The sequence below is a fragment of the Eumetopias jubatus genome, unplaced genomic scaffold, assembly GCF_037043125.1.
Source record: "Eumetopias jubatus isolate StellerSeaLion01/CBP00866 unplaced genomic scaffold, mEumJub1_p1.0 scaffold_1, whole genome shotgun sequence".
Taxonomy (NCBI): Eukaryota; Metazoa; Chordata; class Mammalia; order Carnivora; family Otariidae; genus Eumetopias; species Eumetopias jubatus.
The window spans coordinates 177,833,002-178,387,368 of record NW_028274807.1 but is presented as its reverse complement, the minus strand read 5'-3'; the positions used below and the strand labels follow the sequence as shown (position 1 = coordinate 178,387,368).

Sequence of the window (554,367 nt, the reverse complement as noted above, 5' to 3'; positions counted from 1 at the left end):
CAGTTTTCTTTTGCCATTAATTTTGGGTGGCGATGTCCTCCATAGCCGTAATAGCTGGGATGGTTGCTATGAGAGTTAAATAAGATATTGTATGCAATGGCTTAATTGTTTTAAGATTTTTAAAAAAATTTGTTTGACAGAGAGAGTGAGCGAGCACAAGCAGGGGGAACAGTAGAGGGAGGGGGAGAAGCAGGCTCCCCGCCAAGCAGGGAGCCCGATGCGGGGCTCCATCCCAGGACCCTGGGATCATGACCTGAGCCAACGGCAGACACTTAACCTACTGAGCCGCCCAGACGCCCCAAATTGTTACATCCACCATCATAGGGGGAAAGTCTGGCATGGACAAGCATGTAAAGGTGTAGTAGGTATGTAAGGGGTGTTTGTAAAATCCTGCTCTCAATTAGAGAAGACACAGGAAATAGGTATAAAAATGGACCATTACCATGTCATCAAATAAGTCTCAACACATCTAAAATTACTGCTATCCTAGCTCACTGCTGTTCAACACACATACTGAGTGTTGCTGCAGCCCAAGCGCCCAACATACAGCAGTGAACTGAGGGGAGCAGAGTCTCGCCGTCTTCGTTCCGGAGGGAGAGACGGACAATAAGCACAAATTGTGGAAAACACCTGGTATGTCCTGTGGTGATAACTTTTTTATGGAGGCAAAAACAGAGCAGAGCAGAGCAGACAGGGAAGTGCTAGGGGAGGCTGTCATTATATATGGGGTGGTCTGGACAGGCCTCTCAGAGGGGACACTGAGTAGACGTAGGCAGGAAGCAAAGGAGCGAGTCTTGCAGGTATCTGCAGAAGAGCATCCTCGGAGGAGGGGGTTCAGCCCGTGCAAAGGCCCGGAGACAGGAGCGGCCAGATGTGGGAGCGCGAGGAGGCCAGTGTGGCCAGAGTGGAGGCCGACCAGCTCCTTGAGCAATTAATAATTAAAAAGAATGGAAATGCCCTCAAGTGTTTGGAAATGTTGAACTATTTCTTGAGTAACTTAGGGGTCAACAAATAAATCATAATGGAAATTTAAGGTGCTTAGCGCAATGCTTGGCTTGATCCAGAGCAAATCAGCATATAAACTGAGGGGCCGAGTGGGTGGCGGCCGGTGGAGGCTAAGGGCCCCCCAGCAGCCCCATAAGAGACCGGCTCCAGGCCCCTGAGGCTTGAGGAGGCAGGCAAAACACAGGATGCCCAGTTCAACTTGAATTTCAGATACACAGTAACTTTTTATTTTTTATTTTTAGAAAAGATTTTATTTATTCATTTGTCAGAGAGAGAGAGAGAGAGAGCACAAGCAGGGGGAGTGGCAGGCAGAGGGAACAGCAGGCTCCCCGCTGAGCAGGGAGCCCGACGTGGGACTCGATCCCAGGACCCCAGGATCATGACCTGAGCTGAAGGCAGACGCTTAACGACTGAGCCACCCGGGCATCCCAGTAAGTAACTTTTTAGTATACATATGTCCCATGAATTTGTAGGGGCCAAGGGGAGGCCGCCCCAAAGTGTGCAGCTTTGGCAGACTGATGATAAACCTGGCGTCCACCTTGTCAGCATGAACGGTACAGGTCACCTCAACCGCGGGCGCGGCGGACCAGCTCAGGAACACATAGGTGCAGGCTCGAGGGGCAGGGATACTTTCTTATCTTCCCAAGGAGTCTGTAGGACACGTGGTTAACCAGCACCACCCTGGAGACAGAATCACCAGATGTACCTAAAAAGAATAAAGACAGTTTTCAGAGCTCAAGTCTCTTGAGGTGGAGAAGACAATGGGGGGTATGGGGGGCAGACGGAGCAGCACGGGAACGCCTACTAGCATGGCCCTGGGGGCCTCCCACCAACAGCCTCCACCTTCCCAGGAGACCCCGCCCCAAATTTTGCCCTTCAAAACCCTCACGGGCAAGTCATCTGGGAGTTGGGGACTTTTTGAGCATCAGCACCCATGGTCCTGGGTGGCGCTACACCAGTACAGAGCCTATGTCTCTTCACTGCAAAAGCTCAGGGTCTGTTTTTACTGACCTGCTGTGCATCAGGTGGGCAAATTCTTCCTTGGTTTGGTTCCAATTATTGTTTTTTAAAGATTTTATTTATTTATTCATGAGAGACAGAGAGAGAGAGAGAGAGAGAAAGAAGCAGAGGGAGAAGCAGGCTCCCCGCTGAGCAGGGAGCCCAATGCGGGACTCGATCCCAAGACTCTGGGATCATGACCTGCGCCGAAGGCAGACGCTTAACCATCTGAGCCACCCAGGTGCCCTGGTTCCAATTATTTTACACAAAAGTTTCTTAGGAGACAACCGGTGCAAGAAGGACCCTCAGCTCCTCCTCCGTCCCCTGAAAGCAGAAAGTACATCCTCCACGTGAAAAGTACCGCCTCTGCCCCAACAGGTAAAGAGACATCCTGATAATGAGATGGGACATTTAGAGCCCAGAAGGCTGTAGAAACAACTCTTGTGACTTTTTACTAATATACGACCCCAGTCCAAATTGTTTAGAATTCCCTATGAATTGAAGCTCCCAAAGTTAAGTTTTCTTTGTTCTAGCCATTCCTCACAGATTTATTGTCTTTTTGTCCAAAATGTGTAAAAACTACCTGCCTTGGTCATTTCTTTAGGTCTCAATCTCATTTCTAGGCTTCCATGCACAGGGACTAAAACTTTGTTGTTTTTTTCCCTCCTGTTAATCTGTTTCATGTCAATTTAATTCTTAGGCCAGCTGGAGGACCTTGATGGGTAATGGAAGAATTTCTCCTTCTCTATGCAATATTTGTGATACACTTACACTAAAGAAAAAATTCGTTGTGTATTTGAAATTCAAATTGAGCCTGTGTGTGTGTGTAATTTCAATCTGGTCATCCTAGCAGGACACTGTAGGGGTGGTGTGAGGGAAGGTAGAGCAGAATCACATCTGCCCCTAGGCAGCCTCTACGGTCTGTGGAGAGTGGGCTGTTTCTGGGACCTTCCTCTCAGCCTTGCCCTGTTTCCCAGCTCTCAAGGAGGTGCACCTGGGGAGCAGAAGGAACTCACCTTCCCAGCAGTCTGAGGGGCCGGCCTTCGTGGCATGCTCCACACCAGGACTGGGGACCCGTGACAGCCTCCTGCCTGGATCCCTGGGACCTCACAGCCTCCCGCCATCCAGCCCCTCAGCCTGGGTCAGCTTGTAGCTGCTCCCACTGACAGAACCCGGAGCCCAGACTGTGGGGATGGCTCCGGATGGTGTCTCTGGAGCGTGGTGAAGCGGGGAGGACCGTGGATCTGGAACTAGGTCCACCTGGGGCTGAAATCCCACCTTGCATTTTGGAAAACAAGCAAAAGGCAGTGCAGCCTGGAATCTTTGAATGGAGAAAAGCCGAGCACGGCTACCCTGACCTCGGGTAAAGTGCATAATTTTCTGACTGTGGTTTCCCCGTCTGTACAATGGGGATAACTACCATCTCATGGATTCATCATGAGAATAAAGTGAACACCTGTGTGTGGGAAGTGAGACTATGCCTGGGGCCCAATAAATGGCATCTTTCTGGGGTTTTAGGGGCTCTCTGGGGAGAGGTAGTTCTGGAAACTCTGTTGCACTTCGCACAGGCTAGAAGATGTCATTCTTAAAGAACGGCGGTGGGGTGAGTTGCTCATGAAGATTTTGGGAGCCCCCAACTTTGGTTCTGCCACCTTTGTTAGTACTGAACACCTTTCTGGGCCTCTGTTTTCTCATGTGAAGTAAAAAATACTTCCTCACAGGAGCCAAGTAAGAATGCACCCAAGGGTTGCTTTTGGTACATCCTGTCTCAGAGCAGGTACCTGCCGAAGAAGCTGTTCCTGATGCTGTCAGAGTCACCACTGATGTGTCTCGGTGTCTCCAGGTGCCCTGGGGAGTCCTGCGAACTTCCAAAAGTGCAGAGACAGAGCATATGGAAGTGAGCATGGGAAGGGCTTTTTTCCTCTAGAAATTTCATTCTGGGGCAAGAAGTCCAGAGGAGGGAGCTCGAGGAATTCTTTGATCAGAGAAGTCACTTACAGAGTGTTCTAGAGAGTTCCAGAGGGAACTGGTGGGCAATTGCTGTTGTGGCTGCCAATTGTCTTCTCAAGTCTTTTCCTATTTAACTACTGGGGATTCAAAATTTTTCTTAAACACTCGAACAAGCTCTTGATATGGCTCCTGATACAAGCTCTTGAAAGGCCCTCAGCCTTTCCCCACATTTCACGCAAATCCCTTCCCCTTGCTTTTTCCTCTTTCTATTCTAGTGTTTATTCTATCATGTTTTAAATTACATCATACGTAAATCCAGTAGTTACCTAAACAGGCTGTGCCTTAGATTCACCTGGAAGGATGTGTCTCAAAAAGTGACGACTGTTGAGCCGTCTGAAGGTGAAGGGACTGTGTCATTCATCAAGCTGAAGAGGGTGGAGGCATAATTCTGATGGGCAACCAAGTCTGTGAACCACTGGTCCAGTTCTACTTTGCTGTTTGTAATTTCTTTGCCTAGAATGGAGTAATTCACCATAAGATCATAGAGCAGCTGTTTCCAGTGTGAGGCTCTGTGGTCTTGGGACCATCAGCATCACCTGGTACCTTGTTAGAAATGCAAATGCTCAGGTCCCACCGCAGTCCTACCGAATCAGAAACTCTAGGGCTGGGACCCCACATTGGTGTTTTAACAAGACCTTCAGATGTTTCTGATGCTCCCTGAAGTTTGAGAACCGTTGTGACAGACTGAATATTTGGTTCTTTAAATTGAGTTCTTTGATTCACCTGGAGTTGGATTTGTGGCATGGTTCGAAACCCTACATTACCCCCCAGTCGTTAGGAATCAATCCCCGAATCATTAAGTGTTTCTTCTATTTATGAGCTTTGGAAACAGTTATCAAGCACCTGTTGTAGCTGATGCTCCTTCCTGGTCTTGGAAATGCTCAAAATCTAGGATGAGAGGAGAGATGAGACCCTTATGTCGATGCCAAAATATACACCATGAGTGCCAAAGAAAACTCACAAAAAAAAGCTTTATGGGGAGAATAAAGTGGGAGGGATGGTACCTCATTATGGAAAACAGGGAAAGGCTTCATGGGGGGGGCGGGCTGTGGGATCACCTGACATGGGAAGGGCTGGATTTTCTTCTCCTTTACGGAAGGAACGACATCTAGAGTAGAAAGAAAATGTGCCCCCCCCTTCCCCCCGCCCCATCGTCTTACCCCCTTCAAAAAGCCAACGTCAACTATTTGGAGTGTATCCTTCTCTTGTTCATACAAACAGGTTACAAACCCAGATGCCCACTTCTATCTTACCACACACTGTGCCCTGCACAGAACTCCACAGCTTTTCTAGTTCCACAGTATACACACCATCCCTCCAGGGCAATGGACCTGGTTTACACTTGTTCTCATGGTGTATACGATCCCCTAGTGTGGAACCCATGATTTATTCACCTGTTTTCTCTTTGATGGGATTCGGCATAGTGTCGGTTTGGGCCATTTATAATGACCAGGAGGTCATTTTGATAGGTTGGGACGATGGGGAGATGGAAGGAGTCTAGCTCGTTCAGAGCAGGGTGAGAAAGTTAGGCATTTTTCCACTTTAGCAGCAGAAAACACTTGTATCCAGAAAGTGGGAAGATACTGGTTTTTCTTTGGGAAATGCCTACAATTAAAAAAAAAAGTTAAGAGGAATGAACTTGATGAGGTTTCTCCAGTGATAGGATACCCCCTCCCCACCGTACCCTGATACTCAGATGATCTGGGCTCTATTCTTGGAGCCCAGGCAAACATCCTACAGTTGCCCACTGTCTTAGGCTTGGCAGGACCCAGCTCCAAGGTCTGCCCCAAACCTTGCTTTCTCGTATTCCTCCTGCCCCCAGTTCTGGGTGGATTTCCTGGGAAATCACCTCCACATATTTCCATAAATTTGCACCAGAGTCATCAAAGGGGATTGCATAAGAAATGTTGGCAGCCCACTGAGGCTTTGAGCGCTTTAGATCTGGTCTTCTTGGCAACAGGAAGCCCTTTCTTGTGCGGCATAAACAAACCCCAGGACTCCCCCCCACGTCCCCTTCCCCTCAAGGTTCAAGTTTGCTTTGAAATCCACAGCAAAGGATTCAAGGTGTGGCCTCATCTTGGCAAAAGCCTTAATTCCCATTATCTTAAGAGACTGTACCCATTACCCTCTCCCTCCCACACGTAATTTAATAAAAGTCATGTGGGAGAGGGAATTATCCTTCATCCAACTGGAGTGAAAGGTCATCTCGAAGTCCCAAAGGCCACTTCTCCTGTGGTGCCTGGGAGCAGGCCCTGGGGACGGGGATGGTGTGAATGCTGGTATTGCAGTTTGAATAATGACCACCAGAGAGCGCACTATCCTTGGGAACTACCTGGTTCCTCCTCTCCATTCTAGAAAAAGAGGCCTGTTCCTAATAAAGGAGAACCAACCTTGTGTGATGTAGGAGTTGTCATCTCCCCTCCATCCGGGGAACGGCTAATGAGATAAAGCGAGAGGCTTCTTGCTGGGAATTGGAGAATTCAAGGGGAGACATGTCCAGTAATGCAAATATTAAATTCTGCCAATAATTAATACCACTGTTACCTCATGAGTGTAGACCAGCTTGGCTGTAATCATTGGCACTTACAGCTCTGAGGGGACAGTGCACACAGGCTTATTTCCTGCCTTCATGAGGAAGTCAGAACCTGCCTTGGGAGGCCCTGGTCATTGTTAAAAACTGATCTTTGAGCAAGGTGGTAAACGGGTGACGATCATGTTTGGGTTCCCAGAACCTGTTGGATAACTAGCTTCAGCTGTCTTCTGCAGCGCTGGAGAGACCCTGTACCTGGTCCAGGTGAAATTATGGGCTTGAAAGCCCAGGGAACAGCTGAAGGTGGTAACAGAGGGCCTGACAGAGCTGGATTTCCTCTAGAAAGACTTCTCTAGTCCGCCTACCCTGCCCTGGACGCTTGCTGTGGTGTGGGCGCTGGGCTTCGTGATGATCTTCATGGATATCATCTTGCTCATCTTCCTGGTACTTTAGGGAGGTGGGAGGCTTTATCACACCCACCGAGAAAATAAGAACTGGCTCAGAATAGTTAAATACTGGGGCGCCTGGGTGGCTCAGTCGTTAAGCCTCTGCCTTCGGCTCAGGTCATGATCCCAGGGTCCTGGGATCGAGCCCCACATCGGGCTCCCTGCTCCGCGGGAAGCCTGCTTCTCCCTCTCCTTCTGCCACTCCCTCTGCTCGTGTTCCCTCTCTCGCTGTCTCTTTCTCTGTCAAATAAATAACATCTTAAAAAAAAAACACACAAAAAAAGACTAACCATTTACCCCGGGTCTTATAGGGGCAGAGCTGGAATCTGAACCCAGTTCGGTATGACTGACATACATACATTCATTCATTCATTTATCAGACATAGATTTTGTGCTCTTTGTTCAAGGCTGTGTGCTAGGCGATTGGGATACAGTCGGGGAGAAGCACGATGAGTTCCCTGCCCTGACAGAGCTTACATTCTAATAAGGGATGGCAGACTCTAAACCTATAAAAAACAGGATACTCTTGATGGGTACTGGACAGAAAATAAAAGGAGATTTTGCGGTGATGAGGGTACACGAGAGACAGAGTGCTTGGGGAAGGCTTCCTGGAGAGGGGGCTCAGGAGGGCGTGATGAGACGTCTCCATCCATGGCAGGATCCGGGGAGGAACGTTCTGGAAGGAGGGCCCAGCCAATGCAGGAGCTTTGACAGGGGACAGGCTCAGCAGCGTAAGAGACAGGAGGCCAGCGAGGCTGGAGCTCAGTGAGAGAGGATGAGAGACACGGGGCACAGGGGAGGCGACGGGGCTGGACCGGAGGACCCTGCACCCCTCATCATCACACCACGGCTCCCCTCAGCGGTCTCTGCATGAGAGTCCAGCTCCCAGACATATGCGTCGCTGTCAGATGCAAGATGAGCCTGTGGCTGGGTTCCAGCTCATTTCACCTTTTTTTTTTTTTTTAAACACTTAATTCATCCTTACTGGCCTCCCTGATTCCCAGAGGAAGACCCAGCTGCCAATTCCCTCTTTATTTTAATATCTCTCCAGGTCCCTCCATCTGCTTTGGATCAGGTTGGAAACTGTCATCGTCACGCCTGCCAAATGAAGCCCTACATCTCTGTTAACCTAACTGGTAGTGAGACACCAACCCTTCAGATCAAGGGCAAGCCAGGCCTTTGGGCTGACCAGAGGGTGCCGGCAAAGACAACCCAGTCGAGTCTGCAGGAAACCTCTAGGGTGCTGTGTGCGTCAGGATGGTCACCGTGGTTTGCCCACCAGCGTAGGAAAATGGAAACAAGTTAGCTGTCCATCCCCAGAAGCCGGTTAACTAAAATTTGATCTCTTCATATCATGGAATACCAGGCGGCCATTAAAATAAAGACCTAGAGCCATGTTCATGACCTAAAATGATGGACATTTGAGGTAGACCCCCGGGTATGAAGAGAAAAAAGCAGACTGGAAAACAGACTGTGGTCTGGCTCCACATTTGAAGAGGTTATATATATAGCTCCATGCTTATGATGACGGGTGCCAGGAACAGGTTTTGGAGGATTCACAGCAAAATCTTAACTGTTGTCCTGTCTGGATGGTGGGATTTGGGTGGTTGTCTATTTTCACTGTCTTGCTTAAAACCTTTCAGTGGTGCCCACTGTTCTAAGGGTGAAGATTTCCACACTTCTCAGGGGACACGCTCACTCACGAGGCCATCTGCTGTCTGACTTGTCCCCACCTTGGCAACCTGATCTGCTTGCTTTTTCTTAGAGCCCGTGGGCCGTCTCTCCTCTTCTTCCAATAATTCTTGTCCCTTCTCTTGAGGCCTTGGCTCAGGCTTTTCCCTTGTCGGGAATCCACTTTGCTTTTGCTGCTTCTCCTTCCCCTGCGGGTTCAATCTTCACTTCCTGGGGAGATTCCCCCACCCCCGACTGCAGGGGGCTGCCAGGCTGCCCTGCCCCTGGACGGCTCTGCTAGGGCCCTCCCCTCCCTGTACCCCAACTGAGAGAAGTGCCCCTTCATTCCTCCGCCAGAATATCAATTCCAAGGAGGCGGGTGTGGCGTCCACCTCATTCCTGGGCCTGCTATGTGTCCCAGGCACGTCACCGCTGCTCAGAGCTCTGTTGAATGAATGACACAAGTGCTTTCCTGTACTGCCTGCCTTTTTCTAACTAGCATTTAGGCTTCCTTTGAGAAAAAAATAATAAAAAATGAAAATATTTTCCTGACGATACGTGATCATGGCAAGAGTGTAAAATAATTCAGAGAATGTTAAATTACTTCTGTGCCATCATTTTTGGAATCAGAACACTAGAGCTATTCTCATGGGAGAAAAAGGGTCAAAGCAGAAGTAAGACATTTCCCAGATCTCGTCCTTCCTCGAAGGCTGTGGTATGGTTGAGTGTGGGCTTTAGAGTCAGACTGCCTAAAATCTACCCCTGCCCGGCACCAGTCTTGACCAGCTCTGTGACCTTGGGCAAGTGGTTATACTTCTCTGATTCTCCAGTCACATTTTTTTTTTTAAGATTTATTTATTTGACAGAGAGAGGGAGAGCACAAGTAGGCAGGGCATCAGGCAGAGGGAGAAGCACGCTCCCCACTGAGCAAGAAGTCTGACGCGGGGCTTGATCCCAGGACCCCAGGATCATGACCCGAGCCGAAGGCAGACGCTTAACCAACTGAGCCACCCAGGCGCCCCTTTGAGTCACAAAGTAGTAACTTCTACGTATGGTGAGGGCTAAATAAGATCATGAGTGTAAAGTGCTCGGCACAGGGTCAATAGTGAAGACTCACCATTCCTTGTCTATCATCTCTTTCCCTCCCTGCCATCTTCTGAGTCCCGGGTAGCACCTCACTCATAGCAGAGGTTCAGTATATCTTGAGTGAATGTGAAGAATTTCTTGAGCCTCCTGAGATGCTTTGTCAGCAGTCCTCATTTCTCTTAGGCTACAGAGCTGGGGAAAATCCCTCTTGCTTCTTTTCTCAGCTTATTTTGGAAGCAGCAATCCTCAGAAGTCAAAACCTGTGCAGGTAGAAAGGGATGCTTTGGCCTTCGGGCCTGGGGAAGCAACAGCCCTCAGTGATGAGACTATGAATGGTCCTGGGTTGGTGGCCCGAAATGATGTGGTTCTGTCTGGCTCCTTGAGATGGAGCCTTGTTTGGCTGGAGCTTTTCTTCTTCGTCTCTTCATTGCTCATAGTCAAGGGGCCACACTTGCTGCCATATCATGGCCAGATTCTGGAAGTTCATTTGATGGCATTGGCTGTGGGCAAAATTCAAGGATGCCCCTTGTCTCATTCTCTTTGGTTTGATGAATTAGATTCAAGACCTTTATTGAAAATCTTTGCTCTTAATTTCTTGTCTTTTGCCTCTGTTTATGCACTGGGGGAGACCATTCCAAAGAGAACCTTTATCCAGAGGACTATTACGGAAAACAAGAAGGGGCACATCGGTGAAGGGCTTCAACCAGAATTGAACTAAAACAGTAAACCTAGTTTAAAAATGAAAGAATTTTGGTTTTATACCTAACAGCCTTTGTAAGTAAATTCACTGGGTCTGTTTTTCTGGTACTGAGGAAAAAACAGATTTTTGGAACTCCTTGGAGCCTGGGGATATTTATGAGAATTAGTTCTGGCATGTCCCAAGAATGTCCTCTGTTTTATCTTGGAGAAATGTTTGCCAATTTGGTCTCAGCTGGCCTGGTGAGCCCGCGCCCCAGCCCGCCCTGGGCCTGCAGACAGACAGATGAAGATGGACGTGCCAGGCCAGCTGAGGCCCCCCCTCTCCCCCGCCCCAGGCAGCACGGCCCTGCTCCGGTTTGTGCTTTGGGGAGCATCCACATACCTTGAAGGAGAGGACACCCTGACCCCGACCGGGCTGGGACACCCTGAACACGTGTGATGACTTACACACATGCAAACTCGCCTGTGCAAGCCCTTGAAATCCCAATTTCAATGCAACTACTTCATTTTCACTTGAAGGGTTTCGATTGAGATTAACTCAGTGTTGCTAAGAATAAGGCTTGTTTTAAATTCTCGACATATGCTACTGGTCCTCAAACGGTACCACCTCAACACCCAGATTGCTAGGCTTGCCCCTCGAGCTGCTGCTTCAGGGACTCAGGGGTGGGGCCTGGGAATGTGCATTTCTCTCAAGTGTCCAGGTGCTGCCGCCACCAGTGGTCCATAGACCACACTTTGAGAATCAGTGATGGAAGAGCTTCTTGGTGTGAGTCCCTTGGTTTAAACTCCCAGCTATGCCACTAAAAAGTATATTTGTGGGAAACTCACATAGTATAAAATGAACCAGTTGAAAGTGAATAATTCAGTGGCATTTAGTTTATTCATAGTGGTTTGCAAACTTTGTCTCTATCTAGTTTCAGATCATTTACATCATTTTGAAGCAAAACCTCATCCCCACTAAGTTTCTCTCCATTCCCTCCTTTCTCTCCTATTGGAGTTCTGTCTCTGGATTTATCCGTTCTGGATATTTCATATAAATAGAATCATTGTACACGTGATTTCTCATTTATTTTATTTTTTTCCCCACTTAGCATATTTTTGGGGTTGACCCATGTTGTCAAATATAGCAATACTCCTTTTTATGGCTGAATATTCCATTGTGTGTAGATATCTACAATCTGTTTATCCATTCATCCGTTGAGGTCTGCCGCTTTTTAGCTGTGTGTTATTGCTCAAGTTACTTAACCTCTCTGAGTCCCAGCTTTTTATCGGACCATAATAACAGTCTTTTCTTTTTCGTGGACTTGTGAAAGTGAGCGGGGACACACGGGTAAGCTCCCTGGCACAATTCCAGGTACGTATTTAATGCCTCAGTAAGTGGAAGCTGTTACAAATATTTTTCAACTTAATTTAGAATTTCTCGGAAGTAGGTCCTGTGATAAGGCTTTGAGTCCCAAGTAGCTTATTTGGGAGGTAATCTTAAGAACCATATTGAGGGGAATTGAGAGGGGAGACAGGACATGGAAAGAGCCAGACTAGATTGTGTCATCAAGCCAGCTATCATAGCCCGCACCTAGGGCGATGTCTTTCTACTTTTTAATTTTTAAAAATCTTTCACCCCCTTCCCCTCCCCTCCCATGAACCCCGTGGTTCATGCAGCTAAATCTTGCTGGAAACTCTAGGAAATGGTGTAGAGCTCATTCCCTAGGGTTGTCCTACCAGGAGGTGGGGGTCGGGGGGGTGATATTTATATACTGCTCCTGCCCGCCACCCGGGGAAGATTGATCCAGGTGTGAATTCTGCAGCGCTCGGGGCTAGAGAGAGAGGTGCGGTAGAGAAGGCCCCAGGGAAGCAGATGCAGGTGGTGGCTATTGGCAGTCCCACTGTGTGCCCTGAAGCGGCAGGATGAGAGGAGGTGGTGGGCTGGTACCAGTAGCATCCACTATGGCCTTCCACCTGGACAGGTCTGTCTTTGTGCCGGCGCGTAGCACGTCTATTGTTCAAGCCCATCTGTGTTTGCTCCATCCCTGCCGTGAGATAAGTGGGCTTGAATGATAGCTAGTTGGCTGTTTGGAGGCTCTACATTTGATCTGATTCTCTCCCGAAGCCTAGCCTGGTGCTGGTTCTGTAGAAGCTCTCACCATCGACCCCTGGGCAGCCGATGATGGGTATCCTCAGTGAAGTCCTCTCGGTGAGGCTGTTGGTTTGCCTTGCTCACCCCCTGCCCCAGGCACTTCTCTGTGGCTGACTGAGCTGACCGCACACCGAGCGGACCGAGTTAGCTCCCAAACCTCTTCGCGTTAGTTGTGTTGTAATTTAGAATACATTCAATTAAACGGATTAAATAGTAAATAAATTGAATATCGGGTAATCCAATTGGATAAAAGCACAACATTTAACATTTCTATGAAAACTAAGACTATGCTTTGGAAGCATAATTTGCTGAAAAAATTGCTATTGAATTAGGGGCAAGAAATAGTGAAAAGTAGTTGTTTAAATGTGGAAGAATTCTTCATTCATATGGCTTTGGAATGGTTCTAGGTTCTTTCTGCTTTGGCAGACACTGTTTTTTTTAAAAATTTTTTTATTGTTATGTTAATCACCATATATTACATAATTTGTTTTGGTGTAGTGTTCCATGATTCATTGTTTGTTCATAACACCCAGTGCTCCATGCAGAATGTGCCCTCCTCAATACCCATCACCAGGCTAACCCATCCCCCCACCCCCCTCCCCTCCAGAACCCTCAGTTTGTTTTTCAGAGTCCATCATCTCTCCTGGTTCGTCTCCCCCTCTGACTTACTCCCCTTCATTCTTCCCCTCCTGCTATCTTCTTCTTTTTCTTTTTTCTTAAAATATGTTGCGTTATTTGTTTCAGAAGTACAGATCTGTGATTCAACAGTCTTACACAATTCACAGCGCTCACCATAGCACATACCCTCCCCAATGTCCATCACCCAGCCACCCCATCCCTCCCACCCCCCACCACTCCAGCAACCCTCAGTTTGTTCCTGAGATTAAGAATTCCTCATATCAGTGAGGTCATATGATACATGTCTTTCTCTGATTGACTTATTTCACTCAGCATAACACCCTCCAGTTCCATCCACGTCGTTGCAAATGGCAAGATCTCATTCCTTTTGATGGTGGCAGACACTGTTGACTGGGTAACTCAGTGCCTGTTTCGATCCCCTTTCTTCCCGGTCTGCCTCCGTTACAGAGGCTAGAAGCCAAGTCCCTGAATTTCCAGCTTTCTTTGGATCCCGGTGTGTCAGTGACCCAGTTCTGACTAATGAATACATGAAGGTGTGCTGGGGGAGGGCATGGTTCTGGGAAACATTGCTTTCCTGAAATCAGGAACAGGTGTGTTAACTCACCAACTACCAGCCTTCCAAGTAAGACGTGGGAGACGTGTTTCTAGTGCACTTGGGGTGCTCACTTATGCCCCTTGCCTTGGTGATATGGAAAAAGAAATACTTTGCACACAGCTTCTCTCTTCCTTTTTAGTCTACATCTCATAGCTACCTTACCATAAAGCCGCTCGGGCCTTTAAAAGTTTTGTTTTAAAAAAACTTATTTAAGGGCACCTGGGTGGCTCAGTCCGTTAAGCCTCTGCCTTTGGCTCGGGTCCTGATCTCAGCCCTGGGATCGAGCCCCGGGTCAGGCTCCCTGCTCGGTGGGGAGCCTGCTTCTCCCTCTGCCTCTGCTCCCCTCCTTACTCTCGCTTTCTCTCTCTCTCTCTCAAATAAATCTTTAAAAAAGTATTTAAAATTTAAATTTGTATTTACTTTTTTTTTTAAATTATTCTCATTATAGCCTCTCTTTTTTTTTTGAGGATTTTATTTATTTATTTGAGAGAGAGAGAATGAGAGATAGAGAGCATGAGAGGGAAGAGGGTCAGAGGGAGAAGCAGACTCCCCGCTGAGCAGGGAGCCCGATGTGGGACTCGATCCCAGGACTCCAGGATCATGACCTGAGCCGAAGGCAGTTGCTTAACCAACTGAGCCACCCAGGCGCCCAATTTGTATTTACTTTTGAATTTAATCTATTTTCACTATTTTACTTGTAATCTAATTATTTTTACTAATCTAATTTTGTCTTCAATTTGATTTTTATATTTTATTATTTTATTGTATCATGCTGGGCAAGTAGACCAATATGGTGGTGAGAAGTGGTTTAGGGATTGGCACTGGGTTTGGGACTTCACTGGTGTGTTCCCGGGTGTGATGCCCTGTCTTTTCGCTGGGGGTGCTAAGCTGGTGGATGTTCCCCTGGGGACATCTGTGCCACCGTCAGCCCAGAGGCCTGCTTGGCAATGACCCTGGAGGCAAGCAGAACTCACACTTAGAGACCAGACTTCCTGACCTTGTTTGAGCTCCTGGGATCCAGCCGTGTTCTTATCCCTGGACTTTTCCATTTAAGAGCCAGTAAATGTCCTTGTTCTCTTTTTAAAGCCACATGGAGTTGGATTTCTGTCTCTGTCACTTAGAGCCATAGGATTTTTGTTGAAGCAGTAGATGTCTCTGCTCTTGTGATTTTCAGTTGAGTCCTTTCCCTCTGCCTCCCACGGTCCTTCGCGTGAAGCTAGACACTGCCTGGTCTTGCCCGGGAGTCCTGACGATCCTGGGCTAACTTCCTTGCTCGGCCCGCTCTTAACTGCACGAATTACAACCAGGGCGAATTCCCTGACTTCTAAGAGCCTCCGTTTCCTTGTTCGTAAAGTGGGAACGTAAGCCCTGCCTGTGAGTCTTATTTAGATAATGAAATGAGGACATGCCTGTGAAGCATTAACCGAGTTCCATTTTAAATAATCAAATGTTAGTGATTTGGTCCCCTTTTATGAGTGAGTGGCCAGGTTATCACGGGCAGCAACTCTATCTTATTTAATCTTTGTATCTTCCACAACGCCCAGACTACAGTTGGAGGTTGAAAAATTTTTTTAAAAGATTAAGGATCTCTGTGCTGGTTTCTCAGAAGAGCAAGCTGAGTAAGATACAGTCTGTCCCGGTCCTTCAAGGCTTGTGAGAGCCATGCCTTGGTCAAAGGCCAATCGAGAGCAAAAAAAGAACATACCTGAAATAACAAAAAATCAGTTGATAAATGCAAGACAGATATTCTGAGCACCTACTTCATGGCAGGCGCTGTGTTAGTGGAGGGGCTGTGAATAAAGTCAGGTAAGCTCTTCTCATTAGGAGGTAATGAGATGGGTAAACAGCCTGCCCATATGATTTTAGGAACAGGGCAAGGGGTATTATACAAATGGACCCATCCCTGTTTGAAGGCCATTTGTCCAGAAAGGATCTAAGTTTTATAGATATTGGATGGATGGCACAAAAGAAAAGGTTTCCCAAAGAACTGCAGGGGCCAATGGCCTCTTTCAGGCAGGTAGCTGCTACTTTTAAATAAAAAAAAAAAAAAGAGAGACTTGGAATTAAAGAAAAATTAATAAAAGAAGTAGCAAGACTATATTAGCACTAAAATAAATGTGTGGTTCAGATCACACACACACACACACACACACACACACACACTCACAAACTGGACTTGAAATAGTCATTATTTGAAAATAATTATTTTCAGGACGCCTGGGTGGCTCAGCAGGTTAAGTGTCTGCCTTTGGTTCAGGTCATGATCCTGGAGTCCTGGAATGGAGCCCTGAGTCAGGTGCCCTGCTCAGCGGGGAGTCTGCTTCTCCCTCTGCCTGATGTTCCCCCTCCTTGTACTCTTCTCTCTGTGTCAAATAATAAATAAAATCTTTGAAAAAAAATAATTATTTTAATAGTATATGATTTTGTAAAAAAAAAAACAACACAACAACCAAGATTTGTCTCTCTTGCTCTTAATTGTCGAACTTGCCTAAAAAAAGGTAGATTTCCTCTTTTCTCTGTTTTTTATAAAACAAAATTAAGCCGAATGTAAGGCATTTCAGAATTGCAGACATGCAAAATCTTTATGAGGAACATTTGACCTGATTTGTTTTACTAATTAACAAAGCACCCTCCCCTGAATGGCATGTCTCACCCGACAGCACATTTTTAATCAAGGCATAAATTGTAGCAAACCAAGGTTTCTAAGAAAACCATGAAGCACCACCTCAATGGAAAGAATGTATTTGTGTTGCAGCACTAACACAGCGGGAACATGGATGAAGGGAGTGGGGAGTTAATTTGCAGGGGAATGAAGGGTCCCAAGAAATGACAACTTCCTGCCCATGACAAATGGCCACGAGCAGATGGCCATGGGGTATCCTCCGTGGCAGTTCATGGGAAGGTCCAGGTGCCATCACAGGACTGATGGCATCCAGTGGCCTAAAAAGCAATTAAAGGAGAAATCATTTGGAGGAAAAAATGTCAAGAAGGACATGTCCATGTGAGCAATAATGTCTGGGCCAAGTACCCTGCCCGTCGTCTCATTCGAGACTGAGGAGTTAGAAGTGCCAGGGTCAGAGGCAGAGGGAGCCCTGTGGTCCTGGTCCCCGGGGAACTGAAGGGCTCAGATCTGAGCTCAGAGGGGCCTGTCCTGGGGGCCAAGCCGACAAACCTCAGTGATGGAGAAAGGAAAGGCTTCTGCCGGGAGCCAATTCCCTGGGCGTTTAGGGAGACAGATGCTGCATCTGGCTTTAGGGCTGTTTATATTTGGGGGCATTGCTGTGTTTCATTTCCAACTTTAAAAGTTAGCCTTTGATAGCCCTAGTTTATGCAGGTAGTTGAGAATATCCTTCTAGGGCTCAAAGTGCTTAGGATTCTGCATTTAAAGGGAGCTCTGTCTCCATCTCCTCTCCCCCTTTCTCCCGCTCTTTCTGAGAGGGGTCCTCAGTGGAATTCTTAATTCTAAATGACAGCTAAAATTTTTTTGAAGTAGATTAAAAAAACCTTAAAAGACATCCTGTTTTTATAAAAATTCAGTCATGGAACTACATAGCCTCTAAAACTGTCTCTCATGGTCCCATTTCCCAAGGGTGATGACTTTGCATGGTTGGGTGTATATTCATCCAAATTGGTTTATTTTTATTTTTATCTAAAAAAATTTTTTAGAGAGGGGGATGGTGGGTAGAGAGAGAGGGAGAGAGTCTTAAGCAGGCTCCATGCCCAACATGGAACCCGATCTGGGGCTCGATCCCACAACCCCGAGATCATGACCTGAGCCGAAATCAAGAGTTGGACGCTTCATCAACTGAACCACCCAGGCGCCCCTCTTCCAAATTTATTTTTAATGTACAAACTAACATATTTTTTTTTTTAACAGAAATGGAGCTGTTCATACATCTTGACTTAGCTCCCTTTTGGTGGATATTTGTTTTTGTGGTTGTCCAGTATCTGTGGACACCTTTGTTACATTGTGACAGTTTTCCATGTAGGTCTGCTTTGTTTGCTTAATGATCTGTCATGGAGATTTTTCCATATTGGGACTTAGAGACCCACAGCTTCCCTGTTTCCTTTGTTTAATGACCGTGGCTATGTGGTATCCCATTATATGGATATATCACCATTTTTTTTCATCTATTTCTCACTGATGGACTGGAGCAGAACATACAAATTTGGAAACTCAGCCTCTCTGTCTACCTCTTTCTACACACACACACACACACACACACACACACATATTTATGGCACTTCTCTGTAGGGTCAAGGAAGAGAAAAGTATATATACACATACACGCTGGATCTTTATAGCCATGCATGTATTCAGTGGCAGTGGAATTGCTCTGTGTATGAATTACTTATATATGATGGTATATATTGCATGGGTTGTGAAGCAGCTGTGCTGGTAAGGATGATGCAGACCTATTCTTTCTAAAAAGCCTTGATAAATAAGAAAGAGACTGTTGAGTGCAGTCACACTTTGAGCTTTGCAGGTGTAGATGTGCAAAGAATAATGCAACACCCCTGCTTGGATAAGAAAAAGAGTAGCCACGAGATCCTGATACTAAAGTCCAGTGTATAGAGATGGGAGATGTTAATAAATGATGTTTCAACCAAGACCGTGTCCCAGGAACTTGAGGTGGCAGGAAGAAGGGTGCTAGGAAAGTATGTTCAAAGGGAAGTTGGAGAGAGATGGAAAGTAAAAAATAGGCTGGAAGTTGAAAGCATCAGGGTTGGGGTGCCCTGCTGGCTTAGTCAGAGGAGCATGTGACTCTTGATCTTGGAGTCATGAGTTCGAGCCCCATGTTGGGTGTAGAGATTACTTAATAAAACTTTAAAGAGTGCAGCAAAGTTGATGCAGTCTTGCCTAGGATTTTGGGGTCAAATTAATAAGCATGTAGGCTCTTAGGGTAAATTTCCTGTCCTTTGCCCATGGTGGAGATTACTAATCCATACCACATCGTTTTCCCTTTGAACCCGAGGCAGCTTCTCAAATCTTCTCTCAACATTGGTTTAGGCCAATTGGAATGAGTCAGGGCTGACCAGCACGATGAAATCTGTTTGCAATCCCCAGTCTGTAGGGACCTGCTCTACATGAGGGGCTGGGTTTCTGGGTGGTGGAGCTTAGCATTGTCCTTGATGGATTCCCCTGTGCTTTCCAAACCTTCACCATCCCAGAATGAAAAACTCACACACACCCAAACAAAAAACAAAACCAAACCGAAAAAGCCAGCTTGGGATGGTGGGAGAAGGAAGGACTTTTGATTCATCCAGAGTGGAAGTGAAGCTACTTGTTCATCTGGAACCTTGGATAAGTTAACTAATTTACGTTGGACTCAATTTCCTCATTTGTCAAGTAAGGAAAAGAATACCCCACACGAGAGCGCAAGAGGCATTAAAAAGTGAATGGCCTGCTATTGGAAATAATGCAAGTGCTAGATAAACATTATTTCCACATTTCTTTTTCATCTTCATGCTTCCCTGTCTCATTACATTTCTCAGGTGAGGCTGACTGGCAGAACCCAGTTTATATGCACACCCTTAGCTGCAAGGCAGTCTGGGAAGTGTGACACCTCTAAGGGGAAGCGACCCAGTGGGTGGGCAGAATGGGTGTCAAGCAACAACCCTGTCTATCCAGCACACTTTTACAATGCCCGTTGGAGCAGCTTGCTGTGCTCACTCAGCTGCTCCTCCTTCATAACCTAAACTTGTAAATGGCCTTGGCTTGTCATTCCTTCATGCGCAGCATTCACAGCTCACTGCTTCAGTCTCCCCGTGCTTCCCAAATCGAATGGGTATACACGAGAGCCCAGCTTGCTCTGCTCACTTTCAGGTGCTAGGCCATGACTCTGGTCACTGGACAACTCTTAGGCTGATTGGCTGTCCTTGGGTCCAGCTGCCCTTCTCCATCCAGTCCGCTTGGTCCAAGAAAGGTGGGGTTGGGGAGCAGGTTGCCAGTTACACAGGGTGACTGCCTGGGCTCTAGTGGTTGGGGTGGCGGATTATGCAAGAAGGTGTGAATGTGACAGACAGTCACTGACAATTCTGGCATATTTTACATTCGTGATTCAGACCAAATCTAGCTCCCGTGGCATCACCCGGAACCCTACAGCTAATATGGGTGGTTTCTTTCCCTGGCTCCTGAGTATCACATGGCAGTTTCCCTAGCCCTGGGTCTATCCTTCTTCTAGGGCCTTTAGCACCTCTGTTCTGTGTCCCGGAACTACTCTGTGGGCCAAATAAAAGATAAGCATACCTCAGACTACTGGTCTCTTGGGCTGGAGAATTTGTGACCTTTGACAAAAGCAAATGGGCAGCCGAAGATTTGTGGGTGATCCAGAAGCCTCCTTTTTTCCCTGTGGCTTTTCCACTTTAAAGGAATCACTCACCAAAAGGACAAGTAACAAAAGAAAAATGGAATAAATCAGACATCATGAAAACTAAACAATTTGTGGGTCAAAGGATACCAGCAAGAAAGTGAAAAGGTTGTTCACAGAATGGGGGGAAATATTTGCAAATCATTTATCTGCTACAGGAGTAGTATCCAGAATGCATAAAAAACTGTCATAATTCAACAATAAAAAGACAATCCAATTAATAAATGAGCAAAAGATTTGAGTAAACATTTCTCCAAAAGACATGCACATGGCCAAAAGGCACATGAAAGATGCTTAACAAATCAAAACCACACTAAATTCTCACTTCACATCTCCTAGGATGACTACAATAAAGACAAACAATAACGAGTGTTGGTAAGAATGTAGAGAAATTTGAGCTCTCACCCGCTGCTAGTGGGGATATAAAATGGTGCAGACACGCTGGCAAATAGCCTGTCGGTGCCTCAGAAAGTTAAACATAAGCGTTATCTTATGACCCAGATTTCTCCTAGGTAAATACCCAAGAGAACTGAAAACCTACATGCACACAAAGCTTGTACGTGAGTTTTTATAGCGGCGTGATTCATAGTGGCCAAAACACGGAAATAGGCCAAATGTTCATCAACGGTTGAACAGGTGAACGAAATGTGCTCAATCGTACAATGGAATATTATTCTGCCATAAAAAAGATAAAATACTGATACATGCTGCAACATGGATGCATCTTAAAAACATGATACCGAGTGAAAGAAACCAGACACGGAGGCCACATATTGAATGATTCCATTTATGTGAAATGTCCAGAACAAGCAAGCCCCTATGGACAGAATATAGATGGGTGGTTGCCAGGGGCTGGGGGTGGAGGGCGTGGGGACTGAGAGTGTTGTCTCTGCTTTTACCTGCCTTTACCTGGTGAAGTGCTAAAACAAAAGGAAACCATCATGTATTTTATTTTATTTTATTTTTTTATTTTGTATTTTGAAAGGAAGCCATTTCTAACTCGGCTGACACTGTCACCTGCAGCCCCATAGCCCATCAATCCTTGGCTATGATGACTTACTTTCTTTGACTAATGGCCTTTAAGAAGGAGTAAACTCCTGCGGGATGTTGACAAATTGTGGGATGGACGGAAGCCACAAAACATGTTATCTCCTGGGGCTTCAGTGAGGTTAGAACCCAGGTCTCTAGAAATGAAAAATTACTTCTTTAACCCACTTCTCAAGGAGCCTTCCCTTAATCCAATTCCAGCGTGGCCTAATGCAAGCTGACCGTATAGCAACCGCCGCATTGACGATTAATCACAATGCCTGCAAATGTGGGGGTGTGGCTCTATGCTGCCGCAAAGACTCAGTTGGCCCAGCTGTGGCGTGTCAATAAGCCATGTGATCAATGAAGGAATGGCCATAAAACATCCTATTGAAACCTTGGACATTTACAATAGTGAAGTGGGATGTCGGGTATCAAAGGATCGGTCACTGCAGCCCTTGGAATAAAGGTTCAGGGATTTATGGCAGCTCTTTAGCTATTTGCCCCAATTGTTAAGGGATGATATTTGCCATATGGCCTTTCCTGTTGTGAAAACTCCCAGGTCAAATGTTACAAATTCTGTCTTCTGCCAGGGGAAAGGATAAAGCAAGGGACTTCCTTACCCGAGCAAGGAATTAATAATAGGCAGTATGTATTGAGAAGTTAGGTTTTAAATTAACACTGTTATCTAGAATAGGCACTGTTCTATTTTTTTTTTTTTAAGATTTTATTTAGTTTTCAACAGAGAGAGAGACAGCGAGAGAGGGAACACAAGCGGGTGGAGTGGGAGAGGGAGAAGCAGGCTTCCCGCTGAGCAGGGAGCCCGATGTGGGACTCGATCCCAGGACCCTGGGATCATGACCTGAGCCGAAGGCAGATGCTTAACGACTGAGCCACCCAGGCGCCCCTAAAATAGGCACTGTTCTAAATGCTTTACTGACAAATTCATTAAGTCTGCACAACAATCCTATTAGATGGGTGCTATTATTATTCCCATTTTACAGATGAGGACACTGAGGCACAGAGAGGTTAAGTGACCTACCCAAGGTCACACAGGCAATGGGTGGTACAGCCAGGATACAAACAGAGCCTGCACTTTAATTCTGCTATTCTGACTCTGAGTGACCTACTGGGTTAATCCCACTTCAACAGCTCTCTCGACTCAGGGCTTCCAGAACTTTTAATATGGTAATCAGCATTATGAATCTTTACTGTCCGGATAGAGGATACGACATTTTTCAAATTAATTGTCTCCAATCAGGACATTTGTAATTTTGCAGAAGAGCTGAATTCAAATCCACACACTCTGGTTCCAGGATCCAAATATTAACCATTTTGTCTCACTGCCTCTCAGTGTGGCCCATTTTCCCAAAGCTGTTTTTCCCTCGAATGATCAAAACGGCAATTGTGGATTTTAAGTCTATGTTAGAAGCTGATCAGAACTGTGATGTTAGTAATACAACCTGTTTGTCTTGGCACAGGACATCTGCTGTTTTTGCTAGGCTAGCATAGCGTCTGTTCTCCTTTCTTTTTATTGCCTTCCAGTTTTCCTTGGGGGGGTCCCACACACTCTCATCGCATGCAGTCAAGGCGTCCAAGCTAAGTCAAGCAGACGCTTTCCTGGAATTTGAATCTTTCATATTTGAGCCAAAACACCTCCAGCACAAAACATGATGGAAGCCGCTGAATTTTTCCAGGGGAACCCTGATGCCCCTGAGCTGCCTCCATCTCTGGAGCTCCCTTGGTTGTATCTTTTCTGACACTTGGCTGCTGTATCAGTTACCAATGGCTATGATAATGCTGCATGACAAACGGCCACAGAACTTTCAGTGACATTCAAACATAAGCCTCAGTTGCATGTTTGGGGTCAGCTGGCATTTGGTTCTGCCACGTTGCGGGGTTGCTCACATGATCAGGGAACGGCTGGGGGTCGGTGCATCTGGGACGACCTTGGCTGGGGCAGCTGCCTTGGCTCCATGTGTCTCTTGCCTTCCGGCAGGCTAATCGTGGCATGTTTTCATGGCCGTGGCAGAGGCACGAGAAAGCACAAATACACAAGCCCGTTAAAAAAGTGAAATTCCAACTTTTCCCCTTGAAACAACTTATCTTGACTTGATTATAGATTCATGTGGAGTTGTAAGAAAGACAGCAAGATCCTGTGTACCCTTTTGGGAATTTCCCTCAACACTGAGATCTTGTAAAACTATATAGTGCAGTATTACACCCAGGATATTGACATTGAGACAAACCACTGATCTTGTTCAGATTTTCTCAGTTGACTTGTAATCACTTGGGGGCAGGTATGTATTTAGTTCTGTGCAGTTTTACCACAAGGGTAGATTTGTGTATCTGTTACAGTCAAGATATGGTGCAACTCCAATACCACAGAGATAACTTTGCATAACCATGCCCACCTTTCAAAAAAAAAAAAAAAAAACCATGCCCACCTTTCTCTAGTCCCCTGCCTCCTACCCCAGGAAATCACCAATCTTTTGTCCATTTCTTTTTTTTTCCCAAGATTTATTTGTTAGAGAGAGAATAATGGTGTGTAATTCTTTTTTTTACATTGTTAAGATTCTATTGGTAATATTTTGTTAAGGAATTTTACATCCAGGTAGCATGAGAGATAATGGTCTATAGTTTTCTTTCTTTTTTTTTTCTTTTTTAGTACAGTTTTTCTGTTTTTGGTATCAGGGTAACACTGACATCATAAAATGAATTGACAAACATTCCCTCCTCCTCCGTTTTCTGGAAGAAGAGATTTTGTGAAGTTGGTGTTAATTATTCTTTAAATTTTGGTTAAATTCTTTAGCGAAACCATCTGGTCTGGAGAATTTCTTTTGTAGGTGTCATTTAAATATTTAATTTCTTTGATGATTATCATATTCACGTTATCCATTCTATTGTAGTTTTCTTGGTTGGGGTCCATAAGAAATTGTCCATTTCCTCTAAGTTGCTGGATTTATTAGCGTAAAGTTGTTTTTAGTACATATTCCTTTACTCTCTTTCTTTTTATGGCTTCAGGATCTGTAGTCATATCTCCTGTTCCCTTCCTGACAATGGTGATTTGTGTCTTCTCTCTTTTTACTTTTGTCAGTCTTGCTAGAGGTTTATTAATTTTATTGATTCCTCCCAACCCCCCAAAACAGTTTTGGTTTCATTGATTTTCTCCATTTTCAATTTCATTGACTTCTGTGATTATTATAATTACTGCTATTGCTATTATTTCCTTTTTCCTGCTTTGTATTTTTATTTTCTTTTTGTTTTTTTTTTTTTGATGTAGAAACTTAGGTTATTGATTTAAGATCTTTTCTCTCTCTCTTTTAAAAGATTTATTTATTTGAGAGAGCAAGAGAGGGAGAGAGAGCATAAGCAGGGGAAGGGGTGGAGGAAGAAGAACAAGCAAACTCTCCTTGAGCAGGGAGCCTGACTTGGGGCTCGATCCCAGGATCCTGAGATCATGATCTGAGCTGAAGTCCGACACTTAACTGACTGAGCCACTTAGGTGCCCCAAATCTTTTCTCTTTCCTAATGTAAGCAGTTGGTTTTATAGATTTCAGTCTCAGCATTGCTGAGCCACATATTTTTATTTTATGTATGTTTTTTTTATTTTTTAAAGGAGTTTACTTGCTTTATTATTTTTTTAAAAAAGATTTATTTATTTGAGAGAGAGAGAGCACAGCAGGAGGGGGAGAGGAAGAGAGAATCTCAAGCAGAAGCCCCACTGAGCATGGAGGTAGATGTTGGGCTCCATCCCAGGACCCTGAGATCATGACCTGAGTAGAGATCAAGAGTAGGCTATTCGACAAACTGCGTTACCCAGGCACCCTTGTGTCACATATGTTCAAACACTATATTTTCATTTTCATTCAGTTGTATGTACTTTAAAAATTTCTTTTGAGGCTTTCCCTTTGACCCATGAATTGTTTAAAAGTGTATCATTTAATTTCCAAGTGTTTGAAGATTTTCCTTTGTCTCTCTGTTACTGAGTTTGGTTGTTTGGTTCCTTTTTGGTTGGAAAAAAATTCTGAAGCTTTAATTTTTAAAAATTTGTTGAGGTTTGTTTTCAGATCCTAGATATGGTTTATCTTGGTGAAAGTTCTATGGACACTTGAACACAGCGTGTATTCTGCTGTTGTTTAATGTTATGTGAATATTGTTGGTTCCTTCTGGTTGATGGGATTATTCAACTATTGCATAGTCCTGTTTTCTTTCTAGTAGACGTATCTGTTGCTGAGAGTCCCCAGTGATAATTGTAAATGTATCCATATCTTCTTTCAGCTTTATTGGTTTTTGTTTCATGTGTCTTGAAGCTCTGTGGTTTGGTATATACACACCCGGGATCGCTATAATTTCTTGGTGAATTGTTTTACAGTTACGCAGTGTCCTTCTCATGTCCCTTGTAATTTTCATTGCTCTGAGGTCTACTTTATTTGGATATAGCCATTCGTGCTTTTAAAAACTATTAATCTTAGCATGATAAGTCCTTTTCCATTCATTTACTTTCAAATGTTGTCATTGTGTTTGAAGTGGGTTTCTTGTGGACAGTGTATGGTTGAGCCATGTGTCTATCCACGCTGTCCTTTAGTTGGTGTATTTAGACTTCTTACATTTACAGTGGCTATTGATAGGTTAGGGCTTAGGTCTACCATTTTATTATTTATTTTCTGTTTGTTTCCTCTGTTTCTCATTTCCTTGCTCCACTTTTCTTGCCTTCCTGTGGTTATTTGAGTATTTTTAAGGAATCTATCTTTTATTTGTACTATTTTTAGTATATCTTTTATTATTTCTTGAATTGTATTTATATGGTTTTTTTGTTTTAGCGTTTGCCCTAGGTTTTACAATACATGTACATAATTTATCACAGCCTACTTGTATTGATGCTTTAGTCCATTTAATGGAATATTAAAATCTTCTATTTAGGTTCCTTTATCCTCTCTACTGTTTAAATGTGATTGTTTCAAGTGTTTCCTCATTATGCATTAAGTACCACGACAAACGATGTTACAATTTTTGCTGCAACCATAAAATATGATTTAAACGACTCAGGATGATAAAGAGAGTCTATTTTTTTTTTAACTTCTATTGTTACCTATCTCACTGTTGTTCTTCCCATTGTGAAGTTATGCTACTTCTGTTCCCATTCTCATGGTCGTCTGAGAGCTTCCTTCAGCCATTCTCTAAGGGGAGGTCTCCTGGCAACAAATTCTCTTAGTTTTCTTTCATCTGGAAATGTCTTTATTTCTCCTCTATTCCTGAACAATCCTTTCATTAGATACAGAACTCATGTTTGACAGTTAATTTTTTTTCATCACTTGAAAAATTGTTGTGCCTCTTTCTTCTGGCCTCCATGGTTTCCGATGAAAAAGAACTCATTTGAAATGGCGATCCCTGGTAACTACTAGTAAGTAACCAGTTTCTATCTGTTGCTTCTTAAGATTTTTCTTCATCTTTAGTTTTTGGGAGTTTAGTTATGATGTGCCTTTGCATTGATTACTTAGGTTTATCCTATATGGGGTTTGTACAGCTTCTTGAATCTGTAGGTTTATGTTTTATGTCAAATTTAGGAGATTTTCAGTCACGATTTCTTTGAATATTTTTTCAGCTGTCTCTTTTCCTCAGGGACTCCAAAGATACAAATATGTATTGGCCCACAGGTCCCTGAGTGGCAGTTCATTTTTTTCAGTCTGTTTTTCTCTTTTGTTCAGATTGAGCAAATTCTGATCTGTCCTCAAGTTTACTGACTCTCCTGTCATTTCCACTCTACTCTTGAGCTTATCTGCTGAATTTTCTTCAGTAACTGTATTTTCAGTTCTATAATTTCCAGTTTTTAATGTTTTACTTATTTGCCAAAGTTTTGTGTCTTTTAATTTGCTCAAGAGAATAATTACTTGTTGAAATAATTTTATGACAACTGCTTTAACATTTTTGTCAGATAGTTCAACATCTGATTTATTTCAGTGTTGGTATCAGGTGACTGTCTTTTCTTGTTCAAGTTGATATTTTCCTAGTTCTTGATCCTATTTAATCTTTTTAATTTTAGCAGGAAGTCACTCTGTTTGGTTTAGTGTGTAGGTTCTGGCCTACTTTTGTGGACTGTAATTCCAATGGCAATTGAGTTTTTTGAGCCCTTCCAGTGTTATTCTGCTCTTTGTTCTTCTGGCTCCCTGGGGCCTTTGCCAGATCCTTCCTGGTGTTGCCCAGAGTTTGGGGGATTTGAGAATGGGCACTTTCCTGTGCACCTGGTATTGTTAGGTGGGACCTGATGGTTTCTGGTCCTGTAGGACAGAGTCTATTTCTCCTGGTCTGTTTTTCAGCCGCCTGGTGCAGGTGGGCTTCTCACTCTCTGGTGCCTCGGGGGAAGGAAATTGCTTAACTATACCACTTTCTGTAGCTGAGCAGAGGACCAAGAGTCATAGGTTCTGGTAGTTCTCTGCCACTGGGTGGGGAATCAGGAGACCCTGGGCCTTGTTTTCCTTCTCTGGCTGGGTGGGGAGCTGGGGTTGCCAGACCTTGGTTGCTTTTTGGGTGGAGGGTCCAGAGATGCAGGTTGTGCTGGTGCAACCAGGTGTGGAATGTGGGATGATTCCACCTGCTCAGGTTTCTCTTTTGTTGGTGCTGTGGGAAGATTAGAATGGGTTGTTCCCTGGAGCTCAGGTGCCAGTGCTGTAAGTGGACCAGGCTACTACTGATACTGGGTTTTGGGTCTCCCTGCTATGTCCCTGACGGGGACTTTGGCCAGAACAGGACTTTTTTTTCTTTTAATGCCTCTTGGTGTTTCTGGGTTGAAGGCTTTTTGATATCCAGTGTGGCATATATGTGAGTTAAAAAGAAGACCCAGGGAACTTACCATGGTTTTGTTCTTCAAGTCCGAGGTCCCTAGCCAGTCCTCTTGCTCTCTCCACCTTTTATGGTGGCTGGATTATTTCCAGGGCATTTCGTTATACTTAGTGGGCAGATACTGAGAAAAATGAGTCTACACCCCCTTGGTACCCCCAAGTCCATTTGTAGCCTCTGCTAATGTTGCCCTGCTAACATTCCATTGGCTAAAGCAAATCACACAGTTGAGCCTTGTATCAAAGGGAGGGGTGAATCAGTCCAGCCACGCTGGGTGGGCACTGCCTGCTTACATGCAAAGGTTCTGGAGATGGGGAGGGGTGAGAAATTTTGGTCTTCTTTGCAAATAACGACAACTGTCCTTCTAATTACATCCTCTTTTTCCTTAGTTGGAGTTGGTTTCTCTTGCTTACAAGCAAAGAACCTAGATGATGCAGTTTTGTAACCCATACTTAAGGAACAACTTGATCTGTCTGTGGGTTTTGAGTCTCATGGGGGTTGGGACCATGTGCCTCCAGTTAGTTGCTATGTCTTCAATGTCCAGGGAAGACAATTCATCAAAATGTGTTGAATGGAACAGCATCGACAGGGGGGCATCTATCATCGCTTTTAGGACACATAGTCACCATGATGTAGATTTGGTCTTCTTCACCATAGCGTTCTGGTTGGGGGTCTCCAAGCCCTCACTTGGAGCCAGATATCCCATGCAGCCCTATTTCAGTGACCATGAAGTAATTGTGATCTGGATTTATATTTTTATACTACATATTATGGTTGAGTGAGTTGCAAGCAGCCCTTGAACCTTCTATTAAGATGGCTACAACAGACCCCAAACCTCAGTGCTGAGAAGTCTGGAAAGAACTTCTGAGTGTGAGAAGCTGGGCTGGTACACATGGAGCTCTCCATTTCTCTGAGTTCATTTGGACCCAGACCGAAGAAGGCTATGAGAGTTGACTCTGTGCCATCTCCCCAGTACCTTAGAGTTTTTACCGCTCTCTCTCGGCGGAGCATAGAAGGAAGACAGAACAGGACCATGATACAGTCTCCCAACCCACCGTGACCCTCCTAAAGTGGGCTGTGTCTTTGGAAGGAGAATGTAGATGGAGGACATTACACCATGTATTTGGGCCAGGCACATAGAAGCGCAGCGTGTATTGGCGTCTTTTATTATTTTATTCCCCGCATGTTAAATTTTTCTAGTAATGAAGATAATATGGATATGAGTAATACTAATGTCAGCTTATATTTACTTACTCATTCATGCGACAAATATTTATATAACCTTACAGCATCCTAATAACCACCCTAAGAAGTGGTGCTGTGACCATTCCCAGCTTACTGTTGAGGCACAGAGAATTTAACTTGAATACTGGCTCATCGCTAGTGAGGCATGCAGGCTGAAAAATGCCCCCCATCCTTCCCTGCTGCTCTGCAGAACCATGGTCTCTGGAGAGGAGAATATAACAGGCATCGGAATTCTCTGATTGGCCCTGGGGACTCAGGCGGATCCTATGCTCAACATCTTGTCTTCTCTAGCGGTTTTGCCATATCAGAGCCTGGCCTCTGATTTATCGGATATATCTTAACGCCAATTTAGAGCTGCATATTAATTTCCTCATATTTTTTGCTTTTAGCACAAGGCTTTTATCACATACTCTGAGAGCCCAGGCTGTCCCCTATAAGTCACTGTCAGCCACCTGTCCCTTCAGTCAGCTCTGTACTCAGTCCTAATAGGGCAGGGGAAGGAGTCACAGAGCAGCTACGCTGCCCCTGTTGGGAGTGCCGAAGAAATTAATTGAGAATCAAATATTTACCTACTCCAGAGTGATTTATCACAATTAAAAGGAATGATTATTTGCCCTTTGGGTCGTATCAGAGATTTCGAGGGTTTGACTGCTGTAACACGTCCATAAATCAAGCTAGAGAAGCGTCTTCTTGGGTTTCAATTTGGCACAGCACCACAATTTTCCAGTTGGGAAGCCAGTAGGTGCTCAGCAGAGTGGATTCCTACACCAGGAAAGGTTTTAAAGGCAGGGCATCAGGAGCACATGGAGGGCAGCCAAATATTTCTTGAGAATCTTGTGGAGAGGCCCCTTTCTGGAAACTAAGATCCCATCTGTCAGTAAGTTCAACATAGTTAACGCTCCCCCGCCCCCGCTCAAGTGGGAGTTCTTCATGGTTTCTTCAGTTGAGCCCCAGATGTGGTTCGGAGTGAGTTTGGGCTGAGAGTTAACTGTGGGGACAGCTGAGTCATATTTCCCATCTCCGTTCTCTGTAGGACACGTGCTCAGCAAGTGCGTGGAGGGCAGAGTCGTTTGCACTATTTCAATTATTTCCCTTTCCCCATTCCTTCCCCCCACCCTCCCCTGGCCGGTGCATGTGACTGAATTTGCAAAAATCAAACCTACCATGATACAGCTGTACTCTGGTGAGATACCAAAAAGCCGTGACTTCTCAGAGTTAGAAAGCACTTGGGTGGCAGTTCTGGAAAATTCTGTCCTAGAACCATTATGACAGCTGGGATTGATTACCTTTCACTAATGATTCCATGAAGCCCAGGGCTGGACCATGTGATCAAAGCAGATGGAAGAGTTAAGTAATAGTGTATTGGTTGTATAGGCCTTTCTTTGGTAAGGCTCTCGCGATCAACTTTTAGGGACATTATCTTTTAGAAACATCGCATTGTGTTGAAGCTTTTTCATTGACAAGGAGGTTTTCCTCCATGCTTGCTCTATTAGATGTAAAGGTGCCCAAAAGAAACTGTTCAGAGGGGAGAGCTTGCTGCTCCAGGAGATCACAGGCTTTTGCAGAGTGGAGAAAGTTTTTGTGATTCCAAAGAAAGTGGGTGGTGTCCACAGCAGTCTGCCAATCTGACTCCATGCAGGCCTGCCCGAGCTGTGGCGGAGTCTCCTAATTAACTTGACACAAACAACCTTTACCTGCCTTCAGGCTCTCAAGGCTTTTGCCATCCCAGTCACCCGAAACCCTGCCACTTCTCCTCCCCAGGGACCACTGGCTAGCCACTTGGCATCCACACAGGAGAAAGGGAACTGCCCTGGGACGCCCTAAGCCACACAGGGTCACCGTTCTGTCATTTTCCTCTGGGCTTGCTCCGTTTTCTGCTTTAATGACCAAGGCTACCTTTTGGCTCACTACTTCCCAGGACTGCCTGTAATGGAGACTCAAATAGTAAAATATACATAACTGGCCGTTTTACAGAGTCATCATTTATGAATACAGCTCGATTAATTTGTTTAGTCAGATGTAGAGGGGCAATAAAACGTGATTGACGAAAAACAATTAAAACAGTAAAAGTAAATTGTTTGTGTCCATTAAAACCTGCTGAGGCCGTCAGTTGAAAATTGTAGGCCTCCATGTGAAAATTAAAACTATTGATTTCCCCCCATGCATGTGAATATCAGAGTTCTAATTTGTTTTGTTTTTACTGGCTTGAAAGCCCCTGAGGTCAAAATGAAGGTATGCTTTCAATAAGCTCTTTTGGTGGAGTTAATAAAGATTTGGAAAGACAAATATGGGGGGGAAAACAGCCGAGATGTTTTAGGGGAGAATTATGTGTCTGATGAGCACCCAAGGTGCCCTGCTGCATGCTAATACTTTGTGATTTATTGCATTTTGGGGGTGAAAAGGGAAAATCAACGGCAGAATATATGATATTCATAGGTTGAGTTTTTAGGGCTTTGTGTTAATTTATGTGAGTAAGATAGATATTTTTTTATTGTCATTTTATTTTTTTATGTGCCACACTAAATCTTGTATTCCATGAACTATTATTTTTTAGTGTTCAATTAAAATAGTGACATAAAAGAAATTTTACATGGCTAGATCTTGACTCCTAAGAGGAGAACTTGGGGGAAAAACCCTCTGGATCAGATGGGGAGGTTTTCAATCAAGAGATATGATGGCATTAAACCTTAGAAGGCTGTAAAATCAGAGTAGCATGTTTGGAATTCCAAGTATTAGGCGGTCATTGTATCAGGTTGGGCATGAGTTAATATTAGGCTTACAGACTTAATAAATCACACATTGAGAATGCAAAGTGTTGTATTTGGTGATTAAGTGAATGATCAAATAAACAAGTCAGACTTTCTTTTCATCTCTAAGGCATGTTTTTTGAAGAAGTTTTAATAAAGTTGGAGAGTCAGCCCTTCGAATACGGCATTTAAAAAGCTATTACAGGGGCACCTGGGTAGCTCAGTCATTAGGCGTTTGCCTTCGGCTCGGGTCATGATCCCAGGGTCCTGGGATCGAGCCCCGCATCGGGCTCCCTGCTCTGCGGGAAGCCTGCTTCTCCCTCTCCCACTCCCCCTGCTTGTGTTCCCTCTCTCGCTGTGTCTCTCTCTGTCAAATAAATAAATAAAATATTAAAAAAAAGCTATTACAGTTGTGGTGTTACCTGAATTTGACTCTCATGTACTGATTTTTCAGGGGAAAAAGAGTCAAACAAATAGCTAATTTTTCCTTCTTGGGGAGTTTTTGTTTCATTCGCTCCTACCCGATCCTGAGAGTTCTCTAGAGAAAGAATATAAATTTTTTTTTTTTTAAAGATTTTATTTATTTATTTGACAGAGAGAGACACAGCGAGAGAGGGAACATAAGCAGGGGGATTGGGGGAGGGAGAAGCAGGCTTCCTGCGGAGCGGGGAGCCCAATGCAGGGCTCGATCCCAGGACCCTGGGACCATGACCTGAACCCAAGGCAGATGCTTAACGACAGAGCCACCCAGGTGCCCCGAGAGAATATAAATTCTTTACCTGCAGGAAATGCTGTGGCTTTTTTTTCCTTTAATTTTATTTTTTAATAGCATTATTGAGGTGTACTTGAGAAGTAAAATTGTAAAATTTGTATATATTTAAGGTGTGCAGTGTGATGGTTTGATGGCCATGTGCATCGTGCAATGAATACCACAATCATGCTGATTAACACAGCTTTCACTCACCTAGTTACTGTTTTTATGTGTGTGGTGGTAACAGTTAAGCTTTACTCTCAGCCAATTTCAAGCGTGGAATAGAGTAGTCACTGTCCTGTACATTAGATTTCCAGAACCTAATCATCCCGAATAACCAACCTTTGTGCACTTTGATCCTCATTTCTCCACCCACCCCCCACCCCCACTTCGGGCTCGGCCCCGGCAGGCACCCTTCTACTCTCTGCATCTATCAGTTGGGCTTTTTTCATATTCCACATATAAACAAGATCATACAGTATTTATCTTTCTGTGTCTGGCTTCTTTCACTTAGCGTAATGTCCTCAAGCTTCATCCTTGTCTCAAGTGGACGAACCACCTCCTTTTTTAAAATCAAATACTATTCCATTGTATGTATATATCACATTTTCTTTATCCCTTCATCTGGTGACAGACACTTAGGACTGTTTTCCTCCTGAGTTCATTGCAGCATTCTTCACAATAGCCCGGATAAGGATGTGAAGATTTCTTATATCATTGACTCTCAAATGTGAGCAAGCTGGAGTCATGTTTGTTCCAGCGGTAGCTTCCTAGGCATGACTGCAGACATTCTGATGCAAGAGGTTGGCAGACTTTAGAAATAGGCGTTTTTAAAAAGTGTTCCTGGTGGCCCTAATATGGGAGGCCTTAGGACCGCACATTGAAATACATACTCCAGAACAGTGATGCTTTAATTTTGGGGGGTCAGAAATGTCCTTTAGAATCTTCTCAGAACAATAAATATATATTTATATAATACACACACACACACACACACACACACACACACACACATATTTGGCTGAAGGTGCCTGGATTTTATGGCTATATATATATAGTGTGTGTGTGTGTATGGGGTGGGTAAACATTTTCACCTGGAAGAAGAATTAAGTAGAGAAATGCCCATGTGGTTCCTGTACAAGACCTTTTTTTTTTTTTAAAGATTTTATTTATTTTGAGAGAGAGACAGAGAGACAGAGGGAGAGGGAGAAGCAGGCTCCCCGTCGAGCAGGGAGCCTGATGCGGAGCTCTAACCCAGGACCCTGAAATCACGATCTGAGCTGAAAGCAGATGCTTAACTGACTGAGCCACCCAGGTACCCCTGTGCAAGATATTTTTATGGTTCTCCAGGGTTTATGCAGCCTCTGAGCCGAGGGTTTTTGTGATTAGTTGGTGGCTTTTGGCTGGTATCTGGTTGTGAGAGATGCCAGGTAAGGGGCCAGGTGTGTGGGCTGTGGTGTTCTGATTGGCCCTTTTCCTTACTGTGCGGGTGTTTTGATTTGGCTATAGCTCTGAAGGTATTTAGGAAAACTAAATCCTGTGCAGCTGAAGCTGGTGGACGGTGAGTAGGGGCAGGTGCATGCTTGGGATGGAGGGATTTCTGCCATGCCCAGCAGGGAGACTGGATCACATGACCCGCCCCACCTCCCTGGTGGTGCCCGAAAGGGGGACCCACAGGAGGGCTGGGCTGGCCTTGCTGAGTCACAGGTTCCTGTGGGGCTGAGATCAGCCTTTGCTACAGACTGACTGCAGACTTCGCAACACTCAATGTAATCTTTTCTTAAAAGTAAAAGTGAAGTGAGTATTTTAGGTGGGCAATACCATTGCATGGCTTACAACTGGAAAAGCATAAAAGACTCCAGGGAAAGCCCTCCCCATCAGGCCTCTAGTTACTCGACTAACTTGGGAGAAATCTTATGGAAAGGAAAGCGATATGTATGTATATGCCATTATCCTTTTTATTTTAACACAGTTGGTGGTGTACGAAACACATGGTTTTTTTTTGGAAGTTTTAACATTTACATTTGTATTCTTCTCTGGAGCAGAATTTAGAAAAGGAATGTGATACCGTGTGTGTAAATTTTATTGGTTCTTCTCTTATATTTGAACATTGTGTGTAATCCTAAACAGATGTCAGCAGGTTTCCTGAGGACTGAGTCTTAGGATTTGGAGCCACACTCTGGGGTGAGGCCAGAGACATTGACCGGCTGGTACACGCACACATCAGAGAGGCTGTGGGTTGGTTCCAGACCACCGCAATGAAGTGAATATTGCCATAAGGCAAGTCAAATGAATTTTTTGGTTTCCCAGTGCATATAAAGCTTATATTAATACTAGAGAGTAGGCTATTAAGTGTGCATTAGTATTAAGTCCAAAAGGACAATGTACGTACCTTAATTAAAAAATACTTTATTACTAAAAAATGCGAACCATCTTCTGAGCTTTCAGTGAGTCCTAATCTTTTGCAGGTGGAGGGTTTTGCCTTGGTGGTGGTGGCACTGACGGATCATGGTGGTGACTGCAGGAATTTAGGGTGGCTGTGGCAATTTAAAAAAATGGGACAACAGTGAAGTTTGCCTTATTGATTGACTCTGCTTTTCACTTGAACACTTAGAGGCCATTGTAGGGTTAGTAACTGGCCTAATTCCAATGTCATTGCATCTCAGGGAGTAGGGAGGCCTGATGAGAAGGAGACAGAGATAAGAAAGGCTGGCTGGTGGAGAGCAGTAAGAATACACACACACACACACACTCTCAACCTTTATTAAGTCACTGTCATATAAGGGCATGGTTTGTGGTGGCCCAAACAATTATAATAGTAACATCAAAGATCACAGATCACCATCACAGATGTAATAATGATGAAAAGGTCTGACATGAGGTGAAAATGACCAAAATGTGATACAGAGACCCATGTAAGCAAATGCTGTTGGAAAAATGGCGCCAGTAAACTTGCTTAATGCAGGGTTGCCACAAACCCCTAATTTGTAAAAAACATGGTATCTGTGAAGCTGCGCTTTAAGTATCCAAAAACTCAGTTGGAGGTTATAAAGAATAAAACAAAGGAGTGGGATTTGATTCGTGATTGGTGCAAAGTCCCCTCAAGCTGGTGCTTCTGCTTTAATGGTTTTCAGCAAGGCCCAGGGGCAGAGGTGGTTTCCTGGGTGGTTAACGCATCTGCCAGTTGAGCACTCCTCTGGGGATCTGGGCTGGGGACTGTGGGCATGTCACTTTTTCTCATCTGGAAGATGAAACTTTGTGGTTCTCAAACCCAGTGATCACCAAAACTACATTGGGCTTCTAAAAAAGCCATGAACTCCGGTAGTCCTGCTTTGGGGGAGGGGGGAGGTCTAAGAAAGTGCATGGTTAACAAGCCTTCAGGTGAGTCTGATGCTGGCAGTCCACCCATGGCCCAGAGGTTTTCTAAAGTCTTGCCAACTGGAAATTGAAATGGTTTCATCAATGTCTCTAAGAGCTGTCTTACCTTGACCACTAAGAGTTAACACCTTCAGGCTGAATCTATAACAGATAAAATGTCATCTTAGATTACACAGAACTCCTGAAACCATGAACCAGAGAGCCCCAAAATTTCCCACCAATTAAGTATACCAGCTGTGATTCAGACACCTGTCTTGTTCTCATCAGGAACAGGTCTATTCTGAATGAGACACCTTATTAACCCGCTCCCTGCCCTGGGAATCCCACATTGCTTACAGCTTTGCTGTACAACTTAACACACACCTACATGTGCGTGTGCGTATGTGTGATGTACTTAGGAGCAGACAAGGTTTACTTCTTGTCCACTTTCTTCCTGATAGTACTGATGTTCCTTCTTCCAGCTCATAGGGACCAGCATTTCCTTTTTTTTTTTTTTAAAGGATTTATGTATGTATGTATTTATTTGAAATAGAGATTGTGCGAGCAGAGGGAGGAGGAGGGAGACGGAGGGGGAAAGAATCTCAAGCAGACTCTGCATGGAGCCCAATACAAGGCTCAGTCTCACAACCCTGAAATCATGACCTGAGCTGAAACCAAGAGTTGGTCGCCTAACTGACTGAGCCACCCAGGCGTCCCGGGACCAGCATTTCTAATGTCAGCATCATTTTCCTTGATTTCATGGGATGATGGTTAAACTGTGCAGTGTGTATTACAGTGTATTTTGGGACCAACCATCTGCATCAGAATCACCCGGTGAGCTTTTAAAACATGTAGGTTTTCGAGTGTCTGGTCGCAAGGCCATGGAATCCGACTTTTAACATGTTCCTCAAGGTGATAATCACAACACCAACACCAACATCTCACTGATGGCTTATCCACATTTGATCCCGTTTAACTGTGATAAGCCAGTGAATGGGGGCAGTTTCCTATTTTAATCAAGGGCTTCTTCCAAACCAGATCAATAGTCATTTCTAACTATGGAACTTGTTGCTGCTGAAACTTTTTCTTTTTTTCTTTATTTTTTCTTCATTTTTAAAATTTAAATTCAATTAATTAATATATAATGTATTATTCGTTTCTGAGGTAGAGGTCAGTGATCCATCAGTCTTATATAATACCCAGTGCTCATTATATCATGTGTCCTCCTTACTGTCCAGCACCCAGCCACCCCATCCCCCCACCTACCTCCTGTCCAACAACCCTCAGTTTATGAAAATTTTTCTTTGTGACCCATCTTCTAGCACAATATTCCTCAAACTTCAGTGGGCTTATGAATCCCTTGGTCATCTTGTTAAAATGCAGATTCTGATTCAGGGGGTCTGGGGCGGGGCCTGAGACTCTCCACGGCTGCCAGATGATGCTGACCCTGCTGGTCCAGGGACCACACTTTGAGTAGCTCTATTAGGCAGGTTAATCTCTGCCTCTCTCTGTCAGTGGAGCTAAGGTCTGTCACACGGATCTGCCTGCCCAAGGTTGAGTGTCATAATACTGACTCAAGACTCCTCTGATTTGATTTGATTTTTGTAGGTGAAGGAAGCCTGAAACCCCTGGGAGTGAGGCCTGGCTCTGTGGTGGAGGAAGGCAGTCAATTACATCACTAGCCAAAGGGCCTATTGATCTGGTGCAATGGGGTTTGTATTGAGTGGGAAACAGCCAACTTCCCACAATTCAGGGGGAGCCTCAGGAGAGCAGAGACCACCTATGCTTTATTTTGTAATTAAGGGGAAAAGAGTCCGTCCTAAAATGTTGCTTATGGGTCCTGCTTTTTGAATTTATGTCAGTGAGTCGCCTATGAATCAAGCCACCCACTTTGAAGATGTCAGTTCTGATATTGGTTTTCCTACTCAGTGGCTTTATGCAAATGTTTTAACTTCTCCCAGTATGAAACTTAGTGGGGATCCAGATCCAGTTGGCCTGAAGCAGGGATGTGCTTCCTTGGTTATGCACTCATGTCTGGTCATGGAGCTCTTCCTCCTTCATTTCCTCAGCCTGGGAAATGGAGGTGATGTCCATTTTGTCAGAGACCTCTTGACAGGAATGGACTTCAGAGTTCTTGCAAGTGTGAAGACCCATCGGTGGAGGGAGAAATGAGCATATGTATGCACTTTGTTGCCCTGGAATCCAGTTTAAGGAGACTTTCCAGATGAACTTGCTTGGTGACTCTGGGCCTAGTGAAGCCTCTTTACTATCCAGAGCTTGACCTGGATACCTCACCTTGGGGAATCCCTCTCAGGCCACTCAGGAGGAGTGTATCTGGGCCGCTTGTCTCTGCTCTTAGGACCCCCGTGCTGACCTTTGTAGCTGCGTAACGTTGAGATAGAAGCTTGGGGAGGGGCAGGCCTAGGTCTCTTGTGGTTCCTAGTCGTGCCCAGTGCTGGGCCTGTGCCTGGTACTTTAGGAGCACTCAATACATATTTGGATGGATGTGCATGCTACTGGCAGACACATGCTTTTCATATAATTTTAATGGGCATTGCTCCAAAGATAAAGGAAGATGAAACTTTAAAACGCCTATTGATTGGCTTCACAAAGAATTTTCTACTTTTACCAGCAGAATAAGCTATCAAGACCAAAATGACAATCCTGCATATTTGTTTCAATTCAGTTGATGCATGGAGTACCAAGCTTTGTTAGCCCCATTGTCCTCACATCCACTAAGTTAATCATATGCCCGTGACTGAAAATGCTAGATATTTCTCTGAAGTGTTTCTTCCCTTATCACTTAGCAGTAGAGTCTCCAGTTTTTACGTGGACACATGGCAACCTCTAATAAAGACTCCATTTCCCAGTTTCCCTTGCACCTAGGCATGATCATATGATGGATGCAAATGGAGGCACTTGTGATTCCCAGGAACTATTGTATTACTGTCTTCCTTCTGAGGGACTATGGATGTGATGACTGGAGTTCAACAGCCATCTTAGGCTGTGAAGATGGTAGCACAGCAAGAAGAGGGACCCTGGGTAGTTTTCTAAAGCTGCTTTACCAGCCCTGCACTGCTCACCTCTGGACTTCATTTATGTGAATTAGCCACTGTTATTTTGGATTTGATCTCTCAGCTAAACCGAATCCCACCTAATACAAGAACAGGAGAATTATAATTCTCAGAAAGGAACATTTCAAGGCCAATCTTGGAAAACATGCTTCAGTTCAAGTTACAGGTGAGGGTTTGCATGGGACAAGGTTTTGGGTAATATAGTGTGAGCATTAAAAGCATGAGCTTGGAAGTGTGTTGGGTCTGAGTTGCCATGAGTTCTTGGACAGTCTCCTTAAAGTTTTAAGCTTCCACCTCCCTGTCTGTAAAAGGGGTAATCATACAGTGCCTGGTTCCCACTCTTCCTCCTCTTGGTACTTTGAATCATGGAAACTCCATACAGCTAATTCTCTAAGGGCCAAAGCAATTCAGTTCAGTAAAATATCTCTTGTACAGTTTTTCTTTTTTTCTTTTTAAATCAACAAAGTGAAATATTCATAAAAATATAACTAGTTAAAGCATGTAAAATTGTTAGTTCCTTTCTGTGATAGTAAGTCAATTATAGACAGCTTTTACCATCTAAATGGCAATTCATTTAGGCCTTCTTAATTTGACACTTACCAAGTACTAGGCATTTTCTTAAGACCTGGGTACAAAAACCAAACATCAACAACAAATTGTTAAGACATAATCACACCGTTACAGAATGTAAAGCAATTGGATGCATGCCCTTCTCTTTACAAAGCAATTGTATGATATGCAAATAACATGTTCTTTGGGGGTAGAAATGTGGATATTCTGACTGTGATTTTTTGTTTGGTCTCATTTATATAAGGATAGGTAAACTGATTCCAAGTTAGTGGGGCCATTGTATGTGCCAATCCAGAAGTTGACCGCACGATCCTTGGCCCTGTGAGCTTGACCTGGACCCTGAACTTCTCAGTCTTCTGAGAGTCCAGAGACAAAGATTCCCTCTTCCCTAGACTTCCTGGCTTTCTCACTGCTTCCCTCTGTTCTGCACTCCTGTTTTCCAAGAGTGCTTCTTTGGTTTACATGTGAGTGTATTTCGTCTTTCCAACTGATTGTAAGGAATTGGAGATCAGGGACTTTGGCTACTTGTAGGATCTGCGCACAGGTCTTAGGCCCGTGTTTTATGTGCAATCCCTTCACAGCTGGACTGATTCCTGGGGCCAGCTAGGATTCTCAGAGCACATGACTTCCGTCCCTCCTTATTGAGTGAGAGACCTGGAAATGGGCTGCTCCAAAGTCATTCAGCTGCACCAAGGGCCCTGAGTTCTACTCGGAAACTTCAGTGGGGTGGATTTCCTACAGTAGAGAACTTGCCCCGTGTTTAAAGGTCAGTACCTTTATTTGCTCCTTCTCCTTTGCCTTCTCCATTTTATTGGGCCTAATAAAATGCAGTGCTTATTTTACTATTTAATAATTTCTAAGATCAAAGGAAATGAAGTAGTCATTTCTGCTTTTATTAATTAGTCTTTTCTTTTTCAAATTAGTTTTCCGTTGATGTTCTCAACGGATAAATGTAATACCATTTATTCCTCTCCATGAAGGCCATTGAAAATCTTAGTGGATTTAGCTTTTTAATTTATTCTTGAATTCTTAAGTAGGAAAAAAAATGAGAGTGTGAGTTAGAACGGATATGTTTAAAAAAAACACATAAGCTGCTTTTCGCCCGTTGGTTCTCCTCTCCGTTGCCGGAGCGTGCCATATGGGCACCCAAGAATCCTGAGCTTCTATGTACCATCCACAGTAGGGGAAACATTAAGTCTAATGATTTTCTAATCTCCCTGGCAGATGCTCCAGTGGTGTTTTTATTCTACTAAATAGTACTTTATCCCAGAATTTTTTTTGGGCATGCTTAAACTTTGGAATTTTAGGTGTTTTCATTATGACAGGAGGCATCTCCTGCTGTGCAAAAAGATCTGTGCAGTTTCGTGTAAATGTCACGCTCCCGAGTGGGGACTGGGGCATCCGGCAATTCCAATTCTGGCGAGAATGATGGCATGGCACTGCTCTAGCAAAGAATCTGAATTGTGTTATGTATGAGTACAGTGATGTTCCTAAGGATGTTTACGGGCAATGCCATGCTGGTTACCTTCATCAAAGCACGAGGAAATGTTATCTACGGTTTAGGAAAAAAACGATTGTTTACTTTGCTTTCCTGAAAACGAGGCTGGTGGGGGAAGACCCATCTATCAAAGGGAAGGTGGTTCATGTGGCTTTTTAATCTTACCAGATTGCTTGCTAATTAGAAATTAAGAGACCTGGAACAACCTTGAAAATTAATAAGTAAACCTCTGAGGTCAGGGTGGAAAAGTTGATATACTGTATGTTACATGAAAGTTGTCTTGGGTTGTGTGGAGTTTGATGTTTCTGTAGTGAAAACAACCCTTGAAAAAATGGAGAACATTCAATGATACCAACATGCAAATATTTGTAGGGAAACAGCAACAGACCATATCTTCAAGGACTTGAAAGGATGCTTGGCTGGTGGTGCCTTCCCAGAAGCTAAAGGCTTAGAGCCAACCAAGGCAGAACCTCCTAGTCTGAGACACCAACTCCTCTTGGAAAATGCACACAGCAACAAATATATCCAGACCCTTATTTTCCCTTTGATTTTTTTTTTTAACTGCAGTTTTGATTAATGACAAACATATTGATGTTTGGCTTGTGGGGGTGGGTGCTCCTCTGCTCTTTCTCAGTGAAAGCTGGACCAGGGTAGCAAACAAAATCTAATTAGTTCTTTTGAAGTAGGTTCCCCTACCCCCTCCACTGTGCTATTTGTTTCCAAGCTCCTCCTTTTGATGGTCTGACATTGTGTGGTCTGTGGGCTCTTCTGGCATGTAAAATTTTTAATATATTTATGTATATATTTATGTATCCAAAAGCAGTCTACATGCTACGCATGTGGAGATATTTAGGGGAAAATGTAATCGTATCTGCCACTTACTTTGAAATGCATAAAATAAGGTGGATTGATGGATGGGTGGAACAGTGGATAGATACATGATAAAGCAAGATAGTACAATATTAATTATAGATTCTTCATGGTGGGCATGTAGAAATTCCCTGTAAAACTCAACTTCTGTCATGTATGAAAATTTTTATAATAAAATATTGTTTTATTATAATATATTATAGGAGGGGAAATATAACATACATATAGGAGGGGAAAAGGAGAGGATTCTATCATGTAGGATTCTTACTCAGATGAAGCTGAGTCTCTAGGAATAAAATAATTTTTAGCACAAAAGTCCTAATTTATAGGCAAACTTGGGTTGTTTATTGCCTCGGCACAATAAAGGTGAGGTGGGGCATCTTTCCATACTGTTACTTGTGGAATGGCTTCTGTGTCTTCTTCTTTTTTTTAAATTTTATTTTATTATGTTAATCATCATACATTACATCATTAGTTTTTGATGTAGTGTTCCATGATTCATTGTTTGTGTATAACACCCAGTGCTCCATGCAGTACGTGCCCTCCTCAATACCCATCATCAGGCTAACCCATCCCTCCACCCCCTCCCCTCTAGAACCCCCCCAGTTTGTTTCTCAGAGTCCATAGTCTCTCATGATTCATCTCCCCCTCCGATTCCCCCCCTTCATTTTTCCCTTCCTACTACCTTCTTTTTTTTTTTTTAAACATATAATGTATTATTTGTTTCAGAGGTACAGGTCTGTGATTCATCAGTCTTACACAATTCACAGCATTCACCATAGCACATACCCTCCCCAATGTCTATCACCCAGCCACCCCATCCCGCCTACCACCCCACCACTCCAGCAACCCTCAGTTTGTTTCCTGAGATTAAGAATTCCTCATATCAGTGAGGTCATATGATACATGTCTTTCTCTGATTGACTTATTTTGCTTAGCATAATACCCTGTAGTTCCAACCACGTCATTGCAAATGGCAAGATTTCATTTTTTGATGGCTGCATAATATTCCATTGTGTGTGTGTGTGTGTGTGTGTGTGTGTGTGTGTGTGTGTGTGTGTGTATACCACATCTTCTTTATCGATTCATCTGTCGATGGACATCTTGGCTATTTCCATAGTTCGGCTATGGTGGACATTACTGCTATAAACATTGGGGTACACATACACTTTGGATCCCTACATTTGTGTCTTTGGGGTAAATACCCAGTAGTGCAATTGCTGGGTCATATGGTAGCTCTATTTTCAACTTTTTGAGGAACATCCATACTGTTTTCCAGAGTGGCCGCACCAGCTTGCATTCCCACCAACAGTGTAGGAGGGTTCCCCTTTTTCCACATCCCCACCAACATCTGTCATTTCGTGACTTGTTAATTTTAGCCATTTTGACTGGTGTGAGGTGGTATCTCATTGAGGTTTTGATTTGGATTTCCCTGATGCCGAGTGATGTTGAGCACTTTTTCATGTGTCTGTTGGCCATTTGGATGTCTTCTTTGGAAAAATGTCTGTTCATGTCTTCTGCCCATTTCTTGATTGGATTATTTGTTATTTGGGTGTTGAGTTTGATTAAGTTCTTTATAATTTTGGATACTAGCCCTTTATCTGATATGTCATTTGCAAATATCTTCTCCCATTCTGTCGGTTGTCTTTTGGTTTTGTTGACTGTTTCCTCTGGTGTGCAAAAGCTTTTTATCTTGATGAAGTCCCAATAGTTCATTTTTGCCCTTGCTTCCCTTGCCTTTGGCGATGTTTCTAGGAAGAAGTTGCTGCGGCTGAGGTCGAAGAGGTTGCTGCCTGTGTTTTCTAGGATTTTGATGGACTCCTATCTCACATTTAGGTCTTTCATCCATTTGGAGTCTATTTTTGTGTGTGGTGTAAGGAAATGGTCCAGTTTCATTCTTCTGCATGTGGCTGTCCAATTTTCCCAACACCATTTGTTGAAGAGACTGTCTTTTTTCCACTGGACATTCTTTCCTGCTTTGTCGAAGATGAGTTGACCATAGAGTTGAGGGTCCATTTCTGGGCTCTCTATTCTGTTCCATTGATCTATGTGTCTGTTTTTGTGCCAGTACCATACTGTCTTGATGATGACAGCTTTGTAATAGAGCTGGAAGTCTGGAATTGTGATGCCGCCAGTTTTGCTTTTCTTTTTCAATATTCCTCTGGCTATTCGGCGTCTTTTCTGGTTCCATACAAATTTTAGGATTATTTGTTCCATTTCTTTGAAAAAAGTGGATGGTATTTTGATAGGGATTGCATTAAATGTGTAGATTGCTCTAGGTAGCATTGACATCTTCACAATATTTGTTCTTCCAATCTATGTGCATGGAACGTTTCTCCATTTCTTTGTGTCTTCCTCAATTTCTTTCATGAGTATTTTATAGTTTTCTGAGTACAGATTCTTTGCCTATTTCATTAGATTTATTCCTAGGTATTTTATGGTTTTGGGTGCAATTGTAAATGGGATTGACTCCTTAATTTCTCTTTCTTCTGTCTTGTGATTGGTGTACAGAAATGAAACTGATTTCTGTGCATTGATTTTATATCCTGCCACTTTACTGAATTCCTGTATGAGTTCTAGCAGTTTTGGGGTGGAGTCTTTTGGGTTTTCCACATAAAGTGTTATATCATCTGCAAAGAGTGAGAGTTTGACTTCTTTGCTGATTCGGATGCCTTTTATTTCTTTTTGTTGTCTGATTGCTGTGGCTAGGACTTCTAGTACTATGTTGAATAGCAGTGGTGATAGTGGACATCCTGCTGTGTTCCTGACCTTAGTGGGAAAGCTCTGTTTTTCCCCACTGAGAATGATATTTGCTGTGGGTTTTCCATAGATGGCTTTTATGATATTGAGGTAGGTACCCTGTATCCCTATACTCTGAAGAGTTTTGATCAAGAAAGGATGCTGTACTTTGTCAAATGCTTTTTCCGCATCTGTTGAAAGGATCATATGATTCTTGTTCTTTCTTTTATTAATGTATTGTATCATCTTGATTGATTTGTGGATGTTGAACCTACCTTGCAGCCCAGAAATAAATCTCACTTGGTTGTGGTGAATAATCCTTTTAATGTACTGTTGGATCCTATTGGTTAGTATTTTGGTGAGAATTGTTGCATCCATGTTCATCAGGGATATTGGTCTATAGTTCTCCTTTTTGATGGGGTCTTTGTCTGGTTTTGGGATCAAGGTAATGCTGGCCTCATAAAATGAGTTTGGAAGTTTTCCTTCCATTTCTATTTTTTTGGAACAGTTTCAGAGACTAGGTATTAATTCTTCTTTAAATGTTTGGTAGAATTCCCCTGGGAAGTCATCTGGCCCTGGGCTCTTGTTTGTTGGGAGATTTTTGATGACTGCTTCAATTTCCTTAGTGGTTATAGGTCTGTTCATGTTTTCTATTTCTTCTATTTCTTTGGTTCACTTTTGGTAGTTGATACATCTCTAGGAATGCATCCATTTCTTCCAGATTATCTAATTTGCTGGCATATAGTTGCTCATAATATGTTCTTATAATTGTTTGTCTTTCTTTGGTGTTGGTTGTGATCTCTCCTCTTTCATTCATGATTTTATTTATTTGGGTTATTTCTCTTTTCTTTTTGGTAAGTCTGGTCAGGGGCTTATCAATCTTATTAATTCTTTCAAAGAACCAACTCCTAGTTTCATTGATCTGTTCTACTGTTCTTTTGGTTTCTATTTCATTGATTTCTGCTCTGATCTTTATGATTTCTCTTCTCCTGCTGGGTTTAGACTTTATTTGCTGTTCTTTCTCCAGCTCCTTTAGCTGTAGGGTTAGGTTATGTATTTGAGACCTTTCTTGTTTCTTGAGAAGGGCTTGTATTGCTATATACTTTCCTCTTGGGACTGCCTTTGCTTCATCTCAAAGATTTTGAACAGTTGTGTTTTCATTTTCATTTGTTTCCATGAATTTTTTAAATTCTTCTTTAATTTCCTGGTTGACCCATTCATTCCTTAGTAGGATGCTCTTTAGCCTCCATGTATTTAAGTTCTTTCCGACTTTCCTCTTGGGATTGAGTTCTAGTTTCAAAGCATCGTGGTCTGAAAATATGCAGGGAATGATCCCAATCTTTTGGTACTGGTTGAGACCTGATTTGTGACCTAGGATGTGATCTATTCTGGAGAATGTTCCGTGGGCATTAGAGAAGAATGTGTATTCTGTTGCTTTGGGTTGGAATGTTCTGAAAATATCTGTGCAGTCCCTTTGGTCCAGTGTGTCATTTAAAGTCTTTATTTCCTTGTTGATCTTTTGCTTAGATGATCTGTCCATTTCGGTGAGGGGGGTGTTAAAGTCCCCCACTATTATTGTATTGTTGTCAATGTGTTTCTTTGATTTTGTTATTAACTGGCTTATATAACTGGCTGCTCCCATGTTAGGGGCATAGATATTTACAATTGTTAGATCTTCTTGTTGGATAGACCCTTTAAGTAGGATATAGTGTCCTTCCTCACCTCTTATTCTAGTCTTTGGTTTAAAATCTAATTTGTCTGATATAAGGATTCCCACCCCAGCTTTCTTTTGATGTCCATTAGCATGGTAAATTGTTTTGCACCCCCTCACTTTCAATCTGGAGGTGTCTTTGGGTCTAAAATGAGTCTCTTGCAGACAGCATATTGATGGGTCTTGTTATTTTATCCAATCTGATACCCTGTGTCTTTTGATTGGGGCATTTAGCCCATTTGCATTCAGGGTAACTATTGAAAGATATGAATTTATTGCCACTGTATTGCCTGTAAGGTGACTGTTATTGTATATTGTTTCTGTTCCCTTCTGGTCTATGTTACTTTTAGGTTCTCACTTTGCTTAGAGGATCCCTTCCAGTATTTCTTGTAGGGCAGGTTTTGTGTTTGCAAATTCTTTTAGTTTTCATTTGTCCTGGAAGATTTTTATCTCTCCTTCTATTTTCAATGACAGCCTAGCTGGGTATAATATTCTTGGCTGCATATTTTTCTCATTTAGTGCTCTGAATATATCATGCAGGTCCTTCTGGTCTGCCAGGTCTCTGTGGATAGGTCTGTTGCCAATATAATGTTTCTACCATTGTAGGTTACAGACCACTTGTCTGGAGCTGCTTTCAGGATTTTCTCTTTGTCTCTGAGACTTGTAAGTTTTACTATTAGATGTCGGGGTGTTGACACATTTTTATTGATTTTGAGGGGGGTTCTCTGTGCCTCCTGGATTTTGATGTCTGTTTCCTTCCCCAAATTAGGGAAGTTCTCTGCTATAATTTGCTCCATATACCTTCTGCTTCTCTTTCTCTTCTTGTTCTGGGATCCCAATTATTCCAATATTGTTTCATCTTATTGTATCACTTATCTCTTGAATTCTGCCCTCGTGATCCAGTAGTTGTTTATCTCTCTTTTTCTCAGCTTCTTTATTTTCCATCATTTGGTCTTCTATATAACTAATTCTCTCTTCTGCCTCATTTATCCTAGCAGTTAAAGCCTCCATTTTTTATTGCACCTCATTAATAGCCTTTTTGATTTGGACTTGGTTAGATTTTAGTTCTTTTATTTCTCCAGAAAGAGTTTCTCTAGTATCTTCCATGCTTTTTTTTTAAACCCAGCTAGTATCTTTATAATCATCATTCTGAACTCTAGTTCTGACATCTTACTAATGTCTGTATTGATTAGGTCCCTGGCAGTCAGTACTGCCTCTTGTTCTTTTTTTTTTTTTGAGGTGGTTTTTTCTGTCTTGTCATTTTGTCCAGAGGAGAATAGATGCATGAGAGAACAAAATGCTAACAGGGTAACAACGACCCCAGAAAAATATACACTAAACAAATCAGAAGCGACCTGAAACTGGGGGAAAAGAAAGGGAAAAAAAGAAATGAGAGAGAGAAAAAAAGAATATGATCAAATATGATCAGGCAGGTGAATAGATCAGTGCCACACACTAGATTTTGGGTGTATTTTGGTCTGTTAGAAGAAACTGCCTCCCAAAATTTTAAAGAAAACTCATATAAGTACAAGAATAAGAGTAAATACGATGAAGGGATGAAAGATGAAAATTATAAAAGATTTTATAAAAGGAGGGCACCTGGGTGGCTCAGTCGTTAAACGTCTGCCTTCAGCTCGGGTCATGATCGCAGGGTCCTGGGATCGAGCCCCGCATCGGGCTCCCTGCTCAGCGGGAAGCCTGCTTCTCCCTCTCTCGCTGTGTCTCTCTCTGTCAAGTAAATAAATAAAATCTTTAAAAAAAAAATTTTATAAAAGGAATCGATAAGAAGTTGGTTGAAAAAAGACAGAAGAGGATTTAAAAAAAAAAAGGGAGAGAATGTGATCAGGCAGGAGACTAGAACAAAGCCATACACTAGAGATTTAGGGTATATTTTGGTCTGTTAGAAGAAACTGTATCCCAAAATTTTAAAGAGAGAACAACTTATATGTATACAAAAAATAAGGTTAACTACAATGAAGGGATTGAATATGACTCTAAAAATGAAAAATAAAAAAGATTTTTAAAAAAGGGATTGATAAGATGTTGGTTGAAAAAGGGAAAAAGAAAAATTAAAAAAAAATAGAAAAAGAAAAAAAATTAAAAAAATTAACTTTGAAAGACTAAAGAATCATGGGAAAAAAGCCATGAATTCTATGTGCAGTATTCCCCTAGGGCTGGAGTCCTGCCATTCTCATTGACCGGTAAACTTGGTCTTGGCTGGCTGTTCTTGCTGATCTTCTGGGGGAGGGGCCTGTTGCCGTGGTTCCCAAATGTCTTTGCGGGAAGCGGAATTGCCGTGCCCTTGCCAGTCTGGGCTAAGTAATCTGCTTGGGTTTGATCTCATGAGCTTTTGTTCCCTGCAAGCTTTCTGTTTGGTTTTGGAGGACGAGAGTGAAAATGGCGGCCTCCCAATCTCCCCCCGGAGGAGCCGAGAACTTGGGGCCCTACTCCTCAGTGCACCCCCAGAGAAAAGCATTCAATCACTCCTGTCTCCCTGGTCTCCGGCCACACTCCGTGCTTACCCGGCCTGTGACTGAGCGTTTCTATCTCTGGCGCACAACCCCGTGTGTAGTCTCCAAACCCAGCAGATCCCTGTGGTGTGCTCCCGTGCCACTCCTCCCAGGGGAGGAAGGAAAGTCTCCCCGGATCTGCTGCTTGTTGGGTCCCTACTTCCAGAAAGTGGTCACTTTTCTGTTCAGAGAGTTGCTGCTATTCTTTTCTTCGATCTCCTGTTGAGTTTGTAGGTGTTCAGAATGGTTTGATCCCTATCTAGCTGAATTCCTGGAACCACACAAAATTTCGGTCTCCTACTCCTCCGCCATCTTGCTCCTCCCCTAGTGATTGCTTCTTTAACTGGGTTTAGTCCCCACATAGACTGTTTGGATGGTCTCGACAGCACATTGCTTTCTCAAGGCTGCATCCTTGAAAAACCGGCTTCTGTGTCTTCTTAAAGGCTCTACGGTACTCCATTTGGGTGAATATGCTATAATTTATGAAACCAAGTTTTGATTGGTATTTTAGTTGGGCAGGTATTACCTGCTGGGGCTATCACAACAAAATACTATGGACTGGGTGGTTAAACAGCAGACATTTATTTTCTCAGAGTTCTGGAACCCCAAGATCAAGGGACCACCAGACTGAGTTTCTGGTGAGGATTCTCCTCCTGGCTTGTGAACGACTGCCTTCTTGGGGTCCTCTGGTGGCCTTCCCTCTGTGCTTAGGTGGATGAAGAGATCTCTGGCATCTCTTTATCTCCCTCTAAGGACTCCAGCCTGTAGGACTGACCTCTTATGCCCACATTTTGACCTCACTTAACCTTTATTACCTTTTGGTTTATAAATGCGACAACTCCTTGGCCTCCATCTTACCTCCTCCCCTTTGGTTGTATGGCTTTCTCCTTCTTAAAAGAACACCTGGAAGCAGTGCCTACTTAGGGCTGGCTGAGGGCTCGGCTCATCCACCTCTTGAGGTGCCTGCCTCTCCCTCTTTCATGGGCTTGGTGTTCAATAGTGTATATTTGTTTTCCCAGATATGGGGCACATGCCTCAAGGGACATGGTCCTCAACACATTCCTAACTCCTGGGGCTCTGTATAAGGAGTTGGGAGAAGGAGGAGGAACAGGAAATGGGAACTTAGCTAACACAGGGGTTGAGGCTGGCTCTGGATGAGGTGCTACTGGCTGCCCAGCCTTCTGCCACCATTCCTGAGATTAGAGCCCCTGTTCCCATGGAAACGCATCTCCTCCTCCACCCCTCCCTGGGCCCCCAGGTGTGATGTCTGTTCAAAGGTACTTGTACTTTCCCTTTGTAAACTACATTTGACAGGAATTAAATCAATATCCACAAACAAACAAAAACAAAAACCCATGGGAGAGGGGGAGAGGCTCTGTCTCTAAATAGTCACATGAGGCATTAAGCTCCAGCATGTTAACTTATGGGGGGAGGACACAATTTAGTCCATAACAATAAATATTTAAGTTGTTTCAAATTTGGGTTGACTATAAGCAATTCTGCAATGAATTTATATGTACACCAGACGTGGAATTGCTGGCTAATAGACTGTACACATTTAACAATGGGTAATGCCGATTCATCTGTTTGAACCAAGTTGTGTGATCATCTCTGTGTTTTCTGCATATCGTCCATAATCCTGCCATACAGACCAGTCTTTTTAATACATGTCAGTCTGAGAAGTAAAATACTTTGTATGAATTAGTTTTTCTTTAATAATCGTGATTATGCACTATTATATTTGTCTTTTGTGTTCTTCTGTGTTTGCCTGTTCATATCTTTTAGCATTTTCTTACAAGGTCATTTGGCCTTTTAATTGGTTTCAAAGTCTCTTACCACATGAAAGAGTGCAGACTTTGTTGATCATAGAGCTTGCAAGCATTGCTTTCTGAGCTGGTTTTTGCCTTTTAATCTTGGTTTTTGTTTTTATGGTTTCTTATCATACTGAGGCTTACTGATTTTCTACCGGCGACTTTAGTATATTTATCAGAATACTTTTCTCTATTTTATTTTATTTTATTTATTATTATTATTTTTTTAAATTTTATTTTGTTATGTTAGTCACCATATATTACCTCATTAGTTTTTGACTTTTCTCTATTTTAAATCGGCACTGTCCATTTGTCTAACTGCCCCTCCCCCTTGTCCCGTTATGGGCTGAATTGTGTGGACCCCCAATTCCTTTTTGGAAGCCCGAACACCCAGGACCTCAGAATGTGGTTGTATTTGGAGAGAGGGCTTTTAAAGAGATAATTCAGGGGCCCCTGGGTGGCTCAGTTGTTAAGTGTCTGCCTTCGGCTCAGTTCATGATCCCAGGGTCCTGGGATCGAGCCCTGCATTGAGCCCTGCAACGGGCTCCCTGCTCAGTGGGAAGCCTGCTTTTCTTCTCCTTCTCCCACTCCCCCTGCTTGTGTTCCCTCTTGCTGTGTCTCTCTGTCAAATAAATAAGTAAAATCTTAAAAAAACAAATAAGGAGATAATTCAAGTAAAATGAGGTCATTAGGGTGGGCTTCATCCCTGATGAGTGGGACCCTTAAAAGAAGATGAAATTAGATGCCACACAGACCCAGCGGTGAAGGTGGGAGGGCACAGTGAGAAGGTATCTATCTGCAAACCGATGAGGGAGGCTTCCGAAGAAATCAGCATGGATGACACTTTGATCTTGAATTCCAGCCTTCGGGACTATGGGGATTTTCTGTTGTTTAAGCATCCCAGTCTGTGGTGTTTGTTATGGCGGCCCTGGCTGACTTAAGCCCACCCTACCCGGCAAACTATTTCCTACCTTGGGGCAAGGATTCCTATTCTCTCCCTCTCCCCACAGCCAGCTGCCTCTTTCTCTTTCTCTCTGCTCCCAACTACCTAGAACAAGGTTTGACCCATAGTAGACACCCAGATACCTGCTAAATGAATGAAGAGGATCTGAGCGATTTTATTTTGGTTTTAATTTGAGAATGTCTACTAGGCTGTGCTTAAGTTATTGTATCAAAGAGGCCTAACCAGGATAAAGTTTGTCTTTCAAGGGGGCAGTCTCTGGATGTCTCAAGGCAAGTAGGGAGGCTCCATCACACTTAATATACTCTTCCGTCTATGATTCAGAATGGCTGCTCTTGTTCCTGCCATCTCATTGGCATCCTAACCAACAGGAAGAAGGAAATAACTATGAAAGCTTCATTCATGTATTTTAAAAATCTGATTTGCATTGGCATACATAATTTCCCTTCACATTCGACAGAAAGTCACATGACTACATAAAACTGCAAGAGATGCTGGGAAATAATAGTCTTGGGGCAGGTGGCCATATGGTGAGCTAAAATGATCGCAGGAAGGAGGGGAGAATGGATATTGGACAGGTAGTTACTCTGCCACAGGAAATATAGGAAAATATGTTTTGAGTGCCTAAATGCTGCCTTTTAAATATTTTACTTTAAAAATCACAAGAAAGGATAACTAAGTTACTTTCTTGTGTGCCTTTAAATTTTAAGTGCTGAGAGAATTTTACTCATATTCCAGAAATGGTATTCTTAAAAAAATTTAAGGACATGTTCTGTTTGAATATGTGGATTTCTTTTTATGCCTCAAGATGAGGAAAAAAAGGCTATATAAAGGGAATGAAGAAAAATTAGCAAATTATGTGGTAGTTATTACTAGAAGAACTAGAAATAAAATGGTTTCAAATGGTTGCCTTTGGGAGTAAAGGAGATGTGACATAAAAGTATTCCTTTTATTAGATGCCCTTCTGTACTATGACTTTTTTTTATCATGTGCCTGAACTGTTTTAATGCAAATTAGAGTGTTTAAAGAATAGGATTTTATAAAAATAAAGATCAAATGTATAAGTTAAAATAAGGCAATGAGACGAATACTTAAAATCAATAAGATGGCAAATTCAGAAGGTACGTTTTTCGATTTTTCTAACTTTGCCTTGATGATAAGAACCAAGAGCATACAGGCAGCTCTGTGATCCAGAGCTTGCTTGCTTGCTTGCTTTATTTATTTATTTATTTATTTATTTATTTATTTATTTATTTATTTATGATTTTATTTATTTAATTGACAGAGCGAGAGAGAGAGAGAGAGAGAGACAGTGAGAGAGGGAACACAAGCAGGGGGAGTGGGAGACGGAGAAGCAGGCTTCCCGCCGAGCAGGAAGCTTGATGTGGGACTCGATCCCAGGACCCTGGGATCATGACCTGAGCTGAAGGCAGTCACTTAACCAACTGAGCCACCCAGGTGCCCTGATCCAGAGCTTTTTAATAAAAGATGTGCTGTAGGGACTAAGAATATAATGTCAACTGCTTCCTCCCTGTGGTGGTTAAGCAAAGATGGACTTCTCTGGGAGCGAGGATCTACTTCTGTTCATAGCAACTTTCAAGACATTTCTGTCCACTCCATTCCTCTGTTTTAAGAGTCATGCATGGAAAAGTAAATCATTGTGTGACATTCTCCTTTTGGACAGAGTGGTGAGATTTAAGCAAGGGATTCCAAATCAAAGCACTGGGTCTTGGTCGTTAAGTTGCAAGTGGTGGTAGTAGGAAGACTAAGATTTATGTAATTCTTTCATTTCTGAGCTTGTCTGCTGCAGGGTGACTGAGAGGCCTACGGGAGGCATTCCTGTAGACATCTTTCCCCGCTGACCCAAGTCAGTTCCTTCCACCTCTAAAGTCATGGCTCTTGGGTTGTAGTGGGACCTGCTACAAGGTGGCTAGCAGTGTGCTGGTGAGTGTGAAGGTGTCAGCCCAGGGTCAGCTGGTTGTCTTCAGAACCACAGGAGGCTCCCCCCCATCCCCACCCTGGGCAGTCACCCTAGGGAAGAAAAGCCTGGTGCAAATCCCATATTTACATTTTACTTGCTAAGCCAACTGGGGCAACTATAACCCCTCTGGCTCTGGGATCATACCTGTACAATGAAGACCATCCTAGGGCGGCTGGAAGCTCAGGTAAGAAAATGCCTAGTCTAGCACGGTGTCTGGCAGGTGACAGGTGGTCAGTGAGTTGTTGTGTTAAATGCTGAGTTTTTATCCCAGCTGCCTGTGACCTTGGGATCTTTGAAGAAAGCTCCCTGTCCAACCTCAGACTCATCAAACAGAAAACTCTGGAGGTTGGGGAAGTTGAGGGGCAATAGTATTAAAAACAAACAAGAAGGAAACATGCATATACAACTCTTTCCAGGTGATTCCCAGGAGCTGGGTTGAGAAACACTGCCATAGAAGATAAAATACCGCTGTGTCTATGGGACCTGGAGTGGGGGAGTGGATCAGGAGACACAAATCAACCAGAATTCCAAAGTAGTCAACTATTCACCTAGGGTTCAAACTGAAGCGGTCTCAGCAGGTTCCTGCTCATTTCACCACATGGTTGAGACTCCATGACTGAGCTCTACCGAGAAAACCACTCTTAGGTTCTACCTTATTTCCTGAAGTCCCCAGTAAAAAGATCACAGTGCCTATATAGTTACCCCATGAACATACCAGTCCTGTTTTTTTTCGGGGGTCTGTTAGCTTCTGGGAAGAAAAACCTGGACTTGTGACCTGACCTAAGTCAGCTTGACTGATGATGGCTCTTCTGACAAATATTGGAGCCCCCAGGGATCATAAGTAGGTAGGTGTTACATGTCTCTTCCTCCCAATCTCACCCAAGATGATATGTTACCCTGAAATCTAACACATGAGAGTAAGAAGGCACAAAAGTGGGTGGTCACAAACCCATTCCTATACACTGGGTAAAATGTGCCACCTTCACTTGGGCGCTCTAATGAACACTTTACTTTACCGGCTGGCTCCGAGGTCAATGTAGTGATAATCCAAGGGTGAGACCACAGTTTGGTCAGGCAACAGAGCACCCATTAAGTGTGTTTTGGGGGAGGCACAGGAACCTGTGGTTTTAGACCCTAAGAGTGACTCCAAGCTGTTAGGCTGCTGTACCTATGATATTCTTCTCATTCTCATCAAGTTTGAGACCCCATAAAAATATTTCTAGCCAATCACCTAACTGACCTCTAACTCCTTTCTCCATTGGTAAATTAGTTCCAACAGCACCTATTTTTCATTGGTGAAATGAGTGATGTTTGAGAAATACAGATGGGTTAGGAATATTCCGTAGGCACTTCTGCTTCACATGACAGGGTCACAAACTTTTTATGCAAAGGGTCAGATAAAAATGTTTTAGGATTTTAAGGCCATATAGTTGATATTCCAACTATTCAGCTCAGCTATGGTGGCATGAAAGTCACCACAGACCGTATATCTAAATGGCTTTGTTGTAATAGCATTTTAGTTATGTGTGTAAGAATCTAGCAAGTTCAGGATCTTTTTTCTTCTGGAACAGAGGAGGCCCCTGATTCTTCTATCCCTGTGCATTGCCTTAAGCAGGGGATTCTGTCCGGATCTCAGACACCTCGAAGGAGAGCTGCTAGAACATTGTTGGATTTTCCTAGGGGGTACCTCCTGTGTGAGGACAGAGAGCTGGGACCTCACTGAGCAACCCAAGTATCTGTCTGATGGATGGGTAGAGAAGAAATGGTGTATATATGCAGTGGAATATTACTCAGCCATTAAAACAATAAAATACTGCCATTTCCAATAACACAGATGGATCTAGAAGGTATAATGTTAAGTGAAATAAGTCAAAGAAAAATACTATACAATTTCACTCATGTGGAATTTAAGAAACAAAACAAACAAAGAAAAATGACCACTGACAAATGAACAGATAAAATGTGGTCTGTACACACAATGGAATATTATTCAGCCCTAAAAAGGAAATACTGATGCAGGCCATGATATGGACCAACTGGAGACATTATACCAAGTAAAATAGCCATTGTAGGATGGTGGTAATGGCTGTTGGTCCTTGTAACACACCATGTAATGGCAGGGAAATGGTGAGGACCCCCATAGCCTTCTCCTCCTTTTAATCTGAGACTGCCACTGTTTGCCAAAAAGAACACGGTGATCATCAGTGACCCGGTGGGCTTAAGTCAGTTCATAGCTGTCACAGAGATGAAATTTCCAAAGCGAGCTGGCCTGGCCTACCACATGGCTTTCAGTTCATCTTGACCCTGGAAGCTGGCCTCTCTGCATTGGTCCTACGTGGATTACAACAATGAAAACTTTTTTTCTCTCTTTCTATATAACCTGTATTGTGTGTGTATATGTACATAGCATAAAAGTAACCATTTTAACCACTGTTTGTTTTTAATTGTGGTAAAATAGACACAACATAGAATTTACCATAGTAACCATTTTAAGTGTACAGTGTGGTCGTTTTAAGTATATTCACGCTGTCATGAAGCCAGTCTTCAGAACGGTCTTGCAGAACTGAAATTCTATGCCCATAAATACTAACTCCTATCTCTCCCTTACTCCCAAATCCTGGCAATCACCATTTCACTTACTGTCTCTGTGAATTTGATTATTCTAGCTACCTCATATAAGTGGAATTATATAGGATTTGTCTTTTTTTACTGTCTTATTTCACTTGGTATAATGTCTCCAGGTTGGTCCATATCATGCCCTGCATCAGTATTTCATTTTTATGGCTGAATAATATTTCATTGTGTGTACAGACCACATTTTGTTTATCTGTTCATGTGTCAGTGGTCATTTTTCTTTGTTCATTTGTTTTGTTTCTTAAATTCCACATGAGTGAAATTGTATGGTATTTTCCTCTGACTTATTTCACTTAATATTATACCTTCTAGATCCATCTATGTCATTGGAAATGACAAGATTTTATTGTTTTAATGGCTGAGTAATATTCGCCTGTATATATATACCATTTCTTCTCTATCCATCCATCTATAAAGGGATACTTGGGTGGCTTCCATAATTTGGCTATTGTAATTAATGCTGTTATAAACATAGGGGCCTATATATCCTTTCAAATTAGTGTTTTTGATTTTTTTGGGGTAAATACCCTGTAGTAGAATTACTGGATCATATGGTAATTCTATTTTTAATTTTGTGAGGAATGTCCATACTCTTTTCCATAATGGCTACACCAGGTTGCATTCCCACCAGCAGTGCACAAGGGTTCCACATCCTTGTTATTTCTTATGTTTTTGATGTTAGCCATCCTGGCAGGTATGAGGTGATATCTCACTGTGGTTTTGATTTGCATTTCCCTGATGATGAGTGATGTTGAACATCTTTTCATGTGTCTGTTGACCATCTGTCTGTCTTCTTTGGAAAAATGTCTGTTCATGTCTTATTTTTTAATTGGGTTATTTGTTAGTGATGTCTCCTTTAAAAAATACATTAGAGCAGATTCAAAGTTATCTCTGATCCTTTACTTTCAATCACTTGCGTTCTTCTTGAAAGGAGTAAAACAGTACTTTCCTGAGGGGTATGATACCAATTCCATGTAATCCACAGTCTAATGTCTCTGTACCGTAGGAACCAATTGATACTGTTGGACAGTTTACATTTTGTGGCAGTTGCTGTTTATTGCAGTGATTTATTTCTTCTTGCTATTTCTTGAGTTCTGTCAAAATCTGATTAGACTTCAAGTATTTTAGAAGAAAAAGAGATGATCCTATTTACCAGTGGTTCTCAACAGGGGACAGTACTTTTTCCAGCCCTGAGGATGTTTGGAATGAGAATGAGAGTTGGGAATGTCCTGACTCCTCTGGGTGCTACTGTCCTGCATTGCATAGGACTGTTCCACACAAAGAGAATTGTCCAAAGCCAAATGTCCTCATTACACTGTTGGTCATCAAAGCACAAACTTCAGCACTGTGTGTGGTACCTCATCACATCGATGTCATGCTGACTGTGTTTTCAGTGAAACACACACCCCCTCTACTTCTGTACCCTGCTCTTCTCCAGCATGTGATAACTTCTCGTGCAAATGAACCTTCATCTGTTGTTTCCGCTATCTGGAATGCTGTTCTATCCTTGACTAGTTAAAATCTTCCTTTGGAGCATTCATTGTTCTGCAAAGCCATCTCTGACCATTTCTGCTCAGAGGGAGAATTAGCTGTTCTGTCCCCTGTGTTTCACAGCACCCAGCAGACCTCTGGTATCACCGGGGATATTTCTTCTCGGGGAATATGGTAGGATTCTATTTCTCTGCCTCTCCTTACATTAAGCACAGTCAAATGACTTGCTAATGAAGTATGAGCAGAATTGATTTGCCTAAATTCCAGGTGGAAGCTTTAAGAGGTAGTCACGTTCTGCCAATTTCTCTTTCTTTCTGCTGTGGCAGCCAGGAGCAAGGTGGACAGTCGCTGCTCTGACCCTAGGTCCTGGAAGAAGGATGACAAGAAGCAGAGCTCTTTGCCAGTCACAGTTGATATGTAACATGAACAAAACATAAGCTTTGGGGTTCTAAAGCTCTGAAATGTGTAGGTTGTTGGTTACTACAGTATGGCCATGCTCAGACTGACTGAATGACCCCTCCCCCTCTATTCTAACATTTATCCTGTGGTATTTTTATTGTTGGTTTTACCCAACTGAATCTCCTCCGTAGGCTGTGGGCTTCTTCCTGGTAGACTGAGTTGTTTTTGCTCCTGTGTTGCCACAACTTTGCAGAGAAACAAGTTACAGTACTTACCTATTGCTGCATAACAAATTACCTCAAAAGGTAGTGGCTTAGAACAACAATAAGTATTTTTAATCCTCATGGTTCTGCAGGTCAGGAATTTGGGGGCCATTTGGCTGGGTAGTTCTGGCTCAGAGTCATTTATGTGGTCACAGTCAAGATGTCAGCTGGAGCTCCAGTCATCTGAAGGCTTGCCTGGGCCTGAAGGATCCACGTCCAAGGTTGCTTACATCTGGAAAGTTGGTGGGAGGTCTTTGTGAGAGGCCTCAGCTCTTCTCCACGTGGCCTCACAACATGGCGGTGATGCCAGTGATCCAAGAGGGAATAAGACGGAAGGATAATGTCTTTTATGACAGCCTCGAAAGTCACTTCTGCGGAATTCTCTGTGTTGTAAGTTCCTCACCAAGTGTGGCACACATTCACAAGAATTAGATTTTACCTCCTTTTAAAGAAAGAGGTGTTGCTAGGTTCTGAACATTTGGGTAAACCCTGATTCATATGTTGAAGTCCTAACCCCCAGATAATGGTAATAGTAGGTGAGGCCTCTGGGAGGTGCTTAGGTCACCAGCCTGGGGGCTCTCACGAATGGGATTAGTGCTGTCATAACAGAGACCTGCAGGGCTCCCTTCCCCCTTCCATCATGTGAGGACACAGTGAGAGGGGTCAGCTATGAATCAGGAAGTGGGCTTTGCCCGGAATGTGTGTGACCGCGACGTCACTTTGATCTGGGACTTCCAGTCTCCAGAACTGGGAGACATAAATTTCTAAAGTGTGCAGCCTGTGGCATGTTGTTATCATAGCTTGAATACATAAGACAAGCATCAAGAATATCCGTGGCCATGCTTTAAAACTACCTCACGGTCACATAGTGGGCCCTCAGTAAACACATCCTGAAGGAAGGACCCACTGTTTTCATTCAGTCTGCTGGGAAGGTCCTCAGCTGCCTTCCTCATTTACTTCAAATTCAAGTTTTCTCCCCCTTCAATTAGCCTTTATTTCAAGAAACTAAGCTCCATCCCTTAGTTTCTTCAGTTTATTTCTGCTCCAGAGAATGAATTATGTATAACCAGTCCCAGACAATTTTTTTTTGAGTGTGCCTGAGGAGCTTAAAATAGCAAGAAAGCTAAGTCTCACCAACCTTGTAAATTAGACGCCTCAAAAATTGTCATAGGAAAGTAATTTGAAACTTTGTCCTTTCCACACATTGACAAAATCACCTTTATCTTGTTATTAGAGGATTTTTCCAAACTGGCGGTGAGATTTGGGATTCCATCAGCACCCCTTGTAACTGGGAAGAGGATTGTTTTCCTCATCCATGGTGTTTTGGGACAAAGCCCTGGCTGTCTCCTTAGCCAAGTCAGGCTGTCAGTCTTAAGCTTCTGTGAGATTCAGGGTAGCGATTCTGTTAGCTGCACTGATGGGTTGACCAGAGCTAACAGGAATATAACTTTGTATTTCTCACAGGAGCAATGGTTCGGTATTCACTAACTCCATGTTCTGTTTATAGAACATAACTACCACAAATAATCAGAAGTGATTGTATCTCCTTCTTGAGGCCCCCTTTTTGATAATGTTCCTTTGCAATTATTTAAGAACCTCAGGGCCAGGACCAGCTACATAATTTGTGGGGCTCAGTGCAAAATGAAAATGCAGGACCTCTTGTTCAAGATGTAAGATTTCTGGGGCACCTGGGTGGCTCGGATAGCCAATGGTGTCATAGTTGAAGGTCGGGCTGCATGGTTCAGGGGCGCTGCTCGTCTACTACTGTGTGATGGCCTTGCTCGTCGAGTCCCTGCCCAGGCTGCCATATTCCTAGAGTTCCTGTTATGTGATTCGTTACCATCCCTGTAGCACAAACATGATGGGAGGGTAGCCAGCTCTTGGGAGAGTGTGGCATGCCAGCCCAGGTTTCTCCTACCTTTTTGAAGCTCCCTTTCAGAACTTAGTTGGCAGAACTCACCTAGCCTGTCCCAGTCTACCCTGATGGGTTTCTACAACTTCCAGTTTTGGGGGAGTAGACGTCCCTAATATTTGCACCCCGGAAGTTCCTAGATCTTGACGCTAATTTTCCTTTTCTCATCCCAGAGGTCTACATGGTAAGGGGGTGGGCCCGCTTTGCTAACCTAAAGGACCAATAAATTCCTGCCTTCAAAGTGTGAAAGCGTAGTGACCTTGGGTGAATATGAAGAGGCTGCTTAGGTGCCCCTCCACAGAGCAGTGACAGGTGCTCCATGGGTCTTTCTTTCTGGGTTGGCCTTTGGACTAGCAGTGAAGAATTCAAGCATAAAGGCCATGTATATTTATGTCCTTATTTGGTTTGGCCTCACAAATGATTATTATTATTTTTTAAATTTCAAACTAGTTGCCAACATTCAAATCAGGAAATTTCCCAAACAAGTCCAAATTTAGGCTCTCTGGGAAAAACCAATGTATCTGAAACACTGGGCTTACATTCCCACATCTGCTATCAGCAGAGAGGCTAGCATTTTCCCCCAGACACGAAGCACTAGCTTTCATCTCGCACTGCCCCTGCGTGCCCACTCCTTCCCTCACCTGCCCGGTCTGTGTGGGCAGGACTGGCGGGGACTGCGCAGAACCTACCGGTGCCCAGCTGGGACCAGGTGTTAAATATTTCGACTCTCACCCTTGCCTGGAGCCATTTGAGTTGCTAACCCTGCTCAGGAGAGAAGCAGCTGTCAGCTTCTTGCTAAAAATCAAATTTAAATTCTGACTCCAGGGTCACTCTGTTACACTGATGAATCTGTTAGATTGTCAGGATCCTCCGCTATTTCATTTATTGGGAGCAGAGCTTCGAGATGAAATCTAAGAGGGATTCAGAACTGTCTGGCTGTGTCTATACTGATGGAGTGGGGGCCCTGGGAAGCCAATTTGCATGAAGGCGGAGGCCCCTCCTGGAGGACAATTCATCCTGATGAAATGAGAAGCCAGGTACTGGAACCTGACCTTGTTAGAGGAACTCACTTTTCAGATAATGGCATGAAGTCTGACATCCCAATTTCTTTCTGCGTCTAACCTTCACCTGCTCTTCTCTGGAGCCATAGAGAGCAGAGCAACAAGTAAAAAGATGCAACAGTGTTTCTCTCCAAACTCTTGGAGATAGCACAGAAAGGGGACGGCATTCTCCCATCTCTTCCCCAGGGCAATTTCTCCTCTCTTCACACACCTGTAGTTTATTGGCAGGGCCCTGCAGACCCTTTAGTGCTCTGCAGGAGAAGACATGTTAGGGCCCATCTTGGCGGTTTGGGGTCCTAACTAATCACTCCCACCCCCTTCCAGGTCCTTAAAGTGTTGCAAACAGACATAAGGAGAAAAATGGGTTCAAATCCAGAAACTGAGATCATGGCAGGGTAGTTACATTGCTTGTAATGTTTTCCAAATATTTGAGGGTAGATAGTGGTGTCTGTGCATGTGTGTGTTAAATCTAATATATACCCTAGGAGCTGTTGGCCAACATTTCAAGAATTCTTAGTCTGGTTACCTGTTGCTGCAATAACTCACCTCACAATGTAGTGGGTTAGAAAGTGACATATTGCTATTTCCCCTGGTTCTGTGGTTGGATGGCTCAGCTGGCAGTTCCCACCTGGAGTCTTTGATAGGGTTGCAGCCTGATGACAGCTGGGACCACAGGCATCTGAGTCGTCAGCAGGGCTGGATGTCCAGGGTGGTATCTTTCCTCATGTGGCTGGCACCTGGGCCGGGTCGGCTGTCACAGCTGAGGCCTCGCTGGGCATCTCCGACTCGATGTGGTCTCTCCACCTGGATAGCTGGGGCTTCCTCACAGCATGGCAATCTCAGGGCAGCCAAACTTCCCAGAGAGCATGGTGAGGCTGCAAGGGTTCTTACCACTGAGCCTGGGAAGCCACGCTCCACCACTTCTCCTGTCACCAAGGTTGACTGGGATGGTTAATTTTAAGTGTCAACATAGCTAGGCCTTGGTAACCAGATATTTGCTCAACTATTATTCTAGATGTTTCTATGAAGGTATTTTTTAGATGATTGTAACATTTAAATCAATAGACTTCGAGGAAAGCAGAGTGCCCTTCCCAGTGTGGGTGGGCCTCATGCATTCAGCTGAAGGTCTTACTAGAAAAAGACTGACCTCCCCTAAAGAAGAGGGAATTCTGTTAGCAAATGGTCTTTGGACTCATCCACCATCAGCTCTTCCCTGGGTATCCAGCCTGATGGTCTACCTTGCAGATTATGGATTGGCCAGCCATGACAGAAAGAAAGAAAAAAATGAAAATTTTGAGCCAGTTCCCTGAAACCTCTGTAGCTCTGTTTCTCTTTACTTTTCCTTTTCATCCTTGACTAAGGGTGTACCAGTTTCAGAGGCAGGGGGCTTAAAATCACAATGGGAGGGGCATCCAAGAAAATGTCCAGTCATCTTTAATTCATCACAGTTCTCATCTGAAATTCTCACTCTGGGATTGGTTCGTTGTGTAGAAGTCACAATTTCTCATTGGTTGAATGAGTGGTGTTAAAGATATTTGGTTGGCTAGAAACACTCTACAGGCACCATACTCCTTGAGCTGAGAAGATTTAAAAACCTGACAGGCCTAATATGACAGTACCCGCTCTTGGTCTGGAAAGTTATTTATCCCTGTGTTCCCCACTTATCAGAGCACCTGTTGCTTGATCTAAACAGAGGGATTGAAATTTTCTGTTAAGCTGCTTGTTGTAAAGTTCAAGGGTAGTGAACCAAATGTCCCTGAGCTCACAGGATAGGTTGTATGATTACTTTGAACCAGCCTACTTTAAGAAGTAATTCGACCTTGGCCACAGCAACTTCTTGCAAGACACGCCTCTAAAAGCAAGGGAAACAAAAGCAAAAATGAACTATTAGGACCTCCTGGGCAAGGGAAACAGTCAACAAAACTAAAAGGCAACCTACAGAATGGGAGAAGAGATTTGCAAATGACATAACAGGTAAAGGGCTGGTATCCAAGATCTATAAAGAACTTCTCAAACTCAACACCCAAAAAGCAAATAATCCAGTCAAGAAATGGGCAGAAGACATGAACAGATACTTCTTCAAAGAAGACATACAAATGGCCAATAGACACATGAAAAAATGCTCCACATCACTTGCCATCAGGGAAATACAAATCAAAACCACAGTGAGATACCACCTTACACCAGTTAGAATGGCTAAAATTAACAAGACAGGAAACAAGTATTGGCAAGGATCTGGAGAGAGGGGAACCCTCTTGCGCTGTCAGTGGGAATGCAAGCTGGTACAGCCACTCTGGAAAACAGTATGGAGGTTCCTCAGGAAGTTAAAAATAGAGCTACCCTATGACCCAGCAATTGCACTACTGGGTTTTTACCCCAAAGATACAGATGTAATGAAAAGAAGGGTCACCTACACCCCAATGTTCATAGCAGCAATGCCCACAAGAGCCAAACTATCGAAGGAGCTGAGATGTCCTTCAACAGATGAATGGATAAAGAAGATGTGGTCCATATATACAATGGAATATTATTCAGCCATCAGAAAGGATGAATACCTACCACTTACATCGACATAGTTGGAACTGGAGGATATTATGCTAAGTAAATTAAGTCAATCAGAGAAAGACAATTATCATATGGTTTCACTCATATGTGGAATATAAAAGTAGCGCAGAGGATCACAGGGGAAGGGAGGGAAAACCGAATGGGAAGAAATCAGAGAGGGAGCCAAACCATGAGAGACACTTGACTCTGGGGAAGAAAACTGGGGGTTGTGGAAAGGGAGGTGGGTGGGAAGATGGGGTAACTTGGTGATAGACATTAAGGAGGGGACACGGTGTGATGAGCACTGGGTGTTATATGCAACTAATGAATCATTGAACACTATACCAAAAACTAATGATGTACTATAGGTTGGCTAATTGAATTTAAATAATAAAAAAAAGAAGTGATTATACAAATGGAAAAATTTGGTCCAAGCCTTACTTTTGTTATAACATGCCATGCAGCAGTGAACCTTGGAAGAGCTGCATAGCTCCCACCTACCTCTGTTGGCTGTGGCCAGTACTGGCTCCCCCATGTCTGTCCGTGTTGAATGGCTAAATGGGCTTAGGTCAGTTTGCCCCATGAACTTTTTCTCTCCCTCTCTAAACAAGGACACTGGGATTCATGTGACTTTGGTTTGCCTATTTAGTTGCAGGCTAAAGAACTAAGAAATTGCAAACCTGGCCAGGCTGGCAAGCACCTGACCCTGCTTCATCAGCTTACTGGAAGGAGCGAGTGACACAAGCAATCATGCTTTCAAAGGGCTGTGGCTCTCTCTGTCCTTGTTCAGTGCCCTACCCCAAGGCACAGGTGGCCCCCTGGGTGTCAGCTGGCCCCATCTCACCAATCATATTCATGACTCCTCATTCCAAGGCCAGGAGCTAGAGAGGACTACAAAGCTTACTCTACTATAGTCCCTTTCAGGGAACAAGGGAAAAGTCTTCTTGTGGAAATAAACATGGAGAAAGCGATATCCCAACCCAGGTATTGAAGACGACTCCTGCTAATCCCAGACACCACTACAGAAAGAGTGCTGGGGTCCCGTATGAACAGTGTGGCCATCAGCCACTGACGTTGATGTTGTTATTGGGACACCATCCTCAAGCTGGTGATGGTTGGCGAGAGCCTTATTTTATCCATGTGCATTAGTTGTCTCCCTAAGCAGACATGAGGTTCATGCCCTATTTCTTATGAACTGCCCTTTCTTCAGCCACTTAACACCAGGACAGTGCTCTGTACTGTATTTGTTGTCAACCACAGTATTTGTTGAATTATGGAGTTCAGCAATAGGAGCCCAGGGTCACTGTGGTAGGTCTGGCATGAACATTTGGAAGGTTCCAGTGCATCATTTTTAAACTTTAATAATGTACTGATAGGCAAGGTCCTTACATGTTTAATTATTTATAAAATAAAATTAAGCATATTTAAGGTATATAACATGATGTGACAGAGACACACACATAGTAAAATGAATACTGTAGTCAAGCCAATTAACATATCTTCTCACATATTTTTTTGTGCATGATGAGTGCACCTACAATCTCTCCTAGCAAATGTCTAGTATGGAGCAGAGTATGAACTGTACTCATCATGCTGTACATGACATCTCAGATTTATCTATCCTACATAACTCGAACTTTGTGCCCTTTGACCAACATCTCTCAATTTGCCCCCACGTCCCCATCCCTCAGCCCTGGGTCACTACCATTCTACTCCCTGCTTCTGTGGATTCGACTTTTATAGATTCTACCTCTAGGAGATCATGCAGGTTTTTTTCTTCCTGTGTCTGGCTTATTTCACTTAGCATAATGTTTTCCAGGTTCATCCAGGTTGTGTGCAACATGGAGGTAGCGCCTTTTAAGTGAAAGGTAACTTACGGACTTCTGGAGTTGATTTAACATTTTTATTATGTTTTTAAATTCTTGGCATTAGAGAACTAGGTGTGGTGGATGTTCCCTGTGTGCATATGCTGCATTCCTTCTCTCCACCCCGTCTGTATCCTGTGGGGCTGACCTATCTGAGCCACAGCAGTGGTCTCCTTACTTACAGCCTCTGGTTGGGTTCAGCCCATGAGGAGCGCTGGCAGGAAAGTCAGGCTTCTTACTTCTGACTGTGCCTTGTACCTGCGGCTCTCAGCTTCTGACAGGGCACCCTCTCTGCGGGCTTTGTGCACCCCCTGCCTCTCTCCCTCTCTCTGTGTCTCCCCTGCTGACCCCACAGTGTGCTCCTCCCCTACTTTGCCCCATTAGGCCCTAGGTAATGGCCTTCCTCTACCCCTCTCCACACCTTTGAGAATAGTTTGCATGTTCAGCTCTCCTGACATTCATTACTCATTGTCTCATCTCTTTCCTGCCTGGACCCTGACTCATACTTTGGGCCAGTGGTTCTCATTTGGGGACTATTTTTTTTGTCTCTCAGGGGACATTTGGGAATGTGTGGAGACCTTTCTGGTTGTCACAAATTGGGGGAGGGGTTGCTATTGCTATGTAGCGGGTAGAGGCCAGGGAGGCCACCAAATGGCCTGCAATGCCCAGGACAGCCTCACAACAGACGTAGCAGGTCCCAGATGTCAGCAGTGGTGAGGCTGGGAGATGCTCTCTGGGGTAACGCTTGTGTCTGCTCTACAACTATAAATGCAACACAAATTCATAAACCACATATGAAAACTATAGAACCAATGAAATTTTAATTAACAACGTTAATTGAAAGTTAAGGATGCAGTTGTTTAGCTGAAATGAACTGCTGCTCACAATATGATATGGTCCCGACTGCCTAGGTCCTGTATGGGGGTGCGTCTGGGCGCCTAAGCCCGTAACTCCCACCCCCTCAGTATGTCTCTCTGCTCAGGCTACTAGGGGACCTTTGCTCTTAGGGCACACATTGGGGTCTTGTTCGCTTTTGTTTGGCACCAGTATAATTTTCATCTGAAGTCTACCATTATCATTTCTCTCATAAACCTGTGTCAACTGATGCTTTGCTAATTGCTGCAGTATGGTCATAAACGTAATTGCAAAGGAGAACCCTATAGCAATACTCAGTCCTTCAGATACGCTTTTTTAAAAAAATTTATTTGAGAAGGAGAGAGTGTGTGAGCTAGCATGGGGGAGGAGGGGCAGAGGGAGAGGGAGAGAGAGAGTCCCAAGCAGACTCCATACTGAGCCTGGAGCCAGTCGTGGGCCTCAACCTCACCAGCCAAGGTCATGACCCAAGATCACGACCTGAGCCAGAACCAATAGTCAGACACTTAACTGTGTCACCCAGGTGCCCTGGCCTTCAGTTATTTTTAAGGATTTCATATAGATTAAGGCAGGAGACTAAAATAAAATGTTTCACAGAGAACTCATAGGACCTTGGCACTCTATCCTTGCCGTCCTGTGAGGGGACGCTCTTCTGGTATTGGATGGAAAATGCTAATAGACCTCAATTCCTTCCTTGATGATGGAAATGCTGTAAGCTTCCACTGAGGGCAGAAGGTTTTGTGAAAAGACACACAGCTTTCTCCTTGGCTCTTTCTGTGATGCCTCAAAGATAAAGAAAGGCCTTTCTAATAAAACCTTATCCCCAAGTTACACAGTGGGAGGTTCTCATACTTTCCAATCAACATGTTTTGCTTTCTCAGCTCTGGCTTTCTAAATGAAATTCCCCTGTGACATGAGGATAGCAACTTGAGGTTTTTCTCTTCATGAAAGAGATTTGTTAGATTTCCTCCCTTTCCCCCTGGCTGGGGAAGTGTGCTGGCTTCTGAGGGCTATCGAATAGCATGCGGTACAGCCCAGCTTTGTGGAGGGCTTGTATTCTAAATTCCGCCTGGAAAATGCAAACCTTATTTCTGTACCTAATAACCTCTCCGGCTGACCATATCAATCATAGAATCTTGTGTTGCTCTTTATTTTGTTCACGTGTTAGCACCTTTTGCAAATCTAAAACAATTATGAAACCATTTAAAAACAACAATGCTTAAATACAAACACTTAAATGTTATTAAACTGTTAGCATCTTGCTGAATTATTTCCTTGTGGTTAATTACTTTATTTCTTTATAGCTAGCCATGATGGATTGCTGGTTAGTGTGGTTTCCACTCTGTAAGAAAATATAGTTGCGTGCTCTGAAACTGTTAAGGGTGCCCACCACCACTTTCAAAACTGTTTAAAAGCATTTGGCGGGGGGGTGGGGTGGGAGGGTGGGGTGGGGGTGGGGGTGGGGTGGGGTGCTCGGGAATTCTTTATTTTAATTTAGTTTTTATTTTTAAATAAATATTTAGCTACAGTGATTTTGATGAAAAGCCCTTTACTGGCTTAATGAAGGATTTTTATGGGTCTATATAACATCAGTGTCTTAATTACTACAAATGGATAATAAACCCTTTCTCATATGTGAGAATGGGGAAACACACAGAGTGAGCACCATTAGGAACAATTGGATTTTCACTTGATAATTCAGTAAAAAAAAAAAAAAATGTAAATACTGCAAATAACAGCCTGAGGGGTAGACTCTGCAGCTCCACCAGAAACCATAGAGCATAACTAATTTTTACAGAGATTTTCTCTGTGTTTTTTGGGCTGTGACAAAAGCAAAATATATATTTATGCAGGGAATGAAATCATTGTTCATTTGGTGAGCACTAATTAATTCCTCTCTGTATGCTGGAGACATTTAATTCCTCATCATAAAAGGTACTTGAATTTAGGACGTTGCCCAGAGAGGAATGTATGACTCCATGCAAGTGGACTGTAATGTACCAGGAGGAGTGGTCTGGAGTCTCATAATGTGTGTGTGGATTTAAGATATTCAGTTGGTTTTAGAAACTCACAGATTGCTATTACAGATTGGCCTTTGCCAATTTAGCAAAAGGCCAGTCAGAAAACAATTTCAGAGAGGTAGTAGTTTCAGTACTTCAAGTAAGAAAATGAAGAGCCATTGAGTAGGTCTTGAATGAACTACTGAATCATCACACTCTTAATTTCCTAATCAGAGGGTTTCAAACCAGACTGTGTCCAAGAACCACCTGGGAAACTAGATAAAATGAAGATTTGGGGGCTGTACTCTAAGACAGTGATTCAGCAGGTTTGTCTAGAGTCCAGAGACTTTTTTATTGAAAAGGACTACATGTACGGCCCATGTTTTGAAAACCTTGGTTTCTTTGGGTAGTTTAAAAACATGTCCCTTGAAATTGTTCCTTTTACTTTTATTTTCTTCCCCCTTTACATTTAGAGTATTTAATTTTACTCACTCCTAATCAAATGGGCCCAAATTTCAAATTAAAAATCTTAAAGCCTGCTCATACACAGAAGAGAAATGATCTTTATACAGAGATCATTCTAGAAAATGGCAATTATTTTCAAAAAGTGGCACATGATTACATAACTCTATCTCTACCTTTCTGTATAGCTCTGGTTCGAATAAATGTAGGGCCCTGGAGAATCCAGTCTAAATCTGCAGAAAGAGTGTATCTCCAGCTCCAAAAACATATTTTATAGACTTCTTATAATGAGATCTTGGTTGGATCTGTCTGTACAATGATATTTGATTAAAGATTTATTGCTTTGATTGAGATAATAGCATTTATTTACGATAGCGTAAAACATTTCCTGTTCCCTATACTTTGTTCCCCTTTGGAACAATATTCTCAATATTCCATAATGTTTTATTTTTGAATGATCTGGGTATAAAACTAAAACATTTTCTTCTTCTACTTCAATTCAAGGATCTATGAAACTGCCTCATTTTTCTTATCAAAAGAATGAGCCCACCATTTCTAATCCAAGAGGCCACTGGGGTCCTATGCAATTCTTTCTTTTTAAACTAAAATTACTTAATTTTATGAAAGTATAATTGACATACAATATCCTATTAGTTTCAAGCGTACATCATAGTGATTCAATATTTTTATATATTACAAAATGATCTCCAAGGTAAGTCTAGTTACTATCACCATACAAAGTTATTACAATGTTATTGGCTATGTTCCCTATGCTGTACATTCCATCCCCATGACTTATTTTTTTTATGATTGAGAGTTTGTACTTCTTAATCCCCTTCACCTATTTCTCCCATCCTCTCAATTCCTCCCTCCCCTCTGCTCACCAACTCTTTATTTCCTGTAACTGACTTTGTTTCTGTTTTCTTTTTTTTGGGATTCCACGTATGAGTGAAATCATACAATATTTGTCTTTTTCTGACTTATTTCACTTAGCATATATCCTTGAGGCCCATCCACATTGTTGCAAATGGCAAGATCTCATTTTTTTCATGGCTGAATAACATTCCATTGTGCGTGTGTACGTGCATGTGTGTGCGTATTTACCACATCTTTTTAATCCATTGAACTAGTGATGGACATTTACATTGTTTCCTTATCTTGGCTATTGTAAACAATGATGTAATAAACATAGAGGTACACATCTCTTTGAATTGGTGTTTTTGTTTTCTTTGCATAAATACCCAGAAGTGAGATTGCTGGATCATATGGTAGTTCTGTTTTGAATTTTTTGGGGGAAACGCCACACTTTTTATTGTAGCTGCACCAGTTTACAGTCCTCCCAATAGTGCATGAGGGTTTCCTTTCTTGCCAACACTTGTTATTTTTTTCCTTTTGATAATAGCTAACTACTAAGTGTGAGGCGATATCCCATTGTAGTTTTGATTTGCATTTCCCTGACAATGAGTGATGCTGAGCATCTTTTCATGTGCCTGTTGCTCATCTGTATGTCTTCCTTGGAAAAAAGTCTTTTCAAGTCTCCTACCCATTTTAAAAAAGTCATGTTGTTTATTTTTTTATATAAAATTGTTTAAGTTCTTTATATCTTTGGGATATTAACCCCTTATCAGATGCATGATTTGCAAATATCTTTTCCCATTCAGTGGGTTCCTTTTTCTTTTTTCTTTTTTTTTTTAAGATTTTATTTATTTATTTGAGAGAGAGAATGAGAGATAGAGAGCATGAGAGGGAAGAGGGTCAGAGGGAGAAGCAGACTCCCTGCCGAACAGGGAGTCCGATATGGGGCTCGATCCCGGGACTCCCAGGATCATGACCTGAGCCGAAGGCAGTCACTTAAACTGACTGAGCCACCCAGGCGCCCTCAGTGGGTTCCTTTTTCATTTTGTTGGTTTCCTTTGCTGTGCAAAAGCTTTTTACTTGGATGTAGTCCCATTTGTTTATTTTAACTTTTCTTGCCCTTGTCTCTGGACCCTGGATCAAAAAAATATTCCTAAGATCCTAAGACTGATGTCAAAGAGCTTACTACTCATTTTTTCTTCCAGGAGATTTAGGGTTTCAGGTCTTAGATTCACGTCTTTAATTCATTTTGAATTTGTTTTTGTATATGGTATAAGATAGTGGTCTAGTTTCATTCTTTTGCATGTAGCTGTCTTGTTCTCCTAGCACCATTTATTGAAAAGACTGTCTTTTCCCCATTGTATACTGTTGCCTCCTTTGTCATAGATTGACTATGTATGTGTGGGTTTACTTCTATTCTATTGATCTATGTGTCTGTTTTCATGCCACTACCACACTGTTTTGATCACTTTAGCTCTGTGTTATAGTTTGAAATCATGGAGTGTGATGCCTCCAGCTTTGTTCTTTCTCGAGGCTGCTTTGGCTATTTGGGATCTTTTGTGGTTCCGCACAAATTTTAGGATTCTTTGTTCTAGTTCTTTGAAAAATGCCATTGGTATTTTAATGGGGATTGCTTTGAATCTGTAGATAGCTTTGGATCGTATGGACATTTTAACAGTATTCTTTTATTCCATGAACACAGAATATCTTTCTATTTATTTGTGTTGTTTTTAATTTCTTTCATCATTGTCTTATAGTTTGCAGGATACAGATCGTTTACCTCCTTGGTTAAATATATTTCTAGGTGGTTTATTCTTTTAAATGCACTTGTAAATGGGATATTTTCTTAATTTCTCTTTCTAATAGTTTGTTATTTGTGTATAGAAGCATGACCAATTTCTGTATATTAATTTTGTATCCTGCGACTTTACCGAATTCATTTGTTCTAATAGTGTTTTGGTGGAGTCATTAGGGTTTTTCCTATATAGTATCATGTCATCTGTGCATAGTGACAGTTTTACATCTTCCTTTCCAATTAGGATATAATTTACTTCTTTTTCTGTTTTAACCTGATTGCCAGGGCTAGGATTTCCAATACTATGTTGGAATAAAAGTGGTGAGAGTGGGCATCCTTACCTTGTTCTTGATCTTAGACAAAAAGCTTTTAGCTTTTCACCATTGACTATGATGTTAGCTGTGGGTTTGTCACAGCCTTTTATTCTGGCCTTTATTTTGTTGAGAGTTTTTAATCATAAATAGATGTTAAATTTTGTGAGATGCTTTTTCTACATCTATTGAGATGATCATATCATTTTTATACTTGGTTTTGTTGATGTGGTGTATCACATTGATTGTTTTATGGATGTTGAATCATTCTTGCACCCCTGTAATAAATCCTACTTGATAGTGGTGTTTGATCCTTTTTAATGTATTGTTGAATTCAATTTGATAACATTTTGTTCAGTATTTTTGCATTCATATTCATCAGGGATATTGGAGTTTCATTTTTTTTTTTCTTTTTGTGGTGTCTTTGGTTTTGGTATCAGGGTAATGAGGGCCTTATAAAATGAATTTAGACACATTCATCCTTCTTCAGTTTTTTGGAACAATTTGAGAAGAATAGGTACTAATTCTTTAAATATTTGGTAGAATTCAACTATGAAGACATCTGTCCTGGAATATATATATTTTTTTGAGGGGGGTAGTTTTTAAGTTACTGATTGAATTTCATAACTTGTAATTGCCCTAGAAAATATTCAGATTTTCTTTTCCTTTGTGATTCAGTCTCAGAAGGTTGTGTGTTTCTAGGAATTTACCCATTTCTTCTAGGTTTCCCAATCTGTTGACTATTCATAGTAATTTCTTAGGATCCTTTGTCTTTCTGTGGTGTCAGTTGTAACTTCTCTTTCATTTACGATTTTATTTATTTGGAACTTCTCTCTTTTTCTTGATGAGTCTGGCTAGAGGTGTAATGATTTTGTTCATCTTCTTTTGAAGAACCAGCTTTTAGTTTCATTGATTTTTTAGTCTCTTTTTCATTTATATTCATTCTGATCTTTTATTATTTCCTTCCATGAACTTTGGGCTTTGTTTTTATAATTTCCTTAGGTATAAAGTTAGATTGTTTATTTGGGATTTTTCTTGTTTCTTGAGGTAGACCTTTATTGCTATGAACCTCTCTCTTAAAACTGCTTTTGCTGCATCCTATAGATTTTGGAAAGTTGTGTTTCCCTTCTCATTTGCCTCAGGGTGTCTTTTTTTATTTTCCTCTCTGATTTCTTTTTTACCTCATTGGTTGTTTAGTCTACGTGTTTGTGTTTTTTTTCCTAGTTTTCTTCTTGTAATTGATTTCTAGTTTCATACAGTTGTAGTTGGAAAAGGTGCACGATATGATTTCAGTCTTCTTAAATTTATTGAGACCTGTTTTGTGGCTTAGCACCTATCCCAGAGAATGTTCCAGGTATATTTGAGAAGAATGTGTATTCGACAGTTTTTGGATGGGAAGTTCTGTATATGTCTTTTAAGTCCATTTGGTCTAATGTGTTGCTTAAGACCAACGTTTCCTTAATGATTTTCTGTCCGATGATCTATTCATTCATGTCAGTGGGGTGTTAAAGTCACTTGCTAGTATTGTACTGCTGTCAACTTCTTCTTTTATATCTTTTAATATTTGCCTTATATATTTAGGTGTTTTTATGTTGGGTCATGAATATTTAATGAATGTTATATCCTCTTCTTGGATTCACCTCTTTATCATTATATAATGCCCTTCTTTGTCTTCTGTTATAGTCTTTGTTTCAGAGTGTATTTTGTCTGATAGGAGTATTGCTACCAGCTTTCTTTTCAATTTGCATGGAATATCTCTTTCTGTCCTTTCACTTTCAGTCTGTGTGTGTGTTTAGATCTGAAGTGAGTCTTTTATAAGCAGCATGTAGTTGGGTCTTGTTTTTTCATCCATTCAGCAACCCTCTGTCTTTTGACTGGAGCATGAATCCATTTACATTTAAAGTACTCATCAGGGGTGCCTGGGTGGCTCAGTCGTTAAGCCTTTGCCTTCGGCCAGGGTCTTGGGATAGAGCCCCACATCGGGCTCCCTGCTCCGCGGGAAGCTTTCTTCTCCCTCTCCCACTCCCCCTGCTTGTGTTCCCTCTCACGCTGTGTCCCTCTCTGTCAAATAAATAAATAAATCTTAAAAAAAAAATAAAGTACTCATTGATGGGTATGTACTTACTGCTATTTTATAGTTTCCTGGTTGTTTTTATAGTTCTTCTCTGTTCCTTTCTTCTTCTCTTGGTCTTGTGGTTTGATGGTTTTCTTTTTCTTCTTTTTTAAAAAAGATTTTATTTATTTGAGAGAGAGAGAGAGAGAGAGACAGTGAGCATGAGTGGGGGTGGAGGGAGAAGCAGACTCCCTGGGGAGTCTGACATGGAGCTCAGTCCCAGGACCCCTATATCATGACCTGAGCCGAAAGCAGATGCTTAACTGACTGAGTCACCCAGGTGCCCCGGTTTTATTTTCTTTTTAAACATTTTATTTATTTATTTGAGAGAGAGAGAGAGAGCAGGAGAAGCAGACTCCCTGCTGAGTGGGTAGCCCAAAGTGGGGCTCTATTCCAGGACCCCAAGATCATGACCTGAGCTGAAGGCAGATGCTTAACTGACTGAGCCACCCAGGCGCCCCTGGTTCGATGGTTCTCTTAGTGTTATGTTTGGGTTCCTTTTCTTATTATTTTTGTGTGTCTATTATTAGGTTTTTGGTTTGTGATTACCATGAGGTTCATATAATCAACCTATATATATGGCAATCTGTTTCAAGCTGGTAGTTGCTTCAGTTTGAATACATTCTGAATGTACTATGTTTGTACTCCTCCATCCCATGTTTTATTATTTTGACATCGTATTGCATTCTTCAGCTCTCAGTCGTTCTTTTCTTAGATTTTCTGACAATTTGTTGAAGCTCTCATTGTGTTCCTCCATTCTTCTCCCAAGTTTGATGAACATCTTTATGATCAATACTTTGGACTCTTTTTTGTGTTAATTACTTACTTCTAATTCATTAGAGTTTTTTCCCCTGGAGTTTTATCTTATTCTTTTGTGAAATATATTCTTCTGTCCTCTAATTTTGTTTGATTTTCTGTGTTTGTGTCTGTGAATTCAGTAGAACATCTACCTCTCCCTGAAGTAATGGCCTTGTGTAGGAGCAGCTGATGTGGACTGAATATTCCTGACAGCTTTGGCAGACCAGCTGGAGCTAGAACAGATTTGGGCCAGGCAGGTCCCAAGGCCTGTCACGTCAGGGCCACCCTGGCTGGATGCTGGAGTTGCAGTGGGCATGGACTGGGGGTCTCAGGGTGTATTTCACCTGGGCCACCTTGGTGGGGTTGTTGGAACTGAAGCGGGCATGGGCCCCAGTCTGTCTGACTGGCTAGGGTGCCTGAACCCTGCTTCCATTTATGCCATCACAGTGGAGGTGGAACAGGGAAAATGGCACTCACCAGTGCCTCTTACCCCAGAGAAATTTCCAGCAGTTCCCTGTCCATTTGGCAGTTGATCTAGGGTTAGTAAATGGATTTCCTTCACTTATGGTCTAGCTGCTTTTTAAACCACTATTTATTTGCTTTGCCCCAGGGCAGGTGGGTCTGCACATGAACTACTTAGTTATAGCCCTCCTTAACATGGGTTGTCTTATGGGGGTTGGGTTTCTCATCATTTCCATGTCTCCATCTGTCCTACCCTTATCTGAGAGGTCTCTATATCGTTTGTTGTGCAGAAGCTATTTAATCAGCCCTCAGTTCTTCAGGAGGAATTGCTCTCTATGTAAGCATGGATGTGGTGTGTCTATGGGAGGAGGTGATTTCAGGGTCTTCCTATGCTGCCGTCTTGAACCACCTTCCCAGTTATCCTACATACTTATATTTTACTTCTCAGTTTAAAATTTAAGGCTTAAGTTTCGATTCAAAAAGTAATACATTTTCGTAATATATGGTGATTAACATAACAATAAAAAAATTAAAAAAGTAATACATTTTCAATTCTTGAAAGATTAGATTAGTACAAAGGAGAAAATGAAAATTGCTCATTTCTGCTACTCTGACATAATTCTGTTAATATTTTGGCACAGTTGACTTTCCATCTTCCAAGTCTAGATTATGTTAAAAAGGTTTTACAGTACTTCCTCTTAGGAAGTTATTAAGAACATCTAGTTTATATGACCACATTTTGTCTTTCTTTGGGACCAGCTCCTAGGAGGAGAAAGCACTGTGTGGTTGTTGGGGGCGCCTCAGAGTCTTTGTAGCAATTCTGTTGTCAGCTCCTTTCCAAACTTCTTGTCCTCCTAATCATTAAGAAATTTTTTGCGATTCAATTTGGGGACCAGTGAAAGAAATTTCTTCCTTCTTCCTTCCTTCTTGTCCTCTATCTACCTTCCTTCCATTCTTCCTCCTCCTGCTCTCTCTCTCTGCTCTTCTCATTTCTTTCCTCAGCTGGCCCTTGATGGGTAAAAACACAGGCCTTCCCAGGGGGATCTCACTAATCAATACCCACACGACACACTAGAGATGTAGATTTTTCTCAGTTGTGACTGCTGTAATTTGATATTTGCCATGCCAATAGCCACCACATGTTTCTTTTAGTTAAATGACATTTATTTGACATCCTTTGTCACATGAGTAATCTTTATTCCATGCAGTCCATTTATCTTCTTTCAGTCTTTCAGCGACAATCTTTGTCCAAATAATAATAGTACCATGTATCCATCAGTTACTGAGCATTACAGTGTGCCAGGTGCTTGGTGTGAATGCTTTAAGTATATTTACTCACCTAATCCTTGCACACCCCTTAGAGGTCAATGGTGGCATCATGATTTGACAGGTGAGGAGGCAGTGAAGCTCAGAGGGTTAAGGAATTTGCCTTAACATGGCAGAGCTGATAAATGGTGGAGCTGGGATTCCAATCCTAGTTTCTTGGATGCTAAAGTCAGTGAATTAATCAAATGTTCCCCCAATAATTGAAGGAACTTTATAGAATGGCATTAAGATGTCTGCCAGATGAGTGACCTCATAGAACGGAATAGGTTTATTTCCCTAGGAAGTTCAGTGAAATGAAAAGAATCCTGTGAACTCTCTCAAGGCCCAAGCTCTAATGGACTTGTTCTCAAATCCTTCTCACCAAGTCTCTCAAGTCAGGGAATTCCAAACTTGAGGTTTACTCCTGAGGCTCTGTCTGCATTTGGTGATGCCCAAGGCTCTAGTTTGGCATTTTGAACAAAGCCCTTGGAGGACTCAGACAGTGATGGGCTTCATGTCACATCCATAGGAAGTCTTACCAGGAACTGTTGTCTAACTGAGTTAGTCATAAAGCAGACAAAACATGGTCGGTTATGAAAACACTCTGTTTGCTTAGCCGGGGTGGGTCGTGGAATGAGTGCTGGTGAAATGAGATCTGATCTCTCTCATGTAAAGATGGTAAATCTTTAGGCAAAGGGAAGGAGGAGATCTGGTGTGAGTCTGGGAAGTCCGTCCTAGAAGAAAGGATGTAGATACCAATGGGACCTCAGAATAAGCTCCATTAGGCAATCCTGAAATGCCGAGAAACCTGAATTTGCTTTAAGCAAATTTAGGAGATAGTTTCTTGAGAAAAAGAAATCAAGAATCCAAGCTCTTGATCTTTTTTTTTTTGAAACTGATGGTAGAGGGAAATAAAGTTTTCCTTTTCAATAAAGACTTAGCTGTAGTAGCCACCTGCTATATCTGAGACGTCCTTTCTCTATACAACAGAATGATTTTCAGTAACAATTATGAAATAAAACAAGTAATAGTAATAGAAAAGAGATGCAGACAGTCCAAATGTTTTTTTTTTTTTTTTTTTAAGAGAGGGAGAGAGGAGTAGGGAAGAGGAGAGGGAGAGAGAGAATTTTAAGCAGGCTCCATGCCCAGCACAGAACCTGACATGGGGCTCCCTATCATGACCCTGAGAACTTGACCTGAGCCTAAATCAAGAGTCAGACGCTTAACCAACTGAGCCACCCAGGTGCCCCCAAATGTTCTTTTTTCACTTAATGTATAATGATGCCCTTGAAAAATAAAACAAAATATTACTGCATCAAAAAGGAAAAAAAAAACAATGGGTTAAAACTTCAAATCATGTTGTGTTTTTTGACAAAAAAAGAGAATCCTTATATTCCTTTGCAACAATAAATACAGTTTTTGTTTTCAAGGCTCCTACAAATTTGACAATGACTTTAATGAAGTTGATCTTCACGGCTTTGGGGTCAGTAGATGGTAGAGCCAGTTTTGCCAATTTAGCTTTACTCACAGTTGATCAGAGAATGTTTTCTATTTTAATTTTAAAACATTTCTTTCATGTGAAGCAACAGATTCTCAAATAGTTGGGAGAAATCTTAAACATAAGGCTAAATTTCACGGGGATCCATACAATTTTTATATCACAGCTTCCAGAAAGTCACAACATCACCCATGTCTGTTTTTATTCAGGTTGTATTCTGGTAGCTTTCAAATATCTTTGCAGTTGAAAAAATTTAAACACAGACACCCAAGGGGTCATACCAAATGACAGTTGGAGTAACTCAAATTCTTTCTTGTTCTTTGCATCTGTTATGTTGTCTTTATTGAATCTGAAGCTCCTGTTCAAACACAGAATTTTGTTGCACCACAAGGGGTTGGAAATAGAAACTGTGCACAAGCTCAAACCATTAGGAACTTGATCTTGAAACCAACACATGCAATCCCGAGTTCCAGTTTGTTGGGAATGACTGTATAATTAATTCTCAGAATTTACTTTCACATAGAGTATGATTATGAAAATATAAGTAGCAAAATCATGCTAATTTGAAGCTTACATACATATTACTAAAAGTGAATTGAATAACTGGTTACTCAGTTCAGTTTAGTAAACCCGTTAGTTTAGCAATTTTTTCGGACTTAGACCAATGGAAATGATGTTTTTTTAGTGTTTTTAAGGGAAGAGTATTTTTTTCATCGATATTCTTTAGAAGTGCTAGCTTATGGTGATAGTAAAATGAAGACTAGGCAGTTCTACTGTTTTTTTTTTAAAGATTTATTTATTTTAGAGAGAGAGAGAAAGAGCACACATGCAGGGGGAGGGACAGAGAGAGAGAGGGAGACAAGCAGGCTTCCTACTGAGCGGGGAGCCTGATGAAGTCGCAGGGCTCCATCCCAGGACCCTGAGATTGTGACCTGAGCCAAAATCAAGAGTCAGATGCTTAACTGACTTGAGCCTCCCAGGTGCCCCTGTTGTTTCAAAATTCTCTACAGTCAGTGCACTTTCTTATTGCCTGAGCTTGGGGAGGATCACCCCCTGCCACCCCTCCCTTTGGGCTTGGGCATATTCCTGCTTAAAGGACTGCTTTGGATTCAGGGGTTTTCAGCTATTTCTGATATATTTCTCAAATGAAGGATCCTGGAGGGCAACCTGGGTGAGGGTTGGGATTCTTTGGTGATGGAGCCTGATGAAGGACATCCCCAATCTGAGCCTATGAGCCCACTGCCCCACCATCATGAAAATAGGAGCTTGGTGTTACTCCCCAGGGGGGAGTGAGTTTGCCTCAGCCATTGGCACACTCACTCCCAGTCCCCAGGGAAATCACTGCTCAGGTGTCTCACCACAGTCAGAACGCCTTGTGACCCTGGTAAATGGATTGGAAAGAGCTTGGATGTCTTTCTAACTTGAGTTCTTTAGGGGGTGCTCCAGCATACCAACCCTTTCTACCAGAGGCAGAAGTAGTGCCAACCTAGCTCTCTAGGCTATGCCAGCAAGTTGTTCTTACTAGCTCTGTTTAGTCCCTTTCCCAGTTGCGTTTTCTTCTAAAGTGGCTGCTTAACAGCACCCTGTAATCTTGATCAGCTAATCCCATTAGGAGATGATCCCTTTGCTGGACAATCTCATCAGAAATTCCCCTGGAGAAAAAAACTAGTATTAAATTTGGCAGAGGGCATCCTAATTCCATTCAATACATCCTCTCTAAAACATATCCCTCTCCCAATGAGACCAGAAAGATCTATGCATTCATTATTATCTTGCTAGTGCTCACTTCTTAGAGATTTTATTTTTACTATAGAAATGATAAATACAGCAAGCGTATTCCATTTGGTTTTCATTGTGAGGTAAAATACTTACTGAAATGAGCAACATTGGGAGCCTCTGAGAATAATAAGTCCATAGAACATCTGGATAAGAGGTAAAGAAAATGTTTTTGCAGGTTTTTTTGGGGAAACAAATGGGCCTTGGCTTGCTGGAGGTAGGGGTCTGAGAGTATTTTGTCTCATATGAAAGATGAAACATGTTTAGGCCAGGAGGCCAAGGAGACATGAATCATGGAAACCAAAGCCTGTTAGGCATAACATTATGTGTGAAGGTTTGTTTGCCAGTCCTGGGTCTATTGTCTGGGATCCACCCTGGGGCAGGAGGGCTGGCCGCTGCGGGCTGCATTTCTCAAGTTTCTGAATCACCTGGCTGGATTGGGCCAATGGGATTTGTGGATGGGAGGTCAAAGGGCAGAAGGAGGGACAAACCAGGTAATTCTTCCTCCCATCCCTACCTTTTTGTCTTGAATCATGTCTCCCTCAGTTGCTGTGGTTCCTCTGTAGCCTCAGGCATGCAATGATTCTAGCTTTGGTGGTGGCCCCAGCTCCTGGGCTGGGACAAGGCCACTTTTTGTCTCTGTTTATTCAGGGTGGTAATAGTTTCCTGCTATTGCAGCTCTCTGGGACTGCCTCTCTGTCCTACATTGGCTTCTCAGCTCTTTTCTCCCTTAGGTAACCAATTGCCTGATTTAAATTCCCTCTGCTTTCGTGACAGAGAAGTTTCCATTTTTTCTGATAGGCTTATGAAGGATACTTTCTGGATATTTCTGTTTTTAGAAGTGGCCCGATGAAAACTATATATGAGGCCGACGTCTGGTTTATTATTCACTTACTAATGTTCTTGTCCTTCCCGTCTTCCTTCTGGCATTCTGTTAAGGACCAGACCTAAATTGTTCTAGACTGGTATCTCTGCTGACATGAGCATCATTTGAAAAGAATACTGGTTTCATACATCTAAGGTGAATTGATTGGATGGATTTGGGGGGCTCAGTAAATTGACTGAATGCTGGAGCCTCAGGGTTGGGATTAGGTAGGAAGCCAGGCACCTTCATGGTCATAAGAATGTTCTTATTGCCCCCACCATCGCTGACTTCTAACCTGACCTTCCATCCTCATGAGGTCCAAGATTTTGAGTACTGGCAGAGAAAATGCCATTGGCAAAGCATAAGTCACGTGGCTCCCTCTGCCTATACTAGAGGATATGGGAATGGGGAAGGAGGAGCTCTATACTTCACCTAGCATAATGGATATGAGTCTCTGCAGTAAGCACCCTTCTAAGACCACACACACAGTGTAGAAGAGGTGGTTCCCCAGAGGGAATTGGGTCACTGTTGGGAAGGGAATATGGAGGCTGGGCAGCCACAGAGCAACAAATATTCACCACATGTTCAATGAATGGTAGTCCTTCTTGGTTACCATTCCTAATCCAGCCTCTCTGGTGAAGGTCTGATAGTAACTACTCTTTTTTGACACTCACTTAAGAGCATCTTCTCATTTAAGTCCATTTACGGATGAGAAAACCGTGGCCCAAGATGCTAAAGTAAATGCCAGAGGTCACATTCCTGGAAATGGAGCACAGCTGGGTTTTGATTCAGGTGTGTCTGCCTCCAAGGCCTAGAACGGCAACCATGATGTCAGGAAGCCTTTTTCTGGAGGACCTACTTTTGTTCACCATTCATCCTTCCCAGAGGACCATCTTATGTCTGGGTTGATTCAGGCACCAAGTCACTTGCTCAAGGACATACATGGTGGGAAATAGTGTTAGGGGCTGTATTCCAGATCGTGCAGTTCCAAAGACTTTCCTTTATTTTCTTACTCCCTGAGGTGTTTCACTGAGCACTCTGGTCTTGTGAGGCAAAAAAGAGACAAACAAAAAAACCAGTGGTTGGATTGGAAAAAACTATGTAGGATTATCTCCCTTCAGGAACCCACAGTATACAGTGTATTCAAGGCTCTGAAAAGCCCTAAAATAATAAGCCCTGTAGAACTTTTGGGCTTTGTTTCACTCAAAATTTATGCACCTAATTTGACCTTGGAACATGGAATCCTCATTAACAATTTATATTAGGCAGGGTTCTCCAGAAAAACAGACCCAATAGGATACATATTCTAAGCGGGAGACTCAGGAAAGCCAGTGATGTAATTCTAGTATGAGTCCCAGAGCCTGAGAACCAGGGAGCTGGAAGCGTAGGTCTCAGTCCAGGTGCAGGAGAAGATAATAGGAGATGTCTCAGCTCCAGCAGGCCAGAAGAAAAAGGAGTGAATACCTTCTTCCTTGTCTTTTGTTCTGTTCAGGCCCTTAACAGATGGGATGATGCCCACTCACGCTGGATTTTATTGAGTTGAGTAATTCAAATGCTAATCTCATCTGGAAACACCCTTGCAGACACACCCAAAAATAACGTCTAGTCTGGACACTCTGTGGCCAGTCAAGTTCACACATGAAATGAACCACCACAACAGATCATCTGATGAACATCAATTAGGGAACTTTTACTATCCTATTATCTTCCCATCTAGGTAAACTGATGAGGATGTGGCCTCATGGCCAAGGCTGTAGCTGCTTTGAGGGACGGAGGAAAATATGCTGGTAGCTCCGGTGTGCCACACCACACTGGTGGGGTCTCTGCCATGTAGTTTTGGTACCAGTCCAGAAATCCTGGACCTTCTTCACACCTGCCCACATTGCAAGACACAGCTTATGCTTATGAGTGACTTTCCCTTTCTTTTTCTCCCCAAATACACAGGCACACCACCTTGGTATGTCACTTTCTAGAAACATTAACATGGATTTAAATAGATTTGGGACTGTTATGACACTAGTTATAGTAACTAGAGATCTCCTAGGTCTTTAAAAACTGTGTTTGGGGTCAGCACTAATTTCAGTGTTCAGTTAACTAACTCATGGATTATTATATCCTGGGTTTAGAGGCAAACTCCTGATGCCATTTAGTCTTTTCCTGACAAAGGCACAGAGAGAAGAGAATTCTACAATGTAATGGAAACATTCTCAATTAAAAAAGCAATCCTACCTCAAATCTTTTATACCTGACCTTGTTTTAGAAATGAACAACACAGCAATCTTTCCAAATGGAATTTTCTGGGTTTTGCGTGGGCGTGTGTGTTAATGGTGGTGGCAGTGGTGGCTATTTCATGGTATCCTCATTAGAGACCTAAATAATAAGGTCTCTGTAGAATTACAGTGACTATATTTGAACTGTCAGCCATCTTCCCATGATGCACTGCAGCTTGCATCTTTTGGCTGCAAAGCTGTGATGTTATAAATCTGGAAAGAGACAGGCAAATTACAAATTAGGCATATTGTGCTATTAGCTGCAGATTTCATGATAAATTCTGCACATAAAAACTTCCCAGTAATGGTTCTATCTATGAGAATTTGTACATATTCTGTATATATCTTTTGAAATGAAGGCCATTGAATAATGGTTTGGTCGAGGAATAAATACATAATGAAGCATCACCTTTGATCTTTCTTGCTTTCTATGAGGTCAAAGTTGGGATGGGTTATAAATCATGATTTATGCCTTTAAGTCTGTATTTTTTTTTTTTTTTTTAAACAGCCTGTTCCCCTGCCTTGGTTTGATTTGAGTTGTTTAATTATTCATCAACCTGCCATACTTCCACTTCTTCAGTGTTAGCAGTGTATTTGTTTAATTTTGGGTACAGTTTGATTTTCAAGACTTGACTTTGTTTTTCACCTCCATGCATTGTCTTTGTGTTTATTGTGTTATATGACTATAATATGAAGATTCAGTTGCGGTGAATAAAAACCTAAAATACCTATGTGTATCCATGTGATGAGATGCAATTGCAATCAGGGATTTTTAAGTAGAATTTTCAGGCATTTTCTTCACTTGATACATCTTTTTTATTTTTTCTGAAAACTCAGATTTCTAAATGCTCATAGGAGCTGTGGGGCCTCAAAAACACGACACGTTTCATGCACAATTACAATGAATTTTTGAATACAGCTTGACTTGGTAGTGTAGGCATCTGATGAGAAAGAGTTTTAAAAAAATGACATTTCTTAATAAGATAATTGGTTAATAGAGAAAACTTGAACTGATTTTGCAGTCCCAGGGAGGCAACCTGCTCCCCTCAAACTAGAGAGACAGCAGGCAAATTCCTTTTTATCTTAGTGGTTGGTTTTAAATTTGGGGGTTGATGGATGGACAAGACTCTGTAACACACACAGCGCCTAAAACCCATGCTATTCAGTGTTAAAATACATCACTCAACCTTTTAGCATAATGTGATGTTATATATAACTGGATACCAGCGAAAGTTTATTTCATACATTACTTCTGTTAATTTGTTTTTATGCCCCTGTTAAATATCCCTGCCACTTCGTACCTCCTGCGGAAGAAAGAGTCGGCAACATACTTGAGACGAACCCCGGAGGGCCTCACATACGGGGTAAAATACCTCTTTTCTCCCCATATTGTCTTCCTACCTGGAGAGTTCTCTTAACTCCAAGCTTGTTGAAAGAGCACGGAATATTTTAGCTAAACTAGTGTCACCTCATTAAGCCTCCTTTGCAAGGGTTGAATGTGGCCATGTGGCCACTCTAGTGAATATAGTCCCGGCACTAAAAAACATTTATCGCCATCATTAAAAAAAGAACTTTTAAAATGAGTTTGAAAGAAAGTCATTACCTCCTTAACTACCAAATAAACTCAGTGGTCTATGTAGATTATGATGAAATATCTCTGGTGCTTCCCTCTTCCTCTCTTTGTTCCGTAAGCTGTAATTCATGCCCATCTATGCTGACAGCTCTCTTTCCAGGTCCCTCCCCACTCCTGTCTGCTGCCTTCTCTCAATCAGTTTTGCCTTGTTTGCTTTCTGCTCTTGTTTTCATCCCAGAATAAACTTTATTCCTTACCGTCTTTTAAAGTGTGTGTGTGCGTGCGCGCGCGCGTGTGTGTGTGTATGTGTGTAGTCTAAAGTATAGAAACTCTAAATAAAACTTGGCTGCTTTTGGGAACTATTAGAGCAAGTTTTCTTTTGGATTTCTGTTAGTGTTTTTTGCAAACATGGTAATTCACTGATGAGTAGAGGTTGTAATCTATTCAGGGAAGCTTAAATGAGTTGATTTAGATCATCAGGGATAGAGAAATGCCCAGAGTCCCTACCTTCCACCTGTCCAAAGTCTAAATTCTCAGTGTCTGGAAAGCTCCACAAATCCTAAGAGGACATACTCAGCACTTTTTCATTTGGGGAGGGCAGGTCACAAAAGTCTTCCCTTCTTCCTGTTTTCTCCTGCCTGCTCTGTAGTGCATTCTACATGTGGCTCTGCCCTGTCTTTCAAAGCAAAAATAGGAGTGGGGTTTGGCAAAGTCATTTGCAGGAGCCAAAAATCACCAAGGGTTAGTACCTTTGTGTTAGTCAGCCGTTTTCTTGGCCTCACATTTCCACAGCAATATCCACAGGGCTTTGGGCAAGAATTAGCTAAGTCTCCCTTTTCAGCCAGGTCAGAGTTTTAAAATTCATGGCAAATCACTGGTACCATTTTGTGACTGGAGGTTTCCTAAAATTAAATGCAGGTATTCCAGTGAAAAGGGGCTTGGCAACAAACAAACAAGAACCACACCAACATGTGTGAATGCTGTGAATATTCATGTTTATGTGAAGCTAACAATATCTCTAGTGGGGTTGAGGCCCCAAGCTATCTGTGTTGATTTATGTCCCCTTCCATTAGTTCTGGGCCTGGCAAGCAGGAAAAGGGATGAAGGCTTCATGGCTGCAGAATGATATCCAGAGGTAGGCAAACAGTTGGGAGACCTGGTTCTAACTCGGCCCGCCCTGCCTGGATGTGACCTTACATACCCTCAGAGCTTCACTTCGATTAGGAGAAGGCACGGTTCTGAAACCAGACCAAATAATGGACATGAAAGCACTTGTTAAGAACACAAATTTGTTACAATTGCTGTTTGGCTTGATTTGTGGCAGGACCAGTATCATGGGAGTGTGATCTGTGCAACCACATGGGCCCTGAGCTCCGAAGGGCCCTGTGCTTGGTGTAATGTTTTATTGTTGCCATCTTGAAATTCTTAATAATTTCCAAATAAGGGGCCTCACATTTTCATCCTGAACTGGGTCCCCCAGTTGGGTAGCCCATCCTGATGGTGGACCTGCGGTTGGTTTGGATGGCTGGATTGGTTCACTTAGCAAGTATGACAGGGCCCTGGCACCAGGGGAGTGTGATTGTTTTGTCCTGGGTCTGTCTGGAGCCTCACACAGTTCCAGTTGCAGGTAGAGGTTCTCACTCCTGGAGCTCTCTCCTGTGAAAGGCAGAGGCACCTGGGAAGCCACTCCTACCAAAGCCACAGGGACCCTCCTTTATAGGTCCACCTTCAAGACTTGGAGAAATGTTGAAATTATATTTATGCCAAATTTTATGACGTTCTGCTTCACCTTTGGATCTACCTCTGCTGTTAGGGAGTGCTGTTTGGAAAGGGATGGCAGTGTTGATGGTTGTCATAATCATTGGAACGGGGTGGGGGGGCAACGCTGGCCCTTGTTGACATTCCTTGAGGAAGCTAGATTTCCTGCCACAAATGGACAGCCCCAAGTTGTAGGTACTTTCTTGCATTCCACATGACATCCCACGTGCCGTTCACATGACCTAATCAGTCATTCTTGTAGTGAAAACTGGTTTCCATTTATGGAAGGTAGGAACTTAATGCCATTTTCCAGACAAGTACACTCTACTTTTTACATGGTTTAATTTTTTTAAAAAGATTTTATTTATTTATTTGTCAGAGAGAGAAAGAGAGAGAGCGCGTGCGCATAAGCAGGGGGAGTGGCGGGCAGAGGGAGAAGCAGACTTCCCACTGACCAGGGAGCCCAATGCAGGACTCGATCCTGGGACCCTGGGATCATGACCTGAGCCGAAGGCAGACACTTAACCAACTGAGCCACCCAGGTGCCCCTTTATACGGTTTTAATATACCCTGAATCATGCAGCAGTGCAACTGCGGTCAAAAGAAAGGAGGTTATAGTTTTTTCATCCAGAACTTGACTGTGAACTATTTATTCAGTATTTTTGGAATGTTGTCAGCGAGGACAAAAGTGTGGGTGGTACTTGACCCCTGCCAAAGCACGCTGGCTGTAGTGTCTACACTGGATGTGCCATTCAGGGTGGTTCAATGCACATAGACACACGACTATACTTAATTAGGTCTTGTTTGACATACGAAGTCCAAACTTCATTATAAGTAGGTCTAGGCATCTGACATCTGCTTTAAGGTCTACTTTAGTGCAGGGGTCAGCAAATGAGGGCCAAATCTGTCCTGTGGTCTCTTTCTGTATTGCTCACAAGCCTCACCAATTTTGGGGTTGTAAAAAAGAAAAAAAAGAATATGCAACAGAGACCATCTGTGGCCCACAAAGCCTAAAATATTGACTAAATGACCCTTCACAGAAAAAAATGTGCTGACTGCTGATCTACTGTAGTACTACTTAAGTGGCTATGTATCAAAATACATAATTCATTATAAATTATTTTCTTTTTCATATCTCCTTTATATAAAGGTAAGGGCATCCTATGGATTAAGGCCATTTGTCTGTTGGTTGGATATTTGTTGCTTTCTCTCAGAATAGTAAAAGGAGATGACCATTTGTTATGTCGAGGCTGGTGTGTGGAGAACTTCTGGTCACTCTTTGGGAAGGGTGCTTTGGGTTGAAGGTCCACAAGCGCTGGCCTCCCCACTGTTGGAGATGTGCCTTCTGTTTGCGCTCCCATGGCCTTTTAGCTCCTGGTTTCCTCAGAGCACACCCACCCTCACACCCTGTCTCTCCTTCTCCTCTCACTTCAAGGCCCAGCGACCAACAGTGGCTATACTAGAGATAGCGAGGGGCTATCTACTCGGCTATCTACTACTACGAGCAGCAGGTTCCTGTTTTCCCTCTGCTGGCACTGGTCTCGGCCCAGCCCCACGCAACCTGGCTCCCAAGCCTGCCTTCTGGCCCTGAGCTTCCTTCCTGATCCCGGCTGTCCTGTACAGCCTCCTCTCTCTCCATGTCCGTTCTCCCCTTTTGTTGTCTGGTTCTCTCTCAGTTTCTCAAACATGCTACATTCACATTTCCCTTTTGGTCTTGGTACATGTTTCATCTCCCCGTTGCTTGGCCTTCCCCAACTCAGCCTTCCCGCCATGGTGCTGCCTCCCTGGCTAGCCTCTACCTCCATGAGAACAGGTCTCCCTCATGCACCTTGCTTCTCCATTGCCTTCTCCAGGCCTGTGCCGAGATGAGGCTCAGTCACTATTTGTATGCAACAAGCTCACCCTTCAGACTCTGTAATTTCTCCCGTGTGACGTGTATGTGAAAAAAATAAAAAAATTAGGCGTGATGTTTTAATACTATGTTGGCTTGTTTTTATAAGTAAGACCTTTAGAAACGTATGTGTGAGTTTTCAGTACACACTGGTTGGTCAGAAAGATGAAGTCTTCCAGCCATTCCATTTGGAAGAGTGAGGAACCATGATGAGGAGTCATTGGAAAGCTTGGAATTAGGGTTAGGGGATTGAAGGAGCATGGAGATATCACTCTTTGGGAGGAGTAGGCCTGTGCAGCTTACCCTGACACCTTTTCTCTAAAAACCACCTTCCTGCTTAGCAACTAGGTCTTTACCACACAACCCTGTCTCCAGCCATATCTAATGAGATCTGTGGAGATATTGGGCTTTTCCTCTTTGTCTTAGTCACTATCCACACTAGTGACTAGTAATAAGTATTGTCATCAGTTCACTTTAGAGTTTTTACAGTAATTTTCTGACTTCAAGGCTGAAACTATTAAACTGGTAGGGAACAAAAATAAGAGAGAAGCTCTCTTCTCTGTAATCCTCAAATGTCCCTTGCAACGTCTCCTTTGGTGCAACTGGAGTTGCCGTGTCTGCATTAGGATCCCTTCACAAAACGGAATTTATTGGGTCACATAACTTCTGGCTTAACTGGTTGCAGTTGTTCAAATGATCTTGTCAAGGATTTCTCCATCTCTTCTCTCAGGGGGCCTTCACTCTCAAGCTGGTTTTTCTTCATGGAGGCAGGGAACTCCTACCCCCCATCTCATTTTTCATGGGGAGAAGGAGCAACATCCATTGATATTTGGAAGAAGGAACTGGGCCCGTGCAACTCAGCAGCCTTTTGTTTTTTGGAATGAGGGTCTTCAGGATGCTCCTATTATTGGTCCTGTGTGTGGTAAGCTTTACCAGGACAGGACCTACCTGGGAGAGGCCAATGTCCACAGTTCCCAGAGGTTACCTTAGAGAGTATAATTGTGACTTGAAGTCAAGCTTCGCTCTCCAGCATAAAGCTGATTTGTTTTTCTCTGTCATTCTGACTCCTCTGTCAGTCTCTCTTAATTAGGCTTGTATACAGGAGTTGAGAAAGATTGGTATTTAAATGTCAACCTCCAAACCCCATCTGTGACCACAATTTGTGTTTTTCATCTGAGGAGTTTAGCAATCCCAAAGAAAAGTTTCTTTTCTTCGTACTGTGTTAGCAGAAGTTTCCATATGACCCTCATGGGTTAGGCCTGAGTCACATGCCTAATCTTGAGCTGTGTCTCTTACTGATTGGCCACACCGAGGGTCACAAAGCACCCTCAGGTCTACAGGCCACACAGACTGAAAGGAGGAAGGGTGGATGTCTGTAGACAGTGCTTCTCAAACTGTAATGTATGTACCAATTACCTGGGGATATTGATAAATGTAGATTCAGATTCACTAGGCTCCAGGGTGGGACCCGAGACTCTGCATTTCTAACGAGCTCTCAGGTGATGCTGATGCAGCTGGTCTGGGCACCACATTTTGAGTAACAAGGTCTGAAGGAACATTTGGATATGGTTACTCGAGGGGCAATGATGCCGGGCAGGGAAAGAAACCAGAGAGGGACGCCATGATCCCCTTCTGTCAAACCATTTTTCATCACTTCTACTCAGTGAACACAAGCCCTAAATTTCCCATGAAACTTACCTCAACAACTACAATTCACAGTGACCTGTGAATTGAATTCCTTAACATTTACTGCATGAAATTAATCAAATTGTTGATGACAGTGAGACTTCCTGGCATGAAAAAATTCTTGAGGCTAAATTCATTCTTGAAAAAAAACTAAAAGGTGGGACGCCTGGGTGGCTCACTTGGTTAAGCATCTGCCTTCAGCTCAGGTCGTGATTCCCGGGTCCTGGGATCGAGTCCCGCATCGGGCTCCTTGCTCAGTGAGGAGCCTGCTTCTCCCTCTCACTCTGCCTACTTGTGTTCTCTCTCTGTGTCAAATAAATAAATAAAATCTTAAAAAAACAAAACTAAGAGGAAGGAAGAAAGCTTTCTCCCATGTGGGAGCACTGTTTTGTAGAGCTCCTGCTGTAGGGCCATCCACTCTGCAGGGAGACTGATATTGAGTGGGGTTCTGTGGTCTGGCTCACCAAGATAACTTGCTTCGTTGGAGGAAATTGGTTCTACCTTCTGAACTGATAACTTATAAAACCAGTCAGCTGGAACAAAAACTACTTGGTTGAACAAATTTTTTCTTTGCTTGAGAATAAGTGAGAAGGCCATTAATATTTGAGAGTACTGTATGCCAACGTGGTAACAGTGGTTTATCTGGAGTTGATGAGGTGGTTCAGGTTATCTAATGCCGTATTAGACGCCCCGCCCCCAAACCGCCTTTTATTTGACTCATAAATATGTAATCTGGTCAGGGTTTGATGGGGCAAAGCCCATCTCAGTTCTACTTGGTGTTAGTTGGGTGGGTAAAAGTCTGGAATCATCTGCAGGGTCACTCATACATCTGGTTCCCTGAGCTAGGGAGACTCATACAGCTGGGGGCTGGCACAGCTGGACTTTAGGTATCTCTCCTCTAGTTTCTCTGTGTGATCTCTCCAGCATGGACACTTCCTTCATGTTAATGCAGGGCTCCCAAAGCACATGTTGAAAGAGCCGGGGCGGGTGGTGGTGGTGAGGGGAAAAGAGAGAAGGGGAGAGACAGGGTTGGCGGGTGGAGGGGGGAGGAGCAAGCTGAAGCCACATATCCTTTTATGACCTGTCCTTGGAAATCACATAGCATCACTTCCATTGAATTCTCATCGGTCAGTGCAGTTACAAAGACCTACAAAGTTTCAAGGGGAGGGAACATGGACTCTTCCTGTGAAGTGTCAGTATTTCAGTGTAAGAGGAACCTGAGGGATGGGGTGTGTGTGTGTGTGTGTGTGTGTGTGTGTGTGTGTGTAGCCATCTTTAGAAACTATAAACTGCCACAGAGACTACGGGTGACATGCTAGCCTTGTAAAAATACATACCTTTCTGATGTTTTCAAGGAGAATATATAGCTTTAATATCCCCCCCAAAAAATGCAACAAAGTGACTTTGATAGAAAGGACTTTGTATAGGATCTTAGCACAAAAACCTTGGCCAATATGTGGTGTGCTTGTCTGCCCTAATCTCCTAGCCACTCCAATCACCGATTATGACCGAATGAAGCCCCTTCAACACAGAACGAGGCTTTGGTAATTGAGCCGGCCAAATGACAAACAAATTGATTTCTTCTGAATTCTTCTTGATATTACAGGCCAGCAGTAAGTGAAAAGCTCAGGATTTCCTAAGTCAAAGGGGTAGAGAAAACCTCTTTGAAACAACAGCCAGTCCTTTCTGTTCAGCCAAACTGTGTAATTGTGAAGCCTGGCTTTGGGCTCGAACAGCAATATCCTAGCTGCAGGGCATGGCGGCAGATGGAGTATGGCGTCTAATAAGTTCCAACTCCCATTGCAGCCTGGCCACATAAGGAGAACAGTAATAACACTCCAAGAATGAAAACATCCATCAAAGCCTGACAAACCTCTGACATAGATTTTCTTTATGTTCCTAAAAGAGCTAGTTAAATGTGATGGAACTGTTAATAAAAATTCTTTGGTGGTCCTAATGAAACAGCTTTGTACACCCAATCTCCTTCCTTGTTAGGCAAAAAAGAAAGCTGTGTTAGAATTTTTGGTGGCTAACATTGATTGTGGTCTGGTGGAACAAAGTGTAACCAGATCAAAGCAGCTCAACTCACTTGTCTTTTGGAGTTGGAGACAACACAGGGATAAGTTGTTTTAATGGTAGTCCTTACCACAGAGAGATCAACTTTGTCATTGTCATCAAAGAGCAGATGCTCGGAGGATCGGGGATGAGAGGGCGGGGTTTGCTTTTCCCTTGGTGGGTCTGAGATGTTGTTTTTTTCTTTCATCGTCCATGGTCCCTCAGGCCAGTGAGGTATTTCTTCTGGACTCAAGGGAGGGTGACATGTTCCATGCCGGAGTCAACACTGGCTGCGGAGGAGTTCGTAAGGCACTTTAGCTGTGGCATAGTGCCTTTGTCATTCGTAGGTTGTGTCCCCCTCTCACCTGAACTGCACTGACCATAACTAGAGTTATCTGGAGTGATGCGGTGTTTCATTTGTCCACCCTGATTACTTCCTGTTTCCTAGTGTACATTGTTAGAACTCTTGGTTCTGTTGGTTTCCTTGCTTCCCTGCCATTTAAGGGGGTGGTGGCATCTTTTTTTTTTTTTAAAGATTTTATTTATTTATTTGAGAGAGAGAGAATGAGAGACAGAGAGCACGAGAGGGAAGAGGGTCAGAGGGAGAAGCAGACTCCCCGCTGAGCGGGGAGCCCAACGCGGGACTCGATCCCAGGACTCCAGGACCATGACCTGAGCCAAAGGCAGCTGCTTAACCAACTGAGCCACCCAGGCGCCCTCCCCTTTTTTTTTTAAGAGCAGAAGATTCAGGGGAAGGGGCAGAGGGAGAGGGAGAGAGAATCTGAAGCAGGATCCATGCCCAGCACGGGCGTGGGGCTGGATCTTACCACCCTGAGATCATGACCTGAGCTGAAATCGAGAGTCAGACACTTAACTGTCTGAGGCACCCAGGCGCCCCGAAGGGGTGGCATCTTTGACCAAGCCAGGAGTCCTGAGGTCTGTGGTCTCTTGTCCTCTCATGCTCTACACAGCCATTCCCTCTGAGATCTGGCCAATCTCCCAGGGCACCATCATGAAGCAGGTTCTATGCTAAGACTATTCCTGGGACCCAAAGCAACCTTGTCCCCTTTCCAGTCTGGGGGAATTTCTCTTACTTTCTCTCCTTTCTTTCTGAAGCTCTTTCCTTCCCTGTCCCATCTAGGATTCTGGCTTTCATGAATGTGGGCCTTTACACAACCCAGGGAAGGTGGGGACATCAGCCTGCCTCTGCTTCCAGGACGGGAAGACAGAGAGGAAGAAACCTATAAATATATTTTGCAAAAACATAACTGATGGGGTTTTGGAATATGGGTGAGGTTCAGTGGGGGTAGAGTCCAGAGCTGACGACCAAGAAAGAATTCTTTGGACAGCTTTGGTGCAAAACGGTGGTTTATGAAATCCCGGGGACAGGACCCGCGGGCAGAAGGAGCTGCCGCCCCGGTTTGTGAGCAGTGGCTGGTTATATACTATGGGGTTGGGGGAGGTAAAGAAAAAAGGAGGTGTCCCAAAGAACTTTCATATGCTAACGAAGACTCACAGATATCGAAGGCCTTGCCATTGTCAAGTTAAGGTTGTTTGCCCCTCTCTTAAGGCATTAACATTAAGATAGTTGGGAACTTCCTGGAGGAACATTACACTCTGTCCACTTCAAGTATCTGATGATGGGTTGCAGGTTATAAAGACATTTAATTGTATTTACATTCCCTTCTGGAAGCTATTGCTAAGGCTTTTGTAAGTAAACTGAGGGAGACTCCTGTCTTGTAGGACTGTGATCTCTATAAGTTACCTATTTGTTTTTTCTTAAGGGCAGCCAGGAGTGCCTGAGGAATGTCACATAGATCCCATGAGGGGGGGTTGTGGGGTGTCAGCTTCTGCTTTGTCCTCAGCTTGCCCTCTGTTCCCTCATCAATAACCTTGTGTGTTGAGGATTCTGATGTATCTTGTTGATTTTATAGATGAGGAAACCAAGGCCTAGGGAGATGAAGGGGTTTGGATAAAATCACACTATTAGGAAGCTGAGCCAGGCCTATGTTCCGCGAGTCCAAGCCCCGCAAGTCTGGACACCTCTCCATTGGCCGGAGCCAGCAGAGAGGTTCATCCAGTAGGACCTGTTCAGATAGACAATGCACTTCTGAATATTTGTTGTCAGAGCAGCCACTGACTTCTAATGTTCTCTGGGCAGAGCCGTGGACTTCGAGCATCTGGGAATTCTGGGCTTCAAACTGCCACGGTTGTATGATCTTAGACAAGTCATTTGACCTCCTGTGACCTCAAATTTTCAAAATCTAAAATACTGGCTCAGTCAACCTCACAAATATGGATCGGAGAAAAATGTTGGCAGCCTTTAGTGAATTTGAAGCACCACACGGGTACAGCAAAAACAGTCCTGATCCTGTGGCCTTGACTTGCTTCCAACTCCAGGAGGTCATGTTCTTCACCTCCTCCAGTCCTGAAAGTCTCCCCAGACAGTCCCGGAATCACTATAGGGACATCGGAGGCATTGATTTGCTTATTATTTTTGTGTGTGTTAGCCGGGACTGTCTCTTGCCTTCTTGGGACTTGACACTCCTACCCAGAAGTTTGGGATGCCGTCATGTTGACAGAAGTCACTGAACAATTAACCTGTATCATTAATAGTTTGTTAGCAACCTCCTTGCTTTCCTGATGTGTGGCCCTGGGCATCTCAATTAACCATTGTTCCTCCCTAGTGTATTATGAAAGGGGTTGACTGTGTTCTGTGACAGTTCTGTCCTGAAGGAAGAAGTTCTCCTGATTGAAAATAAAAGACTCCTCTCACATCTGCTTTGCAAACACAGCCTTTGCTCAAGATCTGTAGGTCTTAGGTGCCAAGTAGAGCAGAATGCTGCTTTTGTAGCGCTCTGTTACCGTCTGCATAATGGGAATCCTTGTTCAGGGAACCGATTGTTTCCTTTACCAGGCTGAGTCGCCAGGGATCAGCCCCCCCAGCCCCCCAGTTCTGGCTGGTATCACCAGCACCATCTAGAAAGGTATTTTGTGTAATTACCCAGTAAAGTTTGTTTGAATTGAATTTTACTACTGACTTGACTTCTCCAGAAAGAATGGCTAGTGGACTTGTGAGAAGCTGTTGTTACTCATACAGCAAGTTTATTTTGCAGATAAATTGGTCGTTTAGCTGCAGAGGGTGAATATAAAGAACACTCTTTATGCCATGTGCTATTATATCAAAGAGTATGCCATAGTAGGCAAGACGATGGCATCCACAGCTCAAGATGGCTTACTACGACCTCTGCCAAAATGCCTCTAACGTTATTTTGGACGTTGCCTTGGAAATAAGCTTATTATCAGGCTCAGAACGTGAGAGGGTCACGAACCAGAATGGACGTATGAGGGGAATATTTAAAAATACATGTTTTGGGGCGCCTGAGTAGCTCAGTCAGTTAAGCGTCCACCTTCTGCTCAGGTCATGATCCCAGCGTCCTGGGATGGAGTCCCGCATCGGGCTCCCTCCTACGCGGGGAGCCTGCTTCTCCCTCTGCCTGCGGCTCCTCCTGCTTGTGCTTGCTCTCTGTCTCCCTCTCTCTCTGACAAATAAATAAATAAAATCTTTAAAAAAATAAATAAAAATAAAAATACATGTTTCTAGGCTCTCCCCTCAGAGATCAGTAGTCACTGTGTTTGAGGGGAGGCCCAGGAATCTGCATATTTAACAAACAACTCCAGTTGTTTCAATAAAGGTGCATCCTCAGAATGCAATTTGAGAAACACAGATATTTTATCCTAATTTATGAACAAAACACTGAACAGTACAGTTACTGGCAGCAATCTGATTTCTGAAGTCCTGAAAAGTTGCGTGACTCCAAATTTCAGAGAAGGGTAAAAACCTTAGAATTCAGCTTAGGAATTCGGGTAAAGTTTAAATAGGGAAAGTTAATGTTCCAGTGACCTACTACTGTGTAGAAAAGGACCCAGTTTGTAGCTGAAAAGAACCATTTAATTTTGCTTTTGACTTTTGGGGTCAGGAGTTTGGGAAGGACTTGGTGGGGGCAGTGGGAGTCTGACCTGCAGGCCACCAGCTGCGTCTATGGAGGACCCACTTCCAGGATGGCCTTTTTAATTATACGTCTGCTGCCAACAATGCTCCTTAGCCTTTCTGTCTACACCCTCCTAGGCCTCTCCATATGGCTTGGCTACTCACAGCCTGGTGGTGTCTGTGTAATTGTACTTTTTTATGGCAGCTAACTTTCAAGAGGCAGGAACCGGAAGCCACGGGCTCACTTAAAGGCTGCGTGGGCACTTGGCCAAGTGTCACTTCTGCTGTATAACCCTGGTCTGTGCATTCCTGGGGCTTGCCCAGATTCAAGGGGACATAGAAACAGATTCTACCACCCGCTAGGGTATTGCATGGTTTCACTGCAAAAAGTACATGTGGGATGAGGCATGTTGGGGAAACCATACTTGGAAAACAAAATTTGCCACATGTATATCACTCAGGTGGAAGCAAAAGAAGGTCTCCCAGAGAATGTATGCCTATGTAGAGGGTCCTATTATATGCAGAATTTAGAAACAAATGCATTTATTGGGAATGAAAGTGTTGGTGGTAGAATTTTATAGCCCATGCTTAATAATTTCTGTGTTTACAGAATGTTCGTTTCGTTGTATATTTTCACAGCATCGTTGAGAAAAGTGAACTCACTTTCTCAAGGGCTGTCTCCTTGTCCTACACATCTTCTTCAAGAGCAAGTCTCCACATAAGATGGGCCTCCAACGTATTGCATGGCCTTAGAATGTTCACGTGTCCTCATGGGTCAGGTTTAAATGTAGCTGTCCTCTGACTTTCCTTGAGTTTTAAAAAATTCATACACTCATGTCTTCGCTCCTCAGTGGTATTTCCTCTTTTCCAGTAATACTTTAAGATCTAATTTCGTTGTTCCATTAGATGTGGTTCTTCCATTTTGACTTCTGCTTTTTCACTCTTTTGCAATTGGGGCTATCATATCAGTGATAACTAACTAGTGGTTTTACTACACCAGAGCATAAACGAATTGCATTTCTTCTATATTTATAAATGTCGTATCCACATTCAGGCTGTGCACAGATTTCACTGAAATGCCTTGAACTTGTTAGTTGATCCACAAATAGCTCCTCTATATATTTATGGTAATACTTTATGCTGAACAACAATTTCACACTTAGAACTGTCCCTACTGGTTTGTATTTTTTAAATGTCATCTGCTCATATTTATAAATGTGGAATGAGCTCACTTAAATTGGATTTCTTGGGTCCAAGACACTTCTGATTTTCCTAATGACCAAATAACCAAAAAGCAGAACAGATTAAGAAAAAAAAAAAAAGAAATCTCAGGCATACACAATTTTCAAGCAGTCAGGGTTTGTTTAAAGCTGCTTTGTTTGGCAGGAATGGTTAATAAAAGAAACATTTCCCCAAAGAATTGTTGTGGTCTTTAATTAAACTCCTTTCCCATAGGTTTGTAATGTAGCATTGAACAATATTTGGTCACTTTCTCTGACTGGCTTTCTTAGTCACAGGCTGGACTTTATTGGATCTCAGGTCCTAAGGGAACATTAGGAGCAGAGAGAAGCAGGCTGCATCAAATGAAAAGTTAATTGTGTTTGAGCTGTCTTGGAAACCAGCCTCCAGTGTGCCTTAGCTGAGAGCCACTCTCAGCCATCGGGTACCTGGCTGTCAAGCTGGGTCCATGGCCAAGAGTCTACCTGACCCAGAGAAAGTGCATCCACACAAAGACTAGTGACTGCAGGAAAGGCTAATCCAGGTCCTCCCTGCTTGGCTGTCATGGGCTCAGGGACAATGGACAATGAGGTGATTCACTCTGCTGGTGGGGCTGGAAGTTGGGGTTTGCTCTGAGGAAGGAGGGCGGTGGTCAGTAGTTCCTCCCTCTAGTTCATTAAGACTCAGAACTGTCTTGTGGAAAAGCTGTGATAAATTGCTCTAAATGATCTGGGAGCTAAGCACTGTGGGAGTTGTTGAAATATTTTGTCTGGCTCTCTTTTCCTGTCCTTGAGTTGAGAATTGCTCTGTCAGAGCAGACACCTGCACAGTGTGCCTGGTGTAGCTAAAGTGGGTCATTTTGAAAAGGAAATGCCCCCTTCTCGTCTGTCTGCAGCTCGGGGAGGGGGGCACTCCCATCTCCTTCACCCCCCGGCATGTCCCTAGACACACAACGCTGGGAAGGGAAACTTGGAGGTCTTCCAGGGCAACCGTGAATATTCCATCTCCTCATCTAGATGGCAGTGCCATACCTGTTCATTTTATGATTATTTAGCAGCTCTCATCTTTTACTTGCATTAGCGTATGAGTTAGCATGTGAAATGGCTAGTAGTTGGCCATTTTTCAACATACAGAAACGGCAATTTTGTAAGGTTTGGTATACTTTACACAAGGAAATTATAAAATAAGGTAGTGTAAATACCATCAAATAGATCAGTAGTCACAAGATGTACTTAAGCCAGAAAGAAGCAGTTCTGTAATCCAGGTGTTGGTGATAGGACTAGTAACATTTCCACTGAATAGTGGTCTTCATTTTCTTTTGCTTTGAGAGACAGTGCAGTGTGGTGGTTAGTGCTTGGCCTCCATGGCCAGACGCTTGGGTTTGATCCTCTGCTTGACCATGTATCAGCTGGTTGGCCTTGGAAAAAGATCTGAAAATGAGGCTGATTATAGTAGCTACTGTTTGGGACTGCTGAGCAGTTCACAATGGATAATATCTACCTTGCCAGATGCATCTCCCACCACACCCCTTTGCAACTTACTCTGCATGCTCTGGACTTCTTTTTACTTTGGGTGTTCTGGGATACCTTCTGCCACTGCGTCTCTGCATGTGCTGTTTTTCCCACTCTTCAGAATGTTTTTCTCCCATGCTTTTTCCTATGGGGTTCCTCCTTGTTTGAGATCGCTACTCATTTCTTGTTTTCTTAGCCACTCTCGGCATCTCGGACTAGGTCATAATTGTTGACTACACTCTAATGGAACCCCGTAACTTCCTATTTTAATAGTGATCACAGCTGTGATTTCAGAGTGAGGTATGCATTGTTTTGATCCATCGATCACCCTCATTTGACTGTGAGCTCCTATGGGCAGGAAATGAGATGTTTTTTGCTCATTGTTGCACACTGGAGGAGCTGACTCATGGTTGCTGCTCTGGAAATATTTAATGAATGAAGTGGTTTGCATTCTAGAAGTTCTTCCATTTTAAGTGTTTGGGGAGAGTCCCTGTATTTCTGTAAAAAAAAAAGAGAGTAAATTTCTGTCATTTAAGCCACCCAGTTTGTGGCACCTAGCTTGTGGTTTGCTTCAGCAGCCCTCGCCAACAAATACACTCAATTAGCCAGTTTAATACACAGTGAGACCATATATTAAACAATCCAAAAATATCAGTCACTCACAGTAGAAAACATTTATTTTTCTTGCCCATGGGCCTTTGGGTTGGTTGCAGTTCACCCAGATGCAAGGCCAATTGGGTTCAGATCTACTCCTTGTGTCTACATCATTCTGGCACTGGCATGTTCTCCTGGAAGAAGGCAGAAGAAGAGCCCAGGGCAAACGATGCAAGTCCACTGAAGTCCTCTCATGGCATCATGCTTTTTAGCAAAGCACGTCACCGGGCCAAGCCTACTTCAAACAGAAACATATATGTCTACTGTACCAGAAAGCATTGAAAATCACATGGAAAAGGGAGAGTGAAAATAACCCAATTGATCACAATAGTTTTTTAAAATTTTATTTGAGAGAGAGCGAGAGAACAAGCAGGGGGAGGGGCTGAGGGAGAGGGAGAAGCAGGCTCCCTGCTGATCAGGAAGCCCAACCCAGGGCTCGGTCCCAGGACCTTGAGATCATGACCTGAGCCGAAGGCAGATGCTTAACCAACTGAGCCACCCAGGTGCCCCTTGAGCACAATATCTATACATAATGGGGTTTTCTTTACTAAATCAGATTCTGCACTTGAAGCTTTGAGCGCAGGGCCTGGCACCTAGTTGGGGCTCGATAAATGGCTGTTGCTATTATTGTTGTTGCTTTTATTCTTGAACAAATTCTAGTGTTCATCTTCAATTGTGACTCTACACAGACTTTTTCCTTTCAAACAAGTAGAATTAGCTGAATAAATTGCATTAATATTTGGTTAAGTGAAAGTCTCTGTAGGCTGCATTATCACAGCTGTGATTAATTCTTTTAAATTCTTTTAAATTGCATGTCTGCTTCAGTGGATTGGAACACATATGATTTCAAGCTTATGTTTCTCGTTAGGACGTTGAGGCCACAATTAAACGTGCTTTTTCTTCTTCTTTGAAAAAAATCAAAGGCTCTTAAAATGGATTGTTGTGAAAGGACACATAAATAGGTTTTAATCAATAGCTGAATTCTCCAAAGCATCATCAAGACAAAGTGGTAAATGTACGGATTAAATCTGTGATTGGTTAAGCTAGCAATCCATACAGTTGCATGTCACACAGTATTTAATAAATGGCATGTAGAATATCTTTAATTGTACCCATTTATTACTTCCCCCTGTTTCTAGATGCATAAAGTTATCAAAATCTGGAAACATAAACATTTTTATTTCCATTTCCTTGGTTTGGCTTTGTTCTCTGTCTTTCTTGGTGTATTGGGTCTGATTTTGAGCTAAATATTTCTGACACAACCTTCATGACTCATTTACATTTAAATAGTAACAGGAAATCTCTTTGCCAAGAAGGCTATTGGAATCAAATTTTACACCAGATCTTTTTTTTTTAAAGATGTTATTATTGATTTTTTTCTGTACATCAAAGTACTTTTTTGCTTTTTAAAAAAAAATCTAAGTACTATAGGCAGTGTACAAGTTTTTCATTTTTCATCTTGGGTGCTTATTATTGCTTCTGATGATCATAATTTATACCAGTTGCTATAATGTTAAAAATTAGAAATGAACTTCTGAGGTGTTCATTGCCTTTGCTATTGAAATTTCATTAAAGGGAGTTTGAAGTATAAATGCATGCCCTTGGACTTGTTGTCACATGTTGAATGAGATCTACTTACAGGATAGGGAGGATATAATTATAGAAAAGGTGATGAAATCCAATAGATTCCTAATCAGCAAAATGAGGTGTGATTTATAAACATCTAAATGATGAGAAGATTTAATGGGAGTTGAAGCAAATGGAAGATGATCAAGGGTGAACCTCTCTGGCTGGGAAAACCAGCATCTGATAGAGGATCACAGAATACGAACTCCCAGGCACCCAGATGGATTTCACCCACCACACTACCTCATAGTCCTAGGAATTTTTTAAAGAAGGTATTAGAATCACAAGAAGGCTTCCCAGCTTGTAAAGCAAAGTCAGCTGCATCCGTGTACTTAGACATTGTTATTCTAGATGTCTGTGGGAAGAAGAAATTCACTGTGTGCTGAGATCTTGTTGTAATTCTCCCTGAACTGGATTTAAGGAAAGGCTCGGTGAAACTTGTTTAATAATAACTTACACGGTATTGAGTGTTTATTCGGTACCGCACACTGAGAGTCTTACATAGATTAGTTCATTTTATTCCTTCCAAAAATCTTTTGAGGTTGGTCATATTATTCCCATTTTCAGAAGATAAAACTGAGGCCTGAGGAGGCTGGGCAGCAGACCAAGTGTTGGAACTGGGAGCCATGTCTTGGCAGCCACCCTGGGGCACCCACAGTCTTAATTCACACATTTGTGTTCCAAATCTCTTCTCTGTCCATCTTTTGGCATCTCCTTCTTTCCCTCTGCTGTTTGGGTAGACACCCTGTACTCTGAGCTCTGTTTATGCACCAGGGATATGGTATGTTTCCAGCAGAAAAAGCTGCCTGTCTTCAAGGAATTGATAGTCCACTCAGGAAAACAGACAAGTACTCCTACAAACATATAAATGTAATTGCAGCTTGAGCGAAGTGCATTAAACGTAAAGCTGAGTAAGGGGCTACAAGGCTGGGAGAAGACGTGATGTCTTAGAGATGTTGATGTTTGAGAGTTTTCAGCAACGAATATCAAGGTGTTCTAAAATTCACTGAGCGACTGGCTGGCAAAGCGAGTAAGCGTGCTCTACCAGAGTGGGCTAACGTCACGACTGAAATGTGGTGTGCAGATGATGAGTATTCATGTATGCGATGGGGGTAGGTGGGGAAGGGCAACAGAGATGGGGCAGCCAGCTGGGACCGACTAGACTTGAATAGGCTTCTTTCAGTTCAAGTCACACTGGCACTCCTTCTGTCCTTCTCCCTGCCACCAGCTCTTTGCAGGGCACTTGCCAGCCTGTTCCGTCTGCCCCTTTTCCACCCCCTTCACCTGGAATTTTTAATCTTTCAGAGCTCCGCTCATTTATCACATTCTCAAAAAAGCCTTCCTTGATTCCCTGCACAACGCTATATTCTTTGTTATCGCTTCTCCTGGAATGCTGTTCACTTCTTTTGAGCGTACATCCCTGGCGAATGAGATTATTTTTTTTGGCAGGTTGTGTGAGTGCTGTCTTCCTTGCCCTGTTGAACTATAGGCTCTTTGTGGACAGGGTCCGTGTCTGTTTTAGCTCATCAGTTGTCCCCAGAACTTACCAGAATATAGAACTCGTTAAATCTTCTGTGGTTTATTAAAAATGCAGGAATATCGACAATTTGATATATCTCTCCATGTGGGCATAAGTCAACTTTAAATTGTACTTTAGGACTAGTTAACATTTGGATTAATCAGGGACCCATTTTCCAGGGCTTCCATCAGATATCCCTGTCTGTTAATTAACATAAGGGATGTTAGAAATAAGTGTTATTGGTGAAATAAATGGTGTTCAAGATATCCATTGGTTAGAATCTGTCCTTGCACAAACGGGGTTGTTAAAGAAAAAATGATTTATGACACTGGTTAAAGATGGTAAGGCAGACTTTATTCAGGACCATCCTGATCGGCGTAGAGGACACTGCAATTGGATTTTACACTGCGGGGAAAGAGAGGTTGGACCCAACTCCGAATATAGCGCGGACAAGTGGGAATTTATAGCAAAGGATGAGGATGAGGGTTAGTGGGTAGAAAATTACTAAGAGGGAACATAGCGGTAAGAGGGGGTTCTGGTTAAACCAATCTAATAGGATTCTTACTGAAGATAGGCCAGGTGATTAGACACTGAGGGATGAAGAACCTGATGAGATGCCAAGAATGACTAGTTGTCAAATGTAGAGGGGTTCTGATTAAACTGACTTATCAGGGTTCTTGTTGAAACCAGATTTTGTGAGGACGTGCACAGATGGGCCTAGGAGAAGGTTCAGGAGCCTGACTAAAGTTTGGCCAAGCAAAGAATCTTTGCCAGGGTTTAAGAATAAGGTCAATATAGGTCTAGAACTCTGAAGGGTCCTAGTGTCTGTGTTCTGGGGGAGACTCTGTTGCCTAAATTGACTAAATGAGAGGTGAACCTGGCTTCGGAACACTGTTGTATTTACCTCAGGGTGAAACTTCCATGCAACGCGCTTTATAAAATACCTAAAAACCTGAGAACAGAGGCTTGGCGGGGACGAGGCCCGGGTGGTTTGATTCTCTAGGACCTGTTTGCTCATAACTCTTTGTAGGTGTGGTGACCTTCAGTTTGAGACTTGCTTACTTGTGACATACTGCTCAGGTGGGAAGGGGGTTGAGGAGAAACATGGCTCTACATTACCTCTAAGCATTGGAGGTTCTCCAGATTCAGTAAGAAAGCTTAGCAACTGTGAATGGCCAAATTGGCTTTGGTCATCTTACAAGAGAGCAAAAGACCATTGTTGAATGGAAGAGGCGGTGGTGGGTTAGAGAATCCCAAGATAGAGTCAATACATCTTGATGACTGATTTATGTGGATGTGAGGGAAGAAGCGAGGATGACTGAGGTGTTGGTCCTGGGAGCAAGTGTGGGTTGGTGGAAGGAGGCTTATGACTCCAACTTGTAAACTGGGCTGATCCCTGACTCTATTAAGAAGCAGACAATATTGGTCTTTGGTAACCTCTCACCTCTTTCATTGTGCCCATTGTGAAATACTTCTCACCCAGTGCTCTGCCAAGTAACCTCCTGTCTGCTGATGTGCTGTGACTGAAGGTCTCACAGTCTTTGTTTTCCAGAAAAGGCACTTTGGAGTCATCTATTTACGCAACCTGTATTGTGATGATTATGGCTGGAAATCCATGGGACTCCAGCCCATGTAAATAAATCTGTGCATTTTGGAAAGGCTTTTATTTTGAATTCATTTTAGATGTACTGAAAAGTTGCAAAAGTAATATAGATAACTCTCTCTCTCTCTTTTTTTTTTAGATTTTATTTATTTATTTGACAGAGAGAAGGAGATCACAAGTAGGCAGGGAGGCAGGCAGAGAGAGAGGGGGAAGCAGGCTCCCCACTGAGCAGAGAGCCCAGTGTGGGGTTCGCCTCCAAGACCCTGAGATCATGACCTGAGCCGAAGGCAGACACTTAACTGACTGAGTCACCCAGGCACCCCTAGATAACTCTCTTATATCTCTTTCTCTGCTTGCCCCAATCATGACACTGCACACAACCATGATGTAATTATCAAGAATAAGAAATTGCTATTGGTACAGTGTTCTTAACTAAACTGCAGACCTTATTTGAAATTCACCAGTTTTTCTCTAATGCCCTTTTTCTGCTCCAGGATCCTGTTCAGGCTCCCACACTGCATTTTGTTGTTATTTTTTCCTTCCTCTTTTCCAATCTGGACAGTTCCTCTGATGTTCTTCGTCTTCATGACCTTAACACTTTGGAAGAGTACTGGTCAGTTATTATTTTATAAACGGACCTCAGTTTGGATTTGTCCAGTGTTTTCTCATGATTGGGCCGAGGTTATGCATTTTCAGCTTGAATTCTACAAAACTGCTGTGTCTTTCTCAGTGATTGATAGGCAGGGGTTCATGATGATGTTGGTATGTCTTATTGTAGGTGATGTTTTCTGTGATCACAACTTGGTAAATTGATGTTTGCCAAGTTCCTCCTGTGTAAAGTAACTATCTTTCCCTTTGTAGTTGATAAGCAAATCTGTGATTTTAAACCTGGAAACAAGCCAAATGAGGGCAATGAAATTTTGGGCAAAAAACCCCACCCCTGTTCCCCTCCTACCAGCCTCCATTGAAAAAGTATTCATTTGAGGGGTGCCTGGGTGGCTCAGTCGGGGAAGCATCTGCCTTCGGCCCAGGTCATGATCTCAGGGTCCTGGGATTGAGTCCAGAGTCGCATTGGGCTCCCTGCTCAGCGGGGAGTCTGCTTCTCTCTCTCCCTTTGCTCCTCCCCACTTGTGCTCACTCTCTCGCTCATTCTCTCTCAAATAAATAAAATTAAATAAATAAATAAATAAATAAATAAAATCTTTAAAAAAATTTTTTTGGAAAGTATTCATTTGAACACTGTGTTTTGTCCTGGAAAACTTAAACAGAAGGGTTGATGTAGCTAAAATAAAGCCATCTTTTTCATCTTTACGAAGATGTAAAGATGAAAAGAGTGATAATTCCGGTCTCCATACTGCTGTGATCGTAAAACCTATCTTTGATCATTTTACTTTCCTGATTAAAAATGTTTGTTGGGTTCTGAATGACTATAGGAAAATGTCCTGACTTCCCAATGTGCTCCCCAGGACCCTGCACGGCGAGACAGTGGTGTACTTTTCCACTTCCGTTCTCCCTTTATCTTTCATCTGCCCTCTGCTCTCACGAATCCCATGCGTCCACCACGTTCACCCAACAACTGTTCCCTGGGTCTCTGTTTTTGCTTATGCTGTTCTCTCAGCCAGAACACTCCTTCCTTTCTCACCTCTATCTTTTAAAACCCTTGTTCCCTATGGATAAACATAATGATCTCATCAGTAATGAAGCTATTGTCTCTCAGCTACCAAATCTCCTTTCTCTGCTCTGCTTTGTGATGCTGAGGCTGGGCCACTACAAACCACGTTTCTGCTTATGCCAACTGCTTCCTGGAAGGCTCTGTCAGGATGAGGGACTAGAGGATCCTGGGAGATGTTTCGTTGCTGGGAGCATCACCCCAGTAATGCTACTCCATCCCAGCATGGCGGCTCCTTCTCATAGCAGCTCTGGAATTCGTCTGCTGTTTGGCCGGCACTGGCAGACCTGGCCACCTTCTGCCTGCTCAGACACCAGGACTGGAGGCTGGTGGCCTCTCCTCAGAGGGCTGGGTCCTGCCCCCAGGGGAGTCCCTCCTCTAAGCTCTGAGCTAACGGCAGCAGCCTGGCAGCACCCCATTCTCAGACATCTGAGTTTCAGCTCTGCAGAGAATGTTCTCCAAGATTCTGAGTTCTAATCATTCCAACCTCTGCCCTTGGTTCCTGCATTCCTGGCAGCGGTAGCTGTCTCCCTATGTGATAGCTTAGTGTTCTCTTTTTGCTTTCTATAAAGTTAACAGTCTTATCCCTAGCGAACACTTATTTTTATCACATTCTCTCTGTTTCAAACAAACTAACAAAACACTGGTATTGTTCCTATCTCCTGCCTGGACCCTGAATGATGTGGAAGTCGGCACCAGGAGCATTGCTAGGAAACTGGTACTCTAGGATGGGTTTGAGGATTTGCTAATGGGATCCTCAGACTTGAGCACAGTGTTGAGTCTTGCTAATGGAAAATGCGCTGCTGGTAATCATGGCGTCCTATGGCCTCATGTGTGGTGACACCTCTACTGAGGCAAGGACTGAGGGGGCCAAGTGACTTCTGTCCTTGACTGTGATGGCAGTAACGATGACTCTTAGGACTGTGGCATGAGGTGGATTTCCTCGAGGACACGGGGGCTCTCACAGAGATGGAGTGACAAGCTCAGGTCTTTAAACTCTCAGCTCACATCCATGGGCAGAGGACCAGAGAGCTTCCCTGGCAACCTTAAAAGACTTTCTTACCGAAGCCACAGTTGGGAATGATGGTGGTGGTGTTGTCATCATCACCATTGTCTCCCTGGTTTGAGAGAGAGAGAATATGAATCAACCCAGTTTGGTTCAGAAGTCTTCCCAAGTCCGACTGGCTATAGCCAAGCAGGAACCCCACAGGGGGCACATGGCTGCTGCCTGTGGGAGGCTTTCCCCCAGAAGAGCACAGAGCTGATACCCGTCTTTTGATAACTGCATGGGAGTGCAGACCATGGCTTGGGGAGGAAGTCTAGTGCTTGGTCACCCTGGAGGTGGGAAGAAGACAGAAGAATTCTTTTCTACAATCTCCACAACGAAGTCTGAACTTGAAACTGAGACTGCTTCTGGTAGCTCTCTGAAGTTGCTTTTCTCTTTTCTTTTCTTTTTTCTTTTCTTTTCTTTTCTTTCTTTCTTTCTTTCTTTCTTTCTTTCTTTCTTTCTTTCTTTCTTTCTTTCTTTCAAGATTTTATTTATTTGAGAGAGTGAGCGAGAGAAAGCACAAGGAAGGGGGAGTGGCAGAAGGAGAAACAGGCTCCTTGCAGGGAGCCCAATGCGGGGCTCGATCCCAGGACCCCAGGATCATGACCTGAGCCAAAGGCAGACGTCTAACTGACTGAGCCACCTAGGCATCCCTGAAGTTGTTTTTCTGAGGGACTTTTAAGATTCAGGACACGATGTTGGCTGTTCTGTGCCTTGGTTAATAGAACAAGACTCAGAGTTTGGGAAGGAGACATGTTTTCCTTTTCCGCTTGGAACCCACCGTGGCTTTGGAGCCAGGACTGAGGGAGCTCAGTGCTGTGTGGCCCCTTGAGGGGCTTGCATCTTCCGGCATCCTAAGGAGGCTGTCCAGCAGGCAGAGGAACAGCCTTCTTGAGGAGGGTTCGGGCTGCTGGGGCGGGGGGTTGTCATGCGTGGTGGGGCTCCTGCCTCCTGAGGACACCAGCCAGGATGCCAAAATGGAAAAATACATCAAAAGGATTCCCCTGAATAGTGAGAGCTTTGGAAATGAGGGGTGCAGAGCCCATGTAATTCAGATATAAATGGAATTTCATTTGTACTCTCATGCTGCAGAGGCTGGGGATTGCTCAGTTTACATTAAAACCTGCCTAAACAACTTTTTTTCTCCCTTTTTAAGCAACATTGTTATTCCGCACCATTAGCCTATGGCAAGCTCCCCGCTTTCTGAAAACTTAGGCATTTGAAACTCAGGCCAAGAGAATAACAAAAGGAGCCCTGGACATTAAGGCCCTGGTTTTCCCTTACATGGGTTTTTTTTGTTTCTGTTTTTGTTTTTTGTTTTTTGTTTTTTCAGTGACACTTCTCAGGGTTTCCAGAAGAATGAAGCTAACTGGCAAGGGGCTTTCAAGAGTATCAACTCCCCAGAGGCATTTTGGGGTTTGTCGTTAACAGACTTGGCCAAGCACACATCGAAATAACTCATTACTCGTTCTACCTGTTGTTTTAAAAAGGCAGCATTGAAACTCTTTGACTATTTTGCTGTGGGGGTTTTGGCAGAACATATTTCAGAAGGGGTGAGGGATAAACCGTGGGGGAAGAGCACATGAATTTCCTGTGAAGGATGGCTAGTTAGGACACATGTGTATGTTGCTGGTGGATGTAAATTAGAATATTTGGAGACCCTGTGGTATTATTTCTGAAGCCCTTTACTTATTATTCATGGTTTCATTATGGCCCCTTTTATTCACCCACACACATCTAAGGGTGATGTAGGGGAGGGGGCAGGTGCTGGGCTTGGCCTTAAAAAAACAAACATAAAACTCACCATATATTTTAGAGTTATAGGTGCATGCATTTTTTTTCCTCCCATCAAATCTTACTTTTCCATTTTAGCCACATAAATGGTTGTCATGGTGACATTTGCTTCCAGCCTCCATAGCTTTGATACAGAGCAGAGAGCTCGGGCAGTACCTGGTGACCGTAAGTTCAGCTCTAACTGTCTCCTTAGCTCGCTGAAACTCATCGCAAACGAGGTCTGCCACGGAACTGCTCCTGTTCTCACAGAGCAAGTGGAAATTACACTGAAATTAGGCTACAATGGCCCCTTTGTCTGAGTTTTTCAGAGTGGTGGTGTTCATTTTTAAGGAAAAGTTTTGCTTATTCAGCATTTTAAAGGGCATTTAGCCAGTAAAAGTCATGGTATCCGCAATCCAGCAGTAAAGTAGGACGTTTCATCCCTTCTAACAATCTCTGCATATCTTGGGTCTGGAGTTGTGTCTTAAAAGTGAGATGGTCCACAGGATAACGTTTATTTTTATTTTTTTTTTAAAGATTTTATTTATTTATTTTTGAGAGAGAGAATGAGAGACAGAGAGCACGAGAGGGAAGAGGGTCAGAGGGAGAAGCAGACTCCCTGCTGAGCGGGGAGCCTGATGTGGGACTCGATCCCGGGACTCCAGGATCATGACCTGAGCCGAAGGCAGTCGCTTAACCAACTGAGCCACCCAGGCACCCCACAGGATAACGTTTAAAAATGTGTTCTAGCTGACCTCATCGTGTCCTCTTTGGTAATATTTTGCTAATGTTATTTCATAAAACTTTTGTATATATTAAGATCTAGCATCATCTCTAAGGCTACTTCCTTCTGGATTTTTTTTTTAATCAAAAGGTAAAACTATAATCCAAAGGCAGAGAGTTGGGGAGAATCTCAGCATTTGAAGGTTCTAATTTAGTTATTGCCAAGACTGGAAGACCACAGAGGTACAACAAATTAACGAGAGGACGTGGGAAAGCAAATCCCCCATCCTAGCTCAGGATGGGAGTCTGTGAAGGATCGGGTATTGCCACCAACTCTCCCTGGCAGTCCTGTGGGCCTTCAGCTGTGGCCAGTCTAACATCCAACAGAGCATGGTATAGGCAGCTTCCATCAGTGGCACAAAACATGGAAAAAAACAAAAAAGGGTGAAGATAACACAGCATAATAACTCTTTTGGGCTGCTTTTAGATGCAAGAAATAAAATGACACCCAAGAGTGGTTTCCTTAGTTTGGACTTAATTTTCTTCTCCTAATAAGACGTTGGGAGGTAGGGAATTCCAGAGTTGGTTCTCTGCTGGCCAGAATGCCATGGCTCTGGGTGATAGTCTCTGCAAGTGTCTGGCCCTTCCCCTCCTGGTTTGAACATGGCCACCGTCACCCCAAGTTCACATCCTAAGTCCGCACCATACAGAGTTGGAAGGAGGGAGAAGACGAACATGCCTTACTTGCTCATCCATCTCCCATGCTCTCTCTCCCTCTCTCTCTTTTTGAACTCCAGATCCTGCTTGGTCCCTGCAATGTCCACTTACGTTTCATTGGTGGAACTATATCACACAGCCATCCCTAGGTGCAAGGAAGGCTGGGGAAGTGAGTGTCTGGCATTTTCTATCTCTATTGGGGTGGGGTGGAATCTGCTGATAGAGTAGAAGAAAGAGGGTGGCAATCAAGAAGTGTCAGCCATAGATAAAGTTTTAGAAATGAAATGATTGAATGACATTGTTTTATCCCCCCAGTCTTATTTATGCAGAAACTGGCACCAGAGGAGCTTGGTGTCAGATCAGAAATCTGAGTCTAGATTTTCTGATTCCCAATGTAGAATTTGAGGTTGACAGTGACTTAACATCTGAGTTGCATATTCCACCTGGTGCAGTAAGGGCTTTGTTTAGCATGTATTAGTTTGCTTAATTTTTTGCCTTTGGCCCTGGGGGGGGAGGGGATGCTGCAGCCTTCTCAGAGCAGAGGGCACATATGCTATAGCTTCCCGCTTCTGCTGGGAAGTGGCAAATCATTTCTTCCTAATTAAAGATCAAACATTATTTCAGATGGTCCCCTTCCTAAGATGTCATGGGAGATGTTCCTCGTATCTGTCAGTGGTACTGATCATGTTGTCATTTTTGGCAACTAATTCCTTGGAATGAATAATAAAATTATAATAATCTTGCACCAGAGGGAGGATGGCCAATTTGTAAAGTCCATTAAGAACTGAGCAAAGGATTGTCCTCTAATGAGATGGAGCACGTCAGGGAGACTGTACATCAAGCTGCTCAGTCACAGATACACAAAGGGACCTGGAGGGAGGGGCTACTGTAATGCTGGCAGACAGGGCGGGTTGTCTTGGATGCACATTTACATATTGTCATTGATCAGCTGCCAGAGAAGAGGATGACAAGCAGAACACCAGGGTTCTCCATTGTGAGGCTCGGGGTGTGTTTCTGCCACCATTGATTCATTCCCCATGGGGGAAGGAGCATTACTCACCATTTCCTCGTGTGCCAGAAAGAGAAATGGAATCAACGAGCATATCATCTCCTTGTTGGAAAATGACAGCTCCCTGATTATAAATCCCCAATAAATTGATGGAAGAGCTGTTCAAACTTCGTAGATATAAATGTTTTCTGGGATTAATGGGAAGTTATTCCTAGAAATGACTTACAGTTCAGGAACCAATCTTTGAACTGAGCTATTGGTTTTTGTTTTTGTTTTCCTTCAGATGTCACAAGCCCCTCAAAGCATCCCTGAGTGTGGATGGCCAAGGTTGTCCATCCAGCCCAGCCCTGTACCCTACCACCTTCCTCATTTTCTGTTGCCACACATTTATAGATTTAGAAAAGCTAAATTATCCCTGCCTTCTGGAGGAACCTTCTTTTTTTTGAAAGTCCTTTATAGGAGAACTTAAAATTTGAAGATCTACCTGTGACCCCTGGGGAGACATAACCGCTCCCTTGTTGGACAGAAGCCAAAATACTGCTTGTTATTGTGTCTTTTAGAATTAAACAAAACTTTATTCAATAGCTATCTTAATATTTTTGTTTTCAGTGTCCTTGTAAACTAGGATATTGAGCCACTTGACTGTCACTTTGGAAGGGAATTGTGCCAACAATGGTTTAGATTCTGAAACATCAGGATTCTTCTCCATTGTGACATCTAATGGTCATCAGGAGATGGTCACTTGGTATTTGTATTAATGTTGATACTCTTATTGAATGAGTGCTGTTATAAGTGGGACTGGGTCTTTTGTCCAGCACAAGGAGCATGTGGGCACTTAATAAGTACCAATCAATACCTTTTGCCGGTGGTAGAATATAGACCCATCCACTTCCCAGATGGCTCTATAGGGAAAGATGCACTTACAGCTTGTGTTTTATTCTAAAGAATCTATGAAGGGCTGCGTGCTCTATTCCCTTTGTTTGAATCTGTGCTGGGTGTGACATTTACCCAGGCAATGCCACTTCTGTCTGCTGGTTGCTGGGGAGCCAGAACTATACTTCTACTTCCACTTGATTTTCTATAATTCTAATTTACCCTATCAGTGGGCTGGGTGAAGAGTGGGGGTGTTGGCTCTAAGCCTCCTGACCTTCTAAATTGCCTTGAGCCCATACCTCAGCCTCTTCCTTAGATTTTGAAGAAGTTAGAGACTGAGGCTTGAGTTCTTCTGCCATTTGACCCTTCCCCTAACTTTTCCAAAGGAGGCAGAATTCTGATAACTCCTATCTTGCTGTTTGTACATGAATTGATTCATTCCACCTCCTTCTTCATCCCCCAAAGTCCCCCTACCAGGTGGATGTTGAACATTTTCCATAATTGGAGGATAATGGATGGGGAGAAGGGCATAGGGAACACATTAAGAATTAGACAGGATTTTTTTTTTTTTAAACAATGCCTTAGTTTCCCTCACCATGGGGAATCCTCACTGGTCTTGCCCTCTCAGGTTCTGACTGCTGCGAAGCCCTTCTGCCCTCCTGTTTGCTTAGTAGATCAACAAATATGATTGAGCATGTGCTGTGCGCCAGGTGTGAGCCTACATGCTTGGGTGCAGAGCACTAGATGATAACAGAGAGCAGCCCTGATGTGATGGGGCTTTTAGTCTAGGATGGAGGGGGAGAGAAAGGAGGAGAGATTAAACACACGACACACACATGTATTCCAGCACGACTGTGAGAAACCCCGAGAAGGAGGAGAGCAGGGTTCTGTGAGCAAGGTCTTCCCTGCTTCTTTTGTATTTTTGCAAGCCTCCCTCTTTTTCAGGTTGCCTATGAAATCCCCAGGTCCTCCCTTCCTCCCTCCCTTTCTTCCTTCTTTCTGTTGACTCTTTATGTTTGGATGGCCTCATTCCAGACCTGTCCCAAGTTTGGGATCCTCATCTCTCTTACCCAAGGGGTCATCAAGGTACTTCCTTAAAGAAAGTGCTATCTCCCCTCATAGGAAGTATGCCACCACTCTCCTATGGGAAGACATCTGGGATTTGGTGGTATTTTAAGTTGCAATTACTTCCTTCCTGAAATACTGTCTCAGTGTTGTGTTTCAAACTATGAGATGTCCCAAGTGATGGGTGAAAGTTGTGTTTAAATGGTCTCCAGGAGAATATTAGTTAACACACATCTCATGGAGATATAGACATTTTCTTCTTCTTCTTTTTTTTTTGGAGATATAATTGATATATAATATCATATTAGTTACAGGTGTGCAACATGATTCAATATTTGTATTTATTGCAAAATGATTACCACAATAAATTTAGTTAACATCCATCACTGCCCAGCTAAATTTTGCACGTGCGCACACACACACACACGCGACACCTATAATTTCTTTTTCTTTTTACCTCTCCCTTCTCTCTCTCTCCTTACTTTCCACATTCACTCAGTGGTGACGCCTGACACCAATCAGTTACACATGTATGTGACAACAAACACTTCTATAATACTTGTTATATTCCAGGCACTGTCCTAAGAACCCATTACAAATAGATACTTTTTTTTAAATTGAAACATATTTGACACACAATGTTACTTTAGTTGCAGGTGTACAGCATTGTGATTGGACAGATTTGTATGTTATGCCGAGCTCACCACAAGTGTAGCTGCCCTCTGTCACATACAGCCCTAGTCTGACACCATTGACTATATTCCCTATGCTGTACCTTCTTTCATCCTCATGACTGATTCATTCTATAACCAGAAGCCTATATTTCTCACTCTCCTTCGCCTGTTTTGCCCATGCAACCACCAGATTGTTTTTGGTATTTATGTGTCTCTACTTTTTTTGTTCGCTTATTGGTTTGTTTTTTTTTTTAGATTCCACATATTAGTGAGATCAAAAAGTATTTGTCTTTCTCTGTCTGACTTATTTAACTTGGCATGATCCCCTCTGGGTCCATCTGTGTCATTGCAAATGGCGAGATCTCCTTTTTTACAGCTGAGTAATATTCCCTTGTGTATATTTACCACATCTTCCTCATCCATTCATCTATTGAAGGACACTTGAGTTGCTTTCCATATCTTGGCTCTTGTAAACAAATTGATAATCTTAACTGGGTCCAGGAGAATATCTCAGCTTTATGCTGGCATGACATGATTAGTCTCCTCTCTGAACCCATAGTGAGCAGCCCTTGGCTCAGAAGCTCCAACATCTTGTTAGAGTTCTAGAACTCTGTTGTGTTTCATTTTGCTATCTATCTATTTCATTTTTAAGGTTATTTCTTACTTATAGCAACCATTTCAGTTTCTTTTGAAAATAACATTTTTAACGTATATACTATATATAATTATGTAAGGGTTGATTGTGCCTGGAAGTAGAACAATCACGTGGTTAGCTGAAGCCACTAAGGCTTGGATGTCCTGCTACCATATGTGTGAGCAGACAATGCGGTAGGCAAGCTGATGTTGCATAGTGCGGTTGGGGAGAGAGCGCTGGGGTAGTCAGAAGACCTGGTATGAATCCAGGTTTTGCCACATCTCCACATGGCCTTGGGCAAATCTGTCTTCTCTTTCAGTCTTGATTTTCTCTCCTTCCAAATAATGATGAATACCAGACTGCTGTAAAGATTAAATGAGAAAAAGCTTGAGAAAATGTTTGGCATGGCATCTGGCAAGTAGTTGGTGTAGAAAAATTTTTGTTTTTAAGTGGGAGTTGCAACATTTTATTGAATTAGCAAGTGACTATTAAAATAAAAAGACATCATTATGAACAGCTGCTGTGTGTTCCCGGCCCTGGATTTTCAGTGATGACCAAGACAGCCTGGGCCCTCTGCTCACAGAGTCTCTATGTGGAGAGACAGACGAGACACATTTTATGCAGATTCCTAGAGTGAGGGCTGTGATCAGAGGGAGGAAGAGAGTGCTATGGGAGCATCTGACAAGCAGGTCTCGCATTCACTGGGGAATGAAAAACGTTTAGCAGAACACCCGCAACAAGAGATTGCTTAAACTGAGACCCCAAAACCGTGTAGGTGCCAGCTAGGCAAAGAGGAGTGGGAGAGAACAACATTCTAGACGGTAGACACTTCCACCTGAGAACTTGACATCCACCTTTGTACACAGAGCAGATAAACTCATCCAACAAGCAAGCTCAGTTTATGGCCTCCATAAAAGGGTTTCATCCATCCCCAGTTCTCAAGGCAGTCCCTTTATAGTGGTGATCTTTCTTCCTGTTTTATATTACAACTGAAGTTGTTCCTTTTCCAAATTGCCTGGCAGCCGGAGGAGTTTTATGCATACTTGGGTCTCTAGAAACAAGCCATTGTTCCAAGTCCTCAATTTCTCCCTCTCCACTGGCCTATTACATACCATGCCCTTCTCTCCTACGGGCACTTCATTGTCCTTAAAATGAGAATCTCATTCTGTGATTGCTGTTTCTGTTGTGTGTTTTTTTTTTTTTTTTTTTTTTTTTTCCTGAGAGTCTTCTTTGATGAGGACAAGAAGATCAGATCAAATGCAATATTAGACAGCATCTCCCTCTCTATTTTTGGTTCACTTTGAAAGGAAGGTCTATGTCACCATTCACCATGTTGTGCCATGTAAAGAGAAGAACATTTCAGAAGCCAGATGTGAAGGTGGATGGGTGGGGGGAAGGTGTTAAAATGTTGCTATTTATTGGCTTTTTAAAAAATTACTATGTAAAGGTAACTTGACCATTAAGGGACATTTTCGCTAGGATTGTGCTTCTCATGGGTTTCCAAGCCAGGGACTCTTTGGTTCTGCAAGTTTGCATTTCTGTTTTCATAGCTTTGGACGTAGCTCCAGTTTTGTGTGGTCTAATGTCATCTCTTGCTGGCATACTAGGCGTGAGGTATACCATGAGTTTTTTTTTTTTTTAAGATTTATTTGTTTATTTTAGAGAGAGAAAGAGAGCATGAAGGGGGAGGAGCAGAGGCAGAGAGAGAGGGAGAATCTCAAGCAGACTCCCTGCTAAGAGCAGAGCCTGACACAGGGCTTGATCTCACGACCTTGAGATCATGACCTGAGCTGAAATCAAGAGTCAGATGCCTAACCAACTGAGCCCCCCAGCCGCCCCCATGAGTTTCTTGAATAGTTCTTGTCCCCACTCACCCCTTGGATTGGCTAATGAAGCACCTGCTTTGTAAAATGCTCTTCTGCCTGGAACACTGACCACCACTTCCTATTTACCTGGATAGCTCATTATGGTCTCCGCTGACACATTACCTCTGGGAAGCTCTCTCTGAAAGTGCAAGATGAGTTTGGAGCTCCTCTCCTCCACACGTGTTCCTATAAGACTTGATAATTCTACCATCAGGGTACTTATTGAAACTGATTATATTTGTCTGATTACTTGTTAGGTTGTTCCCCACTCTACTGAGGTTGCGGGTGAGCTGCCATGTTCACAGCTGTACGCCCTGTGTCTAGTAAAATCCCCATACCTAGTGGGTGTTCAATAAATATTTAAATGAATAAGCAAATGAAGTAATGAGTGAATAATGTGAGCGATAATATGTGGGCTTGGTTTTGAATTCAAAATCATTGACAGTATTTTCCCAGTCTCTTGGTATGTTTATTTTCACCTAAGACATATCCCTTTTAAATATAGGTTAAAGATAAAATATTAGCTTGGGTTTCAGATCATCTCCATTGCTCAGGGCAATCCTTTTAGAATAATAACTTTGTTCCCATTTTTTTTTTAAAGATGTTATTTATTTGACAGAGAGAGACACAAGGGAACACAAGCAGGGGGAGTGGGAGAGGGAGAAGCAGGCTCCCAGCTGAGCAGGGAGCCCGATGCGGGGCTCGATCCGAGGACCCTGGGATCATGACCAGAGCTGAAGGCAGATGCTTAATGACTGAGCCACCTAGGTGCCGCTCTTTGTTCCCATTTTATACTGCATCTAACCTACCTCAAAATAGTACCACAGGAATGGTTTTCTTTTTTTTTTTTAAGATTTTTTTTTTTATTCATTTGAGACACAGAGATACAGAGAGAGAGAGAGAGCATGAGCAGGGGGAGAGGGAGAAGCAGGCTCCCCACTGAGCTAGGAGCCCGATGTGGGGCTGGATCCCAGGACCCAGGGATCATGACCTGAGCTGAAGGCAGATGCTTAACCATCTGAGCCACCCAGATGCTCCATGGAATGGTTTTCTAACAGAAGGACTCCGAGCAAATAATTCAGTAGCTGGGGCAGGAATGTGGAGGGTAGAGTAAAATTATTTGAATCCTGACTTACCTCTGGCCAAGGGGCTTAGCCCTTGAATTCTCATCTGTAAAATGGGGATAGTCATACTCATTCAACTTCATAGAGTTGGTGTGAATAAATGCTGTATATATCTATTTTTAAAGATTTTATTTATATATTAGAGAGAGAGAGAGAGAGAAAGCACAAGCAAGTGGAGGGACAGAGGGAGAGGGAGAAGTGGGCTTCCCTCTTAGTTGGGAGCCCAATGCGGGGCTTGATCCTAGGACCCTGAGATTATAACCTGAGCTGAAGGCAGACGGTTAATGACTGAGCCACCCAGGTGCCCCTAAATTCTATATATTTGAATGTAGCATCAATAAGATAGACAAAGGTGACTGTAAAATGATCCTTAGAGCAGTGGCCTTTGTCAGCAGCATGGGTTAAATAGAAAATAAAAGTTCAGACTAATTTTCACAGCCATGATGTAATGCCAGGCCCTGGCTGAGTACTCAGTAAATGCTAGCTGCTCTGATGGTGCTCATTCCTATTAATTTATGAGTACACTTGTCTGCTTGCCTCATCTTGAGGCACCAGGGAAAATGAAGGCATATTCTAAACTTCTGGGAGTGACAGCAAATGCAGTAGTGCTAGCCATACCTCCGCCATCTTGAGAACTCCTTGTCAAAGGATATTTCAAGCATCTCTCACATCAACCTCCCCTTTACCACCCTCTCTTTCGTTCTCGCTCATGGCAACTCCAGTGACAAAACTTCACCCTGTAACAGGGAGGTTGGTGACAGGTGGCACATGACTGTGAAGAAAAACTCTTGGGTAGAGGTTGTAGATGAACACGTGCTTTACAAATTTCCCTGGAGGCTCTCTTCAGAGAGTTTCAGCCAACTGACATTATTCATGATATAGCGTGAAAAATTGGTACTGAGGCCACTTTCAGCTTTGAAGTTAATTTGAGCTTTTTATTTTCTTCTGCGCATTTAAGATATTGGACCACATTGGAGGTGTTGCTGTACTATGGGGCTAACCTCTCTCACCCCCGAAGCAGTATTCCTTGCCAATCAGATTGTTGCAGATAATTAAATACTGTTGACATCTTTTTGGAAATCACCTTGAGACTTAATAACATGCTTTTATGCTTAATTTTTGTGGAACTGGGTTCACATTAGCATTTGATTCTTCTGTTCAGTATGCTTTTCTGCCTGGAAGTAGAAGACAGTGTACCTGGAATGTCCTCTCTACCTCTGTAGATGAGAGTATACCTAGAATTTCTGGGATTTTACCAGAATTGGATTAATAGTAACTCTGGAGTTTATATAGCTTAATTAGAACAATCACAGTGATGGGGTAAGAAAGGAAGAAGAATGCTGTTTTTGTGTGCCTGTTTGTACATGTACCTACATATGAACATATATATGTTCTGACATATATGTGTCCAGTGCCTTAAAACAGTTGTCACTTGTCAAGATATATAAATGACATATAGCAACACTTTCAACTTAGAAATTATGCTTGGGAATGATAGTAATGTGAATGTAATCAGCCGTTTTTACCTGTTCCCTTCTGCTCCACTTGATGGATCAGTCTATCATGACATCACCCGTGAGACATTCATAGCCTTACAAATCATTCTATCACTACACGCTGTGTGTTATTTGCAGCAGCTTGATTTTGAAATTGAATTGTATTGGCAGGACTTCCAGGTATGGCTGAGTAAGGAGGTCAGCAAATCTTTTCCCCAAAATGCATCTATAAAGCTGGACAAAATGGACAAAAGCAACCATTTCAACATCCTGACAATTAGTCAATGGCATAAAACAATCTGAGAAGCATTTGTGCTTGAAAAACTGCTGGAATTTGGGAACCACTGGGAGTCTGTGGTGTTTTAGTCTGAAGCTGCTCTCCTTCCCAGCTCAGGTTGGGTAGATTGTACAGCCACAGTAGAAGGGGGTTTGCGTGAATTTGGTGTAGGGTTGTTATTAATGAAAGTGATGATCTTGGTAACCAGGAAGAAGAAAGGTCCACTAGCCTGAGTTTTCAGTCATGTTTCTGGTAAATGTGTTCCTGGCTGAGGCTTTGCAGGTGCACAGCAGAGACTAGAGAGAGCCTCAGCTATTCATACACTCCTGGCCAACCCTAAAACTTTCCACATCGCCATTGAATACATGGAAGGGCCAAGCAGTGAGCAAAAGCCGGGACAGACTTGAGAATAGCCTGACCTTTTAATGTCTACTCCTACCCTCTACCATCAGCAAAGGATAGTACGCTTACTGGTTCAGGTATTTGAGTACAACCTTTTCCCAGTCATTAGCTGACTACTGAGCTATGCTGATACATGGGCAGCCTACAAGAAGCCATACTTAAAAAATAAAATCAAGGGGCACCTAGGTGGCTCAGATGGTTAAGAGTCTGCCGTTGGCTCAGGTCATGATTCCAGGCTCCTGGGATCAAGCCTTGTGTCGGGCTCCCTACTCAGTGGGGAACCTGTTTCCTCCCTCTCCCTCTGCTGCTCCCCCTGCTCCTGTGCTCTCTCTCTTTTGTGCACTCTCTCTCAAATAAGTAAAATCTTAAAAAAAAAAAATCAAGAATTAAAGAAAAAAGCCTGAACTGAAACATGAGCAGCCACACACTCTGCAGGAGACAGGTTTCAAAGTTTAGCCAGTGAAAGTTTCTGAATAAATAGAACCAACAAAATAGCATCAGCAGCCACCAGAGGGGGAAAATCAGAATTCAGAGTGCTACAATATATTATCTAAAATGTTCAGTGTTCAACCAAAAATATGAGACATACAGGAAGTCTGACCTATAATTGGAAGAAACCACAGTTAATAGGATTGTCTTTGAATGTCCCCAGATGTTGGATTTAGCAGACAAAGATTTCAAAACAGCTACTATAAATATATTCAAGGAACTATAGGAAACCATGCTTAAAGAATTAAAGGAAGGTATATTAGGGTTCTTTAGAGAAACAGAACCAATAGGATAATATATATATTCCTATTATATATTAACTAGTTTACATGATTATGGAGGCCAAGAAGTCCCATGACTTGCCATCTGCAAGCTGGAGAACCAGGAAAGCTGGTGGTATAATTCAGTCCAAGTCTGAAGCATGAGAACTGGGGACAGGAGGTGCTGATGTTCTAAGTCCTGGTCACAGTCTGAAGGTCCCAGAACCAGGAGTACTGATGGCTGGGTGCAGGAAAAGACAGATGTCCTAGCTCAGATGGAGCACATTTACCATTTCTTTGCTTTTTTATTCTATTTGGACTATGAAAGGATTGAATGATGCTTCCCCACATTGAGGTGGGCCATCTGTTTACTCGGTTCACCAACCAAATGCTAATCTTGTCCAGAAATACTCTTACAGACACCCCAGAAACAATGTATTATTACTAGCTATCTGCGTATCCCTTAGCCCAGTCGAGCGGACACATAAAACTAAGCATTACAGGAAGTATGAAAATAATAATAACTGAGTCTCAATAAGGAGATAGAAATTATGAAAAAAACCCACAGGGAAATTCTCAAGCTGAATACAGTAACTGACAGGAAAAACTCACTAAAGGGATTCAAGATAGCTGAAGAAAGCATCAGTGAACATGAAGATAGATCAATAGAAATTATCTATTCAGAGAGGAAAAAAAAGAATAAAAATAAGAATAGATCCTCAGAAAACATGGGGCATCAAGTATACCAACAGAAATAATGGGAGTTCTAAAAGAAAGAAGGCAAAGAAGGGAGTGGAAAAGCTCTTTGAAGAAGCAGTGGCTGAAAACTTGCCACATTTAGTGGAAAACACACATCTACCAAAGTCAACACCCCCCAAGTAGGGTAGAGCCAAAGAGATTATCATTTAGACCCATTACAGCCCGAATCTTGAAAGTGAAATGCAGAGAAAGTATTGAGAGTGCTAAGAGAAAAACAGCTTTTTACAGACAGGGAAGTATCAGTATGATTAATGATCGACTGACTTCTCATATGAAACAATGGCGGTCAGGAGGCAGTGGATGATGTAGTCAAAGTGCTAAAAGAAGAAAACCAGGGGCGCCTGGGTGTCTCAGTCGGTTAAGCATCCGCCTTCGGCTCAGGTCATGATCCCAGGGTCCTGGAATGGAGACCTGTGTCAGGCTCCCTGCTCAGCGGGGAGTCTGTTTCTCTCTCTAGCCCCTCCCCCTGCTTGTGCTTGCTCTCCCAAATAAATAAATTAAAATCTTTTTTTTTAAAGAAGAAAACCAAAACCATATACTAAAAATATTGTATCCAGAAAAAACATCCTTATAAATGAAGGAAAATAAAGACATTCCAAGATAAGCAAAAGTTGAGAAATTGATTGCTGGCCAACCTACCAAGAAATTCTTAAGAAATCCTTCAGGCCAGAAGGACAGGGCATTAGATATAACCTGCATCCATAAAAGAAGACAAAAAGCACCAGAAATGATAAATATAGATTAATATAAGAAACTCTGTAAATATATCTTTCTGATATCCTCTCTAATATTTCTAAAAGACAGATGAAGTGCTAATTATAGTGCCGTATTTTTTATATATATACATGTTATAGAAACAAAAGAGCAGGGAATGGAGCCATGCTGAAGCAGAGTTTCTATATCTTATCAGAATTATGTTAGTATTAATCTGAAGTAGGTTGCAATAAATTGACACATGTTTTAATTCCCAGCACAGTCACTAAGAAAATAATAAAAAATTAAAATATTTCTTAGAGGAATTAAAATGTTACACTAAAAAGTAGTTATTTAATGCAAGAGAAGGCAATCAAGAAACAGAAACAAAAAAGGAAATGCAGAGAAAATAAATAAAATGGAAAATGTAAATCCAACCGTATCAGTAATTTCATTAACTGGGAATGATCTAAATACCCTTAATCAAAGGCAGAGATTGTCAAACTAGATTTTTCGAAAAGCAAGGCAGTCTCTTACCTACAACACAAAGAGCATGATTCATAAGAGAGAAAAAAATCTATATATTTGTTGAATCAACCTGAAAAACTTTTGTGCTTCAAAGGATACCATTACGAAAACAAAAAGACACAGACTGGGAGAAAATATTCACAAATCGTGTATCTGGTGTAGGACTATATCCAAAGTATATTTGAAAAACTCTTATAATTCAATAATAAGGACTCACCTTTTAAATATTGGCAAAAGATTTGGATAGGTATCTCACCAGAAATACATAGATGGATAACAAATGTATAAAAAAGATGTTCACCATGATTAATCATTACAGGAAATCCAACAAAAACTGGGATGAGGTACCACTACATATCCAGTAGAATGGCTATAATCAAAAAGACAAACAGTATCAAATGTTGGCAGTACATGGAGAAACTTAAGTAGCATGGTGTCCTGATAGGAGTATAAAATGGTACAGCCTCTTGGGAAAACAGTTTCGCAGTGTCTTAAAAAGTTAAAAATAGGGGCGCCTGGGTGGCTCAGTTGGTGAAGCATCTGCCTTCAGCTCAGGTCATGATCCCAGGATCCAGGGTCCTGGGATCAAGCCCAGTGTCTGGCCCCTTGCACAGCGGGGAGTCTGCTTCTCCCTCCCCTCTGCCCCCCCACCCCCCTGCTCATACTTGTGCATGCTCTCTCTCTCTCTCATTCTCAAATAAATAAATAAAATCTTTTAAAAAAACGTTAAAAATAACTTAACAATGTGACCTAGAAATTCTACTTCTAGGTGTCTACCCCAAAGAAATAAAAACACAAATTCACACAAAGACATGTACACATAACAGCATTATTTTAACAGCCCAAAACTGGAGATAGTCCCAATGTCCATCAACTGGTGAATGGATAAACAAAATGTGGTGTATCTATGCAATGGAATCCCATTCAGAAATAAAAAGGAATCCATACATGTATACCATGGATGATCTCAGAAACATTGTAAGTAGAAGAAGCCAGATGCAAAAGACTACCTGTTGTATCATTCCATTTATAGGAAGTGACCAGAAAAGACAAACGTAATAGAACTAAAAAGCAGAACAGTGGTTGCCTTGGACGGGGAAAGCAAGTGAGGATTAAGTGGAAGTGGACATGGTAGAATTTTGGGGGGTAATGGCTAAGTCTTATGGTATATAAATTATACCTCAATAAAACTGTTTAAAAAATTAATTCATAAAATGTTGAATTACAATTAGAAAATTTTATTAAACAATTCAGATAAATTATTCCAGTATTCAGATTTCTGAACAAATGATCTTCTACCCTATGGTCAGATATGAGAAGAACTATTTGAAATGAATATTTGTAACACACAATTTAACTTTGCACCTGTGGTTTACACATATGCAGAATTATGCTGTGAAGCTACTGCTTTCCCAATGAATGAATAAGGACCTTCCTTTAAGGATAAACCCTGTTACCTGCCAACTAGCTCAGGTTTTTTTTATAATGCTACTTTATGGCAAAATATCTTCAACATAGCTTTCCTTCCTAGTACATTTTATGATATAAATACATTCTACTCTATAGGCAGCATGCTACATCACACTTCTCACCCACTAGTGTTTGGCAGGCCATGGTGTATAATTGTTGCTGGTGAGTGTCACTGTGTGTATCATACAGTAAGATCTTTGGCCAATGAGTGTTTGCCATGTTATTTTGAGTCCAGCGTGGAGTTTACTTCTCTGCAGTCTCTCCTTCCTCCATTGTTGTGTAGAGTACAAGAAGAGTCATGGCTCCCAGTGATGCCAAAGGCACTCGAGTGATAGTACAGGGGCTGTTCTGGAGAAGCAGTGGAAGAGCCGCCCAGTTAGATGGAGATGTAAGACTTGTATCTGGAGAGCATGGCAAATGCACTTGCAGGGAAATGCTTGAGGAAATGCAGGCAACATCATCAGGCAGGAGGGGACTGGTAGAAGTCCTTTGGCTTTGTGTTGGGCAAACCTTGCCCACTGAGATGAGTGACCCATATTTGCCTGAGGGATTGCAAAAGAAAAAAAGCCCAAAGCTGTCCCATCTTCAAGGACTGAAGAACATGGAAATGATCGCATGATTCAGGAACTTCTCAGGGCAAGGGTTTTCTGCAACACATTCCTACCGCACAGATTCAGGCAGTAGCCCTATTTCTAACCAAGCCTTCCCATACCACTGCTGCTTCACGGCTGAGGGGTGGGGTAATATGCTTTTCTCGTAAAAACATAAGCAATCCAGTCTTTCCGTCCTCAGTGATACGACTCTGGCTTTTTGTATCAAGTCTTGTTCCCCACTACAAGGGTGCACCACACTGCAAATGGAGTGATGTTTTTGAATGAACACTCAGATAGTGTCCCTTCTCTGCTTTAAACCTATTAAAGGCTAACCATTACCCTCAAAATTAATATGGATTACAGTGCGCTACCCGCCCATCCTGCCTCGTCCTTCACTGCTCTCTGTTTCCCCCAGTCTTGCCTTTATACACGTGGTTCCCCCGGTTTGGACGATTTTGTTACCTCACAGCCATCTACTGCTCATATACCCCCTTCCCTGTTGGTAACTCTTCCTCATTTTCAAGTCTCCGTTTCCGTGTCTGGGAGACTCCCCTCTCCCATAAGAGCTTGAAAATAGTTTCTGTGCTTCTCCCAAGTGTTTCCTTAGTGTTTCTTGCGGTTACCACCCTTACGGCAGATAGGGTACTAATCACCTCCCCAATGACCATTATACCTTTCTTCCTTATTAAGAGAATTCTGTTTTTACTTAGAGTAACCACGTGCCCAGTTAAAAATACTTGCCTTCCCAGACTCCCCTGCGGCTGTGTGCAGTCATGTGACCCGGTTATAGCCAATAAGGTGTAAGGAACTGTCTCCTGGGTGCAATTTCCAGATAATCATTTCCATTTAAGAGAGTCTAACTGCTGTTTACATTGCTTTGCTCTTGTCCTTTGCTCTGTCTCCTCTGTGTGGCATTCAGATTTGAGAAGCAGCTATCTTGGGGGAACAGAAAGGAGGCCAAACATGAAGGATGGCGAGCAGGAGAGCGGAAGTTGTCTGTGGCCTTTGTGGCATAGGGAATAGCCTTGCGTGTCTGGGACTGCCTACCCTTGTATTTGTTTCTACATGAAAACAGACCTGGTTAAGTCAAATCCCTATTTGATTAAAATATTAAGCATGCAGCCGAACTCATTCCTAACTGATAGCACCTTTTTTTTTTTAAATTGGATATTTGCTTAACTGACTTCATTTCTTTTTTCTTTTTCTTTTTTTAAGATTTTATTTATTTGTATGACAGAGAGAGACACAGCGAGAGAGGGAACACAAGCAGGGGGAGTGGGAGACGGAGAAGCAGGCTTCCCGCCAAGCAGGAAGCTTGATGTGGGACTCGATCCCAGGACCCTGGGATCATGACCTGAGCCGGAGGTAGACGCTTAACGACTGAGCCACCCAGGCGCCCTAACTGACTTGATTTCTAATGACTACCTGTTGCAGAAAGTAGGGTCTCTGGCCTCTTCACTTCGGGAGTCCCTGTGACTGCAATGACGCTTGGCATCGAGTGGATGTTTAGAAGTGTGTTGAATAAATAATTGGTTCAGTGAATGAATTAAGGTGAAATTGCGTGGATTTCCCCATGATTTTTGTTTAGCCTTCCTGGGTGTATTCCCATATGGAGCTGGGTCTCAATATTCCATCGGGATTTTTGGTCTACTCTGTAGAACAGGATTTCTCAGCCTTGGCTCAGTTGACATTTAGGTCAGATGACTTTCCATGTGGGGAAGTGTCCTGAGCATTGTAGGAGGTTTAACAGCACTCTTGGCCTCTATTCTCTAGCTCCTTCAGCACCCAAACCTTCCAGTTGTGGTGAACATCACTGAGTCCAGATGTTGCTAGATGTCCTCCGCAGGGCAAAATAGCCCCTGGTTGAGAACCACTGCTGGAGAGAATGGATTCTGATGTTGAGTTCTACAAGCTACTGGGTGGGATGTGCATGTGTGAACCCCTTAAATAGCATGCAAAATTTGTTTCGTGTGTGTTCATTGCTTTGGGGAGAGTGCCTACAACTCTCAAACGGCAAGAGAGCCAATGGCCCAGCAAAATCAAGAACTATTCCTCTACAATTTTCAAGCTGTTTTAAAACTTTTCACCATGATTTCCTTTAGCCTCCTGTACACCGTTGAACTTAATAGGTAGAGAGGCCAAGACCACTGCTTAATGACTATGTGAGTTCTAATCGAGTGTTCAAGCCCAATAAACTAGTAGTGCTTATGAGGCTCACAAAACAAGCCATTTGAAATCTTTTGGAGAGCCATGAGGCCCACAAAACCAGCCATTTGAAATGTTTTGGAGAGCTGTTGTAAATATGGAAATTGAGAACTGTACTCTCCTGCCTTCTAACCTAATGGTCAATCCACTTAACAAAGGAGAGTCACACTGCAGTTCTCAAACTCCGAGTGCAGGAGTAATTGAGTGAAAAGTAAGAAGGGAAACTCTCATAAACAGATTACTTAAAAATAGTCTCAGGTGAACATACACCAGCAGGAAAATTTAAATTATAAAAAAGAAATAAGACGGATGTAAGCCTGACTGAACTGAATTTAATGGTTAATGTTCTCACTTACTTAATCACATAATGCCACTACTTGGGATTCTATTACTGAAGCAAATCATTTGTTGCATCCAAAGGGAGCCATGATAATGCAAAATGTGCCATGAAATACCCAATTAAATTATTTTAACACATTGGAGATAGTGGCCTGGTACACTTATCCTAGTCTTCTCTGCAGTCTGGAGGGGATGATATGTATTTAATATCTGGTTTTATTTCTCCACTCTGGCCTGTGTGTGTGTGTGTGTGTGTGTGTGTGTGTGTGTGTGTATGTACATGCGTTCACCACTCTGCTCTAGCTGTGAAAATATTTGAGCACAGCACTGCCAGGAATATAAAGAATAAAAATAATCTGTAAATCAGCCAGTCACCTCCTAGAGCATTCCTAGGGGAAGCTGGGAACGTGACATACCAGGAACTTGGACATGAGGTTTCCTAAACTTCAAACCATGGCTGAAGTTTATTGCAGTGAATCTGCCAGGGGCATGTACCTTGCTAACTGATAAAATAGAGTTGTTTCCTGGAAACACACGCTTCACTTGCTTGCTTTGCTTTTGGGGAGCAGCGGGGAGAGAATGTGGGAAAATACCCTTTTCACCTGTAAAGTCTTTTCATAAATGTACTTTTAATCATCCTTGTTATTTTCGACTATAAGGTTGGAGATGAACCATGTATGGTTTAGCTATATATAGTATATTGTGAGTATTAAAGTTACATGCATTCATTATAGGAAAATATAAGAAAATAAGAAATTTCCACAATATTACCACCAAAGACAACCACTCACTATATTTTCTTTTCCTCTGTTTTAAAATCTAAATTTTTTTTAAGAACTCTTCTCATTAATACAGAAAGCTGTGGACGTAGCCTGTAATAATATTTGGGCTCAGGGATAGGAATTGTTCATTTTTGTATATAAATGTTTGAGTTTCTTCCATCCAGAGCCTTGCACCCAAACATATACATAGATGGAATGTCGTCCACCAAATTCTCTATTGTTTCTCTCTCTATCGATAGGCAGAGCCACGGTGCACACAAAGCTTTATTGCTTTTATACAAGAACGCATGTTCTGGGGGATAGGATGAGAAGGGCTCTGTAGAAGAGTTCAGAAAAGAGAATGATAGCCTCCCAAGCCCACCATCCTTATATAACTTAACATGGATAGACACTTACAAACATAAATGTCCATTTTTTTGAATTTACACAAATGGGATCCTAACTCTCCCAGAGAACCAGGTTTCATTTCCATTGTGCTTTTGTGTAAATTACAAAAGGTACCCCCTCCCCCTTCCGGGTGGACACAATTCCCATTTATCCCCTGGGGTTTGTGGAGGGCTAGATGTCCTATGACAACTGCATCAACATCCCCCCACAAGAGGAAACACTGAATATAGTGCTTACTATCAGACACTGTTTGGGGGGTTGTGTAAATATCATCCTATTTAGTCCTTCAACACCTCTGTAGTAGCACTATTACTTTCTCATTTTGTCGATGAGAAGATGGAGGCCTAGAGACATGAAGCTGTTTGTCCAGTGTGCCCACCCCCCCCCCCCCGCCCCCGCCCGCTCGTGAATGGCAGGGATGGGATTTAAATCCTGGGAGGTTGCTCCCAGAGTCTGTGCTCTTACTCGTTCTGCCATTCTAACTAATCTCTTGTTGGCAATTTCTTCTTTCATTCCTATTAAAATCATGTTTTAGTGAACATTTTAATCTGCTTGTATCCTTAGGATAATTTTCTATTTAGTTTTTATTTAATGCACTATTAAAGAACACTAAATAGCCTGGCACTATGTGGAACGTTTTACAAAAATTAACTCATTAATCTTTCTACCAACCCAAGGAGTCAGGATATTGCAGAGGAGGCAGAGAGAGATTAACTAGAATAAATGCCAGAGCTGAGCTTCCAACCCAGGCAATCTGGATCCAGAGCCTGTTTCTGTAACCATCAGTTATAGAGCTTCTTCCTCTCTTCAGGAAGCAAGAAAGCATCACAGACCACATTTGGGTATAAAACTACCAGATTGCCCTGAAGAAAGAGTGTCCCCGTGGATGATTCCCATGTTAGGGAATTTTGTTCTAGCCGTCTTTTTCTATGCATATCAAAATATAATTTAGATCATGCTGTACATCCAAATTTATCCAATTTCTTTATTAAAATAATTTAGAAAACAAAAAATATACAGAAAAAAATGACATTTGCCAATAAGAAACCATCCATAGATAATCACCGATGTGTGCTTTAGGCTTCACAGTATTTTTTTCATGGGAGTATAAATAATATATGCACATTATAAATTGCTATCTTTTTTGCAATGAAAATTATTTTTGCCATTAGTCTTTATTTTTTTAAGAACTTATTTGAGAGAGAGAGAGAGAGAGAGAGAGAGAGAATGAGTGGGGGGAGGGGCAGAGGGAGAAGCAGACTCCCTGTGGAGCAGGGAGCCCGACATGGGACTGGATCCCAGGACTCTGGGATCATGATCTGAGCCAAAGGCTTAACTGACTGAACCACCCAGGAGCCCTCCATTAGTCTTTAAAACTAGTTTTTATTGCTTGTATAACAACGAATTTTAAAAATTTAGCATGTATTTAACAAATCTATTACTGAAAGAGGTTCCATCCAATTTTTGTTTTTTGATGGAAAAAATAACACAAATGATGAACATTGTTATGCATTATTCTTGGTGTTATTTTCTGTTTCTTTAAGGTATATTCCAGGAAAAAGAAAAGGCTATGAATATCTTAGGGTTTTATAGATACACTTTTATTTAGTTTGTAACAGATATTTTTCTAAGTTATAAAAAACCATTCACGAGGACCCTTTTACTCTCTGAATAATATGCAATTATATATGACTAGACCATATCTTAATCATTTCACTCTTGTTTTATGACTTCTATTGAGAGTGGTGTTCCTTGATCTTTTAAAGTTAGTGTCCTTTTGATAAACATTAATACCTCACACCTCATTTAATGTAATTTTTTGACAGTATTTGAATCATTAACAATTTTAGGAATAAAACATTTTGTTTTGATTTTGAAAAATTATCTCCCTTTAGCCTAAAAAATCTTCCTTTAGCATTTCTAGGAGTTAAGGTCTGAGGGCAACAAATTCTCTTACTTTTCTTTCTTTTTTTTAGAGAGGGAAGGAGAGAGGGTAGGAGGGAGGGCCAGAGGGGGGGAGAGAGAGAGAGAGAGAGAGAATCTTAAGCAGGCTCCAGGCCCAGGGTGGAGCCAGACGTGGGCCTTGATCTCACAACTGTAAGATCATGACCTGAGCCGAAATCAAGTTGGATGCTTAACCTACTGAGCAACCCAGGTGCCCCAGTTTTCTTTGATTTAAAAATGTTTTTATTTTGAAGAATGTGGTGCCTGGGTGGTTCAGTTGGTCAAGTGTCTGCTTTCGGCTCAGGCCATGATCCCAGGGTCCTGGAATTGAGCCCACATTGTTCCGCAGGGATTCTGCGTCTCCCTCTCCCTCTGACCCTCCCCCAGCTCCTGTGCTCACTTGCATGCACGCTCTCTCTCTCAAACTAATAAATAAAAACTCTTTAAAAAAATGTTTTTATTTTGACTTAATTCTGAAAGATATTTTAGCATGCAATAAAAAATACTTTTTATTTTTTTAAGTAATCTCTACACCCAGTGTGGGGCTTAAACTCACAACCCCGGGATTAAGAGTTGCATGCTCTACCAACTGAGCCAGCCAGGCACCCCTGGAGGATATTTTAGTTAAATAAAGAATTCTCTTGACAGGGTTTTCTTCAGGATTTTACAGATGTTGTTCCACTATCTTCTCATCTCCATAGTTTCTGATGAGAAATCTGTGATAATTTAAATGTTTATTCCCCTGTATGTAATGTGTTGTTTTTCTCTAGCTGCTTTTAACATTTTCTGTTCAGTTTTGGCTTTCAGTGCTTTGACTATGATGTGCTAGGCTTTGTTTTCTTTGTATTTATCCTACTTGAGGTTTGCTTAGCTTTGTAAACCTATAAGTGTATGATTTTAACCAAATTAAGGAAACTTTGGATGTTTTATATTCAAGTATTTTTTTCTGTTTCTGTTTATCTTCCTTCTAGGATTGCAATTATCTAAAAACTAGTCCACATGGTATCAAACCAAAATCCCATGAGGCTCTGTATATTTTCCATAATCCTTTTTCTCTATGTGCTTTAGATTTGGTCATTTCTTTTGATTTAACTGCAGTTTCACTAATTCTTTCCTCTGCCATCTCCATTTTTCCAGTAAGCCCATCCACTGACTTAAATTTCACATATTTTAATTTTCAATTTGAGAATTTCCATTGGAATCTCTTTTTTTTTATAGTTTCCATTTCTCATTCACTGTGAGAAAATTTGTTCTTTATTGAACATAGAATAGTTTTTCAAGTTCCAACACCTGGGTCATCTCAGGATTGGCCTCTATTTATTGTCTCTACTCTGGTGGTTAGCTCACAGACCTGGTTCCTTGCACACTGAGTAATTTTGGATTATATCCTATGTTGTGATATTACCTCATAGAAACTCTGTATTCCATTATATTCTTCTGTAGAGTTTTGGTGTTTTTGTTTTACCAGGCAATTAACTGGGTAGAACTTGAATGGTAACTCTTACTTCTGAGCAGTAGGTCAAATCTCAGTTGTGTTTTTTTATCTTTAGCTGGCCTGCTTTGAAATCTGCTCTGTGCATGTTTAGTTCAGGTCAGCCAGACACTTGGACAAAGACTATATGTAGAAACTGGACTTCTCCCTCTCTGGCTTTCTCTTCACTAGGCTTCTCCTTACTTTCCAGTGGCTGTGCTAGTTCCAAACTCTGTCCTCCTGTGCTTTGGGTCCAAAAGAGTGGTATTTTTCTTTTCTTTCTTTCTTTTTTTTTTTCAAAGATTTTATTTATTTGTCAGAGAGAGAGAGAGAGAAAGAGAGAGGGAGAGCACAAGCAGGGGGAGCAGTAGAGGGAGAGGGAGAAGCAGGCTCCCCACTGAGCAAGGAGCCTGATGTGGGGCTCGATCCCAGGACCCTGGGATCATGATCTGAGCCAAAGCAGACACTTAACCGACTGATCCACCCAGGTGCCCCCAAAAGAGTGGTATTTTTCTTTCAGAGTCATAGCTGCCCCATGTGCTAACTTCAGCCTGTCTTCAGGATGCAAGCTGTAGAGACAAGTAACTGATTTTATGCTCTTCCAAGCTTTGATGACCCTCCAGAATGTCTGCTTTTGTTCACGCTTCATACCTTGAGGTCTTTGTTCTTTTGTGTGTGTGTATGTAGGCGTGTGTTGTCCAGAGTTTATAGTTATTATGTGCTGGACCCCTGGGTTCCATAGGCACCTCTTTATACCAGAAGCTGGGCTTCTCTGTGTTCTAAAAATGTCAGATAATTTACATTTTGACAGTTAAACCTCAGAGGCACTTACGCCCACCTCCAACTCAAATAACACTTCTTTGGATAGCATTTATTACATAGGTTATTAAACATTGATTGGTATACTTATTTAATGTTTTCTTTCCCATGAGAGCCCCTGTGATCCCAGCCCATAAGCCTGGGACACAGTAGCATCTTCTCAAATATTTGAATAAACAAATACAGCCAGGAGATGAAGAGGGACTAAACCACCGCAAGGCACCAACGCTAGGGAGTATAGGCTATATTAAAAAGAAATGTTAGAGAGAGCTTTGAGGGAATTTGCTTATTGGCTAGATGGGTGGGGAATTGTGGAAGATGGAGGATGGTAGGAAAGCCTCCAGGATTCTAGCCGGAGCTACTTGGTGTGTGGTTAGAGAGGGCAGGGCAAGACAGCTTTGCTTTGAGGAAGACTGGATCTCTGAGTGTGGAGAAAAATGACTCTAGTCTTTCCAGGCCAGTGGTCACTCCTAATTTTTGATTAGCATTCTCCTGCCCTCAGCTCATCCTTGATGGGAACTGAGATTAAAGGAGCAATAACCATATTTCTAATTCCTCGGTCATGATCAGGTGCCGCTGGTTCTTCTGAGAGAGAAACAAGTAAGTCTAGGATCCAGGGCAGCTATTGAGGAAGGGTGTTCCTCTATGATAAGAAGCTGAGTGTTGAAATTTAATCCTCCAAACTCCTGACTCCCCAGGACTCCATTAAATTGTTCCTATTAGTGCGATTGCTCCAAGATACCACAAGAGCAGGGGAAATATTAGAAAGCCTGAAAACGAGGGGAGAGATATTGGAAGCTGTGCTTCAGTCATGATTTAGGAGCCTCACTAAATTCGTAAGCACAAATGTCTGACAGCCTCGGAACCTGAAATCTTTCATCTTCCTGGTGGATTATGAGTTCGCGTGTGCAGTCAAATGAAAACCGGTGGTGAGCGCTGCAGTAAAGTTCATGTTCCCTTAGTAGCAGGACTGGGATGAGAGCACAATCACATGTAGAAATGCTGCCTTGGGCCTCCTTTCCTGTAAGTGGCCACGATAAAGACGGCATCTATTCCCGGATCCCAGAGCAACCCGTACCATCTAGTCTTTTCTTATTAGCATCTTTGATTTCCTCTGGAGTCACAGGCTTTCAGCTAATCCTTCCGTGGAAGGCAGTTGTTCCTCGCCTCAGTCAAGGCACTGAGCACCAGGAATGCCTCTCCTGATGGAGTCCCCGTGCAATTAAGGAAAACAGGTTTCCATAGGGCCGGGCGGGGCAACTTGCAGAGAGCTGTGTCTTTCAGTGGGGGTTTCTGTTGCTATTTCTCTTTGGAGGCAGGTCTCACCAGGATGCCTGGTTCTCAGCCACTCCCACAGGCCCTGCACCAGGGGACTGATTGCTTGCCATCGGGGGAGTTTTATGCATTTCTTTCATGCAATGGTTAGAAGTGGAGATGGGGGTATGCTGTGGTGAAGAAGGACACCTAGCAATCGGACGGGGTCGCAGAGGAATGCAGGCTTGAGTGCCTTTGGAGGATTTTGCACAACAGAACACCACTGCTAACCAAATGTCATTGACCCTCACCTGTCAGCTCCCTAAGCTGTTCATTCTGGGAGACCCCGGGGTGGGAGGGCGGCTGGTGGGTGCTCAAAGTGTCTCTGTGCTGTTCCGGGCCAGCCTCCTCACCACCTTCCACTGCCCTTCAGCTGCAGGGCGGGTGGTCCAGCCTCACCAGGTGCTGCCGTGACTCCGGCTGCTTTTCTATGCACCAAAGTCTCTCTCCTGCTTCCCTGCACTTTCGTTCCCTATTGCTGCCTCCATCTACATGGTCCCAAGGCTGGGGTGGGGTAGGGACCAAAGGGCTCCTTCTACAGTTCCTTGCGAATGACCTTGTGAGTAACCTAGTGTGCACCCAGAGCTTCGAGCAGTTGTTCCAGAAAACAGCCCCTGCATTTCTACCCTGATGCCCCTCCCTCTGAAGTTACGGTTCAATGCTGTGGCTGCACAGTGAAGTCACACGTGTGGCCTTTCATAGATAATGATGTCTGGATCCCAGCCTAGAGCATTGAAGTTAGGATCCTGTGGGGGCAGGGACTGGCATTGTGGTTTGTAAGCTTCCCAGGTGACACTGATGGGCTGCCTGGCCTGAGACCTGAGACCGGCAGCTCCGTAGGGAGCAGGGAGGAACCTGACCTCCATCTGGGCTGAGCAGAGGATTGCCACCCGCATCCTGCCTCCCCGCCCCCAGCACCTCCTACAGATGCCTGCAGGCCTCTAGCCTTCTACACAAATGGATGTCTGTCCTTAGACTACACTGGCAGTGGCCCATGAGTTTGGCTGGAAGCCAGAATTTGGGTGCCCATTCACTCTAAAGCATTTTAAAGTAGCTATTTCAAGTACGACTTTTGCTTAGCTCAGGTGAGTCCCATCACTAGATAGCGTGGGATAGATGGGGTAAAAATGTGGGGTGGAAAGCCTAAAGTAGACACAGAATTAATTTAGGGCTGTTGCGACCTTCCGTAAGTTACTCAAGCTATCTGAATCTCGGTTTCCCTACCTGTGAAATGGGAACAGAATCTACTCTGTGGCGTTGCTACAATGTACAAATGAGGCGACATAGGTGAAGGCAATTTGTAAGAGTGTAGCATCGTGGAAAAGCAACCCCTTGCTTGGTGGCTGTTATCTGGCCGTCTTGCAGATCTAGGGCTTGAGTTTCACCTGGGGAGTGGGAGTAACGCGCTGGGAATTCATTACCACTACTGGAAAAGCCATTCTGGGCATATGTTCTGGGGGTGAAAACTCGATGTTTTGTTTTTGTAAATGGGGAGCAGCATTATCATTATTGTTGAACTCTGTAATCCTCTGCTATAGTGTTACTTCTTATGGCAGAATTACTAATTTCCCCCAGTACTAGGAATTTTGGCTTTGGAATATTTTCACATTTTTAAAATGTTATCTTTTAGGCCCGAGTTTCTCCAACGTCTAAGGCCTCAGAATCACCTGAAAGGCTTGTTAAAACAGACTGCGAGGCTCCACCCCCAGAGTTTCTGATTCAGCAGGTCTGGGGTGGGGTGCAAGAAGGTGCATTTCTAAAACGTTCCCAGGTAATACCAATACTTCTTGTTCAGAGAGTGCGCGTGGAGAGCCACCATGTAGACTTTTTCTACAATGTCACAGCATTTCACGGAGGGCAGTGGTTCTTATCCTTAGCTACACCTTAGAATTACCTGGGGAGCTTTTTTTTTTTAAAGATTTTATTTATTTATTTGTCAGAGAGAGAGAGTGAACACAAGCCAGGGGAGTGGCAGGCAGAGGGAGAAGCAAACTCCCCGCTGCGCAGGGAGCCCGATGCGGGGCTCCATCCCAGGACCCTGGGATCATGACCTGAGCCGAAGGCAGATGCTTAACCGACTGAGCCACTCAGGCATCCCAGCCCTGGGGAGCATTAAATAATATTGATGCCCCACAGTGGCCAAATTAGTTTCCGTGGGTGGGGCCAGGGTATCACTATTTTTAAAATGTTTCATGAGGGATTCTAATGTGCAGCCAGAGGTGAGAACCACGGTGTAAATCCCATTTCCCTGCTTCTGGTCTTAGGCCCTGGAACACAGTCTCCACCCAGAAGCTGAGTCTGAAAAATACCAATCAGATGATCTCATGGCATTTCTCCCCTTAACACCCCTCATTTACCTTCCGATGTGTTTAGGGTAAAGTCTGAACTCTGTGCCACACTCCAAAGTCCAGCCAGTCCTCCTTCCCTCTCACTCCTCATTCTATCCTAGTACCTCACCTACACACCAGCTCTTGGGATTCTCTTCTGTTCTTCCAACAGGTCACACCCTTCCCTGTGCCAGGGCCTCGCTCTTGTCCTCTCTGGCTGGGATGCTCGCCCCTAACCCCAGCACTGCTGTCTCGTTCTGTCCCTCAAGCCTTAGCTCAAATATCCCTTCCTGGGCCATGCTGTCAAATATGGCGGCCACTACTTAGATCCGTGCCTGTTAAGGACCACACAACTCTAGGGACCACTTTACTTTATGGTCATCAGGGATTTGTATATACCTGTTGTGACAGTTTTCTAGCAGAGTGTTAAATGTGCAGAGTAAGGGGGGGCCCTTTCTGATTCTAAACAAAGCCACCATATTTTCCATTGGCGGGGGAACTACTCTAATAGGCCCCTTTCTACACCCATTAAGCTCTCATATTTGCCTGTCTACCATCTTCATAGCCCTGATCAGATTCTAATATCTTGTTTATTTAGTTGATTACTTGTATGTCATCTGACTGTTGGATAGAAATCATCTTCCTGAGGGCAGGGACCTTGCCTACCTTGCTCACTGCTGCTCCAGGGGCCTGCGAGGTAGAATGTACATAAATAGATTTATTGAATGAATGTATAAATAAATGAACCCTTCAAATTATGAGCTACAGGTACCCCCTCTGTTCTGTGACTATTACTGCAAGGCACCGGCAGCCCAGACAAGTCCCAGAATAGACTCTTCTTAATGGTTAGGCTACATTTGGCCACATTGGAGGCCACGTGCCAATCATCTCCTCTCTTGAGCCCGGTGGACTTCTTACTCACTGCCCATCATAGTTTAGGTCAGACAATGGTGGGAGGGGCCAGAGCAGACCAGCACCTGCTTTTCACAGGGAAATATGACCAGGGTGATTAAGTGGCTCTGTGGTCCTTTACACCATTGCCTTACCAAGGGGTGGGGCTGTGGAAGTGTCAGTAATCGATAATTGCCCATTTTATATGGAAGGTTTATAGGCTAATCTCCAGAGTAATTGTTTCTGAAAGAGTAGTAAAATTAGGCAAAGAGGCCATCGGAGATGATGGCCTGTGAGGGGTGGCTGCACAGAGAGGCTATTAGCATCACAGAGGTCAGACCTGTCTCGAAGTGAAGGGCATCGTGTGTCCAGAACGAGGCATCCTAGCTTCAAGTGTAACCTTCCAGAGAGTTTAAATAGTACCTGGAAGTTTCGGCTTCTTGAGAAAGAAAAGTCTGTGCTCTGGAGCAGGGAGATAGAGTCAGGAAGGGTCAGGTAGAAAATCTAGTGATGGGAGGCAAGCAGGCGCTCTTTCCAAAGTTGTTTTCTTCCTTAGGCATGAAGAAGTTTTCCATAATCAATACGACTCCCTAATCTCCTTGCAGTTGCAATATTTTCTCCTATTCATACAAAGCAGTGCACAGTACACATTTCCATGTGAAATTGAAGTTGAAATGCAGTTGTGTATCTCAAATAATCATCCTTGAATTTCAGGATAATTGGCAAGATTGTCCCAAATGTAACCACTTTTACTTACAAGGTCGGTGAGAGGGTGTTGGGCCGATATGTGTATTTATCATTTAAAAACTGTTTATGGTATATAGTAGAATCTCTGTAAGTAGACCTGTGTATTTTCTTTCGTATAGTGGTATAAAGTCTCTCATGCAAACAGATTTAGGTTAAAAAGTCAAATTGATTTTAAAGACAACTCTTAAGGAACTATCAGGAGAAAGTAAAGAGACAGGAGAATTGAGAAATCCCTCAAACCAGGACTGGGGCATCCAGACCTAAGCAAACGATTAAGCAAGTGCTTTCTTTGTTTAATGGTTGGAAATGTGAGTAAGATTGCTTTTGCTCAACATCCTCAGCATAAAAATTTGAAGAGAGAAACAAGATTAATCTGCACTTAGACCACCTCTTTATTCTTTGCTGAGTTGGAAGTTGCCCACATGGGCCCATAGAGCAGAAGAGGAAAGGGAGGAGATGCTACATAACCAGCTGGATTAGCTAAATTGCTGTTGACTTCCTGATCGATGGAAGAGCAATGCTGCCATCAGATGATGCTCACGTCCTCAGAAGACCTTCCCTGGCTCTGGACACACAGAACTCAATAAATCTTCTCTAGCAGCCCTTGGCCCCAGTAGGAGGACAAAGTGGGGCAAGGCTTGTCAAACTTGGATCTGTTCCTAACTCAATAACTAGAGAGGGAACAATTTGTACTTGCTGGCTACACGACAACACCAACAGTTGCCTGTCTTGTAGGAATGCCCCAATGCAAAGAATTTAACACGGGAGTATTTTTAGATGGTTAAAATGTGGGTCTTCACTGTCAACAACGGCTAATAGTTTTGAACACATCAGTACTTGCTGACAACTGCTCTTAGCCCATTTCTCTTGATGATTTTACTATCATGGAAAAGAGACTTGGGTGGAAATTTCTAAATAGACACTTCTTTATTGTAGATCTATACCATCCAATATGGTAAGCACTTGCCACTGGGGCCATTTAAATATAATTTAATTAAAATTAGAAAAAACTTAAAGTTCACTTTAAATGTAAAATATTAAGTTCAGCTTAAAATTCTCCTTTGGACTAACCACATTCTATATGCTAAATAGCATCCTGTGGCTATTAATACTGGATATTATATTTGATAGCACAGGGATTGAATATTCAGGGCAGAAATTTCTTTGGACAGTGTTGTATGAATGAATCCCTTCTGAAACTTTGGACCAAATCAGCCTATTTTCAGGGAAGATCATCCTATCCTAGGGGATTCGGGTGTGTGTGTTTGTAGGGCGGGGGGGCGGGGAGGCCTTCAGCAATTAGTAACATTTTTCAGTTCTTCAATTCCTAGCTATTTTTTAGTATACTTGCTTCACCCCAGGATATGCCTCTTGTCGGCATCTCTACTCCATCTGAGGTTGATTGGCTTCTCCACATGAACGTGTTGTCTTTTCTGGGTTTTCTAATTCAAAGGAACTTTTGCCATTTCTGATGAGAGGTAATAGACAATGAATCACAAGGAAAAGTCACAAATAAATCTATTCTTAAGATTTTCACTCACTGATGATCTTCCCCTTGAGGCAGGGAAATAGCCCATGGACAGCACTTGCTTGCTCTGTCTGGTAGAGAGTATGTTTAAAAGAATAAAAAAAAAGAGGTGATTTAGAGGTGGAAGGAGATTTATTTTCGAATTTTTCTAGATAGAGTCAGGACATTGAGCTGGAAAAGCCAGAACTGGCTCCTGCACACTCTGGGTGTTTGTTATCGAATGGGTCTGTGCCTCAAACGCACAGATTGACCACTGCCCTATGACTGATGGCAGAAGAAACATCGATTGAGCCTCTGCTAAGAAAACAAGTATCTCCGCTCGATTCAAGAAAATACAATGTGTCACACACTTAGTGAAAATCAATAACGCAGGGAAAATTTACTGGCTGCTATTCAGATCTCAGTTCCTCTAATTATAGGAGCTGGTGAAGTCACTGGGTTTTTTTGAGGTTTAGCAGTTAGGCAGGAGGTACCAGGCACTAGCTCTCTGGTAAACCTGAAAAGGGCCCCACTGGGTTGTTTTCTGTGAGAACAAGATGGGAATCAAGTGGAGAAAGCCAATTGCAAAACAGATGGGAAGCTCTTGTGCTGAAAGGAACTCCTGGGACTTTGGGGTCTGCTCTGCAGAAGAGAATGATGAAGAGGTGCCTGGAGCAGGGTTTCTCAAAACAAGAATCCTCACCTGGTTTGCTTCACCCGTAGAAGTTGTCCACCTGATACTGGCATCTAGGATTTGAGTTTATGACCCTGCTTTCAGGAAAGCTAGACATTGTTTATCAATAGACCGATTTGAATAGAGAAGAAAAGGAGAGCCCAAAGGAGCCCTGGAATGGAGGTATTGCCTGTTGTGGTCAGAACTGGAGGCAAAAGTTGCTTATTATGCTCTATCCCCTCCTGCCCTCACCACGTGCCCCCCCCCCCCAAGGACTTTAGAAAGAGAATGGGAAGATTGTCGAACAAAGGGAGGGCAGGAGAGAGCTGGAGGATGTGGGTACCGCAGGACTGATGAGCTACTGTAACTGAGTATTGAACTCTGGGCAGTAATATGGTGAATTACAGCCCAGCCCTTGAATGATGGCTGGAAGTCATCAAGTCTCTCGATTTTACTAAGTTGTCATTCACATGTTATATTAGCTGAAACTGTAACTACCGCTTCCCTCCCAGAAGGGAAAATGGCTCTCCATGCTAGGTTACCGCCTCCATGGTATTGATTTTGTGTGGGTGGGCAGTGATTCATGGGACACCCCTTCCCTTTTATTTCTAGCTCCAGAGTTTCAAGGGTCTTGTGTGAATTGCGCTGGTTTTGCAACAACCCAGCAGGCTCCCTCATTGTGTTTGCAAATGATGACTCTGGATTTGGGAGAGAGAGGAAGGCTGGCGAGAGAATCACCAAATATAAAGTGAAATAAATAAGATAAGGAGGAAGACGATGTTTGTGGGTCTGTCAGGGATTGAAAGAAAGAGTTCTGAGTGTGGCACTCTTACCCTTTAACTCAGTGGCATCCCTGGGGATGAAGAGAGGGGAAAGTAGAAATTTAGACTGTTGCTATTTTTAGTTTCTATTAACAGTTTTCCAAGCCACTCTGACTCGTTTTTGCTGAAAAATGTGCCCAAAGCTCTGCTGCAGAGAAAGGAACAATTAAGTGTTTATGAAGACATTAGGCTGAGTGGTTCTTAGTGAGACAGAGCTAATTTTGTCCATCATTAGATACTGAGGTGCTGAGGGTGCTTCTCTGACTCTGTTCTCAGTTGGGAATTGGGATCGGAACCAGACTTCTGCTGACTATCAGTGTTCTTCCAGACACTGCCCTGGTGCTTCGATTCCCCCCCACTTCACAACCTCCTGCCAAACTTGGCTCATGTCCAAAGGTGATGTTTGTAAGAATATTGACATCTGGAGGTGTTTTTCCATGAGGGATGCCTTGACCTTGATTGTGACCTGGGAATCCACCGCCTTATTCTTAGTATATTTTCACTGTAATTTTATTCTGTTTTACTCTATTCTAACTCCTTAATTTTAGACAACATATTTAGCAGGTAGTTCTCATTTGAGATGTGATATAATATTAACAATATATAAGGGCGCCTGGGTGGCTCCGTCAGTTAAGCATCTGCCTTCAGCTCAGGTCATGATCCCAGGGTCCTGGGATGGAGCCCCGTGCACCAGGTTCCCTGCTCAGTAGGGAGTCTGCTTTCCCTCCACCTCTGCCCCTCCCCCTGTTTGGCTCTCTCTCTGTCTCTCTCTCTCAAATACATAAAATCTTTGAAAAAAATATAAAATAATAAGAATCATTGTTATTGTTATACTTTTAGTAATATATTACATAGTAATTCTATTAACATATACTAATTATTATGATTGTATTTTGTGTCACTGTTGATGTAATAATTCTTTTGTCACTGCTAACAGTTATTAAACTCTTACTATAAGCCGAATGCTGTGCTAAGCACTTTTCATGTATTACCTCATTTAATCATTGCAAAACCCTATAGGTGAGTTTTAATCATTTTACTCCTTCTACAGATGGGGAAAGTGGCACGTACAGAGTTTAAGGCAACTGTCCTAGGACATAAAGCAAGATGATGGCAGAGCTAGGCATTCTACCTCCGTGGTCCTCATTTGTCACCCCTGTAAACACTGCTCTGTGATTTGGTGTGCTGTGACAGGTGCCTCCAGGCCCAGGTGTCTGGCCCTCCTTCAAGCCTTCTGTTCTCAGGATGATGGAGAAGCCGGTTTCAGCCTCCAGGAAGATGTCATTTTCCAGTGAACTGATGATGGCCCCAAGCCCCATTAGTTGGCTGACGCTCTGGGTTTTAGGGGGGCTGTTTAATGGATCGTGGAGCCAGTTCATTCCTGGGTCACCCCATCCCTGCTGACCCCTAGCGATGCATTGACAGATAGGGTCCGGAGCTCTGTCCAGCAGTGGGTGCATTCTACAGGGTGCCACCCCCGAGGGCAGTGCAGCAAATCCGATCTGCAGATTAGCAGAAACTCTGCCCCCACTGTCGGCTGTCTCCTCTAAATAATGTGTGAGGAATTGTGCAGGGAGCCATGTGATGATGAATTATGACTGGCGCTGGGGCTGGGAAGTGGGCAAAATCGACCCAGTCTTGTCTTTGTTCTCATTGACAAGAATAACAACGAATCCCAGTTGCTGAAAGTGGAACCTTCCACCACCATCCCATGAAATCAAAAGGGCCTGAGTTTGTCTTATTCATTCTGCTCTGGGGTATCTGAATCAGCCCGCAGTGCTAGTTTGGGCTGTCACATGCTGGTATATATTTTGAGAGCACCAAGAAGCAAGCATCTATAATTTGTCGTGTAACACCTACCTGGGAATTTACAACAGTGTTGTCCTTCTAGCCCACTCTGGAGAACAAGATCACAGAGAAGCTACATTTCCTAGGGGCAGCGGGTTGCCTGGGACAGATGCAGTGTGTGCCTCTTGTCCTGAAATAATTATTAGCTTCCTTTTCACCCTCAAAAGTGTCCTCCTGAAATAGAAATTATATAGTCATTTTATGACCCAGTAAAGAATAAAGGTGCTGTGGTCTACAGCTTAAGTGTGACTTGGGTTTTCCTGTTCATAGCCCTGTGATCTTGAACAGTTAGCTTCCTGAACTCTGGCTTCCTCATCTCTAAAATGGGAAGAATAGTGGCAACTGTTTGTGAGGGTTGTTTTGTGGATTAAACAGGATCCTAACGCAAAGGGCTTCGTAGGAAGGGCTTACATGTTAAGCGCTGCATGAAAATTGAGTCTATGTGCAGTGCGGGGGTGCACCTTATACATTCTAGAGTGCAAGAAAGGAAAACTGGCTGGCTTTCTAGACCTCAATCATATTTCTGGCTTGGGCCCTCCCTTTTCTGAGGCTGGCAACAGGGAAGCAGTCTGAAAGCCTCTGCTTGAATTTTAGCCCTGCCAAATTAAGAGCTGTGCTACCTATGTGGGTAATTTTGCAGTTCCTCATTCAGTATCCTCTGCTGAAAGTTGGGCTGATGATTACAGCTTAAAGTTTGAGACTCTGGATTCTGGATCCAATTGTCTGCTTCCACATCCTGGCTCATCTACCCCATCCCTGTGTGACCTCGGGGACTTCCTTCGCCTCTTTATTACAATATCCCAGCTGGGGATAGAATTTACCCGATAGTGTGTCCTGAGGATTAGAGGTGTGAACACATCTAGGCCTCTGAACTGCACCCCACACGTAGTGAGAATCAGTGATGGTGAGACACAGGTACAGTGCTAGTTTTCAGGGAAATAGGAAGAAATTTAAATAACTGTTCACGAGTCCAGCATCCAGAGATAGCCACTGTTAATATTTAAGTGTATTTTCTTTCCTTTATATTTGTACCTGTATTTTGAAAACAGTGTAATGATATATAGACATGTTGCTATCTTTTTTCTTCTTCTTTACTTAGATCAGTCATTTCCTCTATGTTACCGGTTTTTAGAAATTCAGTTTTTACTAGTAGCATTATATTCCATCATACGATGAAATCTATTTTTTATTCCCCTGATATTGTATATTTACATGATTTCTAGCTTTTTTCTATGAAAAGTAATTGTTCAGTAAGTATTTCTGGATGAAAAACATAAATTTTGGGAGCACTTCTTTGGTTACCTCCTTTGGATAGAGTCCTTTGTGCCGAAAGACTGGGCTAACAAATAAGACTGTTTTTAAGGCTCTTGATACATATTGTCAGGTTATACTCTAGAAATGTATCAAATTTACCGTTTTAGCCACAGAGTAGAATGCTGCTCATTTCATCACACCTTCACTGGCATTGAGCGTCCTTATTTTTTCCTACTCACTGACTTGTGTACACAACCTACTCTGTTATTTTTAGACCAGTGCTATCCAGTCAAACCTTCTGCAATGATGGAAATGCTATGTTTCAGCACCAATATGGTAGCCACTAATTACTTGGGGTTATCGGGCTCTTGAAATGTGGCTAGAGCAACCAAGGAAATGAATTTTTAATTTAATTTAGATTAATTTGAATTTAAGAATTTTTTTAATTACTTTTTTTGGGGAAAGATTTTGTTTATCTATTTGACAGAGAGAGGCACAGCGAGAGAGGGAACACCAGCAGGGGGAGTGGGAGAGGGAGAAGCAGGCTTCCCGCCGAGCAGGGAGCCTGATGCAGGGGTCGATCCCAGGACCCTGGGATCCTGACCTGAGCCCAAGGCAGACGCTTAACAACTGAGCCACCCCGGCGCCCCTAAAATTACTTCTTATTAAGTGATTTTTTATTTTTAAATTATTCCCATTTAAAGTAATTTTTATTTTAATTCCGGTGTAGTTAACATCCACTGTTACACGAGTTTCAGGTGTACAAGACAGTGATTCAGCCATTCTGTACATTACTCAGTGCTCATCTCCATCACCTATTGCATCCATTCCCCACCCGCTCCCCGCTGGCAGCCATCTGTTCTCTATAGTTAAGAGTCTGTGTTTTGGTTTGTCTCTTTCCCCCCACTTTGTTCTTTTGTTTCTTAAATTCCACATACGTGTGAGATCATGTGGTATTTATCTTTTTCTGACTGACTGATTTCACTTAGCCTTACACTTTCTAGGTCCCTCCCTGTGGCTGCAAGATTACTTTGCGGTTAAGTAGCCACGCGTGGCCAGTGGCTGCGGTGCTGGGCAGAGCAGGCTTGCGCTCTGCTTCCCACGAACACGGCGGGACGGCCCCCGGCGTTCCCATCCAGGAGCTCACCTAGTGTTCTTTCCCCGGCCCGCTCTAGGTGGGACGAGGTAGTAGCAATCACTGCCAGGGATGATTTTGGGCAACACTCCCACTGTTTCTCCTGCATTCACTCAGCAGCCTTCCCAGAAGGCCACCCGCCCAGAGAGCTGATGGCACTTCTTCCGTTAGAGGAGATTGAAGTGTGTGCCCCATCTTTGCTGTTTTCTTTGCTCTGTCGTCCGAGGTTTCTGCCCCTCTTACCCTGTTACTGGTAGGCCCTTTTCCAGGGTGAGAGGCAAACCCCCAAAAAACCGTCTCTCCCTGCTGCTTCGCGCCCTGTCTCATGTTGGTGGGGAAGGTGGCGGGTTGGTTCTCCGCTTTCCTCCGCTCCCTCAGCCGTGGACGCTGGCCATGGCTCAGCAGCCAGGGTTTTCACTGCGCACTCCTGCAGTGCTCGGTTTGTGATGTCTTTTGTTGCTGTGTATCATGGTCATGTGACAAGTCACACGGCGCGGTTGGCAGCAGGCCCGAGCTCAGTTCCTCTGTGATGGAGAGCCAGCCGGGCCCTCTGTGACGTGTGACTCTATCTACTTGGCCCTGACCAGTGGGCCAGAGCCCAGCAAGGCCAAACCACCTGAGGAAACAGCTGCCCACTGGTTCTTGGCAGCCGAGGGGTTGCCCTATGGCCTACTCCGGACCACATCAGAAAGGAAATTAATGTCACACCATATAATCTAGTTTCTTAATTCTTGGCAAGCTCGAGTGATAGATAATCTCATTTGTAAATAAATGGAATCATTTCAGAACCCTAACAGAAATAGGCTGCAAAAAGTGGTAAAATGAAGTCTGCTTTCACGTAACACGCGTTTCTCCCTCTGTTCGGGTGAGAGTTAACTTACGTGGGGTCTGATTTTGCCTTTGATTTCTTAATCAACTTTTAATCCCACAATTGGAAGGAGTGGCCAGGAACTGACACCTGTCAACTATCACGTATGAATTCTTTCCAGGGCAAATTCTTTCCAAAGTGGCTGTGACAGCAGTGAGAGACAGGCCCTCCTATATTGTACCTCCGTGTTTGCTGGGTGCTGGGCCCTGTGCTAAATGCTTCTCGGGGTTATTTCACGTAATCTGTACATCATCCTCCTAGAGCCTGTGACATTTGTCTTCGCATTTGCAGATGAAGAGAGGTAAGGGTAAAGAAGGCAAATGGCTTGCCTCATGTTATCCATTTAGTAGCTGGTAAAGCTGGGATTGCAGTGCAAGCAAATGGCCTCCAGCAGCTACATCCCTACCCGCTGCACCAATTCCACGCCAAAGAAATAAATAATTTTTTATTTTTAAATTATTCCCATTTAAAGTAATTTTTATTTTAATTCCAGTGTAGTTAACATCCACTGTTACATGAGTTTCAGGTGTACAAGACAGTGATTCAACAATTATGTACATTACTCAGTGCTCATCTCCATCACCTATTTAGCACAATGAACATATATATGTGCTGGATACTCTATGAGGCTCTTTACGTGCAGTCCTCTTGTTTGTTTTTGTTGTCGGTGGTGGTGTTTTTGTTTTTTTGTTTGTTTGTTTGTTTTTGTAAATTCTCACAATAGCCTTACAGGCAGTGGGCACAACTCTTACTCCCAATTTGCAGACAAGCGAACCAAGGGTTAAGACTTAGCGGTGTTGACCAAGGTCACGTAGCGAGGAATATGGTGGCAACAGGAAGGGCCATCGTTGGACCCTTCCACAGCTCAGGTTCTAAGCTACCAGGCTGTAGTCCCTCCCTACCAGTGAGAAGGTTTGTCCTGGGAGTTGCTAAAGTGTTATTACTGAGAGATTTCCAACCAATAATTAATATAGTTTATGCTTTTAAGTTAAATTGTGAATTGGGGCACTGCCGCGGGTCTGTGGTGATGCCACGAGAGAGATTTCGTGGTATAGGTCAGTGCTCCTCAAACGAGGAGCCAGAGTGAAGGACCAGGTTTTTTGTTGTTGTTGTTGCTGTTTTCCAAGTTTCCAGCTCATTGTGGTCCCACTGTGTTTGGATAATGATGAAGCTTGTGGCACAGGCCTGACTAGGGAGTGGGCAAGACCCCAAATTCAGAGACAAGACCACAGACCTCTGCTTCCGTATCAGCAATGTCCACCTGCTATAAGACTTGCTAAATGCTTTCACTTGATTTCTGTGTGGATCTCATCACAGACCGCGATGAGAATATGGACCAGGGCCGGCTGTGCACCGCACTTCGAGAGTCATTACCAGAAATGAGATTTCCAGCTCATAATTCAGGAAACACTCATTCTAGCTCCTGCTTTGAGCTTGCTGTGTGGCCCCAGGGAAGTTTCTTCCTCTCTCTGAGTTTAGCTTCTTCATTTAGTGGCTAGGTTTGGAGCAGATAAATACAAGATCCCTGCCAGTTCCAAGCCTCTATCATTCCATGTTGATTTTAAGGAGGGTCTGCCCTCCAGAGGCCAGTGGCCAGAAGCAAAAGAACAACATACATTTAGAATATGCTGAAAATAGTCTGTTTCTTGACAAAGGCTGGCACGGGCGACTCACTAGCTTAATAAGGGACTCTTGTGATTTCAGTCTGTAGCATCCTTGTGTTTGACAGATGAATTTCAAGGGCACCAAAGTAGGTTGAGGCCTCTAAAAATCAAAGCACACCCAATGTGCCAAAGCAAGTTGTGTGTGGCAAATCTTTTGAACTTAATTATAGTGATAGTTAAAATAACAGGAAATATAATGAGGTTTGTTAAGTGCAATCCCCTTGTTGGTTTTTAAGTGTGGGTTCTTTCAACATCAGTCAGGAAGCTGGAGCCGAAGTCCTGGGTTTCTGTATCAAAAGCGTTGAAGAGAGTGATTCAAGGGCCTCCACGTACATTGTAGCTTCAGAGAGATCCATTATTCTGTGATTGTTAAATGCTTGCCACGTAAAGTGTAGTTCATGGACCAGCGGCCTCAGCATCTCTTAGGAGCCCGTTAGAAATGCAGAGTCTCAGGTCCCGCCCCAGACTGAATGAATCAGAAAGTGCATTTTAACAAGGTTCCCAAGTGAACCCTACGCATTAGGGCATGACGAGTACAGCTCGAGGCCGCTGGGAATTGCTCTCGGAAAGGGGAAAATGAAAGACTCAGTCATTCAATAAGTAACACTCTCGGTAGTTGTCTGGCAGGTGGTGTACTGGGCACTGGACTGGGGTTTGAAGGTGACATATTTGGCCCCCTTCTGATAGAAATAGGACCATGCAGTCGTGTATGTCACGTGGGACTCCGTGCTCTGACAGAGCAGGTGAGTGGCACCAGAGGTTCACAGGGGAGGGACACCTTCCCTGCCCCGAGGAGGTCAGGGAGGTCTTCCCAGGCATATGGCTTTTAAGCCAAGACACAAACGGGTGATCAGACAGAATGGGAAAGTGCAGTGGTTTCTAGTGGAGGCTAGGGGCACAGGCGCTTGCTTGGCTTTCTGTTCCAGAAAGAGTTAAAGGCAGATTCAGTTAGAACGGTGGCTGGCAAACTGTGGCCCATGGGACCTAATGTAGCCTACTATTTATTTTTGTAAATAAAGTTTTATTGGAGCAGAGCCACGCTCATTTATTTACATATCGTCTCTGGCTGCATTCATGATCCAGCAGCAGAACCGAGTGGTTGCAACAGAGACTTGAAGGTCTGCAAAGTGAAAAATATTTACCATCTGGCTTTTTACATAAAAAGTTGGTAGGCTCCTTTTCTAGAGCAGTGGTTCTCAAAGTGTGGATCCCAGCTCAGCTGCATCGGTGTCATCTGGGAATGTTTTAGACATGACAATTCCCAGGCCCCACTCCAGACCCACTGAATTAAACTTTCTGGGGCGAGGCCTACTTCCGCGTGTTGAACGAGCCCTCCAGATGCTCTGATGCACATACAGTTTGAGAAACACTGCCTTTGAACCAACTCCTCTGTGCTCTGGGGACTTCACATAGTCCCATATTCTCCCTGGACTGGGAGATCCTTCAGAAAGACATGCCTTGAGCACCCCATGTAAAGGTGACTCCTTGGCCCGTCTGTCTCATCTCTTCTCTGTTTAGTGGCACGTGTGCCATTTCTGCCACTTAACTACCCCCTCCCCGCTTTTTGCTATCTGCAAAGTAATTGATTCTCTCTTTGCTTTAGTTCCTCATCTATAAAATGGGGAGGATAATAGTACTGGTGTTATCTGGTTATTGTGGGGAATAAATAAGTCACTATATGTTAAGTGCTTATCCCAGGCCCATGGAGGTGTTAGCCTAAGAAGTGATACAGTGCTCTAGAAGTTTCCTGGGCTTTATGGGCAGGAGTCATTGCCAGAGGGAATGAACTGAAGTGGCTTTGATTTGGGACCCAAATCTCTTGAGTTCTAAGCAGAAGTTATTTTCACTGGGTCTCCTTGGCTCTTGTTCCAGTAACTGGACCAATTGGATATTGGAGCTACAGAGTTGAAGATCATCTGCTCTAACCGTCTTGTTTATAGGACAAGGAGCCCCCCCCCGCGCCCCTCTCCTCTGTTGTTGTGGAATGCTTCCTAAGGCTTCACACCTCTTGTCTCCTTGGTAGTCACAACATTCCTCCTTATCCCTAAGTTTAGGTGAAATACCCATGGGTCAGAGAGTTTCACTGACTTGGATACTGCCACACAGCTGGAAAATGGCGGAGTGGTGGCTCACCCCCACAGGTCTGCGTTTTTGACAGATTACTGAAACTTGTCCTAAGGTGTCCCAAGTGAGCATGATTTCAACCTGTGCTGTCTTCTTTTTGAGGACATATTCTTCTGGAAGGGTAGGATCTCACCTCCCAACATCAGGGTAAAGCTCATAGATGTTCTTACCACTCTCTGCTGATGTGGTGTTGATGGCCTTCTCTTCTCCCATGGACACACGAATCAGCAAAATCTGGCTAGAGTACATGCCACACAGATAGGTTAGGCTCGTATCCCTCGGATGCTTAGCTTCTTTCATTATGTTTGAAACTGACTCCGAACTTGGCATTGCGAGAATAGCCTTTATCAGCCAATTAGCTTCAGATCTGGGTAGAGGGGCCGGAGTACAAAACAAAAACAAAAACAAGCAAACAAAAAAACAAAAACCCCTACACTATATGGGAAAGTGAATCCTTAGGGTAACTAACAAAGGTAAGGCCAGTAAAATATCCACTTACCTGCAGATCCCCTAAGATGCCTATGGAAAAATATTAATATGTAATAAAGAATTGCTAGCAAAACCAAATAATTTCTTCGAGTCTATGTTTTGAGGGTGAGGCCTCTTTTGAAATAAGAAAAGTATGAGATTGATGGTTACATGAAGCCAGGTCCCCCTTGTTCAAAGATTTAAGCAATAATAAGGGATGCCGGCTCTCACAGGCAGTTCAGCTCAGGACTTTGTAATTACTTTCATCTTGATAACATCCCAGGCTGGGGTATTTTTATTGCTTGCGAAGAAGAACTGCCCTCAAGTTATCTACGAAAAACCAGTCAAAGGCACGTTTATAAAGGTATTGACCTTAAGATAATAATAAAGTGTGTGGTTGAAGGGGAAGGCATATTGGGTTTGTGCAGGATTCTGAGGGAAGGGGGCTGTCGCTGGGGAGCAGAAGGGTGGAAGAAGAATGGGAAAACTGGAACCTAGCCAATGATTGAAATGCATTTGGATTCTTTTATTTTTTGTCCTGACTTGGAGAAGCCACAAGTATTTACAAAACATAGAGGACCACCGTGCCCAGGGCTTGTAAGGCTTTCCTTGAGGATGCTTCAGTGTTTTTGGAAAGTGCCAGGGGGGAGGGGCAGCGCGGGGCGGGGAGGAAAGGGATTTTAGATAAAAATACTAGTTTAGTGCAAAATCTTAGTTTGCCACAGAAAAGTTCCATACTCAGAGCTTCTCAGGGGGGCTTCAGTCCTCAGACCTGAAGTACAGCCCTATGTTGGAGAATCACTCCGGGATGAGCAAAGCCTCTTTCCTCCCTCTCTGAAATAAATGCCATGAAAATCAAGCCAGTTCTGGTCCTTAAGTGTAGACACGAGCCTCTGTTGTTGGATTCAAGGGAGGAAAGTAGCTTAGAGCACTCAAAACATCTCTCAAATATTTGCTCCAGTTCCCTGCTCAGCAGGGAGTCTGCTTCTTCCTCTGCCCCTCACCCCACTCTCTTGCTTGCTCGCTCTCTCTTAAATAAATAAATAAATAAATAAATAAATAAATAAATAAAATCTTAAAAAAAACCGAAATACTTGCTCCAAGGTCAAAACCCAAGACGGCAGGTGGTTTTCTTTTCTTTCTTTTTTCCCTTTCAGTGTTACTGAGATATAATTGACATATAACAGTGCATAAGTTTCAGGTGGACAACATAATGACGTGATATATGTATATATTGTGAAATGATCACCACCCCAAGTTGGTTCACATCCATTACTTCACAGTTACACATTTTTTTTCTTGTGATGAGGACTTTTAAGATCTAGTGTCTCAGCAACTTTCAAACGTACAATACGGTGTTGTTAACCGCAGTCACCATGCTGTGCCTGGTGACTTCACCCAGTTCCCTCACCTCCAACCCCTGCCTCTAGCAACCACCGATGTGTTCTCTGTTCCTGTGAGTTTTTGCTGTTGTTTTATTTTGTTGTGTGTGTGTGTGTCTTTTTAGATTCCACTTGTAAGTGAGATCATACAGTATTTGTCTGTCTCTGTCTGATGTATTTTACTAGGTGGCTTGCCTTCTTTGAATAACTCTAATGTATTGGTAGTAGATGCCCGAAGTGCTGTGTGGAGCAGGGTTCAGAGGTCATACTTGGCCTCAGCAAGAAGGCATGCAGCAGTTGGTTAGCCATGACCGCTGTGCAGATGAAAGGAGAGTGTGGTTCCATGCGTACCCAGCTGTGGACGTCACCATGTTCACGCTTGGCTAAGATGCTGTCCCTGAAAAGCACTGTGCTGTGCAAATCTACTACATAAGTGAGGCAAGAGTCATATTATTTTTTTCTTAATTTTTTTTCTCACCGTATTAGCTCCACAGCAAAATGGAGAAGAAAGTATGGAAGTTTTCCACAATCCTCCTGCCCTCACACATGCGTAGCCTCTTGATACAACATCCCCCATGAGAGTGGTATAGTTGTTACAATTACAGATTCCGTGTTGACCTCCAATATCATCCAAAGTCCAGGGTTGACATTGGGGTTCACCCTTGGTGTTTTGCATTCTGTGGGCTTGGACAAATGTACAATGGCACATATCCATCCATATATCCATTTTAATACCGTACTGAGTATTTTTACTGCCCTAAAAATCCTCGGTGCTCTGCCTGTGCATCTTTCCCCCACCAAGCCCTGACAATCACTGAAATTTCTACTGTCGCCATAGTCTGATTTTTTCCAGAATGCCCTATGGTTGGAATCATACAGTTTGTAGCTTTTTTCAGATTGAATAACCACATTCTTCATGAGTGACTTGGAGACGTTCCATAGACAGAGAGGCTTATTGACTTCAGTTCTGCAGGTGGGTATGTGTCTAGTTTTGAAGGCTAAGGGACACTGTAAAGCAAGAGTTGACCAGCTTTTTCTATAAAGGGACAGATAGTGAATCTTTTAGGCTTTGTGGGTCAAGAGACAAAAATCAAGGTATTTAGATAACCATTTAAAATATAAGTGTTTAAAAATCTAAAAATTGTTCTTAGTTCATGGGCCATACCCAAACAGGCGGCGTGCCAGATTTGGCGCACAGGCTAGAGTTTGCGGCCCTCTGACAGTGGATTTAGACACGGACTTCACCATGGAGATGGCATTTCATCTTCTGTTTCCCACAGACGATGCTCCTCCCATAAACTGGCTGCTTCCTTTATTTACCTCACCTGTCTGAGTTTAGGTAATTAAGTGTGCAACCACTGGGCTAGAGGAATGAGCTCTAAAGCATGAAATCATCCTTCCGATTCTTTATATGTCATGTCTTGCAAAGTTGGTGTCAGCGTTAGGCATGAAGGAGACTAAGAGGGGAAGTTGAGGGTGGAGAAGCAGTAGGAACCAAGAGAACGCAGGCTTGTGGGCTCCGGTAGATGGTGCGCTGGGGTTGGAGTAATGCATTATAACACAGGCCAGCCCTGAATCTGCCATTTACAAGCCATGTGACCTTGGACCAGCCAGCTTTCCAAATCTCAGTGTTCTCATCCATACGATGGGGGTGCCAGTACCTGTCTACTGGCTGAATAGGCTTGTCATAAGACTTAGGTTGTATTGCTTTTATTATGTGAATCTGTTGGAAAGCATAGTGGTTAGTGTTTTTGGATCATGAAAGATTGAATGAAGGGAAGTGTGAAGTGTGGTTTGATAGGCATGGGCTGAGAGCCCCAAACTGGAGAACTCCCCTGGACTCCTGAATGAGTTCATTTTAGAAATGAGAGGAGGAAATGTCACTATCTCCCAGCTCCAGTCAGGCAGGCAGGAATTCCTTCTTACTTTTGAGAAGGTCAGGCTTTTTGTTCTATTTGGGCCTTCATTGCCTGGGATGGAGTCACCCACTTTGGGGAGGGTAATTTGCTTTACTCTGTCTACTGATTCAAGTGTAATGTCATCCAGAAGACACCCTCACAACACACTCAGAATAATGTTTAACCAAGTATCTGGGCACCTCATGGCCCGGTCAGGTTCACACATACAATCAACCATCACAAAGACTGCTTTAGAAATGCCCTTTCTGATATATTAGGAGCATTTCCCCATTTCATTATATAGTCTTTCAAAACAACTTTTAAATTATACCATCTTTTACTTTATTTTATTTTAAAAGATTTTATTTATTTGAGAGAGAGAGAGAGAGACAGAGCACAAGCAGGGGAGGGGCAGAAGGAGAAGCAGATTGAGCAGAGAGCCCCATGCGGGGCTCGAACCCAGGACCCTGGGATCATGATGCGCTGAAGGCAGCTGCTTAACTGACTGAGCCACCGAGGCACCCCTAAATTATACCATAATTTAATTATTTCACCACTGTGGGACATTGACGTGGTCATTCCTAGGTCTTGATGTGGTTCCAGAAAACATTTTCTGTCCTCCCAAGACAACTTTAGTTTTGTTGCCTGGAACCCCTTTATGTAGATGTGATGATTGACAACACTCCTCTCTGGCCAGTGCTTTCCTAAAGCTTAGTGCAGTTCCTGGCATATAGTAGGTCTCTGCCCCTGCGTTTCTCACCTAAAATCATCCCCCCACCACTACACATTCTATTGTTTCTTTCATAGCATTTACCTCTACCTAAAATATTCCTGTTTATTTGTTACTCATTTACATGTCTTCCCAACTAGAATGGAAATTATAAGCGCAGGGACCATCATAGCTCATACGTACACTCAGAATAGAGACAGGCACATAGCAAGTGCTCAGTGAATATCTAAGAAAGGAAAAACGACTATGTGAGCAACTAGTCTTTTTAAAAAATCCGAATTTCCAGAATCTAAGTTGCTGGTCTGGGAGGGAAAGGAATATGATTCTCTTATATAATAAAAAATGACAACAACTATAAACCATATTTTGATTCGCTTTTGCCACAATTAGACTACGAAAGCTTGATCATTTTTCAGTGGACCGTTTTTATGCCCTGACACATATTTCTGATGGTATTCTCTCAAATAAGATTTGAGCACGTGTAGTCCTTTCCTGCTCTTCTGTAGCTTGGCATTTTAGTCCTTGAAGCCTTCCCAACCCCAGTAAAAGGCTGTCACTAAAAACATGGCAGATAATATTTGGAACACCTGTGAGTCCATTCCACATAAGACACGGGTTTTGCTCACCCCATCTTCTGGGACTTATACAGGAGAAGGTTGCTGGGGGGCAGTGACAGATGAGGGAAGGAGATGTTTGCCTGGTTCACAAAGACCTCGTTGGCCTTACCTTTGAGCTCTTGATGCCAGTAAGCAGGAGACTTCTTTTTTGTCAGGGGACAGAGTACAGCCTATAGAAGAGCAGGGTTGGTCAGATAAGGCTGGGTCATCATGGCACAGAGGTCCGTCACATGGGCATGGTATCTGCCAACTGGGTAGGTTCTATCGGACAAAGAACATTATCAGTTGGGTATTTTGGTCTCCTCTGATACCGAGATGAGATCTACTCTTCTCATGCATCAGGATATTAAACTGTACTGAGGTCAGCAAATGTTTTCTGGTAAATGGTCAGAGAGAAGATTGGTTTAGTTTGCAACCACTCGACTTTTCTACTGCACCACGAAAGCAGCCCTGCACAATACCTGTGTGAATGGCCTAGCTGTGTACCAGTGAAACAGGTATTTGTAGAAACGGGTGGCAGGCTGGGCTTTGGCCCTTGGGCTGTGGTTTGCGCCCCTCTGCACCATAGCGTTGTGATTGCGGATGTGGATGCTGGAATCAGACACACCTGGCTTCACCCATTTCTGGCTGGGAGACCTGGGGGAGAACAGCTAACGACCTTGAACTCTGTCTCCTTATTAAAGTGAAAGGAATCAAGGGGGTCTGTTAAGAATGCTGCTCTGCACGGGGACTTCACATGAGCATTAATTTTCTCAAAGAAATTACATCAGGAACAGTTTACTTTTTTCTTCAGTGGGAAAGAAAAAAAAAATCTGAAGCAGAAAATGAGACCTTCCTTTAACTTTGGCAGCGCCTGATTCTGTGGCCACCTGAGGCACTGAGCAACCTAAGGCATCAGAAAGGAAACTGATCCATAAAGAACCTTTGCTTTTAAAGTCCTAGAATAAACCAGACCCTAACTGGCATCCTTTAAAAATGTTAGCGGTTCTTTTTTTCCTCCAGAAAATAAAAATCGGTTTCTGAAAGCAAATTTCCCTGTGCGTTCTGTACAAATGTACTCGGGATAGACAAGATAGTCCCAACTTGCCTGTAGAACCACCACCGTGGGGTCCAGCCAGAGCTGCCTACAGCTGCGGCTGCTCAGCAAAATCTGGGGCGGGGGTTGCTTAATGAGGGGTGAAGACAATATGGACTCAGGGATGCAGCCAGTTGCTTTTTCACAGTTGGTAGGCAGTGTTGCAGGTGCATTCTCTTAATGAGGGTTAATTTGTCTCATATTTTAATCTGACAGAATCTGGCCATGTTGTTCTGTATTCCTTGGAGGTGACTTGGTGATTCTTGGTTGGCAGAAAGAGAGAAAATGGAGTATAATTTGGGGTTTGTTCGAATGATAAAGAAGCAAGCAGGAGTTGGTAAGAAATCCTACATTTCTGGTGCCCAGAGTAAAAATTACATGGAGGAAGAACATTTTAGCACGAACAGCAGAGATGAAGGAGGGCTAAATGGAGCTCTTGGAAGACTCCAGCTCACAGTGGCTCACTATTCGGTGCACTGAATCGGCGTACGTACCAGAGGTGTTATTTTGCACTGTATGCATGCGTTTGCCTGTTGCAGATTCTGCTATCTACAGGGTACTTAATGGTTCCTACTCTGAGAGCGAACAAAGATTCTTTCCATCCTTAATTGGAGGCAGAAATGTTTTTGAAAAAACAAACAAACAAAAAAACCAACCATATTTTCACTGAAAAAAATCATAAAAAGTAATCGGTACTAATTGAAAAAGTTAAAATGAGTAATTTTAACTGCCCCACGTTAATCATAATCATAGATTATCATATGTAAGTACTGTTAAATTGCTTGGATATGTTTTGGATTTGGAGATGGAGACGTACAGAAGCCCACAGATATATACTCACAGTATTTGGGAGAGTTCTTTAATTTGCACATGACAGAAAGCAAACTCACATGAGCTTAAGCCACAAGTAAAATGGCCATGTTCCTGGGAAGTCAGAGAGCAGATCTGGATGGATTCCTGATTGGATCCTGGGGTTCACTGGGAGCCTTCTCTCCTCCTCTTCCTGACCCTTTCTCCTTCTCCATCATCCAGCTCTTCTCTCTTCTTTTCAGTCCTCTGCAGACAGCTCTCCTTCCCTTAGTGGGAAAGATGCTCACCTGCATCCCCACGGTCCTAACTCAGCAGGGCAGCCGCTCTTGTGGAGAGAACTTCTTTATCCAGGGACCGGGACATCAGTCCCAGTGAAGGACGGTGACTGGCTCTGCTCGGGCCAATCTCCGTGGACAGGGGGACAGTAACAGGACAGACCAGGGTCACCCCTGTGTCTGTACCAGGTGGAGGACTGGTTGTTGGGGAATGTGAAGCACAGGACCACATCAGCTCAAAGAAAAGGGAGATTCTGATTTCAGAAAAAGGGGAGAAAGAATGCCAGTTAAAAACCACACAGTGAGCCAGTGATGCACACACGTGTACATCTTAATTTAAACAACAAAAACGAATACAGAGTCTTTGCTATTCCACAGCTTTGCTTTTCACTTGGTACATACCCTTGTGTGTGTCTCCATATGTCCTTACAGCTTTCTTTTTCAAAGCTGTATACTCACTTTGGCATACATTCTGTTTTACCGAAGCCAAAGGAGCCACCATTTAAGGAAAAACAATCATATGGTAACCATCTTAGAGCACATGACAATTTATATCTTGGTATTTCCTTGTGTGTCTTTGACAGCTTTCCTCAAACTCCTGATTTCATTAAACAGATTTAAAAATCAGAGATGTCATATTATGTGTCAGATTAGCCTTTGTCAGATTTCTGAGCCTTCAGAAATGGTTCTGAAGGCTGACTTCTTCCTTTTTGCTTGGAATTCCACTTCTGTGGTTCCTTTCCTTTTTGCTTGAAAAATGAAAATTTGAGCCCTGGAGGGGTGATGATTTTAGCAAAGAGTCATTTTTACTCCTGAAGGTCAATGAGTTTGTCAGAGCTTTTCCTGCATGGAGGTTTTGACAGGAGGTAGGAGGGCACATGGGCCCCAGGGACAGAGTGCTCCTTTGGAGTGGGGGGGCTCCCCTGAGGAAGGGAGACAGAAGTAAAGGTGGGCGGGAATAACATTGAATACATGGGTGGTTCAGGGGACGTGTTGGAGCTCAGTGCTTCATTAGAGAGAAAAGTTGGAAAAATCCCCTTCCTCTTAGGGATTTGGCTCCATGTGTGCCAATTTCTGGAAGAGCCCTGAGTGTCCCCCCCCCCCAATTTCTGCCCATGTCCTTCTGCCTCTATGCCTCCCCATCTGTGCATGTCACTTTGACTCCACACTTGTTAACTTTGGAATACAGCCCAGCCCCTTTCTTGGTTTCCACAAAACAATTGGTGACCATCGCTTTTTATTGAAAATTTTAGGATTTCATGGAAAGGAATAATGTGGGGGTTCACATGACTCTTCTTACACTTTCTGGCACCAACACGATTGTTTCTTCATTGCCGATTGCCTTTATTTCTGGGATAAAAAGGAATTCTTCTGCTTGCCTCCTGTAGGGTAGTTCTGTATGACGTTCCTGAGCTGTCCCCCTATAACCCCACACACTTGTCAAGAGGTCCAACAGTTACTGATCTGCTGACCCAGTGTAGGGGAAAGAACAGATGTGTTGCAATCAGGCAGGCTTGTTTTCAAATTCTTGTCCTTCTGCTTACTGACTGCATGACTTTGGGCCAGTTACAAAACCTCTCCAGACTCTGTTTCCTCAGCTATAATGGAGCAGTAGTGATGTATCACGCTCCTGCTGCCCCCTCAAAGCACTGCTGTGAGCCTGAAATGGAGAATCCCTGGCAGAAAGCACAGCACCTGGAGGCTTGTGGGGCTGGGGGTTAGAGGATGGGTACCTTGTTGAGAGATGGGGCCAAATGAGTGGGCTACGGTATGGAAACTTCTAAATGTACACCCAGTGTTTGGCTTTATGCTTAATCCATTTGGGAGCCATTTAAGGTGTATGAATACAGCTGGGTCTTAGGAAGTTAATTCTGGGAGCAAGGAGGAAGATGGGGGTCCAGGCAGGCCCAGGCAGATGCCGATGAATGCTGGTGCTAAGACGACAGCAGATCTGAGCTGTGTCGTGAAGTGGTGTCAACGGAATTTGACAAATTATTGGATTCTACTTTGGAGCTGGCTTCCATTCATGCCTTTTCCTCTGCATTTATTTTTGTGACTTCTGGTGCTCATTCATTATGCATATTGCATATTATTCTAACCATTTATAATGACTGTTTTTCTAATGGTAACCAATAGAACGTCTTGGTAGGGTGTGCAGCCTTTACAGGCTCTGATTCCCAAGCATGAGGGCTACTTACTTACTGTGCTGCCCTAGAGAACTATCACCCAGCATAGTGGGACCTTTAATTAATATTAAACAAGCCATCCATTTTGTACGTGTTCACTGTGGAAGCATGAATTGAGAGGTATGAATTGAAAGGGGCTTTGATGGACTCCTTGGAAGGAAAAGAATCTCTCTTCCAAGCAAAATGGCAAACACTTCTCTACAAATGGTAGTTATCCCCTATTAAGAGTATCATCCAGAGGACATACCTGAAAAGAATTCTGTTGCTGCCATGTTAGACCCAATCCCCAGTCACCTGCATTTAGATGGTGCTTTGGTCTCTTCTGACGCCCACTGTGAGGGGTGGGATGGTCGGGGAGACACAGGGGAGCTGTTCGCAGGAAAGGGGATCAGACAGTGGCGTGAGAAACTGTGTATTCAGACACAGCACAAAGCTGCCGGTAATAAGTTTTCTGTTTTTGGCAAAGGCACAAGGGCTTCAGAATATCCCAAAATCTCAGGTGTGAAAGCTAAAGTTACCTCTAGGCTGTTTCAACTATGTTACGTGATTGGTAGTTCTTTGATAAACCCAAGTCTCTGGGGGCTTGGCACCCAGAAAGGCTGATCTTTCATAGGGTTCAACAGTCCTCAAATAACTTCCCTAGCATTGAAGGCCCTAGGTTGGCTCTCCCCCACCTCCATCCCTGCCGTATTGGTAATGCCTCCTGCCTCATTCCACCCTTGAGTTATTTACTACGGCATGAAATTCCCAATTTCTGTTTATGTCTGACATGCCCCATGTCTATCAGGCTCATCGCTCCTTAATTATGAAACACTGAGACGGAACTTTGAAATGGAAGCCAAATCTTATTAAAGACTTAATCATGGGTCTTTAAGTCATATAATTGCTTGTGATCTCTCTTTCTTGGTCCTTTTTAAGCAAGGTAGGTTTGGTGTCTGCATTTCTGTAAGGTCATTGAGCTAGAAGAGGTGGGATCCAGTCTAAGTGTATGCAAATTGCCCAGAAATGTGTGTGCTCTACGGGGGAGGGGGGGGCGGTGGGGGAGAATGGACTCTTGTTATGTATACTGTCTGTTCAATTAATCTTTCTAGATGCATGTCCTTGTTAATGAGTCTAAAATCCCGTTGTCTTCCTGGGTAAGTCCTAGAAAAGTGAGGCTTGCCAGCCAGGCTTGGTCTGTGGAAAGACGGCGTCCCTTCACAGCGTGAGTCCCTTACATGCCACCTGTGAGGTTGGTGTGGGAGTCTCTGTCTCCATTTCTCTTTCAGTAGGACCCAGGAGCCTTCACATCTCGCTCCCAGAGGAACACGAGACCCATCTCCTGATGAAACCAAGAACATTTTTTCTGAGTTAGATCATGTTCGAGTTAGATAATGTTCAGGTCTGCCTAAGGGCTTCCGTGTGAGGAAATGAGAAAACGTAGCAGAACTGTGCTTATTGAACAAAGCTGCCCGTCTTGAGTTCATCCAACCAAGGCTGAAATACACCAGGTTAAAAAAAAAAAAAATGAAAGGAGGGCTTCTGCTAAATTTGATTTCATATTTTGCTTGCCATACCCAGAACTTTCTGTTGTCCATTTGCAGGGTAATATGCAAGTTACCCCCTGTTATCCTTGTCTATATTTTACAGCTCTTGAAAAATCAAACTGCCCTTTATTCTGACTGTTTTTCATCAAATACAAATGCTTACAAATACACCAAGGCATAAGGTCAGAAATCAATTCCGTCCTCTTAAAATTACTTACATGTGGGAGCTGGTTGCTCCAGGGAGCCTCGTTCAATATCTCATATTTTACTTGTAGAGATTGCTTGTTTGGCTTCCTAATATCTGAAGCATGCTATGGGATATTTTCTTTGAGAGCAAAGAATTCCAAAGTGCCTGATGAAGGAGACCAGAGAGTGTGGGACCAGAGGAGGGATTCCGGTGTTTAGATCGTTTGCATACAGCACTCGGCAGTGCTCGTTGAGCAGCTGGACCCTGGGTGCTGCTCGGTCGCGCCTCTGGACCTTTGAGGAGCTGAAGATTGTGTTTCGTCACGAGGGTCTGAGTCCGCAACTCCGAATGATACTGGTGTGGTACATTAGTGGTATCGTTGGCCTTCAAAGTAGGAAGATTTTTCTTCTCAAGAATCAACTAAAACATTTGTCAGAGATTCTTTTCCCATTAATGGTTGTCTCCACCCATTGTGAACTGTGCTCCAAGTGATTTGATCCTTATAATATATCAAAGCCATCCAGTTATAAGTTATTTTTAAAAGGAAATTAATGATTTCAAGGTCATCTCTATAATAGCATCTCTCTCACCTGAATCCTGATAAGGGTTTTGAGTGGGGTAAAAGGAGTAGAGTTAAATTCATTAAAACTTAAATGTATCCCCCCATCCTTCCAACTGTCTGTCCATCCATCCATCCATCATCTATCTGTCTCTCATCAGCCATCCATCTATCATTCCATCCATCCACGATCCATTTACCGCTTACCAAGCACCTGCTCTGTGTTAGGCACTGAGGTGGGAGTTGGGACAAGTGGTGAACAAGGCAGACAGGGTTCCTAACCTCATGAAGCATATAATGTATTGGGAGAAATAGAAAATAAAATGGTGAACAAATTATTAACAAACAAGAAATAGTTTTAAAAAGATGGCAGAAAAGCAATTTCAGGTCTTCTAGAAAGTCAACATTTGAGCTGAGACCTAAATATTAGAAAGACTGTGCCATGCAAAGATCTGGAGAAGGGTGTCATCAGAAGAGTGAATGGCAAACGCAAAGGGCCTGATGTGGGAATGAACTTGACAGATGTGAAGAACAGAAAGGAGGCTAGTAGGTGATGAAAAGAGATGCGGCATAGAGCTGTGTTTAAAGAGCATGGACTTGGAACTGCCTCAACTGGAATCCTGGTCGCCTTACTTGTCAGCTGTGTGACCTTGGCTAAGTTCCTTAATCTCTCTGTGCTTTTCCTCATCTGTGAGGTGGGGGATAAATATAGCCCTACCTCATGGTGTTTGCTGATAATTAAAATGAGCTGATATTTGTGAAGCACTTGGGATCATGCCTGGCACATGGCAGGTACTCTATAAGTATTTACTAACTAAAAAAAAAAGTTTTTTCTTTTAAGATTTATTTATTTATTTGAGAGAGAGGGAGAGCGAAAGAGAGAGAGCATGCGCGAACATGCCCACGAGTCGGGGGAGGGACAGGGGAGAATCCCCAAGAAGACTCCCCACTGAGCAGGGAGCTTGACTCAGACTCAGGGCTCCATCTCAGGACACTGAGATCATGACCTGAGCTGAAATCAAGAGTCAGACGCTTAGCCAACTGAGCCACCCAGGTGCCCCAACTGCAAAATGTTTTTAAATTAAGTTGAGAAATTGTATGAGATCTATTTTAGCCATGCCTAGTAATTATAGTAATTCATAGACACAGATCTTACCATAGCATGGCTTATAACTATAGGGGAAAAGGTGAATTGCTGACCTAGTTCAGTATCTTCATTTTAGAGAAGAGACTGAGACTTACTTGCAGATTTTATTTAAATTATTTATGAAGTACAATATATGTGACCATGTCCTGGTTATAAGACATTCATAGAATGCTACCAAAGCTAAATTTTGTGCTGTTTGTACCCTCAATTCTAGGCCCCTCCCCGGAGGTCAATATCTGACTCTGCTGGCATTTATCTATACTTCCATATGCTTAAGTGACACATAGGAAAATGCATAGTTTTGTTTTTATAGATATACTGAGAACATCTTATTTTTTTAAGTTGCGGTAAAAATATACATACAGTTTACCATCTTAATCGCTTTGAAGTACACAGCTCAGTGGCAGTGAGCACATCCCCACTGTTTTGTTAGGATATCTTGTTCTTAAACTTGTTTGTTGTTTTCACTTTTAATTTTAATTTTCTTTTTACTTAACAGCATGTCTTAGAGATTTTTCTTCAGCATTGATGTAGCTTTTTCTCTTTCCTCTTAACCTCATCTTGGCCTTTCATGGTGTTGTAAAAAAGCTTCCAAGTTTCTGCTGTGGTACAGAAAGTGACTCTTTAAAATATTTTCTTTCTTCCCTGCTAAATAATAAAACAGGATCCAGAGCCATATTGGGCAAAAGCACGACTTTTCAACATTTTCTTGTTGCTTGTGAAGCCCAATGATCCCTTCCACTTTGGCAGAAAGGCATCTTTAAATCAGAAAGCAAATGATGGGCAATTGGTCTGTAATAATCATCTCAGGTTCCAAACTGGTCCAAATGGAGCTTTAGCTTAATGAATTACGTGGGCGAGGTACCTTTTTGCATAAAGCCCCACCAGAGAGAATTGCAATCTGCTTTGTCTCCTGTTTGTTTGCCTTCCATCATTTGAGGGGTGCTCAGATGTGGCCTGGTAAATAACGGCGATGTGATTTGTAATCAGACACCTGTCCATCCCAGCACAAGTGTCAGGATTCACAAGGGTCCCCGCCACATATGGGGCAGTGCCAGCAGCTCTCACAGGGCTGAGAAACCCTTTAGTGGCTGAGAGCGTTCGAGAGCATCGCCCCCCCCCCAGAGGTGCTGGCTGCCTGATCCTGGGGCGCTGGAAGCCCTCAGGCCCCACGGAACCATAGAGGTTCTCCAGAACTGCTCTCCTGACAGGACTGTGGAGTGTGGTGTGGGCCATAGTCAGGGATCGATCATGAAGCTGCATTTATCTGCGAGGACTGTTGCAAAGGAGGTACATAGTACAGGTGAATTGAAACAGTAAGGTTTGTTTTTCTTCTTCACCGCACCAAACATTATATCCCCAGAACTTTTATCTTATAAATGGCAGTTTGGACCTTTTTACCCCCTTTGCCCATTTCACTCCCCTGCCTCTGGCAAACGCCAATCTACTCTGTATCTGAGGGGTTTTTTTTTTAGATTTCACATGTAATTGAGATCATACAGTATTTGTCTTTCTGTTTGACTTACTTCACTTAGCAGAAGGCCCTCAAAGTCCATCCATGTTGCACATGACAGGATTTCCTTATTTTTGATGGCTCAGTAGTATTCCGTTGTAAATATATACCACATTTTCTTTATCCATTGGCCTACTGGTAGACACTTAGGCTGTTTCTATGTCTTGGCTGTTGTAAGTAATGCTGTAATGAACATGAGGGTGCAGATGGCTCTTTGGGATGGTGCTTTTGTTTGTTTCTTTTGGGTAAATATCCAAAAGTAGAAATGCTGGGTCCTATGGTCATTCTAGTTTTAGTTTTTTGAAGAAACTGCCCAGTATTTTCCATAGTAGCTATAGCAAAACAAAAAGACAGACAGACAGACAGAAAGAAAGAAAGAAAGAAAGGGAGGAAAAGAATAGGAAAGAAGGAAGAGGAAAAAGCAAGACTTTGTTCACACTCTACAACAGATTTGGAGATGAGATGTCACTTGTCCACATCAAGCATTACTGCTGGTCCCTATTGTTGTGACCACTTCCTGGAGTGGCTTTGCGGAGATGAGAGATTATTGGACGGGCCCCCAGGCTCTCTCAGAATCTGTAGTGGCACTCTTACTTGTCCTCTGCTGATTTGTTTGCAAGGTACCTTTTTACGTAAAGAGAGGCAGCATAGAGCTGTGTTTAAAGAGCATGGACTTGGAACTGCCTCAAATGGAATCCCAGTTGCCTTACTTGTCAGCTGTGTGACCTTGGCTAAGTTCCTTAATCTCTCTGTGCTTTTCCTCATCTGTGAAGTGAGGGATAAATATAGCCCTACCTCATGGTGTTTTCTGGTAATTAAATGAGCTGATGTTTGTGAAGCACTTGGGATAGTGCCTGGCATATGGCAGGTATCTTTTCCTAATGAGGCAAATTCATGGTCCCTATTTCCACAAACTAGGCCCTCCCTCCTCAGATTAGCTAATCGTCCTAATATCAACTCAGTTTGACATAAAAGAATGCAAAAGTCCAGAATTTTTCTGTCTGACACTGAAGCTTGGTCAGAATAGTAAAGAACGGGACTACTGGGGGTCTTGAAGTTGTCAGGGAATACCTGGTTTGTATGCAGTCAGGTTCAATTGTCTCATCAGTTCTATGAACTAAAACAAAGAAACAATGACAGTAAAAACAACACACACAGCCTAAAATGATCCTACCCAAAGGAACCACCTCAAGTAGACCTTCTCAAGAAGACAGGGAAATGGGATCTGGCTGATGAGGCTGTTTGATGTTTTGAGTGGAATGTGCACAGTTCAGTGTATTGGGAATTCCAAGTCACCCCAAGGAAAGGAGGAACAGAAGGGTCAGGTGCTCAAGTGGCTGCTTCGTTATCCACAGGCCACAAACATTCCTAGTGATCATCTGTGCTATCCGTTGGGGACATGGACCAGGTATTTTGTAACTGACCAATTCCAGACTTTCTTAAGGAAGGTGTTACATTTCATGGACGCCTAGACTCGCTTTCATTCAGGAGGGTCAGGTGTCAATGCCAAGGCTGCCTGTTCAGTGTCCGCAAAATAGGACATGTTGAATTGCTGGCAGGGTCTCTGTCCGGGGCTTGTGAAGAGATTGGTGCATTGGTGTTGCTGCTAAGAAAGTGGCCTCATAGCTCAGTTAGATATGGTTTGTGGGTTTGTTCGTAATGAGATTTGACACTTACTGAGCACTTACTACGTGTCAGGCTTCATGATGCGTTCTTCTTGTGCATTAGGTCATTTCATCTTTCCAGCAACTCTCAGCTATAGGTTATAGGTGGTATGATTATCAAACTTTAGAGGCTTAGAAGAGTTAACGTGGTCAAGGCCACATAACAGGGCTCACTCCAGAGCAGTCACTCTTAATTAGCGATCCGCAAACTATGGCCCAAAGGCCAAATTCAGTGCCTGCCTGTTTTTGGGGTAGACCTCAGGATCTAAGAATGGTTTTCATATTTTTAAAATGGTGTTTAGAAAAATCCAAAGAAGAGTGACATTTTGTAATAGGTGGCAGTTATATGGAATTCAAATGTTGGTGTCTGTAAGCCAAGTTTTACTGTCACAAAGCCTCCATCACTCCTTATGAGTTGCTTGAGACTCGTCGGCTCTACCATAGCTGAGGTGAGCGGTCGCAATGGAAACCGCATGACTTGCAAAGCCCAAGATACATGCAGTTTGGTCGTTGACTAAGGAAAGCCTGCCTGCCTCTGTTCTTCATCACTGCACAATTACCTGCCTGTTCATCCTAGCTCATCATCACAGGGAACCCTTCCATGACCTCTGCGGTGTGCCAGGCACTGTTCTGCGTGCTGACATTGACTCAGTAACAGCCCTTTGCAACAGATGTCATCATGACTTCTATAAATAAGGACACTGAGGCATCAAGAGGCACGATTGCAGGCATTTGCCCTCAATGAACACAGTCCTGTAGACAGGCACTGCCATTGCCTGCATTTGACAGGTGAGGAAAATCTAGGACAGCAAGAGCCCGTGACTTTGCCTCCCTTATGCAGGAAGCTGGAGGCAGACATGCTCCTCAATACCACTCTCGAGACCATCCCAGGGCTACGGCACTTTTATGGGGGGGGGGGCATCGCCACGTGTCCAGTAGGTCGGGCTGTGGCTCTTGGTGGCTCTACTGGCCTGCTTCAGGCTGGCCACAGCCTTTGAGAGCTAGCTCCCCTGCCCCTCGGCACCCCCGACTCCCATCCATCCCTGCTAAGCGAGCCTTGGTAATGATCTCATTTACCTCTGGGAGGGAGGAGAAGATTTAGTTCAAAACCAAGCGGGCAAAGACATATTCCATTTATGTGCCTTCTAAGCCGCATGCTGAAGCAGATCTTGGTAATACCTTCTCTCCCTGGAACCAGAGGATTCAAATCCCGCCAGGCCGGCAGCAGGCCCTGCTCCTTTCATGTCAGATTAGTGGAGGCTCACGAGGCATCCGTGGGAATCGTTTTGACGGTCTCGCAAGGTGAGCGCCTCTCCTTTTCCTTTGAAAGCATTGCTTTTTAGGAGTTATTGCTGAGTCCCTGTTTGAATAAATTTAGATGGTATTTCTTGAAAGCTCGGGTGCTCACACTATGGATGCATAAGTAGGACATCTGTTTTGGAGGCATGAGAGGAGAAAGGTACTCTTTATAGCCTTAAAACGGCTTCCCATCAAGATTTCTTTCCATCTCCTGTGAAACTACTTTGCCTGCCCACCACCCCTCCCCCCAGATGCGCTCGCACACGCACACGCGGGTGCACACACACACACACACACACGCCCCTTGCCTCAGTCCCAAGAAAATGCTCACTAAGCACCTCCTGCCAAAAGCAGCTTCAATTTTTGTGATTCATATTTATTCCTATAAATATTCATCTCCATTTAAAAATGGGACAGACAGAATTCCACAGACATCTGAATCTGCTGTAAGAAAACTCTTAGGTGTTTATAGATAGGCCAGGGGCTCCAGAGAGGAGAGAGTATGCATCTAAAATAGAAGACAATGTATTTTAAAACCCGTTCTAAGGCAAGGCAGAGTATGCAGTCCTGGAATTTCTGCTGACCTCCACTGCCTTGTGAGGGTAAGGGGAAAGGCTAATTCATAGTGGGTGGCTGGGGGCAGTTAAGGAATGTCCCCTGATGGAGGGAGAAATCAGCTTTGAAGTGAGAATAAGATTTACAGAAGACCATTGGGGAGGGATTCGCAACCGGAAATGGGCAATGTCATTCAAGAAGTAAAAAGGAAAACATACTTGAATTCCTTAACATCATCAAGTAAAGCATGGATTAAAGATTGGTAAACTACAGCACATGGGCTGAATCTGGCCCTCTGCCTGTTTTCATAAATAAAGTTTTATTGGGGCACAGCCACCCCCAATGATTTGCACATCATGTTGCTTTGGCCATACAGTGGCAGAGCTGAGTAGTTACAACAGGGACTAGGTGGCCTTGCAAAGCCTAAAATAGTGACTCTCTGATCCTTGTATAGCGAAAGTTTGCCACCCCGTGGCACGGATAAAGATGTACCAGGTGAGGAGAAGGAAGGTCGTGGGAGGAGAGGGGGAAAAGAGGAAGGTTTAGAAGAAGAGCAAGAACAAAAAGAAAGGTAAATGGAGAGAGGCAGGGGCAAGAACCTTCTCGGTTGCACTTGTGCAGATATGCACCCCCTTTGCAGTTCAACGTTTCTCCGTTTCAACCACATATGGCATCACTGTTACTCACGGTCCTTAACAGCTCTGCTCCCTGTGGGATTATGGAATCTTGGTGTCACTGCTGTTGGCCAAAGGAGCCCTAAGATAATAGCTTGCCCCGAAGAGTTCAGTGTCCTAGAACATTTGGAAGTATAAATTCAAAACTCCAGAGAGCTGTAGGACACATGGCTAATAGCCACATGAGGCCTGAAGGCCAGTGCCCCAACATCCTGCTTGAGGAGTTCCACCCTGAATATGACAACCAGACAGCTCACTAGGGTGAACTTAGCACTTCCCCAATTTTTAGAGGGTTTTCTGTGGTATGACATGTTTGGTCAGGTAAATTAGGGAAGTGCTGGGTTACATACAATTAAACATATTTGTTTGCTGCAGGACTTCTCAGAGCCTTTAATAAGTCTCGTGAAGCTCTGGGAGCAGAAGATAAGGTGTAGTGTTTGTCAGGAGTATTTCACATGACCTTTGCTCCCTCCCTGCCTTTTTTATTGATAAAGCATGGGGTTTACAGAGCCCATTTGGGGATGTAGCGGCCTAGGCATTATTTCAAGATCAGCGTATTTATATACATTTAAAGGTAGACAGAGTCTCAGAAGTCACGCAGCTGCATGCCCTCATAGTAATGTTATGAATCTTCTTCCCAGGAATTTTATAAAATCAAATTTAGGCCCAAACGTCTGTGCTCCTCACTTTAATGTTGCCCTTGGAAATTTGTTTTTGGTATTTGGGTTTAGGGATTTTGTAATTGCGATTTCTAATCCAATTCCAGCCTCAGATTCTACAGTCCTATTGGGCTCTGATTTTTCTCCTTCCCAAGGGGGTAATGGCAAAAAGGGGGTGGAAATAATAAAACTTTGTAATTGGACACTTAAAGGTCAGTCACTGGAAAAAATGAACCAGCACATTGTATCAATGGTTGTGGGATGATGAGTTTTTGGTTAAAAAAAAAAAAAAAACTCCTGTATTTCAAACAGAGCCTAGAATCAGCCTTAATTGCCTGAACCGTGGGCTTCCAAATGAGTGTTTGGAAATTGGCAATCAGCACAAGTCCACATCTGCTGTGACAAACTCCTGACTCCACTGAGTCCTTGATCACGTGAAGAAGCCTTTCTTATTTCCCTAGTAATACTGTCACTTCAATGTGGATTTTGCTTCCTCTGTGACATCCTTTGCAAACAAGGGAGGGCTACCCTAGGGGCTTGGGGAAGCGTGCCAGGGTTTACTCAGAGCTCTAGGATAAACCCAATGTATTTTCCTGGAGTCTTTTTAAATAACTTTTTATTGAAGTATAACATACACAGATACACACACACCCACACATGCATAGAGAGAGAAGAGTACACTCATGTCCTGACTGAGCAACTCAGATTTTCAGCATATGAACATACCCACATAACTGGCATCACTGAAGTATCAACTTCAATCACACATGTTATATTAAAGCAAGTACAAATACATTACCAAGTAATACACCTTATGCTTAAAAATAAAATACAAGACCTCAAGGAACTTTCAGAACTCTTCATGAATTACTACATTTTTTTGTTCTTGGAAAAGCTGCCCACTCTTGTAAGCAAACAAATATATTCTTTTTTGCCATTAGTTGCTGTTTGATAAGAAAAAGCATGAGGAGAAATTGACTAGGCAGAAAAAAAGAAGTAACCAGCATCGCCCTGAGTCCTTATGCTGTGTGAGGCACTGGGCATTATGCATTGCCCTAAGTGTTCATAACAAGCCTGAGGGCGAGTGCACCGTACACTTGAAGCAGCTGAGGCTTCTAGGCGCTGCCTGGGAGCCACAGAGCTAACATCCCAGATCCATCTGACCTGAACATCTATTCCCTTAATTGCTCTGTTTAATTGCCTCTGTGACATTTCTCTGTTTCCTTTTGTTTGGGGCAAGTGATCTCACAAAAGAATATTATTGTTATTTTTTTAATGAATTGAATATCCTGACTTCTTTGGGTACTGCTCTAAAAGTATAAAATTTATTTTTAGGTTGGAGACACACATCAATGGTCTTGTTGCATAGCCCACTGTCAGTTTTAGAGGAAAAGCAATCCAAGTTGAATTTGGAATGAATTACCTTCAAATAGCCATGCTTTGCAATGTACTACTGTAATCTGGGATATTGCAAGGCAGCTTAATGTGCTGGGTGATGACACGTATGACCATTATGTGGCTCTCCCTCATTGAATGCGTTGGGCGCAACCCAAATCATAAATCTGCCAGCAGACAAAACATAAAATTTACATGCAAGATCAAATCTCCCCTGTTCTGATTTTTACACAAGGGTCACCAGTGGGTAGTAAATTAAGATTCAGAATAAAAGTTACCTGCAGGTGCTAAATCACTAGACCATGTCAGGATCATAGAATTTTCTTTTGTTAATAATGCTACTGTTTGTTATCAGAGCCTGTGCTTACATGAACCCTGGGCCACTGTTTGTATAAGGAAAGGTGCCCTTTGTCCCTCAGAGATTTTGGATTTCTTTTGTCGGAGGTAGTCTCGTTGTTTTCCCAAACAGCAGGATATCTGGGACCAAGATCTGGGTTTGAAAGCTCAACGTAGGCAAGCAGACATGCTTGGATGATCTGTCATACTAATAAATCTCATGTTGCCAAGAAATTACACATATATTTTAATTTCATTAGATTTCAAGAAATATTTATTGAGCACCTGCTGCCAGATCCTGTTTTAGGTACTGAGTGTGCAAATAGGAATAAGACAATTCCTTTGAGAAATGATCAGTCAGGATCAGTACAAGAAAAAGAAATCACCTTAGGTATTTTAAGCATGCGGAGATTTAATTCCGGAAATCTGATGCTTAGAAAATCCCAGGAAGTGTCAAAGGAGTGATTCTCTGAGCACCTCTGAGGGACAGTCCCCACCCACACTGCCATCTCAACAGCCACTTGCCACTCAAAGAGTGGAGAATGCATGCCAAATCCTGTTGTATGAAAACCTCACTTCTCTCAGACCTTTATAACAAAGACGGGGAGATGCTCTCTGCCTCACTTCTGCCTTCCAGAGGTTTCATGCGTGCAGTGAGCATGCAGAGTTGCATTTATATCCAGCTGCAGAGGAGTTTGGCAAAAGTCACTCCAAATCCTCCCAGTGGAAGAAAGATGGAGTAGAGATCAGGAGAATGGGTCTGTAATATCCCCCAGTAGGGTGCAGGTGCAAAAATGCCTAATTTCAAAGTAATATGTTCAGTGCAGTCCCCGTCCTCCGCGTTGAGTGTTGTGGGAAAAGAGAGGACCTGCCTGGGGATCTCTAAGAAGCATTGGTGGCAGGAGATGCATCCACATTGAATCTCAAAAGGTGAGTAGGAGTAATCCAGGGAGAGAAGTAAAGGAACATTCACTGGGACAGCATGAGCAAAGTGGAGGGGTGTATGTGTATGCATCCATGTGTGTGTGCGTGTGTGTGTGCGTGCCCCTACAAACCACAGACAATTCAGAATTAATAAACAGCCTGTGAATGGATATTATCAGGAGATGGACAGGCTGAAGACAGATACAAATAAAAGCAAATTTAAAAAGCCTGTTTGCCATACCAAAGCACACGGACACTCCATAAAATGATGGAGCATACTATGAACATTTATTGTTTTTTGCCTGTTTTCATTCATTCTCCATACTTTTAAGAGTATCCCTTAATTCCTCTGGGGAACTTATTCTCCCAAACTCGATCAGTATGGTTCAAGTGAGATTGACCCCACCTCCTGGCTATGGTTAGAAGGCACGTGATGCAGGCGTGCCCGGGAGGGTATAATGTATTCCCGGCCATGTGAACAGGAGTCTTGAGTCAAGCCGATCAAAGACAATAAGCATCAGACCTTAGACTTTCATTGCATTTATAAGTAACTATGACAATTTTGGATTTGTTTTACTTTGCTGGGGTTGCTAAGTAGAAGACATAAGCTGGGAGATGCTGAGGTTCCCCCAGAGGCTGCCTGGGAATGACATCAACAGGGAGGAAAACAAAGCGCAGGAGTGAGGAAGATTAAGTGCTATCATTTCCCTTGGATCCATGAGCCATTGGCCATGCTTATAGCTAGCCTGATAACCCCCAATCTCCTCAGTCACATGAGCCGGAACACTCCCCTCTCTCGTTCAAGTCGCTGTGAATTGGATTTCTGCCATTTGCCATGGAAGAAATCTTGAAGATTATGCGGGGCCATCATAAGGTCTTAAAACAAGTATCAATATGATCAGATAGAATGAGTGGATGTAAGACTGAAAGCAGGGAGATGAGTGCGGAGGCTTTTAGCCTCAGCCCAAGGAAGTACAGCATGAGCTGGGCTCCGAGGTGGTGGAGGGCACAGATTTGGGAAATGGTTGGGAGGTGAAGTCAGTAGTGCTTATGACCGCTAATTTTATCTGGGCTAAGGGCCACACGCCATAACCTTGCTTGCCGCTGGAACAGTCGTGTTACAAAGTAGTAACCCGTGGGAAGTGCACAGAGGTGATGTGTGCAAACCCTGGGTCATGTCTTTAAAACAAAGGTCCTATCTTCTTCCGCTGCTTCCCCTCCTCCTCCTCTTCCCACTGATGGGCTGAGATAGGGACACGGCGATTATAGGCAAGCTCAGAAATGCTGAGGAGACCAATGCTTGAGGAAGGTCAGGGCTTCAAGTCCCTGGATTCTGACAGCTTCATACAGCAAAACCACCTACATTCTTGCACCCACTGACCACCTTCTCATTTTACTGAGAGAGAAAGGAAGGTTTTATCTTATTTAAGCCACTGTTTCTTAGGCTGTCAAGGAAGATGGCCCATTGTCCTGCCTAACATGGCAGCCTTTTAAATATAGGGAGTGCGGCCGAGGAAGGAGTCCAGGGGGAATGATTGCTGGGCAGATTAGTATTTCGGAAGGATTGCTCTGATGGTGAATAGATTTGGAGCGGGGCCCCATCTGACATCATGGAGGCGAGCGCACGGGCCTAAGGGGGAGAGAATGGCATTTAGGACTAGGGTAGTGGTAGATGGGACAGAAGGAGATACATAGATGGACTCAAGATATATTTAGGAGCTAGAACCCACAGGGCATGATGACTGATTATTGATGGGGTCAAGGGGAAAGAAAGAAGCAATGGGGCCTTAGGCCCTTGGGTGGAAGATGGCACCATTTGCCGACTTCAGGACCACAGGAGTAGAGCAGGTGTGAAGGGAGAGAGAATGACGTCAGGTTGGGGCACACTGAGTTTGAGGTGTGACATCTAAGAGGGGCTATCCGGCAGGCTATAGGATGCAAGCGACGAAAGCTGAGCAGGGAAAGTAGGACCAGAGGTAAAGATCTGCAAATTGGCAGCAGATAAATGATAACTGAATTGAGGAGTATTGATGGAATTGCCCCAGAAGGGGACAAGGTCTAGAACAGAATCTTGAGGGCATAGAATTTATGAAGAGAAGTGTGCAAAATAGAGGAGTGGTCAGAGAGGTGGGGTGGGGGAAAAGTCAGAATAAGAAAGGTGGGTTGGAGAGGAGGATGTGGGTTAGAAATAGCTTGCTGCTGGGAGGCCAAGAGAGAACGGTTCTGGGGAGTGTCCCCTGGATTTGGTAACAGATGGGTTTGATGACCTTGACAAGAGTAATTGCATCTTGGTGGGAGCAGAAACCATCTGGGAGTGGTTTGAGACGTGAGTAGGAGTAAGAAAGGGAAGAGAGAATGTAGACACCTCCTTCAAGAACTTGGTTATAAAGGGGAAGCAAGGGATCAGGTGTTGGCTGGAGGATGACATTACATTCAAGGTGAAAAGTGTATCTGTGTTTTTTTCTTCCCTATTTCTAACTCCCATAAACTGTGAATCAGTGGATATGCATAAACGATGTAACAGTTTCCTGAAAAGACCTAGGAATTGCTTATTTTAATGTTCTAGCCAGATAAAACATTGGAAAAATCTTTCAACCAGCCAACTGGCCCATAAAGTGCATCACCGACTCACTCTGTTTCCATTCAAACATTTGGCGTGTATTGGGCAACTGTTGTGTACTCGGCACTGTGCTGCATGCTACAAGGGAGAGAGAAGACATGGAAGATGTAATTTCTGTCCTGTAGGAGCTTACAATGATAAGACCTTGTAAAGGCACAGCATTTTAAAATGACAAAGTGCCCCTGAATGCATGTTGTTGGTGTGACCTGCTAGCCACATGCCTATAGGAGTACGCTGCTAGGTTTTGGCAGGAACAGACCTGCTGGGGCTAGCAGTGCTCTCTGCCTCACAGAGCATGGACCCTTGAGTGGAGAGTCCTTGGGAAGCAGAGCTCTTGATCCCACCGCCCCCACCCCCACCATGTTGCCACGAGCTCCCTAAGGACATGCACTGTGTGCAAAGGATGATGGGGGTGGTGGCAGTGATGCACATCAGGAGAAAGGCACTGATCGATCATTCAGGGCCCTGAAGTGGGCAGAGGTGCCTTTGGGTGACCAAGAACCCAGGAATCTGCATTTCATCTTGGGCTTGTCCACATCCCTGAATGGAGCTTTTGTAGCCGGAGTGCTCCCTCAGGTTTCCAGGAGTGCAGTCCTCCTCGGGGTGATGTTAGCAGGAGAGGAGGGGAAGGGACGGCTCGGGGTAAGTTCGTGTGAAGGTAGTGTGAGGAACGTGGAACATTCAGCTAGGTCCCATGATGCCAGGGCCATCATGGAGAACACAGCAGGAGCTCTGGTGTCTGCTTAAGTCTCCCAGGACAATAGTAATGATAAATAATCATAACAAAGGCCACTAATAGTTGCTGGGAGCTTATTACATTCCAGGTACGGTGTTAAGAGCTGTTCATCTATTACGTCTTTTTTTTTTTTTTTAAGATTTTATTTGTTTGTTTGTTAGAAAGAGAGAGAGTGCAAGTGAGCAGAGGGAGAGGGAGAGGAAAGAATCTCAAACAGACTCAGCGCTGAGTGCAGAGCCTGACTCAGGGCTCGATCTCATGACCCTGAGATCGTGACCTGAGTTGAAACCAAGAGTCCGATGCTTGACCAGCTGAGCCAACCAGGTGTCCCTCTTTTGTTGTTTTGGGGTTTTTTTTTTTAATTAGTTTTTGAATAGATAATAGAATCACAATTCAGAAAAAGCATCAGTGAATACTCCTGTCTGCTGGACAACAATACTATTACTGTTTTTTTTTTAAAGATTATTTATTTATTTATTTATTTGAGAGAGAGAGAGAATGAGAGATAGAGAGCACGAGAGGGAAGAGAGTCAGAGGGAGAAGCAGACTCCCCGCTGAGCAGGGAGCCCGATGTGGGACTCGATCCCGGGACTCCAGGATCATGACCTGAGCCGAAGGCAGTTGCTTAACCAACTGAGCGACCCAGGCACCCACTATTACTGGTTTTTATATATCCTTGCAGATATTCTTTACCCTTATCTTCTTTGTTTTGTTTTGTTTTTAAAACACGAGTGGAAGCATTCTGTACGCCTGTCCTGGACCCAGCATTTTCACTTAACAATATACTTATGGTTCTTTCCAAGTCAGAACATAAAAGAACCCATTTTGTTTATTTTGGGAAAGACAGCATTATATCCCATCCATTGTTTAGATTAACATAATTTGTTTAGTCGACTATAAAAAGCCATTGAAATTTGTTTCCATTTGTTTGCAAATACAAGTAATGCCACAATGAGAAACCATGCATCGAAGTCATTTTCCATCACAGCTATATCTGTAGGATAAACTCCTAGAAGTATAATTTGCCACGTCAAGGGGTGTGTGTCTTTGCGATTTTGGTAGATAATGCAAAAGAGCCCTGCATGATGGTTACATCTGTTTATACGGTCTACAGCCGTGTATCTGTTCCACACAGCACAGTGGGTTACCCAACTTTTGCATTGTTGCCAATAAACTAGGTAAAAACTGGCATCTTAGTATAGTTTCTCTTAGCATGAATGAGTGTCTTTGTGTCTGCTCGGTCATTTGCCTTTTGCGTTTATATTTTCTTCTGTTTCAGATTGTGTCCTTGACTTCAATTTCTAGACGTTCTTATTTATGAGAGAAGTTAGCATTTTGCCCTTGATTCTCAGCTTGTCAGTCTTTCACTTTGCATAAGTGGTTTTGTCATGCTAATTAAAAATATTGTATATAACTGAAGTTATCAATCTTTTGTGTCTTGTGCTGTTATCAAAAAGGTATCTCCCTTTGTGATGTATAAAAACACCCTCCCAATTCTACCCCCCTTTTTTAAAAAACGATCTTATTTATTTATTTGAGAGTGAGAGAGTACAAGCTGGGGAGAGAGGCAGAGGGAGAGGGAGAAGCAGACTCCCTACTGAGCGGGGAGCCTGATGTGGGACTCCATCCCAGGATCCTGGGATCTTGACCTGAGCTGAAGGCAGACACAACCAACTGAGCCACCCAGGCGCCCCTCCCCAGCACTTCTTTGGCTTTATTTTCATATTTCCATCTTTGATCCATTGCAGTTTATTCTGGTGTATGATCTAGGCATGTATGTTTCTTTGTACATTTCTCTTTCATCTTTTAAAGATTTATTTATTTATTTTAGAGAGAGAGGGAGCATGAGCAAGAGGAGGGGCAGAGGGAGGGGGAGAGAGAGAGAGAGAGAGAGAGAGACAGAATCCTCACAAGCAGACTCCCTGCTAAGCACAGAGACCAACAGGGCTCAATCCCAGGACCCTGAGATCATGACCTGAGCCGAAATCAAGAGCCAGATGCTTAAATGACTGAGCCACCCAGGCCCCCCTTCTTTGTATATTTCTGATGGTACCCTGTTATCCCAACACCATTTATTGAAAACCCTTCTTTTCTCCCTGATGTGAAATGCTTCATTTATTATACACCATTATTTCATCGAATTCCCATGACACCCTTTGAAGTCAACATTTGTCTCCTATTATACAGATGAGGAAACGAAGACTCAGAGAGGTGAAACATCTAGAAGTGGTATTACCCAGATTTGAGCCTAAGCCTGCTCTGATGGCTATATTGTTTCTCTCAACAGAAATCCTAGAAGATGCTCTAATGAGAGCTTGTGTCTTCTCCTCAATACCAGTACCCTCATGTTATTGGGGTTCAGCTTTTGTCTGTCTCTGTTGCCCCTCCCCCAGCCACTGTCTACTGACGTTCCCACTCTGCAGCTCTTGGGCTCAGATGCTTGAAAAGCGAGAATGGTCAGAGCAGCCTGCAGGCATCCCCTGGAGCACTCTTGTTGGGTGACCCTGCCTCACTGCCCATTCCACTGGTGGTCACGGTCAGAAGCGCCAACCTGTGTGGTAACACAGGGGAGTGCCCTTCATTTGGAGGCTTCCCAGATGGTGGGCCACTTTGCTCTGCATCTAGGGGTATGGGTAACATTCCTCATTCTTGGTATGAGTGAAGTCTTGTGTCCTCTGTAGAGATCACGGCTTTGGTGTTGTAAATAACAGAAACCCAACTCGAGCTAACTGAAACAAAAGGAAAGTTTATTTTCTCTAATAACATGATGGGAAAAGCTGTGGTTTTACAGGCCTGGGGATGCCAGGATTCAGGACTGTCAAAACCATTAAGTGTTTGTCTGTCTGCCTTCTCTCCCCTTGTTCCTCCTCTTCCTTCTGTGATGGTGTAATTCCAGAAGAGGCGGCCAAGGGCTCACAACGCTACAGATCACAAAATCTCGGGGAAACCGTCCGATTGCCCAGTCTTGGGTCATAGATCTTTCCTGAAATGATCAGTGTGGCCAGGAACAGGAGGTGTGGGACCTTGGACTGGTCCAGCCTGGCCAGGCAACCACCACCAGAGTAAGGGCGAGTGGGTAGTGCCTTTGGAAATTCCACCAAAATCATGTGGTTGGAGGGAGAAGAACAGGGAGAGGTGACTTTTACTAAAGGCCACTAGGCAGAGCAGAACAGATTGGCTCCATTTTGTTCTGCCCTTTTGTTAGAGCCAGAGCAGAGGACTTCGCCGGGTGTTACCTAGTTGTGGTACCATACGCTGTCTCCTTCTTCCCTTCCTCTTCCTAGGAAATGACTCGTTTTGCCCGGATGTCCCTGTGAATTTTAAATCAACCATCCTCTTCTTGAATTTGTGGCTACTGATCAGTTTGTCTCACATACGTCCATTTGCATATTTTTTCCCTAATCCAGCAACTTTAATTGAATTCTCTGTGCTGGTGGGTCTGCTCCATTACTATTACTGTGGCATTAGAGATTCAAGACTTATAAATGCTTGTTGTTGAAACAGAAATCTCCTGGAACTAGCTCGAGCAGAATGACAGGATTCAATTCGGGTATAATGGGAACCAAAACCTCAGGAAGAGGCCAGAAACAGGCTTAGAAAGCACTCGTGAGTTCTCCTGTACCTCTCGTGTCTGCTTCTGCCCAGGGACCAACCTGCTAGGGTTCAGCTGACTGACTCTCCCACTGGCCACGTGTGTCCTGTGCCCATCTTTTGAGCTTATGCATTATAGTTCCGGACACCTGGAGACACCACTTTGTTGGCTAGCACTGTGGTAATAAAGTGTCACAAATGTGGTGGCTTAAACAACAGAAATGTACTGTCTCACAATTCTGGAGGCTAGAAGTCCCAAATCAAGGCCTCTGCAGGGTTGGTTCCTCAGAGGACTCTGAAGGAGAATCTTTGGCCTCTCTCCTGGCTTCTGGTGGTTTGCTGGCAACTTTTGTGTTCCACGGGACATAGAAATGTCCCTTGACCTCTGTTTTCACTGTAACATGGTGTTCTTTTTTTTTTTTTTTTTTTTAAGATTTTATTTATTTATTCATGAGAGACAGAGAGAGAGAGAGAGAGAGAGAGGCAGAGGGAGAAGCAGGCTCCCAAGGAGCAGGGAGCCTGATGCGGGACTCGATCCCAGGACCCTGGGATCATGACCTGAGCCGAAGGCAGACGCTTAACCATCTGAGCCACCCAGGCGCCCAACATGGTGTTCTTTCTGTGGGTAATGTCAATCTGTCCAAATTTCCATTTTTTTATAAGGACATAAGTTGTATTAAGGCCCACCCTAGTAACCTCATCTTAATTAACTACATCTACAGTGATCCCATTTCTAGATGAGATCACCTTCTGAGGTACTGGGGCTTGGAACCTCAGCACATGAATTTTGGGGGATGCGATGCAGCCCATAACACCAACTAATTTTCCTTTTTTGCCAAATTCTGAACTCCCAGAAGAAGGAAGCTGACTGGTCCCTCTTGAATCAACATGGGGATTTGGCTGTGTAGGAAGGTGGCGAGTACCCCTGTGGATTGGGGAGCTTTCCAGAAACCACAGAAAGGGTCTATTAGCTTTGCACATTGACTTCTCCCATCCACTTCTAAACTGCTAATGCCCCTCAGTGGTCATTCATTATCGGCAGATGTCTTGGCAATGAATGAGAAGAGCGGTTCAAATGTGTCTCTGTCAATCCAGGAAACAAAAATCAGGCTTACCCTAGTCAACCCAGGACCCAGTCACATTCCCTGGGCTTTGTTATACCGGGCAAAATGTGCTGCATTTACTCAAATACTTGTTCTCCTTTTTTATTGTCCCTAAGAAAGGAATAAACTTTGTTTGGGATTATAAATGTTCATTTTTTTAAAAGAAAACTGGATAACAAACTAGAAGAAGAAAGTATGAGACACGCCCAATCCCACCTGCTCAAAATAAACACGATTAACAGTTTGATGCACTTTCTTCCAGACTGTTGTCATTTATCAATAATTGTATACATATGCAAATACATGCATGTATATATTAATAAGATCATATTGTATGTAGTATTGTGGCATTTTTACTTTTTTATTGATACCATTCCATATTAATCTGTGTAGATGTACATCAACTTCGTAAAATAGCTCCATAGCATTTTAATGTATTTGTCCATTATGTTGATGGATATTTTAGGTTATTTTCCATCCTTTTTTTTAACAGCAGTATGTTAGTGATTATCCTTCTCCCTGTATATTTATGAATTCCTGGAAGGAGCATGGCCGGGTCAGAGTGTGCACTCTGGATATGGTCATTCCAACCCTCTCCCCTGCCTTTCTCAGCACACACACACGCTTAGAGAAAATCTGCTTCTGAGTAGAATTTAGGAGATGAGTGAATGCCAGTTGCCCTGGTAGGGGCTCTCTCGGTGGGAGTCCGCATCAGGCTGTTCATGTTCGGGGGTGGGGCGGGGGGGGCTGCTCTCCTTTGCTCTCATACATCAATTTACAGCCTCCAGCCTGTACCCCTGCGGCTGCAGGCACAGACCCATGATCAGGTTCCTACCCATCAGAGTCAATGTGGATGAGTTTTCCTATTCTGTTTACTATCTCCTGGTAGATTTCTTTTCTTCCTGTGTCTTTCTGTGTCTAGGTTGAAATCTTGTTTGTAAGATGGCCTGATGCCCGCTGAGCCCAAACTGGGTGCCAAGCAGAGCAGGTGGTGGGCCGGCTGTGGCCCCAGAGGCCGGGGGAGGGGGGGTCTGGCGTGGGCAGGGGGTTTCTGCCTTTAAAGCCACCCACGAACCAACAAAAACAGCAACAAGAGATAAATTGAGTGGCCCTTTGCTCTCTAGGAAGATGTCTCAGCGTCCCCGATTTTAAAGGTCTCTGCATTAAACAGAGGGATTGATGTATGGCATTTGATTTAAGCTGCTCTTATTCATGATGTCCACGAAGTCTGCTTTCAAATCACCTGCCTGCGACAGATGATAAAAATCAGGCAGTTGTGATGTCTGGGTTGAAAGACAGTCCCCTGTAGGTCTTTGTTTTCTGGGATATTTGTAGTTCCCTAAATCTTGGCTTATTTGTCTTTGGGTTTTGGGAGCCTGTGGAGGAACTCTGCGGGGAGGGGAAAGGAAGCCTCTGTATGTGTGTGTGTGTGTGTGTGTGTTGCACACCCACAGGCACAGCTCACAGCTGTCAGGCATCCTAGTAGGGCATTGTCAGGGGAGGTTAACCTGGGCGCAGTCGCCCAGCTTCCTAAAAACTTCATACAAAAATCTGTTCTTAAAAGGGTCCCCAAACTCATTGTTCTCCCTGTCATTCAACCTGAGTGTATTGCAGTCGGACACAGGCTTCATTTCACGACAGCCATTCATCACCCTGTGGGCCACAGTGACCGTGCAGCAAAGGACAGCGGGGTCCATGAGGCCCTGGGTCCCCCGGTTTGAGATGGAAGAGGGGTGCCAGCACAGTTTTGAGAAAGCTTGTGTTACAGGATGTGAAGTTGGAGAAATAGATGAAGGGAACCCGGAGAGCATATCCCCAGTGTGTTTGGAGAGAGATTGAGCTATGCTAATTTTATAATTTATAAGGTAAACTCTATGTACTTACCTTGCATCAGGTACCAGTGCTAACTGCTTTATGCACATCATTTCATTAAATACGCATAAAAACATTTTGTGCCTTCATTATTCTTCCCATTCTCCAGACAAGAAAGCTGAGTCTGGGAGAAGCCACATCATTTGCCCAGGATGACGCAGCTGATGCACAGCAGGGCTGTGATGTCAATTCTGTCCTCTTCAGCACCTACCTGGGCTCTTCACCACCACCCCCTAAGGCTCTGTGAGGTCATATGCCATTTTTGGTTTTGGTGAGATGCTTTCCTGAGCAATAAATGAAGGCAAGGTGAATAGTATCTCATCAGCAATATGCTTTGTTTCCATCCTGGGTGAGATGTTAACAGTAATTATTTATAATGATAGTTGGAGTTAATTGAGCATGGCCAGGGGGTCAGCTTTTGCACTAAGGCCTTGACATACATGATCTCATTTAAACCCACCCAATAACCCTATGGAATAGACACTATGATGATCCCTGCAATTTCCAGCACTTGCCTGTTTCCTCCTGCTTTGTTGCTGCCATCACCCTCAGTGCTTAGCAGATGTTGAGGATCCAGGAAGCCACTGCTGAATCGAAGAATGAACCAGTATCCTCAAGAGGCAGTCAGTGAAGCCCAGAGATGTGAGGTTGCTAGCCCAAGACCTCAGGTCTTGGCTAGTATGCAGGGGCTTCGGGAGCACTTGGATACTCTGTCTCCTCCAAGCAGGAGTTAAGAACTTCACTTGCTGACTTAGGAGGCCTAATGTGAATGGTAATAATTAGGGGAAATGAGAATATTAGGAAGATTTTTAGAGGGAAAACATTTGACCCATTCGGCCTTGGATAGGCAATGTGTATCCCCCATGGAGTTCATTAGCCAGCTCATGTTCCAGAGAATAGGGCTTCCTACCTGTGGTCAAGTTTGCCTCCCTCAAATTCGTGGACTATCTATGGTTGGAGCATCACTATCCCAGCTTAGGAGTTGGAACAAGCTGTTCTTTAAAATTCTTTTGTATCGAAATTGGGAAATACCAAGGTTCCTACACAAGGACTGCACAAACTTTTTGCAAGAAGGGCCCCAGTTTCCCTGGCCCTTCTTGCTCTGAAGTTGGTCTTTCTGTGAACCCATTTAAAATCCTGCCCTGTGGCTCTATAGGCAAGAGCACTGTGCTCCAGGCACATCTTTCTCTGAAACCAGCAGGGGAAACCTCAAGGAAGGAATTTTTAACAAAAAGCTATGGGGTTAGTGCAGCATGGACACCAGAGGCTATTCGTTTCCACTGTTGAGCCTGAAGCTACCTTGCTTCTGGACGGGAGTTGGTGAGATGAGACCAGGATGGACCAATAAGATACTCATCTGGGCTTTAGAAAAGAAATAGCCAAACTTACGAAGAGGTGCCACGTTCCTTTTGCCTTGTACATTTCAGTCACTTAACCATGTTACTCACTGAGTACTTGCTCTGATCAGGCATCGTGCAATGGAAGGGTGTGCAGACGAGGGCACCAATGATGTCTGTGGCTGGAAAATTTTGTGTTGTAGGGGGCTGTCATGAGCATTCTAGAATCTTGAGCAGCATCCTTGGCCTCTGTTCACTAGGTGCCAATAGCACCCCCTTCCCATCTGTGACAACAGCAAATGCCACAAGACATTGCTACCTGTCCCTGGGAGGCAAAATCACCCTCGTTGAGAACCACTGTGCTAAGTGATTTATGTACATCGTGGCATTTAATCCTCCACAACCTACCAGTTATTATTCCCCATTTTGCAGGAGTGGAGCCTGCGGCATAGGGAAGTTCAATGTTGTACCTAATGTCTCAATGCTAGAGCATGCGTAGCCGGAGCTGACGCTTTTAACCACTGTGTTCTGTCGCATTCAGGAGCACAATGGCATCTTACTAGAAAACCATGTCGCCTACCTCTGCTGAGCAATTTCTGTTCTATTTCTGTTCCTTTATTTGTTTAACACATATTTTTGGAGCATCTGCGATGTGCCAGGCAGTGTTCTGGATGCTGGATGGGATAATGCAGTGAATGAAATCACATAAATCCCTGCCCTGTGGGATTTAGAAAGTACAAATATGCAGCAGCTCATTGCCTGAGCCCTCAGGACAAGTGAGGGGGCAGTGTGGCCCCATCACCCTACAGGTGACAGCTTATGTTGACATTTTGCTTTTCTTCCTAATATTACTGTTATTTCTTTCTAATAGTGACCTCTGTTTAAGAGCTTTCCTCCAGCCAAACTTTGAATTCCTCAAACTTAGCGTTTTAAAACTAAACTCTGTATGACTTTGGTGGAAATGGAAGTAAGACTCGGGAATGGAAGGCATATGTATTTTTAATGCGATATTGCAAAATAGCTGCTCAGCATTTTTTCAAGTCTAATCAGGTAAATTTTTTCTCACTTTCTCTCCCTTCCTGGGTAAGCAATGAGGTTTTGATGTTCTTGCAAGTCATTTAATAATAAAGGCCTGGATCTAGCCTGTTTTAACTCCCTCTTAATGGGCTGGAGTTGATGTTGTGATTTTTTTTTTAAAGGAGAATTTTGTTTCATTTTAGGTTCAATGTGAATTTTTGCCATCAGAGCACACACATAAGTTTCTAACACTTATGGAAGTCTTTTGATGAATGGCACCATAAACGCAGGCAATTTTCTACATCTTGTTCGTTGGCTTTTGAAATTTACAAGATTTCTCTTTAATACAATTGTCTATGCCAGCTAACAGGAGGTTTTACGGTCTCTGCGTATTTATCATTAGGATAAAAAAATCCTCACCTTAGATTCTTTATTCTCACGGGAACATAAATAATTCCAAATAACCAGCAATATGTTGGCCACAATTTGATTTGGTAGCTCTGGGGAAATAGCTCCTATTTCGCTAACTGTTAAGCCCCATTCTGCAACATACATTTGAGTTTTAAAAGACCTGGGCAAATTCTAAAATGTGTGCTATCAATCTGATGCATGTATACAGAAATGTCCAAATGCAGTTTTGAAACAATCATGACATGATTGAAGTTGCTCCGAACCCTTTGCACACCTTTTATCTTAGGCTATTCTTGGGGCGGGAAAGAGAACTGTGTTCAGGGAGGGCAGATTTTCAGGTTGTATCACAGGTCACAAATGCATAGAATTGTTGAAAATTGAGTTATGTTTCTATTATACTGGGACAAACAGTTTGTCATGCTTTTAAGACAATCAGATCAAATCAGTACCCCCCCCCCCAACAAATGCCTTCATTAACCTGTTAGGATAATTTTTAATAGTGATTTTTAAAATAGACTTTGGTCCCTACTCTATATTCATCTCACTAACTGCTACCAACATGTTAGAATATATAACAAAATAAATATATGTGTAACTGGCAATATATTTTATATATATTTTATAGAAATATATTATGTGTTATACAGGGATATGTTGTATCTTAGACGTGTAAAATATTATATTTTTCTCACCTGCTATTGTTTCTTGCATACTGCTCACAAGCCACTTTACCAGACTTTCTCAACTGTGTACAATTGCAACAGGTAATAGGAAAATGATGGAGACTTAAATGAGATTAACTTTTTTTTCATATTAAAAAAAAGTCTGAGGTGGAAGATTCGGGGCTGATATGGTGGCACTACAAAGTCATCAGGGATCTTGGCTGTTTCTAGCCATTTGTTCTCCTTCCTTAGAGTGTGGTCATTGACTTATGGTCCAAAATGGTTGCTGGGATACCAGGCATCACAGCCAGGCTCCTGGCAACAAGACAGAGGAAGGAGAGAAGTCTTGGCTCATTCTCTTTGAAGAGATTTTGTGGGAGTGTCACATAGTATTTCTGTTTCCATCTTACTGGCTGAAACTTATTACATGGTCACCTGTACCTGCAAGGGGTGGTGGTGATACAATCTTGCGGTTGGTTAGCAATATACACAGCTGAAAATCAGGATTCTGCTACTGAGAACATTGGACAACAAGCCACACCCTCGTTCTACTAGGGGAGAGAAACTTAACAAGTAAATGTAACTCAGACCTTTCCTGTTTAAGACAGCTGCTTTCAGGTGGACTATCTCTTTTGCATAAATGCTGATTCTCTCTTCTTCCTTTTCCTCTCCCTGGGTGGCATCTGGTTAAGAAGAAGGTTAGCAACCTCAGAGGGGGACAGCTGCGTGGAAGGAGGTGCCTCTTGTTTGTGCTGACCTTGGGGATGAATCGGTCCTGCTGTGGTGTGTGGACATGGCCCAGGACATCACGCTGGCAGTCACTGTCCTGTGCCTGGGCTGGTTCTGTCTCTGGGGCTTGCACGGGCTCCCTGCTGCGGCTGACTACTCGCTCATGCCTTCTGGTCATGAGGTCTCTCCCTCCGTCCTGATCTGCCAGCCTCTCAGAACTTTCACATCCACAGAAGAGAGCCCAGGCGGGACCCTAGACCCACATCTTTTACCTTATTTGTCTTCATCCCACCTAAACGCTTGTCTCAGGGCAGTGGGTCTCCCCACAGTTCTATGGGATGCAGCGTGCTGGCCCCAACGTTTCTGCTGCCTCCTTCTTTCAGAATCACCCCTGTGTGGGGAGGAAGGAGAAAATTGGGGGCTTAGAGGTCTTAAGTCTTTGTCCTGCTTTTCTTCCTTCTTATATCTATGTGTCCCCCTGCTCCATGGACTTGACTGCTGAGAGATAAACTGCCTTTTCCTTCCCCAGTAAACTTGATGCCTAAACCTTAGTGGCCAAAGAGCTGCAGAGGAAATAAAAAGAAAAACATTTATCATAAGGGAAAATACTTTGTAAGTTATCCTTTCGGTATATGCCCAAATGGCTTATTTTCTAAATAAGTCAGAAACAGCATTGCAACATTGTGTGTGTGTGTGTGTGCGCGCGCGCGCGGGCGCACGCGTGCACGCATGTGTGTATTTTACTGTGAATGTCATAAAAATCAGCTTGAATTCTGCCTTTGTCCAATTATCAAGAATATGAAATTAACAAAAATCCCAGTCAGATGCTGTTTATAATACTATTAATATGTGGTAAGATTAGAATATGCCCTGCTTTCATGAATACTGAGTTATTTGGATTAAAAAAAAAAAGGATACTATTTCTTACTATGATCAGTGTTTTTAGTTTCCGGCATGTGTTTGTTGAATGAAGGAGTCAAGGAATGAACAAACTACAGATATATCTGCAATCAAGTCTATGTAAGGGAAAGAAAGAACAAAAAATAATTCACAATCCTCTGGATCGGTCTTTTATTTTAACCTTAGATATTCTTTCCCCTTTGGCATTTTGATTGTCTTAATTCAAACTCAGATGCCCCTTGGCACATTTTTTATCCTGCTCAGAGGCAATATGAAATTTACGCGGTCTGTCATTGACAGTAATTGCTTAGGGAGAACCATCAACACAGTCCTCCACCACACATCAGCTTATCCCTGTCGAAATGCATGGCACCCACATTAAGCACATGTTTTATTCTGCTCCCCCTTATTCAGTGACACTGAGAAAGAAGCATCGTTACAGAGCTGAGAGGGAGTGCCCCTGTTTCTAAAGCAATAAACATTTTCCCTATCTTTTTCTTCTTTCATGTTGGTGGCTATTAATTGTAAACTTCCGTGATATCAAGAACAGTAAAAAAGGGCAATAAAATTGTTCCAGTGAATTGTGGGGCTTTGTGCCTGTGGCATTTATTTGTTTAGATATTTATTTATTACTTAAGATTTTTTTTTTTCTTTAGAGATCTAATAAGTCTGCTTGAGAGACCCAGGGTAGCCACTTTTTTATAAGGTGACCAAATATTAATCTAAAGATTAATAAAGTTCTGCCTGCTTCCTGGGGCTATACAAGGTACTATGACTTTTGGTCATACTTATCTTTTTTTTTTTTCTTTGAGAGAGGAAAATGCCTTTTGATTTCAGGAGGGCTTTATTGAACTGTAACTGGAAGTTTGAGGCTTTGTAATTTATCTGTCGAAGAGAAACTGCCATCTCTGTATTACTGGTATAATATTTGCTGGGTGTGTTATTTGTGGCCCCCATTTGCTTTGGAAGGAAAAGGCCAATTTTTTACTCCCCTTAGTGAGCTATTGGAATGATTCCTCTGGGTTAACTTGGATCCTTTGAGGAATTTATACCTGTGCAATCCCCTAAGTCCTAAACCACATGCTAAAGCAAAACCTAAATGGATATGAGCATGGGTTTCATAGTACCCCTTAGTATATAGAAGGTTGTCTGCTTTACTCACACTTGGAAGAAATCCCCAATCCCTGGTCCCCATCACTGGTCCACTGCAAACTAAGCTAAGTTAGATGTTTATTTTTACTAATGGTTAAAATAGTGCAGAAATATGTATGTATATACATATATATATTTCACACACAAATATATGTATATATTTATACAAATATATATACAAAAATAATTCAGAAATATGAAAAAGTATACAGTGCAAGTATATCTATTAGAAATAACTATTATGTCTATTATTCTATATCTATTAGAAATAACTATTGATAAAATTACATGGATTTTAAAAGATGTGGAATATGTAGACTGTATGGGAACTGTAGGGTTTAGGATGTGAGGCAGAGCAGACGAGATGGGGTCATCATGGAGATCAGCGATTCCCACTTATAACCATTGCCTATTGGAGGGGGCATGATGTCTCCAGTTTCTGGTGAGATAAGAAAGTAAGAATAATGTAGGTTCTGTCCTACCTACTTTCGTGGTGTTAAAATATCATTATCACAATGATAAGAGATGTTTTTAGCATTTTCTTAAGTCCTCTCTTGGAGTTATAGGCTGGGTGGTTATTCAGAGTGTTTGTTACCCCTCCAAAGAGGAGAACTATATATCCCCTCGCACTCTGGCCCCTAAGACATCAAGCTCTGCCATGCAACCTGTTTCATTGGCCATGTGTATCATTGCCTACCATTTTAAGGAGACAGTGCGTGTTCCTCCATTATTTCTCTCCCTTCTTCCACAAGGGATGACCTGTTCCATCTGCCTGGTCTCAGGGTGAAGATGACGTGGAGTAGAGTGGCAGGAAACTCATATTGGGTAGGTTGCATGACAAGGAAATAAAAGTTGGTTGTTGCAAGCCACTGAGATCTGGGGCTGCTTGTTAATGTAGCACGACTGTCTAAATGAACTGATACACTTGGCAATATTACATATGGTCAACCCTCTAAGACTTCATTAGGTATTTGACATTTGTATGTCTATAAAATTGAAGCATCTAAGGGCTCAGTGCTCTATGAATAAATAAAATGGTAGGTCGCAGTTTCGAATGTAACTGAGTCTCTGCTGTTGAGTACAGTAGCCACCAGCCACACGTGGCTATTGAGCACCTGAAGTGTGGCTAGTCAGAATTAAGATGTGGTATAAATGTGAAATACACCAGATTACAAAGATTTAATACAAAAGAATGTGAAATATCTCAATAATTTTTATATTCATTACATCTTGAAATGATAATGTTCCAAATCTATTGGGTTACCATCAAATATAGTAGTAGCATGAATTTTGTCTGTTTTTACTTTTTTGCTGTGGCTACTAAAATTTTGTAAATCACCTATGTGGTTCACATTAGATTTTTGTTGGATGGCTCTGCTCTAGGCCGTGTTAGCTCTGGCAGTGTTCACCAGTGAGACCTTGTAGAAGTAGCTTCCTGTCTCACACTCCTCATCTATAAGGCAGGGAGAACAATATCTGCCTGCTAAGGATATTATGAGGGCTCAGTAAGATCCTGACCATAAATTGTGCAGCCCATCGGAAATGCCCTTCTTCTCCCTCCTGCCCTTCACAATAATGAATTTTTTAGAAGCTTCCCTTTGCATTACAATTTGCTCATATTTTCTGCTGGGGGGGGGGCAGGTAATTTCATAACTTCCAAATGTCTCCGAAATTTAGAACCTTGGAGTCATGGGTAAGATGAACGGATTGGGCCAAAGTTTTGCTCTGAATAACATTAAGTGAGGCCTTCTCATTCTGCTTCTGTACTTTGGCTTCTCTGGAGGGTAGAGAATTGTCTTGGATTACGGTTCCCCCTGATTTCATTATTCACCTCTTTAGAAAATGCAAATGACCAATGCACTCTACTTTTCTATTATGTTGGGATGTTCATCTAGAAATCATTCATCTTTATTGATTTTTTTGACACAACACATTTGGGGGTACATAAAGCAAATTCCCTGTGGACTACAAATTAATTTCCTTCATGAATCTACTCAAAGACGCCAGGTTAGTTTATTTTTCCTGATGGCTGATCCATGAGGCAGATGGAGTCATTTGAAAAATGTCTGTTCTTCTCAGTCTAAAACATTTTATATAAAGACTTCCTTCTACTTTCATTAGATATTCAAATTAATTTATAAATATTTGTGTTGACACATATTTGGAATCCTCTTGAGAATTCTTTGCAAAGTTTGCAAAGTCTGCAAAGTTTTAAAGCATCATTTATAACATAAACCTATTGATCCAACAGCCTCAGGTTGTGGTGGGTTGCTTGATGTTGTGACCAGCAAATTATGAAGCTGCAAGCTGCAAGCTCTCTGACCCAAGCGTCAGACAGCACCCTACTTTGTGGCCTTCACAGTACTTTTCTAAAAAGTGTTTCTCCTTATTTCCATCAGCAAGTTCTAAGTTAAAGGAGTGGGGGTTGGATCTGGCCTTCATGGGACACAGATAGAAGATCCAGGGTTGAGGGGTGGTTATTGTTCCTAAAACCTCCACCACCATCAGCATCCTCTGTTGTCAGGCTCTGATACATACAAGGCACTCTATGAGCCTTGTATACAGGAGCGCTTCCTGAGCTTCTAATCTCCCACACGCCTTGTTAGCCTGTCTCATTACTTGGGATACCCTTTTATCCAGAATGGCCCCTGAGCTTCTGAGCCTCCTCAAGCACCTTTATTATTTAACTTCAAGGTTCAGCTACAAATGAAGCATGACCCAAAACAATAGTGATTTACATAAGATTGAAATTTATTTCTCTCCTCTGTAAATAAAGACCCGAGGTGTAGGCATCTAGGACTGCTCGAGTAGCCTAAATCCCCGGGGACTGAGCTTCCTTTCATCCTGTGGCTCTGCATTTGTCCACCTCATGGTGCAAAATTGCTGTGGGAACATCAGCCCAGCCTGGTCATATACCAGTTAGCAGAAAAGAAAAAGGTAAAGAAGGGTCTGCCCATAGCCTTTTCCTTTCAAATCAGCTTTCAAAAAGTGACTCATCACACTTCTGCTTACAGAAGACTGGCCAATGCTTGGTTTCATACACTTAGTTGCCTCAAGTGGCCAGGGAGATTGGGAGATACCATCTTGATTCAGAGCAGCCCTGCCCCTGTCAGAAATTAGAGGTTCTATTAGTAAAAAAGAAGGGGAGAGAAGATATTGAGGTAAAGAACTAGTAGCCTTTTTTCTATCAGCCTTCATTTAATAATCCTTAAATAGAGATTTTTGTGGACCTTATTTTGTAATACTTGATTAGTCTTTGCTCCCAACCAAATGAGGGAGGCGGAAGTATTTCCATTTTTCAGATAAGTGACTGAAATTCAGAAAGTTTCTGTTAAATCAAAGTCATAATAATAGTGCCAATTATTACTGAGGATATTTTACATGCATTACCGCCATTAATTTTAGTCCCTCCAAAGTCCAATGAATTGGCTCCATTATACCCAATTTTACACGAGGAAATGTTGGCTAACTTGTCCAAGGTCACAGGCTACTAAGTAAAAGGAAGAATTGGTAATAGAACACAGCAATCGGTTCCAAACTTTCTGGATTTTTTTTTTTTTTAGTTTTCTATTGTTGCCGTAATAAGTTACCCATGAAGCTACAACCATTTGTGATCTCCCAGTTCTGTAGGTCAGAAATCCTATGGGCCCATTTCCAGAAATGCAGGAACATCTCCCTATTTTAAGACTAGCAGATTAGTAGACTGATTAGTAACCTGATACTTCCATGTGCAAAATCGATTTTTTGCCATGTAATGTAGCCTATTCACAAATTCGGGATATTAGGGGATGGAATCTCTGGGGAGCCATTATTTGCCTTACCGCAGACTATGACCTAGAGCAAGACACACCTTTTACGTTGCTTCACCAAACAATGCTCACTTATCCAATTCTATTCCTTCAGTTTTAAAAAATGCCAGGCTTGACCCAGCACATTGATTTTATGACCCACAGCTGGAGAAATGCTGCCTAAGCCTCCCCCATTTCCACTGCTGCCCCCTCAATCTGGTCATCTTTCTCTCTCGTCTGGGTTGTGAGGAGCAGTTGCCTCCCAGGTGCCGTTCATGATTCTCCACTCTCCTCCTTGAAAAGACCCCAGCAACCCAGCACCTGTTCCCCTCACTACTCGTGTTCTCCCAGATATCTGTATTCCCCATGATGCCCGAGCTAAGAACCCTGATGGACATTTCAAAGAATGTGAGTGAGGTGATCCTTGCTTTTCATAACCAAGGCCTGGGAAAGATGGCCACTTCAAAGATGGCAAATGGGTTTAACTGCTGGGCTGGTCATGCCTAAGGCTGGGGTACTGTGCAAAGCACCATGACATCTCATGAAGGACTGGCCGAGGGTGCTGGCATCGATGAGGGATGTGTGCTGGGGATGGAGGAGGGGCGAGAGATGGCACACGGCCCGGGCACTTGCCATCTCTGCAGTTGGTGGATGTCTCTCACCCTGCCCTTCCAGTTAGCAAAACCATAGTCAACATCCCTTGGAAAGCAAAACCAAAAGGAAAGGGGAGACACTTGAAGCAGCACTAGACCTGAATTTTAAGGAGAGAAAGGTCTCCTGTGTTTGTGTGGTGAACAAGAGAAATAAGATCTAGCAATTTGTGGGAGGCTGGGAAAAAATGATTTTTGTGATTTGGGAGTATGGAACTGGGAAGGACACAAATCACTTTCTGAGGCGGAAAGAATTCTTAGCTCATTAAAGCCCATTGCTGCTTTTACAACCACCTTCAGCATCATAAATCTGTACTCTATCATTTTGAGAGGTCTTTGTATTTTCCCTGGTCATGTGTCTGTTTCCTCAGACCAGAGATTGGAAGCTCAGATGCCTGTAAGAAAGACATTTGGAGGCAGCATCATGACCTGATTCAGAGCCCTGCTCTGGCGTCAGACTGCCTGGGTTTAAACCCCAGCTCTGCCACTTATATTGAGCTTGATTCTTAGCAAATTGCTTTATCTCTCGGGGTCTCAGTTTATCTTTATGCCATTGACAGCTGGGGGTGCCGGGAAATGGGGTGGCATTTGCAGACTGATGACCTGTGGATAATGCCTCATGCTTTGTAGGGTCTTTTGGAGTAACGAATCATAGAATGAGTGAAGTTCCCAAACATGCAAAGAACATTACGATAAAGGAGCTAGAGACAGCTCTGGGGGGATACTTAATCAAGGGCCTTCCAGGGGAGGTGTATTTAATCTACACCTAAGAGGATCAGTAGGACTTAAGCTAATCAAGGGGTATTTGGGGAGTGGGGAAGAGTGTTTGTGGCTGAAGTGGAAACTTACCCAATCACTGGAGGGCTTACCCACACCATGGGGCCTGCAACATCTCTAGGCAGTAGGGATTTAGGGGCAACAATTTCGTTGAAAGGGGGATTGCTCTGAAGCAGTATCGGCACAGGAAGTTTGTATTTAGATCTTATTTTATTTTCAGTGGGGGTTTGGGAGGTCTGAGAAGGATGAATTAAGGGGCAAAGTCACCCCTGGACCTCTGTTAGTGCCACGACCACGGATGCTCTCACAGAGGCTGTTTGGCAGACATGACAGTGCGTAATTCCCTCAACTAGGCCAACAGAAGCATTGTGGCCTCCAACATGTCTTCTCTCCTGACTGCCTTGATGTAAGGGAAGTTGGCCACAGGTCATGAGAACCCCTAAGCAGCCTATAGGGAGGTCCACAGCCGGAGGAACTGAGGTCTCCTGCCGATATCCAGAACCACGGGAGTGGACCATCCTGTCAGGGGGACCCTCCGGTCCCAGTCAAGCCTTCAGATGACTGCAGACCCAGTCCACATCTCGAGTGACCCTTTGTGAGAGGCCTTGAGCCAGAACCACCCAGCTAAGGTGGTCTTGAGCTCCTGACCCACAGAAATTGCAAGGCAACAAGTGCTTGTTTTAAACCACTAAGTTTTAGGGTGATGTGAGTCACAGGAAGAGATACCTAACCCAGACTTGTGCTCCTGTTGTTGGTATTTCTCTCCTGTAGTAATCAACACTTTCCTCGGCTCTTATCTCAACTTGCAAGCATGTTCTTTTTCTACCTCCTCCATCTCTGTTATGGATCATTATTGACCCCCCTGAATAAAGAAATTGAAACGGGTCACCGGGGTGGCTCAGTTGGTGAAACATCTGCCTTCGGCTTGGGTCATGATCTCGGGGTTCTGGGATTGAGCCCTGCATGGGGCTCCCTGCTCTGCGGGGGGTCTGCTTCTCTTTCTCCCTCTGCTGCCCCCCTGCTTGTGCTCTCTCTGTCTCTCTCAAATAAATAAATAAAATCTTTAAAAAAAAAAGAAATTGAGAAAAGATTTCTTAACAGATTTAGAAAAAGTCCATCACACAACTGGAATTGGCCCACAGTTGCCTTCCTACCACTGCCCATTTTTACCATCAAGCGGGCACTATGCAAGTGCAAGGCATTCCATTGTGAATACAGCGAATACCTCATCTTTAATCCTTTCCTCATTGCCTTGAAATTGTTCCTCTTATTTCTCCTTATTTTCAAATGAGAAAACTGAGGGTCAGCAAGGCTGAGTCAGCTGACTGAGATCACACAGCTCATCAGTGGTGATGCTGCTCTCTCAGGAACAGCTCCAAGGAGCCCGGCTGGAGGTAGGGGGCAGAGCAGGGAGGCAGGACGTGAGAGTGCTGATGGCATAACCCAGGGTTTCTCAAACTTGAATGTGCATGCGAATCACCTGTGTGCCAGCCTGGGAATCTGCATTTCCAGCCAGCCCCCCCAGCCGTGCCACCACAGCTAACCCCAAACCACACTGTGCTGAGCACGGGTGTAGAAGACTTGAAATGTGAGATAAAATGACCAAGGGCACCCCATGGGCCCCCAGCAACCTTATGCCTTATCATAAAGCTTTGGAGATCAGGCTTCTTAAAACAGTAAGTGCTGACAGAGCTGTAAAAGAAAGAGTGCTCGGGAGCTTCACCTCATTTTGGAAGCAGTTAGCCAGTTAATTTGGTTTAATCATCACAGGAAAAATGCAAACAGAGAGGAGAGGGCACACAGCCCTCATCCGCCGCATTACGTTTCAGGCCACCAGATCTCTGGACTCCAGGCTTTCGCCGATACTACACGGAGGATTTATATGTGGAATAAATATTCTTAAATCTTTATAAGGTGCCTAAAATATTTATGGTTGTTTTAGTTTGGTTTGCATGCCATATTGCGTGCTTACATTAAGCAGTTTTTACACCATCAAGCTTTTCCATTAATCATTTCGGCCTGTTCCCAGCAATCTTAACCGAGGGGAGATCTATTACATTCAGCGACCAGAGCCAAATGATCTAATTTCTCCTTTGGCTGTTTCATCGAATGGTTCATAAACCTATGGCTATTATTGTATTAGGAAGACACATTGTAGTCCCCGAGTGTCATGTTGACATGTGTACGTTTCTTTTTCTTAAGAGAAATCATGATTGAAATGGAATATTCTTTCACAGGAGGACATTTTATAACAATTTCGGCCTGATGAAATTAAAATAGGGGAACATTCAGTCTCCCACAAATGCTGAATTGGTTGAATCAATGTCGCTGAAAGATCAAAACAATCTTGCTCCTCTCTTCTTAGGACAGGGAACTATTTCAATGGAGCTTTAAAGACAAGAGAGATTTGCTGAGTGAGAATATTGTCCTGGGGGAGACAAAAAATTGCAGTGGTATTTTTTAGGGGGTGAGTTGGGGCTTGGAATGGGGGCTCCTGGTGGCGTGGCGTTGCAACTTTCCTGTCGACAGAGTGTGTCCACATTCTTGAGAAATAATTTTTGGGGTGTCTTAGGGTCCAATTTGACCCTTGAGAAGATGACAGATATCATTTTAAATATATTTGGCCCTCGAACGACATGGGTTTGAACTGCGTGGGTCCTTCCTTACGCAGGACTTTTTCGATAAACACAGTTCTGTCCTGTACATGTCTTTTCTCCTGCTTACGATCTACTTAATGGCATTTTCTCTTCTCTAGCTTACTTGATTGTAAGAATACAGTCTGTCGGGGCACAAGGGTGGCTCAGTCAGTTAAGCGACTGCCTTCAGCTCAGGTCATGATCCTGGAGTTCCAGGATCGAGTCCTGCATCGGGCTCCCCACTCATTGAGGAGTCCGCTTCTCCCTTTGACCCTCCCCCGTCTCGTGCTCTCTCTCTCGCTCACTCTCTCTCTCTCAAATAAATAAATAAAATCTTAAAAAAAAATAGTCTGTAATACACATAATGAACAAAATACATGTTAATTGACTCTTGATGTTATTAGTAAGGCCTCTGGTCAACAGCAAGCTATCAGTAATTAAGTTTGGGGGAAGTCAAAAGTTATACATGGATTTCGACTGTATGGGGAGGCAGGACCCCCCCCCCCCTGAGTTATTCAAGGGGCAATTATAATGTTAAAGACTAGAAAAAAAACACAATTGCCTCAAATAAGTTTGGTTTCCATTATCTTTTTGGATTGTGTGTATGTGTTTCCTTTTCGACTGGAAGAAAAATCATAATCATCCTCGCACCTAAGCCATATTTAGACTTTTCTGTGTACTAACTAATGTTAAGTAGCAACCACCACAAAAACAAACCATCAACCTAACTCTTTCAATCGTGGGATGGTTTGGCTGTTAGGAGAAAGCAAAGCCCTCAGTCTAGTTAAGTTACAAAATCGCCTTAACTTTTTAAACTTACCTTTGATAATCTACACATCCAAAGTTCATGTGCCCTGGGAGGAAATACGTTATTCTTTGCTTCACCAGTAAGAGAATTTGTAGATAAAATCTAATTAAGTTCAGTAGTCATTTTTGTAAACAATCGCTTTCATTCCCTGAGTCATCACCGGCCGAATGTTGACTAATACACGGCCCTGCCGTATTCCTTTGAAAACTACACATCCTTCGGTATTTTTCACAAGCGTCCCTTTTTGCTTCTGGCTGTTATTTTGCATTCTTATAAGCAGGTATGAACTACTTGTGCCATGATCTACTGCGTAAACCTGATTAATTTGCCATGGTATCCAAAACCATACATAGCAACTCGGGAGGGCAATTGACATGTAATCAAAACCAGCCCAAATCAAGTCCAGTGGACTGAACCACAAACCCTGGAGACTCCCACCTCCATCCATTGTCACGGCTGCTTTTGTGAATGCATGATGTAAGAGTCAATGTTTCTCTTGTTTTGCTTACAACTATGATTCTTAAAATAATTCTTGCTGGAGTACTCAGCTGGTGAGGAGTACTGACGAAGGGCCAAAATTCAGTATTTTTGACCAGGATTCAAAGCTTAACCTAAATTTTGTTTGCAGGGTGACAGCCCAAAATGGTCCATTAAAAATACATGAATGCAGATGGCTGTCTGCAAGAAAAGTCGCAGCTGTTCAACCTGGTAAGATTTACACGCACGTGTGCTCAGCCAAGGTATCTAAAGCTTTAAGCAAAAGGGCACAAGAGGGGGTGTCCTTGTTCTGATCTAATTACCCCTTACCTCTACCCTTTCTTGCTCCCCTCCTCGCTCCAGCATTATGAGCCATGAAACATGGCCAGGCTCCCTAAGTCCCACAGGGCTGTGATTATTTCATGATAACAATGTTCCTTGGAGTGGTCTTATTGGTATTATAAAGAGTGTTTATTGTGGGGCAAGGCTATATTTTTGGTGCTGCCAGTAAAGGCTATTGAGAGGCAGGCACAGCTGTGGTTATGGTTTGAATCAACTAATCTCATGCTTTAGACATCTCATTAGCCAATCAAAGTAATCCTAAATTAAGAAGGAAATTTGTAGAGAGGAGCAGAGCACATTCAGAATGAGACCGTTCCTTGTCTCCTGCTACTAAAACAGCAGGGAAGCTTCTCCTGAGTTCTGCTTGCTCCCGTTGCAGGAGAAAATGATTCTTTGCAAACCCTTCCCTCTCACGGTCAAATTCAGGGATCTGATTGGCCCTTTCAGTATTTTCGAAGCCATGAAATATCTCAGTTTTATTTTCAGAGACCAAATGAGGAGCTAAACATGGGTGGCAGCCAGAAATCAAGTGAAGATTGCCATAAATATGGAAATATTTGCAACATGATGGCTGGGAGTGAGGGCTAGTGGCAATTCACATACTTTCTGGAGGGAACTGAGCATGTCACATGTGTCCAGCCAGCACCCCCCAGAATCACTACCCAGGGTGTAGTCCTCAGTGCAGGTTGCAGTGAGGAGTCCAACTGCACAACCCTAACATAGACATCAAAATGCATCTTTTTGTTTTTTTAAGATTTTATTAGAGAGAGAGAGAGAGAGAGAGTGAACAAGTGGGGGGGAGAGGCAGAGGGGGAGGGAGAAGGACAAACAGACTCCATGCTGAGCATGGAGGCCAATGCGGGGCTTGACCCCACGACCCCGAGATCACTCCCCCAGCAAAATCAAGAGTCTGACACTCAACCCACTGAGCCACCCAGGTGCCCCATAACGAGTCTTGTTAATGGAGGGAGAGCAGATACTGCCTGACACGCCAAAGCGGGCACAGTGTGGGCACAGATCAGCAATTAGGGATGAGCTTGGGGGCCCTAGGGTGGAGAGAGGTCATAAAAGTGGTTGGTTCTTTCAGGCACAGACATAACTGAAAATACCCAGTTAGACCCCTCTGGCTCTAAAATGTAGCCTTTCTCCCTTAGCTCAGTAGCAAAAACTTCCTTATGTGTCATTAGTAGAGATGGTGAGCATTTTATCAGGATTCTTTATTGAGTATTATGTGCATTGTGCTGGTACAGGAGGGTGGGGTTCAAAAGTGAGTGAGGTCTGGGCTTTGCCCTCGAGCCAAGGCCCTCACAGTCTGGAGCATTGATAGATGGTTCTTAACCTGTTGAATGTTGTGGACCCCTTTAGCCATCTGGTGAAGCTTTAGGCTCCCTTCTCAAAATATGTTTCAGAATTATTAAATAGATATCATAGGATCACAAAAGAAACCAGTAGTACTGACAGTTATCAAAATGCTAAAAAAAACCAAATCTGTGATACATTAGTAAATGTGGTTCTTTATTATATTAAATAACCATAATTAGTAGTAGGTCTAACAAATTAGGTATTTATATAAATAATATTTTGATATAGCTATAATAAGTATGACATGATATGAAAATATTTGCCATTTCTATGAATGGCAAAGTGTCAGGTAATTATTGCCTTTATTTATAATGGAAGGATATGTCCGATTTCAATTGTATGTCCATGAAAGTGGGGGTGTAGGTTTTTTTCACATCTAAGTTCAAGTTGACATTGGCTATTTGAAACTTTTCTTAAGTCTGTGGGACCACATCTGTGCTCAGAATGCTTTAGAACTCTCACCTTGACTTCTCTCCCTGGAACACAGGTTAAAGCCAAGGTCAAGGGGGAAAGATAGAACATTATCTCCTGCTGTCTCCAGTCATTGAGACCTGGATGATGGAGGCAGGGATGAAGGAAGGTTCCTATCAGAGTCAGGAAAGTAGGTGGGGATGTGACATTTGGGCTGAAGGATAAAGCTCCCCTGAAGTGGGTGGGCTATTGATAAAGAGGCGTGGTAGGTCTGGGATCCTCCTCTAATAAAATCCCTTATTGATCAGTGTTCTAGCTTCCCCCACTGTGTGAGCTGGTACCTGACGCTCCTCTGGTGAGGCTGCAGGTACCAAGCCCAGGTGATGTCCCTCCCTGATCCCATGCCCAGGGCAGAAGATGTGGTCCCATGGAACTTCTTAAGAAGAGTTTCGAATGCTGATGCATGGGTATTCGGAAATCAAACGTATTTGCCATTTCCGCCCTAGGTGCAAAAGTGCCCCCACAATATTGTGTAGGATAATTTATAAGATCTTAAACTGATTACCCAGCTCCAGCTCTGCTGAGTTCGTGAGCAGTGAAGATGGCTTGGTCTTACTGTGACTTCATCCATGATCCTTTAGTACAACCAAATGAATTCAGCTTGCTCTGAGCAGAGGTACTGGGTGTGATTGTGAGGGTTGTGAACCAACCGAGTGTGTTAGGTCTGAGGACAGGTGGGGCTGAAATTCCCATCTGGTGCAGAGCTGAGTTTACCTGCTGGGGCCCTTTCGTGCCTTTAAATTTTCTCCAGAGTATCTTGTACGTCAGTAGGAATTTTAGGTCTTGATCTAGATTCTTCCTTAACTCTATGAAAAGTGCATTTTTCTAGTTCTATCCTCTTTCTCTGCCCAGGGCCAAGGAAAGACCTCCTCTTTGGTCACTAAGGAACTTGGAAGCCCCCAGGCTGTAGGAGGAGAACACTTAAAAAATTCTGCTTTTGCCCTCTTTACAGAAGCTTCCACACCTGCTTCCCCAAACCTGAGTCATTTCCACTTATGTGTTTTTTTCTCATATTCCCTTGCTAGCTATGCTATTATTTATTTAATATTTTTAAAATAAAAAGTCCTTTTAAAGCCTAAATCAGGATACATAGTAAGAAAGCTCCAATTTGAAACTATTAATGGAAAATAGGAATTAAGTGCCATAAGGAAGTGGTAACTGTGAGAGTAGGTACCATGCTATGAAAATCAAATATTAACATTCAATTCTAAATTCTTTGATCTGGAGACTGAGTTCAAGGCCCACCATCTATTAGAGCAAAGAATTATAAGCACTATAGAAATTTTAAGGACCCATTCGTGCCAATCTGAGGTTTTTTCTTTGGAAGAACAGAAAGCCAGTTGAAGAAAGAGCTTTCTCTGTGTGTATGTGTGTTTTATTTGAGTATAGTTGACACACAACACTACGTGAGTGTTAGAAACAAAGCATAGAGATTCCACATGTCTGTACGTTATGCCATGCTCCCCAGAAGTCCAGCTACCCACTGTCACCATACAACACTCTTATAATATCATTCACTATATTCTCTATGCTTTTACTATTACATATAATTCATGTATATAAATATATATTACCTTTTATTCTTGTGATGTAATAACTGGAAGCCTGTGTCTCCCACTCCTCTTCGCACATTTTGTCCACCCCCTCCCACTCTTCTCTCTGGCAACCATCATTTTGTTCTCTGTATTTATAAGTCTGATTCTGTGGTTTGTTTATTCATTCGTTTGGTTTTTAGATTCCACATATGAGTGAAATCATATGGTATTTGTCTTTCTCAGTCTGATGTATTTCACTTAGCATAATATCCTCTAGGTCCATCCATGTCATCACACATGGCAACACCTCATCTTTTTTTTTTTTTTTAAGATTTTATTTATTTATTTGACAGAGAGAGAGAGAGCACAAGTAGGCAGAGAGGCAGGCAGAGGGAGAGGGAGAAGCAGGCTCTCCACCGAGCAGGGAGCCTGACGTGGGGCTTGATCCCAGGACCCTGGGATCATGACCTGAGCCGAAGGCAGCCGCTTAACTGACTGAGCCACCCAGGCGCCCCACATCTTTTTTTTTTTAATGGATCTGCAATATTCAATTGTATATATACCATATCATCTTTGTCCACGCATCTATGAATGGATACTTGTGTTGCTTCCATATCTTGGCTATTGTAAATAATGCTGCAATACACAGGGGTACATATATCTTTTTGAATTAGTGCTTTTGTTTTCTTTGGGCTAAGTGACCACTAGTAGGATTATTGGATCATATAGTATTTCTATTTTTAATTTTTTTGAGGAGAAAGTCTGTACTGTTTTTCACTGTGGCTATACCAATTTACATTCCCACTAACAGTTCATGAGGGTTCCTTTTTCTCCTTTTCTCCTCACCAACATTTATTTCTTTTTTATTTTAGCTATTCTGACAAGTGAAAAGTGATATTTCATTGTGGTTTCGAATTGTATTTCCCTGATGATTAATGTTGTTGAACATGTTTTGGTATGTCTGTCGGCCATTTGTATGTCTTCTTTGGAAAAATGTCTATTCAATTCTTCTGCCCATTTTTTAGGATTTATTTTTTTAATTCTTTAAAAGGATTTATTTATTTATTCCAGAGCTTGGGGGAGGAGGGGCAGAGGTAGAGGGAAAGAGAGTCTCAGGCAGATTCCACACAGAGCATGGAGCAGGACGTGGGGTTCAGTCTCACGGCCCTGAGATCACGACCTGAGCCAAAACCAAGAGTTGGACGCTTAACTGCACCACCCAAGCACCCCAAGATTTATTTATTTTAGAGAGATGGTGGGGGCAGGGTAGAGGGAGAGGGAGAGAATCTCAAGCAGAATCTGTCGGAGCCTGATGCGGGGCTCAATCTCATGACCCTGAGATCATGACCTGAGCCAAAATCAAGAGTCAGACTGAGCTTAACCGACTGAGCCACCCAGGTGCCTCTCTGCTCAGTTTTAATCTAATTGTTTTTTGGTATTCATCTGAGTTGTATCAGTTCCTTGTATATTTTGGATATTAGCCCCATATCAGATATATCATTTGCAAATATCTTCTCCCTATTCAGTAAGTTGATTTTTGTTTTTTCAGTGGTTTCCTTCACTGTGCAAAAGGTTTTTATTTTGGTGTATTCCCGAGTTTATTTTTGCTTTTGTTTCCTTTGCCTCAGGAGACATATTTAGAAAAATGTTGCTATGGCTGGTGTCGAAGAAATTATTGCCTGTGCTCTCTTCAAGGAATTTTATGGTTTTAGGTCTCACATTTAGGTCTTTAACCTATTTTGAGTTTATTTTTGTGTATGGTGTTAAAAGGTGGTCCAGTTCCATTCTTTTGCATATAGCTGTGCAGTTTTCCCGGCATCATTTATTGAAGAGATTGTCATTTCCCTGTTGTATATTCTTGCCCCCTTTATCATAGATTAATTGGCCATATAATTGTGGGTTTATTTCTGGGCTCTCGTTTTTCTGTTCTGTTGATCTATGTGTCTACTTTTGTGACCGGATCATACTGTTTTGATTACTACAACTTTGTAATACATCTTGAAATCTAGAAGTATGATACCTCCAGCTCTGTTCTTGCTCAAGATAATTTTGACTATTTGGGGTCATTTGTGGTTCCATACAAATTTTAGTATTATTTGTTGTAGTTCTGTGAAAAATGCTGTTGATATTTTGATAGGGGTTGCATTAAATTTGTAGATTGCTTTGGGTAATATGAACATTTTAACAATTTTAACTCTTCTAATCCATGACCATGGGAAATGTTTCCATTTGTTTCTGTTATTTTCATTTTCTTTCATCAGTGTTTTACAGAGTACAGGTCTTCTACCTCCTTGATTAAGGTATTTTATTCTTTTTGGTGCAATTGTAAATGAAATTGTTTTCTTAATTTCTCTTACTGCTACTTTGTTATTAGTGTATGGATATGCTATCAATTTCTGGGTATTAATTTTATATCCTGCAACTTTACTGAATTAATTTATAACTTTTCATAGTTTTGTGGTGGAATCTTTAGGGTTTTCTATATATAGAATCATCTCGTGTGCATATAGTGACAGTTTAAGTTTTTCCTTACCAATTTAGATGCTGATCATTTCTTTTTCTTGTCTGATTGCTGTATCCATGACTTTTAGTACTGTGTTGAATAAAAGCGGTGAGAATGGACATCCTTGTCTTCCTCCTGATCTGAGAAGAAAAGTTGTCAGTTTTTCACCATTGAGTACGATGTTAGCTGTGGATTTCTCATACAGGGCCTTGATGTTGAACTATGTTCCCTCTAAATTCACTTTATTGAAAGTTTTTATAATGAACAGATGTTGAAATTTGTGAAATGCTTTTCCCACATCTATTGAGATCATCACATGATTTTTTTAATGTGTTGTATCACATTGATGGATTTGCAAATACTGAGCCATCCTTGCATCCCTGGATTAAATCCCACTTGATTGTGTTGTTGAATGAGGTTTGCTAATATTTTGTTGAGGATTTTTGCATCTAGGTTCATCAGGGATATTGGCCTATAGTTTGTTTTCTTTCTTTCTTTCTTTCTTTCTTTCTTTCTTTCTTTCTTTCTTTCTTTCTTTCTTTCTCTCTCTCTCTCTTTCTTTCTTTCTTTCTGTGTCTGTGTCTGTGTCTGTGTCTGTGTCTGTGTCTCATTTTGGTACCAAGGTAGTGCTGGCTTTATATAATGTATTTGGAAGGTTTCCTTTTTCTTCCATTTTTTGGAATGGTTTGAGGAGAATAGATATTAACTCTTCTTTATTATTTATTTATTTATTTTTTAAAAATTAAAAAAAAAATTTTATTATGTTAATCACCATACATTACATCATTACTTTTTGATGTTGTGTTCCATGATTCATTGTTTGCATAACACCCAGTGCTCCACACAGAACGTGCCCTCTTTAATACCCAACACCAGGCTAACCCATCCCCCCACCCCCCTCCCCTCTAGAACCCTCAGTTTGTTTTTCAGAGTCCATCGTCTCTCATGGTTCGTCTCCCCCTCCGACTTACTCCCCTTCATTCTTCCCCTCCTGCTATCTTCTTCTTTTTCTTTTTTCTTAAAATATGTTGCGTTATTTGTTTCAGAGGTACAGATCTGTGATTCCACAGTCTTGCACAATTCACAGCGCTTACCATAGCACATACCCTCCCCAATTTCTATCACCCAGCCACCCCATCCCTCCCACCCCGCACCACTCCAGCAACCCTCAGTTTGTTTTCTGAGATTAAGAATTCCTCATATCAGTGAGGGCATATGATACATGTCTTTCTCTGATTGACTTATTTCACTCAGCATAACACCCTCCAGTTCCATCCACGTCGTTGCAAATGGCGAGATCTCATTCCTTTTGATGGCTGCATAATATTCCATTGTGTATATATACCACATCTTCTTTATCCATTCATCTGTCGTTGGACATCTTCACTCTTTCCATAGTTTGGCTATTGTGGACATTGCTGCTATAAACATTGGGATGCACATACCCCTTTGGATCCCTACATTTGTATCTTTGGGGTAAATACCTAGTAGTGCAATTGCTGGATCGTATGGAAGCTCTATTTTCAACTGTTTGAGGAACCTCCATACTGTTTTCCAGAGCAGCTGCACCAGCTTGCATTCCCACCAACAGTGTAGGAGGGTTCCCCTTTCTCCGCATCCCCGCCAACATCTGTCGTTCCCTGACTTGTTAATTTTCGCCATTCTGACTGGTGTGAGGTGGTATCTCATTGAGGTTTTGGTTTGGATTTCCCTGATGCCGAGTGATGTTGAGCACTTTTTCATGTGTCTGTTGGCCATTTGGATGTCTTCTTTGGAAAAATGTCTGTTCATGTCTTCTGCCCATTTCTTGATTGGATTATTTGTTCTTTGGGTGTTGACTTTGATAAGTTCATTATAGATTTTGGATACTAGCCCTTTATCTGATATGTCATTTGCAAATATTTTCTCCCATTCTGTCGGTTGTCTTTTGATTTTGTTGACTGTTTCTTTTGCTGTGCAAAAGCTTTTTATCTTGATGAAATCGCAATAGTTCATTTTTGCCCTTGTTTCCCTTGCCTTTGGCGATGTTTCTAGGAAGAAGTTGCTGCGACTGAGGTCGAAGAGGTTGCTGCCTGTGTTCTCCTTTAGGATTTTGATGGACTCCTGTCTCACGTTTAGGTCTTTCAACCATTTGGAGTCTATTTTGGTGTGTGGTGTAAGGAAATGGTCCAGTTTCATTCTTCTGCATGTGGCTGTCCAATTTTCCCAACACCATTTGTTGAAGAGACTGTCTTTTTTCCACTGGACATTCTTTCCTGCTTTGTCAAAGATGAGTTGACCATAGAGTTGAGGGTCCATTTCTGGGCTCTCTATTCTGTTCCATTGATCTATGCGTCTGTTTTTGTGCCAGTACCATACTGTCTTGATGATGACAGCTTTGTAATAGAGCTGGAAGTCCGGAATTGTGATGCCGCCAGCTTTGCTTTTCTTTTTCAATATTCCTCTGGCTATTCGGGGTCGCTTCTGGTTCCATACAAATTTTAGGATTATTTGTTCCATTTCTTTGAAAAAAGTGGATGGTATTTTGATGGGGATTGTATTGAATGTGTAGAATGCTCTAGGTAGCATTGACATCTTCACAATGTTTGTTCTTCCAATCCATGAGCATGGAACGTTTTTCCATTTCTTTGTGTCTTCTTCAATTTCTTTCATGAGTATTTTATAGTTTTCTGAGTACAGATCCTTTGCCTCTTTGGTTAAATTTATTCCTAGGTATCTTATGGTTTTGGGTGCAATTGTAAATGGGATTGACTCCTTGATTTCTCTTTCTTCTGTCTTGTTGTTGGTGTATAGGAATGCCACTGATTTCTGTGCATTGATTTTATATCCTGCTACTTTCCTGAATTCCTGTATGAGTTCTAGCAGTTTTGGGGTGGAGTCTTTTGGGTTTTCCACATACAGTATCATATCATCTGCAAAGAGTGAGAGTTTGACTTCCTCTTTGCCGATTTGGATGCCTTTGACTTCTTTTTGTTGTCTGATTGCTGTGGCCAGGACTTCTAATACTATGTTGAATAGCAGTGGTGATAGTGGACATCCCTGCCGTGTTCCTGACCTTAGGGGAAAAGCTCTCAGCTTTTCCCCATGGAGAATGATATTTGCTGTAGGTTTTTCATAGATGGCTTTTATGATATTGAGGTATGTACCCTCTATCCCTATATTCTGAAGAGTTTTGATCAAGAAAGGGTGCTGTACTTTGTCAAATGCTTTTTCTGCATCTATTGAGAGGATCATATGATTCTTGTTCTTTCTTTTGTTAATGTATTGTAACACGTTGATTGATTTGCGGATGTTGAACCAACCTTGCAGCCCAGGGATAAATCCCACTTGGTCATGGTGAATAATCCTTTTAATGTACTGTTGGATCCTATTGGCTAGTATTTTGGTGAGAATTTTTGCATCCATGTTCATCAAGGATATTGGTCTGTAATTCTCCTTTTTGATGGGGTCTTTGTCTGGTTTTGGGATCAAGGTAATGGTGGCCTCATAAAATGAGTTTGGAAGTTTTCCTTCCATTTCTATTTTTTGGAACAGTTTCAGGAGAATAGGTATTAATTCTTCTTTAAATGTCTGATAGAATTCCCCTGGGCAGCCATCTGGCCCTGGGCTTTTGTTTCTTGGGAGATTTTTGATGACTGCTTCAATTTCCTTAGTTGTTATAGGTCTTTTCAGGTTTTCTATTTCTTCCTGATTCAATTTTGGTAGTTGATACATCTCTAGGAATGCACCCATTTCTTCCAGGTTATCTAATTTGCTGGCATAGAGTTGCTTATAGTATGTTCTTATAATTGTTTGTATTTCTTTGGTGTTGTTGTAATCTCTCCTCTTTCATTCATGATTTTGTTGATTTGGGTCATTTCTCTTTCTTTTTGATAAGTCTGGCCAGGGGTTTATCAATCTTGTTAATTCTTTCAAAGAACCAGCTCCTAGTTTCGTTGATCTGTTCTACTGTTCTTTTGGTTTCTATTTCATTGATTTCTGCTCTGATCTTTATTATTTCTCTTCTCCTGTTGGGTTTAGGCTTTATTTGCTGTTCTTTCTCCAGCTCCTTTAGGTGTAGGGTTAGGTTGTGTATTTGAGACCTTTCTTGTTTCTTGAGAAAGTCTTGTATTGCTATATACTTTCCTCTCAGGACTGCCTTTGCTCTATCCCAAAGATTGTGAACAGTTGTGTTTTCATTTTCATTGGTTTCCATGAATTTTTTTAATTCTTCTTTAATTTCCTGGTTGACCCATTCATTCTTTAGTAGGATGCTCTTTAGCCTCCATGTATTTGAGTTCTTTCCGACTTTCCTCTTGTCATTGAGTTGTAGTTTCAAAGCATCGTGGTCTGAAAATATGCAGGGAATAATCCTAATCTTTTGGTACCGGTTGAGACCTGATTTGTGACCTAGGATGTGATCAATTCTGGAGAATGTTCCATGGGCACTAGAGAAGAATGTGTATTCCGTTGCTTTGGGATGGAATGTTCTGAATATGTCTGTGAAGTCCATTTGGTCCAGTGTGTCATTTAAAGTCTTTATTTCCTTGTTGATCTTTTGCTTAGATGATCTGTCCATTTCAGTCAGGGTGGTGTTAACGTCCCCCACTATTATTGTTTGTTGTCAATGTGTTTCTTCGCTTTTGTTATTAATTGGCTTATATAATTGGCTGCTCCCTTGTTAGGGGCATAGATATTTACAATTGTTAGATCTTCTTGTTGGATAGACCCTTTAAGTAGGATATAGTGTCCTTCTTCATCTCTTATTACAGTCTTTGTTTTAAAATCTAATTTGTCTGATATAAGGATTGCCACCCCAGCTTTCTTTTGGTGTCCATTAGCATGGTAAATGGTTTTCCACGCCCTCACTTTCAATGTGGGGGTGTCTTTGGGTCTAAAATGAGTCTCTTGCATACAGCATATTGATGGGTCTTGTTTTTTAATCCAATCTGATAGCCTGTGTCTTTTGATTGGGGCAATGAGCCCATTTACATTCAGGGTAACTATTGAAAGATATGAATTTAGTGCCATTGTATTGCCTGTAAGGGGACTGTTACTGTATAGTGTCTGTGTTCCTTTCTGATCTATGCTGCTTTTAGGCTCTCTTTTTGCTTAGAGGATCCCTTTCAATATTTCTTGGAGGGCTGGTTTCGTGTTTGCAAATTCCTTTAGATTTTGTTTGTCCTGGAAGCTTTTTATCTCTCCTTCAATTTTCAATGAGAGCCTAGCTGGATATAATATTCTTGGCTGCATATTTTTCTCGTTTAGTGCTCTGAAGATATCATGCCAGTCCTTTCTGGCCTGCCAGGTCTCTGTGGATAGGTCTGTTGCCAATCTAATATTTCTACCATTGTAGGTTACATATCTCTTCTCCCGAGCTGCTTTCAGGATTTTCTCTTTGTCTCTGAGACTCGTAAGTTTTACTATTAGATGTTGGGGTGTTGACCTATTTTTATTGATTTTGAGAGGGGTTCTCTGTGCCTCCTGGATTTTGATGCCTGTTTCCTTCCTCACATTAGGGAAGTTCTCTTCTATAATTTGCTCCAATATACCTTCTGCCCCTCCCTCTCTTTCTTCTTCTTCTGGGATCCCAATTATTCTAATGTTCTTTCGTCTTATCGTATTGCTTATCTCTCGAATTCTGCCCTCATGATCCTGTAGTTGTTTCTCTCTCTTTTTCTCAGCCTCTTTATTTTCCATCATTTGGTCTTGTATATTGCTGATTTTCTCTTCTGCCTCATTTATCCTAGCAGTTAGTGCCCCCATTTTTGATTGCACCTCATTAATAGCCTTTTTGATTTCGAGTTGGTTAGATTTTAGTTCTTTTATTTCTCCAGAAAGGGGTTCTCTAATGACTTCCACGCTTTTTGAAGCCCAGCTAGTATCTTTAAAGTCATGATTCTGAACTCTAGGTCTGACATTGTACTAATGTCCATATTGAGTAGGTCCCTGGCTGACGGTACTATCTCTTCTTTTTGCTGAGGTGATTTCTTTCGTCTTGTCATTTTGTCCAGAGGAGCATAGATGAATGAGAGAACAAAATGCTACCAGGTTAACTACGTCCACAGTAGATATACTCTATACAAATCAGAAAAGACCTGAAACCAGGGGAAAAGAAAGGGAAAGAAAGAAAAATGAAAGAGAAAAGAAAGAAAAAGAAAACAAAAAGATAAAAACAAAAACAGAACAATACAAAAAAAACAGAATATGATCAAATATGATCAGGCTAGTGTATAGATCAGTGCCACACACTAGATTTTGGGCGTATTTTGGTCTGTTAGAAAAAAGTGCCTCCTAAAATTTTAAAGGAAGAAAGACTTATATATGTAATAAATAAGGGTTGATACAATGATGGGATGGAAGATGACTGTAAAGATGAAAATTATAAAAGATTTTATAAGAGGAATTGATAAGAAGTTGTTTGAAAAAAGAGAGAAGATTTAAAAAAAAAGAAAAAATAGGGAGAGAATGTGATCAGGCAGGAGACTAGAACAAAGCCATACACTAGTGATTTAGGGTATATTTTGATCTGTTAGAAGAAACTGTATCTCAAAATTTTAAAGAGAGAACAACTTATATATATATATGCCAAAAATAAGGGTAACTACTATGAAGGGCTAAAATATGACTCTAAAAATGAAAAATAAAAAATGTTTTTTTTTTTAAAAAGGGATTGATAAGATGTTGGTTGAAAAAGGGAAAAAGAAAAATTAAAAAAAAGTTAAAAAATTAACTTTGAAAAACTAATGAATCATGGTAAAAAAAAGCCATGAATTCTATGTGCAGTATTCCTCTAGCGCTGGAGTTTTCCCGTTCTCCTTGATCAGTAAACTTGGTCTTGGCTTGCTGGCTGTTCGTGCTGATCTTCTGGGGGAGGGGCCTGTTGCCTTGGTTCCCAAATATCTTTGCCGGAGGCGGAATTGCCCCGCCCTTGTCTGTCCGGGCTAAGCAATCTGCTCGGGTTTGCTCTCAGGAGCTTTTGTTCTCTGCAAGCTCTGGTACAGGTTTGGAGGACCAGGGTGAAAATGGTGGCCTCCCAATCTCCACTCGGAGGAGCGAGAACTCGGAGCCCCACTCCTCAGTGCGCCCCCAGAGAAAAGCAGTCACTCCCGTCTCCCTGGTCTCCAGCCGCACTGCGTGCTCACCCGGCCTGTGACTGAGCGTTTCTATCTATGGCACTCGACCCCGTGTGGAGTCTCCAAACCCAGCAGATCCCTGCAGTGCGCTCCCACGCCGCTCCTCCCGGGGGAGGGAGGGGAGTCTCCCTGGCTCTGCTGCTTGTTGGGTCCCTGCTGGAGGAGCAGTGGCCCGACTGGGCCACGGATCACAGTTTCTGGCAACCCCGAGCTGAGAGCCCACGCCTCAGTCCCGTCTTTGCACCCGGCTTCCCCGCTTCGATACCTGGGAGCTCTGCCGCACTCAGGCACCCCCAGTCTTTCTGTGACCCCGAGGGTCCTGAGACCACACCGTCCTGTGAGGGTTCCACCCCCAGCTTAGCCACTGGAGCGACGTCCCTCAGTGGAGCCGACTTCTAAAAGTTCTGATTTTGTGCTCCGCGGCTCTATCACTTGCCAGAAGCGGCCCGACGGAGCCCCCCTCCCCTGCCGTCTATCCTCCCGTATATCACCTCGGATTCACTTCTCTGCACGTCCTACCTTCCAGTAAGTGGTCGCTTTTCCGTTCAGAGAGTTTTGCTACTCTCTTCTTCGATCTCCTGTTGAGTTCGTAGGTGTTCAGAATGGTTTGATCCCTATTCAGCTGAATTCCTGAGACCAGAAGAAATCCAGGTCTCCTACTCCTCTGCCATCTTGCTCCGCCCTTAACTCTTCTTTGAATGTTCGGTAGAATTCACCTGTGAACCTCTCTGGGCCTAGACTTTTGTTTTTTGTTAGTTTTTTGATTACTGATTTAATTTTGTTACTAGTAATTGGTCTGCTCAGATTTTCTATTTCTTCCTGGCTAGGTTTTGGAAGATTGTATGATTCTAGGAATTTATGCATTGCTTCTAGGTTGTATAATTTGTTGGCATATAATTTTATATCATATACTGTTATAATCCTTTGTAGTTCTGTGGTGTCAGTTGTTACTTCCATTTTGCTTCTGATTTTATTTATTTGGATCCTTTCTCTCTCTCTCTCTCTGATGAGGCTGGCTAAGAGCTTATCAATTATTGTTTACCTTTTCAAAGAATCAGCTCTTGGTTTCATTGATTTTATATATATGTGTGTAAATTGTCTCTGTCATTTCTTTCTGTTCTTATTTTTATTATTTCCTTCCTTCTACTTACTTTGATCTTTATTTGTTCTTTCTCTAGTCCCTTTAGGTGTAAGGTTAAATTGTTTGAGTTATTTCTTGTTTCTTGAGGTAGGCCTGTATTGCAATATATTTCCCGCTTAGAACTGCCTTTGCTTCATCCGGAAGATTTTGGACCATTGTGCTTTTATTTTCATTTGTCTCCATGTATTCTGTGATTTTTTTCATCAACTCATTGGTTATTTAGTAGCAAGTTGTTTAGCCTCCACATATTTGTGTTTGTTTTTTCTCCTTGTGATTGATTTCTAGTTTCTTACTGTTATAGTTGGAAAAGTTGCATAGTATGATTTCAGTCTTCTTAAATTTATTGAGACTTGTTTTGTGGCCTAACATGTGATCTCTTCTGGAGAATGCTCCATCTGCCTGTGAAAAGAATGTGTATTCTGTTGTTTGGGGGTAAAATGTTCTGTATTTATCTGTTATGTCCATCTGGACTAATGTGTTGTTTAAAGGCACTGTTTGTTTACTCATTTTTTGCCTGGATGATATATCCATTGATGTAATTGGGGTGTTAAAGTCCCCTACTATTACTGTATTACCATGCATTTCTCCTTTATGTCTATTAGTATTTATATATTTAGGTGCTCTGATGTTGGGAGCATAGATATTTATATTTATTATATCCTCTTGTTGGGTTGATCTCTTTATCATTATGTAATGCCTTTTTTTTGTCTTTCTTAGTCTTTGATTTTTTAAAAAGATTTTATTTATTTGAGAGAGAGATTGCAAGAATGACTGGGAGGAGGGACAGAGGGAGAAGCAGACTCCCTGCTGAGCAGGAAGCCCGATATGGGACTTGATCCCAGAACCCTGGGATCATGACCTGAGCCAAAGGCAGATGCTTAACTGACTGAGCCACCCAGGTGACCTGCAGAAGCTGTTCAATTAGCCCTCAGTTTTTCCTTCAGGAGGACTTGCTCTTTAAATAGTTTTAATCTGGTATGATTTGTGGAGAAGGTAAATTCAGGGTCTTCCTATATTGACACCTTGGACCAGAACCTCCTCTTTGTGTTTTTATTTTTTATTTTATTTTATTTTATTATGTTATGTTAATCACCATACATTACATCATTAGTTTTTAATGTAGTATTCCATGATTCATTGTTTGCATATAACACCCAGTGCTCTATTCAGTACGTGCCCTCTTTAATACCCATCACCAGGCTAACCCACTACCCACCCCCCTCCCCTCTAGAACCCTCAGTTTGTCTCTCAGAGTCCATATTCTCTCATGGTTCATCTCCCCCTCTGATCCCCCCCCCCCCGTTCATTTTTCCCTTCCTGCTATCTTCTTTTTTTTTTTTTAGCATATAATGTATTATTTGTTTCAGAGGTACAGGTCTGTGATTCAACAGTCTTGCACAATTCACAGCACTCACCACAGCACATACCCTCCCCAATGTCTATCACCCAGCCACTCCATCCCTCACCCCCCACCACTCCAGCAACCCTCAGTTTGTTTCCTGAGATTAAGAATTCCTTATATCAGTGAAATCATATGATACATGTCTTTCTTTGATTGACTTATTTCGCACAGCATAATACCCTCCAGTTCCATCCATATTGTTGCAAATTGCAAGATTTCATTCCTTTTGATGGCTGCATAATATTGCATTGTGTGTGTGTGTGTGTGTGTGTGTGAGTGTGTGTGTACACACACATACCACATCTTCTTTATCCATTCATCTGTCAACGGACATCTTGGCTCTTTCCATAGTTTGGCTATTGTGGACATTGCTGCTATAAACATTGGGGTACACGTACCCCTTCAGATCCCTACATTTGTATCTTTGGGGTAAATACCCAGTAGTGCAATTGCTGGGTCATATGGTAGCTCTATTTTCAACTTTTTGAAGAACATCCATACCGTTTTCCAGAGGGGTTGCACCAGCTTGCATTCCCACCAACAATGTAGGAGGGTTCCCCTTTCTCCGCATCCCCACCAACATCTGTCGTTTCCTGACTTGTTAATTTTCGCCATTCTGACTGGTGTGAGGTGGTATCTCATTGAGGTTTTGATTTGGATTTCCCTGATGCCAAGTGATGTTGATCACTTTTTCATGTATCTGTTGGCCATCTGGATGTCTTCTTTGGAAAAATATCTGTTCATGTCTTCTGCCCATTTCTTGATTGGATTATTTGTTCTTTGGGTGTTGACTTTGATAAGTCCTTTATAAATTTTGGATACTAGCCCTTTATCTGATATGTCATTTGCAAATAATCTTCTCCCATTCTGTTGGTTGTCTTTTGGTTTTGTTGACTGTTTCTTTTGCTGTGCAAAAGCTTTTTATCTTGATGAAATCGCAATAGTTTATTTTTGCCCTTGCTTCCCTTGCCTTTGGAGATGTTTCTAGGAAGAAGTTGCTGTGGGTGAGGTCGAAGAGGTTGCTGCCTGTGTTCTCCTTTAGGATTTTGATGGACTCCTGTCTCACGTTTAGGTCTTTCAACCATTTGGAGTCTATTTTGGTGTGTGGTGTAAGGAAATGGTCCAGTTTCATTCTTCTGCATGTGGCTGTCCAGTTTTCCCAACACCATTTGTTGAAGAGACTGTCTTTTTTCCATTGGACATTCTTTCCTGCTTTGTCGAAGATGAGTTGACCATAGAGTTGAGGGTCCATTTCTGGGCTCTCGATTCTGTTCCATTGTTCGCTGTGTCTGTTTTTATTCCAGTACCGTACTGTCTTGATGATGACAGCTTTGTAATAGAGCTTGAAGTCTGGAATTGTGATGCCACCGGCTTTGCTTTTTTTTTTTTTTCTCAACATTCCTCTGGCTATTTGGGGTCTTTTCAGGTTCCATACAATTTTTAGGATTATTTGTTCCATTTCTTTGAAAAAAGTGGATGGTATTTTGATAGGGATTGCATTGAATGTGTAGATTGCTCTAGGTAGCATTGACATCTTCACAATATTTGTTCTTCCAATCCATGAGCTTGGAACGTTTTCCCATTTCTTTGTGTCTTCCTCAATTTCTTTCATGAGTATTTTATAGTTTTCTGAGTACAGATCCTTTGCCTCTTTGGTTAAATTTATTCCTAGGTATCTAATGGTTTTGGGTGGAATTGTAAATGGGATCGACTCCTTAATTTCTCTTTCTTCTGTCTTGTTGTTTGTGTATAGGAATGCCACTGATTTCCATGCATTGATTTTATATCCTGCTACTTTACTGAATTTCTGCATGAGTTCTAACAGTTTTAGGGTGGAGTCTTTTGGGTTTTCCTCATAAAGTATCATATCATCTGCAAAGAGTGAGAGTTTGACTTCCTCCTTGCCGATTTGGATGCCTTTTATTTCTTTTTGTTGTCTGATTGCTGTGGCTAGGACTTCTAGTACTATGTTGAATAGCAGTGGTGATAGTGGACATCCCTGCTGTGTTCCTGACCTTAGGGGGAAAGCTCTCAGTTTTTCCCCATGGAGAATGATATTCGCTGTAGGTTTTTCATAGATGGCTTTTATGATATTGAGGTAGGTACCCTGTATCCCTATACTCTGAAGAGTTTTGCTCAAGAAAGGATGCTGTACTTTGTCAAATGCTTTTTCTGCATCTATTGAGAGGATCATATGGTTCTTGTTCTTTCTTTTATTAATGTATTGTATCACATGGATTGATTTGTGGATGTTGAACCAAGCTTACAGCCCAGGGATAAATCCCACATGGTCGTGGTGAATAACCCTTTCAATGTACTGTTGGATTCTATTGGTTAGTATTTTGGTGAGAATTGTTGCATCCATGTTCATCAGGGATATTGGTCTGTAATTCTCCTTTTTGTTGGGGTCTTTATCTGGCTTGGGGATCAAGGTAATGGTGGCCTCATAAAACGAGTTTGGAAGTTTTCCTTCCATTTCTATTTTTTGGAACAGTTTCAGAAGAATAGGTATTAATTCTTCTTTAAATGTTTGGTAGAATTCCCCTGGGAAGCCATCTGGCCCTGGGCTTTTGTTTGTTGGGAGATTTTTGATGACTGCTTCAATTTCCTTAGTGGTTATAGGTCTGTTCAGGTTTTCTATTTCTTCCTGGTTGAGTTTTGGTAGTTGATACATCTCTAGGAATGCACTCATTTCTTCCAGGTTATCTAATTTGCTGGCAAAGAGTTGCTCATAATATATTCTTATAATTGTTTGTATTTCTTTGGTGTTGTTGTAATCTCTCCTCTTTCATGATTTTATTTATTTTGGTCCTTTCTCTTTTCTTTTTGATAAGTCTGGCCAGGGGTTTATCAATCTTGTTAATTCTTTCCAAGAACCAACTCCTAGTTTTGTTGATCTGTCTACTGATCTTTTGGTTTCTATTTCATTGATTTCTGCTCTGATCTTTATTATTTCTCTTCTCCTGCTGGGTTTAGGCTTTATTTGCTGTTCTTTCTCCAGCTCCTTTTTGTGTAGTGTTAGGTTGTGTATTTGAGACCTTTCTTGTTTCTTGAGAAAGGCTTGTATTGCTATATACTTGCCTCTTACGACTGCCTTTGCTGTATCCCAAAGATTTTGAACAGTTGTGTTTTCATTTTCATTGGTTTCCATGAATTTTTTAAATTCTTCTTTAATTTCCTGGTTGACCCATTCATTCTTTAGTAGGATGCCCTTTAACCTCCATGTCTTTGAGTTCTTTCTGACTTTCCTCTTGTGATTAAGTTCTGGTTTCAAAGCATCGTGGTCTGAAAATATGCAGGGAATAATCCTAATCTTTTGGTACTGGTTGAGACCTGATTTGTGACCTAGGATGTGATCTATTCTGGAGAATGTTCCATGGGCATTAGAGAAGAATGTATTCCGTTGCTTTGGGATGGAATGTTCTGAAAATATCTGTGCAGTCCCTTTGGTCCAGTGTGTCATTTAAAGTCTTTATTTCCTTGTTGATCTTTTGCTTAGATGATCTGTTCATTTCAGTCAGGGGCGTGTTAAATTCCCCCACTATTATTGTATTATTGTCGATGTGTTTCTTTGCTTTTGTTATTAATTGCTTATATAATTGGCTGCTCCCATGTTCGGGGCATAGATATTTACAATTGTTAGATCTTCTTGTTGGATAGACCCTTTAAGTAGGATATAGTGTCCTTCCTCATCTCTTATTACAGTCTTTCTTTTAAAATTTAATTTGTCTGATATAAGGATTGCCACTCCAGCTTTCTTTTGGTGTCCGTTAGTATGGTAAATTGTTTTCCACCCCCTCACTTTCTCTGGAGGTGTCTTTGGGTCTAAAATGAGTCTCTTGCACACAGTATATTGATAGGTCTTGTTTTTTTATCCAATCTGATAGCCTGTGTCTTTTGATTGGGGCATTTAGCCCATTTACATTCAGGGTAACTATTGAAAGATATGAATTTAGTGCCATTGTATTGCCTGTAAGGTGACTATTTCTGTATATTGTCTGTGTTCCGTTCTGGTCTATGTTACTTTTAGGCTCTCTCTTTGCTTAGAGGACCCCTTTCAATATTTCTTCTAGGGCTGGTTTCGTGTTTGCAAATTCCTTTAGTTTTTGTTTGTTCTGGAAGCTTTTATCTCTCCTTCAATTTTCAATGAGAGCCTAGCTGGATATAATATTCTTGGCTGCATATTTTTCTCGTTTAGTGCTCTGAATATATCATGTCAGTCCTTTCTGTCCTGCCAGGTCTCTGTGGATAGGCCTTTGCCAATCAAATATTTCTAACATTGTAGGTTACAGACCACTTGTCCCGAGCTGCTTTCAGGATTTTCTCTTTGTCTCTGAGACTCGTAAGTTTTAGTATTAGGTTTTGGGGTGTTGACCTATTTTTATTGATTTTTGAGGGGGATTCTCTGTTTCTTCTGGATTTTGATGCCTGTTTCCTTCCCCAAGTTAGGGAAGTTCTCTGCTATAATTTGCTCCAGTATACCTTCTGCCCCTCTCTCTCTTTCTTCCACTTCTGGGATCCCAATTATTCTAATATTGTCTCATCTTATGGTATCACTTATCTCTCGAATTCTGCCCTCGTGATCCAGTAGTTGTTTATCTCTCTCAGCTTTTTTATTTTCCATCATTTGGTCTTCTATATCACTAATTCTCTCTTCTGCCTCATTTATCCTAGCAGTTAGAGCCTCCATTTTTGATTGCACCTCACTGATAGCCTTTTTGATTTCAACTTGGTTAGATTTTTGTTCTTTTATTTCTCCAGAAAGTGTTTGTCTAATAACTTCCATGCTTTTTTTCAAGCCCAGCTAGTATCTTTAAAATCATTATTCTGAACTCTAGTTCTGACATCTTACTAATGTCTGTATTGATTAGGTCCCTGGCAGTCAGTACTGCCTCTTGTTCTTTTTTTTTTTGAGGTGATTTTTTCTGTCTTGTCATTTTGTCCAGAGTAGAATAGATGAATGAGAGAACAAAATGCAATCAGGGTAACAACGACCCCCGAAAAATATACACTAAACAAATCAGAAGAGACCTGAATCTGGAGGAAAAGAAAGGGAAAGAAAGAAAAAAGAAAAAAAGAAAAAGAAAAAGAAAAAGATTAAAAAAAAGAAGAAGAAAAAAACAGAATATGATCAAATATGATCTGGCTGGTGCATAGATCAGTGCCACACACTAGATTTTGGGCATATTTTGGTCTGTTAGAAGAAAGTGCCTCCTAAAATTTTAAAGAAAGAAAAACTTATATATGTACAAAAATAAGAGTAAATGCGATGAAGGCATGGAATATGACTGTAAAGATGAAAATTATAAAAGATTTTATAAAAGGAATTGATAAGCTAATTTGTTTGAAAAAAGAAAGAAGAGGATTTTAAAATAAAATGGGAGAGAATGTGATCAGGCAGGAGACTAGAACAAAGCCATGCACTAGAGACTTAGGGTATATTTTGGTCTGTTAGAAGAAACTGTATCCCAAAATTTTAAAGAGAGAACAACATATATATATACCTAAAATAAGGTTAACTACCATGAAGGCATAGAATATGACTCTAAAAATGAAAAACAAAGAAGATTTTTTTTAAAAAACAGATTGATAAATGTTGGTTGAAAAAGGGAAAAAGAAAAAGAAAAAAAATTAAAAAAATTAACTTTGAAAGACTAAAGAATCATGGGAAAAAAAGCCATGAATTCTATGTGGAGTATTCCCCTAGCGCTGGAGTTCTCCCGTTCTCATTGATCGGTAAACTTGGTCTTGGCTGGGTGTTCGTGTTGATCTGGGGGAGGGGCCTGTTGCCATGGTTCCCAAATGTCTTTGCCGGGAGGTGGAATTGCCCTGCCCTTGTTGGTCCGGGGTAAGTCATCTGCTCGGGTTTGCTCTCGGGAGCTTTTGTTCCCTGAATGCTTTCCGTACAACTTTGGAGGATGAGAGTGAAAATGGCAGCCTCCCAATCTCCCCCCTGCCCGGAGATGCTGAGAACTTAGGGGTCCCGCTCCTCAGTGCGCCCCCAGAGAAAAGTAGTCAGTCACTCCCATCTCCCTGGTCAATGGCCGCAGTCCATGCTCACCCGGCCTGTGACCGAGCATTTCTATCTTGCACCTGACTTGGTTTGGAGTCTCCAAACCCAGCAGATCGCTGCGGTGCACTCCCGTGCTGCTCCTCCCAGGGAAGGGAGGGGAGTCTCCCCGGCTCTGCCGCTTGTTGGGTCCCTGCTGGCAGAGCAGTGGCCCGACTATGCCGTGGATCATGGTCTATGGCAACCCTGAGCTGAGAGCCCGCGCCTTGGCTCTGTCTCTGCAGCTGGCTTCCCTGCTCTGATGCCTGGGAGCTCTGCTGCACTCAGGCACCCCCGGTCTTTCTGTGACCCCGAGGGTCCTGAGAGCACATTGTCCTGTGAGGGTTCCACCCCCCGCTCAGCCACTGGAGCTACATCCCTCAGTGGAGCCGACTTCTAAAAGTTCCGATTTTGTGCTCTGCGGCTCTGTCACTTGCCAGAAGCGCCTGACAGAGGCCCCCTCCCCCGCCGTCTATCCTCCCAAATATCGCCTTGGATTCACTTCTCCGCACGTCCTACCTTCCAAAAAGTGGTCGCTTTTCTGTTCAGAGAATTGCTGCTCTTCTTTTCTTTGATCTCCTGTTGAGTTTGTGGTGTTCAGAATGGTTTGATCCCTGTCTAGCTGAATTCCTAGGACCAGACGACATTTAGGTCTCCTACTCCTCCTCCATCTTGCTCCTCTTCCTGTGTTTTTAAATTTAATATTATTTGATGCCCTATCCAGAAGGACCATGTTCCACACAGTGGGAAATGGTATGTTAATGCAACTTACCTTGTCCTATAAAGGAGATCAGAGGGAGGAGGTATCTACTTTCATGGAATTAACGAATGATCTCATTTTACAAGATGTGAAAAAATGGTTTATGCCTGCCAGCTAATTTCCACTTAAGTGTGGATTAGCATTTTCTAGATTTTGTCACCTCAATCCAATTGTTATTTCCAGAGCCTGATATGAGTGGGTCTTGAAGAGACAGCTGGCATAGTTGGGGGTGGGGATGTTCATTACCAAGGCAGTCCTTCACCCTCACATAATCTTCATGTGTGTCCATGGGAACAAGCTAGCTCACAGTTGGCCACACAGGTACAGTATATCAGCTGCCAAGTCCCTCAGGAACAAGTCATTTGCTGAGGAAACAGCATGATATATAATTCTGATAGTGTATGGGACATGTTTCCATGACTTTGTCACCACAGTCTCCCTAGGAATAAATTTAAACAGGAAGATAAATGATCCATACACTGAAAATGAAGATAACGATGAAATAAATTGAAGACACAGATAAGTGGAAAGATAGACTATGTTCATGGATCTGAAGAATTAGTATTGTTAAAATGTTCATACTACATTTATAGATTTGTAGATTTGTAGATTTATAGATTCAGTGCAATTTCTATCAGAATTTCAATGGCATTTTTCACAAAAATGGAAAAAGCAATTTTAAAATTTACATAAAACATAAATAGCTAAAGTAATCTTGAGAAAAAGGAACAAAGCTAGAAGCCTCACATTTTCTGATTTCAAATTATAGTACAAAGCTATAATAATCAAAACAACATGACACTGGCATAAAAACAGACTTGTAGACCAATGGAGCAGAATCAAGAGCCTAGAGATAAACCAAATTAAACTCTTAGGATTATATTTCAAAAAATGGTGTTTAAAGAGTTTTGGAATGAAGTGTGAGGTGGATTGATGTTACAAGAAATGGCTCTTCTAGTAGACCAAGGATGAGATGATGGATTCAAGTGAAGATATGGTCATCAGTTATTCTAGATCAGGCAGTGTGATACAGTTTTACATTCTTTCTTGCATCTGATCATCCTGACAACTTTACTGGGCAGGTGTTATTCTCACCATTTTCTAGATGAGAACACTGAGGGTTCATAGGTTTAGTAACTTGCTCAAAGTCCTGCAGGTCCATTCTCCATCACCAAGGAGTTATGACTTTTAGAAGGCCCTGATACTTTCTAGTCCTTGATTTCTAGAATTCGGGACTTTGACCAGTAGTTCTGAGCTTGAAATTTTACCACAAACTGCGTGGTTTAAACAGAAGAAATGTATTCTTTCACAGTTCTGGAGGCTGGAAGTCCAAAATCAAGGTGTCATTAGGGCCACATCCCCTCCAAGTCTCTCAGGGAGAAGCCTGCCTTGCCTCTTCTCCCTTTGGGTGGCTCCAGACATTCTTTGGCTCGCGATTGCATCCTTCCAACGTGTGCCTCCATCTTCACACAGCCTTTTTGTCTTCTGTGTCTTCTCCTCTCTGTCTCTTATAATGATGCTTATTGGATTTAGGGCCCACCCAGATAATCCATGATGATCTCATCTTGCGACCCTTAATTCTAGCTTCAAAGACTCTCTTCACGTATGGTCACATTCACACGTTTGGGGGCTAGGACGTGGACATAACATTTGGGGGCTACCATTCAACCCACTACACCAGGTCTCTGTTTCCCCATTGGAAAAGGGAAGAAACTCATTAACACTGACACTTCTAGCCATTCCTAAAAATATTGCCACTCTCTGCCCTGCATTAGTAGGACGGTAGCATTGAAAAAGGTGAGAGAGACATAAATGAAGCAATGAAATGAAATAAATGAACCATGATGGAGGAAAGGAGCTGTCTCAGTCATGGTTTTCGACTCACTGGTTTCACTGCTGCATTGTAGTGCCAGTCCCTAGGCTGAGTCCCGGGACTGCCCACCTGCCTTCTGTGCCCACGGCATACAAGTTTCTTAGAAAAACTACCCTAGAAATGCTTTGATACATAGCTCACCCCGAGTCTTCAGAATTCTCCCCAGGTCTTCGGCTGTGTTTCCCAACGGGCTGCCCCCTCTAAAATAAACCAAATTATCGTTCAGAAAGGGCCTGCTGATATCCTCAAATTTGCATACCCAGATGAGGCTGCAAAGCCATTTATCTCTCGAGAGCAGCCTGCTGTGGTCCCTTTTATTTTTTTATGGGATTGTTCTTAAATGGATGATTAGTTTGGGGTGATTTATAAATGCTTCAAGCTTGGCAATTTCCTCCTTAATGAGTGGACAGATTTGTGTCTGGCTTTAAGCAGGCTTTTTGTTGTTTTAGCATGTTCTGCCCCCCTCCCCCTCCCCACACAGCCCCCACTCTGAGTTGGCTTCAGTCTCTGTCAGCTTGAGCTTTCCCCACGTTTTCCCAACATTTAAAATTTGCCTGACTTTGGCCATTTATGATTATTATTTATTTAATTTTTTTGGAAAGGCAGAAAAGGAGAAACATGTGGCTTCTCCTCATTCCCCTCTCATTCAGACACAGGAGGGAATCACAATGACCTTGGATCCTTTATTTATCCTTTCTGGGCCTTGGTTTACTCATTGGAAAGTGGAAAAATGATAGAATCTAGTTCTGTCAGGGGTTGTTTGAGAATGGAATTAGCTAACATTAGGAAACTGCTCAGCACCATCGTCTGTTCCCTGTTAGCCCTTGATGGATGTGACCTGCTGTTTTTACTGTTTTGATGATATGGCAAGAGGCAAGCATGAAAAGTGAGGACTCTGAGATTATGCACTTAAACCTCATTTTATCTACTTACAGGTCTTCATTCTTGGCCTCTTCACAGGGAAGCTTCTCTATGGCGGGTCCAGCTCTCTACCTCACTGTGATGATAGGCCTTCCCTTGCTAGGTGCCTCCTTTATATTTTGCTCTGTTCTTTTTTAAATTTAATTTTTAATATCACTGAAGAAATAAATGTACAGCAGAAGTCACTTTCCTATTCCTGGGTTTCCCTTTCTGGAGATGAGGCCCTTTTATCTTTTTTAGCTGTTTTCCATGATGGCTCCTTCTACATTTTTAAGAAATAGAATTACATTGTTTTTTTCTTGACTTACATATTTTAGACTGTTTATAGGCTTCCTGAAATGGAAGATGATAGGTTCACTTTCTTATATACTCTCCCACACAGACACAGCCCACACATAAGCTTCCCCTTTCCTCATTCTTTGATTTTTGTTATTTTATACTTTTTGGTCAAATTACTATTCCGTACTCTTGTTATTTTTTTAAAAGATTTTATTTATTTATTTGAGACAGAAAGAATGAGAGAAAGAGAGAGAGAGCACATGGGGGGAGGAGGGTCAGAGGGAGAAGCAGACTCCCTGCCGAGCAGGGAGCCCGATGCGGGACTCGATCCCGGGACTCCAGGATCATGACCTGAGCCGAAGGCAGTCGCTTAACCAACTGAGCCACCCAGGCGCCCAGGTACTCTTGTTATTTTTATTATGTAGGTATCATTAACTGCTGAACCATGGAGTGAATGATAGAGTTAATTCTTGCTTTCCTGTACAACCTGGAGATAATAATTACTTTGATTATTTATCTTAATTTGCTTAGCTTTCTGGGTACTTGTTGACAACTTTTTCTCAAGCACTCTGATAAAACTCTAAGACCATTTTCAATATAGATCAACACATGAGATAAACCATCAGTTTTATTTCCTGAGAGTCCTTGCTCTGTACCAACCTGAGCTGGTTGTCCTGGAGGCCCACTGCCCAATTCTCTTCCAGGTATTTCTTTTCCTCTTGTGATTGGTGTTCTTTTTCCTGGATCTGTTGGAAATCATTCGTGGTTTACTCACTCATTTCAGTGTCACAGAGCCCCTAGTATCCTGCCATATGGAATGCAAACAATATGAATGCTTTACATTGCTGAAAATGTAGACATTTTATTGTTAATTTGATTAACACTTGATTTGGGTCTGTCATTCCGGGTTGGGAGTAATTATTTCTCAGAAAATTTGAGGTCTTGCTCTATTGCCTTTTAACTTTCAAGTTTGCTGTTGAGAAGTCTAATGCTGATTTTTGATCTTTTGTAGGTGGTATGCATATGTCTATATGCAAATGTGCATACATTTGCAGCTGAGAAAGTCCTTAGCCGCGTGTGTGTGTTTGTGTGTGTGTGTGTATGTGTATATCTCAGGAGGTCCTTTGCCTTCTTAGTTTGTAGTGTTCTGAGGTGTCCTAATGATTAAAGTGGATTTTTAGTCAGTTGCTTGGTCTGGGCATCCATGGGCTCTTTCTTTTTTTTTTTTATTTTTTTAATTTTTTTATTGTTATATTAATCACGATACATTACATCATTAGTTTTTTTTTATTTTTTTATTGTTATGTTAATCACCATACATTACATCATTAGTTTTTGATGTAGTGTTCCATGATTCATTGTTTGTGCATAACACACAGTGCTCTACGCAGAATGTGCCCTCTTTAATACCCAACACCAGGCTAACCCATCCCCCCACCCCCCTCCCCTCTAGAACCCTCAGTTTGTTTCCTGAGATTAAGAATTCTTCATATCAGTGAGGTCATATGATACATGTCTTTCTCTGGTTGACTTATTTCACTCAGCATAACACCCTCCAGTTCCATCCACGTCGTTGCAAATGGTAAGATCCCCATTCCTTTTGATGGCTGCATAATATTCCATTGTATATATACACCACATCTTCTTTATCCATTCATCTGTCGATGGACATCTTGGCTCTTTCCACAGTTTGGCTATTGTGGCCATTGCTGCTATAAACATTGGGGTGCACGTACCCCTTCGGATCACTACATTTGTATCTTTGTGGTAAATACCCAGTAGTGCAATTGCTGGATCGTATGGAAGCTCTATTTTCAACTGTTTGAGGAACCTCCATACTGTTTTCCAGAGCGGCTGCACCAGCTTGCATTCCCACCAACAGTGTAGGAGGGTTCCCCTTTCTCCACATCCCCGCCAACATCTGTCGTTCCCTGACTTGTTAATTTTCGCCATTCTGACTGGTGTGAGGTGGTATCTCATTGAGGTTTTGATTTGGATTTCCCTGATGCCGAGTGATGTTGAGCACTTTTTCATGTGTCTGTTGGCCATTTGGATGTCTTCTTTGGAAAAATATCTGTTCATGTCTTCTGCCCATTTCTTGATTGGATTATTTGTTCTTTGGGTGTTGACTTTGATAGGTTCATTATAGATTTTGGATACTAGCCCTTTATCTGCAAATATTTTCTCCCATTCTGTCAGTTGTCTTTTGGTTTTGTGGACTGTTTCTTTTGCTGTGCAAAAGCTTTTTAACTTGATGAAATCACAATAGTTCATTTTTGCCCTTGCTTCCCTTGCCTTTGGCGATGTTTCTAGGAAGAAGTTGCTGCGGCTGAGGTCGAAGAGGTTGCTGCCTGTGTTCTCCTTCAGGATTTTGATGGACTCCTGTCTCACGTTTAGGTCTTTCAACCATTTGGAGTCTATTTTGGTGTGTGGTGTAAGGAAATGGTCCAGTTTCATTCTTCTGCATGTGGCTGTCCAGTTTTCCCAACACCATTTGTTGAAGAGACTGTCTTTTTTCCATTGGACATTCTTTCCTGCTTTGTCGAAGATGAGTTGACCATAGAGTTGAGGGTCCATTTCTGGGCTCTCTATTCTGTTCCATTGTTTGCTGTGTCTGTTTTTATTCCAGTACCGTACTGTCTTGATGATGACAGCTTTGTAATAGGGCTTGAAGTCTGGAATTGTGATGCCACCGGCTTTGCTTTTTTTTTTTTTTCAACATTCCTCTGGCTATTTGGGGTCTTTTCAGGTTCCATACAATTTTTAGGATTATTTGTTCCATTTCTTTGAAAAAAGTGGATGGTATTTTGATGGAGATTGCTTTGAATGTGTAGATGGCTCTAGGTAGCATTGACATCTTCACAATATTTGTTCTTCCAATCCATGAGCATGGAACGTTTTTCCATTTCTTTGTGTCTTCTTCAATTTCTTTCATGAGTATTTTATAGTTTTCTGAGTACAGATCTTTTGCCTCTTTGGTTAAACTTATTCCTAGGTATCTTATGGTTGTGGGTGCAATTGTAAATGGGATCGACTCCTTGATTTGTTTCTCTTCTGTCTTGTTGTTGGTGTATAGGAATGCCACTGATTTCTGTGCATTGATTTTATATCCTGCTACTTTACTGAATTCCTGTATGAGTTCTAGCAGTTTTGGGGTGGAGTCTTTTGGGTTTTCCACATACAGTATCATATCATCTGCAAAGAGTGAGAGTTTGACTTCCTCTTTGCCGATTTGGATGCCTTTGACTTCTTTTTCTTGTCTGATTGCTGTGGCTAGGACTTCTAATACTATGTTGAATAGCAGTGGTGAGAGTGGACATCCCTGCCGCGTTCCTGACCTGGGAAAGCTCTCAGCTTTTCCCCATTGAGAATGATATTCGCTGTAGGTTTTTCATAGATGGCTTTTATGATATTGAGGTATGTACCCTCTATCCCTATACTCTGAAGAGTTTTGCTCAAGAAAGGATGCTGTACTTTGTCAAATGCTCTTTCTGCATCAATTGAGAAGATCATATGATTCTTGTTCTTTCTTTTGTTAATGTATTGTATCACATTGTTTGATTTGCGGATGTTGAACCAACCTTGCAGCCCAGGGATAAATCCCACTTGGTCGTGGTGAATAATCCTTTTAATGTACTGTTGGATCCTATTGGCTAGTATTTTGGTGAGAATTTTTGCATCCATGTTCATCAAGGATATTGGTCTGTAATTCTCCTTTTTCACGGGGCCATGGGCTCTTTCATTCTAAAAATTCATTTTCTGATGCTCTGGTACATTTTCTAGTTTTATAGCATTGATGGATTCCCTCCTCTTCTTTTATTTTTCCTGCTTACTCCTTCCGAGCCTCCCACTTTAGACTCTTTGGATTGAGCCTCTAATTTTATCGATTCCCTTCTACTTCCCATATATTTTGTCTTTGGTTATACATTCTGAGAGATTTCTCTCAACTGTGTCTTCATTTCCTGAACTGCTGTTTTTGTACCCTATTTTAAGTTTCTAGGTATTCTTTGTTATTCTCAAAATGTTTCCTTCTATAGAATTCTGGTTTTGTTTCGTGGATACAGTATCCTTTCTATCTCTCTAAGTACTGTGATTATGGTATTTGGAAATTTCATTCTGTTTCCTGCACTTTTTTTCTTCTGAGTTCTTCCCCCCGCCCCATACCCACTCTTTTTGTTTTGGTATTAAGCTTTTATTTTCGAAGACTTATTCAAGGAGCTGGTTGTCTTTGATTGCTCATTCATATTTTAAGAAGTAGGGGAAATAGCTGCTCATAAGTTGAGTGGGTATGTTTGGGTCACTTGTGTGTGTGTGCTTGAGGTATGTGTGCATGTTGAGATAAGTGTAGTGTTTCGTATTTCTCTCTGTGTTTACATGATATGTGTGTATGTTTGGTTTATGTGTGTTGGGGACGTGTGTGTATATATGTCTTTGGGTTATGTGTGGGGGTGGGAATGTATTTGTATATTTGGGGACTGTGTGTATCTGGAGTGTGTGACTCATGTGGGTATGCATGTGTATTTGGAGTGTGTGTTTGGCGGGAAGAGACTGGTGGCTTCACTGCAAGGTAACCAGGAGCATGACAACCATTTTGTCTCGACAATCCTCAAATGTCTGTGTCTGGAGGGTTTTTTTCTCTTGGATCAGTCAGTTTCATAACTCAGGTATCCTGCAGTCTCCTGTCTTGGCAAGTATAAACTCAGCTCCCAGGATTATTCTAGGAGCCACAGTGGGCAGAATGGACAGGGGTCTCATTACTGGTGGGCAGACATTTACGGCATCCCTATTTTCTGTTCAGTGCCGTACCAGAGTCTTTGTTGTGCCTTGAGTTTTCATGATTGGAAAACACGCCTGGTTTGAGATCTCCAGATATAAAAATCCCATTAGCTCTTGGGGGTAAGGATGGGGCCTAGCCTAGCAGTGAGGAGTTGAGGGCGGTCCCCAGGAAGTCTCACTGTCTTTTTCATGAACTTTGAGCTAATTCTTCTCTTTTTAGCCTCATTCCTTGCCCCTTCCTTTGGAGACAACTGGTGCCTCAGTTCCTAAATCTTTCTGGGGCTCAGCATTACACACCGGCCTGCTTGTTGCCTCCCCCATACGCCATATGCTTTTAGGTCCTAGCTTTCTGTGTCGAGAATGATTTTGTTGTTGTCTTTCAACTATTGGCATTTTACCTGCTGCTGTCTTTGTCCTTGTGACTTCATAGCTTTTTGTACCTTTATAGAATTTTAATGAGATTTTGGAAAGAACAGAAATAGCTGCATGAGTTCCATCAGGGCTTCCAGAAGTCTCACTTACTCTTTGCTAACTTATCATAAGGTTCCCTACATCTCTAAGGAATGTGACAGAAAGTGGGAGTGACATATATTTCTAGAGATAGATAGATAGATATTTTCACTAGGTTCTGTGCTTTTTGGTGGGGCATTGTACAAATTCATTTCTTTCAACATACATATTTTTTTTTTTTTTTAAAGATTTTATTTATTTGAGAGAGAGTGGGAGGGAGAGGGAGAAAGAATCTGAAGCAGACTGCACACTGAACTCAGAGCCCAAAGCGGGGCTCAATCCCATGATTGTGAGATCATGACCTGAGCCAAAACCAAGAGTCGGACACTCAACTGACTGTGCCGCCCAGGCGCCCCTCAACATATATTTGTTAAACACATACCATATGGCCAGGCATTGTTTTAAAAGGGGGTGGGGAGATGCAGAGGCTAACAGACATCTCTGCTTTGGGGAAAATGACTCTCTAGACAGTGGTGGGAGACAGAATATACACATTGTCAGGTGGTCTTAAGTACTCTGTGGAAAATAACAGAGGAGTATTGGAAAGTTATGAGAGGGCCAGTTTAGGTTGGGTAGTCAGGGAAGGCCTCCGTGGAAAGAGGACGTTTAACCCAATCTCTGGTTGACTGCAAGGAGCCAGCAGTGCCAGGGCCAGGGGACAGGGCAACACGAACAGCAGAGGCAGCTGGAGCAAAGCCTTGGAGGTGGAAACTGGCGGTATCAGGAAACTTAAGAAGGATGGATGGTTGGGGCTCAGCAAGTTTTCATCGGTGAGTAGAGAATAGGGGATGTAGCATAAGTCAATTACAGCTTTTGTCAGCTCACTCTGGCTGCTCGTTCTGGAGCAGGTTGGAAGATACAGGCTAAGACCGAATCCACAAGGCCTGTGAGAAACTTTTAGTAACTCGGGAAGAGGTGCTGACAGCCTGACCAGGTGGTGAGGCTGGGGCTAAGTTGTTTTGGCTGCAGAGAGTGCAGGACTTACAGTTGGACTGGATGCGGAGAGAGAATAATCAAGAATAATGTTGGGATTTGGGGTTTCTTTGGGAGAGTGTGAGGAGCAAGTTTACAGAAAAGAGCAATTGAGAGGATGGTTCCAGAATGTGAATTAAAAAAAAAAAAAAAGCCTTTTTATTACAGTATAAGCTATAGACAGAAAAGCACAACCATCATCAGTGATGAATTTTTACCAAGTGAATATACTCATGTAAACACCATGCCGATCAAGACACAGAGCCTTACCGGTCCCCGGGGCGTGCTGATTTTGAGATCTGGGTATCTTCCATAGCCAAGTGGGGATATTAAGTGTCTGGGGGTAAAAGTTGGGAGCCAGTGACCTATCAGTGATGTTCAAAACCGTGGGCCTAGATGAAGCTAACTAGATAGAGATGACGGAATCCACATTTTCTGCTGCCGTACCGTGGGTGGTGCGGATAGTCAGACTGAGAGTCCAGGGGGCAGAATCACATTAGGACCCTGAGCAGCAGCTGTTAGGTCAGAGAGACCAGAGACCACGGTGGGCTGGAAGTCAAGAGAGGGTTTTGAGGAGAGCATGGCCAGATACACTGAAAGGTGCCAACAGACTGGGAATAATGAGGTCAGAGATGGGTTCTCTGGCCTGGGTAGCATGAGGGTCTCTGGCGATGCTGAGGTGTGGCTTCACTTGGGGGATGGCTGTCCAGCTGAATCTGTGGAAAAGGGAACCGGTTTTGAAGAAGTGGAAACAGTGTGACACAGAATGAGCCCACTGGTGAGAGGGGGAGCGGAGGAACGCTCCGGTGTCTGCTGGGAGTCCTGGGATTAAGTAGGAGGCTTTTTTTTAAAGGATGAGAGCTGTCCTCCAACTATCTCTACTCTTGGGAAGGATCCAGTAGCAGGGTGATACTGACATGGGAAGGAATGGGTCTGAGCTCTAAGGAAGGGGAAGCTTCCAGGGGACACCTGTGTTTTAAGGAATAACAACATTTCCCTGACTAGAACAGAAATCATGAGCAGAGACAGGGGTCTGCATGCAGGGCAGCTGCTGGTGGGCGTGGTAGTGGTGCTCTTGTCTTACTATTTCCAGCTTCTTCCTGAGGTATCAGCAAGGACATTGGCTGAGGGCACAGTGCGGAGAGGAGAGAGGTGGAGGAGAGTACGTTGGAGAAGGAGGAGAAGGTGTGAAAGAGCCATGGAGACACTGGGGAAGAGAACATACCAGAGAGGTGCAATTGGCTTGGGAGTTCTCGATGCCCTCCTGAGATTTGCAAGCATGAGTCTCCAGTGAGACCAGCCAGCACGGTGGTAGCGTTGTTTCCGGCAAACATGTTCAAGTGCTTAAGTGCCCGTGTGGAGCCGGCAGGTGGAATACAATCTCCTTTTTCTTCGGAGAAGAGTCTGTCTTGATTTCCAGCAGGAAGCAAAACCAAGAGCAACAGGTGTGGGAGGACAAACTCATCTTTAGTTTGTCTTCCATTGCGAAGGACCAGTTTGCCAAGCACACCCTCACATGGTTTGTGGATTATTCAACATGCTGTGTCATCTCCCTGTGTTATCTTCTTGATTGACAGGAATAGTAATGAATTCAGTCTATCAGGGTAGCAGGGAACTCTGGTCCCCAAGTCACATCCCCTCAACCAGCTTCTGGTTTCAGCCAAAGCCACAAGGGCTGTTCCACGCAAGTTCAGTTGCACCTTGAGCCACACGTTCCACCTCGAGGGTACCCATCTCTGCATTCTACCGCAGGGCCTTCCCGTGGGAGCTCATTCAGCGGGCACACCCGGCGCCCAGAAGCATCTGTAGGCAGGCATGCACACAGGTGTGTATGTGTGTTAAGGCCTCTGGAGCCACCCTTTAAACCAAAGGGAGATGGGAACTGGAATGCCCTAGCCCTCCCACCTTTCCAGACCCTTCTGGGAGGCATGCCATCTGCTCAGGAGGTCCTAGGAGTTTGGAGCCCCCGATGCTCACTGGAGTACCAGTGACAGTCCCCACTTACATTGGCTTTCTCTTCCCCTGTGCCTCGCGCTCCCTGCCCGCTCTCTCCTGTTTTCTGAGATCGCTTCCCAAATAAACCCCCTGTCCCCAAGTCCTTTTCCCAGGTTCTTCTTCCCAGGCAGCATAAGACAATCACTCACTTGCACAATGATTCTCGTAGGGTGACTCCCACAAAACTGAAAACATTTCGGGATGGTGTTGGTGAATTTGACAAGGGACCGGCTGAGCAGCAATAAAAATGCCATAGAGCCAGGGCTGAAGTGCTTGCACTTTGGGGTCGGACAGAGCTGGGACCCGCCCCATCTAGATTTGACGTTAGACAGAAGACATAACCTCTCTGAGCCTCCCTCTTCCCATTTTTAAAATGGGCGTGATGAGTAAGGGTTTCCCAGTTGAGATGCACCTAAGTAGCCCGGGGTTCTTGTTACAGGTGCCGATCCCCAGGCTCCGCAGTCCCGGAGTCGGAGTGGCTCGGTCCGTCTCCTCCCGTGGCGTCACCAGCGATGTGCTGGTCGCTGTCTGCCCACCACGCTTGGAGCAATGCTGTCCTGGAAGCCTATTCAGTGGGGGTAGCATACATGGAGCCCTGGGCATGGGGAGAAGGGGGACACCCCCCTGTCCTGCCCACCAAGGCCCTGATAAATGTTAGCAGCGAGGACGATAACCATGGTTCACTGTAACTGTTCTGAAGGCGCCACCTGCAATTACCCTGCTGAGCCCATCACCCGCATCCTTCCTTCTCCAGAAGAGAAATAGGAGCTGGAAGAGTTGATAGTGTCTGTGGCAACCGCTCAAGGAGGGAGCACAGGATGGGGGTGACTCTGGGCAGCCAATTCCAGGCCTGCTGGGCAAGCAAGAATATCTGCGTTTACACAAGGGGAAGGAGCCCCTGCCGGGCGCCCTTGGTTCCTGAGCATCCTGGGAAGGGGGTGTATGTGTTCCTGACCAGCCCAAGTGGGGCAACAGCCCTCTCCCTGAGATGGGCTGGGAGTTGCTCTCAGCACAATATTTATCTCATCACGTAAACCAATCTAGCTGGTTAGAAAAACAAGTTTTATTGCATTCTTAGGCAGTGCACTTAGTTGGCTGGTCTCTTACAAAGCCATCTGTGTCTGACGGTAGAAATAACTTATCAGTATAAAGGCTGGCTAAATTGGATTAAGAAATCACCGTGTGCTGAGAGAGTGGAGAGAATACATTTACAAATGGAAAGGAAGAGACCAAAAAAAAAAAAAAAAATCAGGGAGGGCGAAGGGAGTGGTGGCTGAGCCCCGCTGTGAATCCCAGCTCCTTTACTTGACCAGCTGTGTGACTGACGGCAGGTTCCTTGACTTCTCTGGGCCTCCGCTTACACATAAAATGGGGAATTCAATGAGAGAATACATCTATTAACAAAGTCCTTAGAACAATGTCTGTAAATAGTAAGGGTAATATCAAGTTCTGGGAAAACCGTGGCCAGGTTGGGAGGTGAGCTCTGCAGGGCTGGGACCAGGAAAAGCAGTGTGAGATACTCCCTTGGGGTGAATCTAAGGGGGTGCCAAAAAGCTCAGTAATCAAGATAAATAGTACTTTAATTTTTTTTTTAAGATTTTATTTATTTATTTGACAGAGAGAGACACAGCGAGAGAGGGAACACAAGCAGGGGGAGTGGGAGAGGGAAGAAGCAGGCTTCCCGCGGAGCAGGGAGCCCGATGCAGGGCTCGATCCCAGGACCCTGGGACCATGACCTGAGCCGAAGGCAGACGCTTAACGACGGAGCCACCCAGGCCCCCCGGTATTTTAATATTTTTAAAACATCAAAATCCATGATTTTATCAACTTTTCCAATAACGATAGGATGCGACTCTGCAGGTGTAGCACCCTGCCTCATCCCGGCCCTGCGCTTCCGATAAAACTTTATTTACAAAAACAGGTGACCAACACAGGGCCTGTAGTTGGATGCTTCTAATGTTTAAAAAGGATTGCATTAAAATGTTATTTATCCTTATTATTGGTTTCTCGCCGCCCCCTTCTATTTCTGCAGCCCACGTGTGCGTGTCACCTGTCTCATCCTCATCTCGGCCCTGGATGTTTTCTCTGAGAAACTCGGAGAAATTCTAAATTACACACTTCGGAGTGTGTAGGGGCAAACGGGGGTTTCCCCTTTAGCTAGAGAGCAGGATACTGTTGGAGGACACGTGGGTGACACTCTGGGGGGAGTGTCAGGAAGCAGGACCGGCCCCAAGGTCACGTCAGAGCAAAGCTCCGAGCCCAGAAAGAGAAGGATCTCCTCTTGCACATTCTCCTTCCACCCCCGCAGTGTACTTTTGAAGTTAAACCGAAGGCAGGTGGAGGGACGGGCAGCGGCAGGGAGAGGGCTAGATGAGAAACTCCAGGACCAAGAGCTGTTGCCTTTTTCTTTGTTGTTTTAACCTTCTTGGTGCTCTTCCAAAGGAGGCATTTGTCAGTGCTTCTATCAACTTTAGTGCCTTGTGTTTATAGCTTTGGATTTAATAGGAAGGACATAAACATATACTTTTCATCCATTTTCACTGTTACTCGCTCAGCTCAGACAACAGTTAGGATTATCATAACCCTTTGGAGGGAGCTATTATGGGGCCCGTGGTTTATCCTTGCCCTAGCAGGGCCATAAAGACTGTGCCTCGGTGTGCAGAGACACACCATTAATGCATCCGGGTCATTCTCCAAAGCCCCCACCCCACCCCATTTGTTAGGATTAATCCCCTCTCTTCAAGGCTTAAAGTCAACCAGTTTTCACCTCTCCCCTGACAGTTGCTCAGACACTGCAAGAGCTGTGTGTGAGACGCAGGCTGTGGGCTGACCTTTCTGGAGGGCACATAAGTTAGGGCTTGGACTTGTCACTCATTTGGTCCTTTGGCTAGAGCCATGGCACTTCTGTGTCATTTGGGCCCAGAATGCTGCCAACACAGCCACTCAGGCCAGAGAGCCTGGGAGAAAATGAGCTTTCTCGCTGACTTACCCACCGTCAGCCAGTGTGATCGGAGCCAGGCCACTCAGCCAGCCTGCAACTTCCGTCCTGCGGGTAGAAAACACAGTTCAAGGTCGCTTCCAGCCTGGGAAGGCCGTCTGTCTAAGAGAAAGGCCACGCTGTTGGGAGGCAGTGGGGTGACACCCAATCCCAAATCGAAAGCATGTGGCTGGTGACTACAGATTCTCTAGCCTCGCAGAGTATCTAGCAAGGGAAAGAGTCCTCCTGCTCATTAGATTGACGTGAGGAAAGTGCATAAGAAGTGACTCAAATGAAAAAAAAAAAAAAAAAGAAGTGACTCAAATGAAAAAGGAAAACACACACACACACCCCACGCCCCACCAAGCAACCATCCTATTTTAAGGACTCTGACACAGCAAAACAAGAGTTGATTTTCTATTATTTCTGTGCTCATCTTTGGGCTTAGGGGGTTTGTTTCTTTGCATTAATGTGAGTTTTGTGACATCCTGGAGGGCACTACTACTCAGTAGTTTAAAAAAAAATACTCTATTAAAATTACACTTCAATTTTTCCTCACACTTCTTAATTCCAAATTCTAAATCTCATTATCCTATTTAGAAATCTCACAGTTTAGCAATCTCATTAAAGGAGATTGTGTTCACTATTTGAGCTCACTTATTAAACTTAGTTAATTAAGGCTTTTTAAATATTTTAAACTTAATTTATTAGCTGACTATTCAATTTCCCTTTTAAGAACTTCATTTTATTCAGTTGTATGAGTTTTCTTTTCTTTTTTCTTTTTTGGCTCTTTTGGAGTGGTTCTTTTTATTTTATTTAAATTCAATTAATTAACATATAGTGTATTATTAGTTTCAGAGGTAAAGTTTAGTGATTCATCAGTTGTATATAACACCCAGTGCTCATTAATCATGTGCCCTCCTTAATGTCCATCACCCAGCTACCGCACCTCCCTGCCCCCTCCCCTCCAGCAGCCCTCAGTCTGTTTCCTATAGTTAAGAGTCTCTTATGGTTTGTCTCCGTCTCTGATTTTGTCTTGTTTTATTGTTCCCTCCCTTCCCCTATGATCCTCTGTTTTGTTTCTTAAATTCCACATATGAGTGAGATCATATGATAATTGACTTTCTCTGATAGACTTATTTTGCTTAGCATAATACCCTCTAGTTTCATCCCTGTTGTTGCAAATGATAAGATTTCATTTTTTGATGGCTGAGTAATATTCCAGTGTGTGTGTGTGTGTGTGTGTGTGTGTGTGTGTGTGCGCGTGTGTGTCTATCAGTATCATGTCTTCTTTATCCATTCATCTGTCAATGGACATTTGGGCTCTTTCTGTGTTTTGGTGACTGTGGAAATTGTATGAGTTTTCAAAACTTGCCAAGTACTCAAGCAGTTCATATAACTCTAATAAATTGACCTTATATAAATATGGTGAGTCTTAAGATCTCTTAAATGTTATAATACTGTTTTGAAAATAGATCACAATTGCAAGCTTGAGTTAGTTGAGTGTGTATCTCAAACAGAAATTTATAAGGGTGTTTTATTAACTCAATCAAACTTACTTTTCTCAAAAAATTTCTGTAAGAAAATAAGCACAGATTTTCTTTTTTTTTTTTTTAAGATTTTATTTATTTATTTGACAGAGAGAGTGCAAGCAGGTGGAGTGGCAGAGGGAGAGGGAGAAGCAGGTTTCCCACTGAGCACGGAGCCTGATGTGGGGGCTCGGTCCCAGAACCTTGGGGTCATGACATGAGCTGAAGGCAGATGCTTAACCGACTGAGCCACCCAGGCTCAGATTTTCTAGTGTAAAAAAAGTCATATGGGTTTGTTGCTCGCAGACATTCCTTTACTTAATTCTAAATCTTTATTTAAAAGATGCTTACCTAGGTAACAGATGCCTTTTCAAAAATTGGGGGTCTGCCTTTCTCCAACCAAATGTGAGCTCATTTCTCAGGTTCCTAAAGTTTCCCAGTGACCAGATATGCCAGCTGGAATGCAGATTAGCTTCATGTCATGTACCTGATTTAGCACACTTTGTATATTTGTTAGTCTATACCAAGGTCTCCTTAACCCAGGCTACTGATCCTACAGATCCACTCAGACTCTGTGAGATTTTGCAGTTCTCTGACCTTTAAAATACTTGAACTTGATAGACCTCTGCACTTAAAATCATACAGATTCTTATTGATATTAAAATTGTATCTGATTGGCTTCTCTACATCACAAGGCTGTTTTTGACTCATGAATACTATGATGAGCTGAATTGTGTCCCCTGAAAAACCAGTACCTCAAAATGTGATCAAAATGATCTTATTTAGAGAGGTCTTTACAGAGGTAATTAAATTAAAATGGGATTATCAAGGTGGGTCCTAACCCTGTAGGACTGGTATCCTTATAAATGGGAAGCTTGGACACAGAGACAGACATATACAGAGAGAAGACAATGTGAAGATGGTCCTGTGGCGCTGGAGTCAGGCCTGGCTGATGCATCTACAAGCCAAGGAGCTCATGAGCCTCAGCAACTGAGAGAGAGAGATAGAGAAGCGTGAAACAGATCTTTCCCTAGCGCCTGCCAAGGGGGCATGGCCCTGCCAAAACCTTGATTTAAAACTTTTGGCCTCCAAAACTATAAGACAATAATTTACTGTGGTTTTAAGCCACTCTGTTTGTGGTGCATTGTTATGGCAGTCACAGGAAATGAATCCATGTACTGAGGAGATCATTCCTATAACATTTTGTTCCTGCCAACTGGAAAGATTTACCTCAGCTTCAAAGTAAATTGACGCCATCTTATTTTTAAAAATCACCTCTACTTCACCCAGTCCTTTGTTCTTGTTGTTGCTGTCTCCTCCTATGTCACCTCCTCAGAGAGGCCTTCCCTGACCACCCCATTGGAAGTAGCAGTGTCCTCTCTTACTCTTCATGACTGACCTCCCTTATGGACTTCTGAATGCTCTTTCCAGCCTGAAGTTGTCCTGTTCAGATATTTGTTCATTGTTTATTTGCTCTCTCCTCTCCCATTCCTCTGGGACACGAGTTCCAAAAAACTAAGGACCTCACCTGAATTGTTACCTGCTGTATCGCTGGTCTCTAGAACAGTTGCATGGTACATAATAGGCATCTGACAAATATTCATCCAGTGGCTGAGCTTAGAGCAAGTTCAAGATAATAAAATACTTCCTGACCAATAGTTCCTGCCTCACTATTTTAAGTTCTTCCCCTTCTTTTCCCATTTGCCTGGAAAATACCAGTGGAAAACCTAACTCCCCACCTTCTCCCTCCCCATCTCCCTTTCTTCCTCTTCCCTTCCTCTTCTCCACTCTCTCTTTTTATCCCTACTTCCATCACAAGAAGCATCTTCCACATCCTAGGCATTGTGCTAGCTATCAGTAGGATTCAGGCTGAATGGGGACATGACCAAATTTGTGTTTAAGAGACCATCTTGACTGCCTCCAGGAGGAAGCACACATAGGATGCACAAGATTGAATTTGGGAGACCAGTTAAAAGACTATGGCAGGGGCCCTGCTGAAAAATGCTGGTGGCTCCGACGTTGTGTACCACCCCCCCCCATTTTAACAGTCAGCCATTGTGTCAATGATATTCCATGTTTGTCAAGCGAAGGCATGTCCTCACACGCTCTATGCAGCCAGGGTCATAGCACTTGGCATAACCTTCTTGGAAATGGCATCTCAAAATAAAAAAGGACTTTGCAGTACCTCATGTGGGATGGTTAGATAATGAAAGAAAGTATTTTATTACTTTGCACAGAAGTGCAAAGATGGTTCTGCTAGGAAGTTGACTGCAGGGCTGGTTGTGATAGTCACACACGGGCAACAGTTTAGATGGCCCTTTCCATGGTGTGACTGAATGCACGTGCACCCATGTGGCGGTACATTCTGCACTTCTGAACAGTGATGATGCAGTTATTTATTCATGGGTGTGGGAGAATGTCTGCAGTATCGTTTTTTAGGGGGAAAACAAGGTTACAGAAATTATAATCCTATTTTTGTAAATAAACAGACAACTGTGCTCTGGCTTTTAGGAAAACATGGAAATGTTTCTTTGAGTATTTTCTTGTGTAGGAAACTGTAAACTGGCTCTCACTCAAGTACGAGGAAAAGAAAGGAACTGTTTGGGGGATGGTGTGGGTGGTCTCTTGCTGAGACCCAGGGCTGAGGCAAAGTGACCTCATGAGGTTACTCTCCCTCATGCTGTTGGTTTTAGGACTATCCTTAAATGCAAAAGGAAATCCTAAAAGACATTTACTTGTTTATTTAAAGTGGTGCCCTTAATGTCATGAGTACTCAGAGGGCCATGTAGATAGTGGCAAAGAGGGCTGGCTCTGCGGTGAGCCCTGAGGGTGCACCCCAGCTCTGAGTGGGACTTGAATGGGTCACTGAGCCTTGCTGAAGGTTGATATCCTTGCTAGTGCGAAGGCACATATTTCAGAGGGTTTTCTAAGAGCCAGCTGAGATTCTAATTTTAGCTCAATGCTTGGCACATCTTAGGTGTTTGGTAAATGTTGAGAAATTGTTATTGCTATTCTCTAAGTATGTACCTGCCCCCAGACATCTGACATGTTCTCCTTGAATTTAATTGACTTTTACACCCTTGGGGACCACATTCAAGAAAAGATGGTGGAGAGATAAAAGCCCTGGGGTGTAAGTAAAAGGCCTGGCTCTTTCGAACTGTTGGTCTTCCATGAACCCTCTGTGTGACCTTTAGTACCACTGAGCTCCACTAGGCTGTGGTTCTTTAACTTTAGAGACAAAATGTTAGGCTGAACCAGCTTCCATCTCTATGAATCTAAGACTGCATGACCTAAGGCCCTGATAAAACCTGTGTGACTCTCTTGTTGAGACTTCCAGGTAGAGATCCTTATCTGTGTGCCCTCGGCTGGAAGGGATCTTTAGTGAACTAATAAGAAAGAGTTCTGTTTCTATTTGCTTTCTGACTCCATTGCACCAGCTGATAGGCCTACATAATGTTGTTATCAACAATTTATGGTCACCTCAATGCCATGCTCTTATCAGCAAAGCTAATCACATTTTAAGCTTTTTGAGCTTTTGTCCTTCAAATAATTGCTTGGCTTTACTGTCTAACAAATCTTTAAATGATAGTTTGATTCTTTGGTGCAGGAGAGCTGGAAGATGGTTCTGGTAAATTCCAGCAATTTCTACTCCAAAGAGTCCTATTAAAAGAAAATGGCAGTGACACACTTTTTCTTTCTTTGCAAGGTGCTGTGGGCCTTGGCTCTGGCCAACTCAATATTGGCTGACTTATTGCTTTCTCTTCTGTGGGTGTCTCTAAAATTATCCATAATTCAAAGTTTATTACCAGCATTTCCCAATTAAGTTTCTTAGTGAGTTGTTCTCAGAGATGTGATTGATTGGGTATTGTGAAAAGAAATACAAGAAGAAGAAAAAAAGATTGCAATGAAATAAAACTGGAGTCTCTGTAGATGATATTTCTTTCTTTTTTTGGAGACTCATAAAGTCCCTTGTCATATCAAAGTCACTAAAACAACCTGTAGTCAAGAAACTGTTTCCACATAGTTTAATCCACCATTTTTATGAAGGACATTTTGTGTGTGTGTGTGTGTGTGTGTGTGTGTGTGTGTGTGTGTATGACTATTTGTGTTATAACACTTATTAGCATCTGTCCCGGAAAATACTCTAGATTATGCTGTTGACCCTTTGAGCAGAATTGAACCCTAATTGTAGCTTTTATTTATAAGAGTTCTTGAAAAGCATTTGACCTTTACCACCAATTACCTCGCTAAGGGGTGGCTGCATGAGTTCTCTTTGTGGAGGTTCACTGGCTCTCCCTCCTTCCCTACCACATTGCGTGCACCCTTTGGGGTTCTATGAGATGTCTTCTCAGCCTAGCTTCTTAGGCCTTTATGTAGTGGACTTAGGCTTCCAGGATCAGAGGTGAGGGGAGCATAACCTCCTCTTGCTCCAGCCCCCTACCTTTCTAGAAGCTCTGGGGCAGGCCTGAGTCAAGGGGCTCTTCTGGCTCCTGAAATCCCGGTTCTCCTGTGCCTTCTTGTTCTTCTGTCATTGGGAATCTGGGCTGTCTGCTTCCTGTCTTTGCCTCATCTTCTTCCCTCTTGCTGACCCAGGGGTAGGTCTGTACTTGCCTCTTTTGAAACTGGCTCTGATTTTATTTTTGAAAATAGCCACTTCAAAAAAGCAGGCAGTGATCCTATTTGAAAGAAACCAAGAGCATTCGGAAACTTCCCCATAAAGGGAAAGCCAGGTAGACATTTTGCCCTGGTGTATGCTTGAGTGTGCTAGTTCATTAGGGCTGATATGACAAAGTACTACACACTGAGTGGTTTAAACAAGAGATATTTATTCTCTCACTGTTTAGGCTAGCTGTCCAAAGATCAAGACGTAGGTTGATTTGGCTGCCTCTGAGAGCTGTGGGAGAAAATCTATTCTACGTCCATTTCCTAGCTTCTGGTGACTTGCTGGCCATCTTTGGCATTCTTTGACTTGTAGATGTGTTGGTTTGTTCTCTGCTTTCATCTGCACACGGTGTTCGTGTCCGACTCTGGATTTCTCCTTTTCATGAGGACATCGGTCAGATTGGATTAGAGCCCACCTCATTTTAACTTGATTACCCCTGTAAAGACTCTGTCTTTAAATTAGGTCACATTCTGAAGGGCTGGGGGTCCGGACTTCAACCTATGAATTTGGGGGGACCCAGTTTGAACCATAACATTGAGCATTAGGGAACACCAGAGTCGTGATGAAACCATGGCATCCTCCACTCCTGATGGAAAGCTGGAGCAAGGGGGCTGTTGCCACTACCTTGCCAAGACCTGTGGGAGGCTGTGGTTTACACATCAGCAGGAACCTCAAACATTTTGTATTTTTCCTCTGTTTAATGCTTATAAAGCATCAAGCGAGTTTATATAAATTATCTCATTAAATCCTTATAGAACTACCCCACTCCCTTTAGACTCCTGACGAACTCCTCCTGACACCTGCACTCATTTCTCTGACAGAATTCCAGTTCCTTTCCTCCTGTTTTCCTGCTCCAGCCCTACAGGCGTCCTTGCTGTTCCTTGAACTTACCATTGCATTTGGTGTCTCCTCTGCCTGGTGTGCCCACCACTCATCCCGTAGCACAGCCCCCCCTCCTCATTCTTAGCTCCGTTCAAACGGCACACACCAGCAATGAGGCCTTTGTTGACCGTTCTGTTTAAAATGACAGTATCTCCCTACCTTACCCCTTCCTTGCTTTATTTTTCTCTGCAGCACCTATTATCAAAAGCATTCTATGATTTTCTTTTTTGTTGTTGTTTATTGTCCGTCTCTCTGCATTGGAAGGTAAGCTCCAAGAGGGCAAGGATTTGTTTTCTGTTTTGTTCACTTGGTAGCCTTAGCTCATCAAATAACACTTAACCTACCATAAGTGTTCAGCATATATCTCTTTAACAAATGGATGAGTGATTGGAGTGTTAATATCCTAAATCACAGACAAGGAAATAAATTAAGAGTGCTGAAGACCAAGAACACACATAGGTGGGAACTGGGCCCACAATTAAAATTCATACTCATAGAGACAGATAAAACTACATTGGGGTATCACCTCACCCCATTGAGATGGCCACCTTCAACCAGACATACAGTAAGTTTTGGGCAGGATGTGGAGAAATTGGAGCCCTCCAGCACTGTGGTGGGATTTTAAGATTGTACAACTGCTGGGGAAAACAGTGTGGTGGTTCCTCAGATAATTAAGACAATAACCACCATATGACCCAGCAATTCCACTCCCGGATATACATCTGAGAGTTGAAAGCATGGCCTCAAAGAGATATTCACACACCCATGTTCACAGCAGTGCTGTTCTCAAGGGCCAAGAGGCAGAAGCAACTCCACAGTCTGTTGACAGATAAATGGATCAAGAAAATGTGATGTATATGTACAATGGAATATTGTTCAGCGTTAAAAAAAGGAAATTCTGACATATCCTATAATATGGATGAATCTTGAAGACATTATAGTAAGTGAAATAAGATAGTCACAAAAAGATAAATGCTGTAGGATGTGATTTTTATGAGGTACCTCAACTAGAGACAGAAAGTAGAAGGGGGATTAACAGGCCCCACATCGGGAGGGTGGCAAGGGGGGTGGCAAGGCACGTTCTTGTTTAATGGGTATTGAGTTTCAGTGTTACAGATGAAAAAAAGTTCTGGAGATCCGTTTCACAACAATGTGAACATACCTGACACTGATTTGCACACCTAAAAATGGTTAAGATGGTAAAAAAAAAAAATGACAGTTATTATTTATATAACATTGAATTAAAAAAATATTAGCTCAATAGAATAAAATGAAGGAGGGTTGCATTGCAAGAAATGGCAACTAATAAACATAGAAGGAATGTAAAAGACCAAGCCAAAATGACCCATGTTCTACAGCCTCCTGGGGTGTTACCTCTTGGGTGTGTCTTCTGGGTGCTGGCCAAGGTCTGTATCAAATGGTCATGACCTCAGCAAGAGCTGTCTCTGGTCAGAACCAGGAGAGACTGGCTCTGGGCCTTAGCATGAAACCAAATAGTGCCATCCAAGGCTCAGGGAGTGCCTTCGCCTGCACGAAGAGGAATTCTTCCCCCAAGGGGAATCCAATATCAGGGAGGTAGGCAGAGGCCACATAGAAAAATCAAGGGTGAATGCATTTGCTCTGTCCCTGGCAGAGGCTCTTGTACCATCACAGCCCGGCCATCCCACAGAACATGCTGGTGGATTGTTGGGGGAGTCTTTTAGAGCAGTTAGGGCAGGAAGTCTAGAAGAGCTTGCATTGGGTAAAAGTCAAAAATAGGGCCTAAAGAAATGTCTGTAAACACTACATACCCAGAAAGTTGTTTTTCCACCAGGGATTAAAAGATGGGGTGCTGGGGGAGGGGAGAAATGGCCCCTCGGGGAATGCCAGAGGCAGGGGTGTGCCTGAGAATGACTGGCATGCAGGCACTGGGGGCATCTCTAGGAACACCTCAGGCCTCATCCGACAGAACCAGAGCCTCCACCTCCCTCTCGGAGCTGTGCCCGCGCAGGTGTAGGTAAGGCCGCTCACACCCTCACGGCCTGAGGAAAGCAGTTTGCCAGGTTGCTTGTTGGCAGCTGGGGCTACAGGGAGGGAGAAAGAGCCATGTTTTCTGAAATCATGGTCTCGTGAGGAGTCCTTAAGTGTGGATGGTGATGGTTAATTTTATGTGTCAGCTTGACTGGGTAGGCCATGATGTGCTCAGATATTTGGTCAAACATCATTCTGGGCACTTCTGTGAGAGCATTTTTGGATGAAATTAGCATTTGAAGTGGTAGATTGAATAAAGCAGATTGCTCTTACCAATGTAGGTGGGCCTTGTCCAATTAATTGAAGTCTTGGGTAGAACAAAAAGGCTCACCGTCCTCAAGTAAGAGAGTTCTTATTGCCTGATGGTCTTTGTACCAGGTCATTAGCTGTTTTCCTGCCTTCACACTTGAACTGAAACAGTAGAAATTCCTGGGTCTCAACTTGTCAGCCTTTGGACTGGAACCAAACCACCTGTCCTCGCGGGTCTCCAGCTTGCCCACTCACCCTGCAGATCTTAGGATTTGCCTGCCTCCATAACCACGTGAGCCCATTCCTTATAATTAGTACCCGCCCCCCAAAGATACATATGTGTACACACACACATCCCATTGGTTCAGTTTCTCTGGAGAACCTTGACCAATGCATGGCCTAAGCTAGGAGTTAGAAACCTGTGCCCCATGAGCCAAATCCAGTCTGCACCTGTTGTTGTATGGCCCATGAATTAAGAATAGTTTTACCATAAGTATTTGGAGTCAGTGTGATGACAGGAACACTGACTTTGAACCCCAGGTAAGCAAAATGTCTCACCATCCTTGCATTCTTCTCATTAGTAGTCCCATATTACTAATGGTAGCGCTTACATACTTGCAAATTCATCAATAAAAAATAATGGAAATTTGTTTTCTCTCCTCCCCCCCTTTTTTTACCCCAAATGTAAGCTTGTGCCCACTGTGGGGCTTGAACTCATGACCCCGAGATCAAGAGTCACATGCTCTACCAACTGAGCCAGTCAGGTGCCCTATTTTTTCTCTTCTTATATAAGTATCCAGTTAACAGTCTTGATTTTGTCTCTTGACCCATACATACTAAAATATTTACTATCTGATCTTTAATTAAATAGTTTGCTGACCTTTTACCTGAATTCTAAGCTTCTGCTCTAAGTGCAAAAATTGTGGGTACCTTAAAGACATCCAACACAATTTTTTTTACTTCTTAAATTTTAAAAAGTATCTCTTAATATTCCGTTAATTTTTAACATTAAAAAATGACATCAAAGAAATGTTCCCAATGGGCCTAATTAGAGGAAAACTTGTATCTTTTCTTGCTGATGAAGGTAAGTGCTGCAGGTAAAGAGGAGAGCTGCCTCTTCCATGTCTGCCTGGCTGCCGGCTTTGTGAACTGCCACACTTGGAACTAGGCTGGGTACTGATGCTGAAGTATCTGCATTAACTTGTCCCAACCCCTTCCCCTGGCTCCAGCCAGCTTGAATCATTACCACTGCGTTCGTCACTGCTTTCTGTCATTTGCTGCCCTCCTTACGATGCCCCCTTGAATGTGTCTGGGAGCATGCTTTGTTCATGGTGGAAATGATGAGGACAGGGCTAGCTTCAGAATGCCCTGGTGAAAGTCGCAGCTGCTGCACACTACCAGGTTCTCCAGCCTGGCTTACTGGGTGACACCTGGGAGCCTTCTTGTCCAGGGTCACGGAGAGGTCATTCTGACAGGAGAACAGAGCAGGCTCTGCCAATGATGGCCTGCAGATGTCTGCAGCATGGCGCTGCATGGTGGGCTTTCTGGGCACACCTGAACAAGAAAGGCGGTCATGCTCACAGAGAGGTCAGGTCTTTCGTCTGCTAGTGAAGCTCAGAGGAGACCTAGTCTTGCGTTCCTTGGAGAAGTGAGACTCTGGATTCCAGAGTCAGAGATGGGACTCTTGACCTGCAAAGCATGGCTTGTCTGGTTTTGACGGAATTTTTTTCCTACCCCAGGACTTTGGCACTTGGCTCTTACAGTTGGCTTAGAACATTCTTACCCACACTCTTTGCATGGCTGAGTCTTGCTCAACTTGCTCAAACTTTAGATCTCAGGTTAAATATTTAGAGAGGTCTTCTCTGATAACCCAGCTTAAAGTATTGTATCCCCCCCCAATTGTTCATTTATTTACCATACTTTATAAAGTGTCCTGTATGTCCAGGAACTGTTCTGAGGATTAGAGGTAAAAAAACACAACACCCAAGTGGTCAAAATCCCTGCTTATTTGTAGTGTTTGTCAAACTTCAGCATGCGCCTGAGTCATTTGGAGGGCTTGTAAAACAGATGCCTTGACTCCTGAGTGTCTGAAATCAGGCAGTCTTGGTGGGGCCCAAGAATTTGCATTTCTAGGGCTGCTGGTCCAGGGACCCCCCTTTGAGAACCACTGATCTGGTGGATAATTCTCTTCTCAGACCTATTCCTGTTTCCTTATCATGATTTGCTAGTCTTTTTCTTTCTTCGTTTACTTGAGTTTTTTTTTTTTTTTTTTTTTCTGAATGGGTACTCTTCGAGGGGGATCATCTCTGCCTTGTCTCCAACGTAGCCCTGGGGCCTAGCAGAGTGAAGAGACCAGCACATAGTAGGTGCTCCGTAGATACTTAAAAGAGGGAAGGCCAGTGGGCAGCAAGAAAAAAACCTCTCATTGCTCTTCCTCCCTGCGTATACTCCTCTTAATTTAGCCACTTCCATTATCCATGAGCAATCTGAAGGGACACGTAGCACCTGAGTGAGGGGGAGACAAGTCGTCCCCAGTGAGAACTTCATGTACTCAGTCAGATTACGTCAATGAACGCAGCACTTTATGATACAGGGTGAGATTGCCGAGGAGGTGAGTGTACAAGAGCTAAGAGTCAGAGACAGAGAGACAGCTGGGGATTATGTAATGGTAGGTGTCCACAAGTAGAGAATGGGTGCTAGGAGGAAGGAAGGATTTTGCAATCGGAGACCCCGTGGCATTTAAGCTGCTGGGCAATCTTTTAAAAAGAGTTCCTAGACTCTGGGCAGTGAGATCATTCTTGCCGGGAGCCATCCTTGTACCTAGGTTTTCTAGATTAGAGAGAACTCTGTGCTGTGAAATCTCACGAGGGCAACAAGAGGCAAGCCAACCAACTCTACTTCATGCCTGGAGATAGACCCTTGTCCCCTGCAAGTTGCGGTGGAGCCCAAAGTGTCTTTGTAACTTACAACTAGGCACCCTCAGAAGTTTTCGAAAGAATGTTTGGTATTTGGGACCATTTGCAGTTGTTGATTTCATAAGAGCTACCAAACATCTTAGTCTGTTCTGACTGCTATTAAAAAAAAATACCAAAGACTCGGTGGCTTAAAAACAGCAGAAATTTATTTCTCACATGGTGGAGGCTGGAAGGTCAAGATCAGGGGGCCAGCGCGGCTGAGTTCCAGTGAAGGCCCTCTTCTGTGTTGTACGTGGCTGTCTTATTGTATCCTTACTTGGCAGAAGTGGGGAGGGAGCTCTCTGGGGCCTCTTTTATAAGAGCACTAATCCCATTCATGAGGGCTCTGTCCTCATGAGCTAATCACTCCACAGAGGCCCCACATCCTAATACCATCACCTTGGCGGTTAGGTTTCAATGTATGAATTTTAGGGAATACAAATATTTGATCTGTAACACTAAGGTAGGCATGAGTCCCTGCCCAGGCGAGAGCTGTCTGCAAGCCTAGGAGACATTGGTATAATTTATTTCCTCGGCACCTAGATTAATAAAAGCATCCTCAGCTCACATGAAGGGGCACTGGCCTCATTTTGCCTTGGATCCATTCTACCTCAGATCAGAACCAACCTGGTGCCTAATACTGCTTTTGCAAAAAGCGTGAACCCAAATAAATTAAAATCAGCGTATATATTCATTTTCTGATTGAGGGAGTGCACATAGTTCTCAACAATGCTTGCAACAATCAATGCTCTCAAGAAGCCAAAGGGAATTTGGCTTGAGAGTTAGAAGACATAAATTATTTTTTAGTTGTGATCTTAATTATGATTATACACATACACACACATCCTAAAATTTACAATTTCAACCGTTTTAAGCACACAATTCAGTGCATTAATTACATTCATAATGTATAACCATAACCACTCTTTCCAAAACTTTTCTATCACTCTAAACAGAATACTCTGTACGCATTAAGCAATAATTCTGTGCCTCTCTCTCCCCTGGTCCCCTGTAACTACATTTTGGCTTTCTGTCTCTGTGAATTTATGTATTCTATATATTTCATATAACTGGAAGGATGCCATATTTGTGCCTTTATGTTTGGCTCACTTCACTTAGCATAATGTTTTCAGTGTTCATCCATGTTGCGACATTTATCAGATCGCCATTCCTTTTTCATGGCTGAAAAATATTCTGCCGCATGCATATACCACATTTGGTTTGTTCATCTTTTAATGGACACTTGTGTAGTTTCCATCTTTTGGCTGTTATGAATAGTATTACTTACATGAACATTAGTTTACAAATACCTTTTCAAGTCCCTGCTTTCAGTCTTTCTGGTTTTATATCCAGAAATGAAATTACTGGATCATATGGTAATTCTGTGTATAAAATTTTTGAGGAACCACCAAACTGTTTCCCCAGAATGGCTGCACCATTTTACATTCCTGCCAGTAATGTACATATTCTGATTTCTCGACTCCTCACCAACACCTGTTATTTTGTTTTTGTTTTGTTTTGGTTTTGATGGTAGTCATTCTAGTGGATAGGAGGTTGTATCTCCTTGTGGTTTTGATTTGCATTTCTCTAAGGATTAGTGATGTTGAGCATCTTTTCATGTGCTTATTGGCCCTCTGTACATCTTCTGTGGAGAACCTTCTACTGAAGTCCTTTGCCCATTTTTAAATTGGGTTCTCTTCTTGTCATTGAGTTGGATTAAGGTGGGCTCCCAATCACATATGGTTGGAGAACTTTATGTACTCTGGATATTAAACCCTGATCAGACATATGATTTGCAAGTATTGTCTCCAATCCTTTAAGTTGTCTTTCACTCTCTTAATAATGTCCATTAGTGCACAAAGCTTTTTAATTTTGACGAAGCCCAATTTATCCATTTTGTCTTTTGTTGTTCATGCATTTGGTATCCTATCTAAGAATCCATTGCCAAACCGAGGTCATGAGGATGACATGAGATTCTCTGGACGAGGAGATCAAGTCAGTATTTGTCATGACTTTGCTTAAGACAGTACATTGTTTTGTGAATCCCCTGAATTATATACAAAATGTTGTACTTTGTTTGGAGTTTTAAAGGGATCTCTGTGTCCAAGATAGATAACAAGCATCTGGCATGATATCAATTACTGGCTGCTTGTTTTAGAGTTCTGTCTGCTGACATCTCCCAAAGCATTACTCTGAGAGGCAGGTGTCCTGGCTCACCCTGTAGCAAGATCTTGAACACGTTCATTGTATTTGGTAGCAGATCCGTCAGACTTGCAGGTCTTCCCTCTTTACATAAGCTGAGTGTTCATGAGCTTTGGTGCGTTTTAAGAAACACATTTATATATGGCCTTGTTTCTAACTGTATGACTCTATGCTTCTTTTGGAGTTATGCTTGATGTTAATTGAAGGAGTGAATTCCAAGCCTGGTTTATAAATTGTACTTGTTCTTAAGGGAAATCAGGTCATGATACCTTAGGTAGATATTAGAGATGTGACCTTGGTGTAGAGGTGGGAAAAGCAGGAAGGTTAATGGAGTAGAAAATAGAAACAGTTGGCATTCCTGAGAAGGCTGGGTCAAAAAGAGCCAGAAGATTGAAAAGTTGATTACAAAACATGGTCAAATATAAGCCTCCTCACCAAAGTACTCCTCAGAATGTTGGCTTGGAATCTAGAGAGGGGGCATGAACATGTTCTGAAGGTAACTAAGTCCATCAGTGCTGGTAACGAGGCTCAGGTCATGGTGAAGGTGGCTCTTAGAAACTCATTATTTTTTCATTAGAACCAATACCCTTCTCCCCAAGACTCTGCTCTACAACCCCATGGGTGGGTTTTATTCATTCTGGGTAAATATGAGGCATTTGCAAACCCCATGTTCCTTGTCTTAAATGCTTACTTCTCAGAAAATGGAAAGGCTTAGATTATATTCAATTAAGATGTATTTAACTCCTCTGTGCTTCTGGTTCATCAGCACTGAGAAACTTCTCGATGGAGGTGGATGTTTAGTGCCTTTGGAAACTTGTGGCTTCTGCTTAGGACACCTTTGAGATCACTTACGGAAGGAAGAGCTGAATGAGTGGCAGCAGGGGTTAGAAAAACACCCTCTGATACTGAGTCACCCCGTTAGTTCACATAGCGGGTCATAACTCAGGGGAGGTGTTTCCGAAGGCTGGCTAATCAGAGAAGCTGTGTGGCCCTAAAGCTGCTTAAATTGCCTCATTCATTATACATTCAGTGGGACTATTTCATCAGGTCAGGTTCTTTATCTCTGGACGGCGGTAAGACCTGGGAGGCAGGGTTTTAGCTAGGAAGGAAGGGAGGAAGGTACTTGCTTTTTCTTAGCCCCTGATCTGTGTGTTCAGGATGGGTGATGGAAAAGGCAGCCTTGGAAAGGGAGATATATTCTTATCAATAGTCAACTTGGTGAACTCTGCAGAAGTGAATGGACTAAGCTTGTTAAGTTTATCATCTGCAGTAACATAGAAATGGGAAGCAACAGGGTTATAGACAGATGATGTATGCCTGTGCTGGAGAAGGGCACAAAATGATCAACAAAGGTCATGTAGATTCTTAGCAACTAAAAGTTTGTATGCCCCTCCCCACCCCCAAATTCATGCATGTTGAAGCCCTAACCCCCAGTGTATGGATAAATGGAGATTGAGGCTTTGGGAGGTATTTAAGTTTAGATGAAATCATGAGGGTGGGGTCCCCATCAAGGGATTAGTGTCCTTAAAAGAAGAGAAAGAGACCAAAGCTCGCTTGCTCTCCCCACGATGGGGAGACAGCCCTCTACAAGCCAGGAAGAGAGTTGTCACCAGAACCTGATTACGCTGATCTTCTACTTTCAGCCTCCAGAACTGTAAGAAATACAATTTCTATTGTTTAAGCTCCAGCTAAGATGCGAACAAGCATCTGGCATCTGCTGAAATACGAGTGTGTCTCAAAGTGAAAATCTATGAGCCTCCTGTCATGGAAATGCTATTTCTAAGCACAGCGATCCAGAAGTTTTGCTTCATTATCATTGATCACTTTATCTGATTGTCAGTTTAGGGTATTTGGTGATAAAACTATAGTACCTTAAAACAAAAAAAAGAGTGGTTGGAAAGAAACGGTTTTACCTTTCCCCTTGGCTCTTTCACTTTGAGCAAGTTGCTGCCCTAAGTCATCTTTGTTTTCTTATCTGCAAAAGAGGATAGCACTTCCACCCATTTCATAGGCTGCTTATGCTTAAACAAGTTAGCACACATAAACATTTTTAGCATAGCTTCTAGCACATGTTAGGTGCTCAATAAATATTGGCCATAGGGAATGGGTATTTATGGTCAAGTAGAGAATTGGGCTCTTTCCTACCACTCTGGTCTTTTCCACTGTTTTCTGAGCATAAGCTACACTGCTTTCTTTGGTTTTTGTTTGTTTCAAATAAGCCACGTCTTTCCCACCTCAGGGCCTTTGCGTATGCTGTTTCCTCTGCCTGGAATATGACCACTCCCTTTGCCTAGTTAACTCACATTCCTCCATTGGCTTTCAGCTCAACTGTAACTTTTTGGGAGACTCTCCTTGAACTCTGTGGCACCAGCTCTCCCAGCCACCGCCTCCCCGGCTCTAACCACACTGACATTTTGTTTTTAAGTATTTGTGTGATGACTGTATGATTATTTTCTTTCCCACTAGACTGTAAGCTTTATGAGAACTCACTGTGGCCTTAAACCCCGGGGACCAGAAAAAGTACTGGCTGAACACGCCCATGCTGGGTTGTGATGTAGCTCCTAGAGCACCGGGGTAGTAACAGTTCCTCAAAGTGCTAAGTCCAGCCCATCATGTCTGGGGCGGCGAGTAAGGAGGAGGACTAAACGCATGGTTCAACCTAATCCTAACAGATTTTCATTTGGTGAGTTTCATTTGGCTTCTGAGGATTTTGGCAAGACTCACTAAGCTGGTGAGCCAGTGTACCCTGCAATAGCCCCACTGAAGTAAGAGTCCTTAATAGCCCATTTTTCATTGTAAAAAAGCAGCTAAGTGCACGGAGGTCAGCTTTCCACCACTGAAAGGCAAAACCACGTACTGGGAAATCATAGGATCCCATGGGCGGTACTCTTTCAGGATTAGCTGAAACTGGAAGCTAGAGCAAAATGGATCATTTAAGCAGAAAAACCCAACTGAATGAAACCCAAAGAACCATACTTTGTTTTGTAACTGCTTTAGGGAATTCACATTTAATCAAAATCGAAGACTACAGCTTTTGCCATGAGAATTCTTGCATCTTATCTCGGGTTTTGGTGATTTCTTTTTAATTAGTTGCTGCTCTGCCGAAATCTTAACTTGCTTAAAACAATCAGGAAACAAACAAAGCTGGTAACTGCAGTTGCTTATGGTGCAACTGTGTTTGCTTCCTTGCTTTTGGGCAATTTTGCTAACAAGTGACCGGTAACCTACTTCTAAGGCTACGAGGAGATAATTATTTGGTAAATTTTCATACTTCAGTTTATAATACTAATTAGTTCTCCAACTAGTATTCCCCAGGCAATGTGTACCGTCCTTCTTCACATTTGTGATTCTTTCGACTTGGGATCTCCTGTTTTCATTTAAAAGATGAAAAGCTTAATTTGTGCCCCAAATTTCTGTCTTTTTATGTGTCGTCTGTCATACGTTCTTGCCAGGAGAGTTAGAATACTCTGTAATTTAAAACCCAAAGGGAACTGAGCAAAATGCTTGTCATTTTGAAGCAGTTTCTTTTATTGCAATCATGACTGGGTTGCAAGTAATAGCAGAACTTGAACAGAGTTGAAGTGACTTCTTGAGAGGCAGACGGAGGCACAGTGGTGACAGGTGAGGGGTTTGGTGTCAGGTGGATGCAAATTCAAAGCACCTCTCTACACTCATCAGGGCGGATTTCATCATCTGAGTCTCATCTGTGGCAAAGGCCGGCTGTCTTGCAGAACTGCCCCTCCGATGTGGTGAGATCTCGGGGCGGTTTTGCACATGCATGCCTGATAGTCTCTATCAGCGCTACAGGATAGAAATGGAATATGTGCCACATATATAATTAAAATGTTTCTAGGAGCCACATTAAAGTAAAAAGATAAAATTAAAAGTATTTTATTTAACCCAACATATGTGAAATATTATTTCAACATGCATAAACATTGAAATAGTTTATGGTCTTTTTTTTTTTTTTTAGTCTTTTAAATTCATTTTCTCAGAACATTTCAATTTAGGCTAGCCGTATTTTGAGTGTTTAACAGCCAGATATGGTTAGTGGCTCCTGTACTGGACTGTATCGTAGCACTGAATCATCCATAAGTTCTCCTTTCTTTCCCTGTGTATTTCGAAGTATTGTTTAAACTTGAGCTATCCAGCCAGTGGAGTAGCTCCTATGGAGAAGTGGGGATCTGTTCTCGTAGTCCTGAAATTTATTTAGCTATAAGAAGAATAACCATCAGCACAATGACTGGGAGAGTACGGGTGCTAGAGGTTGGTTGAATTTTAATTGCTTTCGGCAATATGGTTCCAATGAGGAAAATCTTTATTCCTTGATATTAAAAATGGGTGCCCAGGTCAAACAGTGCCATCAGATGCAACTAAAATCAGCTTGCAAAATAAATCCATACAATTGTCCAGTTCACTTGGTCTCATGTTTAGATTTTTGTAACTTTGGGGGTGGTCCATGAATGGACTTTGGGGGGTACATATGGCCTCCAAAATGATATGCAATTTATTATGTTTTTCTGGGGAGAGACTCCTTAACTTCCATCAGATTCTTCCCTGGGCCAAGGAAATCAAAGTATCAGCAGCTGAGGCCTGTTGGTTACAGTGGAAGGTCTGTTTACATAGGAGAGAGGGTTTCACACCAGTGAGAATAGAAGTTGTAAATTGTCTCGTCACCATTACCCAGGAAAATCCCTCCATTCACCCACTGACTCAGAAATGCCTGCACCGCGAGGCACCTGGGAGCTCAGATTCACTAAAGAAATGGCAGATTCATGTCTCCGGGCTTATGCTCACTCCAGGGCATCCACTGGTGAAATGTGTTCATTTATTGGTTGAGGGCACAGGATCGCATGCATCTGAGTGAGCTGTGGATAGGACAGCTACCTCTCCCCTGTGGCCATGGCAGTAAGAACTGTGGGAACAGGAAGTGGGTTCTGAATTCAAATCCCCATTTGTTTTTTAAATGAGCCACGTTTGTCTCCTTGAGCCTCTTGCTCGTGGATAAAGTGACTTCTGGGGTGCCTTCCAGAATGTCTTTTCAGAGCTGATTTGCCAAATTAGATTTGGAAACTTCTTCTCACCTTGCAAATTACGACCAAATATATTTATATGATAAAGTGATTTAAAATGTAAGTTATAATTGAAGGATCTAGAAGTGGATTTAAACGTACGCTGTTTTTTAATTTCCCTCCACTTTTTCGTTAAGTGGCACTGGCTGACTCCTAAATCTGGAGGAAGGTGGGGAGCTCTGGTGAGGAACTCCTCTGCTTGACTCTCATGGCACATGGCTGTTTAGGCTGGAGCTCTTTGTTCTTGTGGCCACATACACACCTCTGACCTTTCATGAGAACACACAAGGGGAAGAAAGCTATTTCCCCACAGAAACCCGTACACTTCCATGTGTCTTGCAGCAATGTTTATTCTCTGTGAAACATGAGCAAGAAAGGGTGTGAGGTAGGAGCGCTTTAGATGAGCTGCTTCTGGGAACCAAGGACCCACTTCTGGTGGTGGGTGAACTTGGGAGAATATTGGAAAACCAGGGCCCTCATAGCCCACCTTTTGCGAAAACTTGTCTTTGGAGGGCTGATGAGAGTAATGTAGCAGATTTAACTATCTTTGCAGTGTCTGGTCTGGAAGAGGGAATGAACAGACATCTTAAACACTTCAGTGTCTTACCTTCAGTAAATTGTTCTAGTGCAAGTGTGACAATGAGTTAGCCTCAAGATTTTAGCCCCCAAGGAGGAATTTTGGTTGGAGGAGGGTAGAGGGGAGTTATGAGATGCCTAACCACCTGGTGATTTCACTCAAATTTTTAGTCCGATCAGTGAGTAAACCAGAAGTCTGACAACATGGCAAATGAAATGGACACCTTTCCTAATCCTATCTTTATTTTGTATTTTCAGTAAGTCTTACAGCTGCAGTTGGTGTCAACAAGGGAACAATTTGTAGCAAATTCATTATTTAAGATCCTGGGGATGGTTGGGATTCTGAAAGATACCAGTTTTAAAACCCACTCACTTTGGTGACCTAGGTTATTCTGTGAAAATATGAGATAGTTTGCAGAAATGGGAAGTTGTGTCTAGCCACCCAGAGTTGTTTTACCGGCAGACAGTAATGGTTGCAATAAACCAAAGAGATTTCATTGTAAACACGACCCTGAGTGATCAACTTGCTCATACTTGCTTCCAGGATAACGGCCAGGTTGAGGCTTTCTGCAAGACAGCAGTCAGAACGCAGGATTCAATGGTGAGTTTGATTCCTTCTTCTTCAGTGACAGATCTGTCTTTGGGTTCTGGGCAGAATGAAGGTACTGGATGATCTGAAAGACTCAAATATTCCCAAGGAAGTAGATAATGTAATGGTAGAAAAAAAGAAGTACTGCAAAAGGCTTTTATTTTGTAAGCACCACTGCAAAAAAAAAAAAAAAAAAAAGAGGAATCACTTCAAAATATGTCAAATAGAAAATAATAATTTATTTTAACTTCATTTTACTTAATGTTTGTAACTAATCATGATTTCGTGAGCTTGCTTGTAAAACTCTGTCCCTTCAAATCTACAAAGCAAAGGTTTACTACAATGAGCACTTAAAATTCCACAAACCACCTCCAACCACAACTTTCCTGTACATGCAAATTCTTCCATCGGGCTGCAATATTTGCAAACATGCTTTAAACTTCCATAAAGCTGCATGATATTTTGCTTTCCGGTAAAACCTTTACAATCTTGGGAACTTTAACCAGAAAAAATGTTTAAGTGTGTATCCCAACTCTAAACACTGCTGGTTTGGTTATGTGTATTAAATCCTGAACCACACAGTTTGGGAGTTTTGAATTGAAGCCTTGAGCTAAATTATATATTAATGGTTACCCATATGAAACACATTCAACAAAGTAACATTATAAAATAGGGTTCCATTAAAACTACACACTGGGGGTTGTATTTGTGTTTTCGGCAGAAAAAAAAAGCGTGTTTAACTTTTTTATATGAATATAGTTTAAACAAATTATTCTGTGAAAGTATGCTTAATAAAAGATCTTTTTGAAATTTAAACACTTTATGTAAAAGGTAGCAAGTAAAAAAGTACAATTGCTATTTGAAAAAAAGCTCTGTTTGTTAATATTGCTTTCCAAGACAGTTAAGGGTGGTTTTTCTCCACTTAAAACTAAGAGAGCTATTGACACCCAGAGTTGCAGCGTTGGCCAATTGTGACTATAAACAGGATGACCGTATTTATCTTATATACAAAAACTTGCCGCATTGAACGAGGCAGGAATTTCTACCCCAATGGTAGCGTTCTCTTTTATGTACACCACGCAGAAGTGAAAATTATACAGTAGTCACGGATAAGAAGGAATTGTATACTCTCGTGCCATCTGGTGATTTTGTGCCGTGGGTTAAGAGTTCTTGGATTGTCATCCAATTGTCAAATATCTTTTTGTTCCTCTTCTTCATCATCTTTTTGTGGCTCAGTTCAAGGATGTTCATCTCCTTCCTGTCGTCGGCGGCTTGCTGCTCCTTCAAGCAATCCAGCCGGCTCTGCATCATGAACTCGCGCCTGCGCTTCTGCTCCTTGGCCCTCACCACGTGCTGCTTCCTCTCCTCTCTGCTCCAGTAGCGCCCCAGCTTCAGCTCGCTCACCGCGTCGTCGTCGGTGGTCATGCCGCTGCGCTCCTCGCGGATCTTGAGCGCGCGCTCGCGCAGCAGGCGGTCCCGCACCGGCCGCTTGGTGATGTAGCGCGTGCCGTCGCTGCGGACCTTCACTTTCCACTCCATCCTGGCTTCCGCCTGGCCGGCCGAGGTCAGGTCCTTGCACATGCTCACCAGGCTCATCTGGCTCTGCGCGTACTCCACGGCCGACTTCTGCTGGATCAGCTGCATGTAGCTCTGGTAGTGCTGCGCGTGTGCGGGGATGTGGGCGTGTTTGTAGGGCGAGTGCGGGAAGGGCGCCAGGTAGGAGCCGCCGAGCTTGGGGCCGGGGCCCGGGCTCCCGCTGTCGTCGCTGGGCCTCCGCTCCCTGTTCTCCAGGGCCGGGCCGGCCTCCAGCTCTCGAGGAGGAGGAGGAGTTGGGCTGTAGCTGGCGCTGCCCACCTCGGGATCTTCGGTGATGGAGAGCAGGTTCTTGGGGGCCGGCCCATAGGCTTCCGTGCTCCCCGCGGCCCCCTCGCTGCCCGCGCAGCTGCTGCCCTCTGCCACTCTCCTCAGGGAGTTGTCGGGGGACATTTCCAGGGTGAGTGGGGTGCTGCGGCAGCTCTCGCCCGTGTTGTAGGCGCTCGAGCTGTCTTTGTCGGACTTCTCGGGGAGCTCGGTGATGTCCGACAGCTCGTGCCTGCGGACATCAATGCTGGTGTTGTAGTTGCGGAAGCCGCTATTGTGCAGCATCCACGACTCGCGGTACTGCTCCCGGAGCTGCTGCATCTTGTGTGCCCGCACGATGCTCAGGCACTCCAGCTCGATGCTGCGCAGCTCCTCGTTCAGCAGCTCCAGCTCCTTGTCCACGCTCTCGGGGTCGCTCTTGCTGGCGTCTAGAGGGCTGCTGGCGTAGTACAGGCTGTAGGGGCTGCCACTCTTGGCCTGGCACTTGAGCTCCAGGAGCTCCCGGAAGCGCTCGCACTCGTCCACGGGGATGCCCAGGTAGTCGGCGTCAGCACAGTCGGCCGACAGGAAGGACTCGTTGCTGAACGGCAGGTCGCTGCTGCCCAGGGTGTCCTGGCTGCACGTGAGCTTCCTCTGCCCGGCCAGCGGGGTGCACGACGCGGCGGCGTCGTCCCCGTTGTTCTCTTGCTCCGAGCTCTCGTCATTGCGCGTGCTCTCGTCGGTGCGTCCCACACCGCTGTCCTTCTCGTGCTGGTTGGACAGGATGGTGGCTGTATCTGTGGTCCCCCCGTCTTCTTCATGCTTCTTCTAGAACAAGAACGAAGGGCCACAGTGAGGGAGGTGCCACATTTCCTGTAGGACAAGGGCTGCCAGCCAGGGCATCCGTACCTGGCCATCAGGCAGACCCACCCGGGCTAAACACCTATCCTCCTCCAAGGTTCTCCCACCTGTAAGACGAGGGTATTAGTCACCTTACTTCAGTGAATAGTGCTAGCCATCCCAGCACCCAGGGCAGCAGGCTTATAGGGCCTTATTACGAACTAGTGCGTTTTTAGGACCCTGACCACGGAGGTGGCACTAAAGGGAGCTAAAGGGCTCTAAGCAGCTCAGGCTACACCGAGGGAGTTGCTCTACTTTTGAAAACATGACTTCAGGCTTTCTAATCTGCCTTAAAGCTGGTACATGTGTCTTCCCAGCAGATACCAGGTCAGCCAGACCCCAGCAGGACTACTCAGCTCTAAAAGCCAGGCCCCACTCCCTTGGCAGGGAGGGTGTCGGCTTGCCTCTGCTAGTGTGAAGACGGGCGGCACCTTCCAGGCCAGCAGGTTTGTGCGGGACTTGGCGTGCCTGGGGGGCGGGGGGGGGGGGTGGTGCGCGCGGGGGGGGGGGGGCGGGCGTCACCTGCTGCAGCACGCTGGCAGTGAACTGCATGGCCTGGTGGTGCTGCTCCTCTAGCATGTCCATGTGCAAGTGGTCCAGAAAGTCGTTTCGGTCATCGTCCATCCAGCCCTCGTCCAGCTGTGGGGAGGGAGCAGCCATGGGCCTCAGACAAGATTCCTTTTGCTTTCATCTTATTTACTTTTTAAAAGTAAGGACATTAAGCTGGGGGAAAAAGATTTCTTGGGCTCCCTCCGGGGGTCATGAAAATGCAGTGTGCCCGTTGTTTGGTTCTACCTCAGAAAACTAGCCTCCCTTCGCATTCAAGAGACTTTCCACCCCAGGAAAATCTCTGCTGTCCATGGTTGTGTTTTTTCCCAGTGACGCTCCTGCATCCATGGCGGCTACTTCAGGGAAGCGGACCACCCATGAGGGCGTCCGGGAGAGCTAGCCCTGTACCCCCATTGGCTGGCCCACACACAAGCTTAGCAGGCCCCGAAGACAAACTATTTGCAGTGTCGGAAGAGTTCTTTTTGACACAGAACTTGGGTCTGCTAACTAGTTGTCTGGGGCAAGGCCCATCACTTCCACCAGGCCCATGTCTTCCTAGAGCAGACTATTCAGGGGTCTGAAATCTTAAGAGCCCGTGGGTCAGATGTGGCCTGCTGCTGGTGGACTGTCCCTCCCACTTTTGTGCTACCGTGGCAGAGTCTAGCGATTGCACCAGAGGCTATATGGCCCCCAAAGCCAGACATATCTGGCTCTCTGAGAAAAAGTCTTCTGATCAACAGTTCTTTCACTTTTTAAAATAAAAGTTGTATTTTATGTTTAAGATGTACATGGTGATGATTTAATATACTTCAACATAGTGATGTAATTCCTAGAGTCAAGCTCGTTAACATAGCATTTCCTCCCGGGGCTACTGTTTGTGTGTGTGATGAGAGGACCTGAACTTTAGTCTCTCAGCAGTTTTAGTAGGAATGCGGTATTACGAGCCACCATGCTGTACGTGTCCTACACTCTGCAGCTAGAGATGAGGCCCACGCAGATCCAGGCTGGAACACCTGTCAGGCTTGGGGAATGCAAACATCCTGATGGTTATGACCTTGGCTGTGGTTCTCTGGTCCACTATGTTCCCTTGTCTTCTCCTTCATGACCATTCCTACGCTAATGAGCCTGCTGGGCCTACAGGGTGCTGTCAGGCTGGATGTCAGCACTCTCCTTTAATGCTTAAAACATAAAATAGATTTTAGGTCACATCAAGTGAGACGACATTTTAAGGGTGTACAAAGTGCCTTCAAATTCAGACCAAATACTTGGGCAGCGGTCTGCAGTGCCACAGACTTGGGCTTTTGGTTGCAGAAATACAGACGCAGCTTCACATACAGGAGGCTGACTCACCTGGAGTTCAGGCCTAGCAATCAGCAAGGAAAAGTTCTTGTTTTCTTCACTGGTCAGGAGAGCCACAGCCTCTTCACGGTTCTGTACCTCTATCCCATTAATCTTAAAAAAAAAAAACCCAAAAACAAAATGGTGAGGAGGCGATGGAGGGGTGGACAACAGGGTAATGAGATCATACAAAATCATTCTATACAGTTGGAGCAGAGAACTCGCATGTAGCTTGCAAAGAATGCTCATTTTCAGAAGGAAAGGCCTTGCTCAGACTGGTCTATCAGTCAGCCGTGACAGGTGTACAAGGCAACAAATGTGGAAACTATGAACATAAGTTGCTGAGACTCCAGAAGGCAGACTGAGAAAAATCACCATGTTGTGAAGAGGGAACATCTGAGCAATTTAATCAGACATAATATGCAGGCAGGAACGTAAAGGGAATATACTAAAGCATTATTATAGACATTTTCAGATAACAGGGGAGAAAAAGCAGCAGCAGGTCTCATGTGACCATTATGGAAACTGAGGGCAAACAAGGAAATGGTATCATACGTGGTGGTCTGTGTGCCCAGTTTGTCACTTGAACTTCATTAGGTGGGACAGAAAGTCTAGAGGGAGGGACTCTCACAACTGGTCTAGAGGGATGATTCCTCCAGGGGACACAGAAATGGTCTCACTGAGCAGGAAGGGGACCCTTCCACCCAACTCTTTAGGCCAGTGACCCAAGAGGCAGCGAAGGGGGTGACTCTACTGGTTGGGGTGACTGAACCCAGTGACCAGTGGAGGTAGGCGGGGCTACGTACAGAACCCAGGACTTCTGTGACCCATAGTAAAAGCTAAAGGAAAGGGACAGCATCCCCAAATGGCAGGACTGAAGATGAGTCAAAGCGTTTAAGAATGAAGGTTTGGGTTACTCCACCAGCAAACGGTCCTTAAGCAGCTGAGGTTGGGCTTGAAATCTGGGGAAGTATAGACTAAGCAGTGGAAAAAGGGAAGATAGGAGTGAGGGGAAGTGGAAGCTAAGCGTTGTGGGACACAATGGACCAAACAATCTCCATTTCTGTGAGATTAAGGAAGACTAGCTGAAACAAGCAGTCTCATTTTGACTCCAAAGAGCAACAGGGCTTCAGGTAAAGAAACTATCCTTAGAAGCCCTTCTAAATGTCAAGTCATGAAATTTAAAAGGCTTCTCCATCAATTTTACTAAATTTGCCAAAGATGTTCCTATTTAAGGACAAGACCAAACTTGACACTTGTGGTCCAAAATTACTCCTCCAGAGAAATCTAACATGAGAATTATTCTGGTTCACAAGTTGCAGACTACTGGCTTGACTTGGGTCCCGGTGGTGCTGTCCTGGGCCCTTCAAAGAGACTGAAAGGAAATGAGGTGCGTCTTCTGTAAGGTGCTGGGGCAGCTCTGTCCAGTTGCCCTAGCCCTCACCACTCCCTGGTGTGTGTTACTTTGTAGGGTTTTTGCTTCCCTCATTAATTTAACTTCTGGCCTCACTATACACCTGACTTGGTGATCCCTGTTCCTTAACATCTGCATTTTCAACCCTAAAGCTATTATCATCAACCATAAAATGTGCTCTTTTGTGACAGGCAGGGGACGAGGCCTCTGGTTGAAAGCTAACCTACCTGGATAATGCGGTCTCCTTCTCGGATGCGCCCATCCTTGGCCGCGATGCTGTTAGGGTCGATCTGAAACACACAGGGACAGGTCAGCACAGAGTGGACAACTAAGACACACGTGAAAGTAAACAACAGCACTTCTCACAGGCTGGCTAACACACAGTCCTCTTTATCCCTATGTTCTCGTTTTGCACATAAATAGACGAGACGTAGTTCCTGCAAGGAGAGACAAACATGGATTGATCTGTTTCCAAGCCCTTTCCTGGGCGTGCTCTTGGAACCCCGCATGGCCTCCTTATGACATGGCAGTGTGCACAGACCCTGCTGACCTAAGGGAATGGAGAGGCACAGCTGATTTTCGTTGCAGTCACAGAAATGAAAACCAAAGTGTGATGCAGAACAGGGTAAACGGCACCCTGGACTATACTGATGAGCAGCCATACCTTGATTATTTTACTAAATGCTTCCATTTTGGAAAATAACTTTACAAATGAAATACAACTGAGACAAGTGGGACTAAGTATGGGAAAAATCTCCCCAAATGTGGTCATGGTGGACCATCTTAAGCTTGGTGAATAAAGTACATCCAAAGGAATAATTATTCAGCCTAGTGAACACATCCCTTGGTTCATCCCACAGAGAGAGGTTTTATTTCCTGACAAAACTGAGTTTCTGTGCTTGCCTAGATGGGAGTCTAGGGTAAAGTATTCATACTGTAATCATACTGCATTGTCTTCTCCAAGAAGATCAAAATAGCTTCCATCTCTGTACTTTGCAGACGCATTTAACTTACATGAATGCAATGATATACACATTCAACCAAAAGGAAAAAGAAAGAGATAAAGAAATACTTTAAAAAGTGTAAATGACTCCATCCACCATCCCATTCAATGGACACGAGAAGGGAAATGTGAATCTGCTATCCCCTCAGGGTTGAACACACAAAACCATGTAAGCGGCTCCATTTTATGGCCGATTTGCAGGCTTGGCAAGGGTAATTTTACCTTATGTGCTGACTGACATTTGAACTTAACCCCCATGTAAAGATGTAACTCCATGGACTGTGTGATGAAGGGGAGAAAGGCATTTGGGTCTTTCCAAAGACTTCTCAATGAGCCAGAGTTAGGGCTGGTTAACACATAACAGAAAAAAAAAAAAAAAAAACAACAAAAAACAAACCAAAAAATCAAAAACCTCCTCTGGTCTTGAGATGATAGTTACACAACACTCAGCCTTCATACCTCACTTATGTAAATCCCAATGTCATCTTCATCATCAGTCCGGTAGCACACGGTGAGGCCCAGCTTGTCCTGGCTGTTCATTCTGTACAGATCCACTTCCTAGACAAGGGAAAGGCGTTTGCAGTGAGCCTCCAGTGGGCAGGGAGAGCTGGGAGGGGTCAAATGCTTTAAAAATATTCTGTTTCAATGATGAACTGGATTTCTTTGTATTTGATTGTGTAGAGTGGTTAACGTACTAAACAAAAAGTGATTATGGACACAGGATCAATGCCCACGGCATTTCTGACCTTTCAGTCAATATAAAGTCATTTTGAAAATAGTTATTTTATTGATCCCCCAAAAGAAAAATTACCTATATTTCACTCAGTGTCAAGACTTCTGGGGTAGGGCTTTTAAAAAGCATTCTTTCAATGCCTGCCACAAACGAGAATATTTCTATACCCCAAACCATCCAGCCATTTCAGTACAAATGTTTCCAATGTGTTCAGTTAGATTATTTCACGTTGCGTTCCCTTAATATTCACAGTAATAGAACTTGCAAACAGATTACACATAAATTGATCCAAGAAAGGAGGGTAACGGGATAGTGTGCAATTAATGCTTTCCACAACAGCTGTGATATTTACAGTCAAGAAATTAGTTTCAGTCACTATTACTGCAAATTAAATAAGATAAAAGCAACGTGAGCCCAAATGCGAGACACATGAGCACAGGGAAAGCCACTGTATTTGCCAATTAGTCTTGCTCTTCAGAATGAAGTCAGAACTTTGAATACTGTTGGAGCCTTGGGAGGAAGTTCTGGGTTTTCTGAAAGTATCAACAAGCCAAGTTGCCCTCTCCACCACACTGCCAATTGCCCCTGCAAGATTTGGCAGCACTAAGCTGAGGCCTGTCCGAAGGGCTGCCTGAGAAGAAGGTCTCCAGCAGGTCTCTCGCTCTGGTTTTCACTGCTGACTGCTCACCAACCAGGAGTGGAGGTGCTGAGAGAATGGGTCTCTGAAACCACGGTCTCTGGGGACTACTTCCTCTCTCCATACTATTCTTGGAGTGTGGTAAGGATGCAGTAGTCTTTGTGGGGAAGCTCAAAGCAGGTATGTCAAAGCAGATAATTCCTGAACCCTTCCCTGTGAAAGGCAGGGTGCCCAGCACCATGGACACCTTTCAAGCTGGAAGAACAGCAGGTGCAAATGTCCTGGGCCAATAATGCCAAAGCCCTGTGTGCAAGGAGGAGAGAGATGGGCTGAGCATGGCAAGGCACGAGGCCAGACAGGTTAGGAGAACCCCATAGGCCAGCATGAGGAGCTCGGATCTTACTTCACCATTGTGGGAACCCACGAAAAAGTTTTAAAAGTGAGGACTGCCCTGATCTGACGGACTATTTTCAGCCATCTTTCTGGCTGATGTATGAAGTGTAATGTGGTGGTGAAGGGTTGGGGCTATGAAGACAGGCAGACCTGTGTTCAGATCCCACATCTACCTCTTTCTAGCACTTCCATCATGGGCCTGTTGCTGTATCGAAGCCGGTCTCCTCACTAGTGAATGCCATCCTGCTGCCTCGGGCTGGGTAAGGACTCAGTGAGGTAAGGCCCACAGAGAACTTCAGCACAGTGCTTGGCCCAGAGAAAGTTAATAGAAAATAGTAGTATTATAATCACTGCAGGTATGTTTACTTGCCTCAAGTCCCAGCACAGAGTGGTTATATTTCACGTGCCCCTCCCCACAACAAGATAACTTTATTTTCTGAACACTGATATGTTAATTCACTGACTTCCTAATTATAGATTTAGCAATATGACAGATTTTCATTAAGTGAAATCCCATTAATTTCTGATACTTCAGTTGAGTTCGATGGAAATTTCTTTCCTCATGTTTTGAGAACTGGACTAAGCACAGTAATGGAGGAAGCATGAGTTTGAGGGTCACGTTTAACTACAAGGGCCGATTCTTTCCAAATACTTGGGAGTAACCAATTTGCATATCTCACACACATTATTAATCACACATCCTCCTCTTACGTTTCAAACACATGCTCACATCTCAGTCTCAGGTTACACTTCCTTTGGGTCTGGGTAGAAGGAAAGACTTTCTCTGTTTTGGCCCTTATCACAGTGTGAATCAGTGGAATTTCATGATGGTTTGTTTGGGTCCAACTGCACAACTGTCGCCAAACGCTACCACCAAGCCCTGTGCTATCATGGCAGATGCCAGATGGTTCGGGAACAGGTCCATGGGCAACCAAAGCAGAGAGAGAGAATGGGAAAGGTTGTAGGAAGAAAAATGAGAAAGACAATAAATGTGATATTCCCTTTAGCAGAAGTATAAATGATAATATGAGTTATAGCTTTCTCTGAATAGTTGGCCACCAAGGTGAGTATCTAAGCATAAAAGAGATCACAGTTCCACTGGGCTTTATCCCAGTACTCAAAGTGAGCTTCCAAGTGTGGTTGTGAGGAACAAGTGCAAAAATTGAGGGGAGGGTTTAGAAACTACTAGAGCATTTGGATATTGTCATAATATCCAAGAACAAGAAGAGCAAGCTTGTCTTATTGACCAAAGTATGCATCGGTTCAGGTACTCCTGACTCAAGTGGCAAGCTGTATATGGGGTGAGCTGTAGAGAGTCCCACACGGTAGAACCACATATTGGTCGGTGACATACTGAAACTTAAACCGGTTGACCTGGTTGGTCCTCATGGCTTTTCAGCATAGACAGTCTGAGAAGCATGACTCTGTGATACACATCTAGAACTGAGGGCTCCATTTGAGAACCCAGGAAGGCAAAAAGTCTGGAAATCATGTCTTGGAAAAGGACAGCATAACATACTAGGGTTATTCAAAGCACAAAAAGGAAGCCTCCTAAGGAATGGGATTAGCTGAATGTCTGCTATATAAAAAAGGATTACATTTATTTGGTTTAGTTCCCAAAACGTAGAGAGTCTGCTATCTTAAGTGTTGAGTAAATGATTTCAATAAAAACCTAACTTGAAAAGCATTTCTACTCTATTTTTTGGTCAGGATTTTGATTGACAGATATTTGGAGAACTATAAAGCTATAAATGTGGACATCAGTTCATGCTGCTATTCGTGGGAGTATTTTATTCTGGTACTTTACTCTTCTAAATCTGCCAGTTCCTTTCAACAAATCTTTTATAACCAGGGAGGAAACTTTCTTAGAACGAAATGTCAAGCTGGAAAGGAATACATCCTAAAGTGTTGCTTTAAAATAGTTTCACCTGAATCCCTGATACCTGAATCATGGATAATCCCTTATGCTCTCCTTGAACACATTTTATATGCTGCCATTAACCCCATATGTGATTAGCAAATTAGTAACAGATTTCCAATACACACTGTTGGAAATGACACACAATACATGATGGTCAACATTCCCACATTTGTGCATGGGAGACAAGAGGTTTCCTTTACCAGATCTATTCCCAGTTAGCAATATATTCTGAGAATGCAGGGCTCCCTCCCTACAGCAGAAAGACTTAGCCAACACTGCATTTAGCCTTTAAATTCCATTGCAAATCCTCCCAGGACAGACTGTCATGGCGACAGTCACATTCTCACTTTGGTCAGGTTTGACTTAAATACTGCAAAAGCCGGATTCCATCCTTGACATGGATGAGAAGCTGGCTCTGGCATCTATCTCTCTCTCTCTCTCTCTCTCTCTCACACACACACACACACACACACACACACACACACACGACAGGGCAGAGTTCTCATCTGAAACAGTTGCCCTGAGTATGTTAAAGCTCTCTTTTCCACCCCCAATTCCTGTTAGCTGTGAAGCAAACTTTAGGACTTGATTTTTTAGAACAGATTCAAGAATGGGAGTGTAATTCTAGTTTAGGGGTAGTCCTCTTGGAAATGGTCTGGTTCTATCTTAGAAATGGTCTGGTTTTAAAAAGGATGAGTGGTATAGGATAGACAAATGGCTGATATTACATTTTAAGTAGTAGGAAAGGAAAGGATACTCTGGAGTTTACTCCAGGTATGTTCTTGACATTGATATTAGATAGGATGGCTTGGGCTATAATGTTTCCTTGTGTTACCTGGATCTTTTGAGGAACACTAAACAAGAACTGGAGAAGTTTCATTTCGAAGGCATACGGTATAACTTAGCAATGGTCACTCAGTTCCCAAGGGATGGTTCAACATCATAAAGAAGGGCCTGGTTGCTCATAGTTAAGCAAAGAGTGAACCATAAAAGGTTTTCAGAAGCTCTTGAAAAAGAGCGCTGTAAGAACTGCTACACTTTTAGCTGTGTATAAATCTAAGTTTTACCTTGGTTGCTTATCAAGATTATATTAAGGCAATAGTTGAATAATGAGTTTTGAAGTAAAAAAAAGGGTCTAGCCTAATATAGTGTGCACAGTAGGTGGCTCAAAATTGAATGAATGAGCTTAAGATTCCAAGGCAGAAAAAAAAAAAAAGTCCACATGAACAACACTCCTGGGCTGTGCCATGAGCAAGCCAGGCAACCTTGGGAAAGTCAATTCATGTCTCTGAAACGTCTCAGCTATTCTACAATTTCCTAACCAGATATGGTATTTGGGGGCCTTAGCAGATAATTCTCCAAAATCACTGGGTGGCTGGTACCTTCTCAGCATTGCATTCTGCCTCGAAGCTAAAGGCAGAGCCTTACACAACTGAGCACATCACCGAAAGCTTAGAGGTTATCAATACTTATCTGTCTGTGATGATGGAGATACGATTTCAGAGAAGACCATTAATCAAACTGGTATGAATAATGTATTAGCATTATCTGGATTACAGCTCCCCCACCACTGGTGTCCTGTTGCTTACTGGTCTAGATGGACTGTTGGATAAAAATGAACTGGTAAGCCTGACATTTCAGATGAAATTGAAACAAGAGCCCCATCACAAGAATTAATGGGGCCATTCCACGTGGGTGATTCAAGCTTTCTGTTTCAACGTCAGCCACTTTAATCAGAGGGGATCCCAAAGACCAATTTCAATGGCTTATCCCACACCAGGAAGACGGGTCACTGAAGCATAACTCTACCTTAATCATTTCAGAACTGCTGTGCAGATTTCTTTAAATTATCTCCACTCTTTCTATATCCATGCATGGGGCAGGCTATGTGCAACACAGAGGTGTCTCTAAAGAGGCCGTACTTCCCTTCAAGAACCTTCATTTGAGATAGGGTAATAAGGCATTTATTCCTTCACTCAACAAATGTTTATGGGTTACCTACCATGTGCCAAGGACTATCTAGGCACCAGGAGTGTAACCATGAATGAGTTGGACAAGAGCCCAGCTCTCATGGAACTTGTATTCTAGTGGGGGAGCCAGTAAGTAGGAAATGGCACTGTTGGGGTAGGGATGCTCTAGACAGAGTGGCTGGGAAGCTTCTCTGGAGGTGACGTTGTGGACAAAAGACGGAGCCGGATGGGGCCATGCTAGGATCTGGGCAAGTGCTCTGTGGGCTGAGAGCAAAGCAGGTGGAAGGTCCTGGTGTGCAGATGGTAGTACAAAGAATGGGCAAGTGCCGATTGTACTGGGAATAGGGTGAGGAGGCCGACTCAGTGAGGGCAGGGCTGACCGGGAAAGGTTTCCTGGAGGAGTTCTTGAGCTGTGCCTTAAAGGCTAAAGACAAATGTATAGATTGGCGGGGGCATCCTGCATTGTCTCCAGGACAATCCCAATTCCCTAGTGATCTACTTAGGTTACTCGATGAAACCAGGTATGGAGGTCATTTTAGTCTCCCTGTTGAAACTGTAGCTTTTCTTCTGTTTTCTCACCTCAAAACGACATCATCAAAACACAACATAGGTGAGGGTAGCTTCACAGCCTGGAGGGGGGCGCTACTGATGAATCAACTGGGAAATTAACACGATAGATTAAGTAAAAAGCCTTCTTTAGACATCTATTTTCTTTCTTAATTGCCTCCAGGAAGATCTAGAGCAGGTGTTCAGTACCTGAAAATTTATGGGTAATTATGTGGCTGCTCAACCCTTGGGTATACTTGGGTATAATCCTTTTAGCTTTACACAGTTTCACAATAACAGGGACTTGACACTTACCTAAATATCATTTTGTGTGCTTTAAAAGACAGAACATCTGTTTTTCTCTGTGCATTTGCTTCTATAATATCCCAACACACTCATATATTTTCCTCCTATATAATATCCATGGAACTAGTTACTTTTCAAAAGGTGTGAATGTTGATCTCATTCAACTCAGATGATGAGTGGTGTGTTGAGACTGACCCCTAACTCAAAACACGCCTGCTCTTTTTGTAATCTAACCCCAGAGTTGGGGGGAAGAGAAGAGGATGGAACATCGCAGAGACGAGAGTGTGGACTATTCTATGAAATTTGGTGAGAAGCATGGATGACACGTACGTGCCAATCTCCCTAAAAACTGGGTCTGCTTTAGGAAACTCCATTCTTGGCACTGAGGTTGCTTTATTACCATTCTGGAGCTGACCATACTACCGTCGGAGGATGTGCCTCTGAAACGGGGCAGTACTGGAGGTACACTGTTCTCTACGGGAGGTTCCCTCCAGGTAAGCGGCCACACTGAGCTTCAGGAAGACTTTGAGCCTTCCGAACCACAGGACTTGGGATGGGCCTCCTATCCCAAACCATCCGGTTCACTTTATGAGATGTGCTTAGTTAACAAACACAACTTGGTGACATCTCAGCTGCTAAGGACAAAAGTCCAGAGGTGAAAGCAATCTTCCTGCCTGGCGTGGACCCATAACCATATTTTGGCTTTCTTAGGAGATGAAAAGTTCCTGTCTAACAAGCCTAAGGGCTTAGGAACTTCAAGGGACATGAACTCCTTAAAGGCAAGCAGGGTGGTGACTTCCTTATTTTGCATTTCTAGCACCAGAGTATTCAGTGTTAATAGATACTTAAAGTGGGCAAGTTGAAATGAAAATAATCATGGATATAAAGTCTCATGGCATCAAAGGTCCAATTTAAAACACTCAACTGATTTTCTAAATTATTGGGCTGTTTGTCTCTGCTAAAATACTCACGAAAAGAAAGAAGTCTATGCCGAAAGGAATACACAACTAAGTCTTGCTGCTTTGACCCATGACAAGAACAAATGGAAGCTTGGACTTCTTTACCTCTAGGTTGGGCCCCTCCAACTTGAATGTGCACTGAGGCACCTGGGGATCTTGTTAAAATGCAGATTCTGACTCAGCAGCTCTGAGGGCCAAGATTCTGCATTTCCTGCCAACTCCCAGGGTGATGCTGTGCCAATCCTGGCACCACACTTGGAGTAACAAGGTTCTAGGGAACTGGTTTAGAGTGGCCTCTACCAAAAGCAAGATGCTCTAAGGTAGTTCACACTGAGAAAGTTATTACCTTTAGGAAGGCAGACTCAGTCTGGGCTAGTCTGAACACTTCTTTAACACTCGCCGATCTCCTGAGAAAGAGAGGCGAATCGGCCCCTGGCTCCTGGGCCCTCACCAGGCACCACCCATGATGGGCACCAGGATTTGATAACACTGCCTGGGGTCCACTGTATATACTGTGTAGCACCTTCTATTTATGGCAGTTGATGCTGATTTTCTGTCTGAGGCAGTCATAGTGCATTGCCTTTAAAATAAATTCACCTTAGTTAAAATGAGTTGAGTTGGGTTAAAGCAAAACAGAAAGCAAACAGTGGTTCTGGTGGTATTCAGAAAGAACAAAAAAAATCGTGAGGCAGAATGGGCCAAATGGGGCAGATACTGTGGGAGTTCTGTGACCTTCCAGAAAGCATCTGCAAACCTTTTTAGACGCAAGCATTTTTTTCCAGGAAGAAACCCTAGATTCCATCAGGTTCTCCGAGGTGTTAGGCACTAAAATAGATCACTAGTATGGAGTCAAGTTTAACTAAGTGTCCATGACTTATCAAGTCTACACAATACGGTGAACCCTTGAACAACACGGGTTTTAACTGCGTGGGTCCACTTTCATGTGGATTGTTTTTGATAAATACAATATGGTACTGTAAATATATTTTCTCTTTTTTCTCTAACTTACCCAACTGTAAGAATACAGTGTATATTGACTGTCTATGTTTTCAGTAAGGCTTCTGGTCAACGGTCGGCTAATAGTTAAATTTTTGGAAAGTTAAAAGTTAGACGTGGAATTTTGATGGTGCAGGAGGTCAGCCCTCCTAGTCCTTGTGTTGTTCAGGGGTCAGTTACACTCTGTAAATCTAGCTCCCGAGATATTTTATAGCTTTTTAAAGACCTCTACTTTGTCACAGTTACATTGATCATCAAAAAGCAGTGTTGTCCTGGAACGATTATTAAGTAGCCCTTCTTCTTGTAAAGCACTATTCCCGAGAACTCTAGACCCAGGAAATGCTAAGAGGTACTTGGCCAAAGAGAAGTTGTTAGATCAAACAAAAATATGTTGGGGGTAATGCTGTCTACTGTATCTGCTCTCCTTCCCCAGGGCATTTACCGTGCTCTTAAACATATCCAGGACTGAGAAGTCCTCTGGGACAAAATCTGTTCACTGTGGTTCACTCAGACACTTCTCAAACACGGTTGACGTGGAACCCCGTTTGCACACACTGTGTGTTAACATGCTAAGAATGAGTGTCCTGGGGGAGGCACTGGCTGCTTCATGAACTACCCCCAAAGGTGGGGAGAGGGGAGATTGTAAATGATAGGCAGAGTCCCTGGTTTTCTGAAAGGCACAAGGCTACGTTTCACGCAGCCATCAATCGGGGGCGGCGAGTACTGAGGTCCATGGTGGGCAGCGCACGGGGACAGCAGCAGGTTTGAGCCAGAATGACCACCATTCCAGTTCAGACCGTAGGCATTGAGCAGGAAATTTAAATTTTCTAAACAATGTCCCTGAGTGCATTAGGACTCTACATCAGGCTGTAGGGGAGCAGCCAGTGAAGGTGGTGTTTGAACCCGGGGACTGATCTCTGTCCCCTCTCCTGGCACAGAAACCCTCGGTAACCGTAAAGGGGAGCTTGAGGATTACAACCACCTTCCACTCGTCTGCCACCTCGCTCACTGCCCTGCAACCTACTGGCTCTCAGCAACCCGTTGACCTCACGCTCAACATCAGCAATCTTTCTAAAAGGTACCCAATTATCCTAGTCTGTAAAGTCAGTTCTGAAAAAAATGCTCTTGCATTTTTCAAAAACACAATAAAATAGAGGAACCAATGTTTGCCCGAAAGTGTAAGGAAGTACATCTTGAAAGGTGACTTTTCTCTATTTTCGATCTCTCTTATTAAAAGACAAATGAGAGCTGGAACTCTGTAAACTGATGCCCTGTAGGGGAGGTGGGTCGGGGGCTGGGTGAAACAGGTGAAAGGGATGAAGAGTACACCTCTCATGAGGAGCACTGAGTAACATACAGGACTGCTGAATCACTCTGTGGTATACCTGAAACTAACTAACACTGTATGTTAGTGATACTTGAATAAAAATAAATTAAAAAACCCCCAGAGGCCATTAGGACCTTATACATCATCTAGAATCATATCTAAGTCATATTTGGCCTCAAATAAGGAGAGTTTTGGATTTGCTAATTTTTTTCAAGCTCAGTGTTACAAAATGTTGGGCAAACCATTCTGTGTTGGTGTGGGCTAGCCCCCACTCTATTTATCTGTTTACTCCTGCCTTTGAGTAATTAAGTCGTGATGACTTTAAGAGGAGAAAGGTGGGGAAGCTCACTGTAGTTACAAGAATGGATGGAGTTTAGAGCCTGATGAGAAGAGATAACATGAGTTAAAAGATCCACAACAGGACTCACTACCCTATCTTTTAAGTAATTTTAATTAAAAAAAAAAAAAAACCCTACATTTCTGCTTTGGGATCAGACTGTAACGTTGTTCTGTTTTGAAAGGGGGGGTAGGGAAGAAAAGCCAAATTATGCCTTTAAATGGCATGACTGAAAGTGGTTCTTTTAAAAGAAAGTGGCTCTTTCATTAACATCCGTAGACTACATGTATGCTCACAGAGAACTTGTTAGTCTTAGTAATGGCTCCTAAATCGAGACAAAGATGTTCTTACCTCCAACTCCAGTTCCTCCCTGTCCATTTCCTGATGGACGCCTCCAATGTAGTCACTGGGATCATAGTACTCGTGGGCCGAGGGGTGCCTGAAAACAGAAGAAAGACCTTTATGGCCTGCTTGCAGCTGAAAGTCCCTCCTTTTGTCCCCCCAACCTCGCCGGGCCCACTGTGATGTGGCCCCAGTTCTCAGGGCTGGGGCACTGCCTAAGCCCACTTCTCCTTGGCCGTGCTTCTCAGCGGCGTCAGGACCTCCCCTGTTTAACACTTCCATCCTCTTCGAAGAAGATGCAGGTGACAGCGGGACTGCCCTTGCTGCTCCCAGTGACCATCCTCTTGCCAACTAGTCATGTGAGTCAATGAGACTCATTTCTCACTCAGTCTCTAGAGAGCAGACATACTCCTCTTTCCCGCTTATTGCTTCACTGTTAGATTTTCTCTTTGGGCAGAAAAAGGCTGGACTGGATGGTCAGGCAACACTCAGGGATATGTGTTGGCCTCTGAGTCCGGTCCAAAGGGCTGGCACTGAAACTACGATGCTATCATCTAGGACAGTGTCTTCCCAAACTTCTCTGGTTGTTCCACGACAAGGAAGAGGTTGAACATGAAAACCGAGTATGCACATATATGTAGATAATGAATGTGTGAATGTACTACACACATGCACGTGTACATAAGCATACAGGCATGCACACCCACTGCTCAGAGAACAGAGGCTTGAGGCTGTCTAGGACAACATGGGAAACCCTATTTCCAGAAGCCACCACCTCTTTGGAACCTCTAGGAGCAGAGGCAGTGGGAATCGTAAACAGGCTCAGTCAGCAGCTCTGAGAGGTCCCAGACGTGGGTGGAGAGCTGCAGCCTGATTGTTGACTGGGGACTCAAAGCATCTTGTTCTCAAACATCAGCACAGCAATTAGTGGGCTCTGGTCTTCCCTCCCAGGCACTTAGTTTTGAAACACCAGATCAGACATGAATGGTCAAACAAGGGCTGGCTTTCAATTTTCTGGACCTATCAGGTAAATTTCCTGCCAGCACTTAAGGGGCTTTTAGGACTGGAGGACGCCACTGGAGGGCCTGGGCTTTCAAGCATCACGTTAACACTCCCCTTTCTATCCCGAGGCGCGCTCTTTCCTCTGCTCTGACCTTGCAGCCAGAACCTGGAGAGGCCTGACCTCTGGACTCCACTGAGATTTCTCAAGTTGCCCCTTGGGGGTAGGTCATGTCATGTTAACCAGACTTAAGAGGAAATTAAGGGTTTGGCTTCTAAAAGGCCCGTCACTGTGACAGTTCAACATCTGAGAGGCGGGAGCCGCTGCAAACGCCTCATCAATACTCAAGAGGCAGTTTTGCTCTATAAAGTCAAAGAACTGGCTTGAATGATTGTGGTTCGGTGAATCGGGCAATTCTTTCATAGGGTCAACTGGGATGCCAAAGAGTAGTAGTGTGGCTAAGAGCTGGGAGTCCAGGTGAGCCAGACCTGCCTCTCAGTCCAGATGCCAACTTCAGCTGAGGAGAACGGGTGTGTATGCACTTCCTCACTGCATGGAAGGAGCCATCTTCTTTGCACACTCCTGTGTACACTGAGCGTGGATGTCAGAGAGGGGACCCTTTCTTTCCCCTTCCCCACTGTCAGGCCTGGGGAGTTAGTCCTGGACTCCCATGATAGCTAGCGGGCAACACCATGGGATGAAAGGCAAGCCTCTGGTCTGGAAGCTGGTGGAACCACAGGAAACGTGGGCTCACTCCAGCTACTGAGTTACTAACAGAAACCCAACAGGTAGCACTCAGAGGTTTGCCTTGGGAGAGGTAAAATGCCCTTGGAAATAAAGCATCACATTAGTGATCGGAATCAGGAACAAGACAGGAAGAGCCAGGAGGGACTCTTCCGTCACCTAGAGAGACTAAGGCAGGGAAGGGGACATCCTGTCCTCACACGGGCAAAATCATGTGCTCCAAGCTCTACGGTAAAGTGGACATCTTCTCAGCCAGTGGTCTTAGAAAATTTCTCGCTCTTCTTTCCCCAGATATTTCATCTCACTCACTAAATTAATGATTGCTGCTCTCTCCTGAGTGCTTACCATGTCATGGTGAGAACTTCCCACACATTATTTCCTCTAACCCAACACTCTTACACACTGGGTTCTATTATTATTTTTCCTACATTAAAATGGGGATAAAGTGAACTGCCCAGCTGCCTGGCTAGTTATCAGTTTGAGCATCAGGCTCATCTGACTTGAAGGCTCTGAGCTCCACTCTCTCTCTCCCTGGCAGGAAGTAAGGTAAGAGGAGAGTCATGTGTAAAGTAATTCGTGGGGGGGTGTTGGATCACAGCTGTTACTTAACTGGTAAATGCGGCACTTATATGAGGCACGTGTGGGCTTATTAACACGGATCCAGGTTTGAAACGAGACCCCAGAAAGCGGAATGCACACCCTTCAGGGCTCTCTTTACACTCCCGAATTACTTTGTTGTCTATTTAAAAGAACCATCAGCATTCCCTCTAGTTATAACACAAAACCTTCACATTGCCTTTTGCGGTGATTAAATTTTATTCTGAAATAACTTTTATGACATTGGTAAGTAATTTTGCTCTTAGAATATAATTTGAATAACTCTGCTCCAGGGTTATAATAAAGTAATTAATATGTCAGAGCGGTTTTGAGCAGGACTCAATTGACTGCCTCTATAAACAATAAAACACGGGCAACTTGGAGGAAAATTATAAGACCCGCTAATGTTTTTCACATGGAAAAAGAAAACAACTTCACTGGACTTCTTTACCATGCTTATAAACATTAGTGCCACAAGACCATGTGACTTACTCCTCTGGCAGGAGATAGGCATCCAGCACAGGTGGGGTGGGAGAGGACATCTTGGTGAGGGCCATGATGTGCTCGAAGGTGATGTCGGTTTGGGTTCCTGTGTCCACCAGCTGCGACTCTGACGGAGGTGTGAACATTTTGGTCCGAGGCGTTCTCCTCAACACCTGTACCACAATGGGCTCTTTGGCGGTCTTGAAAGCTTCCACAGCCTGGTCATGAGTCGCTCTGGATAAGTCTTTACCGTTGACCTGTGGACAAATATTTAGGGTGACAGAGGATCATAGTCAAGCAGAAGCTGGGAAGATTGTGCTCCTGTGTAAGCAAGCTAAAAGGAAGAACAACTTGAGGGTGTGAGAGAATTCCAATTCTGTTTTAGGTTTCCTAAGGAATGTCTAGTGGGATGGGAGTGAGTTTGGAGGGATACAGATCTGGCATTAAATGATAAATGTCACAGTGGGGAAGTCTTGGCTTCCTACTGGAATGTCTTTAACACAGTTTCATCACCTGCTAAATCTTGCCTGTGAGAGAAAAGAGCAGCCTCCGGGCTCAGAGCCTTTATCAGGCAATAATAGCTAACTAGAAATTAATTACATTGTTATGTGTTAATGGGGTGTATCATGTCAGGTGACATTAGCTTTCCTTTTATGGAAGTGATATGAAGTTTCCTTTTTAAATAAATTGCTTTTTTTTTAAGTCAATCAAATATACTAAGTAAATGATAATCCGGGCCGTAGGTGGACATGGCAGATATCAAGGAGGTCCAGAAATGGCTGGCATTCTGGCCGATGTGTGGGAAATTAATTGCTGTCTTGTTTCCCACTGTGTACAGCCTGAGCCGCTGCTGCATCCCCAAGTGCTTTTACTTACAGAGTGTCCACCGTCTGCCGCATGACTGACCTGAAGCTACCACTTAACACTTCCCTCAATGTGGTCTGGGAAGTTGGCAGAACCAAAATTATGTTCATCTCTCTCCTCTAACAGCTTCGGATTAACCACAGGAGATCACACAGCTAGTTAGTGGTGGGTCACAACTTTGTACCATTGGAAAGAATCCTGGATGCGGCATCCAATCTAAACTCAATGTGGCTATCTTTAGCACAGCTTACACAAGATGAAACAGAAGCCAGAACCTTATTTCTAGAAAATGAAGTCATTCCAAGCAACCTCTTAGTCCAGCTCTTTAATTTACCTTGCCCTCCCATCTCCCATGGCAAAGGAATAGGATGTTATGTTCCAGGAGCTTGGTAATGTCTAATGACTGCGCTTGCAGGAACCTTACCAGGCTCCGACACATTTCAATATTATTCCCCAGGGGTTGGCTTGCTTTTTAAAGTCAGATACAAAATGATCGTACAGGAACCATACTCTTCAGACTATACCTCGGCAGAAGTTCCTGAGCTTCTCAAATCTCTGGAGAGCAACACTGACAAATTCATGTCATTTAACATAGGAGTTCTTGAACATAAATCTCTTAGATTAATACTCTGTTTTTTTCAATAGGCATGTTTTTAGTATTTATTTATAAATGTCAAAATGAACACTGAACCTTTTCCTGTCGGGCATACGCATCCTCCCCCTAGTCCCCCAGTATCTTGTACTTCAGGGCACACTGACAATTAGGTCCATCCTCCGAAGCAGAGAGCACTTTGGGTTTCTCTGTGTCCGAGCAAAACACAAGTATGGATTATGCAGCCATTTTTCTATTTTTTGCTAAGCCCCTTCACTCTGGCCCTACAGGGAAAAGAACTCTTAGGACCGAGTATCTTGTAAACAACTGCTGGGTTGAAGAACAGATGTCGGACTCTTTCCTTGTAATGAAGCCCAAGTGCATCATGCCAGTGGAGATTATTAATGATCTGGATTCAATCTACTTAAGTAATTTACTTGCAACACAAGAGAGTCCGGCAGAACAAGAACTACGGGCTACGAAATGGCTCAAGTGCACCAGTAAGTAAGTGAATGGCTGAAGCACCAAACTCTCCCATCCTCTACCCTGGAGGACTGGGAACACCAGGGTTTAACATCACAACTGTCTTCCCTCTTCCTCCTTTGAGAAGAGGACAAACGGACACAAAAGAATTCTTTCCAGCTTTCTGAACTAGCTGACCATCTTGACCCCCTCCTTGCTCGGAGCCCAGAGTGCTGAGGGCTTGGGTTGGGAGGGAAGGGGGTGTTGGTTAAACAGCAACTTGAAGATCTGCGAAATTCGTGCTGTGGCAGAACTCTCTGAGCCGTATTTTCCATACTGACCAGGGGTCAAGTAATACAGGAACTTACAGTGTGATAGTCAATTTGTCCCTTGGTTAAATTAATGCCACAGACAGCACATGTGGGAGATGTGGGTGTGGGCACTGCCAGCTAGCCAAGCTTGTCTTCTGCCCTCGGTGGTCACCAGGGATGGCTTGTACCGAAGGCAGGAGTACTCCCAATGAACTCACACATGAAGACTTTTTTTTTTTAAGTTTTTATTTATTTGAGAGAGAGAGAGAATACGCGTGAGCAGAGGAAGGGGCAGAGGGAGAAGCAGACTCCCTGCTGAGCAGGGAGCCCGACTCCACTCAGGGCTCCATCCCAGCACCCCGAGATCATGACCTGAGCTGAAGGCAGATGCTTAACTGAATGGACCACCCAGGTGCCCTCAGACATGAAGACTTTTGAATGGGTCCTGCAAGATCTGTCTAATATGTGCTTTCTCTATTCATACATAAATACCAGGTCTTTTGCCAAAAAGGAATGAACATGAGATTTTCATTCAGGACCCTTCTAGTTGTGTCTAAAGAAGAACCCATCCTAGGAGTCTACTTTTTACATATACGATTAGGTCTTGCAAATATAACACCGGACAATGTTAGCTACCTGGTCAACAAACATCCCCCCTTGCCTCACCTTCTTCCTCTCAGCTAAGGGAGATGGGGTTTTGTTTTCTTTCCATCAGATCAGAGAGCTTTCCCTCCTGGGGAGACTGAGGTGTGGGCTTGATTAACCTTGGCTTATTATGGTGGTCTTATTCCTTTAGTGATGGATTTAGGCATGGGCATAAAACATAATTCTGGCTGATAGGGTAAGATGAGGAATCTGCTAGGGAGCTTCTGAAGTTTTGTTTGTTCTTTAAATAGGCAGGGATGGCCCTCTTCTGCCTCTGGCCAAATCATCTGCATGTATTGCTTGGATTCATGGGAGTATGTCGGGATCATGTTGAGAGCCGGTCTCTGGGGCCAAATTAACAACATACTGAGGGATTTGGAGCAGAAAAATGGGAGAATTGGGGTCTCTGATGGTATCACTGAGCAAATGAACTAACCAAGCTTAGAACCGCTTAACCGCAAATTTCTTACCATATTCAGTCCTGAATTCCTTATACATCGATCATTTTAACTTAAATCTTCACTGCTTGCAGCCCAAAACATCCCAATAGGTAAGTATCACAGAGATGTATTGTAAAATTAGGCAGGAATGTATTCTGATTCGTTCCTAGATACATCCTTCTATCTGTATAAAAGAATTAGTGAAAATGCTTTTCTGATTGGGAGTGTATCTTAATCAGCTCATTTTCATAGAAAAGTGATGGCAACTATTACTTAGGTAGATTTTATAAATCAGTGCTACGAGACTGAGCAGATGTTTAAATGGTACCTAGAAAAAGAAATATAAAGGACCCGCCTGAATCAGTCTAAGCTAAGAGGATTCTCAGGGGCAAACAGCTGCCCTGGGTCTCTATGCACACAATTCCAAAAAGCAAGAAGGCTTTTCTGAATCCGTCCCATTTTTGGCATTATTCAAAGGTGTTGATGCAACAACATCCATAGCATCTCTACGGCCCAGGATGAAGAAAGAGGGTAGTAAACCTAAAGGGAGGCCTGGAATGTTGGGGTGATCATGAAATGACCTCTTGTCCCACTCCAGGATGTCACCACCATGCTGGGTTCCCCAGAAAGGCATTTCGGACACCTGTGCCCATGAGAACAATTTCAGAAGCCCAGTGCCATGTGTGTATGTGAATCCAACGCAGTTCAACTAAAGCCTGGGCACAATCTAGGTGAGCCCCTCCCTCCTTAAATTACAGCTCAGGGACAGAGGGCACAGGGTCTGCAAGCGTGAAATCAGGGTAGGGTTGCAATCCTGAATGTGGACTTTGAACAGTTTGTTCTGCGTCTCAGTTACCTCGCCCACAAAAATAAATGTAATTATAGTGTTGTGCCTCTTAGGGTTATTATAAAGTTTGATGAGATAATCTACTTATAGTGCCTAACATGCAAATAATAAGAAATTTACTAAGATACCAGTGCTAATGGGGATCCTATACCAGAAGAGTCACATTTCCCCAGGAGAAAATGATCTATAAATCAAAGAAGCAAAATGCAGCCTAACTAGGTAGTCTCATTTGCATACCGAGAGGCTCCCTGCCCATCTCCTGTTCCTGGACTACCAACATACACGTAAATATCCTAGAGTCCTCAAGTTGGGATTCTCCGGCGGGGCTTTGGGGGTGCAAGAGATAAATTTTACAAGACTTGAGCCCTGCCACACAAGCTTCTTGACAGGGTATTTTAGGGATCATTACGTTCTCTTAAAGGACGATGAGACAAGGCGGGAGAGTTTACCATCCTAGATGATCCATTTTTACAGCCAAATTTGTTTTGAATTACCTTGTGCATATAACACTTATTACACTGTCATCTTGGAATCACATCACCGAGGGCCTTCGCGAGGGGATGATGCCGGTACACTGTCAACCGCCGAGAATGACAGCCGTTTATGCCCGGGATTAGCATTACATCTACATTACACAGCAGCGAGGCCCTGATGATGCCTGCAATTACAGATGGAATGCGTGGCAATGCTCATCCGGTGACGTTTGGCCCAGTCAAATTAAACATCATTAACTCGCCCAATTGAGCAGATTGCTTTTAAAACAGTTTATGCAGCTCTAAAACCAAGTAAATGGAATGTTTTGGAACAAGAAATGCTGATTGCAAACTTTATTATAAATTAAAGGCTTAAGTTACTCACCTAAGGCTCTGGCTGGTCCCTGGGGACTTAGGTGCAATTATGGTGAAAATCCAATCAGTCTGTCTCAAGGCAAACATCACTGCCATAAATATGACATGACACTAAGGAACCTCCAAGAGGTCCTTTAGTGGAAGGTCTCCTGGGACAAGACAATTATGCCATGGGCGTGGAATGATTCCTGCCTGGTTCCCATGAGGCCGGGGTAACTTGCTCGATGCTCTTTGTATGAGACACTCATGACTGTCTTTTCCATTGCCCTGAGAACTGATGCAAAACGGGTGGGATTTTCCATTTGGGGACAGATTGCATTGACAACCCCTTGGTCCATCTTGTAGTCATTCAATCCCTGAGTAAGTATTTGCTGAGGTTATTTAGTGAGAGTTGTTCCTCTCTTGGCAGACAGGATGCCACTTGGGAGAATTTCTTGTGGAAAAATGAGGCCCCAGCATGTGTGAGCCACTCAAGAAAGGGCCAGAAGGAATGTGTCGTGGACAGCATTTTCCCAAGACATCTAGTAAAGGATCTGATCTGCTGAGGTGGCCAGTTTGCTCCCAAAGACTACACATGCTGGAACACAAATGGAGCCCACAACCCAGAGAGAAGCCGGATCATCACGGATATCTACCTAGAAATGCCACTGGTGAAAGTCATGTCATGCACCTTTAGTGTCGCCTTTCAAAAGAGGCGCCCAGAAAGCTTGCAGAGAGCCCTACAACCTAACTGTGAGCAGACAGGATACTTTAATATGAAATATTTGGAAAAGACATACCACGCTCTCTCTAAATTAGAAAATAAGTATCTATTTATGGGAAGGCATCTGGTTTCTGAGGATCAAGGTACTGCAATCACCTCTCTTTCCACTGCATGTGGAAACGACCCCAATGGAAAGCGCGAATGCAATTTTAAATCCAGCCTACTATCAATTATGCCCCTGGCTAAAACACAAATTTTATAGGGCTCATTTAATTAAATACAGGGGCAGTGATTTCATTCTGTAAAATATCACACCTATGTTGTCAACTAATTAAAACTTAGATCCCACTGGAAGCAACAGACAATAATAAACAACATACCGAAAAGTAAAAGGTTTCAAGCTCTGATTTGGGTTGAAGTAAAAAATTTTTTTTCATTCAGGAAACTCCTTGTCTGTCTTAATTTATTTCAAATATATAGTCTGCTCTGGGGCTTGATAAAGGGAAGGTTAACTTATCTAAAATGTAGATAGTATGTTTAATAAGGAAGAGGAGTCTTAATAAACAAATGGTGTTTAAATTAACGGATTTCTGTGGAAAGCACTCACTTTCCCATGTGAGGTCTACGTATAAATAGACTATACTTCTATAGATCTCAATTCTTATGTTGTAAACGCTTAAATCTGTAGCAGTGTGTTTGATTTCTAACACGGACCACACTAGAGTTTGTCCACAGTAATTTCTAAATGCGTCCTGATATTATTTCCCTGGGTTTGGTATTTCCACAACTGAAAGATTCCCCCACCTTACTGCATTCTGCGTCACCTGAACAACTGAACTTATAGCCTAGGAAATTTTCCTGTTAGAGGAGCCTTCCTTATGTCTAACCTAAGTATCGCACATTTTAAAATCCCTTACTTTACTTCCTAAATACAGACTATTCCTGGCTGCCAGCCTCTGAATAATAAAATGGATGACATGTCTTAAAGAAAGAGGCTAAAAATCATACATGTTCTTTTTAAGTTTTTTTAAAGGTAGCATTAGTCCTAAAATTATAAAATGCTTTCTTCTCAGGTTAAAAAAAAAAATCTACCTTAATCAACAGTATTCTGTTTCTCTCCTTTTGGAAGCCTTGATGTCATCATGCCAAAGTCCCATTTTAAGTGATGATATCCAAATGTCCATTAAACTACAGTATATCTGAACCACTCGGAATCTTAAAATTAACATGCACATTTTTACATCATCTTAAAGGTGATGATTTAAAGATGCAACTCAATCTATTATAGGAAAGCCCAGTGTTGAGTACTTGGAAACAAGGTGTGTCTATAGCTAAATCACCCTACTTTCTATGACTCCTAAGTTCTTTGGAACATCAGTGTCTTCTCCAGTCATATCTTTAATGCCCCTGCAGCACGGGATGGTTTCAGGTTTAAAGCCAGTTAAATATGGTCGATTATATTCCACAGCCCATCACGGTTCACTCCTGGAAGACAGTTTTCCAAATACTTCTAACCATCCTTGCCCTTCTCTTATTCTTTATACTCATCTGGAAAAACCCTGACCAGTCCTTATGGTCCAACAATCTGCCCGTTGTCCATTTCTACACGTGAGTTTAGTGATGCTGGAGAATATTCATGCAATGAGATGTCAAGGAGTAGAATTCACAGCATTTTCTTGATGTGCAATCACACACTTTTCTAGTGATTGCCTGTATGTTCTCACCAGGCTCTGAACTCCATGACGGCATGAACGGTGTCTTTCGCCCCCTGTAGTACACCCAGACCTTAGTATAGCAGCAGAAAGGCAGCAGGTCACCTGAGCGACCTATTCACTCGTTTGTAGACCATCGCATTTCCCCACTGGGCACATCTGCTACCATTTCATGGTCCTGTCTACTCTTAAACAAAAATTCAACATTTTCTGCTCTGTGATCTTCTATGCTTAGCTGAGCTGAATACAAATCTGGTTGAGTCTCCTTTAGAATTTCCAAATTTCAGGGGAGCCTGGGTGGCTCAGTCGTTAAGCGTCTGCCTTCAGCTCGGGTCATGATCCCAGGGTTCTGGGATCGAGCCCCGCGTCGGGCTCCCTGCTCAGCGGAAAGCCTGCTTCTCCCTCTCCCACTCCCCCTGCTTGTGTTCCCTCTCTCGCTGTGTCTCTGTCAAATAAATACAATCTTTAAAAAAAAAATCCCCAAATTTCAAATGAAAATACATGTTTTGTATTTTTTACATACATACAGACATATTTAGTAAGAAGCATTTTCAATATAAATTTGTACATGGCACCATTCTTGATATGATCAACATGGCATCAAGGAAAGTATCCTTTGCTTTTTGGACAATGTAAAACGTGAGGCCCAGAAAGGTCATGGAGTGTCTGCAAAGGACCAAGGCGGCTCTACTCAAGCCTTCCTGTACTCTGTAGGTTCTGTATTGTAGGAGACAAGGTGGGGCCACTTCAGGTGAAAACACAAAACTTCCCATATAAGGGAAGGAGACAAGAAAGACCGAAGTTATAGACCCCACAGAAAATCAGAAGATGTAAAAATGGTTTTCCTTAACCACTTTCTTCTTCCTCTCCCTCTCTCTTCTTTTCCCCTCCCTGTCCCTCTGCCCTGTTCCCCCATGTCCTCTCTCTCTCCTGGATCCCTACTTAGAGTTGTGCAGACTAAGCTGTGAGCAAGGAGCCCAGACAAGAAGGGGAGCAGGGTGGGTGGGCTCAGAGGAAAGGGAGCCTTTTTCTAATTCCCACTGAAGTGCTCAAAGGGCTGGCCGTGGTCCCACTTGGGGCCATCACCAGGTCAGGAGTAGGTGTAGTGGATGCACGTGATGACCTGGTCTCTGGACACACAGAAGGGACTGCGTGGTGGCTCAGTTACCTCATTCCCTACCCCAGAAGGGCTGGAGAAAGGTCTCTTTCCCTACTACTACCTGTTGCAGCGTCTGGGAGAACAGGCATTATCTTTCTGTGCTCCATTGCTCACCTTGCTATCTGGTGCGTGGCCAGAAGAGCTGAAGTAACATGCAGGAGTTTGGGACACTTCAATCATGAGAACGTCAACAGTGGTACAGTGCCCCCTCTATGCCGGCCACTATTCTAAGCACGCTCAGGCGCTCTTCTCATGAGGAAGATAATGTAAAATGACCTGCATTTTATAGATGAAATCGGGAGGCCAACGAGCATTTGCATATCTGCAGACCTTTGATGCAGGGGGCCAGCAGCTTCTACGTTGAATGGGCAGATCCACGCTTCGTTCAGAGGTAGCCATGCTTCTTTTTACACGTCCATTTTATTGCATTTAACGATCCATATTGGCATTATCTCCCACTATAAAAGCCATACAGCCACCAATCAAGGGAGAAAGGCATGGTTGCTTTTTTGCAAGCATCACACCCAAGGCCTTATGAAAACCATTTTATTATGTCATTTCCAACTCCCTGGTGTAAACCTCGTATTGGTCTCATAAATATATCTTTTCATTTAAATTTGTTAGCTGTTTTCCTCAAAGACGAGGGCAGTGTTTAGAATAAAATTCTACCTGCCAGGCTCTCATCATCAGAGAAGAGGACATGTAGGAAGACTCCTCCATCAAAAAAAAAAATCGTTGTCATGCCGAAATTAAAAGAGTATTTAAAAAAAAGTGTTTAATGATGTTTCATGTGACCGTGGGCGTTGAAGTTTCAAACAGGATCCTAATGGAGACTGCATGAAGGTGCATTAAGAAGAGGAAGGAGTTCTACATGTGCTAAGACCCTTCAGCTCTAGGGTCTGACTGCCTCAGTTTAAATGTAGGCTATGTCACTTATGTGTTATGTCGTCTTGAGCAAGTCACCCTCCTGGTGACTCAGTTTTCTTATCTGTAAGTTGGGTCAACAGGAGGACCTAACTCATTGGTTTGTTGTTAGAATTCATTAAGCCATACATAGAAAGTCATTAGGGTCGTGCCCTGGCAGAGTGTGCACTCAATAAATGTTAGGTAGCTTTTTTTTTTTTTTTAATTTTTTTATTGTTATGTTAATCACCATATATTACATCGTTAGTTTTTGGTGCAGTGTTCCATGATTCATTGTTTGTTCATAACACCCAGTGCTCCATGCAGAACGTGCCCTCCTCAATACCCATCACCAGGCTAACCCATCCCCCTACCCCCCTCCCCTCTAGAACCCTCAGTTTGTTTTTCAGAGTCCATCATCTCTCATGGTTCGTCTCCCCCTCTGACATACTCCCCTTTTCTTCCTCTCCTGTTATCTTCTTCTTTTTCTTTTTTCTTAAAATATGTTGCGTTATTTGTTTCAGAAGTACAGAACTGTGATTCAACAGTCTTGCACAATTCACAGCGCTCACCGTAGCACATACCCTCCCCAATGTCTATCACCCCAGCCACCCCATCCCTCCCACCCCCAACCACTCCAGTAACACTCAGTTTCTTTCCTGAGATTAAGAATTCCTCATATCAGTGAGGTCATGTGATACATGTCTTTCTCTGATTGACTTATTTCACTCAGCATAGAACCCACAATGTGCCAGGCACTCTGTCCCACTGAGAAAGTGGTAACCCCAAAGCTCAGTAACACTGGGTGAGAGTGACCACTGTCTGGGCTCTGGGGTGAGACACACACGGGCCTGAATCTCTGCTCTACCATTTACCAGATGCGAGACCGGGTAAATTACTCTACCCCCTGAAGATGGAGGATAGTAAAGCATTTACCTCCTAGGGATTTTGTAACCACTAAACAGTGTAAAGTAAAGCTCTCAGCACAGTGCTGAATGTCAGCCATTGTCATAACCTTGCAAACTTGGACACGTTCTCTCTGTGCCTCATCTGTAAATGGAGTTGTGAAGATTCACTGTGAAGGGAGTCTGGCTTATAGTCAGCACTTTTACAGGAGATACTAGCCCCCATGTGGTTCCTAAACATTCTAGCCACCAAATTTCAGTAAAAACTTTACTGCAAATAAATTGTGTAAGAACATCAATAAAAAAGATTTTATGTTACACTCATGTCTATGGGAAAGACACAGATGGATCCATAGATGGAGCCTAGCATCCATCTCAAGGATGTGATATTCTGAACTACTCGTACGGCATGCTTGCTTTGGGCCAGGCACTGTGCTAAATGCTTTCTACGCCTGGTCCTATCCCATCTTCTCAATAAGAAGATCACTGGTGAGGTCTGAGGTATTATCTGTTTTTTATAGATGAGAAAATAAAATCCCAAGTTGCTAAAAGCAGCATCTTAAAAATAGTGCAGCTCATAAGCAGTAGAGATGGGATTTGAACCATGTCTGCCCAAGTTCAAGTATATGTGCTCTCCCTCTTACCACTGAGCTGCACAGCTGAGCACTGTTATCTGGCCTCAGCTGAAAGGTAAGATCAGGTGGAAACATGATGGGAGAGCAGAGTGAAAAAGAGTCATCATCACAAGGGGGGACAGGCCAGCCTCAGAGGAGAAACTCAAAGCTCTGATGAGAAGAAACAAAGTTCCTCGCCCAAGAACAACATTCACTGTTGGCACCTCGGTGCGAATGGGTGAGCTGGGCCACGTGGACCCAAGGTGGCTAAGCCAGCTGACTTTTCCCAGAAACTCACCTTGGTAATGGGACACGTTTAATGAGCAGAGTGAGAAAACACAAGTCTTCACTCACCCACCCCTTCCTACTTATCTGCAGAGAAGCTGAAGGCAGACGAATTGATTTTTCTTTTATTTCTTTTCTTACGAAGTTGTGCCTTCAAATTTTAGCATGTTTGTCCTACAAATGTCCTGAGGTATTTTGTGAAGCCCCAGCGATGGGACACCATTTAAAACAGTACAACTAGGAGGAATGTAAGGTGAGTCTTTTGTTAAAACAGAAAACTCTTGAGCAGTAAGAAAATCAGTAGCATCAGACATTTTGAAGCCCTTGAATCGTACAGGAGCCAGGCCAAGAGAGCAAATTTTGCAAGAAGCTCACTGACCGTAATGACCTGGATCTTATTTATTCCTCTCAATAAGACAATGAAATTTCCTAACTATCTTTATATAACACAAATGTCAGGAAACAAACCGATGAATGCCAGGACAAATGAAAGCTAAAGCTGATGCACTTGACATAGAATTTTCTGGCTCTTGTGGATTTGTGTCTTAAACTTTTAGTGTTACTTCAACAGTGGTTTGGAACCTTTTTTGTTTGTTTTCTGTTTTCTTCCAAGAAACAAAATTATGACATATAGGACATAGATAAAAACTAATTTTTGCTCCTGCATTGCAAACTAGTAGTAAAATTTCCATGAAAATGACTGGGATAGAATCCTTAAAGAAAATGTTGTAAATGATTACCTTGTAGTCTTAGCAGTTAAAGAAAACTCCATTGAGAAAGGCCTAGTACCAGCATGAAAATGAAACTGGCACTGCATGTTGAGAGAATGAATGGGTGAGTTTTTCTTTTGTTTTCACACAATAACCATTAGTTGGCTTGTCCATAATTATCTTTCTCAATAAAATTATGATATATCACCTCAAACACTTCTGATTTCCTAAAGAGCATTTTTAAAAGATCCAAACCAGGGAAAAACTAGAAAGCATGGCTGGGATTTGAAATACAACTGCCTTGATGGTAGGGATCCTACCTTTTACTTCCTAGAAATGTCAGACATCATTATTCATTCAGAATATTTTCTATGTACCACCACTGTGCTTAGGCATTTTATATTCAATCACTCATTCCTGTGCTTACTGATTTAATAAATATTGGTGATGACCATGTGCAACCATGTGCCCAGTACCCTGCCTGGGGTGGCCAGTGCACTGGTGAGCAAAACCAGAAATGGGAGCTGCCCCAGTAAGTTCATAGTCTGGTGAAGGGGACAGATGCAAATGATCTGAGAGAAGGAAAGAGAACCTGGCTGGGGTTGGGGAGGGGGCTGGTACTGGGATGGGGGGATCCTCTGAAAAAGAGATGTTGAGCACAAATCAGCAGAATAGACAGGATTTACACGGGGAGAAAAAGAAGAGAGGATATTCCAGACAGCAAGAACAGCATGTGCAAAGGTCCTGTGGCTGGGGGAAAACCTGGCACAACTGAGCATCAGAACAAGTGGAATAGAGACTGTTGTGTGATAGGACTGGAGGGGTGGGCAGGTGCAGACCACATTGACCACTGGAGGCCACAGAAAGGGCTCTGAATCTGAGACAACTAAAAAGGGGTGGGTGGAGAACTAACCAGACAGAGAGGATACACGTTCAGGTTTGCCTCTTAGAAACATGACCCTAGCAGGTGAAGTGTGAAGACTGCAATCGGAGACACTAGGCGAGAGGTGTCTGATGTGGCCCAAGGAGAACAAAGAGAGATTCAGGAAGTGGGACCCTCTCAACCACCCTTTGAGTTATTTCCATTTTCACAGGAAGCTGAGATTCAAGAGGGTAAGTGACTTGCCTAAGGGTCATAGAACTATTAAATGGTAGTTTGGGGAGCTTGAACTTGGTTTCTTAACTCCAAAAGAGACTGCTTTGCTAAGATAAATCACTCGAGGTGTGAAACAAATCCAAGTAGTAAATTTAAAAAACATGAAATGAATAAGGATCTAGGCAGATCCTAGGCTTCTCAAGAATTTTCCTTGTCCTGCTACTGGATTCCCCCTTGACTACAGACTCCTTGTAATGTCCTGGATCCTAAATCAAGGTTCCTTCTTGGGGCTCCCCTGTAAGTGCACAGTGAGAGCATCCTGTCACCATCCGCTGCTTCTGTCCAGTGGAAGCTACCATTTTGTTGGAGCCTCTGCTTCCTAGGACTCTGGAATCCTGCATGTCCATTCTTTTGCTGGAGAACCATATTGAGGTTAGATTATAGGAGGAATAATGGTTTACTGTGCCAACTGGTTAAAAAAGCCACTCCATCTGGTATTTCAACAACTCCTTCTGCAAAATGGGACACAGTCCTCAGCCTCAAAAGGGGAAGAAGCCCCTTGCTCTTCACATGAGCTTCCCATATAATTGATGTTTTAGAACTGTTGTAAACCATATCTAATCACACGATTCCCAGATTTTCAGTTTTAATCTTTATTGAACATCAACATTTCAAAGTGGCATTATGATGGGTAATTTTCATTTTTTTTTTTACAGATTTTATTAATTTTTTTGACAGAGAGAGAGACAGCGAGAGAGGGAACACAAGCAGGGGGAGTAGGAGAGAGAGAAGCAGGCTTCCTGATGAGCAAGGAGCCCAGTGGGGCTTGATCCCAGGACCCTGGGATCATGACCTGAGCTGAAGGCAGACGCTTAATGACTGAGCCACCCAGGCACCGATTTCCAGCATTTTTATTATGAAAATTTTTCCTGATCTTCTTTTCCCTCTTAATTATCCCCATGAAGAAAATTATAGAATTGAAGTCTGCAGTTAGCAGGATGGCCCTTGCTTCTCAAGCATCCTCAGAGTGGATGGACAGGCTCTGTATTTTATTCTCTTAACTTATGGCAATGGACTCATTTTAGAGAGGGATGGTTTTGTGTGTGTGTGTGTGTGTGAAATAAATTCACTGCAACAAGACAATTCATTGCTTATCTAGTTGATATGATTAAAGCACAAAAACTAACCTCTTGTTTTGTCCTGAATTGTGACAACATTCTCTATTTTTAATTGCAAACTGTTGCTTGATTTGTTGAGGAAAATTTTGGTTAGAGGAGAAAATATGTGTCTCTCTTCTGCTAGGCTGAGATGTATTTCTAAATTTGAATAAAATTTCTAAAAGACAAAAACACTTCATCCTACTAGTTTGTACTTCATCTGTGCTATATAAGACTATTCCATTTAGGAGTGCTTATATGCAGTAATGAATCCAGATATATCTTTAGTGAATTGCCAAAAGATTCACATTTTGCAGATACCTTCCCTGCAACCAGAGACAAGTTTATATCAAGAGATTATATAAATTCTCTTTGTGTTATCTCCACTGGAGTATGGAGTTACTGAATGATCACTGTGAGAAATTAATACAGAATTCTGGAAATACTGGCTTAGAAAGAAGAACCAATGAAAGTGAATAAGAATGATGGACTCTGGAGGTGTGGAAGGAACAGAAATTGGTAAGATTTAGAACCTTTATGAATCAAAAATAAACTTAAGGTGGTACTTCTTTCTCAAAGATTTATAAATGTGATTTATAAATGGCACCAAAAGAATAATGACATCCTAGGATATTTATCACCTCTAAAATAGGGAATAAAATGACTCTCCCTCTCAACTTCACAGACACTGAGGGCTTTAAAACATGACCACATTATCATAATTGATCTTCACTTTTTTGGTGATTAAATTCTGGGCAACGAGAATGGCAGAGTCATTAAAAGAACGAGCTTTACAGAACTCCCAGGATGTAGAAAGCCCATGATAAGTTTGTTGATCTTAACAGAAATTAAAAATAAAAGATGTTTATGGAAAGTATGAACTTAAACAGCCTTTCTAGACACAATTCCACAATCCCCTGCTCCAACTCTTCTGCCACATGGTGGGAGTAAGAACTATGTCCTGACATCCTTTCACCTCCTAAGAACACTCAACTGTTAAAACTTTCCGATTTCATTTCCTTGCTCTCCATTTTGGTTACATGGAAGCATCCCATCAGGGTAGTGGGCCCCTCAGACATCTCCCTGACTCTCGGCTCCAGCAGGACACAGAGGAGATGGACCCCTTGCCTGTGGCCACTTGGGAGAAACTTGTTTAGATGACAAAATAACTTTGAGTGTATTCCAGTGAGGTGAGCCATGGAATACTCCAATGAGAGGCTGGCCAAAGCCTCTCTTCTGCTGTCAGATTGTGAGTTTTAAGGAAGAAGCTAAGTGGGTTGCTTTCATGAGAGGAAGGAGGATAACACTGTTTGCAGGGCACAGGAATTAGCATGTGGGCTCCCGTCCCTATGACAGAGAAGAACCTGCAGCATTTTCTAAGATGATTTATTAGACATGGGTAGAATTTGCTAGAAGCCCACCAGGAGCAAATCATCTGGGAAGGAATTAATGATCCAAACACAACACTTGATAATGCAATTACAATATAAGGAAATGTAGGGGATTTCCAAAGAGAGACAGAAAAGGAGGGAGGGAGGGAGACAGAGAGAGAGAGACAGAGGGAGGGAGGAAGGGAGGTGGGGACTGGGGAGAGACAGAGAGACAGAGGGAGGGGAGCAGAGAGATGGAGAGAGAGAGAGAGAAGTATGTGTACATGATTTTGATTATGTCAAACGTAAAGCAGAAAAAGAATTTAACAACAAATTTCTGAAAGAGTGAAGTTGTCAGAGGGGAGAAAGAGAGGACTGGGGTGCTCTCTCTAGTTCTGATGCTCCAGCATAGTTAGCAAGTGTGCCCAGCTGAGTGGAAACACACTTGTGGCTATGTTTCAGCAAAGTGCTGTGTGGATCTGAGAAAAAGAAATGACCGCCGGCAGCAAAAACAGGGACCCCCCCCCCCCCACCGAATGGCAGAGAACAGCGATGGGGCACAACGTTTTCCTTTAGATGCTGTAGGCAACAGTAAGATTTCTCTCCCCCCACCCCACCCCCCCGACTTTTGTTTGGGTCAGGAATTTTTTCCCTTTAAACCTTTTCTTAGCTGAGTTAGAAACCGAGAGTCTGAAGCTCTGGAAGCTTTTCTCTGACTTCATTTCATCTTGCCTCATAGATGAGCTCACTGAAAAATGTGTTTTCCCGTGGCAACATCCACTGCGTGTGTGTGTCCAGGGGAAATTTCCGGCTGTCTACTTGTTCTGGCTGCTGTCCTAGGCTTTGTGTACACACTCTATCCAGGTAACACAGGCTCCCTTTATTTTTATGAATGTCTAACCCTATACGTTTTCAAAAATTTCTTATTGAACAACATATCTTCCCTGTCCCCTTTATTAGTTTTAGTTTGGAGAGCATATGGTTAACATTAGTCATGCCTTTCCAAAGCATTTCTTTATTTAAATATTCGGTGTGGTCCTACCCCCATCCACACAGCACTTGCTTCATACTTTCAAAGTATTTTCATCTGCTTTAGCTCAGCAAGCAAGTGTCCAACTTGGGATGGCAGCCTGGAAGCCAAGCCATTTCAGGATGCGTGAGAGCACAGGAGACATATGTCTGGGGAAGTATCATTAATGAAATGCTCTTCCTAGAAATCCATGACTCTTTCTGCCCTGGAGCTTCTGCCTGGCTAATGCGGACTGCTTTGTGGTCAGATGGTTAGGAAGCCCAGCCTGGCCACCAGGACTGGATCCTAACCCCCAAATAGGGGGCCCCTGGTGCTTGGTACTGGCCGCCTGCAGAGCCTGTTACTGGTGCGTGTTCATCTGTGTGATGACCTGGCAATGTCTTACCACCTTCCACCTCCAGGTGGTAAGAACCGGGAGGATCATGACTTTGTTAGCTTTGCAACGCCTGCATCATCACCAGTGGCTGCCCCTACTTGGCATGGTAGAGGTGTTCAAGAAATAACATGTGGAACAAAGGACAGAATCTGAGCATTTCTTCCAAACATACTGTGTATTCACCTTTGCGTTATCATTCTTGGAGAGTCTTGGCCTTTCATACTTCTTTCAAATGCCCTGTTTGCCACTGCTCCTTTCTAAGAATGACTTAGCAACAGTGGTGGCCAATGAGGTCCGCATAAATTGCCCTTTCTGGATCTACTGCCATCAATTGGCCTATCTCCCAGAGACCTTCTACCCATAATGATGACCCTTTTAGACCCAATTTTGGAGGCCTGCCTGCCTTCACCTCCTCTAGGAATGCTGGCTTTCTCCCTTGGTCCCCAGAGCCTCGCCTGGCTTGTTGGACAACATATAATAGTTGACACCATGCCGTTCAGGGCCCAGGACAAGAGCACTGTGAGCATGGGGCCGCTTTCTGTCTTTCCCTCAGCATGTGGCCCAGAGAACAGAGCAGGCACTTAGTAAATGCTGGACTCAGGACAACTAGAGGGGACTCACAGATGGAACTCCTCTCTTGCTTTAATAAGACAGTAAGATGAACTTCCCTTGAGTGATGTATCGGGCTAATACACCATGTAACCCCCATAGCTGTGGAACCTTTTTTTAAACCTCCCTTTTATAAAGGAGAAAACAGAGCACAGTTTCCTGGTCCAGTCTTTTGATGATACTTCTGTTGCAGACCCATATTCCTTTAAGTTTACCTTATGACATAATCATATGCTCATTAGTGTTAAGATTTAATTTCTGACCTCCCGCCATCCCAGAACGCAAGCCCCCTAGGACAGGTACACTTCGCTGTCTATCACAGTGCCAGATATTTAGTACAATGCTGGGGACAGTGTTCAGTGTGCTGGAGACTGATAGTCCTGTGCTAGGATCCTGGCTGTGCCCCGTAGGAGCCGTATGATCCCAGGCACATGAATCTGCTTCTCTAATTAACACTCAGTTGTCCCATCTGTAAAATGGACGTAACAACAGGAGCTGTACTTTAAGGGGTTGTGTTAGAATTACATGAGATTCTGCATCTAACACATGTATATAGACCACATGCATGGCAGATCACACTCAGTTATTTACCACTGCTATTAGCATAGAAATCCAAATCGCTGGAATGCATTAGTCTTGGGCCTTCACTGTTAATTCAAGGACAAAGAATACAGTGCTGGAATTGCTTCTTCCTTTCTCTGGACGTTTCTTAACCGTGGTTGGATGTGGAGGAGAGTTGGTTCTAAAACTTGATGGCCAACTGAGAAAATGATGTGCTAGCTCTTCACCTTGCCTTCTCCCTGAGGTTTGCCCCCTCCCGGCACTGTAGGGGGAACAGGCACTTGCTCTCAGTTCCACTCCAGGGAGGAACGAGAACAGAAACTTATATTGGTGGGGGGGAGGGGGAGAGATTAGACAGACATGCCAGACAATTTAAACTTCAATGCCTGGGAAGTTTCTAGATACCTAGGCTTATACTGCAAAGTTTAGGCTTAGAAAGTTGCTAGAGCGAAAACGGAAAAGGAGGAAACACTGGGTCCAGGGAAACAGAGGCGCCACTGGTTACGGAACTGTAACACATGGGAACACGTTGATACATGCAAGTAAGTGCAACATATGGTAGCTGGTATCTAACAGGGAGAGGATAGGAAATAGAAGTTATTCATGCCAGGCCTTTCCTAACTAGGTAAAAAGAAGAGAATCCCAGACGTGAAGTACCATTGTGATTCGGGGTGGAGGGGCGGATATGGGAGGGCGGACAGCCACTGCTCTTCATCTCCTGATGCCAACTGAAATATTGCTATGAAAGATGATAATTTCTATCTAGGTCTTCCAGAGTCCCCAAAGAGTAAACAGCTGCTTGATAAAGGAAAATTGGTTCATATTATTTAGAGTTTTCTTTTATTAGAATGAATGTCACTTCTAATGTTATGTGCCCCACCACGGACACTTTTGGGCAGAGGAGGGGAATAATGAATCATCACCTATGCTAAAACAGGAATTCATCTGGGCTGTGGGACATGGCTTAACACTGGTAGGAAACTCATCTTCCCAGATATCTGACAAATTAACTCTGTTTTCATTGGTTTAATGCCGTGAATTGTGTTTGTCTGCATTATATGGTTTATGCATTGTTTGTTCACAAAAAAAAAGACATTTTTGCTTAAGACTTCTTTCTATAGAAACATGCAAACATGCCAACTCTTAAGCAATGTGTTTGTAAAGATACAAGTTCTAACTATGGTCCTACAGCTGTCTTCTGTTACAACATGGTAGACGTTGAGAGAATTCTTACGCACATGAAGAATGCTTTATCTTAAGGAAAAAAATAAGGCAGTATATTTTAATACTTTTTAAAGATCTTGATAGCCAACCAACCTCTTCCTCCCCATCATTACTATTTCTGATTTACTTTCCTTCAGAATCTGGGGGAGAGGGAGGCTTTTTATAATATATGATCTTTCTTCTTGGGGCTCTTCTTAATATTTTTATTTTATTAAATACTGAATATATTAAAAGTTTTTTAAGATGCATATAATTTAAAGAATTCTACACCAAATACTTGTAAGTCCATTGCTCCACTTAAGAGCACTACAAATATGTCACTCTGACAAGCTGAACATGACATGTCCGTGGACACACAGAATGCCAAGAAGAGTACCAGAAGGCAGCACCAGGGAGCGACCTTCTCCCAGGGGAACAAAGCGTTACTACAGAAACAGACACTCTTAGTGTGATCTTGGTGCAGGGAGACTCTCGATGGACCAGAAAAGAAAGGCCAGAAAGAGCCCCAAACACACAGGGGAAAGAGGCACTGCCCTTTGATGGGGAAGAGATGGGATTTTCTCCACTGATGCTAGGATCCATCCTAAAATGAAGTCGACGCCAGCCTCACACCTTTCTGTGAAAGGCAAAAGTTATATAAAGCTTTTGGAAGAAAATACAGGATAGCAGCTTTAGAGCTTCAAAGTAGAAAATATATTTCCTCACAGAGACTAAAAGCACAAACCATAAGAAAAGACTGATAGAGTTGACTATGTTCAATGAAGGGATCTGGTTCACTGGAATACACCATAAAGAGAAGGCAAAGAGACAAGCCACAAACTGGGAGAAAAGGTCTGCAAGTCAAACCTGATAAAGACCTGGTATCCAGACTAAGCTTTTAAAAATCCTATGAAGCAAAGGAAAAAGATGAAAAATCCAATAGAGAACTGGGGCAGACACCTGAACAGGCACTGCACACACACACACACACACACACACACACACACACAGAAGCTCAAATACGGTCAATACACACATCAAAAATAAAATACTCTATTTCACTAATAATCAAGAGTAAAGCAAGTTTAAACCATAGTGAGATACCTCTTTATATTTGCAGCATTGTAAAAATTAAGGAACCAGATGATACCAAGTACTGACAGAAAAGTTCAAGCATCAGGCATCTCTACCATGATGCTGAAAGACTGTCTGGCATTAGTAAAACTGAGAAGCATATACCTTGAAGCCCGCCTTCCTTCCCACCTTCCTGTCCTTTTGTCCATCTGTCAATCCGTCCACCCACCCATCCATCCATCCATCCATCCATCCACCCACCCATCGACCCATCCATCCGTCCGTCCATCCATCCACCCACCCATCCATCTGTCCATCCGTCCGTCCGTCCATCCAACCATCCATCCACCCACCCATCCATCCATCCACCCACCCACCGACCCATCCATCTGTCCGTCCATCCACCCACCCACCCACCCATCGACCCATCCATCCGTCCATCCGTCCGTCCGTCCACCCACCCACCCACCCATCGACCCATCCATCCGTCCATCCGTCCGTCCGTCCGTCCATCCAACCATCCATCCATCCACCCACCCACCCATCGACCCATCCATCCGTCCATCTGTCCGTCCATCCATCCACCCACCCACCCATCGATCCATCCATCCATCCATCCGTCCGTCCGTCCATCCAACAACCATCCATCCACCCACCCATCCATCCATCCACCCACCCACACATCGACCCATCCATCTGTCCATCCGTCCGTCCGTCCATCCAACCAACCAACCATCCATCCACCCATCCATCCATCCACCCACCCACCCGTCGACCCATCCATCCGTCCATCCGTCCGTCCGTCCATCCAACCATCCATCCATCCATCCATCCATCCATCCATATGTAATCACGTATCTCTTAGAGCAGTTGCTCCTAAAGCGTGCTCCCCAGACTAGCAGCATCTAACCTGGGGGTGGGGCAGAGGACTCAGTGCTTTAATAGTGCCTCTAGGTGATGCTGATGCACGTTCCAGTTTGAGAACCAGTGCCCTAGAGGAATGTTGGTGCCTTGAGACTGGTGTAAGAGTGCAAGTTACAAATGAGAGTCCATTCCTCTCCCCCACCCCCTTTTTCTATCAAATAGAAAAAAAAAGTGAGAATATCTTTAATGCCCAGTGAGTATGGGAATGGGAGACAAGGTGAGACAGATCTTACTCGCTGGTGGTGTTACAAAAAGAGGCTTATTTGGGGGATGATCTGGCAATACTTATTAAGACCTTAAAAAGTGTTTATTCTCTGGCATAACACATCAAAATGTACACTAAGATAGATACTAAGGACTGGTCAATGGTACTGTTTCATTGACAGATACAGTTGGACTGTGTCCTACACCCTGAAAATGCTCTGGAAGCAGGGTCTGTAAGTCATGACCTGTCAGCATGGTGATGGCCATCTAGCTCAATATCAGAAGGAGGTCCCTGGCTCAACTTGTTTCACCCAGAATTCTGCAAAATAGGATTCATTTGGTTAACAAGGTCTTTCTAAAAACACACTTTCTTTGGGCAGGAGGATTCTGCTTACCATCATTCACATTATCGGGAATTACTTTAGATTAATTTCCCATCGACTATTGGAAAGGGAACGTTTATAGGAGTAGGAGGGCATGTGACTTAGGAGGATGCAAGACGATTCTGGAATCTGGGGTGATTGGGAGAGGGACACTGGTTGAAGAAAACTGAAGGTTAATTTGTAGAAGATACACACACACACATACACACACACGTGTGTGTATGTGTGTGTGTATGTCTATATGCACACATATATTTTTAACAAAGACTAACAGACAAAGCTTCACTAACCTTCATTTTCCCACTTGTAAACTAAATATTATAGAACTTACTTGAAAAAAGCCCTGCTTCACCAAAATAAAACGACTTATTTTGTATTCACCAACAAATGGTTGGTTACCTTTTGATCTGAATGGAAGTGTCTGAGATAGGAGGAGCTTGTCCTGCTGCCTCTACATCCAAAGGGAAAATGAAGAAAATCTGCCCCAAAGCTTAGGTAACCTAAGAGTCCTCCCTCTCCCAGTATTTTGGGTTTAACTTCGAACAGAGGGACTGAAACTTGAATGAGCACCAAACTCACCCGGAGGCCTTGTTCAACACAGATTGCTGGCGCCATGCACAGAGATTCGGGCTCAGGAGGTCTGGAGTGTGGCTGGAGAATCTGCATTTCTAACAAGTTCCTACAGGATGGCGATGCTGCAGCTCCAAGAGCATATTGTGAGAATGAATGACTTAGAAGAAACTTCTGGAGACTCTTCAACAGTCAGGAAATCTCCCCTTGAGCCCCACTGCCTCTCAAATCAAGATCCTTGTACTCCCACCATTGAACATTGATGCCAATAACTTTCTTCCAACTTCTGCACTATTCCAGCATATTCTTTATTACAAACTGATGGGTATAATAAAATGTCTTTGAAAAAAAAAAATATCCTGCCAGGCAGGTGACCAGTATACTGGAAAAAGGACCCTTTCCCCAAAGTTAACCAATACACACATACCACTCAATATGCTCTTGGTGAAGAAATAGGAAAGCAAGTCATTCGAAGTAGACACATTCATGCCTTTTCCCAGCATGGCACTCGCTATTAGGCAGCAGAATCTGATGACATTTCACCAATGTTATGACACCTGCCATACCACTGAAGGTAATGTTGCTAGCAACCTTGCTTTGTGAGCTTTAGAGAGCAGATGCTATGTTCCCTGCTGAATCCCACACTGGGCAGAGAATGCAGGAGGGTTATTTTGGCTCTGGCATGCCTCCGGACCTGCTGATGGTATTCTTCTGTGTCTGCTCTCCCCCACCCCCAATGTAGCCATGACCTCTCCCTGCATTATTAATGAGTGCAAGAGAAGTCATTTATTAAAGCTACATTTTTTCACTGTTCCATATGTTTCTTTCTGCCAGCCATGGCAGGCAGGTCACAGGAACGCAGAGAGAGGGGCAGTCGTCTCCCCTGGGGCTGTGTACCACCTGCCTCATGGCGATATGCAGCAATATCTACGGAAGCCATTAGAATCCCAGGACGTGGGCTCATTTGTCATTGCTAAAAGCCTTCCCGGACCAAAGTGGGACCTACTTGATACATTCCTCATTCAGAAGTTAATTTGGTAAACATGTCCTGAATAGTTTACTGGTTATGTGTCAGGACCTGGGGGGTCACAGAGAACGAGAGGAAGTCTCTGCCTTCATGGGGCTGACATTTTTCTGGGGACTGGGGGTTGGAGACAATAGACAAGTTAATAGTATATGAATTATGCTAAGTGCTAGGAAGGAAATAAACTGTACACAGAAAAGTCAGCATGGGTGGGGGTGGGGGAACCTCTTAGATCAGTGAAGGTCTCTGGGGAGAGGGATATTTGAGCTGAGTCCTCAAGGATGAGTTGGTGAACTATAGAAGGAGAGGAACAGCTAGTCTAAGGTGTGAAGACGGAAGGAGTCAGGTGGGTTCTAGGTGCTGCGAGACACCTGCAAGGACCAGAGCAGATGCATGATGGGCGTGTGGCAGGCAGCTCACAGGAGAGGTAAAAAGACATCAGACTATACAGGTCCCTGCAGGCCACAGTTAAGGAGTAGGTTTTCTCTTCAGGGCATTGGGGAGCCAATGAGCAGGGAGTGATATGCTCGGTACTCGGCATGGGGTTGGTTGGGTAAACATGTTGGTTGAATGAATGAAAAGTAAATGTCTTGTAGCCCCTGTGATCTCCATCGGCACCTTCTTGGTCCAAATCACAGTCATCTCTTCCAACAGCTCGTTCTGGGTTCCTAACTAGTACCCCTGTTTCTTTTCTTGCTCCTCGTGCCCTACCAACACATACAAAATCCAATGTGTACAACTGATCACATGGATGAGGCTAAAGGTGGTAACTAGACCTCCCAGGATTTCACAGTGTAACTGAGGAGGTTGAATTAACAGGTAATACAGAAATGAGGAATAGAATAATGTGCAGAGCATCGAGGGAGGGCTCCGTGCAGGGGACACTGGTACACAGGGCCCCATGGAGGCTCAGTGCAGGGATGCAGAGGTACGCAGGGACTCATGGGAACACTCACAAGGGCATCTGAGCTGGGGTGGTGGCAAACTGGCCTCAGTCCTAAGAGGAGAGCAAGAGAACTCCTTTATGGTCATTGAATACTTTGTACCTAAAGAAGAGATCGGTAGAAAGATGGGGGAGCAAGCCCTGGTCGAACCCTAAGCCTTTCCTTTTCATTGCTTCATCAACATCAAAGTGGTTTATGGTCCAATGTTAGCTGAAGAAAAAAACAAGCCCTAGTGATGGATAAATGCCCCACGTGAAAAAAATGGGACATTCTCAGCCACAGACAGGTGCCATGTCATTAAGGTAGGAGGAGATGGCCTTTCTTTTTCCACACCTGCTTTACCTCAACTAATTCGCATTGTAAAGCTGCTTCTAATAATAAAGCTTTTGGAACTGATAGATTGTTTAAGCAAACACACTCTCATTTGCAAGAAAACTAAACCATGTTCAACATTTCTGTATAGAGGTCAAGTTTATGTTCATCCAATTAACGACCATTAGCTCTGTCCATACTTTATCATACCATGACCCGGCCGATTCTCAAAATCAACAACTTCAGGGGGCATAAAAGCACAAATTACATGAACCATTCTCAAATGAACCATTCTTAAAACTGCCTGGGAAGTTGATGGGAATGCTGCATTCCTCCTGAACACTTTTCTCTCTGTCCGCCATTCTCCCCTGGCATGAGGGACCAGAGGCCCTGTCTCAAGTCCTCCCATTTGTAAAAGAACAGACCCAAGTACTCCCAAGCTCATGGAGAGGCCAAGAAGCACATGGCCCTGTTTGAGAGTGAGGGGTCTCCATGTCAGCTCCACAAAGGTGAGAATGATTTTTAAAAATTAAGTGTTCTATATAATACAGGTCCTCTATCCATGGGTTTTGATAAAAATAATCTGTACTGTATAAGAGAAGAATTCAGACTTTGGAATTCCAGCACAGGCATTGTTGCCACCCCCATTTATAATTCCTTTGTGTCTCAGTTTATCTCTGAAATGGGGATAATAGTATCGCCCATCTGTTTGTGCTGCTGTGAGGATCTGATGGAGAAATGCACAGTCAGCACAGTGCTGGCACACAGTAAGTGCTCAATAAATAATACTCTGGTTCCTGCAATGAACATCACTGCAATTAATAGGTTCTCCTTGCCATCTTGAAAATGTGTATAGACTTAAGTGAATGTATTCATTATTATAATTTCTAGTTTGAAGCCTAAGTCCCAAACAATTATTTCCTTATGACCTAATCAAGTGAAGAAAGATCACTATTCTACAAAAAGCATCTGGTCGACCTTAGGAGAGGTGGAAGGAATGAGTGATACTGTCTGGTGTGTCCTTTTCCCTTCCCCCAGCCTCTACCTGAAAACTCTCTTCAAAGCATCCACACACTGGCCTTCCCCTTGTTCTGAAAGGATACAGCTAGAGGGATGGCTGATGCTTGGCTGGTGATGGGGTCCCTGGCAACAAGCCAAGAGAGCCACAGACTTCTCCATCCCTGCCAACACTGCTCCCCCACCCCATCCCCATAACCAGGTGACCAGCTTCAGTTGGGTTCTGGCTACAGCTTTAAAGCTGTCAAGCTCCCTACCCCATCACCCCTGCACATGAGATCTTCTGGGCAGTTAATTTGTCCAAGTCGAAGATTGCACCCCTTGACAACCTTGAAGCATCTTCCTCTCCTGCTTCTGTCCTTCCACTTCAGCAGTGCTTCTGAGTAGTCAAAGTCTCCTGAGATGGGCTAGTTTTCCAAAGCAGGAAACAGCTGCTAACTTAAATGTTAACTGTCCTACAGCCACAGGTCCTGTCTTGATGGTCCCCAGGACTCTACAGTTACCATGAAATCACAAAGACTGCTATACCTCACCCGATCTTACAGCTCCAGGGTGGGCAGGAGGCTCGTCTTGTACCACCCTCAGAAGTACTCCCACGATCCCCAAATACCTTGGTGTATCCCTTAAGGCGTGCTGCAAATCTCTGATATGTGTGCACTCCTTGCAGTACCCTCTGGCGGCCAGGCCACTTTCTGTGTTGCTGTTGTTTTTCTAATGTGATGAAAGGTACAATAAGGTATGTGTGCAACAAGAGGCAAAGCCATTGTTCTGCATCATTAAGCTCACAGCAGCCCCAAAAAGACATTGTAGGCAGCTTGCCAAAGGCCCTAATGAAGAGCATCTCTTTGAATTATCTCTGGATGAGGAAAGGATAAAGTCTGAGCCCCAGAATATTTGATCCTCTTTGTGTTGCTGTTATGAGGGCTTACTGAAGCCAGACACACTGGACCTTCTGGAACTGTAATTTATGGAAACCTTAATTTCTCTGCTTTTAATAAGGCTTTGCATAATAAGGAAGAGAATGCAGTTATTAATTCCTGCAAGTGTTTTGTGAATTCCTTTATGCTACGGTTCAGGACTCCCAAAGAATAGGAGAAAGGGGATTTACTTAGTTGGCACAAGGGTAATGGGTCCGAAAAGTAGTTTGAGTTTCCTGAAAATAAATCTGCATGGCTTCCTAAATTGCTGACAAAGTGTATTCCAGATGGAAGTCATTTATCAGCAATTTACTGCATGATGCTTTGGCCAGAAATATTTCCACATAAATTCACCTAGTAAAAACAAACAGAATCCAGGCTCTTTCTTTTGGGGGGCTAGGGGGGAAGAGTCTAAATAATACAGATGAATAAAGCACAAGGTAACACGGATTTGCAGGAAATGGGGTGGGGCAACCACATTTTGGAGGGTACCAGTATAATTAAACACATCTACGACAATGAATGCTCAATATTTCTGTGCACTGATGGTTAAAAGAGAAAATCCCAGCAAGTTACTAAGACTCTGTTTTTATGCACTATATTATATACACAGTAGTGAAAGTCTGTCATACAAACAACCACCCTGGTGATGGTTCTGTTGTTCTGCTTGTTTTGGTTCTGAATGCCTGACTCACTGAGAACTGGGGGGCTCACAGCTCACTGCACATAACCTGGCAGAATGTGGATTACAACATCACCGTAGGATCACACAAGGGATGGAGGCCAGACCTCCACTGCCAGTGGCACTTTTGCCCAGGCTTCCAACGTGCTCCCAAAGGACAGAAGTCCAGCAGAGTGCGAAGCGTGAAGTCATAGGTCAGAAGTCTATGTCAAACACTGATTTAAGATGCTTGTTTGTTGTATAAGAGATGTGCTCTCCCTACAAGCGGTGGTTGGCGGGGGTTGGGGGGGGGGGCATGACCAAGCCGCAAAAGGTTTGATTTGACATTCTCTACGCTTCAGTGGAGAAAAAAAGCGCGCGCGCGCACGCACACACACATCTTTTCTTCACTAAGGGTCACTCTGTCATGGGATTGTCCACAGAGGCAGCCAATGCACAGAAGCCGCCTTGTTTCACTGCGTCTTTTTAATGCTATGCGCCCTCTGGTGGCTTGTGCAAAAATGGTGCCCAACGGATGGCTAATCAAATTCTTTTTTTAAGCTGTCTGGCTCTTTAGAGAATATATTAATATGCCCCCATTCACTGTGATAAATTAAGGAATAAGCATCTTTGTTTTCTTACCACAAAGACCTTACTCTGTCATTCTAATTTAAAAAAAACCTTTTTAATAGGATTCTAATTTTTTTGATTGCTGAAAAAAAATTGGAAGGAGTTAGAATGATTTAAGGGGAAAACACTTAACTGCCAAGTTAGGTTACCAACAACAGTATGAAAACCTTATAGTTCAGGATAAAACTTGAATATTTAAAAATAAAACACTCAACACAAATGTAAGGTAAGTTATCTGGGTTAATGCCTTAACTATCCCATTTCATCTTAACTGAATTTTCACGTTACTCATAATGTAGAAGTTTCGAGAAGTCATCTGCCATGGATGACAGCACCCAAGATCAAGCCACCTGCTCTTGAAGTTCTTAAAATTTTCACAGGGTGAGGTATAGAATGGCAAGTGTGAAGCATAAATCTGAACCACATGTCTCAGGACAAGAAGTTGCTGAAAGAATCAAGTCTGCGGTAGACGCTTGTGCTCTACTGAAAGGCGTGCCTCGTAACTATTTGTAAACAAGAGACAAAACCGCACAAGCATTAATCATCATCCCCGTCTTCTCTAACTTGTTCAAAGGGTGACCACGCTCTGACCCTTCCTAAGACATTCACTGACACTCCAGAGAGCGGTCCGTTATAAAGGAGCTTTGTGACGTGACTGCTGGAAACATACTTTGTGTCTGTCAACATCTATTTAGATATTCAAATACAGGCACCTAAGTGCCACTGTGAGGGAAAGCACGTAAGAGATTTAACAGAAAATGTACCAAAAAGTCAGAAAAGCTGTCTCATTCACAACACAGATACACCCCCAGATCCCCAATTCCTTCCTGAGAAGTTACAACTCTGCCAAGGAAGTGCCAGTCCACTCCCACAGAATAAAATGCAACGCGTTACCTGACAAACTTCATAGAGCAATTTGTACTGCTCCTCTTGCTTCTGCAGGCTGCACAAACTGCATCCCATGTTTAGAGAAACGTCAAAGGAAGGCTTCAGTACTCGCCAGCACCCGGGAAAAGCAGCGTCCTGTGTGTGAGCATGAAGGTATTCTCGGAGAGCCTCAGGTGCATCGGGCGGCTGCCACACTTCACATTGGCGTTGCTCTCTAAGGCTGCAAACAACTCTCTCCCTTTCCACGCTTCCCCTCCTTCCCTCGCAGCATGCACACACACACACACACACACACACACGCACGCACACACACACCACTCCCTCCTCTGAGGGACTCTGGCAGCTGGATTGTGGTCCAATGCACACGCTATATATACTGCTGCTCATGCATATTAATCAGCTCTCATTGACTATTCATAACAGACAATGATACAGAAGCTATAATTGCCAACTATGACAGTTGAGATTTCTCTAATTAACAAGCAAGTGCTTCAGTGGTAGGGAATAATAAAAGACACTAACAATTTTGTAAGCCATTTTCTGGCAGTTACAAATAAACATGACTGCGTTTTTAGCAAGGTCTCTTAGGATAATCCCTAATGCATTTAAGCTAAGTAGAAATTCATTTTTAAATACATAAAATTTTTGATGATATAAAATGTATTTAATGCTACAGATAATGATGGCATATAAACGAGTTTTATGGAATGCACATGTTTTGAATAATATTCATATAATATTTAGCACTTTACCAAGTTGCAGGAAAAATGTGCCACATATGAATAAAATATAAAAATTTAAATTGCAAGATCTACATGTGTGTATGCAAAGTAACCAGGGGGTTGTAAGGAGACAGGCTGCCCTAAAGGTGAGTGAGCAGATAATCACTGCTAAAGTACATTTTCAGTTCCCAAAGCAGAAAGTTATTTCTTAAAGGGCTGCCCGGCTAACTGGAAGGAAGAGAAGTGACCAGATTTGTACCATCTCTATAGCTACATGGATGCTATGGATAGCTCAGAGCCCATGCCACTGAGCTAATTGTCACTGGCTACTACACATCTGGATCTGATACTCCACAGCCGCCTAGACTCACATAGCTCTGCTCTGTGCCAGCGTCAAGAAAGCAGGGAGTTGTGATGATACACGGAAGGTGAACACCCAGAGCATTTAAGAATTTTTATCCTTGCTGCCTTGCCTCTTGTCTCCCTTCATTCAGCCTCTGAACCAGTGAGTTTGATAGCTTTAAAAACAAAACTTTCTTTTTCAAGTCATCACCCACCGCCTAAATGAAATGCACAGGTACTATTGTTTCAAAGCAAATCACTGATGTTTAAAATTCTCACAACTGCTTCCAAACCTTCACCACCCCCCCTCCCCCCCCGCCTCGATATTTATAAAGGTTGAACTGTCTCTCAGGAGGACTCCCACGTCTTGCCAAGAGGCATAACAGGGCCTGAAGAATAATGCTCCCTTTCTCTGGGAGCCCAGACACACCTGTGATGTGAGTAAACCTGTAAATAAAATCCCACTTGGGCTGGTGGCCAGCAGATACATCTGGTCCCATTTCTCAGACCCAGACAATGAGGCATGGCAACTTGTCACAGATCAGCTCATAGCCCTGGCTTGCTGGGGGTGGCGGGGAGGAAGGGAACCTTCATCTCAGACCCACACTTGGTGTCCCCACCATGGCTAGAGCAAAGAGCAGAGGCATGACACCAGGGAAAAGAAGCCACAGATGGGGCTGGGCAGTGGCAGTGACCTGACTTGCCCTGATGCTGGGAAGGGCCCTATGGATCCCTAAGCAGGTTATTGGGAGTTTGGTTTCCTGATCTCTAATTAGCTATAAAACTACCTACCTTGCAGAGTTTTGTTGCAACCATGTGAGAAAACACAAGTTGTCAAGCGAAAACCAGAGGTCATGCTTGTTCACTGCCATCCCCAGAGCCTTCCCTCTCTCTGTAGGTCTGCTCTCTTTGATTCCAAGTAAGATTTCAATTCTGTCCACTTCTGTTTATCATCCCTGGTGCACCATCCACTCCACCTGGATGACATCAAGAGCCTCCTGATGCACTTTCTGCTTCCTCTCTTGCCCACCCATGGGCTCCCCACTCTACAAGGTTGCCAGGTCCATCTTTATAAAGCAGAAACAGGATCACTTCTTTCGCTTGCTTGAAAACCCCCACAATGACTTCTCATCACACTTGGATTAAAATCACATTCTTCACCGGGCCTCCAATGCCCTAGAAAATCTGGTCCTTGCCCATCAGTTTCTCTATACCATCATCTACCGGGGCGGCTCTCGTCTCACCCTATCCCCACTGAGCCGTGTCCTTCCTCAGGATTCCCTCTACCAGAATGTCCCTCCCTCCCTTCTCCTTCCTAATCTACCCAGTAACCCCATCTCAGCTCAGAGAAGTCTCATTAGAAAAGCCTTTGCTGGGCAACTTGTGTGAATCTATTTCTCAATCCTCCAAGTGACTGTGTGGTATCATCCCATTCATTTCCTCTGTCTTCCTGTTCATTTATGCTTGTTTGTTACTCACGGTCTCCTTAAACAAGGACATCGGCTTCCTGGGGTGGGGCAGGGAACTGTGTCTGCATTGTCCTGCGTGGGCCAGCCCTGTGAAGGTGCTGGGGAAACACACGTCCTCTGGTTGAATGAAGAGGTGAAGGCTGATGTCTCACAGACTCATACCCTACAGTGAGAACTGGAAGTACCATATACGGAGGACAACGGTGTGTTTGGTTCTCTTCCCACAACGTTGTGGGCTTATAAATGATCTTTTGGTAAGGTCTTGCGTTCTACATGAGCTTGTATCCATATTTTTCTTGCACATCCACAGATAAATGTAGAAATGGGCTCCTGCTAAAGGAATAGGGAATGCAAATCCCTTTGGTCTTTGTTAGAGAACTTTCCCAAATCTCATTTGCAAGCCAGGAGAGTTTTATCACAAACTGCCCCGTACTTGAGAAAAGTTCCTCCAACTTTTGGGTCTGAGGAGTCCCCCACACTCTTAAAAAATTATTGAGAAAGCTGAAGGGCTGCTGTTTATTTGGGCTATATCAATCGATGTTGATCAGGTTAGAAACAGTCAGAAATATGAAAATATTTATTCCTTCATTCGTTTAAAATAGCAATAACACACCCACTACATATTAACATAAATAACATTTTTTATGAAACATTACCGTATTTTCCAAAACAACAAGAATTTTTTGGGAAGAATGGCATTGTTTTACATTTTCACAAAGCCCTCTATGTCTAGCTTAATTGAAGACAGCTGGCCTTTTGCTTCTGCATTCAATCATTTCTGTTATGTGATAGAGGGACTTCTAGAAAACTCTACTGCACTGTACGTTCATAAAAGAACGAGAGCAATAGAAAAAAATAAATCTTGATGTTTTTATGGACATAGCTTTGACATCACAGACTTCCTGAAACAGTGCTGAGGACCGCCCGCCCCCACCCCAGGTGCCTGGGTGACACGCTGAGAATCGCTGCTCTAGGAGGACACGTCAGTGAGTTAGGCGTCTAAGAACCTCATGCTTGGGGGTGGGGAGAAGAGTGGAGAGGCTACTAATTCAAATTCAACTCATGGTTGGTTTTCTACTCTTATGATTAATTACGTATTATTTGGACTCAAGAATGAAAATCCCTCGTACCCATTATGCCTAAAACAAGACTTACCAAGCTGATGATCTGCCTTAAAAATACCCTTTCCTCTGTAAAATCATCTAGTACCCCACCCCTAGAATAGTTGCATTTTCAAAATGCTGCTTTCACAGAGTAAGAAACACAACTGCGCCAAAGGAGGTTCACCATACTATGATACACACCAAGGCATTTAATGCTGCCGATCCATGGGGCACAGATCTTAATGACAGAAGTTATTTACAATAGAACTGTTTTTGAGAGAACGGCTGTCCCAGGAAAAATGAAAAGCTATGGGCCACACAAAGACATGCATTGTTTGATGAAAATGCTGAATGTCCTTTTCAAGTTAGTAATTGCATCATCAGAAAGTGCCTAATAAGCTCACGAGAGCACACAGCACGCCTCTTGGATGCTCTGTACCATCAGACACCTCCTCTTCCTGCCTTCACGGTAATGAAAAATACAGGGCAAATAAGGGTCACCGAGGAACACACAGAGAGAGACAGATAGAAGAGGCGCATACAGTAAGGGCTGAAGGTGCCCAGCGAAGAGCCTTTATCATCATTCTTTGAACTTCCTTAAGTCATCGGGGATGCCACAAGAGTCAGCAGATGGAGACAACAACTTACGTTCACTTAATTGTGGAAACATCTATCTATAATTCAAGCATATTATTCCAGCACACACACTGGGGTGCCCATTTGTCTGATACCTGTCATCTGACCTTCCTGTTGTTCCCCATGTATGAGGAACACAGGGGTCATCAAACTACAGACGCTCGAAAGGTATGTTCTTCTGGGAAGAGTGATGACAAAAAAGAGGTGGGGATGATGGAGCCAAGTTCATGCTGAGAACTGGAGTCTCGTCGGGGGCCAGCACCAGTGAGTTGCAGAATCTATCCCACCTCCTTCCAATCTCTGAGAGACCTGCCCACTGGCTCTGCTTTTCCTTAAGCGCTTTTCAGCATTTTTCAGGATTGCGGATTCATTAACTTGTTTCTTCCTGATTTGAATCCCTCTCATTTCAAGTCCTACTGTACCACGCAGCTAGAATCATTCCGCACACACACACACTCACATGGCTGATAAACCACCACCCTCAAGGCACAGTCCAAGCTCCCAAGCTCATGGACCTGACCCCTTCTGCTCTGCCCGGCCTCCACTGTCCTCTATTATCCAGCAGCGCTTCCTGCATTAGGGTCCTTCACCCTCATGTCCGTACACATGGCAGGCCCTCAGCTTGCACGGCCCAACTCCATGGTCTTCGGTGTGCCCCTTAAGTCTCCCCACTGCTGCCCCTGGCAACAAGGACTGCTCTTCTGCTACCTCCTTTCTGGCACGCTTCATACTGTGTGGTCCTTCTGTGTTTCCATCACTCCCTTCCTCACTGGAGAGGGCAGTGGAGAAGACGAGGCCAAATTCAGCTATGGAGGCCCCCCCTCCCCCGCCAACCCCAGATGCTCAATAAATCTCTCGTGAATAAATTTGGCATCTGATATTCACGGAGTGCTCACTCACTATAAGGCACTTTCCTGAGTTCTGAGAACACAACAGTGACCAAAATGGACATAGAGTCCAACGCTCACAAGAAGATCAAGGCCATACACCTGGGAAAAGCACTTTTTATGCCTGCTATGGTCTGGATGTTTGTGTCCCCTCCCAAATTAATCCGGTGACATCCTAATGTCCAGTATGATGGTCTTAGGAGGTCAGGCCCTTGGGAAGTGCTTAGCTGATGAGGGTAGAGCCCTCATGAATGGGATCAGTGTTCTTATAAAAGAGACCCCACAGAGCTTCTAGTCCTTTCTGTAGTGTGATAATACAGCAAAATCTGTGACTTGGAAGCAAGCCCTCACCCAAGCACGCTGACACCCTGATCTAGGACTTCCAGCCTTCAGAGCTATGAGCAATTTCGGCTAATTATAAGCCACAGAACCGATGCTACTTTGTTAAACAGCCCAAAGGGACTGAGATACAACCTTTTTACAGGGCAAAAATTGCTCCTACAAGCCTTCCGTACTAGTCACGGCCAGAGAGTCAAATCACAGTCTGTTGAGGAAATAGTTTAGTAACTTCTAGTTAACCTTCATCTTTGTTAGGGTGACCCTTCAATGGCCTGTCTGAATCACATTTAGTGAGTTCTTGAACTAATTCTTGAACAAGGAGTAAGAACTGCTGGGAAGCCAAGGGTGGATGAAAATCACATCATCACTGTGAAGAGAAAAAGCAACTGCCCCAAAATGTCAGAACACACGAACGTCACATGAGTTGAAAAAAACCTATCATAGCAGCTTTGAGTGTTCTGTTTCTGAAGAGCTATATAAGTTCAGAATATCTGCTCAGGACCTCAACTCTTATTTTTATACATGAAAGGATGTTCTTCCTTTTGACCAAGGTGCTACTGTCCTGAGGGCATGTCCTCTGGGCTCCAGGTACCCGATGAACACCCTGGCTACCAGAGACCCATAGCTCGTTGTTTTCACTTGAAGCAATTGGGAGCGAAGGCACACACTGAGCCCCGGGAGGGACAGCAGGGAGAGATGGGTGAGGGCAGCAAGCACCCTCCCGCCACAGCTGCCCTTCAAATGCCACCCAGACAGATGAGCATCAGGATCCAAGGGTTGCCTGATGAACCACAAAACTGCTGGACAAGAATGCAGCCAGAGCTACAGGAGTCAGCCACGGGGCAGCAGAAACATGAGGATTTTTGGTGAAAGCGGCCAGTGGGGAAGAGCTCCAAGGGGCCTCAACTTCCAATAGAAAATTCAAGTTTTCTGATGGGCTTGAAGCCTGGGGGATGCCCCTGTAGATGCTTTTATTACTCGAAGGCCCCAAAGCACGTTGTGTTTGGGGTGGTGCCAGTGCATCTTATTGTTACTGGTAGTAAGTGTGTGCCTCTGTTTCCCCAATTATATTTGAGATTCCTGGAGGGTGGATTCCTGAGTGAGTCATCTCTAGGACCCCTGAAATGCCCAGAACATCCAAACCCTCTCTAAATGCATGTGAGTTCCTCCCAGAGAAGAGGGAGCACATCCATTGGCCCTGGCTCAGGGAGCCAAGTGGGGAAGGGAGGCTAACAGTTCAACTCAGTTCAGTCCAGAAGAATAACTCATGGGTCGTAGGAAGGAAATTCATAGTCTCCCGGGACTTTGGTTTCCCCATCTTACAGTGTGGCACCCACCCTGCAAGCCAGGGCTGTGGAGGGAGGACTTAGTAGAGAGAAGGCCTATGAATGTTCTCAGAACACAGCTGTGAGTGCGCAACCAACCAAAAGGAAAGTGACACACCAAGGGACCCAAAGCCCTTCCAGCATGTTGTAGTGCAGGGGGTGGCAAACTTTTACCATAAAGGGCCAGATAGTAAATAGTTTACATTTTGTGGGCCAAATCAAGAATACTTTGTAGGAACTTACATAAACAACCATTTCATTATTTTATTATTTTTTCAAGATTTATTTATTTATCTTAATGAACAAGGGGGGGAGGGGAGGAGCAGAGGGGGAGAATCTCTCAAGCCAGCTCCCTGCTGAGAGTGGAGCCCAACATGGGGCTCGATCTCATGACTCGTAAGATCATGACCTGAGCTGAAACCAAGAGTCAGATGCCTAACTGACTGTGCCACCCAGGTACCTCTAGAACAACCATTTTAAAATGCAGAAAACATTCTTCATATGCCGGCCGTATATAAACAGGCTATGGGCTGGATTTGGCCTGTGAACCAAAATTTGCCAACCAGACTATGACAGAATGAACAAAGAGTTCTCTGATACAGACAGCATGATGAGGCAGTGCTTACCCGTCTCCCCACGTCACGCAGGAGAAAACGGAGGGCAGGCAGGCAGAATGGCTGCCCGTGGCCAGTAACATTGGAGACGAGATCCGGATTCAGACTGTGTAACCCCAGAGCCCATGATCTGCTGTGCATCCGTTTGCTTCCCACAACCTCATGTGTTCATTAGGAACACTGGTGCACGCAGAGAGGCTCTAAAGGCTGGGTCCCTGTTGAGAAGTGGCAGGAGCTGCTACAGAAAAAAATCTAAGCAACACAATGTACTCGTGATGATCCTGATCAACGCACAGCCTCTGTAAATAACTGGCTTGCTGAAGAGGACAAGGCAGGCCTTGCTGCAACTGTGATGTGTTCCTATCTCATGCCGGATGGTATTTTCCTTTTTGATGTTTACAACCACCCAGCAGCCTGATCCCAGGGGATGTGAAATGTGTCAGGGCCTCCCTGAGCCACTGTGCCCGCGCACATGCGACGGACCCCTCAAAGGCTACATTCTGAATGGCACGAGGGGGTGACGAGTTTTGGAGCTCTGTGACCCTGGCCAGGCTCCCAGCAATGCTGGGGGTTATCTGAGGCCTGCCAGGAACCACGTGGGTCTGTTCCAACCACTGGGACGTGGGATTCCTGACAGCAGGAAAGAAGATTCCAGGCCTGGAGTCGGGGAGGAGGGCGGAAGAGAAGGAGACATGACAAAGACAGATGTGAGGACACAGAGGCTGAGAAGAGATGAAAACTGGAGAGGGCGCCAGGCCAGGATTTGGGGGAATTAAGATGGGGGCAAGCACATCCTTCAAAGTCCTGATGGCTTAAGCCAGGCTTAACTGTGTGGAGCCTGAACTCGGATGACAGAGAAGGAAAGCAAGTGATGGGACCAAATAGCCAAGATGAAGGACACTCAGCAAGAGGAAAGCAGGAGAGATTTGGAACTTGGGCTAAGGGACACACAAAAAGGGCACCGACTGTGTGACTGTGGATTCAGAGAAATGACCAGAGTAGCAGGCCAGAAAAAATGTACGTAAAGGCATGACTGGATGTGACAAAAGCTGGGATGGACAAAGGAGGAGACAGGACTTTATCTCATTACATTAGAGGTCACAGACTGTGTGCCGGACCAGGGCAGGATCTTCAGAGTTTTGGATTAGGTGCTAAGTAAAAACACAATCAGGAACTCTCACCTAAAATGTGTATTTTGTGGACATCTTCTGAAACACTGCTCAAATCTGACACATGTGTGGCAAACAGGGGCAGAGTAGAGACTGTCCCCTTGAGATGGGGGTGGGGGTCTGTGGTCCCCACCTCCCTCCCAGGCCTCCTCACTGGCTGGTTTATGCTGGAGTACACCAAGGCACCCAGGTCCCTGTGGTGTTGGTAATGTATGAAGATAGAAAGTGTAAGAGTCTCGGTGGGAGACCGCTGCAGGAGCCTGCAGGGCGGGCCATTCAGTGGCCTGCCTCCCTCCTCCACCCACACAGCTGTCCCGTGAGCTCACTCGGGAGGGGGCGTGGGAACCAGGCTGCTCCCAGCTCAGCGGCTCTGGCCAGCAGAGGTAGGAGGAAACCAGCAGCCGGAGTCAGCGCCACGGGTGGAAAGAAAAGCCTCGCTTCAGACCTACCACCTACTGATTCACACCTTCTTCATACCCGCCTGCGATGAGCCAGACACTGCTGTTTAGTGATAAACAGGGAACATAAAATCCCAGTCCTCACGGAATAGCTGCCCTGCGTCTGACTTACCGCTGCTCTTGCTAGGTTCACCAATGGCTTCCCACTGGGTCAAACTCCAACAATCCTGTAGGCCTTGGCCTAGGTAATTTTTCTGCAGCAACTTTCCACTGGGGGAGGGGGAATCTTTCCACTTCTACACTGGTACACGCCCAACTTCCAGCCACAGGGAATCACCCTTTTTGATGTATGGCCTCAACACCATTAACTTCGTATTTTTCTTTAAAGCTACTCACTCAGTTTTATTTTACATAAATGTATTTTTGAAAAAAAACTTTACACCTCCTGAAATGGGAAACCACGATCACCTACACTATATAAAAATTACTATAAAAATAATCATGAATGTAAAAAGAGAAAAAGGGGTCCATTCCCATACCACACAAAGATTATGTGCCACCACGTTTAACATGTTTTTGGAATGAACGTCCGACTTGGCACTGAATTTCAGCCCCATCATGACCTTTCCCATGCCTGTTTTGTCAGACTTTCCTGTCTCCCCCTCCACTGTGCTTTCACTGAGTCTGTTAGCTCTAAGTAGGATACCCTCTGCATACTCTGCTTCTCACAATTTGAACTCCAAGCTTTTAAATCCCATTCATACTAAAGCCAAGCCCAACTTCACCCCTCAAAATGCATCTCTAGATCCTAGGTGCTCTGTACAGCACCTGCTGCCATCTGGTGTGTGCTAGTTTCTGGGGGGCATGTCTTTCAGTCTCCTGAACCATTTAAACCGGCCAATGTTACGCTAAGTGTTGGGGATAGAATGGTGACTGTGACCAGTTCCTTCCTCCTCTGGGAAAAGCTACAAGTTCCTGAAGACAGAAACCCCAGTGTTTTATGACTAATAAAGGGCTTTGTTACAGTGATTCATCAATAAGCAATATTTACCGAGCATCTGAACCACACATCCTGCCCGCTGAGGGGACACAGAAAAATTGTAAAACCTTGACTTTATACCCAGATTGCTGACAACCCCTCTGGAAGATAAGACCGAACTCTAAAGGAGGGAAGGGGAGGTCTGGGCTGCAGAGAGCAGAGGTTGAGGACAATGGGGACCACTGCTCCTAATGACCCCCACAAGATAATTACAACAAGGCTCCCTGGGGCCATGCTTCTGGGTCTGCTGTAATTAAGACAGCCTCTGTGAAGGAGGCAGGGTTTGAGCTGGCTGTTGCAAGATGGAGGGAATTTAGATGTGGGAATAACAACCCAGGTGGAGTAATGCGTGTGAAATAGCGTGAGACTTGCTAGTGGCAGATGGAGCTGGGTACCTGGGCCATGGTGGAAATTCCAGAGGGATGGTGGTCTCGAGGGTAAATAAATGGTGGGACAGAAGCCATGTCCAAGGAAGTGGTCTGGGACTGACGTGTTTGTTGGCGTGAAGGTGGGAAAATATAAAATGGCAAGAGGGTGACAGAGGGTAGAGGCAGGAAGTAGTAAGAGCCCAGATCCGAATTCAGAACTGGGTGTCCTAATGGGCAAATTACTTGGTACATTTTTTGGTGGATGCCAGGTTGAACTACTGCCAAAAGTGGGTGGGGAAACATAGCTTCTCTGTTTTAGCCTTGGCCGGACTCTAGGATTTAGGACACACCCCTGCCATAGACTGTTTTTTCCCAACAGCCCGTAATTGAGCCACAGGCTCCTGGACTGTTCCTGTCTGAAGGAATTTGTGATAAAGGAAAAGCACAAGCTGGATGGATGACTTGGGCACTAACAAGAAGCTAATTCACTATTTTAAAATCACTCAAGATAAACAAGTAGTGACGAAGAGACGTATTTGAGGAAAAACAACAACATGGTGAAGTGGGGCTTCATAATTCACTTGTACCACTAAGGTTGTGGGCTACCAAGTATGACATTACTTATCAAGCTTCTATCCTGGATTTACTTTCGATATAAAACAGCACTTCAGAGAATAAGTAAGCAAACACTATTATGACCAATGGCTCGTTTTAAGAGAAAAATGCTCTTACAAATGGCAATACTAATTTTTTTAACATTCTCTGGGAAAATAGAAAAACTTGATATACTTGAGAACCGGGTAAAAACTACTGACATTGTACTTCATCTTTAAAACTGATATATGTGAGTCCAAAAGCTAATGAAGTTGCCTCTAATACAAATGGGGGGGAAGTAAAACACTAGATCATAGGCCACACTCATCCGCTTCAGATTCTAGTCTTATGAGCAGAGCCCAAGGGCAGAGAAAATTGAAGTGATTTAAAATAGTCTCTGATAGGATAGATCTGATGTTAGTGGGCCTACTGAGGTGAAACAGTAATATCAGAGAGATACCAAGGTGTAGAACCCATTAATGGGCTTCCAAATGTTTGGATGCCTGGGACCGCCACATCTTTCATCTACTGTGGGGTAGGCAGAGCTACGCTGGGTAGATCAACGAGAAGGCCGGTAAATGGGTGTTCTGAAACCACGATTTATTTTATGGCATGAATCCGGGAGCCCTAACAGCATCTTCTTTCACTCTCTACCTTCCACCCCACAGGGGTCCCCGTCAGCACTCCGAGTTCTGCCCATCTTCTTTCTGAGTCCCTCTACCATGGCCTACCTCAGGGCATTTCATTATAGGAAAAGAAGCAAATACACCGTAATGTAGACAGAGCATGTTCCTTCACAGCTCCGCCTGAGCAAGCTGTACCACAGTCCCCCTCACCTGTCATGCACGCTGACCTATTTATTAATTGTACCATGAACGCTAGAGACTGCTAGTTCTCTGCCACTTGGGGGCTCATGGACCAGTAAAGTTATCAAGGGGAAAAGTGCCTGATGAACACAGTGGTCAAATATATGCACTGTCTTGTAAGGACCTTTAAACTAATTTATTAGTATCTTAATTGGAAAAAAATCCCCAGAGAATTACTGGACATAATCTAAGAACTGACAAAACAGAGTAAATTTATATTGACGAAGTACTCACTACACGGTTCCGTTTGGCTCTCTGCGGCTGCATCCTCCATAGGGACGTCCTCTTTGTAGGTACGGCTGGTACAGACACTGACATACATGCCCGTGAAGTTCGAGAAGATCAGGCCACCAGGCTGCTCCTGGTGACAGGAAAGTTCCCTGCCTGGAGGAACAATGGCTAACCAGGGTGCACGGAACGATGGAGACCTAAGTGCTGTTCCTTCTTTAAAATACCGAAATGTCCTGCAGCAAGCCAGTCCTCTTTACTTGTGTCCTCCATGTCTCCCATGGCCATGATGCTGGTGGGGCGGACTCCCAGTTCCCGCCTCTCCCACTTCCTTTATTCCCACCTTTATTCCCAGCTCTCTTGTGCCAGTCTGAACACAGCCGGCTAAACCGTCACTGTTTCTAGGAACCTCATGAAAATACAGGATCTATGCAATCCATGTGTCTGTCTCCCTGTTAACTCCCCGCCCGCAAGTTAGCTGCGTTGGTGAAGAAAGAAACTCTGTGCACATCCTTGCTCTATTCCCCTCCCCTTGTTCGGCTCCTCCAGTTTCTACAGGGAATGGAGGCCTCTCCCCCTCCGAACTCAGGTTCTCTAGACTCACAGCGATGGTCTCCCCGACTACAAACCTTCCCACTCTGCTGTCCAACCCAGCCCTTTTCCTGAAACCACCAGACCTACAGACTCTCGAATCTGCCGGCCCCCAACCTCCTCCTGCTGTTCACCGCCACACTTCTTGACAGAGGAGTCTATGAGGAGGCACCTCCTCTTCTTTCTCACCTCAACACCATGTGGTTTGGCTTGCCCTCATGGTCTGTCCCTCCTGCAGACAAACACACTCTACTGAAACCATCTCATCTAGGGTCACAAGGACCTCTCGAATGTCACAACCAAGAGCCTTCTGTAAGTCCTTGATTCAACCTATCTAAGCAGGAGGACCCAGAGACCCGTGGTCCAAGCTTTACCTCTACCAACTTGGGAGAAAATGAAGTTGCAGTCCAAAAAAGACTGGGGGCCTTGTGGCCAAAGTCACCCAGCCACTCACTGGCAGAACTGGGATGTGAGCCCAGCTTTCTGGCCACTGTGCTAATGCTTTCCCCCCCCCCCCTTAAATGCCCCCACTGGTCTTGCTTTCCCTGTAAGGTCTGACCCTGGTAACCATCTAGTCCTTTTTAACTCCTCCTGAGTCCTGAGAGTATATATTCCTGCTCTCCATGGATCCCTCTGGTGACTCATGCAGGTGTTTCTTCTCCCTCCTGCCTTCTAAACGAATGTAGATACATTCCAAAGTCACAGCCTTTCCAGCAGTTAGTAGAGTTTCAGCACAGATACTAATTCTCTGCTCCCCACCTCTCTTCTATGTGTACTCCTGTCAATGGAAGTGCATCTGAGAAATACCCTCTGACACCTACAGGTATCCTTTCCTTTCATCACCTGTAAATAATGTAAATAAGTACCCACTGTGCGAGGTTTTGCAGAGCCGGGAAAAGAGTCAGGGATTGGGGCTCAGACTGCCGAATTTGAAACGCTGGCTCAGCCACTGGGACTTGGCTTGTTTCTGCCCTAGTGTCCATGTCCTCATGGAACCACATAGGATTGTTGTGAGGATCCCTGAGAAAGCTTTTCTGAATTACTTGGTACCGTGGCTGGCTCAAAGCATTCATAGAAAATGGCAGATTTCAGTTTGTTGTTATTTTTTTAAAAAGATTTTTATTTATTTATTTGAAAGAGAGAGACGAAAATAGCAATGGGAGGAGAAGGAGAAGCAGGCCTCCCGCGGAGCAGGGAGCCCGATGTGGGACTCCATCCCAGGACCCTGGGATCATGACCTGAGCCGAAGGCAGACGTTTAACCGACTGAGCCACCCAGGCGCCCCTTGTTCTTCTTACTTAAAGTTTCATCAGTAATGTCTGTCAGAGAGAACACTAAGCCCCACTTGCTTCTCTTGAGTGGCTCAGTGTCTGTAAGGCTCAGACACAGGGACCAAATGGCACCATCAACTTCAGATATGCTATGACAGATGCATGAGAAGTCATATGGGGAGAACAGGGTAAAAAGTTAATTCTACTTAGGATGTCAGAAAAAGCTTCATTTTGAAGAACTGAACATTGATCTGAACCCTGTTTGCCCTCCTGGGAATGAGGCTCCTCTAGAGACCACATGCCAACTTTACCTTCTTAAAAGAGCAGTATCATGTCCAGAAAAACACCCAAAACAGTTAGAACAGAATTACCTAGACTTTGAGGTACACCACAATCTCCCACTCCTGGGTGGCTGAGGTGGTGGGATTGGTTAAATGCAGATCCTAAGCCCTACCCAAAGAGGCAACCTGGGCACCGACCCCGGTTTTTCAAGCAGGTGGTCCATGAGTCATAGGATGAGCACACCAACTGTGATGTGGCACCAAAGTCAGAACAGGCATCTTACTATTTAAAGCTAATCACCTCGACTACCACTGCCAGTTTCTAGCGCCTATTAAGCATGTTCGATTTCTCGCTACAATGTTGTGTGCAGTGTGGTTGGGGTCACGAGGCTGATGATGTTCGTGGGCTTTTGAACCTCTCTGCTTCTTGTATGTTTCTTTGAGTTTTATTGAAGCCTGTTCTTTGAGAGAGAACAGGAAGAAATCACGGGTAATTAAAGTTTAAAATATTCTTATTTCACGGTGGGGATAACAAGTGAAACTACAAGTAATGATGTAATCCAACTTGTCAAAAAGGAAAATGAAAAGAGGAGACAGAAGGCAGGACAGAGCCTTGGGACCGGGCATGCCATGTCATCTTCTAATTAACTAACTGATCCTTTAAACTGTCAAACTCAGAGAGGGGCTCTGTGGCCTGGCGTCTGATTAATATTCATATTTGGGCACTCGATGCTCTGATTTAGGTCCCAGTGGTTGTAGTTAAACATCAGTCTTTAAAAAAGAGAGAGAAATAAAAACAGGCCTGGCCAGCCAAAATCTCCAGGTTTTACATTCATAGGGAAATGAGGGGAGGCCACCCTGAAGTCCATAATCCACGGCAAGAACAAATCCTCCACGGATGCATATTGATTTCTGAATCATGATGAGGACTTGTATATTGAAAAAATAATTATTTTGCTTCTTCCTACTGGCAGCCACATTGTTAATCACACTCTGTGCCTCATTGTTAAATAAGCGAACGGCACATGTAAAATTACATAGCATTCGGTAATATAATCAAGCTTTTAATTTCAAACAAAAATAATTGAATATGTAATTTAATCAAAGCAAGCTAGAATCGATCATTTAAACTATACTAAGTGGCAACTTGGACTTTTGTTCTTATGGCACAGAGGCTGCGAAAGAATATATTTCCTCCTTCATATTGGCTTTCCTTGACTAAAAAGTACTTCATTCCAGGGTCTAAGAAGCACCCATTCTAACAAATGCTTTCTGTGGAGAAGGCAGGTGGCTTAAAAAACAAAACTGACTCCCTCATGGTGAGTCCGGTTCACACTCCCCAACCACCAACAGCCGGGCAGGATACCCTGTGGGTTGCTCTTCCAGAAGGTGGTAACATGAGGAAGGGTCCTGCAGAGGCACTGGACCCATGAGGCCTTTTCCTTCACGCTCAGTTCACATTTAAAAAATTAAAAACCTTCCAAGGAAGAAAATAATTCAATCCAGTTCCGCTGTTGAGTTCCAATGGCAGTGGCTTTCAGAAACAATTTCCCAAATTATAATTTGAGCCTCGCCTCTCACGGTATAAATCCATCCTGCAGTACTCCATCCTGGATTGAGATGTCCCGTATCCCATAAACTTTCTCCGCTGCAATTCCTCTTTATCCTATAGAACTTATTAAACATTCTCAAGCTCTTGTTTAACTTACTACTAAGCTATTTCAACTTAGATTTAAAAATGGGGGACGCTGCTAATGCAGGCTCAGACTGGGATCATAATTCACACGCATTCTGAAAACAAGTGGTGTGGAACAGTTAGACTCAGGCTGATGAATTCAACCAACAGATATTGAGGCCCTACCATGTAATCAGACACATTAATAAGTCTCAGTTCATTTCCGTTTGGTGGGGACAGAGGCCATACCACTCGTCCAATCAATACATTTTTAATAAAGGAACAGCCCACTTCTAATAAATAAATACACACATTACAAATGACTTGTAGTGCTTTCTAGATTGAGAAGAAACTCATGGCCAATTTGGCTCAGGGCACAGGTTTAAATTCCAGAAGGCATTCATGTACTTCTACTAAGGAGACCTGGAGAAGGATGAAAACCACGCAGCGGCATTAAGATTATGTTGCCTGGGTCACAGCCATCTATAAAACATCACATCTAAAAAGGTCCAGAGGAATGTTCGTCTGATGCCACCCCCATCGGGAGCCTTGGTTCATCGGCCCCCTTGGCTGAGACCATCAAAGTCAATGGTCAAAAACATCCTTCCCCCTGATAATTATTTCTAGGGGGACATTTCTCATGCTCTTAAAAAAAAAAAAAAAAAAAAAAAAAGAGCTGACACAATGCCCAATTCACAAACGCCCACCTCTCCTTGGAGTCTAGGCCATCGGGGAAACCTACCGTCCCTTCCAAGCCCGACCTGTGAACTCCACACCGGGAGGAATCCAATACTGAGGCAGGGAGAGTCTTGACGTCTCACTTCAGAAGTCAACCCACAATGCCACTGCGCCGCCTGCCACACGACATCCTGTGCTGTGTTCCTCAGAGCTGCAAATACTCCTTTGGGTGGGGAGCAGACTCCAGGGACTCCGAAACTGGCTCTAGTCCACAGGCAATAAAGTAATTAATGGTGTCTTTCAGGGCAAGCGCAGTAAAAATATAATTGCTCTCAAATTTTTGCTGCTAATGAATGATTAGAACAGTCAATATTTGTGTTGTTGGGAGTGGAGTGTGTGAGTGCGTGAATGTGAGAGAGAGAGAAAGAGAGAGAAGAAGGAGGAAGAGTCTTTTGGATGCAAACACCCAAACCAGTCTATCAGCTTGGCTAACAACTTTGAACCTCCGGACCACAAATGCTGAATATGTTGACTTTAAATGTCTATGGGGAACATATGCTATGGATCAAAGAACACACTGATTAATCCAACAGAGACTAAAGTCTGTCACTTTGGTCATGGTGCAAAGATGTGCCAAACAAGGTCACTAAAGAGAGTAAATAAATGGGAGAGAAATACCAAAGTTAAATTGGTTTCAAAGAGGGGCCGAGCTGCCAACTACCTGTCTAAATGTGACTGGATCAGGTAAATATATTTCCTTCCCCAGCACATCTGCCCACTTGTGTGAAAACAGCACTTCCCCTTTCTTAAGACAACTACCAGCTTGCTGACGCCAGGTAACTCTCACTCATGCTGTAATCATTTACTATTACATTAGGTCATCAGCTTTCCCTCTGCTGAATCCCACAGACACTCCAGCTTCTCATCACACATGCACAGCCCTGCGAACAGATTTAAAGATAACTGCTCATGTTGTTTAATGGGAAGTTGGTTCTCCTAAGTAACAGGAAGCCAATGCTAGTATGAACAGTGAACACAGGGAGAAAACTGTGAGAGCCAAACACGATCGGATCTTGGCTACAGCGTATGTAAGACAAAAGCTGTTTTTTTTTTTTTTTAATGGGCCACTTTGCCCAATGGTTAGAACACAGACGCAGCTGAGGCCATGGCAGCGAGCCTGATTCCCTTGTGAGGAGGACAAATGGCCTCATAGCTGCAGAATGAATCCTTCATCTCCACATCATCCCACAAATATGCACTCCTGGGGTGGGGGCAGGGCAGGTGACTAAAACAAAGGCAGGGTCAGTATGGTGGGTTAGTTGGGGGGGGGTCGCAGGCAAAGGTGCAGTAGGGGGGAGGGGGTTGGAGTTAGACTGGGCCACAAACACATTTCCTTTCTCTGCCTCCAACGTGGTGATGGTCATTTGTTATCTTCTGCCAAGAAACCACAAACTATCTGCAAACTGCTGTGGGCATATACCCCTTGGATGGTCCTGTTTAAATGTGCTTCTGTCTTACTGCACTGAAGACAGAGCCGTGAGCTAGGAACCCCATGCTCCTCCAGGGAGCAAACTGTGAGGTCCAGTGGGTTCTGGCTGGACCAGGCTCCATGGTGCCATGACTCATGTACTGATTTAATACCGGGAAGTCCAAAGCACACGCGTTTCCTTTCAGCTCTCTTTCTGGCCACCATATTTCACTTGGTTTCAAGTTTTGAGTGACTTCAGGGCTGCCCCCACCCCTGCCCGCCCCCTGGACAAGCCAAGCGAATGCTTCAATTAAGAGAGTATGGTTGAATAATTTTATAAGTTATTCATAAAGTGACAACTGGTTCGACAACACAAGCTTTCCAAAGGAAATTCTTTTTAACTAGCCACATATCTGGTGGTGTGTTTTTTGGTTTTTTTTTTTTTTTTTGCAAGTCCACTGCAGTTGTCCCTAACTTGTTCTTCTGCATAATTTATTGGGCAGCTGTCAAACATGCATGTTCTCTTGTCTCATATCTGACATTTGCACAGTGAGAACTGACACCGGAAATGCGCGACGAACAAACAGACACTCGGGAGACTGAATAAATGAAAGCAAAGAAGTACAGGGATGAGAGAAAGTGGTCAGGACAAAGTATGCTACCTCCTCTGTCAACGGGCAGACCTCTGAATGGATTCACTGTGAATTCTTGAGCGGCCTGCAGAAATGGGACTTACTTCACAGAAACACATACTTCACAAGGACGGGTAGTCTTTCATTTATAAAAGCACAATCATTTTAATATAAAGTTGTTTCCTTCTTGCTTTACACACACACACACATATATACATATATATATAAATCTATGTATAACTTTATACAATCTACCATGATTTTATAAAGTCAACAAATGTTGATACTGTAATAGAATATATGGTTTGAGAAACTCCTGAATTTCCCCAAAGAGAATGCCTAATTCTTGCGAGTGGGCCAAATAATGCAATTCTGAAAACCTCACATGCACAGACAATTGATCTCCGTGCTAACCCATGGAGCATTGTTGCTAAACTAACACACTCATTCTTTTTGATCTCTTTCCATCTCCTGCATTGTACTCAGCGCCTCTTATCCTTGTCCAACATCAACAGGTCATTTGCAGAGTGGTCAGTGTTGGCCAATATAAATAACCATTATAAAACCTCTAGCATGTTTTAAATCAACAACCCAAGTGGCCTACACTGTTTAAAGAATAAATTCCAAATATTTTGATGGCAGAGGGTAGCCAGGGCCTGTGAAAAGTACAGGTACAAATTATAAAGTAATCAGATCACAGCAAGCTCTTCTAGCACAATGTTCTCTATTTTTAAACCAGCTTGAAAACAAATAGAGACAACAGTGCCCCTTGGGCAGGATGGTGAGCCTGGGCTTTGTACCTCAGGCAGGTATGTTTCAGAAGAGTTCATACATACGGCTGAAATTACCAGTACAGACACAAATGCAATGGTTCTCAGCCAAATCTATAAGAGCCAGAGAATTAAAGAGCCCAGACAAACTCAGACCAGGGAGTGGCAGTGATTCCCTTAGTCTCTAACTGCCAATCTCTCTCTCTCTCCCCCAAAGCCCATTTGCAATGACCCCCTATGCTCACCTGAGCAGGGCGATGCATTGCAACATCAACGTGCCTCCAAACAAACTCTCCCTCGAAAGAACAGAAACGGGCTGATGTGAATAGTCTGAGAGTTGCTGATGTCTCCCTTTGAGAAGGATGACATGTATCCTCACTCCAGATTTACCTCTTCTGTTTGCGTTGCCCAGGTTGTTATTGGAATTAATCTGCATTATCTCAGAACACAGTCATTAAGCTGGGTGGAGTAGTATCTATAAATGCTAAGGACCAAGTGGGCCAAGAATAATATTGACCATGACCATGATCTACATTTATTGGCATGGAGAGACGGCTAGAACATGGTGCTAATTGAGAAACAGGAGGTTCTAGAACAAGCACCAACAGTGCAGTATTATTTTACATATAACTAAATAGGTGGATAACACAATGCGTGAATAAATAAATACATAACATCCAGAGGATGTTTACTCAAATCTCCTGTGTACCGGGATAGCAGCTGATTTGAAGTCTCTGCATTATTATTATTATAAAACATTTTTTAAATATTGATGGTTTGGTCTGATTGGTTTATTATCCCTAGGAAATTTGTCTTGAATTTCTACACTCTTTTGGTGCACCGGCTGATTTCTTCTAGAGTTCCATCCAATTTTGCATCTCCTATTTCAAGCTGTTTGTTTAGTAGTGTACACATCTTTCTGGTGAACTGAACCCTCCCCATTTTGGAGTTCCCTTCCCCAAATTTAAGTTTTTATAATTGGGAAAAGCAGCTGTTTTCATGTTGAAGAAAGAATCACCACGAGTAATGACCAAAGACTATTCTCGTATCATCATCATGGATATGCTTTAAGCATTACTCTGTACCAGACATTATTTAATTTAATCCTTATGATAACTCTACGATGTAAAAACTCTTGCCTAGAATAGTCTTTCCAGTTTGTAGACAAGAAAGGTGAGCTTGAGAAGGTTAGGGAACCTACTCAGAATCACACGGGAACTGCTGGAACCAGAATGAAACCTCAGGTGATCCAAATCCAGAGCTTGAGTTTCTTAATGACTACAGGTGCCACGTTAACATTAAGAAATAGCTATATTACTATCCCCACACGTATAAAGAAAGATATTTCAGGTCCAGGAAATCAAGACACTGGCCACTATATGCCACGTGTAGAAATCTACTTTCTTACCCCAGAATGGCTCTCACTAGCAAGGCATATATGATTTCTGAGTTTCTATTTTTCTCACCTGTAAAACATTGTAATAAATCTTGTTCCAAGGATGAAGATGCCTTATTTGTTTCCAAAACCCTCTGAGAAGGTGGGATATAATATCTGACTTTTAACAATGATGGGTCACTTTTCTCCAGCACTGAGCAAACAAAAAAGCGTAACACTGCATTATGTATTTCATACATACAAATTCATACATGTCAAAATGTACATTTTCTTCACTTTCTTCATGAGGCCAACTGTCTTCCTCTGGCCCCCTGCTAATTTTCCTGATGATGTTTGAACAGAACACGCCGATTTGGGTAATTCCATGTCCATGCACAAAAGTACTTGATGACATCAGCATAGTTATGCAAATTAGACTTATTAGTTAATTACAGGACCAGCAGAGGGAGCACAAACCCTGCATAAATAATTGTTTCTTCTGAGCTTCTTAAAAAAACAGTAGCAGTAGTAGTAGGGAGAAATACACTTTAAATTATCAGTAGTCAGAAGATGGTCTTTGCTTCCTTGGGATGGTGTTAGGGTAGAAATCCAATATGTTGTCTATGTAGTTTAGATTCAGATATATGTTGCCTTCTTGGGTATCTAAGAGGGAGAAAGGGGTGTGTGTGTGTGTGTACATGTGCGCCTATGTGCCTCTTGGTATGGTGATACCCTCTCCACTGGTGAATTAATTAAGGCAAGATGATGAGACTTGCCTAGAGTTGGCAAATATTTACTTGTTCAACCCTGGTATCAGAGTAGCTTTCATTTTAGCTTTGCTCATCCTAACAAAGTACTGAGCAAATAGACCAATTTTATTCTTTTAAGGTGCAATCAAGGCTTACATTTAAAGTAGAAAGAAGGTTTGACACAAAATAGCATAATGTCTACTGATAAAAAAATAAAGATAATCATATTTTTAAAAGAACTATCGGCCTTAAGTACTGCTAAGATTTTTAAATAAGTGGTCATATTTTTGAATTCGAAACAGATGTTGTTGACCTTTTTTTCTGGAAGAATAAATTACTGATAGACAGTAAAGAGACTAGGTCTCCAACCAAAGTAACACTTTCATGTAGACATGGAAGAAAAAGAGCACCCATTTATCCATCCTTCAATAAGATGGGTCAATTGCTTTAAAGACAGCTAGGAGCACCCCACCACCACCACCTCCACCCAGCAAGATGTAAAATTTAGTCGCAGAGATAATATAATAAAAGACTTGATTTCTCTGCTATGGATTTCTTCTGTTGATTTTGAGAGGATGGTCTCCTCATAGTTGATGCGGGGAAATTAAAAAAGGAAATCATGGGGGTGCCTGGGTGGCTCAGATGGTTAAGCATCTGCCTTCGGCTCGGGTCATGATCTCTGGGTCCTGGGATCAAGCCCCATGTTGGGCTCCCAGCTCAGCGGGGAGCCTCCTTCTCCCTCTGCCTGTGCTCTCTCTCTCTCTCTCTCTCTCTCTCTCGCCCTTTCATATGAATACATAAAGTCTAAAAAAAAAAAAAGAAATCATGGAACACATAAATTAACATTTAAATTATACGCATCCTGGTACACTACAACAAAATGTTTATTTCAAGAAAGTCTTCTGTGGAAGTGGGGAGGGGGATACATTTCAGCTTTAGCTCACATTCAGAGAACTGCCCAGGAGACCCAGGAATAGGAAAATGGTGTCAGTAATGAAATGCCCCAGTACATGTTTGCCTGCCTCCAGTGAGAACCCAGTTGGGGGACGATGGAGAGAGCCATATGCTAGAGTTCCTGCAGTTCCCAGGTGCCCGTGGGCTTCCACCCACCTCTTCACATGGCCCCTGTCCTGTGGGCAGCAGGTCCAACATCCTGCCAGACCCAGGATGCCTACCACCCTAGGAAAGTGGAACGGGAGAGGCAACACAGGAGACCTGCCATGGAAACTGGAAAGGCACTCTGGTGCAGAGACCCAGAGGCTGGTTATCAATGGGGAAATATGTTGCTCTGCCCTTGCCTTTTATTTTGGCCCTTACTTTTTCTCTTTCTTCTCCCAAGAAGGACTCTAAACATAATGGGCCCTCCAAATGTGGCCCTCATCAATTGGCTGCAGTTTACTTCAGGCGGGTTTGTTTTATCAACATGATTAGAAAAATGGGAGGTACGTGGGGGGTCCCAGTGCATGGACTCTCCTATGGTGCCCGCAGTGATGGCCATTACTGACCACTCCCAGATCTGATGCCAACACCTCTCTTTCAGAGGCTGATTGCCTCTTAGCGGTGGTTTCTTCTACTACTTAGAAAAAATCCAAATGAGCTGATCTTACAAAGTCAGGTAACTCTGTGACTGGACAGTATATCTCAGTACAGGTATTTGTGAATCCTTTTTTTCCATTTAATTGTCCTGCAACGTTTTGCATGTTTGAGGTTTTAATGGTGAAGGAGAATTTATGGAACTCCTATCATATACTAGAGCACAGTGTTAGAAGCCTTGGCTGCTTTATCTCAATCCTCAGAATAGCTTTAAGACTTAAGCACTCTCTTTTATTCCTAGTTCATAGACGGGGAACTCCGAGCAGTTAAGCAACCTGCCCAAGGTCACCCTGATTGTATGTGGTAGTCAGGAATCACATCCGGACATCTGTCTCTGTGAGTCCAGGCATGCCCTTCCCATGAGAGCTCAGTGTGTTGCCCAATTCGAGTGAAAAAAGGTAGATGATAATGTGTATGGGAGAAGGTAGGCTCCATCCATTATTCTCAAACATACATTGTGAGGATGTTTTGTTGTTGTTTTATGCAACTAAAAGTTTGCTGGTTTGGGGAATTAACAGCAAAAGGAAATGAGCAAAAGAATCTCACTGAAAAAAAATTAATTGCTGAGAGAATAATGACTGGGAAAATAATGATCTATGCCAACATTCTCTCCAGTGATCCTTAGTGTTGGGAGTTGTGTCCTTCACAAGAATGAGCTTTCTTTTCCACCGTGATGGCTAAAGGTCATTACAGACCCAATCAACAAGCCAACTAGCTCCTTATCTGTCGGAGTCATTAAGACCAAAAAAAAGTGGGATCAACAGTCCTCAAAGGCCTCAAATCCTGATTCATCTTAACAATCCACTGAAAACCAAAGGTTTTCTATGAATTAAGAAATTTAAAAATTCTCTTCAGAGAGCATTATTATGTACCTGGCAAATGCAGCCCCATCATTTATTTATGATACTATATTTTCTAAATGAAAAGTTTAACGTTGAATGTGATGTGAACATACTCTTCCTAAGTTTTCTTAGTTGATCAAGAACAAAGAAAGAAACTGACAATGTTTATTTTCACTCAACAAATGAATTTAACACAGCTTATCTATGGATTACACATGACTATGGGGATTCACATTAAACTTATTATTGCTCATTATAATATGTAGCAAGTGGCCTCAGAATGAAGCCATCAAAAGAGACCAGTATGGGGTCTTGTCTGATCATGTTAGGAAACGGTTGAAAATCCAAACCCAATAATTTATTTCAGTAAAAACAGTCAGGCTTGAATAGAGCTACCCATTTGTCAGGCCCGTGCTATGTGCACATTTTTATCTGTAGCATGTCATAGCCGTTCTTAGCCAATTCTACAGGTAACTCAGGAAGCTGTATAAATTCAGGGTAGGGAGTGTAAATGTGGAGAACACAGAAATCTTTAAAGGTATCCTTTGGACACTTCCCCCACTTCACTGAGTAAACACCAGAAAGATCATGTTCGTGAAACTCATCTCATGAATGTATGAAGCACTGATTCCCACAAGTGGGTTTATGCCAAAAAAAACAGGCAGTCTGCTTCATTCATCTGTTTAGAGACACTGTCTCCGCATCCATACCCCCAAACACAAGTTAAACTTCTTGCGATCATCTGGAAAAGAAATGCAAAATTTTCCCAATAGATTACTGATTTGGTTTTTCAGAAAGACCTGGAAACAATATGAACTCTTCTGGATGGTTCTGAGGATAAAGGGTACCAGAGCACAGACATGCACGCACGTGTGAGAAAGTACATGTCATGGCAACTGCCGCGTCATCCGCAGCCTGAGCTTCCCTAAGGACAGGGGTTCAGCCATCGGGCGGCCAGAGACAGGCCCATGATTCACTCTGGCAGGGCCAGAGCCTGGACAGACTCGTCTCTAATTGCCTGGTTGTCAACTCTGAGATACTCCTGGGTGACATTGTGGCTAGAGTAATGAAGAAAATAAATACACAGAATCCATATTCCAGGATCCTGAAATGCTCTATTTATTTGCTCAATATTCATTAACGAGGAAAAAAAAATCAAGAGTTCATCTGTCATGTTACGCATTGATACCATATGTCATTTTTGCTTGAGTGTAAATTGTGATGTGTGTTCTTTCAATTACATGAAAAGCAAGGTGTCCAAGAGATTACGAATTTGCAATGATGTTGTTCTTTGTGCTCACATTCTTTGTGGAAGTCTGCAGTTCCAACACAAGGGTAATCAGCTCAAACAATCTGAATGGTAATTTTGCTCTAGAGGTGTAAAATCATAATTTCATCATGGAAGTGTCCCATAGCTTGTGAACCTTTAAAAAGGAACTTGATCCCATTTACAGTCTAGAAGTTTTCATCCTATTATATAATGTCACAGTGTCTAAAGCATTTTAGGGTTGGGTATAATGGCATGTCCAGAGAAAACCAAGCCTCCACTTGGCCTCCTGATCCCTCCATATGTGCCCTCGGAGGTCCTGTCCCATTCTCTCAGTTAACCATAGCAGTGGCTGTGGCCACCGCCAGATACCAGGTACCGTGTTAAGCACTTGCCATCAGTTATTCCTTTTGCCGTAAGTTTTACTGGTCACACATTTACAAATGGAAACAAGAGGCTTCGAGGGACTAAGTACTATGCTCAAAGTCAGGATGCATTCACACCACGGGTCTGTCCTGGTTTGGACCACAAAAGTATACCACTGCTTTGAGATACTCTGCTTGTTGTGCGACTGTTCACTGTTGGGACCACCACTGATGGAAAGGAAATGGCCGAGAGAGAGGAGAGGATCAAGTCCTAGCCTGTTAAGACAGATGCGCACACAGGCGAAGCGAAAAGGCAAGCTTCAAAAAGAACTGGTTGTCTTATTGGGGGTAGCAGGGGCAGAATTCCTGCTCTCTTGGGGCTCACTGCATTGTGACCTCAAGCAGGGTCTATCCTTACTCTGCCAGACTTGGGAAGGAAAGATCTAGCAAAATCGAAAAGCAGACGGCTGAGACTATCCTATTTGGGAGCTTACTGGTTACTACCCAGTGTCAAGAGGTTTTTGTCCCTGGGACAACCCACCTAGTAGCATGGGGAGCCAATGTACCCATTCATGTGCTACTACTTATTATACATATCATATATATGGCATATAAAGACTTTTATAATAAGTGGATTTATAACCTAAAAAACAGAAAAGAGGGTCTCTCTTTTTTTTAAATCTGCAACCCAGATTCTGCTTTGCTAGGTTTTTAGAGACCCCCGATCACAAGGTTCAGTTGCTAAGTGGTCCTCAGGTCAAGGAACTGTCACGTAAAGAATCTTAATTACATTACAATAGAGTATCCCCATCTCAGGCTAGAAAGGAAGTGCTCACAGGAGAACTGGTGTAGTACTGACTTTTACCCACGGAGGCTACCCTGGCAGCTGGTACTTAGGAGAGACTCAGTAACTATTTCATGAAAAATGAAGGATACTTTCTTTTGTGTTTTTTAGTTTTTGCATTTTGAAACCTGTCTCTCTTCCTTTTCTACGCAGGTCTCTTCCCTCCCCTCAGATAAGCATCCCCTATCCAAAACAAATCGACTTCCTCAGGCATGGTGGTGGAGGATGTGGTCTGAACATCCACTAGGTCACGTGTTTCCAGGCAGCAGAATCTGAGGAGGGGATTTGGAAGACAAAACCCTAATTAAACAAAACAGTGTATCCCTTTCTAATTTTCTAAGGAAAACCTCTGAAGGGATGGGAGCCAAAGAACAAAATCACACCCCCAGACTTCCCCATGATGAAGTGAGCCCGGTGTGAGGGTCAGAAAGCGGCTACTGGGAAGTCGCAATTATTGTTGTATATTATTTGTGTTTAGTGCCAGAGAAATGATTTTCTTTTTGCAATATCTCTGTCCCAATAAAATTAAGAACTTAGTGTAGGATCCAAATTCCCCCCAAAGGAGTCAGACTAGCTCTCCTGCCACGGGGATTTATGGTTTCTTCTTTAATAGTTACAGTCTGATACACTCTAAGTTTCTTCGGTCACTACACAGATTCATTTATCGTTGTTTTGAAATACGCCCTGAACATTTTAAACAAGTTCTGGTGCTCCAAATTGATTGAATTTTACATCGAGGAATGAACTGTAAAATGGCTTTGCAATGGGTCTCCAAAACGAGACGACCTTAAAATAAAAACAGATACTGAAGACTGTATTTTCCTGATGGTCAGTCAAGCTAATTATGCTCTACTCTAAAGCTTTGTCCATCAGGCAAGAAAGCAAAAGGCAACTGGGGGCTCTCTCCTTGCACAGCCTGATGTCTGGGAACATAACACCGGTTTATTCACAGCAGGAGGCTGCTGTAATTGGCAGTTCTATTTTCCCCTACTAGAGGGTAATTCTCCAGCAAAGAAAACACAATGTTAACAAGATTTTACAAATTTGACATACGGTATTCTATCTGCAATGACCAAGAGAAGTTCCTTCTCTCCCCCAGCAAACAGTTGTCACCGGATAGGATGACAGGGGAATGTGATAAAAGGGTTAAGTAAAGGCACCTGGAGCTCTTTTAGGGGACGGTAAATCTGCGATCATAAGAAAAACGACAACAAATAATAGCAACAAAAGGTAAGACACTCAGGGTAGTTGTGTCTCAGAGAGGTGTTGATAAAATGACAACAAAAACCTCACCTAGAACATCAGGCTTCATTAATGACATTTGGTCATGGCTAGGGCACTCCAGGTGAGGACTCAGACCCAGGAGAGAATCCTTAGTGAGTCCATTAACGAGGGGGTAGGGCTGGTCCACAGTGTGAGTGAAAGTGGGAATCATAAAAGATGAACGGGACCCAGAAACAGTTCTTAGCTTATCTTCATCCCTTCCCTAAACACACAGAAACCTTAGAATGAATTTTTAGGGAAGGTCTGATTGCCTTGATGTGAATCCAAAAACCTCATCACAACGTAATTCTTGTTTAAAACCATATACCTCCGGACGCCTGGGTAGCTCAGTTGGTTAAAGTGTCTGCCTTTGGCTCAGGTGATGATCCCAGGGTTCTGGGATCTAGCCCTCAGTTGGGCTCCCAGCTCAGTGGGGAGTCTGCTTCTACCTCTGCCCTCCCCCCTGTTCGTAGGTGCTCAAGCGCACACTCTCTAACAAATAAATAAAATCTTAAAAAAAAAAATACCCCCAAGAGGTCTCTGGATTCTGTTTTAACTAACAAAGGCATGGAAGAAAGAATATTCTAGTACATAAAAAACAAGGCAGAAATGTACAAAAACTTTCCAGGAAAAGAACAAGGATTTTCTCCCTCTTCCTCTTGAGTATCATTGCATTCTTTCTTGGTAAGGCATTGGGTAGATTCCAAAGACGGGCAAAAATGGATCCCTAGAGGGGCGCCTGGGTGGCTGAGTCGGTTAAGTGTCTGCCTTCCGCTCAGGTCATGGTCCCAGGGTCCTGGGATGGAGCCCCTAGTTGGGCTCCCTGCTCAGCGGGAAGCCTGCTTCTCTCTCTCCCACTCTCCCTACTTGTGTTCCCTCTCTCGCTGTCTCTTTCTCTGTCAAAAAATAAATTAAAAAACATTTTTTTAAAAAAACGGTTCCCTAGATTTGCTGCTAAGATACCCACAGTTTATTGTCTATAGCTCTCATCCAGAGACTGTTTCCAGACCGCATCTGATGTTACATCTGACTCCAGCTGCAGAGATGGTGCATGGACTGGAGATTCATTTTAAGGTTGGTGATCTCAAGGGGGTTACATGAAGGGATTAATGAGCATTCCCAGATACCAGGTACTCGCAGTAAAGGCACAGAGACAGGGCAAGTCCTAATTTTCATGGGGAATTAAACTGCCTTTTGTTACCACCTGGTGACACATAATTGACAATCAATGAGAATCTGCCCAGGTGAAGGAAAGAAGGATGGCAAAGCCACTCTTTTGTTTCAGTGCACTCAATGGTATAGACACGCCACATTCTCCAGCAGTAACATTTGCTTCTCCAGGGAGACTATTTGTGTGTTCCTGCCCATTTCTTCTCTCCTTCTGGGATGGCTACACTGGTGATTCCCAGTAGTACCTGAGCTATTTTTAAGTAGTACAAAGACAGGCTTTGGATTAACACTGAATCACGTAACAAAGAGAGTTTTACTCTCTCCATTGTTTTGCTATACTCTGGACCGCAAAAAGTGAGAGTCTCAGATATGAAAAAGTGGGAGTCTCAGTTTGGTGCTGATATATCTTTTGCACCTTGCTAATATGTGCTAATCTAAAAGGGAAATAAGAAATCAGAGTGCCCAAAGGAGAGTAGAACCCAGCTAGCATCTAATAAGGGGATGTTTCCACTGTAATCCAATTTTACAATTATTTCTTCTTCTATGACAAACATTACCAATTCTCCATTTCTAGAAGTTAAAGAAAATTTTCATTTAAAAGTTACTCACGCTAGGCGAAATAAGCTAGTCACAGAAAGACAAGTATTCTGTGATTCCACTTCTATGCAGTATCTAGAGTAGTCAAATTCAAACAAACAAAATGTCGTACTGATTGCCAGGGGCTAGGGGAAGAAGGGAACAGAGGGTTGTTTCCTGGGTCTAGAGTTTCAGTTTTGCAAGATGTAAAAGTTCTGGAGATTGGTTGCACTACAATGTAAGCATATTTAACCCTACTGAACAGTTGCACACTCAAAAAATGGCTAAGATGGTAAAATTTATGTGTATTTTACTGCAACCAAGAAAAAAAAAAAGGGAAGAGAGAAGCAGAGGATGATGTGACTGTGAAGAACGGTCAGAGAAATACAATGTTGTGGGCCTGGAAGACAGAGGAGAAGCCAGGAACCAAGGAATGCAGACAGCCTGCAAACCCTGGTAAGGCCAGGAAATGGATCCTTCTCTAGAGCCTCCAGAAAGGAACACAGCCTTGCTGACACCTTGATTCTAACCCAGCAGGACACAGATCAGACTTCCAGCTTCCAGAACTGTGAGATAATAAATTTGTGTTGTTTTAAGCACCCCTTATCTCCCTACCCCCTGAAAAACACACTCAAATGTATCTTCCTCTGAGTCACTTCAAGCGTATTTGGTCCATGTCTATGGAAAAACTGTGAGTGCATGAGACACCTGATGTTTGGTGAACACATACCCTATCTGCTGGGCTATAGAAGGCATACAAAGTTTTCCAGGATTACACCTAAGAGGAAGAGGCATGATGACCATGGGGACAGATGCAAATTAGGTGCTAATACGCTTTATGTTCAACTCGAATGCAGGCAATGGTGTTTAATTATTCAAGGCACCTCCCTCCTAAACTTTCTCATCACACTGACTGATGGAAACATGAACCAGGAGTTAAGGTGGGGGACAGGAGGCAGCAATCCTAGATTTAACCCTGGCTTTGCCACTAGCAGCTGCATATGCTTGGGCTCATCCCCTGTTCTCAGGGCCTCAGTGTCTCAACTAGGAAATGGGTTAATCAGTACTTCCCTCAAAAGAGCTGTGAGACTCGATCAAGATGTACAGCAACTTTTGGCACATGCTTGGTTCCTATATTTAATATGATTATTACCAGGCATTCTGATTCTACAAAGTAGCTATTTTCTTTCTGGAAAAAAAGAAAGAAAACAAACCAACAAACGAGATTCAGCACTTTAACATACATTAAGACTGAGCAACTCCAGCCACCGGTCCTCCTTTGGTGTTTTGGAGGGCACATTATTTGGAGTGATCTAGGACACCACCATCTTGAGTCAGGCTTGTTCTTGGAGATGGCTCTACCCTTTCGGTCAGCTCTGAGTGAACCTGCCCGGTGTTGTGCGCTCATTCACCAGGCCACGGCTGTGACGGTGAGGGCCAGCCCAAGAGCTTGAGCCATTTAATGCTAAAGCCTGGCCTGAGTGCCAGGTTTTTCCACAGCTGTCACTTACCAGCAACACAATACCCTAGGGATATGTATTCATCAAATGCTTATTGACTTAAGTTGTCTGGCTTTTTTTTGCCCCCCTTTTGTAACATTAGAAAATATTGCTTCTGATTTAAATCGTTTTCTCTGAAGGATGGAATGAAAAACAAAGATCCATTTTCTGACGATGCGATGATTGAAGGCGAGCGCTTGGGAGCTTAAAGGCAGGGTTTCCCAACCTTGGCACTACTGACCTCTTGGGTCAGATGATTCTGTGTTGTAGAGACTGTCCTGTGCTTTGTAAGATGTTTAGCAGCGCCCGTGGCCTCTACCTGCTAGATGCCACCAGGACCCCCATCCCCAGCTGTGACAACAAAAATGTCTCCAGACACGGCCAAATGTCCCCTGCTGGCAAAACTGCCTTCAGCTGAGAACCACTGCGTTGGAGGATGATATCAACTCTGAGATTACTAATAGCAGCTGTTTCCTTAAAAGAAATTAAAAAATATTTAACATAGAAAGAGCCACAGTTATGGCCACCAGTTGTGAATAATTAAAAAGAAGCATTTTATATTTTTTATAGTGTCCCTTAATACTATAAATATAAATTAAATGTAATAATAAGTAAAACTGCTTTGTAAACTGCAAAGTGCGGGGTTAATGATTATTAAAATAATATCAGCATGCTCTGGGACTATACAAAGCATAGGCTGCTTTGAAGAACTCACTTTTTATTAAGCCCGTGCTCTGCGCTAAGTACTTTGCTCACACCATCTCATTTGAACTTAATCCTCTGATTTGTATGAATGAGGGAACAAAGTCTCAGGAAATAAAGTTATAGGATCAAGGTCATTCGGCTAGTAGGTAGTGGCAGGATCTGAATCTAGGGCTAGAACTCTCCAAAGCCAATATTCTCCTAACCCACCCACTGCCTACCATATGCTGTAAGTGCCAGTCTGGAATGGGAGGGAGATACTCATATGTTCTTTGACAAGCCCTTCTGGAAACAACGGCACATATATCCAGAAAAGCCAGCCAGAGTTGGAATGAGACCTATAACCTGGAGCTGGAGCCATCTGAACTGGTTAACCTGGGCCTAAATTCAGAATCCAAAACCCAATGAGTCAATTATCCAACCAACCAGTCACAAACAGACTTTTTTAGGGTCAACTCTTAGTGCATGCTATTCTTTTTCTCCCTTTAAATATTCAGAAAATTAAGCGTTGATGCAAGTAGGAGAAATACTTTCCAAATTGACTTAAGTCATAAGAAAAAATTTACATTCTGTTTTTCGATTTTTAAACTTAGTATTTGTAATGGGTTGAAATGTGTCCCCCCAGACAGGTTATATGTTGAATTCCTAACGCCCAGTCCCTCAGAATGTGACCTTACTTGGAAATAGGGTCTTTATGGAGGTAATCAAGTTAAAACGAGGTCATCATGGTGGGCCCTAACCCAATATGGCTGGTGTCCTTATAAATAGGGAGAATTTAGACAAAGATGTGAAGAATTATAGGGAGAACGCCAGGTGAAGACAGAGATTGGAGTGATGCAGTTACAAGCCCAGGAACATCAAAGACGACTGGCGACCCATCAGAAGCTAGACAGAGGCAAGAAGGAATTCCCCTATAGCCTTCAGAGGGAGCATGGCACCACCAACACCTTGATTTTAGACTTCTAGCCTACAAAACACTGAGATGATAAATTTCTCTTTAAGTCACTGAGTGTGTGACTTTATGGGTGAGGAAAATGAATGTTATGGCAGCCCTAGGAAACTAATACAGTTTCTATTTCATAACTTAATCCCTAAGCAGACTTGGGAAAATGCATATATGGTATGTTTGCAGGGGGTTCTAGAATACTGTATTTGCATGAGTGGAAAGCAGACCGAGTTGTCTGAGGTGGCTTGTCAACTGAGTTGTGCCTGCCATATGCATGTTTTGGCTCACTGCCATGTAATGACAGGGCCCTCACCCATGCCAACTGGCAGCTGGGCCCCCGTCAGTCTATCTTCTCTCCACATCCTCAAGGCATGTCCTTTCTAGGTCCCAGGCAAAATGGCCTCCTGGCTTTACCCCGAAGGTTTAGAACATTTATTCACATGAATTCTAATGGATTTGTAAAAATAACATCTTAAAATTTCTACTACAGTTCTATTGACATTTCTATGACGTAAATATGTTCAGAGAAAAAAGGAGGGCAATTTACTACACACGGAAACGCCAGTGGCATTAATATTCATGCCCATCTGAAATGTGGGCAAAGACAGGGATAAATTAGTGGGCCGCGGGGAAATAAAACAGCAACAAAAACTTTTCTCAACATTGTTTGAACTCAAGTATAGCACCGATCCATCGTCTTGAAGATAACCAGGGTAGAGGAAAATCTATTTGTGAGAAGTTACAAAGTTCACATCTGGCATTAGTAAAGCAACCCAGAAAACACAACTCATCTCCTTGGTGAGCTAGGCCAGGGCAGTTATCTAATTATTGCACTTCTGGCTTTGTTCGAGCTGCCAGAGCTGGATTTGTTTGTAGGTGTCCTCTCCTTCAAATCCGCCTGCAGAGCCTCACCCAGGTCATTTGTCAGGGGCTAAATAGCCCCAGGCCAAGAGCAGACATTTACTTACAGAATCCTCAGATTCTTTTAAATAGGCCTTTGGGATTTTGCCAAGGACTGTTCTGTGGCAAGAGGCTCTGGACACCTTGCACTGGGTGTTTCTTTTAATTGACTAACCTCGATGTTGCTGCTCAGAATCACCGTAACCCACACATGCCCTCGGTCTGAAGCTTCTAATGACCTTTCTCTGGCCCTCAACACGTATGGCTGAGACAATGCAAACATCATTTGGAAGATGAGTAAATTCAATAACACAATTACAGCTACACCAAAGCGCCATTTATCAAACTCGGACCACAGCACTTTGTCTCTCTTAGAACCTCTGTTTTTCCACGGCCAGGCATTTGGGGAAAGTCACTAATCAATTTAGGAATGATTAAATTGGAATTTGTAACACTTCCCATTATTAAACCTTCAATCTTCATTACGGCAACTTAATGATTACATCATGGCTGAGAAAAACAAATTATGGGAGCTGGCATCCTTCAGAGAGCGGCAGGGCAAGGAAATTGTCAAAACCACCGAAAGTCTAATGCGCGTGGGTGTATAAATGATTTTTTGATGTGTACAAAGGAACACCAAATTGCCATTCACATTAGGTAAAAATATGCATTAAAACTTGACCTAGTATGCTGGCCTTTTCTATATTCTTGCTCTTTTTCTATAGACTGAGTTGATTAAGCTGGGGTGAAAGGATGGGAGCTGGGAACCCGTCAAAAATCGATGCAAACCTGTGTACATGAGCTTTATTCAAAGAGGAAGTTCCTAAGATCGTATCTAATCCCTAAAGGGCTGCATAAATAGAGATGGTCTCTATTTAGCAAGGGAAGGCTATTCTACAGCTTTCCACTCTTACTTTCTTCCTAGGTCCCTTTGTCCTCTTTCTCCCAAACACCACTATTAGTTCTCTGGTTAAAAACTCTTTAATAGGAAATATTTTTTTCTCAACTCTTTTAATGACACGGCCACTACTTCATGCAGGTTCTTTGCAATTTCTACCATTGACCATATCCTCCATGTGCTGGCAGCCAGAGAAAACCCAGCAGGGCTGCCCATGTGACTTTAGGTATTGACCTTCTGATGGGTTCTCCTTGGGCAGCCAAGAAAGAGGGCGAAATTCAAGGAAGTAGGGGGATTATTAATGGCAAGGAGAAAAAGAAAACAGGAACTGGTGTGATACAGGCCCATTTAAACCCTACAGAAATGTACAGGGTAGATACTGACAACTAGGATCATGATGATAAAAATAACACTGAGAGCTTATCAGGAGTCAGATAATGTGCATTGATGAAAATTCAATCTTCACTATGAAGCCACAGAAGTATTATTTCCTCATTTTACAGAGGAAGAAATGAGGCTCAGAGAAGTGAGGCAGCTTGCCTGGTTGTGGTAGCCAGCCTCCAAGATGGCTCCCAATGGACCATGTCTGGTATTCACAGTCTTGTCCTCTCCTACAGCGCTATCAGGACTGGTCTGGGTGATTAATGGAATACAGCAGAAGTGACTGAATACCACTTCTAAGATTAGGCTATACAAAGATATGAAGGTTTCCTTCACCTTGGGCATTTTCTCTCTTTCTCGCTCTCAAGGAAGCCGGATGTAGAGTCATGAGCAGACCTTCACCATGGTAGAGTATCTGAGGGCAATCGCCATGGGAGTGAACTTAGAGGTGGGACCCCAGCCCTGCCTCACATGACTATTGCCCCAGTCCACAACCTGAGTATACCCTCGGGAGAACCCCGGAACCAGAGCCACTCAGCCCTAAGCCACTTCGGACTCCTGACATTCAGAAACTTGTGGTCGAATTAACGTTTGTTGTTTTAAGCTACTAGGTTTGGGGGTAATTTGTTATGTAATAATAGCTAACACCTTAATCACACATCGAGTAAGCAGGAGAGGCTTATTTCTGATTCAAACCCAAACGTGCCTGGCTCCAGAGTTTATGTCCTTACCCTCCGTCAATGTTTCTCAATTGCTCCTTTACGCACCTAGCACCTCTTTTATGGGAAAACATAAATTTATTTCTGCTCCCACAGCCACCTTAGTAAGCACTTGTAGAAGTAGCTGCGGTCTTCCACAGCCTGCCAATCACCAAAGAAAAAGGTCAAAGGTAACACAGCTCATCATCCAGACAGATGGGAGAAATCCCAGTGCTTAGCAGGTGTGCTCTCTCCCTGGTTCTATCAGCTTTGGAAGTTAATTTTATACCCGCAGGATTTCTAAAGCAGACTGCTATCAACGACATTCAGTGGGGAAAACATAACCACATCTCATAATTACCTTATTTATTTAAAAAGGTGGAGCAGCTTTAACTCACCAAATACCATCCTCTACCATGGGGTTTACATATTAGAGTAAATCTGACGAACAATAAGGTCACTGTCTTGTGCTCCATCTTCATTTAAAAATGGATGCAGCAAGAAAAACACCTACATTAAAAACACTGTAGGTCCGTAACTTCCTTGCAATCCAAGCTCCATTTACGGTGAGAGTGCAGAGCGAATGCTACTATTACGGTGACAGTGTACACTTTTAAGCTCAGAGAATAGAGAGGCATTAAACAAAAGAGGACCAGTGGGAGACCCATCCATTTCAGGCCCTGGGAAAGGTCCCTCTTGCCAAGTGAAGGAGGAAAAAAATGAGCCGTAAGGCATTAAGAAAGGAGCAAGCTGTGAAATGAACCAAGGGGTAGATGGTGCGGTTCATGACCCTGTAGCCTCATAATACAGTCCTTCAGCCACGGGGTTGCTAATGAAGGGCGATGCCTGGAAATTAATGGAGTGGTATGGGGTGTTCGGGTGAAAATGGGAGCATGGTGATTTTTTCCAGTCCTTTCTGCTCAAAGAGTCAGGGCAGAATGGTTATTAAAGCTTCTAGCACTTTGATAAGTTAATATTTCACCATTATATGATTAGAACGAGCAAGCCCAGGCATCGAGTACCAAAGCACCTTCTTTTTGAAAAACAGAAGGGATCACCAGTCCTAGAAAGAAGAAAGAGAATAAAGACATGCCCATCCGATTCCAACCTCTGATGTTCTGATGAGGCAAGAGCCTTCATTTTCTTTTGTTTTAATTCAAAAGGCCCCTTTAGCCAAGTGGACCCTGCAAAAATCCTCCACTGAGAGCTCACATCCTAATCACGTCCTTCCAAAAGCCTCACAAATAGATATTTATGGCAAATACAAAACACCAAGCATGCTGACTTATGAAAGGCGATTTGCTCCATTTGTGAATTGAGACCTGAAACCTTTCTACTTTCATGTTAGCTGTCATTTTTCTCCCACAAATGAAATGAATAATTCCTCCTCATGGCAGTCAATTTCAAATTCACAGGGTTCCCCCACCCCTGAACCCATTATATTTTGTTGCATAAAACCCATCTCATAAAATAAACCTCTCAAAGTTGTAAATTAAAAAATAAACATTCTTGAGAAAATGTCAAATGCAGGCCTGAGAGAAAGGCCAAAAAATCCATTTAAGGGAATATTGCAGTGAATCCGTCCCCAGAAAATTGGGGGAAAACACTCAGACTGGTGATTGAATATAAATTCACTGCCTTCAGCCAGTTTGTAATGAAATGAACCTTTAGCTAGGGGTTGCTATATACTTTTAGAATGGACTATAAGATGAGCCGTGCCTGCAGTGGAGGGAAATCAAAAAATATGTACCAGAATATTAAAATAAAAGTGAGGGTGAACAAATGGCAGAGGGCAAACATAGTATTTGGCACCATCTCTGGGTGTGCAAATAAGAAGTCAAGAAAATACTCCCCACACATGCATGGTGGTTGCATCAAACCTATCAAGTAGACCCATATACTGATTGCTCAGGCTGGTGGGCTTTCAGTGGCACATCCTTAATTCTAGAGAAGTTTCCCTAGGGTCTCTGGTCAACATCCCGCCCCCCTCTTCATGGCTTGGTACATGCTTCAACATACTTAGAAACACAGAACAAATACCACTGTGGCAGTCAGCCTCCAAGATGGCCCCATCACCCTGCCTTCTGGTATTCACACCCTGTGTTCTCCCCTCCCACACTGTGCCAGAGCTGGTTTGTGTGACAAGCCAGGTAGGGCAGAAGGAATGGTATGTCATTTCCAACATCAGGTTATAAGAGACCCTGCACTTTCTGTCTTTTGCTCATTCTCCCTCCTTCTTTCTCTTGCTGATCATTTGCCCTGAGGGAAGACAGTCGGCATGGCTTGAGTAGCCCTTTGGGAAAAGCCCACGTGGTGAGCAACTGAGGCCTCACACCAACAGCCAGTGGAGACCCGAAGAAGGCTTGGCAACAGCCAATCACTGTGAGTGAACCACTGTCAACACAGATCCTTAGCTGAGCCTTCAGAGGACCACAGTCCAGGTGGACAGTTGATTACAACCAACCAGACAATGAACCAGAACAACCCAGGTAAGTTTTCCCAGATTCTTGACCCTCAGAAATGGTGAGACAGTAAATTGCAGTTTTTGTAAAAGCAGTACATTTGGGGATTATTTGTTCTACAGCAATACACAGCTATGGCCACCACTGACCCCACATATCTGAGTTCTTATAATGTACCAGTGTGAAATGTTTTTCATGAACGATCTCACTTAATGATACCCCACACACCCTACTGAGAGGGTCCTATTATTCTCAGGTGTCCTTCACAGGGCTGCAGGGAGGATGAGATGACATATAAGGCACTTAGAACAGTGCCTGGAACATAGTCAGGACTTTCTAAATGTTAGCTATCAAGACTATTCATACTCCCAGTGAAGGAGAAAAATAAGGTTTTGCAAGAGCAAATGCTTTGCTCTAGGCCACACGGCAGGGAGGCAGCAAACACAGACTCCAAGTGTCTCTGGTTCCAAGGCCCCTGTTCTAAAATCAGGAGGCTTCCTTTGACAGAGCAGTCTTCAGTAAACAAAACAAAACACACGCTATAAGAAAAGGTAAATAATTCCTGGTTTATCTATGGTCTTGGATTAAAATCCTCTTTGCATGGGGTACTGATGGAACCAACAGTATTTCCAAATGCTTCAGAAGGACTTAGCAAAAAAAAAAAAAAAAAAAAAGCCTATAACAAATCAAGATTTTTATTCAGTGTAAAAAATTTATTGAATACCAATGATATCTGAGCATGAAACTGGCTAAATTAAATGTTGCCATGAGTCAGTAAATTCACGCCCATCTTTAAGATGAAATTGGTTAAGAGAAGGGTGTATGTGCATTACTCGGGCCTAATCCTGAACCTGCACAGATACTAACAGAAGAGTTCTGTTACTAGCTTCAGTCGTAGTTGTAGAATTAAAACAGTCAAAGAGAGGTCCAGCCCTCTGACAAATGTTGCTTTGATCTTGAGTACATCCCAGGTGGGATTATCATCTGTAAGATAAAGTACTCTATAAAATTAATGGAATATAACAGAAACTGCATGCTGATATTGTTCAAAAAACACATTTTGACCAAGTCTCATACAATTGATTAATCAACATAGAGCTTTCATCTTTGGAATAGAACCTTGGGTCCTACATAATTCAGGGCTGAATGAACATCTGTTCACTACTGAGATTTACTTATCATGAGCACTTGTGGGGTGGGAAACTAAGAAATGTGGCTTTAATCCTATTCTACCTTGAAGAATTCTCTCTTCCTTTGAGGTTGGGCAGCCTGAAAAAGGACTGACTTTTTGGGATCTCATTTCCTTTTTTTTTTTTTTTTAAAGATTTTATATATTTGACAGAGAGAGAGAGAGAGAGAGGGAACACAAGCAGGGGGAGTGGGAGAGGGAGAAGCAGGCTTCCCGCGGAGCAGGGAGCCCGATGTGGAGCTCGATCCCAGGACCCTGGGATCATGACCTGAGTCAAAGGCAGACGCTTAACGACTGAGCCACCCAGGCGCCCCACGATCTCATTTCTTTATGACACCATTATCATTTATCCAAGTATCCCAGCAACTTCAAATAAAACTGCCATTGAGAGCCTCCATTCTCTTTCAGCTTGTAAGGAGGAAAGTTTAATTCCTTCTGTTTATCGGTGTTTTCAAAGTGTGAAGGGAGCAATTAGTAGAACCAAACCCTGAGGGCCTCTACTTGGAGGAGACGTTCCTTTTTGCCAGTATACGCTTGCCCACAGTTGACCCACCATGTTCCCTTTTCACTGTTATTTTGCTGGCCATATCCTAGTAACTACCCGAGAACACCTACCAGAGTCATCCACCAGCCTGCTGGAGCCCAGTGCAGGCACCTGTTGGAATTGCTCAAATCCAACATCCACGGGGGAGCTCCGCCTGCAAAGCAGGATCACCAGTGGCGTGGTGACCGGTAAGGGCTTCAAAAGTCTTTGTAATGAAAGCTTCTCTGAAAGGTCCCAGACCTTTCCCATGCCCCCTCCTCAAATAGTTGGACCAGATGGATAGAACAGCCCCAAGCAGTGCTGCCTCCCCTCCTGTATCCTGCCCCATGCCCACGCTCCTGATTCATTCAGTGGCAAAGCGAGATGGACAGACTGAGTAGGAGGGGTCGATTATGGGAGGAAGAGCAGGAAATCAGGTTATGTGCAAGGGACATGGTAGTGCATTGGAATACAATTTCCAATACAGACGCTGGCACCAGGTGTTCCAATAAACCCTTGTGTTTGTAATGTGATTTTATTGAGGGCAATCCAATTACAGAGAAGTTCAAACCACCATCCTTAGGGTAAGACCTGCGGCCAGGGTCTAACTATTAATAACTCTATTAATACTCCTCCTCACCAGACAAACCATGTCTGCCCTTGGCTGGTGTGACTGCCTGTCAGAGAGCACCCTGATCCTAAAACCACTGGGGCATGAAGGCCAGCCAGCCTGACATCAACCACGGCTGAAGTCACTGTTGTCAAAACTGTGGCCAGTAGGTTATAAAGTCCCGCAGAGTTCAGAGCTCTCAGAACATAGCACCCCGGGGAGCCCTTGGTGATGGGGTGCGTCCCACTGCTGAGAACCCCACGTGACCCTCTATGTTCTTCCTCTGCTGAAATGGTGTCAGTTAGACGCAGGTGAGCAGGTCATCAAAACTTTGGTCCTCTGCACACATGGGTCTCTCTGCTGGGAAAGGCTCCCTAAGGTTACTCTGACTTGTCTAGCTCTCTGGTAAACCATGCTGAAGGCAGGCTCTGCTTTGTTCTTTCCTGGACAAGCTCTCTAGTCAGCTCTTCTAGTTTGACTTAGAAAGAGCTCCTGGGACCTCCTCCCTACCCTGCTCCGCACAGTCCACTCTCGCTTCTGTAACAGCCCTTGGCTCACTGACAAGAGGAGCTGGTATTTCTACTGCTCCCCACACCACACTGAGGAGTGAGGACCTTCCCTTCCTCAATCTGCACCCCCAGCACAACCAGATGATATTTCAGGCTCAAGAAATGCTGTGCAATCCATGCCCTTGCTCCCAATTCAGTATGTTTAAAGTAGCTCCAGTCCTTGTGTATGTACAGCTTTCCTAACCAGACGTCCCACAACAGTTTCTGCCCTAGTTTAGGACAAGCAGCGTCTGCACTTTGCCTTCGTACAGTTACTGACTGATTATTTAGGTGCACGATTTCATTTACCTCTACCAATCCTGTAAATTAGGATTTGTATTATTCTTAATTTACAGCGAGGAATTAGGGTTTGGAAAAATGACTTGTCCAAGGCCATGAAAGTCAATGACAGAGGTGGGATTTGGCCCAGCCTGTTCTGACCCTGAAATCTGTGTTCTTCACCACTGTATGCATAAATTGCTTATCCTTATAGGCTTCTGAACCCTTCAACACAAGGACTGTGTATGGTGAGGAGATGTGTCAGAGGGTAAACGGGTCACAGTCCCCATCCAGGACTGTAGCACTTTGGAGAATAATCTTTTCCTCTTAACCTTAAAATAATGAAAAATGGAGATAATACAATTTATTAAACTTAATAAAAAGGTCTGATGATAGGCACCTATCGCCCAGAAGACCACGAGCTGGACATATGGAAACCCATTGAGTTCATGAGAAGCAAACCACTCATTCTTACTTCTACCCTTGAAAAAGAAATGGAACGAAATATTCAAATTCGTGAACAGGTTGTTCATAAAATTGATAGTGTAATTTTACAAATGTAAGGGACATCCTCCCTCACTTTATAGAGGGACAGAAAGGTCCAAGAAGAGTAAAAAAGACAAGCAAAACCACAAAACTAGCGAGTGGAAGCATCTGGACTGAACACAGGTGTCCTACATCCCAGCCCAACGTCCTTCCCATTATCCAAGCATGGCAAATTGTTTCAACATCAAGGGCGCCTCTGACTGATGGGCAGTGGCTACCTGGAGTGACACTGTGAAGTCTCTGGAGCCACAGTGGGGAGGGGAGGTCCGAGGATAAGAAGGCAGCGAGTGATTAATCATGCCTGATGCAGGGATGGGTCAAAAGATGGAAGAGTCAGCTGCTCCCTTCTTAAGTTCTCTATTCACAGAATTGTATCTGTTTAATTGTAGTGAACTCCTAATTTATCTCAAGAGCAATTACATTAATACCATCATAAGAGTAGTTCATTAGACTTAAAAATCTATTTCAAAGAGAAAACACATTTTGATTTGCAACATGGGATCCTAGAGCCCTGGGCTCCTCTTCAGAGGAAAGCCACCAGAAAGGGAAATGGAGATGAGCTCACTGGAGATCAATCCACTGGGGAGTTTCAATTCTTCATTGTCTTAAAAACAGTGGACTTGAGATAAACACATCCTCTCCTCTCTGGCTACCATTCAACTAGGCTGTGTTAGAATGGCAAAATCATACATTTATTACCTGGTTCCTAAAAGCGTTGGAGGTGTCGTTTTGTTTTTTAAAGTATCACTGACAGTCTTCGACTCTATTTTCTAAAACATCATACACCCTAAAGTACCCACAGAATGTGCTAAGAGAAACCTCTGGTCTATTTTGGGATTGCCCTGAGCAAGCTCAACCAAGTACCTGAAGACACTGTAGGGAGGTAAGGTGCCCACAGGGCTGATCTGGGAAGCCCCTCAACAATAAAAGGACATATCAACCCACGGTCCTGGGATGGAGCCCCACATCGGGCTCCCTGCTCAGCGGGAGGCCTGCTTCTCCCTCTCCCACTCCCCCTGCTTGTGTTCCCTCTCTCGCTGTGTTTCTCTGTCAAATAAATAAAATCTTTAAAACAAAACAAAACAAAAAAACAATAAAAGGACCTTGGGTTGCCAGACACGACTATACAGTAATACAGCCTTTGATGGATCTTGAACTTAAAACGGTTTCTGAGGACAGAATATTTCCGGTCTTTCTGCCAGGCAGATCCAGAAACTATCGTACGTGCCTTGGGGCAATCCAAAGTATCTAACCTCTCTCCAGCGTTCCTCATTACAGGAGCATGACTATCCCTGGACACCAGAGGGCTTAGGGAACTGCTGTTGATGGTTTCCTATTTTATTATAAATAAAGTAAAATGTTCTTGTGCATTAGGGAATAAACATGCATACCTTGCCTTTGCTTCATAATCCAGAGTAGAAGATGAAAACTTCCCTCTACTTCAGAGAAGGTTGATTAAAGAAGAAAAGATTACTATAGTTGTCACAGATATCCCAGGCACCTGAGTGGCTGATCAAAGCACACAGAAGGGAGAATGTCACCAAGAAAAATCTAAGGGATTATTCTGAAGCAGTCCATATGAAGCCACAAGGATGTGCCTTCTTGAACTCACTCTCCCTGCCTGCAAAGTCAACATGATGAAGATGCGAGAAACAGCAGTTAACATAAAGCATTTTAGCTGGGTGCACATTTGCGATCAGGATGCTCTGTCAATGATGTCTTCACAGTGCTGTCAGTTGTCCCAGGAAAGAAATGTGTCCTGGGCTCACCAACGCTGAAGTACTTACAGAAGAGGAGAAACTTCTTTTTTAGTTCACCAGTTGTTATGACAGGGGCTCTCATAAGGCTCTTTTCAGTTTCCTGTCACTAGCTCTTGTCTGGGTAATGTGGCTGCCCTGTAGTTAGGCAAATATATGCCTGTTCTTTAAAAAGGCAAATGTGGAGGTGATGTAAGTTAACTGCAGATGCTATAAAGTGAGGTCACTTATCTGGTTGATCATGATATTCACAACACAGAGACTTATAGAAAAACAGTGTGGAAGGATTTAGCAAGAAGCTACAGATATAATTATGTCTACTAAGCATTTGGTCCTGCTTTCTTGGAACCACAGCCTAACCAAGAACTTAGTGGGGAAAAAAGTCCACTGATGGTATCAGTAAACTCTGCTTCAGAATTACCAGTGAAATACTCTGCTTTTGCTTTTCCCTGATTTGTTTTCAGAGGATGGACAGAAAGTCAATTTTCTTCGTCCCTTTTCTAGGAATAACAAGTGCAAACCCATCAGTTAAAAGATGAGTTGGGTTTAGCTGACAAGGCCAGGAAGGGTGTTCCAGATGGAGGGGACAGTGGAGAGAGAGACACAGGACCATGACACACCTGGATGGACCTGCCACACAGGATGGCTGGTGTGTCAGGCTTGGGTTGGAGTGGACTAGAGATGTGAGTGGGTTGGGAGAGGCTGGGAAGGGCCTTGGGGACCAGGCTAAGTAACTGGAACTATACAGCGGCCAGAAGAACTTGCCTCCATGAGGAAAAGATGTAGCACATCAGTTTTAGAAAAATTTCAACTCTTGGACGTAGTGTAACAAAAGGATTGTGGGGGAGGTAGGGACTAAGGAAAGGGGTATAACAATCCTGTCAAAGGTGATGGGGGATCTGGGGTGGAAATGGCAGAAAGGTCCTCCAGTGTCATCTGTCACAAGAGCTTCAGGACAGAGCTGGGGAAAGAAGTCTGACTGTGACACAGAAAGTCAAAAAAGAAAGCAGGGATAGACTGTTCTTTCAAGATGACTGGCAGTGAAGGAGAGAGAGAGAGATGAGGCAGTGCCATCAAGGGGAGGAAAGTGTGGTCCAGGAAAGGAGTGAAACCCAGAGCCTTGCTATGCCCGGTGGGTCTCCAGGCCAGCTGCATTAGCATCACCCATGGGCTTGTTAAAAATTCAGAATCTCAGGCCCCTTTCTCCAGAGTAAATGAATCAGAACCTGGGCCTTAGCGAGATCCTCAGCTGATGGGTTTGCGTATTCAAGTCTGAGAAGCTGGTCAGCTGGAGGCTGGAGGCTTGGACTTCTGTGTGAGCAGAATGGAAGGCACCTAGAAACAGGGAGAGCAAACATTCTCCTACAAAAAGTGCAATGAGGGGGCGCCTGGGTGGCTCAGTCGGTTAAATGGCTGCCTTCAGCTCAGGTCATGATCTCAGGCTCCTGGGATCGAGCCTCATGTTGGGCTCCCTGCTCAGCAGGGAGTCGGCTTCTCCCTCTCCCTCTGTGCTCTCTCTGTCTTTCAAATAAATAAATAAAATCTTTAAAAAAAAAAAAAAGTGTAATGAGATTACAACAGAAGGAGTGACTTTAACCTTAAAATGAAGCCAGAAAGGCATATATCCTAATCTTTCTTCCTTTCCCCAATTTCCAACAAATATACCTGGGTGATGAAAATGAGCTTTCTATGGGTCTCAGTTCTCTGACTCGTAAAACAAGGATAAGGAAGAATTATTTAATTTCACAATTTAATTTTTAACCTCATCAACAGGATGGGATGGGAAATATTTTCCTCAAATTCTCTTTACATCCTTTGAGAATGCGGCCCTTACAGAATTTGCACCAATGACAGAAGGATATGTGAGTAGTTCAGATATAGTTCCTACCTCAGACTGTTCATGGTAGCAGTTTACTTACCGCTGATGGCTACTAAATGTCTGGCAGCTTCAAAGTCAAATGTAGTTTGCATCACAAAGAATTAAGCCCTCATTTTAGGATAGAGGGTAGTATTTCATTCTTACAACAACTTCCTGAATGAGATCTCTGTCAAGTCCAAACTTACTGATAGCAGGAAATGTTCATTTTAAACTATAAGACCATGAAAAAAAAATTTTTTTTTTAAATGTAGGCACCACAAGAAATGTAGCTAGCGTGCAAAGGATGACAATTAAATAAGTCAATTTTGGGAAAATTGGCAGGTAATCTGATGTGTGTTGATCTACCCATCTCCATTCCTAATCTTTAAAAAGAAATTTGGAAAAACTTACAGGCAACGCAAGGCTGATAAAAACCTATAATTACAACCAAGAGGCAGCCCGTGTAGCATCTTTATCAAGTAATTAACACGTGTCTGACAATGATGGCATGTGACTCACTGTTTCCAATTTCTTTAAGTGAATTTTAAAGCTATTACCAGTGCCCTTGCCAACACACAGCAAGGGATGTGGCTGAGCAGCTTTCGTGCAAAAAAACTTTATCTTCATCAGAGGAAGGTAAGTGAATCAAGCTGACAGGGAGCTGGGAAACAGCACACGGCAAGGATGGACGGGAGTGGCGAGGGAAACGGAAAAATCATCAACACGCTACCAGACACCGGGGTCGGGGAGATGCCGATGGCTGCAAATGGCTCACTTTTAGGTCAACAGCTTGAATCCGGCTCCAGTGGGCAATAACTCCAAATTCTATGGCCTGTGTAAAAGCCCATGGATGGGAGGGGTGGGATTCCAATCCAGGCACAAGTACACAGCTGGGAATTTCCACGGCTTTGGAGTTGGCAGGGCATTCACAGACTGGAGAGGAGACTGGGAGAAAAACGATCATTCAGCCGACCGATATGATTTTTTTCAAACGCCGAAAACAACCCCATTAAACCAACAGACAAAAAAAGCCACACACTGGCTTAGCGCGGTTACAGTTTCTGTTTGGGACGATGAAAACATTTTGGGTATCATCAATGGTGATGGTTGTACAATCTTGTCAATGTAATTAATGCCACAAAGTCATACATTTAAAAATAGATGAAATGGTAAATGTGAAGTTAGGCAGATTTTGCCACAATAAAAATAAACAAAGAAGAACAGAAACAAAGAAGAAGCCATACATTTAATTTATCCAGTCCATGAAAATTTCCTCCATGTAGCACTGGCCAAGCTGGGAGGCAGAGCGGATACATATTTTGTGTTGTGATTATTTGTGAAGCGGCCAGCAGCTGACTGGTATAGATGACATTCAAACCTTATTATCAGACATGTCAGAGGTCAGACATTTAATTTTATTATCAGAAAAAACAAATATTTTAAAAGTATTGGAAAGACATTAATAAATCAACTTAAGAAATAGCCTTAAACCTACAGTCTATTATAAGGTAAATGCACCTTGTGGAATGAAAAGGTCTTTTGCTCCCAAGTTTATGTCCATTGTATTTTATACGATCCCCTCCACCACCAATAAACTGCTTAAACATATAAATACTCAAAATTTCCTATTTACCTGGGAATCAAATGGATTTTTATAGTGAATAGGATAAAAAAATTACCAATATTGACTTCTAAAAGGAAGTGATCTAAATGTTGACTTGCTATACTGCTTTTTATTAGCTTCAGTGTCTCCAAACTTAGATGTTTTCTAAGAAACAGTTTTAGGTTTTGAAATTCAAGGCACTTCATAAAAAAATTTTTTTTATCACACTTAGATAGTATTTAATTTTGTATCTTATTATCAGATGGTCAAGTTCTTCTTTAAAAAGAAGACATGGGGCAACTGGGTGGCTCAGTTGGTTAAGCAGCTGACTCTTGATTTCGGCTTAGGTCATGATCTCAGGGTTCTGGGATCGAGCCCAACGTCAGGCTCCGCACTTAGCAGGGAGTCAGCTTGAGGACTCTCTCTCTCTCCCTCTCCCTCAGTCCCTCCCCCTGCTTGTGCTCTCTCTCTCTCTCAAAAATAAATAAGTCTTAAAAAAAAATTTAAAAAAATACAAAGGAGACAAATATTTTTTTTTAACCCCTAGAAAAACACCACCAATACAATAAATACTTAAATAATAAAATGGAGCAGAGGAACCTAAACTGTCATTTTCTACATTCACTCTGCACAACTCCCAGGAGAAGGCTGTCTCCCCTTTCTGTGTTTTCGGGGATGTAGACTAATCAGTTCATTATAATACACAGGATGAAGACGTCACAATTACCCAACCCCAGCTCATTACCACTGAGACTATCTGGGACACATCAGAGCTCTCTCCTCTCCTGACATCCAAGCCTTCTTTGGCTGAAAAGAAACTATCATCTTTTTTGCAAATTCAGAACAAATATGCCACCATTAAATAGCCAAAACATTCACAATCTTGAATTTCTGTGAGGGTCTAAAAATGGTTCTTGTGTAAGCCAATAATTTCTTCGTTGCTATGTGACCTAAGTGCGGAAAACTTTTGGAACCCATCTGACCGTCCCAGGGATTTCTCACTCATTGCCACAAGTGAGGCCTTTTACTGCTCACTGTTTAAAGCACTCAACTTTGAGGCTATTTCTCAACAGGGTCAAGCCTCCAGAAACATCACCTCATGAGAAGCCCAGAAACCATTTTCTTATCTCAGAGCAGCATGCAGAAAAAACACCTCATATACCTAGTACAGGCTGATTTCCTCCCATTTTAGATAAGCTCTTTTCAGTAAGGTTGTGATCGAAGCATTAGGCTTTTTTATTTCATGAAGGCAAATGCAAGGCCCTGAGTGTGGTCTGATTTTTAGATTAATTGTCAAGTCATGTCAAGCCAGCACAGGTCCTCTAGCTACTAGATGAAATCCCCCTTTGAGGGAAATGAACAGAAGTCTATATTTCTCCTAAAAGTTTCCTTGGGGTGAAAAAGCTGAGCCTTTTGGGCTGAAATTAACCCAAGAGAATGAGGTATACAAAGACACACGTATGATTTAAGGAAAAGGCAGCTATGAGTCACTGAACTTAGCTTGTCCCCAAATACCTCTATCAATTCTCTATCAATCTTTTCTACTTTCTCCCGCACTGTTCTCCTTGTCATTCCTCACGCCACAGCCAGTTGCTTTCAGTTCCTCCAATAAGCAAGGCCCTTTCTGGCCTCACGGCCTGTGCATGTGCTATTTGTCCTGCCTAGAACAATCTTCTTTCCAACTCTTGCCTTAGCTATCTTCTCATAGCTTGGGTCTTGGTTTAAATGACCCATTATCTAAAAAGCCGCCTGCCTACTATCTCCAATGGTCTGTCACCTTTTTGATTTTTCTTTGCCTTGGTCTTATTTCTTTCTTACCTTAGTAGGAATTATATTCGCTGGAGGTGGGAGGGGGGATGGATGTTATCCTGTCTTTCTCTTTTTTTACCTGTAGGACTAGCTTCATGTACTCAGAAGTGCCCCCATGCTTGGGGCTTAATGCTCGATCTTAAAAGTCTTAATGATCTTATCTTTGAATCTGTGTTTTGAAAATGAAATCGGGTAAGACAATGTAGTATGTGCTGAAGGCTTGGCTCACACTGAGCTGCCCTGAGATCTGCTGGCCTCCTCCTCCCTACCTCTGCTGCTCAACTCCATCGTTGGTGGGGGATAGGCCAGGGGAGGGTTTGAGTCAGGTGTACGCAACTGTGGCACCTTGGGGTGGGACATGGTAGTGGCCGTTCCCTCCCTGGGCTGGCCATTTCCCAGTATGTCTGGAGGGCTGAGCACATCTTGGCACACTGGTTGCAATTTCCTTGGAGATCACCTGTTGGTGGGGGTTGTTTAGGTACAACCAGTACATCCTGAAGGTTTTTGGATCCATGTGTGACTCAGCTGAGAAATACTCCAAGCCTCTCCTATCTTTCATTGCAAGAGAGATTCGTGTTTCTTTGACACGGGCATCCTAACCTCCAGAGCGGCAAATGTGGGCAAAATCTTCACAGCCACACGTGTACCTGTGGCCAAACAAAGATTTTGATTCTTCCCCAATTCTCCAGCTATAAATTCAAATGCATGCAGCATCAGCAAAAACTGGAGGATACGGGGTTACTCTTCTCTACTGCTGAATCAGCAGGCAATCCTACTTGAGGAGAAAAGGCTGATGTGAGGGTACATTCAGACAAAAATGACCTTTCTGATGAAGGCTTGCTTCTTGGGCAGGCCTCCTGCCACGGAACCCTTGCCTTAAACAAAGAATGTAGGCAGTGGCTAGTGGTCTCCATACCTCTGAACTTCAAAGGAATTTAAGCGACGGGGTCCTGTGGGCTGCCAAAGAAAACAGAGTCTGAGGACTCCCCAGCCAGACGTAAGTGCGGGCATAGCCATCCTCAAATGCACAGGGACCTCTCTCTCTCTTTCACGTCTCAGACTGAAACTACAGTATCAGGAGCCAATAAAACCCTGCCAGGCAAACCCTCCAAGGTCAGGGTCAGTTCAGCAAGCTCCAGGAAGGGTCAGGGAGGCGGCTGCGAGTCCCAGCAGTCCTGTTTACTAAATGCTCCCATGCCGCGACCTTCTGGCCTGATGGCAGGCAGGCTGCACGAGCCCCGGCGCCGCACGGGGGCTCCTGCTCACGTTACAGAAACTCGTATTTTAAATCACTGAAATTCTCTCTGGGGTGCTCAGGAGGAATTCCTGCAGCCCGTGTCATTCCCCCTTCAGGGACTGCACGAAGATTAGCCTATAAATGACTCAATGGTGCACCAGGGGCTCCTTTCCCAGCCTCCCCGCCCCCCACCGCCCACAGGAAAAAAAAAAAGGCAAAGAGGGGAATCTTGATGTCTGCATGCTGTTCACTCTGCTCGTGGGTTCTGAGCTGGCTCCACCTGCCATAAACTTGCTTCCTGGAGCCCGTGTGTTGAGGATGCGAATTTATACTGACAGTTGGCTTTGCACCAGTTGCTCACACAGATTTTTGAAACTGTGAGTGTGAGGTTGTAAGAGAAGGGAGTTGTTAATTCAGGCGAGGGTACTGATCAGTCACTGGGAAGAACAGAAGAGGACCTCACATGGAAAGGTCTTGATTAGACCAGAGGTCCAGTGTCCCTGTGTCTCTCAAGATGCTCTGTGGTTCTAGCAACAGATGAATCTGGGAAGCCCCTGCATCCCCCATGTGCTTCTCCAGACCTCCTTTCCCCACAAGAAAAACCCACACACCACTGTAAAGAGAAATCTTATAAAGTCTGAGAGCCAGCGGTGAAGAAATCTTCAACCGGTGTTTCTCGTATTCCCTAATCCTGGAATCCCCTTCCTGGGTCCTAGCAGGCCTGGATGCCAATTCAAGGGGTCTCTGAAATTTGTAAACTGGTTTCCAGCCCAAGGAATCAAAATATTCACAGAAAATCCTGGTCTGCTGTCTTCTTTTACAGAAATGTCGAGGCTCAGGCAGCAGGGGCCTTGCATCTCCTCGTGGCCGTAACTGGCTGGCTCTGGGCCGTGGCTTCTGTCTGAAGCCAGGCTGTGTGCCCGCAAGCCCCCCATGGTGCCCCACCTCGCTCACTCGTGTCCTGTGCCTCCCTGGCCCCTGGAGGCACTTGCGTTTATGACCCTGGTCCTGAACATGCTCTGGAAACCACGAGATTTACCACCTGTCCAAAGCCCTAGTGGAAGATGTTCACCGAGCGCCTACGTGCACGGCACTGTTCTCAGCAATAGGGGACCGCAGAGGTCTGTGAGAAAGCCTCCCTTCGCAGGGTCTTACAGCAAGGGGAAAAGATGAGGCATACTTAAGAACAGAGGTGCTGGAGGAAGCAGTATGGTACTCAGGCTCTACGCCACCTGGCCTTTCTGGGAATCTTTAAAAATGAGCATTGCCCTTTCTTTTTTTACTTAAAACTCGGAAAAGATTTCTCACATACAATTTTATACAACATGAAATCTGAAAGGGGGGAAAGAGGGTAGATCCGGGGCCCCCATCTCTTTGGTTTCCCTTCTTATTCCACACCTTCTTCTTGGCCCCAGAGGGACCTCTCCTGGAGCTCAAGGCTCCCAAAAGCCCAGGTGGATCCTCAGCAACCTGTGGGATGCCCGAGGTCTCTCCATACTCTTTATGTTCTGTCTTTCTGAGCAGCCCCATGGAAATGGGAGGGCAGGTATGATGGGAGAACTTCCTGCTACGTGACAGAAGGAAACAACCGGTAGGAGAGACAATGACAATACTCATAAGCTCATCTACGTGGAGCCTATGACTGACTCTGAAACTGTAAGGTGGAAGATCAGGTACCATCTTGGAAGCATCTCTAAACCTGACAGAGTAGGACTCCTGACCCAAACATACACCACTCGAAACAGCACCCTAGCAGATTAGGAGATGAGGGGGATGTATATGTAGGTGTGTGCCTGTGTTTTTGTGCGTGTGCGCACGCACACACACACACACACACACACACACACACACACACACAATATGAGCCCTTGGTAAAAAACCACATAGACTGCAGGCTCAAATACCTGGTAATTCTGTAACACATCACTCTTTCTGCCTACCCCTTATTCCTACTTGGCAAGAGCTCCTTATTTCACCTTGGGCAACAATGCCTCCCTCCTCCTTTGAACATGGTTCAGCTAAACTTGACCCCATCACTAGTTCCAGAGATGAGCATGGCCAATAAGATTGCTACAAACTGTTGGCATCAGTGATTGCTTCAAGGATGGCACAGACCTAAACTGGTACAGTGAGAGACTGCCATGAGATTTTTGGGGAAATGATCAAGAAGAGAACTTGCTTTCACCCTGTGAGTGCTGGGCTGATAAGATCAGTCTTGCCAAATGCTAGGGGCCATTTTTACCACCTTGTGGGAAGAACAAGGCCCAAAATGAAACCAACAGAGTTAGGCACAGCTGAGAAATGCAGAGATCTATGTTGGATGACGAAATTTGAAGAGTTGGATCTAGTTGAGCCTAAACTAGATATGCTCGTATTTTTCCATTGCTGGAGCCAATGAACGGCCATGTGTCCTTTGTTTTGTTTTGTTTACTGCTGAGGCCAACTTGGGCTGGGGTTTTGACACATGCATTCCCGAGAATCCTGACCAATATTATCTTTCTTCACTGAGCACCACTGTACTTTTAGTTAAATACCTTAAATGCATACTAAGGCTTTCTTCCTACAAACCACAAGATCAAATTAGACAATTAAAAAGTAAAAGGCTGTTTTCATTATCTGTGTATTCCTATCTTCTGACATTATTCATTAGACAACTGATTTTGACCACATGTCCAAATCTAACCATTCCCTAAAATAACTCACTTTCCCTTCGTTAACTGTGAAGCTCAGAGCGGGACAGTCCTGACACGTTTGCAGACAGCTACTCCGGGGAAGAGGTGTGAATAAAATCTATGTCTACCTTATGTCAAGTCACTTGCTCTGATGCAAAACAGCAATAAAATAATTCAAATAAACCTCATATGACACTTATAAAGGGAAATCCTTATAATCTATGAAATACCATTTGCGAAAGTTTCATGGCAACTGCTGGTGAATTGTTTTCATTGAAACGGAATATTTAAGAGCTGTTGGTTTTGGACATAAGTCTTTGGTTTCTTTAAGAAGCTTAATTTACAAGGTAATTTTTGCCCACCTATGACCTTTCTCTTCTGCATTATTTTAAAGACACTTATGTAACCCCATGTATTTACTTAGTTCCTTCAGTGTCAAAAGACAAAATCTAAAGACTGTAAGTTTTTTTAATGAAGGATATGATTTCTGGTTCCGCAGCATGGCCACAATGTAAACCAAAGCTTACTTTTTACGAACCAAAAAGAAAAAAAACCCCGATATTGAAAAACCAATAAATAAATCAACCACTTTACAAAATGATTTATTGAAGAACTCCTTTCAATAGTAAGATGTACTTAGCAGGTGTCTTACCTTTTACATAATTTTTAATTGTTCAAGTAATATAAGAAAACATTTTGTTTGTAAAAACAAACAAACAAACAAACAAACCGATTTACCCAAAATTCCTCCACTCCTCTCCAAGAAGAAACCAGTGTCACCTGACTGGGGTGTGCCTCCCAGATTTCTTTCCTTATACATCTATACTGCTGGGTATGTAGGAGTCTTTCCACAAATGCTGCCAAACATTATATAGTATTTGTAACTTCTTTCTTCTCCCAGTAGTAGTATATATTCGAGATCTTTCCCTGTTAGTTAGTACATATCTATCTGTCTCGTTATTTTAAATTCCATACTTTATTCTCTTGTTGACTGATTGGTATTTGGGATGCTTCTGGTCTTTTTTTCCCTACTACAAACAACATTGTAATGAACATCCAGGAACACGCCTCTTTTATACAAATAGTCAAGGACTTCTCTTGGGTTGATTCATACTCATTTTTTCAGTCAAGTAGCTGTTACATAAGAAAAGGTGGACAACAAACAAAAACATAGCTCCAAAGAAAAGCTATCATAAACCAAAGTTGTTTTTTTCCCTTCATTTTTAAAGAGTTAGATTATTATTATTATTATTATTTTGCTTTTCAAAAATTGTTGTAGCTTTAAGGAAGGCTGCCCAATTAAGACAGAAACCATAGCTAGTACTCAACAGTTATGTTTGACTCAATCAGAGACCCTATTCTCCCCCAAGTCAAAAATTTCAGCATTGTATATTATACTTGCTCTTAGCTGATGTGTTAATTATAAGGATTGCTGATGTCAGAGTACAGTCCAAAAGACACTAAGTCACAGTCAAGCTCTGTATTTGAAACAACAAAACTGTTCCAGAAAGATAAACTTCATTTTTAAAATGGAATGTATGATACATACAAAGTAATGCACACATACACACAGTGAATGTGGTGCAAAGAATAGTGAATTAAATACCCACATACCCACCATTCTTAAGAACATTCTCCAAACTGCTGATGCCTCTTGAGCAATTACCCCATTTTACTTCCTCCCAGGGGTATATAGTCCAATTTTTCTATTTATCTTTTGATTTGTTATTAACATTTTATTGTGGAAATCTTGAAACATACATAAAAGTAGAGAGAATAACCTAATGAACTCCCATGTACCCAACACACAATTTGAACTATTAGTAACTTTTTGTCACTCTGGGTTCATCTACCCACTCTCATTCTTTGTATTTCCTGGCATCTTTTAAAGAAAATCATCGGGGTGCCTGGGTGGGTTAGTCATTTAAGCATCCAACTCTTGATTTTGGCTCAGGTCATGATCTCCGGGTCGTAAGATTAAGCCCTTAGGCTCTACGCCCCGCTTCGGGCTCTGCACTTAGCATGGAGCCTGATTGAGATGCTCTCTCCCTCTGCCAGTCTACCTGCTCATGTGTGCATATGCTCTCTCTCTCTAAATAAAATCTTAAAAAAAAAATCACAGAGACCATATCATGTTATACATAATGACTTCATAATGTATCTCTAAGAGGGTTTAAAAAAAAAAAAAACCTACCATGCCATTATCACACACAATAACGATTCCTTAATTTAACCTAACATCCATCCACATTCAAATTTCCTCAACATGCAAAGATGTCTATTTAGTTATTTAAAAGGCTCATTAAAAAGTTAAATTCCGGATATAAACTCAAAAACCCTACATTATTTAAAAAATATTTAACTTCTAACTTTAATAAACGGCATGTCTGTCCCTCAAATTAACATGCAAGAGGGAGGTTTTATTATATAATCAACAACTTGGTGAGCATTACCAAAATATACTCCCCCCCCGCATATTTGCCACAGTGCACAGAAGAATCATGAATGTATGGGCAAAGCAATTGGTAAGGTTTTTAGATTCACAAGTGTATTGATGTGGTTAACAAATGAACTAAATTATATGGTGACTACAGTGTTACAATGTGACTAATATACACTCTGGGCCTTATTTTCCAAGCTTAAAAGTAATTGGGTGGATACCACAGAGTATTTGGGTTTGGAGCTTGTTTATTCTGCTTTCTTTAAGGAAACATGATTAATTTAAACGTGGCCATTAAGGAATATTTGCTTCCCTATTCTGGTTTGCTCTTTACACTTGGGGTGGGGGGAAGTACATTTGGAAAGCAATAGCACATGCATTTGACAGGGTAAGTGTTAGGTAAACGTTGAAACTGCTTCAGCGGGGTTTTGGTCCTACTTTTCTTGGTGTATTTATCGATAGTGAGGAAATACATGAAAATCATCTCGAAGATGAATGATCAGATTTTTGGTACATTCAGCGGCTTTTCTAAAGCAAATGCCTCATTATCACTGCTGATATTGTAGGTGCATCCAGCTTTAAGAAAACCCAAAATCCAAAAGGCTCAAGTGTTAAAGGGTGATCACCAATGCTTTTTATTATGGAAAAACTCAAATATCTATAGAAGTAGAGCAATGATATAATGAAATCCTATGTACCCATCACCCAGCTTAAATAGTTATCAACTCACTGTAAATCTTGTTTCAACTACCCCATAGATAGATTTACAAGGGTGACATCACATGGCAACTGACTTCCCTCTGAGAGTATTTGGGAACAGAAGGAGGGAGAGAAAACTCACCTGGAGCCGGGCCACATCACCCCTTCAGCCAGCACAGTGCTGGGCCCATAGTAGGGGCTCAAACAGTCCCTGGAGGCATCAAGAGCCCCCAGGAATCCACCATCCTCCCCCGAGGGTGTGATGGGTTGATTTCTCAAGAGAGACCTGAGAGGGCAGTAGGAGCTGGGAAGACTTGGGGTTAGAGTCACAGATAACATCGGAGTCTGTGTGGTTCCAACTCCTTCCTCCCCTCCAGGGCGGGATCTGCTGTTTCCGAAGTTCCCTGAGAGACACTAAGGTCAGGCACCCAGTGTACTTGCCTCTTCCCTATGTGGACACAAAAATCCACCCTTTCCTCCTCATTTTCCAGATGCGGTAAATATCATCATGCCCTGTCATTCCACTTGAAAATACCTCCTAGACCCTCCCCTTTCCTCCATCCTCCTGACACCACTCTTCCCTTGTTTAGGCTCCATCAATGGGTGACCCCCACTGTATCCTAACTAACTTGCAAAGATCCTGCCCCTGGCAGCTGGGGTAGGTACACCAGTCAGTTGTTAGTCCCGTAAGGGCGGTTTGGTACAGTGCACAAATCTACCGCTGGAATTTAGGCATCGGAAGAGGACCCAAGAGTTTAAACGCCACTTTCACTCAAAAGATTTTACAAATCCTAGATATCTGGGAAGTGGTAAAATAGATGCTTGAGTACCTTTTGCTAATTGCTCCATCTAACACAATGAATAATCGCTATTAGCTACAACCTATCTTTTCGTAGCAGTGGTACAAAGAGAGGGGGACACATGTGCCAAATCTACGGCACCGTCACAGCAAAGCTGTTCTTGGAGGGAAAAGCTGAGGTGGCGCCATCCCAGCATCGTGGGAAGCAAGCTCTGTTCCTGGTGAAGAGGATGTGTTGACTCTAGGGGATTCCCAGTGACACCCCAGGAAAGGGACAAATGACCACATGGTGTGTTCTCATGCTTGGTAACAATCTGAGTTTCCTAGACCTCTTTTAGTCACCCACCAACAGCATGCTTCCTGACTTAACCCCTTTCAACACAGACCAGGCTCTAGGCACTGTTCCAGGCACACCTAGAGAGCTGTGGAAAGATGTTGAGTCCTTAATCTCACGAGGTTTGCCTTCAGAATCTCGATAGTGGGATTAAGGATCACTCATGAGCAAAGGCATGAACCTACAAAACCTAGGCCTGTGCCACGCATGAGCCACCCTCCCAGGCTCTCAGACCTGCCCTGCCATAGCCTCCCAGGGAGTCCTCATAGCAGCTTAGCACCTGCATGATGATGCCCTGGATTTCCATTAGTGTAAGGCTCTCGGGTGCATGCCCTAGATATGAGATTTTCTGGAACTACCCTGACTGCAAAGACTCCAGACATGGTTAAGAAACCACGGAAATATCAATACTATGGCATCCTCCAAAACGCCGAAGGTCTGGGTTTGGAGGAAGAGTGGGAGAAGGAAGGACACAGAAGTCTTCTGTTGAATTTCCAGAGGCAGTAGGGGATCTGGGGGTGCTAGGGGCTCACATCTAGGTTTGCTACTGACTGCAGCTGCACCTTCTTGGGTGAGTTATAGAACTAACCTCCCCATGCTGCAAATTCCTGGCCTGTAAAATGAGGACAATGACATTACCTACCTCTATGTTTTGTGATGATTACATGACTTAATTCATGCTCAGTGCCTAGACAGAGCCCACCATGGAGAAAACCTAATGGATACTTCCTAGTATCATTGTTCTTGGTGATGTTATTAACTGTCAGATTTCTTTTACTATTTGGAAAACCCTGCCCCCACAGGAATGGGGGTTACAAAGAGTATCAGAGGAAGCCCTCATTGCTTTTTTCAAAAAAAGTCTGTTATTAAGATTGAACTTGAACTTGGCCTTTTACAGTTCTTTTTGATCCCCCCTCCCCCTGTTTTTGATGTGAGGTATGTCATATTTCACTTTGGGCCCTGAATTCCTAGGCCTGCTGAACGTTAATCGCCATGGCTCCAGTCTATACCAGTGTCATTGCTGGAGTAATCCTCCTAAAACACAGCTTTAACAAGCTCTGCTCCCACCCTACAATGGTTCCTTGTTGTAAACTGGATTAAGGGCAAACTCCTCATCCTTTCATTTTGGCAACTCACTAACCCAGCCTCAAGCCCACCTGTCAGCTCCCAACTCCACCCAAGACTGGTCCCCTTTAAACCACCTCCATATTGGTTCCAGGCCATATCTACCTTTGTCCATCAGAGCCACCCCTTCTAAAGAAAGCTCCTCTCTTTCGCTCTCAATCTGTCCATCTTAAAGCTTTGATTTCTCCGTGATGCCTAACCTATACACTGCAGCCAGTGTCAATCTCTCCATCGAGTCTTCTGCTCATTTTGAGCCCTGTTTGTTTCTTCTTGTTTAGTATGGCTGGATTTTGCCTCCTTTGTGCAAGTCTGGTCTCCCAAGACAGATTCCAATTTTCTCCAGAGCAGGCACGGTGCCATACATTCCTTATGTAATCCACATACTTTACTCCTTCCCTACCAAAGTCCAGTTAGGTGATTCAGAGATCTTGTAACCTTCGGAACTATTTGGACAGGTTATTATAAACTCTTGTTGAAATTTTGCTATGACTTCATGAACTTCATTCAAGTTGCAAAAATCCAAACACAAAACCACAGCCGCCTTGGTTTGCTGTGGGGGTCTTAACAAGCAAACCAATTTCTCCACTCGATGCCCAGCTCTGGTTAAACTCATGCCACTGCCCTCCTGAGCTAAGGGCATCTTTCCAAGTCCTTTCTACTCTCAACTGAGAAGTGGATGTCAGAGATGATACCCTTTACTGAGGGTCCCATCCACTGTTAATAAATATGCTCCTGCTGTTTATTCTTAGGTTCTATGGAGTCTGCCTCCCAAACAGGGCTCATCCATCCCATCTCCAACTTCTCTGTCACTTCCCTATATGGGTCACCATCATTATTCACCCCGATGACTGCAGAAAACTCTTAACTATTCCTTCAACATTCAGTCTCTCCCACTTCTAACCTAGCAACGATTCATTCAATACAGATCCATTGTGTGCCTACTACAGAAAAAGTACAAACAACAATGTCAGAAAGAAAGGAGGTTACAACCGTAGGCTCTTAGGGTGTCAAAGGGAGGCTGTGTTAAATTTGACCCTCTGGCTCCATATTTGGTGGAAACAAAGTGGCTGACACTGTCATCTAAATTCTAACACAACCTGTCAGAAAAATGAAGCTCCTTGAATTATCTCCAGCTTTTAGACTAAATGAGACCCTTTTCTTAGAGTCGTGTCATTAAGGAAAAGAGGAAAAACACAACAGCAGGCAACAAAAGAGGAAATCAGGTGCTACCACACATGCATCTTGATTAAGTTGACTCATGCACAGAATCAAGTGTAAAACCTTTTGTCTGAAGTAATTATTATGTTTTCAGTCAAAATTATAACTTGGTTGCAGCCCAAATGATAGGTTTTTATAGAGAAGATTCCATTTTCATAATGGCGTTCTTCGGTGTCTAAATAAATGCCTTCCCGTAAGATGGGGGATTGTCAGATCTGAGAAGGGAAAGGAAGATACTTAGTTTTCTTTAAGTTTAGGCCATCAACAAGTAAAATTGTTTTTTTTCAACATTCATTAAAGATTATATTCAATATCCACCTTTCCAAATGATCTTTTATTATCCCCCTCCCCCACCACCCACACTTAAGTAAGGCTGCTTGACAGGAGTTCTTATTTTGTGGTACATTATGTTCTGGAACTGGCAACTCTATAAAATGACAACTTTCAACACACAGTTACAGAGAAGGCAGCTCGGTCAAGGATGTTAAGTGGTCAGATGTAAGGCAAGTCCCTCAGGGGTCCAGGTATTAGTAAAGTTAAGCTGTGTGATATCTTAAAGAAAATCCTCTGGTGTGGCACAGGGTGGCTAGAACCTCTCTTCAGGGGAAAGGAATGACTGAGAGGTATGGTATCAGAGCGCCACCTTCTGGCATAGCTATGCCAATGTTTTATACACCACAGTTCTTTCTAGAGGACAGTCTTTCTGATGCTTTTAAATAAGTAAGAAAAAGTGAAATTCTTCCTATGCACAAAAGAGATGCAAAACACAGTTGTGATTCTGCATTGTTGGGGCTGGATATATGGGTACTATTGGTCAGAGAACATTATACTACCACAGCTAGTTTTGTTTTAGATAACGCATTTTTATTTCAAAGTTTTCTTGATCTCAGTTTTATTATAAACATAAAATGTCATCTCGAAGAATTTTGGTATTTCAGTCTTTTAAAAAGAAACTAAAGTTTTGGATAGCAGTGTTTTCTTTATAGGCTAAATCTAGATTTTAAGGGTTCCTTCAGAATTTTTTCTATTAGGTGCTACTTTTACAAGCAAATGTATAAGTCGTACACTATTTACCTAGAAGATTCTACTGAGGTCATAAATCTGATGTGAGTTCCATTTACAAGTGACAGGTGGGTTAAACATCTGGGAATGCATAACCAAGTTCTAACATTACACATGAGTAGTTCTTTATTTTTAAACTTCAAGGAAGTATGATTTCATAGTTTAAATATTGGGCTTCAAAAAAAAAGCAATTTATTCATTTTAAATCAAACCCTTATCCATAATGCTTCATTCCAAAGAGCATTTCTTTTGCTGTCTCTTCAACTTCACCTAACGAGTAACGAAAACACCTTCTCTTACTTAGTTTGGTACTTTTTGATTATAAGGCATCATCTAACGCTTTTCCCTATGCACTTTGCAAAGTCTTAAATGAAAGAATACAAGTTACATTTCTAAATATATAACACAGCATTTATTGTGTCTGAACTCAACTGTCTCAATGCAACCATGAGTGTGTCTCAAGAAACTTGGTAAAAGCTTTGAACTTCTTTGGGGAAGAAAGGCATCACAGCCTGAAATAAAAACCCTCCAATTAAAGCTTTTATACAAAATTTAGACATAGATCAAGTTCTGCTCTCTGACACACAGGCAAGAAAGCAAGGGGGAAGGGAGAGAACTTGGGACAGATGTGTTTCTGTATTACGTACACAACCTCCACATCTGAACCATAACTCAGTGAAACAGAAATCCCAGCGTGTTATTCCTTTTTTGAACAGAAATGCAAAATGCGGCATCCCAGAATCACACTGGACATGCCAGACGCTCATGTATTCGTACTTCTGCCCTTTATTAAGTGGAAGTTAATATTACACTACTGTGTATGTGTGTCTGCCTTTTGTGGGTACATTATTGTTTTCCCTGGATGACCAGCCAATGCACCTCATTCTCACCATTAATTAGAACACGTATATGGGTAAACACATAGGAATAGGGGGTTAGCCAGCGTTGTGTAACAAATGAATTCACATAAAATTTACATGTGATTTAATTAGCTGATAATGGGTCATTAATTGAGGGGCTGAGGAAAGGAAACATATTCTTTTGGACACATAAAGGCGCCATTCAGGAAGAATAGATTTGTTTTTACTCAGCCCTTCTCGGCTAGGAAAACCACCTGTGCAAATATGGGGCTCAAGTCAGATGACAAGCAGGGTTTTATGGTACCAGGAAGATTTTCATCTCCATGACAACTTTCCTGGTTCCAAATTGAGAATGTTATTTTTCTGGAATCAACATCTCAGCCACACCAGTGGGCTCAGTCCGAGCCTGGCATGCATCTGAACACTCCTTCTTGGGCAGCCATTATTAACCGATGCTGCATCTGCCAAATCATTATTAGTTGGTGATTACAGATCTGAGATATTTTCTAATGACTCCATCTTTTGAGCCCTTCATTTTCAAGGAATGAAGTAATGCTCTGACTCAACAACTCACTAGAACTACAAACAACTGCTCCCACCCCCACAGAATACTATTTATTATTAAGCAGGTCCATACCCATGTGAGTCGCCCAATTTTATATATAAAGATAACCGCTTGGGTATCACTTATGTGTATGCACACAATAATTTAAGAGTAATAACAACTTAATTTTTCAGATACGGATCAACAACATGAGTGATTGGTATATGGAGAAATACACAAAGAGGCTTCCTGGGAACTTCGAAAAAACAAGACAACCATGTTTCTTCGCAGTTGTGCTTGTGACCTGGAGAGAATGGTTTCTGTAGCAACACCAACAAGCACTATTGGCTCTTTGGAAATGACATTCCATCAAGTTTCTGATTATAGCCAAATCCCATTCCTATTCCACGATCTCTCTACACCCTAGGGAGGCACATTTGGAATCGACGAGTATGAGATCACAGAACTGAAAGCAAAGATTTTGTTCTTTTCAAGATTTTATTTATTTATTTCACAGAGAGACAGTGAGAGAGGGAACACAAGCAAGGGGAGTGGGAGAGGGAGAAGCAGGCTTCCCGCTGAGCAGGGAGCCCGATGCGGGGCTCGATCCCAGGACCCTGGGATCATGACCTGTGCTGAAGGCAGACGCTTAATGATTGAGCCACCCAGGAGCCCCGATTTTGTTCTTTTGATTTAAGAACTAAGCCATACACCTGGGACACCCGGGTGACACAGTCGGTTGAGCGTCTGGACTCTTGGTTTCGGCTCAGGTCATGATCCCAGGGTTGTGAGATCAAGCCCTGAGTCGGGCTCTGTGCGGAGTCTGCTGAAGATTTTCTTTCTCCCTTTCCCTCTGCCCCTTGCTCCCACTGCGCTCGCTCTCTCTCAAATAAATATTTTTTTTTTTTTTTAAAAAAGGTCAAAGATTGGCTGGCCAGATGTCTGTCTGCCTATCTGTCTGGCCAGCCAAATACTAACACTTCTTGGTTTTAAATCTGTATTTCTGTTAATACTGGTAACTTATATTTTCCTAGGAAAACTTTTTTATTTTATCCAAGTTTTCTCATTTATTACCAGATAATTAAACAAAATATTCTGTTAAAAAAAAAATAAAAAAAAATAAAAAAGGTCAAAGAATGTCATTCATGCAACTTTCTTCACTGTGTCAGGTTTGTCATTATTGGTTTTAAGAGAACTGAGCCACAATGAACTAGTTATAGTATTACACAAAAAACTCCCAAACAAAAACTGCAGAACACTGATTAACCATATCAGCCAAAACATATTCTGACAGACAAACCAGTAGACATCAAAATTTTCAAACAGTCCATTTTGTGAAAGATACGCTATATATCACATCTTTGAAGCTTGAAACTTACTGCATTATTTAATATACTTATTAAATAAGCAATGTTTATTAAAGATGGTTTATTTGTATTGCTTAAATGTCAAGAAAAGGCAAAAGAAATGGGAGTGAATGTTTCCAAAAAAGATGAAAATGTTGGTATCATCTCTAATATAAATGAAGCTTTTCTATATCTGTAAGATAGAAGATGAACCTATCAACCAAAACATGGGGAAGGTTACAAGCCTTGCACCAAAGAGGAAATACAATTGGCTAATAAATAAGTGAAACAAGGTCTAACTCTATATGTAAAACAAGTACTAATTTAAATAACAAGGTGCCATTTTTTCACTTATCAACATAGTAAAGGTGAAAAATAACCCAGGGGCAGGGAGAAGATCTATAGGCTCAATATTACCTATGGAAAAGCAGTGGCCCCCACCTTCCAAGGGAGATATTCACAATAATGGGACAAACATTCCAATTCTAGAAATTTAGGGAAAATGCATAAATGGACTGATAGATTTACATATAAGGACCTTCAACACAGCATCGTTTATAATGGCAAAAATGACAATAATAATAGCAAGGTGAGTTAAAACACAGCCCCAAGTCAACTCCAGAGCCATTAAAAAGCCCTGAGGCCCCGAACAATCTAATGAAAAAGACTATCATTTATGGTACCGTAAGTAGGTACAGGGTATGATACATCAGGAAAAAAATGATCTCTTTTAAAACTGTGTGTGTGTAGGGGCGCCTGGGTGGCTCAGTCGGATGTTGTCTGACTCTTAATTTCGGCTCAGGTCAGGATATCAGGGTTGTGAGATTGAGCCCTGCATCGGGCTTCATGCTGGGCATGAAGACCGCTTGATATTCTCCCTCTCCCTTTCCCTCTGCCCCCATCCCTGATGCTCCCACAAAAAAAAAAAAAAAAAAATTAAAACTGTGTATATGTTTTCATTTTCTCTAATGCACTTATTTACACACACATGCAGGTATGGATACACACCTACACAGATACACACCATAAGGTACAGATAAGGTATAAAGGAGTAATAGGTTTTTTCCTCCACATTGTTGGATGACAGGTGACTTCTCTGTTGCAGTGCTTTGAGAAACGAGACTGTATCACTTCAGTAACTTGGAGAGATTATGGGGTTCAGTAATGTCAGCTCTAATTAGAATCAGCCAAACGAGAAATGACGATTGGCAGTTGAACACTTGGCAAAGAAAAGATGGATTGAAATGAGGCCTTCACCAATCTCTAAGACCGTAAGACACAGCTACTACCACCCTGTTCTCCATTCTTCACAACACACATGGCTATTGACTAGAAACTTACTTGAAAAAACCTCTCTGCATCACACACGGACACCCAGCTGAGCTGCATGCAGCCCCCTCCACACAACCCCTCCAACCGTGCAGCCTTGGATAAGTAAGACCTTGGGCAGAGCAGCTGCCAAGGAAGGCTGCCCTCTCTTCGGTTATCAAAGCCTGGTGCATAAAATCAGTCTGGAGTCCTGTCTAGAACTCTGGGGACAGAGGCAGAGAGATAGAAGAAAACCATGTGAAGGAAAGAAGAAAGGCCAACCAAAGTTTCTCCATATAGAATTCTGCCATCGTGGTGGCCAATTTCACCTGTGAGCAACAGGTCAGGCGGACAGGTGGACAGTGGTGTGTCAGCAGGGACCAGACCTGCAGCCCCTTTTCATGGACCGCCGGTGACCCCTGGGACCACCAGGTGGCGACAGAGGAGCGAATAGTTTTCCATCCTTCAGACCCGCCAAGAAGCCTTTAACGTGCAACCTTCAGTCACTGGAGAGAACTAGCTCCCAGATAAGGCCTGTTTTAGATTTTAATCATGAATATAAAGCAGGGTCTTTCCAACTTCTCTGGAAATGTAAGGATAAAAGGCTTTCTGCTACAGATGTGAGAAAGGGAAGCGTATGGCACATGAAACTGATAAGTTGGAGAATAAATATTTTTCTCTCTGCTGTCCACTTCGCTAGCCATAACCAAGGCTTCCGCCTCCAAAAGACAAAATAAACAAACGAACCTTTGGCAACAGAGCCTGTAGTGTCCCTCTGAGGTTCTATTTATATATTACAATTGCGGTTGAAACGGACGGACCTAAAAACATTCTGCAGCGGCAAAGACAATTGTACCCACTCTAGGGGCTCAGCATTTGTTACCTGTACCCCTTGGGTGCCTGGTGATTAGTTATTCGCTGCCTAGCTCCAGAGGGCTCTGCTACTGGGGTTTAATGCTCATAAGATGCCTTAAATCCTTTGTGGAAGGAGGCAAGATATAAATAATAATTTTAAAAACACACAGGCTCACTCTGCTATTTACATTTTTCATGTATTTGACTTTTCCTTTCTTATTTTCCAAGACCCCCGTAATGAAGCGCCTCTGCCTTCATGTTCAGGTTGGAAAGCCGCCACCCTGGGAGAGGAGGATCTCGGGCTAACTCTAACTCGTTCACTGAATACCTACCACATGACCGGGCTGGGTATGTTCTGGGGGTGCATCCAGCAGGACACTGATCCCATGCAGTCGTCTCTGCCCTGGGGAGGTAGAAGAGCTGGCTCTCTACCTTCTGCTTATCCCCTTACTCCTCTACAATCTGGGACTAGGCTGATCATTTAATTCCTCCTGCCTCAGTTTCCTCATATATAAAAGCCAAGGAGTTGGAAGTAGATGGTGACCAATCGTCCCTTTGGATCTCACACTGCTATGGCTCCAGGGGGCGTCTTATCAATATTTATTAACTTATTGATGGACAAGTCTTTGAGCCCTGGATGGCAGAAGCATCTCCTGGGGAGAGACACACCAAAATGCCATTTTAAATTAGGGTCTCAAGCTTTTAGGCCTTGGGAGGAAAAACATCCTCTTCCCTAACCTCCTGAGCAATTGCAAGCAGCAGCTTTCAGCTCCAACTGAGTCATCAATTCTTGCCAGAAGACGCCTGAGTAAATACCAAACAGACAACTTCCTGCCTTCAGTCCTGGCACGGGGAGCTCTTCTCTATGATGTCTCAGAAAAGGGCTGCAAATGTTTCCACCTGGGGAAACCAGGGGCCTCCTGCCACCTTTCCTTGAAAGCAATAGTTGCAAATGTTTTGAAAACAACAGATTATCTTTAAAGAAGAAGCAACAACAAAAAGCCATTTGTTTCTTCTGCCATGACTGATTCATTTGTACACTGGGGGTTGGGGGCGGAGAGGAGAGGCCCTCAAACAAATGTTTCCTATCAGAGGCAGAGGAAAGCACCAACTAAATGTGCAACCAGCTCAGAAACCATCCTCGTAGCTTGAGGACTCAACAGGATCCCTACTGCCTTCTTTCTATCTCTTATAGTCTCTTCAGTCTATTTTCCTGTTGATTAATAGGCTGGCCAGAAACCAAGCACAACCATAGTAAATATAGTCAGGGGCGATACATATATATGTGAAGTTAGTGCTCTTGCACACAACAGAAACCAAGCACAACCACAGTAAATATAGTCAGGGGCGATACATATATATATATATATATGTGAAGTTAGTGCTCTTGCACACAACGTCGTGCCCAAGAACCAGCAATTTCATTCCTAGGTCTCTACCGGAGAAGAACAGGTGGCACCTAAGCACAAGGGGAAATGTGCGTGGAAGCTCACAGCAGCATTGCTTGGAAAAGCCCAGGAATCCAATAACGGGGGGAGGAAGAAAGTGTGTGTGTTCTATGAAGAGGCCTGAACCAGAGGGACAATTAAAAGGCCCATAAGTAAAAAATAAAGACAGAAAGAACACATATCAAGTTCACAGTAAGGGCTGAGTGGAGAGGGGTCTGGCATGGGAATAGAAAGGGTTATGATCCAAGGAGGGCTTTAGTTCTATATGTAACATTTTATAGTTCTAACATTAAACTGTGAAGAAAAGGATATTCAGCAATTACATTTTAATCTATAAAAGAAAAAAAAGCCACTGAAAGCAAATGTGGCAACATGGTCACAGTAGCTACTTTGAAGGGGACAGGAGTATGGTGACTTAATTTCTCCTATTCTCTATTTTTTCACCCATCCCTTACTTCCAGGAAGAAAACGAATAAGCAAGCCTTTTTGTCCTTATGTGGTCTCCTGCATGCTCACCATTACGGAGAAGGAAGCCTACTGCAGAAGCCTCCAGCCACTGCGGACAAGAAGGGCCAAAGCAGGAAGCAGGTACGTAGCATTTCCTCAGGACGTCTTGTCCAAGCTAGAGAAATGGCCCTCCTTTCCAAGCCACCTCCACCCCAGCCCTGGGTATGCCTGGATTCCCTTCCTCAATCCTTCCAATCCTGGTTGCATTCCACCCTTGGGCTTGCTTGGGTGTTTGGACATTCTTTGTGGGGCAAGCTTCTCCCTTCTCATTTTCCCACTGCTCCTTAAGGAAATGACTTGGCAGCACGTCTCACGCTGAAATCAGGTCCTCGGGGTGTCAAGCCTGGGGCAGGATCAGGAGATGGAAGGAGAAAAGGGCAGCTTTTCTCACTGCCCCAAAGTACTGTCCACAGTACTGGCAGACAAAGCAGGGCATGCTCTCAGGAGCAGTTCCGCTCGCAAAGGGAAAACAAATCCGTGCTTTTGGACCAAGGCTTGGCAGCCGCATCTAAAACAGACATCTCATTGTGCTCAGTTTTAAAAGAAGCCCTTCCGAAGCAGAGGCCTTTCGGGCTGACAGTTAAATCACAATGCCCGGTATTTATACGAGCGGCTTCCAACTGTCTGGGCGAATACATAATATTTCTGTATCACAGAAACCAGGGACTGTAGCAACACAGAAGCTGGAGAGACCAGAAAGTAAGCCTCTGATTAGTACGAATGTGTTTTAAGAAGCAGAGCTTATACACTTGCAGGAGTTAACACATTCCTTCTGTAAACAAGTTTGTTTTTTCTTTAATTAAATGACAAATGTAATAGATCAGAATATACCCATACATACGTATCTCAAGGCGGCATTGTGCTCATTAAATCAAGTATGTTGCTGTGAGCACTTTCTGCCTGCCATTCAGGCATTAGCGGGAAAGCGGCGTGATTCTTAGTTTCTTACTAAAAGCTAGGAAAGCGCTGCTCTGGCAGCCCAGAATAAGCAGCTAAGCATTTCAAATGCAGACAGGAAACACCTGGAACTCTGTGCTCCACTCGGACCACACTTTACATTTCAAAACAGGGGATTCTGAATTGTTCATAAATATTTGTCTTGTTTCAATAAAACACTCTTCAACCAGTTTCATAAACCCTTGGTTCAGAAGGCTAAAACATACACGCTACTAGTCGTTCACATTCTTTTAACGTTGCATGTATTTATGTGGACAATATCCTAGAAACATAAAACCCAAAGGAAGGCCTTTAATAGTGTCATAAGGGAATTTCAGTGTTTTTTGTTGTTTTTTTTGAGGGGGGATAGCTCTCTGCCCCCATAAATAAAGCCCAAATCATGCTTGTTTTCTAAAAAGATTTTTTAAAATGCTGAATTGGAGTATAAATTAAGCCTAAGTTTCCCTAACTTGCCTACTAGGGTAAATAAGACCCAGACAAACCTCTTCTGGAGGCTTAGAAAAGCTTTAATAAATTGATTATTCAACCTTCAGCTACAGGGGAAATGCAAACTTCAGGCCTCCGTAGCCAGACTTTCATCCTTAACACATAACTTGAACATGTTGAGCCCTTTAAAATGTTTTTTAAAAGCTGTTTTTAGACACTGAAATGAAAATTAGCTCAGCTTGCATGTTGAAAATTAGATTCTTAAAAGCTGTTTTCTTCCTACTTTCCAACTCTTCCAGATTTTCCACCATGTAGAGGACATGTATGGCTTTCATTTATTTAATGTGCACTTTGATAATCAGAAAAATGAAAATGTCTCACACAGTCTCACACACACACAGACCTACAAGGAGGAAAGGAGGGGAAAGAAAAGAAAAAACAGGGGGCTTCTTCAGAGCAGTTTGCACAGGCAATGTGTCAACCCAGAAGAGAGTGGAGTGCTGGAAAACATCTAGGGAAATGACTAAGGGCCTGAGGTTCCAGGTTCCAGGGCAGGCTCAGGGGAGTGGTGGCCTGGCTGGGAGCAGAGTTAACACAAGGGGCACTGAAATGGGACTCCCAAGCGGCACCAGAGGAAGCCTCAAGCCCAAACTGCCTGCCAGGGTGCCCTGACTCTACCCCACTGGCCTTGAGTCCCCCAAAGTCAAAAAGAAAATGAAGAGACCCAGGGTTACCAAGAGTTAAGCGGGGAAGTAGGTCATGAGAATATAAACTTGTGAGCATGGTCCAGAGATGGCAGTGAGTGAGCCGCTGTTCCTTTCTATTTTTCTGGAAGCAGCTGTTATTAAAAATTCCTCAACTGACCATAAACCACTTACTCTGGTCCCACTAAGATACATCAGCGAACAGGCCCCTGGTTAATGAAGATTAGGCTCCCGGTGATAAGAGATTTCATAGAAGCTCTTCCGAACCATAAAAGGCAGTAGTTAGAGGTAATGATAAACTAATTCTGAATACACGGGGCAGCAGACGCTCAGCCTCAGGTTAATGATTAACATGCTGGACCCTGGCCAGTTAAGAAGTTGTTTAACCAGCGCCCCTGAAAAGCAAACCTGTTCACAATCACATGTCCACAGAACAACAGCCTCCGTCTGCACAGAGCTGCAACTATATGAAAGGTGTCACCCCTCCCTGCCTCAAACCAGGACATTTCACGTCCAGGAACTGAACTAAGTGAAATAAGACCCAAGAATGAAGCTCCTGCAATTTTCTCAGATCCCTGAAACTTTATTGCAAAACTCCACCAAATAAATATTGCTCTCCCACTAAACAAAAATATTTTGACCCACAGTTGAATAGTAATTGGTAATAGCGGAGTTTCTTACTCTTGAATGAACTAATTTTTATCACTCTTGAAAATAGACACCCACAAACTTTAGACTCACTGGTGAGATTATGTCTAAAGTAAAGGACTGAATAGAAGAATTTTACTTGTTTCTATATACAAAACTTTCTGTGACCTTCTGGTTAGTACTTGCACAGACCAGCCTCCCATATTTAAAGGGTCAGGCTGCCTTTGTTAAACACAAGGGAATCATTTAGGGGCACTTAATCTAATTTTAGGAACAATACATTTGAAGAGGGTGATTAGTAATGCAAATGAAAAATCACCTTTGGTTGGGATAAGCAAGACAATCAAAGGGAACTCTTGGTGGGGGGAGGGGGTGCTACTTTGATCACGCTGAAAGGCAGATTATAAAAAGACTGAAAAGCTAAGTCTCCAGGATATGAGGTCTGGGGTCTGTTTATCCTGTTTAGTTCAAGTTGGGATTAATGCATGAAAAAGTTTGAGATGACCCCAAACTACTCTTTCATTGGGGCAGGCCTGAGGGCAAAAAGTAGATTTAGGAAAAAGGACTATACTGAGTGTCTGTGCATGTGTGTAACAAGGAAGAGTCCTTCTATCAAGATTTTCTTTGAAAAAAGACATAAGGAAAGGGTAGGATGGAAGACTGGTATGGCAGGGAGAAGCGAGGTGGCTGTCCCGAGTTTACTTAGGACTTTCTCTCTGGTCAAATTCTCCGGTCTTGATTTGAGCCATGAGGATCATGAATACACAAATATGTTCATATGCTAACAATTCCTGTCAATATCTGACCCGAGAAATTTCAACCAACACGTCTGGATCCTTTGCATTTTGTACTCCAAGTCAGGTAACTAGCCAACAGTTCTGAATTCTGATCCCTTGGCCTGCTTTCCTGTTCATCAGGAAAAATGGGTTTGGTAACCCATCTAATGGTCAGAGCCCCAAGCAATAAACTATCTGAGCTGCCTGGTTTTCATCCGCACACTCTTGAGCTAAATGTGTGCATTTATAGTCCAACAGAAATGACAGGTACCAAGAAAGGCTTGACGGGTGCCAGGTGGGAAGGTAAGCATTTCAGCTGCATTATCTCATTTATCCTTTAACAACTCTATAGGCAAGAGGCTATTCATAAGCCCGTCTGACGGACAGGGAACAAGCTATGCTAGACTGCAAGTGAGAAAGTGATAAAAGACATATTTAAATTTAGTAGATCTGACACAAAACCCCCTAACACTGTATCCCAGCATGAAAAAAACCACCCAGAAAAGAGTTTACCTTTTATATACTCATTACCATTTATATACTCATTAGTGACAAGAAGGGCTCTAAAGATAGAGATGCCTAGGTGTTCTTTACTGACCAGGCAGATCTACTTTATTAACAGGGGAGCCCATGGAAGATGTATTGTCACTTATTTAGCAGTTACATTTCTAATTTAGGAGGAACGGACATCTTGTGGTGGTGTTGGTCTTCCACTGCATAACGTTTTATGTAGCATCCTTGCCTGCATGCGTGTGTGTGTGCATGCGCGTGTGCATGCACACATACCTGGGCATACTCTGGTGATTTTTATCCCAGCCTAATAATGGAAATTTATGAGTCAGAATGCACATTTTAATTGTAATAGATATTGCCAAAAGCTGCACCAATTTAAACTCCCACCAACAGTTTATGAGGATGTTTATGTCAATACCCTCATCAATGCTGCATATTATCAGACTGTTGTATCTTTGCCAACATCATCTTAATTATGAATGAAATTGAGCACCTTTTCATACATTTACTGATGGTATTCTTGGCTAACTTCTCTATTGGGTAGTTTGTCTTTTCCCTGTTGACATGTAGGAGCATATTAGAAAAGCAGGAAAACAGCCCTTTGTCTGCTTCGGCTGGTTTAATTTTAATTTTAATTTTTTTTGAGAGAGAGACACGGCGAGAGAGGGAACACAAGCAGGGGCAGAGGGAGAGGGAGAACCGGACTAACCGCTGAGCAAGGAGTCCGATGGGGGACTCGATCCCAGGACCCTGGGATCACGACCCGAGCTGAAGGCAGATGCCCAACGGCTGAGCCACCTAGGCGCCCCGGTTGGTTTAACTTTTATTATATTTTTGCCACTATATGTAAGTTCTGAATTTTGTATAGTCCAATTATCAATCTTTTTCCTTATGACTTCTGAGTATACAGGGCAAAAAGATTCAGACCTATCAATAGGTATCCATGAAAAATGTAAAACCAACCCTCGCCAAACTTATCCTCGAAGTCTGAGGTTTAAAACAAACACTCCAGAAAGAGGTCTACACTTGTTGCAGTACAAAAAGTTCTGGACACCTGCCCAAACCTTCCAGAGCAGAACTCTGCAAATCCATTTATGGTCCTGCTGTGCTGCTGGCTGGGATCATTTGCCTACAGACTAGAGCACTGAGGATTCTTCCAAGTTAGAACAACGCTGCAAACAATGGCATACTCAGTTCAAGTTGCTGAGCTGTAATCACAGCCCTACTGGCGTGCAGGTGGAACTCCCATCCATCCTGGTTCCTCAAATTCCACTACCAGGGAGAAAACCAAAATACTTATTTTATTTAATATCTGAGGGGAGTGTTCATTGGCTACCGCAAAGTGGGTGTTGAAACAGTCCAAATGTCTGGAGGGAAGGGTGTGTGTGTATGTGCATGTGTGTGTCTGTGTATGTGTGTATAACTGTCCGTGTGTGTGTGTGGGTGTGGGTGTGTCTGTTTATCCTATCGCACATAGCTACAGGTGGAAGAACAGAAAGTATGATGAAGAGCAAAGACCCAGGCTTACATTATGTGTCCTCCATTTACCCACTCTGTGACTTTGAGTAACTTAGTTAACCTCTCTGAATATCAATTTCCTTATCTGGTAAATAAAGGTGAGGATAATTCTATTATCTTTCAGTGTTATTAAAGTAGTAATAAGATCAGACATTTAGATCTAGGAGCTAAGGGCTTGGGCTACAGTGAGTACTTATTAATGTTACCTGTTATTATGTAAAATAATTCATATATGACTAACTTTGGGGAAAGTTATAATACAGTTCCAAGCAAATTGTAGTTTTTTTTTTTTTTTTAATTTATAATCCTGGTTTACCAAGGATTTTCCAAACAGGTCTTCTTTCTACATGAAAAGAATTCTCATCTTGACCATTGTGTAACATGCTTTTACTTTTGTCACCAAACATTTAGTTATAGAAGAATAAGATGTTAGATAAACCACCAAATGCCCCCAAACTTAATATTGCAGTTAGGTTTAGGCCCAAAAGGACACTGCAAGGCTCTTTAAAAGGCTGGACAGGCTGGACAACTGAAGGATATTCAAGAGGATACTCCCAAAATGACACAGAAGGACCTTAGAGAATATTTGTAGAATGTGTAGCCATGGCAATCGAAATATTCAGTATGCCATATAATTGAATCCGTATCTGTAATTTACACATCTGCTTTGAAAATTGGCTTCATATTTCACAGGCAAGATGATGCAGAGTTTCTCCAATGCATTTTGTTAATATATTTTGTGGACCAAAATATTTACCAGCTCAAAATTATAAATGGGTATAAACAAAAGCAGGTGACCTCACAGACGTGACTAAAATAAGTTTCTTAGATGTGGGACACCATACAGATATACCAACTACAAGAGTTAGTCTTTTGGGTCAAAGTAAACAATATATATAATAAGAGATGAAAACAATATGCTGTGTTCTCAAAAAATTAAAAGTAGAAATGCCATATGATCCATTACTTCCACTCCTGGCTATACACCCAGAAGTATTAAAAGCAGGGTCTTGAAGAAATATTTGTAGACCCATCCTCATAGCAGCAGCATTATTCACAACAGTCAAAAGGTGAAAGCAATCTCAGCGTCCATTGGCAGGTGAATAAACAAAAGGGGGTAGAGACATACAACAGAGTATTATTCAGCCTTGAAAAAGAAAGACATTCTGACACATGCTACAACATGGATAACCTTGAGGACATTATGCTAAGTGAAATAATCCAGTCACAAAAGGACAAATCTGTATGATTCCACTTCTATAAAGTGCTAGAGTAGCGACGCTCAGACACAAAGTAGAACAGTGGTTGTCGGGGGCTGGAGGGAAGGAAGAAAAGGGAACTGTTTCGTGAGCAGAGTTTCACTTTGGGACAATGAAAAAGTTCTGGAGATGGACAGTGGTGGTATGTCACAACTATGTGAATGTACTTAATACCACTGAATTGCACACTTAAAAATGATTAAGACCAGGGGAGAGGTTTCGAGATGATGGCATAGGAAGATCCTGAGGCTCACCGGCTCCCAAGGACACACCGAAGTTACAAGTCCACATAGAACCTTTCTATCCAAAAAGACCTGAAGACTCTTCCACAACACATATACACACACAGACACACACACACAGGCAAAAGAGGAAAAAGAAAAAAGCCACATCCAGACTGGTAAGAGCAGCAGGAAAGCAGGCCAGCCAGGACCCCACCACTACCCCTTGCACCGTGACCCACAAAAGAGGGAGGGATATCACAAATGCACAGCTCCTCTCTGCGGAGGGGTTTGAGCCCTACATCGGGCACTCTAACCCACGGAGACCTGCACCAGAAGGGTGAGCCTCCACAGCTACTGGCTTTGAAAACCAGTGGGGCTAATATACAGGAAGGTCAGAGGTCTGGGCTGTAGGAAACTGAGACTCCATTCCACCGGCTGTGTGTGTGAGGGAGGTAGGTTGATTAGTCTTAGGGAGTATACAGAAGGGGCAGGGGCCAGAGGGAGATCTGTCCTAGGACAGAGGTGCTGGTGAGCACCATTTTTTTAAAACTCCTCTTCTTCCTTGTTAGCACAGTGTGGGCAGATGCTATTTTTGGTGTTTTCCATCTACCTCCCTAGTGCCACCTGCTTCACCCCCACATTCCCCTATAATTGACCAGACCTGGCCCAGTGCTCAGCCACCTCGTCTCCCACCCTGCCACAACTCACACCTGTGCTCACCCTGCTAACTCCATCCCCCCAAGCTACTGTGGCCTCCATCCTGCCAGACCCCACGAGCAGGAACGCCCCAGCCCCTTGCCCCAGGAGGTTCATGCAGCTCACAGAGGACATCCTTGAACACCTGGCCTTGCTGGCCATGGGGGCTTGCATTTCTGGGCCTACAGGACTGAAACAATTGTGGAGACAAAGCTTGGAAGCCTACTACTCTATAAGGCACTGCAAAGACAACAGAATGAAACACACCCTCAAGACTGGGAGAAACAGCTTCTTCTCTGAATACACAGAAACAAAAGCAGGGAGTCAGGAAAAATGAAGAGACAAAGGAAGACCAAAAAATAATAATAATAATTAATGAATTGAAGATAAGCAATTTATCTGATCAACAGTTCAAAGAAACAGTCATAAAGATGCTCACCAAACATGGCAGAAGAATGGAAAAACACAGTGAGGTTTTCAACAAAGAGACAGGGGGAAAAAAGAAAAAGCAACAGAAGTTACAAAGCTGAAGAATATAGTAACTGAGCTGAAAAACACGCCAGAGGGGCTCAACAGCAGACTGGATGAAGCAGCGGAGTAGAGCGGCAAGTGGGAAGACAGAACGATGGACATTACCCAGAGTACCAAACGAGAAAACATTCTGGAAGGTGACGATTCCTTAAAGGGCAACTAGGACAATACCACAGAAAATGATGTTCACGCTATAGACGTCCCAGAAGAAGAGAGAGAAAAAGGGCCGGAAAACTTATTTAAACTATAAAAGCTGAAAACTTCCCTAATCTAAAAGGAAACAGGTCCAGGAAGCAGAGAGTCCCAAATAAAATGAACCCAAAGATATCTACACCAATACACATTAGGATTAAAACAGCCAAAAGTTCAAGATAAGAGATAATCTTATAAAAAAAAAAAAAAAGATTAAGTCTTACTTATAAGGGAAACCCCAAAAGGCTATCAGCCTGTTTCTTAGCAGAAACCTTGTAAGCCAGAAGGGAGTGGCAGCACATACTCAAAGAGTTGTGGGATAAGACTTCCAACTCAGAATTCTCTACCCAGAAAGGTTATCATTCAGAATTGATCAAGAGTTTTCTAGATAAGCAAAAGCTTGAGGAGTTCATCATCACTAAACCAGCCTTACAACAAATGTTAAAGGGACTTCTATGAGCTAAAAATAAATGGCATTAACAACAACAATAAAAACCACATAAAAGTAAAAATATCACTGAAAAAGGTAAACATATAGTAAAGGTAGAATGAGTCAATCATTTATAAAGAAAGTATGAAGGCTAAAAGACGAAAGTAATAATAAAATTAACTAAAATGGCAATAATTAAAGTAGGCAGAAATAAAAAGATATAATATGTGATATTAAAAATACAAAATGTGGTGTGTGGGGGGAGCAAAAATATAAGGTTCTGGAATGTGCTCAAATTTATGTTGCTGTCAGCTTAAAACAGACTGACAGCTATATACTTGGGAGGCTATATGTGAACCTCACAGTAACCACAAAGCAAAAACTCATAGCAAACACCCAAAAGAGAATGAAAAAGGAATCTAAACATAACACTAAAAAAAGCCACTGAAGTACAAGGGAAGAGAGAAAAAGAAGGAACAGAGAGAAACTAAAAAACAGCCAGAAAACAATTAACAAAATGGCAATAAATGCATACCTATCAATAATCACTGTAAATATAAATGAACTAAACACTACAATCAAAAGACACATTGTGGCTGAATGGGTATAAAACAGTATCTATCTATATACTGCCTATAAGAAACTCACTTCAGGAGTAAGTAAACACACAGACTGAAAGTGAAGGGATGGAAGAAGTTATTCCATGCAAATGGAAATGAAAAGAAAGCTGGTGTGGCTATATTCATAGCAGACAAAATAGACTTTAAACAAAGACTGCAATGAAACACAAAGAAAGACATTACCTAATGACAAAGGGATCAATCCAGCAAGGATATATAAGATCTATAAATATATACACACCCAACATAGGAGCCCCAGGATACAGAAAACAAGTATTAACGGACATAAAGGGAGAAAGATAGCAACATAGTAATAGTAAGGAACTTTAACACCCCAGTTACATCAGCAGGTAGATCATCCAGACAGAACATCAGTAAGAAAACATGGACTTTAAACAACATATTAGACCAGACGGACTTAATAGATGCATGCAAAACATTCCACCAAAAAGCAGAACACATATTTTTCTCAAGTGCACATGGAACATTCTCCAGGACAGATCAAAGGTGACCACAGAACAATTCTCATTAAATTCAAGACCGAACTCATAACAAGCATCTTCTCAGACCACAATGGTATGAAATTAGAAATCAATTACAAAAAGTGGAAAAACCATCAAAATGTGGAGATTAAACATGTTACTCAACAACCAATGGGTCACTGAAGAAATCTAAGAAGAAATTTTAAAAATACACAGAGACAAATGAAAACAGAAATACAACATTCCAAACTTTATGGGATACAACAAAAGTGGTTCAAAAAGGGAAGTTCATAGCAATATAGGACGGGACGACCTCAAGAAACAAGAAAAATCTCAAACAGTCTAACTTTACACTTCAGGAACTAGAGAAAGAACAAAAAACACAGCCCAAAGTTAGAAGGAAGGAAATGATAAAGATGAAAATGGAAATAAATGGCATAGAGACTTTGCCCCCCCCCAAACCCACAAAAAACCCAGAAAACATCAAGGAAACTAACTTTTTGAAAAGGTAACAAAATTGACAAACTTTTAGCTAGACTAACCAAGAAGAAAAAAAGAGGGCTCAAATAAAATTAAAACTGAAAAAGGAGAGATTACAATTGATACTATAGAAGTAAAAAGGATCATCAGAGAATATTACAAACTATTACAAAGTACATGCCAAAAAATTAGACAAGTAGAAGAAATGGACAAATTCCTAGAAACATACAATCTTCAAGGATTGAATCATGAAGAAATAGAAAATTTCAATAGATCACTTATTGGTAAGGACACTGAATCAGTAATTGAAAATTTCCCAACAAACAAAAGTCCAGGACTAGATGGCTTCACCGGTGAATTCTACCATTCAATAACCATTCCCATCCTTCTCAAAAAATGCCAAAAAATTGAAGAGGGAATGCTTCCAAACTCATTTTATGAGGCCAGCATTATCCCGATACAAAACCAGACAAGGACACTACAAAACAAGAAAATTGCAGGCTAACATGCTTAATGAACAAAGATGCAAAAATACTCAACAAAATAATAACAAATTCTATTCAACAATACATTAAAATTGTTATACAAAGCAGTGCCTGGGTGGCTCAATTGGTTAAGCATCTGACTTTGGCTCAGATCATGGGTCTAAGGGTCCTGGGATTGAGCCCTGCCTCTGGGTCCCTGCTTAGTGGAGAGTCTGCTTCTCCCTCTGCCTCTCCCCCTGCTCATGCTGTCTCAAATAAATAAATAAATAAATAAATAAATAAATAAATAACACAATATGATCAAGTAGGATTTATTCTAGGGATGCAAGAATGGTTCAACATCTGCAAATCAACCAACATGATACACCACATTAACAAAATGAAGGATCAAAATCATAAGATCATCTTAACAGATGGAGAAAAAAATTTGACAAAACTCAACATCCATTTATGATAAAAACTCTCCACAAAGTGGACATAGAGGGAAAATATCTAAAGATAATAAAGGCTATATGTGACAAACTCACAGCTAACATCATATGCAAGAGTGAAAAGCTGAAAGCTTTTCTTCTTAGATCAGGAACAAGTTAAGAATACCCACTCTTGTTGCTTTTATTCAACATAATGTTGGAAGTCCACAGCAATCAGTCAAGAAAAAGAAACAAATGGCATACAAAGTGGAAAGGAAGATCTAAAACTGTCACTATTTGCAGATGACATGATACTTTATACAGAAAACCCTAAAGATTCCACCAAAACACTGTTAGAATACACGAATTCACTACAGTTGCAGGACACAAATCAATCTACAGAAATCACTGGTGTTTCTATACACTAATAACAAACTATCAGAAAGAGAAATTAAGAAAAGAGTCCCATTTACAATTGGATCAAAAAGAATAGAGTAACTAGGAATAAATTTAACCAAAGAAGTGAAAGACCTATATATACCAAAAACTATTAGATAATGAGAAAGGAAACTAAAGACACAAATAAATGGAAAGATATTTGATGTTCACAGATCAGAAGACTCATATCGTTAAAATGGTCATACTACACAAAGCAATCTACAGATTCAATGCAATCTGTATCAAAATTCCAATGGCATTCTGACAGAACTAGAATAATTCTAAAATTTGTGTGAAACCACAAAAAGATCCTGAATGGCCAAAGCAATCTTAAGAAAGTACAAAGCTGGAGGTATTATGTACCCTGACTTCAAACTATATTACAAAGCTTTAGTAATCAAAACAGTACATACAGTACTGGTAGACACACAGATCAGTGGGACAGAATTGAGAGCCCAGAAATAAAGTTACACATATACAATTAATTTATGACAAAGGAACCAATAGAAAAAGGGTAGCCTCTTCAATAAATGGTGCTGGGAAAACTGGACAACCACATTCAAAAGAAAGAAACTAGACAACTATCTTAGACCATACTTAAAAATTAAGTCAAAATGGATTATAGACTTGAACGTAAGACCTGAAACCATAAAATTCCTAAAAGAAAAACACAGGCAGTAAGCTCCTTGATATCAGTCTTAGTGATATTTTTGTGGATCTGACTCCAAAGGCAAGGGAAACAAAAGCAAAAATGAACAAATGGGACTACATCTAAAAAGCTTCAGCACAGCAAAGAAAGTCATCATCAAAATGAAAAGCAACCTACCGAGAAAAGATGTTTGCCCACTATGTGCCCAACAAGGGGTTCACATCCAAAATGCATAGCAAATTCATACCACTTAAGGCCCAAAATAGCCTAATTTAAAAATGGGCAGAGGATCTGAATAGACATTTTTCCAAAGAAGACTTATAGATGGCAAAAAGGCACATGAAATGCTATTCAAAATCACTCATTATCAAGGAAATGCAAATCAAAACCACAATGAGGCATCAGTTCGTACTGGTTAGACTATCATCAAAAAGACAAGAAATAACAAGTGTTGGTGAGGATGTGAAGAAAGGGGAACCCCTGTGCTCTGCTGGTGGGAATGTAAACTGGTATAGCCACTCTAGAAAACAGTCTATGGAGATTGCTTGAAATATTAGGAATAAAACTACCATATGATCCGGCTATTCCACTCTTGGGTATTTATCTGAAAAATACAGAAATACTAATTTGAAAAGATATATGCACCCCAATGTTCATAGCAGCATTGCCTACAGTAGCCAAGATATGGCAACACCCTAAATGTTCATGATAGATGAATGGACAAAGAACACGTGGTAACTATACACGAAGCAATATTACTCAGCCACAAGAAAGAATGAAATCTTGCCATTTGTGACAACATGGATAGACCCTGATGCTATAATGTTAAGTGAAGTTAGAGAAGAAAGAAACAGTATATTTAACCTAAAAGAAACAGTATATTTAACCTACAAGTGAACAAAAACAAAACAAAACAAGACAAAAAACAAACTCATAGACACAAAGAACAGATTAGCGGTTACCAGAGGGGAAGAGGGTTGGGAGCCAAAGGTGGCCAAGTATATGGTGATGAACAGTAACAAGAATTTTGGAGGTGATCACATTGTCATGAGTACCGATCTCAAATTATAACTTTGTACACCTAAAACGTATATTGTGTCATACACTCATTTTACCAAAAAAAAAAAAAATGAAAAAAAAATGGTTAAGATGGTAAATTTTATGTTCTATGTACATCTTACTACACACACACCCCAACTAAAAAAAAAAAAAAAAAAGAGTGAGGTATACTTCTGTAGCAAGGAAACAGATGACATACTACAAATTGGGCTGACGTACAAAACAAGTATGGGAGGAGGGCCACAGACCAAGAGAAGTGGGCTGTTACCATGTCTGGGTCCACTTCCTGCAGAGTGTGCCTTGAGAGGGGTAGTGAGCCTCCCTCTACAGCCATAGCCAACCTGAGATAACCTCTCAGGGAGAAGGTGAGACATGACCCTCCAACTTCATTTTCCTTCCTCTTACCCTGACATCCTGCACAGTGCTCCCATGGCCAAACCCACTTAGAAGCCAGAGAGCACTGGACTGTTGTTTGGGTCCCTGGAAGAGAGCAGGGGGGAAAAGAAGGTGACAGATGTGAGAGGCAATCAAGATTCAGCAAAATCCCTACACACTGGAATGGAGAGAATGTCCAACATTGCTGAAAGAAAAACAGCAAGTTGCAGGCCAGAGAATCCACTATTATGTGATTCATGGTAGGGGGAGGGGGACCACCCCAGTAAGTGTATATTCTACCAGTAAATGCACAATGGAATCTAAAGGGATAAATACCACCTGGTAAGAGATGTCTGGGGCAGAGATGAAGGGAAGTCAAAAGGGACTTTGGACAGATGTGTAATTTTTCAAAGATTTTCAAGAAAAACGTGCTCATGTGCCACTTATACAGTTCAATGTTAATAAGAAATGGGTAAATGCAGTCATTTCATTTGTTTTTATGAAATGCAGATACCTCTAGCTCTTACAAAATTGTATTAGGTAGCCTACATGTAGACACGTCCTAGAGGCTTTAAGTGAGAAAAATGTTACAACAGAAAAGTTCTGTCATATCAAGCTATGTCTGTATCAGTGGTTCTCAAAGTGTGGTTCCTGGATCAGCAGCATCACATCACCTGGGAACTTGATAGAAATACATATGTTCAGGCCCAACTCCAGACCAACTGAGACAGAAACTCTGGGACTGGCATTTGGTGATAGAGTTGTACGGGCTATCGTGGTGGGTCAAAAGTTCAAGAGAAGATGTTGCTGGATCCTGTGAGCCAGAGCTGCCATGTACAGTAGAATAGGCTACACACTGCACAACTGAAAGAGGCACTATTCATACAGATTATGATGAGAATGATGCCTCCCAGGGCTGTGCAGTGCAAAACCTGCATTCTATACCTGGCAGTTTCTAAAACAGAGGGAAACCCACAGAAGGGTTTCAAGCAGGAAAGAATACATGATTTGTATTTGAGAAGCTATCACTGGCACGGGGGTAGGAGAGAGGCAAAGGGGAGCTACATGTAGTCAGGCTATCTTGTGTATACCCTCGTGGCTATTTATGAGCTGCATCACGGGTGAACTAAAGTAAAAGACACCTTGAATGGAATCCAAGTTGTCCTTATAGCCAAAACTCAAATTCAGGCTACCAGGTACTTGGGTCTAGTTTAGCAGAAGAAGGGGGCAAAGGAAAAGAAAGACTATCAAAGACCTGCAGGCTAATTAAGTATAGAGAGAGTGAGAGAGAGAGAGATTGAGAGAGGGAAAGATGGGGAGGCAGAGTAGAGGTAAATGGGTCTTGCAGAGGAAGAGATGAGCTCTTCGGGAAGACAGCTGGAGGAAGAAACACAAAGCCAGGGGACAGGCCTAACTGGAGATATTGACCTGTAAGCCATCAGCACCCAGATGGTAGTGAAACCACAAGTGAGGATAAGATCAGTCGAGGGGAATGCGTAAACACCGGAAAAGCAGGGTGTTGGGGACAGAGCCTGCAGAAGCTCTACATTTAAGAAGCACAGGGGCTGGTGAAAAAGTGGGTTGCATGTGGTATGAAAGCCAGGAGGCTAGAAAAAACTAGCACAACCACAACAACACACAACCAAAGATCTATTGGCATGGGAGGGTCAAGAGTTTAATGCAAGCAAGACATGTCAGCAAGAAAAAAAGGACACAAGCACAAGGAAGCTTTACCCAAGTTCTTTGTCCTTGGGGAGCGTTCTGCTGCTGGTAGGCTCTTTAAACTGGTCAGTGTGCACGCAGTGCCACTGGCCCCTTCCCCCCTGCACAGCCTAGTGTGAGACTTCATGCTTCTGGACACCTCTTCCAGGGCCAATGCACAACCACCATTCCCCATTCATTCTCAATTTTGAGGAGGCAGATCAGCTGAGCAAAGCTTCGCCAAGTTTCAGAGGAGGGACCAAAATGTGCATTTGGGAGGAGTGGGTGGACAGATGGCGCTGGATTAAAAAGATGCTGGGTTTGCTTTCGTCTCCAGCACAGCAGTGTGGACTCGGGAATTCCATCAGATGACCTAAAAACTTGTGACTCTCTCTCAAAAGACTGCATCCCCTACAAGACACTGAAGGGGAAGGGAGGCAGTGCTAGAGAGTCTGAGATTCCAGGAAACCCATGATTCACCAGGAGCTTGCAGGTGTCGATGATCCTGTGCATACTCTGTTGTAAGTCTGAAGTATTTTTCACATTGTGTTGCAATTGTTTATTTTTTACCACTTCCACCCTGCTACCCCTCTCTCCAACAAGGTTGTAAACTCTTCAAAAACAAAGGTTATCTTAAGCATCTCTGTATCCTTGCAACCCAAGCTGGGGCTGCTGTGCAGTCATTGGCTCCCCAAAATATTTGTTAAATCAATGTCATGGGAAGGATGATTTGCAGAAGTATGGTTGAATGCACACCTCTCCATTTATCTGAAGTTCTAAGAATTAATTTTGCTAATCAGGGTTGGCAAACTATAGCCTCCTGAGTAATTTTGGCTGTGGGCTGTTTTGGGAAGGCTTATGAGGCTTGAAAAGACCAGAAAAAGAAATTTTTTGTGTGTGATGTGTGAAATTACATGAAATTGAAATGCTTGTGTACATTAATAAAGTTTTATAGGAACACAACCACACCCATTCATTTCTGTATTATCAACAGTTGCTTTAGGGCTATATCAGTATTCTTTTTTATAAACTTCTAAAAAACATTTTATTTATTTATTTGACAGAGCGAGAGAGAGCACACCAGCAGGGGGAGGTGCAGGCCGAGGGAGAGCGAGAACAGGGAGCCCAATGTGGGACTCGATTCCAGGACCCTGGGAACATGACCTGAGCTGAAGGCAGACACTTAACTGACTGAGCCACCCAGGCGCCCCAGGGCTATATTAATATTGAGTAGTTGTGATAGAAATAACATGACCCCAAAAGCCTAAAATTTTTATTCTTTGAGCCTTAATGGAAAAGGTCTGTTGACCCCTAATATCCAGTAACACAAAATGAGGAGATAAACATGAGATATTTATCAGAATCTAATCTTCCTCACAAGCAGAGTTCTTTAAGACTTTCTAATCACTGACATGAAAACAGAAGACATTTTATCCGACCATGGGGCACGAACATCAAAACATCCTAGTGGTATAAAGCAGCAGACTCGGGACGCGTAAGAGCTTGCATTGATCACTATGCTATGAGAATGTCTGACAGGTTACTTCTTCCTAAGCTTCAGTCTTCTTGGCAGTAAAATGGGCACTATAAGACTTTTTCTCAGAAGGTTATTCTAAGCATCAAATAATACAATGCATTTTTACCTCTTAAGCTTGTACCTGATAGCTAGTAAGCACTTGATTAATGAACTACTATAATTTTCTTCATTGTCTTTGGAGGAATATTTCACTTTGATACATGCTCTTTGATATTTCCCTCTAAAATGAATTACTTATGGGGTGCCTGGGTGGCTCAGTCAGTTAACCGTCTGACTCTTGGTTTTGGCTCAGGTTATGATCTTAGGGTCCTGGAATCAAGCCCCAAGTCGGGATCCACACTCAGCGGGGAGTCTGCTTGAGGATTCTCTCCCTCTCCCTCTGATCCTTCCCCTGCTCACTCTCTAAAATAAATGGATAACTCTTGAAAAAAAAAATAAATAAAATGAATTACTTATATCAGACTGCAGCTTTTATGTCTAATGATGAAAGTTGGATTATTACTCTAAGACATAACTGCTGACTATGAATTCACTCAAACCTTAAGGATGAGTGTCTAAATAAAATGTTAGAGTCTTATGATAAAGATATTCTAGCCAATGAAATATGACAAGAAAAAAGCAAATAAATGCTAAGAGAGATTTGAAAGAGAATTCTCATGATCTAGAAATGACATGACAGACTACCTCAGAAAACCTTACAGTGAACTACAAACTATTTAAATAGTCACCAATTACAATAACTGTCTGTACGTATAGACATATGCATATACACACACATATGTACACATAGTGGTACGTGTACATACACACATAAAACACCAAACAGCAAAAGAAATGTGTAATAATTCTCTGCAGAAAAATACAATATGTTACTGAGGGGCACAAAGGAATGTCATAAAAAAATATGGATCATAACACTTCAAATAAGTGAAAAACAGGACCACAAAAGCGGAACAGTTAGTTAAAGGTCCAAAGAGAAATCTGATGGTGTAACTACAGGGATGGAAGAGCTTCAAACAAACCTCAACCTCAGTATCACAGAGCAGAATAACACACAGCCCTCCCATTGCTCAGATGTTGGCCAGTGCTTTCTGGAAGCTGTTTTCAGTTAGGCCTGAGCAGATGCAATTGGCAGAAAAGAAGCAGGGGGCTTTCGAAAAGCAGCAGGAAATGAACAGGCAGGGAGCACATTCACAGAGACGCTGGCAAAAGATCCAACGTGTTCTGTAAAAGGAGTTAGGAGCCTGGGAGTCGATTATTTGGATTTACAAATCAGGAAGGAATAGTTTCAGGACGTGAAATACTTCTTACACGCTGATAGATACCAGAGGCCACTCCTACCCTTCCCTGGAACCTTTCTGTTCACAGCGAACTTGTATTCTGGTGTTTGGGAAACATTTTGGACTAGAAGGGCTGACTTTTCATTTAATTAATTAATTAATTTTTAAAGATTTTATTTATTCATTTGAGACAGAGACAGAGAGAGAGAGAGAGAGAGAGAGAGAGAGCATGAGCAGGGAGAGAGGCAGAGGGACAGGGAGAAGCAGGCTCCCCGCTGAGCCAGGAGCCCGATGTGGGGCTCGATCCCAGGACCCTGGGATCATGACCTGAGCTGAAGGCAGACGCTTAACCATCTGAGCCAACCAGGTGCCCCTCATTTAATTTATAATCCCACAAAAAGGATACATGGTGACTGAAGACTACTATCCCTTTTATGGTTAAGATTGCAAACGTATCTAGGACTTTTGGAGACTAGGAGACAGTTCACCTGGCAGACTTATTTTTAAAAAAAAATAAAAGGGAAATTTAAGTAGAAGCATGTACATATTTTACCTTCCTGTAATACAAAATTCCTTTCTCCCAAAGATATTCAAAATCAGTCTTTAAAAAATGTGTAAAAACTGCACTGATGCATATTACTGCTAGCAGCCTAAAGGAAATCACAGGGAGATTTGAACTTCCATCTGATTCACACATTAGCCGCACAAAACACAGCAAGTCCAGAAAGAGCAGTGACCTTTGAAAGTAGGTTGTGACCTCCACAAGCCACTCATCACAGGCTGCCTGTGCTGGATGCAGTGTGGTCAGGTGTGCCCTTGGAGATCAGAAAGCCTCTTTATTAAAAATGAAAGAGAACTTGATCTTCTCACACTGCTTTGATGTGAGATCAGCAATTTTTAATAAGAGAGATTTTTTTTCCCTGGATAGGGCCACAGAACCCAAATCTATATATAGAAGGGTATGTTTTCACTGGCAAGCTCTAGTTTAATTAATTGTGATTTATAAAGGAATAGCAAGGGTTAGTGACATGGTTAACCAGTCATGCAAATTAAAAGTGAACATAATCCTACTTTACATTTGGGAAAAATAGCCGGCGTAGCTCAGGAGGTAAAATGTACCACAAGAGGGACAAGAGATATGTGATTTTCAATAATTTTTTTTTTAAAAAAGAAACGTTACTTCTTGTGTCAGAATCAAAAGGCACAGGTAGGTACTCTCAGAAAGGTTTTCCGGGAAACATTTTTGGTGGTCTGCATGATGCTGCTCTGTGAAAAACAGAGCAAATAAATTAGCATTCATTAATTTTATGCATAGGGTGTTTCAGCATTTACAATTACCATGCTCTTTTGAGGACTTCCTTGCTCAGAATTATGACTCTGTTAAACCTTTTTTTTTTTTAAAGAATGTATATAAAGGCAGAGGAACATCATTTTTTATGAACACATGTCAGGTTCTAAGGAACCAAGCCCCATAAAAGACCATTAAGGAAATATTTGGAGGCAGAACTTCAAAACTTCTCCTTCCTTCTGTTTTCCCGCATTTGGAAGAGGGGAGGGGACAGTGACATGTGGCCAGTTATAGGCATTCATGAAAAGACGAAATCTCTTTCATGCTTATAAATTTGAACATATGTAATAAAAAAGAGAAAACACGACAGCCATAGAGGCAGCTGCAGAATCTTTCTTTTACTGATTGTGAGTAGTTTTTAAGACTTGAGTATTCTTTCTCAGTCACCATGTTCACTCATTTTGAGCAGCTACTTTATAGGAGCCCCTGGTATAGAGATTTCTCCCACCTCCGGGCTTATACACCATGTCCCTTCCGTCTCCTCTGCTGAAGCCCTCTGTTCCTCGCTGGTCCCCTGGCTAACTGCAATTCTGCTAGATCTTAGCTCGAATGTCACCCATCCAGAGAGGCCTTGCCAGATTCACCAGGCTCACTTAGCTCCAACTTGCTTGTCCCTTTCATCTCATTATCTCCTCTGTTTGTAGCACTTAGCACAGTGTGCTGCTTTTATGTTCCTCATGTTTGCTTATTTCTGGCCTTTCCCCACTGGATTCTGAGCTTCCTCAGGGTGGGGGGGGGTGGGGAGCAGGGATCCTCTGTGCCAGCAGAGCACAGACACTACAATGTCATGATTAACCTGCAGGTGTTGGAGGTGGACTGCTGGGTTCTGACCTAACTCCACCATGCACAGGCTGTGTGACCTCAGCAAGTCACTTGACTTCTCTGGGCAGTGGTTTCAACATCTTATGTGGAGACTGGGTTAATAACACCTACCCTCATGTTTTCTACGGTTAAATTCAAATGTGATGATATAGGCAAAGCAGTTAAAATGACCCCCGGCACACAATAAGCTCTTCATAAATGAGCACTATTATTATTCACCACTGTATACTTAGTACCAGGCACAGGTGTCATACAAAAACCTGCTCAAATACTTATTAAATCAATACACTTTAATTTTATCAGAGTATTCTTGCAACAACCCATGAAGTGTTTCTACATCCACTTCAGAGAGAAGGAACTAGAGAGATTATCAATGCCTTTTCTGACATCTCACAACACTCTAGAAACTTCAGGTTTTTGAGCCCCAGCCTGACCAGCATCAACTCAGGGCATTATTTCCAGTACATCTCTTGCGAGAGTTTTCACACCAACCTGTTGAGGGTAGGAGCAATCAAAAACAAAGCAAACAAGAACAAATCTATAGGCATAAAACAATGTTTGTTTGATTATAAATATGGTATGATGTGGATGTTCTCCTGTCCTGTCCCATAAAACCTTTGAACGTTGGTTTTTCCTATCTGTGAAATGGGGTCATAGGGATGAAAGGAGGTAATAGATGGAAAAATGTCTCCCACAGGGCGTGGCATTAAGTAGGTCCTCAAAAAAAAAAAAAAAAAAGGTAACCTCTGTTACTTCTTCATCCTCTTTGGGGGTTGTGAACCAGTAAATGATTTTTAAGGCCATGAACTACACTTACCCCGGATCTCATCAACTAAGAATCCATTGGGAAAAAAAAAAAAAACCCATTAGAAATAGCTATTTTGTTTTCAAATCATAGAGCAGTTAGAATGCTGAGGTCCTTGGATTTACAATAGGTACTGTATTAGGCCATTCTCCTTATACAATTCTACATCGTCCTACGATAGGATATGAAAAATCAAAAATCTCATCTGTACTAGAATCTGACTGCCAACCTGGCCACTTTCAATTCCTAAATCTATAGCACAGAAAAAAAAAATTCATACATTCTGAGCTGTTCTTAAAATTCTCAAACTCATGGGATGGCTCAGTCAGCAAAGTGTCCAACTCTTGGTTTTAGCTCAGGTCATGATCTTAGGGCTGTGAGATCGAGCCCTGCCTCGGGCACCATGCTGGGTGTGGAGCCTGCTTGGGATTCTCTTTCTCCCTCTCCCTCTGCCCTCCCCTGTCCCTCCTTACTCTTCCTGTCTCTAAAAGAAGGAATTTTCAAACTCATGAATAAAGTTGTTTCAGGGGACGTGTCTATCTTTCTTTGAGCTATTTAAAGTAGTCCAACTAATTATTTAAAGAATTTGCCCACTTCCAATATTAGAAAGATTCATTTACCAGAACTCTGGTCAATGGGGGCTAGCTAGCAGTGTTCCAAAAATACAAGGGGAATCCTAAAAAATCATGTTTCGTGCCATGTCCCAGACCACCCAGAAAGACCACATGACCTAAAAAGCAAATAATGGAAATAAACCCCTATTTACTTGGATTGGGCAAAATGTAAAAAACATGTAACTCTTCCCCATGATAAGCTGATGAGTACGCTTCATTCATGAGGGCAGATTGCAGGCACTGCCCAAAGCCCACTGGCTTATGTCCATACACAAGAAACCTGGACAAATCACTCAGCGCTATGAAGGTCAAGGTCAATGGGCAGAGGGCTGTGAGGTCAAGGGCTGCCCATAGCCAGGAGAGGCTGCAAGCAAGATCGCTACTTATTACTGACATAGTCAGTCACCTTAGATTCCTCCCTGCCTGAGAAATGGGCAATGCTCAAGCAGCTGGTTTAAAAATCTGCTAGTCAATCCTTCAAATGCCCAATTCTTCTTTTATTCAGTATGCCAGGAAGGTTAAACTAAATGGCTTCTCTTCCAAACGTCAGGAAAGCTTGCTCAGGAAGTTTGAAGACTACCACTGTAGAGGAAAATGTTTCACTGAGAATAGTGGCCAAGAGGGCAACTGGCTAGCAATGATCAATTATGATTAGACAAGTCATGAAATACACAGTATGGTTCTGCTGAAATTAGATTGCCACAAAAAGAGAATGTGGCCCCATTTCAGCCCAAGGGAGATGAGAAACTCTTGAGGAAACTGTTGGAAATAAACACATGACTCTGAAAGCTGAGTATCTTTTATATGCAATTGTCAAGTTACATAGATGATTCCAAATTCTGCTAATTTACACACTAAATATCATTCTTTACTCTATCTTTGGCTGCATTATCAATTATGTTGGTATCCTAACACTGCCATGTAATGGGGATCAAAACAAAGCAAAGTAACAAAATGAAGCATTTTTACAGGCTAATGAAATAGAATCAGGAATGTTGCCCATGGGACTGGGTACTCCAAACTGATTTTGTATCTGACACTGAGGTCTGTGTATCACTGCCTTTAGCAGGGGGGGGAAGGCAGACAGACACAAGGAAAAGTGGGTACTTTTAGTCTCAAGAACTTTTTTGAGGCCAACAGCTAATAGGGCTTGTTTTAAACCCTGCCAGAAACATCTAACCCAAAGAGGGATAAAACTTGCAGAGCAACCTATGTTCACCAAAAGAACTCTGACAAGAGTAATATATACTCAAACATATTTAAGAGGCTTTTGTTTTATGTCCCCAAGGCTAGGGCTGGGGAGCAAAGATTTGGGACTGAGGTCCATAAGTGCAAATAAATATTAAGCACCTCTGCTGGAAAGAATTTTACACACTGTCTTCCTACATCAGCGGGGCTTCATTTGTTATTCTACTAACCTTGAACTTGGCAACCTCAAGAATGTGACCTCGAGGGGCTGCTTGGAGTTGTACTCCTTGTTCAACACCTGTAAGGTAGAGACTGTAGAAGTGTTCTGACCTGTGCCTCTCCCCTCACCATCAGCATGTCAGTCTGCTCATCCAAGGCATTAAGACAAAAGTGAAGTGAGCACAGACCACCCAGACATGGGGTGCAGATGGCACATCTGTGGTCTGTGCTCAGTCCCCACCTTCCCTGTTACTTTATACCCCTGGTCATTTGCATTGCTGCCTCTGTGCCATGGTGCCCTTCTTGCCTCACTGCTCCCCAATATAGCCCAGAGCACCCACTTCCAGGTCAAGCCAGCAAACACTGACTCAGCAACGCACTCTCTTACTCGAGGGGGCTCCAGGGAAGAGCAAAGATACAGGAACAGGAGGACAGTGCTTGTCTTCAAGGGGATGACAAGGAAAAGAAGAGCTCTTTTTTGAAATATGGGTGGTGGAACTAGATCATCTTGATGGACTTATGAGTTCTCTAAAAAGGAAGAGAATTTTCTCCAGCCCCTTTTAAAAGGGGACACAGGAGTTCAGAACATCAGCCAGCCTGGATGGTCTAAATTCTCTGCCATTTCACTAACTGCCCTAATTGGGGCAAGTCATTTCATTAGCCTGTGTCTTAATCTCCTCACCTGTCAATAGGGGAGAAGAAGAATCCCTTCCTGGTAAAGTGGTTGTGGGAATTCAATGAATGAATGCCCAGCAAGCCCTCTGAACAATGCGTACCACACGTGAGCACTCTGTACATGTCTGCGGTCAACATCATCATCATTATTTAGCATGTACTTCTTATTCTATTTACTTCATTCCTTCGGCGGCCAACTGCTACGAAAGCCCACTGCAAAGCCACCGAACACAGATCTTCTCCCAACTCTGGAAGGCACATTTTGGCCCCACCAGAGAGGTTCTGTTCGACTGTGCTCCCCATCGGCCTGAAGTCGACAGTGGAATGCTGGAACTGTAGCGACAAAGATGTCAAGAGAGGTCTGGTTCTTTTACTGAGCACAGCAGAGACACTTTTTATGACTTCATACTTATGCAATAAAAATTAAGTGGTTACCTAAGACCACTACCAAACGACAAAACCACGATTATGCATCGGTTCCCTAAAAAGTCCTTCACAGAAATGGATGTTAGTAGAGAACTACTTAATTAACATGAATACCCTCAATATCCATGCGAACTTATTTACATTTTTATGAAAACCACGGTGATTCTGGTTCCTTGAGAGTTAAAAAAATTCCAAGTAATCAAAATGATCTCGTAAAAAGTCCCAATGTACCAGGTTATGCTAAATCTGGGTCAAGTGGAAGACCCAAATGGCCTACAAAATTGTAGACGTCATTCAAAGCAGAACACGCTTCTTAAATTATAGTTAAATAACAAAGATCAAAATTGTTTAAGTAAATTTAAGCCATAAATCTTGAATTTATTTCTTAGGGAGACAATCAGGAATATCTTCAGTTTATATTTATTTCTTATGTACTTCAAAACATAATCAATCAAAACTCTGAAATTCTTTTTTTTAAAGATTTTATTTATTTATTTGAGAGAGAGATGGCGCGAGAGCATGAGCAGCAGGAGGGGCAGTGGGAGAGGGACAAGCAGACTCCCCGCTGAGCAGGAAGCCTGCTGAGTCAAAGTGAAAAGCTGAACCATCTGAGCCACCCAGGTGCCCCAAAACTTTGGAATTCTAAGGAAAAGACATTACTAATTCACTGAATGGACCAGTATGTCAATGGACAACTCTCCTGTCACTTAACTGTGATAAGTTTAGCAGGTTGTGACAAAGACCAGAAATGTTTTAAAGCTTTGAAGAAAAGAAAGCCAGGGAAATGAAAAAAATTATTACGAGACTGTGAGTTTTTTATTGAAGTACAGTTGACACACAATGTCGCAGGAGTTTCAGGTAAACAACATAGTGATGCCACAAGTCTATATGTTATGCTGTGCTCACCACAAGTGTAGCTGCCCTCTGTCACACCACACAACACTGTTACAGTACCATTGACTATATTCCCTATGCTGTACCTTTCATCCCCATGACTTACTCATTCCATAACTGGAAGCCTGTACCTCCCCCTCCCTTTCCCCCATGCGCTCACCCCTCCACTTTCCTCCTCTCTGGTTCACCTGCGAATCTATCTGGTCCTATACAATTTTTAAGCATCTGACTTTGATCAAGAGTGCTGATCTGTTCCAAATCATGTCTGATAATGAATTATCCTGTTTGTTTTGAACCAACTGAATCCTGCCTTCTCCACTATAAGCCATATTCCCTATTCAATTGATGCCGTCACGATAATTTTCCCCACTCATAATCTCTACCATTACCACATTTGTCTGTGTGATGCTCGAGTGACTTGGGTGTGGATCTACCACCCCACTCAAAGGCTGGTTGTAGAGCTGATCCTCCTTCCCAACCCCAGAGGCCCCAAACCCTTTCCCAAACACTACTTCTGATGAGTGGCTGCCCAAACTGCATTTTTAATCCAAATGATAACTTCCCTGGAAGGAGGTGCATCTTTTCTAATCGGGGGTGTGCAAGGCATTTCCTTTCCTCATTGGAGCCAAACATATCTCAAAGCCCATCTGTAGCCTCCAAACTTGTCAGTGCCACACAAGGAAAAGAGGCACATTTGCTCATTGAGTCCAGTCAGCCTAACTTCTGGACTGGATACTGTTAACCCTTTAGGTGCCTTCGGGAGGCAGGAAGGAACGTGAAGGAGGGAAAGGTGGTCTGCGTATTTCATCTCCACCTGAGAGAAGCCACCACTTCTCTGCTCCTACTGATTGTTGGTCAGGGGGGAATGGAGGAAGACTAGTATTGCCAGAGAGTCTCAATTTTCTAATAAAGCCAGAAACCCAGACTTCTCTGTAAAAATTTCCTCTTAATTTTAAATGTTGGCAACAAATTCCAAACATTTTTAGACACAGTGACAGTTGGATCAAACATCTCTCTTAGCCACATCTAGCCTACGGGATGCCAGTTGTGGAGATAACCCCCCCCCAAAAAAAGCAAGGAAACCTGAGTAATAATTCCCATCTCTCCAGTATCTGTAAAGAACTAACAAATAAGGGGCACCGTGTGCTAGGCTCCGTGCTAAGTAAGTACTTTCCACCCATCATCTCCTTTTGATTCTCATTACAAACTGTGTAATACTGCCACTCTGGTTGGAAAGATTAAAAAAAGACACCTAGGAAAGGTAAAACCCTGTCTAAGTTTCCCCAGCCAGGCAGTAGCAGGATTTGAACTTAAGTCTCAACTTTAAACCCCACCAGCTTTGCACCTAACAACAATACCACAAAGCTGAGCTCGCAGGACGGGCCTCTTAGGTCCTGGGGAAAGTGGCGTTACGGATCCCCGTGTTATCTGCTAGGGTATACACTGCCAAGTGTGTTGTTCTGAGGTCAGTGGTCCAATGTGGTCATCTCAGAAGTGAGAAATGATAGTGTCTTCAACCACATTTCAAATGTACGTTTCAGCCCTCAGGCATGATGTGCCACCTGCTGGAAGAAGCCATAAACCTGGCCACTAACTGTATTTGCAAGCAAAATGGCTCTTAAAAATAATAATAATTTTTAGAGAGTAAGACAGAAACTTTTTTAGAAGCCTTCACTCATTGATTCTTTCTTGTATCTATAGGTTTCACCTTAAACAAGTTGATTTTGGGGCACCCCCTGCCTCAGTCAGTAGAGTGTGCAACTCTTGATCTCGGGGTCATGAGTTTGAGCCCCATGCTGGGTGTAGAGATTACTTTAAAAAAAAGGTTGATTTTAATCTTATTATTTCAACATCAAAGCGAGAAAAAAGGTTCAACATCAAATGGATCAGAAATGAAGTATTTTTACGAAAGAAGTCCAATAACTTCATCCAGCACTCTTTCTTAATTAACTTAAGCAACTTTTCATATTTTTCTAATGCTTATTTTTGGCAGCAATTAAAGCAAAAGCAACCGAACCCCAAATTAGTGCACAGGCCAGTTGTGATTTTTATTTGCCTTAATTTCACTTGACAATAGAACCATTGTGAAGGATACACATCCTTACAGAACTCCCAGCTCTTCCCTCTTACACTAACCCATTCAAGAACAAGCTTCAAATCATTTACAGAGCTGCACAACTATAGGAGTTTTTAACCGTACATCAACCCATTGTCTGTTTTCAACTTCAAATGCAAAGAAAAAAAAATTGAGAAAACCTCTATCCACAGTATATTTGGAACTCAAAGGACAATTTTTTATTTTTAAAAAATAGCCTGGAATCCTGTGGGGCTTCAGCCAGTGTACTTTATGTAGCAGAACTAGCCCACAGGCATCATCCAGGTGACGCATGCGGCAGAGCAGACAGAATATCCATGGAATGTCCACAGCCCCCACCACTTGCGAAAGCCATCAGCTGCCTTTGCATTAGAAGAGGAAAGGTCTTACAAAGGTGTAATATACAAAGTGAGCAGCCCAGGACAGAGATAAGCAAAGACATCGGCTAGGGATGGTACTGGCAAGGGGTTCCACTTTGTACTTTCTGTCCCCTCACTCTGGAATACCTTTCACGAATATTACCGCCATTGCCTCTGGGTCTCTGCTCCCTTGTGACCTCTTCAATGAGACCTAACCTGAACACTCCATAGCAAACAGCACACGCAATCCCTACCCCCTACTCCCCGCTGACCAAACTCCCTTCCTTCCTTCCCTTTACTTTTTATCCTAGCACTTAGCACCACTGCACATCTTGTGTATTGCCTCATTAATTTATATTCTACCTATCCAACACTAGAATGGCAAGTCCATGAGAGCTGGACCTCTGCCTGTTCCTTTCATTGCCAAGTCCTCAGGATCCAATAATAAATCAATGAATTATCTTTTGAATGTAACTAACATACAAGTGAACAAATGATAGATTGTTAATAGAATGTAAATGCCTGAAAGCAGGGCTCCCAAGGGTCTCGGTCTCCCTGTAGCCTCCCGCGCCATTACCTACAATTGAGTGCCCACCATAAAGTAATGAATGGCTGGATCAGTGAGTGAATGAATCACACACTCTAGTTCATTCTGCAGCAAAGCTAATTCCATTGTGGTCAAGACTCCAGTGCAGGTGTGAATTCCGTTTCTTCTGTGTTCAACTGGGACACCTCCACATCTTTGGAGGTAAATTCTGCAGCTAGTCAATTGCATCTTTCATGTGTTAATAATACTGACTCTTAAAAGAGGCTGTTGAAAAGGAACAGACTCATTCCAGTCACCTCACAGGATGGGACACTTTTGGTAAGGAATATGTGTAGGGGAAGCAGGGAAAACACAGTGATCGGATCTCAGGAGGTTCAGAAAATCGTGGGTCAAGATTTACCAAGAAGTCTGTGAACCTGTTAGCAGATGCCCCTCGGTCTTGCCCAGGCAGCCCTACCTCTCCTGCGGGCTCACATTTTGCCACCCTTTTCCCACATTGCCTGGTCTTCTCCTTAAATCTTGTAGGTAACACTTTTGGACACTGAAGACTCTTGATCACCTTTACAACAATGAAGATTAGAAAAGAGCGGGGATTCCATTTCCGTGTTTCCAATAGTATGTCATTCAATCAACCCCAAGTACTACAAAACACTTCTAGTTTACAAAGGACAGCACTAAGAAAATCAATTTTGCCATGCCAAGGGCAGTAGGCTAAATTGTTGCTCAGAATATCTGCTGCCCTTCCCTGTGAGGGGATTATCCTTCCCTTGTCCTGGTGATGTCAGACTTGATCAAGTCATTTAGTAATGAAATGTGGCTGGGAGGGAGCATGACCCTTCTGAGCAGAGCAAGACTGGGACCATCACCTGGTTCTGCCATGTTGTCTTCTCCTTCTGCTTGCAGACAGAAATGTCCCAGGTAGAGGGCCACTCCTTCAGCCTAGGTTCCGGAAGGCTGAGCACCTGGAACAGAGCTGCTGATGACCTAGCATGGACACACAACATGAGCAAGAAACAAACCACTGTTGCAAGCAGCTGAGCTTTTCAGAAGATGGTAGTGCAGCAGAACTGAGCCTATGCAGAATGATACTCCGATGATCGTTTTGCAGTGACTGTTCATTTCCTCACACTCTTGCTGTTATTAAACATGTAAACAAAGAACTGGTATTGCCTTAACAGTAAGCAAGGTCTCCACTCTCCACACTTGAATGGAGACTAACTGGCCCAGTAATGGCAAAGGCCAACATATTTCAGCCAAGTCATGGACCCCTCCCCCTATGTCTGAAGTGAAAGCAAAGGCCCCAGGCAAGATAAAAGCAAAACTGGCTGTGTGGGGAGAGAGTATCTTGTGAAAGTTTCACCTGACAATTCACATGGGCAGAGAGCAGCATAAAAACAAATCAAGGTCCATATAGGCCCATAATTAAGAGTAATTGCACACTTCATAGCCTGCATTTCCTAAACTGTCATGTCGTCATTGCTACGAATGGTGTGGACCTGGCATGTACTATATACCTTGAAGCCAACTGCAGAATGGGATTTATGAGGCCCCCACATGTGTGGGACACTGGGCAAACAGAAAACGTAGACCCCAGGTATGCCCTGAAGTAAACTCAGATGAGGATTTAACTGCAGGTAAAGGAAGAATTTACAAGGATATGAATTCTGGGGTTTTCCATAATTATATATACTGTAAGATCAATGTAAAAAGAAAATATGATATGATTTGGACAGGCTCCCTTAAACATACACACACATACAATTTAATAAATGTGACAGGTATAGAAGCCAGAATCTTTTTGTGATGCTAAGTTGACTCAAGAAAAACCCCAAGGAATGTTACTGTACTTTCTTTGTTTGGGCTACAACTTTTCATCACAGTAATTAATACAAATGTCTGTGTCCCCGTAGGCCACAGCCTGCCATTTCTGACAGATCATGGCATCTGTTATATTTAATGACTCACAGGTACCAAGTGTACATCCAAGAGATGTTGAAAGTTTCATTAAGTAGACTGATTAATACAATCTAAAGATTCAGTCCTCCTTATCAAATTCTCCTAGAGTCCCTTCAATGGTCAGGGCTGACCAGATGGAAGGGCAGGGAAAATTCCCACAGCTGGATCTCCAACAGAAACTTGGTGGCGGTGCAGAGCCCGCCCACCCCAACAGCCCAGCCATCACTTCTCCCAGGGCAGACACTGAGGATGTGGCTTTGTTGGCATGACAGGTATGTGTGTCATTCTGGAGCATCTGTGGTGCCCAATGAACAAGTACTCAGACGCACATCTGAAACCTCTGCCCCTTTGCAAAGGTTTCCAGCTGCTTCTAATCCTGAGCATTGAGAACTTATTTTGAGAGACAAAGGTTTCTTTAAACCAATATCCATAATTTAGAGACTGGAAGGAGGGTCCTGTGTCTAGAATGCCACATGTGGTCTTCAGATGTTCCCGTCCGTAAGTCCCCCACAGTGGCAGGTTCTCCACAGGAACATGTTTCCCACACTCACGAACCACTGCATTAGAGACCAGAAAGTGAATGGGACTGGAGGGAAATACAATCAAGGGGCACTACTTTACTGGGTGTAAGTAATAGACACAGAGGTCTTGACCACTCTAAGAAACATGTTACGCTTACAGAGAATTCCGTCTACACTGCAAATCTTTTTTATTGCATATCATCCTAGATCCATTGGAGAGGTCCCCTATTGCTGGTGCTGAGATTTGTAACCACATCTGAGGGGGCAATCCCCATCTCCCCTGGTCCTCCACTGAAAGGCGAGGACCCACACCCCAGTGTTCACAGACACTGCACTGCTCTGGCAACTGCATTATTCCACGTAGCCTCTCCTACAGTTCGCTGAGGTCATGGCACAAGAGTTCAGGCCAACAGAACATGAACAGAAGTGATACGCATCACTTCCAAGCCTGGCCCAAAGAAACCTCTCCTGCAGATCTTCACTGGCTTTCCAAGTGAAGAGATTCAGGAGACCTAGGGAAGGTGGGCTCCAAGACTGGGAGAAGCCTGTGGTGAAGAACAGACCCCGAGCCCTTGCTGAACTGTATTTGGCCCTCAATTTGAACAAGTGATAAATATTTATTGTGTGGGACCTCTGAATTCTGGGGATTATTTGTTATAGCGCTTAGTCTACTCTAATACAGTGATAAATTTGCTTTAATCCACCAGATCGCTATAATCTACAATGCACAACTGTCAAATACTTGGGAATATGTTGATACTTGGCATCAACAAGCCCCAGGCAACAGTCTTTGCCTTTCAATCTTTTCTGGAACACTATAGAATGTGGACAATACCCGTTAAAGAATGGCCAACTGGATCCAACTACTGTCTTCTCTAAGAGACACAGGAGGCCTTTCTTTCATGTTCTCCTTGTGCAGAACCTGCCACAATGAGGGACTTGAGGAAGGGGACATCTGAAGACCACATGTGGCATTCTACCCACAGGACCCTCCTTCCAGTCACTAAATTACAGTTAGGTGATTAAGGAAACTATGTCTCCTAAGTCATGTTCAATATCAGCATTCTTTTCACCCCTGGGGCTTCGGGACCAATATGACTCTTTGATGCTCTATCAAATCCTGAGTGGGGATGGTCACAGGGAATCCACAAAGCACGTGCACAACTAGAAATGCACAAAGTATATTCCCTTGTCCCAGGCCTGGGTTGTTGCGTTAACATCTAGGATATGCAGCAATGCATTCTACTTTAATTTTCCACCTTCATTTTACACTTTAGACTTCCAGGAGTCTTACATCTGTTTTCCAACAGCCACAAAGACATCCTCTAATTGCTTCTGAATGAAAGCAGAGACTTCATTTCCTCACACAGAACATATACACATTACACATACTTCCAGCACCATGAGGCGGTCTCCCTTTCTCTCAATTCTGCGCATTGTCTCACCAACAAAGAAAAGCCCTTTTCAAGTCAAAATAATACTCCTTAAAAAAGGCAATCTAGTTTTTTGAAGCTCTTTAAAATGAGCTTAGCCAGAACACCAGGGACTCTAATTACACGTATTTACCTGATGTACTTTTACAGGAAGCATAATTCCAAAAATTGCAGACTGACTTTAACACTGCATACTATGCATTTTAAAAATGCACTTAGGACGTCAGGCCCTTTCTTTTGTGGTGTCCTAATGCTACCACTCCTTCAGAGTAGTTTCCTGGTCTTTCCTTATGTGAGGCAACACAGTTAACCCTCAGCAACATAAAGCACTTAAGGGTTGTGGTGCAAGCCTTGTTTTGGATCCACTTTTCTCCTGCACAGGACATCTGATTTTTCATCTGGTTTTAATCTTACACAACGATGTAGGTAAAGACAAACTCTGAGACCTGGTCATTAAGCCCTCACGGCCGCCCAGCAGATGCACAGGAGATGTTTGCTAATCACAGGGATATGATGGATCTCCTCATCTGGAGGGCTGTGTTTCTTAAGGTGTCTCAAAAGTTCCTTACACTAATGGCTTATGCAAAGACACACGCTGGACAAAAGGCTTCCTTGTAAAAAAAAAAAATAAATAAAAGGCATATTCCCAAAGAAATGTTATTTTTATAAATAGCCCCATGGGCTTTTACCAGGGCAGTATACAGCTCTGTCCCACCCCCAACCTCTATGGGAGCACCAGCACTTCCCCAGGCCTGTCCTTGCCTTCAAGGCTGACAAGGAACTTGCATTTCTTCAAGGGTAGGCTTCACTGATTTTACCATATTTATTAAAATAGAACATCAGGTAATTATTTCTCAAACTAGGCAGTCACCTCCCATTTGAGCCTTTAAACAGGTTTTCATATTACAGATCACTCTCCTAACGACTTAGTTTTGAACCACAACATATTTATGGAAGTGACGGTTAGGAAAGATATGTTAGCTTGAATAAATTTTAACCAAGGGATGTTTGGGATGTTTATAGATCTCACTATAGAGAATCAGTTAAAAGAAAGAGGTTGTGGGGGGCTAAAAAAGGCCACAATTCTCCGTTGCTCCTCTCATCAAGAGGTAGAATCTATTTCCTCAGTGCAAATCTGGGCTGGCCTTATGACTAACTTTGACCAAGAGAACGTCAGAGAGGTGACATCAGGTGACTTCTGAGTGAAGTCTCAAGACCTTGCACCTTCTACTCTTCCCTCTCAGTGCCCTGAGACTGCCCACCAAAAAGCCTGCATTAGCTTCTTTGAGCAGGAAAGACTCCATGGAGAGAGGGACCCATCAATATCCAGCACCACCTGCTAGACTTGTTAAGTGTGGCCATTTGGACAATCCAAGTGAGGCTAGTGGAAGAACAGCCCTCACGATCTACGAAACATGAGGAATTATACACCACTGTTGTTTTAGCAACAGACACGGACATGGTTCTGTACACAGCAAGAGGTAACTGAAATCAAAGGCAAAAAAAATGACAGAGACTTATTATTTATTCCCAGTGGGTATCTCTATGTAATTCCAAGAGTCAGATTCACTGGAAAGAAGTCTTTTAAAGATTAATTTTGAAAGCAATCAATAAATGGTTAATTGTGGAAAGCACAAATACACTTTTATAGGGTGAATGTGAAAGTATGTTGAAATGCTGCCTAGGTGAGGATTTATGGCTCAGGATGAAAGGCCCTGTGATAGAGATGATTCAAGAAGTGTTGTACCCCTAATGACTTAGACAAAAGTGCAGACGGTATGCTCTGGAAAACTACAGGATGACAAAAGCAGCTCTCATGAGATGACAAAGACACTGGTGTTAAATATGCAAGTAAAGTTTTAATAAAATGGTTTTACAAAATATGGTAGTAAAAAGGCAGTATTTCTAATTTAAGACATTATTTTGGGGAGCCTGGGTGCCTCAGTCGGTTAAGCAGCCGACTCTCAGTTTCAGCTCAGGGTCCTGGGATCGAGCCTCACATCAGGCTCCCCCCTCAGCGGGAAGTCCACTTGTCTCCCTCTCTCTCTGCCCAACCCCCACTTGCCCTCTCTCTTACTACAATAAATAAATCTTTAAGTTAAAAAAGACATTATTTTATGTGTGATTTATCTGAGATCCTAAATACATAGACCTGAAATATTTTACATTATGACCTAACACTTGACCATTGCATCTGCATCTATAAAAGTTCATATTCTGAGGTTGGTCCCTTCTAAAACAACACAAAACAAAAGCTGTTCTTTATTCTTCTCATTGGGGAAATGCTGGACTTGGTCTACATTTGGGTACATATGGTATTTTATAAAACGATAAAACTCAAAGGTATAAATGGATACTACAATTTGATGAAAGTTACTCTGAGGAGGTACAAAAATGATTACCTTTTTGAAAAATTGCAGTTAATTACCTGCCAAGACACCTATTTATCCAAATCTCGAAAGGCACTTCACCATTACTAGTGATAGAGGCAATCCTGATGTATGCTAACATTTCTCGAGGAGCAAAGAGGTTCTGGGAACTTGTGGTAAACTTCATAAATTCCATTTATGGAGATTAATAAGGCATCTGAGTTGAATGTCAGCAAAATGTTGCCTAACCTCATGAAAATTACTCTAAATGGCTTTTCAGTCATCTAAGTGTGACTCACCTGTGGTGTATACACTTTTAAACCCTACTAAGAGATCCTACTATAAAAAAATATTTTTCTTCTGATTATCAAAGGCACATGTTCACTGTAGGAAATATAAAAAAATTTAAGACTATGAAGAACAAAATATAATTTCCCATAATTTCACCATTCAAATAGGCCCAATTTAGCTAATACTTACTGAGTACTGACTGTAAGCCAGACAGTGGTCTAAATTCTTCACACACATGAATTCATTTAATCCATCTAAGCCTATGAGTTATGCACCAAAATGATCTTTTTTTTTTCTTTTACAAATGAGGAAACCAAGGCAGAGAGAGAGAGATCACGTCACTTTTATTAGTTACATGATCCATGGTCCACTAGCCTGTAAAAGGAAGCGAGAGGTGTTCGGCTCAAGGCTTAGGCTCTGAATCACTACATACGGTGTTGTCACCGAGCTGGCATCCTATTATTTTCCTTCCAGTCTTTTTTCTGTATCATATATATGATGTACACACTGTGGACTTACACTGAGATTTTTTTTTTTTTTGAGAGCCCAGTAATCATCTGTTAAAGTTCCATCTTTGCCACAAAGTGTCTCCAAACCCACACTGATTTCTCCTAAGTGGCTAATATAGCTATTTCAAACACTGTGGAGTTCAGCTCAATACATTTCATAGGTCATTAAGCACAGGGTGTAGAGATCCCCTCTGATTTTATTTTCATCTCCCAACTTTCCGAAACAGTCTAAAATTTTGTAAATGCTAGAAACATTTGGGTGCTTCACATATTTTCAACAGAGTAGGGTATTAAAAGAGCAGTACTTGAGTGACTAATTTTCAAAAACTCTTTGGGAATATTCTAGGGCTCTGATGAAAGAGATGTGATCGGAAACTAAACTTGTAGGGGGAAAACAAACAGAAGATAAGAGTAATCTGCAGTTTCTCTGGAGAGGGAACTATGAACAATGGGGTCAATGTTGGGACAGGTCTTCAAAGTTCCATAAATGACATGGGGGAAAAGTACACAAGAGAATTCCCACTTTGATGGAATGATTAAATAATTATGGACAGAGAAATGCAAAGCACAAGAGAAATCAGCAGACATATTTTACTGGTCTCTTCTGGATGACCAGAAAACAGCAGGTCAGCAGTGCCTGGGGAGGAACACATGAGTGTGTTTTTGTTGCTAAGAACAACGCCCCCCCCCCCATCCCCTGGGCTTCAATCCCAGCCCAATCACTCTGTATCAGTGAATCTTTAGCAACAGATTATTCTAGAAGATTTGTAAGTTAAACCTAAACAAATCATTCACATGGACCAAGGCACAATAAAAGGTCATTCTAAGACCCACTTGTTGACAATAACTGTCCGAAAAAGCACACATATTAACTTCATACAGTTCTGTGGAATGTCGTCGAAATTGATACTTCACGAACCCAAAACACATCACCTTCAAGACTGGAGTCGATCATGACAAATGGTGCCTTTCTGCTATGGGCACTACAAGTGTCTGGCACTTCTAGCCCCTTCAAGTTTTACTTTTGGATTCATATTTTACCTGTTTAATCGCAAATACACAAAGCTCATGTCCATGGACAGCGGTAAGATGGTTAACATGACATCTACAGTGAAACGTCAAGGGCTCCAACTTTCTATTGTTCCAAATACCACTAAGCAGCCAGTTTGCTAAGACAGCATAGGGCCAAGAGGGGTCCCAGGATCCAATTTCATCAGGCAGGCAAACCCAGAGCCCTGTACCTGAGAGGTCAGCGCTGTGGGGTGGGCACCTAGGAGATGGCCTCTTCCAACGATCCTCCACAGAACTGCCTTATCCACCTTGACCTGCCCAGCTGCTCCTCAGAACTGCAAGGGCAGCTCCGGCAGGGAGATGGGGCAGCATCTGCGAGATGAGGGAGTTCCCTTTCATACAAACAAGGTAAAATGGAGTCGTGCTGAAAACACCAAGGGCAGCTCATTCACACTTTAGATCCCCTCTTGCAAGCTCACAAATGTGATATGGCTATATGGGTTTTCTTTCTTTCTTTCTTTTTTTTTCCAGTCTTAACTAAAACTTAAAAATAGAGGCCTTTCTAATAGATAAAGAATTCAGTCTTCCCTCAGGTTCCTGCCTCTTCCACAGTTATTCCCAGGGCAGCTCCCAATGCAGCTGGTAATGACACACACCACAGGCACGCTTTCTAAAACTGGCCCAACTCTTACTTCAAAATGAAGTTCACTGTAGGAAGTGAGCTCAGCACAGTCCATCCCTGGGGCTGTAATGCAGGCTGTCTCGTACTTGAACATCTCAAACAGACTATTAAAACTGTACACCAACAAGCACAATGAAAAGAACACATCACTTGCCTAACTCAGATTCAGCACTTTTAGTCATTGCTATCCAAATAAATACGTGCTCATTATCCAAAAAAACTGGGAGAATAAAACATGTATAATCAACTAGTTCAAGTTTCCTGTGCTTACCCAACCCCTTCCTCCACTGCAGTTAACTGTGGGCTTCTTCAAACTGTTCTCGGCACAATTTACCCCCATGTGGGTTGTTATTTTACATAGATGAGACCACATGACACATATTGTTTTAAACCTTGCTTTTTATTTAACAATGCATCTTAAACTTACATATATTTGTTGCCTTTACTTACTGATTGATTTTAAGCAGGCTCTACACCTGAAGATGGGGCTTGAACTCAGGACCCGCAGATCAAGTCACATGCTCTACGGACTAAGGCAGTCAAGCACCCCCTTAAACAGTTACATCTATCTGAATAGTAAACCCTGAAGGTTACCACAGAGAAAGACAAACATTCAAAGGCATGGTGCCAACACACCAAATTTCACTGTATTTTTTCCATGGATTACCTTGAATCCCCACTACCTGGATTTTTTCCCGGAAAGAGTGAGTCAATGGCTTTTGAAAGAGTCTAAGAAAAATCTCATAAAATCAGGTACTTTATTTTGAGAAGGAAGGAAATACCTGTTGGAGTTACTGTTAAAGACATTTTCTGGGTTTACTATGTGCCAGCCATCAACCTATGGCATGTTTCTGTACAGATTTCATAATGTGCATGAGATTTGGTATGAAAACTGAGTCCAAGACTGTACCTTTTTGTCAAAATCTCCACAGTGTATTCCCCACCTCCAAATATTTACACATATGTATACAAATAAAAACAAAAACCATTTTCAAGGGAAAAATTTTTTTTAAAAATCCACTTAGATATCCTGTTCATTTCACGGCATGCCCTCCTACACTGACATTTGTTTTTTAAATTCTGAGTATAGTTGACACAAACTGTTACATTAGTTTCCAGTGTATAACATAGTGATTCCACAAGTTTATACATCATGCTCTGCTTCCCACCAGGGTAGCCACCATCTGTCACCATACAATGCTATTATCACTGACTACATTGACATTTAATAGTAGTAATAAAAATAACTGCTCACATCTACTGAGCCCCACTGGACTCACCAGCCAAGCACCTCCTGTCTCAGGACAGGGCTGAAGTCCCCCAGGGCTAATAGGGCTGAATATGCACCTGCTTTATCCCCTGTGCCTTCAGGACTCCTCTCATTAACACCTTAATGGATGATAAGAGGTGATACCAGCAACATCCTTCTCAGTAAGATCATAATCAGAGGATCAGAGAGTTTAAGATAAGAAATCCTTTGGAGAAGGGAGGACTGCACTGTGAAAAATCCTATTAGCTACTCCTATGAAGGTGATGAATAGTAAGTTTTAATAAAAATGTTATACAATTTAGCTACATATAAAAACTGCAAAATGGACAAAAAGCAAATAGTTTAGACTGCTCGGAAACGCCTCAGTGCCTGGGACATACAAAGCAATTTTGCTAACGGTTATTAAGTACTTACTATGTATGAGGTACAAAGAGGAAGAAAATCTATCAGATGAAAACATTAGGAATTGCCAATATTTGATCATTCTGATCTACAACAAAAAGAGATTTCATATGGCTCACCCTTGAAGTTCTAGTCCTTGAGAAATCCTCAACTAGAAATTACTCAGAACATGTTGGCAAACCCCCCTGGATCCTTAATCTTCTTGGCTATACCGAAATTCTGATAAAAATGCTTTTTCCCTCAAAGTCTTCAATATCCATGTGGGGGTTTTGCTGAGTGCTGTGGCAGTTTTTTCCACATGATAGTGGAAGGGCCATTCTGAGGGAAGTCAGCCATGCTGTGAGTAGGGAGGAAAATGACTACCTCTCTCTCAACCAAGTCCAAGGCCTAACTTCTGTGGGCTCTGTGACTCCCTGTGTGAGCACTAGCATGTAAGCTATACCCACAGGAACAGAAGCTGTGTGAAGGGAGAAACTGTATCTGTCTAGACACCATTTCCCAGCCCCTAGAATAAGGCTGGGCACAGGGAAGGCAAGGCACTCGGTACCTGTTGAAGGAGTAAATCAATGAATGAATGACACTGGGCAGAATTCACTGGATGAAACTCAACTTCTATTTCTCCACTAGAAATGAAAGTACAGGACGACTGAGGGGGAATTAAATAGACAATTTAATTGGAAGACTGGGGGGGGGAATTAAATAGACAACAGAGTGCTTTATTATCTATTAACTTGAGGAGGCATATATTACTGGACAATAAGGACCAGCAGGAAGCAGTGCACAATGAAGGCAATCTTACCCACCACTCATGGAGCCAATGGTCCTCACTGGAGGACTTGATGGCAAACATCAAGACCCTTGAAATCATTTTTGCAATGGACTCACAGCCATTGCATTGGATCATAGAAGAGCTTCTCATTTAGAGAAATAACCCTGGTGCCATACCCTTTCGCAAGTGATGGGACAGCTTCAACATGTGTGTGACTGGTTACGGATTTTTCCCTGCCATGGGATTCTAGGTTGAAGTGCTCAGACTTCAAGGTTGCACAACACCTAATTCAGACTTTTCTAACTTGCCTAAAACATTTTACAGTTGCTGGTAAGTATTTTAAAATTTCCACCGAGAATGGGCCCCCACCTATACACACACACACACACACACACACACACACACACACACACACACAATGTATAAACTTAATTGCATTGTCTTCATGTTGAAGCTAACCTAGGACTTTATCAAATTCTAAGTATGGGAAGACAAAGCACATTTCTCCAGACTCATCCTTAGAGTCAATGTCACATCTGAAGGAGCGGATGACTTTTATTACATTGTACATGTCCACATGAGGAAATAAACACACTTGGGAAAGAGCCTGAGCTGGAACATAGGGTGAGAACTTCCAGGTCTGGCTTTGCATCCCACTCCCTGCTTTTGCATTACTATGCCCCCAGCCCGTGGCCCCTGAAAGGCCCAACGCCATCCCGAATCAGGGAAACAAGACGTAAGTGCAAAGAAGACGGCAGAGTTCCTTCCACCCGACTCACCACAACAGCCCCAGTGAGGAGTCCTAAACTCTTGAGTGGCTGTACATAATTCATCTCCTCTAGGACCAAAGAGAAAAAATTCCAACCTCTCACTAACCCAAGCTCTGAAAACAGGTGGACTCATTTCATTTCTGTGCTTGTACAGAGTAGAAGTTCTAGAGTCTTAATGGCAATGGTTTCTTTCTTAAAGCTTAGAAACCTTCCTTGATGAAGAAAAGCACTCAAACATGCCATTAAATGACAGCAATGCTGCTCTAGAGCCTGATTTATAGCTGTGGGTGCCTCGGTCACCGTCCCAGCAAGACAGAAGTCACTGGTGCAAAGAAAACCCCCAGCTAGGAATCCATGGCTGGCAAAGGCGTAAAGATTTAAATTAGTGACACTTTCACAGACAGAGGTGGGATATAGTGCAAGGAACCACTCCTCTGAACTTCTGCAGCAGCCATCTGCTCTCCAATGGGCCAGAGGGAAGAGGTTGAGCTGTGTGAAGCCAGTCGGGGGTCTCAAAGAGAAGCTGAGGACCAGACCAAATTCACGGTCATGTAGGGCTTAAAGTGGGATTAATGCCACTTCTATGTCACCTTTTAAAGGGTAAAGAGAGTCTTTTCTGTTCTTGCTGAAGCTGTGAGTCTGCTCAAGTTTGGTGGGTCAGACTAGAGACAGAGTCAACCCTGAAGCTTGATTTTATTTACTCTTGGCAAGTCCCAACTTCCTGGTTCTAAGGGGAAAGGGAGGGAGGTGTTTAAAAGTCTCATAAAAAGGCTCCAAATGCTTCTTGGACACCAAAGAGCTCTTACAAAACTACATTTTGATGAGCTACATGTAAATGAATCAGAAACATATGGATTTCATTTCCTTTATAATACACAGGGGTTTAGGAATGAAGAGGTGGGGGGAATGCTCCACAAGATGAGTCTGGGCTCTGGCGAAAATGTGAAAAGGTCGGAGCGGGGAGCTTCAGACATTTGCTAAACCTAAATTAAGACTAGGATAATAACCACCTCGCCCCTTCCTCTATGGGCCTTTGGTATCCGCCAGCCAACCGTAGATGCTAGTGAGAGAAAGTACTACATACCTGAACCTGACAACCTAGGGTCTGGGGCTTTCTTTGATGATGTTTGGGGACCTGGACATTTTCTGTAACAGGCCAAAAATATTGGATACTTTGGGGCTGTTGGGAATCATGAAGTGGTATATATAAAAATTTTATGTCCCTAGGATTCCACTAAAGGGAATGCGGTGGTGTTCCCTTAAGAGGGGCATACCCAATGTGCCAAAGCAAAGAAGGAATCCTTCTCCAGGGCACGCACTAATTTGAGGTTCTTCAGAGTGCCACATTCTGGAGGCTTGACATTCCCACTCTAAGCCAGACCCTCCCAAATCCCCGGGATGGGGGCTGGGGAGAGAGTAGGCCAACATCCACACACCACAGAGCTGTGGTTTCTGCCCCTGCCCTTTCACACATGCGTTTTATTAAGCTAATGAATTATGAGTAGGTAATAAAGAAGCTAGGAGTAAATGAGGTTTCTGGAGTGAGCCACTTGATAGGATCAACCACTCAACACCTGTTTTGGCTAAAAATTAGATCAACTATTTTAATTTCACATGTCAGAAAGCCAGCATGTCTAAGTCAAGAAAAAGTGATTCTCACCAAAGCAGAAAACCAAAATAGAAAACAAAAAGCAGGAAAGCAGATGCTGGAAGACATAAAAAGAAATGTCACACAAGCCAATGTTATAAAGACAGCCCCAAGAACTGATGAGCAAGAACTTGAGAGCAGCGGGAAGAGAGAGGAGAGAGAATGCAACAGAGAATAGCACCTGCCCACCATTCAAACGTAAAGCGGCTTAGCCTGCTGTCAGGGGGACCCTCCTCCATCGCAAGCACCGTTTCCTTCGATAAGTCACATGCTTGGTGGCGTTATCTCTTCTCGCCTCTGAACACAGGCACAATCACTTTCTGTTGATCATAATGTTAGGCTTAATCATCCAGAGGTTCCACTTGAACATTTCCTTCCTGAAGGCTGAAGCAATGTCATTATTTTTCATTTAATTGCAGAATAAGGGGTGCTCTGTTTGTCAAGTGCAGGAACTGCGAAGACAACAATGGTGAATGCCGTGGTAGTGCATGACTTCAGTGTTCATGATTACTATTAATTAAGGGTCTGTCAAATGGATAGAATGGGCTCTTTTCTTCTCTATCAGCTGGCGCTGGGCACTTGACTCAAGCCGCATGGCAAGAAGGAAGAGTGAGTCAAGCCACGCCATCGTTTGGGTTCAAAGCCCAATCCTGGAAGGCCATGAGGATGGGACACAGAAGAGTTGCTTTGACAAGCTCACTCTTGCATGAAGGTCAGGTGAAGAGAGACAGGCAGCCGTGCATCAAGAGGACTCCCGGGACAGGCAGAGGGCAGAGGTGGCATCCCAGAACTTCCGACGCTTCATAATGAGTTTTTCACTAAAAGACCGAGGAAAACATTTGGAGAATGAAAGGGAACTAGAAGTCCCAAGAATCATATAAAGAGGAATTTAGGGTGTCCATTTAAATAAGAAATATACACGTTTAGTCAAAGACTGTACATTCTGTAGCTAAACTGTCCTCCTTTGGGGGCTAAGTACCATGTTTTTTTAATTCATCTTTGCATTACTGTGCCACATTTCACGTTGCTCGGAGCACTGTTAAGTGTTGCCCCTCATCTGTTTGCAAGCTCGGTGTCTCAGTAAAGCACCCCCATCCACAGCTCATTTGCCAGTCTAACAATTCCACAGACCCTTGCAACATTTTCTTTTCTTTTTAACTCCAACCAGCCTCTGATCCAGTTCTTTCAGATCCTGGGTCTCTAGCTCCCTGCCAGTTAGGATATTGGTTTAAAGAAAAAAGCTAACAGCCCAACTTGCCTAGGAATGGGGAGGTTTAATATTTTAATACCTGTGCCTAAAGCATTTGTTTTACTAAAAGCAACACTGGGCATTTATGTTGACATCACTTTTTTTTTTCCTGTAATAGACTCAAATAAAGCTATCGGAAAGATCCTTCTAGGCCAGTGGTCCTTAAAGTGGGTTCCCAGAACTAGCACATCAGCCATCACTTGGGAACTTGCTAGAAATGCAGAATCTCGGGCCCCACCTCAGACCTACTGAACCAGAAATTCTGAGGGTGAGGGCCAGTGGTTTGTGTTTTAACAAGCCCTTCAGAGATTCTGCTGCATACTCAAGCTTGAGAATCACTGTTCTATGGCACTGGTTCTCAATTCTGGCCACACCTGGAGAGCCTTTCAACCTATCAATACTTGGTCCCACCCTGGATCAATTCAACCAGAATTCTCCGAAGGTGCGACCTGGGCTTCAGTCCTTACTTACACGTTCCTAAGCTGATGTAGTGTGCCATCAAAATTGGAGGCCACTGTTGGTGGTGACAGGCCCTGCCCTGCTCCGATTCCAGCTAAATCTCACAGCAGCAGGTATTTCCAATACTGCAAGCAGTGACCCCAAAGCAACATCACTATTGTGGATGAAGTACTACATCCTAAGCATAAAGGCCAACCTGCATACTGCAGCTTCCACCCCAACAGGCCTTTCTCTACTATCCTATCTGCGTATTAGAAAGAAATGCCAAGTGCCAGTGATCAGGACGAGGAGGGCGATGAATCAGTTAATGTCCCAGAAAATACGGACAGCATCTGCGCTGACCTCAGAAACCAACAGACTTGTTAGCACCAGGGTCATATGGACATAGACACTCCCAACTGTCCCTGCACTGCAGAAGCAGAATGCTGCAAAATGCTCTGTTTAATGCTTATTTTGAGAGCATCTGAAAATGAGTTCAAACTGAACAATACCAAAGGGTCCTCCTGGCTGCTCTAAAGGAACGATGGTGTATTCCTCTGCATCTGTCAGCATCACAGTTCGTGTCTGAGGGGATAACAACTGTCATGGCATTCACTTCGGCTCAAGGGGAACTGGAGCCTGGGCCCAGGGAAGCCAGCTCAACCTCCCTGCCTGCCGCTCTGTGCGGGCCTGGTCTGGCTCGCAGGGTCTCAAGCAATGGAGAGCAGGGGTGGCCGCACCCTCATCTTCCCACAGGCCAGGCACAGCGGAGAGCACCCCTCTCCAGCAGCCTGCAGCACAGCCCACGAGGATGGCCGGGCACGGACTCTGTGTTCCCATCTGTAAACTGGGATGTCTACCTCACTTCAAACTCAGGTCAAAGGAGATGCCTGGGAAGCCCCGCACTCAACAGGTTTCTGTCTTCAAGTTTTCAACCACAGGCTTCGAGACACACTTTTGAGTAACAGTGCCTTCCCTTCTTTCTTACTGCTTTGTCAGTGCCCTAAATTCCATATTGAACATTCCATCCCACTAAATGTCTTGTCTGTGGCCTGCAGATTGTCAACTTGCCACTATATGCTCTTCTGTCTAGATTCCAAGATAGCTTATGTTCGTCTGAACTTTACAGCTCACAAGGAAGAGAAACAGTTACAACACAGTACTTAGAGCCGACTCTGAAGTCAAAGCAAGAGCCAAACCAACCGGTTCCTGCAATGGCTACTCCACTGACGAGGAGTTCTGTAACCTTAGTAAGAACATTCTGACTTTCTGAAGCTTCAGTCTCTGCATCTGTAAAATGGGGGTAGTTCTGTTACTTGAGGATTATTGTAAGGAATGAAGGAATCTGTTTTTCATGTATGAATTTTAGTCCAAGAAAACATCTGTCTTACTTCCAAAAATAGTCTTTAAAAAGGCACAGAGATAGCAAAGTCATACACCAACATTAGAACCTTCCTTTTACATCTCAGGAGGAAGGGAATGAGATCAACCAGGGCTGGGAAAAGGACAGTATCTGTCCTCCACAGTATTTACCCCCTTAAAAAAGTTCCAAGCCATTATGGTAAAATGTCAACACTTGTTAGAATATGCCCACATCTGTGTTTTAGTCACTACTCATGGAACGTGAGTTTATTTAAATCTTGAGTATATTACCTGATGTAAAATAAATTTCACAACAAAACCCATACACAAAATGGATCACTCTTTTGTGAAGAATTGATCACTCTTTTGGCAAAGAAAAGCCAATGTAGCAAAAATCATGATCTACATGCTGAATGTAAGTAATAGGTACAATTGTTCCAGGTTTCTTTGGCTACATTTGAAACTTAGGTAATTATTTTCCTAATTGTGATATTAGAAGCCCACAGAGATGGTCCTGAAAGTGCTAAGGGACGTATTTTTGGATGCTATCCTCTTGAAGCAGTCAACTACTAATCTTTTTGTTACACACTGTTGTATTTAGTTTTATAGCAACACAATGGCTATTACCTTTCCCTTAATGTACCAGTGAAGAACCTGAGGCCCAGAAAAGGTTAATACCTCACTTACGGCCACATTTCTAAGAGGCGGCTGGGCCGAAAGACCCATCTGCATCAAGCAACTGATGCCTATGGTCTTCCAGTCCTTTCACTGCCTCTTTCTCCGTCCACACGGACAGTCCTCTCTACTTGAGCTCAGGGTCAGTGTTACAAAGGCAAAGACTCCAGTCATCTGGAGCACATTTATTTTCTGACCTCTTTCTCTAGCACCTTCTTCTGCCCCAAAGTTACTCATCTCTGGAGCCCAGCTTCCTCACTTGAACACTGCCTCGTGGGTTTCTTATGGGAATGAAAGGAAAGAACAGGTACATGTTTAGCTCCATACTTTAGAAAAGTCACTGGACATAGTAAGTGCTATATAACTAGGGTAAATATTCCCTCTATTAACAATTAGGGAATAGTTACCCTGGTACCTTCTTACCACTCAAAACTTGCCCCTTCCCCATGAAGTGTCCTAATGACTAATTTTAATTGGATAATAACTAGATCTAGACAGTAGGTTCGTGAGGAATTCACACAATTATCTCACTTAACTCATGACCCTATAAAATTAGGTTATTTCCTCCCCTGGGAGGAATATGAACTGTAAGGAGCAGATATTTACGGTGTACGTACACAGGTTTTGTGTGTGTGTGTGTGTGTGTGTGTGTGTCTAAAATAACTTTCAAAAGGACAGTTTATTTTTATCAAGTAGATTCTGCCGAAACTAAGCAAGATTATATAAAACATACCGCTTAGACATCACTATTTGTGTTACTCAGCAAATTCTAACTGGACTGACCAAGACGTCCGCCTATAGAATATCTGCCCAGGGAAAATAGGTGCCACTGTTTGGAAGAAGTATGATTAATAAACTGTTTGGAATTTGAAGATACTGAAATATGGTGTTTGGAAAACAGCTCTCCAGAATGTAGGTAAATGTTTTTATCCGTGGATAAACAGCGCACAATTTAGAGAACACAGTTGCTCGGCAGGATGATTCATGCATTCTCAGCAATGCTTTGCTGAGCAATAAGCAACACCTGCTATCTGCTCGCCCCTCTGGCTTGATTCTTTTGGTGGACAGACAAGTATCAGGTAACCCTCGCCTCCATAATTTAAAGAGGGAAAATGAACACATAAAATAGAATAATCAAGGGCTAGGGTAAGACTATAAAAAGAGGGGAAAATGTTTTGAAACTATAAAATAGTAGTAAAAAGGTAACTTTTTTTTTTACAAAATCATCTCATTTATTCTTCATAGCTGTATGATGTAAGAACCATTATTCCCATTTTATAGATGAGAAAGCTAAAGGCCAACAAAGCTAAATAACCCAGACCCAGTATTTAAAACCAGACACTCTGACACCACAACTCACATCCTTAAGCATTCCACTATATGGTTTCAGAAAACACAGACAGAGGCGCCTGGGTGGCTCAGTCGTTAAGCGTCTGCCTTCGGCTCAGGTCATGATCTCAGGGGCCTGGGATGGAGCCCCGCATCGGGCTCCCTGCTCAGCGGGAAGCCTGCTTCTCCCTCTCCCACTCCCCTTGCTTGTGTTCCCTCTCTCGCTGTGTCTCTTTCTGTCAAATAAATCTTAAAAAAAAAAAAAAAAGAAAACATAAGAGAGAAATGTCAATATAGATGGGGGTGGTTTGTTGGCAAAGGTAACAGGGAGGAGATGATCTTGAGCTCTGGCAAAGAACAGGTAGGATCTGGTCGATGAAAAGGGCACGGACAAGGGTGGGGAGGGCTGCTGAAATGTGCACGGCGCACAAATGACAAGAGAGTTAATCCCAACCAGAGCCGGGGGGGGGGGGGGGGGGGTGTGTGTCCAAGGGAGACAAGAATGACAGAGAATGGGGCTTGGGGAATAAAAAACCCACAACTGTATGCCAGTGTCTCAAAGCAGAGGCAAAGGGAGCCTAGAAGTCTGGGCATCACCAGCATAGAGCTGCTAGCTGAAGATACAGGCAGCTCTGAGATGGAAGAAGAGAGAGCCAGAGTCCTGGTGTGAGTAATGGCCACCATCTGGCAGGAGACAGAACCAAGGAAGGGAAATTTGTATTTTAACAATTTTATATATATCTACAAAGTTCTATATGAATTCATACACCAGCTATGAAACCTAGTAGCTCTGTTACGTTTATCAAGTTCAAAAACATCTCTCGACCTCATTTTACTCCAATATAAAATAGAACAATGAGAACATGTCTCTCACAGGATTGTGGTGAGGAGTAAAATCAGCACACCAACAATAAGAATAATGCTAGGCGCATAAGTAAGCACTTTCTAAGGGTCTGTTAATTGTTACTGTACTGTGCTTACCACCATGATGGTGGTTCATGTAAGCATGGTCTGCAGCGTAGTTTGTAACAGGGAAAAATTAGAAACAACCTTAATGGACGTCCACAGAGAAATGGCTATTCCATGGAAAACCAGGTAATGGGTTCAAAAATTGGAGTAGTGTTCTGCACATCTTAACCTGGAAAGACCTTCAAGATGTAAAGGTTAAGAGAAATAAGTAAGACAAATTCCAGAATTCCCATCCATAATCACTAACTGTGGTAAGGCAGTGACCATACTGTCTTTCACACAAACATCTTCAGTGTCTTAGTAATTTCTCTGTAGAATGAATCTTTGCAGACTCCTACATGGTAGGTAGAGCAGTTTTCTGTACTGATGCACTGAACAGGGCCAAGCATGTTGTGAGGGCTGAGCCAAAGCCCTCAATGGCAGGGAAAGGACCAGATTCCAACAGGCCTGACTGGCTGTCGCCTGCTTTAATCACCAGACAAAGCAGATAAGTTGCAGAGGGGATAGAAAAATTAAACATGTCTGTTTTTGCTTTTCAGAGGCAATTAGGGATTTATAGCCAGAGTGTTGTTATTTTTTGAATCAGAGCCAGTAATTATTTTTTTTTCTTTCGGGGAAGATAATTACACCATAATCACTTGACATTTTAAAGAAACATTTTAGAGCGACTCCTTTATTCCCCCAGAACAAGCACTAGTTACTAAAATTCTAGCCATGTCCCTGGGGACCACAAAGCAACTATGAATATAAGCCCTTGGAGAAGCTTTCAGAAGGAGCACCTTTGTTTTCAGAGTAAAACAACAAAACAGAACAGCTGCCAACGGTTATCGAAATGCAGAGCCAAATCTAAATCCACAAACCCATAGGGAGAACCCTAATTTGCAGAGTTTCCTACAGTCCAGGATGTTCAGCATAGTTCTGTTCTCTTAAGTAATTAAAACTTTCCCACTGACATTTTGAAACAACTATTGTTCTCCTTGGCATACCCTTTCCTTATGAGCAGCAAGGACTGTCTTCAGACTCGGTCCAAGCATGACGACCTCCAACTCCACATTACTTGAGTCTGAATCAATGCCATGTCTCAAAGTCCACAAATTTGGAAAGATAAAGCTGAGAGAAAACATACACTGAACTTACATGGCCGGCGAAGGGGAAACTATGAAAAGAACAAGCTTTAGGATATGGAAAGAAGACAGGGAGGGGCCTGTGGTAACCTTGGTCCTCTACTTCTGAATTTAAAGCCACTATTGTTCAAAATGTGTAAAAGTAAAAAGAAGAGGCTTTAACACAAGACCTCACATAGCTGGATTTAGGTCTTCCTTCCGTGCTCTTATCCATAACTAAATACGTACATTGATTCAAACCTATGTCCAAAACCTAAGACATGTAGGGCGCTGTGCTAATCATGGGGAGGGCAAAGTAATTCAGAAAAGGCAATAATTACAAAACATGCTTAAGAAGTCACAAGAGAAAATTCTGAAAATGTCCCCTACCCCCCATTTTTCTTTCCCAAATCTGCCACACTAAGAAATTTTCTCAACTTTCAAAATCTTCACCTTTAAAATGAGCATAATAATACAAGCTCACTCTTTCCTCTTTGAAATTTTTAGAGTGGCTTATAAACCAAGGAAATCTCAAATATAATGAGCAGTAATCATCCATAATCTACGAATGTTTTTCATTTAAGAAAACAACTTGAAAAGACTTTGCTAAAAATGGTTTCAGACACTAACAGAAAACACAAACATATTTTATAATAATATAAAATATAATCATATCTAGTATAAAGAATACTGTAATTTTGTCCTTTTCCTGGTGACAAATGTAATGCTATGCCCCCCAAAAGAGAGCTATCAACACTTGCACAAATATTTTCGAGATATTTCGGATATCTAAATAAAGCAAAGAGAGGTAAAATTACTTGTCAAAAAAAGTCATTTTTTTTTTCCTTCACTATTTGCCAAGAGTTTCCTGTGGGCTAGACATGGTGCCTGGTGCTGAGGATAAAATGGTGAATAAGAGAGGAGGAAGAGGACATTTATTAAATACTTCTACTACTATTAACTATAAACCACATAAGGAAAACTACCCAGTGTTTGGAGAGGAGTCCATGCTGGGAACTGAAGGCAACTCTGAAGAAATGACCTGAGCTGCTCTCCTATGGACACTGAGGTCTCGCGGTTTGTAGAAGCAGCCCAAGAATGGAGATAGCTTCCAGCCCCAAGGGTCTTCCCTATTTGTCCCTCTGGAGGATGCTGGGGGCAGGGGTTCCAAGTGCCCTGTGCAGAATACCACTGCTAACCCTGAGTTATGTGCACCTGACCAGGGAACAGCCTCCCCACCCCTATGCTGCCCCCAGAACTCCACCACCTTCTTGCCCTCCCTCCACAAGGCCTGAGAGATTGCTCTACTGGCCTGTTCCTCACATGACTGAGGCCCTGTGGGCAGGTTAGGACGGTGAGACCCATAGCAGCAGGTTTGCTGTTGGGGGAAGTATGGAAGGGGCAGAGGAAGGAGGGGTCTGTCCTTCTTTCCTCTGGCCCCCACGCGGCTGTGGCTGGACCCTGCCCAGGACAGTCAAAGCCACTTCTCCTCTCCCTCCCAGCTCCTTTACAAGAAAAACATCCAGAGCCTGGGGTTTCTCAACTCAAAAACAGCTCAGCGATGGGAAGCCATCTGCTTTCAAAAAGAAACAACACACGTATTCTTTATTTTATAGGACCTTTTCCATTTCCAGGGAAAAAAAGTACTGTATTAAAGGCAACAGCTGCTTCAAGTTAATAAAATCTGAATTATCTTTGCTTGGAACCCGATCAGTAGTTTAAAGTCAGAAAGTTGGATTTCTAGGACTATTTCTCATCTTATGATTTGAATCCTTCCTTTCTGTGGTGGAAATAAAATTGAATGTGTGGTTATTCTTTATTCCTAATTTAGGTTAATAATGATACATTTTAAATCCAAGTCCTCATATTTAAAAAACTATGTAATCAAACTAGCGGTTGAAAATAAAAGCAATTCCAAGTCTGGAATGTATCTCAACATTTTAAATCTCTCTGGCTATTTTCTTCCATTTAATATTTAGATATTTAAGTGTCGAATCTTATGTCTTTTGATTAACATATTTCTGAAGAATGTTTAAAGATATGGGAGACTGTGTTGTAATGATTCGCAAAGGCAGGCAATGTATTATTAACATTTTAAAGCATCATCTCTTCAAATCATTCTGTTAACTCTAATTAATGAGTTTTAGAACATTAAACACCATTTAGTTCAACTTACAGAAAAGAAATAGAAATATGAAATTTCACAAAGTTAAATGGTTTAATGCAATATTTTCCTCCCATGTATAAGAAACACCAAAACATTAACAGTGGTTATCTCTAGTTGATGGGATTTCACTCTGTCACATAGGTTTCTGTATGTTCTACGAAATGAAAATGCATTATTTTCACAAAATAAAAAAAAGCTTTTATCTTTACTAGGGTTTTTTTAAATGAGTAATCATATATAGAAACTTTGCTTCCAAAAATAAGTCTCTGTAGTATAACCAGTTATTTTTATATAATGAAAATAAAACTCTTGGCTAGCACTATACTGGGAGGGAAAACTGCTTGGGTATGTACGGAAAAAAGCCTCCAGGAGTGTATCTACAAAGCTAGCACACAAATAATTTTTTAAAAAGTAGTAAATATGAATGTGAATGTTTTATTCACATTCATTTTGCACATTTTTTTTTTTTTTTTTTTTTGCACAGTATACTAGAGGTCTTTGTAAGACAGGAGTATTGTTACAATGGTTCAAAAATATTTTTTTAAAATTTGGTAAGCTCTAATGTATCCACTCAACCAAAACAGAAAAGTAGACAAAAATAAATGAAATGGTTCACTCTTCACTGGCTTTTGCCCCATCCCAGGCACACCTAACACCCAGGACCAGAAGTGTGAACATGCAAACTATCCTTCCTTTTCCTGTCCAGGCTCCCTCCACTGGTCAAATGCTGGGTCCCCAGGATCAATAATAAGGTCAGGTGAGAAGCAGGTGACTCCAAGCCTGTAGAGAATCCAGTCCAAGGCAAACACTGCTAGCTTCCTAGACCCTTTCAAATGCAAATGCAAGTGGGGAGAAGGCTAAAAACGTTACCTAAAATATGCTGTGCAAGCTTTACAAGTAACCTTTTAAATCATGTACTCTCAGAAACCTGTGATTTTCATCACTGACCCCAGAAGCCAGGAACACCTGAGGTCCACACTATTTGACAGCCTATGGAAGACAACACAAAATGCTCCCAAGGACATGGGACTGCTCTGCCTGGCAAGCCCCTAGATGGCCCAGTAAGTGATTATGGTGTCCACTAGATGCACATCACTAGGGTTACACTACAAGAAAAATGCTCCAGGAGTGTTAAGACAGGGCTGCTATCCTCAAGAAGCCCGTAGGTACACCAAGCAATCAGGGCAACAGGCAGCCACAAGGAGCCAGAGGCTGTGCATGGCCATTCTCTGGTTAATTTCTTTCAGTGGCTTTGGATTTAATACATTCTACCTAGTTGACAAGGTCCTTCCCAACCTGACAGCTTAACTGGGGAAGAGTTACTCAAATCTGGGTTTTAAAAATACACTTTCAGCCCAGCAACATACCAAACATTGACTGGTCTTGTTTCCAATGCTATTTTATAGGCCAGGGGAATGGGGAATGAGGAATGGGAACCTCATAGGATAATGGTGTTAATAAAAGGTCTGGCTATGCCATTCAATGAGGTCTAATCTACAAAATATATTGACACAGGAATACAAACAAAAAGCCTTCCCATGGAATGGGAGAAGATATTTGCAAATGACATTATAGACAAAGGGCTGGTATCCAAGACCTATAAAGAACTTTTCAAACTCAACACCCCCAAAAACAAATAATCCAGTCAAGAAATGGGCAGAAGGCATGAACAGACACTTCTCCAAAGAAGAAATACAAATGGCCAACTGACACATGAAAAAATGGTCAACATCACTTGTCATCAGGGAAATACAAATCAAAACTACAATGAGCTATTACTTCACACCTGTCAGAATGGCTAAAATCAACAACACAAGAAACAACAGGTGTTGATGAAGATGTGGAGAAAGGGGAACCCTCTTACACTGTTGGTGGGAATGCAAGCTGGTGCAGCCACTCTGGAAAACAGTGTGGAGGTTCCTCAAGACGTTAAAAATAGAGCTACCCTATGACCCAGCAATTGCACTACTAGGTATTTACCCCAAAGATACAGATGTAGTGAAAAGAAGGGGCACATGCACCCCAGTGTTCGTAGCAGCAATGTCCACAATAGCCAAACTGTGGAAGGAGCCGAGATGCCCTTCAACAGATGAATGGATAAAGAAGATGTGGTCCATACATACAATGGAATATTACTCAGCCATCAGAAAGGATGAATACCCACCGTTTACATCCACATGGATGGAACTGGAAGGGATTATGCTAAGTGAAATAATTCCAGCAGAGAAAGACCATTATCCTATGGTTTCACTCATATGTGGAATGTAAGGAATAGCACAGAGGAGCACAGGGGAAGGAAGAGAAAACTGAATGGGAAGAAATCAGAGAGGGAGACAAACCATGAGAGACTCTGGACTCCAAGAACCAAACTGAGGGTTACAGAAGGGAGGGCGGTGGGGGGATGGGGTAACCGGGTGATGGGTATTAAGGAGGGCACGTGTGGTGATGAGCACTGGGTGTTATACGCAACTAATGAATCACTGAACACTACATCAAAAACTAATGTTGGCTAGCTGAACATAAAAATAAAAGCCTTCAGAACTTGCCTAAGGAGTTTACACCAAGGAGAAGCTCTCTGATGGGGGTAAATGCATCTTAAACATCTTGCTCTCACACGTATCAGTCTTTATTTCCCTTTTGCACAAGTGCTGCGGGCTTTGGGCTTGGAGCCGTCAGCTAATCTGAAGACTGTTGCCTCTGCACGTTAAAGCTACCTTCCAGTTACTGCATATAGTAATTTCCCACTTACATGAGGCAAGGATTGTTTCTTACTTGATTTACTTACTCATTTATGGACGATTATTTCTTTTTAAAACTAGTTTACATTTAAAAAGAATGGATGTAAGTAAAGCTATTTTTAAAAATAACAATACGGGTAGAAGAACTGATGCCGGTAGCTGAATGACTGAAGTCTTGCCAAGGCTGGGATACAGTTTCAATATGCATGCCATTAAAATAAAACAAAACAAAACTCTAAACAACCAGGAAATGTCCCACACCACAATATTATCTTAGTTCTTCCTTAGAATCAATATTTACACTCATGGAGAACACGTGAGCACACAGTTCACTTACAAATCATGTCTAGGATTTTCTGCCAAGGCTCAAAGCAGCCACTCTGCCCTGCCCACCATCCCTGACATGGTCTGATCACTATGGTGAACATGAAAACTTCCATCTCTGCAGGGGACTGACTCTGCCCCAGACAGTGCCTGATCTCGAGGTAACCAACCATCTGTAAGTAGTAACATGACTCTAATCCAGTAGGCTTAAAACCCTGTCCCTCAAAACCTTAAAACCTTTTCTCTTAAAATCTCAAGACAAGAAAAACACTTTGTAGAGTATTTTTTAGGTTCCAATGACTATGCTGGGCAATTTACACATATCCTGTGGATTTCATTTTTGCAGGATGCTATTCCTTAGCATTACTCATGAGCCCATTCAAGAGTTTAAAAAAGAGAGGCTAAGTAAGGCAGACTGACTAGAATGAGGTCAAAATTCAACGCTAAAGCAGAGTACCCTGTGCCCACACCCACCAGACTGGGGTGTGTTTGTCAATACAATCAAGGGAGCCTAATTTTTATACTCAGATTGAGAAACAGGACATGCCATAAGAAAACCTGTGTCACGGTACACGTGGTAGGAGAAGTGGGAAATTACTTCAACATACCTGCTTAACGACATGTCAGATACATTTTGCTCCGTACCTAGAAATACCCAACCTACTCATTCAAAGGAGTTTAGATGCGGCTCTCCAAACTCTGCTCCTCTTCCCATCATCTTGGGATGGAACATGGTCTTTGGCAGGTGGATCCCTCTGCGCTAGCAACAGATTAAGTGTATAGCGATGGAAGCCTTAGAACAGGGATGTTTATGGGTTAATACAGCCAGGGCTGACCATCACTCATGGTGGGGAACACTGCATTATTAAGATTAAGAATCCTTGGTCCAGAAAGCCCCCTGCCTCCAAGAGATGGTAAATAAGAGTCATGGCTCATGTGCATGAACAGGGTTTGGCACATTTGCACTACTTGAATCTATCTGGTCAGATCTAAATGATGTTTGTCAGAGAGCGAGAGGGACAGGGAGAGGACAAACAATTATGTAAACAGCTCACTTGGGGAAACCATTTGAAAAATAAATGAATTCATCCAGTAGCCTACCACAGCCCTCCACAGGGATACAGACAATAAACTTCATACGATGACTTTCTTATCTTACCTGCCATTACGAACTCTTTACTTCTCACTGGTTAACTGGATCCTTGAATAAAATATGTGTTTTGGAGGAGATTTAGTTGATCCATGAGCTGGATAATGCTTTGCTTTCACATCTGCCAAATTGCTTTTGTGGAGCTGCCTTCAAAAGAAGTAGCAAATATTCTGCAAGTTTTCGACCTTTCATGCAACAGGGCTTACCCCCACTTAGACAAATGCCACATCTTTTTCCTTATCGTTGCTGTGATCAGAGCAAGCAGTCTTTTGTCCAGGGGATCTGATGGAACAAGCCTTCTGGCTCTGATTACTCAGTATTTTTAGAGACAGAGAGGCTACCACACACAGCAGTGACCGCAGGGCTGCAGAGGGCAAGGGCATCCCGGACGGCAGATGCTGTTTGTTCTCTTCACCAATGGAGACCCCGCAAGTATACCCAACATGGAGGCACCTGAGTGTGGAAGCTTTATTTCTTAGCCTCTCACATTACCAGTCCATTCACCTGTCAGGATACTGGTAATGTCTGAGAAATACTGAACTACTTCTGAGAAATAACATGTTTCACCTGATGGACACAGGAAAGGATACTGCGGTCAGTCTTTGAACTGGCACGGGTCTAGATTTTGAGAGGTCTGTGTTTGCGAAATTTCAACCTGAACTCCTAAGGTCCTAGGTCTCCCATTCCTGGACAAGTGAAAAAAAAAATTCTCTTTTATTTCTTAGTGCAATTTTAAATCATCACAACTTGGTACCATTAATAGGACAGAGAAACCCAAACCATCTTTTATGCTGGAAAAGCTGTCTTCTTGTTTTCTCGAGGCAGCCACGTGAGCTTAATGAATTTCAAAAAGATCCATTCTGCTCGCCAAACCTCACTACCAGCATCATAAATGTGGCTCAAAAACAACTTCTGAGTTGATTTCTAGTATCTAAGGCAGCATAGGAAAGCTGGAGTCTTTGTGGCATTCACATTCAGAGGTGAACGGGCCTCAGTAGTAGGAATTAACAGACGCTTGATGAAATAATGTCAGATGGGTAAAAAATAGTCGAGAGAACTTCCTCATAATAATCACAGTCAAAACTAATGAAAGAAACCTAAAGATGTCTGCTAGGCAGAGGGTGTATGAATGCAGGATGCTCTGTTACAAGATGGCCATGAGATGCGACTCCTATAAAACACTGACCCGACAAACCCCTGATGTTAGGAGGTGTTTCATTAGATTGAAATTAGACATGCTTTCCAGAATCCTTTTGAAAAATTAAACAAAAAAGGCCCCATTCCCTGCAAACTATAGACAAAATAGGTCATTACTCAGACCTCACTTTGCTTTTGCTTTTGGAGAACACAGTTATGAAACTATCGTCCAGCCCCCAGAACCTATATTTACCAAGGTCGGCACCCCTTTTAGGCAGGCCATTTACTTTTCCTGGCTTTCATTTACTTTAACAGCATCTAAAATTTACAGAATTAGGGACATGATGGATATATATGGGCATTTCTTTTCCCAAATCAGAGCCTGTATAGGGAGCATAATAATATGGCTTTTTTGCATTTTCTTCTTATTCTTTTTAATTTGAGGAGAGGGGAAGAGAATTCTTTACCAAAAAAGTTTGCAAGACACATTTCTCGGTTGTTTCTCACCTTAAAAATGAAGTATATCTCCTTTAAGTGTTACTGGCAACATACAACATCTCTAAGTCAGCTTAACCCTTTTCCTTGTAAATGAAAAACACATTTTCAGACTCTCTGGTGGTACTTACTTAACGATGGGCTGCAACTTGCCAAATTATATTTTCTATTCAGAAAAGGGTAAATGAGCTAGATAAGTTAAAGGCAGTATTTAGGAGGAAGCTTGGCAGACTTGCAGAAAGAATGGGCCTCATATTATCACATTTACACAGCCTAAAACCCTGTACTAAAGAAAAAAAAAGTTAGCCATTCTTTGCATCTGACTGTGTTGACAATCTGGAGTCCAAAGTCTAACATAAATTTATGGCTACCATTTTATGCAATTTTATTTACAAGCCAAGGGCCACTTACCTACTAGGGGTTTTCTGCAAATTCTCTATGCCAAATAATAGATCTTCATATGCCTGATTTTTCCACCAACTTACAGGAACATGGAACAGTCTCAACAAAGGCCTTAAAACTATATGGCCCCCAATGCCAAAGATACTCACCATTTGTACCTTTGTAGGAAAGATTTATTGACTCTAGCTGTAAATCTATTACTATTATCCCAATTTCACTGAAGAGGCAAAGGCAGCCCAGAGAGAAAGCAATGTACTAGAAGTAACACAGCAAGAAGATGCAGGCGCTGGTACTTGTACAGTCTGCCTCCAGGGTGCAGGCTCATAACCCTGATGTGACCTCTCTGTTATTGGTATCGCTGTAGTTATGATCACTGACATGCACTCTTGGGAACACGCACATTCTTCCCCGGGCTTTGGGCTGCCCTGGGTGTGGTTACTGGTTCAGAGGTCGAGCCTCTGCAGTCTTGGATGTTCTGCCCTCTTCCTTGCTCTGGGTCTTGCTTCCTGAGCCATGCCTTCTCGAACCAAACCCACGCAACGCTACGTCCGAAATCTCCAATCTGAGGCCTGGCAGTCCCAGCTGAGTGACTTAGAGCTGCAGACCAGAGGCTGTCATTGCACATCTCTAAAATTCTCTTTTCCCATCTGAGTGAGTTTTCTGTAATCCTGGGACTCACCTGCCTGCCCTGCAGGGCTTTGGCTATTGTCTCGCCCATCTGTCCGTGTGGCCTAGTTCCACCTGTTATCTAAGCCGGCATCTGGGTCTCTTCTCAGCAGTAGCCATATGGCCTCAATTTGGGGTGTGTGTCATGGGGAGAGGGGATCACAACCCCAGCGCCATCTGTGTTCTATCAGGTCCCTCCAGCACCTGTACCAACTTCTCTTTTCAAAGCCTAACACTTTGAGGCTTCTTCTCTCCCTTGCTCTTCCTCTGGTGGGTTGAAGAGGGAGCTCTGGTTGTCACCTGATCCATGCAGTAGCCCATGCCGTGGATGATCCAGTCCTTCCTAGGGCTGCTCACTCTTCCAGGTCCCGCTGGACGCCAACTGGAAACCTTCCTTCTCAGCATCACAACCACCACCAGTCCCCTGCCATGATTAGTGGCAAGCCTCGTCATTAAGACCCTAGGGTCTGCTGTCAGCCAAACGCAGGCTGGAATCCTGGCACTGCTGCTGACCAGTTGTGTGCTACTGGGCAAGTCTAATATCTCCACTTCCATTTTGTCGTCTGTAAAATGGGGAATACTATATGGCTATTGTGAAGCTTAAGGGATGACGCCAGTGGAGGTCTAAGCATGCTGCCTGGCACACTGTAAGTGCTCAGTAAACGTCAGGGAGTGCTAGCTTATGCTTTTTATTATTCTCATCATCACTATTACCGCCACTACCAACTGTGACTTTTACAACATCAAAGTTATCTAAATATAGAATTGTTATAGTAGCTATATGCACAGTGCCATACAATACTGAATGTGTTGTGTGTTCTCTGGGGCTAAAGGGAAATGAGGAAGTCACCAAAAATTAACAGAAGTGAACAAATCATGTAACCTCCCTAGGCCCATATTTCCTCATATGAAAAGGGGAAAAGTTGGATGAATTAGAAGTTCATGTTTCTGAATACTGTCTAAGAATAAAACTGATACATAGATCAGTGGAACATAATAGAGAACCCAGAAATGGACCCTCAACTTTACGGTCAACTAATCTTTGACAAAGCAGGAAACAATGTCCAATGGAAAAAGTCTCTTCAACAAATGGTGTTGGGAAAATTGGACAGCCACACGTAGAAGAGTGAAACTAGAACAATTCCTTACACCATAGACAAAAACAGACTCAAAATGGATGAAAGACCTAAATGTGAGACAGGAATCCATCAAAATCCTAAAGAACACAGGTAGCAACCTCTCAACCTCGGCCATAGCAACTTCTTGCTAGACACATCTCCAAAGGCAAGGGAAACAAAGGCAAAAATGAACTATTGGGATTCATCAAGCTAAAAAGCTTTTGCACAGCAAATAACAGTGGACAAAACCAAAAGACAAGAGAATGGGAGAAGATATTTGCAAATGACATATCAGATAAAGGGCTAGTATCCAAAATCTATAAAGAACTTATCAAACTCAACACCCAAAGAACAAATAATCTAATCAAGAAATGGGCAGAAGACATGAACAGACATTTCTGCAAAGACATCCAAATGGCCAACAGACACATGAAAAAGTGCTCAATATCACTTGGCATCAGGGAAATCCAAATCAAAACCTCAATGAGATACCACCTCACACCAGTCAGTATGGCTAAATTTTTTTTTAAAAGATTTTATTTATTTGAAAAAGAGAGACACAGCAAGAGAGGGAAAACAAGAAGGGGGAGTGAGAGAGGAAGAAGCAGGCTTCCCACTGAGCAGGGAGCCCGATGTGGGGCTCGATCCCAGGACCCTGGGACCATGACCTGAGCTGAAGGCAGACGCTTAACAGCTGAGCCACCCAGGTGCCCCAGTATGGCTAAAATGTTATAACAAGTCAGGAAATGACACATGTTGGCAAGGATGCGGAGAACAAGGAACCCTCCTACGCCCTCCCTACACTGTTGGTGGGAATGCAAGCTGGTGCAGTCACTCTGAAAAAGAGTATGTAGGGTCCTCAAAAAGTTGAAAATAGAGCTACCCTATGACCAGCAATTGCAATACCGGGTGTTTACCCCAAAGATACGGATGTAGTGATCTGAAGGGGCACTTACACCCCAAGGTTTATGGCAGCAATGTCCACAACAGCCAAACTATGGAAAGAGCCCAATGTCCATTGACAGATGAATGGATAAAGATGTGGTATACATATACAATGGAATGTTACACAGCCATTAAAAAATGAAATCTTGCCATCTGCAACAACATGGATGGAACTAGAGGGTATTAGGCTAAGCGAAATGAGTCAATCAGAGAAAGACCATTATCATATGTTCTCACTCATAGTGAAATTTAAGAAACAAAACAGAGGATGATAGGGGAAGGGAGGAAGAAATGAAACAAGACAAAACCAGAGAGGGAGACAAACCTTAAGAGACTCTTAATCATAGGAAACTGAGGGTTGCTGGAGGGAAGGGGGCTGAGGGGATGGGGTAACTGGGTGATGGACATTGGGGAGGGCACGTGATGTAATGAGCACTGGGTATTATATAAGACTGATGAATCACTGAGGGGTGGAGCAAGATGGCGGAAGAGTAGGAGACCTGGATTTCCTCTGGTCTCAGGAATTCAGCTGAATAGGGATCAAACCATTCTCAACACCTACGAACTCAACAGGAGATCGAAGAGGAGAGTAGCGACAGCTCTCTGAACAGAGAAGCGACCACTTACTGGAAGGTAGGACATGCGGAGAAGTGAATCTGAGGCGATATTCGGGAGGATAGACGGCGGAGGAGGGGGCCTCCGCAGGCGGCTTCTGGCAAGTGATAGAGCCGCGGAGCACAAAATCGGAACTTTTAGAAGTCGGCTCCGCTGAGGGACGTCGCTCCAGTGGCTAAGCGGGGGTGGAATCTTCCCGGGACAGTGTGGTCTCAGGACCCTTGGGGTCACAGAAAGACCGGGGTGCCTGAGTGCAGCAGAGCTCCCAGGTATCGGAGCGGGGAAGCCGGCTGCAGAGAGGGAGCCGAGGCGCGGGCTCTCAGCTCGGGGTTGCCATAAACTGTGATCCGCAGCCCAGTCAGGCCACTGCTCCTCCAGCAGGGACCCAACAAGCAGCAGAGCCGGGGAGACTCCCCTTCCTCCCCCGGGAGGAGCAGCGCGGGAGCGCACCGCAGGGATCTGCTGGGTTTGGAGACTCCACATGGGGTCAGGTGCCAGAGATAGAAATGCTCGGTCACAGGCCGGGTGAGCACGGAGTGTGGCCGGAGACCAGGGAGATGGGACTGACTGCTTTTCTCTGGGGGTGCACTGAGGACCAGGGCCCCGAGTTCTAAGCTCCTTCGGGTGGAGATTGGGAGGCCACCATTTTCACCCTGGTCCTCCAAAGCTGTACCAAGAGCTTGCAGGGAACAAAAGCTCCCAAGAGCAAACCCGAGCAACTTGCTTAGCCCGGACAGACAAGGGCAGGGCAATTCAGCCTCCAGCAAAGACATTTGGGAACCACGGCAACAGGCCCCTCCCCCCAGAAGATCAGCAGGAACAGCCAGCAAGCCAAGACCAAGTTTACCGATCAAGGAGAACGGGAGAACTCCAGCGCTAGGGAAATACTGCACATTCAATTCATGGCTTTTTTTTTTACCATGATTCATTAGTTCATCAAAGTTAATTTAACTTTTTTTTTAATTTTTCTTTTTCCCCTTTTCAACCAACATCTTATCAATCCCTTTTTTAAAAAAGCATTTTTTTTTCATTTTTAGAGTCATATTTTATCCCTTCAGAGTAGTTACCCTTATTTTTGGCATATATATATATATATATAGTTGTTCTCTCTTTAAAATTTTGAGATACAGTTTCTTCTAACAGATCAAAATATACCCTAAATCACTAGTGTATGGCTTTGTTCTAGTCTCCTGCCGGATCACATTCTCTTTTTTTTTTCTTTTTTTTTTTTAAATCTTCTTTCTTTTTTCAAACAACTTCTTATCAATTCCTTTTATAAAATCTTTTATAGTTTTCATCTTTAGAGTCATCTTCCATCCCTTCATGGTATCAACCCTTATTTTGTACATATATGTATTTCTTCCTTTAAAATTTTAGGAGGAACTTTTTTCTAACAGACCAAAATACGCCCAAAATCTAGTGTGTGGCACTGATCTATGCACTAGCCTGATCATATTTGATCATATTCTGCTTTTTTTATATTGTTCTGTTTTTATCTTTTCCTTTTTTTTTCTTTCCCTTTCTTTTCCCCTGGTTTCAGGTCTTTTCTGATTTGTATAGAGTATATTTGCTGGGGATGTTGTTAAACCTGTTAGCATTTTGTTCTCTCATTTACCTATTGTCCTCTGGACAAAATGACAAGATGAAAAAAAATCACCTCAGCTAAAAGAACAAGAGGTAGTACCATCAGCCAGGGACCTACTCAATACAGACATTGGTACAATGTCAGACCTAGAGTTCAGAATCATGACTTTAAAGATACTAGCTGGGCTTGATAAAAGCATGGAAGTTATTAGAGAAACCCTTTCTGGAGAAATAAAAGAACTAAAATCTAACCAAGTCGAAATCAAATAGGCTATTAATGAGGTGCAATAAAAAATGGGGGCACCAACTGCTAGGATAAATGAGGCAGAAGAGGGAATCAGCGATATAGAAGACCAAATGATGGAAAATAAAGAGGCTGTGAAAAAGAGAGAGAAACAACTACAGGATCAGGAGGGCAGAATTCGAGAGATAAGTGATACGATAAGATGAAACAACATTAGAATAATTGGGATCCCAGAAGAAGAAGAAAGAGAGAGGGGGCAGAAGGTATATTGGAGCAAATAATAGCAGAGAACTTCCCTAATGTGAGGAAGGAAACAGGCATCAAAATCCAGGAGGCACAGAGAACCCCTCTCAAAATCAATAATAAAAGGTCAACACCCCGACATCTAATAGTAAAACTTACGAGTCTCAGAGACAAAGGGAAAATCCTGAAAGCAGCTCAGGAGCTGAGATACGTAACCTACAATGGTAGAAATATTAGATTGGCAAAAGACCTATCCACAGAGACCTGGCAGGCCAGAAAGGACCGGCAAGATATCTTCAGAGCACTAAACGAGAAAAATATGCAGCCAAGAATACTATATCCAGCTAGGCTGTCATTGAAAATAGAAGGAGAGATAAAAAGCTTCCAGGACAAACAAAAACTAAAGGAATTTGCAAACACGAAACCGGCCCTCCAAGAAATATTGAAAGGGGTCCTCTAAGCAAAGAGAGAGCCTAAAAGCAGCATAGATCAGAAAGGAACACAGACAATATATAGTAACAGTCCCCTTACAGGCAAAACAATGGCACTAAATTCATACCTTTCAATAGTTATCCTGAATGTAAATGGGCTCAATGCCCCAATCAAAAGACACAGGCTATCAGATTGGATTAAAAAACAAGACCCAGCAACAGGCTGTCTGCAAGAGACTCATTTTAGACCCAAAGACATCCCCACATTGAAAGTGAGGGGGTGGAAAACCATTTACCATGCTAATGGACACCAAAAGAAAGCTGGGGTGGCAATCCTTATATCAGACAAATTAGATTTTAAAACAAAGACTGTAATAAGAGATGAAGAAGGACACTATATCCTACTTAAAGGGTCTATCCAACAAGAAGATCTAACAATTGTAAATATCTATGCCCCTAACAAGGGAGCAGCCAAGTATATAAGGCAATTAATAACAAAAGCAAAGAAACACACTGACAACAATACAATAATAGTGGGGGACGTTAACACCCCCGACTGAAATGGACAGATCATCTAAGCAAAAGATCAACAAGGAAATAAAGACTTTAAATGAAACACTGGACCAAATGGACTTCACAGATATATTCAGAACATTCCAACCTAAAGAAACAGAATACACATTCTTCTCTAGTGCGCATAGAACGTTCTCCAGAATTGATCACATCCTAGGTCACAAATCAGGTCTCAACCGGTACCAAAAGATTGGGATCATTCCCTGCATATTTTCAGACCACAATGCTTTGAAACTAGAACTCAATCACAAGAGGAAAGTCAGAAAGAACTCAAATACATGGAAGCTAAAGAGCATCCTACTAAAGAATGAGTGGGTCAACCAGGAAATTAAAGAATTAAAAAAATTCATGGAAACCAATGAAAATGAAAACACAACTGTTCACAATCTTTGGGATACAGCAAAGGCAGTCCTCAGAGGAAAGTATATAGCAATACAAGCCTTTCTCAAGAAACAAGAAAGGTCTCAAATACATAACCTAACCCTACACCTAAAGGAGCTGGAGAAAGAACAGCAAATAAAGCCTAAACCCAGCAGGAGAAGAGAAATCATAAAGATCAGAGCAAAAATCAATGAAATAGAAACCAAAAGAACAGTAGAACAGATCAACGAAAGTAGGAGCTGGTTCTTTGAAAGAATTAACAAGATTGATAAACCCCTGGCCAGACTGATCAAAAAGAAAAGAGAAAGGACCCAAATCAACAAAATCATGAATGAAAGAGGAGAGATCACAATGAACACCAAAGAAATACAAACAATTATAAGAAAATATTATGAGCAACTCTATGCCAGCAAATTAGATAACCTGGAAGAAATGAGTGCATTCCTAGAGATGTATCAACTACCAAAATTGAACCAGGAAGAAATAGAAAACCTGAACAGACCTGTAACCACTAAGGAAATTGAAGTACTCATCAAAAATCTCCCAACAAACAAAAGCCCAGGGCCAGATGGCTTCCCAGAGGAATTCTATCAGACATTCAAAGAAGAATTAATACCGATTCTCCTGAAACTGCTCCAAAAAATAGAAATGGAAGGAAAACTTCCAAACTCATTTTATGAGGCCACCAGTACCTTGATCCCAAAACCAGACAAAGACCCCATCCAAAAGGAGAATTACAGACCAATATCCTTGATGAACATGGATGCCAAAATTCTCACCAAAATACTAGCCAATAGGATCCAACAGTACATTAAAAGGATTATTCACCACGACCAAGTGGGATTTATCCCTGGGCTGCAAGGTTGGTTCAACATCCGCAAATCAATCAACGTGATACAATACATTAACAAACGAAAGAACAAGAATCATATGATCCTCTCAATAGATGCAGAAAAAGTATTTGACAAAGTACAGCACCCTTTCTTGATCAAAACTCTTCAGAGGATAGGGATAGAGGGTACATACCTCAATATCATAAAAGCCATCTATGAAAAACCTACAGCGAATATCATTCTCAATGGGGAAAAGCTGAGAGCTTTTCCCCTAAGGTCAGGAATGCGGCAGGGATGTCCACTATCACCACTGCTATTCAACATAGTATTAGAAGTCCTGGCCACAGCAATCAGACAACAAAAAGAAATCAAAGGCATCCAAATCGGCAAAGAGGAAGTCAAACTCTCACTCTTTGCAGATGACATGGTACTTTATGTGGAAAACCCAAAAGACTCCACCCCAAAACTGCTAGAACTCATATAGGAATTCAGTAAAGTAGCAGGATATAAAATCAATGCACAGAAATCAGTGGCATTCCTATACACCAAGACAGAAGAGAGACCAATCAAGGAGTCGATCCCATTTACAATTGCACCCAAAACCATAAGATACCTAGGAATAAATTTAACCAAAGAGGCAAAGGATCTGTACTCAGAAAACTATAAAATACTCATGAAAGAAACTGAAGAAGACTCAAAGAAGTGGAAAAACGTTCCATGCTCATGGATTGGAAGAACAAACATTGTGAAGATGTCAGTGCTACCTAGAGCAATCTACACATTCAATGCAATCCCCATCAAAATACCATCCACTTTTTTCAAAGAAATGGAACAAATAATCCTAAAATTTGTATGGAACCAGAAGAGACCCAGAATAGCCAGAGGAATATTGAAAAAGAAAAGCAAAGCTGGCGGCATTACAATTCCGGGCTTCCAGCTCTATTACAAAGCTGTCATCATCAAGACAGTATGGTACTGGCACAAAAACAGACACATAGATCAATGGAACAGAATAGAGAGCCCAGAAATGGACCCTCAACTCTATGGTCAACTCATCTTTGACAAAGCAGGAAAGAATGTCCAATGGAAAAAAAGACAGTCTCTTCAACAAATGTTTTTGGGAAAATTGGACAGCCACATGCAGAAGAATGAAACTGGAACATTTCCTTACACCACACACCAAAATAGACTCCAAATGGTTGAAAGACCTAAACGTGAGACAGGAGTCCATCAAAATCCTAAAGGAGAACACAGGCAGCAACCTCTTCGACTTCAGTCGCAGCAACTTCTTCCTAGAAACATCGCCAAAGGCAAGGGAAGCAAGGGCAAAAATGAACTATTGGGATTTCATCAAGATAAAAAGCTTTTGCACAGCAAAAGAAACAGTCCACAAAACCAAAAGACAACCGACCGAATGGGAGAAAATATTTGCAAATGACATATCAGATAAAGGGCTAGTATCCAAAATCTATAAAGAACTTATCAAACTCAACACCCAAAGAACAAATAATCCAATCAAGAAATGGACAGAAGACATGAACAGACATTTTTCCAAAGAAGACATCCAAATGGCCAAGAAGCACAGGAGAATGTGCTCAGCATTGCTCGGCATCAGGGAACTCCAAATCAAAACCTCAATGAGATACCACCTCACACCAGTCAGAATGGCGAAAATTAACAAGTCAGGGAACGACATATGTTGGCGGGGATGCGGAGAAAGGGGAACCCTCCTACACTGTTGGTGGGAATGCAAGCTGGTGCAACCCCTGTGGAAAACAGTATGGAGGTTCCTCAAACAGTTGAAAATAGAGCAATTGCACTACTGGGTATTTACCACAAAGATACAAATGTAGGGATCCAAAGGGGTACGTGCACCCCAATGTTTATAGCAGCAATGTCCACAATAGCCAAACTGTGGAGAGAGCCAAGATGTCCATTGACAGATGAATGGATAAAGAAGATGTGGTATATATACACAATGGAATATTATGCAGCCATCAAAAGGAATGAGATCTTGCCATTTGCAACGACGTGGATGGAACTGGAGGGTGTTATGCTGAGTGAAATAAGTCAATCAGAGAAAGACATGTATCATATGACCTCACTGATATGAGGAATCCTTAATCTCAGGAAACAAACTGAGTGTTCTGGAGTGTGTGGGCTGGGAGGGATGGGGTGGCTGGGTGATTAGACATTGGGTAGGGTATGTGCTATGGTGAGTGCTTTGAATTGTGCAAGACTGTTGAATCACCAATCTGTACTTCTGAAACAAATAATGCAACATATGTTAAGAAAAAAGAAAAAGAAGAAGATAGCAGGAGGGGAAGAATGAAGGGGAGTAAGTTGGACGGGGAGAGGAACCATGAGAGAAGATGGACTCTGAAAAACAAACTGAGGGCTTTAGAGAGGAGGAGGGTAGGGGGATGGGTTAGCCTGGTGATGGGTATTAAAGAGGCACATTCTGCATGGAGCACTGGGTGTTATGCACAAACAATGAATCATGGAACACTACATCAAAAACTAATGATGTAATATATGGTGATTAACATAACTAAAAAATTTTTAAAAAAAGACTGATGAATCACTGATCTCTACCTCTGAAACCAATAATACATTATATGTTAATTAATTGAAAAAAAAGAATGTGATTTGTGGTTAATAAAAATAATAATAAAAAATGATGTATAAAAAAAAGAATAAAGCTGAGAAACCTATATGCTGATACCAGCTTCCATAATACCCTAGGAAGATATGACAAATCCTACCGGTTTCCAAACAACACTGCTTGTTACAAACTTTGTTTCCAATGAAAAGCGTCCCTGTTTATAAAAGCCAGGTTTGTCTTCATCCCTCAAACCATTTCCTGAAGCTTATCCTATAAGATAAGAATTTTTATGTCAAATAAATAGATGACATCTGAGCAAAGTAAAAACAAACCCAGTATGTTTCTCAGCTTCATGAAGGTCAAACAATGGACAGCCAAAATGTTCAAAGTATTAGCCTAATTAGGGAAAAGGGCAAGGTACTCCAAGCTTGAAATTTCCAGATGCCACATGATGATGGCTTGACAATCTTAACTTACATTTCAAATTCTGGTCATCCCTCAAAGGAGGAGGGATGGTTTGTTTTGCAACTTTGCAGTTGGACTTACTCAAATCAATTTCCTTCCCTGGTTTACACAAAATGACATCTCTTCTAACACAAGGAATGCAGAAAACCTCAACTGGTAAGCAGTCATGCTCACTTACCACCCTGAGACTAAAATGTGATTTGATAATCTTATCAGAATATTCCCATGACCTGTGAGCACAGCATTCATTTCATAAAATACTGAAGGAGCGGCTTTATCACAAAATTCCCAGAAGGAGTATCTGAATCTATGTGGGAATTCCCCACCAGAAGAACTGTCCCTTTGTTCCAATTTCATAAAATGCTCCTTATCTGAGGGCAATGAACACATTTATGAAGCGGGATCCCAGGAGGAGAAGCCTGGAAGGGCAGTGACCACTTACTGCCCACCCGTCTCTTTCTCACCTTTCCTTTGACAGTACAATCCACATTTGAGCCACCCGCAGGAATGGTGAATAAATCCTAAACGGGCCATGCCAATCACAGTAAATTCTGTCTCATAACTGATTTGGGGTGTGACCCATTCTGTCTAGCAAGCCAATATGAAGGTTCAGTCTGTTCTAGGACTTCTAGGAAAGCATCTCTCACACTCACAAAGAGAGACAAAGAAACAACGTCTTGCTGCCATTTCTGGAGGCTGTCTTGTCTAGATGTGATGCTAGGACCTGCGGCAGCCCTCTTGTGACCATGAGGAAACTAAGCTGGTATGGTAAGGATGACCAAGAAGAGCCCAGGTCTTTGACAAGGTCGCTGAACTGCTCAGCTCACTGATCTGGGAAATCACCCAGTCCTTGTACCTAAGAACATGTTTTCGAAGTTCTATTATGTATGGCTGAAAATACCTAAACTAATAGAACTGGGCCGGTGGAAAATCATTAGAGAAAAATCTAGTTGTTCATTAGATGTGTCCTCCAAAGTACATGCAGAAATGGGCTGCTCTGCCTCACCACAAATGGCAAGATGTGAAAGGAACAAGTTTTAAGAGTCTGGTAGCTTGAACAGCATGGACACAGACCCCTGAGGATGGAACTTTCACAGCTCACCTATGGTGTGTATAGATACTTCCACATCAAGTGAGCAATGTCGTAAACATCCCCGTGTGCTGGACTCTGCAATCTGTGAAATGAGGATTTAGGAACATGCCTTCTAAACTGCAGATGGATATGAGATAAAAAGATTAAAAAAAAAAAAAAAACAACAGTGACTACAACATCCATCAGCAAATGCCAGGTATAACTTTTATTAGAAATCACAGTTCAGGGGCGCCTGGGTGACTCAGTCATTAAACATCTGCCTTCAGCTCAGGTCGTGATCCCAGGGTCCTGGGATCCAGCCCCGCGTCAGGCTCCCTGCTCCACGGGAAGACTGCTTCTCCCTCTCCCACTCCCCCTGCTTGTGTTCCCTCTCTCACTGTCTCTCTCTCTGTCAAATAAATATATAAAATCTTTAAAAAAAAAAAAAAAAGAAAAGAAATCACAGTTCAAAAATCATGGCCTGGGTTTCCGAAGTTTTTTTTTTTTTTTAATTCCTCAGGGGTTTAAATCCCCTCAGGGGATTAAAAATTTTTATCAATTTTATGCAAAAAACACTGAAACTGCTTCTTACTCAAAGTCCATTTAATTAAAAACAAAAAACCGAGGAGCACCTGGGTGGCTCAGTTGGTTAAGCATCCAACTCTTAATTTCAGCTCAGGTCATGATCTCAGAGTCTTGAGAGTGAGCCCTGTATCAGGCTCCACGCTCAGCGTGGAGTCTGCTTGGGATTCTTTCTCTCCTTCTCCCTCTGCCCCTGTGTGCATGCTCTAATTAATTAATTAATTAAATAAAATAAAACCAAAGTAGTCTTATTTATCTGGCAGACATAATTCAGAGAACTCTACACATACTAAAAGTATAAACCTGGTTCATTTATAAAAATGTTTTTATAACAATGCTCATACCGCAAGTCAGTCTTCCTTCAGACTGCTTTCTGCCTTTTAAACATAAACTTTCAATGAATGGCTTAGACTTTTAAAACTTCAGCTACTTTCCTTGCTTAAACAGCAACGAAGGGCCCCAGGTGTGTTGGGCACCAGACTAGGGCAGCAGGTACAAGGACAGGGGCCTGGTTTCATGGAGTGTATGTTTTAATGGTGGAGACAAAATGAAATAATAAATCCTAGTAAAAAAAGAAAAACCTAAAATTTTATTTTAGGAAATAAAACTAAAGCTTGTGGCTGATGCTAATAGGGGAAGAAGGAAGGGGCTCAAGGAAACCGGGTGGGGAAGGCAGGTTTAATTCCAACGGGAGAATTAATCAAGAGCTCTTTGACAGGTGCCATGCCAGCTGTGATCCCAGAGGGAAAGAGGCGCCAACCCAGGGAACATTCATGCGAAGCCAGGAGTTGAAAAGAAACAGCTGCTGGCACCAAAGCCGCAAACTACCCCAGCGGTCTTACTTGGGTAAGGTGCAGATCCTCACTAACCCGCCTTTCTACCTGCAGCTGGTTAGGATGACAGAAAGTCCTCCTCTTTTTAAATTCAAGGTTAAAACCCCTACGAATGGTAAAGTGCCCTCATTATTAATCTTCCCTTGGAAAAGCACGAGGCTTTAGTTGCTCTAAAAATAAACACTCATTGCTGTCTTATGTTTCATACTGCATCTCGGGAAGCAGTAAATTAAAACTAGTTTTGACTTGAGAAGTTTTATAGCCTCTGAGATACTTGAAGATCCACAGGGCTCCTTCTACATCACAGTGGAGAACTGCTCTCCTGCAGTATTTTGGTAAGTGCATGTCAGTGCCATAATGATCGACACAATTCCACTGCAAAACTACCTTCTAAATAGTTATGCAAGTGAGGAAGGCCAATCAGGAGCGGGCTGAGGATTCCTGCGCCACTCATCTGATATGGTGGCACGTGGCAGCAAAGGCTTGGAATTTGCGGGCAGAAAACCAAACCCTTTTCGTGGCATACTCTTTTTATAGCCCCAGCTCCTACTACATGATATTTGCCACATGATTACATAAAAATTAAACAATCAGCCACAGCACTAAGAGGAAACTAAAATCCTGTCACTGAAACAAATGACACGCACACCATAAGCATGGAAGCACGTTTCCGGCCAACCCAAAGCCCTGTGCTGCAAACTGTTTCTATTCGACGAAGGTAAGCCAGACCTGCAGTTTGCAAAAGAGATTTGTAGAGCAGCAAGTGAAAGGCAGTGGAAAGCAGGGAGCACAGATGCATTTCCTCCTTAGCTCCTAAACCCTCTGGATGTAGGTCTCATTATTCCATTTCCAGACGAAAAAACTGAGACCCTAAGAAGTCAGTGAACTTGCCAACTTGCCCACGGAATGTACTGCAGCTGAAATGTGAGTCAGATTCACGTGGCTCCAAACCACATGCCTTTTGTCCTCATCACATTGCCTCCCCTGGTCAATTAGGTTTGATTCTTCATTATTCCTTGAGTTGTCAGGAGTAACAAGATTTCTGAAGGTCCTTCATAAAAATCTTAGTCCCTAGAGATGAATAAGAGGAAGCTGAAGCATGTTGCATGAAGACTGACTTTCACACAGAACCACCTCAGGTGAACATCAGGACAAGCAGCTTAAGGATCTTCTGTGAGGAGGAGTGGAGGGCAGGGCTGCACGTGCACCTCCTACATGTATGAAGGCACACAGCCCTTCTTGGATGTCACGTTCTTCCAAGCCTCTGGTTTCTACTCTGACAATTCCCACTGCACCAAATGCCTTGCTCTTCTTTACTCTGTACGGGCACAGCTCCTCCTCAGTGAAGTTCTCTGAGAAGTCCAGCACCACCGCCGGCGCCATCATCCTCCGCCCTGGGACAGACACCACCCCAGGACTACATTCGAGGCTCACCGTGCTCAGGGCTCCTGGGACATTCCTAGCACAGTGGCAGAGTGTTCTGAGGTATGCTCTTCACTGCTCAGAGACTTCTCCAAGCAGGACCTGAGTTCAAGTTTCTTTCCTCCCCAGTACTTAGCACGGTGCCTTCGAGTTGCAAATTCAAATAGATACCCACTGATCCTTCACCTGGCCAAATGGGCCAAGGGCTGGCCTGGGCGGCTGCAGCTATCAAGACAAGGGACGCCCAAGGGGTTGAGAGCAGGGGCTCGGGGTTAACGGGACTTCCACTCCCTATGTCACCTTGGTCTTCTCTCAAACACTGTGCCTTGGTCTCCTCATCTATAAATGGGGATGAGGGTCTTGCTTGGCCCCTCGGAGAGCTGTTGTCAGGGTAACAGGCAGACAAGGTTGGGAGATGCTGACACCTGAGAGTTGCAGAGAACATAATGAATGCTCTGTTAGTCTTCCATCACTTCCTGTCCCCCCTCCCCTGCTTCATTTCCTTCCAGGCACTCACTGTCCAGCCAACACATTATATATTTGGTTTGGCTTACTGCCAGGCTCTGCCCTACTAGGATAGTAAGTCCATCAGGAGAGGACTCCTGTCTTCTTCTCTGCTGTGTACAGCACAGAAGGCAGTAACTGGGATGCACAAGGCCTCAAGTATTTCTTGGATGAATGAATGCACAAATGAACAACTGAATGACTGAACAAGCAAATACTGCCTGACCAACCCATACAGCATACAGTCTCGAAGACACTTGAGGAACGTTAACAAAACCAAAGACCATGAGATGGCATGTCAATAATTACAAGGATATTTCATTTTTGTGTTAGTCACAAAGTAAAAGTGGCACATGAATAAAATGCTTGCACATGAATTTATTGTTGATTTCACACTAGGTGGCAAAAGAGGTGTCACACCTATACCTTACCAGACTCCCCATTATATAACTAATGCTGTGTGAAGCCACACCTCTCTTACTAATAGACTATGCTTTAACAGAGCCCTCTAGAAACGCATAAATCCTCCATAAGACAATCTACCGCTCCAACTGGCCGGCTGCCTAGCTTCGGGTTTCCTCGAAGGCTAGTCTTTGATCAAGGGGCAGAGCCTTCCTATCCACAAGGAAGCATCGGTGGAGGCCAGGAGGAGCCTCCATCCACCCAAGTGGCAATGGTACCACTTCCCCTGGCACTGAGAATAGAGGAGGAGGAGGAGGGCAAGGAGGGGGGTGAAAGTACTCAGGAAAGAAGACCCCAAGCTCCAAACTCCTCTCTGGAACTCATGTTCCTCCAAAGTCTCCTAAGGTACTTGCTTTGTTCTCACCCTTAACATCCTATAAGTGAAACTGCTGCTATTTTTGCTGATCTACCTGGCTGTGGGCAGTGCTAAGGAAACTTGTGCAGGAAGTCAAGAGAAGATAAAGGTCCTGAGTTTTATTATCACCATAGCTACCTGTTCAACGTGCATGAAAACCCTAAACTAAAAAACATCATTTAACTCTGTCCAAAGGATGGACTGAGTTTCTCAGGATTCTGTATCAAAAAACTTGCATTTTTATAAAAGCTGTGCTCCTAATGAAATGAAAACATTTCATTCAACGCCACACATACCCGCAATCTCGGTTCTACTGCAAACATTCTGTTGTTCTATCTCATCTGTAAACTAAATGCTCTGGCATACTCCTGCTTTTCCTATTTTTAAAAAAGTTCTCTGTATTCCTTTCTTCTCAATATCCAGTGGTGAGAAAAGTGATTTATCACCTACCACAGGACCGCTACTCAGTATTCCCACCATAAATCTTGCCTTTGTGACAAAACCCTTATCTTAAAAAACAGATAGCATCAACCATTACTGCTTTCTATGTTGATGTCCTTTTATTTAAGAACGACTCTGTTTTCGTTATAAATCATTAGGCACATGAGTGGAAGACACATTCAAAGCACATGCCTTCAGTGAGGGGCAATCCAGCTCGAGCGACATGCTCACTTCTAAGCAGGGGCAAAATCCCTAAATAAACACGTTCCACGGGGGCTGTGCTGAAGGACATTTTTCAAAGACCAATGCCATTTGGTTGAAGTCAGCTCCGGAAGGCCGCATACCTTTTCAATCAAAGCCACAGCTGCCAGAGGGAGAGCCCTGCCCTGGGAGAAGAGCCTTGAGAACTCCATCCATCTCCACGGGGCAGGTGGGCCCCACCTCATCAACAGACTCTGCTCCCGGGGTTCACTTCTAAGGCATCTGTTCAGAACCCCAAGAGCGGAAGCCGTGCCCTGAAAGTTGATGCGGTCTTCCCCTGTTCTGTTTGGTAAACATGGCAACGTAGCTTCTTCTCTCTCGCAGGGTTTCGGGCAACCCCCAGACTGACAGGCCAGGACAAAGAAGGGAAGACGGGATTAGGTTTGGTGAAAATGTCGCGGGCAATGTTGTACTTAAGGCAAGCAAGGGACACCATGACTGTTCTCAGAAAATTAATTCGGTGTGTGTCAACAGAATTTTGACTCATACAAAACACATCTTAAAAATCACTTCATTTAACATCTTCCTTTCACAGCTAAGCCAGGTGGAGCAAAATGAAATAGCTAGGATTCAAGTTTTTACAGTCATTCTCTCTTTTTAAGCTTGGTAATAAAAAAAAAAATAAAACATCAAATCCATTTGTTCAGAGCTATGTGTTTTCTAACTGTTGACCTATTTAATGTGTGGTCACATGGACTGATTCTCTTCCTCTCTTCTCTTTCAAAAATATTAGTGAGCTTTTCCAAAGTATCAAAGCACATGTAGTCAGACTGCTAGTTAACTCAGTTGTGTGGAAATCCAATGCTATGTTTTGTTCCACTAGAGAAAAAAGTAAAGAAGTCCTGGATTAATTCATTCCAACACTTAAAATATCATTAGCTTCCATCTGCTCCTTTCCAATGTGCTTCTCTTCCATGGGCCTCCAGACCTCGCGTGGGTGTCGGGGCCTCAAGCTATCTGGTGATTTCTGTGTGAAGCACCCCCGTAAATCACGCTGCGCATTCCGGCTGTCACAGAGCACCCAACTCAAGCACAGCTGGTTGCTTCCAGATCCAGGCACACCTGAGTCCCTGCGAGCAGTGAGACAGCAGTCCTGAAAAGAACTGTCCCAAGACAGCAAATAATCAGACCAACCCAAGAGGAGCCAGCCAAAGAAGCAGCAGCAGCTTGATTTTGCGAGAGTACCCTCCCTCCAACGTTCTAATAAAAATGCAGATTCCTTCCTGTATTTGGGAAAACCATGCATATATATATGTATCACTTGGAGATAGAGATCAATAGTTTAACAGGTAACTTGGGAAAACTTCTGGAGTTTTGAGAACACAGTTCCTGGATTTTTCATGCTGGAGATCTCAGATAAATTGAGAAAATGCTACAATCTCATTAGCAAAAGGGGGGTTTTCAGCTCTTGTTTTGTATCCCACAGTGTGCCACAGAGACTAGGGCTTATCTCAAATCCTATAGCAAGATACAGAGCTTGTTGATAGTTGGCTGGAAACCAGGGGTGGCTCGTATAAATGCTGATCAGTTTTGCTGGCCCCAAAGGCCTCTCTGAGGTCCTAAGGTAACCATCTCTGGCAGTACCAGCCTTCAGAACTGATAGCTAGGCATGATCTCTAGGGCCTTCTGTTGCCTGGAACAAAAGAGCATGTACAATGCACCCCAGGACTGACTGTTTTTATTACAAGGTGTAGCAAGTGACAATGGAATGTAGGTGACCGGGAGGACCGGAGGACAGCGAAGGACAATGGCCTCGAAGATGAAATCTAGCCACAAAGCCAGACGTATATATCAGAAGGAGTACTTTCTAGCAGAGATTAGCAAGCCCCAGCCAGCAAACTAAATTTGGTTCACTGCCTGCTTTTTTTTTAATAAAATTTTATACAATAACAGTTGTATCTCTTTACATATGGTCTATGGCTATTTTTACACTCAGATGGCTACGTTGAGTTGTTGCAATAAAGACTATATGGCCCCCAAAGCCAAAAACACTCACTATATGACCCTTTACAAAGAGTAAACCCCTGTTCAACAGTAAAGTGCAAACGTTATGGGCCATGATCATTGTTCCAAATCTAATCTTCCAGGGCCTCCAACAATATCTTATAAAGCTTTGTAAATAGGCAAAATAATATAAAATTGACCTCCCCATACACATGGGTCATTACCACATTGGGTCCTAAGAGTAACCCAGGCTGTAACACTTAAAAAAAAAGGGCAACAAATATTGAAGGGGTGTTTCCACTCCACTCAGGATAAGCTGTTCACTTCTGCCTTGTCACAAACTCAAACTTTCGGCTGTCAGGAAGAATATGTAGCTAGACTCTTAGTACACCCTCTAGATAGGAGTGGACAGTGGGGAGGCAAGAAGGCTTAAAATTAAAAGGGCAAATACTCTATTCTACCATCAGAGAGAAGTAACAGTTGCCAGGATTAATAAGCTGGCTTTAGCCCTGTCCAATATTTGACACTCAGCCTGTACAGAGAAAAAAATGTCCAACATTAATTACCTTCTAGGGCTGAAGGCTGCCCTCCAAGTACATTCTAACTCCCTCTCTTTGAGCCTCTTGACTGCTAATCTCAGCATCAAGAAAACCTGCCCCAGGACAGAAATGCCTTCTTGGCTAAAGCTCTATAAAGCTTCGAAAACCAAACGGAGTACTTGGCCCACGCTAATGAGGCAGTGTGAGCCTGGGCAGCTACAAAAGCCTTCTCAGCTCACTCTCTTTCCCCAACACTGCTTTAAAAACAGAAATGAAGTCCATGAGTGCAGTCGAACAAGCACATTCTGTTACTGCAAAATGGCCAAAAGGCATCATCCAGTACCGACTCCGCCGAAAAGACAAGGTGATTTTTAAAACCAATTCAAGTTTTCCCCTTCTCTACCCATTTCTATCTCTAGCCATTCAGTCCTGTGCTAAACAATCGCTTCATTTACAACACACGTTGTACTAGGGTACTGAGTTTCATACCTCTCAGTTCACTAAAGGGCTGTGATAAGCTGTCTCTCCTTTGAAGTGTGGTATGACAGAGCAACGTGGTGGTTTAAAAAGGAAAAGCTAATAAGTTAACATACAGAAAATCTCCCAGCTCGGAAGGGTTTCATCTTTCTTGTGAATACGAGTGCTTCTGTAATTCAACATGATCGCCTATAAAAACAATGAACAACAAACAGCATTATACTGTACTTAAAAGGAAAAACAGGGGTTTATAATTACACAGCTAAGTCTTAAGAAAGCTCACTAACAACTGCAGAACAAATAACAGTATGTGTGCTGTTCACAGATTAAAAGGTGCCCACAACGTTCTGGAAAAGCCATCCCAGGGCGCCTGGGTGGCTCAGTTGGTTAAGTGTCTGCCTTCGGCTTAGGTCATGATCCCAGGGTCCTGGGATCAAGCCCCGCATCGGGCTCCCTGCTCAGTGGGGAGCCTGCTTCTCCCTCTCCCACTCCCCCTGCTTGTGCGCACGCTCTCTGTCAAATAAATAAATAAAACCTTTAAAAAAAAATAAAGCCATCCCAGCATGAGTGACTCTAATGTAATACATTACACCTTCAAGAGTGCTTGGAGATCCCATTTCCGAGGCAAGTCTTCTTTGAACATCTGTGTCCAGCACAGCAAAGCTCTACACAAGAAAAAGTCGCTCCTAAAATGTTCATCTCATCTTTTGCTCCCAGAAATCTAACATGGTGACTTTCTCAAGGACAATCTTGTGAAAGGGAGGTCAAGTCAAGCAGAAAACTCATCACCAAACTTGATAATGTTTACAGGTGGGCCAAAACGAGATGTGTGTTTAAAATACAAAGGGCTTACAGAAGCTTAAACCTTTTTAATTCTTTAAATTTTTTATTGTTATGTTAATCACCATACGTTACATCATTAGTTTTTGATGTAGTGTTCCATGATTCATTGTTTGTGTATAACACCCAGTGCTCCACGCAGAACGTGCCCTCTTTAATACCCATCACCAGGCTAAGCCATCCCCCCACTCCCTCCCCTCTAGAACCCTCAGTTTGTTTCTCAGAGTCCATGGTCTCTCATGGTTCATCTCCCCCTCCGATTTCCCCCCCTTCATTCTTCCCCTCCTGCTATCTTTTTTTTTTTCTTAACATATATTGCATTATTTGTTTCAGAGGTACAGGTCTGTGATTCAACAGTCTTACACAATTCACAGTGCTCACCATAGCACATACCCTACCCAATGTCTACCACCCAGCCACCCCATCCCTCCCACCCCTACCCCTCCAGCAACCCTCAGTTTGTTTCCTGAGATTAAGAATTCCTATCAGTGAGGTCATATGATACATGTCTTTCTCTGACTGACTTATTTCACTCAGCATAACACCTTCCAGTTCCATCCACGTCGTTGCAAATGGCAAGATCTCATTCCTTTTGATGGCTGCATAATATTCCATTGTATATATATACCACATCTTCTTTATCCATTCATCTGTCAATGGACATCTTGCCTCTTTCCACAGTTTGGCTATTGTGGACATTGCTGTTATAAACATCGGGGTGCACATACCCCTTCGGATCCCTACATTTGTATCTTTGTGGTAAATACCCAGTAGTGCAATTGCTGGATTGTATGGTCAAAAGCTTAAACCTTTTTAAGAAAAAGTTCAGAACGAAGAAATGGAAAAGCACTTGACAAGACCACATGCTGCGCTGTGTGAAGGACACTGTGGCAAATAAGCCTCATCCCAGGCCCAGCTCTGCCACCTGTGAGACAACGGATGGAAACGTACTTCAGTGCCACTGTCTTCTCATTATACAAGCACGAGACTGAATGGACCAGTCTCCAAGGATCATCAGAACGCTTCCACGGCTCTCCACTTACATTGGTCAAAATCAATTTTTGTATGATAACTCAGCAGTAACCCTCTCAACAAAAGTATGTCTGACTGCCAAAAACACTTAAAGGGTCATGTAATCTGAAAGTCAGGATGAAATAGGACAGAAAGAGAAGAACGGAGTAGTAGGATCAAGAAGGGAGGTAAGAGAAGGGGAGGAAACCCCAACAAAATCACTGTTATTTAGCTGCCATTTTACAAGGAAGAATGTGTCCTTTAGAAGAAATGACACTCGCATGCACTCAAGTTCACACCCTGGGCTAGAGAATGGCCTATCTTCTGCCAGAAACTTTCCTTTACCCTTCCTTCCCCCAAACTGGGGAGTTGAGCTCTTTCAGGATTAAGGACTGGAGAACCAAGTCTAAGTTGAGCCCCATTAAAATAATGCAGTTGACAAACCTCAGGAGCAGTGTTACCCATCTCCATTCAAAAGTAAAGCTGATGTAAAGGACAGTCACCCACCACAGTAAAGGATATCAGCTGAGCCAAACATCCTCAAGCCCTGAGTTGTGCGTTGCCCCCATTGCCAATCCTCCAGTGAAGACAACTGGGGACCTCTCCAGGTTGCAGTGTGCCAAACCTCAATGCCACAGATCTGACGTTTTTAGCAGCGACTTCTCATGTACCTTTTCCTGAATGTAAAAATAAGTACGTGATCTAAACTACAAAAATGTAGAGAAACAAATTTTCACGGTGATATGAGTTGAATTCTAAGACCTCACCAAATACTATGAAATTTATCTTTTCAAGACCATTTGCTTGTCAGAATTCAAGCAACGGCACCAAACACTAGTCCCCTGAAGTGCCTGCTGAAATCATCAACCTTTAGCCTTTTAAAATTCTGCTTAATTCGACTCCCTAACTACATTTGTTGACAGAAACCAATACCTATATATCCTGTGTCCTGCAAAAGTGAGACTTTACAAACTCGATTATCTTGTTGGTGTGGGTTACTTTGCATTAAGTGATAGCTATGAGAGCTGTAAAGAAGTCAAAGTCCTCTAGATAAGTGGAATTTCTAGAGAAAGAATCAAGAAACTGAATTATAAAGAATAAAAAAAAAGTGAGGATAAACCAAGCACAACACATACTCACAAGATACTTATTTTGAAGGCCTCTATTAGTGTGGATTACAAGGTTATCAAAGACATTCACTTTTCCTGGCCCTACTTTAATCCACAATGTGATGCGATGTTTTGCAGACAGGACTAAATTAGTACTTTCCTTAAATGGAGTCATTCACTTATGCATGGTTGATGAGTCATTCTATTAAAGGTCAATATTCATTCATTCATTCACTCATTCATTCAAGCAAATAGGGTTTCCCCGGCTTTCAAACAGAAAGAACAATGTGGAGGAGTGCCTGATTGGCCCAAGGGATGTGAATCTATTATGTGACTAACTTCTGCACCAAAGGGGTCTCTGTAGAAAGTTCTGTTCATGCTCCCTTGATTCATTTACTCTTCAGACTGTAAACTGAAAGAATGCACATAAATCCTACATGTAATCAGACACATAGATGTTTATGATGACTAGGATTAATAAGCAACAACAGGGAAAAAAAAATGTTTACAGAGCCCCCCTTGGAACTGGGGAAATCCAGGCTCATTAGCTTCTCAGGTCAGACAGCTTCCTTCCCACCCACACCCCACCCCGCTCTTTGATCCCAGGGAGGACACTCTACATTATTGGTCAATGTGTTCCCTCCACTCTGCTGGCTTAGGTCAACGGGGCACACCAGAAGAGAAGCAAGAAAGGGACGACAAATGAGGCCTAGGTATTTGCCCCTCCTTGTGGGGTGGTCTCTTGTGTCCTTCCAGAGACCACAGCTCCTATCTGGGCAGGCCTCTCCACACGGCCCCTTCCTTCTAAGTTCTTGTAAGTCCTTCCTGCCCTGCCCTGCAGGCCAAACTAGGTCACAGCAGTCTCCTAGCACAGGATACTGCCCTACCTGTATGTTCCCCCTACAACAGGGGTCAACAAACCGTGGCCCATGAGCCAGATCCTGCACAAAGCCTGTTTTGGTTAATAAAGTTTTATTAGAAGCCACACCCATTCATTTATGTGATGTCTTGGCTGCCTTCTGCACTAGAACAGCAAAGGAACTGAAACAGAGGCTGCATGGGCCCCAAAGCTGAAAATCATTACGACTTGGCTCTTTACAGAGAAATCCGCCAACTCCTGTCCAACACTCTTCTCATGCCCTTGAAAATAATCTTTAACTTACCTCTTCTGATCTACCCTCTGACAGGTGCGCCATCTGTTTATTCCTGGGATCCTGCATGATATTGTCCTCAATTACTACTATGATGTAGCTTTAGTTACTGTAATTATTCCCATTTCATGCAGGACAAAGAAATTTAAGATTCATTTCGGAGGAAATATTTAGGTAAAAGGGAGTGAGAACAAGTTACAAAAAAAAAAAAAAAAGCCACAAAGCAGCTGAGAGAGAGAGAGAGAGAGAGACTGACGTGTGAAGTGTTTAAACTTTGTCAATTCATTAAGGAACCAGAGGATTTTCCAAGAGGATTTTTCTTTAGCAGCCAAGAATCTAAGTTTGCTTTGGCGACTGATGAGGAACCTGCCCTCCCCCTGCCATTTCCTGCTCCTTATGCTTGGATATGAGGCACATTAATACTTTGGTGAGTGAACTGGAAAAGATTTTGCTACAGAATTCTTTCTTCATTCATGAGTGGTGTCAAAAAATTTTATGGGCTCTTTGTTGGTGAACAAAGAGAGCTACATGGTTAGACCCGGTTCTTCTCGGCCAGCCCCCACCCCTATATTTTGAATATTAACTCCGTAATACATGAGTCATATCCAAAGACAGAAATCTTCCAAGGCACGCTGAATCTGGAAGCCCCACTCTGTGGTAGCGTCAGAGACCAATAAACGGCTACTGCTAGATAATAACAGTTATCAATTCAAACCTTCCAGTTATTCAGCACCTTAGATGTGCCAAGGCCTATGCAAATACTTCATGTTCTTTTTCTCCATTTACTGCCACCTGCAAGCTTATTTTTAAGTGTACTACCATTACCTTCATTTTTCAGAGGAGAAAATGAAGGTAAACAGGTATTAAGAACTCACCCAAATCCATAAATGACAAAGTCTAAAGTGTAGAGCCTGCCTTTCTGAAGGAGGCATGCTAAAAATTTCCCCTGCATGAGAGTGGCTGTCACTCCAAGAGAAGAGGAGAAGCCTGCCATTGACGATCTGACTATAGTAAGAGAGCAACTCAGAGGTTATTTCATAAATCACAGCCATCACTGTTCTTGGAGCTCCTGGTGATTTAAAACTATTATTGGGATTCCAACAACCATAAATGTCAGGTAGAGTGTTTGCTCCATGGGGTCTATGCAATGAATATGGAGTAAGTTTGCCCTGGGTCGGGGCGGGGGGAGGGTAATTTACATTCACACTAAGCTTCCTCAGACCTGGTCAGAAAAAGTCACAAATTTCAAACCCCACCAGAGAAGCAAGGACTCCAGATGAACTTATTCCAAGAAAGGAAGGTCATCCTACCTGTCTCCCTAAATCACCATCTAATGGTTTTCCATGTTATTTCGCACCTCATACCCTCAAAGTCTATATTCCGCGAAGTGTTCCCGTGGATGTTCATTTATCCAGTTAGGAAAATGGAAAGCCCATGTTAGGACTGAGTTGGTCTTGATGGAGGGGAAAATAATGATTTTCAGAGCTTTATCTAGGACCCTGCAAACTTAAAAATTCTTAACAGGTTCATGGATGGGTTCCAAGGAGCCTGAGTCCCGTGAAATGTGTGAGCACACGCATGGGAGAGAGAAGGAATGAGAGAATATGAGAATATGCATTTTTTGGCAAGGAGATCTAATACTCTCATCAAATCCTTATTGCGGGGTCTGTCTCCCCCAAAGCACAAAGAGTCACTGAGATGAGAGCTAACACAGTCCTCTTCCTTGGTGCAATCAGTTCACATAGCATGCTGACTGAAATAGACCAACCAACATATCAGCATTTTGCTCTTCTTCCTCCTCCTAAGCTGAGAGCATTTGCCATTCCTCTTTGCCCCATGTCTTGCTCACCACTGACTAACAATGAGCCTGTGACGTCACTATTCCCCACTGACTGGAACTATACACAAAGAGGAGAAAGCTACACTGGACTCCAGCCAAAAGGTTTAGTTACTCAAGTAACACCAGGGCCTTTTCTGTGGCCATTTCACCTGTGAGGCAATATCCTGAGTCATTTCATCTTGACTTCAGTCTGTCTACAAAAAATGCACACAGACCTCCTCATATATTGTATCTGTGGTTTGATAATTCTCCATCAGTGACTATGTCCTATAATTGTTATTTTTCCAGAGAGTGGTTTGAATTATATCTTTCTGCATAACAATAAAGTTTACCTCAAACTAATTCTGAAATACAATACAGCCGCCTTTACAGTATCCAGTCAACAACTTCCACCTAACACCCTAGAAGCAACCAGCAACTATTTGTATTTCAGTAAAATGCCCTTTTCTGGGGGAAAGGGAGGATAAATTCTAGTGTATAAGGTTTAACTAAGTATAAATTTTCAAGGCGCAAACATACTCTCATATATAGAACAGCCCTTGCAAAAGCAGAAACAACGTAACTGCGACTCCTCTTCATAGAGAGAGAGAGTGTGTGTGTGTGTAGCTTTCTTACTGTCAGCTGAATAGGCAAAGAAAACTGATGGTTTGCTCAGTATGTTTGCCAATTTCCCCCAAATTTTAAAACAAAAACACTCTCTGTGCCATGACCATATGTCCTGACGTATTTTCTTTTACCACAGAAACCCAATGACGAACACCCAACAATGTGACATTAGTCTTTGAGTAAATGTGACTCTGCTTTTGGAAGAGTCTTTCACACTGGCTCTGGAGTTGGTGCAGTATGTCTGCGTGTGGGTGTGAATGTGTGAAAATTCTAGTTCTATATATTTTACTTGAAATTTTCTGATTATAAAGAAATATCTGCTCGGTGTAGAAAATAAAATTACAAAAATTATATGAATATATAGTGTATATAGTTGTTGGGAGTCCAAGCCCTGGGACCAAAGGAAATATATACAGGGACATTATTACAGAATTGTTTGCAGAGCAAAAACTGCAAGATAATTGAAGGATATATCAATACATGTGTCATAGAATAAGCTGGGGCTACATTCATATTTTGAAATTGCATGTGTTTATGAAAACCGATGACTTAAATCTGTATCTATTGGTGGTATGTACATGACACATTGTTAAAGAAAATTTAAATAAAAAATGAGTACAGTAGGATTCCACTGGTGTAAGGACAATGATCTAAAAAAGAAAAATCTAACATCCCATATATGTGTGTATATTTCTATTTTTACATAATTATGCAGAAGGCTGTGGAAGGATGTGTGCCAGGCAGAAACACTGCTTACCTCAAGAAAAAGAGGAGGAAAAGGAATGGAAGATAGGCAGAGAACTACCTTTTTCATTTTAAAACTTCATTGTTTCAATGATTTGGGCAACTGCACATAACTTTACAATTTGGATGGTGGTATATTCAATAAAAGAGTTTTTTTTTTTTGAGATTTTATTTATTTACTTATGAGAGAGAGTGACCAAGAGAGAGCACAAGCTGGGGGAGGGGAGAAGGGAGGAGCAGACTTCCCACTGAGCAGGGAGGCCAAAGTGGGACTCGATCCCAGGACCCCAGGATCATGACCTGAGCTGAAGGCAGACTGACTGAGCCACCCAGGCACCCAATAAAAGGGGTTTTTTGAAGAGAAAAAGAGAACTAAATATTGTAATAAAAAAATTTCAGAATCCATCCCCTTCCTCCCTCCATGGCAGGCCACTGCTGACAACTTGTATTCAAATTTCCATATTTCCCCCTACCTACACTAAAATACTCTACAAACAAAATATAAATATTTTATATATAATATTCATATAGATTATACATGTGATATATATACATATGTGTGTATATATATGCCACATAGTTTTTTAATATGCTTTTGACTTAATGAGGCTTCAACATGTTTCCGCTAGCATGGGGTCTGATTAGACAGAAATGTGACAGAGCCAGATGGGGACGTGGATCCTGTCATCCTCAGCTGCCAGCTGTGAGACCTCAGCTAAGGCACTTAGCTGAGTCTCAATGGTACCTGCTGTAAAATGGGAACAAGGCCACCTGCTAATGCAGGGCTGTGTGAATGACACGAAATTCATCAGGATAACCAAGTTCACTCACGGACACACAATAGGTGCTCAACAAATGGAAACTATCAGTATGAATTACATAATAGTAATGTCACTGAGTACTTGCCTTGTGCTAAGAACGTTTCTAAGAGCTTCTAAAACCTTGAAACATATTCACTCATTTAACCCGCACACCTAACTTCTGAGATAGAGGCCATCATCCCCATTTTTCAAATAATATGAAGGTCCAGAGAAGTTAAGTAACTTGCCCAAGGCTACACAGCTAATAGTATCAGAGCTGGGATCCAAACTCACGCAGCTAGTTTATGATGTTGCTCTACTGTGGTTGTGGATGGGTTTCAGGGAAGTAAGTTCTTCTACAAGAACATCTGTGTAGACCATGTGATAACTGATAACCACTCAGCTACAACAGCCTCGAGCTAGCAGTTAATTTTCTCAGCGCCGGTTCCCAGGCCTTTTCATGTGGGCACATATGTGTGCATTCACCTGGACACCCCAAAACAAGCCCCCTGGGGAGGTTCAGCACTCTCTGCTCATCTCTCCCCAGGTGGCCAGCCAGTTATGCTCTGCAAAGGACCCTGGTCGGCCAGGAGCTTCTCTTTCCCCATAAGCACTTCCAGCACTTGAAACAAAGTTTAAGCAAAGGGAGGGAGATAATGCCACAAGTGAAATAGTACAAGGTAGCCTCAAGGGCTGGACTCACCTGAACCACAGTCCGTCACTGGGTCACCAATGGCGTCTGTCTCCCAGGTGGGTGGCTCAGACAGTATCTCATTAGCTTATGATGGAACGAATGGTCCCACATCAGGCTCTGATCCTGAGAATCCCACCACCAGCTTATTAACCAGGTGACCCTAACGTCATGAAAAAAAAAAAAAACTTCTTTCCAATCTCCAGAAGCCAGGGATGTTGAGCAATGTGTCTACCACCACTTTTAGGACTCTCTTCACTTAAACCAAAATGGCATTTCTGTTTCCCTCAAGATCTAACAGACCTCACGTTCTGGCTCTGTCTCGTTGGTGGTCAGTAACATTAAACCATCAACAATGAGGTTTATCTTTTCACTTCCAGGGACATGGCAGTTCTTTTCTCTGACAAGGCTGGGACATTCCCTCTGTCTGGTGCGGGAAATGAAGGAGGGGTGGGGCGGGGAAGGAAAGACGAAGGAAACAAAAAACCCACGCCATTTACAAGCAGAGAGTTTGTTTCAATGCTCCCAACAAGTGGGATGTGGCATCCCTGTTACAGCAGCATCTTCCGTGATCACTAGTGAACTTTGGGTGCCGTGGGGTTCAAATGAAGTAGGAGAGAAATAAGAGAAAGCAGAAACACTTCCTCCCAGGAAAGAGGGTGATGTTTTCTTACAGACCCTTCCCACTCTGGAGCTGAACTTGAGCACTTCACATGCTTTGCTACATGTCTAGCAGGAGTTATTAGCCAGGTTTATTTCTTAATTGGATGCTCTATTTAATGGGGTGTGTGTGTGTAAGAAAATAAATGGACACTGATTTAGAAGAAAAAGAAAAAATTATTACTAATTAAAACCACCTAGTTTTTGTTTTCTTAAAAGTTCCTTGAAACACTGATTTTCATCCCTCTACAGTTATTCCAGTTTAGATTCTAGTGTTACTTATGGGACGTCCTTAAACCACAAAGTTTCATGGCAGTTTCTCAAAGGAAATACAAACATTATACTGCATTCTATTACTAATACGGTGTATTCTCATTTGGGTCATCAAGCTAAGCAAAATACTACGTGAAATACATTCAAAGTCACCAGATGTTAACAAAAGTGGCTCATTATGCACAGAGCTTATTTACCACTATCCTTTCAACTTCTGTAACAGACATCACTTCCTTTTAAAAATGTCCACTTGGATGAATTCTGCCATCTCCCATCCCGAAAGAAAAAAGAAACTGCTTTGTCCCTGTTTGATCTCCTCCTTTTGAAATCTTTTACACAAAGTTATTTTTTTCAAAGCAAACTCTGAATGTGAGCTGCCTCCACCTTGGAGAGGTAACATTTCAGGGTGAAGCGGGCACAGAAACGTCCAAGCAAACCCCAGCTCTACACAAGTTAGCTTTTTTCTTGGCTCCAGTGTTTAAAGGAAAAATTAAGGTAGTTGCTCTATCGCATTAGTCTTAGCATTCCAAAACATAGGAATTCACTTTTTAAAGTTTCCCTTACCAAAGTTATTAGGAAACACAGCAGGAAATGTCTATTAAAAAACTCCCGAGGTCTTCATTTACATTAACATTTACACTGTTTTTAGCTTGTTATTCATTCTATGAGGACATTCTTGTATTTTTAGCTTGTCACCCTTTCTTTTCTCGCTACTTCAGTGCAGAACACAAATCTCCAATGTTCCAGAACAAAGGTAACAGTGGAAAGGTATTTGTTTACTCCGACAGGCTTCAAACAACCCTTCCCTCATCAGATCCCTCCTGGGGTGTGGACTGGGGGTAAGGAGCAGTGAAGACCCTTTCCCAAGGCCCTTCCTTAATGCTCCATTTACATGCCCCTCCAGAGAAGCCCTCAGAAAGTTCCACTGGGCTTTACTGCTTCACTGACAAGTTGGTTTAATCAAGCACTTGTGGCAAAGGAATTATTTCCTGGAACATGTATGAAAATTCCATGGCAACAACAGTGGCTAAGCTTCCATCTAAGAAAATGGCACACTTGAAAGAGAAGTGAGCAGAGGCATCTTCCAGAACTCGCTGGAAGTTGCTATCGATTCTATGTTGCTAATACAGGATCCTATATGAAGACAAGACCAAGGTCAATGAGACAGAAGACGGAGGTGACCAGGGTCACGTATTTTCTGAACAGGAAAGCAAGGCCTACAGCTTCATAAGCAAAAAGCACAACTGATAAAAACAAAAACAAAAAAACAAAAAACAAAACAAAAATAAAACGAAACTTATTGCTAAACATGACTAAGAAAGATGCTTAAATTATAAAATTGGATTTCATAAATGCAGCAGAGATTTTTCTTAAGTTTACAAAACCTAACATGGTTTGTCAAAAATTGAGCTCTTTATTTTTTATGGTACCATTACATTTATCTTTTTTTAAAGAAAGAGCAAAAATAGGGCTTCCTCATGATTTTTCTCTAGCAGGCCAATTTACTCCCTTGCTTCCAAATAAAGGCACTCTCTACCCCTAACCACCCGCAGCACTGGGAGGGAGGTCTATTTTGAGCCACTGCTATTCCTGTATGCTCAGCGGGCAGATCCCACCTGTCGGCAGGAGGTGTTGTCAAAGTATCAAATGCCCCCAAGACCTCATGACATACTGTCACCCGCCTCTACGGCTTCTAATGTTAGACCTCCTACTATAGTTTTACCCTCGGAAGCTGATCATGTGACTTGGAAATCGATTTCCAGGTCAGACAACAGATATTTCCTGATCGAATACTCTGCAGCAGACACAGTGCGAGGTCCCAGGAACACGGCAAATAGCTCGATCAACGTGTCCCTGCTCTCAGGAGCTTATACTTACACAGGACCCTCCTGGGTCCTTTCCCAGTGAACTGCACATCTCACAGGGACACCTCACCCGTAGAGTCAAACAGATGCCGGATTTAGAAGCTCACCCAGGTACACCTTACAAACCTCTCTACAGACTCTGGAAGGCAATGACAACAGATGCCATGCAAAGCAGCCACATCAAACATGAGGCAGTGACAAATGTCCTCAATGAGAGAAGAAATGACCCTGCACACAAAAGCTCCACTCTTAGACACAAGTGAGGCTTCCAAAGGCTAGGCTGAGGTCCCTCTGTGGTAAGTCCATTATGATCCAAGCGACCACTAACTAGTGCCATCCATCTGCTAGTGACATGCAGAGCCTGTGAACTTGGCCTCAGGCGAGAAGTTCCCAAGTGGAAAGTTGACAGGTAATGGGACTTATTTTTACAAAGACAGTCATATTCTAATATCATATTTGACCCCATTCTTTTGACAAGAGGCTGCAGCTTAGGCCCTCAGCAAATCTGACAGACTCTAGGGTAGAATACCAGAAAAAGACATCTGCTGTCAACAGGGAAGGCACAGCTCTGTCCTCCCACGCAGAATGCTTTGGAACTGCTGGCCACTGCCTTTTAGTGAGTCATGAAATCAACTTAGTGGGCGACAAAGAGCATTAAAAAAGAAAAGAATAAAATAGAAATACCAGACTGCTGTGTGCAGTGAGGATATCTCTCATCAACACTTGTTCAATTTTTGTACATATGCACCAGGACCCACTCACATTTGTGAGTGCTACCCTGGTTTGTATGTAAAGCACATTTCTTACTGTAGGTCTTTGGAAGCGCAGTCTAGCACAAGGAGCTGTTCCAGCAGGTTTTTTTTTTTTTTAATTGAAGTGTAGGTGACACACAATGTTACGTTAGTTGCAGGTCTACAGCATAGTGATTCTCTGATGAGTCTACACTATGCTGTGCTCACCACAAGTGTAGTCATCCTCTGTCACCACACAACCCTATTACAATACCACTGACTATATTTCCTATGCTGTACCTTTTTTTTCCTAAAGATTTATTTTAGAGAGAGAGCGAGCGAGTAGGAGGGCAGGGCCGAGGGAGAGCGAGAACCCCTAGATGATACCGTGCTGAGCATGAAGGCTGACGCAGGGCTCAATCTCATGACCCTGAGACCATGACCTGAGCTGAAACCAAGAGTCAGGTGCTTATGGGAGCCTGGGTGGCTCAGCTGTTAAGTGTCTGCCTTCGACTCAGGTCATGGTCCCACGGTCCTGGGATCGGGCCCTGCATCGGGCTCCCTGCTCGGCGGGAAGCCTGCTTCTCCCTCTCCCACTCCCCCTGCTTGTGTTCCCTCTCTTGCTGTCTCTCTCTCTGTCAAAATAAATAAGTAAAATCTTAAAAAAAAAAGAGTCAGGTGCTTAACCGACTGAGCCACCCAGGCGCCCCTCCTATGCTGTCTCTTTATCCCCATGACTTAATCATTCCATAGCCCGAACAGTTTTTTGTTTTTTGTTTTTTAGGGGGCTTGATCCCAGAACCCTGGGATCATGACCTGAGCCGAAGGCAGACGCTTAACGAGTGAGCCACCTAGGCGCCCCTCGAACAGTTCTTCTGTGTTTGGGTTGCCCCAATCGACAAATGTGTACACTACAAAGAGCTGGAATTAGAATGCATTATGATAGCATAGTTTTTTTAAAAAATGTGTAAATACACATAAAAGTTTATCAAAAGTGAATTCCCTGGGTTTGGGGCCTATGACACTAATATTTACCTTTTTGCCTCTGAAATTCTTTACCAACGATGGTATTAGTCTTCTCCATAGTGGATTCCAGTCTCTAAAAAGCTCCTCATTGTTCAACCAAACACACTTAAGTAGCTCCACAAAGCAGTTAGCTCAGACTGGCTTATGGCTACTTAGGCAAGATGAAGTCAGGAGCAGGTGACATTACTGTAGGTGGTTCTTGGGACTATACTAGTCAAAGACCTTGACTGACACTATGAGTAAATCATTCTGTTGTCAATCTCCAACCAATGTGATTCCATCTAGGGTACAGATTCATTTAGGGCCTTAATGCTTGTAACGTTTTTAGAAATAAAACTGTCTTAGGTGTAACATACACACAGGAAGTGAATAAACCGGAAGTGACTATCCTGATGCATTTTTGCAGCATGCGTACACTCATCAACCATGACTCAGGTGAAGACTACAATGGGACCAGCACCCCAAATCTCTCCCGGCGCTTGCTCCCAGTCATCATCCTGAAGAATCCCATACAATAATTTTGCTCTTAAAGAGAAAGGAACACTCACAATCTGTGATCAGCCAGCAATAGTACAAGCTCTACCCTTTTATTGTTTTTATTTTTACTGCTATCTTTATAGCACCTGAAAATGACTTTCCACAATCATGACACAGTTTCCTCTTAAAATAAATTTAAGTTACACAAAAGTATGTTTCTTTCAGAAAAATGTTAAGTATTTAACAAAAACAGGTGGTGCATAGATGGCAAAAACCAGCAGGTGGTAGATGACTAAAGTTTGAGAAACACTTGTTTTGGGTGCTGATCAGTATGAAATGCTGAACAGGCTTAACTGACCATCCATCATGCTCATTTTCTGCAGATGAGGGTAGAGTCTCTCTCCTGTCCTGTGTCGTATCACAAGGACTAATTTCCTCTCTTGCATATTTTTATAAAAGATTAATGGTTGGTGCTGCAGGGAAATCATATGACGTTGTTTTTATACCCTGTGGTTTGTATTTCTCCCATGCATCATGCTTAATCGCAACTGGAATAAACTGATTCGGAATGAAAGGAAGCTTACCAGATTTTTCTCCCCTTAAATCTTTATTTTAAGTTTTAAAAGTTCACTTAGAACTAGGATCAACTATAATGAAAGGCTACCAACCACTCATACCGAATGTCTTTAATGTTCTAATTATGGCAAAAAAGAACAGACACTTATGTGTACTTAACTTTCAACCAAACTAAAGAGGAAAGGGAAAGATTTCAAAGGAAGTAACACCTTCTTCTCGCTGAATTAGTATACTTCTCTGTATGTTCTATTAAATCTAATGGGTTTAGCAGATGAGACTCTCCATATTTCACTTATAAGACTGAGTGTATCGGGAAAAATAATCTACATTTACCTATGAATAGACTTCATAGGTAATTAAGTCACCTTGTCAAAACAAAGATTTTCTTGCCTCTACTTTACATAATACCATCTGCCCACTGGATTCCCCTTTCATTTCTTACAAAGTATAAACAAAGGTTACTAAACAGGAACTATATTAAAAAACAGCTTAGAACTCCATTCAATCGGTCTTGGGTCTCCAAGGAGTGATTCAAACAAAATAAAAGCAAAATCTCACAAGTGACCCATGTGAAATTAAGGAAGTACTTATGTATTCAGGCATACACATTCACCCACAGATTCATATACTCACCCATACAGTCACATAGATACATACATGTAAAACCTATTCTTTTATAAGCTCCTTAAGCACTCTAAAAATATATTATTTGTCAAAATGCAGTAAATTAAAGGACTTTGGCTAATAATATAAGTTAAAGTGTCGTTTAGAACTTCATTAAAACCCAAACACTGAGGTTAAGGCAACATTTCTCTGAAAATGATTCCACCAAACTCAGCATTTAATGTCCTTCCTCTATGTGATCACTTTCCCTCTGCTGGTTCAGACACCAAGGGGAATTAGTTCTCTAGATACCATGATGCTGATCAGGGCAGCCAAATGGAGAAATTTAAAACATCACCAGCTTTGTTACCATTATCACTAGCCCTTTAGGAAGAAGGGAAAAGGAGTTCTTTCCAGCTTTCAAACTTACCTTTTAATCACTGAAGAAAATTAAGATGTTGTTCCCTTGATAGTATTAAGGGCTTTCAACAAAAATATGATGTAATACTTTTTTTCTTGCTTGACTCCAGCTCCTCTACAATTCCTTTATCACTAGTAATTCTATTCCAGGTTAGCATCACACATTAATACTCACTCAAGGTTCTTACAAGCATGCTCTCTTAGATAGTTCCAAGAATGATACAAAGTATTAGAAATCCATTCACAATGCCATAACAAAGTCATATTTAATCCTATTTTACTTGAGCTCCTCCTGTTCCATTTTAGAGTTTAGAACAAGTAATATGTGCTCCATATGCAATGCAATTTCCATGCCCCATCAGATTCTAGCACACAAGGCAGTTATATCTGTTCCTTTTTTTTTTTTTGTCAAGATTATGCTTGCTATCAGTAAGGGTTTCTAGTTTCATCTCTACACTTGATTGCACTTTTCAATTTTTCTACATTGGTGTATTGCATTAGTATCAAGATATAAAAAGCAATTAAACATTAACTTGCAATCTTAAAGGAAGATATAGTCAAAGAAACTCTTGACAATTTTAAGAAAATCCCAATATTCTTCATGAGTCAATATAAAAATGGAAATCTTATTCTGGTCCGGCATTTTAAAAATAGCTGATCTTAAACATGCAATTGTTTTACTGCATTTTTAGAACACTTAAGTCAGCACATATGCAATGAATTACCATGTTGTTCACACTGTGATGTAAATTAAGAATTATTTTTGATTGATCAATTATTATGATTTCTAGAGCCTTAAGAAGTGACAGCTCTTTTTCAATCCAGATTCAAAGGGTCACTAATTTAAAAAAAGAACTCTAAAACAAATGAAAACGATCTACCCACAACTGTAATTTCAAGTTCACGAAACTGCCATAGAACCATCATCATCAAAGCATGCGCTCACTGATAGGTCCCTCCAGGCCAGCTTCTACAGAGCTATAGGAAAGAACCCCAGCAAAGCTAACCACCTGGCGAGTGTTTATTCTGGGGCCAAATTTACAGTATCCAGACACATGCATTATTTTCTTTATTACAGCAACCTTATATGTAACACTGCCCACATTTTATAGAAAAAAAGCAGTGCTCAGAAATGAGCTTGCCCAAGGTCACGAGGGTAATATGAAAATTAATAAAGGGAAACCTCACTAAAATGGACTTGAGATGCTAGACGGGGAGGCTGGTAGGGAGAGCTGTACCAACCAATATCAACTACCGGAAGAACTGTCAATTACAGAACTCTACAAGAAGAATCACAATGGGAAAATGTGTGTGTTATATCTCCCACAAGAAATCAACTATCCCTGCAACTCAGCCAATGAGAAACCATCATCACCCAGAATTCCTGATTCCCTCTAACAGACTTCACTTCAAAACAACGCCTTCCAAGTTCCTCCTTCTTTTCCATAAAATGATGTTCCTCTCTTTTGTTTTTTGGTCTTTGCCTATGGTTTTTCCATAGCTTGCTTGCCCCAGATTCAAATTCTCAGCTATGTCTAGATAAACCCATCTTTTGCTGGAAAAATGACTGGCAGTTCTACTTTTAAGTAGCAAATGGTGAACTAGAATTCAAAATCTGGTCTGATTCCAGAGTGTGTGACTCTTAGCCAATCTATACACTTACCGGCTTTCCTATAACCCTAGTGTCAGTCACCTTGCTCCATACACTGGTCTTAACGAGTGAACACCCTAGAGCCAGGGACCACATTTTAGCTCTCTATGGATCCTGACCTCTCTAGATTAGGGAGGATTTTGCCCATGCAAAAAGCAAACATATGCCAGCTAGTGGTTTCTCTTTGCTATTATCCCAAGAACTCATACAACATGAAGATTTTTAATAAGCCACAAGCCATAGATCACTCTATATAATCTTTTTTCCTCCCAAATGTTTCAATAAACACCTAGTAATTTTTTGGATAGAAGTTGTAAGTGTCTAGCTAATAAATTCCGAAATCAATGTGTCCGGAAACGTAATATTTCAATCATTCGGCAACAATCATTCTATGAAAAGAATAAAAACTGTCTTCTTTGATTAGAGACTGCCAAAATTGATTGTTCCCAGAGTTTCTCCAAATGTTGAAAAATATATATATATACACACACATATATATATCTAGCACATTTTAAAATGGACTGGAATGTCTCTTTTGGGAGGTGGCAGAACAGCTGTGAAACCAACACTCTGAGGCGTTCAGTTCTCCTGACCCCAGAGAGCTGTCAAATGACTCATTAGGACCAGCAGGAAAAGAGGAAGTGATGAAGCATCAATTAAGAGAATCAGAAGAGCCAAAAAGGCAACAGGGAGTGCCACCCTCAGGAGAGAAGGGGTGGGACACACTCTTTGAGGTTCAAATGGCTATCCAAATAGACAAAGACAGGGTACGAGGCAAAGATGTCCTTGGAGCCCCGTGGCACTCGGTGTGGCAAGGGCAGACGAGCCCTGTACCGGCTACTCTCCCCTGTGAGGCTCTGGGGGACCATTAATCATCATCAGGGGAAGCCTTGTTGTTGCAGCTTCCCACCCCGGGGTATTCAGAGTCCCCAGGGAAAGTGGCATAATGGCAGATCCGTGCTCACAGTGGCCAATCTGCCCCAAGTCTTCCCTTTGCAATTTGCACTGACAATTTCTAATTCAACACTCCCTCCTCCTGTTCACAGCACCCTAATCTACAGGCACTGTGCTTACTTTTTATTTTCAAAATGATAGCAATCTTCTGCTTTGAAGGGTCCCCCCAGTGTCTCTCCCAGGAAGCAAATGCCATACATTTCAGTTTACCATTTAAGTCTGACCATCCCAACATGTCTTCCAAATTCAATGAAAGTACATGTATGCTCATTTTGCCTTACAGAGAAAGACAAAATTTTTTAATAAAATTGTTCTCAAAACCCCCATACTTAAAGGTGTCTAAATATCATGTGTAAAGAAGATGAGTGGCTATAAAACGCATCTTTTTTTTAAAGATTTATTTGAGAGAGCAAGCATGCATGGTGGGGAGGGGCAGAGGGAGAGGGACAAAGAGAATCTCAAGCAGATTCCCCACTGAGTACAGAGCCCTACACGGGGCTTGATCTCAGGACCATGAGATCATGACCTGAGCCAAAATCAAGAGTCGGACACTCAACTGACTGAGACAGCCAGGCGCCCCTAAAATGCATCTTATCTGTACTGTTGTCAAGGGTCTGTGGTTTTGTTTTGTTGTCCTTGCGAAATTACCAAAAATTTACTTTTTTGACCTAATCTTTATCCAAAAAATTTAATGGGGGCACCAGTCACTTCTGATTTATTCTTGATTTTAAAATGCTTTGTGGATGATCTAATTAAGTCTTTTTATTAAGAGATGACCATGAGAGATAAACTTAAAACTTCTGTGGAGCCAGAAGTCCCACAGAAGTACACACTATCAACCTAAGTGAACTTTGATTCATCTGAGCTGGGAATGGGGGGGGGGGGGGAGATGCTCTGCCAAAGAGGTCAGAATGCCGTTTCCAGAGTTTCAGCTGGAAGCTAGCCATTCACCCATCTCCACACCTGAGGCAGGTGCTATGAGCTTTCAGAAATGAGAATGTTAAGTAATTTTTATTTTTATTTACTATTTTTTATTTATGTTTTTATTATTTATTATTTATTTATTATTTCAATTTTTATTTAAAGATTTATTTATACTGGGGAAAAAGAGTGAGAGCACCTGAACAGGGGGAGAGGGAGAGAGAGAATCTCAAGCAGACCCCCCCCACTGAGCATGGAGCCCAAGGTGGGGCCCCATCTCACAACACTGAGATCATGACCTGAGCAGAAATCAAGAGTCGGACACTCAAACAACTGAGTCACCCAGGTGCCCCGAGAATGTCACCTAATGTTTTAAAGGAAATATACAAGCAGGAGTCAGCCTTGTGACATTTAAAACTCAGAAGAAACTTCTAACTCATCACATTTTTTCATCTTTGCCTTTTTATAGATTATAAAAATAATACTCACTTTGGAGAATTCCAACATTACAGAAATGTGACTTCAGAAATTCAAAGTCACCGCCCATAATCCCACCCCACAAAATTGCTATAATAACTATAAAATGTTTATTAGCTCAGAGTATTTTTCCTATGAAAAGACTAATATATATAAATGCCTTTAAAATACACAAATTGCATCATGCCATATGTCCCATTCTTCATCTGTATATTTATCTGGCTGGTGTACAGTGATGTCTGTTAAAAAGATGTTCACTGAAAATCTGTTGTTTTTTTTTAAAAGCTAGTTTTAATAGCAAAATAGTAAGACAACACCACCACCACCAATAAACATAACAAAGTCAATACATCAGTACAGTCAACAGAAGGCAGGGATTTAAGATGGTATATTTGGTTTTAATTGGTCACAATATTAATTCTGGAGAGGATGACTCCCTGAAATTGTCCAGAGTTTTCTCAATAACCCTACAGCAGCACTGTTTTCTTGCTAAAACACGTAACAAGAGGAAAACAGATCTCAAAATTATTTTTGCTGATTTCTATATTTAGCTTTGGCATTAAGTTCTTGTGTCAGATGCTAAAATTTTATTTAAAAAAACAATTCTTCACATTTGTACTTACTAGGAAAATCCCTATTTTATTTTTTTAGGTAAGGGAGACAGTAACGCTCTTCTCTTTTAGAGATGAAGGAACAGAGGCTCAGCACTGAGGACACCAAGACCACAGAGTAAGTAACTGGGTAGAAACTTGACCTTGGGTGTCTTGATCTAAATCTTGGGGCTATCCCCCCATAAGATACAAGGTAAAGAAGAAAAAAGTAACTTGATAGTGGAGAAGTCTGGCAGATAGGATTTGAACCAAGCAGTCCACATTAATGTCACCAATAAAGGGATAAACTGATATCATGTGACTCCCAACAGAATGTGCTGAGAAGCCCACACTATCGCTTCTATGGTACCTTTGCTCAAAATGTACCACCTAAATCAACACTCATGAGCAACAAACGAATCCAACTTGAGAGACACACTACAAAAGACCTGGTTTGTACTCTTCCAAATAGGAGTAGCATGTGAGACAAAAACTTTGTAAGTGCTATCAAGAGATACTAAATAAATATGACAATTAAATAAAACCTGTGATCTGGGATTCTCTCACTATAAAGGACATCATAGGGATTATTAGTGAAATCTGAATAAATTCGGTAGATTAGATAACAGAGCCCCACCAATGCTAACTTCCTGATTTAGATAACTGTGCTGAAGTTATGTAAGAGAACGTCTTGTTGCTAAAAAACACACACACACTGATATATTTAGGAATTAAGAGTAGAGAGTGAAAAGGGTTCAAATAAATATAACAGATGTGGGTATTTGGGGAATCTGGGTAAAGATGATACAGGAATTCATTTATATAGGTCTGAAATTATGTCAAAATAAAAGTTTATCGATTAAAAAAGAATCTTAGGGCACCTGGGTGGCTCAGTTGGTTAAGTGACTGCCTTCGGCTCAGGTCATGATCCTGAAGTCCCGGGATCGAGTCCCACATCAGGCTCCCTGCTCGGCAGGGAGTCTGTTTCTCCCTCTGACCCTCTTCCCTCCCGTGCTCTCTATCTCTCATTCTCTCTCTCTCTCAAATAAATAAATAAAATCTTAAAAAAAAAAAGAATCTTAATAAGAGTGAGTTTTGGTTGTTTTTTTTTAAATAAGTGCTTCATCAGGTGAATTCACAGGCCATTCTACAATTTTTGTTGGTCTCAGAACATTATCTTCTGCCAGTAACAACTGGTGAAACCTCATTTTGTTCTATCAAAGTCTGGCTCTGGAAGGGAAGGTCTTGTTAAACTTGTCAGTCCCGTAAACTAGCCTTATTAGCAATGACAGACTAACTAAACCTATAGCAAACAAAACAGAGTAACTGGTTTACACCAGAGCCACTGAGGTTTCACAGCCCCGGTGACCACAGCGTTGGGCCTTCAAATCCTGACGCTTCCACCAAAAACACTTTTTACTTACAGAAGACTGTACAAAATAATGGTTCTTGGCAACCCCCCACCCCCTTCACTGCACCCTATCACATCTGCTCTCTCAGAGAACAACAGGACATTCCATTTAACCCAGCAACAGTTACAGAAGCACACTTACTACCAAATGGGAGACTCGTACAACGCAGCCAAGAGCTCAGTTCTCCAACTTAAGAAGCCTGAAAACTGGCGAAAAATACAGATACTGTGGGCGGCCTCTACAAAAGTGTAAGAGTTTCAGTGAGTTGTGTCACGTGGTCAGGTACCTGCCATGCCAGCCGTGTGGCTAAAAAAAAAAAAAAAACTGAATCAGGAAAGAAACGGATCCATCAATCACACATGACTCCAAGTGAATTTGCTAGTTTCTTAGCAGGCTTTGGTTTTTCTGTGCTTTTCCTGGCATGAGCATTTCACCCAATGAGGTATTTGCACAACCAGTCAAATGCCTCATATGGTAGTCAACTGAGGAGACAGCGAGATGCTCCCATGCTGGGGAAACCAGCTGGATGGACTTAGGGAGAGATGTATGCTGCCCACATGGGACATCCTGAAGGGATTTTTGAGGGTAATATCAACTATATGTGATTTTTCACCTTTTGGTTTCTCTAAAGCACTTACAATAGAACTGTACAGAATGTGACTGGTCCAGAGTATACTCTAGAGGTTACAGAAAAAAGCATTATATATGTGATGAAACCTGTTTACGTTGGTTAATGCACACTCAGGGGGCATTGGGAAGATCTTTCCAAAGGTTTCAAGCTATTACAAAGAACAAAAGCATAGTTCCTTTAAAAAATCTGGTGGTATTGAGGTATAGGAGCATTGCATTGTCTTCAAAAGGGAGTTCAGAAAGCAGGCGAGGCTCTGAGGCAAAAAAACTAAAACCACTGGGGCATTTATGGTTTAGAATGAGTACAAAAAGTACTATGGAGAAATTAAACTTAGTTTTCTAAATAGGATCTGAGTATATGCAATCAAAGGTGAGGTCGTAAGTTATGAAAAGGGCCTGAGGCAGCTCATAAGTAAGTATAGGAAGAAGACACACACAAAAAAATCAGAAGCAAATACTGAGTAAGTTGGAAGTTGCTGTATCTCAGTGTCAGATATGAGGGAGGGTGGGCACATCCGACTGTCTGTCCTGATCCAGGAAAGATGGGGACAGGAGGTGCCAACAAAAAATGTGGGCTCCCAGATCAGCCATGCTCCAAAGCTGTAACCATGTGGGAAGAGGGGGCCCAGGATTTCTAGCCCAGGACAGCTCAGGCTTTCTTATGAGGCCTTGAGAGCTCTCGGACAGGGAATCCAAGCAGACAGCCAGAAGGGGGGAATGCTGACAACTCTGCTCCTGAAGCAACTCACCTCACATCATAAGGTCTTGGAATAAGATCCATCTCTAATCTAGTGATTCTCCCTGGTACCCCTATCACACCCTGAAGTAGTGCTAGAAATCTGTGGGGGCACTCACTGGCACAATGATTGGGGTGGGGACCAGGGATGCCAGAAGTCCTACAATGCACAGAGTTCCATGCAGTGCACATTTTTTATGCTTCTACTGCAACTTCCACATACCCTGCCAGACCTTCATGAAGGTAAAATAACAGATGTTTTATAATTACCTGAGTGGAGACCCTCACTCGCTTTTACATTTAAACACTAACGGTTCTTTTTTTTTTTTTCAGTTTAAATATATATAAATTGTACACCCTTATTCATAGCAGTATTATTCACAACAGTCAAAAGGTAGGAGTAAACCAAGTGCCTGTCAATGGACGGAGAGATAAACAAAATGTGGTATACGCATCTATACATACAGTGGGATAGTATTTAGCCTTAAAAAGGAAGTAATTCAGACACATCTTCCAATACGAATGAACCTGGATGAATCCCGCTAGATGAAATAAGCCAGACACAAAAAGACAAATACCGTATGATTCCACTTACATGGAGTACCTAGTCAAATGCACAGAAACAGCAAGCAAAATGGGGGGCCTCCAGGAGCTGAGGGTAGAGGGAGTGGGGAGTTGTTTAATGAGTACCGTTCCACTGTAGGAAGATGAAAAAGTTCTGGAGATGGATGGTGGTGATGGCTGCACAACAGTGTGAATGTACTTAATGCCACAGAAAGGTATAATTAAAAATGGTTAAATGTTATGTATATTTTAGCACAATTTTAAAAATACACACACACACACACACACGGAGGTGTGCAAATCACAAGACGACTGTACTTTGCTGTGCCAAAACTGAACCCCACTCTGTTCACCACTGCAGAAAATTGGATCACATGGAGCCAGTGCTCCCAGCGCCTGAGTCCCCAGCACCACCTCCTGCTCTGGTAGCCTTCACAGCTGGGACCTCATGTTGAGTCTACAAGGAGGCGCAAGCCTCTGCAGCATCGTGGGGTCTTCCAGCGTCACTGTGCCCATGCGTTCTCATCCTGATACATGTATTTTAGTATCAAGTACCTTCCTTTTATTTTTCTATTACGGCATATAGAGATCTTACAATTAGGTGTGTATGTATGTAAATATTACTTATAAATTTCATTTCACAACAGGATTGGTGGCACTGAAAAGTATTTGTTATAAAAAAAATGGAAGAGAGTGGGCCTGGCTCTGAGACGGGTGGGGACAACCACTCTGGTCTCGGGGGACAGACAGGCGTGGGAGTAGAGGAACTGAAGACTCTGCAGTAACTACCAGGCTCAGTGAGTCTCTGTGGATTTAATACAAAAGCACCCTTCTGCAAGAATCGAGGTTCTTATAGTGGAAGTCTGGTGGTAGTCTCCCTGAAAAGGAAGAAATATGGTGGAAAACTAGAGAGTGCCCGACTCTCCTTCGTGATGAAACACAGATACACTTAAAATAATCAAATTTATGCCTGGTAATAAACTCCGACAGAGATGAGGTGAACCAGGGTATACATTTTTCAGTCATGGGAATCACTGTGTCCTGTCAAAAGACATCAGGACTTAACTGAGAAGGGCATGGTGTGTCAACTGCAGTGACACATATATTGTTGCTCTATTGTGATCATCCTTCTTTTCCAACTCAACACCGGGACGTGATTAATATTTTACATACTGTCCAAAAGGGGAATGTGACTTACCAGAAACCATCCTCCACATTTCCAATACGGATCCCCCCTTTGCCAAGAGAAAATCCTGCCCAGCTGTAGATTTCTCATTTGCAAAACATAAGAGCAATGAAATTCCATTACTTAGAGAAACTGGCTGTTCCACCAAACCCTTGGCAACGGAAGCTGTAATTATCTTTCTGGACAATAGCCTCAGAAAATGTATTCTTTCTTAAAAAAAAAAAAAAGACAGTAAGTATGCCTTTGAGCTCTTGAGAAAGTGCTCTTGCACAAGCAAATTCCTGTTAGGGAAAATCCACTCCCCCGACCTGGGAAGTACAAAGATGGACCCTAAAACAGGCAGTAAAAAGAGCTCCAAGTTTAAGAACGCTTCAAAAAGTCAATGGGGTGTAACAATATTAATAACGTCCTGAAAACAAAATCAAGTATCCTTTTCATATGTACGCTACCACGATGTACCTGATCCCTCAGAACGGTGATTCTTAGACCCTAACGTGTTCAGTTTGTTTTCCCTGTGAGTTTTAACCATATGTTTTCCCGAGGATATAAACGATCCTAAAGCGTACTGCTTCGCACACTGAGGAATTCATCCAAACAAGAATGGAAAGGCGAGACTTTGTTCTCTGTCTTCCCAGGCTCCCTTCCCCAGGAGAAGCATGCGGCCAAACTCCAGTGGGTTATGTGAACTTCGCTCATGGCTTATCTCATAGAGTTCCCACTCTGTCCGAAGTTTTGAAAGGGACCATGAAAACACTCAAGAAATACAGACGCTCTGCCAATGTGTTTGAACAAGCATCAGCGGCATCAGGGCTGTTTTTCCGGTTCCCCGTCTAATGTGCCCTGTCATGGCTATGGCCCGTGGTGCCGTTCTTGTGGGATGCAACGTATCATCCTGGACTCTCCTATCTAATTCTTCCTCACAGGAGACCCGACAACTTAGTCCATGTATTTACCCATTAAGAGAGCAGTCAAAATGGTCAAAAAACACCAGCAAAAAATAGTCCATTGTGTCCAACTTTGCACCAAGAGCCCATACCAGAAGGCAATGAATAATTCTTTCCCTTTTGGCAAGCTGGAGCATCCTAGGACATTGTGTGACCCTACTGCAATGCGCTGGATGATGGGGTAGAGATCCACCTCCCCCAGAGCAAATCCATAAACCTACTCTATAAAGGCTTAAAATGCTCCGTGAAGAATGAAGAACTTGGGATGATGTGAGTGACTATCCTGAATATCGACCTCTGCCTGCACATCCCTGGACAATCACCTTGTACACCGGACAACAGACAAACCCAGAAGAGAGAACAATGCATCCGTAGCAGTAACTGTGTGCCATGAACTGGGAGGACACGATCAAGCCTCCAGAGCGGACACGATTTTACCCCGGTAACCAACGCGAACACCGACACAATGTGTACAACAGGGGTTGCTCATCTGGTTCTAACTAACATACAACTCTCCAATGGCTTTCACACAAAGCTATAACTGAAGCATACAAAACAGATGCGAGGCTGCGGGAAGACAGCCAAACTGTGAACATGCCACTCATAATCTGGCTTCTCTATATTTAATATAAACAAAAACTTAACACCAAGGCAATCAGCGCTCTCTGTAGTCCCACACAATGGGAGAGTTCTCCTGCCCAACCATCCACCAGCTTAGGCCGACCGAACATCTTGCACCAAACCAGACGAAGACGGGATGGCATTCAACCTATTAAAAGACACTGGCCAGTGTTCACATACCTCAATAATCCTGTCATGAATTTGCAGGCCTCCGTCCTTGGCTGCGGGCCCACTGTCAACTATTTTGGATACAAAGATTCCTTCAGTGGATGATCCATCTTGATTGTCCTTTGGGTTAAAAAAACACACACATGAATGCTAGGCATTAACCTGGTCATGAAAATAAAGCTTACACTCTTAAACTGTAATGGACTCTTGCTCATGTCAAAGTGGCAATGGGGCAAAAGCCCATCTGTTACCCGTAATTTCTGTTTTAATCTAAAATTAACATATACACATGGTAAAATACCTCAAACCATAACCAAAGGGTATAAAATAAGTCCCTGCCACTTCCTACCCATTGTGTTTTCCCCCTCTATATAGCACCTGTTTGCAGTTTACGCATCCTTTCCAAAACATTCTTCATAGATCACTTTCCTAAACATGTATCTGGTCCTTTTTCATGCACACAGATAGTATGTGTGTGCATGGGGTATGCCCTCCCCATCCTGTGCATCTTGCCTCTGTCAAGTTTACAATCTTAGAGATTTTTCACCAGTCGTACTGTCCAGCTTAACTCCCTTAAGCGGCTGAACAGTACCCCAATATCAGGATAATTACCACTGTTTCTAATTGTCGCTCTTGGAGACGATGATGTCTCCACTACCTTCCTATCTGTACTATGAAATACCTTTTGCAGTATGTATCTGAGGCAAATCCCTAGCAATGGAACTGGCAGGTCCAAGGATATGGAGATTTGATGGATGTTGCCACAGTATGCATTGATAGCTCATTAGAGTGTTTTCCCATATCCTTACCAGCTCAGAGTACGATTAAAACCTTTAAATATCCAATAATCTGATTGTGAAAATAGGTGTTTTATGTGCGCTCAGATTTACATCAGAAAAGCTCACCACCACCACCCCAAGCCAAATTGTCATCCGATCTCAAATCCCTTTAGATCTTTCAAAATCTGGACCGAAACTTTCTGGGAAAGGCAACGGCTTGCTGCTCAAACTCCTTCCTTCATTTAAAATCAAAAAGTTCCAACAAGCCCATAAAAAAACCCTCACAGCTTGTTCATGAACTTCTTTCCAAACAGCACTGGGATGAATTCTCTCCAAGTGTGTGGATTACATTTCTAGTGATTAACAGATGGATTTATAAGTTAAAGTATTGTTCCCAAACAAAAGCATTTGAAAAGTAATTTCAGGATCTTCCACAGAAACTCCAAATCCTACCATTATGGTAAATTCTTTGCCATAATGCCATAAGAAGATCTATTTTAATAATAATTTCTGTACATAGAAACACATATAAATTCCATTTGTTAAGAAGTAACCATGAAAATATAAAATCTTTCTCTTTAAATAGAAAAAAAAAAATCCTATATTCTAAAGGGGAAAGGCATAACTTTAAATGTGGTTCGATCTACCCCTTCCAGGGCAAGAGTGATGGCCAAGAGTGAGAAAATGCACATTCCGTACCTCTTCTCTCTCTCCCTCCCTCCCCACCCCTTTCTCTCAAACACACACACACACACACACTCTCTCTCTCTCTGTCTCTCTCTCTCTAATGTTATAAATAGGATTCAAAAGAAACCAAAATCACAACCTAAAATGAGCATTAAGTGTTCTTCCCAACATTTATCCCCCCATGACAAAGACAGGTCTCTAAACTGCCATCTGGATTCTATCAACACTCTCCAAGAGAGGAGGGTCAGCAAGGATGTGGGTGCTGTATTAGATCAGCTATCCTCAAAAGGCAGCCCGCCCAGCACCACGGCACCCTACACCGGCCCACCGCACACTAACCCTTCACTGTCTGAATTTCTCCCTGCCTCCTTTGTCTCTCACAGCTGCGTCACTAATGCACTCATCCCAGGGCATTCGTGGATCTCCCTGCATGCACAGCTCAAATAGGAGTACACGGCTGTGCAACAGCTTCTATTTACTGAGTACATACTAGGTAGGTAGTGAGTACTGTGTCCCATTTCATCCTCACAATAACCACAAACCTTAAGTACTATATTATTATCCATTTCATAGATGAAAAACCTAAGACAGAGAGAGGTTAAGTAACTTGCCCAAGGTCACACAGCTAAAAAGTAGCATAGGTCAGTTTCAAACTGAGGACAGTTCAACTCCCTTACATAAGCTCCATGTGCAATACCGACTCCCACAGAAGTGGGATTGCCACAAAAATCTCAAAAATATACATGAACTCAAAAGTTCCACATTCCAGGCTATGGAATATTCCACTGGACAAACCCAAAGAGCCTCGACCACAAAGGATTTATGAACAATCTTGAGTTCCCTAAGAGGTGATATCAATATATCCAATGAAAAGAGATCCGTGCTTACTCTGAATTAATTGCTTTGCATTTCTTGGCTGGAGAGGAAGAGGGAGATGGGGGAGGGGATTTTGGCTTTGGTCTGTTTTGCAGAATACTACCTCATGCACAAGTAATTTTTCTTAAGAGAGCAACTAAGTTCAAGCAAAAAAACAGAAACAAGCAAAAGCAAATAGCACAATTCAGGTTAAATTAAGACAGTGGTAGGAGGTGGAAACAGAATGCAAAAAAAATACAGAGAGGACAAAATCAAAGAAAGCCAAATCAATTCCATCCTGGATAGCTAGATGTGTCTCTTAAAAGACGTCTCTCTGTTCTTAGTTTGTTTGGCTCCTCTCCTAATACATTTTAAGTCAGAGCTATTTATCAAGGTGAACTAACAAGGCTTGGGATTTGTTGTTTTGCTGGCTTGAGAAAAGGAAAAATAAAAGGGATTGTTTTCATCCCAGGGGTACTTGACAATGAAGTACACTTGCCAAAGGCTGAAGTGAAAGGTCTGATACACCAGACTGGATGCTGTTTCTTTAGGGATATAAGAATTAATGAATGAATGGTGTGATATTGCTAAGAGCAGTGCATCATGCAATGAAAAGCCTTATGTCAGCGCCCCCACCCCGGGTTGGGCCTATGTCACAACCCAACCAAGCGTCTAACACAAGAATTCCTTGGGAAACACACACGTCATGTGTATTGCATTCTACTTCCAGTACTAACAATGAGTGTGCATTGTTGCTCATCTTGGCTTTTTAGCACGTTCTCAATGACCTGCCAGATTTCCAGGCAACAGTTCAGAATACATTTAGGGTTCATTATGCGATTTCTGCTAATCAGGACAAGTTTTAAAAAAAAAAAAACCACTATTGCAACCACATGCATATGGAATTAAACTTTCCTCCAGGGGACATGCATATAGTTCTTGCAAAAAGACCACATGAACTGAGAATGCTTACGAAAGCTACAAAATTCACTCTGGCTTGCACTTCAATCAGCTTTTTAAAGGAGAAAGAAAATAACCTAAAACATGTACTTTGATAAGCACAAGTAAGAACCATATTTCAATGAGGCTGAGAGTGTCCTTTTGCTCCCGGGGAGGGACGTAAAACAAACACATAGTAAGTTCTCCAACCATCACCAAGACATAGGCATGCCTCTCCATTTCAAGCATTTTTCTTTTTTTTTTTTTTAAAGATTTTATTTATTTATTTGTCAGAGAGAGAGCACAAGCAGGGAGAATGGCAGGCAGAGGGAGAAGCAGGCTCCCCGCTGAGCAAGGAGCGCAATGTGGGGCTCGATCCCAGGACCCTGGAATCATGACCTGAGCCAAAGGCAGATGCTCAATGCTCAGCCACCCAGGCATCCCATTTCAAGCATTTTCAAACATTGGGCTCCTTTTTCCTATATACACTCTGGCGAGGCAGAGAAGGGACCTTCCTGGTTTGGGTTCTTTTGGCCGTGGAAGTTTCTGAAACATCTAACAGTGAGGTGCACTTTGGTTTGTTGAAGTCATTTCTTAAAACTGGTAACAGTGGGTGGGGAGAGGAGATTTAACGATTATGAAGCCAAACGAGGGACAGCCTCTGTTACTCAAGCTCATCGGCAAGGCAAAGCACGTTCTACAACACGTTCTCGAGGGTAAGCTGGGGAACACAGACCAGGGCCAGTCCTGTTGTTTCCTGGGACCAACTACGCAGACATCCGAGTCCCAATCTGCTCCCTCATCCCTCCCCTTTGCTGGAGCGCGTTCCCTGACACCCCCACTGCCCCCTGCCCAGTAGCCAGAACACAAGCAGAGCAGCACCACGACATGCTGCCTGGTTGCTCAGCCAACTGGCAAAGAAAGAAAGAAAAAAGGTACCAACGGGACCACGTCTTAAGAATTTCCGTGAGACGACGAAACAAACCACTGTGTGTGCCCATCCCTGGGGCTCAGTAAAGTGGGGGTGCCCCCTGCCCCCACCCCTTCCTTCTCATAGTTTAATCTCATTGTCTGAAGGGTTCTCTTCTGTAGCTAAGTTTAGGGCAGATAATGCATCAGTCCATCACTTAATGACCGTGCATTGCTTATAACTAAGCTGTCATTTCTTATAATAGAACACGTATGTTTTTGAAACCGTGCCTTTGGCCAAAAGCGAGGGGAACTCAACATACTCCTCCTCATGCTAACTCTCCCATCTTCTTCAGGTCTCTTTCTGATCACCTCCTGCCCACCCCTTGACTCCAGTGACGCTGTACTCTTGGCAGCTCCCCCAAATGCCCACTCTGGGGCTGTTCCAGGCTTTGCGTGGGCTTCCTTGGGTCTGTTCACTTTCTTCTAGCTCAGTGCTCTCCAAAGGTGGACACGTGTGATGCAGGGCATTGGGACGATGAAAGGACATAAGAGAAATTGTATTTATCATGTTTTAATTTCATCATTTAAAATGCTCCATTTTGCATGTAACTTTTTTTTTTAAGATTTTTTTATTTACTTGAGAGAGAGAGAGAGTATGAGAGAGAGAGCACGAGAGGGGGGAGGGTCAGAGGGAGAAGCAGACTCCCCACTGAGCAGGGAGCCTGATGTGGGACTCGATCCCAGGACTCCAGGATCATGACCTGAGCCGAAGGCAGTCGCTTAACCAACTGAGCCACCCAGGCGCCCTGCATGTAACTTTTATAAGCCATGTAGTATTAGTTCAGCCGCAAATATATAACTTAAGAGCTAACTACATAAGCTCATTTTTTTATTTTTTACAGTTAAGAGTGCTTAACGAAACATATCATATATGGACCTCTGATCTAGCAAACTCCTACTCATCCTTCAGAATGCAGCTTAAATCGCCCTGCCCCAGGACAACTCCTCCCAAAGGGTGAGCCAGACCCAGGCACAGAGTTTAGTCACATCTGGTTGCCTGACATCTTCTTATCCTTTAGGATTCAGCTTAATATTTCCTCCTGTCTTTCCTGATCACCCTGACCAGTGATGCCCCTTGCTCCTTGGTACCTACCATCTGCCATCCTGCTATTTTTCTTCCTGCATCACACGTCCCCCAATCTGTAACTGTGACATTTACTTGTTTCTTGCCTGATGCCCCCATAGGGACATAAACTCAATGACCACAAGGACCCAGGCTCCCTGGCCTCCACAGTGTCTCCCAGCTCCTACCAAACAGCCCCTATGCAATATTATTTGTTGAATGAGTGAATCCGATTCTCCTTTCCTTTCCTTTGACTACTACTTTCCTTTTAAGGTAACCAACGAGGAAATGATCTGCAGAAGACACGAGCAAGAGGTGATGCCCACTCAGATAAGCCCCGTATGGAAGGCGTGATCCTGCAACGCGCCCTTTGCCACGTCCTATCCCCAGGGCCCTTTCTGCAGACATTTTCCTCCCCATTCAACTGACTGGTCTGAATTTGGCCTCTTCTTCCCGGAGGAGGAGCTAATCATGCATAGGGTGGACAAAAGAGCTGCAGTGGGAGAAAAAGCAAAGGGATGCGACAGCCCACAAATTAGGGAATGGTCCCTGACTAATGAAGAGCTGACAGAACGGAGCTCCAGCTCAGACTTCCGGTCCCAGAGCCCACGCTCCAGCTCAGTTACCCAGTTCCAAGTGCACACATCTCCCACAACTTTCTTCTGCTCTGCTGCTACACCACCAGACATGCTCCCCCAAGACCTAAACAGTTTAGATAAGCTGTTGTTATTAACTAGGACAATGCTATTTTAGTAGACCACAACTAAATAAAAATCCCCGAGGGTGAAGATGTTAGATAAACAATGAACTCTCTAATTACAGAGAGCAGAATGAGGTGAGCAAGGTTTCCTACCCCTCACGGGTCCCCCCCCCCAAACCTTGACCCCTCTTCCCACTGCAGCAGGGCAAGGAAAAACACGTTTTAGTAATTAACATACCACACACGGCCGGCCACCAATAATATTGAATCCCAGGGAACCAGAGTCCCGATGGAGGACAAGAGTCAGACTTTTGGTTTCTTCACCCTGTGAGGAACAAATGAGTTCAAAATTTTATTTACCAACAGGGAATCGATGGTTGCAATTTTCTTTGTATCTAAGTGGACTCATGGACTCAGGTCATCCTTCACACTCCTCTGTCTCTTGGGCAGTTTAAGCAAGGAAACTTTTAGGGCCCCAGCTGAAATGGTGTCCTGGGCTGAGGAGGTTACAGATATTTCTAGGCCCCGCCTAACCCTGCAGTGCTCACGTAAGAATGTCCGGCGATGTCCAGACATGCCTAATGAACATGGTCTATCAATGACTCGGTGGTCGTCTGCAAACGCATCTCTCCTTTGACGGCCCACCCCGGCCGGCTGTCTAGACAGCTACTTTCTGTTTGTTCTTCAACCAATCTCAACAGCAGCATTCACGTTCTGTCACGGAAGGTTCCAGGAGCAGCGCTCTCGGAAGTCTGAGTGCATGGACGGCCTGTCAATAGTCATCTGTGTCTGGCAGGCTTGAGGGGGAAGCAGTCCGTGAAAAGTCCGACGCAAATGTGGAGGGGAAACAGAAAGATCTTGCATCTCACTGAAAGGGGGAGCGGGGCCCTTTCACAAAGTAATGACTGTCCAGGCCATAGGAGATGCCAGGCTGTTTAACAGAAAACACTCTGTTCAAAGGAGGCTGGTCAGTGTGAACCCCTTTAAAACCCACAAGTCCAAGTCCCCCAGGCAGCTCGCACAGGCCGTGTTCAACAGCCGAAAGGGACAGAGATGCCACGACACCTTAACTAACACTCTCAAGTTAACAGACAGGTGAGTAAAAATAGGTTTAGGCTTCTATGTACACGGTCACTAAACAAGCTTTGACGTACACACTCAGCTCACGGAGATACCTCTGAAGTGTTTCCGTGATCGGAATGATGCACCAAACTTCACAAATACGGACTGCAGATACTTGTAAAAGCTTCATTTGCGGTTTCTGCTTAAACGTGGTATTACTTTTTTAAGATTTTATTTATTTATTTGAGAGAGAGAGAGAGCAGGGTCAGAGGGAGAAGCAGACTTCCCACTGATCAGGGAGCCTGATGTGGGACTCGATCCTGGGACTCCAGGATCATGACCTGAGCCGAATGCAGTCGCTTAACCAACTGGGCCACCCAGGCACCCCTAAACATGGTATTACTTAAATGCTGCATTTTTAGAATATATGAAATACTCCCATTAACCAACACTAACAGCTCATCACAAAATAGATTTAATTCTGATGTTGACTGCTTCCTGATCAAACCTTTGCCTCCTCCTTTTCCTGTGGAAATAAATGACCACATTTGAAGGGCACAAATGCAAGGATCTGACCCAGTCACACTGGCAAGGGAAACCATGCTTTCGAAATGACAGGCAGTGCCAATGGCTTTTCTGAAGCTCCATTTACTGCTAGTTGTCAATGCAAAACTCTGGCGGCAGAACTGTGCCCAACAGAACCAAAGGAAAAAAATTAATGCATATAGATGACTAATGGGCCTCAATATGTAAAATTATCTCCATGCTTAAAGTTTTTAGTAACCACAATTGTTTCTCATGACCACTTAGTGTACAGAATTAAAAATATTTGAATTTTTAATTTCAAAAATGTTACATAAGTCTAAGCATCAATTGTTAAAGCTCTATAAAAACAAAAAATGGCAATTTTTCATTAGAAAAAGACAGTCTTGGGGCGCCTGGTTGGCTCAGTCAGTTAAGCATCTGCCTTCAGCTGAGGTCATGATCCCTGGGTACTGGGAATGAGTCCTGCATTGGGCTCCCTGCTCAGTGGGGAGCCTGTTTCTCCCTCTGCGAGCCGCTCCCCCTGCTTGTGCTCTGTGTCAAAGAAATAAATAAAATCTTAAAAACAAAGAAAGAAAAGGACAGTCTTTAATGAAAGAACTAGGTGTCCTCTAAGAACAATGCAACAAAATATTCATTTCCACAGGCTCACTTACATCATATGTAAAATAGAGTATTTTAATTTAAAGAGAACCAGTCTCTATCAAGCTACTGTACCTAACCAACACCAGCAAAGCCTCTATAATAACAACTTACTGATTTTTCAAAAAATATTTCCACTCCACAGCATCACCATCCAGAGCATCTGTCAATGCTATCGATGTAATTAATTTTTCCTGCACTAGTTAACAGGCAACAACTGTCCCTGCTCTAACAGAATAAACACTCAGGATCAACCTGATAGTTCTGAAATGTAAATGGGAGGATTCACTAACTGAAAGAGTTTAAATCTCTCTGCCTTGGGAAAGGAAAATCTTGGTAAGTCCATTTCTTGCCTTGCTATGTTAGAGGGGTGAAAAAGTTAGAAATACATTGGAATTTGAGTGAGTTATCACACATAGCCTACATTTCTGGCTTTCATAATTAATGATAGAAACTACACAGTTACACGGTAATCCAAGGCAGATGGCTCCAGTCTGACAATCTCAAATGATGCAGGGAAGAGAACACAAAATCACATTTTTTAAGGCTAGTTTTAAATCTACTGTGTGATAACCATTCTTTCTAAAAATGAAAGAAAAAGAAATCTTATTATCCTGCATTAACAATGATAACAGTCAACATTTACTGGCTGCTTACTACGTGCCAGAAATGATATTAAACATGTAACTGCTTTATTTTCTTTAATAAATCCCACCCATCTCATCAACTGGCATGATTACCGCCCTCATGATACAGGAGGGAAGAGCTAGTAAGAGTTGATGTCAAGCTGGGATTTAGACCCATGCTCTCTGATTCTAGACCCCAATTACTCTTCCCTACCACTCCCTTTTCATGTGGAATGTAAAAAAGAATGCCATGCAGCATAGCAGTATCTTAGGTCCTTCTCAAGATGGTTCAGTTGTTAGAGTTCCAAAAAGTTCCATAAAGGAACTCATGATAGGAAGTCTTACCCAGGAAACCAATGTCGGAACAAAACTCCAACTGTTCACTGAACGATTTCTCTCCTGAAGACCCAACCTGAGATGCCCAGACACCTAAGTCTGCACCTAGCCTCAGAGATCTCTCTCCAGGGAGAAGTGAGACAATGCCTGAGACACGCCATTCCTCAGCCGAACAGCTATTTGCAAACACGTACTGGAACAATCAGGTTGACAGTCTACGCTTCCTTGCCAGTTGCAATCACTGGGGAGAAAAGAAGGGGTGTTCTTATTTCTACAAGCATCTTGACGAAGTCTGCAATCCAGGAGGGTTACAACAGGCTTTAGGTGCCATTGCCTATTTTAGGACTGGGCCAACACATGGAAGATTTACCACACAATGCTGGGAGCAATAACAGGAGAAGAGAAAAGCTCTGTCGGGGTTGAATTCCTTTCATTTCTCCATCTAACTTTTCCTCAGACACCATGAACTTGATTCTGGCTTTTCCTTTCCATTCCTCTCCCCTCAAAGCAACCTTAACTACTCTAATTTCTAATTCTTCAGAAAAAAAACCTGAATAGAGAATTTATACACTGGACTTTTGCACAGCACATTTAACATGTTAACTTTAATTCCTGCTTAATCATCTAACCCGTTCCTGAGCTGAAAATGCATCAGGATAAAGGGCATTTAAATAGTTCTCATTCAGTGATGCTCCACCAATTAGAGACATATAAATGGCACCAGGGCAAAGGTTCGCATCGATGCTTTGCTGACTTTTCACAGAGATGGTGTTAATGAGCGGCTCTTTCATCTAAAGGAAAATTTAACCAGTATTGATCTGTTTTGGTAGTTTATCATAATCTATGCTTTGAAATCTTCGCAATGGCCTGATGAAGCAAAACAAAGAAGGGAAAGAGCTCTATTTCAGATAAACAACGGATTATCTAGAACATCAGCTTTTTGAAGCAGGCATTGTATTCATGCTTTACACCTGAGAAACTGAGGTTCCAAGAAATGCAGACATTTGCTTAAGATCACACAGCTGCAAGGAAGGCGAGCCAGGAATCAAGGTCCACGGGACTTCAACGTCCATGCTCTTTGTGCTCTGCGGGTACATTCTGGCACTGTATTCTAAAATCCCTTTGCCTCCTAAGACTGAGCCTTCGCATTAAAATGTCATGAAGGATTAGGCATCTAATTAGTTTTGTAATTAGAATTTTAAGCAAGGTTTCTTTGGACTGTGTAATAATAGTGGCAAAAATTAAGAGTATCTATTATACCATGAAGGGTGTCATAAGAGTATTATGACCCCGACAGGAACAAGGTAATGGTTAAGATCTTGGACTTCAGAGTCAGCACCCGAGTTGAGTTTCCTCATCCACAGAATGGGGATAATAATGGTTTCTCCTCACCTCACAGGGTTATTATGAAGTATGAATGAGACAGACAATCGCTGACAAGGGCCTCAGCACAGTGCCTGACCAACAGAAGTGCTCAAAACACAAACAGGGCACAGGGTGTGGTGGACACTCCTGTAGCTCAGCACTGAGGCCCGTGGTGCTATTTAACCACAGAAATGACTCTGCCACAAAATCCAAGCAATAAAAAAATTGTCTAATCCCAAATTAACTTAGTCTATCTAAAGCAAGTTTGGGAGATCGGGGCCCTGAAGTTAAGCAAAATGGGATAATGCTACATCCACCACACCATCTGGCCATCTGATGGGAGCTCCCCCCATGTACATGTTCACCCCCCCCGCCCCCGCCAAAGTCTGGAGAAAGAGTGGCACATTCTAGGAGGGATGGTTACATGCCAATAGACAGTTCTTATTCTGGAAATGGTAGCAGGAGACAAGTAAAGACCACAATGGGGAGCAGCTCAGCTTGAACCTTCAGTGTAGCAGAGCTAGGACAGGTTAATGATACTGACATGCTGGGATATGGGGACGAGGGAGGGGAAATCAGACAAATGACAAACCCAAGCCTGAGGCAGGTGGCCATGGGAACAAAGAGGATCGGGGAACAGGCGCCGGCTCACAACAGGATAAGAGCAATAGTGAGTCCAAGAATCTGTGGACTTGGATAGGGGGAGCAAAGCTGGCAGAAGCTGGGAAATGGGGAGCTAAGGGTGTCTGGGGATTGCCGAGACACTGGACTGCTCCACGTTCTACCGGATTAGTGAGTCGTGATGGGCCCGGAAGAAAAGGTGAAGAGTAGAGGACAATCAACAACCACAAAAATGGAGCGGAGATGGCACCTCCTTGGCAGCTTTCCTTAGTGCTGTCCCTCTTTTACTGCTCTTCCCCAATGGCATGTGTCTCTTCCCTTCAGGAGACAAGAGCTGGCTGGCAGATGGAAAAGGAAAATTCTGGAGTCCAGTGACAGCATGGTCTCCTTGGGGTGGGGCTGGAAGCTCCCCAGCCTCCACCCCAGAACCCAGCTTGCTAGCAGGGCCCCTACTGCAGTGTAGGGTCTCCGTGGGAGGCGCTTAGGTCTTTAGGATTGAGAAAGAACAGAGATCTGTCGGCCTTGAGGAAGGAGATATGGGCCACCAAGCCCTAAATAACGGCATGAACAGTCCACAGTACTTATACCAGTAAGTCACAAGCAGAAATGGAAGCTCAACGCACAGGAACGAATAGGTGATTGCACTGAAAATAAGCTTTGCTATCATATTCGAACAAGTAGCTACGGGATCAAAATTTAATTTCAACTCAAGGTCTAAGTGGACAAGAATTTGGGGGTAAAATAAAAGTCACAGTGGAAAAGGCAAAAATCAAATGTACTTTGTCAAAGTCTCCTTACATAGTGGCTGGGGTTTGTTTTTTTGCTTTGTTTTTTTCTGTTGTATTTGTTTTTTTTAAATGTCCAGGAACATGAACTGTCCTCTACAGGCAAGGCCTTTTTCCTTCTAGTATGGCTCTGTCACCGTGTTCCTCCCAACACTCTGGCCTCAGAAGCTTGGATGCGTGCCATCTCCTAATCTGTGTGGTGGTGGCCCCCGGAGCCCATCCATGCCACTGTCAATGTGGATTCTTTCTAAACACTCCTTTCCACCCAAAAATGGGTTTTCCCCAATTACTGCTGTTGTGGGACTCACAGCCGAGAACTGGCTGGACTGGAAAGCTGCCCCGCGGGTTCTGAGAACTGCAATTGACTGACCGCTAGTCTGTGTATCTAGGGTGACATGACACCTCTCAGCCCCAGATTATGCAAAGCTCTCCGAGAGTCGCGCAGCTGGGAAACAGCCCTGTCTGTGGACCAGTGACAAGAAAGCGCAAAAATGTGCAGCGGAGGGGGCTGGGACACCAGTAGGCAGAGCTGGCTGCCTGACTATACAGAAGAGAGGAGGGTCTCTTCACTCCCCACACTAAATGTTTTTGTCCTCTTTGTCATTCAAACTAGGTTTCTAATGGTGAAGATGGCTTGGGCCAACCGCCTCCCAAGAATTCAACCTCCAGGTCTAAAGGAGGGATATTCTTGGAGGAAGAACAGCCCAGGAAACTGTTGGAGCCTCAAACTGAAGGCAGTCACGGGGTTGACGCAAATGAACTGAAAATGGTTGAGACAGTCAATGAAAGTATTAGTGGTATGTATCCGTCACCAGGATAGGTGGAGTGAAGCTTTTCCGGAGTCATTCTATCTCCAGAATAGTATATATAAATAAACTCATCCATAAGCCCAACAAGTTATTTTTGAGAAACAGTGTAAGAGAAGTATTCCCTAGGCCAAAAACTATGTATGTATTTTTCAGTCTGCAGCTATGTTTAAATAATCTGAGAAATCCCGAAATACTTCTCCACTCCCATGAGTTTCATTTCCAGTTTGTTCCCCTAATTTTTATCATCAACTCATCTCTTTCCCGGTGACCTTCCACAAGCAATGCTTCACCAAGAAACAAGCAAGAACAAACCTTACTTAAAGTGCTACAGCACTTGCACATTTCCACTTGATGGACTATAGGGTAGTTCCAGGCTGTGAAATGCCAACATTCCATCCATGGCCCACCCCGAAGCATTTTCCTCCCGGAATCAGAACACAGGCAAAGGCTACCCAGCTATAACACTGTAAGTTCTTGCTTACAGGAAGGCAGGAGCTCTGACCGGCCCACCTCTCCTGAGCCTTGCTAGTTTTGGTGAGACAGACAGAAATACACCTAACGATCCCTTAACCTTCATGTTATTCCCGAGCTTTGACCCCTCCTTCTCATCACAGCCCAGAGCTGCTACCCTGACAGTGCCACTGACCTGGATCTTCCTCTTTCACCCAGTCCCCACCGCTGGAACTGGTCACTCAGGGCAGTACGAGGCTCACAACGAAACTGTGACCCTCTGAGCAAGAGCCTCCTTCCATCTTCTCCGTTACACCACTTCAAATCTCTAATATTTCTTCCGCACTGTATTTAAAAAAGATCTATAGAACCTACAGGTGCCAGGCACTTAATAGATGTTCAATAAATGCTTGTTAAATCTTACTGTGCACTTGACCTACATCATCTGGTTTAATCCCAAAACCAACTCTATCAGCCCGCATATTATCCCGTTTTAGAGATGAGATAAGATAATTAAGGCTTACAGGAGGTTACAAGAGGCCTCCCAGAGGCCCTCAACAATGACACAGAGGGAACACATGAACCCTATTATCACTGACTCCAGGGTCTAGATACTAACCACATACCAAGCACCAACTCAATTCAGTGTACTCTGAAGCCTGCCTGTTTACACAAGGCCTGCATCCAACCCTGACCCACAACCCAAAAGGACTGTATCATCCTCCTGATCTGGGTACAGCAGAGACACGGGACACCTGACAACAGCTTCTAGAAAAATTCTAAGGGAGAGAGGTAACTCTCTGCCCAGGCCTCATTTCTGCATACCCACTGCCCACAACAGTTCATCCCTCCCCATTCCTGGGGAAGAAGCCTCTGCTGGGCTCGCTCACACACAGGCTGCATGGTTGTCTCTGTCCCCAGGTTCCTTGCGAATATATATATATATGGAATGGAATGGGAGAGAAAGATGGATGCTTGTGTCCATCTGTTAGTTATTTTCAAGACTAATCATTATGTTATACCACTTACCTTTTTTATTGGAATAGGCTTATTAGAACACCATTAGTTCGGGGGGGGACAGAAGCTAATCCATAGCAAGAAAGCTTGAGTGAACAAAGAATAGTAAGACTTGTGCCATGTTTTCAAAGACTCAAGAGGGTGACTGATTAATCCCGTGGGTTAAAGCTTATTCAAGTTGACCTCTGTGTCCAGGAGTGCCTATCATGGTGCTTGGCACACTGTATATTAGAATGTGAGGAGCTAAACTGCAAGAATACATAAGGAAGGATTGCATTTTCTTCCTACCATCAGCCACTTTTTAAATTACTAGCAAGAAAATTAGAGAAATGAGTTACTATTCCACCCAGGATACCATCTCTTTAATTCTCTGTTTTGTTGAAATCTCTTTCATAGGATCTGTATTATGTTCATGTGTTCTACACCAGAACTATGAAAATGGGAATTATGGCATGAGAAGAACATACTTCATCAGCATGGACCAGAAGTCATCAGACCAACTAAATGGAGCCAAAGGAAGGTGCTGGGGGATTAATTTTCCAAGCCTCTGTCTCTCCATCTGTAATATGGAAGGTAATGGTTTGGGGGTACCTACCTCACAGGGTCTTTCTGAGGCTGAATTAAATGATGTGCCTACACCTCCAATTAACATAGTGTTTGCATATATAATAACAGTCCTCTGGAAACATGTATGAGACCTCACAGAAACACTGCCTCAGGATAAAATGCTTTTCTTATTATGGTAATGGTGTATAAGCCTGGAGTCAGGTGCTGGGTTCAAATCCCAGTCTTATCCTTAGAATCTGTGTAACTTTTGGCTTTAACCTAGCTTTTATCTAATCTGTTTTATAATCTGCCCCTTTTACCAAAAAAGGAGATCTACCTAATGAAAAAGATGGAGAACCTAATATATGTGCATACATAAAGCACCCTAAGTGATTAATATTTCTTTTCCTTTTAAGCTCCTTGGTCTACAGTCCAACACATAACTGTCTTACAGATTCTTACATGTCTAATATTTTTAGAGAAGCAAGCAACATTTCCAAGTGCAGAAAGAACCACTTAAAAATATGTTATCACCAGAATTCCTAACTCAAAATGTTGTTATAATCATTTAATCCAGTGTAGCAAACATATTGTAAGCCAAATCTTAATTTTTTTTTATAACATTTAAATGAAATGGATTGATAGCCCACAATTTCTTGAGCTGAACTGGGCTGTTTTGTTAGATGCACTATGAAATGGTTATTTGCTGAAACTTTCCAGAAGCAGAAAATATACTGAAACGTGAACACTCTGATAGACACATTTCAAAGTGTTTGGACATCTGGAACGCCTTTTGATACAATTGTCTATTAGATTCACTTACCTCCAGGAGTTCTGAAATGGACAAAATCGTTTCTGGGATTTGGTGCTTGATACAATTTGATCTGGGTGGATCTAGTAGAAGCAAAAGAATGCCTCCCAAAAACCTGGGAACAATTTTGTTAACTTGGCGAAGAGTTGTGATGTCTGACAAGACAGCCTTTTCAATCTTGAGTTCACCCACTGAACACACACATATTGAGAGTTTACAGTGTACATCAATCTACTGCCCAGAACAGCCCTGAAGAAGATGGACATGCTCCCTCCTGGGGAGACACAATAAAGAGCCCTTCTAATCACCCAGAGCTGTGATAAATGCCATGCAGGAGGAGTACCAAAGTGAACATCTCAGGGCCCCAGACCTGGTCTGGGAGATCACAGAGGGCTTTGTGGAGGTGGTGATGCTTGAGCTGGGAGGGAAAGGATGGAAAGTTTGTCTAGTGATAAGCCAACCCTAAGTGCTGACATATAGGCAGGAATTAGGAGGGGAGAGTTGGAAACCTTGCAGATTACCTAGTGACGGAAAGACTGTTGCAAGTAGAGAAAAGAGTGAGTGCAAAGGTTGGGGGGTGCAGGCAGAAAGGAGCTTTGGGGCATATTTATGGAACTGCCAGAGACCACTGAAGCTGGGAAGAGAGAATGAAGGGGGCAAGAATACAGGCAGACAGGTGGAGGCTGGCAGGATGCAGTGCACACTGGACCTTAGAGCCATGCAACAGAAACTGGAAGGCAAATGCAGGGTTTAAGAAGTTAAAGTGCTATCAGATTGACATTTCTAAGAGATGATTCCTGGTGCTAGGTAATTGCAGGGGAGGAGAAGGTATGTAGTGGGAGGAGTTGTGATCCAGGCAAGAGATGATGGTGGCCGAGACCAAGACTGATTTTGTTCCCCAGGTGACATCCGGCAGTATCTGGAGACATCTGTGACTGTCACAACTTGGCAAGTACTACTGGCATCTAGTAGGCAGAGGCCAGGGATGCTGCTAAACATCCCATAAAAAAAGGAACATTCCCACCCCCGCCACAACACACACACAAGAATTATCACGCCCAAAATGTTAATAGGTGGAGTTGGAAAACCTTGGTTTGGACCACGGTGATCATTTGATGGGGATGGAGAGCAGCAAATAGATTCAAGAAGTGTTTTGGAGGTAAAAAATCAACAAGAGTTAATGATGTGCTGGATGTAGAAGTAAAAGAGCAGGAGGGATCAAGGACAAGGCTCCGGTTTTTCAACATTTCCAAGAAAAGTTATGTTCGCAAGTTTCCCTCCCTTTCTCAGAAAGCCAGAGAAGTCTGCTGTGAAATGCTTTTGCTCTTCCAATCAGGTGGGCCAGTCAGGGTGGGAAAACAGGCGGGCAGCAAAACTCAACTTCCTCAAGCATCCCATCACCAAGTCCGCCGTAGCCCAGATGTGGTTTCTTACTGGTTAAAGACGCCTGTCAGACCATGGTTACCTAGGCAGTCTGGGTTCTAGAACTTCACCCTGTTCTTTCTTAAAAGGAGGAAACGAATACATGTTTGACTACATCTATACGTGAATCCAAACTCTCCGTGCATCTGAGTTGAGTAGCGACTCAGCGTGACAGGCAGACCAGCATCACCTGGGAGCTTGTGAGAAATGTAGACTCTCACGCCCCATGACAGGCAGACCAGCATCACCTGGGAGCTTGTGAGAAATGCAAACTACAGGCCAGCTGTAATGGATTGACATCTCTAGGAGTAAGCCTCAGGAATCTTGTGTTTTAACAAATTCTCTGGGTGATTCTGATCATAGGGAGGTTTGAGAAGCACAGCCCTGGCACCCCTTATAGAACAGGAGACACAGTACCTATCTTTGAGGTAGAGCACAAACCCTCAGTACTCAACTAGTGTCAAAAAGCTGAAAGTTAAGATAATTTAAATAATGCCAGATCATTTTATGAAATAAAGTCTAGGCCTTGAAGGGCTGGTACTGAAAACCTTCTGAGTGTTTCTTAGCTTCAGCTTCTAACAGAGAGATAAACATGAGAACTTATTATTTAAAAAAAAAAGTGTTGTGCTTGAGAGTTTCCAAGCAATATAAATCCTTCTGCCTTTTGGAAGAGAATAAACAGTACCCAGCAGGAGCAGAGAGTCAGCCCAATGAAATAAACAAGTTCTTAAACAGCTCGCAGTGGGAGAGGTTTTTCTGGTGATGCAGGAACAGCAAAAGCTTTCAGCAAGGGCCATGGAGGGTTAACTTCAGGGCAAGAGGCACAAGCTTCCCTCAGGCCTCCGCTGAGGCCAGCAGGGTCTAAAGCCAGAGAAAGGCACTCTCAGCAGACTACAGGCCAGGCCATTCTTGGCTGTCCTTGAGGCTAGCGCTGAGGTGCCCAGAATTCCGAGGAGGGCTCCAACTCCAGAAGGGAACTCTCTCTGTAAGCTCAAAAAGCAACATCTTGTCCCTAAGCTTAATACCCTTGATTATCCTACCCTCTCACCCTACACAGCTTCAAAAACATCCACAGTTCAGATTCAAGTATCATATTTTTTATTCTGAGAGAGGGTTTACCCAAACACTCCAGAAAGAAAACAGAAAGGCAAGAAGAAATAATAAACTAGCTTAACAATAAATGATGTATAAACTCTGGGGTAGTGAATGGCTTATTTATAAATAAGTGTCACTTAAAACTACGCAGGAAGCCCACGTGACAGCATAAACAAGAGAAACTCAGGAACTCCTTTGCCCCAAACCCGGCGCCTGCTGGAAGACCAAGCTCTGCCCTCTGTTTTGGTGACTCACAGGCTCACACCAGTCTTTTGTACGCCTGTGCGGTCCTGGGTGAGGCTCCAAGTTGTAAATATTTGCCCTTCACCCAGAGCTGGCCAGCTGCTGAGACTGCAGCTGACAGGCCAGGGGGCCAGGATGAGGGGGGTGGGGAGTGGGCAGACGGAAAACTTGCAGGCCTGGTGTGCTCATATGGAAGGGGGGTTGGGAGAGGGCAGGGAGAGGCAAAGCAGATACAGGCCCCTGGGGGCCCCTCAGGCACACATGTTCTCCTCTGATGCAGCCATATGGAACAGTCAACCACAGAGTGGCACCATGCCCCTCCGGCGTTTGTCTAAAGTGTGGTCTTTGCAATCAGGGAAACCCTGGTTCTCAGCAGGCGATTTTGCACACACCCACACACACCTCAGCCCCAGAGAACACTTGATAATATTTGGAGACATTTTTAGTTGTCACATCTTGGGAGGGGGGATGGGAGTGCTACTGGTATCTACAGGTAGAAGCCAGAGATGCTGCTAAACACCGTTCAATCTAGAAGAGAGTCTGCTACAACAAATAATGGGGTGCAAAATGTCGATATATCCCAAGGTTGGTAACTCTGATGTAGAAACTGAATCTCCACTCTGTCCCCTGAGTCACAGTATGACTCTGGACCAGTTCTATGACCACTCTGAGCCTGCCTCCTCCATCTCAAAGGATTAAATAGATAATGCCTGTAAAGTGCTTCCCACATTTGCTGGCACATAATAAACACTCAAAAAAAAAAATGGTACTCATGGTTACACTGAGAGGCAACACAATAGTGCTTAAGACCTGGGGCTGGTAAGGTGTCTGGGCAGCTCAGTCGGTTAAGCATTGACCTCCGGCTCAGGTCATGATCCCAGGGTCCCGGAATAGAGCCCCAAGGTCTGTTCCCAGCTCAGCAGGGAGTCTGCTTCTCCCTCTCTGCTTGTGTTCTCGCTCGGTCACTCTCTCACTCTCTCAAATAAATAAATAAAATCTTAAAAAAAAAAAAAAAGACCTGGGGTTGGAGAGACCGGGACATGGGGGTTCAGAACGCAACTCTGGCACCGAAGAGCTAGGACTCAGGCACCACTGAACCTCACTAGAGCTTGGTTTTTTCATCTACAAATGAGAAGCATCACACCTGCTTCAAGTGATTAAGAAGAAAACAACTGAGAAGTATTTAGCATAAGGCCTAGAGGAAAGTAAGCCTTCACTAGCTGTAGTCATTATAATTACACCAACAACCAGCACAAGGGGATGGCTCAGGGGGAGATGTTAAAGATAATTGCAGGCAACATTTGTTGAGCCTTGGTCAAACACAGTGCCAGGTCTTAACATATTCTCCCCCTGAAGGCTGACAACTACCTATTCTACTTTTAGGGAAAGGAGGCACCTGGAGGTTAAGCCACACAGTCACCAGCTGGCTAACAAAAAGCCTAAATTCTAAGACAGTTCCAATTCCAGAGGACTTACTCTCAATTATTACTTTATGTTCGGTGGCGCTTCCTTCTTTTCTGGAATGCCCATCCCCGGATGAACACCACAGCCGGTGTCAGGCTGTGTTTTACCCCTATGTCACATCTCTAGGGACCAGTTTCTAACTTTGGAGAGGCTAAGCAGCTTGTTCAAGGTCAGCCAGCTAGCTGGCAGCAAAGCCCGCGTCTGAATCCAGCTTTCACTCCAGGGGCCTGCCTTTTGGCAGCCTTCTGAACTTATTCAGAACTGTGTGTTTCGTTTACTCTTTCTGGAATTCCTGAGGACGCATGGATATAGTTCACCCTGTGTGTCAGTAGCTCATCCTGGGCGCCACGTGTATAAGGGAACTTTTCAACCTTAACAGAGGTTAAGCAACTTCCACAACATCACCTAGCTGATCTGAGCAGCAAAGCCTTTGGACACAGTTCTGACTTTGGAGCTGCGCTCGTTCTTACTCCACGCTGAATGTGGGTTCCTTTCAGTCTTTCCAGACCCCTGGAAGCTCTGCTGTAGCTACATTTCACCCTGCGTATGGAATCCTTAGGGACCATAGTTTCCAAGCTTAAACTGCTTCAACGACCTGCTCGTGGTGATACAACTGGTAAGCAGTGGAGGAAGGAGGAGGCAAGGATGCTCCTGGGAAGTTCCAGGCATCCCGGTGCCCCAAGGGACCGGGAGGCGCCCTGGGTACCTAAGGGGGCCGGCGGGGGGTCGGGTCTGGCGGCGGGCGCCTACCTTGCCGCCGGGCGGCGCGGCCACGCAGCGGCTGAGCGAGTCGAGACGCGCGCTGTACTCGGTGAACTTCTTTTGGTAGCGCAGGGCGGTCATCTGCAGCTCCAGCTGCGCCGCGGCCAGTTGCGCCACCAGCGACTTCTCGCGCTTGCCCGCGCGCAACGCCTCCTTCTTGAGCGCCTTGTGCAGCGCGCCCAGGCGGGCCTGCAGCGCCGCGTTGTGCGCCCGCAGGGCCCGCGCGCAGCAGTGGCCGCCCGCGCGCTGCTCGCCGTGCGTCAGGGGCAGCCCGCAGCCCTCTTGGCAGCGGCCCACCGGCCGCGCGTCGCACGCGTCGCGCATGTGCGCCTCCACGTCGCGCCGCAGCAGCACCTGGCCGCAGCCCGCGTGGCGGCACCGCGCGGGCGCGAAGTCGCAGCGCTCAAGGTGCTCGGGCAGCTGCTGCAGCTTGACCACCCGGCTGCAGCCGCGCGCCGCGTGCGCGCACTTGATGTCCAACTTGAGGATGAGGCGCTTGAGCGGCAGGACGTGGTTGAGCTCCTTGGCCGACAGGCGACCGCGGCAGCGCGCCGGGCAGCTGCCCTCCTGCACCACCCAAGGTAACACGCAGCCGGCGCAGAAGACGTGGCCGCACGGCGTGGTCAGCGGGTCCTCCAAGACCTTGTGGCACAGTGCGCACTTCAGGTCCGGGTCCACGTCGCCGTCGAAGCGGTCCAGCTCGAAGCCCATGGTGGCGGCCGGGGCCCGGGGTCGCCGCCGGGCGGCCGGCCGCCCCCTCCCTCCCTGCGAGGCAGCCCAGACACGCCGGCTGCGCCGCCCGCTCGCTCGCTCGCTCTCCCCGGACTGAGCCTAATTGCTCCAGACTTCCTCGGAAAATGCCCGAGGAACAGGACTCCTCCAGCCGTATATGCGCGAGCGCGTGCGCACGCACATCCTGCCTCGGCTGCCTGCCGCCCGCCCCCTGCAACAAGGAGGAAGCCGGGAGGCAGAGGAGGATGGGGAGACCCAGAGGCTCGCCGAGCGGACTGGCCCGCCCAGGACGCCAGCCTGAGCCCTTCTCCCCGGCGACTGCTCTCTTGAAGTTTTCGCTGTGAGATACCCACACAAGCCGAGAAAAGCTCACTAAGTTTGGAGCTGAGGCTGCTGCAGTCGCCCAGACAAGCTCTCCTGGAGCCCCTTCCGGGACAGATAGCGACTTTTTATTCCCCGCCCCCTCCCCCTCTTTTCTTGGCTGATTGCCGAGAACGAAAAAATATTTTGAGGCCCGCTATCTCAGCACTTACGGTCTTTATTTATTTCATTCCGGGGAAAGTTAGCCTGAAGAACGCTCCAGCAACTACAGTTCCGACCAGAGGTTCGGCGGACCCCAGGGTTTGGCCGGCTAAGGTTTCCAGAACCCGAGGGCAAATCTACAGGGGCGAATTGCGGGGACGAGGGCTGCTCGTAGGCTGTCGGGTTGGGAAAGGCTGGATGGAGTGCTGGCTCCGTTCACTTAATACTTCTGAAGTGTCCGCGCTTCTAAATCGGTCCCTGCTGTGAGAGAGTATTAACGCCATTTAAAAATTATTTTTACTGCATTACAAAATAAGTAACGCTGGTTCTACAACGTTAAAAATCTCACAAGTATAGATCTTAGAGAAGTTCCCTATTACCCACCCCGCCACCCCCGCAATCATGTGAACTGTGTTCCTTCAGTAATGTTTTGATTTTTCCTTTGTGTATACTTTGTTATATTTCCATTTTCCAATAGGGGAACCTCAAGCTAGGAGAAGGCAAAAAAAAAATTGTCCTGTAAGATCTCCTACAGCAGTGTTTCTCAAATTTTAATGTGGATGTGGATTCTGATCCAGTAGGTCTGGGGCGGGACCTGAGAATCGCTGTGTTAAAAGAGCTTCCAAAAGAGGCTGATGCCTCTGGTCCGTGTACCTCCACTTGATTGGAAAGTGGCCCTCCAAGAATCTGGACTTTTTTTCTTTCACTTTGGGGCAGCTTTTCAAGCAATGTAGTGAGTCTTGTAATTTTCAGCAATACTTCTGTGTGTTGAAGGAATACTTAGGGATCCCAGTTTAGATGATAAATACATAGCATCATACATGGATTTGGTGATTTTTTTTTTCTCCCAAGGCTGTAGACATTGCTAAAAAAAAAAAAATGCAGTTAGCACTGGTAAGAGAGAAATCAAGCTATGGAATTCTCATTTGGACTCTGCTGCCAGTTTCTGAATAGTGAAGTGAAAATTTGGATCTCTGGGTTTAGTGTGGCTCTGAGGTCTAGAAAGCGAGATTACAGCATCCATTTTGTCTAATTGCTTTTACTTCTCTCCTTTATCTGGCTGCTAAAGCCCCGTGACCTTCACTATTTAACTGGTTCACCAGAGTGAAAGGATTGCCTTGATGTCCACAGGATTACTTGTTTTGAACTGACCTTTAAAAAGTTGTCACTGACTACTAGATTTTTCAGTGCATTATTGAGGTCACTGGACAGTGTTCTTAAATCAGTGTTGGTGGCATTTGTTGTCTTTGTGGTAGAGGCTTTCTTTTCATTGCTTTAATCAATTAATGCATTTCTTTGATAGTACGTGGGGTGGAATATAATTGGCCTTTGTTCAGATAAGCATGTGCCAGGAATTCTCCATCAGTATATTTATTAAGCGGCTCACAGGTTCTCAGATAATGAGTAAGAAACACATTCTTTCAACAAAGGTGTGTGGGCTTGTCAGTTTCACAGGGTGGGCTAGTGTCAACAGGGGGATAATCTTCAAACCAAACTGGTTTTGAGAAACAGGGAAAGCTCATCATACACCATAAATGGGAAATGAGTGCTTGCTTTGGGTGTCAGCTTCTTTTAGGAGCCACCCACCACCACCTCTGCGAGGGCAGCAGACAGAGAGGTGGTTGATGAAATGCTACAGTGGAGGCCACAGAGAAGCTATAGTAATGTGGATCAGCCTCTTTAGGCAAAAGCAAAGGCTATCAGAGCCACTCCTCATTGGTTAATTTTAGAATAAAAAATATTGAAGGTCAGAAAAAAAAGAACAAGACAACCAAGCCTCCTAGAATGTCAGAGTTGTCAGGTCATGTATATTATTTAGTGGCTACATTTAACAGGGGGACTAAGAACAAGAAAGGTTAAAAAAAAAAAAGTACAGTGAATGGCAAGGTTTCTCCACCTTGGCTTTAATGATAGTGAAATAATTCTTTTTGGTGGTGGCTTGTTCTGTGCATGGTAGGATGTTCAGCAGCATCTCTGGTTACTATCCAGTAGGTGCCAGTGGCAGCCTCAGCCCCACCCCCCAGTTGTGACAACCAGATATCACCAATGTCCCCTGGGGGCAAAATTGCCCTAGATTTAGAACCACTGGTTTGGGGCTACCTTTCATTAATTGCTAAAGTCAGGCAAGTTCTAGCAGCCCACATCCTCCGCTGACTGTAGAATGACCTAGTGAGTGCAGCACAGTGAGAGAGGGGTGTTAAATTGGGAAGTTGAGACAGCACACTCATAAACATGAATACACACTGTTGGAAGGTGAATATTTGGCACCCGTCTGGTGGCCCTCTGAGAAGAGTAGCTAGTTTTTCTGACATGGATTGATTCTTAGTCAACAGTCACAGAAGCAGCTGAGTGTTTATAAGCAGATGATTCCTTGGGGACGGGTGGATTGGTGCCTTTGCAAACGCTTCTTATGGCATCCACCATCTCTGCCCTAACCCTTTCCTTCTATAGTCTAATTCGGCACTTTCTAACCAAAAGTGATCCCAAGCCTAATGGAAATGCTATGTTCACCCTCACTCTCATTTTAAATTTTGTTCTGATTGTCTTTTCTATCATATTTAATCAGAAGATGATAATGTCTGCCCTTTTTTGAGCTGGTACTCCAGGCCAAGCATTGTGCTCACTACGTGACCTTCGTTTTTCTCATTTATCCTCACAGCCCATCACAAACATGTGTCTTTAGCTACAGTTTACAGATGAAGAAACCGAGGTTTACAGAGATTATGTAAGTTATCAAAATAGCAGTCAAGAACATAGACAGGATTCCAGAACGCTCACATTAATCTCTGTGAGCATTATGCTGCCTCCTGCAGAACCCCTAACTCCTCGGGAGTTACTACCCTTACAAATGATGTAGAAAATCACTCCATGCCCCCAACATTCCTCACCTCCTTCTTCCCCTATCAACCCTTAGCTTCCCCAGGCTTTAAATAATTTGTGGGTTCAGTACTAGAGAAAGCACTGGAACAGGGGTGAACCAAATGGGCAATGTTGCCTTACTGAGCCCTTATTCCGGGGTGCAGAGGCAAGTATCAATACACAGATACCATACTGACTTAATAATGAGATGATGGAAGTTCTCTACAGCAGTGCTGATCAAAGTGTGGTCAGAGGCATGGACATCACCTGGATGCTTGCTGGAAATACACGATCTCAGGCTTCATCCTGGATGTACTGCATGAGAATCTGCATTTTAACAGTATCCCCACTGTTTACACTCGAAGTGTGAGAAGCACTGGTATAAAGACTGTACAATAAGCTAATGTGCTGGAGAGAAATTAGAGGCACCCCTTCTAAATAAGGAAGCCTGATGAGAGAAAATGTGAGTTGTTGCTTAAAAGACAGAATGAGCCCTCCAGGCAGAAGCAACAGAGAGCATAGAGGTCCAGAGGGAGTCAAGCAGTTGGTTGCTTTAAATTAGATGGAGCTTGCCTAGAACTTAAAACAGGGTGAGAACGGGGAAGAATAGAATCAAGTAAGGGTAAAGAAATAAAGAAATGGGTAGGATCCAAATATCCAGGGCTGGCAGGGCACACAGATTAAAGGGTTTGAAATGGCATTGAGAGTACTGGGTGGCACGGAGAGGTTTTGGGCAGCAGAGGGGTACAGCCTGATCAATGTCCAGTCTCTCCCTCCCCTGTTCTATTCTCGAGCAGGGCCACCGTGTCCACATTCTCCCACGTGTTTCACACTTAGTGGAGACTTAACTGTTGAACAAACTGCTCCCTCTTGCTGCTCCATGTAAGTTCCTGCTTCTAAAATCCTAAGTACAGACCGCTGCTGCTGTATAAGCTATCTGTATCACAGTGTGTGTTAAATAGGCTTCTGTGGCCTATCATCATTTAGAAATTGTTCCCACAACAAAATCTGTTCTGAATTCTGAACAACCAGCTCCCGCATGGAGAGCTGGATCACTATCTGGTTGTGAATTGAGTGGCTTTTATACAGACAAGGTGTGTGTGTGGGGGGGAGGGGGACAAGTGTGATTCCAGACTTGTGACATTGTAGACATTTGGAGCTAGAAGAGAGCTCCTCTTTTATCCCACAGATACTGATCCATTATCCACTTTTATCCCACAGATACTGATCCACTATCATGTAGAGAGCGTAGATGACACAAGACCCAGCTCTTACCTTAGAGAGTTCACAGGGTCTCCAAGTTTGCCAGCTGAATGAAATCACCAGCAATTTTCATTCGAAAACAATGTATCAGGTATTTATCCAGCCCAAAGTACTCATTATAAAGTGAGGAAATGAAAGCTCAAAGAAATTAGATGACTTTTTAAATACTTATTTAAATAAAATAAATAACATGTGATGAAACATATTATAGTCGCAGACGCCCGGTTACTTGCTACCCAGTACAGCAGAGAAAGGATTGGACCAAGTGTCAGGAGATGAGTGTTTCACTGGATCACTGAGTAACTTTAGGTAAAATCTGTGATTTTATATAAATGTGGATGTGTACGTATATGCAATTCAATTTGGGTAAGCAAACTCCAAATTTTCTAAGATCTAACACTAAAGAATGTTTTCCTTACTCTTGCCCTGGTATAGATATCCATGTGGTCATTAGGGTCCAGGGTCCTTCCATCTACTGGCTTTGCCCTACTTCAAGCCCTGTCCTCAGACCTGCCCCATTCAGTGGATGGGAAGAAAAGAAGGAAAGATTGCCCACCCACATTCTAGCAACTGTAATTCAGTCACAGGGCCACACTAATAGTAAGGGATTCAGGGAAATGTGGTCTAGGTGTGTTCTCAGGTAGAAGAAAAATTAGGTTTTGTGTGCATGTAGCCAATCTATACATGTATGTCTGTGTATATATATGCATAAATACATATGTGTATACATATACATATATACAGGAGAAAAAAAGATTAAGTTTAGCTGAAGAAAATAGAACGTCAGAATAACCATAAAGTCTACAGGCAATAAATTTCTTTGTCCCTCAAATAAAAAAGTATGATCCATAGTTAGTAGCACAAGGCTGATACCATGACTTCCAAGTCATCAAGGACTTAGGATTCTTTAGTAATTCCTGGTCTACCATCAGCAGGGCCGGCCCTCTCTGCTCACTTCATGGACCACGATGTTCACTGTAGAGCCCAACCAGTCCAAGAAGAAAAATGAAGGAAAGTGGGGTAGACCAAAAATTACCCCTCCTAATTTAGCCTTCTTTAGGATCTTTCTGGGAAGCCTGTCCAAGTACTTTTTCTTACATCTCAGCAACGACCCCTACATGTAAAGAAGACTTATGAAATAAAGTCTTTTATGAGGGCACATTGCTTCCTGGTATATATTACAGGGTCTTAACATGAGATATCATTTCACATCCACTAGGATGGCTAATGTCAAAAAGACAGACGATAACAAGTGTAGACAAAGGTATGGAGAAATTGGAACCCTCATACATTGCTGTGGTTTTGTAAAATGGGACAGCCACTTTAGAAAGTAGTTTGGCAGTTATTCAGAATATTAAGCAATGGATGACCAGATGACCCAGCAGTTCCACACCTAGGTACATAATCAAGAGAACTGAAAACATAAACTTGCATGTGAATGTTCATGGCAGCATTATTCGTGAGAGTCATAAAGTTTAAACAACCCAAATATCCACCGGTCGATGAATGTGTAAGCAAAATTCGTATATCCACATAGTAGAATATCAGTCACCATAAAAAGGAACAAAGTACTGATTCATGCTATAACATGGGTTGACATTGAAAACATTATTCTGAGTGAAAGAAGCCAAACACAAATGGCTACATATTGTGTGATTCCATTTATAGAGAACTTATAGAGAGACAGATTAGTGCTTGTCAGAAGCTGAGAGGTGGAGAAATGGGATGGGTATGGGATTTCTTTTTGAGGTGATGAAAGTGTTCTAAAATTAATCATACAGATGGTTATGTAACTGTGAATGTACTAAAAGCCACTGAATTGTACACTTTAAAAGGGTGAATTTCCTGGTATGTGAAGTGTAGCTCATATACTGAATTCAATAAAGCTGTCTTAAAAATACAAAAATATTAATAGGGATCTGTTGATAAGGAAGAAGGGAATGATGGATATTAGATACATAGCATTCTGCATGTGTCTATATACACGCATAAGCATTTTTTCAAAATTATATCTATTAAAGTATCTATATTTAAAAACTATTTTCTATTTTCTCATCCATACCAAAAGCTGTATTTTAAAAAATTATTGATTGGAATTGCATTAGAACTCTTTTTACCTTCAAGTTCCTGAAACTCAATTCAAAGTGACTCAGGCATTTAAAAAGAAAAAAAAAAAAAGACAAGTACACATCATTGAAAAGTCCAGGAGGTAAAAATGGCTTCAGGAATAGCTGAATCCAGGCGCTCACATGAATGTATTAAGAATCTACTCTGCGGGACACCTGGGTGACTCAGTCGGTTAAGCGTCTGCCTTCAGCTCAGGTCACGACCCCAGGGTCCTGGGATCGAGTCCCACATCAGGCTCCCTGCTCCGTGGAAGTCTGCTTCCCCCTCTACTTATGTTCTCTCTGTCAAATAATAAATAAAATCTTAAAAAAAAAAAAAGAATCTACTCTGCTTTCCCCTGGACTGGCTTCCTCCTTAGGCAGATTCTCCTCACATGATTAGACTGATAACCCCTGCAGCCCAGGTTTGCCTGTCAACACCAGCAGAGAGAGCATTCTTTTTCTTATAGTTCCAATACATTTCCAAGGCATGACACTCGTCCTGCCGTGGGTCCTCTGTCTATTCCTGAACCAGGGAGTGGGGACAACCCAGACCACAAGAAATGAAGGTAGGGGAGGTAGCGATATTGGCATGGCAAAAAATATATGCCCATGATAGCCTTATTATAGGAGTCATCACTCTTCCTGGGGGTAGCAGGGACAAAGTATTGCCTGTAAAATATATACGCCCATTGTCTTGGAATGAATTTCAAAAACACCAGTTAGCCTCCCTCATGCTTATCAGTTACACACCCTGCCTTGCAGCAGTCACCTATGAAGGGAAAACAAATACACCTAAGGCCATTTAATATTTTTAATAAATTCAGAATGACTTCATGTAACAATGGACCCTCTCCCTCCAGCTAAATCACATGAAGGTACAGTTTCTAAAGTCAACTTTGAACTTTTATAAAGTTGAAAAGATGCCTGTCATGTTGATCAGTGCTGGATATCCCCAAGACCTAGGACAGTGTTTGGCTCACATTGGACACTCACAAAACATGGTGATTGGCTATGTAACTTATCCAAATATTTACTGGTTCAAAAACCCTTTTCAGGTCTCTAAGACCTCAGAGACCCTTGATTATTCCTAAGGGGAAAAGAAAAGGATGTGATCTGAACAGTGAGTCCTCTGAGCACATGGAATCCCCATTAAAAATAAGATGGCTCAGTCGTCACAGGTTTATGGGAAGGTAAAAAAAAATCATAAAAGGAAATATTCATAAATAAAAACCAGAACCCTAGCACTGGTTTCACTAATAAATAGGACATTTTTAATTCAGAAAATCTGCCTTTCCAGTATTTAAGTTTCACTTTGCAGTGTGTTCTTTAAAATAAGCAAGATCTTGGGCGCCTGAGTGGTTCAGTCAGTTAAGTGTCTGCCTTCAGCTCAGGTCATGATCCCAGGGTCCTGGGATCGAACCCCGCATCGGGCTCCCTGCTCAGCAGGAAGCCTGCTTCTCCCTCTCCCACTCCCCCTGCTTGTGTTCCCTCTCTTGCTGTGTCTCTCTCTATCAAATAAATAAATAAAATCTTAAAAAAAAAAATAAGCAAGCTCTTTAACCTCCCTGCAGGTCAGGCCTGTGATCTAGGAACTCATTAGTTGTAATTTTTCTCCTGGCACCTTCTCCATCACTCTCATTTACTCCGTCTGTAAAATTATGATAATAATAATCTGTGCTCACCTAACATATGGTAATAATTGCTAATTAACTAATTTTTATATGTAGAAACCCCTGAAGACTTTACACAGGTGCTAAGTTATTATTTTGGGCTGGGGGAGGGAAGATAGGACTTTCTGTTTGCAAATATGATGGCTCACACTCTAATGCTGCCCACCCCACAGGGATGCAATATTATAAAACTGCTTTTGTGTACCACCCACTGTTGATAGATTTGACAAGCAAACCCTGCAGTATGATATCACTTTCTCTTGTCACCTTGGGCCTCAAATAGCCAGAGTTGTGCTCATTGTTTCATCTATGGGGGGCCTTTTTATAGCAAAATATAACCACTTGAGCACTGGCATCAACTAAGCTCAAAAGATGTAGAGTTGCAACTCTCAGACTAGTGATTTCCAGAATGTACCCCCTGCCCCCCATCTAATGTAGAACACACAATTGCTTTTCAGGTAAATACTATTTGATTATATTTAAAAAGAGAGTTGCCCCCCCCCCAAAAAAAGAGAGAGTTGCCCATCGTTTAGAGTTTTTTTTTTTTCCTTGCCTTTCCTTTTTATCATTTTTTTACAACAAAAGAATAATCTTTTCATCTGCGAGGGCTTCAGGCAGAACATTTTTGAGATGTCAGCCAACCAAGAGAAATGTGACATTACCATTCTTTGAAATCGTGTCCTGAAACTGTGGTTTTGGTACCCAGATAACCAGGCACTTGGCAATGAAAAAGCTAAAACAAAACATTACTGAAAATAGTCCTACAATGGTATGGTGTTTCTAGGATAATCGTTTGTTATATTTTAACAAACAAAAGTCACTTAAACCTTTCATTCTATTTTCATGGCTGCACAGGAACAGACATGAAACATTTCACAAAGTTGGCCATGAGCTGCTGGCTACAGGGGCAAAAAGCAATCATGGAAAAAACTTCAGCAATGGTAACATTTTTCTATACAGGTAAAATGGAAAATGTGTCCACATGCTGGCATACTCTCTGTAATTTTGGCAAATAGCACACTCCATCTTGACAGAATACACAGAGCCTTAGAAGTTGAATCCAAAAAGATGAAAGAACTCAGACGACAGTGAGTCAGTTTGTCATTGGTGGGAATCTCTGCAGTAACTTATAATTTATCCATGGGTTGTGTAAGCTTGAAGATGAAGATAAAGCTGCAGTCGGAGAGCTCGGAGAGAGCTCGCTTGTACTGGTGTTCTTCCTATTCCAGAACTACAAAGTTTCTGATGGTTCTTAAAACTGTAGGAGATAAGTGAAAGTGTGTTTCGAACTTCTGTAATACATGCTTTGTGTGTTATTTCCAGAAGGGCCGTAATTGACTAGCAAAGACAGGAACTACCTAGTTTGTGAATGAAATTGTGGGTGATGGTCTAAGAATTGCACACAACTCCAGATAGAGTAGCCCCCCCCTTATCTGAGGGGTGTGCACTCCAAGACCTCTCCTCACCGCCCCCCTAGGGATGCCTGAAACCAAGGCTGGTACTGAACCCTATATATAAACTATGTTTTTTTCCTATACATACAGACCTATGATAAAGTTTAATTTATAAATTAAGGCACAGTTATGGGGCACCTGGGTGGCTCAGTCAGTTAAGCATCTGCCTTCGGCTCAGGTCATGATCCCAGGGTCCTAGGATCGAGCCCCCCATCAGGCTCCCTGCTCAGCGGGGAGCCTGCTTCTCCCTCTCCCTCTGCCTGCCGTTCTGCCTATCTGTGCTATCTCTCTGTCAAATAAATAAATGGAATCTTTAAAAAAATAAATCAGGCACAGTTAGAGATTAACACTAATAATAAAATAGAACAATGATAACAATATATTGTAGTAAAAGTTATGGGAATGTGGTCTCTGTCTCCCTCAAAATATCGTCTTATACTCTCCCTTCTTATAATGATGTGAGAGGATGAAACGCCTACGTGATGACATGCAGTGAGGTGAGTGATGTAGGCGTTGTGACGTAGTGTCAGGCTACCACTGACCTGACTATGCATGGGAAGGAGGATCATCGGCTTCCATGACCACTCTTGACCCTGAGTAACAGAAACCGCAGAAGGCGAAACTGCAGGTAAGCGAGGAAGACTAGCGTTGTCACAAAAACTTAGGAGCGCCTTTTGGGAAAAGTCACAAGAAGATCACATGGCACCCATTAAATGAGAATGGTACATTTTCTTCTTCATGCCGAAATCCCCCACAGAGGGACTTCTGACCTTTTTGTTTTGCGGCAGTTGATAAAAATGTATTGAATTAAATAATATATATGTATAAATTTAACAGTCATGCTAACCCTAAGTCAGTGAATAACACCATTCTACTCAGTAGAGAGAATTTCATCAAAGAAACAATACATGTGATTGTGCTCCATATTGGGGCTTGGCAAGCTTTTTTCTCTAAAGAACCAGATAGTCAGGACTCCTGGGTGGCTCAGTCATTTAAGCGTCTGCCTTTGGCTCAGGTCAGGATCCCAGGGTCCTGAGATCGAGCCCCACATCGGGCTCCCTGCTCTGCGGGGCGTCTGCTTCTCCCTCTCCCCTTCCCCTGCTTGTGCTCTCTCTCTCTCTCTCTCTGACAAATAAATAAAATCTTAAAAAAAGAAAAAGAACCAGATAGTAAATATCTGTGGTGCTGTTGGCCATGTCATCTCTGTCACAACTCTTCAGCTGTAACTGTATTGCACAAAGGCAGCTGAAGAAAATATGTAAATGAATGGCTCTGATTCTATTCCAGTAAAACTCTATTTTCAAAAGGCCCATGGGCCTTAGTTTGCCTACCGCTCTCATATGTGAATGCACTGCCATTTGGGCCGGACAAAATCAGCTCAACTCGAACCCGTTAGGACCTTCAGGGTAAGATAAACTGGTATGGACTTTGTAATAAATAGATGTTCAATTAATGTTGATATTTGGAACAAAGGGGACAGTAGAGTATCATAAACTTGACAGTCAGAAAAACCTACGTTCATATTTTGGTTCTATCACTTACTGACTCTATGACCTCTGCTAGTCACTCACCTCAGTTCCTTCTCTGTGAAAGGGAGATGTTATTACTGCCTGTTTCACAGGGTTGATGTAGATGAAGTGGCACACCGTTTAAATCAGGAAGCCTATGGAAAGCGCTTGGCACAGTGCCAAGCATCTACTGAGCTAAACGACATTAAGACTGAATTAATGACCGTAAGGACAGTAAGCATTCTAGTGGACTGGAATTGCCCAGGCCTCTTAAAGCTATCACCTACAAACTGGGCCCAGGTTCTCTGCCCTAGATCCCTGGAACGCAAGGATCCTAATGCGTTTGTACACAGACCATGGGTTTGGGGTGATAGATGGAGTAATACTTAAAAGCAGTTTGCTGACACACTTCACCAGAAAGGGGTTAGAGGAGAAAGAGGTTGTATCAGAGCTACATATGAATCACCTCTGTCTTGGAGTTACTTATTATTCTGTGAATTAGCCACGTGGTCCCAATAACAATTAGTGATCCAAAAAAAAACCAATGACCATCAGAAGAATGTGGGGTCCTCTCTCTTTAGAAAAAAATGGTGCCAACAGTCATTAAGGCAATTCCTTAAAAGGGAATTATTCGAGGCATTGCCTTTCAAGGATAAATGTGTCCACGATGCTAAGTGCAAAAACCAAAGGATCTTTGCCAGATCCCTATAACTGAGATTTCCAGTGAAGATGCCCTCATTACTGGGAACCCATTTCAAATAAACCAGGGAGATATTTTTTCATCTGCTGTTTCAGGGATTTGAGGCAGAAACTAGAGAGCTATTTAATTGAAGAAATCGTAAGGTCAGACATGTCTTATTCTCACCTCTATATCCGAAGATGGAGCACAGTCCCTGGTATACAGTAGATGCTCAATAAATGCCCATGACACCGTCGACCAACAGAAGAGAAGGTGCTGTGGCTTTCTCAGACTTCCGATGGCACAGACACACAGTTCTGGAGCGTTGTACTCTTCCAAGCCCTTGGGCTGCACTGTGGGGCATATTGGAGACAGTAACCGATTGCATCATATTATATGCTTGGCATAATTATACTGTAGGCTTTTGTCTCCTTTGGTGCCAGTCAGTCTCAAAACACATGCTGCTTCCTCGCTTTGCTTATGTAAAGCGCTAGGGTTGCCCACTCATTACAATTGGGATTTGTGAACTCTTGTGTCCACATTCTGAGTCACGCCAGCCCAGAGGCTCATGCTTGGGAGACCCGGGATGGCTTTTCCCCAGAGAAGAAGTTCAACAATGGGCATTTGAGTCCTAGAAGAAAAAGAGGAAAGTGGCAGACACGGGCTGGCTGGGGCTAAATCTGATGGAAAATGGTGATCAAGTTTGCTTTAGATTTTTTAAAAAAGGAATTATCAAGCTGCTTTTTTCTCAATTTTAAAAAGGGAGTTTGATCTGTAGGGAGCTATAGAGTCTCCCCTCTAAATCTCTTTCCCATCCATTCACTTTGTCTTTGCCACCATCTTCATCCCAGCCACCCTCTCCCCTACCTGGATGACGGCAGTATTTTCCAAAGTTGTCTCTCTACATCCCACCATGCTCCTTTCCATTTCCACATTGCTACCAGAGTGCTCTTTTTAAAATGGAAAAATGGCTCTGAACCACTGCTGCTTATAACCATTCAACAGTTTCCTGTGTCTTTTAAGAGAAGACTTGTAACCCTACACTTCACTTCTCAGGCTGGGCATGATCTCACCCTGCCTCTCTTGCCAGCCTCATTTTGTGCTTCTCTCTTAGTTCTGTACTTCAGCAATTGAAGACATTGCCAATTGTCCCCTGGTATCCGTTCTCCCTGGTGTTTAAAAACAAAAAACAAAACAAAACAAAACAAAAACCTGAATTTCCCCAGGGCCCATGACTACCCAGCCAAGAACTACATTTCTAGTCTTTCTGAGTTCTGGACAATAGAACACAAGAAGAAGTGAGGTTGTCCCTCAAAAGGAAATAAGATTGCCTCCATATCTCCTCCTCCTACTGGTTGGCATGCAGGCTAAGCACGTAAGACCAGGGGAGGGTCCAAAGTATATCCCACAGGCCAAACCCAGCCTATCAATAGTATGTCAATAAAGTTAGATTGGAACATAGCCACATCAATTGACTTAGGCATTGTCTATGGCTGCTTTCATACCGCAATGTCAGAGTTGAGAAGTTGTGACAGAGGCCATTTGACTTGCAAAGACAAAATAGTGCCAGTCTGGTCCTTCACAGAGGAGTTTGCCAACCTGCGCCCTACAGGGACACAGAACAACAAGATAGAAGAGGCCTAGCTTCACGGCATTATAGAGCCGGTCACATCATCTGAACCAGTGCGTCTGGGCTGATAAACATAAAAAAATAAATCTGTCTTCTTTCAACCTTTGTATTAGGGCCTTCTGCTGAAGAGTCCTTCAAGCTGAGCATTATTGACATTTTGGGTAGGACAGTTCCTTGTTTTAGGATGCTGTGTTGGGCATTGTAGGGTGCTAAGCAGCATCCCCAGCGTCTACCCACTAGATGCCAGTAGCATTCACTCCCCACGTGTGACGGCTGTAACTATCTTCAGATGTTGCCAAATATCCATTGAGGGATAGAATTACTCCTGGCTGAGAAGCGCTGTATTAGAGCAACTTCATAAGTTATGCCAAGCATCTCTCTCTTCTTAAACCTTCCAGAACCTCTCCCCCACTGCTAGGGACTCACCCTCACTGTTCTCTCGAGCACAAATGTTCTGGCCCACTCCTCACATAGTTATCTCCTACTTCACTTTCATGTGTTCAGCTTCCCATCACTTTCTCAGGACCCTCCACTGAGCCTCCCACTAAATAATGCTCTGCTAGTGCCCTGTAGTTTTCCTAGGCAGCAATATTGTGCTTATTGATACACTGTTTACCATTCATAGACACATATAATAAATAAAGAAATGGTTGTTAACTGCCTTACTCCTGGGACGCTGTAATTTTGCAGGGAAACCAAGGAACTAGAATTGGTAGAGGAGGCAAACATAAGTCTTGCCATGGTCCTAACTGGGGGAACTGGGTCCATATTGCTGGTTATAGGATAAGCAAGAAGCAGCCAGGGAGAAATGGGGTCTCCTTACTTCCCAGCCCCAGAATTCCCATAAACCAAGGGACCTGCCTTCCTTCCATAGCAGCTAAAACATCTGCCAAAGTTAGTCTGTTTCTGTATTTCACAGCAACATATGGATTTGTACTTTGCCTTTGGTTTTGCAATCGCTTGCATGTTAACCCTGTACTTTGCGGTCTGCGAAGTTGTATGTGATATGATATATTCACGCTGCACTACACTCTTTTAAGTTAAAGATAATCCCTACAATCGCATCTTAAATTCACATCCAGAGAAATATGTGCCCCCTGCACTCTCCAGCCCCTCCAGTTGTCCGAGCTAAGAGACTAAACATTCAGAGAGATCTAGATGCTTCCTTAGCACAAGCCATTAAGAGAGATGAATGTGGTCTACTTAGTTCCTTTATATTTTTCTCTCTATTCAGTTAGAGTTTGTCTTCTTTCTCAATCCCACTCTTTAGACTTCTGCACCTTCAAAGCACCTTCAAATCTTTTTCTCAAGATCCTCAGCATTCTGGAAGTGAACCTATATACCGTTTGAAATAAAGGTACCCGCCTCGTCCTCTTGTAGTAGAACACACACTAGTGTGTGCACGCGTGTGTATAACAGTTGCAAGAAATATTTGACCACCATACCAAAAGAAATGCCTTTTGCGACAGATCTGGTCATAAGACTTAGTTCTACCAGTTATCAGGATGCCAAGATGTCTGTGAACAGCATATAATCTCTGAGCCTTGGTTTCCGCAGCTTTTAAATGGGTCTAGTACTGCTTACCTAAAGATGTGCTAGACTGAGGAACACAGTCCCTTGCACATAACAGGCATTCGATGAATATTAGCTGTTTCCATGATCCATTCCCTCAGTCTTTCCTAGAATCCCTAAGACAGGTCACAGACCTTCTTGAGATGACCAGCTGGTGCCGGGACAGACAGTGATTGTGCTCTGCTAACTAGATCATGTGGGACTTGACCACTTTACCTTGACCTAAACATGTGAGGGAGCCCCAGGCAGACAGCATAAGGGACAGAGTATCTTTCTAGGAGCGCACGAGGTGAGCAGCCCCCTCACTTGCACTTCTCTCATGCCTCACTGTGTGGAACCAAGCATCCACAAGCACATGTGTGCAAGTTCATGTCTGTGCTTCTATGCACCCCAAAATACCATCTGCACCCCGCCTCCCCGAACCTTTGTATCTTACTCAAGAAATCTTTAGGCTTACTCCTCTCTCTCTCCTCTCCCCTTCTCTGAAAGTTGTGTAGGGTCATGGATATATGGAGGGAAGGCATACATAATGGCTAAGAAAAACCTTGAAATAGGAGAGGGCAGGACAAATTGTGAATCACATCAGAGTGAGGATTGGCTGGGAAGACAGGAATAAGAACAAAGCATCACAATATCTCAAGATGTAAGTTATCAAATTAAGCAGAACTAAGCAGCCAGGCATTTTATCCTTAGTTGGATCATGATAATGATAACTGCCATTTACTTTGCATTTACTCGGTGACAAAAGTTAGGCAAAGAATGTACAGATTACTTTATCTAATCCTCATAACAACCCTCATGGGGTAGAGACTATTACCCCCATTTGATAGATGAGAAAATTGAGGCCCAGATTTGCCCAGGACTTCCTGTGGACCTGTGAATGACCAAGCAGAATTTGAAACTCCTGGGTGCTCGATGCCAGACCCTAACCTCACTGTGCTATAGAGTGAGGTCCTGGGGATCCCACACAGTAGGAAGGCTGAAGAATCTTGAGGTAGCTGATGCTAGCACCCACCCTGAACCCATTCTCCCCATCCACGCCATGACGATATGGCTTGGACATGGCTGCCCAGCCAGTTGTCCCCCTTGGAACAGTGCTTGCATTGAGATGTACCGTGTCACTACCATTCACGAATGCAGTGTGAGCGAAAGTGGCCTGTGTCACTTCAGAGCCAACATTTTTAAGAGGCGGGCATGCCTCCCCCACGTTCTTTTGTCCCCCTCCCTCTAGCTGGATTCACAAGGCAACAAACGCTGAAGGAGGACTGAACTTGGAGATGGAAGGAATCTGGGTCTCTCCATCACCACTTGGAACTGAGGGAAGCTGATGGGCAACACTCCCTTAGGACACTTTTGTAAGTAATAAATAAACTTGTATTGTGATTATGCCCTCATAATTTTTAGGGCTTCTTCCTTACCGTCATCATATTATCTGAACTCATACAACTTCTTTCTTTGCTTTAAACAACAAAAATCGCCCCTTGCTGGTCTAATGAGATAAAACAACAACAACAACAACAAAAAAAAACGAAGACCCCCCCCAATAGCACGAGTCAATGGAAAATGAATCACAGCTCCATAAAATAAACATCTCCATAATTTGGAGACAAAATTCATTCAAACATGACTTATTAGACATGATGATTATTTAAAACTGTTTTTCCTCCATCTTCTTCCCTTCAAATGAAGCAAACATGGTTCGATGGAGAAAATGCGAATGCACAACAGATGATGCTCATAATATTTCAAACTCTGAAAGGTGTTCTGATGATTAAATTATTTCAAACTAATAACAGGAGAAGAGAATGAAGTATTCACTGTAAAAAAAAAAAAATCATTAGCTTCTTTTTCCTTTGGCCTGGAATTGTTTCTCTCGTTTTCTTCAGTCACACTTTATTCAGTTGAGTGTCTGACTTTCTGAGCCAGCTTGTCTTTTATGAATTTTCCAGGTGGTTTGAAACCCAGAGTAATTAAGTGACTTCTGCAAGGTTACATACAAAGAGCTGCAGCCTCCGATCTGAAGCCTCCTTTTTCCACCTCTGGGCTTTCCTCCTCTGCATATACCGCCCCCCCCCAAACCTCCATGCAGGAAACCAAGCAGAGATGAGGTCTTTTTCTTGGGGAACTAGCACAAAAACCTCTTTTAACCTTAAAATTAACTTACTTACTTACCATTCCTAAGCTCTCGCATTTTCAAAGTTTGGGAATCCATCTTTGATGTGCCAATTCCTGAAAGCATAAAGATGAGCTCTCTTTGCTGAAGTTGGTGCCTGTGGAATATTCCCAGACACATGGAAATAAACTCACTGCTTCTCTTTCGGCTCTGTATTCTGTGCTTTAGTGGAGAAAGGGAAAGTGCATGGAATTAAAACGCAGACATGGCACCCAGTTACAGCCCCCTGTGGTTCTGGCTTTATGCTTTTGTATGACAGGCTCAGAAGAGAGACAATAACTAGTACATGAGCCTAATTACTCTGTGTGTACCACTTGCAAGCTGCAGTCTGGACCTGGGTTTGATTTAGTGCTTTTGAATAGAACAGAGAGAGGACGGTTAAGACTTATTACCTCAACTGTGGTTTCCAAGTTTCATATCCACACAGAGGCTGGGTCAGTCTCCATTTTTTGGAGCTACAAATATTTCACCTAGCCTCCTCACCCTTTCCTGCTAAGCTTACAAATGGGTCTGTGAGCTTTGTCTTATAAACTTATCCCTTACTGCAGTTACATTTAAAGGTTTCTTATTAGGGCCCGGGTCCCTGACCCTGATAGAATTCTCAGCCACTGGCCTTGGGGGCAAGGGAAAGCTGTAAAGGTGACCTTATACAATGTCATGTCACCCCGTTCCTTTTATACTCCTGAGACTGACCATTTCCTTAACAGTCACCCTCGTATCTCTGACTTCCCTTACATCTACCCACTTATAGCCTTACTTCGGAGGGTAGGAATTTGACCTTTTGATTTTTACCTCTTAATTTTGAGGTCATCCTTCAATGGCCCACCCTCAACCCTGCCCATGATTGCCTTTAGGGTTTGGCACATACGGCCACCCACTAAAGGTAAGTCAACTTTTAGGTTGATTGTCTGATGGGACAAATGGACATATCAGATGTCTATATGTAGTCAGTGCGTTTTGGAGACAGAAGCAATCTCTTAGCATGGCTGTTGCTTTTCCTGGTCCAGCACTGGCATCCTCTTCTGAAAGCGGCCCTCTGATTTTCCCTCTGAGGTGCTGCACACCCGCTGTTTTCGGGGCAACGTGTAATGCACATCTCTTGGATTCAGGGATGGGCATGGAACCCAGCCTGGCCAATCCACATATTCTGGGCATAGTGACTGGCAGAAGATGGACACCTGATCCAAGTGTCATAGACTGAATGTTTGTGTAGCCCCCCCCCGAAATTCATATATGTGATAGTTTTAGGACATAGGGTGTTTGGGAGGTAATTAGGTCATAAGGGCAGAGCCCCCATGTGTGGGATTGGTGCCATTATAAAAGAGGCCCCACAGAGCTCCCTTGCCCCTTCCACCATATGAGGTGATAGCAAAAGGATGGTCATCCAGGAAATGGGCCCTGGTCAGAAAACAAATCTGCCCATGCCATGATCTTGGACTTCCCAGTCTCCAGAAATGTGAGAAATCAATGTTGTTTATGGGTCACCCAATCTGTGGTATTTGTTGTAGGAGCCCAAATAGACTAGGACATTGAGGTGGTACAATCAGAAGAAATCCATTAATTTTTCTAGGATTATTGCAATGGGTACACTCTCTTTGGCCTGGGATGAAGCCAACATGGAGGAAAAGAGATCTAAGAAATAATGTGTGAGGGTGTCCTGGTGATGCATATGACCTCCTGGATCCATCTGTGCCTGAAAACATACTGATTCTTGCCCTTAAGCATGTTTGAACCAATAATTCCTTTTTTGCTTAATATAAGTTGAGCCAGCTTTCTATCATGGGTGACCAGGAGAGTTGAAAGTAAGTTAAAATAAGGCCAAAGTGACTATATCCAATGATTTGCAACATGTGAGCTATGGAGTTTTAAGTAATAAAAAGGCTAAGATGCACTGGGCTCCTTTCTTTAGTCTTTCTCTGTTGCCTCATTCACTCATAGGACTCGAAATCTCTTCTGCACGATGCTGTCCAGTTTCTCCTGGTGCCCCACACTACCCACCTTATTTCCTGGTGTACTTCCCATGATACTCAGAAACATCTCAAGTGTTCATTTCCAAAATCAAATTCTTGATTGCTCCTCCCAATCAATGATCTTTTCTTGATGGTCCTCACGTCAGTAAAGACCGTCATCATCTAGTCAGTTGTCCAAGCCAGAAACTGGAGACCCAGCTGTGCCTCCTCCTTCTTCCTCACCCACCGTGTTCAGGCCCATAGGACACCCTCTCTGTTCTACCTCTTAGATGAATCGCAAATCAGCAGACTTCTCTCCATCTCTGCTGCCCCCACTCCAGTTCAAGGGTCACCAGCTCTGTCCGGGGATACCAGAGCAACCTAAGTCTATTTTCTGATTCTTTCACAGTCATTTTCAAATCCCTGCTCTACACGACAGCCCTCACAAGTCGATTTAACTGTATCACACATACGCCTGCCTAAAACACTCCACTTCGTGTGAGACGCAGAACTAGCATCTCACCATCGGACCCCCACCTAATGTCCTTGCGTACCAACTCACTTATCACATACCCATCCCTACAAGGCTTTTTTTGCTTTCCTGGACACGGACTGGCCACTTCAGGGTAAGCTCCTGGTGATGCTCCTTCTACTAAGCTTGCTCACTCTTCCTCAGTTCTTCATATAACATTGACCTTTTTGTCTTGCAGTTCCTAGCCTGAGTTATCAGGCTGTTCCGTGCCCAAGTCCTTCTCCATCTCAACACTCCCTTTGCTTCCTGTATATACTTCCACATTTTGAAAATACTTACTCATTGACTTACTTACATACTACCCGTCTTGACACTCGACCAAACTCTGTAAGGGCACATGGTGAGCACCTGGTACATATAACTGGATGAAAGTTCTGTGAATCCATGTGGGGACAAGCCATGTTCTCCAGACAGAATACACAACACGTGTTGCGCATACATGGGCTCTTCGTCAAATGTTTGCCCATGCTATTGTGTGTACCCAAGCACAGGTACCTTTACAACATTAATGAGTTCAGATTGGCTTTTTTGGTCTTTAGGTATTTTCTTTTTTTTTAAGATTTTTTTTTTTTTTATTCATTTGAGACACAGACAGAGAGAGAGAGAGAGAGCATGAGCAGGGGGAGAGGCAGAGGGAGAAGGAGAAGCAGACTCCCCGCCAAGCCAAGAGCCTGATGCAGGGCTCGATCCCCGGACCCTGGGATCATAACCTGAGCCGAAGGTAGACGCTTAACCATCTGAGCCACCCAGGCGTCCCTACGTATTTTCTTAATCCATGGTTTCCTTATGTGACAATTTCCCCAGTTCCACCTCCAGACCACCAGACCGTGGCAATTTTGTATAGGCTGATTCCCTATCACCCCCCCCCGACTCCTTTTTTAACGTTAAAAATTGATCCTCATTAGGGCTTTCATGGTGCAAAGTTCTAATTTGGGAGATGCTAAAAATGAGGAGATGCATTCTCAGGAAATGAAAAATTATAGATTTGGTGAGAAAGTATAATAGACCATCAACCTGTATGGAAGCTACTCATTGTTTCAACACTAATTCAGTTATACCGCTCCCCACTGACTTCAGCAGGTTATGTGACTTATTCAAAGATGATTCATAGGAAAAAGATCCACATGGAGATTACACATAAAAACTGGAAAAATAAAAAAATATAAACAAGAAAAACTGGATTATGTACATATGTATCCCTATGTAAAGAGAAGATGAAATATACAAAAGATGACAGAAACAACCTCCAAGGAATTATATACAATATAATCTAAGAAAATATTTCAAGTAAGAGATATGAAGATTCAAAGAAGAGGTGTTAACACCATCAAGACAATAGAAGGTGGGGCGCTTGGGTGACTCAGTTGGTTAAGCATCTGCCTTCAGCTCAGGGCTCAAGGGCTCAGGTCATGACCCCAGGGTCTTGAGATTGAGCCTCCCCCTACAGGCTCCTAGGGCTCCCTGCTCAACAGGAAGTCGGTTTCTCCCTCTCCTTCTGCTCCTCCCTCCTGCTTGTGCACTCTCTCTGTTTGACCATCTTCAGGGTTGGCTTTTAATTCATAATGTTTCTTTTTACCTCTTACTCTTCATTCCTCCCTCCTTCCTTCCTTTCATTTCCTCCATTTTTCCTGCCTTTCTGCTGTCCTGTCTTCCTTTTCTTCTTAATACACATAGAGAAATATTGAATGTAATTATCACCAAATGTTAAAATGGTTATTTCTGGGAATTTTGAGTGATGTGGGGGCATAATTTTTAAAATTTGTGTAACTCTATTAACTTATATACCTCAAAATTATCTTTTTAAATGTGGGCTGGGTTGCCGTCATTAAAAATACTGTGAACCATTGGCTTCGTCCTACATTCTCATCTCACACATACGGAAATTGACGCCCTACAGCATAGCATGAGGTACAGCATCCAGGGGAGGACTTTGGGCTTCCAAACCATGAATAATGCCGATGGTGTTAAGGCTGGTTCGTTAAGAGTTAGTCTAATGGCTGGCCACTGCTAATAAATACATTTCCTCTCCCAATTAACAGTGGACATGGAGCCAAAGCAAACCACCTGAGCTTCTCCAGAGGACCCTTCAAGACTAGGGCAAATGCTGACTATTTCAGACAAAGGGACAGGCCAGAGAAATGGTAGGTGTTCTTGTTAAGTACCTATTGGCAGCCATGAGTTTGACCTCAAATATCACCATCTGCTCTGTTTGCAAAGACAATCAACCCAATTTCTGAATTCTGCCTTTTCCAATGAAGGGCGGCTATCAGGATCTCTTTCCAGAGCACATTTCCTCAGCTTTTTTCTTTTCTCCTCACTACTCACCCTTAGTTCTCAATTTAAAAGTCCCCTCCTCAGCAGGCTTTCTTGATCTAAAGAGAGTCACTTCTGAGGTTCCCTTTCCCATGTCCTTGTTTATTTTATTCAGAGTGATTATGGCCCATTATAATTAGTTTCTTTTCCCTTGTTCATCCTCCTGCTAAAAGTTGAGTTCCATGGGAGCTCACTGGGTATCTATATATAGCCTTTATCCCAGCAGCTGAAATATAGCAGGTTTCAGATGCATTTCTTTACCCTTGCCCCCCAAAAGAGACTATACTCTGAGAAAATATCCTATTAAAATCTAATTTTAAATAATGGTCATAGCTCCATCAACAGTAAGTTGGTGACTGGCTATTCCCATGCTCCTGTGACAGATGCAGGAGCATTAAGCTCTGTCATGTCCTATCAGTGAGACCTGGGGCAAGCTGTTGACCTCTCTGAGCCTCAGTTCCCTCACCTGTAGGATGCAGGTCATATTAGTTGGGAGGATCATATAGAACATGATCCAGAAGCATTCGGAAAACTCTTTAGAGCAATGCAAAGTCAGGGATTCAGTATCAGTACACTGTATATTGGAAGGCAGAACTTTAAGATGCTTGCTGTCACCCCATGGCTTAGGCTCCCTCAGAAATGGAGCCTTCGATGACCATTTGTGTGAAATTGATTCATTAGGGAGCGCATCCAGGGAAAAAGAATGGAAGGGTGCCGTGTGGAATAGGGAAGAGGAAGTCAAACAAAAATGCCATATCAAGCACCGTCTTACTGAAGGTGACTCAGGACGATGGGGGAGTTCTGGACACATCAAGTCTCATGCCTCAGAGTCACCCCAATCAGAGGTGAAGCCCCATACCAATCAGTCACTGGTTGGGAGCTGCCCCCAGGGGTTGGGGTGTAGGAATTCCCAGGTACTTCTACTTCAGGAAGGCACCAGTAGCCCGAGGGCAGGCATAGTCTTCCAAGAACTACTGAGCACCGAAACGGTAAAAGGATTAAAGCGAGAGTAAACATGGACGGAGCATTCACTAGGAAATTCCTGTCTCAATCACAGACTATTGTCCTTGGCAATAGGGTTCATGTTATGAGTTGAGATTAGATTTGAGTACACTACTACCTTGTATTTATGCAGCATTTCTCATTTCTCTTTGAAGTGCTTCTCCACATAACTCATGCAAAAGGATAGCTGAGAGCCGGCTTGGTTGGATCACGTGCGAACCATAAAAAAGTACATTTTCAAGGGCAATAGGTTAAATAAAGGAAAGAGGTTCACTGGTTTTACAACCACGAGTGGTTTCTATTTTTCAATAAGTCAAACCCTTTAGAAGACATGGCTGAATGGGCAAAGAGCCCTCTTGGGGAAATTCATGCCTTTACAGTTTGATTTTCTTTGGGGTAAAGGGGAAAATGCAAGCCATAGTTTAAAACTATTCATTTCATCGAGATCCTGAAAAAAACAAAACAAAACAGAACCAAAAATGCTGCAGTATTTTTGGGACAGAGGATGTTTTATAAAATATGCTGTAAAAGCATTACTTTTGGCTTCTATCTAGCTGGAAACATTCAAGCTTCTTTGCAGGACTGGTATGGTTTGTCTCTTTTCCATCCAACGGAGTGGTCCAATTTTACAGATTGTCGACAGCTGACCTGCAGGGATGCCACAGGCCAGGAGAGAACTGTCACTGGATTTGCCTCTGGCTTGTCCCTGGCATGGAGGAGCCTTTCTCTGTTCCCCTCTCTCTGTGTGGAAGCTTCGGGGCTCGGTGGAAAAAGACCTGGTTTGGACACAGACACAATTTAGCCTAGGCTGGCAAACTAGGGCCTGCGTACAAATCCTGTCGGCTGCCTGTTTTTGGATTACCCGTGAACTAAGAATAGATTTTACACATTTAAATGGCTGAAAAACGGTCAGAAGAAGAATTCAAATCCTGTCACGTGAAGGTTATATGAGATTCAGATTTCAGTGTCTATACATAAAGTTTTATGGAAACACAGCCACGCCCACTTGTTTAGGCTTCGACTGCTTCTGCCCTAGGAGAACACAGTACTCAGTTGTGACAGAGACTTCAGGCCTATAAAGCCAAAAGGCTATACTAGCTGGTCCTTTTGAGGAAAAGCTGGCTAACTCCTGACCCAGGACAAGTCACTTCTCTGAGCTGCACCTTCTTCACCTGTAACGTGGGTTAATAGTGGTCCTTGTCTCTCAGACAGGCAGCTTAGCGAGGCAATGTACGAAGTAGTCAAGAGCACAGACAGGATTCTAACCCCGACTCTGCCTCTTAGTAGGTGGGTAACTTTGGGAAAGGAACTTAATCTCTCAATGCTTCAGTTTCTGTTTATGTGAAAGGGGGACAAAGAAAGCCTTTGCGTCCGAGTTGTGAGTTTATTGCAGGCACATCGCTTGGAAAGGTACCTGGCGTGCATTACGCGCTATTTAATGTTAGCTACCCTCACAGGGTTGCTGTGAGGAGAAACATGCATGCTCATTAAAAGGAAGGAAGGTGAAATTACAGTCTTTCTTTAAAAATGCTCCAGTAGTTGTGTAAAAGGGCAAGGACTCTGGAGCCAGACTGTGAGAGTATAAATCCAGGCTCCCTCTCTCACTAGCCCCATGACCCTAAGCATGTTACTTAATCTCACGGGACTTCCGTTTTATCATCTGTAAAATATGGGTGATAATAATAATTATTATTATTATTGGGGCTAGTGAGGGAGGGATATCCCCTATTATTATATATGGGGATTAAATGAATTTGAACATGTGTAAGGGACTTCGAATGGTGGCTGGCACGAAATAAGTAAATGCCTTCTCATACATATTTCTGAATGCATTTAAAATAAAATAAAGGCATAATCATGAAAAATTTTACTCAACAACCACCTAAAAATCACCTCTCATGCACTAATGGTACATGCACCATGATCTGGGAAACACTGACCTGCTGGCAGATGGATGGTGGACATTTGGGGAGAACAAAGGGGAACAGGCAATAGCTTGCCTCTGCTCTTTTAACTGTCAGGATCAACCTCTCAAAATATCTGTGAGCTGCAGAAGCACTTTGCATGAGCCTGGTTACCTGTCTCCTGACTTTGGCCTCACAGTACTTTCCTATTCACCGCTGTGACCCACTGGCCCCTGATCCCATCTTTCCCGATTATTTATTTTGCCCTGATTGCAAGCCACTTCTCCCTGTTTCTCAGCTACTGTCCATGGAGCTTCAACCTCCATCTAGAGGGAACATCTCTGGTTCTGCTTCTGCTCTCTCTCAGACACATTCCCGGCCCTGGCCCCTGCCTGCTGGCCAGAGGGAGTGGACTTCTGCCGTTCTGGAGGCATGATATCTGAATATTCTATTTGGGGGGAATCCCAAGATAGGAGCAAACCAAGGCCCACTTCTCATGACAAAAGCCAAGAAGAGTAGGGTGTGCATTTCCTCTCCTGCTGCCTGGTAGCCCTGACCATCCAGTGCATAAGCCCGGGACTCTGAATCTTGGTAGAGTGACACAAAGGCTTGGGATCAGGTAGCAACTATTTTCTGCAGCACTCAGACCCCAGGGCCAGCGGGGGGCGGGGGGGGGGGGTGGCATCAGTGGCAACAGTGTCAGGGGTAGTGACGATGGCCTTGGTGGAATGCACTAACTGGATCATTCCTGTGGCTAAACTTGGCCTTCTGGTTCTTGCCTGAGCTGGATCTCTGCCTTCTTTGATTCATGAGTTATCTGATATCCTTCCAATAAATCTCTTCTCTGAATAGGCTAACCAGAGATATTTCCATTGTTTGTAACCAGAATCTTGACTTGCGTACCAGGGTTGGGCCACTGGACCATAATGTATGTTTACACTCAAGTCTTACTGCACCTCTCATCACTGGACTGGAATCTCTCCTGGGAGGTTCCCCGGGGAATCACAGACAATGATCTACATTTCTATTCTGCTTATTTTTTCAGAATCATTGTTGGCCACATTAATAATTTTTTGCCATGTGCCATGTTTTTCTTGCATCCTGCATTCCTTTCTGACCATACAGCATTCATCTGGTTTATAACATTTGAAAGTGTTGGAAGCTTAGAATTAAACCAGCAAGAGGGGGAAAAAAGTTTTATTAAAAATATAAGTCAAACTTCTTCAGATGAAGCCAAGTAATAGTACTAGGAAAGAATTCTGTCCAATTTTCTTTATTGAATTTTCTGTGATTTGGTAGCATTGTGTCATCTATTCTGTGCATAGTTTTGAACTTTTAATTTTCATTGTTGTTTTGGATTCTTTTAAATTGCATGTAGAAAGCACATCTTTTTGAGCTCTTGGGGGTAATATTTGGAGACGAAATGAGGATGAGCTCTTGTCTCATGAACTATTGAAGCAATATCAAGAAGGTATAAAACATACACAGACCGACCTTCTTACACAAAGTAGTCTCTGCTATCCATATAATTCCAAAGAATAGAAGCAAGTGCATTATTCTAATGTAGTCCAATAACTTAGATTTCTTTCTTTCCAGTGGTTTCTCCTTTTAGGTATATTGATGGCCTAATTTATGTCCCTTTCCAGCATAGGTATTTGTTAAATATTTGTTGTGAGCCCACCTTCTTCCAGGCACACAGAGACATGAAGAGAAAATATCTTTCCCTTCTACCTTGGTTTTTCCATATTAAGAACTCAACAAGGACAAATCCATAGTTCCTGTCTTATTTATCTTTGTATGACCAGAGCCTCTCCCCAGGCCTGGTATACAACATGTGTTTAATAATGAAGAAATGAATAATCGTATTTTCAGAGAACTCATGACTTAGTAGTATAGGGAAATGTGTACAGGTATAAAGGCTGCACAAGGAGATCGGAGTTATTAGCAGAAGTCGAAAATGAAGTAGGGTAGGTATGCAAGAGAGGGAGGATACTAACCTATCAGAAAGGTTGGGACCAATATCTTACTATTTTTTTGCATCCCCCAGGTAATGCAATCTTCCATCCACTTTCAAATCTCCCCGTAAACGAAATGTATGGAAAGGGGGGATTTCACTGATGTCCCCAGTAGCTGCTGGGTCAGTCACCCCTGGCCTTTTTCTGCTTTGTCTCTGTGTGGCCTCTCATCTTGTCTTTTGGGAGTGTCATTCTCTCTTACCACCTCTTTCCCAGAATGGATTATTTTTCCTTCCTTTCCCCAAGGCACTTTAAACAGAAATATTATGGAAAACAGTAGACTTTTAATGAGTTTTTGGGTAATCACAGACCATAGACAAATATGATTCCAGATTCAGTGTTTTACCTCCCTATAATCTTTTTTGACCACTCCTCACTCCAGGGAATTTTCTTGCTGGTCATAACGCCCTCCTCTCCCCAATAGACACTCAGCTGCTCAAAATTCTGGTGAATTTTCCATGACAAGCAGGTGAGCTCTTCCTCTCTTCCTCTTAACTCATGTCTAGACTTTCCTCTGCATTTCCAAAATGTCTCAGTGGTGCTCTGCTACACAAAGGACCATTGACACTGGGTGTCCAGCCTTAGCACTACAAAGAACTGGAAGGAGCTTCCCACTTAGAGATCACACATTGAAGCCGGAATCCCTTTTCCACTGATCAGAACAAAGAGTGCTCAGTGGGAGTGGAGAACTGTCTTTCCTGTTACACACCTCAGCCCGGTGATAGACATGCACAGGGGCTCAAAGGTGTTTAGTAGCAGGCTAAACAGAATGGCAAGGAGACAGAAAGAGCAGGGGATTAGGGAAGCAAGTTCCTATCAGAGTCTAGCACAGATAAATGCAAGCTTGCGGGTGGGGCTTGGTGGGGGGAAAAGGGAACCATCCCTCCTGGAAACAAGTGAGGGAAGATAGGGACAGCCAAGATAAAAATTAAATGAATCACGATGTATGTTCCCCCCTTGATTTCCTCTGTACCTCGATATTAATGGGATGGGGTTGAGACCATTTTCTACCTTGAAATTTGTCCCAGGCCTCCTCTGCTGGGAGTGGCACATGGAACATGTCTAGGGAACTGTGAACTTGGGAAAAAGATCAAATCCAGGGGAAAGAAAGAGTTTGGAACCCTCACGCTCCCTGGAAATGTGGAATTAGCCCTAAATGTGCCTCACAGAACTCTAGGTGGCCTCTCCTTGAATTTATAGGAGTTATTTCACTTTCAAAAAATAAAATGTCAGCAAGCCTGGCTCTTATTTCTTCCCTTTGGTGTGTCTGGGACCCCCTCTAAAATCTCTCTCAGTTCCAAGGATGGCCAACACAAGGAACAAAATGTAACTGGATCCCAGCCAGCGCGTTTATGGTCTGCTACCTTACCAGACTACATAGATGTGCAGAATTTTCCAGCTTTGTACTGAGCAAAGAAAAGGACAGAGAAACAATAACAAGCCACACTTTGCTTTCTTCCCAGGATGTTCTGACTTTGAAAAGGGATTGCCTTAGGCTGAAGTAATAAACAGCGTGAAGTGGGATGGATATATCAACATTCGCTCTCCCCAATGTGCCCAAGTTTGAGACAAATCAAGTACAAATTTGTATTTTTATCCCCTTCTACCGATGCGAACAATAATAGGTGATGAGTTACTTGCCAATTCTCTAAACCACGTAGCTGACATAATTTCATGATTGGAAGTACCTTTCAGACCACTTAGTTTTACCCCTTTACTGGCATTTAAATCCCTTTGTAGAGTCCCCACAAAACCATTGTCTGGATTACCTGTGTAGATAACTCATCATCTTTAAGGATACTTCATTGCTTCCTTTGCCAGATACGACTAATGGAAAATCCTCATTTATCTAGCATCCCGGTCCATCTACCGTCAGTCCTATTTCAGCCCTACCAAGGCCATACAGTACATGGAATCTTCACTCACCCAGTTGCTGAGGCCAAAAATCTGAGAGTCATTCTTTATTCTTGTCTGTCTTTTATACTCACTCTCCAAAATATCAGTGAACACCATCAGATCTACCACTAAATTTATGCTAAGCTTTATGACTTTCATCTCTTCTTTTGCCACCCAATGAACCACTATTGTTCTCTAGCAGAGACTACACAGTAATTTCCTAACTGGTTCCCAGGCCCTCATGTTTGCCTCCCTTTATCTGTTGCCTACATGGCACCCAAGGGGGTGGGGGGCGATGCTCTTTAAAAACATATTCTACCATGTTCCTCTCTTGGTCAAAACTTGCTGACAGCTTCCCAACTGACCCCTACTGTAGTCACACAAGGCTCAACATGACCTGGAGTCCTCCTTTCTCCCCTATTCTCCTGCCTCTTTCTCCTTTGGTCATTGCTCTCTACCTACTTCTGGGTATCCCTTAAAAAACCCAAGCCTTTGCATCCGCTATTCCCCCTTCCTGGAATGCTCCTTCCTTAGGTACCCCGTGGTTGGCTCCTTTGCTTCTGATCTCTGCTCAAGTGTTCCCACGTCAGAGAGGTCTTCTCTGACCACTCAGTCTCAAATATCACCACCACTCTTTACCCCCAGCTTTGATTATCTTCACAGTGTTTATCATCTTCTGACATTTGATACAATTATTTCCAAAATGTGTTTATTGTCCATAACCCCTAATTAGCTTTCAAGCCCCGTAAGATTTTGCATGGATTTTGCACTTACTCACTTCTGTAACCTGATACATTTCAGTAAAATTGTGCTATGAAAAGAGTGAATGAGTAAAGGACTATCATCATCCTTACTTTTTCTTCCAAACAACTATCCTCTAGTCATTTGAAGATATTCACTTATCTCCATGCCAATCTTCCTCCAGAATAAAGAATCCCATTCCATCAGTGGTCTACACACAGTTTCCAATCCCCTTCCCTCCTGGTTCCCCTTTTCTCTCCTCCATTTGGTGTGTCAGTGCTCCTCTCACAGGGGGCTGGTGCTGGACCAGTGTAGCAGGTAAGTGCATGGGTTCTGGAGTCAGTCTGAAAGGTTTCCATGACTTCTTTACCCTGATTTGTTGATCTGACCACTAATGACTTGTTTACATTGATGCAAGGCACTCGATGTTCTTTGGTAATAAACAATAGCAACTGGCTAACCTAAACAATAAAAACATGAACTTATTAGAATTATATGAACTGGCAAAGAGATCAGATGAAAAAAAATCAGGCCCTGGAAAAATCAGAAATCGAAAGAGCTTGGGGACCAAAGCAGTAGGGCCACTTCTTCAGAGTACTGATGTTGGGTGTTACCAGCTTCACTATTTTCTTTCCTTGTTCTACTCCATTTACGAGTCAAGTGCCTGGAACTGGTAATGCTATGGGTTTGTTTTGACTCACGTTTCCACACTTTGGCCTGGAACTGGACTGATGTTCGACAAGACTGTACATAATGGTGGAGAGGCAGTTACCCAAAGAAAGAAAGAGGATGGAATGGATATTGGGCAGGCACAGGGGCGGATGCCCACTTCACTCTCTAACCTTCTAACCTGTTTCCTAAGGTGTGAAAGGGGCATAATAACAGTGATCCCTCATGGGTTGTCTGACGTTTAAAGAGGATAATACATAGAAAGTTTTTAGCACAGTGCCTGGCACACAGTAAGCCTACAGCGAGTAGGGGACCCACAGTAAAATTCAGTACTCTAAGTGTAGTAGAGCGGGACACCATTTTCCTCATTTCAGACCCTAGTAACAGAGGCAGGCGTGGAAGGCACATTTTCTCCAGCCACAGTCATGAATGACTCTAACTCAGCTTCTTGTCAGCCAAGACTCTTGAGTCGTCTCCATCGATGCTTCCGTCAGCTCTTAAATCTCCCTCCTCACCCTGACACAGCTGACTGTTTGGTCTTTACACTTCACGACACTTAATCTTGTTAGATAATAACCCATCACTGTGTCTCCTCCATAGCCTGGAATCTGGATTCTATCTTCTAACAAAAACTTTTAGCTTTGTGTTACCAGATTAACTGAGATTACAAGAGAAAAATGCATATGAAATCCTTTGCAAATATGCAGCACAACACAAATTAAAGGTATTATTTTAGTGGCCCTTTGGGTCTTCCCAAGTGGCAATGGATGCAAACTTGTTAGCACGGTGTCTGTTTTCCGGGCATACGCCCAATTCCTTGTTGTCCAGTTTCAGTTCCACCAAGTGAAATAATGCCATGCACCTCCCAGAGCAAGCACACCTAAGTACTTTACAAGCAACGGTATGTGGGGTTTTCCCATTACCATCAGTCTTCTGGATAACTTCAAGGAATTCAGGTTTTAAGCAGACAGCAATCTAATTCTGAAGCCATATGGGCATATGTTCTCCATCTTTCAAATTTGACCTTGGCTGGCTTCAAAAGCAACAACCAGTGCTATTTCAGAGCAAATGTAATTTACATTATCTGATTGTCAACAATGCAATATCTCTCCTCTACATGGTCATGGTCATGGAGATAGCTACAATAAAGACTTTATATGAATAGCTCTGGTTAGGGATTTAGAGTAATGTTATTTACATAACTTCAGCTTCTTCTGTGGAAACCATGCAGAGCAGTGATATTCTCTGAAGAATGTATTAATGATCTATGCCTGCTGGGTGCATGTCCTTCATCTTTTTACAAATTTACTTAGATGCCAAATAAAACTCCTTAGCACTACTGTTCTTTTGACTGGAATTAAATTCACTCCACTATATTAAAACAAAATAGAGATATTTTACTATACAAAGATAATACATATCTCTGTGCTTTAAGCCATGGTCAGTATACTGAGGTGCCCTGATGTGTTTGTCTGATGCTGGTAGTGTTGTTTTGGATTCCCCGTGTCCTATGCCACTATAAGTGTTCATGCCTTTCCCATTAATCTTTCATATTGACATTTATTAATGTTTATATATTTGAGGAAAGTAAATGCCTTTCCTGTTCTGTTCAAAAACATTTTCAGCAGATACCAAACTCAGTGAAGTATAGTTTTTCGGCCTTCTAAATCCAGGCCTCTTTAAAACATGTGATGAGGCCTTTGAGAAGTGATTAAAGGTCTCTATTCCCTAAACCAGTCCTTGATCCTCAAAGGAAAGTGACTCTAGCCATAACTGATCTCTAACAGAATAAGGCAGGAGTGAACAGCTGAACACAAGAGGAGTACTTGGGGGAAATGCAGACTGTGAGCAGATACTTTTCTTCTGTCTTCGAGAATTCCCCACTCCAGAGGTATGACCAAGCTAAATTGCTGGTATTCTTGAACAGTCCCCGAGCCATTGGAGGGTATTCTGGCTTCAATCCTCCTCGAGATAAGAAAAGTTCAGCTGTGACAGGAAGCATTTTCCGGCTGGAGCATGTATGTTACAGCGCCTGGGAGGGAGAGAGGTTTGCTGAATTGTGGCAAAGAGGATTCTAAACAAAGGCCTTGGAAAGTGAGAGTGTCCCCTGCAGAGAGACATGATGATTTCATCTCAGTCCCCAGCTCTGCTCCCCAAGCATGCAAGGGATTTTGCGTCTCCTCACAGCTTTGATTCTCTGAATGCTAATTGGAAAATGTAAACCTGATAATGCTTCTCTCCCATCTATTTATTATTTGCACTTGGATGAATTCTGGCCTCACAAGGTGAGCTCATGATCTTTGGTGTAAGATGCTTTATAGGGGCAGTGTTTTTATTTACCCTCCATACTACTTTTTAAACATCCCGGGGCCAGATTCCATTATTTCCTCTTTCTTTGCTGACTTCACAAAGCAGATGATTATTCCCATAAACTGGCCTTCTCCCTCTTTTTCATCTTTTGCTAGTAAGAGCGGAGATAAAACCCGTATAGGTTTCCCTAGAAGATAAGACCCAAGTGAGCCTACAAGGTGAATGTATATGTGAAATGATATAATGAATTAAAACAATGCAGTTTCTATAATGTGACATCATGACTTGGTATTTGGGAAGTACATATGAGCTGGGACTCAACAACCAAGTATGAATTAGGGGAAGGAAAACATAGGCTGAGGGGTTGCATAGTAAGACTTTGTAATCTCCTTTAGTGGCAGGATCTCAAAATGTAGTTAAGCTCAGGATAACCTGTGGAATTTGGTGCTGATCATGCAGTCTTGTGAATGACCCTCAGGTCAGAGATGACTCTTATCTCAGGACCTGTTTTGTGTTATCCTCTCTGGTTTAATCTTCCGTGCAGCAGACGATCGTCAGAGCCCTCGGCTGCACTGTGGAATGTCACATGTGTTATAACAAATGCCTTCTATGCATGAAGGTACATGAAAGGGCATATTGTAGCATTAAGGACCCTGCCCTGAAAATCTTGTTTCATATCATGTATGGGAAAATGATGCGTTTTAGGTTTTGTTGTATGAGATCATTTAACTTTGTTTTCTGTGTATTTAATTGAATTGCAGAGCCCTACTGGCATTTAAAACACACTATACCACTAAGTTCTATCACATTATTTAGCTAAGGTAGAAGAAGTACTAGGGCACTCATATGCCACCAGATGAAGGGGAAGATTCTTCCAGAAAACCAATGGGTGAAGAAGAAAAATACTTGGAGCAGCAATTCTCAAATTACTATGCATAACATTCACTTTGGACTTGCTAACACACACACACACACACACACACACACACACACACACACACACACACACACACTCCTATGCCCCAACCATGGGGAATCCAATTCTCTAAGTGTTAGCTGAGGCTCTCTATATTTTTAACAAGCTCCTGGGTGATTTGGAGGCAGGTCATACATTGGCCATACTTTTAGAAATACTTAACTTGGAAAGTATTACATGATATAGAAAAGAACTCAGACATGGGAGCCCAGCTGGCCTGGGTTTGGCTGCAGTGCTGTTTATTGGTCAAGTTTCTTACCTTCTTTAAGCTTTATTTTGTTCATCTATAGAATCAGTATAATGGTACCCCCCTGAATGTGTATTGGTGATAGTACAACACTTAGTACATTGCTGGGTACGTGACAGGAGCTCGATATAAATCACAATTCTTCTTCTTATTATTATTATGTTCAAGGAAGTGCTAGAGTGACCTCAACATGAGACAAACTCCTGTAAAGCAGGGAGTAGGGTCAAGCCAAGAAAAGAGCTTTAGATACTGGCAGATACGCTATTATCAGAGAATGGCCAGTCCATTCTCTGCATATGTAGCTTCCTTCTTTTTATTCTCTGGGCTCTTTTCTTATTTAAAGGCAAACCCCACAAAATTTGTTTTGTTACTATAAATTATATTCTCTTGTGGATATACTAGAAAAATATGGAGTGAGATACTCTTATTTTTCTTTTATTCCCATGCCAGTTGAAGGCGTTATCCCTGAGGCTGTTCTAATATTCCAAAGAAGTGCTCAAAGACAGTGACTACGGGAAGGGAAAAATGCCAGTAAGGTGTGTTCTGAAACTCAACTACTCTGCAGTGACGGGAGCTATCTGCACAGCTCTGTTTTCCAAAGCAGGATTCAGCACTCCAACTTACCACTCACAAAAAGGATGTGATAGGTCGGGGAGTTGGTAATGGTGGTGGTGGAGATGGGGCCTGTTTCACAGTCGTGTCACCATGTAGTCGTACAAGGTCCCATGCTTAGAAGGGCCCCACACTGGAGGGATGGGGTGGCTGGGTGATAGACGTTGGGGAGGGTAAGTGCTGTGGTGAGCGCTGTGAATTGCATAAGACTGTTGAATCACAGACCTGTACCTCTGAAACAAATAATACATTATATGTTAAAAAAAAGGAAGAAGAAGAAGAAGATAGCAGGAAGGGAAGAATGAAGGGGGGGAAGTCAGAGGGGGAGACAAACCATGAGAGAGTATGGACTCTGAGAAACAAACTGAGGGTTCTAGAGGGGAGGGGGGAGGGGGGGTGGGTTAGCCTGGTGATGGGTATTAAAGAGGGCACGTTCTGCGTGGAGCACTGGGTGTTATACGCAAACAACGGATCATGGAACACTACATCAAAAACTAATGATGTAATGTATGGTGATTAACATAACATAATAAAAAAATAGGTTATAATCTAAAAAAAAAAAAGAAGAAGAAGGGCCCCACACTGCTTTTACTACTCTTCTGTCGCCCTCTTGAAATTTTTAATAATTCTGAACAACGGCACTACATTTTCATTTTGCCCTGGGTCCCATGTTTTGTAGCTGGTCCTGGGTGTATATTAAGAGGGCTACTATAGGTATTATTAAGGACACCGCCAAGGGGGCGGGGGTTTAAAACATCGATGTGCTCTGATTTATACTCTGAAGAGGTTGTTCTTCTGCTGAGCAAGAAGAGTTCATAGGTAAAGGGGAAGAAGGATGGAAGCAAAAAGACCAGTAAGAAAGGATATCATTCTAGCATCTAGGTGAGAGATGATAGTGTAATGGGATAGATTATGTAAATGAAATACCCCAGGCCCCAGAAAGAATTCGAGTTGAGATACATTTGTGGTGGCAGAGCCAACAAGGCTCAAGTTTAACCAAAAAAATGTCTTGCTGTTACAAACTTCTGCCATCAACAAGATGGCCTCTTGAGAAGCGAGGGAAACGCTCAGGAGCCACGCTGGTGGGAGTAGTATGTTGGACACAAGATTTTCGGCACTGACCCTGACAGCTTTGGGGCCTGGAGTCTAATGACCCAGTCGAATGAGAGCTCTGCAGAGCGGGTTTCAGGCTGACCCAGGTAGCCCAGTGGCGAATCTCGTGTGTGGGGCAGAGGAAGAGCCTAACTTGCAACTGTGGTCCCAAGCTGCTGCTGACGGCAATTATTGATGGCGGTCCTTTGTCCTGACTTGGTGGCAGTCAATGAATGAAGAGGCTAATGTTGTAGACTGGATACATCAGTACAAGCTTGTTAAGCAGAAACAGCAGAAGAAAACCACCCAAACACCAGTTAAATGGTTGTTTTAGAGCTCCAATATTGTCTAGACTAGAGAGGGCAGTATTTAAATATTTATAGTGGTTTCTTGTTTACTACGTTTTATTTTCTTTGGCCTGTGGAAAATATCACAAAGATGAATTTCATGGTTGTTACTGATGATTAAATTCCATAATTAATTTTAAACTCAACATGACCTACTGCTATTTCTTTAATCTAACTAATGAGACTCTTTGGAATTTACATTAACCAATTAATCAACATGACTTTGGGGAAGATGTTAGGACTGCAAGTCCCCATAGCCACAAAGTCAACAGTCCATTCAAACGTAGAAACCTCAGAGACCCAAGCTTATTTTATTCCCACCTACATCGACTTTAATCATGTTTATGAAGTGCATGGAGCTACCATTATTTTTCTTTAATTTCTTTAGCTTAGTCTGGTTATGGAGCTGAGAATGTCACATGGTCTTGAGATAATGAGCTTTTTTTGTAGTGGCTCCATGACAGGCTTTTGTGTTTCCTCCATTAAAATGGAAAAAGAAAGCTAGGTTGGCTATTCTTAAATGAAAAATGATTCTCCAAGTCAGTGCCAATATTTTGGGTTAACAAATCTACCATACTGTGTTGAAATGGAAGTAGGACCCTAAAAATGCACACTGCCCACCTCTCTGTTCTCCTTCAGAAATAACTGAAACACAACTTTAAGGTTTTCCAATTATTTCTACCTTGCACTCTGGTTGTGCTGGGTTTTTGCTAAGGCATCATCCCCATTTGATGAAATGACTGTAAAAGAAAGAGCATAAAGCCCTTCAAAAACAAGGTAACACCGTCCAATGAATTGGTCTTTCATCAGACTGAAACCTTTTAGCCTGTTTTCATGTGTAAAGCAAAACCGGGGCTTCAGAACTGCATTGGCCAACAGGCAAATGTATTTGTTTTAATTTGTGTATTCAATTGGTCTTAGAATCCACTTTAAAGATACACAAATATTTTCTTTGGAAATGCAGATACTTCCTGCATTTATGAAGGGAAAAATAAATGAAAGCTCTGTTTGTTTTGCAGGACCAGATGTGGGCTGGCTACAACGTGGGATGGAGCAAAAAAGACTGGGACTAGCTTGGGGCCCCACTCTAGCACCAGCTATGACCTTGGGCAAGTCACAGACACCCTCCTCCAGCCTCACCGTCAACTGTAAAATAGCAATAAAATACTGATGTGAATGTTAAGGTTTCTTCTCCTTCCCCAATTTGTCAATACCAGGAGCCACTTCCTTTTTTTTTCCTTCATTTCTACATTTTCGATAATTTAATGAGATTTTTCTTGCACTAATTTGCAACTCAGTTCAGTATATTTCCCCTATCATTCACCTTCTCCCCCCATTAAAAAAAAAAAAGAACAATTCTTTTACCCTCTGGTGAACCTCCAGGGCAAAGCAAGATGTCTTTCCAGAGGGATTTAATTAGAGGCTTATTGATTTTCCTCACATTGGTCCATTGTCCCTTCGTTTTTCAGTTGTTTATAAACACATTAACTTGCATTTAAGTGTTTACAGGCACAGATTATGTAAACAATTATTGTAGAGTCAAGAAAACATATAATCACAGAAGGTTGTTGGTTGTTGATACATTTTAAAATATTTGACTTTACTCCTGGAAAGAAAAAGGGTGAAAAAATGTGAAAAACCCACGGCCTACATTATATTTTATGTAAACTAAGATCTGATCTAATCCGTCCAGTCATCCACCCATCATCCCTCCTAGCAGAAAACACTGATGTCTGTAGCATGATGGCAACATATGCTCATCTTGGGGATGATTTGAATTTCAGTACTATAACTCTTAGAGTTGCCATAGAATTTCACTTTTTGACTAGTCTCCTCTATCAAGCAAGCGAATATATTCCACACACTAAGACACAGGTTTTGAAAGGCCTGATGAGCTACATATTGTACAGAGTTATCACAGGTCTCATGAATGATTTCCTCCAGGCCTTCATGGATTATTCTAATATCACCTCCATATTTCCTTGCGGAGCTGCAATCATTTTTCTGACTTTAAATATAGTTTTCCCTTAGGCAAAAGAAGTTTCATAGAAATTGACTACTGCAAAATGTTTACAAAGGACAAGTTTTTCTTCCTTCTGCATAGTTAATGTTCCCCTGGGAATGGGATTTGGGATCAACTCTGAAATACATTACTGGAAGATACAACTAAAACTTTCACGGACACAAAAAGACAAAGACTGTGCGATTCCCACTCGTAGGAGTTATCTAGAGTAGTTAAACTCACAGAGACAGCAGAATGATGCGTGATTGCCAGAGGCTGAGGCAGGGGGTAAGGGGTGGGAATGAAGAGTTAGTATTTCCAGAGTTTCAGTTTGGGAAGAGGAGATGGGTGGTGGTGATAGTTACACCACAGTGTGAATGTATTTAATGCCACAGAACTATATATACTTAAAAACAGTTAAAATGAAAAATTTTATGTTATGTATATTTTGCAAAAATTTAAAAAAATGGAAAACCTTTCAAAATATTCTGAATCTCTCATTTAGTTTTCAGCTATAGGATAGTCCAGGATGCTGATTTAATTGGTCAGGTTGTAAAATAATGAATATTCCAGATGTTCAAGCTAAAATTTGGTGAAATTCCTCAGCAAAAAGTTAGAAATTACAATTTAAATTTTGAGTATCTTAATACTTTCTTAATAACTGAAAAAATAAGGCAGTTATTGCAACAAATGTTGACCTAAAGGTGTGGTATCTCTAGAGTAACACTATCCCACAGAAATACAGTGTCAGTCACATATGCAACTCTAAAGTCTCTGGGAGCCACACTTAAAAAAGTAAAAGCAAATAGGTGACGTTAACTTGAATAATGCATTGCATTTAATCATATGTAACTACATTATTGTCATATCAACGTATAACCTATATAAAAATGATTAATTAGATACTTGATACTTTTTGCACTCCAAGTCTTTGAATTTGGTGTATATCTTAAAGTTAAAGCACATCTCAATTTAGGTATTATATCTTTATTGGAAATTCTTGATCTATATTTAGATTTCATCAAATTTGCAGTTGAAAAAGTAGATTCTTCTTTTTTTTTTTTTAAAGATTTTATTTATTTATTTGACAGAGAGGGAGCGAGAGCAGGAACACAAGAAGGGGGAGTGGGAGAGGGAGAAGCAGGCTCCCCGCTGAGCAGGGAGCCTGATGTGGGACTCGATCCCAGGACCCTGGGATCATGACCTGAGCCGAAGGCAGACGCTTAACGACTGAGCCACCCAGGCGCCCAAAAGTAGATTCTTCTAAGTTGTCCCAATCATATCTAAATATTTTCTAATACCTGAATTGAACATCAAAAAATGATTTCCCTTAATATTTGCATCCACATTGACAAAACTGGTTCATTTCTTTTAGAATTGATTTGACTTTGGTTTTTTTTAATATTTTATTTATTTATTCATGAGAGACAGAGGGGGAGAGAGAGAGAAGCAGAGGGAGAAGCAGGCTCCCAAGGAGCAGGGAGCCCGATGCGGGACTTGATCCCAGGACCCTGGGATCATGACCTGAGCCGAAGGCAGACGCTTAACCATCTGAACCACCCAGGTGCCCTAGAATTGATTTGACTTTGAAATAAAGGCATATCAATCTCAGATCTACATGCATTCAAATTAAATAGATTTGCCACTCTTTGTCAAGTCCAAAAAGGTATAACGTAAGTTGAAAACAACTCTCACTTTTTAATATCAGCAAAGTATTCTTTAATTTTTTATAGTTTTTATAGTCCATTTATATAAAGCTACCAATTTTAATAATATTTTCTGCAGATTGATTCATGTTAGAAAACGTGTAAAATCATTACTATTGGTATGAATTATGAGAGGTTTACATTTTAACATAAATTCTCATAATTGTTTAGCTTTGTCACAAGCTTTTTTTTGTATAAAAAGACTTTCTTTAAAGATTTATTTATTTATCTGAGAGAGAGAGCAGGGGGAAGGGCATAGGGAGAGAATCTTCAAGCAGACTCCCTGCTGAGCACAGAGCCTGACACGGGGCTTGATCTTATGACCCTGAGATTATGACCTGAGCCAAAATCACAAGATGATGCTTATCTGACTGAGCCAAACAGGCGCCCCTGTATATAAAGACTTTTTAAAAGTAGTTTTAGGTTTACAACAAAATTGAGAGGAAGGTACTGAAATTTCCTATAGACCACCTGCCCCAACACATGCGCAGCTTCCGCCATTATGAACACCACTCAACAGAATGGTACATTTTTTACCAAGGATGAACCGATATTGACATGATCATCATCCAGAGTCCATAGTTTACCTGAGCATTCACTCTTGGCTTTGTATATTCAATGGGTTTGGACAATGTACAATGGCATATAACCATAATTATATCCTACAGAATATTTTCACTGCCCTTAAAAATCTTCTGTGCTCTGCCTATTCATCTTTTCCTCACCCCACACTTGGTAACTCCTGATCTTTTCATTGTTTCCACTGTTTTACCTTTTCTTTTCTTTTTTTAAACAAATATTTTATTTATTTGAGAGTGAGAGTGAGAGAGAGAGTGCCCAAGCATGAACTGGGGGAGGGGTAGAGGGAAAGGGGGAGGCAGGCTCTCTGCTGAGCAGGGAGTCTGAGGCAGGGCTCGATCCCAGGACCCTGGGATCATAACTTGAGCCGAAGGCAGACGCTTAACCAACTGAGCCACCCAGGTGTCCCCTGTTTTGCCTTTTCCAGAACGTCATATAGTTGCATACTATATATGAAATAAGCCTTCCCAATTTGGCTTATTTCACATGGTAATATGCACTTAAGTTTCCTCCATGTCTTTTCATGGCTTGATAGCTTATTTCTTTTTAGCATTGAATAATATTCTATCATCTGGCTGTACCACAATTTATTTATCTATTCACTTACTGAAGGCTATTTTGGTTACTTCCAAGTTTTGGCAATTATGAATAAATCTGCTGTTAACATCTGTGTGCAAGGTTTTATGCCGACATAACTTTTCAGCTCCTCTGGGTAAATATTAAGAAGTGTAATTGCCAGATTGTACAGTAAGAGCAGGTTTAGTTTTGGAAGAAAGTGCCAAACTATCTTCCATAGTGGCTGTACCATTTTGCCTTTCCACCAGCAATGCATGAGGATTCCTCTTGCTCCACATCCACAATAGCATTTGATCTTATCAGGGTTCCAGAATGTGACCATTTAAATAGGCATGAGGTGGTATCTCCTTGTTGTTTTAATTTCCCTGATTACACACTGATGTGGAATATCTTTTTTAGATTTGCCATTTGGCTTATTTACCATTTGTATATCTTTGCTGAGGTGTTGGTGAAGGTCTTTGGCATATTTTATTTTATTTATATATTTATTTATTTGTTTGTTTATTTATTTTTTTAAAGATTTTATTTATTTGACAGAGAGAGACACAGCAAGACAGGGAATACAAACAGGGGGGAGTGGGAGGGGGAGAAGCAGACTCCCCGCTGAGCAGGGAGCCCGATGCGGGGCTTGATCCCAGGACGCTGGGATCATGACCTGAGCCGAAGGCAGGTGCTTAATGACTGAGCCACCCAGGTGCCCCTGGCATATTTTAAAAATCAGATTGTTTGCTGGGGCACTGGGAGTGCTCAGTTGGTTAAGCACCTGACTCTTGTTTCAGCTCAGGTCATGATCTCAGGGTCATGAGATGGAGCCCCGCATCAGGCTCTGTGTTCTTTGGGGAGTCTGCTTGAGATTCTCTCTCTCTCTCTCCCTCTGCCCCTCCCCACTGCTTGCTCGCTCTCTAAAATAAGTAAGTAAGTGAATAAATAAATCTTTAAAAAATCAGGTTGTTTGTTGTTTTATTGTTGAATTTTATCAGTTCTGCACATATTTTAGATGACAGATGTGTCTTTTGCAAATATATTTTCCTAGTCTGTGTCTTATCTTCTAATTCTCTTAACATTGTCTTTGACAGAGTAGATATTTTTAAATTTAATGAAGTCCAGTTTATCAATTATTTCTTTTATGGCTCATGTCTTTGGTGTTGTACCTAAAAAGGCACCACCATACCCAGGGTCATCTAGGTTTTCTTCTATATTATCTTCTAGGAGTTTTACAGTTTTGCTTTTTATGTTTAAGTCTCTGATCCATTTTGAGTTAACTTTTGTGAAGGGTGTAAGGATTGTGTTTAGATTCATTCTTTTTGCATGTGGATATCCAGCTGTTCTAGCACCATTGGTCAAGTAGATCATCTTTGCTCTATTATATTTCCTTTACTTCTTTATCAAAGTTAGTTGACTATATTTATGTGGGTCTATTTCTGATCTCTACGTTTTTTTATTTATCTATTTGTCTATTCTTCCACCAATACCACACTATGTTAAGCCAGAGCAATTAGGCAAGAAAAAGAAATAAAAAACATCCAAATTGGAAAGGAAGAAGTAAAACTGTCACTATTTGCAAATAATATGATATTATATGTAGAAAACTCTAGAGACTCCACCCCCCCCAAAAAAAACTAAAAATTTTTAGAGCTCATAAAGGAATTCAGTAAAGTTTCAGGATACAGAATCAATGTACAAAAATCAATTGTGTTTCTATACACTCACAATAAAATATCAGAAAAAAAATAAACAATCCCATTTACAAATTCATCAAAAGGAATAAAATATCTAGGAATAAATTTAACCGAGGAGGTGAGAGAACTGTACACTGAAAACTATAAGATGATGAGAGAAACCGAAGAACATGCAAATACATGGAAAGATATTCCATGCTCACGGACTGGAAGAATATTGTTAAATGTCTATACTACCCAAAGCAATCTACAGATTTAATGCAATCCCTGTCAAAACACTGGAGGCATTTTACACAGAAATTGAACACATAATCTTAAAATTTCTATGGGACCACAAAAGACTGCAAATAGTCAAAGCAATCCAGCTATAGTAATCAGAACAGTGTGGTATTGGCATAAAAACAGACACATAGATCAATGGAACAGAACAAAGAGCCCAGAAATAAACCCACACATATATGGTCTAATATATTTTTTTAATATGTTTTTCTTTTTTTTTTTTTTTAAGATTTTATTTATTTATTTGACAGACACAGCGAGAGAGGGAACACAAGCAGGGGGAGTGGGAGAGGGAGAAGCAGGCTTCCCGCAGAGCAGGGAGCCCGATGCGGGGCTCGATCCCAGGACCCTGGGATCATGACCTGAGCCGAAGGCAGACGCATAATGACTGAGCCACCCAAGTGCCCCTATGGTCTAATATTTTTGATAAAGGAGGCAAGAATATACAATAAGAAAAGGACAGTCTATTAAATAAATGGTGTTGGGAAAACTGAACAGCCACATGTAAAAGACTCCTAAAAGAAAACAAAGGTGGTAAGCTCCTTGATATCAGTCTTAGTGATGATTTTTTTGAGCTGACTCTAAAAGCAAAGGCAACTAAAGCAAAATAAACATGTGGGACTACATCAAACTAAAAAGCTTCTGCACAGCAAAGGAAATCATCAACAAAATGAAATGTAATCTACTGATTGGAAGAAAATATTTGCAAGTCATATATCTGATAGGGGGTTAATATTCAAAATATATAAAGAACTAATACAACTGAATAACAAAAAAACTCCCAAACAATATGATTTAAAAATAGGCAGTGGATCTGAATAGACATTTTTTTCCAAAGAAGACATATAGATGGCACAGGAAAAGATGTTCAACATTGCTAATTACCAGGGAAATGCAAATAAAAACCATAATGATATACTACATCATGCCTATCAAAATGGCTATTGTATATATAAAAAAGAAATAACAAACATTTGTGAGGATGTGAAGAAAAGGGAACTCTTGTGTACTATTGGTGGAAATGGAAATTGATACAGTCACTATGGAAAACAGTAGATGGTTTACTCAAAAAATAGATCCAGCAATTTTATTTCTGGGATTTATCTGAAGAAAACAAAAACAGTAATTTGGAAAGATATATGTACCCCCATGTTCACTGTATTATGTACAATAGCCAAGATCTGGAAACAACCAAAGTGTCCATAAGTGGATGAATAAAGGTGTTCACACACACACATACAAACACACACACAAATACTATTCAGCCATAAAAAAGAACAAAATCTTACCATTTGTGGCAATATGGATGGATCTTGAGGGCATTATCCTAAACGAAATAAATCAGACAGAAAAAGACAAGTACATATGAGCTCACTAATATATGGAATCTAAAAAATAAAACAAACAAAACAACAAAAACAAGCTCATTGATTCAAAGAATAGATCAGTAGCTGCTGGGGGGTTAGGGTGGGTGGGAGTAAAATGGGTGGAGGGTCAAAGGGTACAAACTTGAAGCTAAAATAATAAATAAGTTATGGGGATATAATACACAGCATGGTGACTAAAGTTAAAAATGCTGTATTGCATATTTAAAAGTTGCTAAGTAATCTTAAAAGTCCCCATCACAAGAAAAAAATTCTTTTAACTATGTATGGTACTGGATGTTAACTAGACTCATTATGGTGATTGTTTCACAAGGTATACAAATACTGAATCATTATATTGTATACCTGAAACTAATATAAAGTTATGTGTCAATTTTATCTCAATAAAAAAAAATACCACCTGTCATGACTACTGTAGCTTTAAATTAAGTGTTGAAGTCAGGTATCAGCTGTCCTCCAACATTGTTATTTTTCACTATTGTGTTGGCTATTCTGGGTCTTTTGCCTCTCCATATAGACTTTGGAATGTGTATAAACATAAAATAACTTGTTGGGATTTTACTTGGGATTGAATCTGTAGATGACGGTGAGAACTGGCATCTTCACAATATTGAGTTTTCCTATCCATGAACATGGAATATCTCCTAATTCATTTAGTTCTTCTTTGATTTTGTTCATCAGAGTTTTGTAGCTTTCCTCATTTAGCTCTTGTATAATGTTGTTACATTTATATCTAAGTACTTCATTTTGGGGTACTAATATAAATGGTATTGTGTTTTTATTTTCAAATTTCACTTGTTCATTGTTGGTATCTAGGAAAGCAATTGACTTTTGTATATCACTCTTGTATTCTGCAAACTTGCTATAATCACTCATTAGTTCCAGGAGGATTTTTGTTGTTGTTGTTCATTCTTTCAGATTTTCTACGTAGATGATCATACCATCTGCAAGCAAAGTTTTATGTCTTCCTTCCCAATCTGTATACATTTTCTTTCTTTTACTTGCCTTACTACATTAGCAAGGACTTTCCAGTATAATGTTGAAGACAAGTGGTGAGAGAGGACTTTCTTTCCTTGTTCCTGATCTCGGAGGGAAAGCTTCAACTTTCCTACCATTAAGTATGCTATTAGCTGTAGGCTTATAAAGTGTCTTTATCCAGTTGAGAATATTCCCCTCTATTTCTAGTTTACTGAGAGTTGTTATCATGAATGGGTGTTGGATTTTGTCAAATGCTTTTTCTGCATCTATTGATATAACCATGTGATTTTTCTTTTTTGGTCTGTTAATATGATGATTACATTAACTGATTAAATGACCTGGGATAAATCCCACTTGATCACGGTGTGTAATTTTTTTTATACTTCTTTGGATTCTATTTGGTGATATTTTTGTTGAGAATTTTTGCATTATGTTTCTGAGTCTATAGTTTTCTTGTAATGTCTTTGCCTTATTTTGATATTAAGGTGATGCTGACCTCATAGAATAAATTAGGGATACTCCCACCGCTTCTCTACTCTGAAAGAAATCATAGAGAATTGGTATAATTCATTCCTTAAATGTTTGATAGAATTCACCAGGGAATCCCTCTGGGCCTGGTTTGAGAGGTTATTAGTTATTGATTTAATTTTGTTAATAGATATAGGCATATTTATGTAATCTATTTCTTCTTGTGTGAGTTTTGGCAGATTGTGTCTTTCAAGGAATTGGTTCATTTCATCTAGGTCATCAAATTTACAAGCATTGAGTTGCTCATAGTATTCCATTATCATTCTTTTAATTTCTTTGGGATCAGTAGTGGTGCCTCTTTTTTTCTGATATTTTCTCTATTTTCCTTTGTTAGTCTGGCCAGGAATTTCATTGATTTTATTGAACTTTACAAAGAACTAGCTTTTGGTTTTGTTGATTTTCTCTATTTCTTTTTTTCAATTTCATTGGTTTCTGCTCTAATTTTTCTTTTCTTCTACTTACTTTAGATTTAATTTGCTCTTCTTTTTTCTAGTTTCCTAAGGGAGAAACTTAGATTATTGATTTTAGATCTTTTTTCCTTTGTAATATATGCATTCAATGCTATAAATTTTTTCTCTAAGCAGTGCTTTTGCTGTATCCCACACATTTGGTTAAATTGTAATTTTACTTTCATTAGTTCACACCATTTAAAATTTCTCTTGAGATTTCTTCTTTGACCCATGTGTTATTTAGAATTACGTTGTTTAATCTCCACATATTTTGGGATTTTCCAGTTATCTTTCTGTTATTGATTTCTAGTTGAATTCCACTGTGGTCTGAGAGCAGACACTGAATGATGTGTATTCTTTTAAATGTGTTAAGGTGCGATTTATGGCCCAGAATGTGATTTATGTCAGTGGATGTTCCATGTGGACTTGAGAAAAATGTGTATTCTGCTGTTGGATAGGACAGTTTATAGATGTAAATCATATCCAGTTGATACAAATAAGCTTTTTTGAAAATTTCAAATTTAGTTTGTTCATATGTAGAGTGATAATGGTGAAAAGTATAAATCGTTTTGCCATTTTTTGGTTTTGATTATTGAATATGTGGGAAGGATTCATTTTGTTTCAAGAAAATCTTGAATCGGAGTTAAGTCTTTTAAAACTGTTCCATGACTCAACCAATATGTGTTGGCAAAGTACACAACATAATTAAAATTGTCTTCTATTCTCATCAACAGTTCTATAAACTGGTGATTCCCAGCATTTGCACATATATTGAATAATTTTTTTTTTAAGTAGACTCTACGCCCAGCATGGAGCGCAACGTAGGGCCTGGACTTACAACCCTGAGATCAAGACCTGAGCTGAGATCAAGAGTCAGATGCCTAACTGACTGAGCCACCCAGGTGACCCATATTGAATAATTTTTAACAATTACACCCATGAGGGGTGCCTGGCTGACTCAGTCAGTAGAGCCTGTGACCCTTGATCTTGGGGTTGTGAGTTCAAGCCCCATGTTGGAGGTAGAGTTTATTTCAAAGTAATAAATGTACAGCTTAAGAAAAAACAATTACACCCATGATATTTTCCATAAAGTCTGCTTTAGAAAACTGAGCATAAATAGTTTCAATATGAAGCCTAGAGTGGAGCAAAGTAATAAAGGAATCATCTGTTTTTTGTTTTAAAGTTCCATTAACTTCAGATTTTTAACCCAATATACCTGGAACACTGTCCATCATGGTAGAAACTAATTTCATGTTTAGCTGAAGTTATTCTTTGATAGATATAAACAGTTGAACAATATCTGCACAAGTTTTGTTTATTTATTTTTGGTTTGATTTGATATTTCTTAGTAAATTTGGAAGTTCTTTAAGATAAAACACACCCAGAGTGCTAACTGGGTTGTATATCTTATTGAAACTCACTGAAAGCCAAAGTAAAGTTCTTGCAGTGTTTTCATAGTTTGAATCATTTGATCTTTGATATTGTTAGAAAAATCTGGCATTCTATGTTCAGTTGCTTTCTAGCTTCATTGAAGAAATTCTACTTTTTATATTTTTTTGTCTTGTCCTCATAATTTTTTGTATAATTTTCACAGTGGGATTAATTTATTTAACCATGTCTCTGTCTTTAAACCAGTTTTCTATTTTTTGTGTTTACAAGAATCCAAGATGGTTATAGTTGGACAAAATTATATCCCAGATCCTTTTAAAAAATCATATTAAGTTTGTTTCTTGGACATTTAATTTGGATTTCACATGACTAATGTCATTGATTCCTTTTTGACTTTTGAAAGGAAACTTATTATCAGTATCATTGAATAGCATTTTGTAATGGGCTTTTGCAAAATGCATGTATAAATATTAGACTCAATCATTCTAAACTGAACAATGAAAATGTCTGCTCAGAGCATTGTGAGAATTTAGAAGCTAAATTCAGGCTTCATGGTAAATGTTCCCATCTGGGATTGAGAAGTCAAGCTGTTTGCTATTTGTGACCTAAGATAAAAATTACTTATATTTTCTGTGTCTAAAACTATGGAATATAACTGCTAAACAAGGAACTAAAACAGCTCTATGACCTGGCAATAATCACTGTGTCTTTCATAGTCTCTGTCTTCCTCTCTTTGCTGGAAATCCCTTTAGCCACCAAATGCTTTTTCTGTTTTTTCAAAAATTCTGCTGTTTTATAACATGGGTTCCACAAGCTGTGGCACCAGTAGCCCCTCTGTGGCACTGTTTCAGTTACCAATTCTAACAGGCTTGAGCTCTCCGTGTTTCTCAGGTGGAACTCCTAAGAGTGATGACACGACTTGCCAACTTTCTCACAGTTAGCGTGTCACTGGCTAGCCTATTGGGCAGCTACCCATCCCTGAGCCAATCAGCTGAGGAAATGCAGTCATTTGGGAGAAGCCAGGGCCATGAGGGCAGCAGTGGCTCTCCACAGGGTGGTTGCCCTTAGAAATAGTGTGGGCAGGCAGGGTGAAATTATTTGACATCTGAAATATTCAAAACTGGCATAGAAGAGCACTACAGTTCCTATTCTGACAAGCTGTATACCAAATTATTGGAAGGACTCAGAAGAATTTTCTGAGGAAGCAGAAGAGATTTGTGAAGGAGAATTCTTTATCCCAAGAGAAGAAGAAAAAAGGATGCCAGTATGATCAGGGCATCTCACACTAATGATGTCTAAATTTGATGTCCTTCTGCCATTTTCCATCCATAGCACCACTGAGTTGATGGAAACCCTTCACCTTGTTTCAGATTCCTTCTCTGGTAATAAGCTCCTGGATGGCCTTCCTGCAGCCAACTCTCTGTGTTCTAAGTTGGTCCGTGCACGAGAAGAGTATATTATATTTTACTTAAATGTGATGCTTGATTTCCTCTTCCCAGAACTAAGTTGTGACTTCTAATTAATTCCATTTATAAGTAAATATGGAACATACACTGTGCCAGATGCTTTGAAGGATATAAGCATGAACAGGATATCTATTCTGCCCTCAAGGAACGGACAATCTAAAAGAAGTTTTATGACTTATAACCAATTATCTGTAATGCAAAGGAGAACCTGGGGTCCTAAGAGAGGTGCGGATTAAGAAAAATTTTTATGGGGTACCTGGGTGGCTCAGTCGTTAAGCGTCTGCCTTCGGCTCAGGTCATGATCCCCAGGTCCTCGGATCGAGTCCCACATCGGGCTTCCTGCTTGGTGGGAAGCTTGCTTCTCTCTCTCCCACTCCCCCTGCTTGTGTTCCTCTCTCGCTGTGTCTCTCTCTGTCAAATAAATAAATAAAATTTTTATAAGCATTCAAAAGAAGACTAAAAGCTACGTCGTGCTGTCAATATTTCACACCGGACTCTGGGTTGTGTGCTTGGAGGAAGCCCTGATTTGTAGTATTTGCTGATTTCCATAATGTAAATATACCCATTACGGCCAATTTCAAGCTGCCAATCTGAAATCACTGAACATATAGTTGGGAAAAGACATGTAGTCACCCGTCACTATGTAGTGTTTCCATCATTCAGATAAGATACACCTAAGTAACCACAAGAACACAGATAGTAATAAAATGTAGTAAAATCACTAGGAGGTCATAATCTTTGTTTCTAATAAAATTTGTTTAATCCTATTAACTTACATTTAATAACAGGTATGTTTTACAACTGGCTTAGAAAATTCCCCTAAATGTAGTGACTGCTACTCTCAAGCTGCTCCAGCACACTGCGGGTTAACGGGCTGGGAGGAACTTGGATTCGAACTGGGGGAGGGACAGACCAAAAAGAGGCCTTTAAATTGAGCCTCTGGACACAGGCATGGAGAGGAGAGGCCCGTTCCTGAGAGAGAAAATGAGAAGAAGGAATCGAAGAACAAAAAACCCGAGGCATGAATGGGAAAAAAAAAAAAAAGAGTAAACCACTTCTGTAATCCAACTCAGCAACTAACTACTGACTCGGCTCAGTGCTAATTCTCATCTCCATCTCTACCCATTTCAAGCCGATGACAATGATTAACAATAATAATGATAATGGCAGCTAATATTTGTTGAATGATTGGTGCCAGGTACCGTTCTAACGAAGGAACAGACTTCCCTGTTTCCTTATTTACCATGTTGCTGAGCAGCCACTGTCTTCTCTGGGTGAGGCACTTGATTCTCCTGCTCACCACCAAGCTGCTGTTCACCCTTTTCTTTCCCACACCATAGTGCAAGCCGTCATTTGTCATTGAGTTTGCGCAAGCGCTTCGCGCAGAGTGAAGAAATAGTCCTCTTCATCCATGACTCAGGAATGTGAAAACAAAGGAGAGATGACCACATCTTTCCAGAAAGATAGGAAAGAGTATATTTCTTTGTAGACATAGAGAACACTTCTATGCGTTTAATGTGGAAATATCTCATCTGTTTCATTAATTTATATTTTTTGACCACCAACCGCCCCCACACCCCGCCATTGGCACTTGAGTTTGAGGTCTTATTTCTGTGGGCAAGACAGTCCCACCAAGGAGTAGTAAAAAAAAAAAAAAAAAAAAAAAAAAAAAAATAGTTTTGTAGTCAAGGACTTGTTGTGCTTGGGAAGTCCTCAAATTTAAAATGTGTCCAAAACTATCAAAAGTCAGTATGGAACTTGATATGTATCAAAATCCTTATGAGACAGGCTTTCTGTACATTGAGCTCTGAGCATTTAGGGTTAAGGGAGTAGAAAGAGACTTGGTTTTGTTCCTTTTTGCCAATTTTTCATACACCCTGTCTTGTTGGAAGCAATCTTATTTCTCACAATTTCAGGTTAAGAAATTATAGGAGCATCTCACTGTATCGCCACTTAGATTCCAGGAGTGATGAAAAATAGGAAATAAAAAGTGAAACAGAACTAAGATGAATGGTATTCCAAATACAGTAAGACTAGTAATTGTTCTTATTTGGAAATCCATTTATTTTGGTAAAATCCACCTGTTCTCAACTTGGAGGAAATGTCTACTTAGGGAGAAGCAATTTCTATGGTTCAAGTTTGAAATTTGTTTTTAAGGATAGTTGAAATGTACAATTGGAAGGGAAGCGAGAGTACACTGCAGGACCCTTGCAAGGTTACATATCACGGTTCTCACAGGCATCAATGTTAATTGAGAAATTCTATAGCTTGAGACACGGGAAACAATGTAATGCGTTAATTACAAGGGTAAAGTGTGTGTGTGTGCCGTGTGTATGCATGCACAAGGAAGGGGGATTAACCAAATGATGGTTTATTTTCTTAGAATTTGGTATTTAGCTTGCTTCTACAAAGCACTAAAAAGGCAAATAGTCTTTCTGTTCTCCAATAAGATATGCTGAATTATAGCAACATTATTTTCACATTAAAGATAAACCCAGTTGTTTGCTGAGGGTAACATGAGGTATATGGCTTTAGAATAACCACCTCCACCCTTGCCAATAAACAACTTTAGTGAACTCAATTTTCTCTAATTTATAGTCAGCCTGTTTAAATTACTGTTATTTGGCTGGGATTATTTCATAGGGATTTAATTGTGCTTATAAATTGAGTTTCTTTCCAATTCATCTCTTTATTCACTTTATTTCCCTCCCCTATGTCTCATTTCGCATATGCTCCAAAACATATCAATAATTTATGCCACAAAGCCTTGTTTTCTCCTTTGTAACTACACACATGTTCTGCATTGTGTAGTGATGTCAAAGGAAATGTGAATATTGTGAAAAGGTCTTGAATTTTTCATGAAAGTTGGTTAGGGCCAAATGGCATTTTATAGATCTTTGGGAGAACAAATCTATTTTGTGAAATGGTTTCAAAACTGAGTAAAAGTCATAATAGAATAAGCACTAACAAAGATAATATTTGCTGAGCATTATTTTTAATCATGAACAGATGTAAGATTTACACACACTATCTAATCCTGATAATCACATTGTTAAGAAGGTTTCATGATCTCCATTTTCCAGGTCATGTAACTGACCTGGGAAGCCACTGTGGAACGTCACACAGCCAGGGAGTAACAGAAGAGGAACTTAAACTCAGGTCTTCTGGGCCTCAAAACTCAACTAGTCTTTTCATAAAATCAGTTATGCAACTTTCTCATATGTGGGCCACAATAGTTGAGACAGATTGGTTTTGCTTTAATTCTAAATCTAAAACTAGAACCTCCAACTCTTCTTTTCTTAAAAAACATTTTTTTTTCATCCTGTCTGTCCTACTCAATTCCTGCTGGCTCTCAACTGACCACCAAATCGAGTGAATAAAACCTGATGGCATTTGCAACAGAGGGAGAAGGGAATGATGTTATCTACACAGATATCTGTGGGGCACAGGCAGCATGAGATCACCCTGAGCTGATACTGAGTCGATGCAGAATATTCGTTCATCATTTATTGAACGCCAAGTATATGCTAAATTAGGGGTCAGCAAACTGTGGCCTATGGGCCAAATATGTCCTGCCTCCTGTTTTTGCAAGTATTTTGTTTTTTTTAGATTTTATTTATTTATTTGAGAGAGAGAGAGAGTGAGAGCGTGCACGAGCAGGGGGGAGGGGTAGAGGGAGAGGGAGAAGCAGACTCCCCTCCGAGCGGGGACCCTGACCCGGAGCTTGATCCCAGGACCCTGGGATCATGACCTGAACTGAAGGCAGACGCTTAGCTGACTGAGGCACCCAGGCGTCCCCACAAGTAAAGTTTTATTGGAACACAGCCGCGTGCATTCATTACATACGGTCTACAGCTACTTTTGTGTGACAACAGGGACACCGTGTAGTTGGGATAGACACTGTACAGCTGCAGTGATGAAGATACGCTCTTGCCCTTTATAGAAACTGCTTGTTAACCCTGTGCTAGATAATGATCAAAACAGACGCAACTCCTCCCCTTGTGACCTTTATTGTGTTGTGAGACACATTCATAAAAAATATATTATTTAAAAATTATGATACATACTGTGAAAGTAAAGTAGAGTAGAGTGGGCAATGGATTTTGCTGTACTTACTGTTTGCCTTTGGTTCTTGAAATTCAGCCATTTGGGCTTTATTCATTTACATGAAAAGGTATTTTTTGAGTGCGGTGACAAACATATACCTCTTCACTCATTTATTGACTCATTTAAATTTGGTAAATATACACTGAGTACCTGCCATGTGGTGGATGCTGTATTAGGCTCCAAAATATAGGAGTGAACAAAAGTTGAAGTGGTCTTCCATTTGTTGATTCTTTGACCTTATTTCTCAATTGGTTCAGAACCCAGGAAATGAAGAGTTCTATTTACTGAACCCCATCAATCTCCCAACAGAGTCCATTGTAAGATCTGGCTCCTTTTGTCCTTGAATTCTCTGAAATGGCCTTGTGTTCTCATAGTACATCCCCCCATTTTAATTAAAACTAGTTTGGCTAGGTTTCAACCCTCCAAAACTTGGAGTTTTGTGACTAAGTCAGCTAGATGAGCATTTGGCTTTGCAGACTCTATGGTGGGAGGAAGCAATGGAACAAGGTGCTGGAAATGGCTTTTATGTAGACAGCCATGTCTGTCCTAGTTCTGTTCTTGGCTTCCTATCTTCCTTCTCCATATGTTCGTCTTCTTGATCTTATCTTACCCTTGAAAACTTCAGCTACTGCTATTCTCCTAGTAGCTTTCAGGAGATAGCTCTGTCTCAATTCCTTAGTTCAGGTGTTCGCTGCTCAAGTACCCTTCAACGTCTCATCGGTGCCTCCGAACTAACCGGACACATCCACTTACTCCACCCCTCTCTACATGCTCCTTGTCTTGACTACACCCTTGGAGAAAAACATGGATCATAGAAACAGCTGAAACCACTTGTCCCACCTGAGTGGGGAAATAGCTGCAGGCCTGGGGTGGAGGCCACACTGTGAGGAATATCCGGTTGAATTCTGTCTCCCTGTCCTTAGTTGGGCTCAGTTTAGGACCTTGAGGATGTTCCTTTCCCATCCCTCCTTACTCTGACCTCTGTCTCTCCTGAACTTTGACTTGGTTTTCTAAATTTCAGACCTGAGTTCCTGAACTTGATTTTGTATTTTCTAGTTCTATGTCATCCTCCACCTAGGAACACTTACTGGATGCTCAGTCTTTTATATATGTTACCTACTTTAGTTCTTAAAACAATCTGTGAGAAAGGTAGCATTATTATTATAACCTATTCCCAGATGAAGGGGTGAGATACCAGCAGGTTTAAGTGACTTGTCCAAGGTTACACAGATGTATAGGGTGACTTGTCCAAGGTTACACAGATGTAGGGAACTAGGATTCCAACCAGGTCTGACTGCCTCCAAAATAGTGCCCTAATTCTTTCTTCCTGCTCCTGGGAATTGATTTCTGTTTCCTTCATCCTTAATGTACTACTTGAGGGGTTCTGATCTTGATGCTTACTTTAATATCAATACCAGGGATTAGTAACCTTGTTCCGTAAAGGGCCAGACAGTAAATACTTTTGGCTTTGCAGGACATTAGGTCTCTATCACAACTATTTTAGCTCTGCCATTGTGGTATGGCCAGAAACAAAACACAAATGATGCGTGTGGCTGTGTTCCAATAAAACCTTATTTTAGATGCTGAAATTTGAATTTTCATAATTTTCACATGTCATTAATTATTATTCTTTTCAGTTTTCCAAAAATGTAAAACCATTCTTAGCTTGTGAAATATACACAAGTAGGCAATGAGCCACATTAGGTCCATGGGTCAGAGTTTGCCAACTCCCTTTCTATACCACATTCTTTGACTTTGGGTTTATAATTTTTCTGAAATCCTCACCCATTAGCTACCACCTGTGGTGAGCTGAGTATACACCAATGTTCTAAGCATTTTTATATATATTAACTAAGGTGTTCTTCATGGCGACTCTACGAGGGAGATGCTATTATCATCTCAATTTTACAGATGAAGAAAATGAGCCACAGAGAAATGAACTAATTGGCACAAGGTTGTACTAGGCTAGGAAATGGGGGAGTCTAGATTGCAACCCAAGCAGTCCCACCCCAGGGCTGGCATCTTAAGCATGGAGCTATGCCTCCTTTCTGGTTGAGAGAATATAAAGTATTTTGAAACCTATAAAGGGTTTATATAAATATATGTTAATAACTATCATAATAATTAGTGTTACATCTTTATCTAGGTTTCTGAAGGTATTGGATAGCAATCAAATTGACGTTAATCAAAACAAAAACACCCAGGCATGCCGTGGGATGGTATCTATTTTTCTGTCCATCTTAGCATTCAACATTTTTAAGCACTGACTTTTCATCACAAATAAGCAATGGAGGAGACTTCTTCTTGGAGGTAGTTTGCTATTTGCTTCCATCTTCCCTGAACTTGGCAGTATGGCTCAGTTCTGATTAAAACCAAAATGAAGCTGCATATATGAAAGAAGTTGCATATCAATAAGGGTTGTGATTAAGTGCTTTTTTTTTTTTCTACTCTTTCATTTCTTTCAGGTTCTTAAATTAGATAGCAGGAGAGACATGACTTAATTATTGAGAATACTTTGGAGCCAAATGGAAAATTATACTATACTTACTCAGATGCCAGGGTAATTAGTGCCCAATTATTTCTCTCATTTGGCGCTAATGAATGAAGATCAATTAAAAAAATAATGTAACTGCGAATTGCTTTTACTGAGCAGAGAACTCTAAGCAGCTGAAATTGTCTACTCTTTCACTAATTGAAAATACTAAATGAAGGCAACCCAGAGTGTGAGTGTCTCCATGTAATTTTAGAGCAGTTTGGTTTTCAAAAATCATGCAGATGGCCAAAGCCTTGTATTAGACTCATTTCCTGGGTACAGCCCACTGGTCTTTCTTCCATAAGGAAAGTCAAAACATGGCTCAAGAAATTCCTATTTCCCTAGTGATAACATCAGGTTTGCTGGCAGGACTTTATTGTTGCTTCTGGGTTGGTCGTGCTTGGGCTAAGATGGAATGTCTGATTTGCTTGGCTATTTTACTTTTCTCCTGATTACTATATCCATTTCATCAAATGTATTCTGAAAACAACATTTATTTGACTGCACCAAAATCTGATTGAAAGAGACATCTCCTTGATTAAAACTTTAGATGCAGCTTATGTGGATATGGACTTACCTGCTCAAAGATAACCTTGGACTTCAGTTTGCCTTTTAACGTAATGTTTGAACAGCATCCACTGTAACAAAACAAAACAACAACAACAAAAAAAACCCCAAGCTTATGTTATTTTAGTTTACTAGCATATTTTTTTTTTTGAGGGGGTGGTATAAAAATTGCAATTCTGTCGGTTTGGTAATGGTCTGAATATACACATTCCCATGAAGGAGTTAGAGGGTAGCCTGACAGGCTGCATTCTATGAAGGAAGTAATTTTTAACAATGGCTTTCTCCCTTCTCCTCACCCCCACCCACACTTCACACAATTTAGTGACCTTTGCAATTCACAAGATATGTTTACCTCTATTATCTCATTACACCCTCAAACAACTTTAGGAAGTAAATAAGGCAGTTTTGTCCTTAATTTACAAACAAACAAAAAAATGAGGCTTTAGAGAGCTTACAAGGGCACCCAGGCTTCATAACCAGAGCCCACTGTGGTCTCCATGAATGGTGACCCCCCCAGGAGTTTTGTAGTATGAAACCTACATAGTCAAAGACAGCACCCTGATTTTGACTCCTCATTCAGCTTTAAAGAAAACCTAAACAGAAAAGCAAAAGAAAATTCTGAAACGCGTGAGTCAGAATGCAGGCAAACCCTAAAACATTTGCTCTCTTAGCATTTCCCCAGCTGAAAAAGAACTGGGTGTGACCAAAGTCTGAATCAGCTTTGGTCATCTGGGCTTGGCTATATGGCTGAGCAAGTGGAAACTCAGAAAAATAAATCCCCTTTGTCCTGTAATGCAGTCAAAGTGGTATGTGTGTGTCCCATGTTCAGATTGTGCGGTTATACTAATACGGAAGGCCTTAGGGTGGGGATTCTAAACCCGTTGGCCCCCAGTGGCTGTGGACTTCCTCGTTAAGCTTTCCTCAGCACCAGCAGAAGGTAGGGGGCAGGTGAAGGAGAGCTTTTTAGCCTTCCAGCAACCAGGGGCCTCAAATTGTTCCTGCCAAACGAAGTTGTGCATAAGGTCCTAGAGGAACAGTGGCAGGGTTCAAAGAAGATGCCATTTTTTTCTTGTCATTGCCTTTCCCCAACCGTAGTTCACTGTTAACTACCACTTTCTTTTTAACGATCCCATTTTCACCTTGTAAATAGTACTGCTACACCCCATTGTGGTTTTTTTTTTTTTTTTTTGGTGTGTGTTGTATATTAGAAGTATAACTTTGCAAAGTGAACACATTTAAAATAGTCTATAATTTTTTTCACCCTATTTTGGCATGTTTTCATTGAAAACAAAACAAAAGATAGCAAGAGTTTAAAAAATAGGAAATCACTTTTTTTTTTTTTTTTTCCAACACTGCGAAGCTTGTTCAGTGTGCTGGGGATAAAGGAGGGCGGTGCAGCGGGGATCAAGTCTGACTCTACCACATCTAAGCCTTGGGCAAAGCTCTTCTTTTAAAAATCTTAGCTTCCTCATCACTAAAATGGGGACAATTATAATTAACTTCCTCATAGTATTGTTCTGAGAATTAATGAGATCTTTCAGGTCAAGAGCTTGGCACAATAACTGCTGCATAGTGATGCTCACTACATGTGAGACCTAAGTATTTGTCTCTTTAAGATTAACACATCTATCTGTGGGGGGAATTCCAGGTGAGTGGTGTGTTTTCCCAAAGGTGTGGGGGGAAATGGGGTAAAAGGTGAGCTCTGTGGTGGCTGTGGCTGAAAATGACACTTGGTTCACTGGCTGATTCAACAAATGTTTATCGAGTTTTGCAATGAGGAGATCTCTCCAAGGCATGGGAGATGGAGTGGTGAACCAAACAACTGTCTTATGAACTAGTGAGGGAAACAGACAAACAGCTCTTAAAAACAAACATGTAATATGTGCCATGAAGAACGGTGAATCTGGGTAGGGGTAGGAAAGGATTACATTTGTGCATAGCAGGTTATGAGTTCTGGGAGGTTGTTTTAAGAGTGTGGACAAGGAACTCCTCTCTGATTGAGGTGGCATCTGAACAAAGCCCTTGAAGAAAGGGAGGTAGTTAAAGTAACCGGGGAGTTGATTTACAGAAAGAGGGAAGAACAAACACAAAGGGCCTGGAAGTCCAGGAATGAACTTGGTCTGTTCGAGGGATAAGAGCTCTGAATGTCTAGAGCAGAGGATGTGTATTGGATGAGGGCACTGACAGAAGATGGCGTCTGTCAGGAATAGAAGGTCTGTGTAGACCAAGTGAATGACTGGGTTTTATTCTGAGTCTGTGGTGGGAAGCTAAT

General features: G+C 42.8%; 1 protein-coding gene across 3 annotated transcripts; it reads right to left on the bottom strand.

Annotated features, from left to right (window-relative positions):
- Positions 1-255,717: 255,717 nt before the first annotated feature.
- PDZRN3 (PDZ domain containing ring finger 3) lies at positions 255,718-495,808 on the bottom strand. Of its 3 annotated transcripts, XM_028101784.1 has the most exons (10): positions 495,086-495,808; positions 480,737-480,823; positions 474,516-474,623; positions 274,969-275,216; positions 272,145-272,232; positions 262,128-262,226; positions 260,893-260,955; positions 259,264-259,365; positions 257,887-258,003; positions 255,718-257,292 (listed from the first exon to the last, which is right to left on the bottom strand). In XM_028101784.1, exons 1-10 carry the CDS (start codon positions 495,806-495,808, stop codon positions 255,718-255,720), a joined length of 3,210 nt encoding a protein of 1,069 aa, XP_027957585.1. The 3 variants fall into 3 exon arrangements, with proteins under 3 accessions (XP_027957585.1, XP_027957586.1, XP_027957587.1); XM_028101785.1 differs by lacking the exons at positions 474,516-474,623; positions 480,737-480,823; positions 495,086-495,808 and adding an exon at positions 339,841-339,924; XM_028101786.1 differs by lacking the exons at positions 474,516-474,623; positions 480,737-480,823; positions 495,086-495,808 and adding an exon at positions 303,916-303,984.
- Positions 495,809-554,367: the final 58,559 nt, after the last annotated feature.

Bases quoted from the DNA above. Each gene is read 5' to 3' on its own strand.
- PDZRN3 (XM_028101784.1), bottom strand. From the start codon at position 495,808: ATGGGCTTCGAGCTGGACCGCTTCGACGGCGACGTGGACCCGGACCTG. The intron at 474,624-480,736 runs GTATGTTAATTA...TTTAACCCAAAG, and splicing joins TTGGTGGCCGGCCGTGTGTG to GACAATCAAGATGGATCATC. The intron at 259,366-260,892 runs GTAGGTTAGCTT...TTTTTTTTTAAG, and splicing joins AAGGAGACCGCATTATCCAG to ATTAATGGGATAGAGGTACA.